Source organism: Trichomycterus rosablanca, chromosome 3 (assembly GCF_030014385.1).
Source record: "Trichomycterus rosablanca isolate fTriRos1 chromosome 3, fTriRos1.hap1, whole genome shotgun sequence".
Classification (NCBI taxonomy): Eukaryota; Metazoa; Chordata; class Actinopteri; order Siluriformes; family Trichomycteridae; genus Trichomycterus; species Trichomycterus rosablanca.
In genome coordinates, this window is record NC_085990.1 from 26,897,516 (window position 1) to 27,474,231 (window position 576,716).

The 576,716-nt window shown below is 40.0% G+C and overlaps 8 protein-coding genes across 18 annotated transcripts; 5 read left to right on the forward strand and 3 right to left on the reverse strand.

The window, feature by feature from the left end:
• The first annotated feature begins 29,497 nt into the window (after window positions 1-29,497).
• Window positions 29,498-89,930, forward strand: apbb1ip (amyloid beta (A4) precursor protein-binding, family B, member 1 interacting protein). The gene is made up of 14 exons (XM_062991123.1): window positions 29,498-29,580; window positions 41,375-41,434; window positions 46,951-47,038; window positions 48,554-48,846; window positions 55,046-55,123; window positions 57,503-57,662; window positions 60,472-60,593; window positions 62,420-62,494; window positions 64,191-64,334; window positions 66,523-66,633; window positions 78,898-78,996; window positions 83,107-83,242; window positions 86,224-86,276; window positions 89,205-89,930. Exons 2-14 carry the CDS (start codon window positions 41,375-41,377, stop codon window positions 89,766-89,768), a joined length of 1,983 nt encoding a protein of 660 aa, XP_062847193.1. The 5' UTR covers window positions 29,498-29,580; the 3' UTR covers window positions 89,769-89,930.
• Window positions 89,931-98,346: 8,416 nt separating this feature from the next.
• Window positions 98,347-111,895, forward strand: pdss1 (prenyl (decaprenyl) diphosphate synthase, subunit 1). 3 transcript variants are annotated; one of them, XR_010011306.1, is made up of 13 exons: window positions 98,347-98,588; window positions 98,701-98,858; window positions 103,160-103,203; window positions 103,292-103,421; window positions 104,836-104,966; window positions 105,967-106,108; window positions 106,226-106,337; window positions 106,430-106,539; window positions 106,623-106,703; window positions 107,311-107,424; window positions 108,378-108,458; window positions 111,136-111,522; window positions 111,671-111,895. XR_010011306.1 is itself a non-coding variant. In XM_062992019.1 (12 exons), exons 2-12 carry the CDS (start codon window positions 98,724-98,726, stop codon window positions 111,274-111,276), a joined length of 1,221 nt encoding a protein of 406 aa, XP_062848089.1. In that variant the 5' UTR covers window positions 98,347-98,588; window positions 98,701-98,723; the 3' UTR covers window positions 111,277-111,895. The 3 variants fall into 3 exon arrangements, 2 of the variants coding, with proteins under 2 accessions (XP_062848089.1, XP_062848090.1); XM_062992019.1 differs by having other exon boundaries at window positions 111,136-111,895; XM_062992020.1 differs by having other exon boundaries at window positions 104,839-104,966; window positions 111,136-111,895.
• Window positions 111,896-113,450: 1,555 nt separating this feature from the next.
• abi1a (abl-interactor 1a) lies at window positions 113,451-224,281 on the reverse strand. 7 transcript variants are annotated; one of them, XM_062991124.1, is made up of 12 exons: window positions 224,154-224,281; window positions 189,479-189,646; window positions 157,698-157,874; window positions 145,556-145,570; window positions 144,076-144,179; window positions 142,416-142,556; window positions 136,383-136,486; window positions 135,400-135,465; window positions 128,550-128,744; window positions 123,081-123,167; window positions 119,737-119,922; window positions 113,451-117,116 (listed from the first exon to the last, which is right to left on the reverse strand). In XM_062991124.1, the coding sequence occupies exons 1-12, from the start codon at window positions 224,268-224,270 to the stop codon at window positions 116,944-116,946; spliced, it is 1,533 nt and encodes a 510-aa protein (XP_062847194.1). In that variant the 5' UTR covers window positions 224,271-224,281; the 3' UTR covers window positions 113,451-116,943. The 7 variants fall into 7 exon arrangements, with proteins under 7 accessions (XP_062847194.1, XP_062847195.1, XP_062847196.1 ...); XM_062991125.1 differs by lacking the exon at window positions 145,556-145,570; XM_062991126.1 differs by lacking the exon at window positions 135,400-135,465.
• A 7,502-nt stretch (window positions 224,282-231,783) lies between these two features.
• acbd5a (acyl-CoA binding domain containing 5a) lies at window positions 231,784-272,029 on the forward strand. Of its 3 annotated transcripts, none has more exons than XM_062991131.1 (13): window positions 231,784-231,845; window positions 242,756-242,870; window positions 243,891-244,011; window positions 248,089-248,161; window positions 249,612-249,729; window positions 257,311-257,535; window positions 258,539-258,709; window positions 260,300-260,394; window positions 261,857-262,073; window positions 265,014-265,219; window positions 266,256-266,315; window positions 267,332-267,441; window positions 269,259-272,029. In XM_062991131.1, the coding sequence occupies exons 2-13, from the start codon at window positions 242,789-242,791 to the stop codon at window positions 269,269-269,271; spliced, it is 1,491 nt and encodes a 496-aa protein (XP_062847201.1). In that variant the 5' UTR covers window positions 231,784-231,845; window positions 242,756-242,788; the 3' UTR covers window positions 269,272-272,029. The 3 variants fall into 3 exon arrangements, with proteins under 3 accessions (XP_062847201.1, XP_062847202.1, XP_062847203.1); XM_062991132.1 differs by having other exon boundaries at window positions 261,860-262,073; XM_062991133.1 differs by lacking the exon at window positions 257,311-257,535.
• Window positions 272,030-275,158: 3,129 nt separating this feature from the next.
• mastl (microtubule associated serine/threonine kinase-like) lies at window positions 275,159-296,213 on the reverse strand. The gene is made up of 12 exons (XM_062992021.1): window positions 296,007-296,213; window positions 294,154-294,291; window positions 293,932-294,071; window positions 291,863-291,951; window positions 291,668-291,774; window positions 291,406-291,574; window positions 291,066-291,229; window positions 283,415-284,413; window positions 282,999-283,140; window positions 278,380-278,493; window positions 275,863-275,964; window positions 275,159-275,714 (listed from the first exon to the last, which is right to left on the reverse strand). Exons 1-12 carry the CDS (start codon window positions 296,163-296,165, stop codon window positions 275,557-275,559), a joined length of 2,481 nt encoding a protein of 826 aa, XP_062848091.1. The 5' UTR covers window positions 296,166-296,213; the 3' UTR covers window positions 275,159-275,556.
• A 2,132-nt stretch (window positions 296,214-298,345) lies between these two features.
• pcolce2b (procollagen C-endopeptidase enhancer 2b) lies at window positions 298,346-330,369 on the forward strand. The gene is made up of 9 exons (XM_062991134.1): window positions 298,346-298,443; window positions 299,704-299,812; window positions 303,933-304,188; window positions 310,937-311,061; window positions 313,660-313,796; window positions 315,773-315,936; window positions 317,724-317,807; window positions 322,535-322,702; window positions 328,189-330,369. Exons 1-9 carry the CDS (start codon window positions 298,367-298,369, stop codon window positions 328,323-328,325), a joined length of 1,257 nt encoding a protein of 418 aa, XP_062847204.1. The 5' UTR covers window positions 298,346-298,366; the 3' UTR covers window positions 328,326-330,369.
• Window positions 330,370-335,094: 4,725 nt separating this feature from the next.
• Window positions 335,095-382,446, reverse strand: trpc1 (transient receptor potential cation channel, subfamily C, member 1). Its single transcript, XM_062992022.1, has 13 exons — window positions 382,272-382,446; window positions 376,931-377,085; window positions 367,084-367,185; window positions 361,912-362,114; window positions 360,842-360,973; window positions 359,154-359,349; window positions 356,149-356,485; window positions 350,141-350,280; window positions 349,538-349,687; window positions 339,928-340,118; window positions 339,641-339,842; window positions 338,167-338,361; window positions 335,095-335,616 (listed from the first exon to the last, which is right to left on the reverse strand). Exons 1-13 carry the CDS (start codon window positions 382,420-382,422, stop codon window positions 335,389-335,391), a joined length of 2,382 nt encoding a protein of 793 aa, XP_062848092.1. The 5' UTR covers window positions 382,423-382,446; the 3' UTR covers window positions 335,095-335,388.
• Window positions 382,447-388,731: 6,285 nt separating this feature from the next.
• On the forward strand, window positions 388,732-390,583 carry chst2b (carbohydrate (N-acetylglucosamine-6-O) sulfotransferase 2b). The gene has a single exon (XM_062992023.1). It carries the CDS (start codon window positions 388,732-388,734, stop codon window positions 390,118-390,120), a length of 1,389 nt encoding a protein of 462 aa, XP_062848093.1. The 3' UTR covers window positions 390,121-390,583.
• Window positions 390,584-576,716: the final 186,133 nt, after the last annotated feature.

Here is a 576,716-nt window from a genome sequence, read left to right on the forward strand (position 1 = left end):
ACCTATAAACACAAGCACATTGAAGGAATACTTTAAAATTAATAATAACAAGCAATGGTTAGCAATTTAGCATTAATAATTCTCTTCTTACCTGGTGTATTGAGGCATTTTACTCTCTCGCCACATACAGTTGGAATTTCCAGGCATTCATCTCTGTCCTGCATTAAAAATACACGTATTGTTTTAAAAATGACTAGCAATATTCTCAGGTCATTGCAAAGCAAAGGTACTTAACAGCTTTTTGACAGCTGGAACACAGTGACTTGTAATATTAGCCTAAAGATTCTATCTCACAAGACACATACATGCATTAATACAGCTGTGGTCAACACTGATTGTGGACAACCCTTGATTGTTTAGTATAAACATGCCAATATCTTCAGAAATAAGTGGACATGTATCAATTTTGTATAGTTACAATATTTTAATTTGAGGGCAGTTGTAGCATAGTGGTTAGGGTACTGAACTAGTAATTAAAAGTCACTGGTTCAAGCCCCACCACTGCCAGGGTGCCACTGTTGGGCCCTTGAGCAAGGCCCTTAACCATTAATTGCTTAGACAGTATACTGTCACAGTACTGTAAGTCACTTTGGATAAAGGCGTCTGCTAAATGCCGAAAAAGTAAATGTAAATAGAATATCCAAATATATTCAACAAGTAAGTTGACCTTTCAAAATACATGTGCAGTCCAGTGTGACATACATTGTTATTTGTATTATTCTGCACTCCAAAAGATGCCCTTATGATAACATTTGCCAACTTACTGCCTGTATTATGAATAAGCCATAGCCCCACCAAGCTAATTCTGATGACTCTTGCATGAAGTTTATATTTGTGCAGGTGCCGCTGCACAGAGCACCACCGCACCACAATCTGCCAAGTGTTTCTGAAGGTCAAACTGGGTTTTTGATTCTACAAGCAGTTCTCTCTAAAAGTTCTGTTGGGATTCAAAGAACTAGCCTTCTTATAGCCTTCTCCTACTTTGTGGACATCACTAATTATAATATTCAAAGAGGTAAGCAGCTTAGAGGAGCCCATGGCTGCTGATTGTTGGGACAAGGTTTAGGAGGTTAATGGATTTATAAAGCTTTGATGTTTGAATCAGCTGACCACTGTTAATTATAACTATAAACAAGCCCTACTGAACTTATTAGGAAACCCTGGTTAAAGTTATCTGAAAGCTCTTGGGGTGTCCAAACTTCTGCATGGTGCTTCTTTCCTTTTTACACTAAAAAGGAAGATCAGTTTATTTTCTACTCACTTAACTATTCACAGTCACATACACCGATCAGCCATAATATTAAAACCACATCCTGGTTTCTACTCTCACTGTCCATTTTATCAGCTCCACTTACCATACAGAATCACTTTATAGTTCTACAATTATTGACTGTAGTTCATCTATTTCTCTACATTCCTTTTTAGCCTGCTTTCACCCTGTTCTTCAATGGTCAGGACCACCACAGAGTAGGTATTATTTAGGTAGTGGATCATTCTCAGCACTGCAGTGACAATGACATGGGGGTGGTGTGTTAGTGTGTGTTGTGCTGGTATGAGTGGATCAGACACAGCAGCGCTGCTGGAGTTTTTAAACACCGTGTCCACTCACTGTCCACTCTATTAGACAATCTTACCTAGTTCGTCCACCTTGTAGATGTAAAGTCAGAGACGATCGCTCATCTGTTGCTGCTGTTTGAGATCTTCTAGACCTTTATCAGTGGTCACAGGACGCTGCCCTCAGTCCAGCAGTGACAGTGGGGTGTTTACAAACTCCATCAGTGCTGCTGTGTCTTATCCACTCATACCAGCACAACACACACTAACACACCACCACCATGTCAGTGTCACTGCAGTGCTGAGAGTGATCCACCACCTAAATAATACCTGCTCTGTGGTGGTCCTGACCATTGAAGAACAGCATGAAAGGGGCTAGCAAAGCATGCAGAGAAACAGATGGACTACAGTCAGTAATTGTAGAACTACAAGTACACCTATATGGAGTGTAGAAACAAGGAGGTGGTTTTAATGTTATGGCTGACCGGTGTACATTTTGACGTTTGCATGTCAATATAGTTAGCTACTTTTCTCTAAAAATATTTGTAAAATGAGCTGCACCTCCTCTACATAGCTTTGCAGCTATAACAGTCTTCACTCCCTTTGAAATGCATTTTACAAAATGCCTTAATGTGTCTGTGGAATCTTGAGCCAAATTTAGTATGGTATGTATGGTTGAACAAGAAGACCTGACTCACAACTGACATTTCAGTTCATCCCAAAGTTGTTTACTGAGTTTAATGTCAGTGCTCTGGGCGGTGAAAGCCACAGAGTTTCTTCAACTCACTAAACTCATCAAATCATGTCATTATTGGCCTTGATTTGTGCGCAGGGGTGAAGTCAATCAGAAACAGCAAAGGGTCTTCTCCAGACTGTTAATACATAGTAAGATGCAAATAATATATATTTTTCAATTGATATAATACACCTGTTAGCAATGAGTGTGACTAAAACACCTAAAATAAATAGGTGTCCACATATTGTACTGTTCAGCTTACACCGACTAGGCATAACATTATGACCACTGACAGGTGAAGTAAATAACACTGATTATCTCTTCATCACGGCACCTGTTAGTGGGTGGGATATATTAGGCAGCAAGTCAACATTTTATCCTCGAAGTTGCTGTGTTAGAAGCAGGAAAAATAAGCGAGCGTAAGGATTTGAGCGAATTTGACAAGGGCCAAATTGTGATGGCTAGACGACTGGGTCAAAGCATCTCCAAAACTGCAGCTCTGCAGTGGTCAGTATCTATCAAAAGATAATGCGCCCTGCCACAAAGCAAAAATGCTTCAGGACTGGTTTCAGGAGCACAACAACGAGTTTGAGGTGTAGACTTGGCCTCCAAATTCCCCAGATCTCAATCCAATCAAGCATTTGTGGGATGTGCTGGACAAACAAGTCCGATCCATGGAGGCCCCACCTCGCAAGAGTTAAAGGATCTGCTGCTAACATCTTGGTGCCAGATACCACAGCACACCTTCAGGGATCTAGTAGAGTCCATGCCTCGACGGGTCAGGGCCGTTTTGGCAGCAAAAGGGAGACCAACACAATATTACGAAGGGTTCATAATGTTATGCCTGATCGGTGTATATTGCATTTCTGCCTCACATCTGGTGTTTCTGGGTGGTGCTGAACGAACTGCTACACTGACCAGTATAAATCTCAGTACTGTAAAATATCTCCTATATCACACACTTATTTTTACAAGCAACAGATGAATATAGTAATAATCCTAAGTAAAAACAAAAACTCAATAATGGTTCACATGAATATTCATTGGTCATACCTGGCAAATCCTATCAGCGTTGGGTGAACACTGAGACACCAGAAAGAACCCGGGTGGGCACATGGTGCACTGCTGGCACTGGGGTGGCTGCATGTGGAAGTTGCAGTATTCATTGGGGCCGCATGCACTGTGGCAGCCAAGCAGAGCCTGTTCTGGTTCCCCAGTCACGTCCATCACTTTTGTGTCCATTTTATGCACGGCGTAGGACTTCTGCAGGTGGCTGCGCACCTGGCTCTGCACGCCTGCCAGCTGGCTCTCTAGAAAACTCTGCAGCTCCCCCTGCAGGCCCTGCAGCGACACTTGCTTGAGCGTCTCAGAAAGCAGGCCGTACTGCGCCTTCACCGCGTCCATCTGGTCATACATTCGCCGCTGCTGCTCCAGGATATCACGCTGCTGAGAGAGTAGTGCCCCCTGCTGCTCTTCCAGACGCTGCTGCAGCTCCCGAATCACTACCTGCTGAGCCCGTAATGCCTCCACCAGCTTCTCTTGGCCCTTTGAGAGCTGCAGGTGCAGGATGAGGGCATCCTCTGAGGGTACTTCATTCTCTCCTGCAGCAGGAAAACACAATTATGAATAAGAGTTGGGCAAAAAATAAGAGTTGGTTAGAGGAAAATGTTAACAGCAACTTTTACAGCAAATCGCATATTACACAGGAAACTGCTCATTTCAGGTGGCGCAGCGGTAAAAAGACACGCTGCAACCAGAGCTGGATTCTGAGTATATCGTATCGAATCCAGCTCTGCCTGTGACGTGTCTGGAGTAATTGCACCAAGAATGACAAGAACTCACTACAGGCTTTATTGAAGACTAGACCAAATAATAACTCTATTGTTATTATTTATTTATTTATTGCCAGCTATAACTTTTAGTTCATTTATTTCTGTGTTTGTATGATTTGATGATATGATTTGTGTAAATCCTACTTATTTAAAGCATCCTCCAGGCAACCCAAGAAGGATGGGCCCTGCTGAGTCTGGTTCCTCTTAAGGTTTCTTCCTGTAATTTTCAGGGAGTTTTTCCTTGCCACAGTCGCCCTCGGCTTGCTCAACAGGAGTTTTTGTATCTGTTGGTCCTGAATTTTGTAAAGTTGCTTTGAGACAATGTCTATTGTAAAAAGCGCTATATAAATAAAGTTGACTTGACTTGACTTGACCTTACCGGTTCGAGGCTGAGTGGCTGTATGAGCAACAATTGGCCGGTTGCTCAGTTGGGGGACGGGACAAAGAACTGGATGCAAGTCTCTCTCTGTCAGAATGCGATTACGAACTCTGCCGACTGATTAGAGGCGCCTGCACAGAGATGAGGAAGAGTGCCCTTAGGGTGTGTCTCTCATGCAACGCTAGGTGGCACCACACTCATCAATGTGTGGGTGGCAAAAATGCATCCAGCTGCTGCCCATGTTTCGGAGGGGATATGGGTTAGCTTCGATCTCCTCGGTCAGGGCAGGGTTCGGCATAGACAGAGAGAAAGCACAATGAAAATTGAACAATTGGATGCAATAAAGGGGGAGAAAAAGGGAAAAAAACTGCTAATTTCACGGGAGACGGCTCATTACACGGTCCGTGACGCGATTTTCATGGTTGTGTATTAGGTAGGGCCTTTCACATAGACAACTGATGTTCCAATTCATCCCAATTCAGTAAATCGAGGAGAGACAATGGTCTTTCCTGAACTGTTGCTACAAAGTTAGAAGCATTTCATTTATTTGACACAGTTGAGTGTGGTGGAAACAGCATGTGAATACATAATTATTGTTCCTCTAAGGCCATGTTGTTAGGAAGTTATACCTCAATTACTTCTAGACAAAGGCCATGAGTGAAGAAACAAGTGCTAGAGAAGTTGTAACAGGCTGGTTTCTTTAAAAAACAGAAGTAAAATATATGTACGTGCCTGCTAATAGAAAAACTCGTACACTGTAAATACACTGCACTGTTTTGTTTGTGAGATGGTATGCTCTGATGAGTGAAGTTTGTAATGATTTTGGACTCAGAAATGTTAACCCTGACTGCATTTTTGGGTCTTCCTGTCAAAGCTAAGATTTGAGGCTAGAAAATTGGCATGGAAACACATCAAAGCTGCTTAAATATTAAAACCAGTCGAGAGCCGGAGATTTTCCCTCAGCTGCACTTACACATTGCCTTTTTAAGCAGCAGAACAGATGGGAGTTGCTATGTGTGAAACTGATTGTTTTGAAGTGTTGCTCCGAAGAAAGTTTTTTGAGTATTGATCTCTATCAACTGCATCTATATCTGTGTGATTACAGTAAGCACTAAATCATGTTGTCACATTTTACTGTACTGCTCTGTATTGAGAAAAGGGTACAATTAAACATAAAAGAAGTCTGAGGTCGGTTGATGAAATAGCTTCTCAATGTTTAAATGAAGGGCCTAGTAGGAAAAATCTAGTATTCAACTACATTTGCATTTGCTAATAATAAACATCCACAGCATAGATTTTCAGTATATTTTAACTTTTTTACATCTAAATATTAACAAAAGGTACATGTTTATGAGTAATTACAAATATATTGTATTTATCCATGTTAAAAATCAAGAGGCACTTTTTGATGTTTTACCACCACTTTATCCCTGTCAATTAAGGGTTAAGGAACTTGCTCAAGCACCCAACAGTGGCAACCTAGCAGTGGTGGGTCTTGAACCAGTCACTCTCTATTTACTAGTCCTTGTGACCTATGTGCTAAAGCTTTATTCTCTATTGCAAATATATTTAATTTCTTTTGATGGACTCCCAATGTCAAAATTCTTTATTCATAATAATTACTCAAGGTGGGCGGCACAGCGGCTCAGTGGGTAGCACTGTCGCCTCACAGGAAGAAGGTCCTGGGTTCGATTCCCAGGTGGAGCGGTCTGGGTCCTTTCTGTGGGGAGTTTGCATGTTCACCCCGTGTCTGTGTAGGTTTCCTTCCACATTCCAAAGACATGCAGGTGAGGTGAATTGAAGATACAAAACTGTCCATGACTGTTTGACATTAAAAAAAATTTGTGTGACCAGTAATTACCTGTCCTGTCATGAAAGTAACCAAGATGTGTAAAATTATGTTAAAATCCTAATAAATAAATAAATAATTACTTAAGGGACCGGCTAGACCATACAAACTACAACGATCAGCCACAACATTAAAACCACCTCCTTGTTTCTACACTCACTGTCCATTTTATCAGCTCCACTTACCATATAGAAGCACTTTGTAGTTCTACAATTACTGACTGTAGTCCATCTGTTTCTCTGCATACTTTGTTAGCCCCCTTTCACCCTGTTCTTCAATGGTCAGGACCGCCACAGGACCACCACAGAGCAGGTATTATTTAGGTGGTGGATCATTCTCAGCACTGCAGTGACACTGACATGGTGGTGGTGTGTTAGTGTGTGTTGTGCTGGTATGAGTGGCTCAGACACAGCAGTGCTGCTGGAGTTTTTAAATACTGTGTCCACTCACTGTCCACTCTATTAGACACTCCTATCTAGTTGGTCCACCTTGTAGATGTAAAGTCAGAGACGATCGCTCATCTACTGCTGCTGTTTGAGTTGGTCATCTCCTAGACCTTCATCAGTGGTCAAAGGACGCTGCTCACGGGGAGCTGTTGGCTGGATAGTTTTGGTTGGTGGACTCTTCTTAGTCCAGCAGTGACAATGAGGTGTTTAAAAACTCCATCAGCGCTGCTGTGTCTGATCCACTCATACCACACAACACACCCTAACACACCACGTGTGTTACACCACCATGTCAGTTTCACTGCAGTGCTGAGAATGATCCACCACCCAAATAATACCTACTCTGTAAGGGTCCTGTGGGGGTCCTGACCATTGAAGAAGGAGGTTAAAAAAGTATGTAGAGAAACAGATGGACTACAATCAGTAATTGTAGAATTACAAAGTGCTTCTATATGGTAAGTGGAGCTGATAAAATGGACAGTGAGTGTAGAAACAAGGAGGTGGCTGATCAGTGTATGTCTTTTTTTGGAGGGTGGGGGTTGTTGTCTTGTTTAAATGTTTATTCTCTACTACTTTAGATTTTGGCTAATAATATTAAACTTATCTGTAGTATGCTCTGGTACATTCATTCCATTTATGTTTTCTGTTTGTACACAAGCAGCTAAATTATGGCGCTCCCACCTCTACACTTTATACGCTGTATGGTGTTCTTGGACTTATCTGTAAAACACTTTCTTCAATATTGACAAACGTTATTTATTGCCACAGAGTTATAGTATTGTTTTATCTGATTATGATTGTTCTGTTGTGTACAACTTTTAGATGCTATTCAATTACTGACAAAGCCTTAGCCATCCATTGTCAAGAGTCCTAGACAGCATAAGTGGCTCTGCTTTCTGGGGATGAGGAATGCAATTGCATGCCTTTATAAGCTGTTACAAACCTATACTTTGGCATACTGTTTCTAAGGGTACTCCCAGCAGTTATTTTCAGCGGTCACCTCTCAGAGACCAAAATGTTTTTGTTTTTTTTAGAATTTTAAGTTGTTCTGTTTAAATCATCATTAAATGCTGCCAAACCCATCCATAGTTACAAATAGCTGTGTGAAAGCAGTCTGTCTGTATTCTTAGTTAGTCTGACATTTTTTACTAAACTAGAAGTGTTATACCATGTTATTTGGTAATACAGATTATTGGTCAAAATTTTCTCTTGCTCTCTTCTCAAAAATGGTGTAGGGGTAATGTGATTTTAAGTGTCTCTGAATTGGTGATTTTAATCTACAACCCCAAATCAGAAAAAGTTGGGACAGTATGGGAAATGCAAATAAAATTAAAACACAGTGTTCCTTACATTAACTTTGACTTTTATTTGATTGCAGACAGGTTGAATCCGAGATATTTCATGTTTTATCTGCTCAACTTCATTTTATTTGTTAATATACCTCCATTCCTGTATTTCAGGTCTGCAACACATTCCAAAAAAAGTGGGACGGGGGCAATTTAGGGCTAGTAATGAGGTGAAAAAACTAAATAATTATGTGATGTCAACAGGTGAATGTAATCATGGTTTGGTACAACAGCAGCATCCAGGAAAGGCTGAGTCTTTGATGAGCAAAGATGATTAGAGGATCTCCAGTTTGTTAACAAATGCATGAGAAAATGATTGAAATGTTTAAAAACAATGTACCTCAAAGAAAGATTGGAAGAGATTTGCATATTTCTCCCTCTACAGTGCATAATATCATTAAACGATTCAAGGAATCAGGAGGAATTTCAGTGCATAAAGACCAAGGGCATAAGCTTAAGCTGAACAGCCTGTGATCTTTGATCCCTCAGATGCCACTGCATCAAGAACCACCACTCAACAATAGCTGATATAACCACATGGGTGAGGGATTACTTTGGCAAACCTTTGTCAAGCACTACAATACGGAGTTATATGCACAAATGCCACTTAAAACTTAACTGTGCAAAAAATAAGCCTTATGTTAACCATGTCCAGAAGCGGCGTTGACTTCTCTGGGCTTGGAGGCATCTAGGATGGACCATCACACAGATGCCTGGGTCTGTCATGGTATGGAGGTGTGTCAGTGCCCTTGTCAAAGGTCATTTACACTTCTGTGATGGCAACATTAATGCAGAAAAGTACATTGAGATCTTAGAGCAACATATGCTGCCTTCAAGACGTCATCTTTTCCAGGGACGTTCATTCATTTTTCAACAAAACAATGCAAAACCACATGCTGCACACATTACAAAGGCATGGATGCGGAAGAAGAGGGTACGGGTACTGGACTGACCTGCCTGCAGTCCTGACCTATCCCCAATAGAGAATTTTAAAAGGAAAAATGTGACGACAACGACCCTGTACTGTTGCACATCTTAAAACGTGTTTGCAGGAAGAATGGGACAAAATAAAAGCTGAAACATTAAATCACTTGGTCAAAAACGTCATTTAAGTGTGGAGAAAAGGAATGGCAACATTACAAAGTGGTAAATGCTTTACCGCCCCAACTTTTTTTGGAATGTGTTGCAGGTCTGAAATGCAGGAATGGATGTTTATTAATAAATGAAATTAAGTTGAGCAGACAAAACATGAAATATCTCAGGTTCATCCTGTCTGCAATCAAATAAAAGTCAAAGTAAATGTAAAAAGGTATTAAAAAGGTAAAATGACTAGTTTAGTTTAAATGTGTTGATGTTTTTGATGACATGGAAAACTGTAATGAGCTTGGACCAACGTAGCTCGGTTATGGAATAATACCCTTCTGCCTTCCAAATATGGCCGGCAAAGAGGTCACGGGGGCCGGATAATCGACTTTTCAGTTCCTCTCAACTGACAGTCATCTGCTGCTCGTTAAGTATTAATTCACTCCAGGTGGAAGTGTTTCTATTTATTATAGATTCTCACAGATTTGTCATCTCATCTGTTGGGAATCTGCTTTCATGGTAAGTCGGGCTCTGTCTGGTCTGGTTTTCTGGTGGATCAGACACTTTCATCTCTTTGTGGGATTTTCAGTGTCACAGTCTTTTCGGGCATTATGAGGGAACCGTCCTAGACAAGCAAGCTGCCCCAGAGGTGCTCTAACAGACATTTTCTGGAGCCCATGTTTGGACCCACACTGGGCACAGGCTGCACCAGTTAGTGGAGTGGGATACCACTCGTGCATTGCCGTCTATGGTTTTTCTGGGTTTCCCCTTCTTTCTCTTTTTTGGTTGTTGCAGGCGCTCTGAGCAGCTTGTCTTATTGTAGTTATCAGTTTTCATTGCTCTGCTGTTGAGGCCAGCTTTTCTGTAACCGACCCTGCACCTTGTCTTTTATTTGTTATTTTGTTTCTGTTTTTGGCTTTTATCATCTAATTACCCTTTTTGTTTGTGGCTTTTGTAGTCACAGTATTGTTATACCTTGGTTAAGCATCTTACAATTAGGTTTATTTTCAATTCATGCAGGTAATAGGCCACACCCACACACAAATTCACACACACACACACCATTGTCTGCATCCCTTTGAAATTGTGAAAGTAAACCAAAGCATCCAGAGAAACCCACACAGACATGGGAAGAGCATGCAAACTCCACACAGAAAGGACCCTTTAGCTGCCTGGCTGTGGAATTAAACTAAAGACTTTCTTGCTGTGAGGTGACAGCACTACCAACTGTGTCACCATGCCACCCCTCCATATTACAGAAAACATTTAAGCAGACCATAGGACTTTACATCTCTTACCCTAAACTCCAGGACATATCAACCATTCTGGCTGAGTCCCAAAACACATATAACTGTACCAAACAGCATGCCAATCATGGCAGTGTTACTGCACAATTATGGCACTGTTAGTCTTCTGATCCTATTTAGTACTGGTGGCAACTAGTTTCAGCCTTTAGTATTACAGTGGTAGCCTAGTGTATAAAGTTTTGGGCTATCAACTGAAAGGTTGAGAATTTGAATCCCAGCTCTGCTATGCAGTGACTGTTGGGCCCTTGAGCAAGGCCCTTAACCCTCTCTGCTCTAGGGTGCCGTACGATGGCTGACCCCAGCTTCCAAACAAGCTGGGATATGCAAAGAAAGGTTTTTGTTGTACTGTACATCTGTATATGTATATATGACAAATAAAAGCATTATATTGTATACTAACAGCTAAAGGTTACACACAATTTTAGTATTGAGGTTTGAGTTACACATTAATTAGTGCATAGCAAACAGGGTGGTGACGACCAGGCAGTTAACCTAGAAGGTATCAGTCCCAGGCAGAAACAAGTGAAATTTTCTATGTTGGATGCCTCAACGATTTTGGTAGTGGCTAAACATTCACATATTCTATAACTTTTTATATGGGACGTTTTTACTTAAAACAACTTACAATTGTGACTAGATACAATATAAGCAGTAGAGGCCTTGCTCAAGAGCCTAACAGTGGCAATCTGCAACATTGTGATCACTAGTCCAGTGTTCTGAGCTACCACTGTCCCTGCAGCTCCTTAAGCTCACTTTGACCATTGGTTAAAAGCTTCTGAACACTTCATATTTTTTTGATAGTGATTTGACCATTGGATGCAAAGGGTCTATATAACTGTGGTCTAAATAAATAAAAATTGCTTTATATCATTAACAATTGGATGCCAGTTACATCTGAATAAACCATCCAATATGTTTACACCACAAACAGAAACTATTTTAATAGAAATCATGGCTGTTCTTTACACTCAACTAAGCTGTTGCATTGAAGATGCTAGGTGCCTGCTGCTGAGGAAAGCATAATAGATCTTTATCCAAACCTTTTTTTATTTTTAGAGGGGCAAAAGGTAAAACACAGAGTAGTAAGACAATACTACAGTTAGAAACATAGCCAGATTAGATTTAAGATAAACCCCAAACAAGTCTAGAGCAGTTAAATCCAGTGTTTCACTAGTTACAGTTCACCTGGTTTGATGTCACATGTGAGCTGCACTCCCAGTGGGGCTCCTCCGAGGTCAGATGCAGGATATCCGATATCCGGAAACTCTCCCAGAAACTGAGCTGCTCTGTCCGACACGTGCACAGGACCTTCCTCCACCCCGCAGTCGTCTGATAGGCATGGCTTTAATCTGTGTTTGGTCCTGATCCTCAAAGGCAGCCTGCACTCCAAACCCCGGCATTCTCGGGTGTCGTTAATGGCCTGCGGTGGTCTTTTGGTTGTAATACAATCCGCTCCAGCACACGCAGGGCCTGAGGCTTCTACAGTTAGGCGTGTCCTGGTGCTTTCTCTTGCATGTGACAAAGTGTGAACGGCTGTGTGTGAGTCTACCACATCTGGTGTAGCATATATTCCATGTTGAGGATTTTGAGGGATTGGTAGAGCTGCAGATCTGCTTTGAGTTATTGGGTAATATTGCCGCACTGGTCTGGACGGTCTGCCTGAGTGAGGACAGTGTGGTCCTGAACATGGTCTGGACTCAGATACACTTTTAACAGTCACAAACAAACAAAGGTGACACCACAGAAAAAGGAATGTCCTCACAGGCAGCATCTTAAAATGTCCCTAAAAACAGAAATAAACATTGTCAAACATTTGTCCTGCAGGTATCATAAAAAAGTTATTAGGGTTCCCACTAAAAACTGGTTGCTTAAGGTTTAACCACTATAGTCTACACAGATAAGCCAAAACAAGGACCACCCTACTAATAATATGTCAAAACATGTCTGACCAGTTGAAATCACGGACTCCTGAATGGCTCATTAATTGTTGCTCTAATTGTAATTCCTCTCATAATGTGTCCAAAATAAGAGTTTATTTAGAATATAGAAAGTAAAGACATAACTGAGCAAATAAAGAAGATTTATTGAAGAACATTAAGCCTACCTTGATCACATTTATCCATCTGCCATAATTAGTATTGATTCTAGGTATGTATTTAAGGATTTAGCAGATTCCCTTACCAAGTCACCAAGACAAGAATATTTGTTTTTCAGTTTGTTGATCATTTTCTCTTGGCTGGGTCCCCTGAGTCGAAGTCTTCTTTTGTTTTGTTTAATTTTATGGTTTTTTTTTAATACTTTTCAATGGAACCTCCATTGAGATGGTAAATAACAGAGAGTGTGTGGCTCCGTATGCAATGCTGCTCACTGTGGCATTTGTTAGGTATAACCATTTAAACTGAGAGCATAAATAAAACAATAAAAATTAATGAATTAATTGCAAACAAGCAAGGAGGATGGGGGTCCCTGCTGAGTCTGGTTTGCTGAACAGTGGTTTTTGGTCTGTTGGTCCTGGTTTCTGTAAAGTTGCTTTGAGACAATGTCCATTGTAAAAAGCGCTATACAAATACAATTTACTTGACTTGGTATGTTTGTGTTGTGTAGGGCAGATTAGCTTGTGTAGTCTTTACTGTTTACTAACTGGTTTGCTGTTCATATGCTATCCATAGCAAGAGTGGTCCTTCATAACTAATATATTTTATGAGAATGTATCTATTTTAAGACATTATAGCAGCAGTAATCAATGTACTTTTGTGTTAATGGTGATGACTTCTTGTGTAAAGAACTAAGAGCCAGTCATCAACTTTTTTAGGTAATAAACATGCTGACTTGGCTTGTGTTAACTTGGCCTCTAAATTCCCCAGATCTCAATCCAATCGAGTATCTGTGGGATGTGCTGAACAAACAAGTCCGATCCATGGAGGTCCCACCTCGCAACTTACAGGAGTTAAAGGATGTGCTGCTAACATCTTGGTGCCAGATACCACAGCACACCTTCAGGAGTCTAGTGGAGTCCATGCCTCAACGAAAGTCAGGATCAGGGCTGTTTTGGCAGCAAAAGGGGGACCAACACAATATTAGGAAGGTGGTCATAATGTTTTGCCTGATCGGTGTATAAGGCCACAACTGCTATGGTTTTAAATTCAATTGATTTTACCCATGGTCACCAGCACAAGTCAATGATTACATGATTTTTTTCTTAGTAGGAGCTCATCTGTTTTTTGAGGGCGGATTTTGATGTGAACATTTTGGCAGTGGTAGTGGAAGTAATTGAAAGGCTGCTCGTTCAAGTCCTACCATATCCAGATTGCCACTGTTGGGTCCTAAATCATGGCCCTTTACCCTCAAATCAGCTACTCCTGTTTTTAGGGGTCGCCAAAGAGAATCTGGTAAGACTTGGCACAATTTTTAGATTCAATAAAACATGACATGTATAGCAAATGTCAAGTCATTTATTTCTCCTCATGATATGAAGAAAGTCCTTCATGCCTTTATATAGTCTTGTTAAGGTTTTTGTAATGCTCTGTACATGGGTGTTAATAAATCTCCAACAGTCCCTTTACAGCTAATACAAAATGTAGCTGCACAAATTCTAACAAGCACCACAAAAAAGGACTACATAAAGAAAAGAAAAGATTTCCAAAGTTTTACTGATCAACTTCATTACATTTTCTTCAGTCGTGGCCAAAAGTTTTGAATTGCAAAGTCATTCCTTGCCATGAAATTTAACTTGATCACAAAAACCCAATTTCCACTGCATTTTAGCCCTGCCACAAAATGACCTGCCAACATCATTTCAGTGATCTTCTCGTTAGCTCAGGAGAAAGCGTTAACGAACACATGGCAGCCGATATCACTCTGTCATGCTGATTAAATGAGAAGAGCAGACTGGTTGCTTTAAAAGAGGGGTGATGCTCAAAATCATTGTCTTCCTCTGTTAATCGTGGTCACCTCCAAGGAAATCTGTGCAGTCATCATTGCTTTGCATCAAAAGGGCTTCACAAGGATGGACATTGCTTGGACATTGCTCATCCATTGCTCAGGAGAGAGGTTCAATTGCTGTAAAGAAAGCTTTAGGGCACCCAAGAATGTCCAGCAAGTGCTTTTAAAGAGGATTCAGCTATGTGATCGGTCACCACCAGTGCAAAGATTGCTTGGGAATGGCAGCAGAGAGGTGTGAGTGCATCTAAATGCACAGTGAGGCGAAGGCTTTTAGAGGATGGCCTGGTGTCAAAAAGGGCAGCAAAGAATCCACTTCTCTCCAAGAAAAACTACAAGGACAGTCTGCCATTCTGCAGGAAGTACAGGGATCGGACTGCTGAGGACTGAGGTAAAGATTTCTTTGATGAAGCCCCCATCAGACTGTTGGGACATCTGGAAAAATGATTGTCTGGAGAAAAAAAGGTAAGCGCTACCATGAGTTGAATGGTATTAAAACATCCTGCAAGAGCAAACTTTTTCCAGCTATCCAGGAGTATTTTGGTGATGAATAATGCTTTTCCAGCATGTTGGAGCACCATTTTAAAAGGCAAAAGTGATTACTAACTTGAACAAAACATTGACATTTTGGGTCCAAGGCCAGGAACTCCCTAGATCTCAATCCCATTTAGAACCTGTGGTCAATCCTCAAAAAGCGTGTGGACAAACAAAAACACAGATATTGTGATAAAATCCAAACACTGATTAGGCAAGAATGGGTTGCCTTTAGTCAAGATTTGGCCCAGAAGCTGATATTCAGCACACCAGGGTGAACTGCAGAAGTCTTGGAAAAGAAGGGTCAACAGTGAAGTGAATAACACTGATTATCTCTTCACCACGGCACGTGTTAGTGGGTGGGATATATTAGACAGCAAGTAAACATTTTATCCCTATAGTTGATGTGTTAGAAGCAGGACAAATTGGCAAGCATAAGGATTTGAGTGAGTTTGACAAGGGCCAAATTGTGATGGCTAGACTACAGGGTCTAGACCACAGAGCATCTCAGAAACTGCAGCTATTGTGGGGTTTTCCTGTTCTGCTGTGGTCAGTATCTATCAAAAGTTGTCCAAGAAAGGAACATTGGTCAACCGGCGACAGGGTCATGGGCTGCCAAGGCTCATTGATGCACTTGAACTGCTGAAAAAGTTAATGCTGGTTCTGATTGAAAGGTGTCAGAATACACAGTGCATCACAGTTGCAGGGCTGTTTTGGCAGCAAAAGGGGGACCAACACAAAATTAGGAAGGTGGTCATAATGTTACCCCTCATCGGTGTGTGTTTACGAAGCTACATTATTGCAGCACATACAAAATCATATAAGTCACACATGTCATGAGCACTGATGCACCCCATATTATGACAGATGATGGCTTTTGTACCTTTCACTGATGGATGGTTGGTCATTTTCAGACTTAGTGTAGATGCTCTTTTTAAACTGATTAGCAATTCACTCCTGAAACAAAGTGGTGAGCCACAACCCATCATTGCTTTTAAAGACGTATCCTTTGGTGAAATCATGATTCCCTCACCTGTTACCAATTCACCTGCTTATTGTGAAATGCTATAACTTAAATATTTCATAATGTTTTCACTCTTACTTTGCATCTGTCACAACAACAGGTCAGTAGCCATACTTTCTTATTCACAGCCATGCCTTTGTAATGTGTGCAGCATGTGGTTTTGCATTGTCTTGTTGAAAAATGCATGGACGTCCCTGGAAAAGATGACGTCTTGAAGGCAGCATATGTTGCTCTAAGATCTCAGTGTACTTTCTGTGTTAATGCTGCCATTACAAATGTGTAAATTACCTTTGTCAAGGGCACTGACAGAGCCCCATACCATGTAAGACCCTGGTTTTTGGACTTGGTTGCAGATTTCAGATTGCAGCCTAGATTGTCCTTTTCATTTATGGTCCAAAAAAAATCTGGAATACTGATTCATCTGACCACAATACATGTTTCCACTGTGTGATGGTTCATCCCAGATGCCTCTGAGCTCTGAGAACATGGTTAATATAAGGGATTTTCTTTGCACAGTAAATTTTTAAGTGGTATTTGTGAATGTAACTCCATTTTTATTGCTTGACAAATTTTTGCCAGAGTAATCCATTGCCCATGTGGTTATATCAGCTTTTGATGAATGACAGTTCTCGGAATCAGAGATCACCGGTGTTCAGGTTAGGCTTGCACACTTGCCCTTTAAGCATTAAAATGTCTCCCGAAATTTCCTTGAAAATCTCCTTAAATCATTTAATGATATTATGCACTGTAGAGGGAGAAATATGTGAATCCCTTCCAATCTTTCTATGTCACTACTACAGATATATATATATATAACTTTACATTTACTTAAATACTTATTCAGTAGTTGTCATTTGGACTTTCGGTGCTCTAACAAAGTTTAAGCTGTACTTTTTCCAGTAAAACATCTTACAACCAGTTTGCAGCATTAAATATTTTTCAAAATGTTTTAGAAAAGAAACATAAACAAGCCTTTAATAAACCCTGGTTACTATACAGTATAATGACTCTAAGTCTCCATGTTTTACCCTACTGCAGCTTGTGCACATACATAGAAAAGGCAGCAAGTTAAGACTAAATGAATCTAAAGTTTTTACCTGGTCTCTCTTCCTCAGTTTTGTCAGTTCCACATCTGTACTGTTAGCTTACAAAGAAGCATCTCCTCTGCGATGGTACAAACCTCTTTCTCTGCCTCTAAAACTCTCTCTTCATCAGCATCAGGTTTCCTCAGGCTGCATTTAATCACTGCATTTCTCCTCCCTCTCTCCCTCCCTCTATCCACCCTTTATCCTCCCACCGTCCACATTCACTATATCCTCCCTCTATCCTTTTTTCACGCTCCCTCCTTTTTCCTCTGCCTAATTTCCTTTCATGTCGCCTTCATGTTTTCGTATCAACACTTCTGCTCTCTATTTCTCTCCTAAATCACTTTAGCTCTCACTGAATCACAGCATCAGAGGGTTGGGGTTACAAACAGGAGGCTCATGGTGCAATCCAAAATCCAGATGGAGAAAATAAAAGACATTTGGTCTGGGATTGGTGCCAGACATCCACCCCTTCCTTCATGTCCTCCATCTATTGAAGCCCTCTTTCTCCATTCAGGTCTCATTTATCCTACATTTTAGACAAGAACAGACCTTCTGTCTCAACTTAAGAGTATAAAAGCACAGGATTTGGAAGTAGGGCAGACTGGATTAACGCAAACTGTAGTTTATGTGTTTCATAACATTTCAAAAGGTCCATTAGACCCTATGGAATGAAATCAAGAAAGAAAAGCCACAACAGAGCCTGGGACTTAATTTTACAGACTGGGTTAAATGCATATAAAAGCATGCAGTAATTACAACAACATGCTTTATGTTAAAACATTTGTAACCAAAAACTGAAGGAAATACTTCCAGACATACCAACAAATACACCAGTGTATGTATATATATATATATATATATATATATATATATATATTGTTTATGCATTTTCTCAATTTTTCTCCTGACTTTAGCACATCCAAATGCCCAGTTGCGTCATGCTTCCTCTCCACTAATGCCGACACCGGCTCTGATTGAGGAGAACGAAGCTAACCCACACCCCCTCTGACACGTGGGCAGCATCCATATACATTTTGTCACCTACACTTGACAAGTACAGAGCACTGTGTATCATCTCAATCAGCCAGCAGAGGTCGTAGTTGATGCGTGAAGATTTTTTATTTCATCTTCAAATTTACTTTGCTAAGTCTTATTCGTCGGGCATTGGTCATTCAGTGGTTAAGTTATTAGACTTACAACCAGAAGGTTTTTGGTTCAAGCCCCACCACCACCTGGTTGGCATTGTTATGTCCCTAAGCAATGCCCCTAACCCTCACCCTAACCCTAACCCTGTAATTGGTTACAATTAATGTGACTTTGGATAAAGGCTTCTGCTATCAATATAAACTGCTCAATCACTAATTTATATAAAGGGCAGTGGTAACTCAGCGGTTAAGGTACTGCAGGCATGTCCAAAGTCCGGCCCTCGGGCCATGATCAGATTTTATATGGCCCGCGTCTTCTGTCTTAAATTGCATTATTTGTAGCCCGCCAGCACAGTCAAATAGAAAAAAATTATATATATTCAACATGCAAGTCCTCTTTTTACCAGATGGTGGCTGCAACACAGTGTAAGTACACATTCATAAGAGAAGCGGCAAAACCGCGAATTAGATGAAATTATTGATATGACTAGATGAAAGCGACACAGGCTGTACAAACAACGATTAAGGGGAACAAAATTTAACGTGATGTATTGTACTAAAACAACGAGCTAACAGTTTCAGTGGTAGAGATAACTTATGATCAGTAATAATTTAAAGAAACTCAGTGTTCATGTGTTGTTCTTTTAGTACATAAAGCTACGTTAACCTTTTTTTCGTAAATGCGCCCTAACTGTCTTTCAGTCTTTGAGTTTCTGAAAGTTTTACATTTTTGTAAGAAATTCAGATAGCTTGTCCTGTATGTTCTGATTTGTTTATCTAAATGCTTACATTTGGTTGCTTTGTTGTTTGCTGTGTGAAAATAAAATTATTAAATAGCAGCGTATTTATATGCATTTTTTATTGTTTAAAAAAATGTGATCAAATATCACCATATCAAATATGGCCCTCCTTGAAAAAAGTTTGGACACCACTGAGGTACTGGATTAATAATCGAAAGGTCCCTGGTTTAAGACCCACCAAGGCCAGGTTGCTGCTGCTAGGCCCTTGAGCAAGGCTTTTAACCCTCAAGTTCTTAGATTGTATAAACATTATAACTTGCTTTAAATACAAACATTTATCTTCTACCCATTAAAATAGCCTGAATGTTGGTGTCTTTTTATATTATTTTAGTTTATTTTATTTGATGCTTATATTATTTCATTTATTTATTTACTCTACATCTCTGTACAGCTTTGAATTGCTTTATGTGTCTCTATGTTGTTCTATGTGTCTCTAAATAGCTCTGAGTGGATATACACCGATCAGGCATAACATTATGACCACCTCCTTGTTTCTACACTCACTGTCCATTTTATCAGCTCCACTTACCATAAAGGAGCACTTTGTAGTTCTACAATTACTGAAAGTCTGCATGCTTATTTAGCCTGCTTTCACCCTGTTTCTCAATGGTCAGGACTCCCACAGGACCACTACAGAGTAGGTATTATTTGGGCGGTGGGTCATTCTTAGCACTGCAGTGACACTGACATGGTGGTGGTGTGTTAGTGTGTGTTGTGCTGATATGAGTGGATCAGACACAGCAGCGCTGCTGGAGTTTTTAAATACCATGTCCGCTCACTGTCCACTCTATTAGACACTCCTACCTAGTTGGTTCACCTTGTAGGTATAAAGTCAGAGACGATCGCTCATCTATTGCTGCTGTTTGAGTTGGTCATCTTTTATGAAGGTGACCTTCATCAGTGGTCAGAGGACGCTGCCCACAGGGAGCTGTTGGCTGGATTTTTTAGGTTGGTGGACTATTCTCAGTCCAGCAGTGACATTGAGGTGTTTAAAAACCCCATTAGTGCTGCTGTGTCTGATCCACTCATACCAGCACAACACACACTAACACACCACCACCATGTCAGTGTCACTGCAGTGCTGAGAATGATCCACCACCCAAATAATACCTACTCTGTGGTGGTCCTGTGGGGGTCCTGACCATTGAAGAACAGGGTGAAAGGGGGCTAACAAAGCATGCAGAGAAACAGATGGACTAAAGTCAGTAATTGTAGAACTACAAAGTGCTCCTATATGGTAAGTGGAGCTGATAAAATAGACAGTGAGTGTAGAAACAAGGAGGTGGTTTTAATGTTGTGGCTGATCGGTGTATGTGTCTCTGTACATCTCTGTACAGCTCTCAGTGATTCTGTGTGTGTTTTTACATTTCTGAATAGTCCTGAGTACGTCTCTGTATAGCTCTGAGTTATCCTGTGTGTGTTTCTGTACAGCTTGGTGTGATTATATATGTCTCTGTACAGCTCTGAGTAATTATGTGTCTCTCTGTACATTTCTGTGTGTCTCTATGTGTCTCTGTACATATCTGTATTTCTCAGAGTGTTTCTATGTGTCTCTGTACAGCTCAGTGTGACTTTATATGTCTCTGTACAGCTCTGAGTGGTTGGTTTTGAGTGTTTGTGCAGCTGGTGTGCTTTATCCTGAGCTGTCTCACTCAGAGATCACACGCCACATTTTATTTGTCGGAGTTCAGGGGGTCATGAACCTTTCCAGTCTGTAACCAGACTGACTGACAGCAAAACAAATCTTACTCACAATTACTGTTTTCATTTGCAGTCATTTACAAGGTCACCATTTCATCACACTTCTGTTCAGTCAAACTAAAGAATGCTAAATTAAACACATCACATTTTTCATGTTTTACTTTTTTTACTTTATATTTTCTACAGCCACATACCACAGCCACATTTGTCTTGTCTATTTAGTTACAAAACAAAGATCATTAGCTTTTTAATCTAATTAAAATAGTGTTTTTGTTCCTTGTGCTTCAAGCTAAACTGCAAGAAATAAAAAATAATAAAAGTAATAAAAGTAATTAAGGATGATGAATTGTATAAGCAATTTTTGTATATGCCAGAAACTGGGGGTGCTTGCTGGCCTATTATGCTAGCCCATCACTTTTACTACAACTTTATTCATTAATTTTACTATTAACACTTCAACAACCACTACTATATACAGTCTTACTTCAATCTCTAATACAATTCTTAATGCTATGTTTTCCCCTGCTATTATTCTACAAAGTAGGACTACTTCTACTACTAAGTTCTACTGCTACTACTACTTTTCCACATTTTTTTCCAACTAGTACTATTATTAGTTATATAACTTTCACTATTAGGCACATGGATGGCGCAGCAGTCTGTTACACTAGCCCACCACCACTGAGGTTTGAATGTCAGTGTTGCTATCGGCCAATCACTCTTCTACACAAACATTTTTGAGTAAGTCTAGTGGTAAAGCCATAGCCCTGCTTTGTATAGGCAACCTGTCCAGGGTATTTCTGCCCTGCGCCTTGTGTTTTATCAGCTCCACTTACCATATAGAAGCACTTTGTAGTTCTGCTGTATAATTACTGACTGTAGTTCATCTGTTTTTCCACACTTTCACCCTGTTCTTCAATGGTCAGGACCACCACAGGAATTATTTAGGTGGTGGATCATTCTCAGCACTGCAGTGACACTTACATGGTGGTGGTGTGTTAGTGTGTGTTGTGCTGGTATGAGTGGATCAGACACAGCAGCGCTGCTGGAGTTTTTAAATACCGTGTCCACTCACTGTCCACTCTATTAGACACTCCTACCTAGTTGGTCTACCTTGTAGATGTAAAGTCAGAGATGATCGCTCATCTATTGCTGCAGTTTGAGTTGGTCATCTTCTGGACCTTCATCAGTGGTCACAGGACGCTGTCCACGTGGCGCTGTTGGCTGGATATTTTTGGTTGGTGGACTATTCTCAGTCCAGCAGTGACAGTGAGGTGTTTAAAAACTCCTTATCCACTTAAAAACATTTCTTATCCACTCATACCAGCACAACACACATTAACACACCACCACCATGTCAGTGTCACTGCAGTGCTGAGAATGATCCACCACCTAAATAATACCTGTTCTGTGGTGGTCCTGTGGGGGTCCTGACCATTAAAGAACAGAGTAAAAGCAGGCTAAAAAGTACGTTTTTTTCAATCCAATCTATTTTTGAAACAGCTAGAACAGGTTGATTTTACTGTACCTGTAAAACCCTCCTGTGTGCATGTCTGGTCTAGGATTTCAGCAGAGGGAGCTTATTTCGTTTCTCCATAATCAACAGTATGTTCAGCCTCACTAACACGTCTATAAATCGTGAAAGCTGAATCACATTCACTCTCACGCCGGTTAAAAGTAGGTGTTTCTGCAATTGCATTGACTAGCGTAATCACCCGAGCTGCTGGGAGGTGCAGAGCTCTGGAGAGCTTATCCATCAGAAAGTAACACTAATGGTTTTTAAAGATAGACGCAGCTTTTATTCAGTGCCCTTTTTGTCTTTCACACCTTTCCATATGGCCGTCTGAGGTCATTCAAAACCAACTTGGTCTTTTCTGTGGGTGATGAAGTGAACAGACGTCTGTACAGAAGCAAATATACCCATTCACACACAGACAGAAATGGAAAGGTCATTTTTTTTTTCTGAAAATTCTCAGAACTGAAGCTAAATGCATTAAATCTTAAGTTTCACAGAAATCAGTGGGTATACGTTTAGCATATTTTTATTCATTTTTATAGTTTTTATATATATATATTTATATTTTTGTTTATGCATTTTCTCCCCTTTTCTCTCCTTTCTTTTTGCGTATCCAATTACCCAATTGCATTATGCTTCCTCTCCACTGATGCCGATCCCCAACCTGATTGAGGAAAGTGAGACACACGTCCCCTCCGACACATGCGCAGTAGCCGACTGCATCTTTTCACCTGCACGAGGCAAGTTCATATGCGGATCAGCTTTGTTTACGGAGAGCCACACTCTGATCAACGCATTATCCTTCGACTCTGTGCAGGCACTATCAACCATCCAGCAGAGGTCGTAATTGCATCAGTTACAAGTTACGGCTCCCACCCTGTATCAACAACAGCCAATCGTTGTTCATATAGGTGCCCAATTTTGCGAATACATAAACACATTTACACAATTATTGTTTCTATTCACTTAAAATGACATTTCATTTTCATGCTTTACTGCTACTGGTCAGGGTCATGGTGGGTCCAGTTTCCCTACAATCACTAAGCGCAGTGCAATAACACACCCTGAACAGGGCACCAATTCATAACACTTACCCCCTCTTTGCCCACCAAGACACAAGACATAGCCAATCATGTCAGTATGTAAACACCTGGCCGGCCAAGGATGGGACCTGGATCCCAGCAGTACTGGGCAAGTGTAATTTATAACTGCACCACCTGAGTGCCTGATACAAACTTGTTCTTAATTAAATTAGTCAGTCCAGATCAACTTAACAAATAATGTAGTTGTTGATTTAGCACAATTTTATCTTTTTTAAATTTTGTTTATGCATTTTCTACCCTTTTCTCCCTTTTAGCATCATGCACCCGGTTGCATCATGCTTCCTCTCCACCAATGCCGATCCCCGCTCTGATTGAGGAGAACGAAGCTAACCCACGCCCCCTCCAACACGTGGGCAGCAGCCGTATGAATCTTGTCACCTACACTTTGATGAGTGCAGTGCAGCTCAGCACTGTGTACGGAGAGACACACCTTGACAGCACTTTTTTCCCCATCTCTGTGCAGGTGCCATCAATCAGCCAGCAGAGGTCGTAATTGCATTAGTTATGAGAAAGACCCTATCCGGCTTAATCCCACCCCTATCTGAACAACAGGCCAATTGTTGTTCATGTGGCTGCTCACCCCAGCCGGCAGGCAGAGCTGAGACTTGATACAATGTATTCGACAATTTTACATACACACATACAGCAGCTTAGATTATTAATTTGTTGTTGTAAATAATGTTAATAAGGATAATAATGTTATTAAACTTTGTGGCACAGCTTCCTAATGCCAGTGATTATGATTGACTACGGCTCTCTGTAGCACCCACTAAACTTTACATGTGGTCTCTTGCCCAGGAAGAAACTATAATTATTTATAATTATTATTATTATTATTATTATTATTATTATTATTATTATTCATATTCTGTAATTTTTTATACTTTTCTTAATAAAAAATAGGGGCGGCACAGTGGCTCGATGAGTAGCACTGTCGCCTCACAGCAAGAAGGTCCTGGGTTCGATCCCCAGGCAGGGTGGTCCGGGTCCTTTCTGTGTGGAGTTTGCATGTTCTCCCAGTGTCTGCGTGGGTTTCCTCTGGGAGTCCAAAAACATGCAGTCAGGTTAATTGGAGACACTGAATTGCCCTATAGGTGAATGGGTGTGTATGTGTGTGTATATATGTGTCTGCCCTGCAATGGACTGGCCCCCCGTCCAGGGTGTTACTGTGTGCCCAATTGCAACTCTTCTGCTGCTTGCACCACCCCAGCATGGTAGGTTCCCACATAGAGCTGTATCATGAATCATGCACTATGGGTTCCCCCACAGCTTGTCTCAGCACCTCGACCAGCCCCAGCCCCAGTGTGTTGGAATGGCTGGCATACATTTTCTCTTGAAGCCGCAATGCTGGACTGTTGATTTGCTCATGATTTAACTGATGCATTCTGTTTGTTTTCCAGGAACTCACCCGAATTTCGGTGATATGGGCCTGACATGTTGCCTGTCTTGGGAGAATAGAATGCCCCAAGCTGCATCGTGATGTCCTGCTTTCCTGAGGTGACAACCTAAAAATGCACCATTCATAGCATGAGGAAAGCTTAGGAAAGCCTGAGAGTTCTCCTGTTCACATTTCAATCCTGTTCGTCAACGGCAGCGGATTGTAAGACGCCAACCAAATCATGGCATCCAGATCTTGTTCCTGCACTATCCCTGTTCTATCTGCTATTCTCCTTAGTGGGTGACATGTATTTATTCAATATTTATTAATTGGCCATTTTATTTTCCAAACTAGTTTCTTTTGTAGTTTGTGGCTACTCACAATATTAATCTACTATGTCTTAAGAAGGCGGCACGGTGGCTCAGTGGGTAGCACTGTCTGAGTGGGTTTCCTCTGGGAGCACTGGTTTTCTCCCACAGTCCAAACGTGCAAGTGGGGTGAATTGGAGATACAAAATTGTCCATGTCCAAAGTGTTGACATTAAAATCCTAATAAATAAACAGTACAATAACTATGGCTTAAGATTCTGCATCATGGGTTCAATTTCTAGTATGATAAAATATGTGAAATAAAGTGTAAAAGCCAGAATAGTTAGCTATATAGCTAAAAACACCTAGCCACCAAGTGTTTTGAGTAAGTAACCTCATATTAGCTTTATAGGCCACATACACTATGTGGACACATTATTTTATATGCAACATATGTAAGTACATGCTTCGAACTTTGCATAAACAGTTTAGGGAAGACCCTTTGCTGTTTCAGCATGCATAAATCAACATCTATAAAGACATCTATAAAGCCTATGAAGATAAGCTTGGTGTAAAGATACTCAGTGAGCCCTGAATGAACAGCCTCAATGAACAGCTTTGGAATGAACTAGAAGATCACTCGTGACTTTCCTGACCAACATCATTGCCCAGGGAATGTTGTGCTTGACCAGAAATGAGTTGATTGCATTATTTTGAATCATAAACGTTCCCCTTTCCAAATAACCTGATACACATTGATTGCACAAGGTGGAATAGTTCCAGAGGAGAAAATTTTGGATATCTAGACACACTGATTGTTCAATTGTTAGCCTCATGTTTTTCAAGGATAAAAGTTTGCACTGTCCAAGCAAAACATATTTCATCCCTACACACTGTTCAAGGTGAAATTCTAAATCATCTTATAACTCAAAACTGTTTCAGAAAGGTTCCCCTGAGCCAGAAATACATCATCTGCTCTGTTTAATACTTTTCTAATGTTGACAGTTGTTTGGTGCTCGATTGTGTCATTCTTCTTGATGTCTGTTGTGAGTCACTCTTAGAAAAAAGTAACAAACTCTATCTATCAGGCCAAAAACATTTACCCTATTCCCATTACACTAAAAATTGAATTTATATTGAATTTTGACCAACTGTACACATAATAAAGCATGCACTGCATGTGAGCTGGCTTGGTGGGTATATAAGGTGTGTGATATGCTTTCTGCACATACACTGATCAGGCATAACAGCTCAGAATAGTTGATGCCACTTTTGTACATTAACATAAGAAGTCGACGCCGTTTCTGGTTAACATAAGGCTTCTTTTTTGCACAGTAAAGTTTTGAGTGGCATTTGTGAATGTGACTCTGTATTGTAGTGCTTGACAAATGTTTGCCAAAGTAATCCCTCGCCCATGTGATTATATCAGCTATTGTTGAGTGGCGGTTCTTGATGCATTGCCGTCTGAGGGATTGAAGATCACGGGCGTTTAGCTTAAGCTTGCGCCCTTGGCCTTTACACACTGAAATTCCTCCTGATTCCTTGAACTGTTTAATGATATTATGCAGATTATGCTGTAGAGGGAGAAATATGCAAATCCCTTCCAATCTTTCTTTGAGGTACATTGTTCTCACACACATTTGTTGATAAGCTGGAGATCCTCTGATCATCTTTGCTCATCAAAGACTCAGCCTTTCCTGGATGCTGCTTTTGTACCAAACCATGATTACAATCACCTGTTTGGAATCACATCATTTAGTTTTTTCACCTCATTGCTAGCCCTAAATTGCCCCCGTCCCAACTTTTTTTGGAATGTGTTGCAGGCCTGAAATGCAGCAATGGATGTTTATTAATACATTAAATGAAGTTGAGCAGATAAAACATGAAATATCTTGGGTTCATCCTGTCTGCAATTAAATAAAACACTGCATTTTATTTTATTTTATTTGCATTTTCCATACTGTCCCAACTTTTGGGGTTTGGGGTTGTACAAAACTCATTAGAGATGTTTCATGTCCCCAGTAGTGTTGTTTTGTTTGTATGCTTCAGGTTATTTTTATGTTGAAAGGTGAACTGTCGCCAGTTTAAGTGCTGTCTATATGGACACAAAAAATGTGCCAGCTTTGGTCAGTTAAAGTTTATAATGACTGTGAATTACTTAGTAGCCCCCGCTACAAAACGATTGTATATACATTTTAGGCAATTAATAATCAAGTTGTTCCATGCACTGTGTATTGTGACCCAACTAATTTTCTTTGTTTTTCAGAAAATCCAACTATTATGTTGCAATTAATTAGTCACAGAAGAAGAGCAGAAATTAAGTAGTTAGGTTTTAGCATTGCACTCTTTATGGTATAATACAGTTGTATATATTTTCTATATTAGTCATACTTGTATTAATTTATGCTGGTTTACCTCCAACCAAAACTCTTCAAAATGAGGCTAGCGAATGAGACAATGCAACTAATCTGTCAACCCTCATTGTTTTATTTAGTTGTCAAAATACTGTAGAACTGACTGGGCTTCCTTTTTGTTGTCCTGTATGACAACAACCTCTGTCACACATGTTCATTTATTAGTAAGAGCAATAATGCTGACCATGAGCTGTTCAACACTTGTTCAACACTTCTGAACTGATTTGAATCACTGAGTTGTTTCCCCTGCCTGCTCATGATCATCCCGACAGCTCATCCTTCCCAGGGAGTTAATCGTGAAAGCTGGAAAAATTGTATGGCACAAACAATGGCCTCCTTTATGTTTTACCTAGGAAGAGTTTAGGATTAAGTGATGATCTGTAGAATTTACTTCTTATACGACCCCAAATCATAAAAAGTTGGTATAGTATGGAAAATGCAAATAAAATAAAAATGTTCCTTACTTTGACTTTTATTTGATTGCAGACAGGATGAACCTTAGATATTTCATGTTTTATCTGCTCAACTTCATTTCATTTGTTAATAAACCCCCATTCCTGCATTTCAGGTCTGCAACACATTATAAAAAAGTCGGGACGGGGGCAATATAGGGCTAGTAATGAGGTGAAAAAACTAAATAATGATGTGATTCCAAACAGGTGATGTCAACAGGTGATTGTAATCATGGTATGGTACAAAAGCAGCATCCAGGAAAAGCTGAGTCTTTGATGAGAACAGTTGAACAGAGGATCTCCAGTTTGTCAACAAATGCGTGAGAAAATGATTGAAATGTTTAAAAACAATGTACCTTAAACGATTTAAGAAATCTGGAGGAATTTCAGTGTGTGAAAGGCCAAGGGCACAAGCTTAAACTGAATGGCCGTGATCTTCGATCTCTCAGATGGCACTTCATCAAGAACCACCACTCAACAATAGGTGATATAACCACATGGGCAAGAGATTACTTTGTCAAGCACTACAATACAGAGTCACATTCACAAATGCCACTTAAAACTTTACTGTGCAAAAAAAGAAGCCTTATGTTAACCATGTCCAGAAGCGGTGTTAACTTCTCTGTGCTTGGAGGCATCTAGAATGGACCATCACACAGTGGAAACGTGTATTGTGGTCAGATGAATCAGCATTCCAGGTCTTTTTTGATATTTTAGATCTTAGAGCAACATATGCTGCCTTTAAGACGTCATCTCTTCCAGGGACATCCGTGCATTTTTCAACAAGACAATGCAAACCACATGCTGTGGAAGAAGAGGGTATGGGTACTGGGCTGGCTTGCCTGCAGTCCTGACTTGTCCCCATTGAAGAATGTGTGAGGAATTTTGAAATGAAAAATGTGACAACGTCGACTCCGTATTGGCTGCATTGCTGTTTAAGTTTGTTTAAGCAGTGACAGCTCAGTGGTTAAGGTACTGAACTAGTAAACAAAAGCCCCGCCACCACCAAGTTGACACTGTTGGGTCCCTGAGCAAGGCCCTTAACCCTCAATTGCTCATCGTGTAAGTCGCTTTGGATAAAAGCGTCTGCTAAATGCTGAAAATGTAAATGTAAATGTAAATGTAAAATGTAAAAACCGTCATATCAGATTACCCTGGTCTTATTTAGTGTACAGTGGCTGCCTGAATCTGCTATTGACCTTTAAAGTACTAAATGTCAGTGGTTTAAACATCAAGCTTAGTAAAGTGCCTTTTCTAGACCCTCCAATCATCAGACCATCATACGACAGCACTGAAGCATAACAGTTTTAATTTTCATCTTAAAGAATGTGCTCCAAGATCCAACTACAAATATTTGTACAGGTGGGTAATGCAGTTCATGCAGCAGTGCATGTAGTTTTATTCCCTGCGATCGTGTTAACGGAGTGTGTTCAGTGGAATGCAGTTAACAGGTCTGGACCTGAACTTCCGCATACAACAGGAAGTTAGTAAACTGACAGTGAGTCAGACCTCCAGCAGCCTTTAACTCAGAGCACCCATTTACATGAGTGGGTGTTGGCCACGGGGAGACAGAAAAGCTGTTTCTTTGGAGGAAACCTCTTTATCTATGATTTCTTATTAACTAAACCTAAAGGACTGCATCAAAGGTAAGTCTGTGTTTTGGATTTTTTCACCTCTTAGATCTATAATAGATGGGTGTGATAGGTGGGACATTTTACTTCTGAAGATTTTACTTTTTCATGAGCTGGTGTTATGCAGAAAGTCACTTACTACCTGCTGTTGCTTTTCTTATCTCACTTAAATCAAAGTCCACTTTTGTTTCTGGGTGCAGTTTATTGACTTAACAGGTAGTGGCTGCTCATGGACTTTCCACACAGATTTCTTATTAGGCAGAGATGTACTTGTGATTGATCACTGTGCTTTGTGTCTTAAAACTGACAAAAGCTCCTCAAGCCTAATGCCACATTCTAAATGCGGTCGGCTGAGGAGAGTTTCAGCAAACACTGAATGGACATGTAATTATGAGGTAACATGTAATTATGAGCTGTACTGTATTTTATTTTCTAAAAGCTAAAAAACATGCTGAACAAAATCAGCTGTCATTATCATTAAGCAAAAATAACAAACATCTCAGCTGGCACCACACCCAATCTGGCTTAACAAAGAACAAAATGTCCTTTAGATTCAAATACCTTCATTCCAGAGGCTGTCTGGCAAAAGAATAAGTATTAATACTTAGTATAAGATAGTGCTATGTTGAGGGTGCTTATGCTGGGAGGTGCACTTGACAGTAAGCTCACAGTGCTGGTCCCAAACCCGGATAAAAATAACATGGAATCTGATATATGGACCAGATCTGCTGTGGCGATTCATAGATGTGGGACCAGCTGAAGGACAAAAAGAGGTAGTATCATGCTGGACCTGTACAGTACATTTGTACTTTGAAAATAACAATGTTGTGTACTGGAATTTCTAATCAAGGGGCCAGTGATGCAAAACACAAAATCATATAGACCCAGGTCAATGTATTTAGTTAATGTTCATAACATGTTCAAACAGGAACAATCTAACTTATTTTGACTATGAAATGGTTGTTGATTTTAGAAAGGCTGGTTAGAGTGTCCACAACAACAAAAGTCTTTAGACTTTAAACTTACAGCCAGTTTAAACACCAGACTAACCCAATAAAAGATCATTTCTTAAAAGGTCTGTACTCACTGTGCTTAGGTTTCTTATTATTACGTGTGAATTTTGCATGTGTGTTGTTGTTGTTGTTGTAAGGCAAGGCAAGGCAAGTTTATTTGTATAGCACCTTTCATACACCGTGGCAATTCAAAGTGCTTTACATAAGGAAACAATTAAAAGCATTAAAACATTCCTGAGATCTAGAACCTCAGAAAGGCTTTTTGCAAACATTTCGTTACAATTAAAAGAACATGAAATTGAAACGAGAGATAAAGTGCTTAAAAAAATTAAGAACATGAAAAACTAAAAGAAAATACAGTAAAATAGCTTATAAAAAGTGCAATAAGAGTTGTAGAGTATGTTTTACTACTGTTAAATCACTAACCATATCAATGCATTGGAGGGCGGCATGGTGACTCAGTCGATAACACTGTCGCCTTACAGCAAGAAGGTCCTGGGTTTGATCCCCAGGTGAAGCGGTCTGGGTCATTTCTGTGCGGAGTTTGCATGTTCTCCTCGTATCTGTGTGGGTTTCTTCCGGAAGCTCCGGTTTCCTCCCACCAGTGATGGCATAGTTACCTTTAAAAAGTAACTTAGTTACTTTATTGATTACTTGATTTTAAAAGTAACTTAGTTACTTTATTGATTACTTGATTTTAAAAGTAACTAAGTTAGATTACAAGTTACTTTATTAGTTACATTCAGCAGCTGCCGTAATGCTGCTGCGTAGGCGATTGAAGCGGAATAAGAAACAAGAAAGACGCGGAAAACTAAGTCCTCTGTTCACAAGTGTAAGTAAGATAAATAAAATAAAATTTTTAAAGGCAAATAAATAACAAAAAGACGATAAATATCCAAAATTTTGGCGAGTGGGGTTTGTAATGAGTCTGTAACTATGGTGATATTATGTCATCACGTCCCCATGTGTAGTACGTAGCGGTGTTGTGTGCATACTGCACACTTCTGTACTGAAAGTATGTACTTCTTTACCGGCCGAGTAGTGCATACTTCCTCCAATCTAGTGCATACTCTGTAAGTATGCGATTCCGGACGCAGCTCGTGACTTAATTGTCGCATAGGCCAGACGTCACTCCCCGAGTGGCAAAAATAGTAACGCACAGTAACTTGGATAAGTAACTTTAATCTGATTACTGGATTGGAAATAGTAACTCGTTAGATTACTTGTTACTGAAAAATGTGGTCAGATTAGTGCGTTACTGACATCAGTGCCTCCCACAGTACAAAGACATGCAAGTGAGGTGAATTGGAAATATACATTTATGCATGATTATGAATCTTGTGTAACCAGTAACTACCTGTCCTGTCATGAATGTAACCAAAGTGTGTAAAACCAAGAATTAGATAAGGTACATGGGAATTCCCAAAACATGATTAACCCCCTTCCTGCTGCCACAGCATCTTTTGTAATGCTTTCAGTAGACATGTTAGTTTGTTTGTTTGTTTATTAAAGTTTTAACGTCATGTTTTACACTTTTGTTACATTTATGACAGAAATGGTAGTTACTCATTACACAAGGTTCATCAGTTCACAAGTTTAATATCAAACACAGTCATGGACAATTTAGTATCTCCAGTTCACCTTACTTGCACGTCTTTGGACTGTGGGGGGAAACCGGAGCACCCGGAGGAAACCCATGTGGACACGGGGAGAACATGCAAACTCCACACAGAAAGGACCCGGATCGTCACACCTGGGGATTAAACCCAGGACCTTCTTGCTGTGAGGCGATTTTTGCACTAAATAGACATTTAAACTGACCCATTCTGTAGTTTTTCATTCTTTTATTTACAAGTCTTGTTTATGCACATATAATTATGTGAAAAATGCTTGTACATGCTTTTTAGTTGCTTGTACAATGACAACTATTCGCGTAGAGGCAAAACCCCAACTCATATGATCATATCATGGTTTTATAATTATATACAGTGCAGTGTTATAAAGATGTCTGTATCAAAGGTCTCTTTTGGAAAAACCTGCTCCAGACAGCAGCAACCATTTAGAAATCTTTCAGTGTTAATTAAGTATTAATTGTTTGCGGTAATTCAACTTGCAATTCCTTGCAGCAATGCAGCAATGTCATCTGGCATTCCACAATGACTTGTTGACAGCAGTTACTGCTTTGAGATTCTGAGTCTGTTAAGGCAAAATTAGCTTTAAATGATCAATTGTGCAAGCTAACTGTTCATACAAGTAAGTTTTGAAATTCTACTTTTCAACCGTGACAATAACTGTCTGCTTGAAGATAATGCAGTTAGGCCTTAGCTTACTTGTATTTACTTGGCAGTTTAGAATCTGGTGCATTCAGTATTCTGATATTATTTCCTGTGTGAATGTGGTAGAGTAGGAAGTCTATGCTGCCCTATTTAAAGGTGTGGAGCTTTTGAACATCAGCTGTTGTTAATTAGCATTTTTTTTCAAAATCACACTGTAGCCCAGCCCATCATTGCAAAAGCGCTTAGCTTAAACCACAGCACTTCACTAAGCCAAATGATTTAGATATATCAGCCTTGACATAGTCATATTCAGTGCCATTAGTCATCTTAGCCCATGGGTCTGATTATACTACACTGAGTGATGTGTGTTATTTAAACCCTGGGCTTTCTACAGGAAAAGCAGTGGCATAGGTTGTGAGCTCAAATTTGCCTCAGGTTCTAAGAGTTGATAGATGACCTTGAGGGATTGTGGCGCCATCCATCCTTAGTGTCACAGAATGGAAGAAAGAACAAATGTCAAAGAAATAAGTGAAGGAGACTGGAAAATGTGACAACACTACATCGAGTACATACAACTAATAGGAAATAAAATATGGAAATATGTTTACATCACCAAATTAATAATCCAATTCTATTTTGGAATATAATACAATACATTTGTTTTATTTATTAAATTAGGTTGTGTCTCACGGGAAACTGGCGCTTACATACTGCTCAGCCATAACATTAAAACCATCTTCTTGTTTCTACACTCACTGTCTATTTTATCAGCTCTACTTACCAAATAGGAGCACTTTGTAGTTCTACAATTACTGACTGTAGTCCATCTGTTTCTCTGCATACTTTTGTAGCACTGCAGTGACAATGACATGGTGGTGGTGTGTTAGTGTGTGTTGTGCTGGTATGAGTGGATCAGACACAGCAGCGCTGCTGGAGTTTTTAAATACCATGTCCACTCATTGTCCACTCTATTAGACAATCCTTGATCCACCTTGTAGATGTAAAGTCAGAGACAATCGCTGATCTATTGCTGCTGTTTGAGTTGGTCATCTTCTAGACCTTCATCAGTGGTCACAGGACGTTGCCCATGGGTGCTGTTGGCTGGATATTTTTGGTTGGTGGACAATTCTCAGTCCAGCAGTGACAGTGAGGTGTTTAAAAACTCTGTAAGCACAACACATAGTAACCACCACCATGTCAGTGTCACTGCAGTGCTGAGAATGACCCACTGCCCAAATAATACCTGCTCTGTGGTGGTCCTGTGGGGGTCCTGACCATTGAAGAACAGGGTGAAAGCGGGCTAAAAAATATGCAGAGAAACAGATGGACTACAGTCAGTAATTGTAGAACTTCTATATGGTAAGTGGAGCTGATAAAATGGACAGTGAGTGTAGAAACAAGGGAGTGGTTTTAATATTATGGCTGAACAGTGTATAAGCGTCAGTTTCTCGTGAGACACAATCTAATGCTGATCATATTAAACATATGATAGCTAAGTAGAAGAGCATGGTGTCCACAGCGTTGTTTATTAAGGGCATTGGACCTAGATAAACGTGAAGCCACAAGACCATGCTTTATTATTAAACATCCAAACAAATACATTTAATTTGTTACTGTTCCTAGTCCAAAGTAAAATATAGCTGCAATATTTTACACCATCTTCTCATATATCTTACTGTTCTTGTAAATGGATAACAATGTCAGATTAGTGTTTGCAGAAACCCTCTATTTGCTGCCTGCTTCCTGTTGGAAACTTTACTGATGCTTTCAATGTCGAGTGAGGGGAAGTTGCCCTAACCACTTCCTTAAGTCAAAAACACACCAATGCTCCACCCATATGCTAAATCTGGAGAACTGTGTTACAATATAACAAATACAGGTGCTGTTACTAACAGTCAAACTCTGTCTGTTATAAGTCTTTCACATGTCAAAACAGTCTCTAAACACATTGGTCTCACTTTTGAATACAGACGGACATGGCTATATTAACAAAATATCCTGCTACCCGAGAGAGAGAGAGAGAGAGAGAGAGAGAGAGAGAGAGAGAGAGAGAGAGATGAGAGAGATGAGAGAGAGAGAGAGAGAGATATGTTGGACATCCCAATTTAAAAACAACTCATATTAAAATAGAGTGGCCTCTATGTGACATCAAAGCTTTGAAGTATGTCTGGAAAGTTTGTGCCCAATCAATCAAAAGAGCATTTGTATGGATGGGCACTGATACTGATCAAGAAAGCCTTAACTGATGTTCCAGTTCATTCCAAAGCTGTTCAGTGGGGCTTTTTTCATGTCTTTATAGACATTGCTTTGTGCACAAAGAATCAGTCATGCATGTGTGTGTATGACCAGAATAAAGCGGTGGTAAAACACATGGAAGCTGAATTCTATACTTACAGTATAAGTGAAGAGTTCTATAATTATATATATATTTATACTTATATATCACTGTCCATTTTATCAGCTCCACTTACCATATAGAAGCACTTTGTAGTTCTACAATTACTGACTGTAGTACATATATTTCTCTAGATACCTTTTTAACCTGCTTTAACCCTGTACTTCAATGGTCAGGACCCGCACAGGACCACCACAGAGCACTCCTACCAAGTTGGTCCACCTTATAGATGTAAAGTCTGAGACGATGCTCATCTATTGCTGCTGTTTGAGTTGGTCATCTTCTAGACCTTCATCAGTGGTCACAAGACACTGCCTACGGGGCGCTGTTGGCTGGATGTTTTTGATTGGTAGACTATTCTCAGTCCAGCAGTGACAGTGAGGTGTTTAAAAACTCCAACAGTGCTGCTGTGTCTGATCCACTCATACCAGCACAACACACACTAACACACCACCACCATGTCAGTGTCACTGCAGTGCTGAGAATGATCCACCACCTAAATAATACCTACTCTGTAGTGGTCCTGGGAGAGTCCTGACCATTAAAGAACAGCATGAAAGGGGGGCCAACAAAGCATGCAGAGAAACAGATGGACTACAGTCAGTAATTGTAGAACTACAAAGTGCTTCTATATGGTAAGTGGAGCTTATAAAATAGACAGTGAGTATAAAAACAAGGAGGTGGTTTTAATGTTATGGCTGAATGGTCTATATAACTAATAATAGTTGTAAATGTAAATCTCTAATGGTACCATCAGTTGGTCATAATGGCCAAGGCCCCAGGATGAATTGATGTCATATAATGATGAAAACCTACTTTGTTATAACTAATATACAGTGTATCACAAAAGTGAGTACACCCCTCACATTTCTGCAAATATTTCATTATATCTTTTCATGGGACAACACTATAGACATGAAACTTGGATATAACTTAGAGTAGTCAGTGTACAGCTTGTATAGCAGTGGAGATTTACTGTCTTCTGAAAATAACTCAACACACAGCCATTAATGTCTAAATAGCTGGCAACATAAGTGAGTACACCCCACAGTGAACATGTCCAAATTGTGCCCAAATGTGTCGTTGTCCCTCCCTGGTGTCATGTGTCAAGGTCCCAGGTGTAAATGGGGAGCAGGGCTGTTAAATTTGGTGTTTTGGGTACAATTCTCTCATACTGGCCACTGGATATTCAACATGGCACCTCATGGCAAAGAACTCTCTGAGGATGTGAGAAATAGAATTGTTGCTCTCCACAAAGATGGCCTGGGCTATAAGAAGATTGCTAACACCCTGAAACTGAGCTACAGCATGGTGGCCAAGGTCATACAGCGGTTTTCCAGGACAGGTTCCACTCGGAACAGGCTTCGCCAGGGTCGACCAAAGAAGTTGAGTCCACGTGTTCGGCGTCATATCCAGAGGTTGGCTTTAAAAAATAGACACATGAGTGCTGCCAGCATTGCTGCAGAGGTTGAAGACGTGGGAGGTCAGCCTGTCAGTGCTCAGACCATACGCCGCACACTGCATCGACTCGGTCTGCATGGTCGTCATCCCAGAAGGAAGCTGACGCACAAGAAAGCCCGCAAACAGTTTGCTGAAGACAAGCAGTCCAAGAACATGGATTACTGGAATGCCCTGTGGTCTGACGAGACCAAGATAAACTTGTTTGGCTCAGATGGTGTCCAGCATGTGTGGCGGCGCCCTGGTGAGAAGTACCAAGACAACTGTATCTTGCCTACAGTCAAGCATGGTGGTGGTAGCATCATGGTCTTGGGCTGCATGAGTGTTGCTGGCACTGGGGAGCTGCAGTTCATTGAGGGAAACATGAATTCCAACATGTACTGTGACATTCTGAAACAGAGCATGATCCCCTCTCTTCGAAAACTGGGCCTCATGGCAGTTTTCCAACAGGATAACGACCCGAAACACAACCTCCAAGATGACAACTGCCTTGCTGAGGCAGCTGAAGGTAAAGGTGATGGACTAAACCCAATTGAGCACCTGTGGCGCATCCTCAAGTGGAAGGTGGAGGAGTTCAAGGTGTCTAACATCCACCAGCTCCGTGATGTCATCATGGAGGAGTGGAAAAGGATTCCAGTAGCAACCTGTGCAGCTCTGGTGAATTCCATGCCCAGGAGGGTTAAGGCAGTGCTGGATAATAATGGTGGTCACACAAAATATTGACACTTTGGGCACAATTTGGACATGTTCACTGTGGGGTGTACTCACTTATGTTGCCAGCCATTTAGACATTAATGGCTGTGTGTTGAGTTATTTTCAGAAGACAGTAAATCTACACTGCTATGCAAGTTGTACACTGACTACTCTAAGTTAGATCCAAGTTTCATGTCTATAGTGTTGTTCCATGAAAAGATATAATAAAATATTTGCAGAAATGTGAGGGGTGTACTCACTTTTGTGATACACTGTAACAATGTCTGTATTTGACTGGTCAGTTAAATGAAAGAAAGTTAAAACGCTAAGCAAATAAAAATAAATGTATTCAAATGAAAAAGTACACTGATGCAAAGTGTGCTAAAACTGAGCTATCAACTTCCACCCATGGTGTTGGTGCTTCACATTAGAAAAAGAAGAACCTTCTTCAAAAAGCATGTTTCCCTAGTATGTCCTTTACATGTCTTTGTTTTTTCTTAGCTATGAAACATTAAAAACACTACTCTTTATAAAAGAAATCTCTATTGGATTTCAGTGTAAGTGTTTTGCAGTTGTGCTGCAAGTTCTGACAAAGAATGAATGCCTGGAAAAGGTATGCATACCACGTCTTTATCTCCAATCTGGGTGTGTTGCACAATATCTGCCCTCAGGCTAGATATTTCATGACATGTGTGCTTGGTTGAAATCTTTTCTGCAACGTCTACAAAACAGAACAACAAGGAAATTAAAGCAAAATGTAAGCATTTACCACAATTGTAGACATTATTGCCAAACCATGTCTGGTGCTTGCTTGCTGATTTAGTTTTGTTTAGGAGCTTCCAGGATAATGCCTAAACCACATGTGGGGTTTTTTAGTAATGACACACATTTACTTATGTACTATGCATTAGTTTGAGGATTAATAAATATGCACAAAACACACTGTAGCTAAATGTCACACTATGTCTTTTGGGTCCTAAGGACATATTTGGAAGCAGTATACAGTGGGGTGGGGGAAGGGGTCATATTAGTGCATATATTTTTACATTTACTTACATGCTGTATTTTGACTTTTGATTCATTCATTCATTCATTTATTCATTTTGTGTTTTAACACCACTTTAGCCTGGCCAGGTTCCAGTAGGTCTGATTCATTGGACAAGTCTTTTGACTTAATACTTATAAATATTGAAGTATTGAGCCTTTAATATTATTATCCCCCAGTTTCCCCCAATGTTATCCCAATCTAGGCTTTTCCAATGCCCCTGTAGGACTATTATACTGCCATTTCAATCCTGAATGATGGAGCTGTCAGGCATTAAAACTCCAGATCTGAAGCTGTTTGGTGTGTGGAGTGTGGGACAGCATGTTAAACTCTGCAATTGTGGATCTGTGTGGAATGATGTGGAGATTTGGCATAATTTTGCAAAGAATTATGATGAGCATCTTATAATAAGTACACTAATGTTGTCAAGAAGAGCTTTATTACACCCACTGCATCTCTTTTCATTATGATTAGCATGTTTAGTTAGCTCTTGAAATGAACTGTTCTGTACTGTTCTGTATAAAATCTACTTACAAAGACTTGAACAGTCTATAATTTTTATGGAAGGTTTATTTCAACAGAGAGAGACAGAATATCAACAAAAAATCCAGAAAAAAGACATTAAATAAAAGTTATAAATAAATTTGTATTTAATTAAGGGAAATAAGTATTTGATCCCCTACCAACCAGCAAGAATTCTGACCCCCACAGACCGGTTATGTGCACAAAAGGCACACAAATTAGTCCCTGTATAAAAGACACCTGTCACAGAATCAGTTTCTTCCGTTCAAATCTCTCAACCACCATGGGCAAGACCAAAGAGCTATCAAAGGACGTCAGGGACAAGATTGTAGACCTGCACAAGGCTGGAATGGGCTACAAGACCATCAGCAAGAAGCTTGGTGAGAAAGAGACCACTGTTGGTGCGATCATTCGAAAATGGAAGAAATACAAGATCACAGTCAATCACCCTCGCTCTGGAGCTCCATGCAAGATCTCACCTGGTGGGGTAAGAATGATTCTGAGAAAGGTGAGGTCAGCCCAGAATTACATGGGAGGAGCTTGTCAATGATCTCAAGGGAGCTGGGAGCAGAGAAATGCTGGATATGGCCCCAAGAACACCATCCCCACTGGGCATTTCTCTGCCTCCAAACACGGCGAGTGGAGTTGATGCCAAGAGCTCAATTTTGGTCTCATCTGACCATATCACATTCTCCCAAGCTTTCTCTGAATCATTCAGGTGTTCATTGGCAAACTTCAGACGGGCCTGTACATGAGCCTTCTTGAGCAAAGGGACTTTGCGGGCACTGCAGGATCTCAATCCATTACGGCGAAGTGTGTTACTAATGGTTTTCTTGGTGACTGTGCTCCCAGCTCCCTTGAGATCATTGACAAGCTCCTCCCGTGTAATTCTGGGCTGACCTCACCTTTCTCAGAATCATTCTTACCCCACCAGGTGAGATCTTGCATGGAGCTCCAGAGCGAGGGCGATTGACTGTGATCTTGTATTTCTTTCATTTTCTAATTATCGCACCAACAGTGGTCTCTTTCTCACCAAGCTTCTTGCTGATGGTCTTGTAGTCCATTCCAGCCTTGTGCAGGTCTACAATCTTGTCCCTGACGTCCTTTGATAGCTCTTTGGTCTTGCCCATGGTGGTCGAGAGATTTGAACGGAAGAAACTGATTCTGTGACAGGTGTCTTTTATACAGGGACAGGACTAATTTGTGTGCCTCATGGGCACATAACCGGTCTGTGGGGGTCATAATTCTTGCTGGTTGGTAGGGGATCAAATACTTATTTCCCTTAAATAAATACAAATTAATTTATAACCTTTATTTAAAGTTTTTTTTCTGTATTTTTTGTTGAAATTCTGTCTCTGTTAAAATAAACCTTCCATAAAAATTATAGACTGTTCAAGTCTTTGTAAGGGGGTAAACTTACAAAATCAGCAGGGGATCAAATACTTATTTTCCCCACTGTATATATAGGGGATCCTAGACTTTTGGCAGTTGTGGTACTGAAGGTGTTTGTTATGGCTCTTTGACTTGCTGCATCCAAGTGCTGCCTAAAGTGTTGTTGTTTTTGTCTCTGAGAACTTCAGAAAGCTTCTGTGTGATTGATACTTGTGCAAAATATTGTTACTAATACCAACATATTTTTTTAGCATTTAAATGTTTTTAAATGCTATCTGTGTTTATACTTTTTGTATGGATTCATAATTTCATCATGATACCTGTTCCACTATGTTGGTGTTTTAACTTTTATATCTTAGTAAACAAAGGTTATTCACATTTTAACAACTGTTTAAGGTAGCAAGCACACCTTCCTCCCTGCATTTGGTGGAAAATTCATGCATACCATGTACATTAATGTTTATATCTGTGTTCTGGAAAAGTAAACAACAACTTCTACCTCATGGACATGAACTGAGCATCTCAGACCTTTATCTTTAACCTTGATGTTGGTACATTGGTGTCAAGTTAACACTTTTAACAATCATACTAATAACTATGATATTTGGCATTTAATTAAAAAAAATTAAAGGCTGTTGGATGTTTGGGTACAGTGGCACAGTGGTAAATCAGCCGGTTGGTTGCTAGCACGGACATGACTTACTAGCCTAACTAGTAAGAAGTGCACTTATCAGTGCACTCATAGTGCTGGTCCCGAGCTCAGATAAAAAAGGTGGGTTGTGTCATGAAGTACAACCAGTGTAACATTGCTCAGGCCTGACCAGACAGAAGACAGAAGATGTAAAGCGGTTTGGAAGAATTAAAGAAACAATAAAGATCTTTTCTAATTACTGTATATTCTTCCTGTGGAATATTGGACTTTGTGGACTCACGAGTCCAAAATGTTTTGCAAGGTTTACTGCAAATGAATTCATGAGACATGACAGCACAAATAATGATGTCTTGTGTATTACAGATGGATGACATTGATGCCATGTTCAGTGACATGCTGCAGGAGATGGATCTCCTCTCAGCGGTAAGATAAATCTCATTTATACATCATGTTTTCAAAACACACTGTTACGTTCAGATCTGAATGGGCCTCCACAGTATTAAATTACAGATCTTAAATAGCTTAAATGGAAGACCACTTTAAAAGGTCTCACTTTTTAGTTGATATCAATTTGACCACATATAAAAATGTACAAATAATTTCTACAACCACCCTTCAGTTTAGTATTGCTTAATGAGAAACTGCACCATATTTCTAACAACACAAATTCCAAACCTTTCGCCTGTACTCAGAAATGTTTAAAGTAATTGTAATGGGTCCACCAGCTGTGGAGATTGGCAGGGGTCATAAGTTGCAGAATCATGCTCACCTGCTCTTATATAACAAAGGACATGGAATGTGCAGATGACTAGTGGTTTTTTTAATCAGACAGTCTTTGCATCTTATCTTAATTCGCTGCAGCTGAGAGAGCTTTTCATTTGCCACTATTTTCACAGCTGGCTCATTCGCCTGCTCTGCAAGGCCAGTACTTTAATTTTCTGCAAGTGCTGGCAATGTTTAATCATCAATCATGTGCTGGCCATTACGGTGCATCTGGGTCCAGATGGGTGCAACCGATCTGCCTTCAGGTGCATGTGATGGCACCCTTTTGAGCAGAGCCCTACAAATGAATTTACACTTGATGCTCCTTTATAATTGCTTTTCCAGTTTGTACTGAGTTCCTGAGTTACCACATGCTGGTGGACTGAATAGTTTGTGTTGCGATACTTTGTTTTTGATACTGAGTTGTGAGTTTTATTCAATTAGGGTTGTGTGTGTGTGTGTGTGTGGGGGGGGGGGGGGCAATGGGCACTGGGCACAAGGCACACAGTAACACCCTGGATGGGGTGCCAGTCCATCGCAGGGCAGACACACATACACACACCCTTTTACCTATAGGGCAATTCAGTGTCTCCAATGAACCTGACTGCATGTCTTTGGAAACCCATGCAGACATGGGGAGAACATGCAAACTCTGCACAGAAAGGACCCGGACCGCCCTGTCTGGGGATCGAACACAGGACCTTCTGCTGTGGGGCGACAGTGCTACCCACCGAGCCATTGTGCCGCCCTTGTTGTGATACTTTTCTCTTTTATTTACATTTTTTCCATCTCGTTTTGCTAGGGGCGTGTCACTGATGTCCCTGTGCGGCAAAGTGCATGGCCATCTACATTTTTTGATGTTTGTAGACAATAGGTTTCATACTGTAAACTTCAAACTGTTAGATTGTAAACTTACAACTAGCTTTAATCTACAGCAAGACATTACATTGCCAACGCATTTGCTGATGGTCAAAATTTCTGAAATAATGGCAATTATTTCATAAAGATAAAAAAGAAATGAGGGTTCCAATCACAGAAAAACCTTGATTTGAAGAGAGATACAGGACCATTTTAAAAAATACTGAAGAGCTTGGTTAGTCTAGTTAGTTCGGGGTGGATTTTTGCAGAGAGCCTTACCATGTACGGAAAGTAATACTATGTGAATCCCCCACAACTCATACCAGCACCTTGAACAGCCCGCTTCCCTCCCTCAGATACAGCCAATTCTGTTAAGCAATAGTTTAGTCGAGTAACATTGCTGATACTCAAACCCTGGACCTCAAACTCTCCACTTTAGTGGCCTTGCATATTGTACTGCTTCACCACCTGGGTATGGAGTATCTAACCATAGTCATTTAAGAAAAAGGAGCGAAAGCTACTCAAAAACTTACTTAAATAAAGAATTAAGTCAACACAGCAGGATGCGCTGTAAATTAACAAGCCACTTTAGCTAGAAAGCACCATCCCCAAAATACACTAGTGGTAGATTTATATAAGGATAATTTTTTTTAGCATCAGGTACTGACATTGTGGTCAAGAATTATGGGAAACCAAATGATTCATATTACAGAGGAAAGTCAAGTCAGGTCAGGCTTATTTATAAAGCGCCTTCAAAAACCTCAAGTGTCATCCAAGGCGCTGTACAAGTTGGATTTAAAATGATCAATTGTAGGGGACCCTTCACCCTCTTGGACTGTTGTCCACTTATACTAGAGTAAGGTAATGATTACTATGGAAGCACTTCTGTAAGTCGCTCTGGATAAGCATCTGCTAAATGCCGAAAATGTAAATGTAGGGGACGCCTTAATAAAAAGTGGCAAACTGTTCCAGTTTTTAAGATATGATACTGTGTAAAGAAAACAAACATTATATTTTTATAAAGGTTTGAGGATAAGGCATATACACCAATCAGCCATAACATTAAAACCACCTCCAAGTTTCTACACACACTGTCCATTTTATCAGCTCCACTTACCATACAGGAGCACTTTGTAGTTCTACAATTACTGACTGTAGTCCATCTGTTTGTCTGCATGCTTTGTTAGCCCCCCTTCATGCTTTTTTCAATGGTCAGGACTCTCCCAGGACCACTACAGAGCAGAGTGTGTTAGTGTGTGTTGTGTGTCCACTCACTGTCCACTCTATTAGACACTCCTGTCTTGTTGGTCCATCATGTAGATGTAAAGTCAAAGACGATCGCTCATCTATTGCTGCTGTTAAGTTGGTCATCTTCTAGACCTTCATCAGTGGTCATAGGGCGCTGCCTACTGCTGCAGTCCAGCAGTGACAGTGAGGTGTTTAAAAACACCATCAGCGCTGCTGTGTCTTATCCACTCATACCAGCACAACATACACTAACACACCACCACCATGTCAGTGTCACTGCAGTGCTGAGAATGATCCACCACCTAAATAATACCTGCTCTGTGGTGGTCCTGTGGGGGTTCTGACCATTGACCAAGAACAGGGTGAAAGCAGGTTAAAAAGGTATGTAGTGAAACAGATAGACTACAGTCAGTAATTGTAGAACTACAGAGTGCTTTTATATGGTAAGTGGAGCTAATAAAATGGACAGTGAGTGTAGAAACAAGGATGTGGATTTAATGTTATATCTGATCAGTGTATAACTGAATGTCTACCAGACTTGTTCTATTGTGGTTTTCCAGACAAAAGAAAAAACTAAAAATTTAACATTTTGGTAAAATTCAGACCAACATTTTAGCAGGACAAGTTACTGATTACAATTAGGAGCATGTATTTTTGTTTAGACATGACCCTGGACATAATTTAATTTAAAAATGATGAAATTAGTTTCCAGAATGCAGTTTATCAGAATGCTTATCATTGTCTTCAAAGCTGAACTTGAACTTTAAAAGACAAAGAAGATTGTCTAATTTACTTATCTTACATCACATATTTAAACTCATCTACTACTCATCCTCTATAGTGATGTTCAATGTCATGAGTGAATCATTTTTTGGAGCTGACTCTTTGTAATAAAAACAGTTCAACCAAAGGTTTTTAATAGGAATTAAGCAATAAAATGCAACGCAATCAGGCTCTGCTAAAAGAAGCACAGAAATGATCATCAACAATCTGAACACAACATTAAAACAAATCGGAACACTAGTCAGTTGAAACAAGAATACTCTTTGGTAATAATTTGGCACATCATGTTTGAAAAAAGGAGAAAGAGGAAACACCATTGTTGCAAAAGAATTCCCCTAAATGGGTGTTTTGACTATGGTGGTGAAAACTGCTGTTGAAAAGTTCAAAATCTATATAGCTTTTTATATGTGGTTAAAATCTGGTAAATGTAAAGGCTGTATATGATTTACAGTAATTCTATATTTATTTTCCCTATATTTATAAGACCCCACAAGAAAAAAACGTTCCATATTAACCAAATGATCAGCTATTATCACAATGCATTGATTTGCAATGGCCTTTCATCTAAGGGAACTCAGTTTACCCAAACTAAACAAATAAAAATTTCCACTTTGCATAAAGAATTAAAGGTCATTAGCAGGACTTTGTAGTTGATTCAGAAGTTAAACTGTTTATAATGTGATTCATAATATGAAGTTTTCTTGGTAAGGATGCAAGAAGCAGCATACTTATTAAAACTTATTAAGATGGTTAGATGCTTGGGTTAACAAAGACATGAACAAAGTCTGTAATACTCAATTTCATCGACTTTGTTTATTGTAAACTCTGTTTCTATTTAGTTTAGAATCATAGAATCAAAAACATAGACTTGTAACAATTATTTTAAAACCCTAATTGCACTATATGGCTTTTAAAAACAAAAGACAAATCCATGATTTCATTTAAATCGTACAAATTGTGTATTAGCTTATCAAAGCTTAGCTCAAAAGTTTACCTATGCTGATTCGAAACATGCATACTATAGTAGTCCTGGGATTTCTGTAAGTGGGGCGGCACGATGGCTAAGTGGGTAGCACTGTTGCCTTACAGCAAGAAGGTCCTGGGTTTGATCCCCAGGTGGAGTGGTCTGGGTCCTTTCTGTTTGGAGTTTGTTCTCCCTGTGTCTGTGTGGGTTTCCTCCAGGAGCTCCGGTTTCCTCCCACAGTACAAAGACATGCAAGTGAGGTGAATTGGAGATTTTTGTATTTAACAAAATTGTATTTAACATTACACTTTGAACTGATGAAACTTGTGTAACGAGTAATTATCTGTCCTGTCATTAATGTAACCAAAGTGTGTAAATCATGATGTTAAAATCCTGATCCTCAAACAAATTTGAGTTTTTTCTTAAGTTAATCATAGGTTTTCTCATGGGCTTTTTGAAAGTCTAGCTTAGGAGTCCCTTTTTAGTCCCTTTTTCATCAGTGCAATAAAGAAGTCCCCATTTTTAAGCACATGGTGATATAAAGCTTGTTAAACTAAGACAGACCTGTTCTTTCAGGGAAGGTTATGGTGGTTCCTGTATTGCACCTGACCATCCAGGCAAATTTCCTCTTAGCATTAAATGGCAGTGTAGGTTTGCTCTCTGTCAAAGAAATCCCTATTGTATGTGCTCATGGACGGTTGATTGTACAAATGATCTTGGCACCCAACATTGTTAACAATGGATTCAAGTCTAGCCTTATTTATATAGGCATAAGAAATTGCTGTAGTAAACAATTATCACTGTCTTTAAAAAACAAACAAACATAACAAAACTTACCAAAAAAATGCATTATTGTTTTAGGAAAAAAGAAGCATGTGTTTCAATAAATCTGCCACAGAACAGTTGAAGAACAGTTGCCTAAACAGTTAAATCCAGTACTAAATTGCTCTTTACAATTGTATGTAAACATTTTACTTTACACATGCAGATTATGGTTTGTGTTTGAGAATATGCTGTTTTATTGTTATCAAAAAAAGAGAAGAAAACAGATATTGACAGACATTTTGAAAGAGTATGCTTGCTACATTAAATCAAACTTTGACAAAGTCAAAGCAAACTGTGGGGTTTTACAGACCGAAAAAAAAAAAAAAATGCTTAATCTAAACCTCAGTCTTGGTTTAAATTGTGAAATTCCTGAAAGTGATTTTTCCAAAAACAGAACTAGGACTGATTCAGCTGAATGTGAAAGTGTGAATAAAAACATCAGAAAAGAAGAAGACTGTTACTACATTTAAGCTAACCTATTCTGTATGTGTTTCATCAGAGCCTGGAGGCTGAAGTTACAGAACCGAAACCATCCTCCATCTCCAGCCAGGAAATCAACTTTTCTATTGGCTTTTCAGATCTCAATGGTAAGAAGTTAATGACCACATACATCTACAATACAAATATTTGATCCTATAGCTATCTGAGAGATCTTACTCATCAGCTGTCTGCATCAGCATTTTCACACAAAACATGGCTGGGCTTTGTCCTCAAATGCTAATTAACAAAGACAGACACTAGATGAGAGCTAAATGCAGGCCTTCATTAAACGTCCTCCCACATTCTCCCTACACGTCATACAGGCAATTATCCAAGGAGAGCAGGCACTCAGTTGGCTTATTTTGCATTTTTTTTGTCTTTTACATAAGCCCTGGAAGCCACATAGTCCAAACCACTTACAATAAGAACATGGATACAATTAAAACTAATGAAGGTAAAGTTTTGCTCTTTGCTCAAGAACTCTTGAACCCTTCGACTTTTACAGGAAGGTTTTTATTTATGGAACAAGCTTAACACTGCATATGTGCAGTACTGTAGACATGTATATATTAATATTCCTCTATTGTGTTTTATTTTAAAGATATACAAATTGGATAAAATTGTAATACTGTAATATTAAAAGGGTACAGATTTAAAGAATAAAGTAACAATTAAACAATCAGGGCTTTTGATATAAACCAAAACTCTATCTATCATGCTAGTGTAGGTTGGCCTGTCCAGTGTGTGTGAATGCCTTACACCCAAGGATGATTCCACATAGAACTGGACCCACTGCAACCCTACCAGGATAAAGCACTCAGGTGGCGCAGCGGTAAAACCCGCTAGCACACCAGAGCTGACATTTCGAACTCATCGGTTTGAAACTCTGCTCTGCCATCCGGTTTGTTGTTCATACAGGGTGGGAAGCCAGATAGGGACCTCATAACTGATGCAGTTGTGACCTCTGCTGGCTGATTGATGGCGCCTGCACAGAGTCGAGGAATAATGTGGACAGGGTGTGGATCTCCGTACACAAAGCTGATCCGCATATGAACTCGCCTCGTGCAGGTGAAAAGATGCAGTTGGTTACTGCACACGTGTAGGGGGTGTGTGACAGTCTCGTTCACCTGAATCAGTAGTAGGGATCAGCATCACTAGAGAGGAAGCATAATGCAATCAGGTAATTGGATACAACTAGATTGGGAGGAAAACTGGAAAAAAAATGCAATTGTCAGTCAAAATCCCAGTTCAGCAGTTTCAAAAAATAGTCAAACCAACCTGTCTTGCACAGTCGCTTAGATAACAGTTTTGCATTCGGATGTTTGATGCGAAACTGAAACTCTCATGTCTGTATAAATTTAATACATAGCACTGCTGCTCCATTACAGGCAGATTGGATTACATTAATGAGCAAATGAACAGTGATTTCTAGTAAAGTGGCCATTAAAAGATATTAAATGTTATACAATTTAAGTAAGTTAATTGTTTACTTGCTTTTCACTTTCCTGCCATAACAATCAAACCCAAGATTTTTAACATATTCATTAGGTCAAATACAGTGATGTTTATGTCTTCTCCACTATCCCTGCTTACTTTCTGTTGCTCTTTTTTTTTGGTTTCAGAGTCTTTAAATGAACTAGAGGACAATGATCTGAACGCTCTGATGGCCGACCTGGTGGCTGACCTGAATGCCACAGAGGAGAAGTTTGCTGCTGAGAGATCTTTGGTGAATGAACCCTTGCCACCACCTCCTCTTTCTGTTCCAACAGCTTATTTTACTCCTGCTGCCCCTGCTGCCGCACCACCCACACATTCTAAGGTCGACATGCCATCTTACCCCAGTAACACCTCCAGTTTTCCTTCCACCAACTCAAACAGTGTATTACCACCTCCATCATCCTCAAAACCATCTATGGTAAGTTTGAGTCTGTAACACACACACACACACACTATTTAAAAACATATTTTTTACTCATACAGAACAGATACAAACATAAAAGAACCTGGTACCACATAAGCGATTGGCAAAGTGTAAATACAATAGTACCACTTCAAAGTACAGTATACCATGAAGCTGACTGGTAACCTGAATGAAGATCTAATTTTGAGAGTCATGTGTTCACATTTCTTTGTCCTGGTTAATATAAATTAGCAATGTTTTAAATAAATTGTAAAAACTTCAAGTGTAGGATGCTCGGGTAGCACAGAGGTAGCATACACTTGCCCATTTCCACTGATATCTAGGGTTTAAATATGTTATAGTATGCTTTTGTTTTTGTACAAACCTACTTTACATACAGTCAGTACCATGTAGTGGTCTAAATCAGATAGGATGAGCCACATGTCAAGTCCAGATTGGAGACTTAAATGTCTGTTATTCCAAGTAAACTGGTTAGACAATAGCTATTAGATTATTTAAATATATAGTAGTCTAATTTAATGAATTAAATTGAATTAAAATGGTTATTAAGAGTCTGTAAAAAATCCAATGTCCATTTAGAACACAGTGTGAAATTAATATTGAGCCTTAACCTCCATCTCTAAGGATTGGCATTCCACTTGAGTGAGCAGAGCTGTAAGATCACTATAAGTCATTTCCCCAGTATGGTTTCCAGAAAGATTTATGTTCCATAGAGGAAAGATATTTTTGCAACAAAAAATTTAGTCTGCCTGTCTTTGCATAACAAAAATATAGCTTTTATTTTTAAATGATCACTTTAACCTCTGGCATTAAAGAAATAACAAATAATTCTAAATTACTCAAACAATTAAGCTAGAAAAGGTTTGTCTCAATTCGTCTCAAGGGGTATTTTATTTTACTCCCATGAATAAACACTAGTGGTGGTAAATTCGGTTCATTTTATGGACTCGGGTTAATCTGAGTCACTCAGTAATGTGATCTGGTTCACTTGAGTCACTTGTACTGACATCTTGATTGCGATTGATTTACTGCATGAAAATGCATCCAAATATCACTTGTCATCCGTGCACTCATCATCTGTAAATGAATCCTTCTCTCTTAATTCTCTGGGCACCTCACACTTTTCTTGTCAGTGACAAGCTGACACTTTTTTCTAAGTGGAATCTTGATCATGGGGGAGAGGGGGGTAGACTCACCTACCAATCAGATGGGTATATTAATGGATCAAGGGTTTAAGGAGGATGGTCAACAACAAATTGCCATGGTAACTTCACCCAGTCAGGCAGCCACAGTGGCACCAAAACAAACAGTCAATAAATTACCATGGTGAGGGGCTATGATACTCCTTAAGTGGTACAGTCCTAAAGTAGCCTGTAAGCATTTGCATTTTAATAATAATATAACTATATTTTGTTGTTGTTTTGCTTACAAGAAAATATGCTGCATTACTAATCTATACTGGTGGCATGGTGGCTAAGTGGGTAGCACTGTCACCTCACAGCAAGAAGGTTCTGGGTTCGATCCCCAGGTGGGGTGGTCCGGGTCATTTCTGTGTGGAGATTGCATGTTCTCCCTGTGTTCGCGTGGGTTTCGTCCGGGTGCTCCGGTTTCCTCCCACAGTATAAAGACATACAAGTGAGGTGAATTGGAGATACTAAATTGTCCAAATTGTTCGATATAACCTTGTGAACTGATACATCTTGTGTAATGAGTAACTACCATTCCTGTCATGAATGTAACCAAAGTGTAAAACATTCAAATGCATTAAAAAAACATTAAAAAAAAACTTTAAAATCCTAATAAACAAACAAACTAATCTAAACCACTACTACTGATAATAATAATAATAGCATGTGCATAAAATCAGCCACATAACAAACACCAGTGTGTTTAACCGCTTGTTTATTGGAATATTTAACTTATTACTTAGATTCATGGACTGTCCGGAGTCCACAGTGTTTCCAGTGAGCCTGCTCACTCGCCTTGTGTACTTAGCAGCAGCCAGTCAGAGGACTCATAGGATCCAGGTTAATTTCGTACTCGTGATTCCTGATTCAGTACAAAGATTCGAATCATTAACCTAGGTGATTCAGGAACCACCCAGCTCTAATAAACACTCACACTTGCAAAAAATAGCTTGTTTTCTTCCTTGTCCCTTGCTTGGCTGTTCAATTTGTAGCCCTAGCAATGACAGATTTTTTTTATCTACTTTCATAAGGTCTTCACCAAAACAAAGTTTGTGATCCTTTAAAAAGACACTTTTAGTCGCACCTGTCCAAACCAGGTCATGTGCCCAGCGAAAAGCAAACACCACCAAAATGGGGTGAATGCTGTTAGTTTCACGTCTCCCTAAATCAATAACATATTTACTCTCAGCCTTAAACAGATGTCTAGTATTCTGGACTTCGTCATTTTCCAGCTCAGGCAAGCCATAAAATCATTATCAAAAATGATGAAAGAGAACCTTCCAGTTTTCTGCATTTCTCTTTTAAGATGTGTTCTCTTTCTTCAGCAGCCAAATTTCATTATGAACAAACCTCCACAAGGCTTTTACATCTTTTATCAATGTGGAGTTATCCGACCTCATACATGTACGTTTCTTAGAGCTCCCACTGATTTCAAACAATATTATTGCAATTATGTTAGCCTGAAGCTGGACAGCGAATAGGAACAGGAGACTAAGCGGTAAAAATGTACAATTTACATTTACTTATTAAGTAGAGATTATTTTCAGAATGAGCATTTTGACGACAAACCTTGCAGAGAGAACACACAAAACAACTGAATCTTAAATGATTTCTGCTTTGCTGCTAATTTGCATACGGTTAAAAACTTTTGTCACTGACTTTGCCTACTTCTTCTTGCCAATGTTTGCTCTGCCTCTTGTCACCTGCTGTAATTACAAATGATTGACACACCAGGATATAGTGATATAGTGGGTTCCATTTTCCCAGAATCACTGGGCACAATGAAATTAAAAAACTGAAAATGAAAAAATACACCCCGGACAAGACGACAATTAATCCCAAGGGGAGGCCTCAGGCATCCTCCCCTCCCTCAGACTTAGCTAATTATGTCTGTATGTAGACACACAAGTGGCTGATAGCATAGTGAGGAATTCCAACCATGGAACTCAGTAGTAGAGGGGTAATGAATATATCACTGAGCCACCTGAGTGCCCTGAATCAATAAATGTATTTCTCAAATCATTAACATGTGTTGTTAAGTGTAACACGTATGTTTTACACAGAACAGCTTTACAGGCAATGTTGAAGAACTTGAAGACTTGAAGAATCACTGCTGGCCATGTCACTGGCTCTGTGTGCCCTTGTTTTGGTGTAACAAGTTCTTCTACCATTTCGTTGTTTTGTTTACATACACACAGACGAGGCATAACATTATGACCACTGACAGGTGAAGTGAATAACACTGATTATCTCTTTATCACAGCACCTGTTAGTGGGTGGGATATATTATGCAACAAGTGAACATTTTATCATCAAAGTTGATGTGTTAGAAGCAGGAAAAATGAGCAAGCGTAAGGATTTGAGCAAGTTTGACATGGGCCAAATTGTGATGGCTAGACGACTGGGTCAGAGCATCTCCAAAACTACAGCTCTTGTGGGGTGTTCCTGGTCTGTTGTGGTCAGTATCTATCAAAAGTGGTCCAAGGAAGGAACAGTGGTAAATCAGCGACAGGGTCATGGGCGGCCAAGGCTTATTGACACACAGGATAATGCACCCTGCTCCAAAGCAAAAATGAAGAAATTATTTGAGGAGCACAACAATGAGTTTGAGGTGTTGACTTGGCCTCCAAATTCCCCAGATCTCAATCCAATCGAGGTGCAAATCCCCATCATCCCAAATCTACTAACAACTTATGACTGGAAACATCAGTGCATTGTTTTTCAACCCTATAAGACCCTATAAAATAATATTTTATTCTATTTATTTCAATTATTTTCTTGTGGGTTTTCTTCAAATACTTTGGTTTATTACTACCTCTAAATACATGTCAGTCAGTATATTGGTTACAATCAAGGGTCTTAGTTGGAATTAAAGCAGGCTTCTTTATGTAATAAACATCTTAAACACAATGAAACAAATATGTCAGCACTGACCTGTTTAGAAAATAATTTGGTAACATTTTTTTTTCAAACTTTTTTTTTAATTACTACTTGAAAGTCTTGATAATAGGAAAGGTGATGTAAAACAGTTGTAAAAATTTTTGTTTCAACTTTTTTTAGTGTTCTAACGTTTTTTGAATTTGGTTATATTTACAAAATGCAATTAAGTTGGTTAGTGACAGTGAACATCTGAAATATTTTCTTTGTACCTTCGTCGGTTAAATAAAGATTTAAGAGAATTAACAAATCCCAGATTCTTCTTTTTATTGCATTATACAAAATGTCCCAACTTTTCCAGAAATGGAATTAGGTGGTCTCTGATTCCAGCCCAGTGTATGTTGTCACTGACCCTTTGGATTGTATTTGGTTGTTCAGAAAAAAGCCTCTGCTGAATGCAACAAATGTAAATGTACAGTGTATCACAAAAGTGAGTACACCCCTCACATTTCTGCAAATATTTCAATATATATTTTCATGGGACAACACTATAGACATGAAACTTGGATATAACTTAGAGTAGTCAGTGTACAGCTTGTATAGCAGTGTAGATTTACTGTCTTCTGAAAATAACTCAACACACAGCCATTAATGTCTAAATAGCTGGCAACATAAGTGAGTACACCCCACAGTGAACATGTCCAAATTGTGCCCAAAGTGTCAATATTTTGTGTGACCACCATTATTATCCAGCACTGCCTTAACCCTCCTGGGCATGGAATTCACCAGAGCTGCACAGGTTGCTACTGGAATCCTCTTCCACTCCTCCATGATGACATCACGGAGCTGGTGGATGTTAGACACCTTGAACTCCTCCACCTTCCACTTGAGGATGCGCCACAGGTGCTCAATTGGGTTTAGTCCATCACCTTTACCTTCAGCTTCCTCAGCAAGGCAGTTGTCATCTTGGAGGTTGTGTTTGGGGTCGTTATCCTGTTGGAAAACTGCCATGAGGCCCAGTTTTCGAAGGGAGGGGATCATGCTCTGTTTCAGAATGTCACAGTACATGTTGGAATTCATGTTTCCCTCAATGAACTGCAGCTCCCCAGTGCCAGCAACACTCATGCAGCCCAAGACCATGATGCTACCACCACCATGCTTGACTGTAGGCAAGATACAGTTGTCTTGGTACTTCTCACCAGGGCGCCGCCACACATGCTGGACACCATCTGAGCCAAACAAGTTTATCTTGGTCTCGTCAGACCACAGGGCATTCCAGTAATCCATGTTCTTGGACTGCTTGTCTTCAGCAAACTGTTTGCGGGCTTTCTTGTGCGTCAGCTTCCTTCTGGGATGATGACCATGCAGACCGAGTTGATGCAGTGTGCGGCGTATGGTCTGAGCACTGACAGGCTGACCCACGTCTTCAACCTCTGCAGCAATGCTGGCAGCACTCATGTGTCTATTTTTTAAAGCCAACCTCTGGATATGACGCCGAACACGTGGACTCAACTTCTTTGGTCGACCCTGGCGAAGCCTGTTCTGAGTGGAACCTGTCCTGGAAAACCGCTGTATGACCTTGGCCACCATGCTGTAGCTCAGTTTCAGGGTGTTAGCAATCTTCTTATAGCCCAGGCCATCTTTGTGGAGAGCAACAATTCTATTTCTCACATCCTCAGAGAGTTCTTTGCCATGAGGTGACATGTTGAATATCCAGTGGCCAGTATGAGAGAATTGTACCCAAAACACCAAATTTAACAGCCCTGCTCCCCATTTACACCTGGGACCTTGACACATGACACCAGGGAGGGACAACGACACATTTGGGCACAATTTGGACATGTTCACTGTGGGGTGTACTCACTTATGTTGCCAGCTATTTAGACATTAATGGCTGTGTGTTGAGTTATTTTCAGAAGACAGTAAATCTACACTGCTATACGAGCTGTACACTGACTACTCTGACTACTGACTAAGTTATATCCAAGTTTCATGTCTATAGTGTTGTCCCATGAAAAGATATAATGAAATATTTGCAGAAATGTGAGGGGTGTACTCACTTTTGTGATACACTGTATGTATGAGGTATGAATGTATTTTAAGCTGAGAGTTATTTTTGATTATTACAGGAGGAAATAGAGGCACAGATGAAAGCAGACAAGATTAAACTCGCCCTTGAAAAGCTAAAAGAAGCCAAAGTGAAGAAGGTAAGTACTGCATGAAATCTTTTTTTACCTTTTTATGACTTCAATGTCAGAATATTGCCAAAACTGTGTGGTACCCACAAATCACCTAAATATGTGCGCAATTTACATCTTGCCCCGTAAACAGCAAGTAAACTGCACGCTTAGACTTGTATGCTGATCATCTTTTATGCATGTACAAAATGTTTGGTACATGTAGCCCAGTTTATGTTTCCCTGTTACACACACTATGACACATCTTTAAACATAGATAACACAAAAGTGTGATGCTTTTACTACACCACGTTTGCAAGAAACATCTGGCCAACAACAGAAGCAGCTTACTGTGGTTTTGTGGTGTTGCTTTCAGTGGCTGGTCTGTTCGAAACACATATCTAAAACAACCTTCTGAAACTAGGCTAGGTTTAAATAGAATTTAGCCAAACAGTTTAAATCTTATTTCAGAAGTTATTAGTCAGATTTTAGCTGTTGAAATGTTACTGAGCTTATAAAATATAAAAATTTGTCACTCCAAGGTTTAAGTCTTGATTGACAGGACATCCAACCCATTAACACTAAGCATTCTTTATATAGGTACACATGTACCAACCCAAGTTTTTCATCTTTTAACCAGCCAGTAGGAAACTTATGAACAGGCAAATGAACAAATGTTTAATGTGCATGTGCAATGGCCCCATCTCCAAGAGCACATGGTTTGGGTGGTTGTTTATGGTAATGGTTATTTTGTAGGTGGTTTTGGGTTTTCATCCTCAGTGATTGGTGTCTTTCTGAGAGAAACATGTATTCTAGCTCATTAATTTACATTTACATTTTTGGCATTTAGCAGACTCTCTTATCCAGAGCGACGTACAGAAGTGCTTCCATAGTGAACATTTCCTTACTCTAGCATGAGTAGACAACAGTCCAAGAATACAAATCTGCTGAAAACACTGTTAGAACCATTTTGTTTTTGCAAGAAATGAATAAGAGCCTTAGTAAGTGAGTATATGTCAGCTTAAGTGTTTAGTAAAGGACGGGTTTTTAATCGTCTTTTGAAGACAGCAAGAGACTCAGATGTTCGGACAGACAAGGGAAGTTTGTTCCACCACTTGGGTTTAAGTACAGAGAATGCTTGTCTTCCTCGAGTCCTGGGTGGAGGATCAAGTTGAGTGGCTCGGAGGTTGTGTGGTACAGATTGGGGTTTTATTAGACCTCGAAGGTAGCTTGGAGCTGGTCTATTTTGGCTTTGTAGGTGAGCATCAGTGTTTTAAACTGATTTCATGCAGCTACAGGAAGCCATTGAAGAGGACGCAGCAATTGGGTGATGTGGAAGTGTTTAGGTTGGTTGAAAACCAGGTGAGCAGCTGCATTTTGAATGAGTTGCAAGGGTTTAATAGTGGACATAGGAGCACCTGCCAGGAGGGAGTTGCTGTAGTCCAACCGTGAGATTGGACAAGAATCTGAGTGGCTTCCATGTAGAGAAATGGCCGAATCTTCCTGATGTTGTAGAGGAGGAACCGACACGATCTTGTCATGTTGGCTACATGAGGAGAGCTCTGGGAGTCATCAAGAGACATGACTAGATCCTGGATTGGAGATTGGTCTCTAGGAATTAGTAACAGCTCTGTCTCATACATCTTGTTTAGAATTTTTTAGAGTCATGTCTTGTTTAATGTTGTCACCTAGTTCTTGTTTCGCGTTAGCATTTGTGTTAGATTTCAGGGTTTAGCTTAGGTTTAAAGCTAGTTTAGAGTCGTGTTTCATGTGTGTTTAGATTAGGATTAGCATAGCATACAGTATAAATCTATTGGGGTTTTTTTTATATCACAGTCAATTAAATCAAATAATATACATAACAAAATTAAAGAATGAAACCTTTGAATGGCATTCCGGTCTTGTTGAAAATCAATAATCTGTTGTCTAACATTTGAACAGAGCTTTCTAGGCTTTCCTACTGTTATGTTTTAAAACTTTCTACAACATCTGATTAATAATCCAATGTAGATGTACAGTATGTAGACTATATGACCACAGTATGTGGAGACATTAATTTCTAGGGTAATCAGCAATGGGTGTGGCACATTCTGTCCAATTATCAATAAAAAACTGTTCCTTTTAAATAAAGATGTTAATGTTGCTTATTCTGCAGAAATCATTAAAACCACAAAGCTGCTGTGATACATGTTACTTACAAGTGAATGTAATCTGACTGCAACTGTATTTGTCTATTATCCATTCCGTTATCCATTCCTTTTGGTGATGTGAAAAAGCCTACCTAGTTTCTCTATGCCTTGATCCAGCTGTGTTTGTCTTTAACTCTGTACAACATCTTGTGTAATGAGCATGGCACTCTGGTGTGATGAATTGTACACTAATGTTTTGATTGTGATTGGTGTGTAACAGCTAATAGTGAAGGTGGAGATTACAGACGGCAGCTGTAAGACTCTGATGGTAGACGAGAGACAGACGGTGAGGGATGTGATAGACAACCTGTTTGAGAAAACACACTGTGATGGCAGCGTGGACTGGTGCCTGTGTGAGACCAACCCAGAACTTCAGACAGGTGAGTTACACACACACACACACACACACACACACACACACACACTAATATTTGGCCACACATTTAAAGGTATTCAGTTGAAGTCAAACATTTTTAGTCACAACAATTGCTAACAAGTGTAATGAATCAATTACATAAAGGAAATTATACAGTTCCATATATTGCAGCAACAGTTTAGAGAAGGCCCTTTCCTTTTCCAGCAGACTATGCTTATTAGCACTAAGCAAGATATACAAGATATAAAGAAAAGCTTGTTTTAAAGAAACTCCAGTGGCCTACAGAGAGCCCTGATCTCAGCCCCATTGAACAGCTTTGGAATGAACTGGATCAACAATTAAGGCTTATGCACAAATTACCACAGACATGGACAAAGCCTTGTAAAGCCTTCACAGAGGGGAGGCTTTTGTTATAGCTGACAAAAACCCAAAAATATCTTTCTATTTTAATACCATTTGTTTGTTTGTTTTAATTGGGTGTCCAACAAGCTCATGGTCAGGTACAAAAATACTTTTGGCCATATAGGGTATATACAGTATTTCTTGGTGTAATTGTGTGGCATGGCCTCCTGAATCATTGTTAGTATGGTTGGGTATAATGACTGATGGGCTCGTTTTATTCCACCTGCTACACTAATAACAGTACAAAAGGAAAGTCTGTAAAGCTTTATACAAACAGTGGTTCATAGATTTTTTTCACAATTCAAGAGTATCATTTAGAGCTCTTTCTAACCTCAGATGCAAAAATCATCTGTTCATACAATGGTCAGTAAAAAATGAAACAGTGGTCTTTTGCCAGGATTAAAAAGAAATTTCCTGAGAAATAATAGAATAGAATGTCTTTATTGTCATTGCACAGTGTACAACAAAATTTTTGAGCATCTCCTTGAACGTACATGTATATATACACACATACACTGATCATCCATAACATTAAAACCACCTCCTTGTTTTTAACTCACTGTCCATTTTGTCAGCTTCACTTAACTTATAGAAGCACTTTGTAGTTCTACAATTACTGACTGTAGTCCATCTGTTTCTCTACATGCTTTGTTAGCTCCTTTCATGCTGTTCTTCAATGGTCAGGACCCCCACAGGACCACTACAGAGTACGTATTATTTAGGTGGTGGATCATTCTCAGCACTGCAGTGACACTAACATGGTGGTGGTGTGTTAGTGTGTGTTGTGCTAGCATGAGTGGATAAGACACAGCAGCGCTGCTGGAGTTTTTAAACACCTCGCTGTCACTGCTGGACTGAGAATAGTCCACCCGTGGGCAGCGTCCTGTGGCCACTGATGAAGGTCTAATAGATGACCAACTCAAACAGCAGCAATAGATGAGCGATCGTCTCTGACTTTACATCTGCAAGGTGGACCAACTAGGTAGGAGTGTCTAATAGAGTGGACAGTGAGTGGACACGGTATTTAAAAGCTTCATCAGCACTGCTGTGTCTGATCCACTCATACCAGCACAACACACACTAACACACCACCACCATGTCATTGTCACTGCAGTTCTGAGAATCATCCACCACCCAAATAATACCTGCTCTGTGGTGGTCCTGACCACTGAAGAACAGCATGAAAGGGGGCTAACAAAGCATGAAGAGAAACAGATGGACTACAGTCAGTACAAGGAGGTGGTTTTAATGTTATGGCTGATCGATGTATATTTACAAATAAACATATACACATACAGATACAAAAAAACAGGAGTGATTTTAAATTCTAAAGAGCAAAATACATTATATAGCTAAAAGTACAGGCACAACTGACCATGATTATGTTGAACATCCTATTTCAGTTGGGACAGTGGTAGCCTAGTGGGTAGAACTTCGGTCTATCAACTGCAAGGTTTAGAGTTCAAATCCCGGCTTTGCCATGCAGCCACTGTTGGGCCCTTGAGCAAGGCCTTAACCCTCTCTGCTCCAGGGGTGCTGTACGATGGCTGACCCTGCTCTCTGACCCCAGCTTCCAAACACGTCTGCATATGTATATATGACAAATAAAGGCATTCTATTTTATACTTTTCTATTTCATTCAAAATCTCAGAAATTCATATGGAGTTGCTCACCCCACCATATCACTTATAACAGCCTTTACTTTTACAGGAAGGTATAAATTATGTATGGACCTAATTTTGAGTCATGCTGGTTTTTTTTTAAATAGAATAAATTCTAATACTGTTAGCAGTGGGAGTCACTAAAACATACCCTTATATAACATATTGTATAACACACTCATTATATAAATATACTTATCCACACATATGCACACACATAAATACACACACCTTGAATTCATTCCTAACATATAGTAATATTACCATAATGGCATGCAGTGTTTTAATACTGTTAGCAATGGGTGTCACTAAAACATACCTTTATATAACTTATTACATAACACATTTATTAAATAAATGTTTTTCATATCCACCTGTATGCACACACACAAATACTCACACCTTCAATTTATTCCTGACATATAGAAATATTACCATAATGGCATGCAGTACAATAAAAGTTTTTGCCCTCTTCACGATTTCTGTCTTGGAATGGTCTAGTCTTTGGCCATTAACAGTACTAAGTAAACTTCTTTCAAATGCTTTGACAAGATTTTAAATGGGCAGTTTATGCTTGAGGTAACATCTACTAAGCCATACATGAACGACTACAAGACAAAGTTCAGTTAAACAGCTTCCGCACCCTGAAATGTAAAATCATTGATTCATGAGGTACAAAATGGTTTTCAGGTCTAAAAAAATGCTGAAAAGAGCAAACACTGCAACTTGACTCAAATGTCTGCTTCACAGAGCGTGGCTTTGAAGATCATGAAGCCCTGGTAGAACCCCTATCGGCATGGACACGGGACAGCGAAAACAAAGTGATTTTTCAAAAAAGAAAAGAGAAGTATGAAGTTTTTAAAAACCCACAGGCAAGTACTTCTCATTCTTTTGAAACAAAGTGACATAAAGTTCCATATTGCACTACAGTGCCAGCAGTTATTTTAGTCATTTGACTGAGAAAAGCTAATTTGTTGGCTTCAATAGTATTACAAGAACTAGAAAGAGTATTTAGCTTTTATTTATATAAACAGAATGTACTGAGTGGTGTGTTGTCTATCAGAAAGTACATGTCCTGGGCATCACCATGTATTCCAGGGACATGAAATAGCTGAATGCATAAAAAGACAAAAGAGTGTTTTGTTGCAGTTCTGACCACAGAACCATGATCCAGTTAACTTAATCCTATCCGGCTTAATGCCCTGCCCCTATATGAACAACAGGCAAATCGTTGTTTATGTGGTCGTTCAGCCCAGCCGACAGGCAGAGCTGAGACTCGATACAATGCATTTGAGATCCCAGCCCTGGTGTCAGCGTGTGTTTTTATCGCTGCGCCACCTGATCAGCGCTCCAGTTAACATTTAACCTTTAGGTGAACTCCAAGGAACTGCATGATCCTACATTTAATACCATACTTGGTGGTGTATATAGGGAAAAAAACGTCATTATTTTTTTGGTTTGGAATTATTGGTTTGCTTTCTAGCACATACCAGTGCTCAATAACACACATAACAAGAAGTAGAACCTGCCAAAAGAAAAAAGAGATTAATTAAATGTATTAATAATAGCTGACAGGTGCAGTCTGCTTATTAAGCATCTTATTTGCCCCCAATGTCTCCCTCATGTGCTACCTGTAATGCTAAGCCACGCTACACTTACCCTATTGAACTACTTTCTTTAGCTTTCCTATTTCATGTTATCTGGTAGATCAATGTGCTTGGAGGAGGTGATTACTGGCCCCCAGATTAGATGCTATTATTATTTCTAAACTAGACAGGAATTCAATTCCTTTCAATCAGAGAGCAGAACAGCTCCAGGCTTCTGACAATGGATGTCTTACCAGGTAGTGAGTAGTGAGTATCATTTGACCTCCCGACTGAAGTGTGAATGCTTTCAGGAGCCACTGTCAAATTTCTACAGTTTTATTGCAAAGCTATGCCCCCAAAATACCATAATTAATTAACATTTTACTTCAAAGCAATCTTCTGGAGAAAAACTCCTCCAGCAGCTTTTGGAAGCCCCACCTCCCTGATCCATGTGACATGTGAGATTAAAGGCAGCAGCCTTACTCTGAGGATCCTTTAAATGGCCAAAATCCTGTTCTAAAATATATAAAGCAAGTATACTGTATACACCTGGCAAAGCAATATCATTTCATGTACTCACAACCCTTTTACTGAAACAAAAATTCATTCATTATTTAATCCTTTTTGGCTGCAATTATCTTCAGCTGATTTTATTCTAACTTTGTCTCATGACAACACAGCACTTGCAAGTTAATGTTCAACCACTGGAACAGGAAACATTCATTATTCTTGGCGTCTCCTCTATTTTTATCTGTTCATTATACTCTCTGATTTTTTTTATCTTATTAATACGCGCTGCAATCCACATGTGTGCCATTTAGATCTAAAAGACAAAGACAAGAAAGAAACCAGACATAGTTATGTTCACTATCAAAACACAGAGCCTCGTCATTTTTGATTATTAATAATTTATGGCTGTCAATTTTGTTGGAACCATGTGTGAGAGTCTAGAGAAGTGAATGCAAAAACAGCCAATATCAAATACTGCTATACTGACTGTGACTAATTGTTAATCACATTGACACTGATTAAAGTGGGCAAACACTCAAGCATTACCACATTTTATACCATTCATCTACAGTACATGTGCTATTAATCTTTTCTATCTGCAGAACTTCTATTTATGGAAGAAGGATAAGAAGTCACTCAAGGACATGAAAGATAAAGAAAAGGAGCTTCTCTTGGAGGTATATAAATCCTATAAATGGTTTTTGCAGTATGATGTTTTTCTTGATTTTAGTATGTTATGGGATTCCATAATATTGTGTCCAGTGCATAAATGCTGCTATTCAGGAAGTGACGTAGTTGATACCTTGTCCGGTTGAGTTTTTGCCATGCAATGAATGTTCAGTAAAGTTATGCATGTTTTGCACCTGTGTCTCCTGCTCTGTCATTTTTCTCCACTACAAACATAACACATAATATGGGATTCCACACTACGGCTGCTATCAGTTGGTGTCTATAAAGACATGATAGGCTGTGACGGGGGGGTTTGGGTGGTGGTGGCTGTTCAGCCTAGCCATTGGTAGGTGCATGTCAGTACACTCTCAGTGTCGGTGCCAAGCCCGGATAAGGAGTGTAGCATCAGCAATGGTACACTGTGTAAAAACTGTGCCAAATCAGATATGTGAACCAAGATGATGCTGTGGCAACACCTAAATACAGAAGAACAATTCGTTGGTGATAATAACAACAAGTAAATAAAATATTAAATTTAGATTCCTAGGGGAAAAAACAGATGTTTGTTCAACCTAAGACTTTGTTTAGCCAAGCCTTGTTTGGTCTCTGATGTTTGCCGTTTAAGAATTTAACTTTAGCTATTAGGCTTACAGTATGTATGGCATTGGTAGCTTAACAGTTAAAGTACTGGACTACTAATCAGAAGGTTTCTGGCTCAAATCCCACCATTTACATTAATCGCAATTTGTAGACGCTTATTCAAATATGACTAAATACAGTTTTAGCAATTGTGGGTTAAGAGCCTACAGCACAACAGTGACAACTTGGCTGCATTTGGCCTTGAATTGTCAAACTTTTGTTTACTGGATTAGTGCCCTAACCACCAAGTAGCTACTGTAAGGACCCTAAACAAGACCCTTAACCCTCAACTTTAAGTTGCTTTGGATAAAAGTGTCTGCTAAATGCTATAAATGTACATATATGATGTTGCTTCCAGGGTCCTTTACTTTACACAGCTATTAGCAGTGCAAATCCAGTTGTGGAAGGTGGCTACTCTATAACATTAAGCGTATTGTTGCATGGCTAGGTACTCAGGCTTTTAGATTACAGTAAATCAGACTGAGCCTTAGGTTAGCTACTCTAACTTTGATTGCAGGGAAAAAGTAAAGGAGCATCAAACACATACTGGCTGATTCATTATATTTGGGGTACAGGTGGAAACATTTGTATATTCAATTTGTAATAGGCCTTTTAACACTATATTTGGGATGGTGGTAGCCTAGTGGGTAGAGTTTGAATGCCAGCTCTGCCATGTAGCCACTGCTGGACCCTTAAGCAAACTCCTTAACCTTCTCTGCTCCAGAGGCACTGTGCAATGCCTGGCCCTGAGCTCTGACCCCAACTTCCAATGAAGTTGGGAAAATGCTTTGAAAGAATTCCGTTGTACTGTTTGTCTGTATATGTATAAATTACAAATAAAGGCATTCTTTCGTTCTGTACAGCTTTTAAATTTTGATCAACTTCAGGCTACAAAGTAAAAACAGAAATAAAAGGGAACAAACCAGCTACAATTATTTCAATAATGAAACCAATTCATTATTATTCATTATCCATAAACAAACTATGGAACAGGTATTTAGACAAACAGACTGGTTTGTGCAGTATGAATGATCTCTATGACTCTTCTCTCTCTGTGATGTGTAGGAGAACTTCTGTGGACCATCTGTGATTGTGCCTGACCTGGAGGGAATGCTGCATCTGAAAGAGGAAGGCAAGAAATCCTGGAAGCCACGCTTCTTTCTGCTACGTGCCTCTGGAATGTATTACTTACCCAAGGGAAAGACCAAGGTGAGCATGCCAAAGTGGACACAGAACGTCTATACATCCATACACACACATTCAACCAGTACAGATCCTCTGCCTCCAATAGGCCTGCAGTCAGAACTTGGGTAGAGTAATTTCAAAAGCTACATTTTAGCCTGATTTCAAAATAGTGGATTTGGGTCTTGAATTGTGTCCATTTTCTGCAATGCACTACGTCACTGCCAGGAAAACAGCCAGAAAGCTTAATGCTACCACTGCCAAGCTTGACAGTAGGAAGTGTCACTGGATTTAAATGTCTTTTCTTCACCAGACATGCATTTGGTTATTGTGGCCATATGACTATACATATTTTTCTTTTTCATGTGAGAAATTACCTTCAGTTAAGCTTCAAACCACCTTTTTTGGAGCAGGGGATTTTTTCTTTCATGGCAGCCTCTAAGCCATGGTAATGTTGATCTCACTTGCATGTGGACAGCATTCCAGCAGATTTCATTTCATAGCAGACCTGTTTTTGGTGGTTCTTGGTTTATATCTGACCATCTGAACACATTTCATCTCAGTATGACAGTTTATTTATGAATTTTATAATTTATTTATATAATGTTGTATCTTTGTATTGTTTTAACAAAGAAGCAAGTGTTTCAAACATCTAGACAGAGAAAAAAACAGCTGCAGAAATCATTGAAATCCCTAGACTTCAGTATTTTCTTACCCTGACATGGCTGTGATTTTTAAACTGAACCAATACAAGACATAAAGAGCTAAATACCAGGGTTCTTCGAAAAATGTCAGCATTATTTTAAACTCTATTTATTAAGAATTTCAAAAACAAATTACATCACTTTTCTACAAAGTCACCTTCTGATGCATTTTTCCCAGCGTCGTACCAACTTTTTAATGCCATCATCAAAAATGTTTTTGGTTGAGAGCATAGCCACTGAGGCACCACTGCTTTCACATCATCAAAATCATGAAAATCTTCTTCCCCTTAAAGCTTCTTTGAGTGGTCCAAAAAGGTAGAAATCAGATGGTGCTAAATCCGGACTATAAGCGCTCTCTCAGTCTCTCAGACACAACCAATTACTACTCCTCCCATCCTCACAGTTTCCAACCAAAATATAAAAGTGCAAACACTTTTTGAAGATCCCTCGTATGATCCCAGTACACAGTGTTAACATAATCTTTTTATTATTACTGGTATTTCTTCCCCTTAGTAAAGCTTCTTTGAGCGTCCAAAAAAGGTGGAAATCAGATAGTGCTAAATCCAGACTATAAGCTCTCTTTCAGTTTCTCAGACATGAACAATTACTACTCTTCACGCCCTCACTGTTTCCAGAGGAAATATAAAAGTGCAGATCTTTCGTATATATAAACAAATGTTATCATTAGTGCTGGTTTAACTTTAGAACAGCAAGTATTTTGCCTTTCAACTCCAAAATCTGAGCAAGAAGTAAAAATGCTGGAAGATGTACAGGGTCTATTGCTCAGATATGAGGTAGGTAAGGCCTAATAAAGAAATGTAAATCCAACTGTCGGGTCAAAGCAACAACAGGTGGTGCCTAGCATCTCCTTCATACATTTGCCCTTCATACAAGCCCAACATTCAACCAGTGGGAACAAGAAAGTGGTTCTAATTAGCTGTCAATCATTTCACATCCCTGTTAGTAAAATTCAGCCATTCTAGCAAAGACAGTGTAAAAATCTGTATTGTTTGTTTGTTTGGTTGGTTGTTGATTTAATTACTGACTATACATTTAATACACCGATCAGCCAAACCTTTAAAACCACCTCCTTGTTTCTGCGTCTACTGTCCCATTTTATCAGCTCCACTTACCATATAGGAACACTTTGCTCTGCTGTGTCTGATCCACTCATACCAGCACAATAAACACTAACACACCACCACCATGTCAGTGTCCCTGCAGTGCTGAAAATCATCCACCACCTAAATAATACCTGCTCTGTGGTGGTCCTGTGGGGGTCCTGACCATTGAAAAATAGGGTGAAAGCAGGCTAAAAAAGTATGTAGAGAAATAGATAGACTACAGTCAGTAATTGTAGAACTACAAAGTGCTTCTATATGGTAAGTGGAGATAATAACATGGACAGTGAGTGTAGAAACAAGGAGGTGGTTTTAATGTTATGGCTGATCGGTGTAGCTTCACAGTTTGTTTAGCTTTCTTGTTTTATTTAATCTAATTTTCTTTTGTAGTCGTCTCGGGATATGGTGTGCCTGGTGCAGTTTGACAATATGAACGTGTACTACTGCAACGAGTACAAAACCAAATACAAAGCGCCCACTGATTACTGCTTCATCCTCAAGGTCAGTTCAATACACTTCACTGAACACATGGCACATGGAGTTGGTTCTGACACACAATGGGATGTGAACCAGCTCATTGATACTGATTTTTGGATTCATTTAAGATGTATTTATTTATATGTATGTATATCAGATTATGACAGTTTTTACCTACAAAATTGTTGATGTTTGCTGTCAGACATTTACCTCTTGGGGCAAAATAGCCTTGCATTACTTTGTATTTGGTGTCTTACTATTTCTGTTTCAGTGCAAAATAAAATAAGCACACATCTAGTCCTGTTGAATTATCTGTAGTCTGTATTGATAATATTGTATTGATATTACATATCACATCTGTTTTGGAGTTTAGAAGATTTGAAGATTTTTACTTAGAACATTTTTTAAATAGAATTTGAAGATAAGTAAGGGTTGGCTTACTTAATGCTACAAGCATAAAATACGAGCTTTGTAACCAAATTTTTACTTGACATTTTATCATTTTTTGACTTTCATTGCATTTTTATTTTTGTTTCATGCATTTTCTCCCTTTTTTCTCCCGACTTTTTTAGTGCGTCCAATTTCCCGATTGCGTCACGCTTCCTCTCCACTAATGCCGATCCCGCTCTAATTTGAGGAGAAACAAGCTAACCCACGCCCCCTCCGACACGTTGGCAGCAGCCGTATGCATTTTGTCACCCACAGTAGGCGAGTGCATATATGCGAAACAGCCTTGTGTACGGAGAGACACACCCTGATCCGCACTCTTTTCCCGCCCATTAATCAGCCAGCAGTGGTGGTAGTGCATCAGTTATGAGGAGTCCTTATCCAACTTAATGCCCCACCCCTATATGAACAACAGGCCAATCGTTGTTCATGTGGTCGCTCAGCCCAGCCCTTTTATTGCATTTTAAAGTGTTTATTTATTTAATTATTATTTATTATATTCTGGTTTCACTGGGAAATGCTAGGTGCAAGTCAGTAACACCTGCAACAGGGCTGCAATCCATTGCAGAGCTTTGGCTATCTTCTCCCCTCAGACATAGCCAATCATATCTGTGTAGATGCCAGGCCAGCAGATAGCACTGCTGAGTGATGGGGACTGCTGCACCTTAAGCAAGGCTTTTAACCCTTTTGGCTTTAGGGGTGCCATATAAAGCCTGACCCTGCTCTCTGACCCCAGCCTCCAAACAAGCTGGTATATGCGAAAAAAAAGAATTTTATTGTACTGTACATGTGTATATGTAATTAAATCCATAAACGAACAAAACAAGACAGTTCTCCTCACTCACGGGAGAAAACTGCAGACTTAATACTAACAGTGAAAGATGGTGGGGATAGTATTGTATAGTGTGGTGTGGGGATACCTTGCTGCTTCAGGACCTGTGGTACAAAACATTATTATTATACAGAAAATCTCTACAGAAAATCTTGAATGTTAGATATTTTGATATTTTGTCCATAATGTACAGCTCAATTACAGTTGGGTTAAGCAAAAAAAGTAGCTCAACATTAATTAAACTCTATTAAAATAGTGTGGCAGGACCTTAAACCAAAATCAAGAATAAAGGAACTGAGAAAAGATAAAAAACAAAAATGAAAGAAAGGTGTCTAAACTATGAAGAGTTATAGTGGCTCTGGGTTCCCCTACCAACTAAAGAAATGAGCTGGCCGGTTATGACACTATAAAAGTGCAGCAGATTTCTCAAACTGAATACCATTCTCAGTAATTGTTTTTTTTAAATGGTCACAAGTGCAATTCTCTTTTAGTATACAAGTGTTGGTTCATCTGGCTGTGGCTGTCTGACATCTGTTCCTTCTGCAGTTGTATTTAGACTCTACTGAGCTGCAATGGAGAAGTTAAGTTGCTGACTGATCTAAACTAAACATTTAAGGATCTGAAAGTTTTACTCGCCATTTGTTATACAATTCTGTGTGTAAGCAGGAACTTCTGATGCAAATTAGATGTGGGTAAACATCAAATGTAAGATAATTGCTGCCTTACACACATTAAATGGAATATGAGAGTCTATAATCTGAAGCTTAAGCACAACTTGGTTTTGCACAAGAGTTAAAACTAAATAAAGTTTTGGGGCACTCGGGTGGCGCAGTGGTAAAACACGCTAGCACACCAGAGCTGACATTTTTAACTTCTCGGTTCGAAACATGAACAATGATTGGCTGTTATTCATACAGGATGAGGAGTCGGATAGGGACATCATAACTGGTGTAATTACGACCTCCGCTGGCTGGTTGATGGTGTCTGCACAGAGTTGAGGAATAATGTGTTGATCATGGTGTGGCTCGCCGTACACAAAGCTGATCCGGATATGAACTCGCCTCGTGCAGGTGAAAAAATGCAGTCGGCTACTGCACACGTGTCGGAGGGGGCGTGTGTCAGTCTTGCTTTCCTCAATCAGAAATGGAGATCAGCATCGGTAGAGAGGAAGCGAAATGCAATCAGATAATTGGATACAACTAGATTGGGAGGAAAATTAAATCCTGTGGCAGACGTTGTGGTAGAACCTTAAATATGGAGATCATGCTCCCAGTGTGGCCAATTCTGCAATAACTCAGCTAAAAGTGATGAAAACATCTGATCTCCATTTATCAGAAATGTTTGGTTGAAGCTGCTGCTGCTCACAATGGCATAACCAATTATAAAGTCTCTAGCATTTACCCTCATTTACATACAGTATGTAGGTGAAATATGTGTTACATATTATAATGGGTCTACCTATCTTTAAAATCGCCAGGTGGCACAAATTGCCTTTATGACCTGTATGGAGGCACAGAGGACTGTCAGTGACGTTACCTTTAATCAGACAGTCTCTGTGTCTCATCAGCATTAATTCGCAACAGCTGGGGGTGCTTTTAATATGCCCCTTCTAATTGGCTTCTTCGCCATAGGCTCATTGGCATTGTGTTGTAAGGTGTCCGTGCCTTTTCAACATCTGCATGCTTACGTTCTTAATGCTTTTTTCTTGCTATAACTTTTGTTAGAAATCATTTTGTTTATACATATCTAGTGCTTTTATTTAAATTCTAATTAGCTTAATTATCCTCTAGATCACCCAAGGAGGGTAAATCCTGTTGAGTCTGGTTCCTCTCCAGCTTTTTCTCTTGTAATATTTAGGGAGATTTTCCTTGCGATTGTTGCTTTTGACTTGCTTATGTGGGGTTTTGGTCTTTGAGGTGCTTTAGGATAATATCCATTGTAAAAAGTGCTATACAAATAAATTTGACTTGATTTCTTTGAGAAGAACTTAAGCAATGTTGTGGCACCTCTCAGAGTGCAACTGCCCCTGGCTTGTAGGCTGCCTTCAGGGCTGGCATAACAGCATCTTATATGTGTTTTTCAAAAAACACTGAGTTATAACATGCTGTTGGACTAAATAGCTCGGTTTTTATTTTGTCATTTTTATTTAATTTTCCACTTTCCTCTGTGGTCATGCTTTTTTGCTGTGGGTTTACAATTGATGCCTCTGTGGGGTAAGTGCATGCCACTGTCACCCTTGGCTTGCTCAGCGGGTGTTTTTAGTCTGTCTGCTTTAAGACACAAATAAACTTGGCTTGACCTTGACTTTACTTAACATAATGTGGGGACACTGTAGGCTTATGTCCTGTGGGGCAAATGTTTATTTTATTTTCTGGACGAGCGTATGGAGTGTGATAAACCCCGCTCCACGGTTGCGCTTGTCTATCTGGGGGTGCGTTTCCCAATAGCGATTGATCTTAGCAATTTACGAACAACTTTAAGAACAATGTAACTTTCAGAATGCCAATTTAGTGGGTGTTTCCCAAAAGCCCTCTTAAGTCTCTGAAATTACGAACGAGGTTTCTCATTATTATATCACAAAAAGCAAATGATTAATTAACAAAACATTTTAAAAAAACTAATAACCAGTAGGTTATTAAACACTGGTATAAAAACATTACATATGCCATTGCTATCTATTGCATGTCGCAGAAGGATGGCAAGTCTACAGCGCAAACAGACGCACGATTCAGGAAAGAGAGGGCTAAAACAGGTGTAGGTCAGTTATCTGCAACAGGCCTTACGAAGAAACGCTGTTAGTACTAGGCCCAGCAGGGAGTAGATGTATGTTTAAAGCTCCCATCTACCCCACCTCAGCCTACATCACCTGTGCAACCTTTACTTTGCAGCAGTCCTAGGTCATCTCCTGGGCCTTCCTCTGCACAGTCCAGTCAAATGGCTCCACCTGATCAACAGGACATCATGGCTAAGCAGCTTTCAATGCTAACCAATGCCTTCTATTTCTGTGCCAGTTATATTGCCCTCTATATATACAGTATATACAGTATATATACTGGTGCTGGTCATAAAATTAGAATATCATGAAAAAGTTGATTTATTTCAGTAATTCCATTCAAAAGGTGAAACTTGTATATTATATTCATTCATTACACACAGACTGATATATTTCAAATGTTTATTTCTTTTAATGTTGATGATTATAACTGACAACTAATGAAAACCCCAAATTCAGTATCTCAGAAAATTTTAATATTGTGACAAGGTACAATATTGAAGACACCTGGTGCCACACTCTAATCAGCTAATTAACTCAAAACACCTGCAAAGGCCTTTAAATGGTCTCTCAGTCTAGTTCTGTAGGCTACACAATCATGGGGAAGACTGCTGACTTGACAGTTGTCCAAAAGACGACCATTGACACCTTGCACAAGGAGGGCAAGACACAAAAGGTCACTGCTAAAGAGGCTGGCTGTTCACAGAGGTCTGTGTCCAAGCACATTAATAGAGAGGCGAAGGGAAGGAAAAGATGTGGTACAAAAAAGTGTACAAGCAATAGGGATAACCGCACCCTGGAGAGGATTGTGAAACAAAACCTATTCAAAAATGTGGGGGAGATTCACAAAGAGTGGACTGCAGCTGGAGTCAGTGCTTCAAGAACCACCACGCACAGACGTATGCAAGACATGGGTTTCAGCTGTCGCATTCCTTGTGTCAAGCCGCTCTTGAACAAGAAACAGCGTCAGAAGTGTCTCGCCTGGGCTAAAGACAAAAAGGACTGCTGAGTGGTCCAAAGTTATGTTCTCTGATGAAAGTAATTTTTGCATTACCTTTGGAAATCAAGGTCCCAGAGTCTGGAGGAAGAGAGGAGAGGCACAGAATCCACGTTGCTTGAGGTCCAGTGTAAAGTTTCCACAGTCAGTGATGGTTTGGAGTGCCATGTCATCTGCTGGGGTTGGTCCACTGTGTTTTCTGAGGTCCAAGGTCAACGCAGCCGTCTACCAGGAAGTTTTAGAGCACTTCATGCTTCCTGCTGCTGACCAACTTTATGGAGATGCAGATTTCATTTTCCAACAGGACTTGGCACCTGCACACAGTGCCAAAGCTACCAGTACCTGGTTTAAGGACCATGGTATCCCCGTTCTTAATTGGCCAGCAAACTCGCCTGACCTTAACCCCATAGAAAATCTATGGGGTATTGTGAAGAGGAAGATGCGATACGCCAGACCCAACAATTCAGAAGAGCTGAAGGCCACTATCAGAGCAACCTGGGCTCTCATAACACCTGAGCAGTGCCACAGACTGATGGACTCCATGCCACGCCGCATTGCTGCAGTAATCCAGGCAAAAGGAGCTCCAACTAAGTATTGAGTGCTGTACATGCTCATACTTTTCATGTTCATACTTTTCAGTTGGCCAACATTTCTAAAAATCCTGTTTTTGTATTGGTCTTAAGTAATATTCTAATTTTCTGAGATACTGAATTTGGGGTTTTCATTAGTTGTCAGTTATAATCATCAACATTAAAAGAAATAAACATTTGAAATATATCAGTCTGTGTGTAATGAATGAATATAATATACAACTTTCACTTTTTGAATGGAATTACTGAAATAAATCAACTTTTTCATGATATTCTAATTTTATGACCAGCACCAGTATATATATATATATTTTTTTTTTCATAATAATTAATACTTTTTTATAAAGGTGATGTTGCCGTGCCTAAAACCAGTGCGTCTGTAATTTTTTTAAAGGCAAATTTGCTGCATTTATCATTTTTGTGCATGCAAACTTTAAGTTAAGAGGTACTTAGTGAGTTACGAATGGGTCAGACTACTCGTAATTTACGAACGAGTTTAGGTACTACATTAGTTACGAAGGGTTCTGGAAAACACTTATAAAGTTAAGAATGTTCTTAAGTATGAGATTACGAAGTACTGAACATTTTAGGAAAGGCACTCCTGGTCTTTATCTCTCTGCTTTGGGCAGCAGTTTTTAGTTGGCGTATTTTGTTTCTTTCATTTATTTTTGTTGTTTCAGTCACATTTTACCTAGTTTGTGGCTTTTTTGGTTTTGTTCTTGGTTAAGCATCTTGCATATTGAGTTCAGTCCTCCCTGTCCCGCAGGTATGGGGCTACACTTGCTGCTTTAGTGGCGAGGTAAACAACTACAAAAAGTTTTAATACTTTATTCATCTCATAATTAATTTTTTTTATTTTTATTTGACATAATTCACATTATAGTTTTATACAATAACCTGCAGAAATAATACGGACAATTTTTTAAATGTGCATTTTTAGACAATGAAATAAAAAAATTATTTTAGATGGCTGAATACTATTTAAATTATGGAATGTGTCCCTGACTGATTAGCAACACCAGCCCTGTTGCTCCGGTACAAAAATTAGAAATCAAATATCAACACGTTTCAGCTGATCAATGTGTCTTGCAAGTGATTTAAAAATAACATCTTCTGTACAAAGCATGCACATAATGATAAATACCCTGCTTGCTATAGACACATGGCAGATGTTTTTAGCTATTTGCATTTTGTTGCATTTTCCCCTGAATTATCCTCTTAAACTATCCAGTATTTTTACCTCATCTGCTGCTGACCTCTACTCTTGGCCAAGGAGAGCCATAACTAACAGCCCCACCCCCAACACATGTGTAGTAGCCATGTGCAGAGATTCGAACTTGTGAGTTTGACATGTTATCACTGGTGAGCGCTGCACTACCCAAGCACACGAACCATGTGCTAAAGCTGTTCTCTGCTTCTGCTCTCTAAGCCTGAGAAACTAATCACCACATTGCTAGGTAATTATTTCAAGGTGCACGTGTCCTTCGTGCCCAGCACCTTTACATGCTGTTATTACCAAAATGACTGCCTCTGGACATGAACACAGTGCTGTAGCATTGAACCTTGCAGAGGCCACTCCTATAATTGTGCTCTCAGAATATCTGACTGAAACCTGCTAGCATGCCATTTGTTACCACATCCTGGTAACATCTGCACCAAAACATGCTAGATAGTGCAGCATTACACACAGCTTTAGGGTCCTAAATTCTATGTCTGTATGAGTTTTCTCCTTCTGCCCTCCAAAAACATGGCACTTGATGGACTAACTGCTTTAAATTTCTTCTTGTGTGAGTGATCCCTGCCCTTCTGAATGAATGAATGATGCATGAATGATTCAGTTTGCCCTCTGCTGTTAGGGCTCTACAATTGCAATAAGGCAGCAAAATTGTTCACAGCTAGATATGTTAGCCTCCATGAATTGAGCAACAGTTATTTTTAGGCTTAACTTTAGTTAATCAGTTGGCTAGCATAAAGAATCAGTGTTTATGGCTTCTGGTTTAGTAAACCACAAGCTCGCATTTATTTATTCTAACCATGGTTGCATTTATTTATGGCCTGCATTCATAACAGGTCTAAATGTAGCATAAGAACTAAGGCTAGGCATCTGAATACATTTTATATTTCTAACTGTAGAATATTGTAAGAATATACACTGACCATCAGTGAAGGTCAGTAACGCGTTACTCTAATCTGACCGCATTTTTCAGTAACGAGTAATCTAACGCGTTACCATTTCCAATCCAGTAATCAGATTAAAGTTACTTATCCAAGTTACTGTGCGTTACTATTTTTGTCATTTTCCTTAGTAAAAAGATATATATTTGCTTTCTTCTTGCGTCTCGGGGAGTGACGTCTGTCCTATGCGACAGTTAAGTCACGGGCTGCGTCCGGAATCGGTTACTTACAGAGTGTGCACTAGATTGGAGGAAGTGTGCACTACTCGGCCAACGCCGAGTGATGACGTGGGGACGTGATGACGTAATATCACCATAGTTACAGACTCATTACAAATCCCACTCGCCAAAATGTAGGATATTTATCGTCTTTTTGTTATTTATTTGTCTTTAAAAATGTTATTTTATTTATCTTACTTACACTTGTGAACAGAGGACTCCGTTTTCCGCGTCTTTCTTGTTTCTTATTCCGCTTCAATCGCAGCTCCAGTTGCATTATGGGATACATTAGCGGACCGCATTATATAACTAATAAAGTAACTTGTAATCTAACTTAGTTACTTTTAAAATCAAGTAATCCATAAAGTAACTAAGTTACTTTTTAAAGGAGTAATCAGTAATCAGATTACTTTTTCAAGGTAACTATGCCATCACTGCTGACTATGCATAACATTATGACCACTGACAGGTGAAGTTAATAAATAACTGATTATCTCTTCATCATGGCACCTGTTAGTGGGTGGGATATATTAGGCAGCAAGTGAACATTTTATTCTCAAAGTTGATGTTTTAGAAGCAGGAAAAATGGCCAAGCGTAAGGATTTAAGCAAGTTTGACAAGGGCCAAATTGTGATGGCTAGACGAGTGTTCCCGGTCAGTATCTATTAAAAGGGGTCCAAGGAACGAACAGTGGTAAACCGGCTACAGGGTCATGGGCAGCCAAGGCTCATTGATGCATGTGGGGAGCGAAGGCTGGCCCGTGTGGTCCGATCCAACAGACGAGCTACTGTAGCTCAAATTGCTGAAGAAGTTAATGCTGGTTCTGATAGAAAGATGTCAATACACAGTGCATCACAGTTGCAGGGCTGTATTGGCAGCAAAAGGAGGACCAACACAATATTAGGAAGGTGGTCATAATGTAATGCCTCATCGGTGTACACTAAAATTAAGTGATTTATGTTCTTTGTTTTTGGAAAAGCTTACAACCTTCATATTGTAATATATTTTATTACACTGCTTGAGTAATAGCTGATCATGAATGCGATCATCTCCAAAGTCATTGTGTATTAGTGTTTTTAAATAGAACTTATATGAACGGCAAAATTATATGCTGGGACAGTAAATAGTATTTTTATAATATTTTCTAAATTTATTTATGAATTAAAGAAGAAATAAAGATAATAAATATAAAAATTTGCTGCAATCATTATGCATAGTCAGACACCAGCTTCTGGCAGTGTTCCTGAGGAATCTTATCCCATTACTTATGGGCACTGACCTCAAAATCACTAATATTCCTGGGTTTATGTGCTGCAACCATATTCTTCAAATCCCACCAAATATTCAAACAACTGTAAAGGTCTCTCCAGAATCTACCAAGCCTTGGTGGATTTTGAGGGATCACTGTCCTGTTGGAAGGTCCAATGACACCCAAGCCTCAGCTTCATCACAAAAGGCATGATGGTACTTCATTCAATTCTTCTTGTTCTTCACACACTGCCGGTTTCCAGTACCAAAGGAAGCAAAGCAGCCACAGAGCATCACTAAACCACGACCATAATATACTGTAGGCAGGGTCTTCTTTTCAGCATCTGCCTTATTTGTTCCTAAAAATTCACAAAAACTTGGGGCTTATTTATATGTTTCTCAGCATATTGGAGCAATGTTTTTTTGTCTGTAGAGGTGTGCGGCTTAGAGTTTGGGCATGAAGACCTTACTGTGCAAACTGAAACCTCAGTGCCTGTTTCCGCCAAATGTTGCTGCAGGTCTTTTGCAGCCCACTTGAGGGTTTTTGACCACCTGCCTTCTCAGGAATCTGGTGGCAGCCGGTGACAGCTTCCTCTTTCTAAGTAGGTAGTGTAGTCTCTAGGTAGTGTAGGCAGTGTTTCTTTAATTTTAAACTTGCAAACTATGCTTTCATTTGTATCTACTGAAACATTTAGTGCATTTGGTATTTATTGTGTTCTTCTCCATGTTTGTGCAAGGCAATAATCTCTTAAAAGTGGCACTTTGTGTTGAATTTGGAGAAACCAGTTGTTACATTTGTTGTGTTGAGCTAGTTAAACTGTTCTTGTTTGATTGGTTTACTGCAGGTTTTGCTAATTAACCTAATTTGTGATGGAGGTTGCTCTAATACCACAATGTACCATAATGACCAAGCAATAAAGAGGGAGATCTACATGTAGTGTGGATTATGTATTGAATTTCCTAGGAAGTAAATGCCAATCAACAGAAGTCTCTGCTTTTATAAACAATTAGAAGAATCTTGGTCTTTAAAATGTTGTTTTTTAATAACATTTAACAATATACTGTCATGTACCACCAGTGGTACATTTTACAAGTGTCTGCATACTCTGTGGTACGCAGTAGCCCTTTTTAAATTCCTTCTTAACAGTAATTGTTTATTTTTTCTTAACCAATGTTTCATACTGTCTTTAAATATGTAATTTGTTCTTTATATATTTAGTAATACCCAAATTTAATTCAGTGAGTGACTGGAGTATTGTTAGAACTAACACTTCTGTTTAGTTTTGATGCATGGAGTCCACTGATTAATATGCAGTATTAAAATTACAGTGTGTTTTATTTGGTATAGGAACATCCCTGTTAGGAATGCATTATTGCAAACAACTTACAAAAAATCCTGCTGCAGTTTTGCTGTGGCGTTAAACCCATTCTAACATTCAATTAGAGTCAAAGGTTGTACTCTTGGTCTAGTAAGCCTTGCCACTAAAGAGAAAAACCTGACCATCCCATATAGACAGCTTTTGAAATTGACTTACAATAACAATACAAAGTGAGTCAAAATTATGTTAACACTTGAATGGCGGAAACCATTTATTTACAAAACATACTTCATGTGTGTAAGATGATTTACAGGACAGTCTCAACCTGTTCGCCATCATGTTCAACACACAAAAACCAGCGAGCAACAGTAGCATTTAAAGCCCGGACACACATTTCGTGGAGAATAGATCCATTAGTGTTAACATAATTTTGGCTCACCCTGTATTATGTTTTAGTATAAAGTAAATGATTTATTTTATTACTACAGACTCGTGGACTATCAGTCCTTATTGGCCCTAATTTGCAATGCCATACATTTAATATGGATTGCACATTGCAAGAGAGTGAAATAAAAATACAAATGCTTATTATTATTTATTAGCACAGTTTATAGTCTCTGCATGCCTGTCTGTAAACAAAACTCAAAAAGCAGCTTGAAATTGGTTTAAATACTGCATTAATTCAAGCTGTGTCTGCAAAGTTGTTTCACTGAGCACCAAATGCTGACTAATCAACCACAGTTCTTTATACAGGCCTCTATGAGCAAAGGCACATCACTCATCAGCATTTCAGCAAATCGGCAAAAAAAATCCAGTACAGCTTCACTGTCACCACTTGCATACGTCAAGGTTTTTTTTTTATATCATGGAGTCTAATTACTGTATCATTTGTGCCAAAGTGGACACGAAATTATTTGCATTTTTGCAATGCCAGCAACATGTGACAGCTGAAGTTCTAGTGGCCTTAAAGTGGGTGGTTAAATTACAGGTCCATCAGTCACCAAAACTGGAAAAAATAATTGATGTTTTTAGAAAACAGTCTTAACAACCATGGCAGCAAATGTATTGTGGTGTCAGCGAGACGTGAGGAAACGTTTCTGCTCTTTAAACTGTATGAGGCAGCACTCCGTATTTTCAATTGCTCTTGAGCGAGTTACAAAAAGAGACCAGATCTGATATACTGCAGATCCCTCCCACTATGCTTCAACAAGCAAACAGAACAGGAAGATCACCACACACAACACATTTAACAGAAATGGTAATTTCAACAACACTTCAACATAACACGAACATACGTCTATAATGAAAAGGTCTTCCAAAATGAATGCACAGTTTTACAGTAGAACCCTACTTCTATTTAAAATGGTAGAATATTTAGTGAGGAAGAGACACTGCAGTGGTCACCAAAGAGTCCTGATTTCAATCACACTAACCGTCTTTGGGATAAACTGAAACTTCAACTGTGAGTCAGACCTTCTCTTTCAACATTAGTGTGACCTCACAATTTTTTTTTAGATGGACACTACAAAATCTTGTGAAAAGCCTTTACAAAAGAATGGAGGTTGTTATTGCTCAAAAGATAGTTTTGGAATAGGATGTTCAACTAGCTTAAGGTTAGGTGACCACATACTTTTGGCCCAATAGTGTTTGTGAAATAGTGATAATGATATTTGTGTGATTTAATTACAGCATCCTCAGATCCAGAAGGAGTCTCAGTACATCAAGTACCTGTGCTGTGACGATGAGTGGACAATGAATCTGTGGGTAACGGGGATCCGTATTGCCAAGGTAAGAAAAAACATATTGGATTGTTCCTAGTTGAGGCTAGAGTACACTTGTTTTAGCATCACTCCAACAGCTTGCATTTTGGGGGCAAATTTAGGCCACAACACAAAACATATTCCTGACAAAACTTTACCTCAGAGACCATAACCATAGCACCCACTCTTAAGATTTACAGCTAAAAAACCTAACCTAAGATTTAGCCTAACACATACAAACCCAAACCATTGTTAACGCTGACAAAGCTTTACCTTAGAAACCATAACCATAGAACCCACTCTTAAGATTGACAGCTAAAAAACCTAACCTAAGATTTAGCTAACAAACCTAACCTAAGGTTTAGCCTAACACACACAAACCTAAACCATTGTTAACACTGACAAAGCTTTACCTTGGAAACCATAACCATAGCACCCACTCTTAAGATTTACAGCTAAAAAACCTAACCTAAGATTTAGCTAACAAACCTAAACCTAAACCATTGTTAACGCTGACAAAGCTTTACCTCAGAAACCATAACCATAGCACCCACTCTTAAGATTTACAGCTAAAAAAACCTAACCTAAGATTTAGCTAACAAACCTAACCTAAGATTTAGCCTAACACACACAAACCTAAACCATTGTTAACACTGACAAAGCTTTACCTTGGAAACCATAACCATAGCACCCACTCTTAAGATTTACAGCTAAAAAACCTAACCTAAGATTTAGCTAACAAACCTAAACCTAAACCATTGTTAACGCTGACAAAGCTTTACCTCAGAAACCATAACCATAGCACCCACTCTTAAGATTTACAGCTAAAAAAACCTAACCTAAGATTTAGCTAACAAACCTAACCTAAGATTTAGCCTAACACACACAAACCTAAACCATTGTTAACGCTGACAAAGCTTTACCTTGGAAACCATAACCATAGCACCCACTCTTAAGATTGACAGCTAAAAAACCTAACCTAAGATTTAGCTAACAAACCTAACCTAAGATTTAGCTAACAAACTTAACCTAAGATTTAGCCTAACACACACAAACCTAACCCCAGCACTCACTATTAATACTAGGACTAAGATTGTGAGGTAAAGCTTTGTCAATGTTAAGAGTGCTTAACCTCACAATCTTAGTCATATCATCTACTTATAACATTGACAATTCTTCACCACACAAACCTGACCCTAGCACCTACATTTAATACTGACAATGCTTTGTCACAAAAACAGAACCTTAGCACCTACTCTTAGTATTGACAAAACTTTATCTCAGAAACCTTACCCGAGCACCCACTCTTAACATTGACAAAGCTTTTCCTCACAATCTTAGTCCTAGCACCCACTCTTAATATTGACAAAGCTTTACCTCTCAATCCTAGTCCTATCACCCACTCTTAATATTGACAAAGCTTTTCCTCACAATCTTAGTCCTAGCACCCACTCTTAATATTGACAAAGCTTTACCTCTCAATCCTAGTCCTATCACCCACTCTTAATATTGACAAAGCTTTACCTCACAATCTTAGTCCTAGCACACACTCTTAACATTGACAAAGCTTTACCTCACAATCTTAGTCCTAGTACCCACTCTTAATATTGACAAAGCTTTACCTCTCAATCCTAGTCCTATCACCCACTCTTAACATTGACAAAGCTTTACCTCACAATCTTAGTCCTAGCACCCACTCCTAATATTGACAAAGCTTTACCTCACAATCTTAGTCCTAGCACCCACTCTTAATATTGACAAAGCTTTACCTCACAATCTTAGTCCTAGCACACACTCTTAATATTGACAAAGGTTTACCTCACAATCCTAGTCCTAGCACCCAATCTTAATATTGACAAAGGTTTACCTCACAATCTTAGTCCTAGCACCCACTCTTAATATTGACAAAGCTTTACCTCACAATATTAGTCCTAGTACCCACTCTTAATATTGACAAAGGTTTACCTCACAATCTTAGTCCTTGCACCCAATCTTAATATTGACAAAGGTTTACCTCACAATCTTAGTCCTAGCACCCACTCTTAATATTGACAAAGGTTTACCTCACAATCTTAGTCCTAGCACCCACTCTTAATATTGACAAAGGTTTACCTCACAATCTTAGTCCTAGCACCCACTCTTAATATTGACAAAGGTTTACCTCACAATCTTAGTCCTAGCACCCACTCTTAACATGGACAAAGCTTCACCACCCAAACCTCAGCTTAGCATTTACTCCTAATATTGACAAAGCTTTACCTCACAAACCCAGCACCCACTCTTAACACTGACTAAACTTCATCACAAAAACCTAGCCCAAGCACCCACTCTTAAGAATGACAAAGTCTTACCTTACAAACCTAGCCCTAGCACCTACTCTTAACACTGACTAAACTTCATCACAAAAACCTAGCCCAAGCACCCACTCTTAAGAATGACAGTCTTACCTTACAAACCTAGCCCAAGCACCTACTCTTAACACTGACTAAACTTCATCACAAAAACCTAGCCCAAGCACCCACTCTTAAGAATGACAAAGTCTTACCTTACAAACCTAGCCCAAGCACCTACTCTTAAGAATGACAAAGCTTTACCCCACACGTCAATGCTTGACCTTAAAAACCAAACCCTAGTACTTACTCTGAGTATTGACAAAAACTTTACCGAAGAAACCTAACTCTAGCACCCACTCTTAATGATGGCAAAACTTTGCCTCAGAAACTATAACCTTAGCACCCACTCTTAGGATTGACAAAGCTTTACCTAAAAATATTGACAAAGCTTCACCACACAAACCTACCTCTGGCACCCATTTTTAACCTTGACAAATCTACACCATACAAATCTAACCCTAGCACCTACTTCTAATATTGAGAAAGCTTTACATCACACACATAAACCTTCTTGTCTTAATATTGACAAAACTTTACCTCAGAAATCAAAACCTTAGGACCCACTCTTATGATTGACAAAGCTTTACCTAAAAAATATTGACAAAGCATCATCACACAAACTTAACTCTTGCACACACTCTTAACATTGACAAAGCTTTACCACACAAACCTACCTCTAGCACCCATTGTAAACACTGACAAAGCTACACCACACAAACCTAACCCTATTACCCACTCTTAACAATGACAATATTGCTTGCTTTTTGTTGGCATTGTTATGTATCTGTCACATGAGATTCATTCTGGATGTAAGCTGTCTCCAGTGTTGGTATGACAATGGTTGGATTATATACTGCTGTTGGTTTTACTAAGTTTTGTTTTTGTTCCTTTTTTAAGAGATTGTATTGTCACTCACTAGTGGATTAAATAGCTGGCACCCGTGGCAATTTAGCTCCTCTGTAATTCTTCTCTTGTCTGTCTCTCTCTGTTCTTCCTTTCTGGGCAATCACGACTTATTCCATTTTATTTTCATGCAACCTGAGCCACCCAAGAGCCCTGATTGCTGATTAGACTCCTGTAAAATGATCATCTCCCCTTTTCTCTAATTTCTTGGCAAACTGGCTATTTTTCTATTTTGCTTTTGCTTATGGTTTAGTTTTTCTAGTTTGTTCCTAGTTTTATTACCTTTATTTTTTATCATTTATTTAGGTGGTTATTATTTACCCCTTTTATTTGCTGGCTTTTAGCCACAGTATTGGTCTGCCTTGGTTAAGTATCCTACAGTTGAGATCTGTTTCTTTGTAACATCACAAACCCATGACACATAACCCTAGTACCAAATCTTAACCAAAGAGCTGATATGGCTGCAGATTTTTATACAACCAGACAGGACCTTCAGCAGTTCAGCACCTCAGCAGTTTAAAGACCAATAACAATTGATTAAACCAGTGAAATCAGGTAAAGCTGTTGCCTGGTTAATGGGGAAACCAGCAGTCACATGGACCTTTTTGTGGATAAAAAAGAATTCACTGAATTTAAACCCCACGTCAACTCTTCTCACAATCCTAACCATGCCTAACCCTAGCATTAATAATCCTCCAGCCCTTACATCCAAGCCTGGAATTCATAAAGCCTTAATAAGGGCAAATATTAAGTTATTACCACTACCAAATGTACTCATAACTGTATCTAAACTCTCTCTGTATTTTAAAGTATGTGTATGTTTCTGTGTTTCTCACCTCCAGTATGGCAAGATGTTATATGAAAACTACAAGAATGCTGAGAGGAAAAATTCATCACTGTCTTCAGTTTGGAGTAACTTAAACCTCCAACCAAGTCCATCCAGCTCAAACACATCCACACCCTCTCCCACCCCAAAAGGTATCAGACACATTCATGTACACTGTCTCCTTTTATAGTGAAGATGTATGAGATAGACTAATTAGCAAATGAAGATTTATAATGTAATGTATGGGCAAATGTATGTGAGCACTTGACAATGGGCTTATAAAACATTTCATTCCAAAACTTAAAAGGTAATACTTTATGGCTATATTAGCCTCACCCACCTAAAAAGGCTTTCCATAAGGTTTTGAAGTGTGTTCGTTAAAATTTCTGCCTATAAATTTATAAGTGTACTTGTGATATCAACCACTGTTGCTGGATAACACTTTCAGACTCATGATCAGTGTTACACTTTCTCCCAAATGTGTGTATTGGGATTAAGGTCAGGGCTCTGTGTAGGTCACTGGAGTTCCTCCACACCAAACTTGTAAAACCACTTTAGTAATGCTGAAACAGTAATGTGCCTTCCTTAAACTTACTGTTACAAATTTGGAAGCATAATGTTAATTTCATGATGATTTATTACACCTTTTAGCAATGGGTGTGGCTAAAACACCTATTTCTCAACAATATTTACAAAAGTTATTTTTTAACATTATACTTAAAGGGATGCTGTTATTCGTTTAAAATGTGTGATGCAATCATGTTCAGTATAATACCCAGAGTGCCTAAGAGCAGGAAGAGGTTCAGTAGATCCTATCTGTGTGTGTGTGTGTGTGTGTTTGTACACAATGGATTCAGAAAGTATTCAGACCCCATGACTTTTTGCACACAGCTAAATTAATTTTGAATTACTATATTTTTACCATCAATTTACACTTAATCAAAAAATGAATACGTTTTTACAATTTTTCTTAAAAAAAATAATCTAAAAAAATGGAAAAGCTTTTATTTTTTTGAAAACTTTTGAAAACTTACAAAAAACTGTTTTCTATTTGACATTATAAGTTATTACATTGAGATTGATGGTGAAAAGGGCAATTAGATTAAATAGATTTAAAATTAAATCTGCAATACAATAAAGTATGCAAAAAACAAGGGGTCTGAATACTTTCTGAATCCACTGTAAATGTGTATGTGAATAATTCACCAGTTTAAAAACATTTCTTAAAGTAAAATTTTAAAAACATGATGTTATTATCAAAAAATTTAAGAAACTTTAAGAAATGAATGTGCATGATTGACAAGGATAACCCCTTCTGAATCCTTTAACACTGTACTTTGCACAGCAAAAACCTTTAGAATCCATGAATGGCACAACTTCTCTAGGCTAAAGCTCCACTACAATAAACCGATAACCAGTAAAAACTGTATTGTGGCCTGACAAGTCAACCTATAAACGGCATGTTCTTGGCATCAGGAAGAAAATGACTATCAAGATGGTTATGAGTTTAAAATTCAGTGGCTGTCTTAAAATTGGGTGTGTTCATGCAGACCATGGACATCACACAGTGGCTTCGCTTGCCTTGTCACTCACATGGAAGCTGGGTAAACTTTGCGGACGATGTCACTTTGCGACAACGTCTGTGATTGGTCGGTAAAACAAAGAGGCGTGCCATGAAAACAAACATGGATTTTGAGGAGCGTCTCAACTGTGATCATCGGCTGCGTCTGAAACCGCTACTTCCTTACTGAACAGTACGCAGGAGTGGGTAGTGTGTCCAAATACGTAGTATTCATTAAACAGTACGCAAAAAGTACCCGGATAATCCACTGCTTGGGCCATTTTTTATGTATGCAAACGCAGCACACTTGAACACTACTGAAAGAGCTTACTTCTGTAACGGCCAAGCTTTGCACACTGCCTCTAATTTAGTATGTACAGTTTAGGTATGCAATTTCAGTACAATACAATCATAAATGTCACAGCTTCACCTGCAGCTGTGGAGCAGACGCAACAGGCAAAACAAAACCGTTAGAAGTATGCCGGCTTGTAAGCTCACGAAGACACGTTCATCTTTGTGCAATGCTCGCAAACTTAGTTTCGCAGGAAGTATGCAGAGGACTTTAGTGCCCGTAGCATAAGTAATCTGAGAAACTAGCATGAGCACATCTGTAAGGCCATAATTATTGGCATATGCTGTCTTTGTCAGGGATGTCAGTGCTTTTGTGCACATATTTTAGCAGTATGGCTGTATGTGTTATCAGAGTGTGCTGATGCATTACAAAGTGCCAGAGCTGTTTCATATTAAAATGTGTGGTACATTATGATGTGCTAAATACAGTAACAGCCCTGTAAGTTTGCATGTCTAAAGACGGAAAAACATTATGGAAAAATATAAAGAATTCTACTTTTAGAATTGTTTGATTGCTATTTCTTTTCCAAACAATTAGCAAGTGTTGCTTAACCCTTTAATGGTCTCACCAACCAAATAACGTTTAAAAAAATTATTTCTTTGCATTTCTCAGTTTCTTGGGACTATACCAACAACAAACAATTAATATATTTTTTACTGTGCACACAGTATTTTGTAATGAGTCTCTACCAAACAGTTGAGATGATCACAAACATCAGAATACTTTACTTTATTGATCCCAGAGGGAAATTGCAGTTTCCCTAAGGCATCTTTTTATAGATGAGTTGACAGGTTAAAAAGGCTGTTTTCTTAAAACCATCTACCAATATTTTTGAGTTTAATACACGTCAACCAAGCAGTAGATACAGCCTAAACAAGATTATTTAAGTACAGCTTATTTTTATCCAAGTATTTAGACTCATAGTAAGGTCAATCAAATGGTTGACAGACCATTAAAGGGTTAATGAAAGATTGAGTAACACAGATTGAGTAAAGCACCTGTCCAAACTGTTTTAAAAACATAGTATGGGCAGATTTAAAATGATCTTTATTTACATACATTAACTGTGTTTTGTACTGCTTTCAATGTAATACAAGACAAAGGTGATCTACAAACTACTGCTTCTTGTTTTAATTAGCATTTTACACACATTCAGCCTTTTAAATATACTCTTTTATTGAAGATAATGCAATAAGTAATAAATGTGTTTTTTTTTTCAGCCAAAGCTGCTAATGGACATGCTTCTCAGCCTAGATCAGAACCAGCGCCCAAGGTAAACATGGTGGAAATATGCTATTACAATTCATGTGCAGCAATTAGATTTAACAAAATACAACAGTTATTATTTTAAAATACTTAGGCCTGCAACAACTGTTTTACACCTCTGGGCAAAATTCTTGTACAAATTAAATACTGATTTTATCTGTTGTAATCAGGACTCATTTGAAAAGAGAGAAAACGTCCTGAAAAATATTTGTATTTATTTTATTTGTATTCAAGTATCTAAACTAGAAAGCATTCACCCTGTCATTAAGGAATCACATGAGCCCTTATAGTGCTACAGCCACATGTGATAAGGAACTTTCATTCATATATTGTCTGTTTTACCACCGCTTTATCCTATTCAGGGTCACTTTGGGTGATTAGGAACTTATGGAACATGAATGGCTTTCTGGGTAGCAAGAGTCATTGAGCTATAAGAAAAACACACTGGCTGTATTCATATGTCTCAGTGGAAGCACATATTGAGTGGTGTTCTAAGGAAAATCGCCCTGACAATATTGTGAAGAAACTTTGGGTACAAAACACTTACAATAAGCTCATCAGCAGTGGTGATTAACAGCTGGGCACTCTTACAAAATCATGTTCTTCTGCCTTATATTTAGGGGCATAGAGGTGCAGATGTGTCACTTCCTCTTAACTGTCAGTAACCTGCACCTCAATGGTTCAGTGGAACAAAAATGCACTAAAAAGTGTTTCTGTCTCTATGTAAAGCCTAAAACAATCATTGAATAGCATTAATGTAAGGTCTTTAGAAGACATTTCATGACTTTGGTATAAATAGACAACAGTCCGTTAAACATTCAGATAAAAACTGGTTTATAGCTATAAGGGTAAGGATAAGGAAAGAGGGTTTCTTTTTTACAGGTAATCATTAGTCTTTTATAGGCAAGTTAATGTTAAGTACTTAAGTACTTGCTAAAAGATGAGTCGTATGCGTCATACAGCAAGTGACTACATTTTACCACATGGATGCTAGTACAGAGAAATGTTTTGATGCATGACTTCATTGAGTCATGTGTGGTGATTCAAGTCTAGTGGAAATAAGGGTAATGTAGTGAAAATAAGAGGTGTAATAAGTGCTTTATGTTAGGTGAGGGCTGGTCTTTATTTTTGGCTTTAAAGGCAAGCAATATTGTTCTGAATCTGATTTAGCATTTAGATAATCCATGTACGCTTTGAATACACAACATGATTAGACATTGTAGGTTTCCAGTGCTTGAATTATCAGTCAATTACTGCATTACACTCCTAAATTCGACTAGGGCATGTTTTCACATATTTTCCTGCTTGACTGACTGTATCAGTATTAATGTATCAATGTAGAATCTGTAAAGATGCAGATCAAAACTAGATCATATTGCTAGTGTCAAATTACAACCAGTCCAGCTAGACTTTTGGTCCTTAATGTATGGTGTGCATTAAATGATTCCTGTTGTAGCCATAAACAGAAAGAAATATTTGAATTAAATATTTCATATTCACAGTATTTATTTACTATTTCAGGTAATAGATTGTGTTTATGATTTGACATTATGTATGTGGGGCATTTCCTTTGCACATATTTTGGGTCAAAAAACAGTCAAAAAAAGCTTTGTATTTAGGTTAAATGTGGCTCAGCCTGTTGCTGTAACAAAACAGCTTAGGCTGCTTCTTTCGCTCCCTCAGTTTACATAATATCAGAAACCTGCTACTAATCATTTTTGTTTGGTGCATTAATATTTGTTTGAAAAGCAATAAACCACTAAAACAGGGTATGAGGCTTTGACCGAAGTGTCTGTAAAACACCAGCAGATACCACAAATCCTCTCAAGAACATTAAAAGCAGAGACACAGAGGGTGCTATAGAATCCATACTTTGTGTTGTGGATTTGATTTTAAACAAATTATGGCTGCTCCCATTAGGGTTCACCACAATGTATCAGTCATTCTCATATTTGATCTGGCACAGTCTTCCGGCATAGCTCAAGCTCCATCACATTTGATGGTGAGCGTATGCAATTTGCTATTTTCAGATATCTCAACAAATATTCAATGGAGTTTAATTCTGGGCTTAGTCTGGCCACCTCCCAGGCAAAGGCCAGTTATGTCCAGATGCCCATTTTGGCAGGATGGCCAACTCTAGAAAGGTTCAAGGTTGTGCCTATGTCTCTTTATTTCAAAATTATTGAGGCTACAGTGATTATAAAAACACTTACATTTAAGGCATCAAGCTGATGCTTTTATCTAAAACAATTGTGACTGTATACAGTGCAAGCAACTAAATGGTAAGGGGCCTTGCTTAGGGGCCCAACAGTGGCAACCTGGCAGTGGTGGGGCTTGAACCAGCATTCTTGTGATCACTAGTCCAGTACCTTAACCACTGAGCTACCACTGACCCACACATAAAGTCTTGGATGTTGTTTATGTTTTAATGCTTGCCCTAATGTATGCCGTGCCACAATTTAAACACAGACATCCACTGTCTGTTTACATTGTTCTGTCAATCCAGTGTAAATTGAGAGCCCTTACAGACCCTGGAGAGTGTCTTACCAAACTATGTCCAGTCAATTCAACTTGCAGCTGGTGGCTGGTGATTGATTTATAGACACTTTTCTAGGATAAAAGAAGCAAACAGGATGCACCTGACCACAATTTGGAGGAGAATTGCAAAGGAGCTGAATACTTTTGTGAATAAGAGATTACAGTTACTGATTTTTATTCATTTTTACAAAGCTGAGGTGGAAAAACCCTTAATGAAATACCTTAGAGACTGGATTATGGATTATTATGGTTTGAATAAACTGTATAATCCATACATTTACTGAACATTTTGTAATGTAGAAAAGTGGCATGAATCTGGCATGATATGTAGGTACAAAAGCTTTTATACTTAGCACAACTCAAATTGATTCATGACAATATTGTGTTTGTTTCTAAGGGCTCATTTCTGACACCGGCACCTCCAGTGGAAATCCTGCCTCCTCCCCCACCTGACCCTTCACTTTTTCTACCACCTCCTCCTCCTTCTCCTCCTCCTCCACTGGCACCTGCTCCAACCCTGCCTGTGAAGAAACAGTCTCCCAACACTGTGTCCATAAAGAAGCGCCCTCAGCAACCTAACCCTCCTCCCCGAGCTTTGCCCAATCTCCCTCCTCCAATGGACCTGCCACTTCCTCCACCTCCGAGCGACGACATGGAGCTACCTCCCGACTTCCTTCCCCCACCGCCTCCGATGATGGGTGCAGATCTTCCTCCACCTCCTCCAGATCACTTCCTTCCTCCTCCTCCTCCACCAGCAGCAAATGGAAATGCACCTCCACCTCCGCCCCCACCCCCACCTCCACCTCCCTCTGTTGCTGCAGCCAATCCAGCTGGGCCCCCTCAACGGAAAGCTGGTCCGCCACCTCCAAAGAGAACTACACCTGCTCTAGAGACACCCTCTGGTGGAGACTTTATGTCAGAACTGCAGAAAAAACTGCAGAGAAAACGAGACGGGCTGTAAATTTCCTTTGGATTTTTTAAATAATAAGTGCTGTAAATAGTGGACTTGTCTGCCTTAATATGTTACTGACTACGCAACATCAGTTATACACGGAGCGATGCTTTGTAAGTGGCAGGGGATTGAAATTAAAGCATTGAAATAAATATTGCTTATTAAAAGCTCTATCGTCTACTTGTAGTAAGTCCAGGCCACTTGAAAGATATTATTCCTATTTAGGGGGCTTCAGTAGTTCTTCTCAAAGTGGCTCCATAATGTATTAATCTGAGTGATAATGTAGATCAGTAGGAGTTTCTAACAGTTAGATCTGAAGCTCGTGGTGGATATCTGCTGGAGTAACCTGGTCTTTTGCTGTTTTTTGTCTGTCAAATTGTCTAGTCAAAGTCTGAGTACACGACACTGCTTTGTGTTTGGGTTTTAAATCTCACACCACTGAAGCAACAGCTCCACCTGCAGGACAAGTACAGAATGACTATGGATTTCATCTACATTAGAACTAAGCACCTTACTTAGTTCTTACGTTTGATACTAAGGTGTACGTTTGGTACAAAGTTATTTTAACTAATCACCTGCATTATACTGATGAAAATAGTCTCCAAGATAACAATGCCTACATTCTACAAGAATGATGGCTCAGCCAATGGTATAGTGTGTATGCAAGTAATGTCAATCATATGCTTTTGTTCTCACAGCATTTCTATACCAGGCTGTATCAAGCACCTTTTCCATTGCTTGGTACCCTACAGTACAATATAGTACGTATCCAAATGTACTAATGTACAACCCCAAATCAGAAAAAGTTGGGACAGTATGGAAAATGCAAATAAAATAAAAATGCAGTGTAAAAATTGGTATCCTTGGTGGCAAAATGTCTTTGAAGTGTGGTGAAAAGGAATGGCAACGATACAAACTGGTAAATGCTTTACTGTCCCAAATTTGTTGCAGGCCTGAAATGCAAGAATGGATGTTTATTAATAAATGAAATGAAGTTTACCAGACAAGAAATATCTCAGGTTCATCCTGTCTGCAATGAAATAAAAGTCAAAGTAAATGTAAAAAAATCTGTTTTTCTGGTTTTCTTTTTTTATTATTTGCATTTTCCATGCTGTCCCAACTTTTTCTGATTTGGGGTTGTACTTAATGTGCTATTGTCCATACCTAATGTGCTTTTGTCTATTTCCACTCACACAAGGGTGCTGGTGAAGGTAGAAAGAGTTCACTGAAGGTAAGACTATGATGACATTTTTTGCCAGACACTGAGAGCAAACACTTCACAGTAACTGTAAACAATTTTAAAGTATTTTTTTCCCTTTTTCTCCCACTTTAGCACATCCAATTTCTGCCCATCAATCATCCTCTCACTAATGCTGGTCCCTGCTCCTGATTGGGGAGGACGAGGCTGCTTCACGCCCCCTCCGACACGTGCACAGCAATTGAACATCTTATCACCTACACTTGATGAGTGCAGTGCAGTACAGCGCTGTGTACGGAGAGCTACACCCTCTACCGCACTTCTCATCTCCGTGCAGGCGCCACCAACCAGCCAGCAGAGGTCGTAATCGCACTAGTCTTAAAGAGAGTCCCCATCCGGCTTAATCCCGCCCCTATCTGAACAACAGGCCAATCGTTGTTAATGTGGCCGCTCAGCCTCAGCCAGCACCAGGATTCGATACGATGTATTCGAGATCCCAGCTCTGGTGAACAGCGTGTGTTTTTACCTCTGCGCCACCTGAGCAGCATAATTAGTAATTTATTAAGTTTAATTATACTTTTAATTAAACATTTTATTAATTGTATTATTATTAATAATTATTTTAGTTTTTAAATTAATTCATTATTATTATTATTATTATTATTACTACTACTACTAGTACTACTACTAATAATAATAATAATGCAAGCCGTAGCCTTGTGGTTAGTGGACTAGTATTCAGAAGGTTACTGGTTCGAACCTTACCACTGCCAGGTTGCTAATGTTGGGCCCTTGAGCAAGGCCCTTAACCCTCAGTTGCTCAGACTGTATACTGTAACTACAATGTAAGTCACTTTGACTAAAGGCGTCTGCTAAATGCTGTAAATGTATTATTATTATTGGGTTTTACTGTGGAACCCACTGTGAACCTGACCAAGATCTAAATGCTTTACATGTAATCAGGTATGTCACAAGGACTAACCCTCTCACAGATTTGAGCAACAGTGACTTACCTCAGAAAAATCATCATTCTCTGCTTTCCTAATAGCAGCCTCGGCCATCCAGTTCCGCAGAATGTAGCAAGCATTAACCTCTAGATTTTACCAACACACATTGCATAACACAAATGAGGAAATGACCAGTAAAAAAACACTGTGGTCATCACGGTATGGTGTTGAAACTGTTTCTGTGAACATGTATAGGAAACATTTTGCTAAATATTTGTCATCCCTCACTCTATATTATTCTAAAACATTATGCTCAAAACTGTCATTTGTCAGTGCTACACAAATGAAATAATAAATATGTACCTCTCATTCCGCTCTGCCAATTTCCTCTGAATCACGACTTGTCTGTAGGGAACAAACACACTTCATATCATAATTGCACATTCACAGTGAGCTGAATATGATGTTAGAAAATGATGTGATTAGCCACTACATTCTAATTCTGCGCAAGTAGAATTTAACCCAGTCTGAGAAATACTTATAAGAAGCAACATCACACATGTCCACATGTTTTGTAGCAAAATACACACACCATGCTTTTCAAACCATGCCCATATGTCCTAACCATGCCCTAACCATAACCACACAAACCATGACCACACACAGTTCAGTGCATATCATTTATTTTATATAATTGACTTTACATTGTAATACACATTAAAATAAGTGTGACTATAATACCTACTGTGAACTAAGAAAGGAATGTTCACATATTTTTGGCCATGAAGTGTAGTTCAGTGATAAAGCATAAGATTATTTAGGGTCTTACACTGGCACCACAACCACCAGTTTACATCCACTTACACCGATCAGCCATAACATTAAAACCACCTCATGTTTCTACACTCACTGTCCATTTAATCAGCTCCACTTACCATATAGGAGCGCTTTGTAGTTCTACAATTACTGACTGTAGTACATCTGTTTCTCTGCATGCTTTGTTAGCCCCCTTTCATGCTGTTCTTCAATGGTCAGGACTACTACAGAGCAGGTATTATTTGGGTGGTGGGTCATTCTTAGCACTGCAGTGACACTGACATGGTGGTGGCGTGTAAGTGTGTGTTGTGCTGGTATGAGTGGATCAGACACAGCAGCGCTGATGGAGTTTTTAAACACCTCACGCTCACTGCTGGACTGAGAATAGTCCACCAACCAAAAATATCCAACATATCATCATAACAATGTCCTAAGCATAACCACACAAACCAAGACCACACAAAGTTTAATGCATATAATTTATTTTATACAATTGATTTTAATACACATTAAAATGAGTGTGACTGTAATACCTACTGTGAACTCAGTAAGAAATGTTTACATACTTTTGGCCATGAAGTGTAGTTCACTGATAAAGCATTAGATTATTTAGGGTCTTACACTGGCATTACAGCCACCAGTTCACATCCACTTACTATATATGACCACAACCCAATCTGAGTTCCTGGGCAGATTTATTTCAAATCTCCATACTTTATGAAACTGTAGTAGTTTAGAGGATTGAGCTTTTGGGTTATCAATCTGAACATGATAGGTTTGAATCCCAATTGCCATGCAGCCTTTGAGCAATGTCTTGAGCAATGTCCATAGCCCTCATTGTACTGTCCATATGTATATGTATATGTGACAAAAAGCCATTCCATCTGGAGTCCACAATGCCAAAATACCAACAGTTCTAAACATTACACATTCTCCACTATTCCTAACAGAACATACATAAATAGTAAATAATAGTGTTTTCTGTATAACTAGATGTTCACACCAAATCTACCCCCCCAACCCCCAATATGACAGCAAGGCACATGCAATAAGGTACATTGTTCCACTGTTCAGTATTGCCTACACAAAATGATCGGACGAGAAGATTCATCAAACTTTACCTGCCACACCTTTACAAAACTTAATGTCTGTAGCAAGCAAACATTATCTATCCCTAGCAATTGTTTCCTGAATGCTTTTACCTAATCTAGATAAAGTGAAACGAGTTGGATGTATTATGCTTCAAGGTTATGTTGCAGCCAGAAGAACAGCAACTACTTCATGGATAAAAGATACATGAACAAATTCTACTAAATAAAAGCAAATTTTGGATGCTAATGTAACACAGCCACTCTTACAAAATCCATCACAGTGGCATTGGTCAGTGTACTGGACTACTGATTGGGAGGTCACTGGTTTTAGCCCCACCACTGTTGTCAAGCCACTGTTGTGCCCCTGAGCAGGACTCTTGACCCTCAATTGCTTACATTATATTTGGTAACAGCTGTATGTTGCTTAGGGGCAGGAGTCACATGGAGCTACGTGTGGCTCTTCATATGCAATATGGCTCTGTGTTCAAACCCAACATTGGCAGATGACAAGAAGTGGCCACAGATTGAACACATGTCAGATGGGGCGTCCAGGGATCCAGATCTCTTTGATCAAATCGAGGGTTGTGCAAGCGGCAGCGGATTTACACCGGGGAACTGGAAATAACCAGACTGTGAGATAAAAGGAGAAAATCCAGGAAAAAAAATTTAAGTTACTAATATAGCTGGCAATAGAACAATAGAGATGATTCTTTTTTAATGATGTAATTTGGCATTATCAACTAAAATAAATTGCTTGGTTGAACATAAGCAGTTCTATTTTGAGAGATGAGTAACGTGATTTAATGATCGAATGAGGTAAGTGTTATGCTGGATTCATGTACAGTCAAACAGAAGGTGATTAATGGAGCTCTTCTGCAGCTCAGCTGGAATCACTTCACTCAGCTGTCTGAACGTCATAGTGTAATCTACACACGTGTCCTTCATGAGCTGAGAGAAACAAAAAACCGAAGATCAAACCCAGGAAAACAGAAACAGCATATTGAGAACTAGGAAAGGACCTGTTAATATTAATATGGCATAAAGTACAACCCCAAATCAGAAAAAATTGGGACAGCATGGAAAATTCAAATAATAAAAAAACACAGAGTTTCTTACATTTACTTTTATTTGATTGCAGACAGGATGAACCTGAGATATTTCATGTTTTATCTGCTCAACTTCATTTCATTTATTAATAAACATCCATTCCTGCATTTCAGGTCTGCAACACATTCCAAAAGAAGTTGAGACAGTAAAGCATTTACCACTCTGTAACGTTGCCGTTCTTTTTCACCACACTTAAAAGATGTTTTAACACCGAGGATACCGGTTTTACTGGATTTAGTGTTTCAGCTTTTATTTTGTCCCATTCTTCCTGCAAACACGTCTTAAGATGTGCAACAGTACAGGGTTGTCATTGTCGCATTTTTCATTTCAAAATTCTCTACACATTCTCTATTGGTGAATTATCAGGTACCCTCTTCTTCCGGAGCCATGCCTTATAATGTGTGCAGCAGGTGGTTTTTCATTGTCTTGTTGAAAAATGCATGGACGTTCCTGGAAAAGATGACGTCTTGAAGGCAGCACACGTTGCTCTAAGATCTCAATGTACTTTTCTGCATTAATGCTGCCATCACAGTAAATGACCTTTGCCAAAGACACTGACACAGCCCCATACCATGACAGACCCTGGCTTTTGGACTTGTTGCTGATAACAGTCTGGATGGTCCTTTTTGTCTTTGGCCCGGAGCACACGGCATCCATTTTAAAAAAAAATGCTGATTCATCTGACCACAATACACATTTCCACTGTGTGATGGTCCATCCAGAGTCGACGCCACTTCTGGACATGGTTAACATAAAACTTATTTTGTGCACAGTAAAGTTTTAAGTGGCATTTGTGCATGTAACTCTGTATTGTAGTGCTTGATAAGGTTTGCCAAAGTAATCCCTCACCCATGTGGTTATATCAGCTGTTGTTGAGTGGTGATTCTTGATGCAGTGCCGTCTGAGGGATCGAAGATCACGGGCGTTCAGCTTAAGCTTGCACCCTTGGCCTTTAAGCACTGAAATTTCTCCCGATTCCTTGAATGGTTTAATGATATTATGCACTGTAGAGGGAGAAATATGCAAATCCCATTTCTCATTAATTCACACAAAATTACTGAACAGACCGAAGAGAAAAAACATTCTGCCTTTGTTTTAACTCTTTATAAAAATGCGTTATCATTGAATAACAGTTTGGAATAAACTATTATTATTAATTATTGATTATGTTTAATGTATGTTTTATAACATTTTCAATTATTTTATGCAGTCTTTTATGGTTTAACAGTAGTATTATTTTTAAATACTACATTGCAGTAAGACAATGGTTTTGCAACAATAAAAGTAAACCATTTGGGCTTTAAAAGCTATTGCTTTTATAGGATGATTTTTTAAATACCCTGAAAAACACCTATTTAGAGTTTTCTGTTTCAGTCATGACCACTTTCTCTCCCTGAACCACCTCATCTATGTATAATCTTACTTGAATATACATACAATACTAGGTGCATTAAATGCTTTAAATGTCCCCTATGTGAAAGTGAGTGACACTGTTATGAATTGGCACCCTGTCCATGAAATGAACTCACTATCCATTCCCAGAAGTAGTTCCCAGTCATGATTAAGGTAGGAGAAAATGGGGGACTAAAATAAATAAATAAATGAACTTATAAATTAATAATTAGTATAAAAAATTTTTAAATGAATGAGTTAGCCCAACTGTCAGCAGGGTACTTTTATGTACAATCCCAAATCAGAAAAATGCAAATAAAATAAAAATACAGTGTTCCTTACATTTATATTTACTTTTATTTGATTGCAGACAGTTTGAACCTGATATATTTCATGTTTTGTCTGCTCAACTTCATTTCATTTGTTAATATACCTCCATTCTTGCATTTCAGGCCTGCAACATGGCAATTTAGGGCTAGTAATGAGGTGAAAAAACTAAATAATGATGTGATTCCAAACAGGTGACTGTAATCATGGTATGGTACAAAAGCAGAATCCAGGAAAGGCTGAGTCTTTGATGAGCAAAGATGGCCAGAGGATCTCCAGTTTGTCAATAAATGCATAAAAAAAAATTTGTAAAAACAATGTACCTCAAAGAAAGATTGAAAAGGAATTTGTATATTTCACCCTCTACAGTGCATAATATCATTAAATGATTCAAGGAATCCGACATCATTCTGATCGTGTCATTTTCTGCTCTCTAATAACGCTCCGGTCGTTTTAAACCACAACGCATGCAATGGGTAAATGTTCCAGCCAGCTTCCGGCATAGTGATGAAGCGTCGCTCCCTACTTAAAATGGTGGAATACCCTATGTAGTGCACTTCACAGTAACAGATAATGTGAATGGAACGCTCCTACAGAATTGGCGCTAATGATTGAAAGAACCGCTTTCTGAACCAATCAGACCTTCTGATTTTAATGTTTAGTAAGAAATGCAGTTATTTGTATTTATTTAGTTTGCAGCGTCACACAGATGATGTGTCAATGAAACGCTTGATTGGCTTTCTAACGAGTTCGTGTTTTACCGGGAAAAGTTTGGAGGTTTTTAATTATAAGCACATTTACAAAATAACGGATTATATTCCTAATGGGACACACGGATATAAATTAAATAGCATCTGGAACAACATAAGCTAAGGTAAGCAGTATTGTGGATTTTTTGCTGTGTTTGGGATTTTGGCTGCTGTGCAGTAATTTGCAATGAAAACAAAACGTATCAGTTGAAGCTTTTAACTGGTACTTAGGAAAGTAAAGGCACTAGTAAAACGGCAAAATACAGTCGCTAATCTGTTGTTGTTTTTATCTAAACTAACATATTATTTGTTTATTTCTACGCTACATTTCCAATATATATTTTGTGTTTACAGACATCCCAAGTCTCCCGGAAGTTCCGGGAGTCTCCCGCATATAGATAGCGGCTCCCTGATGCCCGCAAGTCAGATAAAATCTCCCGGAATCTAGAACGAGCGGCCAAGAGCGACACACACACACGCGCACATGTATTAAATACGTTATCTGATATACAATCTAGCGCACTGTGTAGGGAACATAAATCTATGATCAAATATACTGTACAATCTTGTGCACTATGTAGGGAACATAATTAATTATGTAATACACTATCTAGTGCACTGTGTAAGGAACAAAAATTATCATCTAGTTATACTTTCTAGTACACTATGTAGGGAACATAAATCCGTGATCTGATATACAATCTAGTGCACTACGTAGGGAACATAAATTCATATCTAAAATACTATCTAGTGCACTATGTAGGGAACATAAATCCGTTAACTAGTACGCTACCTAAAGCATTATGTAAGAAACATAAGTCTATTATCTAGTACACTATTTAGTGCACTAAGTAAGGAACATAAATTCTTTTCTAATATACAATCTAGTGCACTATGTAGGGAACATGAATCTATTATCTTTCACACTATCTAGTGCACTATGTGTTTGTGACGCGAACAGCTAACTTAGTAGCTCAGTTAGCAGCTCCTAAAAGTTCTGTTATCACCCATGTCCTTTGGTGTGTGCGAGAGCTTCTTTCGTATGTTTGTGGGGGGGTACCTCCCTGAAATGGGTTTTTGCAACTTGGGATATCTGTGTATATTATATTGACCCGTGACTTGACTCGGACTCTAGCCTAAAGACTCGTGACTGGACTGGGACTCGTATTTTGTGACTTGTGAACATCTCTGCTGGGTTTACGGTTTGGTGGTTTTTATAATTTCCTTTTAGCACGACAGGCGTTAATACTTTTATTTTGAAAGGAGTAGCTGAAGAGGAGCGGAAGTGATGATCGTGATTGTGGCTGGTTTTAGGTTGGTACCGGTACAGGGGGAACATGGCGGTGCAGTGGATGCAGTGTGGGAGGAGATGGTACAGAGGAATCACTGAAGTCTTCTCCTGCAGTGCACTGAGAGTAACACCAGCATGTTCTAACAGAGGAGCTGGTACTGGTTTACACTCACTGTCTCAGGTACTGAGAGCTTATTCTGTATTTATAATGCTACAGTCATTCAGTCAGTCATGCTGTCAGAGAGAAGGTCATTCAGTCTGCACTCACATTACTAATACAGCTGCACACTTCTGCTCCTAGCAGCATTTTACTCAATAAAAATAACACACTATGAATAAAACACTTAAATATGCATCGTTTTGCAAATTGTCATGCACTGGGTTTGTTTATTTGTTTCATTTAGAACTAATATAACTAAATTTGTAGTTCTGTCATGAATGTAACCAGGGTGTGTAAAACATGACCTTAAAATCCTAATGAATAATATTTGCAGTAATTTTTGCACATGTTGCACTTTAATATACGTTTAATTTAGCAAAGGAATATAAATTGTGCATGAAAGTGTGCAGAAGTTTGTTCTCTATCAAACAAACAAACAAGCAGGGGTGTCCAGATTGTAGTTCTTCACATTTTGGCCACAGACACACACAGACAGACAGGAGTGGGCACTTGTTGGTGCTGTACAGTGGTACCTTGTAACTCAATGCTTCCCTTAAACTCAACGTGGGTGCGACTGCTGCTTTGTTCAGCGCTCGGCTTGAGCGGTGCAGTGAAACGTCATCAAAGTGCGAATACGAGACGAATCTGCGTTTGTGTGGAATAACCGTCAAATCCACTCTGAAAGGGGCGCCCAGGTGGCGCAGCGGGATATTCCGCTTGCGCACCAGCACCAGTTGCCACCGGTCGGCTGGGTGCCATCTAGCGGGCATAATTGGCAGTGCCTGCAGCAGATACTAATTGGCCACCGTATCTGCAGGGTGGGGGCCGGACTATGTGTGGGTGGGTGGGTCTTCATACGCTGTGTAAGGACCCTGATTGGCGGAAGAGACGCCTGTGCAGAGTGCAGGGCCGAGAAGAGGCGTGTACAGCGACGTGCTCTCCTCGGATGCAATCTGGTATCTCTCAGCAGCAGAAGACAAAAAATTTAGTGCGCTAAATCGGGAGGAAAATGGGGAGAAAATGCATTTAAGAAAAAATCCACTCTGAAAGTGTCCACATGTATCTGTGTTTATTTGGATTTTCCTCCTGTTTCACTTATAAACTTGTGTTATAGCTTGGGGTGCTGAGAAACTGTGAGAATCAGCTTTTCTTAGAGAGTCTAAAACACTTATCATTTAAAAAAAAGCTTAATGTGACTTAATGTAGCCTTAATGTAAGTCTAAAATATATGCAGTTCCACGTGGAACACATCAACAGGTTTTCCATACATCCGTATGGGAAAAAATACCTTTTAAACTCAACGCCACTCTCAGAACCAATTGACGTTGAGTTTCAAGGTACCACTGTATTAACCTTCTAGTCAGTAGTCCAGTGTCTTACCGGCTGAGCTACACAGTGGGTAGACTAGTTGATAGACATTTAGGCTATCAATCAAAAGACTGTAGGTTTAAATCCCGTCTCTGCCCTGCAGCCACTGTTGGGCCCTTGAACAAGACCCTTAACCCTGTCTGGCTGACCCTGTGCTCTGACCCCACCTTGGAAAAAAAGCATGTCATTGTACTGTCCAAGTGTATACAGTGTATCACAAAAATGAGTACACCCCTCACATTTCTGCAGATATTTAAGTATATCTTTTCATGGGACAACACTGACAAAATGACACTTTGACACAATGAAAAGTAGTCTGTGTGCAGCTTATATAACAGTGTAAATTTATTCTTCCCTCAAAATAACTCAATATACAGCCATTAATGTCTAAACCACCGGCAACAAAAGTGAGTACACCCCTTAGTGAAAGTTTCTGAAGTGTCAATATTTTGTGTGGCCATCATTATTTCCCAGAACTGCCTTAACTCTCCTGGGCATGGAGTTTACCAGAGCTTCACAGGTTGCCACTGGAATGCTTTTCCACTCCTCCATGACGACATCACGGAGCTGGCGGATATTCGAGACTTTGCGCTCCTCCACCTTCCACTTGAGGATGCCCCAAAGATGTTCTATTGGGTTTAGGTCTAGAGACATGCTTGGCCAGTCCATCACCTTTACCCTCAGCCTCTTCAATAAAGCAGTGGTCGTCTTAGAGGTGTGTTTGGGGTCATTATCATGCTGGAACACTGCCCTGCGACCCAGTTTCCGGAGGGAGGGGATCATGCTCTGCTTCAGTATTTCACAGTACATATTGGAGTTCATGTGTCCCTCAATGAAATGTAACTCCCCAACACCTGCTGCACTCATGCAGCCCCAGACCATGGCATTCCCACCACCATGCTTGACTGTAGGCATGACACACTTATCTTTGTACTCCTCACCTGATTGCCACCACACATGCTTGAGACCATCTGAATCAAACAAATTAATCTTGGTCTCATCAGACCATAGGACATGGTTCCAGTAATCCATGTCCTTTGTTGACATGTCTTCAGCAAACTGTTTGCGGGCTTTCTTGTGTAGAGACTTCAGAAGAGGCTTCCTTCTGGGGTGACAGCCATGCAGACCAATTTGATGTAGTGTGCGGCGTATGGTCTGAACACTGACAGGCTGACCCCCCACCTTTTCAATCTCTGCAGCAATGCTGACAGCACTCCTGCGCCTATCTTTCAAAGACAGCAGTTGGATGTGACGCTGAGCACGTGCACTCAGCTTCTTTGGACGACCAACGCGAGGTCTGTTCTGAGTGGACCCTGCTCTTTTAAAACGCTGGATGATCTTGGCCACTGTGCTGCAGCTCAGTTTCAGGGTGTTGGCAATCTTCTTGTAGCCTTGGCCATCTTCATGTAGCGCAACAATTCGTCTTTTAAGATCCTCAGAGAGTTCTTTGCCATGAGGTGCCATGTTGGAACTTTCAGTGACCAGTATGAGAGAGTGTGAGAGCTGTACTACTAAATTGAACACACCTGCTCCCTATGCACACCTGAGACCTAGTAACACTAACAAATCACATGATATTTTGGAGGGAAAATGACAAGCAGTGCTCAATTTGGACATTTAGGGGTGTAGTCTCTTAGGGGTGTACTCACTTTTGTTGCTGGTGGTTTAGACATTAATGGCTGTATATTGAGTTATTTTGAGGGAAGAATAAATTTACACTGTTATATAAGCTGCACACAGACTACTTTTCATTGTGTCAAAGTGTCATTTTGTCAGTGTTGTCCCATGAAAAGATATACTTAAATATCTGCAGAAATGTGAGGGGTGTACTCACTTTTGTGATACACTGTATATCATAGTATGACAAATAAAGGTATTCAATTCCGTTCTATTTGACATGTCTATTGCCCCACAGCTCACGTTTTGAACTTTTTGAATGCAAAAATACACCTGATGAAGCCAAGTAGTAACATTGAATTGAAGCAGTATCACAAATGAGAGGAAGCTAAGTTTCCTGCACAGTGATTTCATTGTCAATATAAATTTAAATGCAATTCTGTTTTACAAGACTGTTTTGTGTTACAGGACAGCTGTAGCTCAGCGGTTAAGGTACTTGACTAGTAATCAGGAGGTTGCCTGTTCAAGCCCCACCACCGCCAAGTTGCTTCTGTTAGGCCTCTGAGCAATGGCCTTAACCCTTAATTGCTCAAATTGTATTCAATGATAATTGTAAGTCGCTTTGGAAAGAAGCGTCTGCTAAATGTCAAAAAATGTAAATGTAATGTTATGTTTTGTTTGATCATTCTGAAAGCAACTGAAAGGGGGCGATTACTTTTTGACACCATGTATGTGGCTATTAGGAACACCACTCTTACTCTGGCTACAGACCCTATGATTCTAGATGTTGACATGACTGCATCACATATTTGCTGCAGGTGTTGTCAGCTGCACATCTTTCTTAAATGTGCTCTATTGGATTCGGATCTGGTAACTGGGGAGGTCATAAAAGCACACTGAACTTTTTTATCATCATGCCAATCTCTGAGATGTTATCAGCAGGATCAATTTGTGCCAACTAACACCAATTGTTGGGTTCAAGTATTTGTGGTGTTTACACCAATTTTTGACTCTACAAGTGTATTTCTTCAAACTGTTCCGTTTTGGCAAGCCTGTGCCCACTGTAGCCTCAGAGATCATCTGCAGTTTCTGACACACTCAAACCAGCCTGGCACCAAACACCAGATCAAAGTTCCTCAGATGTTTGATGTGAACATTCCCTAAAGCTCTTGTCGTGTGTCCATATGATTTTATTTATTGAACTGCTACCACACGACTGTCAAAGTGAATAATAACACAAATAAGCAGGTGTAAAGGGTTCCTAATAATATGGAATGTGTAAAAGGTTCAGTTTCATATGAGGCTAAAGAAAGAACTAATGTTTTAATATCCTCTAGGTTAGACATCTACATGTACCAGTTAGAACCAACACTTTTGCAAGGTTAGTATGTGATAAATGCTGATATGTGTTTGTTACTGAGTTGAATTGTCAGTGTAACTGTGTTTTTTTTTATCTTTGTGTTGTGTAGGTACAGAAGTAGATTTTTTCATCCAGTGACAAGTTGCAGTAGCTGTAGGATACACAGTGACACAAAGCCAAAAGATCCTTTTTCACTTGCACAAGATGACCTCAACAACTTATATGAGGATATTAAAAAGGTGTGTTTAAATTGTGGACATAGGTTACACTTGCAATCAGAAAAATTCAACCCCCAACTTTAGATCATACAGAGTACCAGTATGTTTTGAGTTTGGCAATATTATATAGGGGTTGGTTGATAACTGATACAAACTTAATTGTATTTCTTTAAATATATTTTAAAAAAAAGAATAGAATGCCATGCCTGTAACACACTCCAAAAAATTGAGACGGATGTGAAATAAGTCCAAGGTGATACAATTAACACTGTTTAGGAAGGTTGCACAATTAGAAGTTTAACTGATAACAGGTAAAGTCATTAAGTTTGAGTATAAAAAGAGTATACCACTTTGTGCCAAACTTTGTGAAAGAAATGTCAGTCAGTTCGAAGACAATGCTTCTCAGCACAAGATTGCAAAGTATTTAGGTCTTTCACCATCTACAGTTCATAATATCATAAAAAGATTTAGGAATTCAGGGGAAATCTAGAGGCCAAGGGTCGAAACCACTGCTGAATGTGCGTGGCCATCAAGTCTTCAGGTGGTACTGTTTGAAAATTTGTCACGCTACCATGCTACCAACAAAGCCACTTGGGTTTAAGAGTACTTTGAAAAGTTACTTAACACAGTCTACTGCTGCTTCAAGAGATGCAACCTGAAACTGCATTATGCAAAGAGGAAGCCATATATTATTTTGCACGGAAATGGCGGCAAGTTCTCTGGGCCCCAAGTCATCTGAGATGGACTGCAAGACAGTGGAAACATGTTCTGTGGGCAGTGATGGCTCAGTGGTTAGTGTACTGGACTAGTAATCAGAAGGTTGCTAGTTCAAACCCAATCATTGCTATGTTGCCACTGTTGGGCCCCTGAGCAACGTTTTTGACCCTCACTTGCTCAAATTATAATTGGTCACAATTGTAAAGCGTCTGTTAAAGGTTGTAAATGTTCTGTGGTCAGGTGAGTCCACGTTTCGGGTTGTTTTTGGGAACAACGCATGTCAGATTTTATGTGCTGACGTCAGAAAGTGCAAAAAACTGCATATGTGATGGCATGGAGGTGCAACAGGGCCCATGGTATGGGTGATCTGCATATATGTTAAGGTACCATTGATGTGGAGGCTTATACTAATGTTTTGTTGAGACATGTTGCCGTTAAGATGATGGTGTTTTTCTAAAAACTATATATATATTTTTTTTTTAGCAATCTACACTTAACCACCACAGACGTGCACATGTCTACTGATGTGTGCTCGGTCACCAACCTCAAAAGTCTCTTATTCACAAAGGTATTCAGGCTGTTGAGTGCCCCCACTTAGACTCAAACACAGGTCTCGAACACAGTTCTGCACAATGGGGAGCAAGCTTCTGAAATTCTGAAGCATATTTCATGGCTTAAGCTGCACCTGATTTTAACACTGTGTAACTTTGTGATCCAGCAGCTGCTGATGTCCAAAGCGGAGCTGAAAGCACTGTGTGATTATTACTTTGATGGCAAGGGTAAGGCGTTTCGACCCATGATTGTGGTGCTAATGGCCAGAGCCTGCAACATTCACAGCAACAAAAACGGGTAAGTCTAAAAACCCTTCTCTTTTAATGAGCATGTAGCTGTGTGTGTGTGTCTGTGTGTTTGTGTGAGTGTGAGTGTATGACTGACTGAGTTACTGACTAACTGAGTGAGTGGACTGAATGGCAAGGCAGGCTCCAGGTTGAGCAGAAGGAGCTTTTACATCCTAGGAGTTGCTTTACATACACCCCGCAGTGGTGTTTCTGTCTTGCCCAGTGTTAGCAGGTGGAGGCAGACTGGTTACCATTACCAGGATAAAGCAGTTGATAAAAATGCAATGAAATTAAAAACTTTGGTTGAACAAGGTCTGCATGCCACTAAAAATCAATCTTATAGGGCACAACCTGTTAAAATATATAAGCAAAAGAAAAGAAAATGATCTGCTTTATACAGCATTGTGGTCCAATTTTTATCCTACATATGATAAAGTGACATCATAAATTAGAGTCTGCAAGTGGCAAAGGAATTATGAAAATGCAAAAAAGAATAAGCATATTAATATTCACAGTGCTGTAAAGTTGCTTCCTAATTGCTTCAGTTTTTGCACATGTATTATTTACTTAATAAACACAAAAAGACCCAAGTAAACACAAAATGCTTTTTGTTAATTGATTAATTAGTTTTTTAACAATAACAAAAATGCTGTTTGCACACTTTAGCTACTAAATCAACCAGTTACTGTTGTTACTGTTAAGGGTGGCACAACCATGTTATTAGGTTTAGGGGTAATATAGGTTTTCAATAAATCCTTATCTTAAACAAATGGAAATAATCATTTAAAAGATGTATTTTGTGCTTACTCATGTTGTCGTATAGTAAAATCAGTTGAAAAATATGAAACATTTAAATATGACATTAGCAAAAATAGAAGAACTCGGGGAGCAAATACTTTTTCACCTCACTGTAGATGTGATTGGCATAGAACCACTGTTTCAGAACTGTAATAAAAGGTTAATGATACTTTCACACAACTTTCTTTTAATACTGGCTTTGCTTTTCTCAGAGATCTTCTCCCAGCTCAGCGCTCTATAGCCATGATCTCAGAGATGATCCACACTGCCAGCTTGGTGCACGATGACGTTATCGATGGTGCTGATATGAGGAGAGGAAAGACCACCATTAACGAGGTGTGGGGGGAGAGAAAGGTCAGTGTAATCTGGTTTCTCAGCACTAGAGCTTTACACAGCTTTTATGATTTAATACAGAGCAGTTATATTTACAATGTGTGTGTAAACTGTGTGTGCTTTTACTTGGGTACAAAGGCCATCCTGGCTGGAGATTTCATCCTGTCTACAGCGTCTATGGCACTCGCTCGCATCGGCAACAACGCAGTCGTGTCTGTACTCTCCCAGGTTATAGAGGACCTGGTAAGAGGTAGGACTTGACATGTTTGGCCTTCTGTGTGCTCGCTCTGTCAGAATTACTCAAGCAGGCTGACATTATTACATGTATATGTGTGTTTGCAGGTGAATTTATGCAACTGGGATCCAAAGAGAACGAGAATGAGAGGTTTAAACACTATCTAGAGAAAACGTTCAAGAAGACGGCCAGTCTGATAGCGAACAGCTGTAAAGCAGTATGTACGTTCTGTCCTCACATCAATAGCACCCTGTCGGAAGGGACAGGGAGACACTTACCTTGTTTCCTCTGTACCTACAGGTGTCAATTCTGGTCAGCTCGGATCCTGAGGTTCACGAGATCGCTTACCAGTATGGCCGAAACGTAGGCATTGCCTTCCAGGTGAGTTCCTGCGCTTCATCAGCCACAGTTTTAATAAATACACTATGTGGACACCCCTCATAATCACTGACTTACCCATAGCACACTTTGGGCAAGGCCCTTTCTTGTTTCAGCATGATACATAAATATTACAAACAGCTCTGACCTCAACCCTTACTGAACAGCCTTGGAATGAATTAGAATGTTGATTGTAAGCCAGGCCTTCAAGTCCAGTGTTAGTGCCTGACCTTACATATGCTTATGCAACTCATTTTGAGTAACTACTGGCTTCTCCTTCACTGTACATTTAATATTTTAATTTCTGTTAATTAATATAAGTCAGCAGGCACTCTGGTGGTAAAATACGCTAGCCCACTATTGCTGAGATCTGGGGTTCTAATGAGATGGGACTTCTATACAAACATGATTGTCTATGTGTGGAGTAGAGTAGTTATTGGCCAACCTGTCATAGCCCAGTGTGCTCTCTCAGCATACATGCCTGGATAAAATAAGGAGGGTTGGGTCAGGAAGAAAATATGGTGTAAAAACCTTGCCAAATTAGGTAGGCTAACCAGAATGATCCACTGTGGTGACCCCTTGACTTATTCATTGCTCTTGTTTTATTTAGCTGGTGGATGACGTGCTGGACTTCACATCGTGTGCTAATCACCTGGGCAAGCCTTCAGCTGCAGATCTGAAACTGGGTTTGGCCACCGGACCTGTTCTGTTTGCTTGTAAACAGGTACTATATCTATACCAGGTCTTCTTTTCTCTCTCTATATATATAAACCACCTCCTTGTTTCTACACTCACTGTCCATTTTATCAGCTCCACTTACCATATAGAAGCACTTTGTAGTTCTACAATTACTGACTGTAGTACATCTATTTCTCTACATACTGTGTTAGCCTGCTTTCACCCTGTTCTTCAATGGTCAGGACCCCCACAGGACCACAACAGTGCAGGTATTACTTAGGTTGTGGATGATTCTCAGCACTGCAGTGACACTGACATGGTGGTGGTGTGTTAGTGTATGTTGTGCTGGTATGAGTGGATCAGACACAGCAGCTCTGATGGAGTTTTTAAACACCTAACTGTCACTGCTGGACTGAGAATAGCCCACCAACCAAAAATATATCCAGCCAACAGCGCCCCGTGGGCAGCGTCATGTGACCACTGATGAAGGTCTAGAAGATGACCAACTCAAACAGCAGCAATAGATGAGCGATCGTCTCTGACTTTACATCTACACGGTGAACCAACTAGGTAGGAGTGTCTAATAGAGTGGACAGTGAGTGGACACAATATTTAAAACCTCCAGCAGTGCTGCTGTGTCTGACCCACTCATACCAGCACAACACACACTAACACACCACCACCATGTCAATGATCCACCACTTAAATAATACCTACTCTGTGGTGGTCCTGTGGGAGTCCTGACCATTGAAGAACAGGGTAAAAGCAGGCTAAAAAGGTATGTAGCAAAACAGATGGACTACAGTCAGTAATTGTGGAACTACAAAGTGCTTCTATATGGTAAGTGGAGCTGATAAAATGGACAGTGATTGTAGAAACAAGGAGGTGGTTTTAATGTTATGGCTGATCAGTGTTCTGACCGTTGGTCTGGGTAAGATGGGAACTCCATCTCCAGTTGTTTGCTTTTGTTTTATGAGCTCTCTTTATCTCCTCTAACAGTTTCCTGAACTGCACTCTATGATAATGAGACGCTTCGATTCAGAAGGAGACGTGGATCGGGCCTGGCAATACGTCCTGGAGGTGAGGGCAACCACAGAGAGTTGGCATGGTCTGTAAAAAGCTATTAGAGAGTACATTAAAGGAACAAAACGTCTGCAGATTTTCTGAAATGCACTTTCAAATGATCATGTTGCACTCTGGCTTTCAGCCATCATCTCCTCTTGTAGCTGTAAGAGAGAAGTGAAAAGTTTAGACACACTTATGAGGAAATTGTCATGGCAGTCCACTAATTATTTTTTAGCAGGCTGACAACCATGTGACCTATGTACCAGATAAGTCTTTAAATAAATGATAACCTAATTGGGTAAAAACCTTTAATCATGTCTCCTACGGGATATTAAAATTTCTGGCACACACTGCCTGTTTTAGGGTTAAATATTTTAGGAGTGGACACTAGTGCTGCTTTTCCACTGCACTGTACCCTATGGTATGGGCGCTCTGGATTCCATGAGCTCACATTTAGTGGTTGTTTCCATTGCCAAGTGACCCGTACTGTAAGTACCCGTTCTAAAATTGAGCAGGAAACAAGCGTACCAAATTGGGCAGTGTGGGTGGCTCAAGAAAGACTGTGGATTGGTCAAACAGAAGTTGTGTAAAATATAACAAGCTACATACTGCTATAGGTTATAGTTACAGTGGTGTATTTGCTCAGTGTTTAATAATGTGCACACTGACAGTTATTATATAATAATTTATATGATTATTTTCAATGTGTATAACAGTCCATATTGTCATTTGATAATGTATATGGGCTTGCCTGATGATGGACCACAGTTGGTGGCTTCTCTGTTTAACTAAGACTTGTTTGACTTGATTGAAAATGCATGTGCTGTCCTGCCAAGGAAAAAAATCCCAACATGTTCATTTATGCTGAAAGGAATTTTTCTTTATGTCAGTGGATCCGCCATTAATTCAGCTGCTAAAACATGAGTGTTACTGTGCACAGTCAAGCAAGCTTTACGTCACTATCAGTGATGGCATAGTTACCTTGAAAAAGTAATCTGATTACTGATTACTCCTTTAAAAAGTAACTTGGTTACTTTATGGATTACTTGATTTTAAAAGTAACTAAGTTAGATTACAAGTTACTTTATTAGTTATATAACGTGGTCTGCTAATGTATCCCATAATGCAACTGTTGGCGATTAAAGCGGAATAAGAAACAAGAAGTGTAAGTAAGATAAATAAAATATTTTTTTTTAAAGACAAATAAATAACAAAAAGACGATAAATATCCTAAATTTTGGCGAGTGGGGTTTGTAATGAGTCTGTAACTATGGTGATATTACGTCATCACGTCCCCATGTCGTCACTTGACGTTGGTAAGATGTACTTCTTTAACGGCCAAATAGTGCATACTTCTAAGTGTATACTACTAAGTATGCTATTCCGGACGCAGCCCGTGACTTCATTGTCGCATAGGACAGACGTCACTCCCCGAGACGCAAGAAGAAAGCAAAAATATATCTTTTTACTAAGGAAAATGACAAAAATAGTAACGCACAGTAACTTGGATAAGTAATTTTAATCTGATTACTGGATTGGAAATAGTAACGCGTTAGATTACTCGTTACTGAAAAATGTGGTCAGATTAGAGTAACGCGTTACTTACCATCAGTGGTCACTATGGACTTTAAAAGGCGTCACTCCAAACTGAGCACTTAAAGCTGCATGAGCAGAGATAGCCTACTGGAGGAAAGTTTTAAATCAGATAAAACAAAGATTATTTGGACACAAGTGTGTCTGAGGCATTTAACCCCAACAACACAGTACCTACTGTCAGCCATGCTATTGTAAGTCTCATATTAAAATAGTTTGACAAGTCTTCTTGGAGGAACTCTCAATTGCCTGCACAGAACCATGACCTCCACTAAATAGCTTTGAAATGGGATGTCCAACAAACTCATGGTCAGGTGTCCACATACTTCAGTCTTGGCCATATAGTGTATACATCGATATACTGCTACCCATTTGCTCAGCGTGTCATGTTCTTTATGGTAAAGTAAGGGCGCATTTACATGAGCAGTGTTTTGTGTGATCTTATTGCAAGCCTCGGTGCTAATTGTCGCTTTGTTCAGTGCTTGGCTAAAGCATAAAGTGTAAATATGAGACAAATGTGCATTTGTGTGAAAAAAAAATGTCATTCATTCTGAAAGCATCCACATAGATCTACGTTTAGCTGTATTTTCTTCTTTGTTTCACTTTTAAACTTGTGTTATCGCTCGGGGTGATGAAAAATTGTGAGAATCAGCTCTTCCAAGAGTCTAAAACACTCATTGTTAAAACAAAAGCTTAATGTGGATTAATTTATTGAATGAACGACATAGGAACACTAAACTTCTCTTAATTAGCCTATTCACGGTCATAAGTTTTTTACACTAATTGAGTTCCTCTGTCGTTGTTTTAATACAATGTCACTTTAACCTTAACCACGTTAAGCATTGTTCATACTGCCCGAGTACGCTTTAATCACATCATATCAAACAGTTCGTCTCATTGGAGGCTCTTTAAAAAGGTCAGTGGCAAACTGGGTCAAAGTTCAATCAGGTGAACTTTGACCCTAATATGTGCCCTAATAAATAATCTGAAGATCTTCCAAATATATAGTGATTTTTTTGGAAACCTCGTAAATACACTTTTAAATTTTTCATTTAAAAGATTTTGTCTACAGCTGAATAATTTCTCTTCTTTATTACAGAGCGATGGAGTGGAGCAGACAAGTTACCTCGCCTTGCGGTACTGCCACGAAGCCACGCGTCAGATCAGCCGACTGCAGCCCTCACCCGAGCGCGACGCTCTGATCCGTCTCACAGAGCTCGTCCTCAAACGAGACAAATGAGCCTGGAGTCTCCGGATCGCCCACACAGGCAGCTACACAACTGTACCATGATTTACAAAAGTACACACATACAGCAGGATGCCCAGGTTCAGTCAGGCAGTCACGGCACGCTGCAGCACACACACGGTGTGTTAATGCTGGGACAACACTCGCTACACCATGCTGAATATGTCTGTCTAGAACTGATGTGGACACCTGCACCTTAAGAACTCCCCCAAAACAGCTAATTAAAGAAAGAAGGCCCTGGTAAGCATGGTGCAAATGATCGTGCGTACTGGTACGTGCGTTCAGCATCAGCATTTTTGGGTGACTGAAATATATTCGTTTTGCAAAAAACGAAGACGTGAAATATTTACACTGTATTGTACTGTACTGTACACTCCCTCTCCTGCAGAAGCCTGGCATCATGGTGGAGGAGGATGCGTGGAGTGATTTCAGGCATGATATGGCTGTGAGCCTTTATTACACCTCCAGAATGTCCGTCCAAGCCCCGCTGGCCAAATCGTGTCATGTTCTGAACGTTCAGCTCTGTCCTCAATGTGGTTTTACATCACTTATATGACAACAGCCTTAAATCATAAAAGATGTGATATTAAAAAAAGATATTTTATAAGTTTGACATCCTGACTGTGTTTATTTCTCTTAAATCATCATGCAGGTTGTTTTTATTGCACAATGGTTTATTATAAAAGACTGTACAGTTCATTACTCAATGCACATTATAAATACAGACTGATGTCGTCAGAGGCGGGTGTGGATAATAGCACCCTTTCAAATTTAGCAGGAACAATTTAAATGTGTAATATATGAGGGTTCTTCAAAAAGTTTCCACACTTTTTTAAACTATATTTATTAAGAATTTCAAAAACAAATGACATCATTTTCTACATAGTCGCCTTTCTATGCACTGCATTTTCCCAGCGTCGTACCAACGTTGTTAATGGCATCAGCAAACAGAAAATCTTCTTCCCCTAGAAGCTTCTTTGAGCGGTCCCAAAAGGTGATCAGATGCCGCTAAATCCGGACTATAAGCTCTCCCTGTCTCTCAGACACGACCAATTACTACTCCTCCCACCCTTACTGTTTTCAACGGAAATATAAAAGTGCGGAAACTTTTTGAAGATCCCTTGTAGAAAAGTGAAAGTAGTCCAGGCATTCAATCAGTCAGACTGACACTGACAGGAAAGGTTAAAGGAAAACTCCAGCTCCTGCAACCAAATCTACACAGCTGTAGCTGTTACTACTGATATGTTTCTGAATACGGAATAATAAAAAGCTTTATAGCTTTGTCATCAGAAGTCCTTTGAAGAGTCACCACACTTCCTAAAGTTCTTTAACACTTTTAGTACCATGTGCATTTGTCCTTTTAGATATAAGATTACTTTTTCACACAGTTGTTTGGTTTTGAATGCACATGGATACTACACATCACCAACCCTTACAGACAATGCAGGCAGCTGGAATGACACTATATGACCAGAACTAAGTTATGCGTATAGTGACCAGAGGAAATTCATTGTTTGGGGAACACTGCTGCAGTGTCTTTCTGTTGCAGCATGACTGTGTTCCTGTGCACAAAGCCAGGTCCATAAAGACATGTAGATGAACTCCAGCACGCACCAAGCCTTGACCTCAACCCTATTGAATGCCTTTTCACACACTTTTAAATCTTGTGAAAAGCCTTAAACTTCTAAAACTGGGGCAGCACGGTGGCTTGGTGGGTAGCACTGTTGCCTCACAGCAAGAAGGTCCTGGTTTCGATCCTGGTCCTTTCTGTGCGGAGTTTGCATGTTCTCCCCGTGTCTGTGTGGGTTTCCTCCGGAAGTTCAAAAACATAGTCAGGTTAATTGGAGACAGTGAATTGCCCTATAGGTGAATGGGTATGTGTATGTGTGTCTGCCCTGTGATGGACTGGCGCCCCATCCAGGGTGTTAGTGTGTGCCTTGCACCCATTGAAAAGCTGGGATAGCCCCCCCAACCGACCCCCCGGCCCTTAATGGATAAGCGGTTGAGAGTGAGTTCTAAAACTGAAGGAAATGTAATAATATAAAACCTCAGAGATTTTAGCAAACAGGGTTTTTTTGCAGTTACATACATGAAGTACAGATACAGAACCCATCTACAAACCCCATTTCCCAAAGAAGTTGGGACAAAAAAGAAGAATCTGTGATTCATTATTTTTTTTTGAATCTTTATTTAATGGGCAAAAGTACAAAAATTTCTAATGTTTTTAGTGATCAGCTTCATTTTATTTTGTAAATCTAAAAATCTAAACAAATTTGAAATCTGATTCCAGATGAGGGTATCATGATTGGGTATAAAAAGTAGGATCCACCAAAGGTGGATCTTGGATCTTGCCTCACCACTTGGTGCCAAACTTCATCAGATAATTGTGAATCAATTAAAAGAGAACACATAATTGCAATTAATGAGGTATTTTACCATCTAAGATGAATAAAATTGTAAAAAGATTCAGGGAATCTGAAAAAATCTTAGTCTAAGTAGGGCAAGGCTGGAAACCACTTCTGAATGTACATGACTTTTGAGTCCTTAGACAGAACTGAACAAGAAACCTTCATGCCACAGTGATAAATAAGGCCAAACAGGCTCTGGAGTACTTTAGAAAACTGTTTCTGTTTGTTTTGGGGGGGGGGGGGGAATGGACACCAGGTTCTCAGTGCCAATGACGGAAATGACCATCCAGACTATTCCTGATAAATGGTGCAAAAGCCAACATCCGTCATTGCATGAAGGTGCATCAGTGCCTCACGGCATGGGTGACTTGCATATGTGTAAAGGTACATTGACATATGCAAGGCGTGTATTGGGATGGCAAGACAGTACCAGGCCTCATTCTGTCTATGCTACAACCAACAGAATGTGTGTGCTTGACTGGCCTGCCTGCAGCTAGTGGAAAACAATGGTGCATCATGAAGTGGATAATTGGACAACGACCACCACAGACTGTTGAGCAGCTGAAGTCTCGTATGAAGTCAAACAATAATGGGCAAAAATTCCACTTGTAAAGCTGCAACAATTAGTGTCCTTGATTCCTAAACCATTATCAAGTCTCATTAGTAGGAAGGAAGGTGATGGAGCACATGGGTAAGCAAGCCTTTGATCCACTTCACAGATTCTTGTTTTTATTTGTTTTACATTTGACAAGATGTCCCAACTTTTCTAGAAATTGGGTTTGCAAAATATTTGGTGCTTGCCCTCTAGAAAATGCTGAGATTCGCTGCTGTAGGATCATAGTAACACAGTGGCACAAATGCTGTCTAATGCTGTGGGATTAGAGAATAGTTGGAAATGAGTTTAATTAAAAAATATTTGGACACAGAAGAATTTCAATACCAAAGCAGTTTAGGTCAAAAATACTTGTTCATTATTCTGTACAGAGAGTCCATATAAGGTTGTAAATACACTGTGATCACACTATGAATGAAATATAGCAGTTATTTGGGCTGATCAATGAGGATTGTTTACTGATCAAAGTACTTCTACTAATACTCCATTCTGTTCATTATTGGAAATACATACAGAAAATCATCTTGGCAGGTCTTTAAAAACTAAAACATTCTTAAAACTAATCAAATAAATCTAACTTCACATACATGTCCACATTTAAGTAGAAACAAGAGAATTTAAAATGTCTAAAAATAAAATCCACTGATACAGTATCAGGACCACATGTGATAAAATAAAAAAATAAAACTGGTGCCCACTGTATATGAGAGCTAATGGAAGTGAAATAAGGGTAACATTCGAGTTAAAATCTATACATATATATTTGTGTATATCATTTTCAGGCATGCTAAGTATGCTATGCTAAATCCGTTTCACAGCTACTGCCTCCAGTTAAACCAATCCTTTATAATGTGTTTACGTCATGTTGGAATCACAGAAACTACAGGGTCTAGACTGCTAAGAACTATTCGTTATCTAAAGCTGCATTCATGACCAAGTCTAAACTGGAGGGGCTAATTATGACAATCAGTCTGAACAAGACTGAGGCATGAACATCCTTTAAAAGCAGCACTGCAAGAAATAACAGCAGCTTTAATCTCTTTAATATCCATTTTAAACTGAATAAGCTCAGTGGTTAAGATAATGGACTAGTGAAGACCGCTGGTTCAAGTACCACCGCCACCACCAAGTTGCCACTTTTGGGCCCCTAAACATTTGAATGCTTGAATTGTGTTCAATCACAATTGTAAATTGTTTTGGATAAAAGCGTCTGCTAAATGATATAAATGTAAGCCTTAATGTTTTCTTATAAAAAAAATACTGCAACAGATCAATCATCTGCACTATAAAGTATCAAATAATGTATCTACTTCCCTTAAAATTTTACTGTAAGCTCATTTAAACACGCTTCTTTAACCTATAACTGCCGAGCAGCCTGTTTGTTTACACCCATTGCCCATATTTCATCTTTGGAATTTCTTTTTTTTTCTCTATTTTATTTATGCATTTTCTCCCAATTTAGCATAGTCAGTTTGTCTTCCGCTGCTGGGGGATCCCTGATTGCATTAGAGGAGGGTATATTGCTGCTCATGCCTCCTCCAAATTGCATGAAGCCCCAGCAGACCCCTTCTTTTCGCCCATGCACTCTGCACAGGTCCCTCTATCTGCTAATCAGGGTCCTTACACAGCGTTAGAAGACCCCACTACACAGTCCGGGCATCCCGCGCTAGCAGACATGGTGGCCAGTCAGTGCCAATTATGCCTGCTAGATGGTGCCCAGCCAGTGGGTGGCAACACTGAGTTTTGAAGTGAGGAGTTCAGAATCTCGGCGCTGGTGTGCTAGAGGAATGTCCCGCTGTGCCACCTGGGTGCCCCCATTTTTTTAATTTCTTTAAATCTAATTGTTGTGAACAGAACACTGAGTGAACAAATGTTAGAAAGTTAAGAGCTTCAGCTCATCAGACATTCTGGTTCCATCATGAACCCAGTAGTAAAGCTAATTTAACTTTTATATAATTAGAAATGATAAGTTAATAATAATGAAAGTAAATATATATTTGGTTGATTTTGAAGGGATCATTTTAGATTATGAGTTGGTATGTCTACATGGGCCAAATTACAGCTTAATGAATTTCATCATCATTTTCATGTTTTACCACTGTTTTATCCTGGTCAGGGTCGGATTGGGTCTGGTTTCCCCCAGAATTACAGAGCACAATGCAGTAACACACATCAGACAGGATGCCAATCATTTCTTTTCCAACTAGACCGTACAACGTCTTAAAAGTCACAAATCTAATTGCTGCAATTCTGCAATTCCAACATGAAGTAAACGCACTATCAGCAGGGTGAACTGCTACATTCAGGATTTGTTTGTTTGGTATTGGAATGGATGAGTTGGGAGTTTCTACTTTACGTTTACATCCACTGTAAAAGTTGTAAACAACATTCGCTGTAAAAACACTGGACGTGCTGTGGCTCACATTATGTATACACAGACTGAGCTGATCGGATCTGATCAGTGTATCATCTACCAGGTTTCATTATCTTATCTACTCCATCTTTCTCAGAACAACAAAATAAACTCTATCAGTAATGAATCAGGAGCGCACGTCGGCTCTACTGTAATGCACTTCTTTACACTGTGATCTGATTATGTTTAGCAAATATCATTCATATATCATGTTACAACGAGCCTCGTCAGTCATAGTGCATTATCGGTTCCACGTAGTTGCCGGGAAAGAGGCCGGTGACGCCGTTACACACTCCCTCGTACCAGCCGTCGTCGTTCTTCTTGATGATGTAGATGATGGCGCCTTCCATGAAGGACAGCTCGTCATCTTTATCCTTGATGTAGTCATAGATGGCCACCACTTAAAAGAGAGAGCAAATAGCAGGACGCCATGAGTAACACAAAAACAGTAACAGAACTAGTGTGCATTATCACATGACTTTTTACTGGTCGCGCTTATGTAACTGTCTTTAGTAACCCTCACAGAAACACACTTGCAAAGGACTTGCAGTAAGTTTGTGTTTTTTAAAATATTATTTGCTGGTTTAAACATGGTGGGTAGCACTGTCGCTTCACAGCAAGAAGGTCCTGGGTTCGATCCCCAGGCAGGGTGGTCCTTTCTGTGTGGAGTTTGCATGTTCTCCCAGTGTCTGTGTGGGTTTCCTCTGGGAGCTCCGGTTTCCTCCCACAGTCTAAAAACATGCAGTCAGTTTATTTTGAGACACTGAATTGCCCTATAGATGAATGGGTGTGTGTGTATGTGTGTCTGCCCTGCGATGGACTGGCACCCCGTCCAGGGTGTTACTGTGTGCCTTGTGCCCATTGAAACCCCCCCCAACGACCCTGATTGGATAAGCAGTTAAGACAGTGTGAGTGATTTAAACATATAGCAAATACACCTAGAATTTTTACCAGCTTCAGCCAGCTAGCTTCTTGGGCAGCCAGGATTTATTATTGGTGTTTTGGGTATTTACAGAGTTATATCCTATTTCAACACTTGTGGCTCTGTCTAATTGGTGCATTCAAACTAGATCTATTTATATATAGTACACACAAAAATGTAACCAGCTGTAGCTAATCATAATCACTAATGATAGATGACAGGGAAGTTATGTATAGGGACGTTCTTACCTATTCATTTTTTATCCAAGAAAAAATATGTTCTTAACATTTCGTGAGATTTGCAGAAATCATTAGGATTCCAAGACTGCCATGAAATGTGTTTGTGATCCTTGACAAATCACAGGCTTCAGAAAAGGGTGTTGAGACTGTGTGTTTCCTTACACACCAAATAACCAAAAGTATGTGGACACACTTTTAATTTCAAGTGTTTCAGACCTTCTTCACACAGTGTAAAACTACTTGTTAAAAAAGTGAAGGCTGTAATAGGAGGGGGGAGGCTCCATATTAATGCCAATGCTTTTGGAATAAAATGGCCTAGTCATGTGTCCACATACTTTTGTACATAAATAGTAACTCTGCAAGTGTTACTCTCTTTCTCTTTATATTGTATTCACCAACTGCATTATATAAATGAATAAATCTAAAATAAATGTAACATTTAATGCCAGCGACACTCTAAAAAATTTGGCCAGAATAAAGTTTATAGAATATTCGAGTTACACCAGAATAAAAGTTTAAAACAGTGTAAAGTAGTCGCTCAGGTGGCGCAGCGGTAAAAAGTACGCTAGCACACCAGGTGGGGTTTCTAATACATCGTTTCAAATCTCAGCTCTGCCTTCCGACTGGGCTGGGCGGCTGCATGAACAATGATAGGCTGTTGTTCATAGGAGTAAAAAGTCGGATCGTAGGTCCTCATAACTGGTGCAACTGACTCATGGCACCTGCACAGGGCTGAGGAATAATGCTGATGGGGGTGTGGCCGTCCGTACACAGTGCCCGTCAGTGTATGAACTCGACTCGTGCAGGTGAAAAATGCAGTCTGTACTGACGGTACGTGCCGGAGGGGGCGTATGTCAGTTGAGAGGCGTCCTCAGTCAGCGGTGGGTCGAATCAGCATAGAGGACGCAATCAGGTTAATTGGACACGACTAGATTAGGGGAGAAAATTGGGAAAAAGTAGTGTACAGTAAGCAGGTAAATGGGTAACAGGTGAAAGAATCGTGATTGTGTATAAAAGAAGGATCCACCAAAGGCTCAGTAGTTGCAAAGAAAAAGGGGTTATTGTTCACCACTTTGTGCCAAACTTTGTAAGAGAATTGTCAATTAGTTGAAAAAGAACATTTCTCAATGCAGAGTAAAAATTATTGTATTTTACCATCAACCGTACATAATATTGTGAAAAGATTCAGGGAATCTCATTCAGTGGGATTTGGGATTGTCTAAAAGCCATCATCTGTCAGGGTATGGAGTGTATCAGTGCCAAGAACATGGGTGACTTGCTTATGTATGAAGACACCACTGTCATGAAGGCATGTATTAGAATTTTATAGACACATGCTGCCATCAAGGTGAAGTCCATCATTGTTTTAGCAATACAATACCACGCCTCAATCTGCATGCACTATAAAAAACATAGCTTTGTAGACACAGTATTGTAGTGTGTGTGTGTGTGTGTGTGTGTGTTTTTGACTGGCCTGACCCTTAGATCTGTCTCCTATTAAAAATGTATGTTGTATAATGAAGAGGAGAATCAAACGAAGGTGACCACAGACTGCCGAGCAGCTGAAGTCTTGTATCAAGCACGAATGGACAAAAATTCACATTGCAAAATTAGTTTCCTCAGGTCCAAAACCATAAAGTCTCATTGATAGGAAAGACAATGTAACACAGTGGTAATCTTGCCTCTGTCTCACTTTTGACAGATTTTTCTTTTTACCGGATTTTACAAAATGTCCCAACATTTCTGGAAACAGGGTTTGTTTTTTGTAGTTGTAACTGTGTAGTACAGAATTTTACCATAAATACTACAGTAGAGCAGCTATAACAGCTTTTTTTTTAACCGTGTTTAATGAACTTTACCTTTGTTCATGTAGTTTTTAGGGGCCCAGTTGGGATCTCCATCAGCAAAGGGGTCGCTGTACTGCACTACAGCTGCCTCCTCATCCTCATAGTCCGCAGGTGGTGGAGGTGGAGGGGGCGGAGCCTCGTCAAACATAGGCATGTCATCCAGTGGTGGTGGAGGTGGTGGAGTTGGGGTGTCTGCAACTGGTAGTTAAAAGGATAAAAACATACCTGTTATATTTACTATTAAAAAAAGGGATGGTACTCCAAGCTGGGCATGCAATCCAGAGCACACACACACAATCACCATGCAGGTTTTAAACGATGCAGGTTCGACAAGGGCATGCAAGAAAATGGGATTCATGCTCTGATTTGTCATGATAAGAGTCATCACACGTGATGCATTTCATTGATGCAATTTAAAAAGGCTGAAAACACTTTGTACTTGTTTCTACACTCACTGTCCATTTTATCACCTCCACTTACCATACTGAAGCATTTTGTAGTTCTACAATTACTGACTGTAGTCCATCTGTTTCTTTACATACTTTTTTTTTAGCCTGTTTTCATGCTGTTCTTCAATGGTCAGGACCCACACAGGACCACCACTTAGGTGGTGGATCATTCTCAGCACTGCAGTGACAATGACATGGTGGTGGTGTGTTAGTGTGTGTTGTGCTGGTATTAGTGGATCAGACACAGCAGCGCTGCTGGAGTTTTTAAATCCCGTGTCCACTCACTGTCCACTCTATTAGACACTCCTACCTAGTTGGTCCACCTTGTAGATGTTCAGCTATTGCTGCTGTTTGAGTTGGTCATCTTCTAGACCTTCATCAGTGGTCACAGGAAGCTGTTTTTGGTTGGTGGACTATTCTCAGTCCAGCAGTGACAGTGAGGTGTTTAAAAACTACAGCAGTATTGCTGTGTCTGATCCACTCATACCAGCACAACACACACTAACACACCACCACCATGTCAGTGTCACTGCAGTGCTGAGAATGACCCACCCACTAAATAATACCTGCTCTGTAGTGGTCCTGTGGGGTCCTGACCATTGAAGAACAGAGTAAAAGAAGGTTAAAAAGTATGTAGAGAAACAGATGTACTACAGTTAGTAATTGTAGAACTACAAAGTGCTTCTATGTGGTAAGTGGAGCTGATAAAATGGACAGTGAGTGTAGAAACAAGGTGGTTTTAATGTTATGGCTGATTGGTGTTTATGTTCTTTAAAACCAACTAGGTTACACCTTCTAAACTCTCAACGACTTGGTCATGGTCGTGGCAAGTCTGGATTCCCTAGGATCACTGGGTGCAATGCAGTAACACACCCTCAATCAATCACACGAATCTAATCAATCACAGGGCCTTGACCATCCTCCTCAGACATATCCCATCATTCCTGTTTGTAGACACATTGGGGATTTGAACCCTGGATTGCAGCAGTAGTGGGCTTGGAAAGTAAGCTGTGCCATCTGAGCACCCAACAATGCATATATCAAAGTGAAATATAATATTAGGCACAGGAAATCAACACTTCTGTTCAGTGGTTCCAAGATGAACCATCATGGTTTCTGCCACTTAACTGTTGACGCTGTAACACACAGAGCTCTACCAAACCCGATACCAACACCACTGTGTGCCAATAAAACACCATTAACAAGCTTCCTTCCTGTGCTGTTGTATGACTTACATAAACACAATTTACCACTAGAGGGCAGCAGACACAAACCTAAAAAAGACAGCTCTTCCATTAATCCGGTATCCACTACAAGGTCTTCTTTTTCCCCACAATGCCATGCGTCAACACAAACAGTGAGAATCAGTTTCTCTCAGTCGACTGTACTTTGTTTCTGACTGTCATATAAACAATTTGTCCCACTATGAAAAGGTCAGTGGCAAGCTGGGTCAAAGTTCAATCAGACTGAACTCTGAGCACAGCAGCAAGCAGTAAAAACCGAGCGTCAAAGTGGTGAATGTAGCGCAGCTATAAAATAAGTGGCACTGGCCGCTCAGGTGGCGCAGCGGTAAAACACACGCTGAACACCAGAGCTGGGGTCTCGAATACATCAGATCGAATCTCAGCTCTGCCTGCTGGCTGGGCTGAGCAGCCACGTGAACAACGATTGGCCTGTTGTTCAGATAGGGGTGGGATTAAGCCAGATAGGGACTCTCTTATAACTAATGCAATTACGACCTCTGCTGGCTGATTGATGGCGCCTGAACAGAGACCTGTCAGGGTGTGTCTCTCCGTACACAGGGCTGATCCGCATTGCACTCGTCAAAGTGTGAGTTACAAGATGCATACGGATGCTGCCCACGTGTCGGAGGGGGCGTGTTCTCCTCAATGAAAAGCAAACACTGGTTAATTTTAACTGGAGTGGCTCCCTCACAAAAATACAGACTGTTCCTGATCTAAACATATAGGAGTATTTTGAGGCTGCTCAAATGAGTAGAATAAGGAATCAAGGGGGTTTATGAGGCAAAAATCCCGAGCTTGAATCTCAGCTTAGCTATCAACCTGGCCAGGGGTCCAAACAACATTGGTTGTGTCAGAGGGAGGGAATGGTCGACTGCGTTCTTTGTTGCTAGCTGGTCGAGGCGACTATTTTGAATATCAGCTGTGCTGTCGGTCTGGCCAGGTGTCCATTTACATTTGCGGCATTTAGCAGACGCTTTTATCCAAAGCGACTTACAGTACTGTGACAGTATACAGTCTGAGCAATTAAGGGTTAAGGGCCTTGCTCAAGGGCCCAACAGCAGCTACCTGGCAGTGGTGGGGCTTGAACCAGTGACCTTCTGATTATTAGTCCAGTACCAAAACCACTAGGCTATAACTGTCCAACAGACACTGGGAATGGTCGACTAGGTACCTTTGCCAGCTGGTGGAGGCGACAGCACGAGGAGTACAGAGTGTCTCTCCAAATAACTCTCTGTGAGACTCAGCTTCTGGTGGGTGAAAAAAAGTGTCTGGTGTCTGGAAGGACTGATTTTAGCTACAAGGCAGCTTTACAAAGCAGCTCGCTTGAAATATCCACCAACTAATGACTGTAGTCAGAGCTACTATAATGAATAAATGAGAAGAAATCAGTCCACACCATCTATACAGTGGTATATATCACTTCAAAAGATTTAACAAATTAGTTTTCGGGTAACACGATGAAATAGTAGGTTACTAAGGATGGTAGTATGTCATTTGATACATTTTATACAGAACCAAACTAGACTACAATAAAAAACCATAACCCAGAACATGCAGTCGATGAAAGAATGAAAAGATTTTCAACATAGAAGAAAAGGAGCACATTATGCAACATGTAGACAGAGACATACATGCATGCAGTGGTGGGGAAGGCAGCACTTACTGTTTTCCTGCACCCTGGCCACAAAGCCTGTGAGGGGAATCTGTGGAATCAGCTGGGGCATGGGGGGAGGCGGAGGCGCGACAGACACTGTACATCACAAACACACAACCAAGAAGAGGACGAGAGCAGGAGATAAAAGAAAATAAAAAAAGCATTAGACTCACATGAAGAAATGGGTTGAGGAGGAAACCCCAACATCAACTCAAGCTTGATGATTTACAATCAAACGTTCAGTTACATTTGTAAGAGGATTCAAGAGGATTCATACACTCAGAATTTAGAGATGCCAAAAATACAGTCTTGGTATTTTAGTGGTTTCTGCAACTGTTCTTCTTCACTGACAACCAAAAAGAAAGATGGCACTTGTTACACCTCCATCAGCTGCTTTTGATATCCAGTAATAAGCTTCTAATGTCAAGTTCACACTACACAACTTTCCAAGTGGTCAGGTCGCTGTACAGTTCACACTGCACGACTGGATCTCTTGTAATCGGGAGTCTTTCAAGTCGGTGTGGCTTTCACACTACACGACTGATCGGCGATAGGGGGTTCACACTACACCATCTATCACCAACTGAAATCACAGGCGAGCTTCTCTGGTCTCCCAAACTACGTTTTGTCATGAAAACAAACGCGAGAAGTGTCGAGGGGTTTAATGATACCACGTCCAAAAATGCACGTCAACAAGTACCGAGCGATCAAAGTTTGTGCGCTGATGTGCAGCGTAAAATCAAGGAGAAAAAATAAATGGATCTGAGTGGATTGGGCTAAGCGAACAGCATGGATTGTTCTATAGTGAGTTGGAGGTTAATAAATATTTTTGCAATGCAACGTTGGTGTTATGTTTTGTCCCTTTTAGTTATGCTGTAATAATTAGGGCTGCCGAAGTCTAAAACTCTCTGTAAAACTGTTTTACTCAACTAGCATTGTACATTATTAACTACTTTCTCTGCTGTTTTACCCCGAGGGCATTCTGATGGAAACCTGTTTACCCGCCAAGGTTAAGGATTGAAGTCGAGACTGCCGTGACAACGATGCTGCTCCTACCGGATGTACCGGGTCTGGAGTAATTGCACCAAGAATGACAAGAACTCACTACAGACTTTATTGAAGACTAGACCAAATAAAAACTCTATTATTATTATTATTTATTTATTTATTTATTTATTGCCAGTTATAACTTTTAGTTCATTTAATTCTGTGTTTGTATGATTTGTGTAAATCCTACTTATTTAAAGTATCCTCCAGGCCACCCAAGAAGGATGGGCCCTGCTGAGTCTGGTTCCTCTCAAGGTTTCTTCCTGTAATTTTCATGGAGTTTTTCCTTGCCACAGTCGCCCTCGGCTTGCTCATCAGGGGTTTTTATATCTGTTGGTCCTGGATTTTGTAAAGTTGCTTTAAGACAATGTCTGTTATAAAAAGCGCTATATAAATAAAGTTGACTTGACTTGACTAGAGAACGATAAGGTCAGAAATACTGAACAGCTTAGCTTGTTTGTGTGCCGATGTATTCTGATATAAACTCTATTATTCCCGTCCCACCTTTTTACAACTCCTCCCCTGTGTTTCTCCTCACACCGTATCTTGCGTTCTCACTGGCTGTTCAACATAGCACTCATTGCCAGTTGTGCAACTCAGATCCAGATATTTGACAAGCTAGAAATCTCTCTTCAGTCGCTGAGCGCTCGGTGAGCCGCTCGGATCGAGTTGTTGAGTAGTTCACACATAGCGATTGAGAGCCGAGTTTCGATTGCAGAGCGAACGCCGAGTTGCCCCCTTGAACCAGCAAATCTGCCAGATCAGGCCAAAACTCATGTAGTGTGAACTAGGAGTAAAACAGCTCTGGTTGGATCTTTAACCACTTAACAGAATCGGTTTATCTCCTCCACTGCTGCAGACTCCTATCCTGACAAGGGAAGGCAGTAACTAACACACGAGTCACGTGCTTCCCTCCATTATTCAGCATCTATTAACCGGCCAGTAGAAGCTGAAATTGCAGCAGCTTTATAATAACCAGGATAAAACACTGGTAAAAGAGACAGTGAATGAATTAATAAATGTTTGCACAGATGATCTTAAGTTGCTTAGAAATGGTGTAACATACTGAATGATTAACTTTTAAAGACCTGTTCAGAGCTTCCTAGACTTTCCCATGTTTCCCATGGTAAATTGACACTACAGAACACGATGGATTAAAAAAAACTAAAATTAATATATGAAAAAATTTGGTTGGGTTCTGATTCATTCAGTCTGAAAAGAAAGAGCAGTTGCAGAAACAGTAAAATCCCAAGACTGCCATGATATACAAGTGTACCTTAAAAACCATTTCTATTGTAAACAGTGATCTGTAATCTAGTGCTGATCTGGAACACAATGTCTTGTCTGAAGTGATCATCATGGACTTAAATAAAGGTGTTCTCATCAAGATAAAGAGGAAAATCCATACATGGTCTATATATGGTAAAACTTATGTAGGATAACATTTTGTTTCATTTTCATCAAACAATTTATCATGGACAGGGTGATGGTCAGGGTGGAAGGCCCAGCTCTATCAGTAACACCCCAGACAGGGCACCAATCCAATCCGCATTGGCTTCGGGTTAAAAAGTCCAGCAAAAAGCCTATAAATGCCGCTCAGGTGGCGCAGCGGTAAAAAGAAACGCGCTGCAACCAGGGCTGGATTCTGAGAAGCGTCGTATCGAATCCAGCCTTGCTTTACCGGTTCGAAGCTGAGTGGCTATATGAGCAACGATTGGCCGGTTGCTCATGAGGGGGGTGGGACAAAGAACCGGATGTGGGTCTCTCTCTGTCAGAATGCGATTGCGTTCTCTGCCGGCTGATTGGAGGCGCTTACACAGAGATGGGAGGGGGTGCCCTTAGGGTGTGTCTCTCCGCATGCAACGCTAGGTGGCGCCAAACTCGTCAATGTGTGGGTGGCAAAGATGCATCTGGCTGCTGCTTGTGAGGGGATACGGGTTAGCTTCAATCACCTCCGTCAGGGCAGGGTTCGGCATAGACAGAGAGGAAGCACGATGCTAATTGAACAATTGGATGCGCTAAAAGGGGAGAAAAAGGGGTAAAAATTACAAATAAAAAAAAAATAAAAAATTAAAATAAAAATTAAAAAATTAAAAAAGCCTATAAATAATTAAATACATTTCTGATTCTATTCTGCGACTACAGATACGGAAATACATTCTCTGCCCGTTCAGTTTTACCATTGCTAAAAGACTCAAAGCACAGAGCACAAGAAATGTATTTATTTATTTATGTTTACCTAATGTTATCCTATGCTGGTCATGTTGACAATGTTTACTTATACACATTGACCAGATAAAAACAGTAAAGTAAAAATGTATGGCCTTTTCTAATAAATATTATAAGCAAATTGGCTGATATTACATGTAGACACACTGGGTGTGTTCGAAAACCTAGTGAGCTCTCTACATAGACAGCATTTTACGTCATCCTACGCACGCTCCAGAAAAGGAGGCTGTTCGAAATCCTAGATGCCTTAATATGCTCACTAGTAAGGTATCTAAAAATACTTTACCTTGACTCAAGAACGAGTGAGCATCCGATGCTGCCTTAGCAGTGAAGGCAAGCCCAGCATTCGGTGCGGCACAACTTTTCTCACAGAAAAATAAAAAATATGGCGGACGGTGCGGAGAAACGAACGGAATTATTTTCAAATGTAAATAAATTATTATTGACTTGTATAAACTTGTACAAGTGTATTTATTTGCAAATTCGTGCTTGTCAGCGAATTTAAACGTTTTCGGTACAAGGGGGAAGATGATAGTTAACATGCTAGTGCGTTGTGCCACCCCATCCCATTGGTTTGAATGGCATGGGGCTAACTGGGATCGCTGTCTAAGTAGTGCGTTAGAATCCTCTCTATTTAGGCAGCTGCCTATGTAGGCAGCTGCCTATGTAGGCAGTAAGACAGCAAGGCAGCTCACTAGGTTTTTGAACACACCCACTATAAGCACAAAAATATGTAGACACCCAACCTTAAGCTTGTTGAATAGCCCATTCCAAATCCATGAGGGTCCATAGGGTCCTACACTCCCTACCACAAATCCACAACTTTGGATTCTATCTGTGGTAACTGGTGTCCATTTGGTCAAACAAACATTTGTGAGGTCGGCAGGATGCTGAACGAAAAGGCCTAATTTACATTCAAGTTAATCCCAAATGTGTTCTGTAGGACTGAGGTCAGAGCTCTTTGTCCCACTGTGTGCATGGGGCTACAGTTATACTAGAACAAGATAGGATCTATTCCAAACAGTTGCCACATTGTTAAGTTGGAGGCATTTCTTTATTATTGGTTTTGTACACCTTGTCAAAGGGTGCAGCTGACACACCTGGAATCATCATTCAGAAGAGGTATATTTTTTAAGATTACAGTGCTGTAAAATACAACAACCTGCAATAAACTGTAATCAAAGTTCAAAAAGCTCAGCTGAGATTGTTCTGAGATCCAATACCTGATCGTTTCTGACATCAAAATTAGCTGGTGGCAGATTATCGTTTACAAATGATAGAGGTGACTTTGATGCCTAACTGATCGAAAATAAAATAAAAACAACAAGATCAACAATACACCAGCAACATCATAAGACAGAGGACAGAAAAGAGAACAAGAGACAGGAAGTATAGCCAAAAGTCAGACAGCACAGATAATAGCAATTTTTTAGTCTAATATCACCTAGTAGCTACAGACAACACAAGTAAACCATTCATGAAGATGAAGATGAAGATGAAATGTGGAATGTTATGTGATGAAGAGATAATCAGTGTTATTTACTTCACCTGTCAGTGGTCAATGTTATGCCTGGTTGGTGTACATACAGTACATATATCCATATATATCCATATCTTCAAACCCAAATCTAGTCGTAGTCAATGCCCCACTTGTATTTCCTCCACAGCTACAGACTCCTAACACTCCTAACATGCCAGAAATGGGTCCACACAGGGAGCAGAATTGTGTACAGAGAGTCACACACTGCTCTCCGTTATTCACCATCTTTGTGCAGCCAGAAGAAGCTGCAATAGCAGCAGTAATGAGGAAACACTTTGATCCTCCCTCCCTCAGACACAGCCAATCATGTCTGTGCAGGTGCATAGTTGAGATTCAAACTCGCCACCTCTTTATAGAACTTTTTATGTCACTGAATTGATAATTAAAGTTGCTGTATGTATGTATTTAACCCAGCAGATCACATTGTCAGAGAATTCGCAATGTATTTATGAAATAACTAAATAATGTTTTGCTGACAAAGATGAATGTGTTTAGCCACACAATATGAATAGCTGAATTACCAAGACTGCCATGACAAGTTATTTTACAACATATGTTTTGCTTACTTGTGAACTTGTACATGCACTACTTAAATAATACTATAATAACTATAATACATCCGTTATTGAATTGTAATGTTTGAATCTCACAGTGTGTCTTACTTGAGTTGTTTGTATGGGCGGTAGGTGCAGCACCGTTGATGTGTGTGAGCTGTAGGGGGAGCTGGGAGGAGACAGACGGCGCACGTCTGTAAGTCCCTGTAGCCGAAACAGTGGACATGGACGATGTGGTGGAGTTGTGCCGGGACATCTGACGCGATATGGTGCCAAACTGAGAGACGGGGGCCGGGCCGAGCCCTGCAGACAGATCGTCCCAAAGACAGCCATCACCAGACAGAGAGAGAAGAAAAGAGAGAGAACCCAGAAAAGGAAAGTTAGTTAAAGCCTTAAAGCAAAAAGAGGAATGATTTTCCCCATTACCATTCAAGTTATTAATACGAAGATGATATGATTTTAATTCTGGAACCTAAAAGAGAAAAAGGGAATTTAATCAGAGCAAGAACAGAACAAACACCATTGCAAACCATTGTAAGAAAGCCCATTTAATGTCCTATTAAATAAAGAATGACCTCCCAAAGAAAAGATTTAATGAAAACAGTTTGACAATAAATGAAGACAGTTCATAATAAAAAGGATCTTAAAGTTGGTTAAAGTTGGTCCGAAATGTCCCATATTATTATAAACAATCTCCCAAAAGAATGTGTTAAAAGAACTGGGTGGGTTTGGGGGGGGGGGGGGGGGGGGGGGTCACAAATGATCAACGATTCATTGTATTAAGATTTCAAAATTTCATCTAGTGCTGGTTTGCTTCATGTTTTAATCTCCTCATCATACCCTCACATCTTCTCGACTCAGGTATGGGTAATTTTAAAACGGTATCAACACGGCGGTGGGTTTGATCGGCCGTTAGGTTTGTATTAGGTCCATATGGGTGTTCGAAAACCTAGTGAGCTCTCTACATAGACAGCATTTAACGTAATCCTACTCGTGCTCCCGAGAAGGAGACGAATAGAGGTTCGAATACTTAGAAGCCTTAAAATGCTGCCTACTGAAGCACCTTAAATCTGAACGCTATTTTGACAGAAGAACGAAGGAGCATCCGATGCTGCCTTAGCGGTGAAGGCAATCCCAGCATTCAGTGCGACACAACTTTTCTCACAAAAAAAAATAAATATGGCGGACGGTGCAAAGAGACGAATTATTTTCAAACGTAAATAAATAATAATTTGTATAAACGTGCACAAGTGTCATACATTTGCAAATTCTGGCTTGTCAGTGAATTTAATTGTTTTCGGTACACGAAGGGAGATGTTAGTTGACATGCTAGCGTGTTGTGCCACCTCATCCCATTGGTTTGAACGGCATAAGGCTAACTGTGTTAGTTAGCGAAAACTGATGTCTATAAGTCGATGACTTATTAGAATCCTCTCTACTTAGGCAGCTGCCTATGTAGGCAGTAAGACAGCAAGGTAGCTCACTAGGTCTTCGAACACACCCATAAAGTAGACCTAAAGCTTTAAAACAGAGCTCCAATTAGCATGAACGATTGTAATGAGTCTAAATTACTGTGATATTAGAGCCACATTCAGGATGACCTGTCAAGCTGCTGAGGAAAAATGCTATGAATTTCACTCTTTTTTATTCAAGACACAAAACTTGGGTGGCAATGGCAGTAGCAGATGGATTATCACCAATATAAAAAAAAGAAAGCACCTTAAAAATGAGCCCATCACTAATGAGATTTCAAGCACTCTTTACACTTCAGTGGTGCTACCTCAAGCCTGGTCGGATGCTTAAGGGACTCAATTTTCTAAATGTCCAAAGGGGGTGGGGGGGTGCCAGGGGTTTCAGATAAGATTTCTTTCTTATCGATGTCTGAATGAGGTGGAAGTACAAGTAGTGGAAGATAGTTAGGCATAGTTTGGCCAGTGTTAAAGTCAACAACAGGGCTGGTGGCAGAGGGGTTAATAAGAGTTGATTGCAAGTGTGTAGCTCTAGCCAGCAAATTGCAAAAGGGAAAAAGAAATAAAGACTGGCAAAAAAGAAAAAAACTGGACTTGGCAACAGGTCCTATATGTCACACCTCATCTCAGGGTTGATTAGAGTAAATCTTGTTGGGTCTTTATTAAAATGCATGTTGTTTTTATATATTTAATGTATTAGACTAAGATTGCTACAAGCAACCTGTAGACTGATTAGGGGTCGCCACAGCAGATCATTTGGGTCACTTTTTACGCCAGATGCCCTACCTGTTGCAACCCTTTTATTTATCCAGGCTGGGTGCCTTCTGTATTTGTAAGCCCTGCCCAGGATTCAAACCCCTGGCAGCATGGCTCTTATCAATACAGCACACCAGCTAACAAGTAAACTGTTAAAGCTAATAATAAATTATAGGTTATAACACATGAAGATTTAAATCAAATTAAATGCAGCATAACAGAGCAGCTGATACATTACCAGAGCAGCCAACATGTACAAGCTAGAAAGACCTAAGAATGGTAGCTTAGTGGTTAAAGTACTGGACTAGTGATCAGAAAGTGGCTGATTCAAGCCCACCTCTGCCAGGTAATCACTGTTGGGCCCTTAAGCAAGGCCCATAACCCTTAATTGCTTGGATTGTATTAATATGAACAAAAGTGTCTGTTAAATGCCCCAGATGTAAATAAATATACTCTTTTTATAATACTAAGTTGTAGTTTTAGATCTCATTTTAGTTTCTAATGTTCTTTACAACATTCTTTTTTTAAGTAATGTGATCTCGCTGATCACATTACCCAAAGTAAACAGGAAAGAGGTATGAGGAAGCAGTTACACTTTAGCACATGGCTAAATGCTAGCTCAACCAGAGTCCTCTGGGACTACATAGCTCATGAAAGACACATGGGTGTGTCCCCGCACACAGCTCAGAGTAAAACAGAACACACCCTGCTTCTCAACATACACACTGTTCAGCTGTGCTACAAGCAACCTGATCCACTCACAGAAATAAAGAGTACCACGTTGTACCCTTTTTACAGCTGGGGTGGTCCCATTAAGGCTACAATTTTTTGTAGCTTTGGGTTTGTTGTTCCTTTTATGTACACTTTATGTACCAAAGTATGTGGACACATTTTCAGTCACACCCATTGTTAACAGGTGTAAAAAAATCAATTGTACAAAATAAGTTGTACAAGAAAGCAGTTGCTAGGGTGGCCTGCTTGAGGTCCAGCTGTGTTTCCTATTAAAATGTGAGGGGCATTATGATGCACAATACATAACATCTGAAATCCCAGAATGTTAAACTGCTAATGAGTTATATCAAGCCAGACTTGGGGGTTGGAAGAAAAACATTACATTCTACTTTATTACAGGCAAATACATAGAAAACAAAACCTGACCATTTGCTCTTTCTGCTCTGTAGTGAGAGTATACATTTGCATTCACTTTTGCATTTTATCAAAAATGACTTACGGTAGGCGCTCAGGTGGCACAGCGGTAAAACACACCAGCACACCAGAGCTGACATTTCAAACTCATCGGTTCGAAACTCAGCTCTGCCATGCGGCTGGGCGCCTACACAAACAATGATTGGCTGTTGTTTTGGGGTTGGGGGGCAGATGGGACCTCATAACTGATGGAACTTAAGTGACCTCTGCTGGCTGATTGATGGGGGATAATGTGTGATCATGGTGTGGCTCTCCGTACACAAAGCTGATCTGCATATGAACTCGCCTCATGTAGGTGAAAAGATGCAGTCGGCTACTGCACACGTGTCGGAGGGGGCGTGTGATAGTCTCAGCTCTCCTCAACCAGGGTAGAGCTCAACATCAGTAGAGCGTAATGCAATCGTAATGGATACGACTAGATTGGGAGGAAAAATTGGAAAAAATGCTTACGATGCATACGACTGAGGGTTAAGGGCCTTGCTCAAGTGCCCAACAATAGCAATCTGACAGTTGTGAAGCTTGAACCACTGACGTTTAGAACCTAGTTCTGTACCTTAACTGCTGAGATACCACTGCCACATACGTACATCATTGCATCTTTTAAAAGCTTAACGTGCACAAATTGTAGACTATGTTTATAAAGATTACAATGTAAATACATGTTTCATTACAGACAATACCTGTAACAATAATCGAGCCGTGTAAACAAACCTTTTTTTCCCATGAACATCAGTAAAATCAGTAAAATCCAGCAATACATAAATACAGTAAGGAGACAGTTGGCTGCCTTTTCTCCCTAAAGGGGCTCAGTACTGCTAGAATGCTTATTGCTCACATTTTGACAGATTGACAGATGTGAAACTACACTATTGTTTGCAAAGAACAGACCCACCGTTTGCAGCATGCAAGTAGGTCGAAAGACATCAGTATTGTGGAGGAACTGAGTAGAAATAGGATGAATATACAGTCGCATTCTAATCCGAACAGAAACACTTTTTAATGCATATATATTATTTCAGTCCTGAATGGTGAAATTATTAGGTATTAAATCCCAAACCCAAAGCTGGTGTGAGTATGGAGTGGAACTGTGTGTTAAACTCTGCACATATGGATCTGTGTGTAATGATGTGGAGATTCTGCATCATGCTCCAGTATAAAGCCAGAAATATGATGACCATCTTATAATAAGCACACTAATGTTGTCTGGAAGAGCTTTAACACAGCCACTGCATCTCTAATTATTATGATTAACATGTTTAGTTAGCACTTGGATTTGTGGAACTGCAGCTAGACCTTTACCAGTTTTCAAGATCAAATTCCAGCACATCTTACTGATTTATACTGGCTTTTTTCCCAATTATCTCCCAATCTAGTCATTTCCGATTCCCGATTGTGAATCCAATGCTGTTTGCATCCCAATCTGATCACCACATGCCCAATCTTTTCACCTACCAGAGTTGGTTCTCCACACAGAGCCATATCGCACAGACCAAACTAAGCTCCATGTGGAACTGCCTCTAACCTGGCGTAAGCAACTGGACCAGTGCTGTAGATTGTATAACGCAGCGGCATGGAAAGAGAAAGAGATCCTGGCCTTCCCTTTCTTAAACATGACTGTGACTGTCTTGAGATTCAAATTCACGAGTTCAAATATTCCACATTTTACTGATTTTTGTGTTCTTATTTTGTATTTCATGCATTTTAAACACCCTTGTTTATTCTGTCGTTTGCACTGTTTCAATCCACCTGTAAAGCATTTTGTGTACTAAGCACATGTCCTACTACCTCCTCCATCAAGAATCACATATTAAACCAGAGCTGCTTGGGTATGTTGTCATTGTGCACAGTTTTAAAGGTTTACATGAAAATCAACTGCTATTAACACCACCACCACCACCACCACCACCACCACCACCACCAAATTAATCTTCAGTAAGGTTCAAAGGTCTGAGTTCACTGCCAAGAACAGATTTCTCATCAGTTAATAAAAAAGATATTAAATCTAATATAGCTAGGGACGCCCAGCCTGATATTATATATCAGTATTAGGGCCAGCATTACAAGAAACCGTTGGATTAGTGTCGAATCAGAACTGACATCTGTGATGCTGACTGACTTGACAACCAATCCTGTGCATGACCATAGCCAAACACAGCACTTTGGTATCTGAAACTACGTAAAATGTTAAAAACATGCCAAGTAGTCTTCTTAGTATCCCTAGTCATACACTGGCCCTGTCTCAACTTTTATGAAAGTCTTGTAGGCAACAAATATGGATTTGGTGTCTATTAGTGTATAGTGTAGAGCAGTGGTAGCCTAGTAATTTGGGTACTGGACTAGTGATAAAAAGGTCGCTGATTCAAGTCTAACCAACACCAAGTTATCACTGTTGGGCCCCCGAGCAAGGCCCTTAACCCTTAATTGCTTGCACTGTATTTAGTCACAACTGTTAGTCATTTTAAATAAAAGCATCTGCTAAATGCTGCACATGTAAATTTACATAAATAAATATTTTTTTCTTTGTGCTATTTTATATTAAAAACCTATAAAAATGGGTTTTCAAATTGGGTTTGTCTACAGAACACAGAAATATATAAATAATAACAACATGATAAGATTATCAATTGAAGTTTCCATTTATAATTATTCTCTTGTTCAGATGCGTGGCTGGTTAATTTTTATATTTGCATTTCAGCTGATTTTATTTCCATCAACCTCTTTCTCCTTTTTAGGGCCGTGGTGGGTTGGGTTCCACCAGAAAAAATGGGCGCAAGGCAGGAATACCTTGGACAGGGCGCCAATCCATTGCAGGGCTTCGACCATCCCCCTCTCAGACATAGCATCATCGAGGCTGTATATACATCGGTCGATAGGACCTTTTTTGAACCTAAATCCCAGCTATGGTGGGTGAGCGTAACAGACCACTGCACCACCAGAGCTCTGGCTGGTTCATTTTTAGTAAAATTGTTGCTTTTATCAAATCGACAACCCTTCCTCTGTATTGCTCCAAGTCACTTAAGCTGTCTAGGGTTAAGGACTTTGTTCAAGGACAGTGGCTGAAAGGCAGAACTTGGATTCAAAACCGCAACCTTCCAACTGGTAGCCCAGAACTCTACCCACTAGGCTACCCTGTCAAAAAAAAAAAAATCTACCAAAAACCTGCTGCACTAGGTGTTTATTACAATTATTTTATGGCAGTGAGATCTGAGACACAGCCACAAAGCGAGGCGTGATTTATTTTTATTATGTATATGTATGATACAAAGAAATATTATTACTACTTTGAACTGGTTTGCAATGATGTGTATTTAAGGATTCTAGTTTTCTCATGCACTCAGTAACAAGCGCATACATGACGTGTCAACGATGAACATTTGTTTTTGGTAGTGAACAGATTTTTGAACCTTTTTATGCTTGCATTAAATATGATTACAAAATAAAACTAATTTAACCCTCACACACACACACACACACACACACACACACACTTATGCTCCACTATGCCGGTACTGACGGAGGTGTCTCACCTAAACCCATTGAGCCTCCAAACATGGGTGGAGGAGGAGGAGGGAGAGAAGCAAACATGGATGAAGCTGAATTGAAAATAGCAGAATTACATAAGACAACATGCACATACTATCAACACAGACCGCAAACAAACACTCATCAGTCCTCACAAACCAAAAAGCTACATTCATTCACACACATACAGAGAAATGAGCATAAACACCGAGTCATACAAAAATTCACATAAAAGAATACATATTGTAGAAAGACCCTCGTTTGAACATTACCACAATAAATCCCAGCAGTGCTGATTAAAATTCACATTCTATGGTGGAATTTCATGTTTGTTCCCTAAACTTTGTGGATCACTTGCTATGTACTTGCTTACTTTCTCATCTAAGGCCACCCCACAACACTGGGTCTGTTCGAAAACCTAGAGAGCTCTCGACATAGACGGCATTTTACATCATCCTACGCTCCTGAAAAGAAGGCTGTTCGAATTCTTAGATACCTTAAAATGCTGCCTAGTAAGGTACCTTAAATTTGAACGGTAATTCGACTGAATAATGAGGGAGCATCCGAATAACCTGACTTATAAGTCAATGACTTATTAGAATCCTCTCTACTAAGGCAGCTGCCTATGTATGCAGTACACAGCAAGGTAGCTCACTAGGTTTTCGAACACACCCACTGGCTTAGTTCACTGTAAAACGTGGTGGTCCGAGAGTCTAACACACTAGGGATTCCTTATTGATGCTGCAGCTGTGGCCTGTGCTTTTTTGGAATGAGTTTAATAGTGTAGGACATAAAACGTCTTTTCTAGTTTTTCTAATAATTTGCAGTCAAAAAAAACTGAGCACTAATGCTGCAAAAAGCTAATCGCTCACTGTAGACGTCCAAAGTTAAATTACTCTGAAGGATCTAATAGTATGGAATCCAAAACTGCACAAATATTTTCTCTGTAAAATGTTTGTTTCATATGGAGGGAGGAGAATGATCTAACCTGGGCCTGAGTTAGGAATGGAGGGGGTGGGCACGGCGATGGGAATGCCAATACTGCTGCTGCCGCCGCTGTTCTCCCGGCTGCTGCTGCTCCCACTGCTACCACTGCAGAGAAAAACAGAGACAAAGTTTTAGTTGTCATATATACATATATTGACACAGTGCAAATTTCAGTAGCCCACTAATGCTGGAATCCAGGGTTCGAATCCCCATATTGGCTGGTTGAGCATCTACAAACAGACATGATTGGCTATGGCTGAGGCCATGTGATGGATTAATGTTCTGTCCAGGGTGTGTTTCTGCTTTGTGTCCAGTGATTCTGAAGAAACTAGACCTACCACAACGATGACCAGGAGAAAGTGGTGGTAAAACGTGAAAATGAAATTAATATACACGTGTCAACTAGTATTAAATGCTTTTTATTTTGCTTATACCAGCTTGCTTGAAATCTGGGGTAAGAGCGCAGGTGACCCTGAAGCCAACAGGGTTAGGGGCCTTGTTTAAGGGGTCCAACAGTGGCTGCTTGACAGAACCAGGATTCATTTTCTCACATTCATTAAGCTCATTTAGGTCATTAATAACTAATAAGTCAGGCAACTATGGAGAAAAATGAACTAAGTGGCAAAGATTTAGACCAAAGACGATGCATGGAAATAAATAAATTCTAATACTTGCATGGGCTGGCCAGCTTTCTGATTGTCTCGTTTAAATTGATATACTAAATGCAATGCTCTACACTAAAGCTTCAGAACAGGTCCACTGTCTCATTACTTAAAAACTGTCTATATAAGCCCCTTACTAAGCATGTGAACTTTTAAGCTAACAGGGTGTCTTAAATCACTCACGTCTCTTCTGAAAGCACCTTCATGTTTACAGCAGGAGAGCTCCCACATTCATTTTTTGGCTTTTTTTGATAATGTCTTCAATTTTCGAAAAGCCTGCTGTGAAGGGGATGTGGGAGTAAACGCAGGATCTGTCAGAATACTAAGTGGTTTAGCTTGTGGAATATCGCACTAAGGACAAGCTTAGTGTTATGACAGATGCAGACTCAGGACATGTGGCTGACAGGAACAGGACTGGCGTGTAAGTGTCAGCAGACTGGAATGTCTCTAGGAGGAATACATTTTCAGACAGCAACAGAAGGGAAGAGATTATAGACAAATGAATATTATTTATAGCAGCTTTAAGAAGAAATTGCATATTTTAATAGAGCTGAACAGTTTGGCTGTGTTAGCACAAGCTATCATGATATCCTCATTTGTTGCTCATCTATTACACTGATGAGCGGTTTGTGCTATTGATAGTAACTGCTGCGTTTCAGCGTTTCTTGCTGGTGGAGAGACTAAGGGACAAACTTAAAAATAATTGACAACATTTACTGACAGTACTGACGGTTTATTCACACATGGTTTTGTATGAAATGTACTGTATATTAGTTCTGGCAGCATCGTCATATGAAAACATGAGAAGAAAAAGGGCAACTGCTCCATAAACCTATTTTTCTAAAAAAGCATGAAATCTTATTAAAGAGCTTTGAAGGCACAAGAAGTGATTCTGCTCTCACAGGGTGTGTTCAAAAACCTAGTGAGCTCTCTACATAGACAGCATTTTACGTCATTCTATGCACGCTCCCGAGAAGTAGGCTGTTCGAAATCCTAGATACCTTAAAATGCTGTCTAGTAAGGCATCTTAAATCTGAACGGTATTTTGAGTGAATAACAAGGGAGCATCCGATGCTTCCTTAGCGGTGAAGGCAATCCAAGCATTCAGTGCAGCACAACTTTTCTCACAAAAAAAATAACAAATATAGCGGACGATGCGGGGCAACAAATGTCTAATTGTCTCATTGGTGTCACTTTGAAAAGAACATCGGCAAACCTGCTCGGTGCTGATAATCAGAAGGTCACAGAAGGTCACTGGTTCATGCCCCACCACTAGGCCATGTTGCCGCTGTTGTGCCCTTGAGCAAAGCCCGTAACCCTCAATCACTTGGATTGTATTCTATCCCAATTGTAATTTGCTTTGCATGCAGCCAGACAGCTTGCTAACATTGTTTAGGAGTTGTCTGATGGGGTACCCGTTGTGATGTGTTCAGGGTCCTTGCTATAGCAGATATGATACTGACAACAGTTTGGAGAGTAAGCTTGGACCCAGTACGCCTGAAATGTTTTCTATTCCTGTGTTGATTAGAAATAGAAAGAATAGAACGCATTCAGCATATCAAGTCAACCAGTCTAACCTCTTACCTGTACCACGACAACCTCGGGCTGCCCCAGGGGCTCCTGTGGTTCCTCTAAAGCTAGCTCTGCTTAATATTAGATCTCTATCCAACAAATCATTTTTAGTGAATGACATAATTCTATCCTACAGTTTAGATTTTCTGTTTCTAACTGAAACATGGTTAGCAGAAGGCAGCAGTGCCACTGTTCTTAACGAAACAGCACCAGCAAACTTCAGTTCTATGAATGTGTGTCGAAGTGGTAGGAAAGGTGGAGGAGTAACTGCCTTATTTAAAGATGTATTCCAGTGCAAAGAGACTGTACTTGGCAATTTTATGTCTTTTGAATACCTCTGTTTTATTTTGAAGGGTACTCCCAAAATTTTATTTTGAACCATTTATAAACCTCCAAGATACTCTGCACATTTTATAGATGAATTTACTGAACTACTGTCAGTTATCTCCACTGAGTACAAATATTTCATCATAACTGGGGATTTTAACATCCACTTAGATAATAACACCAAAGAACTTTTTGGACTTTTTGACACGTTTGGTCTATTGCAACATGTGAAAGGGCCTACACATACTCGAGGGCACACTCTGGATCTAGTTATTACTAAAGGTCTTAACATTTCTTCTGTTATGGTCAAGGACTTGGCCCTCTCTGATCATTTTTGTGTCTTCTTTGAAATACTGATCACTCCAGATGCTCAAACTAGCTCTGTTTCTGTTAAGAAGAGGTGCATAAATGAAAGCACTAGTTCTCAGTTTATGGAGGCCATAGCTATATCACCAACTTTAATTGCAGAGTCAGTTGATGAACTCCTGGATAACTTTAACATGAAAATATTGACTGTCATGGATGTGGTTGCCCCGGTAAAAGTCATGAAAACGTTGAGCAAACAGAAAGCACCATGGCGTAACACAATGATGGTAATAGCTCTGAAAAGAGAATGCAGGAGAGCTGAACGTAAGTGGAGGAAAACTAAACTTCAAATCCACTATGATCTCTATAAGCAAAGCCTTTGTAGTTTTAACTCGGAGTTATGGAGGGCTAGACAGCTGCACTTCTCTAAGATCATTAACAGAAACATCAACAACACCCGCACTCTATTCAACGTGGTCGACAAGCTTACAAATCCTCCAAAACAGATCACCCCAGAACTTCTGTCCACAGAGAAATGTAATGAATTTGCTCATTTCTTCTGTGAAAAAATCCAAACTATTAGACTGACCATCAACGCCACTCAGTCAAACGATGAAACCATGCTGCCCCTACAGACACCTAGAAATAACATGACTATTATGTCACAATTTAATACAATAGACCAAAACACTCTGGAGAAAACAGTTCAGCATCTTAAATCATCGACATGTTGTCTCGACATACTGCCATCTGAATTTTTTTTAACTATTTTTAACTCTGTAAAAACTGATTTGCAACAAATAGTTAATGGCTCACTAGCATCAGGCGTTTTCCCAAAGTCACTGAAAACAGCTGCCATTAAGCCACTCCTAAAAAAGAGAACTCTGGATGCGTCTGTGTTAAACAACTACAGGCCGGTCTCTAATCTTCCTTTCATAGCTAAGATCATTGAGAAAGTTGTTTACAATCAAGTCAGCAGTTTTTTGAATTCCAGTGGTTATTTTGACAAATTTCAGTCAGGCTTTCGAGCTCACCACAGCACTGAAACGGCTCTCATAAAAGTGTTAAATGATCTACGGCTGAATACTGACTCAGGTAAAATATCGGTTCTGGTTTTACTGGATCTTAGTGCAGCCTTTGACACTGTAGATCATAGAATATTACTGGATAGGTTGGAAAACTGGGTTGGACTTTCCGGAACAGTCCTTAATTGGTTCAAGTCCTATTTAGAAGACCGGAGTTACTTTGTCACTATTGGCAGCTGTGAATCTGACAGGGTGGCTATGACATGTGGAATCCCACAGGGTTCAGTTCTCGGACCTCTTCTGTTCAATCTTTATATGCTGCCATTAGGCCAAATGCTACAGGCTAACAACATTGATTACCATAGTTATGCAGATGACACACAGATATATCTGGCTCTCTCACCAGATGATTACAGCCCAATAGATTCACTGTGTCAGTGTCTAGAGAACATAAATAACTGGATGAGCCAGAATTTTTTACAGTTAAATAAGGACAAAACAGAGATTGTTGTGTTTGGTAGCAAAGAAAAGAGGACCAGTGTCAGTGAACACCTCAGTTCCCGGGCTCTACAAACCAAAGACCAAGTCCGAAATCTTGGCGTTCTAATAGACTCAGATCTTACATTCACCAGCCATATTAAAACCATCACCAAAACAGCCTTCTACCATCTTAGAAATATAGCCAAAATCAAGGGTCTAATGTGCCAACAAGACCTAGAGAAGCTGATCCATGCTTTTATCTCCAGTAGGGTGGACTATTGTAATGGTCTCTTAACTGGACTTCCCAAAAAGACCATTAAACAGTTACAGCTCATTCAGAACGCTGCTGCTAGAGTTTTAACTAAGACGAAGAGAACTGAGCACATCACTCCAGTTCTAAAATCTCTACACTGGCTTCCAGTTAGTTACAGAATAGAATTTAAAGTGCTGCTACTGGTCTATAAATCAATGAATGGGTTCGGCCCAGAATACATCTCAGAAATGTTTAGAGAATATAAACCTAGTAGATCTCTTAGATCCATGGACTCAGGTCAGCTAGTTGAGCCCAGAGTCCAAACTAAACATGGTGAAGCAGCATTTAGCTGTTGGGCTGCATATAACTGGAACAGACTGCCAGGAGATATTAGATGTTCCTTAAATGTAGAAAAGTTTAAATCCAGGTAAAAAAAAATTTTTTTTCTTGTGCCTATGATTGAGCTCAAATTTTTTTGCTATTACCCTCATTTTACCATATTTCTTTTAGTTTTTCATGCTCTTAATAATTCTTTTTATAAAGTAGTGTACATTCTAAATTGTAGTGTATATTTTACTATATTTTCTTTTAGTTTTCATGTTTTAATTGCTTATCTCTCTTGTTTTAATTTCGTATTTCCCAAATTGTTGGGTATATTTTACAATATTTTCTTTTAATTTTTCATGTTCTTAATTTCTTATCTCTCTTGTTTCAATTTCATGCTCTCTTAATTGTAACTAAATGTTTGCAAGAAGTCTTTCTGAGGTTCTAGATCTCAGGAATGTTTTAATGCTTTTAATTAATTTTTTTTTTCCTTATGTAAAGCACTTTGAATTGCCACTGTGTATGAAAAGTGCTATACAAATAAACTTGCCTTGCCTTACTCAGGTGGCGCAGTGGTCCAACACTTTAACTTGCTACTACCAATCTTAGAAGAGCTGCTGACTTGGCCAGGTGTCCTCACAAACCCAACTGGCTATGTTTAAGGGTCAGACAAGTCTCTTCCCACTGCTGGTGCAATCTGTGATTTCCATGACTGGTTCATGTGCCTGCGCAAGTGAGGGGGATGTCACATGGAGTTTATGTATATGATACAGCTCTGTGTCGGAGCCCATCACTGGCAGGTGAAAAGAAGCAGCCGCACATGTGTTGGCGGGTGAGTGTCCATTCTGCAGAAGCTGTTTACTTGCCAGTGTTGGGTTCCATTATGGAGCCATATCACATACAGAGATCCATGATAAGCTCCATGTGACGAAACAACCCCCATCCCCCCCACTTGCAGGCTCCTTACAGCCCTCCTTGATCAGATCAGGGGTTTTGCAAGCGGCAGCAAATTCACAATCAGGAATTGGAAATGACTAAATTAGGAAATAAAGGAAAAAAGTTGCCTGCTGAAGAGTGTGTGTTACCTGTGAGTTCTGGGTCTCTGGTTAAGTGAGGCAGTGCGTGCTGGGCTGTGTTGGCTCCCCAGGCGGGCAGGGCTGGTCATATAGTCATTGGGCACTGTGGGAGGCTTTACAGGTTCCAGAGTCTTATATGCATTGTTACGCCTGCAAGAAAATATGATAGATACACACAGATATGTAACAAGCCTGAGATTGTACAGCTGAGCTCACAAGTTTACATACATCTGTAAGAGGTATAAATAAGGTAGCCTTGGAATTTTGGCAACTGCTCTTTTTCTGAGACAAATTTAGGTCTTGTATGTTTACAGAGGGGGTGAAACGTCTGAGAGCACTATGAGAAAGTCATAAAACATTCTATTTCCATTTTTTAATGCATTTTCTCCCAATTTTTAGTGTGTCCAATTGCGTTATGCTTCCTCTCTACTGGTGCTGACCCCCGCCTATGATTGAGGAGAGTGAACTTACACACGCCCCCTCCGACACGTGTGCAGTAGCCGACTGCATCTTTTCACCTGCACGAGGTGAGTTCATATGCAATCAGCCCTGTGCACAGAGAGCCACACCCTGATCAGCATTATTCCTCTACTCTGTGCAGACGCCATCAATCAGCCAGCAGAGGTTGTAATTGCATCAGTTATGAGGTCCCTATCCAGCTCCCTCCCTGGGTGAACAACAACCAAACGTTGTTCATATAGCCGCCCAGCCCAGCCGGATGGCAGAGCTGAGATTCAATACGATGTATTCAAAATCCCAACTCTGGTGTGCTAGCGTATTTTACCGCTGCACCACCTGAGCGGCTCCAATTCCATTTTTAAGAAGTGATTACAATGCTTTTATTACAAATCTCAAACCTTGAAGTTTTAAAACAACTACAACTAGAGTTGTCCAACTAGTTATACATTTAAAAAAGTGATGCTAAAGGATTCAGGACGCTCGGGTGTTAGCCCATCATAAAATGTTCAGCTCTGACCCAGGAAGGCCATACATAACACCTAACACACTCCCCCCCAACCACTTCTTTTCACCTGCTCGAAAAGGGGTTCATACATGGATCAGTACTGCGTCACACACTGATCTACATTATTTCCCGTCTCTGTGCCAGAAGAGGCCACAATTGCAGCAGCAATGAAGAATCCCTTCGGCCCGCCAACCTTCAGACACAGCCAATCGTGTCTGTGTAGGCGGCCGGGTGGTTGCTAGCTCATACTCAAGAGCATGAGATCTCTCATCTGTATTGTTCACCTTTTTTTATTCATCCTGACTAGACTGCTCATCCTTGCTGCCAAAAAGCTGGTCTCTAACACTGTGCTACCAACAGCATATTTTACATTAGGAAGTGTGTTACTGGGCTGATGTGCTCTGTTAATTTTACACATAATGTTTAATTTAATTTCATCAGACCACAAAATCTGCTGCCACCGTAGTGTTAAATTATCCAGGTGATCTTTTTCCCAGTCTGTGAAAGCAAGAATATGCTTTTTTAGGGTTCTCACAAGCAACTTTATTCGGCCCTTTTTAGTGTGTTTTGTGGACAGTCTCTTCACTATACTGATAGACTCCACAAAGATAAGATAAGATAGACGTTTTTGTAAAAATGATCCAACTGAAAAAAAAAAACCATGCTTTTAATTCATTTCACAGACAGCTCATTGTCTTTGCTTACCCGAGGGTGCCGCGGCCTGACATGGGCGGGCTGGGTGGCTTCTGTGTTGGTGGATTGGTCCGTGATAGTGTTCCTCCTCTGACTGATGGATTGTGTCCATGTTGCTAAAGAATGAATAGTAGAAAACATGTGATTGATCAAAACTATGGACAGAAACAGGACAGTAGAGCTCACTGCAGCTTGTAGGGCTTCCCAGACCTCAGACGTACTGATCTGTGATTCTTGATTCAATGAATATAAACTTGAGGGGGATGCATTGAGAGAAGAGCCAGTTTTAACTCAGGGCCTTTCATGGAATCAAAGGTCATGGCCATTTAGTAGTGGTTTCAGTCCAACAGAGTTTTAAACCTATAGTTGGTTTGATCGGGTCCAAATCAGTTCATGAGTTTGTTAACTTAATTATTGTTTTCATACCTACCCAAACAAATCACACCAAGGGGGAAACGTACCCGAGTCAGATTTAACTGGACTAGGTTTAAAACACCCTAGATTTCTCCGAATTTCATTAATCTTTTAATTATATTATGTACTGTATAAGAAAAATATCACAAATTTCTATTACTACTAATTATTAATTGAGAAATATTTATTATAAACTGCTAAATTATCTGCCCGCCTCACCTCCACATCATTCATAGACCTACCTCATCCTCTCAGAAGGAGCCTGGATGTCTTTTAAGAGGTTAATAGTGTACAAAAACAGAAAACCAGACTCTGCACAATGTATAATGACATTCATTACGTGTCTTACATCCGAAGGAATGATCTTGGATCAGCTCTGTCTCTATTAAAGTTAATTATTTCAGAAAGGCTGATCCCAGCTCCCCACTCATTCTGGGATGTTTGATAAATAAACCATAGTGTTCACAGGTCAGTCTTGGCTCTATGAAAGCAATCATTTAGTCTGGGAAACCCACACAGTCTACAAAAAGGGCATTTAAATCATGAACGGGGGCTATTTCGGGTTGACACACAAAGCTATGTTTATACTCTGCTACAGGGGTGGGCAATACGGCTACAAATAGTTTGGCCAAATAATAACATTTAGCATTTGTGTGATATGGTCAAAAGTATGTGGACATCTTTGGTAATTATTATTTTGACTAAATAGGTACAAAAAATATAGACACACGCTGAAAGAGTGAAGGCTTTTACATCATTGGTGGTTGGAAAGGGTCCATATTAATGAGGCCATATTGAGGTTTATGGTCAAATGTCCACATCTGTTTGGTAATTAAATGTATAGTTTATTAATCAAGTCATTAATCAACAATTTACAAATATGCAGTTTTTCATTTATGATTTATAATAGCATTCGACAGTAAAATCATGTCTCTTTGATGTATCGCCCAGACCTATAGCATAAGCAATGTGCTAAAAGGAGAATTACATTGGAAATGGCATGGGTGGATGGAGGGGTAAACACTGTTGAACACACTACAGCGGGATTGGACAGGGTCACATGACAAACAGGACTTACCTTGGCTTTTAGCCACTAGTGTTGGCATGAGGGACAGAAAGAAGAAAAAAGCAGCAGGTCAAAAAACACTCATATACACCATATGTCTAAACCTAATCCTTTACAGCAGGGGCTCTCAAATCTTTTTTGGCCACCAAGCATATTTTAAGGGTTCAGAAATTTTCGCAGCCCTCTTCACAGTTTCACTCCGACTATAAAGAAGTGCATATACCACAAATAAAGAGCCACACATTGCCATTCACAATCAACTGGCCCTTGTGCAGACACCTTGACCGGCCAGCAGATGCTGTAAATGAAGCTGCTATACAGAAACCTTACTGGACTTTCCCCCCCCTTCTCATTCCTCCCCTACCGACACAGATGATCTTGAATGTGTGACACCCAGCCGGTCGATAGCACATAAGATTCAAACTCTGATCTCAGCGAAGGTGGGCTAGTACTACAGATGGACCGATCGGGGTTTTTGGCACCGATTCCGATCTCCTTTCAGGGACATCGGCCGATGGCCGATAGCCGATTCCGATCGGGGGGGGGTAAATTAGCAGTAAATAAACTTAAAAAGAGCCTCACTGTAAAGATAAACCGGAGCAGCGCGCGCGCGCGCGCGTGTGTGTGTGTTTTTGCCTTTAGAAGAGACGCAGTTACAGAGTTACAGAGACGCAGAGTTCACAGTATCGCTATAAGTGATTCATTGATTCATGAGTTGATTCGTTTTTATGTGAAGCGTAAGTTTCTCTTCTCAGTTATCTCTCCGTGTTTACTGTTATTAATTAAATGTCGCTACTACAGAACATTTTGTGTGACTCTTACATTAAAAAGCTTAATTAAAAAGCTTAATTAAACTGCTATTACCACAGATCTGTAACCGAGTCAGACTCGTTCCGTCTAAGGAGCTAAAAGTTTTCTAAAAGTTCAGCAGATAATCCTGAACTAACGAATTTGGTAATGAATAAACTTTTGCCTCGGATTGGCTCTGTAACATCTTCTGTTCTCATCTACATCACAAGTAAGAACCGCTTACGATTTACTAAAGTGAACAAGGAGTTTATATAACGTGCTGATAGAATCGACTCAGATGTGACCGGGTTGAATTATCTTTTTAAAGTAAATATTACAATCAGCAAAATTACATCGTAAGAGCTTTCACGATGGTTTCTGTACGATTGTTGATGAATGGTGATGTGATGGTTGGCGCGTCGTAGCTCAAAGTCTGGATCAATCCACTGAGCTGTTAACTTAACGTGGTCTTTATATATCACACGATCGGATCGGCTACTTTTAGGAAATATCGCCGATCGCCGATAGCATATTTTGATTAAAAATCGGCCGATACCGATTCGTAGCCGATCGATCGTCCCATCTCTAGCTAGTACCACGAGTGATTTTTTTATCCATTTCATTTATTTTGATTGGACGTCATATTCCAGTGCGTACAGATCACATGACTGCAGTTAATGTGTTTAATACATACATTTGAGTGTGAAAGACATTCCAAACTAAATAAGCAATCCAAGCTAAAAGGAAAGGAGTTATTTTAAACTCAATTTATTAGTACAAACAAGTGTTTGATTCCACTGTTACCCCATCTGCAGCTCCGATAATCTTAAGTAGAGTCCTGACCTAGACATGGAGTTATTCTAATGTGAACTGGATGATCAAGTAAACTAAATTCTCACATCATCAGGACTCTCATGAGAATTGGATTCTAATATGAAGTTGATACTTATGTGAACTGGTTTGTCTTTTAACTGGATTCTCATGCATGTAAAAGCATTTATTAAATAAAAAATAATCATAAACTATGAACCAAGGACTTTGCTAAGCTAAGTAACATCTGCCAGCTGAATCTAATCTGGAGGTTGCGAGGCTACCTGTGGTTATGGACATAAGCTCTTTCAACATGCCAAATCCTTCCTGAAGATCTTTCCAGCACCACCCAGCTATTCTGGGATGAGTCAAAACGTTGTACAAAAATGATGTGCTTAATTGTGTAACTGCTGTTTGTACAGTGATTAATTACAATGATCAGCACAGAATCAGGTACGGAATCCACAATGCCCGCTTTACACTGGGTACTCATGCAAAAGTAACAGTAAAAAAAATCTGTGTAATTTATGTATTAGACCAGTGGTTCTCAAACTTTTTCTGTCACGCCCCCCTTCGGAAGATGAAAAATTTTCATGCCCCCCAACAAAATGCTGACAAAAATAGGTCAAGTTTAACTTTGTTGAAATAACTTCAAAGATCATGAATGTTCCTTTCACCTTTACTCCAGTCATTTCTGTTGTACTTTATCAAACCACTTTTTTAACATATCACTAAACTGCTCCTTCAATCAGTCTGCTATTTCAAATATAAAAAAATTAAATACATTTTGCAAACACTTTTGCAAAAAAGATGAAGTTGAATCTGTGCCAAAAACGTGATTTGTGAGAGTTCAGGTCTTATCACTGTATTAGTGGCTGTTTTTCTTTTCATCCCTGTCAAATACCTCTGTATCCACATCCACATTTACCTTCTGTAAATCTAGACCAGGGGTGCCCACACTTTCATGGCTTGAGATCTACTGTTTCAGTCTACAGGTCATCACCATCTACTTTTTAAGGTTGGCCTCATCATTTTTCAAAAAAGCTTTGAAGCTTTTTAAATGCGCTTCAGTTCCTGTATTGATATTCAGCTTTACAGGGCAAGTGACTGAAAATTCACACTGACCTTATTCTGGTGATTTGCTCTGAATGGTATCAGTCATGTTTATGTGGTCTGGACAGGAGCTGCTGATACTGATTCTCAAGCAGTTTTTCAGGTGTTCATCAATAAGGGTGGACCAATATTTACACTTCATCATTTTCATGTGGGAAAAGGTCGATTCACACAAGTAGGTTGATCCGAAAAAGCTGTCAAATATTTGGCAGTCAAATGTGTGGAAGTTCCAAAATTGATGGCACAGCACCTTTGATACAGCACCTTTGATACAGCACCTTTGATACAGCACCTTTGATACAGCACCTTTTCATGTAGAGTTGTAGAAATTTACGTCACAGACCGTGAAATGAGCCTTTCCATGTGTAATATCTGTAATTCAAAATTTAGTGTTTGTGTTTAGCGATTTTAACATTTTAATCCGTGCAGCATTCAAGTGTCTCAAGTTTACTGGTTTACGGGCAAGCCGTAGCCTAGTGGTTAAGGTACTGGACTAGTAATCAGAAGTTCGCTGGTTTGAGCCCCACCACTGCCAGGTTGCTGCTGTTGGGCCCTTGAGCAGGGCCCTTAACCCTTAATTGCTCAGACTGTATACTGTCCCAGTACTGCAAGTCGCTTCGGATAAAGGCGTCTGCTAAATGCCAAAACTGTAAATGGAAATGTACTGGTTAATTTGCACTATGAGGCAGTCCTAGCAGTCCTACGGCAATTCCGTTAGCAATCACTCAGTCAAAATGTCCAAGATGTCAAAATCTAAAGCAGCTAAAAACATTACTTGGGTAACTGAATTTAGATTACTCCCAACCAATTTTGTGGACGCAAATTTTCGTCTTTGAGACCGTCCCTGGTTTACATTCAGCTATTAAGGTAGGCTGTGCTGTGTATTGTAGCTTCCATTTATTCATTATTTAATTTGTGAGTGTGATTTAACAACTGACGTAAAATGTGGCACATTTCTGTAAAAAACTGTGATATCTGTGTTTTTTTCCAATAAATTAAGCATATTTTCCTGTGAATTTAGTAGGGCCCTACTGATACCTGATCCTTAGGTATTGCAAATACAGACTATCCATATCTGTACTAACTCTATCTAACTTATCACCCTGATAATCTTTATTAAATCCTGATCTTTATACAATTCCATTTGAAAACTGAATATATTTTAATAGAGGCAATATTCTGCATCAAAAAAGGTAAATACAGTGATGTGTGACTGAGGTAAGGATTAGTGCAGACTGGCTGCTGAGATCTGTGTCGTCATAGCAGGCAGTTGTTTTTCAAAAGGACACCACATCAATACAACATTCAGGGGAAGTCCATGATTAACTGGTTAACCAAAAACCGACAAGTCATTGTTCGGTTAATGCTGCCTGTTAAAAACATCAGTTGAATTCATTTCCAAAAGCTCAAGCTGGGTTCCAATAGAGAAAGTATCTACAGATCTGAAACTAGAAGGAAGCTGATCTAAAACGCAGCCCCAGCGCGCAAGCGCCACCTTTGCTTAGAGATGCATTTAGAGATTCTGATTTCAACAGGAAAACTTTATGCAGTTATATTATTTAAATCCTGAAGTAAGACCGTGTGGCGTAATGATAAGAGCCACCGAGATCCTGAGCAAATACCAGAAATCTCACTGTTGAGCCTCCACAACACTTAACTCTGTGAATGCCTAAACCAGCCCTGTTGCATCAATCAATAAAGTGTAAAGTTTCTAGAATAAAACCAGATCTGTAACTTCCTACCAGTGGCAGTGGTAGCTCAGTGAGAAAGGTACTGGACTAATTCAAGATTGCCACTGTTGGGCTCTTGAGCAAGACCCTTAACCCTCAAGTGCTTGAATTGTATGGTTAATATGGTCACAATACTAAGTAATTTTGAGTGAAAAGCATCTGTCCAAATGACCTGCAACAACACTGTATGAATGCACATTTTGCCCCTTTTAAAAACTGATTTAAAAACCCTTGATGTTTCACAAGGTTCATGTCAACAAGTATTGAGGCTTGACTGAATAAAAACAGCATTATGCAACAGTAACGTTAAACAGTACCATAATACAAATATCAAAACCAGAACTGGTTCAGCTTTCAATGTGTTGCCATTAGAATGCATTTGGAATCTAGCTAGCAGTCCATTACAACACCAGACTCTAGTTAATATAGGGGCACTAATCCATCCATAGAGAGAAGAGTTTGAGTCCCAACAGTGGGCCTGGTTATGCACTCCACAGACATCTAAGGTGGGGGTAAGTGGGGACTCCTGTAATACAGTGAGTGGGTGAGCTTGAGTTGGTGTATTAACACAGATTCAAGTTCACCAGGGGCGAGTGTGATCTATAGCCCTGTGTTGAAATTTGACTTATAGTATAAGTAAGCCTCAGCTTTGTAAGATGTGTCAGCCTTGCACAGCTTACTAGCAATTACAGTGTGAAAGGAAACACAAACATTTTGTAACACTTAACACACTATGATGTGTCATCAACGCATTTATAACAGTTTTTTTTTTTTCAACTTCTTTCTGATATCGTGTTAGATTCTATTTAAGAACACAAGAAACAATGACTTCAGACATGTTCGTCAGACAAAGAAGCTCTTGTCCTAACCACATGTGATAGATTACTACAGTGGGCAGATAAATAGACGCTAAACAATGACTGGCTCTTGGTTGGTAGTCCTGAGGGAATGAGACAGCTCAGCCAGTACATTAAATCTGGTTTGGCCGACTCACGGTTTGGGAGCCAGGTGTCCCGATTAAGTGTGGATCTACTTTTCAATTATTTATGTTTTATTTTTAAAACAGCTTAAGGCTTGCTATGACCAAAAGTATGTGGACGCCGCTCCTAATTAATGAGTTCAGGCATTTTAGTCACACTTACTGCGAAAAAGTGTATAAATTCAATTACATGAAAAATGCATGCTTCCACCTTTGAGGCAACAGTTTAGCAAAGATCCTTTCCTTTTCCAGCATGAACCCATCCATAAAAATATAATTTTGACAAGCTGTGTATTCCAGTTGCCTGAACAGTCCTGAAATCATCTCTTTGGGATGCATTGGAATGTACAGTATATTGCAAGCCAGGCCTTTATGCAGCATGCAGCTCTTTAAATCACATGGAAAACGTTCCCAGAAGAGGGAATTCTGTTGTATACTCAAATTTAAAGACAAGGCAGGACCGAACTCTATATTCATGCCCATTTGGAATGGAATGTCCAACAGGCTCATGGACAGGTGTCAACATAATTTTGGTTATATAAAGTGGATGTAAAAAGTCTACACACCCCTGTTATAATGGCAGGTTTTTATGTTCTAAAAACAGACCAGGATGAATTACGGAACTTTTTTTCCACCTATAATCTGACCTATAATCTGTACAATTTAATTGAAAAACAAGACTGAAATCTGTAAAAGGGTGTAAAAATAAAAGATTTATAATAATGTGGCTGCATTAATACACACTCCCTTCAACTAATACTTTGTTGAAGAATCTTTTAATTTGATGACAGCATTCAGGGATCAGACTTTGTGGTTAGGAGTCTATCAGCATGGTACATCTTGACCTGCAATCTTTGCCTACCGTTCCTTGCAAAGTCGCTCCAGATTGTAAGAGCATCTCCTGTGCACAGCCCTTTTCAGGTCTTTGATCTTCTGGTGAAGCCATTCTTTTGTTGATGTGCTGGTATGTTTTGGGTTGATGATGTGATGAAAGATTTTAGCAAAGGCCTGAAGGTTTTGTGCCCAACTTGACCGATATTTGGAACTGTTCATTATTCCCTCCACCTTGACAAAAGCCCTAGTTTCAGTTGAAGAAAAACAGACCCAGAGCACAATGCTGCCACCACCATGCTTCACTGTAAGTATGATGGTCTTTTGGTGATGTGCATAGTTGTTTTTATGGCAAAAGGTTTGGAATTATGGCCAAAAAGTTCAACCTTGGTCTCATCAGACCATAACACATTTTTATGACAAAGGTTTTTGCAAAATATAGCCAGACACCCTAATCCACAGTCCAGACATATGAAGAATATGGTACTTTTCAAACATTTCTATTTTTTTATTATCAATTATCAATTTTGGAGGGATGTCCATTTCTTATAATTGTCTATTTGAGGACCATGACTGTTTTGCTGTAGGATGCAACTAAGTAAATGTCACAAAATCCTTATAGAGGAGCTGAACCTTATATGGGGTTGATCAGTCACTGACTACTATTTAACATGAGTTTAAATGAGATTGGTTCACTCTGAACCACTGATGTCAGTAACGCGTTACTCTAATCTGACCACATTTTTCAGTAACAAGTAATCTAACGAGTTACTATTTCCAATCCAGTAATCAGATTAAAGTTACTTATCCAAGTTACTGTGCGTTACTATTTTTGCGTCTTGGAGAGTGACGTGTGGCCTATGCGACAATGAAGTCACGAGCTGCATCCGGAATCGCATACTTACAGAGTATGCACTAGATTGGAGGAAGTATGCACTACTCGGCCGGTAAAGAAGTACATACTTTCAGTACAGAAGTGTGCAGTATGCACACAACACCGCTACATACTACACGTGGGGACGTGATGACGTAATATCACCATAGTTACAGACTCATTACAAACCCCACTCGCCAAAATTTTGGATATTTATCGTCTTTTTGTTATTTATTTGTCTCTAAAAATTTTATTTTATTTATCTTACTTACACTTGTGAACAGAGGACTTAGTTTTCCGCGTCTTTCTTGTTTCTTATTCCGCTTCAATCGCCTACGCAGCTCCAGTTGCATTACGGCAGCTGCTGAATGTAACTAATAAAGTAACTTGTAATCTAACTTAGTTACTTTTAAAATCAAGTAATCAATAAAGTTACTAAGTTACTTTTTAAAGGTAACTATGCCATAACTGCTCTGAACACAGCCACATCCCCAATCATAACACACTAATGCAACCACATTACTTTCAATTGAATTGTACAGATCGTGTACCTTTAAAGGTGGAAATAAAGCTGAAATAATTAATCTTTTCTTATCTTATATTTTTGGTAAGGGTTATAAATATCTTAGTGGATAGTTAGCTTAATCTGAGACTGAACATTTTAGAGCTATTCCTTGCATTGTGGTCCATTATATATACATATAGCAATATACTAGCCCACCAACACAAACCATAGTCCAAACCATTGGTCCGGTTTGGCATTTAACAAATGTGCTTGGTCATGTCTGTGTAAGTGTAGGATATATAGTAGAGTCACCAATATGCAGCTGCAACAGCCATATTTATACCCATATTTAAAAGGCTGCCCACGATTCTGAAGCTGACTTTGTACTGATATAAATCAGTAATATTGTAAGGCTAGCTAGTGGAATAGATGTTTTCTATACAAACCATTAGGTATTAATGCTTCACTTCAAATGTGCTGATTATACAATATTCAGAATCATCCACTTTTCCCTGCAGGTCTTGTGAACAGTGTGAGGTTGCCAGATCTGTATGAATGATGACCCCATGGTTTTTATTCAACATCCGCATATAATAATAATAACCATTTCAGAGTCTTACTCACTGTAAATGTAATAATCACAGGATGTGATGTGCTCTGTTTAAGCCCTTGGACTGGATCAAACGTGCCTGCCCGGATTAATCAAGTTGAGATGATGGATGGTAGGAAAGAAACAGCAGGTTTAAAAAGTCATCTAAAACCGCCAGAGCCGTGGGCGTCTGGTCTGATTAAGGGAGGCTTCCTTTTCTCTGCAAGCTCAGCCGCTTTCAGCTAATATGCCTGTTTGGAAGACAAGCTGAGAATTCCCCACTGTTAATCCAGTTCTCTCTGTCTTTCTTGCCACAAGATGCTTTTATTTGAAGTGACTGACATTTGTGTATGCAATCCAAGCAACTCACACAGAGCCAACAACTTGGCAGTGGTCAGGCTTGAACCAGCGACCTATCCAATTAAAAGTCCAGTACCTTAACTGCTGATTTGGCACTGACCATTTTCCTTACTGAGGCAGCAGAGCTGTATTATAAAATGAATATACTGTATAGTCATTTAAGAGCCTCCTAAAAGGCTTATAAAGAAAATAATTGGCTCACTGCTTCAGGCCCTGGCATAGCCTCCAAGATGTTTGAAGCAAAACATTAGAGCAACCTGTGTCTGTGTCTGGGCATCACAATTATATACAGTCCTGCTCACCATTATTGGCACCCATGAAGTTTAAGTACATAATGTGGAATATCTCCTGGAAAAAAATGAATCAAGTGTAACAGCTTTTTTCTATAGAGAACTTGTGTTTGATACAAAAGAGCAAATGATAAACAACATTTAAAACTAAAAACAATGGGAGAGAAAAAATAGAAAAACCTAAAGCTTGCTGTGGCACTGGTATTGGCACCCTTTACAGTAAATCAGTATGGAAACACATTTTGACTCACCTGTGCTAAATCACAAATGAGAATCACCTGTGATAAATTGTCAGTGCCCATGTGACATTAATTACCCAATGAATGATGACTTCAGTGTTTTAAAAAGCCACAAGTTATTCCCTGTTCCTTTGTCACAATGGTGAAGACAAAGGAGCTGTCTGAGGACATCAGAAGTGCTATTATTAGCAAACACAAGACCTCCAAAGGGTATAAGGCCATCTCCAAAGACCTTGGTATCCCTGTTTCAACAGTGCGCAATGTTATTAAGAAGTTTGCCAAGCATGGAACAGTCAAGAACCTCCCTGGACGTGGAGGGAAGAGGAAAATTGATGAGAGATGTCTTCGAAGGTTGGTGCGAATGGTGGAAAAAACACCATGTCAAACATCCAAAGACCTGAAGGCCAACCTGGAACAGTCTGGGGTCTTGGTTTCAACAAGTACCATACGGCGCACACTAAACCAAGCAGAGCTTTATGGGCGAAGGCCAAGAAAGAAACCATTGCTGAAGAAAAGACATAAAAAGGAACGACTCAACTTTGCCAAAGAGTACCTGGACAAACCACAATCCTTCTGGGAAAATGTTCTGTGGACCGATGAAACAAAAATAGAGCTTTTTGGCAATGCACACCAACAGTTTGTTTACAGACGGCGCAATGAAGCGTATAAGGAAAAGAACACCCTACCTACAGTTAAGCATGGTGGAGGATCCATAATGCTGTGGGGCTGTTTTGCTGCGTCTGGTACTGGGGGCCTCGACCGTATCACAGGAATCATGAAATCGGAGAATTACCAAGAGATTTTAGAGCAAAATGTCCTACCCAGTGTAAGAAAACTTGGTTTGAGTCGAAGATCATGGGTCCTCCAGCAAGACAAAGACCCAAAGCACACATCCAAAAGCACGCAGGAATGGTTGAAAAGGAAGAAATGGACTGTTTTAAAATGGCCAGCAATGAGTCCTGATCTCAATCCCATTGAAAATCTGTGGGGTGAGCTGAAATCTGCCATTGGGAAAAAGAACCCTACAAACATTCAAGAGCTCGAACAAACTGCAAAGGAAGAGTGGGAGAAAATACCAGCTGAGAAGTGCAAGAAGCTTATAGATGGCTACAAGAAACGTTTGGAGGCTGTCATCACTGCCAAAGGGTGTGCAACCAAATATTAAGGAGGGGTGCCTTTATTACTGCACATGCTGTTTTTTTCTGTTTCTTCTTTAAAATGACAACATGTAAGCTGAAAAACAATGTTCTTCGTTATATTACTTTGGACCTCCAATTAAAAAATCCTGATAATATAAATTTGGTACATTTCCATTTATTTCTGAAGATATTGTACAGGTTATGCAAAAAATGAAGGGGTGCCAATAATGGTGAGCAGGACTGTAAATCACCTCACTCCACTATGACTGGTAACAGACTAGACAACAGACTTACAGGTGCCAAATGGAAATAGAAAATGAGTCCACCACTAATGATGTAGTTAATCTTATATACACTGATCAGCCATAACATTAAAACCACCTCCTTGTTTCTACTCTCACTGTCCATTTTATCAGCTCCACTTACCATATAGAAGCACTTTGTAGTTCTACAATTACTGACTGTACTCCATCTGTTTTTCTACATACTGTTTTACCTTGTTCTTCAATGGTCAGGACTCTCCCAGGACCACCACAGAGTAGGTATTATTTAGGTGGTGGATCATTCTCAGCACTGCAGTGACACTGACATGGTGGTGGTGCGTTAGTGTGTGTTGTGCTGGTATGAGTGGATCAGACACAGCAGCGCTGCTGGAGTTTTTAAATAACATGTCCACTCACTGCCCACTCTATTAGACACTCCTACCTGGTCCACCTGGTAGATGTAAAGTCAGAGACAATCGCTCTGGTCATCTTCTAGACCTTCATCAGTGGTCACAGGACGCTGCCCATGGGGCACTGTTGGCTGGATATTTTCGGTTGGTGGACTATTCTCAGTCTAGCAGTGACAATGAGGTATTTAAAAACTTCATCAGCATTGCTGTGTCTTATCCACTTATACCAGCACAACACACACTAACACACCACCACCATGTCAGTGTCACTGCAGTGCTGAGAATGATCCACCACCCAAATAATAGCTACTCTGTAGTGGTCCTGGGAGAGTCCTGACCATTGAAGAACAGCATGAAAGGGGGTTAACAAAGCATGCAGAAAAACAGATGGACTACAGTCAGTAATTGTAGAACTACAAAGTGCTCCTATATGGTAAGTGGAGCTGATAAAATGGACAGTGAGTGTAGAAGCAAGGAGGTGGTTTTAATGTTATGGCTGATCAGTGTATTATTTAAAATAAGAATATGCAGTTTGTGATGCTTTTAAAAGTATCAAAGTAATATGTAATATGTAATACTTTGAGTTAAAGTATCTCCAAAACAGCAAGGGGTGTCACAGGCAGCCACAGTGAGTACCTATGGACAGTGGTCTGAGGAGGGACAAGCCAAAAACCGCTAACAAGTTTTTGGGTGACCAAGACTCACTGATACCAGAGGACATGAAGTCTATGCAGTCAGTTTTGGACCAATAGAAGAGCTACTGCAGCTCAAACTGCAGATCATTTATATCCTCATGATTACGTTAATGTGTCACAACACACAGTGCCTCAAAGTCTCCTTTGTATGGGGCAGCCTAACCATAGACCAGTCAAAGCATCCCTGCTAACTCAAAGCACCTCCGATGATCACACAGGCTTCAGAACTGAACAATGGAGCATGTGAAAGGCCGGCACATGTACATCAATTACCCGCAGAAGAGATGGCATCAGGATGCACTGTAGAATGATCAATGTTGCCAGGACGCTGAAGAACCTGCTAGTAATATCCTGGTACCAGATACCACAGGACTGCTTAGTATGTCTTGAGGAGTCCATATTTTTGACACAATTTAACATTACAGTCCTCATTATTTATAAACAAATTCATTATTATTAAAACAGGTGATGACATGGCTGGGGTCGGTCTTCATTATTACAGTCTAATAAACACACAGAAGAGAAGATGAGTGTGTACCTTTACTCCATGCCCCACATCGTCCAGCACAGTGAAGTCAATGGGTTTTCGGATGTACCTCACCGGCCGCTCCGTGTTGGCTGGTGCGATGATTTTATGGGTTCTTGACGTGTTCTTATTAGTGGTCAGAATGCCGATCTCTCTCCTGGCCACCTTCTCCTTATGAATGTCCACCGTCTGTTAAAAAAAGTAAAGAGTAAAGAGTAAAAACCATAATGCACTAGTGATGTGTTAGAACCAATTATGTACCTGTGCTAAAGAAGCTACAGTTATTAAACCCATTTTTGACCCTATTTTGAGATGTCAAAATGTTTGTGACCCCACCACAACCGCACTGCTCACCCACTGGCCTAGTTCTACAGAATGCGAGCTAAATAACCATGAATAGTCTGTTCTAATTAAATAATGGTATGCTATTTTTAATATCGCACAAAAGGTGCCAGTTATTAGTTTTCAACAAAATAATGTCCTGGAACCCCATCTGCATTTAAGGTGACACAAAAGAGAAGTAAGTATGAGCCAAAAGTTTAAATCGTTTGGAAATTGTTTGGAAAGACAAACACACCTGGGTCGTATGTAATTAACACAAGGTTGTACACCGATCAGCCACCTTCTTGTTTCTACACACATTGTCCATTTTATCAGCTCCACTTACCACATAGAAGCATTTTGTAGTTCTACAATTACTGACTGTAGTACATCTGTTTCTCTGCATGCTTTGTTAGCCCCTTTCATGCTGTTCTTCAATGGTCAGGACTCTCCCAGGACCACTACAGAGATGGTATCATTTGGGTGGTGGATCATTCTCAGCACTGCAGTGACACTGACATGGTGGTGGTGTGTTAGTGTGTGTTGTGCTGGTATGAGTGGATAAGACACAGCAGCGCTGCTGGAGTTTTTAAACACCTTACTGTCACTGCTGGACTGAGAATAGTCCACCAACCAAAAACATCCAGCCAACAGCGCCCCATGGGCAGCATCCTGTGACCACTGATGAAGGTCTAGAAGATGACCAACTCAAACAGCAGCAATAGATGAGCGATCGTCTCTGACTTAACATCTACAAGGTGGACCAACTAGGTAGGTGTGTCTAATAGTGTGGACAGTGAGTGGACACAGTATTTAAAAACTCCAGCAGCGCTGCTGTGTCTGATCCACTCGTACCAGCACAACACACACTAACACACACTAACACACCACCACCATGTCAGTGTCACTGCAGTGCTGAGAATGATCCACCACCTAAATAATACCTGCTCTGTGGTGGTCCTGTGGGGGTCCTGACCATTGAAGAACAGGGTGAAAGCAGGCTTAAAAAGCATTATTGTAGAACTACAAAGTGCTTCTATATGGTAAGTGGAGCTGATAAAATGGACAGTGTTTGTAGAAACAAAGAGGTGGTTTTAATGTTATGGCTGATCGGTGTACACCCTCCTTTGATGCAGTTGGCCTCCAAAATTGGAGGAAAAAAAGGGTTAAAATGCATTAAAAAAAAATAAAAAGAATTTTCCTGTTTATATAAATCAACCACTCATCCCTGCACTTCATTACACTTCATGCAGGGTTTCATTACATTTTAAAGCAGTAGTGAAACCCTATCAACCCTCCCTTTCTCAGGCACAGCCAACTGTGCTTGTCGGGCACAGGTAAGGCTGATATTGCTAGAGCCAGGAGGGTTAAATGCTTTGCTCATGTGCCCCATCGTGGCTGCTTAGCAAAGCCAGGGTTTGAACCCTCAAACTTTGGATTGATCAGATCCCTAATCTGAAGATTACATGTGCAATGTTCAAAATCTCAAATACAACACTAAAAATGCACTAAAATCTGTTCAAATATCTGATATCAAATATCATTTGTTTGTACTCTAGCCCACTACCGCTGAGATCCAGGGTTTGAATCCCAGCTGGGCTACTGGCCAGCTGGGCGTCTATACAAACATTATTGGCTCCGTCTAGGAAGAGGGGGAGGGTGGTGTCCGAACATCCCAGCCATTGGGAGGAGCACATGTCCGTGCTCGCATATTTCTCATGTCTATTCGTAGTTCATGTGGGACAGAAAGAAACAAATCTTTGGTCAGGTTCACTTCCTTATCCAAAGGAGTGGAGTTGTGACCACTGTGCAACACCTCCACTTCTCTGCGATCACACACCCAGGGTGCTGATCTGATGCCTGAACAGTAGAGCAGCTGCAGAAGTCTAATTTCAGACACATGAAAGAACAGCAGTGTCCATACACACCACAGTAACACTGAATTTCTTTCATTCTACCCCCCTCTCTCTCTCGCTCACTCTGAGCACTTCCTCATATTCAATATCAACCTAATCTGAGACGTACTAAAGCCCTGCTGAGAACTGAAGCAGGGCCACGCCCAAGAAATTCTCAGAATACCATCAACATCCTGGTTTCGAAAGTCAGCACTCAGTGAGACGGATTTTCCTGAGGCTGCTGCAAGACCACAAGTGTTATGCAAGGTGGTGCTACATTTTGTCATCAGAGCAACGGCATGCTCTTTAAGACTGAACTATTTTAAATACATTTCAAATAAAGAAAGTCTACAGGAAAACGTTCAATCCAAATAAAAAGTCGCACCTACCAATTTTTTATTGTTCTTTACGAATAAAGTGGAGATCTTGACAAAATAACATGCATTTTACCCCTTTTAACCCTGACCGAGGGGGCTGTACCTAACACAAGCCCTTTCTGACATGTGTGCGATTGACAACCACTTCTTTTAACTCGCCCGGGACGTGTTCAAAGAGTCACGCACTGCTCTCCGTTATTGATCATCATCTCTTCGTCCAGCCAGCAGAGGCAACAAATGCCCACACACTCTCCTAGCAACTCTACCAGACTGCTGGCAAAGCAGAGACTCAAAACTCAGGACTTTGCAAAAATGGGCTAGAGCAGGGGTGTCAAACACGTTTTCACCGAGGGCCACATCTGCATTATGGTGGCCCTCAAAGGGTCGACCGTAACATATCCTGCTGTGACTGCAGTCTGCCTTTTAAGTCTTGGACAATTTGTTGTTTTCTTAGGGGCAAAAATGTTTGGTGTCAAAATGCCAAGTGTATACTATATATTTATAATGTATATCTACATTTATATTGTACTCCTTTACCACAGACATGGCCTCTTTACACAAGAGACGTACCGGTTTTTCTTCTTGAAGCACAAACTTGTATTCACTTTCCCATCTGTCATTAAATTACCTTCCAATTTTCTCTTCTTGAACATGTTGGGATTATTTGTAAATATTTCTCAACATCACTTGTTGGAAAACCGCCTCAGTGGGAGACAGTTTATGTGCGATTATGTACGATTATGTACGATTCTACAGTGTATTTTAGGACGGCGGGCCGGATTCGGTCCATTGGCCTTGAGTAGGGCTGCAACTATCGATTACACAGGAAAACAAAGATTTTGCTACTTGGAATAAAACATTCTATTTACATGAAATCGAGTGCGCTGATTCCGAATCTGAAGTCCAAATTTGCGCAGGACGTCGAGATTTTAAGTTACAGGCCAAATGCAGTTTGGTGACAGCTTGGTAGATTTGTCCATGTTCTGCAGCTTGGCAACATTGTAATTGCTGCACCATAGCTAGTTGACAATATTGTTTTCCTATATTGCTAGTATGTCTGCTTAAGCCTAAAGATGAGTAGGAGGAGCTGTGTTAACCATCCAGACAATTTTTGCTACATTTGTGGTAAATACACCCTATGCGATCAGCGCAAAAACCTGACGAAGAGAGTGATGATCGCTTACAAGTATTATTTCGGGTGTAAAGTTGGAGATCAAGACAAAAGCTGGGCACCTCACATCTGCTGCACTGTGTGCTACGCTGGCTCAATGGCAAGAGAAAGGCAATGCCGTTTGCTGTGCCTATGATTTGGCGGGAACCGAAAGATCATCACTCGGACTGCTATTTCTGCATGACTAATGTTGCTGGATTTTCAAAGAAGAACAAGTCAAAAATTGTTTATCCTGATTGTGAGTCTGCTCTGAAGCCAGTGCCACATGACGCTGAGAATACAGTGCCAATTCCACCTGCATCTTGTGCTTCTGAAAATGACAGTTCTGATGGAGATCATGAGGATGATGTTGCTCCTGACGCATGTTATGATCCAGAATCTGAACATGGTAAGCCTCACTTGCTGAGCCAATCTGATTTAGATGATCTAGTGAGAGACCTGTCTTTATCAAAAGAGAAATCTGAATTGTTAGCTTCCAGACTACAGGAATGGAATTTACTACAAAAAGGTACCACAACTTCACACTTTCGTGATCGTCATGCAAAATTAGCATCATATTACAAGCTGGAAAATGACATTTGTTTCTGTATTGACGTGAATGGCCTAATGCTGGAGCTAGATTGCGACTATGTACCTGAGCAGTGGAGATTATTTATAGATTCTGGCAAAGCTAGCCTGAAAGCTGTATTGCTGCACAATGGCAACGAAAAGCCTTCTGTTCCTATTGCTTATGCTGCAGGAATGAAAGAGACATACGACTCAATGGAACACATTTTGAAGCTGATCAACTATTCAAATCATAGCTGGAACATTTGCGGTGATCTGAAGGTCGTGGCACTCCTGTTGGGTCTACAGTTGGGGTACACAAAACACATGTGCTTTCTGTGCCTATGGAACAGTCGTGATGACAGCAATCATTACAAAGTGAAACAGTGGCCATCCAAAGTTGATCACACTGTTGGCCGATACAATGTGCAACATGCATCACTGGTTGATCCACTGAAAGTGTACCTTCCACCACTTCACATTAAGCTCGGCCTAATGAAAAACTTTGTCGTGGCTATGGATCGTAATGGAAATGGTTTTCAGTATCCTTCTTGCAGGATAGTGGCCAGGTCACTACGTGATGCTGGTGGAGGAAAACGTTTCCTGACTCGCTTCTCCAAAACACCCCAAAGTGGCTCAATAATATTTAGATCTGGTGACTGTGCAGGCCATGGGAGATGTTCAACTTCACTTTCATGTTCATCAAACCAATCTTTCACCAGTCTTGCTGTGTGTATTGGTGCATTGTCATCCTGATACACGGCACCGCCATTGGATGCACATGGTCCTCCAGAATGGTTCGGTAGTCCTTGGCAGTGACGCGCCCATCTAGCACAAGTATTGGGCCAAGGGAATGCCATGATATGGCAGCCCAAACCATCACTGATCCACCCCCATGCTTCACTCTGGGCATGCAACAGTCTGGGTGGTACGCTTCTTTGGGGCTTCTCCACACCGTAACTCTCCCGGATGTGGGGAAAACAGTAAAGGTGGACTCATCAGAGAACAATACATGTTTCACATTGTCCACAGCCCAAGATTTGCGCTCCTTGCACCATTGAAACCGACGTTTGGCATTGGCACGAGTGACCAAAGGTTTGGCTATAGCAGCCCGGCCATGTATATTGACCCTGTGGAGCTCCCGACGGACAGTTCTGGTGGAAACAGGAGAGTTGAGGTGCACATTTAATTCTACACTGTATATATATATATATGTGTATATATATATATATATATATACATATATATATACAGTGAAGCCCGAAATTATTCATACCCCTGGCAAATTTTGACTTAAAGTTACTTTTATTCAACCAGCAATTTTTTTTTTGGACCGGAAATGACACAGGCGTCTCCCAGAAGATAATAAGACGATGTACAAGAGGCATCATTATGGAAAAAAAATTTTCTCAGCTTTTATTTACATTTGAACAAAAAGTGGCATGTCCAAAATTATTCATACCCTTCTCAATAATTAATAGAAAAGCCTTTATTGGCTATTGCAGCAATCAAACGCTTCCTATAATTGCTGACCAGCTTTTTGCATGTCTCCACTGGTATTTTTGCCCATTCATCTTTAGCGATGAGCTCCAACTCTTTCAGGTTGGAGGGTCTCCTTGCCATCACCCTGATCTTTAGCTCCCTCCACAGATTCTCAATTGGATTCAAGTCAGGACTCTGGCTGGGCCACTGCAAAATGTTAATGTTTTTGTCCGCTAACCATTTCTTCACCACTTTTGCTGTGTGTTTTGGGTCGTTGTCGTGCTGAAATGTCCACTGGTGCCCAAGGCCAAGTTTCTCTGCAGACTGCCTGATGTTGTTGTTGAGAATCTTGATGTATTGATCTTTTTTCATGATGCCGTTTACTGTGATTAGGTTCCCTGGTCCATTGGCTGAAAAACACCCCCAAATCATTAGGTTCCCACCACCATGTTTGACAGTGGGGATGGTGTTCTTAGGGTTGAAGGCTTCTCCTTTTTTACGCCAAATGAAGGATACATCATTGTGGCCAAACAATTCAATTTTTGTTTCATCTGACCATAAAACAGAAGACCAGAAGTCTTCTTCTTTGTCCAGATGAGCATTTGCAAAGGCCAAGCGAGCTTTTGTGTGCCTTTTCTGGAGAAGTGGCGTCCTCCTTGGTCTGCGTCCGTGGAACCCAGCAGTGTGCAGTGTCCGTTGGACTGTCTGCCTTGAGACGTTGCCACCAGCAGAGCCCAGATTCACCAGGATGGCCTTGGTGGTGATCCTTGGATTCTTTTTCACCTCTCTCACTATCCTCCTGGCCAGCACAGGTGTCACTTTTGGCTTCCGACCAAGTCCTCTGAGATTTTCCACAGTGCGGAATGTCTTGTATTTTTTAATAATACTTTGCACTGTAGCCACTGGAACTTGAAAACATTTAGATATGGCCTTATAGCCCTTTCCTGACTTGTGAGCTGCCACAATGCACAGCCGCAGGTCCTTAGTGAGCTCCTTTGTCTTAGCCATGACTGTCCACAAACCAACTGCAGAGAGTTGCTGTTTTTCACCTGTTGAGTTGATTAAAACAGCTGTTCCCAATGAATCAGGGTAATTAGGATGCTTTAGAACAGCTTGGACTATTTGGAATGGTATATGACTTTGGATTTTCCCATAGACTGTGACAGTTTGCAAAGGGTATGAATAATTTTGGACATGCCACTTTTTGTTCAAATGTAAATAAAAGCTGGGAAATATTTTTTTCCATAATGATGCCTCTTGTACATCGTCTTATTATCTTATGGAAGACACCTGTGTCATTTCTGGTCAAAAAAAAAATTGCTGGTTGAATAAAAGTAACTTTAAGTCAAAATTTGCCAGGGGTATGAATAATTTCGGGCTTCACTGTATATATATATATATATATATACAGTGTATCACAAAAGTGAGTACACCCCTCACATTTCTGCAAATATTTTATTATATCTTTTCATGGGACAACACTATAGACATGAAACTTGGATATAACTTGGAGTAGTCAGTGTACAACTTGTATAGCAGTGTAGATCTACTGTCTTCTGAAAATAACTCAACACACAGCCATTAATGTCTAAATGGCTGGCAACATAAGTGAGTACACCCCACAGTGAACATGTCCAAATTGGGCCCAAAGTGTCAATATTTTGTGTGACCACCATTATTATCCAGCACTGCCTTAACCCTCCTGGGCATGGAATTCACCAGAGCTGCACAGGTTGCTACTGGAATCCTCTTCCACTCCTCCATGATGACATCACGGAGCTGGTGGATGTTAGACACCTTGAACTCCTCCACCTTCCACTTGAGGATGCGCCACAGGTGCTCAATTGGGTTTAGTCCATCACCTTTACCTTCAGCTTCCTCAGCAAGGCAGTTGTCATCTTGGAGGTTGTGTTTGGGGTCGTTATCCTGTTGGAAAACTGCCATGAGGCCCAGTTTTCGAAGGGAGGGGATCATGCTCTGTTTCAGAATGTCACAGTACATGTTGGAATTCATGTTTCCCTCAATGAACTGCAGCTCCCCAGTGCCAGCAACACTCATGCAGCCCAAGACCATGATGCTACCACCATCATGCTTGACTGTAGGCAAGATACAGTTGTCTTGGTACTTCTCACCAGGGCGCCGCCACACATGCTGGACACCATCTGAGCCAAACAAGTTTATCTTGGTCTCGTCAGACCACAGGGCATTCCAGTAATCCATGTTCTTGGACTGCTTGTTTTCAGCAAACTGTTTGCTGGCTTTCTTGTGCGTCAGCTTCCTTCTGGGATGACGACCATGCAGACCGAGTTGATGCAGTGTGCGGCGTATGGTCTGAGCACTGACAGGCTGACCTCCCACGTCTTCAACCTCTGCAGCAATGCTGGCAGCACTCATGTGTCTATTTTTTAAAGCCAACCTCTGAATATGACGCCGAACACGTGGACTCAACTTCTTTGGTCGACCCTGGCGAAGCCTGTTCCGAGTGGAACCTGTCCTGGAAAACCGCTGTATGACCTTGGCCACCATGCTGTAGCTCAGTTTCAGGGTGTTAGCAATCTTCTTATAGCCCAGGCCATCTTTGTGGAGAGCAACAATTCTATTTCTCACATCCTCAGAGAGTTCTTTGCCATGAGGTGCCATGTTGAATATCCAGTGGCCAGTATGAGAGAATTGTACCCAAAACACCAAATTTAACAGCCCTGCTCCCCATTTACACCTGGGACCTTGACACATGACACCAGGGAGGGACAACGACACATTTGGGCACAATTTGGACATGTTCACTGTGGGGTGTACTCACTTATGTTGCCAGCTATTTAGACATTAATGGCTGTGTGTTGAGTTATTTTCAGAAGACAGTAAATCTACACTGCTATACAAGCTGTACACTGACTACTCTAAGTTATATCCAAGTTTCATGTCTATAGTGTTGTCCCATGAAAAGATATAATGAAATATTTGCAGAAATGTGAGGGGTGTACTCACTTTTGTGATACACTGTATATATATATATATATATATACTGTATATATATATATATATATATATATATATATATATATATATATATATATTAGGGCTGTCGAAGTTAACGCGATAATAACGCATTAACGCGACCTCAATTTAACGCGATTAAAAAAATTAGTGCCATTAACGCAAATTCTAGTTCATGTTGACACTTGACTGGTAGAACAAACGTTTTAATGTCGGACTTGCCACCGTTTTTCATTTGCGGTTTGTTAACATAATGTAACCGATCGTGGTAGTGATGCACTTGCATAATAAAGAAATAAATACACGCTATATTCACAAGTTGTCGGGAGCAGAACACTTTATTACACTTAATTAACTTCTTCTTCTGTACCGAATACCGGAAAGCTGAGTCGAGCACGTTAGTTCATGAACTATGGAAGCCCCAAAGGGTCAAAACACACTCACTTCGTGTAGAAACGTCCATCAAACCATCGTCACGATACAACCACAGAAAAGTCTGTTACAATAACTACGCCTTATCCCACCTAAAGCACCGCTGATCTACAATGTTTGCTGATGGAGAAATTCTAACCTACAATCTGACATTTACTGCCTAGTATGTGAGTGAATAAACTCCCTTACAGTTTTCTCTTGTCCCAGCAGTTTTTAACATAAGTACATTTAGCATAAAATGTGTTCACCATTTTAATTGTAACATTTCACTTAAAAATCCTTGTTTTCTATAACATTTACACAGATTTTTTTTAATGCGATTAATCGCGATTAACTATATGAAATTCTGAGATTAATCGCGATTAAAATTTTTAATCGTTTGACAGCCCTAATATATATATAATAAACAATAATACATAAACATTGCCTCTACATTGTGCAACTGATCTCAAACTTTCAGTCGTTTTCTCTGTTCCTCTCTGCTCATCCCGCTGTACTCTCTCTCTCTCTCTCCATTTTACAGTCCGCGCTTTCAAATCTCGGGTCCGTTTCAAATCGCTACTACATACTGAACAGTACGAGTGTGTACAAAAAGTGTGTACCCGGATTAAGTCCTGTTAGGTACTGTTTAATTGAGAGATTTGGGACGCAGCCCTGGGGCTTCCTCGCGTCACCTGAACACAGCGTAAACGCGTGTCCCGTGCGGAACACCGTGAGCTAGGTATCGGTGTATGGAATAAACGATTCCTCGATGCGAAAAATTACAAGCATTACAGTTCATCTGCTGTCTGCAGACAACAACACACACAACACCATGACAATGAACGCACAAGAGGCCATGGTGTGTGTGTGTGTGTGTGTGTTAAAGGTGGTGGCAGTTCTCTTTATGAAGGCAAACAAACATGCAGCTGGTACAGGGGGAAGCGAGAGGCCGCAGAGGCTGATTTCATCTCCTTCCTGTGTGTTAAAATAAGGTTTGAGTTCAACCGCTAAACACACATTCATATACACACACACACAACAAACTAAAATCCACACACACAACAAAAGCATTCACACACAACAAACAAAAACATTCAAACACACAAACAAAACATTCACACAACAAACAAAAATAACCACACACAAACAAAAACATTCACACACACAAACAAAACATTCACACAACAAACAAAAATAACCACACACAACAAACAAAAACATTCACACACAAACAAAACATTCACACAACAAACAAAAATAACCACACACAACAAACAAAAACATTCACACACACAAACAAAACATTCACACAACAAACAAAAATAACCACACACAACAAACAAAAACACACACACAAACAAAACATTCACACAACAAACTAAAATAACCACACACAACAAACAAAAACATTCACACACACAAACAAAACATTCACACAACAAACAAAAACAACCACACACAAACAAAAACATTCACACAGACACACACACAAACAAAAACACACATTCACACAAACAAAACATTCACACAACAAACAAAAACAACCACACAACAAACAAAAACATTCACACAGACACACACAACAAACAAAAACACACACACAGACACACACACAAACAAAAACACATTCACACAAAACATTCACACAACAAACAAAAACAACCACACAACAAACAAAAACATTCACACAGACACACACAACAAACAAAAACATTCACACACAGACACACACAAACACACATTCACACAAACAAAACATTCACACAACAAACAAAAACATTCACACACACAGACACACAAACACACATTCACACACACAACAAACAAAAAGTCACACAAACACACAACAAACAAAAACAGTCACACACAACAAACTAAACCACACACAGAGACACACACACACAACAAACAACACAATTCACATAGACAACAAAAACACACACAAAACATTCACACAACAAAAAACACCATTCACACACAACAAACAAAAACAATCACACACAACAAAATATCACAACAAACACACATCACATACAAACAAAAACATTTACACACAACAAAAATATCACACACAGCAAATAAAAAACACACACAAAACAAAACCATTTACACACACAACAAACAAAAACATCCACACACAAACAGAAAAAACATTTATACACACACAAGCACACAACAAACACATTCACACACAAACAAAAACATCCCCAACAAAAAAATCACAACAAACACATTCACACACAACAAATATCACACACAACAATCACACCTACAAACCAAACATTTACATACAAATAACAAAAACATCCACACACAATAAACAAAAAGACACAACAAACACACAACAAACTAAAACAATTACACACACAACAAAAAACACTCTCATACAAAACAAACATACAACAAACAAAAACACACACCACACAAAAACACACACACAAAACATACAACAAACAAAAACACACACCACACAAAAACAAACAACATACAAAAGATTCACAAACATGCACAACAAACACATTCAAATACAGAAAAAAATAGCAAAGCAAACACAAAACAAATAAAAAACATACACACAACAAAAACACTCACAAATACACACAACAAAAACACATACACATCACAAACATTAACACAACAAAATCACACACCCCACAAACATTCAAAACACACATATGCAGAAACAACAAAAGCATTCCTACACAGACACACACCCACAGGCAAACATAACACACACAGATGTTGAAATCCTGCAGTGGTGGAGTATCTGTGTCTCTGTGATCTGTGTCACTTTTACGCTGCATCTCACTTTACATTTTCCATCACACCTTTATTAGAGCTGCACTTTAACTACATTACGCTTTAGAGCACAGGGCACCAGCTCCTCAGCCTTTATATAAAAATTAATACATAATAATAATAAACTACACTGGGTTAAATGAAAGCAGAAATGATAAGGGAAACACCTTTCATCTGTTTTATAATAAGGGAACTATCGAAGTAATACACTTCAGACACTCCATTCTCAATTCCTCAATCAGTAAAGGATTCCACGTTCAATACCTTTTTGTGTGTGTGTGTGTTTTGGTTTGTTTTTTTATGTTGGCCAGCTCTTGGTTTTATTACATGAATAATGTGAAGTAGCACTTAGTGGTTAATGTTTTAACTTTGGCTAAATTACAATTTGTGAGATCATTCTAGTTTTTTCTGCTTTAAAAATCCAGAATCCAAATAAAATCCTACACAGTTTGTACAACTGCTGAAGCAAACACAATTCAGCAGCACAAACAGTGAAACACTTTAACGTACAACAGTTACTTTATTCACTATACACTGTCCAGCTTCCCCACTGATCTTGGTCTAATTTTTTACATAACAAAAACCTGGCTTTTTAACAGGGGTGTGCATACTTTTTATATCCACTGTATATATTGGGACGCACCTCTTAATCGTTACATTCAGGTGTTTCATTTAGTCTCGTTGCCACAAGTAAATAAAATCAAGCACCTAACCATGAGGTCTACTTTTACAAATATGTCTAAGAATAGGTTGTTCTAAGGAGCTCACTGAAAGAGTGACTGTCTAATAGGATGCCACCATTGCAACAAGTCAGTTTAAGTTCAATTTCTTTCCTCCTAGATATTACACGAACAACTGTTAGTGGTATTATTGAAAAGTGGAAGCATTAGGAAACCACAGTATCTCAGCCACAAAGTGACAAACCACTTAAAGTTCCAGAGCTGGGTTGTGGAGTGCTGATGCGCAAAGTGCATAAAAGTCGCCAGCGCTCTGCTAACTCAATAGCTCCTCAATAACCCAAATTTCTTATGGCATTAGCCTCACGTCACCAAGCACAATGCTAAGCGTCAGACAGAGTGGTCTAAAGCAAGCTGCCACTGAACTTCAGAGCAGTTGAAACGTGTTCTGTGGAGTAACAAATCAAGCTTCTCTATCTGACAGTCTGATAGACGGGTCTGGGTTTTGTGAATGCTGGGAGAAAATTACCTGTCTGACTGCATTGTGCCAGCTGTAAAGTTTGATGGATGAGGGAGGTTGATATGGGGTGGTCAGGTCAGGACCCCCAAAGGACCACTACAGAGTAGGTATTATTTGGGTGGTGGATCATTCTCAGCACTGCAGTGACCATGACATGGTGGTGTGTTAGTGTGTGTTGTGCTGGTATGAGTGGATTAGTTTTTAAACACCTCACTGTCCCTGCTGGACTGAGAATAGTCCACTAACCAGAATTATATCCAACCAACAGTGCCCCATGGGCAGCATCTTGTGACCACTGATGAAGGTCTAGAAGATGACCAACTCAAACAGCAGCAATAGATGAGCGATCGTCTCTGACTTTACATCTACAAGGTGGACCAACTAGGTAGGAGTGTCTAATAGAGTGGACAGTGAGTGGACACGGTATTCAAAAACTCCAGCAGCGCTGCTGTGTCTGATCCACTCATACCAGCACAACACACACTATCACACCACCACCATGCCAGTGTCACTGCAGTGCTGAGAATGATCCACCACCTAAATAATACCTGCTCTGTAGTGGTCCTGTGTGGGTCCTGACCATTAAAGAACAGGGTGAAAGCATTCGCTGGGTCCATTCATCCATGTTGAAAGCACATACATGCTGATTGTCTTTCTTGGGGTGGATTGGATCTTCCAGCGAGACAATGCGACATGTCACATGGCTGGGAATGTCCGACATTGGTTGGAAGAGCATGACCAAGTCTTCCAAGTAACACCCTGTCCCCCTAATTCTCCAGACTTTAACTCAATTGAGCATCTTTTGGACCACCTCGATCATTCCATCAGGACGGGGAGGAGGGACAGGCTTACTGATAAAGAATGGCTTAAAATACGCTACCCTGTTGACCAGTACTACCTACAATTCCTTTGAATACCATGCCATACTGGTTAATACTCCTGTCAAACTAGGTATCATTGTCATTTACCGCCCACCTGGGCAAATGGGCGAATTCACACATGAACTAGACATGCTGCTGTCTTCTGTCCCTGAACATGAGTGTCCCATACTCATTCTTGGTGATATGAACATCCACCTTGACAGTCCCTGTTCTGCAGACTTTAAAACTCTCATGCAGTCATTCGACCTGGAGTGGGTGCCCAGCCCTCCAACCCATAAAGCCGGTAAAAACCTGGACTTAATCTTTGCTAGGAATTGTGACACCGACTCTTTAACTGTCACTCCTTTGCACCTCTCAGATCACTACTTTGTACAACTCAATGTCCGCATCCCAGAAATAACAACCGCTACTCCAACTACGGTCTCTTTCCGCCGCAATCTAAAAGACCTCTCAGCAGACCAGTACTCCTCACTGGTAACTGATACTATACCTCCATTAAGCGCCTTCTCTACTCTTAATGTGAATGAGGCTACAGACACACTTTGCTCTACCTTGAGCTCATGCCTGGACAGTCTCTGCCCTCTGTCCTCACGAACCATCCGCTCAAATAAACCACAGCCATGGCTAAATAACGATACACTCCGGAAACAACGCTCGAAACTCAGGGCTGCCGAAAGAAAATGGCAAAAAAGCAAGAACCTGGCTGACCTAGCCAGTTACCAACTACTCTTGTCTAACTTCTCGGCCAGCATCACTACTGCTAAAGCTGACTATTATCAAAACAAAATCAGCTCCCTCACTGATTCACGAAAACTGTTTGCGGCATTCAAATCGCTACTTAACCCTCCGCCTCCTCCTCCTACCAGCTGCCTCACAGCCGATGTGCTGGCATCGTTCTTCACTGGAAAAGTGTCGGCCATCAGCAGCCAGTTCACTGATCCACCCAAAGATATTCATTCAACCTCGGTCAAGGGCGCAACCTTTTCCTCGTTTACCCCTCTTACTGAGGACGAGGCACTGACTCTCCTTACATGTAGCCGTCCTACTACATGTCCGCTTGATCCAATTCCCACAAAACTGTTACAAGCAGTTGCTCCTGTGATAATTCCAGCTATCACACATGTGATCAACACCTCCTTAGCCGATGGAGAGTTCCCAACTGCCTTCAAACAGGCTCAAGTAACTCCACTACTCAAAAAACCTACTCTCAACCCTGACCAAGTTGATAACTATCGACCGGTCTCACTACTACCTTTTCTTTCCAAAGCGATAGAAAAAGTAGTCTACAAACAGGTCTCTGGTTTCCTCTCCCAGAATGACCTCCTGGACCAGAACCAGTCCGGCTTCAAAAAAGGGCACTCCACTGAAACGGCTCTGCTGTCTGTGACAGAAGCCTTAAAATCTGCCAAAGCTGCAGGGCAGTCCTCAGTCCTCATTCTACTGGACCTCTCAGCTGCTTTCGATACGGTCAATCATGACCTTCTGCTCACTATACTCTCAAACATGGGCATCTCAAACAAACCACTCTCATGGCTTAATTCATATCTCACCGGGCGTTCCTTCAAGGTGTCATGGTTAGGACAACTGTCCTCAGCCCACTCACTATCCACTGGAGTCCCCCAGGGCTCAGTACTGGGACCCCTTCTCTTCTCCATTTACACCACCTCTCTGGGTCAGATTATCCGCTCACATGGTTTCTCTTACCATTGCTATGCTGATGACACACAGCTCTATCTATCATTCCCGCCTGACGACTCCTCAATCTCGGCGCGGATATCACACTGCCTCTCAGACATATCCTCCTGGATGAAGGAACACCACCTTCAACTGAATCGATCTAAGACTGAACTGCTGATTCTTCCGGCAAAACAAACCGTACAGCACAGCCTCAGCATAACCATCGACTCGCTTTCACTCTCTCCAATAAAGGTTGCTAGGAACCTAGGAGTCATGATTGACGATCAGCTGTCCTTTAGAAACCATGTTGCCTCAGTGACTCGGTCCTGCCGCTTTGCACTATACAATATCAGAAAGATCCGTCCGTTCCTAACGCAGTATGCCACCCAGCTCTTGGTCCAAGCTGTGGTCATCTCCCGCCTTGACTACTGCAATGCGCTGCTAACGGGCCTCCCGGCCTGTACCATAAAGCCACTACAGATGGTACAAAATGCAGCAGCTCGCTTGGTATTCAACCAACCAAAACGAGCACATGTTACTCCACTACTCATTGAGCTCCACTGGCTTCCGGTTGCTGCTCGCATCCAGTTCAAAGCTCTTACAATCGCCTACAAGGTGATAACGGGACAGGCACCCACTTACATGAACTCACTGCTAAAGGCTTACGTTACCCTCCGTCCGCTGCGCTCCTCCACAGAACGCCGTCTAGCTTTGCCGAAAGTACACACAAAGCAATCCAGGCTGTTCTCATACATAGTCCCCCGATGGTGGAACAAGCTTCCAGCCACTACCAGAGCAGGGGCGTCCCTCGCTACGGTAAAGAAACTCCTGAAGACCGAGCTCTTCAAGGAACACCTTCTCTCCTAACACCTCTAACACACTAACACCTCTAACCTCGTTCTCATTCCCTCTCCTCCACTCTTCCTCCTCTAGTTCTTCTTCCTCTTTGTCTATGCCACCTTTCTGGCCTGGTAATCTAGCAAATCATTTCGTTTATTTATTTTTTCTTTTCTTATTTTTATATTATTTATGCTGTTTTTAGAGATGTACTCCATTTATTGTAAGTCGCTTTGGACAAAAGCGTCGGCTAAATGTAAATGTAATGTAATGTAATGTAATTGTGTTCACACTGTGGATCCTATCCCACATGAACTCCAGCAGCTGTGGGATGCACTGCAGTTAGCATGGATCCTACCAGGACCTTATGGAGTCACTCCCAGTCCGTCTAGCTGCTGTCTGTGCTGCACACGGCACTTACTCTGGACATTAGCTGGTGGCCATAATATTGTGAATCGACACACATACACACACAAGCATGAACAGTAGTGTTGTTTCTGATGCAAATGCATATACATTTATACATGTCTAATCTACTGTTTAGCTGTACCTACTTTTTAAGGTTCTGTTATTCTATGTCAGCAAATACTGTAGAGAGCTGAGAAAACACAGATATGAGAAATAAAGCAAAAGCAGAAAGAAACATTTCATGTTTCATTTATATTGCTGATAGTGTTCTACAGAAATGTCCTTAGACAGGATATTAACAGATATCTCTAGTGCCAAATTTCACACTCGTAATTATAAGCAGGTCAACTAATTATTGTGCGTGTGTGTGTGTGTGATTTCTTAAATAGTGTGATTTTTTTTTTCACTTTATTTATTTTTTATTTATTTTTTTTATATATTTTCTTTATGCATTTTCTCCCCTTTTTCTCCCTTTTAGCATGTCCAATTGCCCGATTGCATCATGCTTCCTCTCCACCAGGAGAACGAAGCTAACCCACGCCCCCTCCATCACATGAGCAGCAGCCGTAAGCATCTTATCACCTACACTTCGACTAGTGCAGTTCAGCGTTGTGTACTGAGAGACACACCCTGAGAGCACTCTTTCCTCATCTCTGTGCAGGTGCCATCAATCAGCCTGCAGAGGTCGTAATTGCACCAGTCATGGGAGAGAGACCCCAACCGGCTTAGGCCCGCCCATATCTGAACAACAGGCCAATCGTTGTTCATGTGGCCGCTCAGCCTTAGCCGGCAGGCAGAGCTGAGATTCGATACGATGTATTCGAGATCCCAGCTCTGGTTCCAGCGTGTGTTTTTACCGCTGCGCCACCTTTCATTATTATTCCCTGGTGTAGCTGCAACCTTGGCCACATACACGGGTCAATGAGGGCTGCGGGTGTCAGCAGCTCAGAAAGTCAGTAAGTATTGCTGTTGCAAGGCTAAATTATTCCTTATCCAGCCTTCCCTTTCCTAACCATGCCACATCAAGTCAAAATTATTTGTATAGCGCTTGTACAATCATCATTGTCTCAAAGCAGGTTTACAGCTTGCAGATCCAGACATGAAAAAAAAAAACATGAGCAAATTGTTTGTGCAGTCCCTGACCAGTGCCACCACTCAGATTTAACTCTTTATTGCCTTTATTGAAGTGGGGTAGTGCATTTGACTGCTGCGCCACCTTTGTCCCATAAGTTTTGGGGTTTTTTAACTGTATTATTACTGACACCAGCATTTATACACTGCACCCACCCACAGTGTCTGTTTAAACACCCCAACCATTCACTCTAAAAAAAGCTACCAACACTCTGCCAGTTTGAAGATAATTACTAATCAATGGTGCAGAGCAATTTAGAAGCTACTTCTATGTAGGAAGTTTTACCATCCATACTGTTCTGTCTCAAATGGGCTGAAACTGCATTAAACACCAGTTACTCCTCAAAGTTCTTCCTCAATCCAGCAGTTGCATAGATGGAGATGCATCGTCACTATTGACCTCCTGCCAAACTGGTCCACCCATTCCCAAGGCTTTTGGAATCATCAGCTATTTTTAGAGGCTGTGAAACAAATCCTGACTCATTCACATTTTCCATAGAGAGCCATCTCTTGGGTTTCTGATGCGTCTGCAGTAAAACCCATGGAACGAGTGATTTCTGCTTTGCAGGCTCACTAATTTTAATACATTAAAATAAAATATGGGTTATCTTTTATCATCAGTATTTTTAAAAAGCCAAGGTTGGCAGTTAAAGGCCAAATCATGTTGGCTAGAGTATTAGAGCTTTGTGCCACCTGAGTGCCCAAATGAAATGTTTTAGTCAACAGCATTAACCAAACCATGACAGGTTAATGATTTGTTAGTTATCAGTTTTTAATCAGCATCCATATTCCAACACATGGACACACACTCATACAGACACCCAAACAAACCCACACACACATATAATATTTAGTAATGTCTGATTCGCTGTTGCAATGCCTTTGCTGCATGCACCACACCCACACTGGTCAAAAAGGGCCGTCAATAGCACCTGGATTTTTGACTTCTTTTTCACCAGCTAGCAACTGATTCTTACAGAGAACTGTAACACACAATGAGAATCACAGTATGCACTTTATACACCGATTAGGCATAGCATTATGACCACCTTCCTAATATTTTGTTGGTCCCCCTTTCGCTGCCCCATACACACCAAACTGCGATGCATTGTATATTCTGATACCTTTCTATCAGAACCAGCATTAACTTCTTCAGCAATTTGAGCTACAGTAGCTCGCCTGTTAGATCGGACCACATGGGCTAGCCTTCGCTCCCCACATGCATCAGCGAGTCTTGGCCGCCCATGACCCTGTCGCCGGTTTATCGCTGTTCCTTCCTTGGAGCACTTTTAATAGATACTGACCACTGCAGACTGGGAACACCCCACAAGTGCTGCAGTTTTGGAGATGCTCTGACCCAGTCGTCTAGCCATCACAAATTGGCCCTTGTCAAACTCGCTCAAATCCTTACGCTCACATGTTTTTCCTGCTTCTAACAGATCAACTTCGAGGATAAAATGTTCACTTGCTGCCTAATATATCCCACCCACTAACAGGTGCCGTGATGAAGAGATAATCAGTGTTATTCACTTCACCTGTCAGTGGTCATAATGTTATGCCTCGTTGATGTATTGCTCCACCACTACATACCAGTAGCTCAACCAGACCGTAGTAGCTATTATAGCAAAAAAGAAGGTGAAGCTCCTTTCCATACTGCCTCCCACCGCCCATACCAGGCCACTGGCTCAGCTGTGACTCAAACTCTGACTCAGGTCTTCGCACTGGTGCTCTAGGGCAACAGATTGATGGTTTCGACAGATAGACATTGTTTATACAGCACACACAAGTGATTTCCCGGCAGTGCCCCGAACTTGGCGTGTCTTATCAGAGCACAACCATGAGTGTAGTTGCATATTTAGTCTAGTGGAGAGCAGCCTGTTTCAGCTGCTGTTTCTTTAAGAATTTAGTCCCTTCCCAATAAGACTTTGATCCCACTTATGTTTAATCCAAAATCCCTTACAAAATACTCCAGACTTTTATTCTCATTAAAGTCTCACATTATAATATTACTTCACACTGTCTTACGGCCATGCAGTATTTTATATCACCATCCAATACATGTTTGAAAGTAGAATTCGTGTAATTTGTCAATTTTTTTCACATAATATTCGAACCTTTAAAACAAAATGTGTACCTTTATTAAAGCAATTAGCCACGAGAGGCCGTACGTTACTGTGATTTTAGCACGGGGATGACGTTTTTGGCACGACGCGAAGCGGAGTGCCTAAAACTTCTTTCCCCGTGCTAAAATCGTAACAGTAACGTACGGTCTCGAGTGGCTTATTGCTTTTATAAAACGGCGGTCAACATAAAATATAATAAATACAACAATGTTTAATCATAAATGTATTTATTGTGTATAAACTTACAATAAAGCATTCTTCCGCGACGCAAGGTAATCCGATTAACAGTGTTGCTAGGCAACGTGAGGGCGAAAATAACATTAACTTTCTCTATTCAGTGGCGTATTAATATGGAATGATGTGAGGTGGTCCTAGGTGTGCGTTTATCGGGGATTTTACAACGGCTTCGAACGCGGCTCAGCCAATCAGATTTTAGGACCGGAACTATCCGTTTTATAATACAGTATACTCTTTTGCAATTTTCCCTGTTTTTCTTAATGTAGTCTTACCCAATTCCCAGTTGTGTCTTTTTTCCACCGCTGCAGACCCATATCCTGTCCGAGAAGGGACGTACCTAATACATGTGCAGTTGCCAAATGCTTCTTTTCACCTGCCTGAGGTGGGTTTATACAGGGATCAGTATTGCGTTCACGCACTGCTATCCATTATTCACCATCCCAGTGCCGGCTTCTTGGACTAGCCAGCAGAGGCCACAGCTGCAATGAGGAATCCCTTCAATCATCTCAATCCCTCCCTCAGACATAGCCAATCATCATTGTGTAGGCACCTTGCCAGTCGTTGCTGCTAATGTCTGGGTGCCAGATACAACCCTAACCCTACATATATTTAAATTAGTCTTTTTTAATTACATGACTTTTTGGGTGGTGCATCTTACAGTAAAACAAGTTTTTGGACCTGCTCCCTTTTTATTAAGTGAGAAATATGGTGAATCAACTATAGAGATCTGGAGATGCCAGCTGTGGATTTATGGTCAATAAGGGCAGTGATTTTCCAGCAGTGAGTCGGTCAGTATGAAACTAATTCAGAGTTACAGCCCCATCATTTTCAGCTCCATGATGCAGTGATTTAGAGTCTGCCTGAGCTCAGTCAATGATCTGGCTCTGAAATGAATTACACTGCTTCATTATTCACACATCATTCATCGTGTTACTGACCCAACACTTCACAGGCTTATTAAAACATAGAAATAAATAAAGGTTTTAAAAAAGTGGTAAACAGAGGCCAATGTTACTCATGTCAGAGAATGTGACAGGTGGAAGTCTATAGGTCAGTGGTGTTGCAGTGCTTAGGGCTATCAATCAAAAGATTTAGGATTTAAAACCTGGCTTCCAAGCAGCTACTGTTGGTTCCTTGAGCAAGGTCTTAACCATGTGCTCTGACCCCAGCTTTCAATTAAGCCGAGATATGCAAAAAGAAAACCTTTTATTGGACTGTACACTAGTGCTGGGTGGTATGATGGTTTATTCGATATACCTGTTTTGATTCCTCATACTGTATGGATTTTTCATAGCTTCAGTAGGCAGCAAATCATATAATATTGCTCACCACTAAAAGCGCTAAGGAGCGCTGTGCAGATTAGATACAGCTCACCTGTTAACCAGGTAGTGTTAGCATAACAGTTTTAAAAGATGAGAGAGGTTTCCTAGATATGGTGGAAAAAATACACAAAAGCAGAAAACAGATGGAGGATGAAGAGAGGGAGACAAAAGATGCACTGGAAGAACCTGCCAAAGAAATAAGCTGTGTCTGCAGTTTAAAAATGTTTTGGTTTCCTACACAGAGTAAAACACTATACTTCACGTCAGTTACTATACTATTACTAAACGTTATACCAACAACACTGAAGCAAGGTAGAAGCAGAGATGTATAAAGTCGTCCACTTTTCTACAACTAGCCAGTAGTTGTACAGTGGAGTCGTACCTCAGTATAACAAAATCTCTGCGCACTTCATTAGTGGTGACTGGCCTATGTTGTTTCATTAGTTAAAGGGAGAGCTACGGGTAATTATATAATACTTAAATATTAAATAAACAATCAAAATTGTATATATTGCACCTGTTTCACATGTACTGATTCCATTGTGGCATTTTATGTGGCCAAGAAAACCTTATAGTACTTAAAATCTTCATTATATACATAAACATAATACAACAATGAAGTGTTTCAGTCTGTACCTCATACAGACACCAAGGGTCTTGATGGTTCAGTCACACATACGTTCAGTAAATCGTTCACAACAAAGGACAATTTAGAGCAGCCAGTTCACCTAATGTGTTTAAATGATGGTGGTGAAGGGGCGAGAAGAATGGACTACAGTTAGCGGTGTGATTTAGAAAATTAGAAATGAATGATGTCTATAGAGGCATTAGAGTGTCGTGTACAGTATGTGGTTATGGCTCTATTATAATGAGTAACTATGTGACTCGGCATGAACCAGTCCAACATCCCACCCTCCCTAGTACCCGTTTCCAACTTGGCAGCCTCCATTCATACACTCTATGCCAGAAACGTGGCATAAATCTCCCACTGCTGTGTAAATTAAATGACCGTAACGATGTTTGTACTCCCGACCTAGCAAGCCGGTTCAACACGGGTGCTAAGAGTCAGTGAACGGTGACATAACACATAGGCAAAGTGAAAGGAAGGCAGAACTAAACGTAGAATCAGTAAAATTATTCAGACTGGATTTGACAGCCACTCTGACTTCAGTGCAAACAGGAAATAAGCTGTTTCAGCATTTCGGCAGCACAGCATCTAAGGAAATGCAAACTATGCGCAAACAGGAACATGTATAACTTCATACAGAGTAACAGCAGCAATGCTACAGTGATAAGCGTACAGGCGCATGTGCTACGTCTGCTTATTCACACGTGTGGGTGGATGGGTTAGGCTTTCAGCCAGTGCAGCAGAGTTTCATACCAGAGAATAACCGCACCTCGTTACATGGTTATTTTGGATTCGAGAAATTATGGCCAGATGTTTTAAGGGTTACTGGTGCACTTAAAGCCTCTTTTAGAAATGCTGTCCACATTTAGACAACCTGACATAAGTAATTCAACATCACTGGCACTAGAGATGCTTTACCTTAGCACAAGGTAAAATATTCATTAATAAATATTGGTGCAAATTATACTGTCCTTTCTGAAGCTCATTAAAATAGGACACTGGGCCGCTCAGGTGGCACAGCGGTAAAACACGCTAGCACACCAGAGATGGGATTTTGAACGTCGTTTCGAATCTCAGCTCTGCCATCCGGCTGGGCTGAGCGGCTACATGAACAACAATTGGATGTCGTTCATCCAGGGAAAGCCACACCAAGGCTCCTCATAACTGATGCAATTACGAGCTCTGCTGGCTGATTGATGGCGCCTGCACAAAAGTCAAGGAATAATGCGTTGATCAGGGTGTGGCTCTCCTTGCACAAGGCTGATCCGCATATGAACTCGCCTTGTGCAGGCAGGTGAAAAGATGCAGTCAGTATTGCACACGTGTCGGAGGGGGCGTGTGTCAGTTGCGGTGCTCCTCAGTCAGCAGTGGAGGGTAGTTTCGGTATAGGGGAAGCATAATGCAATCAGGGTAATTGAATATGACTAGATTAGGGAGAAAATTGGGGAAGGGGGGTTGCGAAAAAAAAGACACGTGTTTCAAACAGCAGCACTGATCAAACAATGAAATATTCTTTTGTTACTGGTTCATTTATGTCCATTAACTGCTTTTTCCTGGTCATGGTCATGTCAGGTCCAATTTAACTGGAAAAATACTCATGACAGGGCAGGAACACCCTGGACAGGGCACCAATCTATCACAGGGGTTCTGCCACCACTGTCCCATCCTTCCTCAAACATAGCCAATTATGTCTTTGCAGACATGCGGCCGACTAATAGCACTGCTGAAATTCGAACCCCGATCTCGTAAGTGGAGTGCTGTGTAGTAGACCACTTGAGTTTGAACCTCAGCTGTGCTATCAACCATCCCAGGGCTTCACAGACATGATTGGCTGTGTCTGATAGAGGAATGGTGGAACAGATTCCTCTTTGCTGCTGCAATCGTGGCCTCTGGTGGCTGGCTGAGGCACCTGCAAGAGAAATGGTTAATTTATGGATGGTAGTGCGTGACTCTCCGCACGCCATGCTACTCTCTATGACTATGTCTGGAAAACGAGAATAAACATTTTGCAAATGGGTGCCTAAGTGTTGGTCTACAGCATGTTTAACAGCAGAGAAAATCTCCTAAATTATCTTTTCAGCAAATTCTTCATCAATAACACTTGTCGGACAGCAATAGCTCAGACACTAATCACTGAATGATCAGCTTCAAGCATCAGCACAATCGATTTACTGTGCAACACCAACGCTGGCTCACTAAACAAGTCCTTCATGTCCGACTGACCTCGTTAATGCAGAGCTGTCGATTGGCCAAGGCATTACATGTAATCTTAGTCTTTCTCACTAATAAACATCTGTCTCTGCTGGAAGAAGTGCACCAGAAAGAGATTATCAGCTGAAACTGAACTGCTCTCCTGTTAGAAAAGCTAGAGTAGCAATAGCATGCCAGTATGTGGCTTTGCAACACCACAGCAAGCTGCTTACCCTGGTTAAGAACTCATAACTCAACATTGAAATGGACATACACTTGTAAATGCTATGTACACCATATGGTAAAAAGTATGCTTGTTGGAAAGCCTATTCCAAAACCATAAGTATTAATGTAGAGTAGCCCCTCCTGCCCCTTTGCTATAAGCAGCCTTGCAACTTCTAGAAAAGCTTAGGTTTGGGAATTTGTGCCTGTTCAGTAAATATAGCTTTTGTGAGATCACTGACTAATCTTGGATTGAAAGACCTGGCCGGCAATGTTTAAGTTAATTCCAAAAGTGTTCAATGGGGTTGAAATAAAGAATCATCAGCCCATCTCTTATGGACTCAGCTTTGTGGAAAGGGGCACAGTCATGCTGAAACAGTAAGAGGCAAAGTTCCACAAACTGTTAGCAGTTGTAAGCATATAATTAATTTTACATTATCGACTTTATAGACCTGTTAGTAGCAGATGTGGCCGAAACACCTAAACTCATCAATCATTAAAAGGGGTGCCTACATACTTTCAGACATGCAGTGTATTGGTGGTTACTGTGGCTAAATATTTATTTATTTATTTATTAGGATTTTAACGTAATGTTTTACACACTTTGGATATATTCATGACAGGAACGATAGTTAATGGTTACACAAGATTCATCAGTTCACAATTTTTATGTCAAACACAGTCATAGGCAATTTAGTATCTCAAATTCACCTCACTTGCATGTCTTTGGACTGTGGGAAGAAACCAGAGGTCCCAAGGGAAACCCACACAGACACGGAGAGAACATGCACACTCCACACAGAAAGAACCCAGACCGCCCCACCTGGGAATTGAACCCAGGGCCATTTTGCTGTGAGGCAACAACGCTACCCACCGAGCCATCGTGCCACCCGTGTGGCCCAATAACTTTGATTTTTGTTTGATCGGATTTTAACACACTACCCCAGAAGGCTTTTTATTTTCTTTTAAAACAACACTTCTATCTGTTACATCAAAATACATCTGAGCTATGTTGGAGGAACTGTGGACAAGTGGGTGACCTGACCCATACATTTTGGAATTTTGGAAAAGGGTTCAAAAAGAGATTAATCAAATTTTAGGAATCAGATTTACATTAGACCCTGCACTGTATATACTAGGTATACCACCTGATAATGTGACTGATGGGGACATGATATATTTATTGAGAATTTTGCTTCTGGTAGCAAAGAAAGCGATTACAGTGTGCTGGTTAAAACCTCAACCACCCAACATTGTACAGTACAATGGAGAGATATGGTTAAAAAGGTTTTTATTATGGAGAAAATTACAGCAAGATTACAGCTAAGATCAGATTCGTTTAACAAAAAATGGTTACCAATAATGCTTGAAATCCAAGAACTGTAACTACCTCTTCTCTTAATTATTATAATTTTTTTTTTTGTACCACTTTTGTTTTTTCTCTTTTGTGATTATGAATGCATCTCATACATGTTGGAAGTTTGTATGTATTGTTTTTAGGGCTGTCGAAGTTAACGCGATAATAACGCATTAACGCGACCTCAATTTAACGCGATTAAAAAAATTAGTGCCATTAACGCAAATTCTAGTTCATGTTGACACTTGACTGGTAGAACAAACGTTTTAATGTCGGACTTGCCACCGTTTTTCATTTGCGGTTTGTTAACATAATGTAACCGATCGTGGTAGTGATGCACTTGCATAATAAAGAAATAAATACACGCTATATTCACAAGTTGTCGGGAGCAGAACACTTTATTACACTTAATTAACTTCTTCTTCTGTACCGAATACCGGAAAGCTGAGTCGAGCACGTTAGTTCATGAACTATGGAAGCCCCAAAGGGTCAAAACACACTCACTTCGTGTAGAAACGTCCATCAAACCATCGTCACGATACAACCACAGACAAGTCTGATACAATAACTACGCCTTATCCCACCTAAAGCACCGCTGATCTACAGTGTTTGCTGATGGAGAAATTCTAACCTACAATCTGACATTTACTGCCTAGTATGTGAGTGAATAAACTCCCTTACAGTTTTCTCTTGTCCCAGCAGTTTTTAACATAAGTACATTTAGCATAAAATGTGTTCACCATTTTAATTGTAACATTTCACTTAAAAATCCTTGTTTTCTATAACATTTACACAGATTTTTTTTTAATGCGATTAATCGCGATTAACTATATGAAATTCTGAGATTAATCGCGATTAAAAAATTTTATCGTTTGACAGCCCTAATTGTTTTGTGTGATGAATAATAAAAAAAAAAATCAGTTCACAAAAAAAAAAAAAAAAACACCTACTGTGGGCCTCATATTACTGGACTGTAGATGACAGGAAAACCATGATGGCTTCTTAAAACTTACTGTATTAACATTACTGTGTATTATGAGCCAAAATGTTAAGGCCACCCGTCTAATATGCTTCCAATAAAGCTCTGACCAGCCAAAGCATGGACCACACAAGATGTGTCCTGTTGTATCCAGTACCTGGATGTTACCAGCAAGTCCTCTGAATTATGTTCATTGTATGGTGAATTATCTTACAGTTTATCCTGGTGCAATCTCTTCTACCACTAAACATGCACTGGTAGTCTTCATTATTATAAAGGAATAAGCGAATTAAGCATAGTTTCTTCTATGCACCAATGTCCAGGTTTGACACTTGATTCCCCAGAGTAGGTGCTTTTGTTAGTTAGCATTTGACTGACATGTGACTGTGGAGCCTTATTACAGAAGGGTTTCTGTGTTGAGACACATCTCCTCAATCACCAGTATTAAAAATATGTCACCTACTATGGCTATTATCAAGGCTGGATAATAGATGTAGTTTTTAAATGTCAAAGTAGTCAATTTGATAGTGGTTAGAGTGTTTGTGTAACTATGATGGTGTAGAGTTTAATTGATTCTTTTTTTCCTAACCTATATGGCATTTTAAGTGCTAGTCCTTCTTTTGGTGGTACCAGACACTAAAGCTGTTGTCCTCTGACATTATTAAGCGAATTTCCTTCGGGATTAATAAAGTATCCATCCATCCAGCCATCCAGCCATCCATCCATCTATCCATCTATCCATCTATCTATCTATCTATCTATCTAAGTACTGTGAAACATTGAGATTGATTTTAGACAGCAATCCCATCTTTTCTAATCCTGGAATCTCTCGCTTCCAGCTAGCTGTTGCAGATTTAATGCACTCCTTGATTGAAGCAATAAAGTTTCATGAGGCTGTTTCCCTTTTTATCTTCTCACATTACCAAGTCATGAGCACTGCCATATATAGAATACATTTCATACAAAACTGCATGTGAATAAACCGTCAGTACTGCCAGTCAATATTGTAGTCTGTTTCCAAGCTTGACACTCATCCGCATAGGCAGTGGAAAGGCGCTTTACTGCGTATCATGTCAAAGAGGTGATATGTGTTGGAAGCAAAGATCGGACTAAAGACTAGCCCGCAATCTTTTTCCTTTCTGTAAACCCCACCCAGCTTCCTGTAGTCGGTGCACTTAACCTCAGACTTTAGCAAATTAGCTTTTTAAATGGATGTTTCAGGAATAGGCTGTTCAACAGTTCAAACTGAATCTCGTCAGAGTAAAAGTCTGGCCCTGCGAGACTAAGCTGGCAGTAACCCGCTGTTCACTTCTTAAGCTGTCCAAATACTTTTTTAAAGCTACAGTGTACACAAAAACGATACAGCTCTGACCTTAACTGGATTCTTTTCTGCCAAAAATGTCGCTATGCATCTCCACAGTAATAACAATTTTTACAAACATGTGTGAAGGCCAGTGGTAATGCTGTGTATTAAACTGCAGCACCATCTCAGTTAGTTTTTATTCCTTATTAGGGCTGGCTCGATACCACTTTTTTATGTTCAATACCAATACCAATACTGCAAATTGAGTATCTGCCAATACTGATACCAATCCGATACTGTCATTTCTTCTCTCAAACAGCTAAGCAGTAATAATACAAGTAGCTATCTAAATAACAATGCTCAGACTGTGAAACAAATATTCTAAAAGAATAAATACAGAACCTACAACATTTAGCAGCATTTTTGGCTTGTTTAACAATCAAACGCGATGGACCAATTCGAATTAACGCAGAGTTGAAATTTTCTGTTCTGTCACGTTTTTAGTTTAATAAAAACCAAAGTGCGCTAAAAACAGTGTTTTTAGATGTGGCAGTAGTAGATGATTTTTTAAAATTCTAAAAGTTGAAGTAGATCAGATTGTTTTAATTTTTGAATGGCTGTTGCAGATGAGTTGTAGATCAGTGGCACATGTTAATGATGTCATCAAGAGTGAGCTGGCAATAAACGACACTCTGTTGGAACATATCTCCGTGTGTTATTTGCTTTACACACAAACAATGACCTTATTTACATTAAGTGTTATTTACATTAAGCAACAGTATCAGATCGGATTACAAATTTTTTTCTTTCCGATATCCGATCCAGTGATTTGAGCCAATATCAGACCGATACCGATACAGAGTATCGGATAGGTGCAAGCCCTATTCCTTTCACATGCAGCATAAAGACTTTCTGATTTTGCTTCTGAAGTGTAAAGTGCTGAGGATGGGACTTCCCCAACCCAGACACGGAATCCTACTAATCTAATAATCAGACAGAAGCCAAAACGCAGACAGACAGAATGACCAGAAAGACGGTTGGAAGCAGAAAAGGGAATCTCTCTCTCTCTCTGTCTCTGCTGAAACTCCAGCTGGCCAGACAAGGCTGTTTTTGTTCAGTCTATTAACAGCCTCTTCATACTGAGTTCAATCAGCCTCTCATTCAGACTCTTTCTGCTCAGCAGGTTCAGTAGCAACGCTGCAGTCTTCTCTTAAAAACAGTCCAGCAGAGTGGTGAGCAGCTGCACACCAACCATGCCTTTTTGTCGTATCAGCAGCAACTCCTGTTGTCCGGTTAAAGCACCTAGAGGAGCGGTGATGGGATGCAAATAGAGCAACGCTCTGCCATACATGTTAGGACTTTATGTATTACTCTAAAAACAACAAATCACATATTGAGAGCCATGCTACGCTCTATGTGACACCACCCCCAGCACCGCCTTGCCCATCCCTCAACACAGGCATCCAGACCAGTCCCAGAGATCGCATATCGCAGCAGCAATGGGAAGTAATTTGATCTGATTGTCTCATCCTCAAACACGACCGATTGTGTGGACGCCCAGCCAGAATCATTAGAACTCGCAGGTTCGAACTTAAACATTTTGCGTGCCAGTGAGCAACCGAAGCACCATACTGACAATCAACTTCCTATCCAATTTGCTATCCAATTACAAACATTGTATAAATTGTATAAGTCAGGCCACCACCAATCACTAATGTTCCACTATGTGTGTTTACGACAGACAGCAGGGCCACTTGGACCATCTGTCTGTATGAGACAAAGCAAGCAGTGAAAGCCTTAAATAGGCTCATTTATAAACTATACTAATTTATAAACTCTGTGTGTTTCATTGTGAGAGATTTGGTATAAAGTCCTGATAACACTCCATTAGTACACATTTAATGACTATGAAGAGAAACTAGCCTAAAAGATTTGTTTGTCCATTGACTGGGGGATAATGTAGATCTGTTTTCCTTTTTTGCACCCAATTCAGGCATGACCAATAGGAACTTATCTCTCTGTCAATGCAGCCGTCACAACCCTGAAGTCCTCCTATTTTCAACAGCACCCTTGTGCTGGATTTGGATGCATATCGTATTGTACTGTAGGCTATCGTGCAATGGAAAAGGGGCCAAAGAGACACAGTTTCATGTACTTTAAACTTACAGTGCACTACTTGTACAGATGTTCTTGAGATTTGATTATGACCTCTAATCCGCTCTTAGAGATCTATGCACAGCTTGCTTGATGTTCTTGATGCTTCATGTTAATTCTTATGTTTGTGTGTCAATCAGAAAGAAAAGAAAATCCATTAGAAACTTATGAAAGAACTTATTCAGATTTTATTCAGTCATAGAAACAGAATTGTTGGGGAAATCTTTTAATACCCAGGACTGCCATGATACACATGTCCCTTGAAGCGAACCTAAAGCTTTGTCTTCCACTATAATTTTAACCATATCCTATCTTTAAAAAGTCCCACTACATGCACAAGCACCCAATAACTATTTAGGCTGATGTTTTATTTTAATCACTAGGTTGTTTATTAAGGGAGGCACGGTGGCTCTGTGGGTAGCACTGTTGGCTCACAGCAAGAAGGTCCTGGGTTCGATTCCCAGGTGGGGCGGTCCGGGTCCTTTCTGTGCGGAGTTTGCATGTTGTAGCTGTGTCTGTGTGGGTTTCCACCGGGAGCTTCGGTCAGACATGCAGTCAGGTTAACTGGAGACACTGAATTGCCCTATAGGTGCATGGGTGTGTTTATGTGTGTGTGTCTGTGTGTGTCTGCCCTGCAATGGACTGGCACCTCATCTAGGGTGTTACTGTGTGCCTTGTGCCCATTGAAACGCTGGGATAGGCTCCAGCAACCGTAATTGAATAAGCGGTTAAAAAAATGAGTGAGTGAGTGAGTGAGGTTGTTTATTAGAACATCTGTATACAACCACTAAAGCCCAGACCCCTTACTCTTCAAATCTGTTGTGTCCAAACAAACAGTTGGCCTGATCTGTGAATCCTGTGCTAATGCAGCTCTTTGTTGTCATTTCACATCATATTACTATAAAGTAATTTACAGTAAGCCTTTGTAACCTAGCAGTTGTAGCCTAGAGGTTACGGTACTGAACTAGTAATCAAAAGGTTACTGGTTCAAGCCCCACCCCTGCCATGTTGCCACTGTTGGGTCCTTGAGCAAAGTCATCGACCCTCAATTGCTTAGACAATATACTGTCACAGTAATGTAAGTCGCTTTGGATAAAAGTGTCTGCTAAATGCCAAAAAAGTCAGTAGAAGTGTGTTTTGCTTTTGACCTGTGAGATGTGGTTGATTGAAGACTCCATGCGGCGGAGTTGTGAAGCCTGGATATCGAGCAGCTGCAGCACATTGTTGGCTAAGGCGTTGATCTGGTAGGCTACGCTGGCCAAAGACTGGGTGGTATACGCTTTGGTCTCCTCCAGTGCTTTCCTCTTATCATGTGCCTGCGAAGTAAATACAAAAGAAAAACTTTTATTTACATGAATTCAATATTTATATGAATATAGAATGAAAACAGCTTTGTAAAGTAAAGTATTATGCTCCGGATAGTTTGTCCATGTCAGTTTATTTCTTGCTTTATAAACTTAGCAAACTTTAAAGACGCTCTGTAACATTGGATGCAAAGAGGGAGAGTGTAAAATTTTTTGTCTCTCAACTGTTAAGGTAGGTTGTGCGGTGTATTGTAGCTTTCATTTATTCCATTATTAAATTTATGTATGTTATTTAATGACTGCTGTAAAATGTGGCATGTTCTTTAAAAATCCATGAATTTAGTAGAGCCCTAGCAATACGGCTCTGTGTGGGAACCCAAAACTGGCAGGTTAAAAGAGTCTGCCGCAGATTAGCCGTGTTGGAGGGGGTGTTTAGTGATCCGACTGTCCTTGATCAGATCAGGGTGCAAGCAGCAGCAGATTCACAATCAGCAATTAGAAATGACTAACTTAAGAGATAAATGCAATGTTATAACAATGGAAGAAAACTGTAACTTCCCTTGATACTGCATTTCAAAGTAAAATATTTTCATGCTGTTCAGATCAAACTGATAAACTCCAAAAATATCATTTACATCTACCAGTAAGATCAAATTAAGGACAAAAGCAGCACCAATACCAACAAATTTAACCTTCAGCAGTTTCTGTTCAGCTGTAAGAAGTTTCAGTTCCTGTTTAGGTCAGCTTGTGAGTTGCTGTGGTGAGCCTCTTTCAACCTGTGGTCAACCACTGTTGTTCGGAGGAGCTCTGCTGCCGTTCCAGCTCCTCCACAAGAGAGAGTGAGATCCGCAACTCTGATCTCAGCTGAAATATTGACATAAATCTCAATCATGTTTTTAATATTTGAAAAGGTTGCTCAAAGCTTCTCGGGTATTACCAAAATATTGAAAGGGGAATTGTGGAATATCTGAACAGTGGAAATGTGTCTTTGGGTAAAGGTTTGGTCTGATCATCTATACTGTTACAAAGGATGATAACTGGAGCTGAACTATAAAACGTCATGCTGGTTCATTTCAAATGAGCTAAAAAGAACTTATTTATACAGTGGATCCCACAGTACAAACATATTTTATTCATAAAAGACTCCAAAAGAATTGTGGCTTTTACAAACAAATGTGACAAAAACGGGCATCAGGTGTAGCCCCGCCCACACAAGAACTGAAAATGAACCCAATACGAAGGATGCTTAACCAAGGTAGAACAATACTGTGGCTAACAAACAAATACAGTGGACCCTTGAGTTATGAACGGTTTACCATACGAACATTTCGGGTTACAAGCGATCTTTTTCAACTTAATGTATGAACACATTTCGAATTACGAACCGAAATTCGCAAAACACGTGAAGTCACGAACAAGTTGACTCCGACCGTCTCTCTCTCTATATATATAGGGGTTGGACAAAATAACTGAAACACCTGTCATTTTAGTGTGGGAGGTTTCATGGCTAAATTGGACCAGTCTGGTGGCCAATCTTCATTAATTGCACATTGCACCAGTAAGAGCAGAGTGTGAAGGTTCAATTAGCAGGGTAAGAGCACAGTTTTGCTCAAAATATTGCAATGCACACAACATTATGGGTGACATACCAGAGTTCAAAAGAGGACAAATTGTTGGTGCACGTCTTGCTGGCGCATCTGTGACCAAGACAGCAAGTCTTTGTGATGTATCAAGAGCCACGGTATCCAGGGTCATGTCAGCATACCACCAAGAAGGACAAACCACATCCAACAGGATTAACTGTGGACGCAAGAGGAAGCTGTCTGAAAGGGATGTTCGGGTGCTAACCCGGATTGTATCCAAAAAAACATAAAACCACGGCTGCCCAAATCACGGCAGAATTAAATGTGCACCTCAACTCTCCTGTTTCCACCAGAACTGTCCGTCGGGAGCTCCACAGGGTCAATATACACGGCCGGGCTGCTATAGCCAAACCTTTGGTCACTCGTGCCAATGCCAAACGTCGGTTTCAATGGTGCAAGGAGCGCAAATCTTGGGCTGTGGACAATGTGAAACATGTATTGTTCTCTGATGAGTCCACCTTTACTGTTTTCTCCACATCCGGGAGAGTTACGGTGTGGAGAAGCCCCAAAGAAGCGTACCACCCAGACTGTTGCATGCCCAGAGTGAAGCATGGGGGTGGATCAGTGATGGTTTGGGCTGCCATATCATGGCATTCCCTTGGCCCAATACTTGTGCTAGATGGGCGCGTCACTGCCAAGGACTACCGAACCATTCTGGAGGACCATGTGCATCCAATGGCGGTGCCGTGTATCAGGATGACAATGCACCAATACACACAGCAAGACTGGTGAAAGATTGGTTTGATGAACATGAAAGTGAAGTTGAACATCTCCCATGGCCTGCACAGTCACCAGATCTAAATATTATTGAGCCACTTTGGGGTGTTTTGGAGAAGCGAGTCAGGAAACGTTTTCCTCCTCCAGCATCACGTAGTGACCTGGCCACTATCCTGCAAGAAGAATGGCTTAAAATCCCTCTGACCACTGTGCAGGACTTGTATATGTCATTTCCAAGACGAATTGACGCTGTATTGGCCGCAAAAGGAGGCCCTACACCATACTAATAAATTATTGTGGTCTAAAACCAGGTGTTTCAGTTATTTTGTCCAACCCCTGTATATACATATACTGTATATAGTGAGCGGAGAGCGGACAGTTTTTTTCCAATGTTTTCTTTATATTTTGTAAAATTCAATATTAAAATGTCCCCAAGGAAGGTGCAGAGAGAGCGCAGTGTTGAGAAAATTAACAAATCTATTACATTTGTTGTTGTATAATTACTCCTCCAAGTAGCTGTCACTGTGTGTCAGAGGAGGTTGTGAGCAGCAACATACCCTCCTCAAATGCAATCAGGGATCCCCCAGCAGCGAAAGACAGATTGACTATGCTAAATCGGTAGAAGAAAGGGAAGAAAATGCATAAATAAATAATAAAAAAAAGAAAAGAAACCCAGAACCAATCCAGGGCAGCAACGCACAAGCAGTTTGCCAGTCCAACAACTGGTGCAGTCTGCTCCCAACATGGGTCCAAACAAGGGGTCCGCTTTAGAAAGTGCTGTAACACACTGGCTGAGTTCCCAGAAAAGGATAAATCTGAGCTCCCATGCCCCCTCTCCCAGAATTACTTGGCAAAGCAGAATGGTATAACTTCGGAACCATGCCCTAACCAGTGATCTCAAGAGCAGGTAGGCTCGTTACATACACCAAAAGCAGAAGAACATTACATGAGCCATATTCAAACCACTTGTGATACAGTATATAGCATTATCATCATACTAAATGCTATTCTGTGACAGGATTTCAGCTATACAGCCCATCTGAATTCCTATATAAGGCTATAGAAATAAACAAGAAATGAAATGTTCCTGACACTCCCTAGTCTGTAGATTCACCAGCTGGGCGGTGAAACAGATGTTTCATATGATAGCCGGTTCCAGGAATGAAAGGAATGAGAAGAGATAACTCAAGGGAGAAAGACCAGGCCAAAGATCATCCACCCATTTGAGAATGGTCAGTCTGAAGAACATTAGGTGTGGAGCCCTTACTGAGTAGCACATGTGTGTCCATATTCAGCCCTTGAACCACACCAAAGGGGGGGGGGTTATTCTGTAAACATGATATTGAGTGGAACTGGTTAAAAAAGCAGAATGTGGCAATGCTAAGGCCTGGAACGGGAGGCTAAGGCATTTGTCTTTGTTTATTTCAATAGTCTTTGGTCAGTGAAGAACAGGAACTATGGCTGATAGTCATTGGGTCTGTCTGAAAACCTAGTGAGCTCTCTACATAGACGGCAATTTACATAATTCTGTGCGGGCTTCCAAGAAAAAGGCTGTGTAAATTCTTAGATACCTTAAAATGCTGCCTACTAGCCGCTCAGGTGGCGCAGCGGTAAAAAGACATGCTGCAACCAGAGCTGGATTCCAGATACACCGTATCGAATCCAGCTCTGCTTCACCGGTTCGAAGCTGGGTGGCTGTATGAGCAACGATTGGCCGGTTGCTCAGTTGGGGGGTGGGACAAAGAACCGGATGTGGGTCTCTCTCTGTCAGAATGCGATTACGACCTCTGCCGGCTGATTAGAGGCGCCTGCACAGGGATGAGGAAGAGTGCCCTTAGGGTGTGTCTCATCAATGTGTGGGTGGCAAAGATGCATCTGGCTGCTGCTCATGTTTCGGAGGGGATATGGGTTAGCTTCGATCTTCTCGGTCAGGGCAGAGTTCGGCATAGACAGAGAGGAAGCACGATGCAAACTGAACAATTGGCTGAGCTAAAGGGGGAGAAAAAGGGGAAAAATTCAGCATATAGCGTTTACATATATATATAATTTTTTGAGGGGGCTCATGAGCTCCTACTTACACCACTGCTGACTAAGTAGTGTGTCCAAATAATCTGCCTCATGAGTTTGATGTCCTATTAAAATCCACTCTACTTAGGCAGTAGGCAGCTCACTAGGTTTTCAAACAGATCTATTGTCATACTGTGTCACTACCACACTCTAATTATCACAACAACAAAAAAACACATTCTACGACCATTTTACCATATCACAGGTTCTGTTAAAAAAGTATAGTGCCTCAGACACAATGTCCTTGCACCACTACCATTAAATAAGAAAAAGCAGTGATTTGTAATGATGAATGAAGTCACTCACAGTCCTTCTCATCCTTCTCATCACAAGAACCACTCACTAAGAACGCTCAGCCACAGGTAACAGGGCTACCACCTGGTTCAAAGGACAAGGCTTAGACAATACTAACCAACTTTTAATTCATATGGAGATGTTATGGGAAGACCCTCAACTCATTAACTGTCCTCGCATTTTAAGGTTTTTAACTTGTCTTGCAAAGCCAGCCATGATCTCAAACGAGATTACATTTGAGCAAAACAAAAGGCAATTTTGCCAATGTCTGTAATTTTTCCAAATCTTGCCCCCATTATACAGTGGATCAGCTTGTAAAACAAGCAAAATAACATATACAACTTCAGTAAACAAACCTTTCATACAAATGTATGAAATGCTGTGCTATCAACTACCCGGGCACTACACAGACACGATCGACTGTGTCTGTAGGTATGCTCAACAACCAGCACAGGGGGTGATTGATCATGGATGGAAGTGACTGGCACTTCATGGGCGATACTGAGCTTAGTGAGACCCCATCTCTGGCAGGTGAAAGGAAGATGAAGGGGGCACGGTTCAGTCTTCAACGCTTTTCAACTGGTGGTGGGGGGCTGGAGTAGTGGGAGAAAGGTTGTAATCAGCTGTGCTACCCTAGCCTGATTTCAGGCAAGCCAGATCCACCGTGACCATGACCAGAATAAAGCAGTGAAAACGAAACTGTGATTTTAAGTAAAACACAATTTCTAGCAAAGCCCTACTGATTAGAATGGAATATGACATACTAAACATACAGTTCTGCTATGCAGCCACTGTTGAGTCCTTGAGCAAGACCCTTAACCCTGTCTGCTCCAGGGGCGCCATACGATGGCTGACACTGCGCTCTGACCCCAGCTTCCAAACAAACTGGGATATGCGAAGAAAGAATTTAATTGTACTGTACAACTGTATATGTAAATATGACAAATAAAGGATATCTTATCTTATCTATCTTATCTTATCTATCTTATAACAGAAGAATGAAGAAGAATGCCTTTGTCATTTATACATATACAAACGTACTTTTTTCGCATATCCCAGCTTGTTTGGAAGCTGGAGTCAGAGCGCAGGGTCAGCCATTGTGAGCAAAAAGGATTATAGGCCTTGCTCAAGGGCCCAACAGTGGCTGCATGGCAGAGCTGGGATTAAAACTTTCAACCTTTTAATCGAAAGCCCAAAGCTCTACCCACTAGGCCACCACTGTCCCCTTATACTGTATATACACACGAGTCAAAGGTTTACATACACCCATAAAATACTGACATTTTAATGATTTCTGCAACTATTCTTGCTCTCTGACTGAATCATTAGAACATATGTTCAGTTAGACGGACAAAGTGATTGTGATTGACTACAGCTGGTGACCATATAAACAGGGCTAGTTTGACTCAACTCATTAAAAAGCAAACAAAACAAGAACCTGCTTTATGTACCAGGGTACAAACACAAGAATTAGAAACTGCTGAAACATGGGTGAGAATATTCGTAGTCACTTAAGCTTTGCCCTTAATAACCAACACCTAAAGGACCAAACACCACATGGTGTCATGGCGTCACCATGTTTGATCTGGACACCACAAAAATAACAAATAAACAAATTTGTAGTGTCATCTGTATTCCAGCAGCTTTTAATTCACCACAGTAAGACGTAGGTGAAATCTGAATATCTGGAAGACTGTAGGTGTGGAACAAGCCCAGTTCCTCAAAACACATCATGCAGTGCGGATGCCTAGAAAGTATTGTATTGTAGACAGTTGGAAAAAGTTTTTTTTTTTTTTTTCAGTGTCACAGGCATTTCCTGTAGAAGAACAGGAAGCTGAAGGAGGGGATCACACTGACGTGTCAGCCAAAAGTTAGCACACCCCTACTACTGAGTGTGTGTGTGTGTGTGATGGGTGGAAGAACAGGCACTTGAAAAATTCTTGATAAGAAACCAGACATACAGCAAACTGTTTCACTTTTAAAGTTTGTTTTTATGTTTTATCACCACTTTATCCTGGTCAGGGTCACGATGGGTATGGTTTTCCCAGAATCACTGGGCGAAATGCAGGAACACACCCCTGACGGGTCGCCAATTTATCACAAGGTCTCAGCTAGTAAAGAGCATAGCATGACTCTCTGTATCTAACTGAAATAAGTACAACACACAATCTACTCATTATTTATTTGTTCAAATTATTCATATGCTAACTTTTCCTCCTCAAACAAGTATTAAATCTCTGCAGTTGAACAAATGAAGCTGTTGGGTTTCACTCTGCCAGAACAAGTCTGAACAGTGTGAAGCTCTGTGACAGAGATTTGTTTGGCTTTTAAACAGTGCCAACAATCAAAACCAGGTATGCATTACTACACTTTCCCAAGGGAAACGACCTAAAAGACACAGAGAGCAAAAATGCCTGGAATGTCTCTATCACTGACTCTCATGAAAAAAATGGACACTTCACTTTGCCCCGCTGCTTTATTTCAACAGAAAGTAGAAGAGGGAAACTGACACATGGCAGAGTCATACGGTCATGAGTTTGTAGTCATTTCTTACTGCTGTTGGCGTACGAGCGATGAATCAACACTGGTCTTGATCTCGATCCAGAACACAGAGCCTCTATGTGAGATGAAAGTCTAGGCTGAGGAAGTGGATGTAATTATTGGGTTTCGGTGGTTGTCTGATCTTAAATGGCCACTCGGAGGGAGAGATGGCTCCAGCTAATCACAGGAAGGAAAAAGAGAGGACCCACCCTGTCGAGTCAAAGACAGTATAAAACTAAATGAACAAAAGGACTCGCTAAATTTGTAAAAGAACTGAAACAGCAGCCCCTAATTACATTGTACGACCATAATGATTCCTAATTATATAATTATATAATAATTTCTTAAACTCATGACATTTTGTTGACTGTTGTGGCTATTGGAGATGGACTGATCAGCCTTTTTACATTGATAATTTTGGTTTAATATATTAGGTATACATCAGGGCGGCACAGTGGCTCGGTGGGTAGCACCTCACAGCAAGAAGGTCCTGGGTTTGATCCCCAGGCGGGGCGGTCCGGGTCCTTTCTGTGCGGAATTTACACGTTCTCCCCGTGTCTGTGTGGGTTTCCTCCGGAAGCTCTGGTTTCCTCCCACAGTCAGGCTAATTGGAGACAATGAATTGCCCTATTGGTGAATGGGTGTGTGTATGTGTATGTGTGTGTCTGCCCTGCGATGGACTGTCGCCCAGTCCAGGGTGTTACTGTGTGCCTTGCACCCATTGAAAAGTTGGGATAGGCTCCAGTACCCCCCCGACCCTAATTGGATAAGCGGTTAAGAAAGTGATTGAGGGGCGCCTAGGTGGTGCAGTGGGATATTCCGCTAGCACACTAGCACCGTGTTTCTGAACTCCTCGGTTCGGAACTCGGTGTTGACTCCGGTCGGCTGGGCGCCATCTGGCGGGCATAATGGGCAGTGCCTGCAGCAGTAACTAATTGGCCACCGTATCTGCAGGGTGGGGGCCAGACTATGTGTGGGTGGGTGAGTCTTCATATGCTGTGTAAGATTGGTGACTCTGATTGGTGGAAGAGACGCCTGTGCAGAATGCAGGGGCGAGAAGAGGAGGGCTGTGCACGTGTCAGAAGAGGCGTGTACAGCTCTCCTCGAATGCAATCTGGTATCTCTGGTAGCTGCAGAAGACAAAATTGAGTGCGCTAAATTGAGAGGAAAATGGGGAGAAAATGCATTTTTCAAAGAAAGTGAGTGAGTGAGTGAGTGAGTGAGGTATACAGCATATGAGAAAAAGCCTTCAGGCCTGCTCAGCCAGGTATATTATAAAAAATTCATTGGACAAAACCACAGTTTTGTAGTTAAATGTTGCATGACTTGAACCGGAAGCACAACTACCTGCAAGGAGTGACGCAAGATAACATATTTGGGATAAAAAAAAAAACATTAATGGTTGAGGAAAGACAGTAAAAAAGAAAACAAGCTCAATTAATCCTTCGAGCGGCACGAGTGGCTCGGTGTGTAGCACTGTCACCTCACAGCAAGAAGGTCCCCAGGTAGAGCGGTTCGGGTCCTTTCTGTGTGGAGTTTGCATGTTCTCCCCATGTCTGCGTGGGTTTACTCCGGGTGCTCTGGTTTTCGTGCAAGTGAGGTGAATTGGAGATACTAAATTGTGAACTGATGAATCTTGTGTAATGAGTAAATACAGTTTCTGTCATGAATGTAACCAAAGTGTCCTAATCCTAATAAATAAATAATTAATAAACAATAACACCTTCAAATAGTCACTAGTAACTAGAGATGTATGAGTACCGATACTGGTATCGGGTATTTGCCCGATACCGTGCTCATTAACTTGTACTCGTACTCGCAAACGAGGCTCCGATACTAAACATCCGATACCGTGTGCCTAGTGCACGTTGCTGCGTTATGCCTGGTTCACACTACACGATTTTTGCCCTGATTTTCGCTCGGCGGCTGGTCGGCGCTAGATTTGCCGGCTCGGGAGCAACTCGGCGTTCGCTCGGCGATCAAAACTCGGCTCTCGATCGCTAAGTGTGAACTATCCAACAACTCGATCCGACCGGCTCGCCGAGCGCTCGGCGACCGGATCGAGTTTTCTAGCATGTCAGATATCTGATCCAATAGGTACTGGTATCGGTATCGGCAAGTACAAAAATACATGTACTTGTACTCGGTTGGGAAAAAATGGTATTGATGCATCCCTACTAGTAACAAATTACTTGTCGTTACGTTTGTTTATTCCAAAGGTGTTAAGTGGGTGGTGAGGTCAGGGCTCTGTTCAGGCCACTGGCATTCTTCCACAGCAAACTCATTAAAGCATGTTTTTACTGAGCTGGCTTTGTGTGCGGGGGCACAGTTATGCTGGAACAGGAAATCCTTCCTCAATCTGTTGCTACAAATTAGGAAGCATATAATTTTCATTGAAAGCATTTAGTCAACACCGTTATTTAAAGCGACTTGCAACTCCAGCCAATTACAATGCAAGCAATTGCAGATTAAGGGCCTAACACTGGCAACTTAGTGTGGTGGGGCTTGAACTAGCAACATTCAGAACTGTTTTATACACCTGTTAGCAATGTATTTATTAATTTATTAGGATTTTAACATCATGTTTCACACACTTTAGTTACATTCATGACAGAACAGGTAGCTACTGGTTACACAAGATTTATCACTTCAAGTCTTTAATGTCAAACAGAGTTATGGACTATTTTGTATCTCCAATTCACCTCACTTGCATGTCTTTGGACTGTGTGAGGAAACCAGAGCTCCCGGAGGAAACCCACACAGACACGGGGAGAACATGCAAACTCCACACAGAAAGGACCTGCACCGCTCCACCTGGAAGTTGAACCCAGGACCTTCTTGCTGTGAGGCCACCTGTTAGCAATAGAAATGACTGAAACATCTGAACTCAATAATCCAGAGTTGGTTTTTTTTTACACCTCAGTGTTTCCAATTGGTGCAGCACCCACTGTGATCATGGCCAGGATGAAGTGTTTAGTGTGAAAGAATGACTGACAGTTTATTGGCATTTTGTCACCAAAACTAAATACCATACATATGGCGAGAATATGTTACATCAATACCAGTGGAATACCCCTCACCCCTCTCATAACATCAGTGATCAGCGCAAGTTCCAGACCAAAAGGCTAGACCCCGCAAGTAAAACAATAACGGGTCCTCGGGTGTAATCTAAGCATAGACGAGCTATGCAAACATGATAGTGTGGGGTCAGCCAGAGGTCAGGCAGCCCTGCTGAACTCCTCGCTCTCGCACAGATCCAGAAGCATGCCTCGGAAACGTACCCATCTGGGAGAGACGTTATCTGCTTCACCACGGAAGTTCTTCTCTTTGCTAAACCTCCAGTTTTTAAAAACAGTCCCACAAAGCGAGTACAGGAGTGACATGTTCGAACACGCACCCAACACATCACACTCCGGCCTAGACGGAGAAGTGAACGCAAAGAATGCAGCATGATGCAAGCCTCTCAAAGACTGATTAGATGTCTAATAATAAAAAGTAAAGAAAAGTGCTTTAAATAAAAGTCAGAACTCCAACAGGGGTTAAGGTACTGCACTAATAATCAGAAGGTCACTGGTTTAAGCCCCACCACAGCCAGGTTGCCCTTAATTGCTTGGACTGTGTACTGTCACAGTCGCTTTGGATAAAAGGCATGTGCTAAATGCTGAAAATGTAAATGTGTCATGCACTGCTCTCCGTTATTCATCATCTCTATGCAGGCGCCATCGACCAGTCAGCAGAGATCGCAACTGCAGCAGCAATGAGGAATCTCTTCAACCCTCTTTCTCAGACACAGCCAATCATGTCTGTGTAGGGACCAGGCTGACTAATAGCGGAGCTGAAATTCGAACTCAAGAGCTTGAGATCTCAGCCATGGTGGGCTGGCGTGTAAGACCGTGGCACCACCCAAGTGGCCATATTTAGTGTTAAATTATAATTAACTATTACAATTTAATAATTAGAAGGGTGCTCAGGTGGAGCAGTGGTAAAACACGCTAGCACACCAGAGCTGAGATTTCGAACTCGTCAGTTCGAAACTCAGCTCTGCCAGCCGGCAAGGGATAATGAGTTGATCAGGGTGTGTCTCTCCATACACAAAGCTGATCCGCTTATGAACTCGCCTCGTGCACGTAAAAAGATGCAGTTGGTACTAAACAAGTGTGGGAGGGGGCGTGTGTTAGTCTCGGCTCTCCTCAACCAGGGTGGAGATCAACATCAGTAGAGAGGAAGCGAAATGCAACTTGGTAATTGGATACGGCAAGATTGGGAGGAAAATTGGGAGGAAAAAATCAAGGGGCAACAATATTTGACAAATGTGCATTAAACTTGCAGAAAGTCGCATTTTTGTGTGCTACATATGTTACATTTAATTAATAAAAGACAGAAAGTGTCCTTCTCAACATGTACAGAGAATCAAGCTTTGCTCTTTATTCTCTTCTACCACTCATGAAGGCTCCTCATCAGACAGTAGAGTCACTGTTGCAGTGTCAAAGATGTAAATCCCAATCAGACCTTCCCCTCCTTCAGATACTATCACCTGTGTCTGTTAACCACCCAACCCGGCCAGTGGCACTACTGAAACTAAAACTCGTGTGGGTATTATCAATCAGACACCTTTTCCTAACATTACCAGCTCTGTTTTACATGTGTGCAGACCTAAAGTCCAGCAGTATTTAATGACTGTGTGGGGTCCTCCTAATTCCTGATTCTATGTTCGTCCACTGGGACACAGTGAAGGACATGGAGGTGAGACATGCTTCACCTACAGATTAATTAAAATTCCAAGAGCCATGAAGTGGAATACAAAAGAGCCTCCACACCCAGTTTGGAATCCGATTATGGGCCACTAAAACTACAGAATTAATGTATTGCCTGAGAGATCATTTTTGCCCCAATTTGCAGTGTAAACTGGGACAGTGTGCAAAAAAAAAGAAATAAAGAAGGTATTTTTATAATCATTTGTAAAAGAATGGCTTCTGTTTTAAGTACACACATTTCAGTTTGAACAGCTATACACATGTATATACAGGGGTTGGACAATGAAACTGAAACACCTGGTTTTAGACCACAATAATTTATTAGTATGGTGTAGGGCCTCCTTTTGCGGCCAATACAGCGTCAATTCGTCTTGGAAATGACATATACAAGTCCTGCACAGTGGTCAGAGGGATTTTAAGCCATTCTTCTTGCAGGATAGTGGCCAGGTCACTACGTGATGCTGGTGGAGGAAAACGTTTCCTGACTCGCTTCTCCAAAACACCCCAAAGTGGCTCAATAATATTTAGATCTGGTGACTGTGCAGGCCATGGGAGATGTTCAACTTCACTTTCATGTTCATCAAACCAATCTTTCACCAGTCTTGCTGTGTGTATTGGTGCATTGTCATCCTGATACACGGCACCGCCTTCAGGATACAATGTTTGAACCATTGGATGCACATGGTCCTCCAGAATGGTTCGGTAGTCCTTGGCAGTGACGCGCCCATCTAGCACAAGTATTGGGCCAAGGGAATGCCATGATATGGCAGCCCAAACCATCACTGATCCACCCCCATGCTTCACTCTGGGCATGCAACAGTCTGGGTGGTACGCTTCTTTGGGGCTTCTCCACACCGTAACTCTCCCGGATGTGGGGAAAACAGTAAAGGTGGACTCATCAGAGAACAATACATGTTTCACATTGTCCACAGCCCAAGATTTGCGCTCCTTGCACCATTGAAACCGACGTTTGGCATTGGCACAAGTGACCAAAGGTTTGGCTATAGCAGCCCGGCCGTGTATATTGACCCTGTGGAGCTCCCGACGGACAGTTCTGGTAGAAACAGGAGAGTTGAGGTGCACATTTAATTCTGCCGTGATTTGGGCAGCCGTGGTTTTATGTTTTTTGGATACAATCCGGGTTAGCACCCGAACATCCCTTTCAGACAGCTTCCTCTTGCGTCCACAGTTAATCCTGTTGGATGTGGTTTGTCCTTCTTGGTGGTATGCTGACATTACCCTGGATACCGTGGCTCTTGATACATCACAAAGACTTGCTGTCTTGGTCACAGATGCGCCAGCAAGACGTGCACCAACAATTTGTCCTCTTTTGAACTCTGGTATGTCACCCATAATGTTGTGTGCATTGCAATATTTTGAGCAAAACTGTGCTCTTACCCTGCTAATTGAACCTTCACACTCTGCTCTTACTGGTGCAATGTGCAATTAATGAAGATTGGCCACCAGACTGGTCCAATTTAGCCATGAAACCTCCCACACTAAAATGACAGGTGTTTCAGTTTCATTGTCCAACCCCTGTATATGTATATACTGTATATATATATATATATATATATATATATATATATATATATATATATATATATATATACAGTATATGTATATATACAGATCAGCCATAACATTAAAACCACCTCCTTGTTTCTACACTCGCTGCCCATTTTATCAGCTCCACTTACCATATAGAAGCACTTGTAGTTCTACAATTACTGACTGTAGTCCATCTGTTTCTCTGCATGCTTTGTTAGCCTCCTTTCATGCTGTTCTTCAATGGTCAGGACTCTCCCAGGACCACCACAGAGCAGGTATTATTTGGGTGGTGGATCATTCTCAGCACTGCAGTGACACCGACATGGTGGTGGTGTGTTAGTGTGTGTTGTGCTGGTATGAGTGGATAAGACACAGCAGCGCTGATGGAGTTTTTAAACACCTCACTGTCCCTGCTGGACTGAGAATAGTCCACCAACCAAAAAAATATCCAGCCAACAGTGCCCCGTGGGCAGCATCCTGTGACCACTGATGAAAGTCTAGAAGATGACCAACTCAAACAGCAGCAATAGATGAGTGATCGTCTCCGACTTTACATCTACAAGGTGGACCAACTAGGAAGGAGTGTTTAATAGAGTGGACAGTGAGTGGACACGGTATTTAAAAACTCCAGCAGCGCTGCTGTCTGATCCGCTCATACCAACACAACACACACTAACACACCACCACCATGTCAGTGTCAGTGCAGTGCTGAGAATCATCCACAACCTAAGTAATACCTGCTCTGTAGTGGTCCTGTGTGGGTCCTGACCATTGCAGAACAGGGTATCATGGATATCAGTTTATAGTTTCATCTGATCATAATTACTTGTATAAATGCTTAGATAAGCAAATCCGTGCTTTGTTTTGAGTGGGGTGTACGAAAAAAGATGACGAGAGTGCTGTTAAGTGCTTATTGTTACTGTTTACTTGTTGTTTCTGCTGTTTTTATGTCGTCCTATGATAAATACCTGCTGGCTTCTCTCTTCATCAGTGGACCATTTGTGGTTTCATGAACTTTCCACTTGTGGTTTAATAAACCAACTGTACTGACAGTCGAGTTTGCATTTTTCCCCAATTTCTAGTCGTATCCAATAACCCAATGATATTTCACTTCCTTTCACATAAGCATTACGCTCCTTCACATTTATGTTGTGTTTCTATTATATTACTATTCAGTAAATGTGTAATCTATAGACCTTCTCTGACATTGCTAGGTTGTATTTAAAAAGTAGTTAAAGTGTAAGAATATAAATGTTTATAAATGGTTTATTAAACTAACAGTCAAGTTTGCATTTTCCCCCAGTTTCCAGTCGTATCCAATAACCCGCAATAATATTTCACTTCCTTATATCTGCTGCTGACCTCCACTCCTGACTGAGGAGAGCCGTGACTAACACATGCAGTAGCCGACTGCATCTTTTCACCTTCACGAGGCGAGTTCATATGTGGATCAGCTTTGCGCATGGAGAGTCACACACTGATCCTATCATCCATAGTCTCATTGTGCAGGTGTCATCGATGAGCCAGCAGAGGTTGTAATTGTTATGAGGAATCCCCTCCGGTATTCACCCTACGAACGAGCCAATCATTGTCCATGTAGGCGCCCACAAGTTCGAGATGTCAGCTCTGGTGTGCTAGCGTATTTAAAAAAATGCCTTCTGCCTTCAAGCATCCAAACAAATCTGACCCTTTAATTAAAGTCCAGGTTATAAATCTACTACATTAAGCCTTACGCTCTGTCATATTTATGTTGCATTTTTTTATTATATTACTATTCAGTAAGTGTGTAATCTACAGACCATCTCTGATATTGCTAGGTTGGATTTAAAAAGTAACTTAAGTGTAAGAAAACTATTGTCTCTTTTTTATCAAAAGGTACAACCACAATGTTGAGTATTACACTCCATCTATCCCATTGACAGTTCAACCAGATATTATTTACTAGCTAGAAAGTCTCTTCAGCCCTTTTTCAGTTTGGTTCACACTTAAGTAACACAGTATGTGTCCTTCTTAGAAAAAAAAAATGCTAATTTTTAGTTCATTTAAGTTTCATGATTCAAATAAAGCTTATATTTTAGTATTCCGATCAGGTGGATGAGAGAAGACAGAGAGGTGGATGAATGTTAACCCACAGGGCATGAAGGCATGCTGACACTGTCAGAAAAACTATAGCGAGAAATGCCAGTGCCATCAGGGTCTCCATGCTGGATAAGAATCTAGGCCAGCCACAAAAGAACCATTAAAAGGCAAAAAGAAAATTAAGGAGGCAAATGTCCTGGTGAAGAATGAGCCTAGAAGTTACTGTGTTTACCAAGCTGTCATCATCATTGTGACCAACAAATAAAATCACTACTTTACATTCTTTACACACCAACAACCAAGAATTTAATTCAGCTTATTCTATTTTTGCCTTTTCCCCCTTTTTCTCCAAGCTATGCAGGCTGCATAGCCGCAGACTCATGCTGACCCCTGTCCACCGCCGAAAGCAAGACAAAACAAACTGTGATGCACTGTATATTCTGAGACCTTTCTATCAGAATCAGCATTAACTTCTTCAGCAATCTGAGCTCGTCTGTTGGATCGGACCACACGGGCCAGCCTCAATGAGCCTTGGCCGCCCATGACCCTCTTGCCGGTTTACTATTGTTCCTTCCTTGGACCACTTTTGATAGATACTGAAAACTGCAGACCGGGAACACCCCACAAGAGCTGCAGTTTTGGAGATGCTCTAACCAAGTCGTCTAGCCATCACAATTTGGCCCTTGTCAAACTGGCTCAAATCCTTACACTTCTCAATTTTTTCTGCTTCTAACACATCAACTTTGAGGATAAAACGTTCACTTGCTGCCTAATATATTCCACCCACTCACCGTGATGAAGAGATAATCAGTGTTATTCACTTCACCTGTCAGTGGTCATAATGGTATGGATGGATGGATGGATGGATGGATGGATGGATGGATGTGAGTCTGTATGTATTGCCATTTGACCTATTGCAATTATCTTGCAACCAACCCTACTCTGGCAGAGGAGAGCCGAGGCTGTCATGTGCCCTGTCGTACAAACACACAGTCATCGACCACATCCCTTCAGCAGTCAGTCATGGAATCTCTCAGACGGCCGTACCATGCACATACAGACAGGCTCTGCCTTCCTGCGAATCATCCATCACATGTTTGGTGCATCGACCAGACAGCAGAAATTGCAATTGTACAGTGGCAGTTGACCTTTCTTCCTTAGACACAGCCAATGTTGCCTGTCTGGACTCACAGACAGATCGATAGTACTGTTTGGGCTTGAGATCTCAGAGGTGGTGGTTGAGCACATTAGACCGCTACACCACCAGAAAGCTGTTTCTTTTACTTTTAATTCCTTATCCATATCACAACCTTGAAGATTATACTTTCGTATTATATGGAATGCAAGTGTGTGGGACTCCATGAGTGGATGTGGGATGGAACTTTCCGGTATGGCCAAGATGCGGGATGTGGGATGATGTGGAAGCCTGTGGCTGCTGGAAATTTGAAAACTGATCTCTACATTTGGTGAACATCAGAGAGAAAATGAACAACAAACAACAGGCCATCCTGTATCCTTTATACCTAAAAAGCCATGTTGCTCTGAATTTATTAAGGAGCTCTCGTCATGATACAGCTCAACCTACATTTTATTGTGCCGAAATGCAAATCATTTTAACGAGAAACTGTGTTTGCCTGTTATTGGTCTATCTATCTATCTAATAATTCACGTCCGCGAAAACTGCATCACGGACCGTGAAATAAGGCGTTTCCCAATTAATATGCAATTTGCTGTAAAATTCACAATTTATGTTTTGTGTTTAGCGATTTAACGTTTTTCATTCGCACAGCATTCAAGTGCTTCACGTTTACTGGTTAATTCACACTATGAGGCGGTCCTAGCAATCCTACGGCAATTCAGTTAGCAATCGGTTAGTCAAAACGTCCAAGATGTCAAAGTGTAAAGCAGCTAAAAACACTACTCAGGTAACTGAGTTTGGGCCCTACATATGAGTCATACTATACAGAATTGATACAGACATAACTTGGCAACCTGTTACTGGAATGAATGAGTATAAGCAATTACTTGGAATCGAGTCCTGTGACCATGTGTGGTAAAACTGCTGATCTTTAGCAATATAATAAGCTATATGAATGCACTGGATAGCATGGGTGGCTTGTTCCTTAGGGCGATCGGGCGACGCACCACCAAAGTAAAATGTAATTTTCTATTACATTCAACCAGTGTTAAACTAGCTGTGACCGTTCTGGACAGTCTGTCTTGCCTCTGAATATCGTAGTCCAATCTGTGTCGAGTTGTGTTCTGTACAGTACCGCCCCTTTTGAGCGACTTCCATCTGATTGAAAATCGCCCGAATTGCTCTGATAGACTCTCATATTAAGGCACTTTTTTTTCTAACTGTAGGCACTGCAATACAATCTGTATGGGTTCCGGGAGGGCTCGCATTTACGTGCCTGCGTCACACGTAACCTGGTGTAGCGATAATTGGAGCAGCTAGCGATCTTGTCAACATGACTACCATTACCCTCAGCACTGGCCATGCTTTCCATGGAGAGGGAACTAGTCAGGAACATGCCTGACTTCAATGAGAGGGTAACTGATCACTTTGCTGCTTTGAAAGAGAGACGAGCAAAATTTAAATACAAGTAAGTAATGTAATTTTTAAATAGTGAATTGTGATTGCACTTCTTGTATCTCCCCAATTGTTTAATTGTACTTCTTTATTCATTGCACATCAGCCCCGATGCCAATCTTTATTCTGGATCTGCTGCACCTAAAATAAAATGCTATCTGATGAAGACTGAATTAAATTGTTAGTGTGAAGGCTTTACTTAATTTTATGATTAATTATAAAGCTGGTCTCTCTCCATGTTCAAAGTTATTTGTGAGGGCAAACTGACAGATGACTTAAGATGTTATTATTTAAGCTTTAATTTACCCATTGAACGGGTCACCTTGGCCATCATCGCAACAATTGCCCCCCCTGAGAGATTTGGCAGGAGCCGCCACTGCTGGATAGTACTAAGAAAGCCTGAAAGGTAACGTAACACCTTTAATGTTCAGCGTCTTTTCATGTTAATCTCCTTGACAAGGTGAGAATTGCCTCCAGGTGTCAGAGCAAGGGAGGATAACTGACAATGACTGGAAAGAGAAGAAAGTGTATCACGTTCACATGGTAACTAGCCAGACTTGTTTTCTTTAAAGCAGGTAACAGTGGAAGGGATGCTGGTCAATATTGCATTATTTTTACTATTTCAAGGAACCTGGAGATTTCAGGAGCAATGATGTGATCACTGCAAGAGTAAAACAAACCTGAGAACTTCACACCTAAAATTCAGACTGACTTGCTGACGTCCTTCTTGCCAGTTCTGTTACAGACACGTTCCTACGACTACCACATTCCACCCTCATCTTTACTGTGCAAAACTGGAAATGCGGTATATTTCTTTTCTTAATACTGTACTGTATATTGCATCTTAGTGGATTCACATTTGCTGCTGTAGTCCTGGCCTTCTGTTGTAAGTAGCTGCTAGAGATGACCAGCACTCAAGGTTTATTGAGAAATGAGAGACATCAGAATGTGTTGCCAAATGCTGAATAATGACCAAGGCAACTATTATGTTAAATTATAACATGTGCATCTAATTAACTTCAATGCACTGTGTGCTACAACCCATACCCTGATGTTCCAACAGTACATCTGCTCTAAATGATTCATTTTAACCACAAACGTCATTGACTGACTGTTGCTCTTCTATTATTATTTGACATTTTGTTTTACTACTACAGTCATCACGCTGTTTACTGCATCAAATTTACAAATCCCTACTAGGGAAAAGTTGACACAAAAATGCATTAAAAAGTTGGGACATTAAAATGCAATAAGAAATAAGAATCTGTGCTTTGTTAAAGTAGAAAAAAATATATATCTAAAAAATATTTATAATTTATTAGAACTGACAAACCACAGATTCTTCTTTCTATTGCATTTTACTAAAAGTCCCAACTTCTCTGGAAATTGGGTTTGTGCAATAATAGCATTTTGCAGATGCCTTTATCCAAACAACACACTCTAAGCTGTAATTAAATGTATATATTAAGGGCCTTGATCAAGGGCACAACAAAAACCTTTAGATTACTAGTTCAGTACCTCAACCAATGAGCTACCACTGCCTTGGAGACAACTAATATAGTCAAGTAGGATTTGGGGTTAAACTGTGATGAAGCAATTAAAGCATCAGGGTCCTTAGGACCTGGGTTCAAACCTTACCTCTACTTACTAACACTGTTTGGACATGCACAGAATAATCAGATTGTTTAAAAAAATCAGAATACAGCAAAAATCTAATGGCTGGCTGTAAATGCACACCAGTAATCCCATTACTGAAAATCTGTAAATTGACATGAGTCTGTCAGTAATCTGACTAATCTGTGTGGTGATGCAGCAAATGTTTATCCACTTGTTTTTAAATCTACATACTAATTCTTACAGCGTCCCTACATCACAGAGCTTCATATAATTACATCTTTCTACTATATTTAATGTAAACAATGTAAGACAGTGAAGGTGGCAGCAATGTAGAACAGTAAGATGATCATAAACACAGTAAACTGAAACAGTTCAGCATTCAGAATGTAGATTTCATAGAGACGGTAGAAAACAGTTCATTACAAGCACTAACTAAACATTCTAATCATAATAATTAGAGATGCAGTGGCTATATTTAAGCTCTTCCTGATGATATTAATGTGCTTATTATAAAATGATTATCATAATTTTACTTTTATACAGGAGCATGGTGCAAAACCTCCACATCATTACACACAGATCCACATGTGTAGGGTCTAACACGCAGTCCCACTCCATACTCACACCAAACAGAATGTAATCGTTTCGTTGTTCAGGATTTTAAATTTTTTTATATTATTTTTCCTATTCAGGTTAGAACTGAGTCACAATTTGATAAGAAAGAGATCTGTAGCATCTAACTTTGTTTAAAACAAGTGTCGGCTGTTGGAAATGAATTTAAATTAGATTTGTAACCAGCAGCATTTTCCCTTGTTATTATTTATTTTTATTTATTAGGATTTTAACATCATGTTTTACACTTTGGTTACATTCATGACAGAAACGGTAGTTACTCATTACTCAAGATTCATCAGTTCAAGTTTACTGTCAAACACAGTCATGGACTATTCACCTGACTGCATGTCTTTAGACTGTGGGAGGAAACCGGAGCTCCTGGAGAAAACACAGACATGGGGAAAACATGCAAACTCCACACAGGAAGGACCCCAGACTTCTTGCTGTGAGGAAACAATACTACCCACCGAGCCACCCTGCCGCCCCACTTGTAGTTATTATATGAGTATAAAAAGTTTTACTTTCACAGTAGATCATAATGCAAAATATTCACACTGGTTTTGTTATAATAATAATAATAATACTACAATTACATTAAATCCATATTTGCAGTTTAACATGCAGTCTGATACCTTCCATTAATGATTTAAATGATTTAAGTGATAAATTGTCTCCCTGTTTTTCAGTATGAATCAGGAATAGACCGAACTTTATAACCAACAGCGATAATCAAACAAAGACTTTCCGTTTGTTTTTAAGTTAATCATTAACATCCCTACTGCCTTAATATATTAAAGTCAAATTCAAGTACTGTTTTCAGTGAATGTTATCATAAAGTACATTTACAGAAATCCTAGTCTGAGAAAAAAAATAAAAATAAGCAAGCATAGGGCGACAATGGGAAAAACTACAAATTGTGAGCACATTCTTACAGGTATCTGATTATTGAAATGGTTATGTAATCAGTATAGTCTGATAACTGAAGTCATTACAGTATGGCTGTTGTCTGTTTGTAAGAAAACAGATTAAGGCAATCTGGATTTAGCCCAGTAACCTGGTTATTCAGTGAATATAACACCATTCTCTCCCTGGCTTGTGTCAATTTAGTTGAAGCAAACTAGAACGTGTAAAATAAGTGTATAAAAGCAACTGTAGAAGTCCAGTAAGAGTCAGAGAACTGTGTGATGATTATCTGCATGCTGTGGTCATTATAATAGTTACGTACAAGATTATAACAGCAGCTTCAACTACATAGAGATACAAATAACATTTTAACTGCTCAACAGTCCAGAGTCTCTGTTCTCATTTAATGCACTTCATAATGCACCAAACGTTATTAATAAGACAGTTGTGGACTGCAGGCAGGCTAGTCTATCACCTTCTCTCTCTCTCTCTGTCTCTATACCAGGCCTCGCTGTTGTAACACATGCAGAATGGGGATTGGCATTGTCTTGCTGAAACAACCAGGGACGCTCATAAAAAGACATTGACTAGTTGGCAGCACGTTACTCCAAAATTATAGCAGGTTTGCCTGGAACCTCTGGGGCCCCCACATCAGACATTAGCCAATTATGTCTCCATGTAGACGTCAGACTGGCCGGTAGCACTGCTGGGGATTCAAACCCTGGATCCCAGCAGTAATGGGCTTCATTGTGCTCATCTTATAATAAGGGTTAGGTTATTGTGATCATTATGATTGGCATGTTTAGTTAGTGCCTGGAATGAACTGTTCTCTATCGTCCCTGTATAAAATCTACATTCTAAAATGGTTCTTCTTACTGTGTTTATGATCATCTTACTGTTCTACATTACTGCCACCTTCACTACGTTACATTGTTTACATTAAATACAATAACTCTTCTGTAATTTAATGCTGTATAAATGGTCTTTAAAGATTTATATCTATATCTAACTCACTTACTGTCTTAACCGCTTATCCAGTTAGGGTTGCTGGAGCCTATCCCAGCTTTTCAATGGGTGCAAGGCACACAGTAACACCCTGGACAGGGCGCCAGCCCATCGCAGGGCAGACACACACACACACACACACACACCCATTCACCTACAGGGCAATTCAGTGTCTCCAATTAACCTGACTACATGTTTTTGGACTGTGGGAGGAAACCGGAGCTTCCGGAGGAAACCCACGCAGACACAGGGAGAACATGCAAACTCCACACAGAAAGGACCCGGACGGCCCCGTCTGGGGATCAAACCCAGGACCTTTTTGCTGTGAGGCGACAGTGCTACCCACTGAGCCACCGTGCCTCCCTATTTTGATAACATTTCTACTATATTTATATAATTGTGTAATATTCAATATATATAAGTTTTTATTTTATAATTCTATTCAAATATGAACATGTATAAATATTCCCATCCACAATTGTACATATTCACTCATCTTTCACTCGTCTCTTATTTATTCTTTATTCTATATTTTTATTGTGTTTATAGTTTTTAATGTATTTTTACTTTAGTCAAATACTAGTTAACAGTCCGAGTGCTGTCTGTTCTGTTCAGTATGTTACATGTCATACATGTGTACTCTCACCAAGACAAATTCCTTCGATGTGTAACATAATGATACAAAAAAAACATAACGATATGAAGCTGTGTGATGTGTGTTATATTATCGGTTATCGGTTCAGTGTGTGAGTGGATGTTTGTGATGCCCTGTGAATCGGTCCACTATGCTCAGGTGTATTCCTACTGTACAACCATGTTTTTCAGTAGGTTCCGGACTCTGTGATCCTGTGAACCACTGTGATCCTGTCAGTGGGTACTAAAGACGAATGAATTGCCAGAATGTTGTTGGTAAAAGCTTCTTTTCTTTTTGCATTATTTCTTAGTCAGAACAAAAGAGGAAGAAGGTTTCAGCGGGTCAGCAGGAATGCAGGATACAGGAATGTAGGCTAAAGATAATGTTTAGAGGTCTGCATCCTCAGTTTTGTTTCTCTCGCTCCCTCACACACACACACGGACGGACGGACGGACGGACGGACGGACGGACAGACAGACAGACAGACAGACAGACAGACAGACAGACAGACAGACAGACAGAATCTGGGGCAGGGTCTGTCTGTTCCACCATCTGCTGCAATAGTTGCTCTAGATACGATATGAGGGACCACACTGAGCACGCTCAGTCTTGTGTGGCCCTATAAACACTTAGGTGGGGGATTTTTACACAAGTTACTAAACCAGTCATCACTTAGCCACAATTCTCTAACTGTTCTGTGGTTTTCAGGGCTTTCTGGGATTTTCAACCTGTGCTGCTCTACCAAGGTGGGGATATAAAAAAAACGTATGAGACAATATTTTATGCTGCTGTTTTCTTTTATCTCAACATGAGGGTGCTAGCTTAGTTATTTGAAGGTGGTTCAAGCCCCACCTCTGCCAAGTTTTCACTGTTGGGTGCTTGAGCATTGAACAAGGCTCTTAAGCCTCAATTGCTTGCATTGTATACAACCACAACTTTAAGTTAATCTGGATAAAAGTGTCTATTAAATGCCATAAATGTAAATATGGTAAATTCTAATTTTTTTTTTTTAGTTTTTACACCATGTTTACCACATATGTGTCATTTAATGGCAAAAATAGGTATTATATTTCTGTTTGTTTGTTTATTAAAGCAATTAGCCACGAGAGGCCGTGCATTACTGTGTTTTAGCACGGGGATGACGTTTTTGGCACGACGCGTTTTTGGGGAACTTCTTTCCCCGTGCTAAAATCATAACAGTAATGCACGGTCTCGAGTGGCTTATTGCTTTTATAAAACGGCGGTCAACAAAAAATATAATAAATACAACAATGTTTAATTCATAAATGTATTTATTGTGTATGAACTTACAATAAAGCGTTCTTCCGCGACGCAAAATAGTTCGATTAACAGTGTTGCTAGGCAACATGAGGGCGAAAATAACATTAACTTTTTCTTTTCAGTGGCGTATTAATATGGAATGATGTGAGGTGGTCGTAGGTGTGCGTTTATCGGGTATTTTACAACAGCTTCGAACGCGGCTCAGCCAATCAGATTTTAGGACCGGAACTATCCGTTTTATAATAGGATTTTAACGTCATGTTTTACACTTTGGTTACATTCATGACAGAAACGGTAGTTACTCATTACACAAGGTTTATCAGTTCACAAGGTTATATCAAACACAGTCATGGACAATTCAGTGTCTACAATTCACCTCACTTGCACGTCTTTGGACTGTGGGAGGAAACCGGAGCTCCTGTAGGAAACCCACACGGACACAGGGAGAACATGCAAACTCCACACAGAAAGGACCCGGACCACCGCACCTGGGGATCGAACCAAAAACCTTCTTGCTGTGAGGCAACAGTGCTACCCACTTAGCCAGTGATTAAGTTGTATCGAAAGGTCATATTTGAGACATCCTGTTCCTCGCCAGAGTAAGAAAAAACAAACTTAAGGTGACAACAAGCCAATCATATTGTTGGATGCCCGGTCATGGTGTAGTACAGTCCACTTCAAGCAAACCACAGAATACAGAAGACTTTCAGGAGGATCAAACATCAATACAGCTTTACACATGCCCAGACGAACAGACCCCTAGAACTGAACAGACAAGTGTCACTTTACTATTAGTGTTATTTGGGTGCTCATAAATTATGCTAGTCCACTACCACTGGGATCCAGGGTTCAAATCCCTTAGCTGGTCGGGTATCTACATACAGACAGGATTGGCTGTGTCTGGGGGGAGGGATGGTCAAAGTCTCGCAATGGTTTGGCATTCTGTCCGAGGTGTTACTGCATTGTGCTCAGTGAATCCATGGAAATTGGATCCTCAGTGACCAGAAACAGAGTAAAACATGACAATAAAATAACAATTAGGCAACTGGAATAAAAAGTGTTATACTGTACAAATAAAACCAATGATAAATGTAAAATTGAGGTGTAAGGATTATTCCCTGCCCTAGATTCAAAGCGTTACTTCTTAAATCTAACACAACAACGTTAATATAGCTGGTTCAAAAACTTTTGACAAGCAGTGTATGTGTCAAGTCAAGTCAAGGCAAGACAAGACAAGAACCCAAATACACCAGGGCGTGTTCCCCAACCCCCCACCTCTCCCCCGCCTCTCTCCATGTGATTTTAAACGGCCGTGAGAGAAATCAGCATGACAGAACACAGGGATTCGTCAGACTTGCCAATCAGGTTGCCAGGTTAAAACCAGACTTAATCTGGTGCTCGTTTTAAAGCACAGCACAGTCTGGTTCTACCAGTCCGACGAGTCTTAACCGAGGAATGTGCGTCTTACAAAAGTATAAGTGGGTTCATGGATTAAACCCACTTCAAACACTTCAGGAGGATAAAAAAGCTGACATTCACATTCGTGCTCAGATTTCCACTATGTGATAACCATAAAATCAGACGTCAAGAGAAAAAAGCTTTCGCTCAGACTGAAACCAGGTGAACTTAAAATAGTCCCTGTAGAGACTTTCCTTATTTAAGGTGCACCAGTCAGCATTTGGTTGTCTTTTCTGTTACACACAATTCAGTCAAGACGAGTGCATGCTCAGTGTGAAAACACTACACCTTAAAAACATCTCTTCTGTCAGTCATTTTATTAGAAAAAACACCATAAGGACCTTGTGTCTCGCTATTAGGGATGTAACGATGCACCACAAGACAGTAAATAACTGATTCAAAAATTCCATGATTCAAACCGATTTGACATGTAAAATGAATCAATATTCACTTTAAACAGCAGAGGGCACTGGCGCTATACACCTCACCTGGTTGACGTCACTGCGCTGTACGCCTGGTTGCCAGATTCCAGCAAAATTGGGCTTAATTCAAAATTGTTTTGCATAGTTTGGACCTACCTCAGAAATAAAAGGGCATTCATTATTTAGATAATTAAAAGATAATCACAAATACAGTATTTTACTTAGTCATAATTCTGACTAAGTCATTAGACTTAGGGTGTGTTTGAAAACCTAGTGAGCTGCCTTGCTGTCTTACTGCCTACATAGGCAGCTGCCTCAGTAGAGAGGATTCTAATAAGTCAATGACTTATGCGCTACTTAGACAGCGATTCCATCGGGTTTCGCATTTAGCATCTTGCCATTCAAACCAATGGGATGGGGTGGCACAGCACGCTAACATGTCAACTCTGTGTACCAAAAACGGTTACATTCGCTGACAAGCCCAAACTTCCAAATAAAAACATTTGTGCAAGTTTATACAAGTTAAAAATCAATAATAATTTATTTACGTTTGAAAGTAACTCCATTAGTTTCTCGGCCCCGTCAGCCATGTTTTGTTAATTTTTCTGTGAGAGAAGAGCTGCCGCACTGAATGCTGGGATTGCCTTGATCACTAAGGACGCTTCCAATGATCACTCGTTCTTGAGTCAAAATAACATTGAAATGTTAAGATGCCTTACTAGTGAAGATATTAAGGCATCTAGGATTTTGAACAGCCTCACACTCGGAAGCGCGCACAGGATGACGTTAAATCGGGAAAAAAATCGTATCGTGGACCCAGTATCGTGAATCGCATCACATCGTGGGTAGAGTGTTCCATCCCTACGCGCTACTGAAGCACCAGGAGAAGCCCTCAATCTGCCAGAATAAAAATTAAATGCAAGCACAGGATGCTTAACCAAAGTAAAGTAAAACTGTGGCTAGTGCTGGACAATAATTCAATATCGATGTATGTCGCGATAGAAAATGTTTCAATAACGGTGATATGATTATTAAACAAATTCGATCGATATACAGTCAGCGCGTGATGACGTTACGCCACAGGCACGAAGCCAGTGCTCAGCGTTACCGCTCTGATTACACTCCGCTACCTACAACACGGTGGATATTAGCGGCAAAATGAGTTCAACAGCTGTGAGTGAACGAGCATCCACAGTCCGGGGCGAAGCCAGTGGGTTCGCAGGTGTTCCCACAGGGACGCAATTCAACAGCGCACCTCAAGCAAGTAGTTCTCCACCAAAACAGTGCAGTTACACACTCAACATAAATGTCAACCACCAACACAATTACAGAAGAAGTACTAACACTACTGAGTACTAATACTACTTAGTAGTTGTGGCGCGCTACGAGTAATGTCACCAACGGGCTCTGCGTGTTCCAGTGTTGCCAGATTGGGCGGTTTTCCTCTAAATTGTGCTGGGTTTTTTTGAAAAATAATTTAATAGCATTTAAATAACACTTCTATTTAAAAGAAAATATTCCGTTTTAAGAAGCCCCAGAATTGTAGAAGGCTATTAAAAGTAAAGTCAATTTTCAATGCTGATTTGGCTTAATAGTGTTGGTCAGTCTGTATCATATTCTTGAAAGAAAATTAAAATTTGTTTTCCATGTATTCACACTAGCATGTTCTGGGGTTCAAATGAGTCTCATTAGTACACACAAGTTTGCAGTCAAATGATAAAGTATTGCAAAGGAATATCTTTGAAATTCTTCCTCGTAATGTTAAGGTTATAGGCTATATTTTAGTTTTTCACAGGGAAAATGAGAAAAAATAAAAAGCTTATTATGCTAGGCTTGATGTAATTCTACATGGTACTCACTGCCTGTATAGGTAAACGAGTGAGTGACCAAAACACTACTAGATCCACAGCAACTTGCCACATAAAAAATAAGGTATCAGATAGTTTCTGTGCCACCCCTGTGTGAGCAATGGTCTCAGTCTGGCCACCCCTATGAAAATTGTCTGGCTCTGCCACTGTCCACAGTAGAAAAAGAAGCAGATGAAATAGCTGATAAGAGAGGAAGGACTAATTCAGTGGTGTATTCAGCTTGTATTTCTTGCCAGAAACCAGAAAAGAGGTTTGCAGGTACAGCCATCCAATTTTGGTGTTCTTGACCGTTTTTCTGACATTTGTATTATTCATATCGATATCGGAATTATATCGTATCGACCGAAGTTATATCGTGATATAAATTTTAGCTTCCAGCCCTAACTGTGGCTTAAAAGCCTCAAGCAGGGCCGCTCAGGTGGCGCAGCGGTAAAAACACACGCTGGAACCAGAGCTGGGATCTCGAATACATCGTATCGAATCTCAGCTCTGCCTGCCGTCTAAGGCTGAGCTGCCACATGAACAACGATTGGCCTGTTGTTTAGATATGGGCGGGACTAAGCCGGATGGGGTCTCTCTCTCTCATGACTGGTGCAATTACGACCTCTGCTGGCTGATTGATGGCGCCTGCACAGAGATGAGAAAAGAGTGCTCTCAGGGTGTGTCTCTCCGTACACAACGATGAGCTACACTGCACTCGTCAAAGTGTAGGTGATAAGATGCATACGGCATGCTGCCCACGTGTCGGGGGGGTGTGGGTTAGCTTCGTTCTCCTCAATCAGAGCAGGGATCGGCATTGGTGGAGAGGAAGCATGATGCAAAATAAATAAATAAAAAAAGCCTCAAGCAAAAAGGATAATGGGAAAATAAAGCAGTGGTCAAAATAACAGAAACAGCGTTACAAACAGCCCACAACTGAAAACGTAAATAAAACAGAGATCATGCTAAAAGAAAACTGGTTGTCACAATATGGCAAGCGTCTGCGACAACCCAGTTCTCAGAAACTGGTGCGCTACCCATACAGTTCGCACACAGTGTGGGTCCAAACATGGTGTCCGCTTTGGAAAAGAGCCATTACACTGCTTATGGGGCAGCTTGCTCGTCTAGTGTGGCCCAAAAAGTGCCACACCAGTTGAGTTCCCAGAAAAAGATAAAGTGTGCTGGTCTCATGCAGTGGCAGAAAACAGGGCCAGATTGAACCCAGCATCATAATTCCAGAGAAAGCAGGTTGCCAACAGAGGAGCTGGCAAATCTGTGAGGATAAAACTGTGATGAATAAAACCACTTCCACCTGGAGTTAATTAACACAAAATGAGACACAGCTGTCAGTTAAGAGGAATCGACACATCCATCATGTGCACCTCCATGCCCCGTCTGTCCACCATATCTGGCAAGGCAGAGGGATGTGATTCCATAACCGAGCCGTAATGCCAAACTCCATGGCAGGTAGTTTTGTAGTTCGCCTTGACACTACTGTGTTCTACATGATGCACCTTTAAGCAGACTGAAGACGTTTTTACAGTGCATAACCAACCCCAAAAAGAATGTTTATTATTATTGTTGAGCTTGTTTGACCTTGTTTGACACAAAACCCTGATAAGTAGTGAAGTCAAGGCTGTTGGTATTTGTGTAACAAGTCTGAAATTAATTACACCTTGTGTTTGGCTGGGTTTTTAATAAGAATTATACTATTTTTATCAAAGGATTTGAAGAAAAACCATCAACTGTATCAATGTGGTCACTGTGTCTGTAAAATACAAGAAAAGAACGGTCTCTGATTTAACTCCCATGATTCAATAGTGACATAATTTTATCAAAGACCTTGGTAATGAACATCCTGCTGTAACAATTTCAGCTACACTGTAGCTTGACTTATTTTCATATGGATACTTTATAAGAGAACTCGTCACATATCAGAGAGGGCATGTGCTGGCCAATTTGACCAGCGAGGGTGTCATGCAACAGGCAAAGGTCGCCAGACTGCACAGAAAATGTGAGCTTAATGAAGTCAATGATTAACAGGTCAACCAATAAATGACAAAGCAGTACAGTAGTTTGTTTGATTAATGCTGTTAATGGTTAAAAGTGTAACTTGAATTCATTCACAGCAATTAGGCAATAAAATCCCTTTAAAAAGCTGTTTGGTGTGAGTATGGAATATGGAGTGAGCCTCCACATGAGGATCTGTGTGAAATGATGTGAAGATTTTGCATCATGTTTGGGTATAAAGGTAGAATTATGATGATCATCTTATAATAGACACACTGCATACAGCCACTGCATCTCTGTTCATTATGATTAGCAGGTTTATTTAGGGATGTAACGATGCACCACAAGACAGTTAAAAATCGGTGCACATGTGCCACGATTCGAATAGGTTATTTCTTTAAGATGAATCGATATTCACTTTAAACAGCAGAGGGCACTGGCGCTATTCACCTCGCCTGGTTGATGGCACTTCACTAAGTTGCCAGGTAGGGTGATTTTCAGTCAAATGTATTTATGTGAGGATACTTTCTTTTTTTGTATTATTCGTTTATTTATATAATGTTGGATTTTTTTACACAATAAGCATTATTTGGCGTAGTTTGTACCTACCTCAGAAATAAAAGGGCATTCATTATTTAGATAAATAAAAGATAAGCACAAATACAGTATTTTATTTTTAGAGAAATAATAAAAGAAAACGTTGTCATAATTTGTCTTCAATTTCATTTTGTTTAAAAAAAAAATCGGGAAAAAATCGTATCGTGAACCCAGTATCGTGAATCGTATCGCATCATAAGTTTGTTTGTTTGGGTTTATTGCCATATCAGCAACATATTGGCTATTTTATGGCATAGACAGATCCCATCGTGGGTGGAGTGTATCGTTACATCCCTAGGTTTAATTAAAGCTTGGAATGAACTGTTCTCGACCGTCTGTGTGTAAAATCTACATTCTGAATGCCGAACTGGTTCTGCTCACTGTGTTTATGATCATTTTCTGTTCTACATTACTGCCACCTTCACTACATGACACTGTTTACATTAAATAGTTACAGTATAATGACTAGTTGATATGAAACTCTGTGATGAGTTTATATTCTGATGGGATGCAGTAGCTCGTTGGTTAACAGCTTACCAGTTAACCGACAATTAGTAACGATTAGTAAGTGTCTGAGCAGCAAAGATTTAATACTACTCATTTTCAAAGTTTACTACAGCAAAGAAGAGTCATTAAAATAAAGGATTACACAGGGCTAAATTGCTGAGGATGCAAATAATGGCATTTGGAAAAATCCTTCATATGCATCCACTGGCTGTAAAACAAATGTTGGAAAGCTGATTCTGAACTAAGTGCCTATTTAATTAAGAGAATCAGCACACTTTTATTAACTTAGGGATTATGCAGAATGCACTGTAATAGAGCATATAACGTCATTTCCATGTCATTTATTTTCCATGTCGTTTATTATTTTAATATTATCTATCTTGTAAAACCTGTGGTGCCGTTTGTAATAAAGACTGATGCATAAATATCATATCTACTATTAGCTACATCTACTGCTGTAATGGAAACAAAACTTGCTTGAATTATATTTGAATACAGGATCTCCAATTATTTTCAATCATTAAATGATAAAAATAAAGTCCTGATGAATATTTATTTATTTATTAGGATTTTAACGTCATGTTTTACACACCGTGGTTACATTCATGACAGGAACGGTATTACTCATTACACAAGATTCATCAGTTCACAAGTTTAATGTCAAACACAGTCATGGACAATTTTGTATCTCCAATTAACCTCACTTGCATGTCTTTGGACTGTGGGAGGAAACCAGAGCTCCCGTAGGAAACCCACGCAGACACGGGGAGAACATGCAAACTCCACACAGAAAGGACCCGGACCGCCCCACCTGGGGATGGAACCCAGGACCTTTTAGCTGTGCCACCCACCAAGCCAACATCTCGCTCCAGTGTCTGTTTTTTATTTATTTGATTATGCTTGGGGTATTTGGACCAGCAATATTTGTAACATTTGTTAAACTGTTTAAATGGCTCTTAGATTGTTATTAGAGACGGTGATACTGGACATATGGCGGCCAGCCAGTCGTCTGGTCACATGTTTCAAGGGAAACAATAAATCTCTAGGAAATCTGACCTTTTGTACACAAGAACTAACTTTTGTACACAAGAACTAAAATGATAGCTAATGTGCGCTCACTTTCATATAAAGAAATGCAAAGTACAATAATCTTTACTATAGGTCTCACTGCTGTATATCTACATGAGTTGTGTTGAATTTATCCTGGTAACTGGGAAGCTGAAACTGGGAATTAAATCAGAGCGCAGGGTCAGCCATTGTACGGCGCCCCTGGAGCAGACAGGGTTAAGGGCCTTGCTCAAGGTCCCAACAGTGGCTGCATAGCAGAGCTGGGATTCAAACTCTCAACCTTTCAGTTGATAGCCCAAAACTCTACTTACTAGGCTACCACTGTCCCTAAATAATATAATAAGTACAAAGAAACTCCAAAATCATGTACAGTTCATGTACTTTCGAAAGATTAAACTTTCAACAACCTCACTTAAATTGTTATGCTGATTATATTGTTTATCATTTAAAAAGCATCACAGTGAATGGGGAAAATATTTTTTTTAAATCAAAGCATTGTTATACACTGATCAGCCATAACATTAAAGGACAGGACAGTGGTAGCCTAGTGGGTAGAGCTTTGGGCTATCAACCAGAAGATTGGTGGTTCAAATCCAGGCTCTGCTATGCAGCCACTTTTGGGCCCTTGAGCAAGGCCCTTAACCCTGTCTGCTCCAGGGGCGCCGTACAATGGCTGCCCCTGCGCTCTGAACCCAGCCTCCAAACAAACTGGAATATGCGAAGAAAGAATTTCATTGTACTGTACAACTGTACATGTATATGACAAATAAAGGATATCTTATCTATATCTTATCTAAAACCACCTCCTTGTTTCTACACACACTGTCCATTTTATCAGCTCCACTTACCATATAGAAGCGCTTTGTAGTTCTACAATTACTGACTGAAGTCCATCTGTTTCTCTGCATGCTTTGTTAGCCCCCTTTCATGCTGTTCTTCAATGGTCAGGACTCTCCCAGGACCACTACAGAGTAGGTATTACTTAGGTGGTGGATCATTCTCAGCACTGCAGTGACACTGACATGGTGGTGGTGTGTTAGTGTGTGTTGTGCTGGTATGACTGGATGAGACACAGCAGCGCTTTGATTGCTGATGAGTTTTTAAACACCTCACTGCCACTGCTGGACTGAGAATAGTCCACCAACCAAATATATCCAGCCAACAGCGCCCCGTGGGCAGCGTCCTTTGACAACTGATGAAGGTCTAGAAGATGACCAACTCAAACAGCAGCAATAGATGAGCGATCAGCTCTGACTTTACATCTACAAGGTGGACCAACTAGGTAGGAGTGGACAGTGACTGGACATGGTATTTAAAAACTCCAGCAGCGCTGCTGTGTCTGATCCACTCATACCAGCACAACACACACTAACACACCACCACCATGTCATTGTCACTGCAGTGCTGAGAATCATCCACCACCTAAATAATACCTGCTCCGTGGTGGTCCTGTGGGGGTCCTGATCATTGAAGAACAGGGTGAAAGCAGTCTTTAAAAAGTATGTAGAGAAACAGATGGACTACAGTCAGTAATTGTAGAACTACAAAGTGCTTCTATATGGTAAGTGGGGCTGATAATGATAAAATGGACAGTGAGTGTAGAAACATACGTTACTTTATTATTGTAGACAGTGTAAGCAAACATATTGATGTAACAACACTATGAGTAACTTAAAAGTTAAAACAATTTTCCTGGAGGGAATTCCTGGTTAGAGGGATTATTCTTGGTTTTTAATATATAGTTTATTAAATTGTTGCAGTTTATTAGTATTTGGTATGACCATGGTATGACCATAATATGGCCAAGCGTAGCTGTTTCACTTTTAACAGTTGACTAAATTGGAGGAAACACGCGAATTGTAAATGTTGTCAATCTTTAACAAATCGTAAACTTTACAAAACTTTATAAATCAACTGTTTGCTTGAACTTTGAAGATCCTGAAAGCAAAAATGTGGAAGAAGGGCTGTTTGTGTGTTTATGTAAATCTTCCCAAAACATTGGGGCGGTTTACAGGATTTGTCCCGACACACCCTCACTGTAGAAACCCCCAAAAGAGAAATAAAACCACTTAACCGAGTTATATTGATACCGAGAAAACAGTGTGTTGGTAAACAATGTAAATAAAGATAAATAAAAGCAGATAAAACATGAACTTATTGAGTTTACAGCTTCATTTCCTGTCCCTGTTTTCCCACCCGACAAAGAGCAGCGCACACACGCGCGCGCACACACACATACACACACACACACGGGCACGCGCATATACACCGGGATCGCTGTGTGTTCGCCATGAGAATAAAAGAAATAGAACTGACCTGAACATAGTTGGTCTCGCAGTAATCCGCGACCCGGGTCAGGTTTTCATGACTTTCTAATAAAGCTATTTTACCGGCAGGAATTTCTTCCTCTAGCAACATCTGCAGCTCTGCCATCTTACATGTCTAACGCTGCTGCTTCCTCCGGCTCTTCCCTTTCATTCAACCTACTACTGTGTTGTTTGCCAAAGAGTCGGTTCTCCATGTCGACTCTTTGAGTTGTCCGCAACCCGAGTCGATTCTTTGAATCATTTTTTCGGTAAACGTTAATTAGACATGGTTTTACATTTTACATTTTCAGCATTTAGCAGACGCTTTTATCCAAAGCGACTTACACAATGAGCTGAACACAATGAGCAATTGAGGATTAAGGGCCTTGCTCAGGGACCCAACAGTGGCAACTTGGTGGTGGTGGGACTTGAACCGGCAACCTTCTGTTTACTAGTCCAGTACCTTAACCACTGAGCTATCACTGGCCCTATCACTGGTTTTAAAGTAAAATGCAACTTCATACGCACTTGTACATGATTTTCTTTGTCCTTGCTTATTTGCTAATTGATCTTATACTGTTCATATTGTACACGTGATGCTATTTGTAATAATGACATGTTTCATGTTTGTTTATTAGGATTTTAAGTTTATGTTTTACACTTTGGTTACATTCATGACAGGAATGGTAGTTACTCATTACACAAGATTCATCAGTTCACACAAGGTTATATCAAACACAGTCATGGACAAGTTTGCAAAATTCACACAGAAAGGACCGGATCGAACCCAGGACCTTCTTGCTGTGAGGCGACAGTGCTACCCACTTAGCCACTGTGCTGCCCAATAAAGACATGTATAAATATTGACTATACTATGCATACATTCTGACTGCTATAACAGAAGATGTCTTTTATCAGTCTAGATTTTACATGATGCATTTTGCATGCTGAATTTTGGAACATGGTTTTAAAAACCCAACAAAACACCCCAACCAATGCCCACCAGAATTAAGCAGATTCCTTCTTTAACAATACATCCAAAAATTGGGTACAATTAAAGACAATTCCCACCAAAAACAGTGCTTTTAAAGCCACTGCATGGTACCCTACAGTACAACAGTCTGTTTCCAATTACACAAGGGTGTTAGTTCACTTAAGGGGAGGCTGTAACTGAATTAAACTAAACACTTAATTCAGAACATTTTGATGTTTTGATAATACTGCTTTAGTAAATTGCGCTAACCCAGTATCAGGCAATTATGCGTCCACATACAGATATGATTGGCTGTGTCTATGTGGGATGGAAGATGTCTCTCAATGAATCAGTGTCCTTCTGCACAGGGTGTGCTACTGCACAGTTTTCCAGGAAAACCGGACCAGGATAAATTGGTGGTAAGATGTGAAAATAAAATGAAATTAAAACTTAATACGTAATAAAACTGTTTTACAATAGTGGTGATTCTTTTTTTCCACTTTATTTTCGTCATAAAAACTTTTTTTCTGGTCAGGGTTGTGGTTGGTCCGGTTAAACCAGGAAACACCGGGCACAAGGGACACCGGGCACTTGCTCCACCCATACGTTCAACTTAAAAATTTTTTGAGGGCAATGTTTTTCATGTAACACTGAATGTGAATACAATCCTTATTCAGTTTGTTCATATAAACATATCGATAAGTAAGTTACGGTTAGACAGTTCACTCACTAGCTAGACTAGGCATCTGCCATAACAGCCATACACAACAGTCCATAATCTGATTTGGCTTCAGTTTTTATGGAGTAGAGTCACTTGGCCTCTCCAGCATCCAGGGTTTTTATCGTACTAAATAAAGCTCTTTTAATCGGCCACAAATTACATATTACCCCTACTGGTCAAAAATCATGTTTTATGTTTAACACAGTATACAAGTTATTTTAGACATGTCCAAGTACCCGACTCCCCCCCCCCCCCTTTCCTTGTCAAGCTCTACCTTATGTTGGCCAGGAAGAAGCCTAATGTAACCTGTGTGAAGCCATCAGGCCTCTTTTTTCAACAACCACTTCTACATATAGCTGTAATACACACAGAGAAACATGCTATACTCAAAGTATTCCTTTGCCACTTGTGTTGGCTCCTTGACCAGACAGTTGGAGTGTATGATGGTAATTATGTTGCAAAACTTGAGAACTTGTAGAATCTGATTGAAAACTTGTAAAACTGAATATGAACTCGAGGAAAGAAACAAAACAAAAGCTGAGCTTGTATTATTAGTGTGACTATTCTTAATATCAGTGCAAAATTACCAAACAAACCTAACATTTAGCTCTGCTGTCTGTATTTTGACTGCAACATTTATATGTATGTCTGTGGCATTTGAGGCCACAACAGCCATTTCCAAACCTACATTTTCTAATGGAGTGACAAAATGCTTTCAGCCTTTTTCTATGCTTGTTAAATATTTAGCAGAGATTGTAGTGATGGGCCTGGGCAGGCAGCCAGGGTGTGACATTACATTTCCAAGCTCTGTTATTAATCCTGCGTGTTTGGAAATGGTTGGCACAGTGGCACAGCAAGAAGCCCATGGGATCTGTGTTTTATATGTGCATCTGGTCACAGTCTGTTAAGAATCTAATATGTCTTCTTGTGTCATTGTGTGTTTCATCCAGGTACTTAAGTGGCCCTTGTTTTTTGGCTGATGTCTTGTGTTGAAATGACACTCTGCCATGGGTGTATTTATGTGTAAAACCTCTGAACTTTCTGTTCGACTAAAATGTGATGCTCTTGTACTCTAAATGTACTGAATTTGTCACAATGCACCATAGCCATGACATTAATTCCCAGGCCCTATAAATTGATGTGAATGCTTAAGTTGTGGCAGGTATTGTAGATGCTGCACTGCACAGTCCTGGAAACCTTTCCTCCAGTCACTGTCTGATAATTCTGGCATGTTCTCCTTGTGCTTCAGTTTTATCTGGACAAATCTGCACTCATCAAAACTAAAACTTTGGGTTTTCTTTCAGAATTTGTATAAGATCACTGTCAATACACATTTTAATTGGTGCATTCAAACTAGCCCTTTTTATATGAGCACAAAGAAGCACAGAGAATGACATAGCAATACTTTCTACATCACACAATTATTGAACAAACTTGCTGTATGTTTATTTGTGACCCAGACTTTGTAGTTTTGGAAGCTCTGCAATGAATTTATCAAATAAATTAAATACAATAGTGTTACAATCTTTTAGTCACATATAAATGTGTAACCTAATATGTAACCTATTGACAATAAGTGCAATAACTTAATATATTTTGCATATTTTTAATGTATATATTATTTTTTAGATATTTTATAGAGTAAATAACTACACACTATGTGTGCAATATTTTTTACTTAGTTGTATTTCTTGTATTCTTGTCTTCATTCTGCTGTAACAAGTTAATTTCCCTAAGGGGATCAATAAAGTATTATCTTATCTTATCTTATCTTATCTTATCTTAAAACAGTTGCAGAGGATATTACAATAACAATCATACCAAAGCGTACACTAATAAGCATAAACATTAGGTCCACTTAACATTTGAAGGAGTCAGTGGTTCATGGCTTGTCCCTCCTCAGACCACTGTCAGTTGGTACTCACCAGGCTGCCTGAGAGCACACCTTGCAGTTTTGGCGATACTTCAACCTAGTCATCTAGCCATAACATTATTGATCCTTATCAGTGTCACTCATGTCTTTACGCTTAACATATCTGCTTTGTTATTGATTCCTATCATTCTCACTCAGGTCTTTATGCTGAACATATCTGCTACTTTTAACATGTGAACTACGAAGAACTACAAATAGCACGACATTTAATACATCCCAGACCATCAAATGCAAATGGTTATGAAACAGACACTGCCATGCACATTTTTCAGAGGTGGTGGTAATGTTTTGGCTCATTAGTGTACATGCCCACTACAAGTTTACATCAACTTTAGACTATATGTATATTGATCTTCTATTTTTCACATGTTCATGTATTTTTATTACCGCCTTGGTGATGATGGCAATCGATACATACTACTATGAAATACTATGATAGTCAAAACCATCATTTTTATAATCAACAGCTTCAGTTGAGTATCAAGTAACTGGAAAGTCTACTAACAAAGAGTCGTTTGGGAGCCGAAAGAGTCGACTTTCATGGTGAGCTGAGACAATTGATATGACTCAATAAAAAGATCCGGAATGCCTACCTCCAACTGAAACCACACACGAGACATAGAAAAGGAGGAGTAAAGCTCCCTCTGCTGACGCTACACTAAATCTACATTCTACACTAGCCTACTATGTAGTATATATTAATATAGGTAGAGTACTAGAGTATGTGTCATACTTTACCCTGTAGTAGTATACAAGATGTTTCGTTACCCGTACGCAACCGCTACTCACTATGTAGTGCACTATTTAATCAGTTCTGCCGTTTAAAACGTCGAATCTAATCCAAATAAGTAATCCATATTGTCCAGAACACATCTGATATTTGGATTTTTGCTTTACAGTGATTGTGTGTCCAAATGCTGCAGCCTAAATGATGTAAAAACGGTTATGGCACTTTAAAACATGTAGGGAATAGGGAGCAGAGTAGCATTTCGGACACAACCATGAAAACCTGTAGCCCTATTCAACCCCCCAAAAGAGGATTTACAACTGTAAACTTTTCTGTAGAACTAGATTTCACTTTAAATTGAGTCTTCATTAGTGAAACGACACAGCAAATTAAAAAAAAGAAAATGAATGTAGCAGGATATTTTGTCAACACTGCCATTTTCAACACAGTTTTGTCAACACTGCCTCTAATCTATCTATCTATCTATCTATCTATCTATCTATCTATCTATCTATCTATCTATCTATCTATCTATCTATCGATCTATCGATCTATCGATCTATCGATCTCTCTCTCTCTCTCTCTCTCTCGCTCTCTCTATCTATCTAATCTATCTAATGTAGTCTGTTTGACCTAAAGCTGGGTTCCAACATGATTAAACCATTGGAAACTCAACAATGGCCCATAATTTGATATACTCCGTTGTCGTGTTATATACACACCACCCAGAGATTCATGTGTTCGATGTGTGCTGAAACCACTGTGAAAACTAAGGAGTTGTTACAAATGCTGAGAGAGTAGATACTAAAAGGGCAATGGGTATGATAAGATTTCCAAGATCTTTCTACAGACACTTTTATTTGGATTATTGTCTGGAGGTTTCAAACTTAAGGCCCAGCAGTAAACCTGCCTGACTGTGGGAGAAAACCCAACATTTATCCAGAGGCCTTAGCAATCTTTTCAGGACAATGAAACAAACCCCAGCTGTTACTGCAAAAGACTTACAGGATGAGCTGAAAAACTGGGACAAATGTTTTAGTGGCAACCATAAGATCACTTAACAACCTAGGACTGCATGACACATGCTGCTCTTGGCCAAGAAGCACAGAAAGGGTTGACTGGAATACAACAGAGTTATGAGACTTATTTCTAGGAGAGGAAATCAAAACCAGAACTGTTTGGTCATATGGATCAGTCAGGTAATAGAAAGATGAGGCATATGACCAGAGGAATACTATCTCCACGGCTAAGCATGGTAAACAGTCAGTAATGATGTGGGAAGTTTTTTTGCTGCAGGAACTGACAATTTTGATTGTGTGTTTGGCATCATGGATTCACAAAAACACCAAGGCAATTAGATAAGCAAGGCAAAGCAATGTTCTGCCTTCTGTGGTGAAATTAAACCTAGGTGATAATTGGATTTTTCAGCAAGACAATGATTTCAAACCAACCAAAGCTTGGTTCAGGAGACAGACCTGAAATACTATGGAGTGGCCGTCTCAGTCTCCAAATTTAATTTGCATAGAAAATCTTTGGAGGTGTTTAAAGAAATCAGTTGCAGCACTGAAGCCATTAAACCTCAATAAGCTGGAAGATTTCGCATGAGAACAATGGGTAAAGATTCCACAAGAGAGGTGTCAAGCTTGGTAGCACTTACCATATTTGCTTATTAGAGGTGGGTAGCACTGTCGCCTCACAGCAAGAAGGTCCTGGGTTCGATCCCCAGGTGGGGCGATATGGGTCCTTTCTGTGTGGAGTTTGCATGTGCTCCCCGTGTCTGCGTGGGTTTCCTGCAGGTGCTCCGGTTTCCTACCACAGTCCAAAGACATGCAAGTGAGGTGAATTGGAGATACAAAATTGTCCATGACTGTGTTCGATATAACCTTGTGAACTGATGAACCTTGTGTAATGAGTAACTACCGTTCCTGTCATGAATGTAACCAAAGTGTAAAACATGACATTAAAATAACATTTGACATAATAAACAAACAAACAAACAAACTTGTTAAAGGCTTATCATCAAGGCAAAATGTGTTTCACCAAGTACTAAGACACTACACTGTTTCTCTGTGTACTGAGATTCTGTTATAGATTTTTATTTACTATTACATAAATAGCCACAATATATTTTAAGACATTGGGGGTTGATCTATCTATCTATCTATCTAGCTAAAAAAACATCAGACATATAATGTATGTTAAGTCTTGTGCAAAAGTTTGAACACCAATATGTAAATGTTATTTAATTATTTATTTTTTCTCCCACTTTAGCGCATCCAATTTCTGCCCGTCAATCATCCTCTCACTAATGCTGGTCCCTGCTCCTGATTGGGGAGGACGAGGCTGCTCCACGGCCCCTCCGACACATGCACAGCAATGGGACGTCTTATCATCTTATGACGAGTGCAGTGCAGTACAGCGCTGTTTACGGAGGGCCACACCCTCTATCACACTCCTTTCCCATCTTTTTTTTCCCATCTTTTTTTTTTTTTTTTTTTAAACACACCCACAGGAAACAAAATCCAAAATCGACACATTATGACACTTTAAATATATTATACCTAATGTATTTCACAAATGGCAACTTTTGCAATAAACAGAAAGTGTGACTGTACAATTATTAGATAACACTGTTTAACATAATATAATTGGAAAATAAGCGAGTATAGTAAAAAAGTAAATTTATTAAAATATAGGCATTCATAACATCAAAATCTTTTAAGATAATTTTGTTATTTTATTTAATCTTTTAAAGGGACTGATATTTCAGTATTTAACACTAATTAAATAGTTAAGAGTTAAAAAGCAGTTAGGGCCAGCAAACAAAAATATGAAATACATTTTAAAGCTATGCTGTTAAGTGCTTTGTAAAAGGACTATAGTCTGGCTAGCATCTTTAAGCAGATAGAAATGAACACTAGGACATGTAGTTTTAAGATTTAACATTAATCTGTCACATGACAGCGTTCCTTCCTTCCTGACATAATTTAGTTGCAGTTTAGCGTGTTTTAAACATGAATAATGAATCTATTTAATATAATTAAGTATACATAGAGCTTAATAAAGGCTTGTGTGCTATTTAGACGGACTTAAATACACTTTGTAGTCGATGACCTGAAAACGTAAGCCTATGTGAAGACTACATTTCCTGTTGAGACGGGCCACGCGAAGTGCATTGTGGTATACGGAGTACTGTTTATCTTTGCCGCTGAGTCAGATCGTCGGTGAGATTTGTTTATTAGAACTACAATTCCCAAGCACGTGTAGAAATGTCATTCGGGGTTTGGTTGCTGGAACAGGTACTGTATTTGCGAGGTCGCAGCTTTCACTGCAAGTACAAAACAAATGGTAAGAAAGTGATTTATTATTAAATATTTATAATAACATGACGTGCTGCATACTTTGTGTTTTATACAGGATTGAATCAAATAGCATAGTGTAAGCCATGAAACGAATGACTTGTTTAAATGTTTTGTTTATGCACTGTATTTAATGATAATAAACTGTATTGGTTATTAGTTGTTGCAATAAGCAGGTATGTATATATTTATATTTATTCATTTTAAGCTCAGTTGTAATAATAAAGATTAGATCGTGTTCCCATGTCATGCTGTGCTTATGCAGGCTGATTTGCTTGACGACAGAACACAGCAACAAAATCATCAGCAAAGGAAATACATTGTCATTTACTGTGAATAGCTATAAAACTGTATTTTATTACATATTTACAAAGTATTCAACAATGTTTGTTTTACTTTCAGTGCAAATAGTTACTTTAAGATGACACACAATGTCTTAATAATATTTTTATAATTATAATTATGCCAACATTTATTTATAATATGTGTTTACAGGCATATGCATATGCAATATGTTTAAAACAAATTAAATGGGAAAGACGTATTCAAGCTATTAAAATGTGTATGAAATTTATATAAATCAAGATTTTATATCCCCCAGACAGATAAACAGATGTTTATACTCCCCCCACACACAACAGAATCAATCATGTTTGTATAGACGCCTGACAGGCCATTAGCACAGCTGAGACTTGAATCTCAGATCTCAAGAGTAATGGACTAGTGTAAGCGCCTAACTTATTTTAGTTACTGCTGTTGCTGATTAGTGCTGTTTGGACCCCCCCCCTTCCCTATTAATGATTTTTTTTAAACAGATATATTTATTTATACATATACATACTTTTTAAAGATATAGATTTATAAAATAATTCGTATGTCAGTTATTGCTCCCTTTCCTGTTTTCCTGATTTTGATCTTTGGACCTTGCTAGACCTTGAACACTAGCACTGGTAGCCTTCCACCCCAAGCCCTCGAATTCCTTACCCACACTTTCGGCGGCACGGTGGCTTAGTGGGTAGCACTGTCGCCTCACAGCAAGAAGGTCATGGGTTCGAACCCCAGGTGGGGCGGTCCGGGTCCTTTCTGAATGTAACCAAAGTGTAAAAACATGACGTTAAAATCCTAATAAACAAACAAACAAACCCACACTTTCCAGCTGCACCCACAATGAGTTTCAATGCCTTGCTATATTGTTGTCAGCATGTTGGTGTGTTGGTTTGCCTATTCAGCTTCTCTGCACTTAACTCTTTGTGTGTGATTTACGATCAGCCATAACATTAAAACCACCTCCTTGTTTCTACACTCACTGTCCATTTTATCAACTCCACTGACCATATAGAAGCACTTTGCAGTTCTACAATTACTGACTGTAGTCCATCTGTTTCTCTGCATGCTTTGTTAGCCCCTTTTTACCCTGTTCTTCAATGGTCAGAACCACCAAAGAGCTGGTATTATTTAGGTGGTGGATCATTCTCAGCACTGCAGTGACAATGACATGGTGGTGGTGTGTTAGTGTGTGTTGTGCTGGTATGAGTGGATCAGACACAGCAGCGCTGCTGGAGTTTTTACATACTGTGTCCACTCACTGTCCACTCTATTAGACACTCCTACCTAGTTGGTCCACGTTGTAGATGTAAAGTCAGAGATGATCACTCATCTATTGCTGCTGTTTGAGTTGGTTATCTTCTTGACCTTCATCAGTGGTCACAGGACGCTGCCCACGGGGAGCTGTTGGCTGGATATTTTTGGTTATTGGACTATTCTCTGTCCAGCAGTGACAGTGAGGTGTTTAAAAACTCCATCAGCGCTGCTGTGTCTTATCTACTCATACCAGCACAACACACACTAACACACCACCACCATGTCAGTGTCACTGCAGTGCTAAGAATAATCCATCACCCAAATAATACCTGCTCTGTAGAGGTCCTGGGAGAGTCCTGACCATTGAAGAACAGAATGAAAGGGGGCTAACAAAGCATGCAGAGAAACAGATGGACTACAGTCAGTAATTGTAGAACTACAAAGTGCTTCTATATGGTAAGTGGAGCTGATAATATGGACAATGAGTGTAGAAACAAGAAGGTGGTTTTAATGTTATGGCTGATCGGTGTATAGCGTGTTGGCTAACGTGGTCGGACAAATTGTGCCAAGACTATTCTTTGGACTAAACATGCTCTTCTTTTTTTCTATTTTGATCACTGTTTTAGACGGTTTGGTCTTGTATTCCTGCAGTGTTGTTCACATACTCTGCAATTGGATTAAAAATCTTAAATATGCATGCCCGTCTGGAATTTCAGACATTTAGCTGTTTAGTCAGAATTACACGTCAGCCGAGGTGTATCCACCTGTCCTCTTGTTCTCTCTTCGCTCGCTATGCCTTGGAAGACTGCATCTCAGTTATGTCGACTCTCATATGAGCTTTTAGGACCAGGACAACTTCACATATGATTAATCATGGTGTTTTTTGTACTCTCTGCAAGTTGGATACCCACACTTCCACTTCCTCCCCAACTACAACCATGATCCCTGCTAAATTAGACTAATAAGACGTCTTTGATTGATGAACTGATCATCCAATAATCTATACATTCTTTTGTTGATTGAAACCTGGCAACGGCCCCGAGATTACCTTTACTTTAACTTGTCTATGCCCAAGGGTTGTACTAATTCATGTAAGCAATGCCTCACAGGGAAAGGTGATGGTTTAGTGGGTCATTTTCCATTGTAACTTGCAGGCAGAATAAGTTGTTGTTTATGATGTTACTTAAAGGGTTTTCTTCTATACTCATTAGCTACTGTTGCTAATCTATAGTCATCCAAAATCTGGTTCTCACTTCTTGTCTGATCTAAATGAACTGCTCACAATGGCATATTCCATCCACTCTGCTTTTATTTTTATTAAAAATCGCTTTATAAATAATAAATCGCTCACCTGAGATAAAGAAAACCTATCTTGAACCTATCTTATCTGTTGGAGATCTCTCACATCCTCAACTATTAATCCATTAGTGTTAGGAAATAAAACTAACTACACCGTTTCCCGTTTAGCCACAGATGTCCTCTTTAAAATCCAGCAGGTTTTAATCATATAAAACGTGACAGAACTTGTACGGAAAATCTCAACTCTTCGTCAATTCTAATTGGTCCATCACGTTTAATTGACATCCACATCTTCCAATTGTAGACACTTTTGTTAAACAAGCCAAAAAAAGCTGCTAAATGTTCTGTGTGTGTAAAAGTGAAAATAAAAACAGCAGTTTTGCATAAGTGTGATGTTGTAGGTTAGGGTTAGTATGTATTTATTCCTTTAGAATATTTGTTTCACAGTCTGAGCATTGTTATTTAGATAGCTAGTTTATCCATGGTGCATTAAGACATGTATTATTACTGCTTAGTTGTTTGAGAGGAGAAATGACGTTATCGGATTGGTATCGGTATCGGCAGGTACTCAATTTGCAGTATCGGTATCAGTATCGGACATGAAAAAGTGGTCAGCCCTAGTCCAAATAATGATTCTGTTACTGGTTTTGTTGTTGGTTTCACGGACCATAAGCTCCCTTCAAACTGTTATGAACTCTTCTCTCTTGATGATAGGGTTTTATTTTGCAATGACATCATATCAAACATACTTAATAGCATGCCCTTCTTAAAACTAAACTGGTATCTCCCCATATTTTACCCCTGAGCCTAGGGTCATGAAGGCAAATGGAAGGCGTCTTGAGCGCCTCTACAAGAAAACAGGAATCACGACTCATTATTTACTCTTTAGTGAGAATGTCTGCTTAGACAGGAATGCTCTAAATACTGCCCAATCTTCCTACCATTATTATGGCTCTATTATTGTCTCTATTAAGGCCCAAAACTTGTAAAAATTCTTTAACCTCCCAAGGCATCTGCTCCCAGCTCCCTTGCTCGATGTCAGGCTTTACAGGCTTTTCTACCACTGCAGTTGCTCAGGGAGTGTCCCAAGATTTTGTATTTGGACCCATCCTATTTGTACTGTGCATTTCTCCATTATGCCAGATTCTTTGTAATCATGGCCTTAAGTTTTATTGTTACACTGATGGTATATTGCTTTAAATCAGCACCACATCCCCCATAGTTTTATCTATGTCACTTACCGTATACATTACTTATTTACAACACTGATTATCTAATTGCTTACTACTTTATATAGACAAGATGAAGTATTGGTAGAGTGCCCAAAAGTACTGGTTTCTCAGTTCTCACTGTCTCACTGTATATGTGGATGGGGTTCTTTTTAAACCTGTACAAGAAAAAGAAAACTCCACCCACTTTCTGTCACCAACATTCAGACTGCCTCCTGTCACCGGAAATCACCATCTCTAATTGAAAATGAATGACAGCCGCATTTTATCACTTGTGCAACATTTCATGCCTCCGTCCTCTGCTCAGCTATAATGACGCCAAAATGCTGGTATATGTCTTCATTTTTTCACAGCTGGATTAGTGCAACACTATTTCTAAAAGGCCTCCCTGTTAAACTTCTGAACTAGCAACAATTCATTTAAAATTCAGCATCCAGAGTCATCACTTTTGCTAAGTGTTCTGTTCACATCCCCCCATCCTCCTTCAGTCGTTACCAATATCCTCCCATATAAAGTACAAACTTTTCTTGCTTACCTTTAAAGCCCTTCATGTTCTTGTCCATATATATCTTAGTGAGCTCCTTCATCCTTACTGTCCCTCCCACTTTCTGGCACTGGACTTCTGGTTGTACCATGTACAAGACTTAAATTAGCGGATGGCAGTTCTACTGCTCTCAAACTCTGGAACTCTCTCCCACAATCTCTTCATGGCTGCTCTGCAATCTCTGCCTATAAAGCTTAGCTCAAAACTTTTTCCTTTTTCTGCTCATTACTTTTCTTCCTCCAAGTCTTAGTTTTTCTTCCTACTGTTGATTTACCTCTAAAGTATAGCACAGTTGAGATGTAGGGCGTCTCTGGGTTGTAAATGGAACTTATAAACTAATAACTAATAAACTCCATTATTCACCATCTTTGTGCTGGAGCCTTTGGCCAGCCAGAGGAGGCCGCAGTTGCAGCAGCAATGAGAAACCCCTTAGGCCTGCCCACCTCAGACATAGAAAGTCATGTCTGTGTAGGTGCCCAGCAGGCCGATAGCAGAGCTGATATTCAAACTTAAGATCTCAGCGGTGGTGGGCTAGTGTGTTTTATAGCTGCACTATTTGAGCACCCAGAATTGCAGTTCTAACCTAAACAATAAAAACTTATGCATTTATATTATTTAAATCATAAACAACTGAACAATTTGACATTTAAGTCCAAAACCTGAAGCTGTTTGGAGTGATGTATGGAGCGGAACTCTGCACATGTGGATCTGTAAGGAATGATGTGGAGATTTTGCATCATGCTCCAGTATAAAGGTGGAATAATGATGATCATCTTATAATAAGCACATTAATGTTGTCTGGAAGGGCTTTAAAATATTCACTGCACCTCTATTCATTATTATTCATTAGCAGGTTTAATTAAAGCTTGGAATAAACTGTTTTCGACCGTCTCTGTATAAAATCTACATTCATGACGTTGAACTGGTTCTGTTCACAGTGTTTATGATCATCTTACTGATCTACATTACTGCCACCTTTACTACGTTACCTTTTTTTAGCAATAAAGCATGAAGCCTTGAAGATATGAAACTCATTGCGTTTTCTGTTGCCTGTCAGTTATCTTATCCTTCTGCTAATGACGGTCAGTTATTGGTTAAAAGAAACTGGAAAAATCTGCTTTCCTAATACAAAGTTCAACAGCTAAAGTGACATTTATTAAACTGGTTAAATACATTTGGAGACGCGAACCCAAAGTGTGGCAGCATATTAGAAATATATCATGTCTATATATATATATATATATATATATATAGTGTATCACAAAAATGAGTACACCCCTCACATTTCTGCAGATATTTAAGTATATCTTTTCATGGGACAACACTGACAAAATGACACTTTGACACAATGAAAAGTAGTCTGTGTGCAGCTTATATAACAGTGTAAATTTATTCTTCCCTCAAAATAACTCAATATACAGCCATTAATGTCTAAACCACCGGCAACAAAAGTGAGTACACCCCTAAGAGACTACACCCCTAAATGTCCAAATTGAGCACTGCTTGTCATTTTCCCTCCAAAATGTCATGTGATTTGTTAGTGTTACTAGGTCTCAGGTGTGCATAGGGAGCAGGTGTGTTCAATTTAGTAGTACAGCTCTCACACTCTCTCATACTGGTCACTGAAAGTTCCAACATGGCACCTCATGGCAAAGAACTCTCTGAGGATCTTAAAAGACGAATTGTTGCGCTACATGAAGATGGCCAAGGCTACAAGAAGATTGCCAACACCCTGAAACTGAGCTGCAGCACAGTGGCCAAGATCATCCAGCGTTTTAAAAGAGCAGGGTCCACTCAGAACAGACCTCGCGTTGGTCGTCCAAAGAAGCTGAGTGCAGCCTGTCAGTGCTCAGACCATACACCGCACACTACATCAAATTGGTCTGCATGGCCGTCACCCCAGAAGGAAGCCTCTTCTGAAGTCTCTACACAAGAAAGCCCGCAAACAGTTTGCTGAAGACATGTCAACAAAGGACATAGATTACTGGAACCATGTCCTATGGTCTGATGAGACCAAGATTAATTTGTTTGGTTCAGATGGTCTCAAGCATGTGTGGTGGCAATCAGGTGAGGAGTACAAAGATAAGTGTGTCATGCCTACAGTCAAGCATGGTGGTGGGAATGCCATGGTCTGGGGCTGCATGAGTGCAGCAGGTGTTGGGGAGTTACATTTCATTGAGGGACACATGAACTCCAATATGTGCTGTGAAATACTGAAGCAGAGCATGATCCCCTCCCTCCGGAAACTGGGTCGCAGGGCAGTGTTCCAGCATGATAATGACCCCAAACACACCTCTAAGACGACCACTGCTTTATTGAAGAGGCTGAGGGTAAAGGTGATGGACTGGCCAAGCATGTCTCCAGACCTAAACCCAATAGAACATCTTTGGGGCATCCTCAAGCGGAAGGTGGAGGAGCGCAAAGAATATCCGCCAGCTCCGTGATGTCGTCATGGAGGAGTGGAAAAGCATTCCAGTGGCAACCTGTGAAGCTCTGGTAAACTCCATGCCCAGGAGAGTTAAGGCAGTTCTGGGAAATAATGGTGGCCACACAAAATATTGACACTTCAGGAACTTTCACTAAGGGGTGTACTCACTTTTGTTGCCGGTGGTTTAGACATTAATGGCTGTATATTGAGTTATTTTGAGGGAAGAATAAATTTACACTGTTATATAAGCTGCACACAGACTACTTTTCATTGTGTCAAAGTGTCATTTTGTCAGTGTTGTCCCATGAAAAGATATACTTAAATATCTGCAGAAATGTGAGTGGTGTACTCACTTTTGTGATACACTGTATATATATATATATATATATATATATATATATATATATATATATATATATATACACACATATATACAGGGGTTGGACAAAATAACTGAAACACCTGTCATTTTAGTGTGGGAGGTTTCATGGCTAAATTGGACCAGTCTGGTGGCCAATCTTCATTAATTGCACATTGCACCAGTAAGAGCAGAGTGTGAAGGTTCAATTAGCAGGGTAAGAGCACAGTTTTGCTCAAAATATTGCAATGCACACAACATTATGGGTGACATACCAGAGTTCAAAAGAGGACAAATTGTTGGTGCACGTCTTGCTGGCGCATCTGTGACCAAGACAGCAAGTCTTTGTGATGTATCAAGAGCCACGGTATCCAGGGTAATGTCAGCATACCACCAAGAAGGACAAACCACATCCAACAGGATTAACTGTGGACGCAAGAGGAAGCTGTCTGAAAGGGATGTTCGGGTGCTAACCCGGATTGTATCCAAAAAACATAAAACCACGGCTGCCCAAATCACGGCAGAATTAAATGTGCACCTCAACTCTCCTGTTTCCACCAGAACTGTCCGTCGGGAGCTCCACAGGGTCAATATACACGGCCGGGCTGCTATAGCCAAACCTTTGGTCACTCGTGCCAATGCCAAACGTCGGTTTCAATGGTGCAAGGAGCGCAAATCTTGGGCTGTGGACAATGTTTAACATGTATTGTTCTCTGATGAGTCCACCTTTACTGTTTTCCCCACATCCGGGAGAGTTACGGTGTGGAGAAGCCCCAAAGAAGCGTACCACCCAGACTGTTGCATGCCCAGAGTGAAGCATGGGGGTGGATCAGTGATGGTTTGGGCTGCCATATCATGGCATTCCCTTGGCCCAATACTTGTGCTAGATGGGCGCGTCACTGCCAAGGACTACCGAACCATTCTGGAGGACCATGTGCATCCAATGGCGGTGCCGTGTATCAGGATGACAATGCACCAATACACACAGCAAGACTGGTGAAAGATTGGTTTGATGAACATGAAAGTGAAGTTGAACATCTCCCATGGCCTGCACAGTCACCAGATCTAAATATTATTGAGCCACTTTGGGGTGTTTTGGAGAAGCGAGTCAGGAAACGTTTTCCTCCACCAGCATCACGTAGTGACCTGGCCACTATCCTGCAAGAAGAATGGCTTAAAATCCCTCTGACCACTGTGCAGGACTTGTATATGTCATTTCCAAGACGAATTGACGCTGTATTGGCCGCAAAAGGAGGCCCTACACCATACTAATAAATTATTGTGGTCTAAAACCAGGTGTTTCAGTTATTTTGTCCAACCCCTGTATATACATATATATATATATATATATATATATATATATATATATATATATATATATATATATATATATATATATATATATATATATATATATATATATATATACGTATAGTTAGTTATTTTTCACCATCCTTATATAGTTATAGTTACAGCTGTATAGTTACTATTTACTCATCTTTTATTCTAGTACTGTTATTACTAATATATACCTAACTAATCTTTATTATTATTACTGTTATTATTATAATACATATTCATAAAAAAATGATAATTACACCCTAATTAAATGCATTCTTATCCCAGTCTGGAACTAAAACTACCTGATTTATTATCATGAAGTTGCTGATATTTGCTGCATTAACAGCCTCCACTCTTTTGGAAAGATTTTCCACTAGCTTTTGAAAGCATTTACTTGCAGACACAAGCACATTCATGAGTACATAAAATGGAAGCACACCCTTTCAATGATTTAGTTTAGGTGTTTTACTCAGACTCATAACAAGCAGGTGGCTAAAATAAAATAAATAAAATAAAAGTAATGCTTTAAACTTTGTGGCAACAGTTTGGGGAAGGCTTTTTCCTGTTCTAGCAGGACTGTTTTGCTTAGGTTTTCTCCATATTGTTTGAGAAACTCCAGTGGCCTGCACAAAGCCCTGACCTTAACCCCTTTGATCACCTTTGGGATGAATTGGAATGTTTCTTGTCTCACATACATTTGCCCATTTTGTGCACTTCAGTGGGAATGGTCTTTATACCCCTCAGCTGATATTTGGCCTTGTGCAAAGTGATTGTACACAAGGCCAAAATCTTTTTTTTTTAATTTTTTTTGTTCTTAGGCTGTTTTTGGGAAGTTTATTCACACTATATGGCCAAAGGTATGTGGACACCATTTTAATTAATGAATTCATACTGAATTTTAAGATGTAGGTCACACCCATTGCTGAAAGGTATTAAAAAAATCAACCATGTACAATGGATATGAAAAGTATACACACCTCTGTTAAAATGACAGGTAACCTATTATGTGTGCAGTTCAAAATAAAAACAACCTGAAATTGTATAGAGATGAAAAACTTAAAATAATGTGGTTGCTTAAGTGTGCGCACCCCCTTATAATTGGAAATGTGTTTAAAATGAACCAATCACATACAAATTCATGCTGAATAGTAACAAAGACTCAGATTCAATTGACTCTGATTAACCCTATATAAAGTTAATCTGTTCTAGTAGGATTTTCCTAACATTTAAGTAATTGCATCTTACAGCAAAAGTCATGGTCAGCAAAAAGCCTTTAAACTATCTAAGAGATCTCATTGTTTAAAGTTATCAATTAGGAGAAGGGTACAAAAAGTTTAAAAGCATTTAACATACCATGGAACACAGTAAAGACGATCATCACAAAGTGGATAAATTATGGCACAACAGCGACATTAGCCAAAACTGGACATCCCTCTACAATTGATGAAAAGAAAAAAGGGAACATTGGTCCATGAGGCTGCCAAGAGACCAACAGCAACGTTTAAGGAGCTGTAGGGATTTCTGACAAGTACTGGTTGTGTACAATATGCGACAACAATCTCCCACATGTCTGGACTGTAGGGTAGGGTGGCAAGACATCCAAGCCTGGCTACAAGTCTGCCAGATGTATGTGAAAAAATGTGTTATGTCCAAAAGGTATGATTGTCACAAATACAACATACACACAATGAAACATGATGATGGGAGCATTATGCTTTGGGTCTGTTTTTCTTCAAGGCAGAGTGGGCAAACACTGCCAAACAAAGATGTGGGTTGTGACAACAAGGGCATCTGGCATAGAAACAGTGCCAAGTCTAACGTGTGGATAAATGATCCACTGTGGTGACACAAAATGGGATCAGCCAAAAGGAATCATTCATTCATGTAAAGCTATAAAAACAGGCACATTTTGGCTTAAGACATAATATTTTAATTTGTGAACGCTTAACAAAAACAATCGACTCTGGAAGCTTTACTAAGGCAGAAGTTAGGTAATAATACAACTGTTTATTACTGGTAAAATAATGTATTGCCTCCTTTTTCATGTGACCCTATATATTTCTGAAACTTTTGAGTCAGATTACACTGTAGGCTACTACTATTGTTTCTGTTTCCTCAGGTGTAATTGTCTTGATCTGGACACACTATAGTCATGATGGAAAGTGATGATAAACCCGTGTATGAGCAACGGTTTAATGCTGCTGTTAAAGTGATCAAAAATTTGCCTTCAAATGGTGAGTTCTGTTACTGAGTGAAGTATAAGCTTGCATTAATGTCTCATAGTTCACAGTTTGGTGATTTTGGCTGTACACATCTCAGTACAAACCGTATGTGATTTCAGCAAGCTCAGAGTCATTCGTAAACTAGGTCATACAGTTCTGTTAATCTGATCTAAGTGTCTAAATACTCTCATGCCAACACAGGGATTGTAGTCAAAACCACCTTTGTTAAGCCCAAAGGTGAGTCAAGATCCCTGAATCTTAGTTAGAATTTGACTGTTTTTTGGTCAGAATGATTATTAATTATGAATGGAAGATGAGCCAAAACATTAGGACATTAGGATTCCTTTCAAAAATGTATAACAATGGCACGTGTGAGGATCAGGGAGTTTTGAATTGTTGGTTTGATGGTAGTTCCTCATAGTTCATGTGTTAAATGGAGCAGAACTGATCAGCATATAGACCTCCGTCGCTTTGACTGAGGTCAAGTTGTTATGGCCAGATGGCTGGGTTGAAGTATTTACAAGTTTAACTCTGAGTTACTACCATCAGCTAAACATTTAACATAACCCTAAGCCTCACATGCCACAGTGATGCTGAATAGCAGTTGTGATGCAAACTGCATAAAACATGACTGTGCTGTTGAACTCATATTAGCGGTTCTGATATCTATGCTTCAAATGTCTGTGGTCAATACCTTTGTTGTTCAGAACCTATGAATGTAAATTGCATTAAAAAATGTAAAAACAGTGTAATGTTTTACAGTGGTTTAGGCCAGTAGGTTAATGTTCAATATGATTGACCTACGTACTGTATTAAGTCACCAAAACAACTCTCGCTGGGTGAGAATGGAATTTGTCCTGTTTGAAGTACTCACTGGTGGTTGATTAAAGCAATACAGGTTTAAAGATTAGTTGTCGGAATAATTGGTACATAATAAAAGTTACAATGTTATAAAGAGCTGGTAATTTACACAAAGGCCACAAGATCTTGTATTGTTGACAACTGAGATGATTTTTCTGTTTTATATTGCAGGTTCCTTTCAGCCGTCCAACGAAATGATGCTGAAATTTTACAGCTACTACAAGCAAGCCACTCAAGGCCCATGCGACACTCCTCGCCCGGGGTTCTGGGATCCTGTCGGCAAAGTCAAATGGTACTGGACAAAAAGTCTCTTTATTTAAGGCGTGTTCTGCTCACAGCCGAACACCCAACAATAACCCAAATACAGAGCACCATAAAAGAACTTACTGATTAAAAAAAAAATGATATCAGACTGTGCTGGATACCTGGACATTGTGGAATATCAGGAAATGAAAGAACTGACCAGTTGGCAAGAGAAAGAACTCAACAAATAATCATAAACTTCCACCAATGGACATAAATGAATACATAAAAAATAAATGACAACTTTAATGGAACACACAAACAAACAATAAACTACATGAGATTCACCCCAACATCCAAAATAAAACAAAAATGCACCATGGAAACGCACAGATCAAGTAATATACAGTAGATGTAGAATAGGCCATACCAGACTAACACACAAACACTTAATATTCAACTTTGTTTAGACTGCCACACACCAATCACCATAATTAAACACGTCCTGATTGAATGCCCAAAGTACAAAAGTGAAAGACAGAAACTACATATGCCCAATACATTAAAAGTTTTCACCCAGGATAATTTGGAAATAATTCAAAATTTCCTTAGTAATATAAAACTGAAAACATGTATATAATACAAAACAAATAAAACTAGAGTAAAACACTGATTCCCGCCATGAATGTCATAGATATGACAACGTTGTGTTACAAAAACAAACAAACATTTAAGGCATGTATGTTTTGGAGTTGAAGAAGATGCCATATGCATCATGATACATGGTTATCGAGCACTAATGTTGAACAAATGAACTCACATTCTGTGTTTTTATTCATCCCAAAGGTGTATAATAGGGTTGAGATTAAGGCTCTATGCAGGCCCCTTGAGTTCCTTCTCATCAAACGTTGTCAGGCCGTGACTTTACAGACCTGGTTTTATGCACAAAGGCACAGTCATGCTGAAAGATGAAAAGGCATTTGCTTAATTTTATTTCATTTTTATCCACTGCTTTATCTTGGTTAGGGTTGTTCTGGTTTTGGATCCAGTTTCATCGCTAAATACTGGGCGAAAAGCAGGAATACCTTGGACAGGGCGCCAATCCATTGCAGGGCTTTGGCCATCCCCCACCCGCAGTCATAGCCAATCATGTCTGTGTAGCGCAGCTGAGATTCAAACTCAGATCTCATCAGTGGTGACCTAGTGGACCACTGTGCCCCTTTCTCATTTTTAACATTTTTGAAAATATATTTTTTACTTTTAATAATAGAGGTGTCTCAGACACCTAAAATCAATAATTATGTGGTGTGTCCACATACATTTTGCCATATATTATATAATTATTGGCTTTCACAGCTATGGTTGATTGGTGGACAGTTGCTTTATTGTAGTTCATCTAGTTATGCTGACTGCACAGTAAAACACACATACACACATTTGTGGACTTCAGCCCTGACCTTCTGGGGTGGGAGGAAAGCCAAACGAGCATTTTTTTGAAAAGCAAGCTGCAAAATAACAAACTTCTAATATGATAAGCACGATTTGATCTGAAAAAAATGGAGTGTTCTAAAACTTTTGATTGACTTTTTGTCCCAATTTCAATATGCTTGATTCCCTGGTGTACTCTAGCAGCCTCTGTTAGTTGCACAATACCCTAGCTGGCAGCATTCTTACCCTGACATGTACAGAGGATCAGGCTATTTACTCATTATCTATTATCAGAGAGTACAAGTCTCTGTTGCAGAGGCAGAAAGATGATTCCCCATCTAGCCTTTCCTTTCCCAGACATGGCCAACTGTGTCTGTTGATCACCCAGCCAGGCCGATAGCCCCGCTGAGACACAAACTTGAGACTTGGGTATTCTTAGTGGTGGTCAGGCTAGCAATATACACCATATGGCCAAAGTTGCCTATTGGGGAGACTTTCCATACAATTAAGCATTTGTGAGTTCAGACACTGATGTTGGATGAAAAGGCCTGGCTCGCAATCAGCATTTCAACTGGTTTCAAAGGTGTTCTGATCTCTGTACAGACCACTGGAGTTTCTCCACACCAAACTTACCAGATCATGTCTTTATAGATTGTTTGCTTTAAGCACTGTAATAAAAACATTTAACCAAAGAATGCCTTCAGCTGCCAAACTGCTAGAGCGGCTTTGTCATTGAGGAATTGTACTAGTGATGAAAAGCCACAGCACAACCAAGTTTCCACTTTTGGGCCACTGAGCAAGGCCCCTAACCCTAAATTGCTTGAATTGTATTCAGGCAAAATTTTAAGTTGTACAGTGATGGATCCATAATGATATGGACGGTGATCTGGTCCAGTGAATCCTTTGCATGGTCGTGTTCTCCCGTAACAGCCAACAAATATAAAGACGGTTTTACAGAACCGAGCACACTCTTTACATCATCTTACTATGTTTCTGTTATTCTGTCCACTTTTTGGATGCTGACTGATGTTTCTGAAAGTGGAAGGACACAGTGGCCTTTATCTGCATGTCAGGTCACTCAGAGGTTGGTCACACTGTAAACAGTGTGTTTATCTTCATTCAGTTTAAAAAAAAAGCAACCAAATGTCCTTGAAAATGTGCTGACAGTTAATCTGAGGTCTCCAGGAGGGGCGCTGAGGGCAGTTGCTCACCATAAATACACCGAAAAGAAAAATAATATTAGTCCTAGCCTACAGTTCTTTTAGTGTTTTGAAAACAAAATGAATTTTTTTAGGCTGTAGAATCATAAACCTTATTTTCATAGTCAATCAACTTTCACACTGGTGAATCTGCCCAGTAATCTCCATCCTTTTAAAAGTTGGAAAAGATAACGAAAAAATAGCCTCAGCTAAGGTCAGTGTTTATGACTTCACAACATGAAGGGACTAGGCAAAAAATAGAACTTCTAGGGGACTTGATAATATGGAAAACGCAGACAAAAATCCAATTTTTTGGATGCAAATCCTGGACCCCAGCAGTATGGGGCAAGAGTAATTTACTGCTGCGCCACCCGAGCACCTATTGGACATTATACTGTATGTATATACACTGATCAACCATAACATTAAAACCACCTCCTTGTTTCTACACTCACTGTCCATTTTATCAGCTCCACTTACCATATAGAAGCACTTTGTAGTTCTACAATTACTGACTGTAGTCCATCTGTTTCTCTACATACCTTTTAAGCCTGCTTTTACCCTGTTCTTCAATGGTCAGGACCACCACAGAGCAGGTATTATTTAGGTGGTGGATCATTCTTTACACTGCAGTGACACTGACATGGTGGTGGTGTGTTAGTGTGTGTTGTGCTGGTATGAGTGGATCAGACACAGCAGTGCTGCTGGAGTTTTTAAGTACCGTGTCCACTCACTGTGCACTCTATTAGACACTCCTACCTAGTTGGTCCACCTTGTAGATGTAAAGTCAGAGACGATCGCTCATCTATTGCTGCTGTTTGAGTTGGTCATCTTCTAGACCTTCATCAGTGGTCACATGACGCTGCCCACAGGGCGCTGTTGGCTGGATGTTTTTGGTTGGTGGACTATTCTCAGTCCAGCAGTGACAGTGAGGTGTTTAAAAACTCCAGCAGTGCTGCTGTGTCTGATCCACTCATACCAGCACAACACACACTAACACACCACCACCATGTCAGTGTCACTGCAGTGCTAAGAATAATCCACTACCCAAATAATACCTGCTCTGTGGTGGTCCTGAGAGAGTCCTGACCATTGAAGAACAGCATGAAAGGGGGCTAACAAAGCATGCAGAGAAACAGATGGACTACAGTCAGTAATTGTAGAACTACAAAGCGCTTCTAAATGGTAAGTGGAGCTGATAAAATGGACAGTGAGTGTAGAAACAAGGAGGTGGTTTTAATGTTATGGCTGATCGGTGTATGTAGTGTGTTAGTGTGGTGCTGTTTTAGTGCACATAGATCTGGATTGAATTCCACAATTCCACACAGTATCAGAACTTTCTTGAGGAGAACGTGAGGTGATCAGTCTGTAAGCTGAAGCTGAGATGTAGTTTGCTTGCTGAAAAAAATCGTTTTGGAATGGCCCAGTCAAATAACTTAAAGCAGTAGCGGTAAAGTTGGTAAAGAGGCAGTCAGAAAGTGATTCATCTTTTGTTTCAGGGATGCTTGGCATGGACTTGGAGATATGCCAAAGGAAGAAGCGATGACCGCGTATGTGGAAGATCTCAAGCTGGTAGGTCTTGTGTGTAATTTTGATGTTCGGCATGACTTTTTGATTAATAGATACAAAATTGCTAATTAATTTAATTTAGTAAATAACTTTAACAACAAGCTTTTTCTGCACTTCTGTGTGTATTTATTATCAGTGATTATCCAGGGCTGCAGCAACTAATTAAGATTATAGTAGACCCTTGACTTACGAATTTAACTGTTTCCAAAGGGCTGTTCTTAAGTCAAAATGTTCGTTAGTTAAACCTGTTTTTCCCATAAGAAATAATGTAAATGGAATTAATCTGTGCCAGACCTCCCAAACCTTCCCTTACCTAACCTTTCTAATGTCTTAAATGGTCTTTTTTGTTATAAATACAAGTATATTTTCCCTTAAATTTTAAATTATAGAATAGACATTACTGTAATAAACAATAATAAACAACAATACACAGTAGTACTGTACATAAACACACATCACATTTCAGTACAGTACGTGTGCTGTACCATACACCATAATACATTTCTTTCTTTTTTATAAAATGTATCTACCAGAAACAACAATAACTCTCATATTTCTCTATTATCTCCTTCTTTATTTCAATAGTGTTGTATTTTGTAGGTGTAATTGCACGAAAGGAAGAATACTTTACTCAGTGATTTCCTTCTTCTCTCTCACTCACTGTCCCCTCTGTCTGATACACAGTGACAGCTACTGGCAGGAGTAATTATACAACCACTGCACTTCCTCTGCACCTTCTTTGGGGACATTTTAATATTGAATTTTACAAAATATAAAGAAAACACAGTCTGCTGTCCGAATGTCCGCTCACTGTATAAATACAGAGAGAGAGAAAGTCGAAGTCAACTTGTTCATGACGTCACGTGTTTCACGAATTTCTGTTCGTAATCCGAAATGTATTGTTCGTTAAGTTGAAAAAGATCGTTCGTAACCCAAAATGTTCATATGGTAAACGGTTCAGAACTCAAGGGGCCACTATATTCCCTATTAACAGGGCTAAAAAAAGGCTTTGCTATTATCACATTTATTATTTTCACTGTTAATTACGCTAATAAAAATTTTTTGGACATTTAAATATTTATTTAGTTTGGATTTTTATTCCCCCTACTTATTTTATTATATTATTATTTTTTTGTGTGTCCCTCAATTAACCATTGACATTTCCCAACTGCTAATCTTCCCTACTGTGTGACTACTGTGATACCTGACTGGGAGGGTAAGGATGGCATGTGCTTTCTCTAGACATGTGAAACCACTGCCTCACTGCAACATAGTTTAGTGTCACCATCCACTAACTGACTTTCTTCCACATTACAGCTTACAGATGCCCAAGATTGGCCACTGAATGTTCTTGAACACATAACAATTAAAATACACATTTAGAGTATTGTGATATTTTTGTTTCTATAGTTCACCCCCTAAAAACTTTCTATACATTTTATTTTGTTTACAGATATTAGAAAGCATGCCTATGACGGAGGAGGTGGAGCAGCTGCTTCAGATTATCGGGCCCTTCTATGAGCTTGTAGATGAAAGGAAGAAGATCAGTCAAGTGTCAGATCTGACCACTGGTAAGACTCCTTATAAGAACCTTAATATTTGAAGCATTGTACTGATACATTAATATGTGTTTTGTGTTTCGGCTGCTCCTGCATTTTAGGGGTTGCCACACTGGATCATTCTGGTCAGCATAATTGATTTAGCACAATTCTCATTGTCTTTACTAAAAGCAAAGTCATAATGGCTCCTGGCACACAAAAACAACTGGTCATGTCTGAGGGATGGAAGGTCTCTTCTTTTTTGATTACTGGGACTGGTCCAGGTGCTTGTGTAAAGAAGCTTAGCATGACTCTTTGTATGTGATACGGCTTTGTGTGAAAAACCAACCAATATACTGTATGTCCTGTAGTGATCCAGCTCTCCTTGTTCAGGTCAGGGTACAAGCAACAACAGATTCACAGTTGGAAATTGGGAACAACTACATTGAAAGCTAAAGAGGAAAAAATCCAGAAGAAAAGAATTTTATGTGTATGTGGATGTGACGTAAAAGTCAACATGTATTTGCTATTTTACACATTACTTATTTTAGTATTTTAACTTAAATGTCTTTTTTGGGTTTGCTGCTCAGCCCGTCTGGAAAAGTTTGCTAGGCAACTTGAAGGCAAGTTTTGTAGTAGCTTAGTCCTCTTCTGATCCTCCTTCCTAGTTCTGCACATAAATCCCATAGTAGTTTATAGTAGTGGTTTGTATATGTGCTCTACTTAGAGTAGCTCATGCTTGTGGATAAATAATGGGAGTGTATGTGATATACCAAAGTTTAATACAATTTGTGATTTATATGCAGTCAAAGTGTTCAACCACTATGTTTTTTATTGTTTTATATACTTTTAGTATATACACTATATGGCCAAAAGTATTTGGACACCCGACCATGAGCCTGTTGAACAAATGGTATTATAATAGAGTAACCTCTATGTGATATTTTCAGCTATAACAATATATAAATATATACAGTGTATCACAAAAGTGAGTACACCCCTCACATTTCTGCAGATATTTAAGTATATCTTTTCATGGGACAACACTGACAAAATGACACTTTGACACAATGAAAAGTAGTCTGTGTGCAGCTTATATAACAGTGTAAATTTATTCTTCCCTCAAAATAACTCAATATACAGCCATTAATGTCTAAACCACCGGCAACAAAAGTGAGTACACCCCTTAATAAAAGTTCCTGAAGTGTCAATATTTTGTGTGGCCACCATTATTTCCCAGAACTGCCTTAACTCTCCTGGGCATGGAGTTTACCAGAGCTTCACAGGTTGCCACTGGAATGCTTTTCCACTCCTCCATGACGACATCACGGAGCTGGCGGATATTCGAGACTTCGCGCTCCTCCACCTTCCGCTTGAGGATGCCCCAAAGATGTTCTATTGGGTTTAGGTCTGGAGACATGCTTGGCCAGTCCATCACCTTTACCCTCAGCCTCTTCAATAAAGCAGTGGTCGTCTTAGAGGTGTGTTTGGGGTCATTATCATGCTGGAACACTGCCCTGCGACCCAGTTTCCGGAGGGAGGGGATCATGCTCTGCTTCAGTATTTCACAGTACATATTGGAGTTCATGTGTCCCTCAATGAAATGTAACTCCCCAACACCTGCTGCACTCATGCAGCCCCAGACCATTGCATTCCCACCACCATGCTTGACTGTAGGCATGACACACTTATCTTTGTACTCCTCACCTGATTGCCACCACACATGCTTGAGACCATCTGAACCAAACAAATTAATCTTGGTCTCATCAGACCATAGGACATGGTTCCAGTAATCCATGTCCTTTGTTGACATGTCTTCAGCAAACTGTTTGCGGGCTTTCTTGTGTAGAGACTTCAGAAGAGGCTTCCTTCTTGGGTGACAGCCATGCAGACCAATTTGATGTAGTGTGCGGCGTATGGTCTGAGCACTGACAGGCTGACCCCCCACCTTTTCAATCTCTGCAGCAATGCTGACAGCACTCCTGCGCCTGTCTTTCAAAGACAGCAGTTGGATGTGACGCTGAGCACGTGCACTCAGCTTCTTTGGACGACCAACGCGAGGTCTTTTCTGAGTGGACCCTGCTCTTTTAAAACGCTGGATGATCTTGGCCACTGTGCTGCAGCTCAGTTTCAGGGTGTTGGCAATCTTCTTGTAGCCTTGGCCATCTTCATGTAGCGCAACAATTCGTCTTTTAAGATCCTCAGAGAGTTCTTTGCCATGAGGTGCCATGTTGGAACTTTCAGTGACCAGTATGAGAGAGTGTGAGAGCTGTACTACTAAATTGAACACACCTGCTCCCTATGCACACCTGAGACCTAGTAACACTAACAAATCACATGACATTTTGGAGGGAAAATGATAAGCAGTGCTCAATTTGGACATTTAGGGGTGTAGTCTCTTAGGGGTGTACTCACTTTTGTTGCCGGTGGTTTAGACATTAATGGCTGTATATTGAGTTATTTTGAGGGAAGAATAAATTTACACTGTTATATAAGCTGCACACAGACTACTTTTCATTGTGTCAAAAAGTCATTTTGTCAGTGTTGTCCCATGAAAAGATATACTTAAATATTTGCAGAAATGTGAGGGGTGTACTCACTTTTGTGATACACTGTATATAATATATATATATAATATATATATATATTATATATATATACATATATATATATACAGGGGTTGGACAATGAAACTGAAACACCTGGTTTTAGACCACAATAATTTATTAGTATGGTGTAGGGCCTCCTTTTGCGGCCAATACAGCGTCAATTCGTCTTGGAAATGACATATACAAGTCCTGCACAGTGGTCAGAGGGATTTTAAGCCATTCTTCTTGCAGGATAGTGGCCAGGTCACTACGTGATGCTGGTGGAGGAAAACGTTTCTCCAAAACACCCCAAAGTGGCTCAATAATATTTAGATCTGGTGACTGTGCAGGCCATGGGAGATGTTCAACTTCACTTTCATGTTCATCAAACCAATCTTTCACCAGTCTTGCTGTGTGTATTGGTGCATTGTCATCCTGATACACGGCACCACCTTCAGGATACAATGTTTGAACCATTGGATGCACATGGTCCTCCAGAATGGTTCGGTAGTCCTTGGCAGTGACGTGCCCATCTAGCACAAGTATTGGGCCAAGGGAATGCCATGATATGGCAGCCCAAACCATCACTGATCCACCCCCATGCTTCACTCTGGGCATGCAACAGTCTGGGTGGTACGCTTCTTTGGGGCTTCTCCACACCGTAACTCTCCCGGATGTGGGGAAAACAGTAAAGGTGGACTCATCAGAGAACAATACATGTTTCACATTGTCCACAGCCCAAGATTTGCGCTCCTTGCACCATTGAAACCGACGTTTGGCATTGGCACGAGTGACCAAAGGTTTGGCTATAGCAGCCCGGCCGTGTATATTGACCCTGTGGAGCTCCCGACGGACAGTTCTGGTGGAAACAGGAGAGTTGAGGTGCACATTTAATTCTGCCGTGATTTGGGCAGCCGTGGTTTTATGTTTTTTGGATACAATCCGGGTTAGCACCCGAACATCCCTTTCAGACAGCTTCCTCTTGCGTCCACAGTTAATCCTGTTGGATGTGGTTTGTCCTTCTTGGTGGTATGCTGACATTACCCTGGATACCGTGGCTCTTGATACATCACAAAGACTTGCTGTCTTGGTCACAGATGCGCCAGCAAGACGTGCACCAACAATTTGTCCTCTTTTGAACTCTGGTATGTCACCCATAATGTTGTGTGCATTGCAATATTTTGAGCAAAACTGTGCTCTTACCCTGCTAATTGAACCTTCACACTCTGCTCTTACTGGTGCAATGTGCAATTAATGAAGATTGGCCACCAGACTGGTCCAATTTAGCCATGAAACCTCCCACACTAAAATGACAGGTGTTTCAGTTTCATTGTCCAACCCCTGTATATATATATATATATATATATATATATATATATATATATATATATACAGTGTATCACAAAAGTGAGTACACCCCTCACATTTCTGCAAATATTTCATTATATCTTTTCATGGGACAACACTATAGACATGAAACTTGGATATAACTTAGAGTAGTCAGTGTACAGCTTGTATAGCAGTGTAGATTTACTGTCTTCTGAAAATAACTCAACACACAGCCATTAATGTCTAAATAGCTGGCAACATAAGTGAGTACACCCCACAGTGAACATGTCCAAATTGTGCCCATATGTGTCGTTGTCCCTCCCTGGTGTCATGTGTCAAGGTCCCAGGTGTAAATGGGGAGCAGGGCTGTTAAATTTGGTGTTTTGGGTACAATTCTCTCATGCTGGCCACTGGATATTCAACATGGCACCTCATGGCAAAGAACTCTCTGAGGATGTGAGAAATAGAATTGTTGCTCTCCACAAAGATGGTCTGGGCTATAAGAAGATTGCTAACACCCTGAAACTGAGCTACAGCATGGTGGCCAAGGTCATACAGCGGTTTTCCAGGACAGGTTCCACTCGGAACAGGCTTCGCCAGGGTCGACCAAAGAAGTTGAGTCCACGTGTTCGGCGTCGTATCCAGAGGTTGGCTTTAAAAAATAGACACATGAGTGCTGCCAGCATTGCTGCAGAGGTTGAAGACGTGGGAGGTCAGCCTGTCAGTGCTCAGACCATACGCCGCACACTGCATCAACTCGGTTTGCATGGTCGTCATCCCAGAAGGAAGCTGACGCACAAGAAAGCCAGCAAACAGTTTGCTGAAGACAAGCAGTCCAAGAACATGGATTACTGGAATGCCCTGTGGTCTGACGAGACCAAGATAAACTTGTTTGGCTCAGATGGTGTCCAGCATGTGTGGCGGCGCCCTGGTGAGAAGTACCAAGACAACTGTATCTTGCCTACAGTCAAGCATGGTGGTGGTAGCATCATGGTCTTGGGCTGCATGAGTGTTGCTGGCACTGGGGAGCTGCAGTTCATTGAGGGAAACATGAATTCCAACATGGACTGTGACATTCTGAAACAGAGCATGATCCCCTCCCTTCGAAAACTGGGCCTCATGGCAGTTTTCCAACAGGATAACGACCCCAAACACAACCTCCAAGATGACAACTGCCTTGCTGAGGAAGCTGAAGGTAAAGGTGATGGACTAAACCCAATTGAGCACCTGTGGCGCATCCTCAAGTGGAAGGTGGAGGAGTTCAAGGTGTCTAACATCCACCAGCTCCGTGATGTCATCATGGAGGAGTGGAAGAGGATTCCAGTAGCAACCTGTGCAGCTCTGGTGAATTCCATGCCCAGGAGGGTTAAGGCAGTGCTGGATAATAATGGTGGTCACACAAAATATTGACACTTTGGGCACAATTTGGACATGTTCACTGTGGGGTGTACTCACTTATGTTGCCAGCCATTTAGACATTAATGGCTGTGTGTTGAGTTATTTTCAGAAGACAGTAAATCTACACTGCTATACAAGTTGTACACGGACTACTCTAAGTTATATCCAAGTTTCATGTCTATAGTGTTGTCCCATGAAAAGATATAATGAAATATTTGCAGAAATGTGAGGGGTGTACTCACTTTTGTGATACACTGTATATATATATATATATATATATACATATAAATATAACTCTTCTATAAAGGCTTCTTACAAGACTTTGAAGTATGTCTGTGGAAATTTGTGCCCATTCAGTCAAAAGAATATTTGTGTGTTATATCAGTTCATTCCAAAGCTGTTCAATGGGGCCGAGGTTAGAGCTCTGTGCAGACTGCTGGACTTTTTTTAAACCAAGCTTTTATTATAGACCATGCTTTGTGCACATGGGCACAGTCATGCTGAAACAGGAAAGGGCCTTCCCTAAACTGTTGCTCAAAGTTGGAAGCCTATAATTCCTTTATGTAATTGAGTTATAATAGTTGTGGCTAAAAAACATGAATTTAATAATTAAAATAAGTCCCAATACTTTTGTCCATATAGTCTGTACATACACTGATCAGCCATAACATTAAAACCACCTCCTTGTTTCTACACTCACTGTTCATTTTATCAGCTCCACTTACCATATAGAAGCACTTTGTAGTTCTACAATTACTGACTGTAGTCCATCCCTTTGTTAGCCCCCTTTCGTGCTGTTCTTCAATCGTCAGGACCCCCACAGACCACCACAGAGCAGATATTATTTGGGTGGTGGATCATTCTCATCACTGCAGTGACACTGACATGGTGGTGGTGTGTTAGTGTGTGTTGTGCTGGTATGAGTGGATCAGACACAGCAGCGCTGCTGGAGTTTTTAAATACTGTGTCCACTCACTGTCCACTCCTACCTAGTTGGTCCACCTTGTAGATGTAAAGTCAGAGACGATCGCTCATCTGACAGTGAGATGTTTAAAAATTTCATCAGCGTTGCTGTGTCTTATCCACTCATACCAGCACAACACACACTAACACACCACCACCATGTCAGTGTCACTGCAGTGCTGAGAATGATCCACCACCTAAATAATACCTACTCTGTAGTGGTCCTGTGGTGGTCCTGACCATTGAAGAACAGGGTGAAAACTGGCTTAAAAAAGTATGTAGAGAAACAGATGGACTACATTCAGTAATTGTAGAACTACAAAGCGCTTCTATATGGTAAGTGAAGCTGATAAAATGGACAGTGTGTGTAGAAACAAGGAGGTGGTTTTAATGTTATGGCTGAACGGTGTATATTCAAGGCACTCGGGTGGCACAGTGGTAAATATTGGTAGCCCACTGCCTCTGGGATGCAGGGTTCAAATCACCAGTGATGCTAATGGACGACTGGGCATCTACATACAGGCATGATAAGCTATGTCTGAGTGGGGTGAATTAGCATATTGTCTGGGATGTGTGGCTTCATTGACCCTGACCAGGATAAAGTGGTGGTACAACATTAAAATGAATGAATGCATATATTCACTTCACATTTACTTCTAAACTGTCTGTAGGTGTGTAGAATTGAGCTGATGCATAAGTCTGTGATGCTCTGTCAGGGATTGGCAGGTAACCTTCCAGTGTTTTTTTGCTAAAAAAGGAGTTTCTTTACATATTATCTTTTATTCGGGTTGGTCATGGAGGGTCCAGTTTCACTGGAAACACTGGGTGCAAAGCAGGATTACACTCCGGACAGTGTGCGAATCCATCACGAGACTTTGGCCAACCCCACCCCAAATTATCAGACATTATGTCTGTGTAGGCGCCTGACTGGCCCAAAGCACCTGCTGGGATTCAAACCTGGATGTCAGCGATGGTGAGCTGGCGTAATTCTTCACTGCGCCTCCCGAGCACCCCTGAAAGGAGAAAGTGATTACTAAAAATAAATAAATAAGTCTATATAAATGGACCAGGTGCTGGTTCGGTTTAGAAGAACTGCAGCAGCTGGACTGGTTCCTCTCTAGTACTGTTGTAAGGAAAACACCTGCTGTCTTTGTAGGTTTGCACAATCATGGGTGACACATTATGCAACAAATAAAAATGAATAAATGCACTAAATGTCTTTAATTGTAATTGATTATGGCCTGAGCTTAAAATATATTGACATCAAAGATTAGTGACTGCATTTACCTCAGAAGCTCAGATTAAAGGTGATGATGTGGTGCTGTGTGATGTCCAGGCCTAGGCAGCATGATGTCCGCACCTTCAAAGGGCGTCACAAAGAGCATCATCAAAACTATGCAAATGAACGGCACGCTGGACAGCCATGCTCCTGAACAACCAGATGTTCTGAAAACTGACACATACGAGCTTAAGGAACAGCAGGATAACGGTGATGAAGATGATGACTGTGAAAGTGATGAAGAGAATGAAAAAGAGGAAGAGACTGAGCAGGTGAAGAAAGGTGAGTCGTATAATAGAAGTGGAAACATGGCGTTTGGGTGCGAAGTCTGCACACCAATGCAGAGTGCTTGAACTCTCAAGGTCAAATCTCGGCAGAGCTGGGCATCCACACAAAAACGCTGGCCGTGTTTGAGGGAGGGAAGGTTGGATGTACAATGGGAGACAGTCACATGGAGCTTAGCATGGCTCTCCATACACGATGCATCTCTGTGTGTGAACCCAACACTGGTAGGTAATAAATAGCAGTTGGCGACTGGGCGCATGATGGAGGGGGACTATACAGAATTGGAAATGAGTAGACTGGAAGAAAACGAAAGTATAAGTACAGTATGATACACTAAATGGCCAAAAGTATGTAGACACCTGAACCTTAACTTGTTGAACATCTAATTTCAAGTCCGCGGGTATGAATATGGACTTGAAGCTGTAACAGCATCCAATTTTCTGTCTGTGGGGATATGTGCCCATTCAGACAAAAGAGCACTGACGTTAGACGAGAATCAAAGGCTTGCAATTATGTTTTATTTTATTTGGACCAGGATTTTTTAAACCCTGGGTCGTGACCCTTATGTGGGTCACCTGCCAAAAAAATGGGTTGCAAGGAAAAATAATAATAATTAAGTAAATTTGTACATGAAAGCCCTATTGTGGATGCTTAATGTTATATCTTGTAAACCACAGTGAGACCAGATTGTACAGAAATGCAATGTTTGTGTTGCCTGGGTAGTGTAAAAACCATAGACAAAATGTGGGTCGCTTGAAAAAAAGTTTGAAAAACCCTAATGTAGGCCACTATGGTTCCTCCATACCAAACTCTTGAAACCATGATTTTCTGTACCTGGCTTTGTGCACAGAGGTCATGCTGGAACATGAAATTATTTTCATCTTGCCAAAAACAAGTCTTCAGTAATAAAGAGGGGTGTAAACATACGTCTGGCCATAAAATGTAGCAGTAAAATCAGGAAAGGTGATTCTGTTTAAAAGAACCCGTGTTTTGTTTTCAGGCCCAGCTCAGAAGAAGAAGGTTTCAAAAAGGAAAGCTAAAGGACTTTTGAATGGAAGTATAGGGCACACTCCCATGACAAATGGGAGGCACGACACCAAATCTACTCTAAATGGAAACCACGAGGACATGCACGATGAAGCAACCCACCACATCAATGATCACACTACAGGTAGAGCATCAAAGTGCAAAAAACATGGTTTGGCAGGGGTTTTTGTTAGGAGAGGACATTTATTATGTTTATTATGACTGAAAGCTTGTCATGACCCCAAGGACTAGTCATGCAGAACACAAGTATTTAATGTTTTTATATTTTTCATCGTAAATCAACATTTATCCACACAAACATATCTGGTCATGTTTAAGTGAGGGGAAGTTTGGGGGTCTCTTCTTGCTGCCACTGCCATATGTGATTGGTGCCTGTGTGAGTGGGTGGGGTGAAGTCGCATAGACTATCCGTACGCGTTATGGCTCTGTGTAAAAACTCTGGCAGGTGATAAGAAGAGGCCACAGATTGACATTTGTTGGGCGGGGGTGTAGAATGGAAAAGAAAAGAATAGAATGCCTTTATTTGTCAAATATACATAAATAGTTGTACAGTACAATAAAATTCTTTTTTGCACATATCCCAGCTCGTTTGGAAGCTGGGGTCAAAGTGCAGTAATTGTACTTCGCCCCTGGAGCAGAGAGGGTTAAGGGCCTAACAGTGGCAGAGCTGGAATTTGAACTCTCAACATTTCGGTTAAAAGCTCAAAGCTTTACCCACTAGACTACCACTGTCCCATAGTGGTGAGGTGATCTGGCTCTCTAAGATCAGACTGGGGGGTTGTGCACACAGCAGCAAATTTACAATTAAAAGTTGGAAATGATCAAATTGGGAGATGAAGGGTGACAAATCCAGAAAAAAAAAAGACATGAAGGGTTGCCTTCAGAGTAAAAACTTTGCCTTATGAGGTATCTAGAAAAATTTATTCACTGTGGCAACCCTTAAATACAGGAGCAGATAAGAGGAAAAAATATGAGAAAAAAATGCTTAAAACGAGCTCTTTCCTATTCATGTATTTAGCAACAAACCAACAGGTGCTGATTTTGAAGCGAATGAAGCTAATCACTTCATGCCAGACCTGTTTTTTTTTTAAATTTATTTTTAGTTTAAGGGGTTGAATAATATCAGCCCATCTAAACTATTAATTATTCAGGACAAGGTAACAGGATGAGTTTTTTATTTTATTTTATTTTATTTTGGCTTTATTTGGCAACACTGCCTTTACAAGGGAACAGAATTTAAAGCAGGACTTCTCAACCTAAAATTAATGGACCCTTAGTGACCTGAGATGCATGGAGGTGCAGGTTTAGTATCAAGGCTTCTCTCTGTACTTACAGTATAATTAAATTATATGCTTATCCCAGCTTGTTTGGAAGCTGTGGTCAGAGCACAGTGTTAGCCATTGTATGGCGTCCCTGAAGCAGACTGGGTTAAGGGCCTTGCTCAAGGGCCCAACAGTGGCTGCATAGCAGAGCCTGTATTTGAACCCCCAATCTTCCGACTTATAGCCCAAAATTTTACACACATGGCTACCACTGTCCCACTGCTCCTTGTACTACATTTTCTTAGGGTCTTCTAACAGGGTTTCACTAGATTTGTGTACTTCTACCAAAGTAAAAAAATTTTTACTGGAGAAGTGTGTTAAATGCTGTAATAATGTAAAGATTTAGCATTTCTACCATGCTGAGTTTGTTTGTTTGTTTGTGATATTCCTAGATGACAATGTGGATGTGTGCAGTGCTCTTCATGTAGCCAGTGATTCAGACAGTGAGGTGTACTGCGACTCTGTGGATCAGTTTGGTGCAGAGGAGGTACGAGCAATAAAACGAGCAACTGATGGGTTTTGTCAGCCGTCTTTCATTAATTAATTAACTGGTGTTTAGTCAGTTGACACAAATACAAGTCATCCATCATATTATGTAAATATTGATTTAAGGGGCAAGTGATATTAGGTGCAGGCCGCTCAGGTGGTGCAGCGGTAAAAAAAACACACGCTGGAACCAGAGCCGGGATCTCGAATACATCGTATCGAATCTCAGCTCTGCCTGCCTTCTAAGGCTGAGCGGCCACATGAACAACGATTGGCCTGTTGTTCAGATATGGGCGGGACTAAGCCGGATGGGGTCTCTCTCCCATGACTGGTGCAATTACGACCTCTGCTGGCTTATTGATGGCGCTTGCACAGAGATGAGAAAAGAGTGCTCTCAGGGTGTGTCTCTCCGTACACAACACTGAGCTGCACTGCACTCGTCAAAGTGCAGGTGATAAGATGCATACGGCATGCTGCCCACGTGTGGGTTAGCTTCGTTCTCCTTAATCAGAGCAGGGATCGGCATTGGTGGAGAGGAAGCATGATGCAATCGGGCAATTGGACGCGCTAAAAGGGAGAAAAGGGGAGAAAATGCATAAAAAAAGTGATATTAGGTGCACTCTGGTGACCTTTGCTGGTTGCACGACACTCATGCTGGAGAAAGGATGCAGTCCATCAAACACCTACTACTCACATAAGGTGGACCACAACACTCCTTCTATATTCCTCTGCTGGTGCCTTGACCAGGTAAGTAAAGTCACTGGTGCAGGAGGAGATTCCTCCCTTAGACATGATCAAACTAATGAGCTCATTAGACTGCTGCGATACCTAAACTAATTCCGAACCCATTGCAGAGGGATCAAGCTTTTGAGATTAAGGCTTCGTAGTACTTCCAGCCTTGACGTCCACTCAGCTGTCACGTTTGGCCTTGTCTGAGGAAGAAAAGCTGAATTAAGAATTTTCCTCACTCCTGCTCCAACAGGGACCCCTGTTTTCTAGTTGAGGCTTTGGTTTGAGTAGTGGAAGAACACATAAAGCATAGCGTGCCCTCCATTTACAACATGGGTTGGAGAAGACAGATACCAGTATGCAGCCCTCTCCCATTTTTTCTCCCAATCTAGTCGTGTCCAATTACCCAGTTGCATTTCGCTTCCCCTCTACTGATGCTGACCTCCACTCCTGACCGAGGAGAGCCGTGACTAACACACGCCCCCTCCTACACATGTGCAGTACCGACTGCATCTTTTCATTCATTGCAGGTGCCTAATTGCATTAGTCATAAGGACTCTCCTCCTACTGCGAACGAGTCGATCATTGTTTGCTCAGGCATCCAGCCTGCCAGCAGAGCTGAAATTTGAATCAACAAGTTTGAGATTTCATCTCTGGTGTGCTAGTGTTTTATCGCTGTACCACCTGAGCGCTATGCTACATGATTTTTTTTTGTGTTGTGTGTATGGGTTCAGCAGAACAGTGAGGCTCAGGTGAAGATGTCTTTGGAGGAAAACCACAGTTCTGTATGCTCTTTGGAGGAACCTTCATTACTAGAGGAAGAGATCATGCTGAGCGGACAAGAAGGGGTTCAGTATGGAGGAGAGGATGGAAAGAAGGGTGAGGGAGAAGTACAGAGGCCTGGACTGAACACTGACCGAGCCGGCAGCTCTCTTATCAGGAGGAGACGAGGTAGGGCCACCTTAATAATCATAATTATTGATGTAATTATTTTTCTTATTGCTGTATGTCACCAACAGACAAACAGTACATACTACAGTGGGGCCAAAAAGTATTTAGTCAGCCACTGATTGTGCAGGTTCTCCTACTTAGAAAGATGAGAGAGGTCTGTAATTTTCATCATAGGTACACTTCAACTATGAGAGACAAAATGAGAAAAAAAAATCCAGGAAATCCCATTGTAGGATTTTTAAAGAATTTATTTGTAAATTATGGTGGAAAATAAGTATTTGGTCAATAACAAAAGTTCAACTCAATACTTTGTAACATAACCTTTGTTGGCAATGACAGAGGTCAAACGTTTCCTGTAAGTCTTCACCAGGTTTGCACACACTGTAGCTGGTATTTTGGCCCATTCCTCCATGCAGATCTCCTCTAGAGCAGTGATGTTTTGGGGCTGTCGCTGGGCAACACGGACTCCACAAATTTTCTATGGGGTTGAGGTCTGGAGACTGGCTAGGCCACTCCAGGACCTTGAAATGCTTTTTACGGAGCCACTCCTTCGTTGACCGAGCGGTGTGTTTGGGATCATTGTCATGCTGGAAGACCCAGCCACGTTCCATCTTCAATGCTCTCACTGATGGAAGGAGGTTTTGGCTTAAAATCTCACGATACATGGCCCCGTTCATTCTTCCCTTAACACGGATCAGTCGTCCTGTCCCCTTTGCAGAAAAACAGCCCCAAAGCATGATGTTTCCACCCCCATGCTTCACAGTAGGTATGGTGTTCATTCTTCTTCCTCCAAACACGACGAGTTGAGTTTTTACCAAAGAGTTCCATTTTGGTTTCATCTGACCACATGATATTCTCCCAATCCTCTTCTGTATCATCCATATGCTCTCTGGCAAACATCAGACGAGCCTGGACATGTACTGGCTTAAGCAGGGGGACACGCCTGGCACTGCAGGATTTGAGTCCCTCTCGGCGTAGTGTGTTACTGATGGTAGCCTTTGTTAATTTGGTCCCAGCTCTCTGCAGGTCATTCATCAGGTCCCTCCGTGTAGTTCTGGGATTTTTGCTCACTGTTCTCATGATCATTTTGACCCCATGGGATGAGATCTTGACCCCAAGGGAGATTATCAATGGTCTTGTATGTCTTCCATTTTCTTACAATTGTTCCCACAGTTGATTTATTCACACCAACCTGCTTGCCTATTGTAGATTTACTCTTCCCAGCCTGGTGCAGGTCTACAATTTTCTTCCTGGTGTCCTTCAACAGCTCTTTGGTCTTGGCCATGGTTGAGTTTGGAGTCTGACTGTTTGAGGCTGTGGACAGGTGTCTTTTATACAGATAACGAGGTCAAACAGGTGCCATTAATACAGGTAACGAGTGGAGGACAGAAGAGCTTCTTAAAGAAGAATTTACTGGTCTGTGAGAGCCAGAAATCTTGCTTGTTTGTTATTGACCAAATACTTTTTTTCCACCATAATTTACAAATAAATTCTTTAAAAATCCTACAATGTGATTTCCTGGATTTTTTTTTTCTCATTTTGTCTCTCATAGTTGAAGTGTACCTGTGATGAAAATTACAGACCTCTCTCATCTTTCTAAGTAGGAGAACCTGCACAATCAGTGGCTGACTAAATACTTTTTGACCCCACTGTATATAGCCATAGATTGGACATTTTATTCTAAAAGTATCCCCCAGCTATGACAGCATCCACTATTCAAAATTTTGGATTGTGTATGTGGAAAGTGTTTAATGCAGGTCAATGGATGCCAACAAACTTGTCAAAGCATGTCTTACTAGACCTCTGTGCACATGGGAAGCAGTTGATTCTTCAGTTGATTCTATATAGCTAGTCAAGGTGCCCATATAATTCCAGCCTTAGGGTGTAGTTTAAATGGCTTGACCAAGAATAATGATTAAATAATGATGGCACACTGATTTGATTTCGTTACATATAAAGTCGGCATTTGGGTGGCGCAGCAATTTGTTACGCTATCCCCCCACTGCTGTGATACGGGGTTTAAATTTCAGAATGCTATTGGCCGGCTGGATGCCCACATGTACACAATTGCTTGCCCCTGAGTTGGGGAGGGGGGTAATTGCAGAGGTACCTCAGTGCTGCTGCAGGTGCAGCCTCTGCTGGCTGTAAGAGAGGTGGTTGATTCATGGATAGTAGAGTGTGTGACTTAAAGTATGCAATACTGCTCTCTGTGGGACTCTGAGGTGTTCTAGACCAGCTGGGCGTCTAGACGTTATTAGATATGTCTGAAAAGGGGCATGACCGAAGCCCTGCGAAGGATTGGTGCTCTGTCAAGGGTATTCCTGTCTTGCACCCAGTGTTTTCTGGTGGAAGCAGACTTGCCTGACCTGTCCAGTGAACTGTGTATATGTAAAGGCCATAATATATTAACTAAAGTTGTTATTGTTATGTAATATACTAATCTCTACCAATTTTTATGTATAAAATATGTATTAGACATGGTCAGTCTGTTGAGTGTCTGGTGGCACCAGAAGACTCACAGCTCTGGTCTCAGCATATTGGGCTGCTGTGATATCTGACCACTTTCCTGGTTGCTTTAATGGTCTTATACAGTCTTGTACACTCAGCCACCACTATATTTACTGAGAGTTTAAGCTTTTGAGTATTTTTTGAGTCCCAAAGGTGCTACCAGCTTGGCTTGGCACACAACAGACTCAATTGGCATTGTCTGATGAAGGAAAGGTCAGGGAGGGATTCTCCTCCTGCTTACTTGTTAAGGCTCTGGTATAGTAGTGGAGGAACACATAGGGTATAGTGTGACCCTCCATACTTGGCATGACTTTCTGTGAGAATCCAACACTGACTAGTGTAAAGAAGCGGCTGACAACACTAATGTCAGAGGGGACGGACGCTGGTAGGAATGCACAACCTGCTTTAATATACCATTCTCTGCTCCCTCAGGCTCCAGGTCTCCTGGCTCAGACTCGGGTTCCGGGCTTCCAGGATCATTACATGGTGCAGGAGGCGATGGGGAGCGCTGGGGATCAGATAGAGCTGCTGGTGTTGATCTGAATGAACAGATTGTAACGGCTCTGACGAGGCTACAGGAGGACATGCAGAGTGTGCTGGAGAGACTGCACACACTCGAGGCTCTTACAGCATCACAGGTGAAACATTTATACACAGATTCACACAACGCATCATCAAGTTTTACACACAGGGATGCAGATGTGTTTTAATGAGTTCAGTGAAAGCATTTTTACCAACAACACAGGAGTCAAATATTTAGCTATAATAAAGGTTGGGTTCTCGTCCAGGCAAGTTTGTCACAGTTCCAGTTGACTGAGGGTTTTTAATTAGTGCCCTAATTGTAGATGTGCACCTAGATATCTAGGTGAGTAGCTAGTTTTAGCCATTCCCATGCTTAAGAGGGTCAACACACTTTTTTAGTACAGTGGTACCTTGTAACTTGACGTCCCCTAAACTTGAAATATCAGGGAGAAATTTGTACCCTTAAACTTGACGTTCCCTTAAATTTGACGTGTTCAGCCTTAAAAAATTTATTATTTAATTTTAAATTAACAATAAACAGCCACTTTGTTCAGCACTTGGCTTGAGCCGTGTGGTGAAACGTCATCAAAATGCAAATATGAGACAAATAACAATCAAATCCACTCTGTGTTTAGCTGTACAGTACTGTAATACAGTACAGTACATTTGTGTTATTTTAAGTGTATGAAGTGTATTTTAAGTGTCAAAAACAACCCCATTATTTTACGTTAGCCTAAAATATATGCAGTTCCACGGACCATGGAACGCCATAACAGGTTTCCCCAAACATCCTTATGGTAAAAATACCTCGAAACTCAATGTGGCTCGATGGGTAGCACTGTGTTCGATCCCTAGGTGGAGTGGTTAGGCTCCTTTCTGTGTGGACTTTGCATGTTCTTCTTATGTCTGTATTACACCTGACAGTGGTGGGGCTTGAACCAGCGACCTTCTGATTACTGGTCTGGTACTTTAACCACTAGGCTACAGCTGCCTAAAACATGACGTGAAAATCCTAATAAAAATAAATAAATATTTACCTTTTTATTTTCTGTCTGTGTAAGATAAAACTAAGTTACCAAACTGTAAAATTTCTTATATTTAACAGATTATTAGATGTTCTTTTCATTATTGAGTAATTGTTGATTTTCTCAGGCTAGATCAGCGGCCTTGTCATCAGAGCACCTGCTACCAGCAGCCAGTAGAACTCCTAAGGTATGTTGTGTAACATTTCAGTTTAACCTCTGCGCCAAGTGGCTTCTGACCCAGTTCAAAGTTTCACCCACTGAAATGATTTGTAAAACTGAGCCAGATTTTCCAGACCAGCACTCGTTCCAAGAATTTGAAACAATTGAGTGTAGTATGATGTTTGATAAATTAATAAATATGATATTATCACTAGATCATTAATCTAGTAACCCAACAGTTCAGCAACCGCTGCTCACATTGTACATTGTACTATTTAAAAATAAAAAAAGAGGAGTGGTGCTTTTTCTCATTGACTGGTCATATTTAAGCATGTGCTTAAATATATGGAACAAAATACAAACATAAGGACACAGAATGTTGTTTGGATAAAATAAGGTGGCAAATGTAAACACAGCAGAGTATTTTTTTCTTAACCCTTTAATGGTCTCACTAAGAAAATAATTTTTTTGCATTTCGTAGTTTCTTGGGACTATACCAACATCAAACAATTAATATTGTACTAGTGCACACAGTATTTTTAATGAGCATCTAACAAACAGTTGATCACAAACATGATGCAACTTTCATGGATGATTTTTCAGCTGCTAGCTTTGACATGTAGGTTAGAAAGGCTGTTTTCTTAAAACCATCCACCAGTATTTTTAAGTTTAACATGTGTCAATCAAGGAGTAGATACGGCCCAAACAAAATTATTTAAATACAGCTTATTAAGTATTTAGACTCAAAGTAAGCTCAACCAAAGCTTAACCATATTAAAGGGTTAACTAATGGGCATCTACTGTACATATACATGTTTTATAGTTAGACAGTTGGTTAGGGTTAGACCATTGGGAGATGCGCTTTCAGTTCCGGTACCAAGACCACATAAAAATTTTGAGGGTTGCGTTAAGAATAGCAACCAAATCAGGTATGCGGACCAGAATGATCCACTGTTGTGACCCCTGAAAATACTAGAGCAGCTGAAAGAAAAAATAGATTGAATCACTTTAATATATTTATGAATAATATTTGTTTATGTACAGAAACCGTCCTGGTGGGTGTTTGATATTTCCCCTGGCACAGTGGCCTTCGCTCTCATCTGGCCCTTCATAGCACAGTGGCTCATTCATCTATATTTTCAGCGGCGGAGAAGGTAACTGCACATTAATTCACCATTTTACATTCTCTAGTTTATTATGTCTACAAATACTGTGATGTCATTTAGGAAAAAAAGAATTGTCATATTTCTTGTGCATGATTTAATTGTTATTCTTAATGGTTTGCTGTTGAGGATAGACATTTCTCAGGCTGAAAAAAGCAGTTCATAAAAGTTTCAAGTTTTTTATTTACACTTTTACTAACCTGCCAAAACAGTTGCAATAGGTGCTAATTTGTACACACTACACCGATCAGGACATTAAGACCACCTATCTAAATAGCTGTCAAAACAGCTCTGACCCACCAAGACAAACTACAATAAGTGAAGGAGTGAAAGAGTCCTGTGCTATCTGGTACCAGGATTTAACCAGCAGGTTTTGATTGTCTGTAAGTTGCAAGGTGCATCCTGGAGCATCTCTTCACCAGGTAAACGATGCACACACTCCTATCCGTCTATATGATCTTGGGGAATACAGGATTTGTCTGACCGTTCGAGCTTTAGCCAATGCTCCAATGTCCTGTTCCGATGTCTGCATGCCCACTGTAGGTACTTTTGACAGTGGACAGGAGTTAGCATGGGTGCTTTGACTGGCCTGCAACTACACAGCTCCATACACAGGATTTGATGCCTTGTGTGTTGTGACACATTCACTTTATCACCGGTATTAAAATGATCTGCAATTTGATCCACATCTTCTGAACCAGATCTTCTGTTGGTCCAAATCAGACCCCATAGATGTCATGTCCTCTTGCATCAATTAGTCTTGGTTGTTTAACAACCTGTCGGCAGTTTGTGGCTTGTCCCTCCTCGAACCATTGTTTTTGGGAACTCCTGCTGTTTTGAAAAACTACCATCAGCCCAACATTTATTAGATCCCTGACCCTCACATGCAGCATTGTTTTTTATGGATTTGTCTCCCCTTATCTTCCAATTCAGTCATTTCCAGTTCTTGAATCCGCTGCTGCTTACACAAGCCTCGATCTAATCAAAAAGAGTCAGAACACCACATGCCCTATCCGACACGTGTATAATCTTTGTCTGCTTCTTACTGCCTACCAGTGTTGGGTTACAACACAGAGCCTTATCGCATACAGAGAGCCAGGTGCAACGCTCACCTGACCTTTCTTCTCTCAAACACAGCCAATTGTGTTGTTCTGGACACCCGGCCAGGTCAGCGGCTCTTCTGAGATTCAAACTTGCAAATTCACACAAACAGCTGTTACATTAATTGAGATGTCACCTGACATGTCAGAATCCTGGACCTTCTGTGTTTTCGATTGCTGCAGTGTGAATGCCGTGTTCTTCCATGCAAGCTGCATTATGGAATCAAAGCCATATTCACCAACATGCACATTAGCAATAACATATTATTATTATTATTATTGTTGTTGTTATTATTATTGCATTTTCCTCCCAATCTAGTCATATCCAATTACCAGATTGCATTACGCTTCCTCTCTACTTACTGATGTTGACATCTGCTCAGACTGAGGAGAGCTGTGACTAACGCACCCCCTCCGACACGCGTACAGTAGCCAATTGCATCTTTTCACCTGCACGAGGCGAGTTCATGTGTGGATCAGCTTTGTGTACGGAAAGACACACACTGATCCTCATTATACCTTGTCTCTGTGCAGGTGCCATCAGTCAAACAGCTGTTACAGAATAATTGGTGCACACATTTTTAGGGAGGTGGTCCTAATGTTTTGGTTCATCGGTGTATGTAGCTATGCAAACTGTCACCCAAAAGTAATGTTCCATGTTCTATGAGATTAATGACCAACTCTAATTGTTTGTATTTTTTCTTCTAGAAAATTCAATTGAGATGTTCTTCTCTCTGCGGGTGTAAAGTAAAGCCAGGCGTCCTCGGTTGCGTCTCCTAGTTTCTTATTCTCGCTTTTGCACTATGAAGACAACGCTAACAGTAGTGAGCATCAGAGCAGACTGATAGACGAATGTGAGCAGCTTCTAAAAGCTTTTTGTACTTTTTCACTGTAATAGAAAGTGCTAATACGATAACCTAATCAGTCTGAAATAGTAGTAGGTGTATGATGTAGTAAACACAAGCCTACATTATGTATGTATATTTTTTTCATATTGAAATGTAATGGGGCATTATGATGATGTGGCGCCCGACATGTAGGAATGTGCGTGTTGGTCCTTCTGCTTCAGTGTAAAGCTGCTAGAAAACCAGTTGTGTTTGCCATACAGGTTTGGCTTTGATTTTAATCAGCTGGAATTCAGAATGTTACTCTGCATTCACACCACTAACAAAAGCAACCACTATTGTTGACACTTGCTAATATTTAATATCCAGATTTTAGGTTTCTAAAAGAATCAGTAGAATTGTATACTGTCTACTGAGGTTACAACTCTTGAGGGCAAGTTTACACACTTGACACATGTATGTCTCCTACATGAAGGATCAGAATGTGTACTTTGTTTGAAAAAGAATAGAGAGAGTTCAATCACATTCAAACCAAATATGTTGGTGGGCATAAAGTACGCTAGCCCACTACCACTGAGATTCGGGGTTTGAGTAAAGACCACACAATACATATTCTTATAAATTCCTTTGCTTTTTTTTATTCCTTGTTGTGTTAACAGTGCTGATTATTTTGTTTTAAGAGATATCTGATGATTCAAATGAAAAGGCAACAAGTGTTCACAGTGAAAAACAATCCACTGTTTATAGAATCATATTTTATTAAAATGCATCTAGAATATGTTTCTACCTAAATTGGAATTGCATCAAATTGTGAGGTATGGGTGTTCTTCAAAAAGTTTCTGCACTTTTTAAACTCTATTTGTTAAGAATTTAAAAAACAAATTACATCACTTTTCTACACAGTCACCTTCTGATGCATTTTTCCCAGCGTGGTATCAACTTTTTAATGGCATCAGCAAAAAATGTTTTTGGTTAAGCGCATAGCCACTGATACACCGCTGCTTTCACATCATCATCATCATCATCATGAAAATCTTCTTCCCCTTAAAGCTTCTTTGTGCGTTTCAAAAAGGTGGAAATCGGATGACGCTAAATCCGGACTATAAGCTCTCTCTCAGTCTCTCAGACACGACCAAGTACTACTCCTCCCATCTTTACCGTTTTCAATGAAAATATAAAAGTGCGGAAACTTTTTGAAGATACTTTGTACATGAAGATTCTCACTCATAATATTTAGCATTAAGAAAATCTCACCTGACATGTCAGAATCCTGGACCTTCTGCGTTTTTGATTGATACAGTGCAAATGCTGAGTTCTTCCATGCAAGCTGCATTATGGACTCAAAGTCATATTCACCAACATGCACATTAGCAATAACATATTATTATTATATCTAGTCATATTTAATTACCTGATTGCATTACGCTTCCTCTCTACTGATGTTGATCTCCACTCCTGGGTGAGGAGAGCTGTGACTACCACACCCCGCCGACACGTGTGCAGTAGCCGACTCACTTCCAGGTTCTAACTATTCCACCTCCCGTCATTAAATATTACAGGCTGCTGGTCACAACTGATGAAAAAAGAGAAGTTTAGAGTGTTCATAAAGGCGTGTAGATTAAAAATGAATTTGAAGATCTAGCATGAAGACCACATATTAAAGGAGAACTGCGCTCAGTGGTGGCCACAATTCAGAGACCACTAGTATAAATGCTTCTGTTTGGATTTTGTTCTGGAATTGAATACAATTTTTGAATTTCCTAGTAATTGGTGTGCTCATTAATAATAGGTGTGTAAATGTATGAATTTAACGTTTCTGATGAGATCAAATCCACCTGCTTGAAGTCGACTGGTCATGTGCTTCAATGGAAAGGATCAGACTCAGAAATCTGACCTCTTATGTAAAGAAATTCACATAGTCACATTCACAAATGACTGCTTGAGTAAATTACAAATACTACAGAATAATGCTGTGATGACTCCTAAAAATACAGCAGTACACATGGGGGGGGGGGGGGGGGGGTAATAATGGGAATGTAATAATGGGAGGACCGATAACACACATCTGAAGAGGTGTTGCATACACATTACAGCATGGTAATTACATTCTAATTGTGTTAAATAAATGCAATAATTTCCTTGATCTAATATTTTTTTTTAAATAACAGCATTTTAAAGAACATTTTGCTTTATGTTTATTAATATACTGTGTATTTTTGGCATCTAGAAATTGCTTATGAAGTATTTTGAATTACTGTATTTGTCAGAATGAGATGGTTGATTTTGATCTTGTTAAACTGTATTATTATTATTATTATGATTGTTAATTAATTGAATTCATTTGGAAATATGTTTTGTTTTAGTGTAAATAGCTACAATAAGTGTATATTAGAAATGAAACGATGCTGTATAGATTAACTACAGAGTGATGGTTTAATTGTAACATACTTTAGTGTAGCACTGAACTCTATATTAATGATTTCTTTTGAACAGTGATGTAGATAAAATCGGTTGTTTGATTTTAAACAATACAATAAAACAACCACTTTTGTTTAAAGCAGCACCTGTAAATGTTCCAGTAGCTGTAGATTTACTGTAAACCCTAAAGCACGAATAAAATTTTGCAATATTTTAGACTGGTCTATTTTGTTAGTGCTTCTTAAACAATATTTACAAACATTGAAAATAATTTAGGTCTGTCACCATCTACCATACATAACTGTGAAAAGATTAAGGGAATCCTGGAAAAATGTCAGACTGGAAACCACTGTCAAATACACTGATCAGCCATAACATTAAAACCACCTCCTTGTTTCTACACTCACTGTCCATTTTATCAGCTCCACTTACCATATAGAAGCATTTTTAGTTTCTACAATTACTGACTGTAGTCCATCTGTTTCTCTACATACTTTGTTAGCCCACCTTTCATGCTGTACTTCAATGGTCAGGACCACTACAGAGTAGGTATTATTTAGGTGGTGGATCATTCTCAGCACTGCAGTGACAATGACATGGTGATGGTGTGTTAGTGTGTGTTGTGCTGGTATGAGTGGATAGAACACAGCAATGCTGATGGAGGTGGACCAACAAGGTAGGAGTGTCTAATAGAGTGGACACGGTATTTAAAAACTCCAGCAGGGCTGCTGTGTCTGATCCACTCATACCAGCACAACACACACTAACACACCACCACCATGTCAGTATCACTGCAGTGCTGAGAATTATCCACCACCTAAATAATACCTACTCTGTAGTGGTCCTGTGTAGGGGTCCTTTTGGAATTGCAGTTTATACATATGAACCTAGTGATGACGCTTACAGAGCTTTAAACATTTTTATATCTTGTTAATGCGTGTAAGGGGTGTTTTAAAATGTCTATGTTGTACAGTATAATCAAGCTGCTGTAAAGTCCTTTAGCAAGGCCACTAGATGATAAACTTATACACTAACTTGTCAAAAGTATGTGACCACTTGACAGTAAACATGGGTTGCCGATCTCTCTCTGTCATTTTAACAGCCTTTACCGCTTTTATACTTTCCAAAGGATTTTGTAATGCATTTTTTCATCCATGTAAACACTGTTTTTTAAGGAAGGCCAGACCTTTTCAGACTTCCTTAGTAAGGTTTTTGTGTATGAGCTTTATAATTCCCTTACTCTTCTACAATCTCATTGGTGGTCTCCTGTCTCCTTATTCTGACTTCAATAAAGATTTATAACAAAAGGCAATTATTTTTAGATGCTGATTCACAACTGACATTCCAATTCATCCCAAACCTGTGTGGTGGGTTTGAAATATAGGCTCTAATTAGGCCACTGGAGTCAATTCCGACTTGTTCCTCTAATTGTATCCACCCATCTTGTTGTTGGTCGTCCTCTTCCTCATTTACTCTTCTATGCACAATTGTCCTTTCCAATGAATTGGTTCTTCCCACAATGTGTCCAATATAACAGCTTCATATAATATACTGTATATAATAGGATTAATACAGAATGGAGATGAGTCTGCCTACAGGAAAGAAGTCCTCAAACTGTCTGAATGGTGCTCCATTAACAACCTGGCACTCAACACCTCTAAAACAAAAAGGTCATCTGCTTCAGGAGACAGAGAGAGGAACCTACTCCCTTATACATCGGAGGAAACACAGTAGAGAGAGTGTCTAACTTCAAATTCCTAGGCACACACATCTCCCAGGACCTCACATGGACCACCAACACCACCTCTCTAATGAAAAAAGCACAGAAGCGACTCTACTTTTTAAGGACACTAAGAAAAGCCAACATGTCCAAGCAGCTATTGGTGTCCTTCTATCGCAGCACTGTGGAAAGCATACTCACCCATGGCATTCTGGTGTGGTATGCCAGCTGCTCTGAGGCTGACAAGAAGGTTCTTCAGAGGGTCATCAAATCAGCTCAGAGAACCATCAACACTGAGCTAGCTGCCTTTACTAGAGAACATTTACAGAACCCGATGCCTGCGTCGGGCCACAAACATCATTAAGGACTCATTTCACCCTTTTTGCAACCTGTTCTCCTTGTTGCCCTCTGGTAGGCGCTATAGGAGTATCAAGGCCCGTACTTCCAGACCCTTGAAAAGCTTTTACCCCTCTGCCATAAAAACACTAAACTATCAAACTTTACATCCTAGGAAATAATGTGCAATTTATAGGGACTGTGCAATAACCTTCTTTTTTTTCTTCTGTAAAGTTCTTAAAACCACACGTTTATTTTTGTATCTAGATGTGTATGTTTATTTTGTAAATACAGTGAAGGAGATGCTCAAAAAAATTTCGTTGTGCAATGACAATAAAGGCATTCTATTCTATTCTATTCAATTCTATTCAGTTTAGTAAGTTGGGCTTCAAGTGAGAGGTTAGGTTTGACTTCAACATCAGATATTCTTGCTCATATTATGTAATTATGACAGAATTAAAAATAACTATTTGATCAACTCTTTTGTCTCATGCTTTCTGGTGATAATTCAAAACTAAAAAAACTTTGTTTACTGTGGGAATCAAACACATTTTTATGTAACATTTGACCTACTTAAACAAATTTTTTTTTAAATGTAAGCATCTGAATTTTAAAAACATTGTTTTATTCATACTATGAGGTAAAACTCTACACTCATGACTTACCAACTAATTGATGCCCTGACTCACTGAATCACCCACTGACTGACAAGTTGACTCATTGACTTTCCCAAATCCTGTGAAATCAATGTATGCAAACATTTTGTTTTGAATTGTGCACATACGTTTAGCATGCATGTAAACCATTGCTTTATAATGTTCAGTCTAAATGTGTTTAGACTGTTGGAAATCTTTACTGGTAAACATACACTGACTAGGCATAACATTATGACAACTGACAGGTGAAGTGAATAACACTGATAATCTCTTCATCGCGACAAAAATGGTTCAGGAATGGTTTGAGGAGCACAACGAGTTTGAGGTGTTGACTTGGCCTCCAAATTCCCCAGATCTCAATCCAATCGAGCATCTGTGGGATGTGCTGGAGAAACAAGTCTGATCCATGGAGGCCCCACCTCACAACTTACAGGAGTTAAAAGATCTGCTGCTAACATCTTGGTGCCAGATACCACAGCACACTTTCAGGGGTCTAGTGGAGTCCATGCCTTGACGGGTCAGGGCTGTTTTGGCAGCAAAAGGGGGACCAACACAATATTAGAAAGGTGGTCATAATGTTTTATTATCTTTGAAGAAGAAAAAACACCACAAAATGACAATAAAAGAGGAATTTTATTGGAATGTCATGACACATTTACACTGAAATCTAGTGATTTCTTTTGCATATGCAGTGCATGTTATTTAATTATTTAGACTGAAAATAGCATTATGAAACCACTATGTATCAGCGAAGAATAATGTTAAAACAGCATTCATGATTCATGTCATTAGCATGTTCTAGTCTTCAACAATATATTATAGTCTTCCACACATCAAACCCACGATCACATAAAAACCAGATTTACATTCACACTAGGTCACCAAAAATCTATAACTAGACAACTTCCTGCATTATAATAATATTTTAGAGTTGAAATCTCTCCATTACGGAGCACATGTGCCATTGTAAGCAAACAGCTAAAGGTTTGAGAGTGCTTATGTGCAAGATTTGATTTGGGAAGTGTTATGTGTTATAGGCTAAACCCAGACAAAGCCAACTGTTGAGCGGTGTTTCTGGCCTCGAAATATGAGGTGTCCGTCTCGTCGTGAGGGTCAGGGATGAAGGGCATGGTCTGATTCTGGAGATTGTCCCAGTCCAACCCAGTGAAGAATGCATGCTTTTTGAGCTCTGCCGAAAGCATAGACAAACACAAAAGTGTAATTAAAGCACTGGACAGGACAGGACATGCAGATGCTGAAAGTCAAAAGCTCACTAAGAGTGGTACGTGTGCAGCAGTGGTGTTCATTGTACAGTGTTTGATCTATGCAGCGCTCACCTTTCAGGCCAGCACGTTTGGTCACGTCTGTGGTGAGGAGAATCTCTATGGCACTCCTCGCATTGGGGGATAATTCCTCCTCTTCATCGGGCCATGGAATATCTGTTTACATGTATGGGATCGAAGTATCAGAATCCATCATCTCGATAAGAAAACAATTCACGATTATTCATCACCTCAGCACAGATTTGCCATTTTCACACTTGGAGTTTGTTGATGACCTTTTCAAAGCGCCACCAATGAGACAAATTGTTTATATACAGTGGGGCCAAAAAGTATTTAGTCAGCCACTGATTGTGCAGGTTCTCCTACTTAGAAAGATGAGAGAGGTCTGTAATTTTCATCATAGGTACACTTCAACTATGAGAGACAAAATGAGAAAAAAAAATCCAGGAAATCACGTTGTAGGATTTTTAAAGAATTTATTTGTAAATTATGGTGGAAAATAAGTATTTGGTCAATAACAAAAGTTCAACTCAATACTTTGTAACATAACCTTTGTTGGCAATGACAGAGGTCAAACGTTTCCTGTAAGTCTTCACCAGGTTTGCACACACTGTAGCTGGTATTTTGGCCCATTCCTCCATGCAGATCTCCTCTAGAGCAGTGATGTTTTGGGGTTGTCGCTGGGCAACACGGACTCCACAAATTTTCTATGGGGTTGAGGTCTGGAGACTGGCTAGACCACTCCAGGACCTTGAAATGCTTTTTACGGAGCCACTCCTTCGTTGCCCGAGCGGTGTGTTTGGGATCATTGTCATGCTGGAAGACCCAGCCACGTTCCATCTTCAATGCTCTCACTGATGGAAGGAGGTTTTGGCTTAAAATCTCACGATACATGGCCCCGTTCATTCTTCCCTTAACACGGATCAGTCGTCCTGTCCCCTTTGCAGAAAAACAGCCCCAAAGCATGATGTTTCCACCCCCATGCTTCACAGTAGGTATGGTGTTTACTCAGCATTCTTCTTCCTCCAAACACGACGAGTTAAGTTTTTACCAAAAAGTTCCATTTTGGTTTTATCTGACCACATGATATTCTCCCAATCCTCTTCTGGATCATCCACATGCTCTCTGGCAAACTTCAGACGGGCCTGGACATGTACTGGCTTAAGCAGGGGGACACGCCTGGCACTGCAGGATTTGAGTCCCTCTCGGCGTAGTGTGTTACTGATGGTAGCCTTTGTTACTTTGGTCCCAGCTCTCTGCAGGTCATTCATCAGGTCCCTCCGTGCAGTTCTGGGATTTTTGCTCACCGTTCATATGATCATTTTGACCCCACAGGATGAGATCTTGCGTGGGGCCCCAGATCGAGGGAGATTATCAATGGTCCTGTATGTCTTCCATTTTCTTACAATTGCTTCCACAGTTGATTTATTCACACCAACCTGCTTGCCTATTGTCGATTCACTCTTCCCAGCCTGGTGCAGGTCTACAGTTTTCTTCCTGGTGTCCTTCGACAGCTCTTTGGTCTTGGCCATGGTTGAGTTTGGAGTCTGACTGTTTGAGGCTGTGGACAGGTGTCTTTTATACAGATAACGAGGTCAAACAGGTGCCATTAATACAGGTAACGAGTGGAGGACAGAAGAGCTTCTTAAAGAAGAAGCTACAGGTCTGTGAGAGCCAGAAATCTTGCTTGTTTGTTATTGACCAAATACTTATTTTCCACCATAATTTACAAATAAAATCTTTAAAAATCCTACAATGTGATTTCCTGGATTTTTTTTTTCTCATTTTGTCTCTCATAGTTGAAGTGCACCTATGATGAAAATTACAGACCTCTCTCATCTTTCTAAGTAGGAGAACTTGCACAATCAGTGGCTGACAATACTTTTTGGCCCCACTGTAGTGGGTCAAAAACCTGTTTTTCTGTATATTGTATGAAAGGCATCAGCAGTTAGCATTGATATGCACCCAGTCTTGCATTAAACGAAGTGCAAAACATTATGTGAAAGCCACCTCATGACGATAACTGCAATCATTTTTACTCAGAATTGTAATAATTATTATTTCTTTTGATTTCAACTAATTAGAATAGAAATATATGTAGAGCTATCCTGTTTTTTTAAGAAATTAGTGCTGAGAGTGCTTTATAAAGTAGTCAAGAACTCCTCCCAGGTGCTTAAGTGAGGTACATTGCACCATGCACCAGTGAAATAGGTGTTGCCATGCACATGGTAGGTGATCCTAATGTTTTGGCTCATCAGCGTACATTAAATAATATATATTATTACACTTCATACAGAACAGCAATAACAAACAAACTAAATGTTTAAAATCTACTACTGAAACAGATTGTTTCAGTAATAAAACAGCACAATAATTTTATATATAAATATTTTAATATATAAATCTTGGAACTCTTTAAGAGTCATTCTAAAGCACTTATTTATTCTTGCTCTATAAGTATAGCATGACAATGTCTACACAAGCTTAACAAATTTTGCTCAGGAGCAAAAATGTGTGTGTGTGTGTTGTAAATGTATTGTTTTGGTATTTGTTAATAAGAAAATAAGAAACCTCTGTTGAGAATGTTCTGGAAGACAAGCTGAGGAGTCTCATCGTTGAATGGAGGAACTCCAGTGAGGAACTCGAAGAGGCACACACCCAGCGCCCACCAGTCCACCATAAAGTCTAGAAAGCAAAAATAAAATAAAATTGTTATTTAACATCGTGTTTTTTTTCTTCTGAAATACTCATTGTGTTAGAATGTGACTGCAGATCTAATCTACAGCTGTGAGAGCAGGGGAATTAAACAGGTTGTTGGGGTGGGGGTTATAGGCGCACACATTATTAGATTAGTATAAATCACTTTATACAGCGGCCCCCGGGTGGTGCAGCAGTAAAATATGGTAGCCCATTACCACAGAGATATGGGGTAAATTATTAATTATTGAAATTAATTTATAGAAGTTATAGAACAGCAACCTTTTTTATGTGGACTTTACCCTAAACGGTACAATGTGAATAAGAAATGTCAGGGTTGTTTAGTAGAAAATAAACAAGATTAGTGCTAAATAAAGCCAATGTCCACACTGCATGTTAAAACAGCTCAGATTTAATGGTTCCCTATCTTTTTCATGGTACTGTTAACAGCAAAACAAACGAACTCCCAGGTTCGAGTCTCGGCTCTGCTAACGGTCAACTGGGAGCCCTCTAGCAGGCATAATTGGCTACTGCCCGCAGCAGACAAAATTGGCCTCCAGTCTGCTAGGGTGGGAAATAACCGGATTTAACAGAGGAGTGGGCTGTGTAAGGATCCTGGTTGCCCAGGGTGCCTGCAAAGCGGTGGAAGAGCGCAGAGGTCAGGGCGTGGCTCACCGCAAATACACCAATATATAAGAAGGGCTCAGTAGACTGTGCACACACAGGAGAGAGTGTGTCAGTCAAGTCACCTCCTCCTTGGGCACCACTAGGGGTCCGCAGCAGCAGATTGACTACGCTAAATTGGAAGAATTGGGGATAAAATGACAAAAACAAACAAAAAACAAACATGTGGAACCTGACATTTTTACTTTGGGTCTGGGTTACTTTTAAACACAATAAAGCCAGAAGTATGTATCGTATTTAAAAACCATGGACTTTACCATGGAGATATTCACCACTTTGAAGATAAAATAGCCCTCACTCTTCTTTAAAGTGTTATGGGAATTTGTGCCCATTCAGTAAAAAATTTTTTGTGAAATTCAACAAATGGCCTGGTTTGCAATCAACACTCCAATTTATGCTAGCAGTGATGCAAGCTACTGGCATTTCTCCTCACCAAACATGTCAAATGACGTCTTTGTGGACGAGGACAGTCATTTTGGAACAAGAAAAAATGAAAGAGAGACTTTGTCTCTCTGTTGAGCAAAGTTGGAAGCATATTTACATGAACATAATAGTTAAGCATGTCCATATTGTTTTGGCCATGTGGTGACTGTGTCTAATCTAATAATTATCTAAACTGAGCCAATGCAGTTTTAGTCTGAACCACCCAGTTCAGAAGTCACATATGCACAAAAATTAATTACATCCCACAACTGTCCTTATTTTACACCCAGTGGCAATACCATAGAATAGAATGACCTAAGGCGCCCAGGTGGCGCAGCGGAATATTCCTCTAGCACACCAGAGCTGAGATTCCGAACACCCCAGTTTGAATCTCGGCTCTGCTTGGGTACGTGCCATCTATTCAGGGATTAGACGAAGCACTACATCTTGTTGTGTGAAAGTAATTTGTAGTCAACTGCACATGCTGAATGTCCAACAAGGCATACATAGGACCTATATGTATATAACTAAGTACATATAAAGACCCATAAATGTTTATATTGACGCTCATGTACTGTTACATCTACATACTATATATATTAATATTTATGTGTATGTATGTGTGTGTGTGTGTGTGTAAGTATGTATAGACGCTAACTGCATCTTGTTGCCTTGTACTAACCAACAAGTTGAATTCCATCTATCTGTACACACACACACACACACACACACACACACACACACACACACACACACACACACACAGATCATGGATAACTGTAACAGACATACCAACTAAACTGAAATTATAAACCCATAGAGCAGAAACCACTCCAGCCCCATGGCTAGTTCATTTATTACGGTAGCATCTGTTCCAAATCCAGCAAACCAATGTGCTCTAGCAGTTCATTTAAAAGAATCCCCAAGTTCCAGGAGCATCAGTAAAGCAGTCAGAATGGCAGATCAAGCAGAGTCAGTTAAGAAAGCAGCTGCCCATCCACACTGTAATTAGTTGAGCCATTTCCCCTTAACAAATACCATAAAAGATACTTCAACCAAACAGCAAGTGTGTGCCTAATAAAGTACAAGTCAATAGAGGCAAGCTGGAAACTAGCCTTCACACTAGCCTTTATTAGTCAGCCGTTACTGGTATTACTGATGGTGCTTTTGGATGAAGTATTCCATAGCTCATGCATTAGCATGGTAAGTGCAATATCTGCACAAATATTTAACATACTCACCAGATGAACCTGATCCTATAACTACAGAACAAAAAAAAACACAAAAAAAAACATTTAGAGTTCAAAGTTATGTAATATGTAGCTAGGCGTTTTATTTTCTATTTTATTCATGCATTTTCTCCCAATTTAGCTTACTCAATTTGTCTTTGCTGCTGTGGGTATATTGCTGCTCACGCCTCCTCCAACCCGCGCACAGCCGTTAGCGGAACCCTTTTATACCTATGCATTCTGCACAGGAGCCTCTCTATCTGACAATCAGGGTCCTTACACAGCGTTTTGAAGACCCCACCCACATAGTCCGGTCATCCTGCCCTAGCAGAGACGTGTCTGCTGCAGGCACCGCCAATTATGCCCACTATATGGCGCCCAGCCGACCGGTGGCAACGCCGAGTTTTTAACCAAGGAGTTCAGAATCTCGGCACTGGTGTGCTAGCAAAATATCCCGCTGTGCCCCTGGGTGCCTATTTTGATACATTTATAATGTAGTATTTTTAAATAAAATTATTTGATTTGAACAAAATCACTGTTAAAGAGAATTGATTCCATGCCAAATGATTTCATAAAATGTGATCAACTGTTCAGACAGATTACATAAAGATTTAGAATAAAAACCCAACACAATACTTTTTGTTGTATTAAAGGCACTCCAATTCTTTACTAACTACATTTGTTTACCCTTTAGAAGATAAAGCACCCACGAACACTATACAGTGCAGTAAAAATGTATTATACAAAGTTTCATTTTAATAATTTACCAATGCATTTTCCTTCAATTAAAATGGTCTAATTTTATTTTTCATAAGACACCAGCTCAACATCACGACAGTGAGGGGTTGCGGCTGACGACTATGCATGTCATCCTCAGCTAGCGTGGGGACTGGTGCAAGCAGTATGATTCTGAGGGGAGGGAGTTGCAGACTAGATTGGAAGCAAATAGGGAAAAAAAACATCATAGCTGCTATATCTGTTATATCGTTAGGGCTACTGGGTCGTTTGTGCTACCAATGAGCTTCCACAAAAGAAGTCCATAGTAGCTTATTTAAATATAGCTTCTATAGAATATCTATAACTTATTTAAATGTAGAATCTATAGAATATCTACAACATATTTAAATATAGCATATATAGCATCTTACTTAAAAAAGGGGTTTAGTCCACAAAGTTGAATCAGTTCATCTGGACACAAGTTTGTTGTAGAGATACGTTTCGCCACTCAAGTGACTTCTTCAGTCTGAGCTGGTGGTGGATACCCCAACCTTATATGCAGTCCATTTGCATAACGACCGATCACTGTCCATTGCATAACAATGAAACCGGTGATCAGGTCCATATGCAAATCACAATGACCATTAATTACAATGGTAATGTGTGCCTTTCACACATGATTGGGGTATAGCTCCTATTACGGCGTTGTAAGATGGTGAGAGTTGTACTCTCAGGCCCCCTCCCCGGTTCAGGGACGGTCGTTCCCTCTTCACACAGATGGCCTCTTTGACTCCACGTTCAAACCAGCGCTCCTCCTTGTCAAGGATCTGCACATCTTCATCATTAAATGAGTGGCCGCTGGCTTGCAGATGGGTGTAAATCGCGGAGTCCTGGCCAGAAGAGGTCAATCTTCTATGTTGGGCCATCCGTTTCGCCAGTGGCTGTTTAGTTGGATTGAGTGGCGAAACGTATCTCTACAACAAACTCGTGTCCAGATGAACTGATTCAACTTTGTGGATTTGTGTACCTGGATTATTGAGCATGCATCAACAGATAGACTAGAGTAGGGAAATGTCTACTGTGAAAGCACTTTTGTAAGTCACTCTGGATAAGAGCATCTGCTAAATGCCGAGTCTGGAATAAGCGTAAGAATTATGACATCAGATTCTTTATTCCCACAAAAATGGCTTTTGTGCTAGAAATAACTATCCAACTTTTCTTAAACTTCACCCTCACTAAAACTAACACTTCACAACACGGTGAGGATATTAGAAAACATCTATTTATAAAGGTGTTTTTGAGACCCCCTTTATTAAAATGCTAAATTTGAACAAATAACACTAATAAAACCGATCGGCATCTACACAGACATTAAAAAAAATTGAGAGCAGAGTCAGGGTTTGCTATGAAATATGGTTGGTATTTTGTTGTTCATCTTACCGTGATTTTTTCCCAGTAAAAGTTCTGGAGCCAGGTAGTCAGGGGTGCCGAGGATGGGGGCTCCTTCCAAGGGTTCTGGACCTCTACGTACACTCTTAGGTGTGCGATAAGGCGTGTGAGACGTGGCCATAGGCTGAGGAGACTAATGTGGTAGAACACAAAAATACATTTAAAATGATTGTCTTTACAACTCTTTACTGCACTTTTCATGGGTGATAAAATAAATCTAATGCCTGTGGGTACCACCTGAAAAAAGTACTGGTAATTGTTAATCAAACATAAAGGATATGTTCACAGTCTGAAGCCCTTTGCGTTACAGGACTCAGATCCTTCATATCTACCTCCACAAGTATCAAACTGATTAGCATCAGAATTTAATTAAAAATAAACATATGGGATAAATGTTGGTGCTCTACCTGATATAGTGAACTACTGAAGCTTGGTCTCTTCATTTGCACAGGAGTGACAGCAGCGGGCAGGTTGTGGTAGGAGGAAGCCCCCGACATGTCCATGGCGTCCATGGAAGCCAGGCTGAGCCGCGAGCCGTTGGACATGTTGGATCTGTTGATGGAGCTACAGTAGCTTCTGAAGGCTACCACGTTCTTGGGTTTAAGAAACGAAGGTGATTTAAGGAGACTGCTGGAATCGATCAGTGAACAGTCAGATTTTCTGCTCCGGTGATCTTCAAGGTGTTTCGGCAAGGCTGCAAGGGCAGGAGCTTCTCCTACTATATTGTCGTCTTCAAACGATGATGCCAGCACTTCTTTCTGACAATCCTTGGCTTCAGGTGCAGGAGGTGTTTTTATAACAGCAGAAATATCATGTCCTGAGGTGTCTGAATCCAGACTTAAGTTCCTCCTCGGGTCACCTTCATCTTTAGGAGACAGAGTGAAGCTGGAGCTGGCACCAGTGACTCCATTCTCACCTGGTTCTTCCAGCTCACACAGAAGATTTTTGGCCACTTTTGCAGGGCTGGACCGGTTTGGGATCACACTGTCACTTTCTAAACTGACAGTGGAGAAAATCCCAGTTAAACCAGTATGAGCTCTGGTGTGGTTTTCTGGAATGGGAAAACAGCGCCTGTATTCAGAAGTGTTCTTCTTGGCCTGGATCTCATCTTGCTCTGGGCTTCTGTCCACCTCCGTGAAGACTCGTTTTACAGAGGAGTTCAGAGCGAATCCTTTATCCGGGGACTGGGTCTTTTCTTGTGTTGTAGGACTGTTCTCAAATGCCTGTTTGCGAGGAGTCTGACTGTTTTGCAGGGCACAAAGCTCGGCACTGCTGAAAGGGAGTCTTTTTCCACCTGAAATATTTGGCTTTATGTTTCTACAGTCTGCTTGGTCAGAAGGCTTTTTCACAACTTTCTCTTTTCTGTTTTGTGGTGGGATGTTCTCATTTCCTTCCGATTCCTGCAACTGCAAAAAAAAAAAAAAAAAAAGTGTTTGTGCATCAAAACATTATTAGAAGGAATATTTGTCTAAGCAAGTAACTTGAAGCTACAATACAAAAACTGTGGATGTCAGGGTTTGGTTCAAACCTTTTAAAGTCATAGGCAAAATGATGAAAAAGAATGGGACAAAGCACTAACATTTTCAGCATTTAGCAGATGCTTTTTCTCCAAAGCGACTTACAGTACTGTAACAGTATACAGTCTAAGCAATTGGGCTCAAGGGCCCAACAGTGACAACCTGGCAGTGGTGGGGCTTGAACCAGCAACCTTTTCATTACTAGTTCAGTACCTTAACCACTTGGCTACAACTGCCACCTAAGTTATATACAAGCATATAAGTTATTTTATACCTTAGCAGTGTGTTTTTATTAAAGCAATAAGCCACGAGAGGCCGTGCATTACTGTGTTTTAGCACGGGGATGACGTTTTTGGCACGACGCGAAGCGGAGTGCCTAAAACTTCTTTCCCCGTGCTAAAATCGTAACAGTAACGTACGGTCTCGAGTGGCTTATTGCTTTTATAAAACGGCGGTCAACATAAAATATAATAAATACAACAATGTTTAATCATAAATGTATTTGTTGTGTATAAACTTACAATAAAGCATTCTTCCGCGACGCAAGGTAATCCGATTAACAGTGTTGCTAGGCAACGTGAGGGCGAAAATAACATTAACTTTCTCTCTTCAGTGGCGTATTAATATGGAATGATGTGAGGTGGTCCTAGGTGTGCGTTTATCGGGGATTTTACAACGGCTTCGAACGCTGCTCAGCCAATCAGATTTTAGGACCGGAACTATCCATTTTATAATAGGATTTTAATGGTATGTTTTACACTTTGGTTACATTCACGACAGAAACGGTATTTACTCGTCACACAAGTTTAATGTCAAACAGTCATGGACAATTTTGTATCTCCAATTCACCTCACTTGTACGTCTGTGCATAGGCCAGTGATAGCTCAGTGGTTAAGGTCCTGGACTAGTAAACAGAAGGTTGCCGGTTCAAGCCCCGCCACCACCAAGTTGCCACTGTTGGGTCCCTGAGCAAGGCCCTTAACCCTCAATTGCTCATTGTGTAAGTCGCTTTGGATAAAAGCGTCTGCCAAATGCTGAAAATGTAAATGTCTGTGGACTGTGAGAGGGAACCTGAGCTCCTGGAGGAAACCCACACAGACACTGGGAAAACATGCAAACTCCACACAGAAAAGAACCCAGACCACTCCACCTGGGAATTAAACCCAGGACCTTCTTGCTGTGAGGCGACAGTGCTACTGTCCCCAAAACATTATTAGAAGGAATATTTGTCGGAGCAAGATTTCTAACTTGAAAGTAACTTGAAGCTACAGTACAAAAACTGTGGATGTCGGGATTTGGTTCGAGCAACATACATTATATGGACAAAAGTTGGTGGTCCCCCTTCAAAGTCATAAGCAAAATAATAAAAAAAAGAATGGGCCTTCACTAAATCATTGGAACGAAACATATAACTTATTTTACACATTAGCAATTAGGAGGAATATCCACATATTTTTGGCCATATACTGTAGCTGTGTAGCTCTGATTTGAATGAATATGAATTTCCAGGACAAGTTGAGGATCTCAAGAAAACCTTAACTAGAAAACTACTTAATAAACTAAATAAAAACAGGATATATATAGTCTTTCTAGAATAATGCTGTAGTGTGAACACATGTTCAATGCAGCTGAAAAAATAGCATTTTAGACATTTTGGCTTTTTCATATTCAAGAATTTCAGGTGGTCAATCATGAACATACACTGGCTAGCTAAAAAAGTACACTGTAATACTTTAGTTGGACTGCATTTAGCTTTGATTAAAGCACATATTTGCCATGGCATTGTTTCAACAACCTTATGCCATATCATCTAGACTTCAAAATTATTTAAAAATTAATTATGTGTACAAATTATACAGATTTAGGAAAAAGGAAAAAAAAAACTCAGTAGTTTTAAATAAGTGAAAATATTATAAAAATATAATGCATATATAACGCTGCACCAACTGACATCTTCTAGCTAAATTAAAGGTTATCCTGTTAAATAATTACCTTAATATATATATATATATTTTTAATAAAAAATCCTCTTATAAAACTTAAAAACCCCTAGTTGTCTTAAACCACATACAGAATGTAAATAAAAATTTTTGTTTAAAAATTGCTAGCATTTTTTTTAAGCATTTTGCATAATGGTAACTTGAATTAATTTGGATGAGACGAAAGAGTTGAACGTAAAAGAGGAAGATGACAGCCAGCAAGAAGATGGATGGATACAATTAGAGGAATAATAAAAGAGCCATTTAGAAGACTGAAGACAATACACAATATTCTGGCAAAACGCCATTCAAATGGTAGCCAGGAGTCAGGAGGAATCGTCTTGATGGCACTTAATAACCTGATAAATTATCTTGTACATTTTCCAAATGAGCTGTTTAATGATTGCTTTGAAGCCCAGGAAACCTGAATATTTGATGAATTTCTAATAAGTAGGATGCTCATGTTGGCACAGCATGCTGAGTATAGTTTAAATAACTGTAAACCTTAAATGTCTGCATGTACATTTGCCTCTTTGGCTGCAACAACGGTTGTACACAATCGCAAGGCTGATGTCCCACATTTTGGTTTTTAAAAAAACTTGGCATTCATGATTTTCAACCTAGTGAAAAAGTAACTGGTACCACAACCAGCCAGTTCCCTGATCAGTAAGCACAACTAGTGTTATACTTTTATGAAATCATGGCTGTATGAAAAAAAAATGTGGAGTGGAATTTCAGTTCTAGTGGTAACAAGATGAACAACAGCCGCAGATCGCATCTCCCCACACAACCATAGTATCATACAATGCTAGCCATTTAACAGGGACTCAATAATGATGTCAATAACGATGGTGGTAAATTAAAATAGTCCTGGGGCCAATAAGAACTGTCAACAAGCCAGCACAGCCCTGTGGTTTTCAGTGGTTTCTTCAGTTCTATTGGCAAAGAAATTACATATACAACCCCTGGCAAAAATTATGGAATCACCAGTCTCTGAGGATGTTCCTTCAGTTGTTTAATTTTGTAGAAAAAAAGCAGATCACATATGACAAAAAACTAAAGGCATTTCAAATGGCAACTTTCTGGCTTTAAGAAACACTAAAAGAAATCAAGAAAAATAATTGTGGTAGCCAGTAACAGTTAGATTTTTAGAACAAGCACAGGGAATAAATTATGGAATCACTCAATTCTGAGGAAAAAATTATGGAATCACCCTGCAAATTTTCATTACAAACACTAACACCTGCATCAGATTAAAGCTGCTCGTTAGTATGCAGGTAAAAAGGAGTGATCACACCTTGGAGAGCTGTTGCAACAAGTGGACTGACATGAATCATGGCTCCAACACCAGAGATGTCAATTGAAACAAAGGAGAGGATTATCAAACTCCTTAAAGAGGGTAAATCATCACGCAGTGTTGCACAAGATGTTGGTTGTTCACAGTCAGCTGTGTCTAAAACCTGGACCAAGTACAAACAACATGGGAAGGTGGTTAAAGGCAAGCATACTGGTAGACCAAGGAAGACATCAAAGCGTCAAGACAGAAAACTTAAAGCAATATGCCTTGAAAACAGAAAATGTACAACAAAACAAATGAGGAACAAATGGCAGGAAACTGGAGTCAACGTCTGTGACCGAACTGTAAGAAACCGCCTAAAGGACATGGGATTTACATACAGAAAAGCTAAAAGAAAGCCATCACTAACACCTAAACAGAAAAAAACAAGGTTACAATGGGCTAAGGAAAGGCAATCGTGGACTGTGGATGACTGGATGAAAGTCATATTCAGTGATGAATCTCGAATCTGCATTGGGCAAGGTGATGATGCTGGAACTTTTGTTTGGTGCCGTTCCAATGAGATTTATGCAGACGACTGTCTGAAGAAAACATGCAAATTTCCACAGTCATTGATGATATGGGGCTGCATGTCAGGTAAAGGCACTGGGGAGATGGCTGTCATTACATCTTCAATAAATGCACAGGTTTACATTGACATTTTGGACACTTTTCTTATCCCATCTATCGAAAGGATGTTTGGGGATGATGAAATCATTTTTCAAGATGATAATGCATCTTGCCATAGAGCAAAATCTGTGAAAACATTCCTTGAAGAAAGACACATATGGTCAATGTCATGGCCTGCAAACAGTCCGGATCTCAATCCAATTGAAAATCTGTGGTGGAAGTTAAAGAAAATGGTCCATGACAAGGCTCCAACCTGCAAAGCTGATCTGGCAACAGCAATCAGAGAAAGCTGGAGCCAGATTGATGAAGAGTACTGTTTGTCACTCATTAAGTCAATGCCTCAGAGACTGCAAGCAGTTATAAAAGCCAGAGGTGGTGCAACAAAGTACTAGTGATGTGTTGGAGTGTTATTTTGTTTGTCATGATTCCATAATTTTTTCCTCAGAATTGAGTGATTCCATAATTTATTCCCTGTGCTTGTTCTAAAAATCTAACTGTTACCGGCTACCACAATTATTTTTCTTGATTTCTTTTAGTGTTTCTTAAAGCCAGAAAGTTGCCATTTGAAATGCCTTTAGTTTTTTGTCATGTCTGTGATCTGCTTTTTTTCTACAAAATTAAACAACTGAAGGAACATCCTCAGAGACTGGTGATTCCATAATTTTTGCCAGGGGTTGTATATACAGTGTATCACAAAAGTGAGTACACCCCTCACATTTCTGGAAATATTTCATTATATCTTTTCATGGGACAACACTATAGACATGAAACTTGGATATAACTTAGAGTAGTCAGTGTACAGCTTGTATAGCAGTGTAGATTTACTGTCTTCTGAAAATAACTCAACACACAGCCATTAATGTCTAAATAGCTGGCAACATAAGTGAGTACACCCCACAGTGAACATGTCCAAATTGTGCCCAAATGTGTCGTTGTCCCTCCCTGGTGTCATGTGTCAAGGTCCCAGGTGTAAATGGGGAGCAGGGCTGTTAAATTTGGTGTTTTGGGTACAATTCTCTCATACTGGCCACTGGATATTCAACATGGCACCTCATGGCAAAGAACTCTCTGAGGATGTGAGAAATAGAATTGTTGCTCTCCACAAAGATGGCCTGGGCTATAAGAAGATTGCTAACACCCTGAAACTGAGCTACAGCATGGTGGCCAAGGTCATACAGCGGTTTTCCAGGACAGGTTCCACTCGGAACAGGCTTCGCCAGGGTCGACCAAAGAAGTTGAGTCCACGTGTTCGGCGTCATATCCAGAGGTTGGCTTTAAAAAATAGACACATGAGTGCTGCCAGCATTGCTGCAGAGGTTGAAGACGTGGGAGGTCAGCCTGTCAGTGCTCAGACCATACGCCGCACACTGCATCGACTCGGTCTGCATGGTCGTCATCCCAGAAGGAAGCTGACGCACAAGAAAGCCCACAAACAGTTTGCTGAAGACAAGCAGTCCAAGAACATGGATTACTGGAATGCCCTGTGGTCTGACGAGACCAAGATAAACTTGTTTGGCTCAGATGGTGTCCAGCATGTGTGGCGGCGCCCTGGTGAGAAGTACCAAGACAACTGTATCTTGCCTACAGTCAAGCATGGTGGTGGTAGCATCATGGTCTTGGGCTGCATGAGTGTTGCTGGCACTGGGGAGCTGCAGTTCATTGAGGGAAACATGAATTCCAACATGTACTGTGACATTCTGAAACAGAGCATGATCCCCTCCCTTCGAAAACTGGGCCTCATGGCAGTTTTTTAACAGGATAACGACCCCAAACACAACCTCCATGACAACTGCCTTGCTGAGGAAGCTGAAGGTAAAGGTGATGGACTAAACCCAATTGAGCACCTGTGGCGCATCCTCAAGTGGAAGGTGGAGGAGTTCAAGGTGTCTAACATCCACCAGCTCCGTGATGTCATCATGGAGGAGTGGAAGAGGATTCCAGTAGCAACCTGTGCAGCTCTGGTGAATTCCATGCCCAGGAGGGTTAAGGCAGTGCTGGATAATAATGGTGGTCACACAAAATATTGACACTTTGGGCACAATTTGGACATGTTCACTGTGGGGTGTACTCACTTATGTTGCCAGCTATTTAGACATTAATGGCTGTGTGTTGAGTTATTTTCAGAAGACAGTAAATCTACACTGCTATACAAGTTGTACACTGACTACTCTAAGTTATATCCAAGTTTTATTTCTATAGTGTTGTCCCATGAAAAGATATAATAAAATATTTGCAGAAATGTGAGGGGTGTACTCACTTTTGTGATACACTGTACATATACATATACAGGTATATATATATATATATATATATATATATATATATATATATATATATATATATATATATATATATTTAACAGTTCTGCTGTATTATGCTCATAATTTTCTCCCACCTTATTTGCAATAGTAAAACAGTAAGGTACCACAGAAACATCCATTCATTCATTTATTTATAATGTTTTACCACCGGTGCCCTGGTGACGGTAGGTCCCTGGACAAGACACCCCGGCCACCTCAATTCTAGCCAGTCATGTCTGAAACCTAACATTTCACACTACAGTCCTTGAGACAAAAATAAGAGCAAGTCTGCTTACCGGTTCATCCTCCCACATGGGGCTGATGCAGCTCTCGGAGTCAGTTGATGGCAGCAAAGATTGAGCACTGCCAACACTTAAAGTTTCAAACCTCTTCCTGGATTTCATCAGCCTGGGTGTCAGGCTTCTAGCCAGCACACTGGGACTGAACACACTGTTGGCAGCTGAAAGGACATACAGGCATATTTTACAATCAGCAAATTCTTACATTTAATCATATATTACTGCTAATTTATTAGCTAGCATTATTATTAGTAAAGCAAAAACAAACAAACAAACAAACGTATATTTAGGTTAATACAGTAAAGTGTATAGTGGGATATACTGTATATATATATACCGAGGGCTCTGGAGGGGCAGATAGGAGAATGCATGAGCTCCCTTCTTCTCACCAGCCATGGTGAACAACAGGAATTATTTCTCTGTTCTTTTTCGAGTTTTCCACAAGCCACAGGACTGGACGCGGCTGATGCGCTGCTGTGACGCTTGCCATCTACTACCGGAGTATTCTTCAGAAGTGAGTAAAAAAAGACTGATTATTTGATGTGTCCAGCAACGTTACGATCAAACAGTCATCGGTATGAATGCTAAAAACTACTCACAAGGCCGAGGGAACTTATCAAGGACAGGACTTGACCGGGTGTTCGGAAATAATCTTTGTTCGGTTTGGCCAAAGATGGAGTGGTCAGAATATCCATAAGATTCAATTCTAAAGACGACAGAAATGCACAGTTCTGTTAGCCAAACATTCAAGATTTACAGTGGTCATAGGCAAAATATTAGAAACGTTATCATACCTCTGTCGAGTTTCACTTTGGAGAGGCCAAAATCAGTCAGCTTAATATGGCCTTCATTGCTGACAAGCATGTTGTCTGGTTTTAGATCCCTGTAAAAACAAACCATGTTTCTGATTACTGTGGATCAGTGCAAACACAGATTGAATCAGTGCAAACACAGATGGTTAATGCACTAGTTTTAAAGCTAAGGGCAGTTTCAGTGTAGTGGGGACATCTGCGATCGAGGAGAGCCGCAGACCATCATGTGCCAGTCGCCGACCGCCCACAGGGTCTTACAGAGGGCAGCGTTATCATATGGTGTATGGTGAGTCACGCACTACTATATGATTGTCGTGACCCACCAAATGGGTCACAGAGAAAATAATAATAATGAAATAAATGAATTTTAAAAGGCAGATAAACACAGAATGAACTCGTACAAACACCTTGTGTGGATGCTTTATGTTACATCTTGTAAACCACAGTGGGACCAGATTGCAACCATTTTTTTTATTAATTATGTTTTGTTTTTATGCATTGTTTGTGTTGCCTTTGTTATGGCAAAAATCATGGACAAAAAAGTTTGAAAAACCCTGTGATGCGCTACATGATCAATTATTTAGACACTTCTTCTAACTATTGATATTAATAGTTTCAGCCACACATGCTATACAGACAAAAGAATTTAGATGCCTGACCATGGGCGTGACCACTATGTGATCTATTCAGCTATAACAACAGGCACTCTTTTAATTATATTTTTTATGCGTTTTTCTCCCGCTTTTCTTCCATTTTTCTCCCAATTTAGTGTAGTCAATTTGTCTTCCGCTGCTGTGAGATCCCCGATTTTTTGCATTTGAGAAGGGTATATTGCTGCTCATGCCACCTCCGACCCGCACGCAGCCCTTAACGGAACCCTTTTTCACCCATGCACTCTGCAGAGGCGCCTCTATCCGCCAATCAGGGTCCTTACACAGCGTTTGAAGACCCCGCCCACATATTCCCTCACAGACCCCGCCACACATCCCTCCCTGCAGGCACTGCCAATTATGCCTGTTAGATGGCGCCCAGCCGACCGGTGGCAACGCTGAGTTTCAAACCGATGAGTTCAGAATCTCGGCGCTGGTGTGCTAGCGGAATATCCATCACATGACTTTAAACTATGTCTGTGGAAATTTGTGCCCATTTAGTCAAAAAAGCATTTGTGTGGTTGGGCACTAATGTTGGTCAAGAAAGCCTCAATTGATGTTCCAGTTCATTTCAAAGCTGTTCAATGAGGCAGAGCTTACTTTGTGCACAGGGGCACAGTCATGTTGGCACAGGAAAAGCCCTTTCCTAAAAGCTGTTGCTGCAAAGTTGAAAGCATAAAATTTCCTTTATATCACTAATTTATTACACCTGTTAGCAATTAATGTGGCTCAATAAAACAAGTGCGATAATTAGAAGGGGTGTCCCAATACTTTTTGTTTATGATGTATAGCTAACAGGTGTATGAAAGATATTGTGGCAACTATTTAAAGAAAAAAAAAAAACCTTTGTTCCAGCATGATGGTGCCCCAGCGCACAAATCGATGTGCAGATCAACCCACTCAAAACCATGGGAAAAATTAAACGTCAATTGCAGGACAGATTTTGTCACCCAACATCACTGCCCAGCCTTATAAATGCTATTTGAACAGAATGGCAATGTTGGAATAGCTCATTAGTCAACTGTGTCACTTAAGCACTAGTAGAGACTAGTAATCGAAACAATGTCAATGTTGCATATTGTATACACTCAAGCATCAACTCATTTCACAAACCACACAGTCTTACATTGCCCCCTCCCAACTTTTTACTTAGTAAGTGGCATGTGTTTAGAAAATCAATAATGATTACTTTGTTTGCTGTTTGCAATTAAATAAAGACTCTTCACATGTTACTGCTTTTATTTTAAAATTACTTACATTTTAACTACTGGCCCAACCGTTTTAAAAGTGAGAGTGTATTAGGTGGTGGACTGTTATTAACTTTTAAAATGACGCTCATGTTTACTTTATTTTTATTGACATGGTATTGCTAGATAGGTTTGGATTACTTGGAGTACATACCTGTGGATAATTCCATGGCGGTGGAGGTAATCCAGAGCTATAGCCACTTCTGAAATGTATTTTAGTGACATGTCCTCATCAAAGTAACCATAGACGTGGAGCAGTGACTTTACATCACCACCAATTAAATACTCCATCACCTAAAGAAACACAGACAATACTGAGCTAAACACACACACACACAGACCTCTGATTACAGTTATTCTGTGTGTTTCTACATACCAGATAAACCTTTGTGGCCGTTTGCAGAGAGTAATAAAGGTGAACAATGAAGGGGCTTTTGCTGAGGGCCAGTGCATCCCTCTCTGCACGCATCTGATCGCTCATGTTCTTGTCCACCATGTCAGCTTTCTTCACCACCTGGTAGACAAAATGAAGGCTTGTGAAAATCCTTTTCTATGGGCAAGCTTTTTGGGATAATGTACTGTGAACTAATGAGTCAAAAGTAGAACTTGGATAAGAAAACATGGGTCCTGTTACCTTTGACATAACACTCACCCCATTTTAAAATAAAAAATAATTATTTCAACAGTCAAACACGGTGTTGGTGGTGGTTGTGATGGTGTGTGGATGCTTTGCTTCATCAAGGCAGTTGTGACTTGGCATCAGGGATTCAAACAGAAAATTTTTTGAGAGTCAGTCCATGAATGATAAGCTGTGCTGCACCAAAATTGTTCTCAGAGCAGCATCCCCATATCATGATGCCACCACCTCCATACTTCAGTGTTTTTGTGGTGTTCCTACGACATGCAACCCTTCTTTCTCCAAAGGTTTTCACCTTTTTATCTGGCAATTGTTCCAATTTGCCTGATGCAATATTTCATATTTATAACTACAAAATAAAAAAAGTTTATTGTGTGGGTAAATCTACATTGCAAATGGATCAAATACCAAAAACAAAGATACAAAAATATTTGTTTAGTTCCTCCCTGTAGAAGCAGGATTGCTAGATGTTTACATTTAAATACCTCACATTGTCACAGCCGTTGCTTATTTTCTCAGCTGCACCTCGAAGAAATATGTAAACCAACTGGTGTGTCATGATGAAAAAAATACATTACATAAAACTGCGTGGAAAGGCAAAAATGAGTTAGATTTAAAAGTGTTGACTGATTGACAAAAAACAAATCTCAAAAATCTCTCCTTTGCTTGCTAAGACTGAACCTTTGGTGGATTCTCCTTTTACACCCAATCACGAAACCCCCCCACCTGTTACCAATATGTCTGCATGTTGTGGAATGTTTAAAAACAATGTAATTTGAATATTTTATAAACGTTTCACTCTCAACTTCTAATGTCTTGCAAGTTATTTTTGTGCAGTTAAATAAAGTTTGAAGAGAATTAACAAATCACAAATTCTTGTTTCTATTGCAATTTACAAAATGGTAGACCCTTGAGTTACGAACGGTTTTCCATACGAACAATTTGGGTTACGAACGATCTTTTTCAACTTACCGTACGAACAAATGTATTACGGATTAATTCTATTTACATTATTTCTTATGGGAAAAATAGGTTTAACTAAGAAACATTTTGACTTAAGAACAGCCCTTCAGAACAAATTAAATTCAAATTAAAAGTCAAGGGTCTACTGTACAGTGGGAAAACAACTACCAATTTTTTTTTGCATTTTTCTCACATTTGATCCAATGTTTTCTTCACAAGAAATAAAAAATCTGCAGAACAATGCATAAAAAAGGAGATTCTTAGAAAAATACAAAGATTTGGTATTAGGCACCACTGAAGAGCTAGAAAGCACACCAGTAAAAGTGACCACGTCTATTCCTTGGTACAAAAGGTCAGATTGATTTGAGTCTGATTCTTTCCATATAAGCACATGACCAGACAACTTAAAGCTGCAGAAGCTTGCCTATGGTTATGCAAAATGTAAAAAATTCTGAAATTCAAGTTTTCAAATTTAAATTCACTCAACAATTCAATGTATTTTTAAATGACTCTACTGATATGATTTGCAATGAAAAAATACAATTGTGAAAAATATAAAATATGAGCAGTTTTAGTAGTGGCCTCATACTTTTGCCACAACGTTATATTTAAAAATAATTAAAGTTTACCTTTATGGCATAGAGCTTATTGTTGTTTTTCTTTCTGAACAGAAACACTTTTCCAAACGCTCCTCTGCTGATGGGTTTTAACACGATGAAGTCTTCTATAGAGGGAGGTTTGGGTACATCAACCATGATGGATGTAAATGATTTCTCTTCTGCTTCCATTACTGCAGTCTCTTTATTAGATATTGTTGTTTATTACGCATTTACTTAATAAATCTCTGTAATTTAATCTAAATACAGCCGGACCAGCAGCATGAACAGCCTGATCACCTAATAACCTACAGCACTGCTAAAACTCGACAATAACCTTTACTATATAAACTCCCCAGTGATTTACACACACTTACACTCAACACGGATAGCTGGAACTACCTAATTATGTATAACAGCTATTAAGTCAAAGTTTGTGCAAATATCACCTAAAATATCGCAACAACAGTTTAAATCAAACACAAACTGGAGCTACACTGACACTCGGTCAGCATTGTTTTGAAAATTTGAAACGCGCTCTCTATTTAGGGTCCTGTTCACACAGGAGACCGTGTGCACGAACAATAAACCACAAGCAGTGATTATATTCAATTTATACAAGAAAAAAACGTTTACACTAGAATAGTTGGTATTAATATAATGATCGTGTGTTTTTCACTAACTGATTATAATTTTATTAAATCTTATATATTTAAATCAGGCAGTGATTCGACTACCATAGTCAACGCACGTCAAGCACTAGTCCCTCTGGTGGCTGGAACACCAACATACACGCTCAAATCAGCATCATACTCACTACCAAGTGCACTAGTTATTTCTTTAACGTTTCATGAATCCAACCTACCTAAAAGCGAGCGATATTCACACGCTAGCATTCGTAAATCCAGGTAGAAAAATATGCCAGAAATATGTTAAAGATGTTAAAGACCAGAAATGTGTTATATGTGTTTATAATAAATGCTGAGCACTCATTTTGCACTTTAAAGTGTGTAGGAGTTAGGAAGCCAGAAGCGATTTGAAACACAGCTCCAATATCGCTCAGGCTTTCAAGTCACTCCGGACTCGATTTCACATAGTACTTTTAAAAACGTTTGTTTTGTCAACCAGGTTCTGCTGTACGATCTCCGAGTCTGAAGGATAAACGTAATAATTCCACCTCAACATTTTTAAAATAAATTGTGGAGTCAGCAATAGGATCACTTTCTGTACATTTGTGTACGAATCAATTCATGACATCGAGTCGACTCCAAATTCCCATAGACTAGAAGAGGAGAATTGCAGAATCGACTCATGGACATTGGCTTAGTCCCTATTTCCCATGTAAAATAATAATAATAAAAGTTGTTCAAACTTTTGCTTTAGTTAAAAATTCTGAGTAAATTATTATTTTTACCAGACAAAATCCCATGTATGTGTGTATTCCTTTTATAATTTGAATTGTTTAACGCAATAAATTGGCCTAATAATGGTTAGATATGACATGAAACTAGAACTATATAAGTATAAATAAAATATGAAAGGTATGTATTTTAATACACAGACATTTATTATTTTTTGTTATACCTATACACATTGTATACACATTGTACAAAAACACATTGTGTTAATAGTAACTAAAATAAACAATTAACATTTTTTTGAAAGGTAATGTATATATCAGAGCTTATACACATTATTTAGCAATCTATCTATCTATCTATCTATCTATCTATCTATCTATCTATCTATCTATCTATCTATCTATCTATCTATCTATCTATCTCATTATTAAAAACATATATAATAATAATAATTATAACTATATATTATAGCCTGTAATCATTTATATATATGATTATTATTGAATTATAATGAATTATTATTATTATATATGTTATTAATAACGATATATATATATCCTTAAATATCTATTTTAATATAATATACAGTATTAGGCTATATTTCATTATTCATTTTTATTTATTATAAAATATAACAACAGGATTAATTCTACACAGCAACATGGACCCAAAAGACCTGCGCTCGATTCCCATTTGAGCTTCATGTTTTCTTTGACCTCCCAAAATCATGGAGTAGGTGGATTGGCTGATTTAAACTGGTCTCAAGCGTGAGTGACTGACTGGATGTATGTGGATTAGTGCAATGTGTGGTGCGTTCTGTCGTCTCTACATTGACAGTCTCTACCTATACTGTTTGATGATGGGAGGTTTTAGGAACACACACACACACACACACAGTGGGAGAGTTACATTCACCCTCCTGATCTGAGTGCAGCGGTGCAGTTGAAGTGAGCAGTGTTGGATTTAAACCTCTCTCTCATACACACTCATTCTGTGCTGGACATGGACATGAACACACACTGTGATTGGACGATGTGGAGGATCCGGAGCTTGTGCTGTGTTTCTCTTCTGCTCTTTATAACTAATATCTGCGCTCAGCAACTACACAGGTTAGTCACGCTCTTTTGTAAATGCGGGGTTTAACCCAAAAACCAGAGGGACACGAACTGGTCCTGACACTTCACAGAGGTGCAGAAGGTAGAACCTTGTAAAAAGAACATGTAAAATTATCTTATAAAACTGATTTTATAGCAATGGTTATATACAAACACCTGAACTCAATATTTAGGATGAGCTTTTATATACTATTGACCACATACTATTTTATTTGTTTTATATTTATTTTTTCTTTTGGCTGCTCCAGTATTTAGGGGTCGCCACAGCAGAACTGGTCTACATACCAGACTTGTTGCAGTTTTTATGCTGGATTTCCTTCCTAATATAACCCTCCTTATTTCTTATCTGAGCTTCGGACTGGCACCAGGAGCACACTGACAAGTGCACCTCCCAATGGCAAGGCTGTTTAGCCAACCCCCCCTTCAGTTTTATCCTAGTCGAGGTTGCAGTGGGTCCGGCGCCAGCTGTAAACTTTGAGTGCATGGTAGAAATACAGTCTGAACAGTACGCCAATTGATCCCCACACATTTACTCAGTCATATTACTTACTGTTAGAGTCAATTTAGAGCAATCCACCCACCACATTGAAGGTGAAGGTTTAACTGAGGTCCTCAGGACCCATGTTACTGTGCATCACCCACAGTGAAGCCATAGCCCCTGTCCATCAAAGTAATTATCTAAAAAAATATATGAAAGTAATTTATTTATTGACTCCTTCACTTATTCCTTTCTGGAAACCTAGGTTTGAGCTTTTTACAATGGACATTGTCTCAGTGCATTTTACAGAATCTAGGACCAACAGACCAAAAACCCCTGTTGAGCAAGCCGAGGGTGCCAGTGGCAAGGAAAATTGCAGGAAGAAATGTACTTGAGAGTAACCAGACTCAGCAGGGACCCACCCTCCTTGTGTAAATACCCTTATATAGGGCGGTAATCAAGATTTTAGTGAAAATCAAAGCCAAGGAACACCTCAGACTTTGGCCCCAGTGTGACTGCAGCTCTTTTACCCCCCTCTGCGCTCTGCAGTGAAAATAAAGCATAAGGGCATCACAACATCACAAACTTATCTACACCTACTCTAAAGTCCTTCTAAATGTCCAATATTTTGTCCTTAACAGATCCTTAAGAGAGTGAGGGAGTGTTCAGAAAACCATATAGTACATAAAGTACATAACGTGTCCCTTACATGTGTATGCAAATTGACTCTGTATCATATACATTATTTATTATTATTGTTTTTTTTTTGTTTGCAGACAGCCCTTTCTTTGTGGAGGCAATATAACAGAAGACTCTGGAGTTATTGGTAGCCAGGGATATCCAGGAGTTTATCCCCCAAACACCAAATGTGTGTGGAGAATCACAGTATGTACTATTCACTGCACATGCGCTCTGAATGCCTTTAGTTTTGGATGTAGTAATGACCCTATACTACAGCATTGTGTCCCCGAATGACCTCAGTGTGTGTTTTCTCTTATGCCTCTCTTAGGCCTAATTGGCCTGCTGTGTTTGGCTTTTGGCCCAAGTGAAAACCCCTGAGGAGTGTTTCAGATTCTGCTGTGCATTTTTGAACATGTTGGCACCTTAACAGTGTTCAGCAGAAGAGCCGTGCTGTGCATGTTCAGATTGTTTTCCAGTAAATCAGTGTTTAGGATTTAGAGATTTGTCCTTCATTTAATTATATCTCAGAACATATCTCATGGAAGTTTTATTTTGCTGCTATGTGCACTGGTTGAAACTAAAGCTTCAATTTCACCGCAGGATATTTTTTAAGGAACCCAGAAACTTTTTGCGCACTGCCACCGAATCAACTCAACGTATTTTAGTCTCTGGGCTATAGTTTTAAGTTTCTTTTGAATTCTTGCATTAGAATGGAATGTTTTGGGCCGCTTAGGTGGCGCCACGGTAAAAACACACGCTGGAATACATCGAATACATCGTATCGAATCTCAGCTCTGCCTGCCGTCTGAGGCTGAGCGGCCACATGAACAACGATTGGCCTGTTGTTCAGCTTTGGGCGGGACTAAACCGGATGGGGTCTCTCTCATGACTGGTGCAATTACGACCTCTGCTGGCTGATTGATGGCGCCTGCACAGAGATGAGAAAAGAGTGCTCTCAGGGTGTGTCTCTCCGTACACAACGCTGAGCTGCACTGCACTCGTCAAAGTGTAGGTGATAAGATGCATACGGCATGCTGCCCACTTGTCGGAGGGGGCATGGGTTAGCTTCGTTCTCCTCAATCAGAGCAATTGGACGCGCTAAAAAGGGGAGAAAAAGGAGAGAAAATTCATAAAGAAAAAAAAAGGAATGGAATGTTTTGGACTGAAATTCCTTAACAAAACTGGTACCCTATCTAATCTTTCCCCTTGACCTATCTCTCCTCCCTGCCTATGCCAGTGCTGCCAAACGAGAATTTCTCAGAGTAACTCTTATTTATTATAGCAAATCCTGCTTTTTAGTTCAAATACTAATAGTTAGTAGTTAGTAATTAAACACATGTTAAATACCAAAGTGCTTTCTCTTCAATACACATAAATACATAAATACATAACACACTAGAGCTGAGATTTCAAACACATCGTTTTGAATCTAAACTCTGCCATCCGGCTGGGCTGGGCGGCTACATGAACAACGATTGGCTTGTTGTTCATACAGGGTGGGAAAGCCGGACCATGGTTCCTCATAACTGATGCAGCTAAGACCTCTGCTGGCTGATTGATGGCGCCTTCACAGAGACACAAAGCTGATCCGCATATGAACTTGCCTCGTGCAGGTGAAAAGATGCAGTCAGTACTGCACATGTGTGTCAGTTGCGGCACTCCTCAGTAGGGATGTAACGATACACTATACCCACGATGCGATACGATTCACGATACTGGGTTCACGATACGATTTTTTCCCCGATTTTTTTTAAACAAAATGAAATTGAAGACAAATTATGACCAAGTTTCCTTTTATTATTTCTCTTGAAAAATAAATAAATAAAATACTGTATTTGTGCTTATCTTTTATTAATTTAAATAATGAATGCCCTTTCATTTTTAAGGTAGGTACAAATAGCCAAATAATGCTTATTGTGTAAAAAAAAAACCTGAAATGAAATTTTAAAACAAATCCAACATTATGTAAATAAATGAATAATACTAATAAAGAAAGTATCCTCACATACATAAATTCGCCTAGTAAAACCTGTTACCTGGCAACTTTGTGAAGTGCCGTCAACCAGGCGAGGTGAATAGCGCCAGTGCTCTCTGCTGTTTAATTAAAGTGAATATCGATTCATCTTAAATGAATAACCGATTCGAATCGTGGCATGTGCACCGATTTTTAACTGTCTTGTGGTACATCGTTACATCCTTACTCCTCAGTCAGCAGTAAAGCGTAGTATCGGTACAGACTAAGCGACTAGATTATGGAGAAAATTGGGGCAAAAATGGCAAAAAAAACCAAACAACCAAAAAATAACAAAAAACACATTACAATGTGACCCCTTCACACACCACCGTTTGTGTATGAAGAGCACCTGACCAGGCCAGTTGGTGGGATAGCACATTAGACACAATTTGCCACCTGTTCTCAGATTTTATGTTTCATAAACCTTTCATCATACTGTGGTTGTACCAGCTGACCTGATAAACTATAAACCCTGTTAGTTCAATGTAAAAGTCGCCCTTTTTGATGCAATATCGATTATCTCTCTTTTTTAAAAGAGCACCAAAATAAAAGCTTTTTTGTTAGTTATACCACATGACTTCACAATTTAGGGAAAACATAAATTTTGGTTTGAATAAATTTAAAGCTGTTTGATTTTGCAAACATTTTACTACTCCTACAGTGGGGTCAAAAAGTATTTAGTCAGCCACTGATTGTGCAGGTTCTCCTACTTAGAAAGATGAGAGAGGTCTGTAATTTTCATCATAGGTACACTTCAACTATGAGAGACAAAATGAGAAAAAAAATCCAGGAAATCACATTGTAGGATTTTTAAAGAATTTATTTGTAAATTATGGTGGAAAATAAGTATTTGGTCAATAACAAACAAGCAAGATTTCTGCTCTCACAGACGTGGAACTTCTTCATTAAGAAGCTCTTCTGTCCTCCACTCGTTACCTGTATTAATGGCACCTGTTTGACCTCGTTATCTGTATAAAAGACACCTGTCCACAGCCTCAAACAGTCAACCATGGCCAAGACCAAAGAGCTGTCGAAGGACACCAGGAAGAAAACTGTAGACCTGCACCAGGCTGGGAAGAGTGAATCTACAATAGGCAAGCAGGTTGGTGTGAATAAATCAACTGTGGGAGCAATTGTAAGAAAATGGAAGACATACAAGACCATTGATAATCTCCCTTGGGGTCAAGATCTCATCCCGTGGGGTTAAAATGATCATGAGAACAGTGAGCAAAAATCCCAGAACTACACGGAGGGACCTGATGAATGACCTGCAGAGAGCTGGGACCAAAGTAACAAAGGCTACCATCAGTAACACACTACGCCGAGAGGGACTCAAATCCTGCAGTGCCAGGCGTGTCCCCCTGCTTAAGTCAGTACATGTCCAGGCCTGTCTGAAGTTTGCCAGAGAGCTTATGGATGATCCAGAAGAGGATTGGGAGAATATCATGTGGTCAGATGAAACCAAAATGGAACTTTTTGGTAAAAACTTAACTCGTCGTGTTTGGAGGAAGAAGAATGCTGAGTAAACACCATACCTACTGTGAAGCATGGGGGTGGAAACATCATGCTTTGGGGCTGTTTTTCTGCAAAGGGGACAGGACGACTGATCCGTGTTAAGGGAAGAATGAACGGGGCCATGTATCGTGAGATTTTAAGCCAAAACCTCCTTCCATCAGTGAGAGCATTGAAGATGGAACGTGGCTGGGTCTTCCAGCATGACAATGATCCCAAACACACCGCTCGGGCAACGAAGGAGTGTGAAAAAAAGCATTTCAAGGTCCTGGAGTGGCCTAACCAGTCTCCATAGAAAATTTGTGGAGTCCGTGTTGCCCAGCGACAGCCCCAAAACATCACTGCTCTAGAGGAGATCTGCATGGAGGAATAGGCCAAAATACCAGCTACAGTGTGTGCAAACCTGGTGAAGACTTACAGGAAACGTTTGACCTCTGTCATTGCCAACAAAGGTTATGTTACAAAGTATTGAGTTGAACTTTTGTTATTGACCAAATACTTATTTTCCACCATAATTTACAAATAAATTCTTTAAAAATCCTACAATGTGATTTCCTGGATTTTTTTTTCTCATTTTGTCTCTCATAGTTGAAGTGTACCTATGATGAAAATTACAGACCTCTCTCATCTTTCTAAGTAGGAGAACCTGCACAATCAGTGGCTGACTAAATACTTTTTGGCCCCACTGTACATTGCATTACTGCCAGTGTATTTGCATGACATTGGATCCTAGTGACCCAGATCTAAATCTAGTGGTTAGTGAAAGTGAATGAATTGGACCTGATTTGATGTTTGCAGGTATCACAGGGCAAAGTGGTGGTCCTCAACTTTCGCTTTCTCGACCTGGAGAGTGACAACCTGTGCCGGTACGACCATGTGGACGTTTATAGTGGGCATGTAAATGGTCAGCGTCTGGGTCGCTTCTGTGGGACCTTTAGACCAGGTGCCCTTGTCTCCACAGGAAACAAGATGCTTATTCAGATGGTGACTGATGCCAATACTGCTGGCAGTGGATTCCTTTCGGTGTTCTCAGCTGCCAAACCAAATGAAAGAGGTAAGCCAAAACAAACAAAAAAACAGTTGAGAACTGTTAAACAGTAATCTACATTATAAGTATTAGAATATCCTTTTTTTTTGTAAAAAAAACTGTAATAATTGGTAATTTTCCATTTTACCATCAATATACATTTAATCGCCCAATGACGTCTTTTCAATAATTTTTTATAATGTCAGGTGCATCCAGTTTGCTTTAATTATCCTTTAGTTGTATTTAAAATTCAGTTGTTGCTTGTTGCTATTTGAATTGACTGGACATAGGTTGGAAAGGCACACAGGTCTGTAGGGGCCCACATCTTACACTACAGTTGTTTTTCGATATAAAACAGGCTTTGAAGTCAAAGAAACTGTATGCGGATCTCTGTGATCAAATTGTGGCAAGATATACAGTAGATGAGCGCAAGATTATAAAACCATGTCTAAGGCTTAAAGTGTTTCTAGAACAACAGTGGCCTCAATCATTTTAAAATGGATATGTTTGGCACAACCATGAACTTTGGACATCGAAGCAGGAAGGGTCTTGGTCAGGAAGGCTAGAAAGAAGCCAAAGATCCCACTAAAAGAGTAAGAAAAGTTCTGTGCAAAACTGGGAGAACCATCTCTGCATCACTTTATGAATCAAGTCTGAATGTCAAAATGGTAAGATTGAAGCCATTGTTGAGTAAAAGGCATATGACAGCTTGGAGTTTGCTTAAGAACATGTAAAAGACTCTTTGTCTTTGTCTTGGCTGATATAATCTCTAAGGCAAACAGTGGCAGTGGCAGTGTCATGCTTTGAGTGTGTTAGCTCTCAACAGGAGAAAAGAATCAAGGGTCGGATGGATGAAGCCAAATACAGGAACATCCTTCAAAACAACTGCTCCAGGAGTTTTCACAGACTGAGATGACCTTTTAAGATGACATTTACTTGAAGCATGCAGTCAAAATAAGACTCAAACCCTATCAAACATCTGTGGAGAGACCTGAAGATAGCTTTTTATTGATATTTACAATCACATCAAAAAGAGTTTGAGAGGATATACCATGAAGAATTAAATAAACTGCCAAAATCCAGATGTTCAATGATTGTAGAGCTGTATCCAAAAAGACTTGCAGCTGGAATTGTTGCCAAAGGGTCTTTAATGAATCACTTTTGTCATTGTTAGTAAACAAGTATTGGGACACCACAATTGCTGACAGGTGAAATAAATCAATAAGAGGTCACTCTATTTTAATACCACCTAGTTTTTGTAACTGGATGTTCAACAAGCTCATGGTCAGGTGTCCAATACATTGGCCATATAGGGTATCTTGAAGGTGTTTGGTGGGGTTAGGATCAAGGCTTTGTGCCAGTCGCTGGAGTTCCTTTTTACCAAACTGACCTTTTAATTTTTTCAAAATTTTTGTCTGTTTTGTTTATGCATTTCCCCCCATTTTTCCCCAATTTAGCGTAGTCAATTTGTCTTCCGCTGCTGGGGGATCCCTGATTGCGGTCGAGGTGGGTATATTGCTGCTCACGCTTCCTCCGACCCGCGTGCAGCCCTTAGCGGAACCCTTTTTCACATTTGCACTCTGCACAGGAGCCTCTCTATCTGCCAATCAGGGTTCTTACACAGCGTTTAAAGACCCCACCCACATAGTCCGGCCATCCTGCCCTAGCAAAAACGTGTCTGCTGCAGGCACTGCCAATTATGCCTGCTAGATGGCAACACCAGTGCTAAAACTGTTGACACAAACTTAGAAGCATATCATCTATTTTATGAAATGCCGACCAGTGGCAACACCGAGATTCGAACCAAGGAGTTCAGAATCTCGGCACTGGTGTGCTAGCCGAATATCCCCCTGTGCCACCTGGGTGTCTCAAACTGACCATTTTATGTCTGTATAAACTTAGTAATCATGCTAAAACTGTTGACACAAACTTAGAAGCATATCATCTATTTTATAAAATTTAATGTTAGCAATGGGTGTGGTTAAAAGTCAATAATTTGGGAGTGGTGTCCAGATTTATGACTATATAGTGTACATATGCATACAAAATGTTAAAATCAATGTTATTTTTCATCAGAGGTTTGGAAAAAAGTGTACAGTTGTCCATCTTTTAATCTCTTGTCCATCCATCAGAGGTGTAAGAATCCATATTAATAGACATCTAAAAAGATTACAAATAAACCATATTTTCTTGTTCATTTTTACTCTGAATGTGATTTAAGATTTCCAGAGTGGCTCGTTCTCTGTACTGGACTTCACAGCATGTTATGGAATTTCTCACATTTTTCTCAGTGTTTCGAAACAGGGTCAGACCCCCGGAGTCCCTCTTGCTTTTTTAGAGTGACAGGACGTCTACTAGCTACAAGGCCTCTGGAATTTTAATGATAGGCTTCTGTCTCTGTGTCTGGTTTCCCAGCTGACTGCTTTAGAATTGTCAGATGTTATGGGGGAAGTTACACCAGAACAGACCACAAGCTACTAAGAATAGTTTTGGTTTAACCAGTCTGGAGGCTAAATATATGTCTTCACTGTTCAGGCTTCAGTTCATTTCTCAGTTAAATTAGCCTTTTAAACCACGTAGCCTTGGTTATAAAGTATTCAAAACATTGAACTGCAGCCACTTATGCATGCTTTATAAACAGTTTTAAATATTAAGTACTATTAAGATATGATTTTTGACTTGTAGTATAAGAAAATGTGAGGAGAAAATGAGGGGACTTTAATTGCTTAGATTTACACACAATGACCTTTGATTTTCTTACCTATAAACATGAACAAAACAGTATACAACAATAAGCATAATAAAATATGTTTAAAACAAATTGATTTTAGAGCAAAGGATTTAGACCACAAATGTATTTATATTAGTACAACCCCAAACCAGAAAAAGTTGGGACAGCATGGAGAATGCAAATAATAAAAAAACACAAGTTTCTTACATTTACTTTGACTTTTATTTCATTTTACACAGGATGAACCTGAGATATTTCATGTTTTGTCTGGTTAACTTTATTTAATCTATTAATAAACATCCATTCCTGCATTTCAGGCCTGCAACACATTCCAAAAAAAGTTGGGACAGTAAAGCATTTACCACTTTGTAATGTCGCCCTTCCTTTTCACCACACTTAAAAGACGTTTTGGCCCCAAGGATACCAAGTGATTTAGTGTTTCAGCTTTTATTTTGTCCCATTCTTCCTGCAAACACATCTTAAGATGTGCAACAGTACGGGGTCATCGTTGTCGCATTTTTCATTTCAAAATTCTCCACACATTCTCTATTGGGGACAGGTCAGGACTGCAGGCAGGCCAGTCCAGTACGCATACCCTCTTCTTCCACAGCCATGCCTTTGTAATGTGTGCAGCTAGGGCTGGATGATATGGCTAAAATTTATATCACGATATAACTCCTAATTTCGGTCGATACGATATAATTCCGATATCGATATGAATAACACAAATGTCAGAAAAACTGCCAAAAACACCAAAATTGGATGGCAGTACCTGCAAACCTCTTTTCTGGTTTCTGGCAAGAAATACAAGCTGAATACACCACTGAATTAGTCCTTCATCTCTTATCAGCTATTTCATCTGCTTCTTTTTCAACTGTGGACAGTGGCAGAGCCAGACAATTTTCATAGGGGTGGCCAGACTGAGACCATTGCTCACACAGGGGTGGCACAGAAACTGTCTGATACCTTATTTTTGTATGTGGCAAGTTGCTGTGGATCTAGTAGTGTTTTGGTCACTCACTCGTTTACCTATACAGGCAGTGAGTACCATGTAGAATTACATCAAGCCTAGCATAATAAGCTTTTTATTTTTTCTCATTTTCCCTGTGAAAAACTAAAATATAGCCTATAACCATAACAGAATTTCAAAGATATTCCTTTGCAATACTTGATCATTTGATTGCAAACTTGTGTGTACTGATGAGACTCATCTGAACCCCAGAACATGCTAGTGTGTGTGAATATGATACATTCTGAGCAACACTATTAAGCCAAATCAGCATTGAAAATTGACTTTACTTTTAATAGGCTTCTACAATGCTGGGGCTTCTTAAAACTAAATATTCTCTTTTCAATAGAAGTGTTATTTAAATGCTATTAAATTGTTTTTGAAAAAAAAAAAACGCCCAAGTAGGATGAAAACATCCCAATCTGGCAACAGTGGAACGCGAATATCCCGTTGGTGCCTTTATTCGTAGCGCGCCACAACTAATAAGAAGTAATATTAATAACTGGTATTAGTACTCAGTACTAGTACTTTTTCTGTAATTGTGTTGGTGGTTGACATTTATGTTGAGTGTGTAACTGCACTGTTTTGATGGAGAACTACTCGCTTGAGGTGCGCTGTTGAATTGCGTCCCTGTTGGAACACCTGCGAGCAGAAATGCTTCCGCAAAAAAGTAACACGGGCAAAGCGCACTGACGTATGCATATCGATCGAATTTGTTTAAAAATCATATCACCGTTATTGAAACATTTTCTATCGCGATATATATCGATATCGAATTATTGTCCAGCACTATGTGCAGCATGTGGTTTTGCATTGTCTTGTTGAAAAATGCATGAACGTCCCTGGAAAAGATGATGTCTTGAAGGCAGCATACGTTACTCTAAGATCTAAATGTACTTTTCTGCATTAATGCTGCCATCACAGAAGTGTAAATGATCTGACACGACCCCATACCATGACAGATCCTGGCTTTTGGACCTTTTGTCTATGTGTCCATTTCTTCCAAAAAAGATCTAAAAACTGATTCATCTGACCACAATACATGTTTCCACTGTGTGATGGTTCATCCCAGATGCCTCTGAGCTCAGAGAACTCCATACAGCTTTTGGACATGATTAACATAAGGCTTCTTTGTACAGTAATGTTTTAGGTGAAATTTGTGCATGTAACTCTGTATTGTAGTGCTTGGTAATATCAGCTATTAATAAATGACAATGATTTTTTTTTTTTTTTTTTAACCCCTTTTTCTCCCCTTTTAGCACATCCAATTGTTCAATTAGCATCGTGCTTCCTCTCTGTCTATGCCGAATCCTGCCCTGACGGAGGTGATTGAAGCTAACCCGTATCCCCTCCGAAAAACGAGCAGCAGCCAGATGCATCTTTGCCACCCACACATTGACGAGTTTTGGCGCCACCTAGCGTTGCATGCGGAGAGACACACCCTAAGGGCACCCTCTCCCATCTCTGTGTAAGCGCCTCCAATCAGCCGGCAGAGAACGCAATCGCATTCTGACAGAGAGAGACCCACATCCGGTTCTTTGTCCCACCCCCCACATGAGCAACCGGCCAATTGTTGCTCATATAGCCACTCAGCTTCGAACCGGTAAAGCAAGGCTGGATTCGATACCACGCTTCTCAGAATCCAGCCCTGGTTGCAGCGCGTTTCTTTTTACCGCTGCGCCACCTGAGCGGCTAATAAATGACAATTCTTGATGCATTGCCGTCTGAGGGTTTGGAGATAGCGGGTGTTCAACTTAGGCCTGCACTCTTGCCCTTTACACACTGAAATCCCTCCAGATTCCTTGAATGGTTTAATGATATTACGCACTGTAGAGGGAGAAATATTAAACTCCCAATCTTTTTTTTTTTAAAGATTGTGGTTTTCAAACAGTTCAATCATTTTCAGACACATTTGTTGACAAACTAGAGATTCTCTGCCCATCTTTGCTCTTTAAAGACTCTTTAATGGATGCTGCTTTTGAACCAAATTATGCAAATTATTATTATACAAATCACCTGTTTAAAATCACTTGTTTGAAATCACATCATTATTTATTTTACCTCATTATTAGCCCTAATTTTTTTGGAATGAATTTTGGAAGAATTGATGTATTTTAACAAATGAAATAAAGTTGACAAGTCAAAGCATAAAATATATTGGGTTCACACTAGGGTTGGGTTGGGTTGAAAACTGCTGGAGGCAACATGATGGCTTAGTGGGTAGCACTATTGCCCCACAGCAAGAAGGTCTTGGGTTTGATTTCCAGGTGGAGCGGTTCTTTCTGTGTGGAGTTTGCATGTTCTCCCCATGTCTGTGTGGGTTTCCGTTGGGTGCTCTGGTTTCCTCCCACATTCTAAAGACATGCAGTCAGGCTAACTGAAGCTACTAAAATTACACTGAGTGTGTGTGTGTGTGTGTGTGAATGTGTGTGTCTGTGTTTGCCCTGTGATGGACTGGAGAGCTGTCAGGGATGTTTAGGACCTTTTGCCCAATGAATCAAACCCACTGCGACCCTGGATAGGATAAAGCGGTTGTAAAACAGACAGTGAATGAATAAATGAATAAAAAACTGCTGTATTAAAACAGTAGTTAACAATGCAGTTTGACTTCTGGACCCTTCTACAGTTAAATACTGGGCTGTGTGCTCTGTGGGAGGACCTGTGTTTCTGTAAACATGTTATTACCCATTCCTGGAGAAAAAGATTAGTAAATGGAGGCATTCTGAAGTCTTTTTAGGAGTGTGGTTTCAGGCTTTATGATCATCTGATGTCTAATCTCAAGCTCAAATCCCGCAGGTGGTTGCCTTTCAACAGCGCATAGCAGGGGATAACCATGCATATACATTTATGATCTACACTCATTCATTTTCTCTGGATGTGCAGGAAGTGCTTATTAGAGCCTAAAATTGACAGACTTGTGATTATAAACATTACCCCTACTAATTAAGAGACAGTGACTTATGCGCCCATGTTTATTTTATCGTGCTGGGTATGACTACAGAGTTTGATGTGATGTTATTAAATGCACTTTGCAGGAGATCAGTATTGTGGAGGGAGACTGGTGAAGCCGTCTGGAACTTTTAAGACACCCAACTGGCCAGAGAAAGACTATCCAGCAGGAGTCTCTTGTTCTTGGCACATTGTAGCACCAAAGAACCAGGTAATGCTGTTGCTTACTTATTAAACTTGTTGTTTCAGCTAAATGGGTATGAAAAGTTAAAGTAATACATTGCTGTCTACATGTGGTACCATTTTTTTGACCAAAGGAGTATAGATGAAAGTTTAGAAAATGGTGCCACACACCCCTTTTAACTAAGTCAACAAACTAGTGGAAAAAAATGGTTAATATGGTAAATACACCGATCAGCCATAACATTAAAACCACCTCCTTGTTTCTACACTCATTGTCCATTTTATCAGCTCCACTTATATAGGAGCACTTTGTAGTTCTACAATTACTGACTGTAGTCCATCTGTTTCTCTGCATGCTTTGTTAGCCCCCTTTCATGCTGTTCTTCAATGGTCAGGACTCTCCCAGGACCACTACAGAGTAGGTATTACTTAGGTGGTGGGTCACTGCAGTGACACTGACATGGTGGTGGTGTGTTAGTGTGTGTTGCGTGTTGTGTTAGGTATGAGTGGATCAGACACAGCAGCACTGTTGGAGTTTTTAAACACCTCACTGTCACTGCTGGATTGAGAATAGTCCACCAACCAAAAATATCCAGCCAACAGCGTCCTGTGACCAATGATGAATGTCTAGAAGATGACCAACTCAAACAGCAGCAATAGATGAGCGATCATCTCTGACTTTACATCTACGAGGAAACCAACTAGGTAGGAGTGTCTAATAGAGTGGACAGTGAGTGGACACAGTATTTAAAAACTCCAGCAGCGCTGCTGTGTCTGATCCACTCATACCAGCACAACACACACTAACACACCACCACCATGTCAGTGTCACTGCAGTGCTGAGAATCATCCACCACCTAAATAATACCTGCTCTGTAGTGGTCCTGTGGGGGTCCTGACCATTGAAGAACAGGGTGAAAGCAGGCTAAAACGGTACGTAGAGAAACAGATGGACTATTTCAGTTACAATTACAGTCAGTAATTGTAGAACTTCAAAGTGCTTCTATATGGTAAGTGGAGCTGATAAAATGGACAGTGAGTGTAGAAACAAGGAGCTGGTTTTAATGTTATGGCTGATGTTTAAATGTTATAATGTTATAATGTTTTAATGTTATGGCTGTTATGGTTGTCACCCTGATATTTTTGCCAAAGTCAGTTTGTAGAGGTGACTGCAAGTAATGGTTATAAATCACCCATATTCACATAAAAAAGCTGGTTCAGAGTTTAAGTCAAGTCATGGCACATTTATGTGTATAGCTCTTTTTACAATGAACATTGTCTCAAAGCTTTACAGAATCCAGGACCAACAGACCAAAAACTGGTGTTGAGCAAGCAGAGGGCGACAGTGGCAAAGAAAAACTCCCTTAAAATTACAGGAAGAAACCCTGAGAGGAACCAGCAGGACCCAGCATGAACCCCCATCTTCCTTGGGTGGCCTGGAGGATAATTTGTATGAATAGGATTTACACAAATCAAACATACACACAATTAAATTGAATTAAAAGTTAGAACTAACAAAAAAATGTAAACAATTGGAGTTAATTTAAGGCTCTAAACCACCAGGAGCTGCAGCCTAGTAGATAAGGCTTTAAACTAGCAATCAGAAGAGTGGTAGTTCAAATCCTGACTTGATAACTGTAAACGTTGCATTGAGGGCTGTACTGTTTTTGTGTATACCTTACATATGCACATCCACTGTTTGGAAATATGGTGAATAATCACTCAATTACTCTTTTTATGGTCTATGGTATTACCCTTTTTTATGATCTAAGTATCTACAACCCCAAATCAGAAAAAGTTGGGACAGTATGGAAAATGCAAATAAAATAAAAATGCAGTGTGTCTTACATTTACTTTGACTTTTATTTGATTGCAGACAGTTTGAACCCAAGATATTTCAACTTCATTTCATTTGTTAATATACCTCCATTCCTGTATTTCAGGCCTGCAACGCATTCCCAAAAAAAGTTGGGACAGGGGCAATTTAGGGCTAGTAATGAAGTAAAAAAACTAAATAATGATGCGATTTTTAGCAGGTGATGTCAACAGGTGATTGTAATCATGGTTTGGTACAAAAGCAAATTCTCTGGGCTCTGAGGCATCTAGGATGGACCATTACACAGTGGAAATGTGTATTGTGATCAGACAAATCAGTATTTCCAATATTTTTTGGAAGACATGGACCATAGACAAAAAGGATCATTCAGACCATCCAACAACAAGTCCAAAAGCCAGGGTCTGTCATGGTATGGGGTCGTGTCAGTGCCCTTGGCAAAGGTAATTTACATTTCTGTGATGGCAGCATTAATGCAGAAAAGTACATTGAGATTTTAAAGCAACATAAGCTGCCTTTCCAGGGACGTCCATGCATTTTTCAACAAAACAATGCAAAACCACATGCTGCAGACATTACAGAGACATGGCTGTGTAGGAAGAGGGTTTGCCAGTTAATCATTAACACCCCTAGTTTTGTCTTTAGTTCTTCACTTGTCTGTATATGTTGATTTAATGTTTAATTTGTTTAATTTACAGAACCTTTTGGATGTTAAAAAAGATTTTTTCTTTTACTGTTTTGAGTTCTTTCATTGAATAATTTAATAGTAATGACACTGTTTGTTTCTTTTAGATTATAGAAGTAAAATTTGAGAAGTTTGATGTTGAAAGAGACAACTACTGCCGCTACGACTATGTAGCCATCTTTAATGGTGGAGAAATCAATGATGCTAAGAGAATTGGGAAATTCTGTGGAGACACCCCACCGGCGTAAGTGCTCATAATGAGAAAACTGCAGAGATTTTTATAAAAAGCTGGAGTTACAGGCTACTGTTTACACAAGATACAAGATCATTAGTAATTTTGAGGACCAGATCTTGCACTCTGAAACTAAAGCATATTAAAAACATTTAAATGATCATGGATTTGGGTTTAGGGCCAGTTTATGCAATTAGGTAATGTTAGAAATTTTACCAAGTTCTACAAAGCCCATAAAATTATAAAAGACTCGTTTGGCCAGTGCTGTATGTAGTCTTACTGATTTAGCTTGAAAGCCTGATCCTCTGAAGTTCCAGTATGCAAAGTACAGTGTAATCAGCCAGCAAACTTGGTTTATTTCTGTGATGAACTGAATCTGAACTGCGGATATATACAGTGGATTTAGAAAGCATTCAGATCTCTTCACTTTGACTTTTTGCACACATTACTGTTTTGTGGTTTTGATTTTAAATGAATATAATTGCTATTTTCACTCATCAGTCTACACATAGTGATTATATGACAATTATTGGTATACCAATAATATGCTGTTTATGACAAACAGTCATAAACAATAGCATATCAACAAATAAAATAAAAAAATCTAAACAAAACTATTCAGACCCCATGTTAAATACTTTGTAGAAGTAGGCAGGAATTATTCTTGCTGCAAGTATTCTTGGACATGTCTCTCCTAGCTGTCCAAACCTGATATGAACCATTCTTCATATCAGATTCTTTCAAGCTCCATAAGATTGGATGGCAGGCATTTCTGAACTGTAAACATCTTCAGGTTTCTCCACAACTGTTTGATGAGATTTAAGTCTGGGCTTTAGCTGAGTGACATTCAGAGACTTACCCCGAACTGTATGAACTGTTGCCCTGAGTCTGAGTTTTCGTGAAATCTAGGGGAGGTTTTCTTTAAAAATGTTGCAGTATTTGGTTATCAGACAAGAGAATCCTTTCCTTATGTTGAGTCCTTTACTAGCAGTGAAACCTGGCTATGCGAGAAAACCCAGATTTTTATCTAGAGGCTTAAGTGATCTCAAGACCTGAACATCATTGAAGATATTAGATGGCCATAAGTTATCAAACAAAAGTATGTAAAAGTCTGGTGGAGAGCATGCCAAGACTAATAAAAGCTCTGATGGAAAATAAGGGCTATTCCACCAAATATTTATTTTTTAACTCTTCCTAAGTTAAAATGTCAGTACTGTTTTAATTAAAAATGAAGATGAGCAGGCGGCGCAGCAGGATATTCCACTAGCACACAAACGCCAAGATTCTAACTCCTCGGTTCGAAACTCGGTGTTGCCACCGGTCGACTGGGCGCCATCTGGCGGGCACAATTGTCAGTGCCTGCAGCAGACACTAATTGGCCACCTTATCTGCAGGGTGGGGGCCTGACTATGTGTGGGGTGGGATCTTTATACGCTGTGTAAGGACCCTAACTGGTGAAAGAAACGCCTGTGCAGAATGCAGGGGCGAGAAGAGGAGGGCTGTACACATGTTGGAAGAGGCGTGTACAGCGCTGTGCTCTCCTTGGATGCTATCGGGTATCCCTCAGCAGCGGAAGACAAATTGAGTGTGCTAAATCAGGAGGAAAATGAGGGGGAAATGCATAAAAAAATGAAGATGAGCTTGTTGTATTTGCATTATTTAAAGTTTGAACACATTGTATCTTTTTATTTTCACCAGTTTTGTGTTTGCTAAATGAGAATGTTTTATTTGGAATTTAAGAGAAATGTTTCTAGTAGTTTATAGAATAAAACAAACCTTTGGTTTACCTTAAAATATAAAGAGCAAAACCAAACCATTGTTAATTTATTATTTTATTTATTATTATATTATTATACTAGATACAAAGATTTTAATATTTTACTCAAATTGTTATGCTGAGTGAATTATTTGTAAAAAAAAAAAAAAAAAAAAAAAAAAAAAAAAAGTTTGTGTCTAAGGAACTTAATATGTGTGTATGTGCATTACAGGCCAGTGTTTTCCGAGGGGAATCAACTTCTCATTCAGTTCCTCTCAGATCTGAGTCTAACGGCAGATGGTTTTATTGCTCACTACAAATTTAGGAGCAAGAAGATTCCTACAACGACCATCCCCCCAACCACAACCACTCTGCCCCCAACCACCAGAGCTATAAGTAAGTGCCAACCCCTAATACTACAGGAATGCACTTGTGAAGTCGTTCCTTTACATCACACATGTGCACATAATGGGTCATAACTCAAAACGTCATACACTTATGCTTAAACACAAATCACAGCATGACAGCATACAGAATGACCAGATGTCATGTTTATCAAGCTCATGGTAGAGTGTGAGCATTTGAAAATCTTTGAAAAAAATTTGAAAAGCTGCATATTTGGTATGATGCAATGTGCAAACATGCCACTGAGAGAGAGAGAGAGAGAGAGAGAGAGAGAGATATGGCAAGAAAATGAGAGGAGGAAGGCTAACTTCTCACCTTGTCCCATGAAACGGCCTCTGTTAGAATATGTCATCCTCTGCTATCTTTTCTCTCTGTTAATAATGTGACATTTGAACCTCACACCACTGATTAGCTTTATGTTTAATATTGTTTCTGTATTAAAAGTAGTAAATATTGTTCAGCAAAACCAACCACTGTTTTTAAAAAATGAAACTCCAGACTTTATATAACTGCAATATTACTTTTATGACTTTTATTTTCCTTTTTTGCTCACTTTCTATGACTTGTGGTTAGAACCAGCCACTTCTTCACACACAGATTCTTACAGATAGCCTTGTTACTTACAGAGGATCATGCTATGTCTGCCAGTATTACACTGCCACTAATGGTGTCTCGCCAAACAACACAGTAGAGGTAATTTCCCATCTTTTCCCAGCTTTTTCTACCTCAGACACAGCCAGTTTTGTCTGTTTAGACTCAAACTTGGATCTTTGCGGCTTGGATTGCTGTGCCACCTATATGGCCTAATTGCTTCTTGCTGAGTCATAGTATTTTCACCTACTGTTGTAACTTCACGTTTAAAATGTTGCTATCAGCCAGTCATCTACAGATATAAATGGCTATAAATGGCTATGTCTGAAGGGGGATGACCAAGCGTGTGTTACTGCATTATACTCAGTGGTTCTGGGCAAAACCAGACCCACCATAGCCCTGACCAAGATAAGCGATGGTAAAACATGAAAATAAGTTAATGAATAACAAGATTAGATGTTTTTGTTTAAAAATCTTTTTAAAAAATTGACATGGGGATGAGTCACATGGAGTCTTTTATATGTGATATGGCTCTGCATGGAACCCAGCAATGGCAGGTGATAAAAAGTGGCTATGGGGTTGTGCACGTGGCAGCGTATTCACAGTTGGGAATTAAAAGGGGGTAAAAGGGGTAAAATCTGGAATAAAAATAAATATGAATCCAACAGCATCATCAGAAAGTGTCCACTAATAAAATACTTTACAGAAATAAAGTTTGAACAGTATTTAAAAATCCCAACAACATTATTGCACCTGCTATACCAGAATAACACACAATACTACATCATTACCATGTTAGTCATTGCATTTCTATGAGGGTTTTTTTTAGTTAATGAATGGGATACAGTGGGGTGACAAAGTGTACAGAGCAACAATAAGCTACAGTCAGTAGTTGTATACCCACAAAGTTTATCTTTTTGGTAGATAGGTTTAGCTTATAAAATCAATGCATTTATGTGCCATAAAGGTGTACCTAATAAAGTGCTTGGTCAGTGTATTTGTCCCTTATATTAGTTTTACTTAAATATCCATCTGTATATCGTATAAAGTTTGTAAATAATTACTAAAAATGTGAGATCTGGTCATACATTTATTATGTGGTGAATGTTTGTTCAGAATAGAATTCTGCTGGAGGCTCAGTTTATAAAGCGAGTGAACTCGATGCTCTCTGTCCTGTTTGTCTCCAGCTTTGAAGTATTCTGCAGCACTCTGTCAACAAAACTGCAAGCGGAAAGGAAGCACAGAGAGTCATCTCTGCTCCAGCAACTTTGGTAAGAGACCAGTCTTTTATTTTACATTTTATTTTATATGTATAGCATTTAGCAGCAACTTTTAACAAAAGCAACTTACACTTGTGACTGAATACATTGCAAGCAACTGAGGATAAGGGGCCCTGCTCAGGGGGTGAACAGTGGCGACTTGGTGGTGGTTGTGAGGCTTCCTACCTTCACCACTGCCCTTATGTTAAATTTGCACACCACTAGTTGAATTCTACATTTTGTTGAATTTCTGATCCATTTAAGAAAACAAATGTATTTAGCTCTTTAGCTGAATTTTTCTTAATGAATAAATACGAAACATAAAAGGTGGCATGTGCAAACATAATAGGAATATTTGATGCCATGTGTTAATTCAACTAGAAGATTAGGCCATTTCTCTCCATGGAAGCGCTTCAGATTCTTGTGCAGTCACTTGTAATCTCACTGTTGGACTACTGCAACTCCCTCCTGGCAGGTGCTCCTATGTCCACTATTAAACCCTTGCAGCTCATTCAAAATGCAGCTGCCCGTCTGGTTTTTAACCATCCTAAACACTGCCACATCACCCCACTGCTGTGTTTTCTTCACTGGCTTCCTGTAGCTGCACGCATTCAGTTTAAAACACTGATGCTCGCCTACAAAGCCAAAAATGCACCAGCCACAAGCTACCTTCGTGGTCTAATAAAACCCCAATCTGTACCACGCAACCTCCGAGCCACTAGTCTCGCTCGACTTGATCCTCCACCCAGAATTTGAGGAAGACAAGCATCAAAGCTCTTCTCTGTACTTGTACCCAAGTGGTGGAACGAACGTCCTCTGTCTGTATGAACATCTGAGTCTCTTGCTGTCTTTAAAAAACAATTAAAAACCCACTTCTTTACTAAACACTTAAGCTGGCATGTAATTACTTACTAACACTCACTAATACTTATTCATTTCTTGCAACAACAACAAAAAATTTGGTTCTAACAGAGTTTGAGCAGATTTGTGTTCTTGGACTGTTGTCTACTTAAACTAAAGTAAGGTAATGTTACTGTGGAAGCACTTCTGTACATCGCTCTGGATAAGAGCGTCTGCTAAATGCCGAAATCGTAAATGTAAACTAGTAAATAGTAATCGTACATCATAATGTGCAAAAGAAAGCCATTGACTACCATGTGAGTATTCTGTTTTAGTGCAGTGGTTCACAAACTTTTTGCAACCAGGGATTTTTTTGTGTGCAAACAAATGTATAAACTCCTAAAGATGTCTGTTCTGTAGACAATTATTCAAATGTTAAGGACTTTGAAGCCGCTCATGTGATGCAGTGGTCTAACACGTTAGCACACCACTGTGAAAAGTTCGCAAAAGTCGCGAGTTTGAATCTCAGTCTCCAACCTGGCCGGGTGTCCACACAAACACAGTTGGGTATGTTTGAGAGAGGAAAGCTTAGACGGAATCCTTACCAATGGCCACTGTGATATGCCATCTGTGACTGGTCCGGGCATCTGTGTGAGCTGAGGGTGGGGGAATAACATGGTGCCTAGCATGGCTTTACATATGTATATGGCTTTGTGGGAACCCAACACTGGCAGGTTGAACATGTGTTGGGGGGGCATGTGGTGATCCGGCTCTCCTTGATCAGATTGGTGATCGTGCAAGCTGCAGTGGATTCGCAATCAGGAATTGCAGATGACTAGGTTGGGATATACAGGGAAAAAGTCAGTTATGTTAGGGGCAGTGGCAGCTTAGTGGTTAAGGTACTGGACTAGTGATCTTAAGGTCACTGCTTCAAGTCTCATATCTGCCAGGTTGCCATTGTTGGGCTCTTGAGCAAGGCTCTTATCCCTCAATTGTTGGATTGTATATGTTTACAATTGTAAGTCACTTTGGATAAAAGCATCTGCTAGATGGTAATGTTGTAATAAATGTAATTGTTTAGCAGGTGGAAGAGTTGTTGGCACTGTTTTAGTTTAGATCTGTGACCGTGTACTTCATTAAGCTTTTGAAATGTACTGTTCACTAAAGATACATTTATTTAATTCAAGTGATCAGTCTCACAGAATTTGTATTTTTGTCTTTAAGTGCACATAATGACAAATACATCTCACATTCTGCCTATTTTTTAGTCTTTGCTATTTTACTCTTTGCTAATGTGGCACTCAGGTATTAAATTGTTTCTGTTAGTGGATCTCCTAACACAACTTTGTGGACCCCAGGGATCCCCAAACCCACTTTGAGAGGCAGTGATTGTTAACTGATGTGTTTACTTCTTTTTGTATGAGTCTAACCTTTTGCACGAGACTGTATATACACTCTCCAGGGCTTGATGGCACACTTTGGGAAACAGAAAATCATTTACCAGAATCGTAGTTCCTTATGTACCCAATGTTGGACCTGACGGTTTGTTTCAGTGCTGAATGGCAGCGTTCAGTTTTTTTTTTGTTTTTTTACCATGCTGCACAGTGGGATTTGTGTGTGAGGAACACAGTTCTCTCAGTGCACTGCACTGGGCGCAAACTGGTTGTAAATAGATGTGTTGATTCAGTGTGGCCTCCTTCTGACTGAAAGGTTTCTATCTGGGCCATGTTTACAAAACCAGGCTGATATTTCATTATGATGTCCCACCAAGGTTGCTTGGATTTGCATATGGAAAAGTGGCTTGGTGGCTGAAGGCTTGGACTTAATGTGGTGGAAAACTTTACTCGTAATGCGCCAAGTCTGTTACGTCACAGTTTGACCCGTTTAAAAAGCGGTGCACAGGGACAAAAAGTTCAGCTGCTTCTACATGAATGTTTTAAAATATATAAAGTTAAAAAATCACTAACCACTTTAGCTCACCACCACTGAAATCCGGGGTTTGAATCTTAGAAGAGCTGTTGGCTGGCCAGGTGTCTACACAGACATGATTGGCTATGTCTGCAATGCATTGGTGCCCTGTCCAGGGAATTTGACGACCATGGCCAGGATAGGGTGGTGGATGAAAATGAAAAATAATATAAATACACTCCCTCAGAATTGGTTTAGAGTTTACCTGGTGGTCTGGGTCCCTTCTGTGTGGAATTTGCATCCGGGAGTTCTGGGAGCTCCAAAGACATACAAGTGAGGTGAATTGGAGATACAGAATTGTCCATGACTGTGTTTGACATTAAAGACTTGAACTGGTCTTGTGAAACTACCGTTTCTGTCATGAATGTAACCAAAGTGTGTAAAACATGACATTAAAATCATAGTTGGGACGGTATGGAAAGTGCAAATAAAATAAAAACGCAGTGTTCTTACATTTACTTTGACTTTTATTTGATTGCAGACAGTTTAAATCCAAGATATTTCATGTTTTGTCTGCTCAACTTTATTTTATTTGTTAATATACCTCCATTCCTGCATTTCAGGCCTGCAACACATTCCAAAAAAAGTTGGGATGGGGACAATTTAGGGCTTGTAATGAAGTGAAATAAATAAAATAATGATGTGATTCCAAACAGGTGATTGTAATCATGGTTTTGTACAAAAGCAGCATCCAGGAAAGGCTGAGTCTTTGATGAGTTAAGATGATCAGAGAATCTCCAGTTTGTCAACAAATGTGTGAGAAAATGATTGAAATGTTACCTCAAAGAAATATTAGAAGGGATTTGCATATTTCTCCCTCTACAGTGCATAATATCATTAAACAATACAAGGAATCAGGAGGAATTTCAGGAATTAAAGGCCAAGGGCACAAGCTTAAGCTGAACGCCCGTGATCTTCAATCCCTCAGACGGCACTGCATCAAGAACCACCACTCAACAATAGCTGATATAACCACATGGGTGAGGGATTACTTTGGCAAACCTTTGTCAAGCACTACAATACAGAGTTATATGCACAAATGCTACTTAAAACTTTACTGTGCAAATAAGAAGCCTTATGTTAACCATGTCCAGAAGCGGCGTCGGCTTCTCTGGGCTCGGAGGCATCTAGGATGAACCATCACACAGTGGAAACGTGTATTGTGGTCAGATAAATCAGCATTCCAGGTCTTTTTTGGGAAAAAATGGATGCCGTGTGCTCCGAACCAAAGACAAAAAGGACCATCCAGACAGATCTTAGAGCAACATGTGCTGCCTTCAAGAAGTCATCTTTTCCAGGGACGTCCATGCATTTTTCAACAAGACAGTGCAAAACCACATGCTGCACACATTACAGAGGCATGGCTGTGGAAGAAGAGGGTACGGGTACTGGACTGGCCTGCTTGCAGTCCTGACCTGTCCCCTATAGAGAATGTGTGGAGAATTTTGAACGGAAAAATGCGACGACCCCGTACTGTTGCACATCTTAAGACGTGTTTGCAGGAAGAATGAGACAAAATAAAATCTGAAACACTAAATCACTTGGTATCTTCGGTGCCAAAACGTCTTTTAAGTGTGGTGAAAAGGAATGGCAACATTACAAAGTGGTAAATGCTTTACTGTCCCAACTTTTTTTTTGGAATGTGTTGTAGGCCTGAAATGCAGGAATGGATGTTTATTAATAAATGAAATGAAAATGACCAGACACAACATGAAATATCTCAGGTTCATCCTGTCTGCAATCAAATAAAAGTAAATGTAAGAAACTCTGTATTTTTTTTTATTATTTGAATTTTCCATGCTGTCCCAACTTATTCTGATTTAAGGTTGTAATTACATTTGCCATTGCCATTTGAACACGATGACTTGACTGTTCATTAAAATTAAATTGTGACGTACATATAATAGCTGCGTAACTTCTTTATTTGTCAGTCATCACAGGAACGATTATCACCGCTGTGCCGCGTGGAGGAAGCATGCACACTACAGTCTCTATCATCAACATCTATAAAGAGGGCAGCCTCGCCATCCAGCAAGCGGGCAAATCCATGAGCACCAAGATTGTCATCCTATGCAAGAAATGCCCTTCTGTCAGGAGAGGTGAGTCTCAGCCAACAGTACCAATGGGCTGTGGGTACACATTTAACTGATTACACTTTTTAAATGGCTGGCATCTGTTTTTCTCAGACAGCCACAATGACACATTTAGAAAACTGTGCTTTTTATAGGAACTGTGTGGTTTGAGGTTTGTACTGGAGCTCGTTGGTCAGCTTTCCAGTTGAATATTTAGAGAGTCACTAGGTAATGCTGAGTGAATTGTCAGTTTTAGCTTTAAAAAGGTGGTTAATGTAGATTCTGGTACAATAAGAATTTTTTTAATCATAAAGCATTTGGATAGCTTTTTAACTATGAAATTTAACTTCAAATTACTACAGCACTGAGCAGTTGAGATAAAGATCAGCACTGCTGGGGATTTGATACCTGAGATCCCAACGTTAGTGGGCTAGAGTAATTTACCGCTGCGCCATGCAAGCGGCCTTATATTATTTTTATACACCGATCAGCCATAACATTAAAACCACCTCCTTGTTTCTATTCTCACTGTCCATTTTATCAGCTCCACTTACCATATAGAAGCACTTTGTAGTTACTGACTGTAGTCCAACTATTTCTCTACATACCTTTTTAGCCTGCTTTCACCCTGTTCTTCAATGATCAGGACCCCCACAGGACCACCACAGAGCAGGTATTATTTAGGTGGTGGATGATTCTCAGCACTGCAGTGACACTGACATGGTGGTGGTGTGTTAGTGTGTGTTGTGCTGGTATGAGTGGATCAGACACAGCAGCGCTGCTGGAGTTTTTAAATAACGTGTCCACTCACTGTCCACACTATTAGACACTCTTACCTAGTTGGTCCACCTTGTAGATGTAAAGTCATAGACGATCTCTCATCTATTGCTGCTGTTTGAGTCGGTCATCTTCTAGACCTTTATCAGTGGTTACAGGATGCTGCCCACAGGGCGCTGTTGGCTGGATGTTTTTGGTTGGTGGACTATTCTCAGTCCAGCAGTGACAGTGATGTGTTTAAAAACTCCATCAGCACTGCTGTGTCTTATTCACTCATACCAGCACAACACACACTAACACACCACCGTGTCAGTGTCACTGCAAAGTGTTTCACTACAAAGTGCTTCTTTGTGGTAAGTGGAGCTGATAACACGGACAGTGAGTGTAGAAACAAGGAGGTGGTTTTAATGTTATGGCTGATCGGTGTATATAATTAATTATTTTGAGTTATCATAACTTAAAGCTTTTTTACATTAATAAAAATCTTAGTTTACCAACCTTTTCAGAAAACTTGTCTCTGATTTCTCTGTAACCTTTATTTAACTAAGGAACCATTTCCAATGTTTTAAAGGACCAATATGGGCATGTTTACCACTGTGTTACATCACCTTTCCTATTAATAAGACTTTTTAATGGTTTGGGAACTAAATATACTAATTACTGCAGTTTTGCAAGTGCATTTCTGTTTATTCTTGCTTAATACAAGACCTAAACCGCTTAACAGTTTATAGTAATCGTCTGATTCTCCTGTTCATGATGCACAATGCATACTTTTTCAACAAGGGGCAGATGAGGCAAGCACATGCTTTTGATGTCTATGAAGCCAGGCTGTTGTAGTGCATGCAGAATAAGGACTGGTATTGTCTTGCTAAAATAACCATAAACGTCAAGTGAAAAAATTAAGACACCTGTAAGGGGTCTTGTCCACGCCGCCGGTCACCAGCAGGGGGCCTGGGTGGCGCAGTAAGAGAGCAGCTGGAAGCAGCTCTCAGAACTCCAGTTCCCAGAAGCCCCAGCACTGATGACTGCTGATCAGACACACCTGCAGGGCTCTGCATAAAAAGCTCACCCAAACCATGGCTCAGTGCTGCACCTTTGTAGCGGGGCAGACGGTATGGTAACTAGCAAAAAGGTGAAAAGAAAGAAAGAGAAAAGAAAGCTACAATAAACAAGTAAAAGAAAAGAGAGAAAAGGAACAGAAAGCTGAAACAAAGAAAAATAAATAGACAGATTAACTGAGGTATAAACTCTGTGTTAAAAGTGTGAGCTGAACCCTTTTTATTTCTGAAAAAACAAATTGTATTTGTTTTCAGCCCTAAGGCTGAGAATAATTTTGTGTTGGACTATTTAATATTGTCTCCCTTTGTTTGAGCACACCATTTTCAGTGTCTCCTTTGTTTGTCGTTGACGTTTTTTTAGTTCTTTTTCCATGGGCTTTTCCACTCCTCCTGTAGAGTAGTGGTAAAGCACTGCTTCTTGGTTCTGTGGGTTGCCAGTTCGAATCTGGCCTCAAGCACTCACAACTGAACACACATGTCTCCACACCTCACACATTGTTTCCTTTGTTATATTAATTCACATTCACTGTTTAACCTAAGGTAAATAAACCAGGAGCTCTCCTCTTGGGTCCACCCCCCCATCCCATAACAACACCCCATGAGAATCTTTGTCTTTTTGAACATATTTAAACATATGGACATTTGAGCTTCATTTAAACAGTATTGAGAGATGGAGATTATATAACTAAAATAAAACTGAAAAAAATACTTGTAAACACAAGTTGTAAAATGTAATGAACAAAAACGGATATTTATTGTGAGGAAAAAGTTAGGACACCCTGTCCTAATAGCTGGTATTTCCCCCTTAACCCTGTCTGCTCCAGGGGCGCCGTAAGTTGGCTGACCCTGCGCTCTGACCCCAGCTTCCAACACCAGCTGGGATATGCGAAGAAAGAATTTAATTGTACTGTACATCTGTATATGTATATATGACAAATAAAGGATATCTTTCTTTCTTTTCTTTCTTTGGCTGAAATAACCTCAATTAGACGTTTCCTATAACCATCTACCAGTCTCTGACATCGACTGGTGGAAAGTTTTTCCCACTCCTCCATGCAGAATTTCTTCAGCTGTGTGAGGTTTGAGTTTTTTTTTTGCATGCACAGCCCGTTTCAAATCACCCCACAGCATCTCAATAGGATTAAGATCCGGACTTTGACTCGGCCATTCCAGAACTCTCCATTTCTTTCTTTTGAGCCATTCCTTGGTGGATTTACTGGAATGTTTTGGGTTGTTGTCATGCTGCATGGTCCACCTCTGCTTCAGTTTTTGGACAGTTTTTTACATTTTGCTCAAGCACCCTCTGATACAGTGAAGAATTCATCGTGGATTCTATAATAAAGAGCTTGCCAGGCCCTGCTGCTGCAAAGCAGCCCCAAACCATGACATTTCCACCTCCATGCTTCACAGTTAATATGAGGTTCTTGTGCTCAAATGCTGTGTTGGGTTTGCACCAAACATGTCTTCTGTTACTGTGCCCTAATAATTCAACTTTGGATTCATCTGTCCAAAGCACATTGTTCCAGAAGTCCTGGTCTTTGTCTAGGTGTTCTCTGATAAACTTTAGTCCTGCCCTGATGAAAGCAAGGGCTTCCTCCTTGCTCACCTTTCATGAAAATCAAACTTGTGCAGTCTCTTTCTGATTGTAGACGCATGTACCTTGACATCAACTGTGGCAAGAGCTAGCTGTAAGTCCTGTAATGACAGTGTAGGATTATTGGAGACTTCTTTACGCATCTTGCAGTCTGCTCTTGGGCTGAACTTGCTAGGACGGCCTGACCTGACCATGTTGGCAGTTGTGTTAAATGTTCTCCACTTGTAAATAATTTTCCGGAATTTTTTAGATCTTTTTAAATCCCTTCCCAGACTCATATGCATCTACAACCTTCTTTCTAAAGGCCTCAGAGAGCTCTTTAGATCTCACCATGGTGATAACACTCCCTTCAACAATCCAGAGCAAACCAAACTACTGTCTGAGGTTTAAATAAAACTCCAATGTCCTCTAACGATGGTCTAATCATTGAAGCTGATGTGGTGCATCTGATTTTAATTTTAGACATTTTAAGTAGTAATAAATGTGGGGGTGTCCTAACTTTTTCCTCACAATACATTTCCATTTTTGTTCATTACATCTCTCAGTACTGTTCAAATGAAACTCAAATGTCCATTTGTTTATATATGTTCAAAAAGACAAAGGTTTTCATGGGGTGTCCTAACTTTTTCACACATCTGTATGTCTCTCCAAAATACCAATATATGCCTCTGCATCAGTGGTGCTCTCACACATATGCAAGTCACCCATGCTGTGGGCACTGATTCCCCCCATACCATGATAGATGTTGGCTTTTGCACCATATTACTGATAGCAGTTCAGAACTCAATGTCCATTTTTTTCTGGACACATCTGACCACAGCACACACGCTTGGCCAGAGAGAACTCAACCTTTCTGCATTGAACTGATATATGGGTTTCATTTAGCATAATAGAGTTTACTCTTGATAGAGTTTCTGCTGCATCAAGAAATGCAACCCAAAGCCGCTCAGGTGGCACAGTGGTAAAATACGCTAGCACACCAGAGCTGGGATTTCGAATACATTGTATCTAATCTCAGTTCTGCCATCTGGCTGGGCTGGGAGGCTACATGAACAACGATTGGCTGGTGTTGTCGGTTCCTCATAACTGGTGCAATTACGACCTCTGCTGGCTGATTGATGGCACCTGCACAGAGTTGAGGAATAATGCTGATCAGGGTGTGGCTCTCCATGCACTAGGCTGATCTGCATATGAACTCACCTCGTGCAGGTGAAAAGATGCAGACGAAAAAGACCATTTAGAGTAGTGAAAGGTGTGAAGGGTGCAAAAGCCATCATCTATTATGGTATGGAGTGCATCAGTACTTACAGCATGTGTCTGCCTATGTGAAAGTTTACCATCAATGCTGAGGTGTATAACTGGATACATACAGTATGCTAGGTGTCTTACTCTGGAAGTCCATGGTTATGTAAGCAAGACAATGGCCTGTTTGGCATTGCATGTGCTTGACTGGCCTGCCTGCGATCCTGCTCTCTACTATTAAAAATATATTGCACATGAAGAAAAACAAGATCAGACAATCAATAGTGTCATCAATTTCCAAACCTCATTAGTTAGAAAAGTGATGTAAAACAGTGGTAAACATGCCTCTGTCCCAACTTTCTCTGAGTGTGTTGCAATTCTGAATTTGTTTATATTTCCAAAATACAATTGGAAATTGAAATTCTTTTCTATGTATGTTTGAGAGATGACAGTTCAATAAAGGTTCAAGAGAATGTCAAGATCAAGTAGAAAAACCAAACTTTATGCTGAAAAGAAATTGAAGAACCACCTTAAAATCTTGAAGCTTGAGTAATATTTGTTGCTGATAACATGGATTAAGAAAAAGCAGCAGCACATGCTTCTCATCTGGGTCTGACCATTCAGACTGACCTTAAAGAGAGAACACTGTTCCATGTACTGGGTATGGGTAAAGGTGCAGGGGTGCACAAGGTTACTGTGAAATCGTATTGAAGCACATATGCTCATATCACCGTATATAAGCATATGGAATGGCAGTAACTTAAGGTACTGATGAACACGCTTACTGAATGTCTCTGCCGTTCCGCCACTGCATTCAGGCTCTATCTGTGTGCCGTTACTAGGCTTGAACTACATCCTCATGGGACAGACAGATGAGGAGGGCCACGGCCTGATCGGCCCACAACACTTCGTCATGGCCTTTAAAGCCAAGAACAAGAACCAGAAAGTGTTTAACATACTGAAGAACACGAGGTGCTGAGAACGTATCTCCACGTCCTGAAACTTGTGAACTTTTATTCATGTTTGCAGCCTGAATACTCCTCTCCTCTCCATAGTGAGTGATTTCTTTCATTCTAATATCTATCTGGACCAGTCAGCAGTTGGATGAACTGAACTGTAATAGCTGAAAACAGAATGGCAATGGTCCATTTGCAACCCCTGTATTTCCAAGTTGGAAGCAGTTGGCGTTCAGACTAAATTCAAGTTTATAAATTGAGCTCTTGTGTGTTTTTTTTTTGCACTTGCTGAGATGATGGTCAAACCCAAATATGTGGAGGTATATGAGTAATATGTTTTAGTCTAGCAAAATCAGCCATGAAATTTCCATTTGGGAAAACATTTTTTGCAAAAGTGTGATGTAAACAGCACAAAAAACCTGAATATTTAAACTATAACTTAAGCAAAACACAAATACATGTACAGGAAAGTGATAATGCCTGGCCTAAAACACTGTGCATGTGATTACAACTGTTTAATGAATGCAAATGACAAATTGGAAATCACCATACAGTTGTGTAAAACATTTATTGCCCCTGTTTTGATTTGACCCAATTATTAAATATTTGTCACACTAAATGATGTTAAAATATATAACATGAAATAAAACACAAGAAAGTTGGTTATTCAAGCGACCAGGTAACGAAATTTTTTTGGTGAGCAAATGAATTGTAATTAAACAATATATAATAGTCAAATGAAGAATATGTATTTTACTTATCTTGAACCTTATCATCAGCGTCGAACAGTCTACACAAATGCAAATGTATGCCACAATCTATGCCAAAATTCCAAATCTTGGTATTTTCTGATTTTGATTGATGTTACTTCTGGTCAGCTGGTGGTTGGAGATTCCTCACCTTGGTCAACTACAGCAGGTTCTGAAACAACAACTGAATTAGAATTATTCAATTATTCAACGGGACCCCCTCTAGGCCCCTTGGTTGAGAATCACTGCTTTAAGTAATATTGTACTTTGTTTAATGATCTAAAATCACATAGTCTAACAAATATCTACCAAAAGAGACAGAAATTGGGAAATTATTACCAGCACTTTATTCATTTTGGATTTCCTTTTCACCAAACTTTAACTTACAGAGGTTTAGTAAATAAGTTGGTATCAGGACAGGAGCAGTACCTTTGCCAATTAGACATTGTTTTGATTTATAGGCTTTTTTAAAAACATGATTGTACTGTTTACTATTACTAACAAAGCTTGATATACAGTGTTATATTTGGTTAAAATAGCTTCATGTACTGCAGTGATATGTTTGCTGTATCATCCACCCTAAAACTCCACCTTTGAGCCAAGAAACATAAAACAAAGCAAGAACAATACTGGCTCTGCTTACAGTTCTGGTTCCTTTAATCCACAGATCTCAGATCATAGATGTCTTAAGAAAAATAACCAGAAGCAAAAACTCTAACTGCTATCTTAATTTAGACAATCCAGTCTCAGCATGTGTATCCGGGAGATTTGCAGGGGCTGAAATTGGAATCATAGAAACATTTTTTGGTCTTCAGCGGAATATACTGTAGAATTTGGATCCAGTGCCTATATAATACCCTGCAGTACTGTTTGGGTGCAGGCAGAAGACAAAGAGTTCTTAATTATAATATTGATAAAATATAAGTTACAGTAGTACAATTAAATAATGGTTAGATATCACAAAGTGTAAAAAGTTTTACTATTTTAATGTTGCACACTTATAATGACGTTCTTTTTCCAATCTGATTTTCTTTCTTCAACATGAATGAATGTACAGAACTGAGGAACATGTAATGTGCTGGCTAAAGTGCAATAAGTTGGTAGCATTGACCTTGATTATATGCTTGACTTTTCATTCATTTTCATTCTAAATACTGTAAATGAAAAGCATCCCATAATCCTATAGTGTTGTTTTAAAGATGTGCATTGAGTTAAAGTGTTTAATATGATGTGCATTTTAAAATACGCATTATATAATATTTTCATACAAAATAGATCCCTGATGGTTCATATTAATTTATGTTTTGTGACCAAAAATAAAAATGTCATTATTTAATTAACTGTGGTATTTTTCTTTATATAATTTAGATCATATTTCATTTATTTATTTATTATACCCCGTCCCATGGTTTTGAGTAATGGTGGGTTTGGCACCACCTGGAGACCGGTTGAGCAGGGCAGAAACATGATCTGGTAAGTAGCACCAATCTAGACATTTACAAGACTTTCACCTACTCGCAAGTAGGGGCAATTACACTGCCTGGCCAAAAAAAGGTCACCACCTGGATTTAACTAAGCAAATAGGTAAGAGCCTCCCATTGGATAATTACTGCATGGGTGATTATGTTTCAGCTGGCAACAAGTTATTTAACCCTAACTGATGCAGTGAGTAGCTTGTCACTTGTTAAACAACCATGTCAAAAGACACATCCTGTGGTCGTGAAAAAGATGTTCATCTGTTTCAGAAGGGTCAAATTATTGGCATGCATCAAGCAGAGAAAACATCTAAGGAGAAGCTGAAACTACTAAAATTAAGAACTGTCCGACGCATTATTAAAAAGTGGAAGGACAGTGGGGAAACATCATCTTCAAGGAAGGAATGTGGTCGGAAAAAAATCTTGAATGATCGTGATCGGCGATCACTTAAATGTTTGGTGAAATCAGATGGTAGAAAAACTCCAGTAGAACTCAGGGATATGTTTAATAGTGAAAGTGAGAGCATTTCCACACGCACAATGCGAAGGGAACTCAAGGGATTGGGACTAAACAGCTGTGTAGCCTTAAGAAAACCACTTGTCAGTAAGGCTAACTGGCAAAAACGGCTTCAATTTGCTAGGGAGCATAAAGATTGGACTCTGGAGCAATGGAAGAAGGTCATGTGGTCTGATGAGTCCAGATTTACCCTGTTCCAGAGTGATGGCGCATCAGGGTAAGAAGAGAGGCGGCTGAAGTGATGCGCCCATTATGCCTAGTCCCTACCGTACAAGCCTGTGGGGGCAGTGCTATGATCTGGGGTTGCTGCAGTTGGTCAGGTCTCGGTTCAGCAACGTTATGTGCCCAAAGAATGAGGTCAGCTGACTACCTGAATATACTGAACGACCAGGTTATTCCATCAATTGATTTTTTCTTCCCTAATGGCACGGGCATATTCCAAGATGACAATGCCAGGATTCATCGGGCTCAAATTGTGAACGAGTGGTTCAGGGAGCATGAGACATCATTTTCACACATGGATTGGCCACCACAGAGTCTAGACCTGAACCCCATTGAGAATCTTTGAGATGTGCTGGAGAGGACTTTGCGCAGTGGTCCAAATCTCCAATACAAGATCTTGGGGAAAAATTAATGCAACTCTGGACAGAAATAAATGTTGTGACATTGCAGAAACTTGTAAAACGATGCCACAGCGAATGCGTGCCGTAATCAAAGCTAAAGGCGGTCCAATCAAATATTAGACCTTTTTTTGGCCAGGCAGTGTATCTCTTCTTCCCAGGTGAGATGAAACTGGAGAACCTAAAGGAAACCAATGCAAAACTCCTCACAGAGAAGCCCAAATTCTTACTGTGTTGCTGTGCGGCACCCACTCTTCCAGTCGCACACAGTGCCATCTTGTATTATAATGTTCAAAATCCTTATTCACTCTAAAGCCCCATTTTATCTTTTGATTTTAATGTTTTACCACCGCTTTATCCCGATTAGGCTCACGGTAGGTCCGGCTTCCTCAGGATCCCTGGGCGCAATGCAGTAACACACCCTGGACAGGTCACAAATCTATCGCTGGGCCTTTTGACCACCCCTTAGACATAACAAAAAAATAGCAGTGATTTTAAAACAGTGAATAAAGCGCAAATTCATTATAATAACTTTTATTTCCATAAATGCAAATGCACTGAACATTTCACATTTTCAATTCTAAATCAGAACATTAACAAAATGTAGCCAGTTTGTGTTAATCCTTTACAGAAAGTTAAGAAAAATGAATATCTTTAAAAACTCAAAAAATGTATCACTTTAGTTTAAATTACTGAACGAATATTTAGTGGCATTACAATTGTTTCCGAGATCTGTGTTGCATGGAGTTGACCAACTTCTGGCACTTCTGAACAGGTATTCCTGTCCAGGATGATTAGACGACATTCCACAGTTCTTCTGCAATTTTGGGTTTTGCCTCAAAAGAACGCGTTTCAGATATCAGCCCACAAGTTCTCTATGGGATTGAAGTCAGGGGATTGTGCTGGCCACTCTACAGACAAACAAGATTGAGGTAATAACCAAGATGTTTTGGGTCATTGTCATGTTGAAACACCCATTTTAAGGACATTTCTTCTACGACATGGGGCAACATGATCTCCTCAAGTATTCTGATATATTTAAATTGATCCATGATCCCTCGTACGCGATAAATAGACGTAACACCATGGTATGAGACACCCCATATCATCATTTTGTACCACCGTGCTTTACTGTCATCACAGTGTACTGTGGCTTGAATTCACTGCTCAGGGGACGTCTGACATACTGTCTACGGCCACTAGACCTAAAAAGAACAATTTTGCTTTCATCAGTCCACAAAATGTTGAGCCATTTCTCTTTGGACCAGTCAATGTGTTCCTTGGCAAATTTGAACCCATTCAGGACACGTCTTTTTCCTAACAACGGGACTTTGCAGGAGTTCTTGCTGGTAAATTGGCTTCACTTAATCATCTTCTGTACTCACTGGTAACTTCAGATGTTCCTTGATCTTTCTGGAGGTGATCATTGGCTGAGTATTTGCCATTTTGGCTATTCTTTGATCCATTCGAACAGTAGTTCCACGCTTCCTTCTGCGTCTTTCAGGTTTTTTACTAAAAAAAGTGATTTATCAGGTTAATGGTGTTGGACTGCTATTTTTTTGAACACCACTGTATATGTATATGCCCAACCAGTCAATAGCACTGCTGGAATTTCAACCCTGTATCTCAGTGTTAGTGGGCTAGAATAATTTACTACTGTGCCACCCGACTCTATTCCTACTCACAACCATTTAATCTCCAGCCTGGTTTTATTTTTCCAAGATTTTCCAAGCTCTTGGATAGATCAGTCACAGAGGTCTTGACCCTGGAAAATGGCAAAGGTAATGTACGTTTGTAGAGAAATATGGGAAAAATTGTATTAAAACATATTTTAAAAGTCTTTGATTAGTGGACACTGTCTGATTAGGAAGATGTTGATTTGTATTTTTTCTTTAAAGCAGTGACACTGAGGTGTTTAAAAATCCCAACAACACTGCTGTACCTAATGCACCTATACTACTAAAAAAAACAAACGTATGTATTACTGGAGTGCTATGCATGGCCCATCACCCTAATAACACTGGTCAGTGGAGGTCCCTTTTCACACTGCAGGTGCTTTCAACAGTTGACAGGAGTTAGCATGGGCACTTTGATTGGCCTGTGACTGTGCAGCCTCATAAAAAAGAAAATAATGATGCACTGTGTGTTGTGACACATTCACCTCATTACCAGGATTAACATGATCTGCAATGTGAGCCACAGTAGATATTCTGTTTGTACCTGACGCATAGCTTTCATGTCCTCTGGCATCAATGAGTGTGACGGCGGTTTGTGGATTGTCCCTCCTCTTTTTCTTATATTCTTCTTATATTCTTTTTCTTATATTTTTAAACTTTCTGAAAAAATTAAGTGATAATTTTTTATAAAGATTGATATCCCTAGGATACATATGCTTAGACAGAATTTCATTGTACTGAACATCTGTATATGTATATATGACAAATAAAGGAATTCTGTTCTATATTAAATATATGAAATGATGAGTTTCCATTATGCAGCAGCTTTCCCAGATCCCAGGCAACTCCTTCCCGGTCATACCACCTAAAGAAGGTTTATGTACCAAAAGTGGTACCCTTATTATAATTTAGGAACTACTGCCCTAGTGATTCCAAAAACAGTTGGGGAAAAAAGGTGCCCTTGTACAATCTCCTTTAAAAAACAATGTTTTTTATTTCATACTTGATGTCTGAAACATGGTTAAAAACTTGGAGGAAGGAGCATTTAGTAACTAAATTTAAGAACTGAATCCAACAACTCCTTAGCTATGCATAACCTTTGTTGTAATTGCTCTTTATTATGCACAACCCATTTTCAGTGGGTAACTGATCTGAACTGCAGGCAGGCCAGACTGGCACCCATACTTTCAGTTTACAACACTGCTTTTGTAACGTGCAGAGTTGTATGCACAAACGTGATCATCTTTAATCAGACACTGAATTCAGGACTATTAACAAGTCCTGCAGTCTGTTAAAGTAAAATAAAACTATGTGGCCACAAATACCCTGCTACCTGGTAATCTTGGGGTAAATAATAATAATCTAGGGCAGATGGAATGCCTTTACTTGTCATACATACACAACATACCAAGTACAATACAACATCTTTACTACATTTTACTACATATCCCATCATGTCAGAGCTCAGGGTCAGCAATTTTGGGCACTTCTGGAGCTGAAAGATTTAAAGGCCTTGCTCAAGGGTCCAACAGTGGCTGCATGGCAGAGCCAGGATTCAAATCCACAACCTTCTAATTGATAGCTCAAAGGATTCGGCACGATGCTGTAAAATATCAAGGACAAACACTCAACAGCGTGAGCTACTTGGCAACCCAACAAATCTGTTATGCCTTTGAGGTTGTGGCAGCCAGTGGCACAGGAAACATTGCAAAAAATCTATTATTATTCATACATTTATGTTTATTAACTGCTTAATCCTGATAAAGGTTGATGTGGAACTGGAAGCCAGGTAAGAACAAACTCCTGGATAAGGCTACCAGACCTCGGAATTGAAAATCATCTTTAAAAAATAAAAGTCAAGCATAAAAAGTAAAATGTGCAATTTTTCAAAAAGAAAATTTTATTATATTTTGTCCTAAAAACAAAGATTTTTAGAAAATGAGTAATATGATAGAAGAAGTTCTGAATTTGGAAACTTGACAGGCTTTGTAGAATAAACATTATAGAGTCTCAGGACTTCACAATGTCCAAGCATGCTGGATCATAATTTTAGCTTCTGGGGTAGAACATGGCGTATTTGGATGTGCGGAAGCCGAGCAGGTCTCTCATCTCGTTGCGGAACTTGGACAGGTCTTGGCGCAGGTCGTTAAGGTTCTCTACTGTGGCCTGATCAGTGCTCTGCATCTTCTGGCGTGTGGAGGTCAGATAGCGGTGTACCAAGCAGCACATGATCTTCTGATAGTTCTCATCCCTCTTTTGCTTTAAGTTTTTCCACTCCTAATCAGATTAGAACACACAATTAAGAACACTCAACCACCTGGTTAATACATTACTGATTGTAGATGTCAGAAGATAAAATTGTAGATGAAATTGACTTCCACACTCTTACCAAAATGTGGGCTAAATTTGCCACATCTGGGTTACAACTGTTATCAGTGCTGACTTTTTGAGTTCACCTGTCTCATTTCCTGGGCCAGTGTTTGGGTTGTAAGCAGTCGGTGGACTGTGTAGCTGGGCAGTGCAGTGATACTGCTCCTGTAATGCAGTTGCCTATCTATCTGTCTACTTTTAAATCCAGCATCATGCTGTGGGTTAAGGATTAATTTCTGTTTTGTTACATCAGTTTATTATTATTTTCCATGCCTTTGTTTCTTATTTAAGCCTCCTGCCCTTGGGTTTATTTTAATACAGTGGTACCTTGAAACTCAGTGTCAATTGGTTCTGGGAGTGGCGTCGAGTTTAAAAGACGTTCAGTTTTAAGGTATTTTTTTCTCACAAGGATGTATGGGAAACCTGTTAATGCGTTTCATGGTCCCATGTAAAACAATGGGGTTGTTTTTGACACTTATGCACTAAAAATAACAGAAATACAATTGAAAAACTGTTTAAAATTAATACAAATACAATAAAACCTGCTTAGCTTGCCACTGAGCTTCACTTTTGCCGCATTGGGCTCATTGCATTTTTGTGTTTGCTGCGGTGCTCAAAGTTAACCTGATTGAACTTTTGCTGCTTAGTTTGCCGCTGACCTTTTCAAAGCTCCTTCACTGAGACGAACTGTTTGATATGATGCAGTAAAAGTGACTCATGCCTTACAAACAATGCTTAACCTAAACAAACCTAAAACAAGAGTTTCATTAGTGGAGAGAACTTATGAGCAGTAATAATTGAGAGAGGTTCAGTGTTCCTGTGTCGTTCTTTTAATACATTAATTCACATTAAGCTTTTTTTTTTTTTTTAACAATTAGCATTTCAGACTCTCTCAGAAAAGCTGATTCTCACAATTTCTCAGCACCCCGAGCTATAACACAAGTTTAAAAGTGAAACAGTCTCATATTCACACTTCAATGACGTTTTACTGCACCGCTCAAGCCGAGCGCTGAACAAAGTGACAGTCGCACACACGTCAAGTTTAAGGGAAACGTCGAGTTTAAGGGTACATATTTCTCACAAATGCCACTTTTAAAGGAATGGGCACAAATTCCTTCAAACACTTTCTCGGGGAAGTGGCAACTTCACATGAATAATGCCCATATATATTTTTTTTTTCATATAAATGCCAATGAATGGGACATCCAACAAGCTAGTGGCCACATGTCTGCATACTTTTGGTGATACAGTGTATCTGTAGCTCTGTGCTGATCTAAAACTAGTTATCACTAAGCCTCTTTGGTTCTTGTAGTTACTTTACAGCCCCCTATACGGCCCCCCGCTCAATCAAATGTGGCCCGCCATATATTTCCTTGATTTTATCGTCTGGGCTTTATGCAATTAATCATCATAATCATCTGTTCCGCCATTTCAGGGTCGCGGTAGCAACACGGCAAGCAAAGCAGCCCAGGCGTCTCTGTCCGCACAATTAATGATTACATTTTTACATTTTCAGCATTTAGCAGACGCTTTTATCCAAAGCGACTTACACAATGAGCAATTGAGGGTTAAGGGCCTTGCTCAGGGACCCAACAGTGGCAACTAGGTGGTGGCGGGGCTTGAACCAGCAACCTTCTGTTTACTAGTCCAGTACTTTAACCACTGAGCTATCACTGGCCCTGATGGCGCGTATATCAAATGAACCAATTAGCTGCGACAACCATGACTCGTCAAATTAGCTGCGTTTTTCTGGCGTTGAGGTCTGTTCAAGTTTGTAAAAATGTTGAAGTGCAGGAAAGTTGATGATGAATGTCGTGTCTTTCAAGAAAAATGGACAACGGAATGTTGCATCATTGTAGTCTGTGGCCCGTGACCAGATATGTAATTATTAATCTGGCCCTCAGTGGGTAAAAGGTTCCCCACCCCTGGTTTACAGACTACAGCCTCTTCATGTTGCTAAAGATCACTCTGTCTTCTCTGCTAAAATTCACAAGATGCTTGTATGTCTTGCTGCCGGGTTCAAATCCAGGAAAAGCATGTGGAGGAAATTGAAATATTCCAGTTCATAGCTGGTCTAATCCATCTGGTATCTTAGCTGAGGGTAAAATGTAAAATGTTCCTATTAAACCTTTCACAAGCCGAAATGGCCCTAAGCAAAGAAGCAATTACTATTTATTTCTATAAGAAACCCAATTAACCACCAAACCACACAAAATAAGTCATGCATCCTAAAATAACTTGAGCAGTAGTAAAGGCAGGAATGATCACAATTGCTGCCTCTATAATGGATCGCTGCAGAACAAATGCTCAACACTTTTAGAATTTCTTTCAATTAGCAAAAAGCAGGTGTTGTACTAATGCTGACCTTTTATAAAAGCAAAATGGCATAAAGCAAACTTTTGAACAGTGAGGGATACTGGTATTATTATTAAAGACTATAGACTTAGATTAACTGACCTTGAGGCTGTTCTGTCTCTTCACCTTGCCCGTGGACGTGTGGGAGCAGATCCACTTGCTCAGACTTGTCACTATGTAGCACAGAGTTTTTGGGGATGGGAGGATGTTGAACGGTGGAGGCAGTGTGCATTTATCATCAAAGTAGCTGAGCCAGAGCTTAGCACGAGCAAATTTCCACTCCTTATCCTCATGGTTCTGCAGACATCAATTAAGTAAGGAAATTAAACAACTTGCATTAGGTTACATTAATTAACAATGATACTGTAATTAGCTCAGAACAAACATTGCCTGGACTGATGTGACTGGGGTCAGAATTTGGCATAACATGGACTTAACTTGCCTTATCTCAACAGGTCATGCAGCTGCTGGTTTCATAATGGTGTGAGAAATGCATTTTTTCCTCTCAATTCTCTTCCCCTAATCTAGTCGTATCCAATTACCCTAATTGCGTTATACTTTACCGGTACTACCCAACACTGCTGACTGAGCTTTGCGACTGACACACGCCCTCTCCGACACGTGCAGTAGCTGACTGCATCTTTTCACCTGCACGAGGCGAGTTCATTTGTGGATCAGCCTTGTGCATGGAGAGCCACACCCTGATCAACACATTATTCCTCAACTCTGCACAAAGCGCCATCAATCAGCCAGCAGAGGTCTTAATTGCACCAGATTGGCTAATCCCAACCTGTAAACAGCCAATCGTTGTTTGAGATTCGATGTGAAATGCATTCTTGACACACAATGGACTAAAAACCCAGTGTTTGGATGCAATGTCCCATCTGAGTGTTGATGACCATGTGCATCCCGTTATGGCCACAATTTAACAACTTATAATGGCTACTTTCTGCACAATTATGTACCATATCACAAACAAGAAGTCATCTCAAATTGGTTTCATGAACATGACAATAAGGTCAGTGTACTTTAATGGTCTTTCCAGTCACCAGATCTGGATCCAATAATGTAGAATGGCAGATTCACGGCATGATGAGGAGCTGACTTATTTTTAATATGCACCTGAGAATTTTATGATACAATCATGTTACATGGACCAAAATCTTTCTGAAAGCAAATTGAGTCATATCCAGTATCAGTAGGGTATTTCTAATAATATAACCAGTGGGTGTAGCTGTAAGCTGTAATATTCAATGTTCAAGCACCTTTCTTTACATTAATAGTATCCCCAATGGTGACTCTTGACAATGGTAAAGGGTCCGGAGACTGTCTTACACACTAAAATGCTTGATAAAACTCTTGGTTTTGGAATAAAATGAAGTATAAACTCATGGTCAGACGTCCACATTCTTTTGGCCAAACCTTTGGGACTAGTTTGCAAAAGTTGGTAGAGCAAATAAGATTAGAAACCTCCTCTTTTAATTCCTTAATTATTGAGCTAAACTTTTTTGACATTGAACGTCAATGTAAACTTTTGAAATGTATACATAAAAATCTTTCGGGTGTGTTCACTCACAGCAATCTGTCTGAAGCTCTTATGCAGCATGGCTACCAGAAGCTTGGTAAGAACAATCACAACCACAATGTTGTAAGTGCCGACTATAAGAGCTCCCACAAACGAGCGTAATTCCTCTGTGTAGCTAATCCTGGTTACGAAGAGTGCTACATGAGCCAGTGAGAAGATGTACCAGAACAAAGCATAACACGTCCCCATAAACCTGGAAAACAAACAGAGTAAAACATTAAATCAAATGATAAAGGTTTGTTAAAAGGCTGCTAGAAGTTTGGAGAATTGAAAGGTACGTGTGGAAGGTGTCGTTGCTTTGCTGTTTACAGAAGATTCCTTCACAGTCCTTGCTGTCGTTTTTTGGCATGGATGGATCTTTCTGGTCTTTTCCGTAGAGCTGCGTCAGGCCGATGGTGAAGGAAAATAGGACCAGCAGGAACAAGCCGAGGAACTTTCCAAACTCCTGAAGCATCTGACCCATTGATATCTACAACAACATACATTTACGTAAATTAGCAAATGCTGTTCTACAGAGCCACTAACAGAAGTATTATCCCTATTAAACATTTTCTTACTCTGGTACAAGTACAAAACTGTTTGAGAACCTGAATCTGGTGAAACCCTGTTAGAAGATTTAGGTAAAGAACAAAAGATTTTTCCCCTTTTAAATAAAGACATAATAGTTTCCCTGTAGGTTCTTAGTAAAAAGGCGATGAAGGTCTTTGGTTCCAGATTTGTTACAGAGTTATTGAGTTTTGTGTTGTTTACTTTTACTAACACAAGTTAAAGGAGCAAAGTGTGTGTGACATTTGAGCATCAAGACAAAATTCCACTCAGCATAAGGTGACAGTTTGGGTTTCTTTGTCTTTGCATTAATTCTAACTCAACACTCAATTCCAGGTTACCACCTATAATAACAAAAATAAAAATGATTCATACAAATATATCCAATTATTACGAATAAATCACAGTCTTACACTTTTGTTGGCTGCTTTCTTATTAATTTGGATCACAGGCATACAGTATATCGACATATTGGTTCTCTAAAGTGAAGGAAATACAGTGATGAGATCAGGCTCAAATAGCTGTTCTATTCCTAAGAGAATACACATTCATTCATTTGATTCATTCTCCTGGCATGTTAAAGTCCCAAGTGAGCACTTTATGGCCAGGATGTTCAACAGCATCATGATTTAACAAAAGCACCAGCTGGACATGACATATCACTCAGGCTGCTGGAGAGCAGGGGGTCAAAACCGCACTGACAAAACACCATGGGGTACGGATGATTCAAGTGACTAAAAAATTCAGTCTGGAGTGAATCAGATTTTCCTGAGTGTAACCAGACAGACTTTACCGAAGATTTGAGGCAAACAGAATCACTGCCCAAATATTCTGGAAAGTCTGAAAGGCTGTTGAGTCAACTCATGTTTTTCAAACAACAGGTAATGTATAAATATAGCATTTGAAAATGGTAACCATGGACTATATTTATTTTCTTATGTTCTTGAATAAACTGTTGTAAGAGTTTATTGCTTAAACCTAAAATGATCAGACATTTGTTAACAATAATAAAGTTTTCACTTTTTATACTCAAGTTTTTACTTTATATATACAGTGTATCACAAAAGTGAGTAAAAAGCCCGCAAACAGTTTGCTGAAGACAAGCAGTCCAAGAACATGGATTACTGGAATGCCCTGTGGTCTGACGAGACCAAGATAAACTTGTTTGGCTCAGATGGTGTCCAGCATGTGTGGCGGCGCCCTGGTGAGAAGTACCAAGACAACTGTATCTTGCCTACAGTCAAGCATGGTGGTGGTAGCATCATGGTCTTGGGCTGCATGAGTGTTGCTGGCACTGGGGAGCTGCAGTTCATTGAGGGAAACATGAATTCCAACATGTACTGTGACATTCTGAAACAGAGCATGATCCCCTCCCTTCGAAAACTGGGCCTCATGGCAGTTTTCCAACAGGATAACGACCCCAAACACAACCTCCAAGATGACAACTGCCTTGCTGAGGAAGCTGAAGGTAAAGGTGATGGACTAAACCCAATTGAGCACCTGTGGCGCATCCTCAAGTGGAAGGTGGAGAAGTTCAAGGTGTCTAACATCCACCAGCTCCGTGATGTCATCATGGAGGAGTGGAAGAGGATTCCAGTAGCAACCTGTGCAGCTCTGGTGAATTCCATGCCCAGGAGGGTTAAGGCAGTGCTGGATAATAATGGTGGTCACACAAAATAATGACCTTTGGGCACAATTTGGACATGTTCACTGTGGGGTGTACTCACTTATGTTGCCAGCTATTTAGACATTAATGGCTGTGTGTTGAGTTATTTTCAGAAGACAGTAAATCTACACTGCTATACAAGTTGTACACTGACTACTCTAACTTATATCCAAGTTTTATTTCTATAGTATTGTCCCATGAAAAGATATAATAAAATATTTGCAGAAATGTGAGGGGTGTACTCACTTTTGTGATACACTGTATATATATACTGTATATATATATATTTTTTTCTTTATGCATTTTCTCCCGACTCTTTAGTGCGTCCAATTGCCCAATTGCGTCACGCTTCCTCTCCACTAATGCCGACCACCGCTCTGATTTGAGGAGAACGAAGCTAACCCACGCCCCCCTCCGACACGTGGGCAGCAGCCGTATGCATTTTGTCACCCACACTGGGCGAGTGTATATATGCGAATCAGCCTTGTGTACGGAGAGACACACCCTAAACAACGCACTCTTTCCCCGCCTCTGTGCAGGCACCATCAATCAGCCAGCAGAGGTCGTAGTTAGGGCTGAAACGATTCCTCGAGCAACTCGAGTAAATCGATTACAAAAAATCATCGATTCAAATTTTTTGCATCGAGGAATCGTTTAATCCGCACAACCATATACAGCTCACAGTGTTTTACACGGACGACTTTCACTTTTGCGCAGCGTGTTTAACGCTGTGTGCAGGTGACGTGAAGAATCTGAGGGCTGCGTCCCAAATATCTTAAACATAAACTTAACAGAACTTAACAGGACTTAATCCGGGTTCTTTTTGCGGACAGTTTAATGAACACTACGTATTTGGACATGTTCACCGCTCCTGCGAACTGAACGTATCAGTTTAGGACGCAGCCGAGATTTGATAGCGCGGACTGCAAAATATAGAGAGAAAATAGCGAACAGGAGGAGACTGGACAGAGAAAACCACAGAAAGTTTGAGATCATTTTAAGCTGATAAAACTAAAACTCAGTATAATATCCACACCATCAGAGCGTCGTGTTTACTTTACTCATGTTTACTGACTTTACTTCGTTTCAACCACCACAGGCTTTTATGAAGATTTAGGCAAACACACACATACATACACACACATACACACACACACACCAGATCTACCTCATCTAGAGACACAATCCTGACAGATTATTATCCCCCTACAAACACCACAAAACCTCCCAACAAAATATTAAAGCTTTATGTTCTGCGTGAGCTGTAGCTGAAACTTTTGAGTTTTGAAAGTTGCACAAATTACAGGCTTATGTTCATGTATTTTTGTTTATTATTATTTATGACTTGATGACCTGATGTTTCAGGTTGCCTGTTTACATTTTAAAAGTAAATTGATTTATTTTTGATTTATTTATTTTTGCATTTAAAAAATGTTAAACTGTCCTGTATGCAAGGAATACAAATGTACAGTTTGGTTTAAGAAACATGTCTTATTTAATCTAATATGTATTTGTTTTTGCTCTTTGTTAAAGCAAAAGTATTTCTTATCCGATTACTCGATTAATCGCTGGAATAATCGATAGAATACTCGATTACAAAAATAATCGATAGTTGCAGCCCTAGTCGTAGTGCATCAGTTACGAGGAGTCCCTATCCGGCTTAATACCCCACCCCTATATGAACAACAGGCCAATCGCTGTTCATGTGGCCGCTCAACCCAGCTGGATGGCAGAGCTGAGATTCGATACGATGTATTCGAGATCCCAGCTCTGGTGCGCTAGCGTGTGTTTTTTGCGCTGCGCATCCTGAGCGGCCAAGTTTTTACTTTTTATACTTAAAATCTTTCAAATTACCTTACATTTACAGCATTTAGAAGTCACATAGTCCAACATTTTCCTCGGGCCTAGTACAAGTAGACCACAGTCTAAGAACACATATCTGCTGAAACCCTCTTAGAAGATTTAGGTAAAGAGCAGATTTAATTTTTCTTTTTAAATAAAACGACATTGGTAAATGTTAGTTTCCATTTAAATAATTACTAAAAATGTGGGTCTTTTTTTGAAGACATGGGAAGTCCACCACCTTTGTGCTAGTAAAGAGGATTAATGCCTGTCTTCCTTAGATTCCACCCCTAAGAGGGGTGCATCAAGACTAGCCAGACTTGTGGTTCAAAAGGCACAAGGTACAAACGTTTTGACTAGTTCGGTGTTGAGAAACTCCAGTGGCCTGCACAGAGACCTGATCTAAACCCCACTAAACTTTGGATTAAATTGAAAAATTAACTGCATGCCAGACCTTATCTTTCAACATCAGCCAGACTAAATGGGCACAAATTTCCACAGACACACAGTCTTGTAAAAAGTCTAGAAAAGCTGAGGCTAAGGCTCTTAGGTGGTGCAGCGGTACAACACGCTAGCACAACAGAGCTGACACCTCAAACTCATGAGTTCGAATCTCTGCTACTGGCAAGTCCGGTGCTATACAGATACAGTATAGACCAGATAAGTGGAGGCTTTTATAGCTGCAATAAAGGGGGCAACTTCATGACATTTCCCATAGTTGTGGTATAGGATGTCCAACAAGCTCTGGCCAGGTATCTACATTATCGTTCTTGCTATGAAGCTAAAATATTGGGGGGATTGTCCTCCTGGTAACACCCCTGACAATGTTTATTGTACATTGGACTAATAAAAGAAAACTTAGTAAATTGTGATGAACAAAATACACTATATGGCCAAAAGTATTTGGTCACCTGACCATGAGTTTGCTGGACATTTAATTTCACAACTAAATGGTATTAAAATAGAGTGACCTCTATGTGATATTTTCAGCTGTGACAACAGCCACTCCTCTGAGAAGGCATTTCACAAGACTTTTAATTATATATGTGGGAATTTGTGCCCATTCATGTGTATGCTGATGCTTGTCAAGAAAGCCTCAGTTGATTTTCCAGTTCATTCCAAAGCTATTCAGTAGGGCTGAGGTCAAGGCTCTGTGCAGGCCACTCATATTTACCTGTATGTCTTTATTAACCTTGCTTTGTGCACAGAGGCACAGTCATGCTGGAACAGGAAAGACCTAAAGCTCCCTAAACTGTAACTGGACTGGAGTTTTGGCCCCCACTGTATCAACCCATGAAGTCCAGGTGAATCTGTTGGTGAATCTCCACAATCAAACTGTGGCAAGGCAGATAACAGGGCAGGTATACAAATCAATTTATAAGGCTTTAAGTGTTCACAGGAATTCTAAAAATTCAAATTGGGCTGGCCAGACGTTGGGACAAGTGGTAAGAAAGGTAAGAAAGAACACTTAAATGTTTTTAATCTCACAACAAAGTCAGACCTTCCCTGATCAAAGGTTGCCTGTCATATGTCATATTAACATTTACAACAGCTTAGACAGATGACTTATGGAAGAATCTATAAATTATGACAATCAGTTAAGGTCAGGTTTTCCTGGAAGCAAATTAAAAAGTATTTTTCTCTCAAAAAAACTGCACAGCATGGGCCCACGCAGTGACGTGGATACTTCAGCTTATAAGAATGTGACTGCAGTAGGTGGGCTGTAGTTTGGAGTTGGATGTTGTTTGGGTGGATGAATGAGTAAAACATATGGTGTCCATTACCTGTTTTGTACTCAGTCTCTCAGTCAAAAAAAACACACAGTTGAGTCACATTATCACCACCAGCCAGCTGCTGACATCCAGAGTAACCATCGTGTGCAGCATGGACAACAGTTAGACAGGCTGGGAGTGACTCAGTAGGGTCCTGGTAGGTTGTCACAGGTATTTGGAGCCATGCTGACTGCAGTAGGGAGGATCCATAAAGCAAACATGATGATCGAGTCCGTCATGTCGCATTGTCTTGCCGCCCCAGGGAATACTTTCACCCATGACAGCAACAAGGGATATACACAGACCAGGAATAACATTATGACCACTTACAGGTGAAGTGAATAACACTGATTATCTCATCATAGCACCTGTTAGTGGGTGGGATATATTAGGCAGCAAGTGAACATTTTATCCTCAATGTTGCTGTGTTAGAAGCAGGAAAAATGGGCAAATTTGAGCAAGTTTGACAAGGGCCAAATTGTGACGGCTAGATGACTGGGTCAGAGCATCTCCAAAACTGCAGCTCTTGTGGGGTGTTCCCATTCTGCAGTGATCAGTATCTATCTAAAAGTAATCCAAGGAAGGAACAGTGGTAAACCAGCGACAGGGTCATGGGCGGCCAAGGCTCATTGATGCACGTGGGGAGCTACTGTAGCTCAAATTGCTGAAGAAGTTAATGCTGGTTCTGATAGAAAGGTGTCAGAATATACAATGCGTCGCAGTTGCAGGGCTGTTTTGGCAGCAAAATGGGGACCAACACAATATTAGGTAGGTGGTCATAATGTTATGCCTCATCGGTGTATGTGCAGACAGCCTGACTACAAGCCTTGTGAGAATACGTGAACTGTCCTTAAAATTCAAGTCCACGCTCTAAATCAACAAATTCAGCCTAACCAATTTTGATGAATAAATCAGTGAATGGAAAAACTGGAATTGTGCCAGACGATTGTTGATGTGCTATCAAAAGCAGCTTAATAAGAAAAAGGAAGTATATTTTTGACTGAAGTGATTTCCAACTAATCAGTCACAGACAAATAAAAATTGCAGAAAGTATTAAAATTGCAAGACAATATGAGTATACAAGTAAGTGAAAAGTATGTGTGTGTGTGGGGGTACTTTTCCATCCCTCAGTGACGTACTGTCTAGCAGGAACAATGAAGTCAGAAATGGTACTCATTAATCATGGCTGTATTATTTGAATTTGGTGAAACAGCTATAACCCATTTGTATAAACAGTTAGCCTGCTGATTCAGAGTCATGTTGCATCAAGAACCAGGATCAGTCTGACAACAGTCTGACAGGAGATACATTTGACCGCACAAACACTACACAAATAACTAGCTGTTATTCCAGTGGGATTCAGACCAAGAAAAAACACCCGAGGCTCTAAGATTGTGCATTACCTGGCAAACCTAAGTGCACATTTTAAGCAACAAATCCAGATAACACTTAATTCTGATTGGATGGTACAGCAATCTCTTACACTAGCCCATCACTGCTGATCTGTGTTCTAATCTTAGAGGTGGGAGGGATGGCCAAAGCCCTGCGGTGAACTGGCACCCTGTCCAGCTAACAACAAACACAGTGAAAGGTAAATGAAACATTCAACCCAGTGAAAGCTCAGAAACACTGAACTACCAAGGTAAAAAATACTAATGTTGAATCTATACAGGACAAGAATTAGTAACAATAGCAAGGTGAACAAGGAGCACGTAATAGCAGAGCTAAAGAACACAGGAAAGTACAATGCTGTGCAAGGAATTCATGCAATGACAGACCACAAGTAGGCGAGAAATCAGGTGTGGTATTAGCCTTAAATGTTGGAACTCTGAGTGACTCCCATCACAGCGCTCATCATCACCTCTCACTAACTCACTTTCTTAACTTCTTATCCAATTAGGGTAGCGGGTTGCTGGAGCCTATCCCAGCCTCTAAATGGTCGCAAGGCACACAGCAACACCCTGGACGGGGCGCCAGTCCATCACAGACATACATACAAACACACACACACACCCATTCACCTATAGGGCAATTCAGTATCTCCAATTAACCTGACTGACCTAAGTAAACCAGAGCTCCGGGAGGAAACCCATGCAAATACGGTGAGAACATGCAAATTCCTCTCAGAAAGGACCCGGACCGCCCCGCCTGGGGATCAAACCCAAAACCTTCTTGCTGTGAGGCGACAGTGCTACCCACTGAGCCACAGTGCCGCCCTGTGATGGGAGTCTATTACACTAAATCACAGTTCACACTGATCAGTAGAGGCTGAAATATTCTGAGTTAATTTTCTCTCCTCTTGATGTTTTCCTGCAGCTCAAAATTATAGACTGCAAACACCCATGAGACCAGAGAAGAATTAAAATATGCAGCTGCACAAATAAATGATATAATAACTTTGCTGCTTTTTCAAAGGGGTGCATAAGGAATGGTGTAGACAGACACCTGGCAGGTTTAAACTGAGAATGTTTCAATACTAGCAGCATCTGTCCTCAAATAAAGTAGAAATATTGTGGGTCAGAATATCAGCAACCATGTGCACCTTCTTTTATAGAGTTGAAGGTGAACCTTGCTTTATTTAATTTGTTGTACCATCATTTTGTTCTGGTCAGTTTTTGTATCACCACTTTCTTCTGGTCAGCTTTTTTTTAACAGTCAGTTTTTTTAACAGGGTCTGGTTTCCCTGGAAACACTGGTTGTAAGGCAGGAATACAGAGAAGTGGTTATCCTTTTCATTAGTTTTATTTATCATTCTTAGTTTTTCTTCACTCTCTGCTTGCTATGGAAAACAATGCTATGCTATTCCGTGAATCATCCACCTATCATGCAGGCGTCTGTCATGAATCCAGCCTCTCTGTGCTCCCGAAGCTCATGTGTATGTGCCACACCCCTGTCTCCGGGAGCACATGGTTTGGGTGGTTTTGTTTATTATGTCAAGCCGACGCCTCCTTATGATTCCTGGACTGTGAACTAATGATCCACAGCTGAACCTTGTTACACTTTGAATTCTCAAGGTATTTAAGTATATTTGGTCATTGTTTGGAATGTTGAGAATCATGTGTTGTAATTAGGATAGTTTAGTCTTGTGTCTTATCTTGTGAAACTCAGTGTTGTCCAGTGTTATGATTAGGGCCCTACTTAATTCACAGGAAAATGCGCTTAATTTAGGGGTCCTCGTTTTTCAAAAATCACAGATTTCACAGATTGTCATCGTGAAATGTGGCATTTTTCTTTTACAGTCATTAAATAACACTAAATTAAACAATAGAATAAATAGACGCTACAATACACAACACAGCCTACCATAATGGTTGAATGTAAATACTGCCCCCCACCTCTGTGTCCACATAATCGGTTGGGAGTTTTCCAAACTCAGCTACCTCAGTTGTGTTTTAGCTGCTTTAGACTTTGACATCTTGGACATTTTGTCCAACCGATTGCTAACGTAACCAAGCGTCTTTAAAGTTTAAACTCTCTGGAGCGTAATACTTTACTTGCTTGTTCTTGTAAGGCGCAGCACAGACTACACAGAGATGATCACGTGTGTAGAGAACAGTACTTTTCCTTTGACTATGGAATTCCCAAAGGGACAAAATGCACTCAATATGTAAACACACATCAAGCTTTGTCAGCACACTACACCACAAAAAGTCTAGTACACTATCTTAATTGCCGCGTGATTCCTAGGACCGCCTCGTTGCATTCTGCGCTCCATATTTCATACGCTACGTAATAAAAAATGTTAAGTCCCTAAACACACAACTTGCATATTGAATTTCACAGCAAATTGCATATATCACATGGTCCGTGTGGTGCTTTTCCCAGCCATGAATGAGGTAGGGCCTTAGTTATAATGAATAAATGTTATGTAACATCTCTACGTGTGTCCGCCCTTGTTTCCTGTCTTGAGCCCTTCGTTACAGTGTATCTGCCAGACAGCAGAGGCCACACTTGCACAAGGGCAATGAAACCTGGTTTGTCTCCTTCCCTTAGACACAGCCAACTGTGTATTTCAGATGCCAGGCTAGGCTGATAGCACAGAACAGAACGGCTGGTGTTTACCTGTAAAGGGCCGAGGATGGAGCTGGTGGTGTACATGAAAAACAGGCGCAGATAGCTCAGGACATTAGCGAAGGCAAAAAGCCCCTCAGCTACCAGGATGGGGTGAGATGCTTGCCAGTCTTTTCGCTCAGATTTATGGACGTGGTTAAACTGAAACACATTAAAATGTGGGAGGTTATTTGTATGCCAAATTTAGATAAATAGATAGATAGATAGATACTTTATTTATCCCGAAGGAAATTATTGAATTTCCTTAAAATATAATATAATATAATATAATATACATTTACAACTACTCCCATGTTCTTTAAGCTTTAAATAATCTTGTTTTTGAAACATAGAGCTGGGACTTGACTTTAAAATGCATTTACTATCTCATTTAATATACACTATATGGCCAAAGGTAAACACCTGACCATGTGGTTGTTAGACATCCAGTTTAAAAGTCCTCTTTGCAGCTATAACAGCCCCCACTCTTATGGGAAATCTTTCCACATGTTTTAGGGGATTTTTGCTTTCTGATAAAATGAGTGTCTAATAGTTAAAACCATTAGCCACGTTTGGTTTTAATAGCATTTAAGGTCCATTTTTGGGGTATCTAACCTTGAGGTAAGCCACCACCTTCAGAGTGAAGCAGGCCAGATAGAGTGAATTCATGACAAAACTCAGCTGATTCCTCGACTCCTCCATGAAATCCTCCAGTCCCTCATACCAAAGGCGCTTCACATCCGACCACACCATTCCTGCAGATAGGAAAAAAATAGACAGAGAAAAAGAGAGAGAGAATTCTTAGAAATCTGATAAGGATCTGCACATGTACACACTACAAGACAGAACTGAGAGGAGTGCCATTCTCCAAAACAGGAAGTCTCACAGGGGTGGATGTTGTACTGATACAGTGTGCATGTCCAAATACTCATTTATAACTCATTTTTACCCGGCCCGGCTGACCAATAGCACCACTGAGATTTGAACTCGGATCTCGGCGCTTGTGGGCTACCTTAACAGTAAGCTGTGCCATCTGAGTGCCCTGATTTATTATACAGTATAATACAAATAACGATGAACTAATAAGTACAAACTGGATTTTTATAATCAACCTGCGTACTAGTAACTTAATTAATTAAGTTAATTAATAAATTATTATTAACTAATCATTTACATGGTTATGGGAACAGCAATTTCCAATAACTAAAATTGCAACGCGGCCAAACAGCCTAGCAATTGGCTGTCAGCCTGGATTAAAAGAAGGAGGGCATACAGCATAAATACTGTGTCAAATCAGGTATGCTGACCAATGTTCTTCCAATTTTAGATCTTTGTAAATATGAAAAGGTTAGTAATCACCTTATTCTGGTCAAGGTCATGGCGGGTCCTGTCCAAAAAATGTTAAGAGTCTCACTAAACTTGGAACTACATAGCATTACAGGCAATCAGGTTTTCCAGTTCCATTTTATTTTTTTATGTATTGCATTTAAAATAAACATTCAGAATTAATAAAACATATAGAATTACAAAAACATTACATTTTTAGTTAAACTAAAAACTCACCGTTCTACTGTGTATGTTCAGAAGAGAATTCAACTTTGAGCTCTCAGACAGCATTGCATGAGAAACCGACATGCTGCTTTGATAAATATAGCTGCATGGGCTCAAAAGTACTTCAGAAAACTACTGTCACTTAACAGAGTCTGACACTGCATCAAGAAATTTAATGAAAAACTCTTTCACAAAGAGAAAGCCATTAATCAATTTTATACAGAAGTGCCTTAGAGTTACTGAATTCATCTCAGATGATCGAAAGACAGTGGTAACATGTGCTATGGTCAGATGAGTACACGGTTCAGCTTGTTTTCGGGAAAAACAGACGTCGAGTTCTCTTTGCCAAAGATGCAAAGGACCATCCAGACTGTTATTAGTGAAAGGTGCAAAACCCATGTCATGGTATGGGACCAGTAAACACACAAGAAATTCACACTGGAGATTTAAAAGAATGAAAAAATTACAGATTTTTTTCTTTTTATTGTGTGTTACAAACATCCCAACTTTTTTGTAAATGGGGTTTGAACAAAAACAACACAATTAACAATTAATATTTTTAAAAATTCTGTCATAAACTTCAACAAATGTGATTTATCTGTGTTATATATGTCAGATTCCACAGGACTTTAATTCTGTTATTGATCAGTATCAAACAGATGCCAGTCTTGTATTGCTAAAATACAGTGTGTTCCAGAATTATTAGCACTTCTGGTAAAAATAGAATACAGAGTGAGAGATATTTCTAGACTGCAGTTTGAACCAGTGCAAAGTGAACACATGGTGGTCTGTTAGCAGACATTACAGAGCTGAATGCTGTACTGTTCAATCTTGGTTAGCATGATTACTTGCAGATCTGTGTGTGTGCCTGTATGTGTGTGCAGCATGGTACAGTGCCCTAGCAAAAGTAAAAAAAGCATCAGCAAATATAAAAATACAGTAGCAGGTCCAAAACACACCCATATCAATTAAAAATAGAACAAGTAGGCCCTTATTGAACTTCCCATGCTCATCCCTGATTGGATGGTGTATCACCATCACTATAATAAGCCCCTAGTCTTTCTACAATCTTTTATGTAGATTTGCTGGGGTGTGTTAAAAATTTGCTGGTGTTTTCTGGTGTGTTTTTGGGATTTCTGGGGTGATTTTTCAGATTTATTGGTATGTTATTTTGATTTGTGAGTGTGTTTGGATTTGCTGTTATGTGTATAGATTTGCTGGTGTGTTTTTGGATTTGCTGATTTTCGCTTAGATTTAATTTTTAAGGATGTGTATTCACTTTTGCTGGATAGCTTTTGCTCTTGCTGGTGTCATTTTTGTTTTGCTGGTGTGTTTACCCTTTTACTGGCGTGTTGCTTTTAGATTTGCAGTCCACCATAAAAGAGCTTTCAGTTTTTCTAAAACCTAAAATCTTCATCCATCATTGTGACTATTTTTACCACACAATGTTTGTTCCAGTAGAAGAAAATATAGAGAAGCTACCTGGATTTATAAATAAGAGTTAAATTACTTGCACTTGCAACAATACACATTTGATTTGAGCCAGTTATAGTTGCATCTCAATAAACTGCTACACTGCCAGGACCATTTCTGAAAACACACTAAACAATGCAGCAATAAAAGCTAAATACACACTGCAGAAACACTGTGTGTACCTCCCCATAGCCTGCAGCAAGTATAATCTCGAATTTATACACAGAAGCTTTCATTGTGTGGTGTAAAAACTGTGTGTGTGTGTGAGTGTGTTATTTTGCTAAACAGTACAGCATGCAGAAGCCAGATATATTATGACCACTGACAGGTGAAGTGAACAACACTGATTATCTCTTCATCACGGCACCTGATAGTGGGTGGGATATATTAGGCAGCAAGTGAACATTTTATCCTCAAAGTTGATGTGTTAGAAGCAGGAAAAATGGACAAGCATAAGAATTTGAGCGAGTTTGACAAGGGCCAAATTGTGATGGCTGCAGCTCTTGTGGGGTGTTCCCAGTCTGCAGTGGTCAGTATCTATCAAAAGTAGTCCAATAAAAAAACAGTGGTAAACCGGTGACAGGGTCATGGGCGGCCAAGGTTCACTGATCCACGTGGGGAGCGAAGGCTGGCCCATGTGGTCCGATCCAACAGACGAGCTACTGTAGCTCAAATTGCTGAAGAAGTTAATGCTGGTTCTGATAGAAGGGTGTCAGACTCCATGCCTTGATGGGTCAGGGCTGTTTTGGCAGCAAAAGGGGGACCAACACAATACAGTATTAGGAAGGTGGTCATAATGTTATGCCTCATCGGTGTATTTCCCATGCTAATCCAACCATCACCAAGGTTACTAATCCATTATTGTTGAGGCTTTGGTGCCTTCCTATGTGAATTTCCCCACTGTGGGACTAATAAAGGGTTATCTTATCTTATTTTAGAAAGGTCCGATGAGTGTCTTTTACAAAAACGCTTCTCTGACTAGTAATGTTCCTAGATTTTTAGTATTGGCCCAGTCTAGATAAAAATAGTCTAGTGAATCTCAAACTGTAGGTTGTGCACCACTGGTGGCATGTGAAGAACCCCCAGGTATTAGATAAACTTGGAAAATTTGCTACATTGACTGAAATTAAAAGCTAATGATGAATTTTATATGCAATTTACATTTTTTCACAGAATTCAATCTAAATAATTGTTCTGCACTCCGATAAACAGGCACCCTGTTCGGGGTGTATTTCTGTCTCATGTACAGGTACTGTGTTTCCTGGTGGTGCCAGACTCACTGCAACACTAAGCAAGAAATAGCAATTTATAAATGAATATATTAATAAATAAATAACATTTGTGTATTCCTGCCTTGTTCCTATTGTCTCCATGGAAATCAGACTCCTAGACCCACTGCAACCCTAACCTGGATAAAGCGGTGGTAAAAATAAATGTAAAAAAATAATTCAGAGCTGAAGTTTTTGTTTAATGGGGTTTTTAAAGTGCAGCTTGTGGGCCATTTGTGGCTCGAGGCATACAAGGGTGCGGCCCGCACTTAAAGCCTTTCTTTAGTGTGCATGCGTGTGGCATAGGCAACTGGTTTTTGGCTACTATTGTGGCTCAGCTGATGAAAAGTTTAAGAGCAACTGTACCAAAGTAATGATCTTTCTCCCTCTAGTGGTTTTTCAATCGTTTCTCTCTGCCCTTAGTTTTTAAAAGTAAGGTACAGTTCTTCATGAATAGAAAGTTGTTATATGCATCTAATTTTTCACAATTCATTTATTTCATTTTGATAATCCACTACATCCTAGTCAAGGTTACAGCGAGTCCAGTTTCACTAGGAAACAAGGCAATTCCCTGGACAAGCCGCCAATCTATCACATAGCTTTGGCCGTCATTCATGACAGAAACGGTAGTTACTTATTACACAAGATTCATCAGTTGACAAGTTTAATGTCAAACACAGTCATGGACAATTTAGCATCTTCAATTCACCTCTGAAACAGTCTTTGGACTGTTGGAGGAAACCGGAGCTCCCGAAGGAAACCAACGCAGACACGGAGAGAACATGCAAACTCCACACAGAAAGGACCCATACCACTCCACTTCAGAATCAAACCCAGGACCTTCTTGCTGTGAGGTGACAGTGCCACCCACCATGCCACCCCAATGGCAAATCATAGAGTAGTGTGAAAAAGTATTTGCCCCTTTTTAATCGCCTGTTATTTCATAATGTCAGACTAAATTGTTTCAATGAAACGTTTAACAAAGAAACTTTAGTAAAACCACAATACTTTTATTTAAGTAAGCAAGTTAGCCAGTGCACATATGTAAAAAAGAAAAACAAGTAATTGCCTTGTTGTTCAATCAATCAGTACACCAAATTAAATTGGTAAGCCAATTTAGGTGTTTTAACACAGCTAAGCTCGATTTCAGCAAGTCCTGTTGAATGTGAATGTCACTTCTCTTTAATGTTGCTAAGTCAAGCAGTCACCATAAGGTTTCTACAGGGACATTATGTCCCAATCTAGGGTAGTGGTGCTCAATACGCCGATCGCGATTGGCCAGTCGATCACACAGTGCACGCTGGTAGGTTGCGCCTCATTCAAACAGGTCAGCGTGATTGACATGAAATGTGGCCACTGTTTCTTTAATTTGCACTGCGAATCAAGAAAGTTTTCATTCATCAGTAACCAGTTTGTGCCATTTTCAAATTTTTTTTGTAACCTACACTGTGAAGATGAGTGTGCAACCAAGCTAGCTGTTTCTTTCATACGTGGAAGAAGCTGGTGGAGACAATTCAGATCTCGTGTTACATATAAAAATTTTAACCCTACAATCTGACATTTATATGAAGTCAAGGGCCTCTGCTGGGCAATTTTGGAACTTGATGGCTAAGGAAAAATATCCAAACATAAGAATATGTGTCACAAATTTTACAGCATTTTTGGATCAACCCACTTGTGTGAATCAGCATTTTTCAACATGAAAATAATCAAGTCTAAATATCGGTCCACGCTTACTGATGAACACTTGGAAGCCTGCTTGAGAATTGGCATCAGCAGCTACTGTCCAGACTTCATAAACCTGGCTGACACCATTCAGCGCATTTAAAAAAGCTTCAAAGCTTAAACCTTAAAAAGTAGATTGTGATGACCTGTCGACTAAAATAGTAGATCTCAAGCCATGAAAGTGTGGGCACCCCTGATCTAAGGAAACATAAAAATGTCTGGAAAGTCATACAAAGCGAGTTCTGAAGCTCTGGGATTCCACCGAAAAAAAAGTGAGAACCATTATCTTCAAATAAAGAGAAACAATGGTTATGATTATGAATCCAGAATATAAATGGAGCTAGGCAAAACCTGTAACAGTTATTTATTTATTTACTTTCAAGAAAGCACATATGGACCTGCCTTGTGCAGGTGAAAAGATGCAGTCGGCTACTGCACACATGTCGGAGGGACGTGTGTTAGTCTCGGCTCTCCTCAGTCAGGGTGGGGATTAACATCAGTAGAGAGGAAGCGTAATGCAATCCGATAATTGGATAGAACTAGATCGGGAGGAAAATTGGGGGAAAAAAACATCCAGTTTGTTTTGACATAAAAATACGAGCTCACCTATGATCCAGAGGATAAGCAGGTAGTCTATCATCTCCAGGTCCGGGCCCATGGTGTTCTTCTGGTTCTTGTTGTAGACCCATGAGTAGAGGTTAAGCAAAAGAAGGAAGGTAAGGTAGGAGGCACTGTGGATGATGAACTTAACGAAGGGAGTGTGGATCATGTGACCCACTCGTGAACGTGGTATGAGCAGGTAACATACGGAGAGCAGAGGCCATAGCAGAGCTACACCCAGCACCGTCAGCAGCTTCAACCCAGTGTGTTTACGCCGGTAACTAGCCATCTCACCGAACCACACCGTGTTCAGGAACTGCTGACAGTTAGACTGAGCGACGAACTGAATAAACACAAAGAGAATAAAATGAATAAAATTGTTGGTGTTATATTACACAACACATACAAATGAAGCCAAAGGGTACTCTGGGTACTCCAAATACCTCCCACCTCCCAGGGTCTGTCATGGTATGGGGCTGTGTCAGTGCCCTTGGCAAAGGTCATTTACACTTCTGTAAGGGCAGCATTAATGCAGAAAAGTACATTGGGATCTTAGAGCAACATACAGTCCCTGACAGAAGTTCTGTCGCTTATCCATGTTGTGGAAACAAAAGCTTATAACCTGACTTTAAATTCATCCATTGGTTTTAGAAATGACTCATATGAAAGCTGAAACCCTCCCGAATGAGGTTTAATTTAAACCTTTGCTTCACTGCAGAAATATTGATCATTTAATGAACACAGAAAGGTCAGATTTTGGCAAGACAAAAGTTTTGTCGCCTTGTCATATAATGCACCCAATCCTAGTTTACAGCCTCACCTGTGCTCACTAATTGATCGGTTAATTAGTGGGTGTGTATAAAAAAGAACCCCAGCACCCCAGACCTTCACTTGAACTGCAACTTCACCTCTGACAACATGCCAAAAATCCACCCTGCGACCAAAGCCTTGATTATCAAGAGGCTGAAGACCAGATTCACTGCAGAGGTGGCTGGCACCTTTAATGTGTCTCAGCGTCAAGTACAAAGAATTAAAAAAAGATTTGAAGAGACTGGAGATGTTTTTGACAAGCCCAGGTCCGGCAGACCCCGCAAGACAACTGCTTAGGAGGAACGTTTGTTGGTTAGAAAATCCAAAGCCAGCCCCTCTTCCACTGCAGCAGAGCTCCACCAGGCCTGGTCACCTCAAGTCCCTGTGTCAACTAGAACAGTTTGTAGGATTCTATCTCGAAATGGCCTCCATGGTCGAATCAGTGCCCAGAAGCCAGCACTAAACAAAAGGCAATTAAAAAACCGTGTGGCATTTGCCAAGGCCCACAGCCTGCTAAACGGATGGACGCTGGAAAAGTGGCAGAAGGTGGATTTCTCAGATGAATCTTCAGTTGAATTACACCACAGCCGCCGCAAATACTGCAGGAGACCTACTGGAGCCCGTATGGATCCAAGATTCACCCAGAAAACTGTTAAGTTTGGTGGTGGAAAGATCATGGTCTGGGGTTACATTCAGTATGGGGGTGTGCGAAACATTTGCAAGGTGGAAGGCAATATCAATAGCCTAAAATATCAAGAAGTATTAGCTACCTCTTACATTCCCAATCATAAAAGGGGTCAAATTTTGCAGCAGGATGGTGCTCCATCTCATACATCCATCTCTACATCAAAGTTCCTCAAGGCGAAGAAGATCAAGGTGCTCCAGGACTGGCCAGCCCAGTCACCAGACATGAATATCATTGAGCATGTTTGGGGTAGGATGAAAGAGGAAGCTTGGAAGACAAAACCAAAGAATCTTGATGAACTCTGGGAGGCATGTAAGACTGCATTCTTTGCTATTCCTGATGACTTCATCAATAAATTGTATGAATCATTGTCGAACCGCATGGATGCAGTCCTTAAAGCTCATGGAAGTCACACAAAATATTAAATATGGCTCTAATAGCACCACAACTTCATTCACCAATGTTATGAAACATATCTTTGTATTTGAAGTAAATTATTTGTTTGATTTTCACATTACTTTCTGTGGGCGACAAAACTTTTGTCTTGCCAAAATCTGACCTTTCTGTGTTCATTAAATGATCAATATTTCTGCAGTAAAGCAAATTTATTTTCGTAAATTAAACCTCATTTGGGAGGGTTTCAGCTTTCATATGAGTCATTTCTAAAACCAATGGATGAATTTAAAGTCAGGTAATAAGCTTTTGTTTCCACAACATGGATAAGCGACAGAACTTCTGTCAGGGACTGTATACTGCCTTCAAGACGTCATCTTTAACAGGGACGTCCATGCATTTTTCAACAAGACAATGCAAAACCACATGCTGCACACATTACAAAGGCAAGGCTGTGGAAGAAGAGGGTACGGGTACTGGACTGGCCTGCCTGCAGTCCTGACTTGTCCCCAATAGAGAACGTGTGGAGAATATTGAAACGAAGAATGTGACAACGTTGCACATCTTAAGACATGTTTGCAGGAAGAATGGGACAAAATAAAAGCTGAAACACTAAATCACTTGGTATCCTTGGTGCCAAAACATCTTTTAAGTGTGGTGAAAATGAATGGCAACATTACAAAGTGGTAAATGCTTTACTGTCCCAACTTTTTTGTTGGGATGTATGTGTTGCAGGCCTGAAATGCAGGAATCTTTCACACCTAAAAACATGTAAATGGCTTACTGGTTGTTTAAATGCTCCTTGGTGTGAGTGAGAAATTGTGTGGGCTACTGCTGTTATGTGATTGGCTGGTTCTCTGTACAGCAAGTATTACTGCCTTGCATCTTCTGCTGCTTCCAAGTGACCCAAAAGCCATCTCTACCCTTGCTGAATGATCTATCTATCTATCTATCTATCTATCTATCTATCTATCTATCTATCTATCTATCTATCTATCTATCTACACATACATACATATCATGTCATTCTATTTTCTATTATTATTACTACTATTTATCTATTATTATTAGTGCTATTTATCTATTATTATTAGTGCTATTGCTCTTTTCTGGTCTGTTGTACCTCCTTCTGGTTATACTTGATGGCCAGTTTGAGGCGGCTGAGGTTCATGCGTTCCTCCAGCAGTCCTCTCTTATCCACATGATCCTCACTGCATGTGTGATTCAGGATTACTTCAAGCTCCCGAGAGTTCCGTGCCTGGGCCAGCAGGTCCTTAGCAAACATCTTACACTGCTTAGCCAGCTCTTCATAATCAGTCCTGGTGGCCAATAAATGTAAAACGAATCTTAATAAACAAAATTACAATTATAATTTTAAACAACAATTTAAAAAACAGATAACAGTTTTGTCTGTTTCCACATGTTGATGTATGCTGTTCTGTGGTGGGGCGTTGTGTTTTAAAGCTTGCTAATAATGGTGGCTGGTTAGGCTGCTTCATCACCAAAAGATACATACGAAAGAAAACAAACCTATGTACAGTATATGTAGTTTTCTTCTCACCCTATTTTTCAGACTCTTTGAAAGGAAAGATGCACTACCAGGGGGAACCGTCTATAAAAGGGATTCATCCGGACGGAAGCAAGTGGCTCCTTCTTCACCGACGTGTTTCCACCGAAAAAAAGGGGTTTCAGACAGTAAACTAGCGTTCTAATCTGGCACCACAGAATATTTGATTTTTCAGCGCGAACCGTGACGTCATCTGTGGGCGTGTCACAGTGTAGAGGTTTGAGAAGCTGCAAAACCATGTTTGCGCTGCAATTTCATCTTTTAAACTTCACCTAATTAAATTTTGAGCCAGTTGATATTTGTTGATATTTTTATAGCGATGAACTGTGTGATATGATTGTGTGGTAAAAGCTTAACGTGAAAAATAAAGCTTAACGTTGCTTGTTGTACTAAAACAATGAGCTATGAATTTGGGCAGTACAGAGCTCTTATAACCAGTAATAATGGGGAGAAATTGAGTGTTTCTATGCAGTACTTTTAAAACATTCAGCCATGTTATGCTTTTTACGTTAAACTTTTTTCGACTCTCCCGAGAAGCGGACTCAGAACCCCGAGCTGCAAAACCACCACACGTGAAGTTAATACAGCTAAACACAGATACATGTGGAGCTTTTAGAGTGGATTTGATGGTTATTTCACACAAATGGATGTTCGTGAGCAAAGCGGCTATTTGCAATGAGGGTCGCGGTGACAGCAAAGCGTGAAACGCTTCTCACGTCAATAAACTAAAGAAAACAACAACTGCGACAAACACGTCTACGTCTTCTTATCCCCAATAGCTGATTGATGCTTTTTGCATAAAAACAAACATCTGTAACCACAGCACAAATGCTCGCAGGTAATCTACATGCTCCGCCATCACATCACTACTCTTTATTTTCATTGTGTAACGCCCACCGTTGATGACGCATGCTTGGTTCCCAAAAACTGGTGGAAACGCAGGTTGGTTCTCTACAAAACACCAAGGTTCAAGGAAACCTGAACAGAACTGGTTCAAGAACCATGGTTCTTTTGGTGGAATAGCACTATTTGTGTTTCCGATTTCCTAACCAGTCATTAGGTGGAACTTCTGCTGTAGAGTTGAGTTTAAGAACAGGAAAGAAAATTAAGGACACTAAACTATGTGTTAATTGCATTTCTAGAGAGAACAAACTACAAATCCAAAGATGCACTGCAAATTGCTATAAATGCCATTTGTCTACACCAAAAAACGCTGAGTTTGACATAAAGTGCACAATGTTTACCTGAACTCCACCTCAACCAGACTGAGCTCCTTGAGATCAGCGCTGAGCTCAAAGGCTCGCAGAATGGGGTCCTCCTCTGTCAGCATGATAAGTGATGGGCTTGCCAGGCAGCGGTAGATATCCAGACGAAATCTTTCAGTGGGAAAGAGGGAAAAGGGATAATGGGTTAGATGAATGGGAGGAAAATTTACTTTATCTATATAAAGCATTCTACAATTAAAATCACAATCCGCCCACTACTGCCAAGACTGGCAGAGAGAGTCTGGCGTTCGATTTTCTGTGGTGCCAATGGCTTGGCTCACGGGACACATTTAGGATGAAATGAAACAATTGCGAGCCAGGTCATTTCCTGCACCATCTTCACAAATTTCCATTATTGGACACACTCCAACATTTTTAAGAAGCCTTTCAAGTAGAGTGGTGGCTGTTTAACTGAAACATATCCCCTAAACGCTTTCATAAATTATTGACCCCAACTGTCACTATGCCTAGGAATAATAACTGCATCTTTCACCTGCATGAGGCGAGTTCATATGCGGATCAGCTTTGTGTACGGAGAGCCACACCCTGATCAACGCATTATAACTCGACTCTGTGCAGGTGGCATCAATCAGCCAGCAGAGGTCGTAATTGCATCAGTTATGAGAAATTCCCGTCCGGCTCCCACCCTGTATGAACAACAGCTAATCGTTGTTCATGTAGGTGACCAGCCCAGCCGGATGGCAGAGCTGAGTTTCGAACCGACAAGTTCGAAATGTCAGCTCTGGTGTGTTAGCGTGTTTTACCACTGCGCCACCTGAGCGCCAATTTGAGTTCTTTTCTAATTGTAGTATTGTAGTATGTTTATTGGAAATATGACAATCTATCAGGCTTTGTTTGGGGCTATGTCAGGGTGTGTCACTGCACTGTGCCTAGTGATTCCAGGGAAGCTGGACCAACCCAGAATAATAAAGATAATGCATCATGCCATTTAAAGTCTTTTTTTCAGAAATAGAAATTGGTGCTTTGTTTTTCAAATGAAGTACCGATCAGAAGTACCGGCTGTTCAAATAAAATGAGGCCATGCATACCTGGAGTGACGGAGACTGTCCTTCTTGTTCTTGGCAAGGCAGAGAGTGCACTCACATCCCACAGCATGTGGTCTCGGCAGTGAGATATCCTGCTTCAGAAGCATGGTCAGGATCTCATAGTTATTCCTGTGAGCAGCCAGGATTACAGGAGCCACATCCATGGTGGTGGAATATTCTGGGTTCTGGATACGCTGCATCAGTGACTGTATACCAATAAATCATACATTTAAATATCCAATAATGGTGATGTTATAAAAATAAAGGACAACAACATTTTACAGAAATTAAAAAAATATATAATATAAAAATATGAAAATTTCCAGAAATTTATTACAAACCCAACTTCCAGATAAGTTGGGACATTTTGTAAAAAGTAATGAAAATAAGAATAGGTGATTTGTTGTTCCTCAAGAATCTTTGACTAAAAAAAAAAAAAAAAGTTGGGACAGGCAAAATAAAAGTAAAAGGTGTATAAAACTTTTAGGTTACACAGTGTTAAATCATTTCACAAAAAAACAGGTGAATTGGTGACAGGTAACAGTGACAGTATCATGATTGGGTATAAAAGGAGGCACTAAAGTAAATAAGGGTCGTGACTTACAACCCATCTCTCCCAAAGTTTGTGCTAGAATTAAAAATAACTGCATAATGGCAAATTTAGGCCTTTCACCATCTACCACACATAATATTGTGAAAAGATTTAGGGAACCCTGTGAAATCTCAGTCGGTGTAGGGCAAAGCCCGAAATTATTGTTGAATACACGTGACTCTCATGCATTCAGACAGCACTGCATGAGAGGCCGTCTTGCTACTCTGATTAATATAGCCACATGGGCTTGGAAGTACTTCAAAAAAACGTTGTCACTAAACAAAAATCCAGTGCTGCATCAATACAAGTTCTACATCAATTCTATGCAGAAACCCCAGAGTTCTCTGGGGCCAAGCTCATCTCAGATGGACTGAAAAACAGTTGAAACATATCCTGTTTTTAGATAAATCCACAAATCAGCTTGTTTTCATGAAAAAATAAAACAATGTTAAGTTTAATGTCCCAGGACAAAAGGACCATCCAGATTGTTATTATTAGGGATGTAACGATACACTCTACCCACAATGCGATACGATTCACGATACTGGGTTCATGATACGATTTTCCCCCGATTTTTTAAAACAAAATGAAATTGAAGACAAATTATGACAAAGTTTCCTTTTATTATTTCTCTTTAAAAAACTAAAAAATAAAATACTGTATTTGTGCTTATCTTTTATTTATCTAAATAATGAATGCCCTTTTATTTCTGAGGTAGGTACAAACTATGCCAAACAATGCTTATTGTGTAAAAAAACTGCAATGAAATTGTAAATCAAATCCAATATTATATAAAGAAATGAATAATACAAATAAAGAAAGTATCCTCACATAAATAAATCTGGCTGGAAAATCCCCTACCTGGCAACTCTGTGAAGTGCCGTCAACCGGGTGAGGTGAATAGCGCCAGTGCTCTCTGCTGTTTAAAGTGAATATCGATTCATCTTAAATGAATAACCGATTCGAATCGTGGTACATGTGCACCGATTTTTAACTGTCTTGTGGTGCATTGTTACATCCCTAGTTATCATTGAATGATGCAAAAACCAAGATGTGTATGGAGGTGCATCAGTGTTCACAGAATGAGTGACTTGCATATGTGTGAAGGCACAACTGATGCTGAGGCTTATATTGGAAATTTAAAGAGATTTAAGCTGCCATCAAAGTGACATATTTTCCTTGGAGGTCTGTGGTTATTTCAGTAAGACAATACCTGACCTCACAACAATGCACTATAACGATGTGTCTTCATAGATAAGAATGTGTGTACTTTACTGACTTGTCTGCAGTCCAAATCTGTCCTCTACTGAAAATGTATGGTGCATCATAAGAAGGAGAATCAGACACTGGTGACCACAGACTGTTGAGCAGCTGAAGGTTTGTATCAAGCAAAATTGGATTCACTTACAAAAAGATTCACTTGCAAAACAGCAATAATTAGTGTCCCCAAATCCCAAACCATAAAAAAGTATCATTAATAGGAAAGCTGATGTAACAGAGTGGTAAACATGCATCTGTCCCAACTTTTTTGAGTGTGTTGTAGGAATCAAATTTAAAATTTGTTTATGTTTACAAAATACAATTAAGTTGATCAGTGAAAACATTCAATGTTTTTCTATACTTATATTAGAAATATCAGGTCTATCATATATATCAGCTCATATCATGTCTTTATTTTAATACAAATATACAGTATATTTTATATATTTTTGGAAATGGGTTTTGTAAAAAAAACTGCATGACAGCACTACCATTACAGGCGTTGTTCAATTATGGTAGTTCTAACTTAATAACTATGTGTCGTGCTTAGAATAGTGTTTAGAATGCTCTTTTATTACAGTCAGTTGTGAACTCAGATGTCAGATGGTCAAGATGGTAAAGAGAATAACATCTGGGAAAATGCATGAAAAATGTGCATGTTTCCAAATTTGGTAAACAACCTAGATTATTATTTTAATGTCATAATTTAATTTAACATTTTATTAATAGGCTTACTACATGTATGGCATCCAGCAGACAACCTTATACAAAGCAACTTACAATTGTGACTGACCACAATGCAAACAACTGATGTTTAAGAGCCTTTAGATCCAAGGATCTAAAAGTGGCCACTTGGAAGTGGTGGGGTTTAAACCACCAGCCAGCTGATAATCAATCTGTTTTAATTCAGTGTTTTCAAGTGTTTCTAATGCTTTTTAGTATAACAAGGTGTTCACTAGCATCTTTCCCTAGGGTAAGAATGTACCACAGCTCAGATGCAAATGTTAGTGTTTATATTTATTTGCAAATTCCTTTATTATGAAATAAGGACTATGTGGTCTCAACTATAGCAAAAAACTGTCTTCAATTTTACCTCTTGTACAGAAATTTCTCAACCTTTACAACAAAGGCTCACATCCATGAATATAGCAGGCAACATTGTTTACAATTCACAATAAGAGATTGTGTGGCTGCATCCCAAATGTACTACACAGTGTGTATCTAATAATGAACCCATTATGAAAGGATAAGAGGGATCAATTCATTGGAAAACACAATCATGCTTGAGTAGTTGAAGGTATAAGAGGAACAGCCAGAGATGGATGGATGCAATTAGAGGAAAAATGAACAAGCCATTAAGACGCCTGAAGACTCAAACAGTAGACAGGATATTCTAGAGGAACACATGATGGATTCAGATGGTCACCAGGAGTATGAATTGACATGACGGCACCTTATAATAACAACAGCATTGTACTGTTTTTTTTTTATTCATCAGCCGCTTATCTGGTTCTAAATCTGGGTCTGGTTCCAACCGGAAACACTGGATGCAAGGCAGAAACACCCTGGACAGGACGCCAAGCCATCACAGGGTTGTGACCACCCCCCACAGACCGAGCCAATCATGTCTGTGCAGCATAGCTGGCTGACAGCATCAGGGAGGTTTAAATCCAAACCTTAGAGGTAGCGTAATAGACTGCTGTGCCATCAAAGCGCCAGTAGTACTAGCAATAATAATAATTATTCAAATCTTAATAATCACAGTAGTAGTGGTAGTAATGCCCACCCACAACATGCCGGCACCCTGTGCTTCACGGTTGGGAAGGTGTTCTATGACTTGCAAGCCTCCCTCTTTTTCCTCCATGCATAACAATGGTTATTGTGGCCAATCAGTTTTATTTTTGATTAATCAGACCAGAAGGCCAACATTGTTTGCTGCAGACACTGCTAATTGTGCCCGCTAGAGGGCGCCCAGCTGACCAGTAGCAGAGCCGAGTTTCGAACCAGAGAGTTTAAAATCCCACAGAAAGCTCCCGCTGCGCTACCTGGGTGCCCTGATCTCTTTAAACTCTGGTAATTGATACTCGTTTTATCTAGGAGTGGCTCTTTCTAAACAGCCTCATTACTCAGTTCATATCTGAGTCCTCTCTTTTCCTGACTGGTCCGTTCTTTTGTCTCCTTGTTTTTGTTGATATACTGGGCTGTTTACCAGTGATTCCTTGTTCTAGGCAGTGGGCATGGCAGTTTTCTTGAGTATTTTGCTGGCATTCCTGTGTGTAGCTGTCACTAAAGACCTATTCTGGATGTGAGTGGTGTCCAGTGATGAAATGGAAGCCTACTTGTGTTTTTAACAGCTGTTGTGAGATTACTAAGTGTCCCTCTTATGGTGTTTTGTGGACAACTTGAGTTGTAAACTCAATGGTGGATCGAGTAGCTGCTGCAGTTGTAACCTAGCACTCCAGTTAAGTTCTTCTTCTGTCTATTTTGTCATTTTATGGGATTCCTGGCATTCGTCTGGAGTTTAGCTATTTCTGCTTCAATAATGTGCTCGTCTGTCTTTTCCATTCTCAGATACTGCTTCAGGTAGGGGTTTGTGGTTTCGTTCTGTGTTTATCTCGTTTGAGTATGGTGTTAATTCATTAAGCCATTATTTCTCTTGTTCTGTGACTTTTCAGTCACAGTATTGTCCTGCCTTGCTTAGATATCCTGCAGTTATCAGTCAATATTTAGAATTGCTTGCTAGTCCTAATTAGGAGGAACTTTCTGGATAACACAAAACTGAACTGTTAAAACAATTGGATCAAAGCAAGCATATAGTATGGGGTGGGGGGCACGACTTAAAAACACAGGTCTGGACTTCTTGTTGTGTACATCCCTTCTGATAGTCAAATTTCATACTTGCTCCTAGGACTTCTAAATTCTTTGATAAATTACCTAATGGGCCGAAGAAAAAATAGGGTACAATTTCACCCTATGCACTTTTAAATGTGAATAAATATTAAGCATTTATGTTATATGAAACAATACTTATAATCTATGGGACACTGAACACCTATATTTATCATATATACATATACACGTGTACGGTACAATGAATAAATTCCAACAAGCCAGGGTCAGAGCACAGAGTCAGCCATTGTACAGTTCCCAGGAGCCAAGTGGGTTAAGAGACTTGCTCAAAGGCCCAACAGTGGCTTTGAACCCACAATCATTCATTCAATGGCATAAAGCTTTTCCCACTAGGCTACCACTGTCCCTTTCAACTACTATTCACATAATTTTTAAAAATGTAATGTTGGTGACAGGAAAATTTAACAACTTACCGCCATAGAGGGTTTGGAGGATCGTCTGGGCCGATGGTTAAGAAGGATGTCCACAGCTCCCACAACCTCAGAGTCAATTGCCACCAAAAGAGCATCTGTTGTCTGGGTATAAACACACATACAACATTTATAAAACAACATCCAGATACAATCCGCATATAATGCAGCTATATATTAGAAAATAGTAAATTAGGAGGAATAGTGATTTGTGTAGATCTTTACAGTAATGTAAATAAACAGGGTTTGGGACTACAGCAGTTTTCTTGTAATGCACCATGTAAGTTAATCCTCCTCTTTTTTGTTTTTTAATCATTGGCCACTTTCTAATCGGTAACACTGTTGGCTTTATATTTTTGGTTGGATCGTCATTACTATTTGTCAATGCTGTTCTAGGAATGTTTAACCACCCGGAGTTTTCTAGTCAGTGAGAGTTCCAGAGTGTACAGAGCAACATATGGCCTACAGTCAGTAACTGTATTTCCACAAAGCACATCTATATGGTAGCAGCTCATAAAAGGGCTAATAATTGTGCATACAAGGTAGGTGTTTTTAATAAAGTGATCATAATTATTTAGTAGTTATAAGGATTGACTACAGCTGGTGACCATATTGTGTCCATATAGATAGGGCTAGTCTAATTGCAATCTTTACAAAATACATGGAATAGTGTTTTTTGGAAAAGTGAGGAAGAAAACACAAACTGTCACATTATGCTGAGAGGAAATTTGCCTGGATGTGCATGTGCAGCAACAGGTCTTAAATTAGAAGCTGCTGTAACATGGATTACACTGTCTACTGGTCTATTATACTTGTCCAGTACTGGGATCTGGGTTTAAATTTCATGTATACACAGACATGATTAACTAAGTCAGAAGGGGGTGGCAAAAGCCCTGTGATTGGTGACCCTGTCCAGGTTATTTCATTCATACGCACAGTGTTTCCCAGTAAAACCAGAATCACAGAACCTGACCAGGATAACTATTGGCTACATTACATAATTTTTTACACTACTATATGTGTATGTAAACTACTTTTAGTGTAAACTGCAAGGGTAAATAAGTTTGAGAAGAAAATTTGCCAACCTGTTTGTTAACTCCTTTCAGCCTTTCATAGTTAAAAATACACACCCATATTCTAAATCACACCTAGGCATTGTACAGCCCGTGGGCCACATCTGGCCCTTTGGCTGTCCCCAATAGGCCGCATGAGGTCAGTGGCAAATAAAAATCAGGCGTAATAAAATGTACATGACACATGCAATACAACAGGAATGTTTTTATTTTGAAGGGACTATCAATATAAATCTAGAGTTTAAATCGTCATTACAGTACTAAACACACAAGAACTTGAACAATGCAGAGAGGTCACATCTAAAGTTTTGCTAGCTAAACTACAAAAACAACAAGGACTTTTTATTACGTTTTACATGTCCAAGACTGGAGCAGTCAAGATCAGCTTTGTGATTTTCAAAAAGAATATCCAACAATAACAAAGAACTGAAAAACAGTAAATGAGGAGATTAGACTCCAAACAAAATGGCAACAGCACTTTGTGTATAGTTAATTTAATTTAGCTTATCAGAACTGTACATTTACTCAGTTCCATGTACTGGCCAACACTACACTTGTCTCTAGTCTTGTCTCCCTTAATTACTTTTTAGATTAGAAATGTCTTTTTGTATTTATTGTACTGTTGTTTATCTGCACTGTGTATTGTATTGTCTTGCACTTCTATGTTGCACCCTGGTCCTGGAGGAACATTGTTTCGTTTCAATATGTACTTGTATATAGCTGAAATGACAATAAATAAATAAATAAATAATAATAATAATAAATAAACCTATTGGTCCGGCCCTCCTCAACAGTCCAAGTTTCTTACGTGGCCCCTTGAAAAATGTAAGTACCCACCTCTGTTCTAAATGATAATACAGTACAGGGGGTGGAGCCTATCCCAGTTTTTTAATGGGCGCAAGGCAAGTCCATCGCAGTCAATGGATAACTGTTTTAAACAATTCAAACTTTTATTCATTTTTTGCAGTGGTTTATTTTGTACAAAGATAAGTCTCTACATAAACAAGCTAAAAACAAGCTATTAAATCTGCAATGTTAATGGTAAACCCAACCCCAGGAGGCTTAACCAAGATAGAACAATAATGTGGCTGAAAACCCACAAATGGAAAAAAAGGAAATAATAACTACATAAATAAGCAAAGTACTAACATTTGAGAAGAACAAAACCTGTCAGCTCGGCTATGCATGAGCCGAACCCCCACCATACCAACTAGTGGCTTCCGCGCATGAAGTGGTTTTACGGGTTGGTCCGCTCCGGAAAAGGGTTGTTGGACCAAGTGCAGCTCTGTTGCAAGGCCCAAAACACTGTAAGGCTGGGGGCAGTTCCCAGAAACCAAAAGAATGCTACCATCCCCGGACCAAGCTGGACCAAACTGAGCGTTCCGTCATCACAGCTTCAGAGAAAAGCAAACAAAAAAGCTGGCAAGAATGAAAGGGGGAAGCCGTAATATATATAGGGGAATGCTTATGAGGCAAAGCTGATTGTCAATCAGGAGGGACTGACAGGGACGAGGACTGACTCCTGAGGTGGATATCTGTTGAACAGCAGCCACCATGTTCCACACCTTTATGGCTCTGTATCAAAATACTTTAATACTAAAGCTAAACTGATCTTTTTTAGATGAGATTATAGGCACAAGGAAAGATTATTAATGTTTTTTTGTTTATTAGGATTGTAACGTCATGTTTTACACTTTGGTTACATTCATGACAGGAACAGTAGTTACTCATCACACAAGGTTCATCAGTTCACAAGGTTTTATCGAACAGAGTCATGGACAATTTTGTATCTCCAATTCACCTCACTTGCATGTCTTTGGACTGTGGGAGGAAACCGGAGCCGCCGGAGGAAACCCACGCAGACACGGGGAGAACAAGAAAACTCCACACAGAAAGGACCCGGACCGCCCCACCTGGGGATCGAACCCAGGACCTTCTTGCTGTGAGGCGACTTAGCCACCGTGCCGCCCCAGATTATTAATGTGGGCTGCCAACCAACATTACAAGTTTAAGAGAACGCAATTCATTAATAATTAATCCAAACTAGCAATAACTGCTTTGCAGCGATGTTACTAAAGAAAACTATGAACATTCTCTGGGTTGCTTATACAAGTGCTCAATAATCAAACCCTTAATGCGGGCCACAGAGTTATCCATAACCTCATGTTTTAACTGCATTTTTGAATCATCATGCCTTTAAACTGCCGTCTGAGCCTCTGTAAGCAGTGTTTTAGAGATGTAGAGAGTAGATGATACATGAGCAGGGCTTCAGTGTGAAGGTCCCAGTGAACAAACTGTCAGAAAATCGAAATCAAATCCTTGAAAAATGAGGGTTTTACAGAGCACATCCAACCACTCAACATGAAATGTTTTGGTATAAAATACGAAACTCACTGTATCAGGCTGCTCACAGCAAGCTGGAGGTCTGTGTCTCAATTCTCTGTGTCTCAAAGGCCTGTGTCTCTTCAGTCCTGCCCTGATGTATTTTTTTACAGCAAGGGTTTCTTTTTCGAACACCTCTCATGAGAATCAACCTCGTGCAGTCTCTTTCTGATGGTAGATGCATGTACTGAACTGTGGCCTAAGCTAGCTGGAGCTCCCATTATGAGATTTTAGGATTGTTAGAAACGTCTTCATGCATCTTTTAAACAGCTATGCATCTTTTTAATATATTTTTTATTTAATGCATTTTCGCCCCTTTTTCTACCGACTCCCCACCCTGATTGAGGAGAGCGAGACTGGCACACGCCTCCTCCGACACGTGTGCAGTAGCTGACTGCATCTTTTCACCTGCACGAGGCGAGTTCATATGCGGATCAGCTTTGTGTATGGAGAGCCACACCCTGATCAACTCATTATTCCTCTACTCTGTGCAGGCTCTATCAATCAGCCAGCAGAGGTCGTAATTGCATCAGTTATGATGTCCCTATCTGGCTCCCACCCTGTACGAACAACAGCCGATCGTTGTTCATGTAGACGCCCGGCCCAGCCGGATGGCAGAGCTAAGATTCGAACCGACAAGTTTGAAATGCCAGCTCTGTTATGCTAGCGTGTTTTAACGCTGTGCCACCCGAGCGCCCCTTATGAACACTTATTATTTACCAGGCTGGTTTACAACTGTTTTTAGATCTATTTAATAGCACAGTCACCTCACAGCAAGGAGTTCATGGGTTCGCTTCCCAGGTAGAGCAGCCTGGGTCCTTTCTGTGTGGAGTTTGCATGTTCTCCTGGTTTCTCCAGGTGCTCCAGTTTCCTTCCACAGTCTAAAGACTTGCAGAACATACAAAATTGCCCTAAGTATGTGTGTTAATGTGTATGTGTTTGCCCTGTGATGAACTGGAGACCTACTTTATCCACCAAGAAAACACTGGGCGCAAGGCAGTTTCACCATTGGTCGAAGTCTAATTTAACACACTAGTATATAGGAGGGTGTTTGGAACATATTAATTCTTTTCTGCTCCATGTGCAGCCTGATACAGCATGTTTCATATTGATATATAATGTCATGTGCTGATTGTATTTTCATTCTCAGTTTTTTCAGTCTCAACTTTAGGAGGGGCAGCTCTGCCTCTGCTTATGGAAGACTAACAACTTTTTGATCTTAACTGCAGAGGAAAGTGTATTGAAAGGCATCAGTAGCCACAATGTTATGAAAAGTGAAGCATTAAGTAGAAAGCGAATTACACAACCCCATGATTTCTGCTTTTATCAGCTTTTAGCATGGGAGCACTCAGCATTAGTGGTGTATCAGTGTTTCTAAAGCCAAGTTTGCTGTTTCACTCTGTGACTCATGCAAAATGATTTAAGGTCATGAATACATTGTGTTTTACTTTGGATGCATGCGGTTCCCAAGAACCATGTAGAAATCAAAAGGTTTATACAGTACATGCTTGTTGGGTAAATGTTTGCCATGGCCCTTGACTTACGAATTTAATTGGTTCAGAAGGGATGTTCTTAAGTCAAAATGTTCGTTAGTTAAACCTATTTTTCCCATAAGAAATCATGTAAATAGAATTAATCCGTGCCAGACCTACCACACCACCCCCTTACCTAACCTTTCTAATGTCTTAAATGGTCTTTTTTGTTATATATACAAGTGTATTTTCACTTAAATCTTAAATTATAGAATAGACATTACTGTAACAAACAATAATAAACAACAATACACAGTAGTACTGTACATAAAAAACACGCATCACATTTCAGTACAGTACGTGTGCTGTACCATACACCATAATACATTTCCTTCTTTTTTTATAAAATGTATCTACCAGAAACAACAATAACGCTCATATTTCTCTATTATTTCCTTCTTTATTTCAGTAGTGTTGTATTTTGTAATTGCACGAAAGAAAGAATACTTTACTCAACGACTTCCTTCTTCTCTCTCACTCACTGTCCCCGCTGTCTGATACACAGTGACAGCTACTGGCAGAAGTAATTATACAACAACAAATAGTGATTTTTTTTTTTCATTTTCTTAACACTATGATTTTTTTTGCCCATTCTTTGAGGCCATTTTAATATTGAATTTTACAAAATATAAAGAAAACACAGAAAAAACACTGTCCTCTCTCTCTCTCTCTCTCTCTCTCTATATATATATATATATATATATATATATACAGTGTATCACAAAAGTGAGTACACCCCTCACATTTCTGCAGTTATTTAAGTATATCTTTTCATGGGACAACACTGACAAAATGACACTTTGACACAATGAAAAGTAGTCTGTGTGCAGCTTATATAACAGTGTAAATGTATTCTTCCCTCAAAATAACTCAATATACAGCCATTAATGTCTAAACCACCGGCAACAAAAGTGAGTACACCCCTTAGTGAAAGTTCCTGAAGTGTCAATATTTTGTGTGGCCACCATTATTTCCCAGAACTGCCTTAACTCTCCTGGGCATGGAGTTTACCAGAGCTTCACAGGTTGCCACTGGAATGCTTTTCCACTCCTCCTTGACGACATCACGGAGCTGGCGGATATTCGAGACTTTGCGCTCCTCCACCTTCCGCTTGAGGATGCCCCAAAGATGTTCTATTGGGTTTAGGTCTGGAGACATGCTTGGCCAGTCCATCACCTTTACCCTCAGCCTCTTCAATAAAGCAGTGGTCGTCTTAGAGGTGTGTTTGGGGTCATTATCATGCTGGAACACTGCCCTGCGACCCAGTTTCCGGAGGGAGGGGATCATGCTCTGCTTCAGTATTTCACAGTACATATTTGAGTTCATGTGTCCCTCAATGAAATGTAACTGCCCAACACCTGCTGCACTCATGCAGCCCCAGACCATGGCATTCCCACCACCATGCTTGACTGTAGGTATGACACACTTATCTTTGTACTCCTCACCTGATTGCCGCCACACATGCTTGAGACCGTCTAAACCAAACAAATTAATCTTGGTCTCATCAGACCATAGGACATGGTTCCAGTAATCCATGTCCTTTGTTGACATGTCTTCAGCAAACTGTTTGCGGGCTTTCTTGTGTAGAGACTTCAGAAGAGGCTTCCTTCTGGGGTGACAGCCATGCAGACCAATTTGATGTAGTGTGCGGCGTATGGTCTGAGCACTGAAAGGCTGACCCCCCACCTTTTCAATCTCTGCAGCAATGCTGACAGCACTCCTGCGCCTATCTTTCAAAGACAGCAGTTGGATATGACGCTGAGCACGTGCACTCAGCTTCTTTGGACGAGCAACGCGAGGTCTGTTCTGAGTGGAACCTGCTCTTTTAAAACGCTGGATGATCTTGGCCACTGTGCTGCAGCTCAGTTTCAGGGTGTTGGCCATCTTCATGTAGCGCAACAATTTGTCTTTTAAGATCCTCTGAGAGTTCTTTGCCATGAGGTGCCATGTTGGAACTTTCAGTGACCAGTATGAGAGAGTGTGAGAGCTGTACTACTAAATTGAACACACCTGCTCCCTATGCACACCTGAGACCTAGTAACACTAACAAATCACATGACATTTTGGAGGGAAAATGACAAGCAGTGCTCAATTTGGACATTTAGGGTTGTAGTCTCTTAGGGGTGTACTCACTTTTGTTGCCGGTGGTTTAGACATTAATGGCTGTATATTGAGTTATTTTGAGGGAAGAATAAATTTACACTGTTATATAAGCTGCACACAGACTACTTTTCATTGTGTCAAAGTGTCATTTTGTCAGTGTTGTCCCATGAAAAGATATACTTAAATATCTGCAGAAATGTGAGGGGTGTACTCACTTTTGTGATACACTGTATATATGTAGAGAGAGAGAGAGAGAGAGATATAGAGAGAGAGACTCGGAATGAACTTGTTTGTGACGTCATGTGTTTTGCGAATTTCGGTTCATAATCCGAAATTTGTTCGTACGTTAAGTTGAAAAAGATCGTTCGTAACCCAAAATGTTCGTATGGTAAACCATTCGTAACACAAGGGTCTACTGTATGGCTAAAAGTAAGGAAGAACCTGACCATGAAAGATTTTAACACCATCTCTTTGGTTTCTATGTATTAAGGCAACAAACCTGACTTAAAAAGGGGTTTGGACCATATGCCACATTTAAACAAAGTCAAAGTTAAACATAACTGCAACTGACATAAATTATCCACAAACTGCATTTTATGTTTGATTAATATTTGAAGTCTAGGGTTAGTATATCATGAACACTTGTAAGGGGCATACACTATATGGCCAAAAGTAAGAAAGTAGGAACCAGACCACGACAAGAGCTTGATAGATATATAATGTTAACACCATGGGCTTTATTATGAAATTTGTCCCTCTTTAAACCTAAAACTCTCCACTCTCTGGAAAAGCTGCCCAAAATATAACATGCTAAATGTTCTATTACTTTCACATGTCTTCATTTTTCAGTTTCACAAGGAAACAGAGGGCACATGTCAGGAATATCCTGTACAGGGCACCAATCCAACGCAGGGCTTTGGCCACCCCCCATTAGACCAAGCCCATAAAGTCTTTGTAGACTCCCGGCTGACCAATAGCACTGCTGAGAACAGAACCCAGAACTCAGTGGTAATGGGCTAACATAATAGACTGCTGTGCCACCTGCATGCTATATTACATTTACAAATGCCAAATTTCTATCCAATATGTTAAATCTAGCAAAGAAACCAACATTGTGCTCTTACATGTATAACATGGAATTTGACCAATATGTCTACACCTTTGCGTTATACTGCAAATTGCAAATATGGATAGATAAAAAATTTATTTTAATAAAAAATAGTAATTGAATTAAAAAAAATATATATTATCTAAATAACAACTTGGACACGATTGGGGATTGCCAACACGTGCCTATATAAGGTCCCACAGTTGACCGTGCATATCAGAGCAAACTCCTAGCCATGGGGTCAAAGGAATTATCTGCAGACCTCAGAAACAAGATTGTGTCAAGGCATAGATCTGGAGAAGGGTACAGAAAAAATGCTGCAGCTTCACAGGTCCCAAAGAGCACAATGGCCACCATCATTCATAAATGGAAGAAGTTTGGAACCACCAAAAATCTTCCTAGACCTGGCCGCCCGGCCAAATTGAGCGATCTGGGAAGACAGGCCTTGGCCAGGCAGATGAGCAGGAACTCGAGGGTCACTCTGACAGAGCTCCAGTGTATACTTGTGGAGATGGGAGAACCTATAAGAAGACCAACCATCCAGGCAGAACTCCACAAATTATGCCTTTATGGTAGAGTGGCCAGGCGGAAGCCACTCCTTAGTAAAAGGCACATGACAGCCTGTTTGGAGTTACACCTAGAGGACTCTCAAACCATGAAAAACAAGATTCTCTGATCTGATAAAACCAAAATTAAACTTTCTGGCCTGAATACCAAGCGTCACGTCTGGAGGAAACCAGGCACCGCTAATCACCTGGCTAATGCCATCCCTACAGTGAAGCATGGCAGTGGCAGCATCATTATTTAAATAACAACTTGAGTAAAAAAAAAACCTCTTTGAACTTCTTTGAGGAGTTATTTTTAGGTATAGTTTCACATTTAGGCATATTGTCTCTCATAAGTAGTTAAGCAGCCTCTAGGTATGAGTAAAAGATTGAGAGTGTGGTGACTTACAATGGACATGCACCCTATATTGAATAATCCAACCAGCCTAATATTGTTGTTACTAAATATAAATTAATCACTCAGTTAATTAATACACATCTTGCTTGCTACTTGTAATACAGTTTCTATGGTGCTTCTAGGCAATTGATAATGATGTTTGAGGTCACTGTTGCAGCATCGCAGGTGGTTGTGCCACAAATCCAGTTTTTTGGGTAAAATCAATGCCCCCTCTATCCTGATTCGTCAATGAAGCTAATGATCCACAGCTGCTCCTTGTTTCAGAGGTTACGCTCAGAGCATTTAAGGGAGCAGCTGTGGATCCTTCAGCGAAGACTATTTTGATTTTGATTAAACGTACAGTTAAACATCTCTGTGTGTGTCCGCCCCTTTCTTGTCACGTCTAGCCCTATTCGTTACAGGTTGCTAGTTGCTTAGAGTTAGAGTTGCTAATGTACTTGGGTGTTGCTAATGTACTTGCATTATTGTGACATCAAAAAGGTGCACTAACTTTTGCACAATAATGATTACTAGAACAAAATTATTTACTTTAAATGATATGTATGCAAAACTGTACCATTTATTCAAAATGTTGTATATAAGCCCAAACATGGATTTGGTTCAGTATCTATATTTCAACAACTGTAAATGTTCCACAGTTTTTAACACCCACAATGCATGCGTATGTGTGTACACGTATCCAAATATACCTTGCATCCATGGTCCAGGAGCAACTGCAGGATGTCCAGGTTCTCATTCTCAATAGTGATGGTGACTGCATCTCTCCCCAGCACGTCCACACAGTTAATGTTAAGCTCACCATGCTTTTTCTCCTCAAGCAGTTTCTTCACCATGTAGTAATCACCTGAATCACACACAGCACCATTTTAGACCAGTTTCTGAAGAATTACATAACCAAAAGAACAGCACCTTAAAAAACTATTTATTCTTCTGGCAGTGTTCATGTACTGCAGGTTATGGTGTGGTGTATAGCAATTTTAAGGTACATCTTGACATTAATGTTCGATGAGGTTTAGATCAAGACTTACTACTAGAGGACATTCATTTCCTATATTTTGAACCACTCCTGTGTTGCTTCAGCATGGGGGTGGTGTGTTAGTGTGTGTTGTGCTGGTATAAGTGGATAAGACACAGCAGCGCTGATGGAGTTTTTAAACACCTCATTGTCACTGCTGGACTGAGAATAGTCCACCAACCAAAAATATCCAGCCAACAGCGCCCCGTGGGCAGCGTCCTGTGACCACTGATAAAGGTCTAGAAGATGACCAACTCAAACAGCAGCAATAGATGAGCGATCGTCTCTGACTTTACATCTACAAGGTGGACCAACTAGATAGGAGTGTCTAATAGAGTGGGCAGTGAGTGGACACGGTATTTATAAACTCCAGCAGCGCTGCTGTGTCTGATCCACTCATACCAGCACAACACACACTAACACACCACCACCATGTCAGTGTCACTGCAGTGCTGAGAATGATCCACCACCTAAATAATACCTGCTCTGTGGGGGTCCTGTGGGGGTCCTGACCATTGAAGAACAGGGTAAAAGCAGACTAAAAAGGCATGCAGAGAAACAGATTGACTGCAGTCAGTAATTGTAGAACTACAAAGTGCTCCTATATGGTAAGTGGAGCTGATAAAATGGACAGTGAGTGTAGCAATTATGTGACACATTCCAAAAAACTTTAGGACAATGGCAATGTAGGGCTAATAATGAGGTAAAAAAATGACACCTAAAACACTTCATTGCTTGGTATACTGTGTGATAAATGCTTTACCATTCCAGTTTTTCTGAAATGTGTTAAAGGACTGAAATGCAGTAAAAGATGGACACTAACAAATAAAATAAAGTTAACCAAACAAAATATGACATATTTTGGGTGTAATAGTCTGATATGACATAAAAGAAAATGTAAGAAACACTACATTATTACACTGCATTTTCTATACTGTCCCAACATTTTCTTATTTGGGGTTGTACTGCACTGACAGTACAACCAATTTTAGTCAGTTGTAACCAGTGTACTGGTTTTAGGGAGCTGAACACTTTATCCAGACGCTGTGTTATGTCTATACTGGAGTAAGACCTAGCAATGACAGGGCCTATCCCTAACCCTAGGTTAAAATAAACACAGACATCAGTGAAGAAATATTCATCACTTTGTTCTATTCAACTTTTCTTTATATGGTAAGGAAGATATTTGACTCATGTCTGCACAATGTTACACTGGATTAATAGTCCAATCAGTTAATAAATCAACTTGACATGAATGGTTTCTATGTAGAGAGGCAACAAACCTGACATTTAGCAACATATGCTACATTCAAGTCAACCGTAACTGCAACTGACACCAATTAATCACGTTAACAAACTTTTGTTTGTTACACCATGCACACTTGTAAGGTAAATGTTTGTTTCTTTGTTTATTTATTAGGATTTTAACGTCATGTTTTACACACTTTAGTTACATTCATGACAGAAACTGTATTTACTCATTACACAAGATTCATCAGTTCACAAGGTTATATCAAACACAGTCATGGACAATTTAGTATCTCCAATTCACCTCGCTTGCATGTCTTTGGACTGTGGGAGGAAACCTGCACAACTACACAACTTGATCTCCTGCAATCTGGAGTCTTTTAAGTTGTTGTGGTTTTCACACTACATGATTGGCGCTAATGGGTAAAAAACTACATAATCTATCACCAGGAGAAATCTCAGACGAGTCTGACTGGTCTCCCAAACTACGCTTTGTCACGAAAACACACGCGAGAAGTGACAAGGGGTTTAATGATACCATGCTCAAAATTGCACACCAACAAGAAGAAGCTAGCGATCAAAGTTGTTTGTGCGCTGATGTGCAGTGTAAAAGCAAGGAGGAAAAATAAATAAATCAGAGTGGATATGGTGGAATGTGTGTTCTGCAGGGAAAGTTGGAAGTCAAAATAAATATATTTTGCAATGCAACGTTGGTATTATAATTTGGCGTTGAAGATAAGGACACATATACTGTAAAGTCTGTGTATACTGATGTATTCTGATTAACTTTATTACTGGGTTTCCCTTCTGTATCTTGCAGTCACAACAATCACAACCTGATCGCAACACTTTACACACTACAGGATTGTGAGTCGCCGACTAATCCAGATTTTTAACATGCTAGATATTTTTCTTAAGTCTGTCGAGTTGTACAGTTCACACATAGTGATCGAGAGACGATTTTTATGCCCGAGTGAATGCTGAGTTGCCTTCGAGCCGGCACATCTAGCGACGACCTGTCAGCGAGCGAAAATCAGGGCAAAAATCGTGTAGTGTGAACTAGGCATAGGGGTGTAACAGATCACAAATGTCACAGATCGAATCGTTTTCAGGATCAGCATTAAGACAAATTTAACTTTGCTTTCCATTTATTAATAGTTAAAAAAACTTAAAGCACTGAATTTTAAAACCCCTCCCATGGTCTTAAATGAAAACAACATTCAAGATGTTCAATTTTTAAATAAAATCATTAAAACGAAATGATGGGAAGGCAGAAATGTCTTATTGATAAACAGGTTAAAAGAAGTCTAGTCAGACAGGTTTGGACTAACAGGAAAGCTATGGCAATTTAAATAAGTACACTTCACAGCCGTAAGGAGCAGCAAATCATCTCATAACGCACAATGAGTTAAACTGTCAGGCTACAGTGCTCTCCTGTCAGACAAACAAAGGATTTCAGGCTTTAGTAGGCATGAGCTAATCTACAGTGCTAAGCTGACGATTAGAGAAACACCGCCACTTAAACCTTAACTTCTGCTGTGACATGCACATGATATTATCAAAATCTTTAGTAGAAAGCATGAGTCTACACTGATACGCCAAAACTAGGATACCAGGTTAATATGCTGACAAAACAGCTCTGACCTGCCAGGACATGGACTCTACAAAAGTCCTATGGGATCTGACACCAGGACATTAGCAGCAGTTCCTTCAGCTTCTGTATGTTGCACTGTATGTAAACAATGTACACGTGACCGGCCATCCAAATGATCCTGGAGAACAGACTTCTTCAATCAGACACAGAAGCGCTGATGGATTTTTTAAATACCGTGTCCACTCACTGTCCACTCTATTAGACACCTACCTAGTTGGTTCACCGTGTAGATGTAAAGTCAGAGACAATCGTGAATCTATTGATGCTGTTTGAGTTGATCATCTTCTAGACCTTCGTCAGTGGTCACAGGACGCTGCCCACGGGGCGCTGTTCGAAATTTTTGGTTGGTGAACTATTCTCAGTCCAGCAGTGACAGTGAGGTGTTTAAAAACTACAGCAGCGCTGCTGTGTCTTATCCACTCATACCAGCACAACACACACTAACACACCACCACCATGTCAGTGTCACTGCAGTGCTGAGAATGATCCACCACCCAAATAATACCTGCTCTGTAGTGGTCCTGTGGGGGTCCTGACCATTGAAGAACAGAACGAAAGGGGGTTAACAAAGCATGCAGAGAAACAGATGGACTACAGTCAGTAATTGTAGAACTACAAAGTGCTTCTATATGGTTAGTGAAGTCGATAAAATGGACAATGTGTGTAGAAACAAGTGGTTTTAATGTTATGGCTGATCGATGTATCTTTGAGCCTCACATGCACCATTGTTATGAAATAGGCTTTGCCATGCACATTTTTTGGGTCGATCATAATATTTTGGCTAGTGGCACATGTGCATTACTTTATGGCCATAATTTACCATCTTAAAATGGTTGCTTTAATGGCTAATATTGCTAAGGATTTCTGCAGCTGTTCTTTTGTGACTGAACAATGGAAACAAATTTCTTTATTTAAAACGAGTTTTACAAATAAACGAAATTTCATTAATTTAATATGTTTTGTAAGAATTTTTTAGGTTAACAATACAGTATACATACAGCACTATTAGACTATTACATTGATAGCATTGCGTAACTATAATGTCATTCATTTTGTGGCATGGCCCTGCCTGTAATTTCTTGTTAGTTTGGCTGCACCCATTACAGCATACATAGAACAGTGGTCTGTTTGTCAAGGATAAAAAGAATTGTCTCATTATGTTTTAAGTTTATATAAATGAATTAGAATTAGAGGATGGACAGTGACACTTACGTTCCAGCAATTTCTCTAATAGCTGACCTGTTTCAGATTCTTATATTATATTTACCTTGTTGACAAAGTGTCCCCAGAATAAGATGACAGTATAAGCAGCAAGAGACAATTGTTCCATGTACTTTTTAATCTTTTAATATTTGGTCATAGTGTCAAAAACGACAAAAGGGTGGCACGGTGGCTAGAACTGGGTTTGATCCCCAGGCGGGGCGGTCCGGGTCCTTTCTGTACAGAGTTTGCATGTTCTCCCTGTGTCTGCATGGGTTTCCTCCAGGAGCTCCGGTTTCCTCCCACAGTCCAAAAACATGCAGTCAGGTTAATTGGAGACACTGAATTGCCCTGTAGGTGATTGGGTATGTGTATGTGTGTGTGTGTTTGTATGTGTCTGCCCTGCGATGGACTGGCGCCCGGTCAGATTGGCAACCTTTCGATTACTAGTCCAGTACCTTAACCACAGGTACAGCTGACATAAAAGTAATTTTTGAAGATCAAACACCTTCTTGCAGTTTCATATATCATTTTATGTATGTTACTAAAGCTAATACATAAACAATGTTCACTTATAAACATTAAAACATGTTTTAATAGTAAAATTAAAAGGCAAAGTGACGCTGCTGGTAGTGCAGGTGCTGCATTGCAAACCCTGCTGTCACTATCTTTGAGGAGTAGGGTTGTTTAAAACCATCTTTGTTTGCTTCTGGGTACTCCAGTTTTCTCCCACCTCTCAAATGGTTTGGCTTGAATTGTCCATAGGTGTGAGTGAGTGCGTCAGTGAGTGAGCCCTGTAACTCTGACGTTGCGTGGAAGCCACCGCGACCTTGATTAATTAATTCGCCTAATGAACACGAATCAAAACACGAAAACGTGAGAGAGTGCGCGTGTGTGCGTAAGTAATATTTACCTTTTTCGCAGGCCAGCAGAAAGAGCTTCTCATCCAGGCTGGTCTCCTCCTGAACCTCCCGCACGTCTTTTAGGGCCAGGTGGGCGCGGGGGGAGGCCGTGGATGGGCCCCGGTACAGCGCAGACATCAGCACGGGGAGGCCGAGGCGCATCCCACCGGCGGCCGAGCAACTGAACCCCCCCAGATCCCCGCGTCCTGAAAATACAAGATCCAGCCCAACCAGCGAACCGACCAACCAACTAACCAGCTCCTTTTCCCTTCGATAACCGAGCTCCGAAAATCTGCGCAAAATCTGATACTGGTCTGATCTCAGTGCGCACAGAGCGATGATCTGCTATCCTGTATGAAGTGATCGTTACAACACACGCAGGCTGGAAACAACTACCAGTACAGAAGAAAACATGTTATCATTTTCTACCAGTAACACGCAGCGCTTTTCTTACTGCGCTGATGTTCAAATCTGCTGGTGCTGATGGTACTGAGCGTTTCGATGCGCATGCGCACACAAGGGCGACCTGAAGCGCATCGTATACACAGAGGATTGACAGATGAAAATAGTGGCTGTGATGGTAGAGTTTTAAAACCATAATCTGGCCACCCAGTTTAAAATAATACAAATGTTACACATTATCTCAAGTTTTGATTTTCTAATAAGCATTAAAGCATTATAAAGCATTTCACAAGTTAAATATTCATACAACTTCGCCCTTTGATAGCAAAATTAGATGAAAATAGTTTAACAATAGCAATCCTGTGAGAACATAAGAATAGTGTACTACACTTATTACCAATAAAAAGATTTATTTTTAATGTACCCCCCCCCCAAATTTTCTTAAAATCTAGTTGTATCCAATTACGTGATAGAATTTCTTCTTTACTGCTGCTGACCTCCACTCCTGAGAAGAGCCGTGACTAACACTCGCCTCCTCTGAAACGTGTGCAACGGCTGACCGCTTCTGTTCACCTGCACAGAGGGGGGGGGGGGGGGGGGGGGGTGCACACAGTTACGGTGGCTAAGTGGGTAGCACTGTCGCCTGACTGCAAGAAGGTCCTGGGTTCGATCCACAGGTGGGGCGGTCTGAGCCCTTTCTGTGTGGAGTTTGCATGTTCTCCCCGTGCCCGCGTGGGTTTACTCCAGGTGCTCCGGTTTCCTCCTACAGTCCAAAGACATGCAAGTGAGGTAAATTGGAGACACTAAATTGTCCATGACTGTGTTCGATATAACCATGTGAACTGATTAACCTTGTGTAGTGAGTAACTACCGTTTCTGTCATGAATGTAACCAAAAGTGTAAAACATGACGTTAAAATCCTAATAAACAAACAAACAAACACCTTCACGAGGCAGGCAGATTCATATGGAGATCCGTATCACGCATGGAGAGTAATTAACTTCAACCATCAACCAGTCAGCAGAAATCGTAATTGAAGTGGCCATGAGGAATCCCCTCAGTCATTCCCATCCTCAGACGAGCCAATCATTCTCTGTATATGCACCCAGCCTGCCAGTAACAGAGCTGAGATTCAAACTCGAGAGTTTCAGATATCAGTTGTGCCACCCGAGCACCCTAAAAAAAGATTCACCATAGCGCTTGAATGGTGCAGCAGTCTATTAAGGTTGCCCCCCAACACTGAGACCAAGGTTCAAATCTCAGTGGTGCTGTTGACCAACCAGGCACCTACACAGACATGATTGAATATGTCTGAGGATTGGGGGATGAAATGGCACCCTGTTCAGGATATTCCTGCCTTGTGCCTTTTGTTTCCAGGTAAACCAGCCCCAGGATAAAGCGGCGGAAAAAAAGTCACCATTACTGTCCAACCTATACACTGAGCATATGTGAGAAAAGCAGGACCTGATGGAGATGATAAAGGAATCAAGACTGGTGGAAAAACATCAATCACTTTTGAAAGGGAGATGACACAACAGCAAATCAAGAAGACCTAAATGCCATTAAAAAGGTTAAAGAGTAAAAGATGGAACTTCAGTTTTATAGGAAGAAGACATAATGACAACAGGAAAAACCATTAACTTTACCACCTTTTGCCTACTTGGATCTATTATAACAGGAAAGGATACATCAGTCAGGAAATACCACACAGACTGACTGTAATGGCCTGAAGGTTGGTCTCTCCAAACAAAGATCAGAAAGATCTACAGATTGTGGTTCTTCTGTGGTTCTTTATGGATGAAGAAGCTGAACTGCTAGGTTTATATAGAAAAACTTTATTGTTAAGGAAAAGTGACATATACAGCATTAAGCCTGATGTGTTTCATTAGCTTAATATTCCATTATTACTCACTCACTGACTCACTCACTTTCTTAACCGCTTATCCAATTAGGGTCACATTGCTGGAGCCTATCCCAGCTTTTCAATGGGTGCAGGGAACACAGTGACAGGAGGGCAGACACATACACACACCCATTCACCTATAGGGCAATTCAGTGTCTCCAATTAACCTGACTGCATGTTTTTGGACTTTGGGAGGAAACCGAAGCTCCCGGAGGAAACCCACGCAGACACAGGGAGAACATGCAAACTCCGCACAGAAAGGACCTGGACCTCCTCGTCTGGGGATCGAACCTAGGACCTTCTTGCTGTGAGGCGACAGTGCTACCCACCGAGCCAGCTATTCCATTATTAGACTAATTAAAATGATTGAGTTGGTTGAGTAACCAAGTAGACAAATAATTTTTAATAAAATTAGTATTAATGTGGCTGCTCAGGTGGCACAGCGGTAAAAGCACACGCTTGAACCAGAGCTGGGATCTCGAATACATCGTATCGAATCTCGGCTTTGCCTGCCGGCTGGGCTGAGCAGCCACATGAACAACGATTGGCCTGTTGTTCAGATATAGGCGGGACTAAGCAGGATGGGGTCTCTCTCATAACTAATGCAATTACGACCTCTGCTGGCTGATTGATGGCGCCTGCACAGAGATGAGAAAAGAGTGCTCTCAGGGTGTGTCTCTCCGTACACAACACTGAGCTGCACGGCACTCGTCAAAGTGTAGGTGATAAGATGCATACGGCATGCTGCCCACGTGTCAGAGGGGGCGTGGCTTAGCTTCGTTCTCCTCAATCAGAGCAGGGATCGGCATTGGTGGAGAGGAAGCATGACAAAATTGGACGCGCTAAAAAATGGAGAAAAAAAAGGGGAGAAAATGCATAAATGAAATAAAAATTAATATTAATGTTGGATGTGTTTGTTCCATAAAAACCTCCTACCTTCCAAAAACAAGTTCACAGGGGATTCATACCTTGCTTTCACTGTTTTCCTGACCACAACCCTGACCAACCCTGACCAGAATGAAGCAGTTGGTAAAATTAATGAATATAAAATGTTCCACACAGAGGTGTGGGCTGCACTGTCACCTCACAGCAAAAAGGTCCTGGATTGTATTCCCAGGTTCAGGGGTCTGTGTCTGTGAGTCTGTGATAAATCATGTGTAACCTATAAAGTACCTGTTCTGTCATGAATGTAACCAAATTGTAAAACATGACGTTAAAAAGGACAGAATTCACACAGGGGCGATATCCTCTCTCACCAATAGATGGCAGTGCACAACAGGATCTGACTGTCCATCGCCATCAGGACTCAAATGCAGCATTCAAGTGGTTTTCAAGTTTACGAGATGCCTTATATTGCAATATTTTGTAAGAGCTTTTTAGTCAGTAGAAATAGACTCAGTAGACTAAGTAGACAAATCTACTGAAATCAATAAAGCACCTTGATGGTGTGTGAAAGTCAAGGCTTTCAGCCTTTTATTAACTGACTCACATTACTGGACAAAATCCAAACTTGTGGGCCACGAACATGCATTAATATGTTGTAAAAACAGACCTTTAGTAGAGAAGTGTGGCCTACATGTCCAGCTTCCAAAAAACAAGTTGGGATATGTGAAGAAAGTATTTCGTTGTACTGTAAACATGTATATATGAGCGGTAGCTCAGTGGTTAAGGTACTGGACTAGTAATCAAAAGGTTGCCAGTTCAAGCCCCCACCACCACCAAGTTGCCACTGTTGGGCCCCTGAGCAAGGCCCTTAACTTGTAATGTATATGTAAATGTATATGTATATATGACAAATAAAGGCATTCTATTCTATTCTATTCTATTCTATGTGTAGCGGGCTGTAAATGATTATAAACCTCGGTTTGTGAAGGTTATAGAGGCTAACACAACAGTAGAAAAATGCCTTTACTCTAATATAAACATAAACAGAAGTACAGTGCAAGTAGTTAGGAAGTTGGGGTCAGAGCACAGGGCCAGCCATTATACAGCACCCCTGCAGTCTCCAGGGTTAAGGGCCCCAACAGTGGCTGTTTGACAGGGCCATGATTCCTACCCTCAAACTTTCCATTGATAGCCTAAAGTCCTTACCACCAATCTAACACTGTCCTAAAAATGAAGACAATAATGTAACGAATATTATTATGTTTTTTGTAAACAATAAATTTGTATTAGTTACTATTTTTTATTATTTCATGAATAAAAGAAAGGAAAATGTATGAGTAGAATACATTATTCTTCTTTCATATTATAGACATATTTGCTAGTTAAACTTCTTGTGTTTAACATCCTGTGTGTGCAGCTGATGCATTCCAAATCACAGTTAATTAACACTGGCAATCTTTCAAAAAAAGTATTTTAATGATAGAGAGATGTGGTGTATATAATTAAAAGTAGGACACCCAGTCAACACCTTATAAGACCACACAGAGTAAAAAAATCTACTTCATTCAAACCCAGCCTACATGAATGAACAAACGTATAGAAGCATCAATATCCGTTAGTTAATTTATTAATTCATTTTACTGCTTTATCTTAATGATGATTGTGTTGGGTATGGAGAATACCTGGAAACACTGAGTGCAAGGATACACCATAGACAAGGTGCTAATCAATCACAGGTAATTTGTAGCAACCAAGCCACCTAATATCATAATTTCAGGATGTGGGAGTAAACCAGGGTGACCCAGAGGAATAACACACAAAGGAAGAACATGCAAATCCGTATAGACAGTGACTGGAAGTGTACATTTAACTCCAGGTCCCTGCAGAATCTAGAAACCATATAGAAGCACTTTATAGTTCTACAATTACTGATTGTAGTCCATCTGTTTCTCTGCATGCTTTGTTAGCCCCCTTTCATGCTGTTCTTCAATGGTCAGGACTCTCCCAGGACCACTACAGAGTAGGTATTATTTAGGTGGTGGATTATTCCCAGCATTGCAGTGACACTGACATGGTGGTGGTGTGTTAAGATGTAAAGTCAGAGACGATCGCTCATCTATTGCTGCTGTTTGAGTTGGTCATCTTCTAGACCTTCATCAGTGGTCACAGGACGCTGCCCATGGGGCGCTGTTGGCTGGATATATATATCTGTGGTGGTCCTGTGTGGGTCCTGATCATTGAAGAACAGGGTGAAAGCAGGCTAAAAAAGTATGTCGAGAAACAGATGGACTACAGTCAGTTAATGTAGATTTTTAAAGTTTTTCTATATGGTAAGTGGAGCTGATAAAATGGACAGTGAGTGTAGAAACAAGGAGGCGGAGTTTGGTAAATACTCCCTGTAGTATTTCAGTTTCCTCTCAGGGGAGTGTGTAGAAAATGAAAGAATGAAAGAAATGGTCTTTTAAGCTATAAAAAGAAATAATAATATGCATGTTTAACGTTATATTTTTTTATACCAGTGAGTCACTGTTAGTGCGTCTTCTCACTGATTATAATAATGGCCGTGAAGCGTAAGAGATTGATGGACATATATACTAACCAATAGGGCATCAGAAATCGCGTGCAAACCCTAAACTTCAAGGCGGACCAATCGGATGCGAGGGAAGGCGGTGCTTATGTAAGTGGAATTGGACTGAATCATTTAGACACGACAGTTTGAAAACACATTGGTGAGGAGGAGTCGGGTGGAAAGGCTATCCTGTATCGACTCAAATGGACCTGTAAAGGGATAAAATGCCGGTGGATATTTGACTTGCATTAAATTTGGAGTAAAAGAAGCTTTTCATGTCGGACTGCGCTGTTATCGTAGCGGTATTTGATACATTGTTCCGTTATCCTTTGTCATAGCTGCTGGTGTTCTGCAGTACAGAGAAGATGCATGCTCGTCCACCGTCGGATCCGCTACTTTTAAAGATCTGATGATCTGATTTATTACTAATGGATTTTTATCCCTCACCAAGATGAAAGATGCATTTTATGAGTGCATTTCCACAGGATGATGGAGATTCTTATTGCGCAGTGCAGTAAGGGCACAACTGCACTGTTTTGGATGGTCGTAATGATGAGTGATGCATGACTGGAACCTAAAAGCTTTGTTGTGAGGAACATTTTGGCATCATTTTTAACCATCTCTAAGTCGTTGCTCTTTTCCATCATCACTGTTTAATCGATCTAAAGTGGACGGAGTGGTCCAAGCCCACTCTTCATTACCTACACTCCAGATGAGAGGCAAACAGTACCAGCAACTCAAGCCGGTTGGACCCCAAACAGACCACGACTATGGAAGAAAGCTCCGGACCTACCAGAACCAAAAAATAACCGACCAACCTGGTATTATGATGAAAATGCTTCGTAGGAAGCGGATTATTTTATTTGTGGCCTATTTCCTCCTTCTCGTCTTGACAATGCTCAATCTGGCCAACTATAGATGGAGTAAGGAGCCGCAGCAGTGCAGCCATCAACTGAGAAACACGGTTTACCAGGGTAGGTCTGACATACGCTTTCTTTACAGACCTGCACTGGTTAAAAAAAGACAGCTCGTGTATGTCTTGACCACGTGGCGATCGGGGTCGAGCTTCTTCGGTGAGTTGTTCAACCAAAACCCAGAGGTCTTCTTCCTTTATGAGCCCATGTGGCACATTTGGCAGAAGCTCTACCCTGGTGACGCTGTGTCTCTGCAAGGAGCAGCGAGGGACATGCTGAGCTCACTGTACCACTGCGACTTCTCTGTGTTTCAGCTTTACAACAGCCCCGGGGGCAAAAACATTACCTCGCTCGGCCTGTTCGGCGCCACGCTGAACAAAGTGATATGTTCCTACCCGCTCTGTTCTGCTTACAGGAGGGACGTAGTAGGCATGGTGGATGACAAGGTTTGTAAGAAATGTCCACCGCAGAGCCTCCGTCTTCTGGAAGAAGAGTGTCTAAAATACAACACCATTGTTATCAAAGGAGTACGCATTCTGGATGCCAACATTTTAGCTCCTCTGATGGAAGACCCTTCATTGGAGCTTAAAATTGTTCACTTGGTAAGAGACCCCAGGGCTGTTGCGAACTCCAGAATTAAATCCAGACATGGACTGATACGGGAAAACCTGCAGGTCGTCAGGAGCCGGGATCCCAAACTTCGGAGGCTTCCGCTTGTTGATGGGGCTCATAAATCTAGCAAAAAGGATGGAGCCGATTACCACTCGATTGGTGCCATGGAGGTCATATGTGATAGAACTCACCGGACTTTAAAAACAGCATTAAATCCACCCAACTGGTTGAAAGGAAAGTATATGGCGGTGCGCTATGAGGATCTGGTAGAGAATCCAGTCAAAGTCTTGCGCAACATCTACCGGTTTGCTAACCTCAGTGTTAATCATGACGTGGAGTCTTTTGCCCTGAATATGACTAATGGCGCGAACTCCTCTGCTAAACCGTTCATTGTGTCGGCCAGGAATGCTACGCTGGCGGCAAGCGCTTGGAGGACGGTTCTTAGCATCCAGCAGATCAAACAAGTAGAGGATTACTGCCATCAGGCCATGGCCATGCTGGGTTATGAGCGCATAAGAACAGCCACTGAAGCGAAAGACTTAAGAAAATCTTTACTAACTGCCTCCAAACTGTAATGCCAACCTCTTGCCAAAGACTTTCTTGAATGATTTTTTTGTAGCTTGGTAGCTGTGAAGTACAAGCTTTATTTTGTTGCAGTGTTTCATTGAGGGAATCGACCAGCCTCATAAGAATGTATCAAATTTTAATTTTATTTTTAGTTGTGGTAACTTTAGGTAAACACAGCTATTCAAAGTGAACTCTATAGGCTATGTTTTTGACCTCTGCACCATGACTTGAATATAAAGAGTTTTGATGTTATGTAAATCACGTCTTGCGTCAACAATGCTTTAATAAGGTTGTTTTGAATGTTTCATCTTTAATTTAAAATTGTTTGCTTACTTTCAAAAATAAGATAATGTGAATGACAAATATTAACGATGAAAACACAACCAAGCTGTCATGAATTGAATCAGGTGATGCTGTTTAGTTAGTGCAGGATGCCCTCAGAGACAATCATTAAAGAGCTCTGTAATACTTTTTTTGTTTCTGCTGCTTTGGCCCGTGTTTGGTGTTTTGGTGCTTTTCTGGGTGATCTTTTCTGCTTCAACTGTCTTTTTGCCTAATGAATGTCTTCTTGGTCACGTTTAGCCTATATTGCAGGGGGTGTGAACCAAATCTGGTCTTTTTCCCTATGTGACTAGAAATTGCTAGTACAGTGGTACCTTGAAAGTCAGCGTCAATTGGTTCTGGGTCAGGCGTTGAGTTTAAACGATGTTGAGTTTCGAGGTATTTTTTCCCATAAGGATGTATAGGAAACCTGTTAATGCATTCCATGGTCCCGTGGAACTGCATATATTTTAGGCTTTTGTAAAACAGTAGGGTTGTTTTTAACACTTATACACTAAAAATAACACAAATATAATATCAAAAACACTGAAATAAAAAGCTGATTCTTACAATTTCTCAGAACCCAGAGCCTGTAACAGAAGTTTAAAAAGTGAAACAGTGAGAAAAGTCCAGCTAAACACAGATACATGTGGACGCTTTCAGGGTGAATCTTACACGTATTCCACACAAATGCAGTTTCGTTTCATATTCACACTTTGATGACGTATTACCGCATCGCTTGAGCCGAGCGCTGAACGAAGCGACTGTTCATTGTTAATTTGAAATTAAATAAATACATTTTTAAAAAACAAACATTGAGTTTAAGGGTACAAATTTCTCTATGAAGAGTGTTGAGTTTCAAAGATTTTGAGTTTAGGGGACATTAAGTTACAAGGTACCACTGTATTTGCTCCACTGTGGGGGAGAAAAAATTAATAATATTTGGCCGAACAGACTAGCTATTAGGAGGCGCGCTTGTCAGTGCACTTTCAGTGCCGGTCCCAAACCTTAATAACATAAGGAGGGTTGCACATGGTAGGGCATCGGCATAAAAATGTGCCAAATTAGGTATGAAGACCAGAATAATCTGCTGTGGTGATTCTTATTACTTATTTATATATACTTATTACTTATTTACTAATTACTTATTTATATATACTTTACTTAAGTAAAAATACTTCTACAAAATTTCATATTTAAATTGCTACTTTTATTAAGTATTGGTAATTTTATTGAATTTTCCAGACACTTGTGTTACTTACAGATTATTAAACTATTTTTTAGCTTATTTTTGATCATAAAAAGTTAAATAAGCTGCTCACTCTATTTGATAAGTGCAAAGTACACAGACAGAAGGATGTCTTTCAAATCACACATAACCTTATTATACACTGATCAGCCATAACATTAAAACCACCTCCTTGTTTCTACACTTACTGTCTATTTTATCAGCTCCACTTACCATATAGAATCACTTTGTAGTTCTACAATTACTGACTGTAGTCCATCTGTTTCTCTGCATACCTTTTTAGCCTGCTTTAACCCTGTTCTTCAATGGTCAGGACCCCACAGGATCACCACAGAGCAGGTATTATTTAGGTGATGGATCATTCTCAGTGACAATGACATGGTGGTGGTGTGTTAGTGTGTGTTGTGCTGGTATGAGTGGATCAGACACAACAGCGCTGCTGGAGTTTTTAAATACTGTGTCCACTCACTGTCCACTCTATTAGACACGCCTACCTAGTTGGTCCACCTTGTAGATGTAAAGTCAGAGACGATCGCTCATCTATTGCTGCTGTTTGAGTTGGTCATCTTCTAACCTTCATCAGTGGTCACAGGACGCTGCCCACAGGACGCTGTTGGCTGGATATTTTTGGTTGGTGGACTATTCTCAGTCCAGCAGTGACAGTGAGGTGTTTCATCAGCACTGCTGTGTCTTATCCACTTATACCAGCACAACACACACTAACACATCACCACCATGTCAGTGTCACTGCAGTGCTAGGAATGATCCACCGCCCAAATAATACCTGCTCTGTCGTGGTCCTGACCATTGAAGAACAGCATGAAAGGGGGCTAACAAAACATTCGGAGAAACAGATGGACTACAGTCAGTAATTGTAGAACTACAAAGTGCTTCTATATGGTAAGTGGAGCTGATAAAATGGACAATGAGTGTAGAAAGAAGGTGGTTTTAATAGTATGGCTGATCTGTGTATAGTATGTACTAATTAGTGCACTGCTTATTGAGTTAGTACACACTATATAGCACATTGCTTAATTCATTCATTGTCTGTTTTACCATCGCTTCATCCTACTCAGTCACAGTGGGTCCAATTCTTTTGGGGAAAGGTCGCCAGTCCACCACAGGACAAACAAACATACATGGGTCAATTTAGTATCTTTAATAACTTTGTAGGAAACCGGAGCACCCAAAAGAAAACCCACACAGACGTGGGTAGAACATACAAACTCCACACTATTATTATTATTTTGCTAGTTATAACTTCAATTAAATTCCATTTAATTGTGTGTACATATGCTTTGTGTAAATCCTATTTATTCAAACTATCCTCCAGGCCACCCAAGCAGGATAGGGGTCTTTGCTGAGTCTGGTTCCTCTCAAGGTTTCTTCCTGTAATTTTAAGAGATTACTCAACAGCTTGCTCAACAGTGGCTTTTGGTCTGTTGGTCCTGGATTCTGTAAAGTTGCTTCGAGAGAATGTTCACTGTTTGTTTGTTTGCTTGCTCAACAGCTTGCTCAACAGTGGCTTTTGGTCTGTTGGTCCTGGATTCTGTAAAGTTGCTTCGAGAGAATGTTCACTGTTTGTTTGTTTATTAGGATTTTAATGTCATGTTTTACACTTTGGTTACATTCATGACAGAAACAGTAGTTACTCATTACACAAGATTCATCAGTTTAAGTTTAATATCAAACACAGTCATGGACAATTTAGTATCTCCAATTCATTTCACTTGCATGTCTTTGGACTGTGGGAGGAAACCGGAGCTCCCGGAGGAAACCCACACAGACACGGGGAGAACATGCAAACTTCACACAGAAAGGACTCGGACCGCCACACCTAGGAATCGAACCCAGGACCTTTATGCTGTGAGGCGACAGTGGTACCCACTGAGCCACCGTGCCGCCCCCCAATATCTATTGTAAAAAGCGGTATACAAATAAATTTGACTTGACTTGACACACAGAAAGGATCTGGACCGCTCAAGTGCTACCCACTGAGCCACTGTGCTGCCCATAGTTTATAAAATGCTGTTTTACAAATCAAGTTTTGGATATGTTGGATGCAGGGAAAGAACTGAGATGAGTCAAATTTATTTGTATAGTCAGGCTGATGCCAAGTTTACTGCTGGAGTATAACTAGCTGAAATGCCTATGCTATTAGATATTTGTTTAGCTTGGCCTTTCTTTTAACCTGGTCCTAATAAAACTAATAAATAGTTTTTATAAATAAAATAGCTTTAATTAGGCATCTAATCATACAGTGTAAATGAATAGTTTATCTTGCAAACTTAATTTTGGTGTTTAATTGGACTTGTGGACCACTTTACCAGCCTGAGCAGGACAGTTGAAAGCTTTGATTAGTGCCATGAATGTTCTGCCTATGTTTCCTTCAAGTATAAGAGGAAACACCCTGGATAGGGCATTAATGTACACATGTACACATTTCTTTGTGAAAACATGGACTAACTACTTTTAAACTATGTAGCTACTTTAAAGTGTGAGCGAGTGTGTAATGGATTGGCACTCTTCCCATGGTGTGTTACTGCCTTGCGTCCAGTGTTTTTGAGGAGGCACTAGACCCAGAATGAATAATGATGAAGTGTTATTATGAAAAACTAATGAATAATAAATAGACTACCTCCCTCCATCTTTTAGTTTCTTTTTCATCTCCTCCTTTTAAAAACTTATCTCCAAAACAAGCCTGTCACAGCAACTGCATAACTGCCTAAACACAATTATTCAAGCTAATTGTAATCTGTGAAATAACTGCAATTAATTAACAGATTACACAGTCCAACTGTTTATTCACTACATTTATTATCTTTGCTGTGCATCATATTTGCATCATTTTTCTCCTTTAAGGAATTTAACCTATGCACTATGTGTAATTATAATTAGCTCATAATAAGGTCTTAAAGATCTTGAAGATCCTTTAACTCCTGTCACTCCTTCTTCCCATAGTGCATCCTGGTGCCATCCCCAGGTAAGCAACGCACACGCACCCGGCCATCCATGTAATGAAAAAGAAAATGTGATTCATCAGACCAGGCCACCTTCTTCCATTGCTCTGTGGTCCAGTTCCGATGCTCACGTTCCCATTGTTGGCACTTTCCACGGTGGACAGGGGTCAGCATGGGCACCCTGACTGGTCTGTGGCTATGTAGCCCCATACGTAACAAACTGTGATGCACTGTGTATTCTGACGCCTTTCTATCAGAACCAGCATTAACTTCTAAAGCAATCTGAGCTACAGTAGCTCGTCTGTTGGATCGGACCACATGGACCAGCCTTTGCTCTCCACGTGGATCAATGAGCCTTGGCCACCCATGACCCTGTCGCCGGTTTACCACTGTATCTTCCTTGGACCACTTTTGATAGATACTGACCACTGCAAACCAGGAACGCCCCACAAGAGCTGCAGTTTTGGAGATGCTCTGACCCAGTCGTCTAGCGATCACAATTTGGCCCTTGTCAAACTCGCTTAAATCCTTACACTTGCCTATTTATTTTGCTTCTAACACATCAACTTTGAGGATAAAATGGTCACTTGCTGCCTAATATATCCCACCCACTAACAGATGCCGTGATGAAGAGATAATCAGTGTTATTCACTTCACCTGTCAGTGGGTGGACACTGACAGGTCACTCACTTCACAAGGTTGCTGGGTGGACATCAAAGTATGTGTTTTAATCCTTCAGGCACAGAAAATTGTAAAAACACTGAAATACCAAGACTGACAGGAGATACAGGTCCCTTACAAGTGTATAAACTTTTGACCTCAAGTATTACATATAACATAACAGAACATAGTATAGCATACATAATATAATATGGTATAATATAACAAAACTTAAATATCCACATACTAGCATAATATGGTATAACAGCAGAAAAATGTAATGTAACAATATAATATAGTATTTACATTTAAAGGATTTAACGTGTATTCCTTTTGCCCCCTACTCAAAATTAAACTGCGTCCTTGTTCACACCCTATTTTGGAAAAGCAACATTTTTTTGTTGCCCACTCAAATATGACATTCAAGTAACACCTCTGGCATTCAGCTAAACTGAAATACAACTAAAATAAATCACATTACAAAATGATTTTGATGATGAAGTGTTTAACAAATCGATCTTCAGGCCATGAGTGTAAGTCAGGCAAGTTCATGGTATTAAATTAAGTCCTGGTCGGCATTTGCAGCTCAGTTTGTACATATGCATTAATGTATTTGGTGCTTACTGCAAAACCAGTACTGTCAAGGTCAAACATTTACATGCACTTGTAAAGTGTAATGGTCTAAAGTATCTCCTTAAGTCCGGATTTGTCCATCAGAGGGACCCATGTACGCTTGGGGAATTGAATATAAATTCACTGTTTGTTTATCAGGGTGGCTCGGTGGGTAGCACTGTCGCCTCATAGCAAGATGGTCCTGGGTTCAATCCCCAGACAGGGCGGTCTACCTTTCTGTGCGGAGTTTGCATGTTCTACCCGTGTCTGTGTGGGTTTCCTCTGGGAGCTCCGGTTTCCTCCCACAGTCCAAAAACATGCAGTCAAGTTAATTGGAGACACTGATTTGCCCTATAGGTGAATGTGTGTGTGTGTGTATGTAAGTGTGTCTGCCCTGCGATAGACTGGCGCCCCGTCCAGGGTGTTACTATGTGCCTTGCGCCCATTGAAAAGCTTGTATAATATAATAAAACATTATATATCCACATAATAGCATAATATGGTATAACAGCAGAAAAAAACATAATGTATCACAACAATATAATATAATATTACATTTAAAGCATTTAACATTTGTATTCCTTTGCCTCCTTCTCAAAAGTAAACTCTAAAAAGTAAGTAATGGTATTAAATTGAGTCCTGGTCTGCACTTGCAGCTTGGTTTGTACAGATGTATGAATGTATTTGGTGCTTACTGCAAAATCAGTACTGTCAAGGTCAAATTTTTACATGCACTTGTAAAATGCAACTGCTCTCTTTTAAAGTGACTGAATTACTGGAACACATACTTAATACTTAACAAGGTGCTCGGGTGGTGCAGCAGTGTAATACTCTAGCCCACTGCTTCTGAAATCCTTGTACGAAGCTCAGCTGTGTGATTGGCTGAGTGGGAAGGGGGTGTAATGGATTGGTGCCCTGTCCAGGTTATTTCTGCTTTGTGCCCAGCATTTCTTATTAAAACTGGACCCATGTGACCCCGACCAGACAATGTTTCTCATAGATTCATATTATCATTACTATTATTATGAGGGTGGTTGGGTGGCGCAGGGGTAAATTATGCCAGCTCATTACTTCTGAGATCCAGGCTTCGAATCTCCAGTGGTGCTATAGGCCGGTCGAGAAGCTACATACCCTGATCAGGATAAAGCAGTGGTAGGACATGAAAATGAACATTAAAAAAATTATCATTATTATTTGACGTTCCCCATGCTTTGGCAATACTCTACATTAAATAAAGCTTGTTTACTGATCAAAACTAACTATTACTAATTAACTAATTAAACATGAAATAAACTACATATGGAGGGTTGGAAGTATGGAAGTATGATATGAGTCTAGTTGCCTGCAAACAGTAATAAGGCATTACACGTTTTTGAAGAATGGAGCAAATGTACCAGGACATATTAAAGGATAATTTAAGCAGCCAAGGAACTACATCTTGACAAGTCTAGCAAGTCTAAACATAAAGCCACAATATCTCATGACTGGTTTCTAAAAAAAGAAGGTGAAAGTTCATGGCCTAGGGCATCTCCTTACGTCAGGATTTGTTTATCAGAGGGACCCATGTAAGCTTGGTGAATTGAATATAAATGCACTGTTTGTTTATCAGCACAAAGACAAGAAATAGAGCAGATATGCACAGAAGGTAAAACTCCAAATCAGATAAAAGTTGGAGGAGTATGGAAAATGCAAATACATTTACTTTATTTAATTGCAGACAGTATGAACCCATGATATTTTGTTTGTCTGATCAACTTTATTTTGTATTTGTTGTTATACAGCCATTCCTGCATTTCAGGCCTGCAACACGTTGGGATTGTAAAGCATTTACCACTCTGTAATGTTGCCATTCTTTCATGCAACACCTAAAAGACGTTTTGGTACCGAGGATACCAAGTGATTTAGTGTTTCAGGTTTTTTTGTCCCATTCTTCCTGCAAACACGTCTTAAAATGTGCAACAGTACAGGGTTGTTGTGTTTTTCGTTTATACATTTTCCACACATTCTCTCGGCAGGCCAGTCCAGTACCCGTACCCTCTTCTTCTGCAGCCATGCCTTTGTAATGTGTGCATCATGTGGTTTTGTATTGTCTTGTTGAAAATGCATGGACATTACAGTGGTAGTGATGCCTTCAGACCCAGAGAGTTTGATGCTGCTTCTGGACATTGGCTTCTTTTTTCACAGTGCAGTTTTAAGTGTCAATTGTGAATGTAACTCTGTATTGTAGTGCTTGACAAAGATCCCTTGTAGTTACAGGGGTTGGACAAAATAACTGAAACACCTGGTTTTAGACCACAATAATTTATTAGTATGGTGTAGGGCCTCCTTTTGCGGCCAATACAGCGTCAATTCGTCTTGGAAATGACATATACAAGTCCTGCACAGTGGTCAGAGGGATTTTAAGCCATTCTTCTTGCAGGATAGTGGCCAGGTCACTACGTGATGCTGGTGGAGGAAAACGTTTCCTGACTCGCTTCTCCAAAACACCCCAAAGTGGCTCAATAATATTTAGATCTGGTGACTGTGCAGGCCATGGGAGATGTTCAACTTCACTTTCATGTTCATCAAACCAATCTTTCACCAGTCTTGCTGTGTGTATTGGTGCATTGTCATCCTGATACACGGCACCGCCATTGGATGCACATGGTCCTCCAGAATGGTTCGGTAGTCCTTGGCAGTGACGCGCCCATCTAGCACAAGTGTTGGGCCAAGGGAATGCCATGATATGGCAGCCCAAACCATCACTGATCCACCCCCATGCTTCACTCTGGGCATGCAACAGTCTGGGTGGTACGCTTCTTTGGGGCTTCTCCACACCGTAACTCTCCCGGATGTGGGGAAAACAGTAAAGGTGGACTCATCAGAGAACAATACATGTTTCACATTGTCCACAGCCCAAGATTTGCGCTCCTTGCACCATTGAAACCGACGTTTGGCATTGGCACGAGTGACCAAAGGTTTGGCTATAGCAGCCCGGCCGTGTATATTGACCCTGTGGAGCTCCCGACGGACAGTTCTGGTGGAAACAGGAGAGTTGAGGTGCACATTTAATTCTGTCGAGATTTGGGCAGCCGTGGTTTTATGTTTTTTGGATACAATCCAGGTTAGCACCCGAACATCCCTTTCAGACAGCTTCCTCTTGCGTCCACAGTTAATCCTGTTGGATGTGGTTTGTCCTTCTTGGTAATATGCTGACATTACCCTGGATACCGTGGCTCTTGATACATCACAAAGACTTGCTGTTTTGGTCACAGATGCGCCAGCAAGACGTGCACCAACAATTTGTCCTCTTTTGAACTCTGGTATGTCACCCATAATGTTGTGTGCATTGCAATATTTTGAGCAAAACTGTGCTCTTACCCTGCTAATTGAACCTTCACACTCTGCTCTTACTGGTGCAATGTGCAATTAATGAAGATTGGCCACCAGACTGGTCCAATTTAGCCATGAAACCTACCACACTAAAATGACAGGTGTTTCAGTTATTTTGTCCAACCCCTGTATATCAGCTATTGATGAATGGCGGTTCTTGTTGCAGTGCTGTCTGGGCGATCGCACTAAAATTCCTTCAGATTCCTTAAATAGTTTAATGATAATATAATGGAAATCCTTTTCAATGTTTCTTTGATGAACATTGTTTTTAAACTAGGACACTTGTAGCCTACTGGTTAGGGTACTGGACTGGTAATCAGAAGGCCGCTGGTTCAAGAACCACCACTGCCAGGTTGCCACTGTTGGGCCCTTGAGCAAAGCCCTTAATTCTCAATTGCTTAGATTGTATAGACACAGTGCTGTAAGTCGCTTTGGATAAAAGCGTCCGCTGAATGCCGAAAATGTAAACATTTCAGTAATTTTCTCATGCATTTGATGACTGGAGATCCTCTGTCGGATAATGGGCATTCGCAAAGACTTAGCCTTTTGTGGATACTGCTTTTGTACCAAATCATAATAACAGTTACCTGTTGACATCACCTCTTTAAAACCATATCAGTATTTAGTATATTTTACCCCATTACTAGCCCTAAATATTTGTATGTTAACAAATATGGTCTGCAATAAAATAAACTCAAAGTGAATTTATAAAACATACTGTCCCAACTTTTTCTGATATGGGGTTGTAAAAAATCCAAATAATAAAAGGGTAGATCCTTACAGCTTGCAAATAAGCCAGTAGGTAAATATGTTGGTCAAAACTATACTACGTGGTAATGAGTAAGGAAATACATGAATGGCTACATGTGTGGTGTCCTGTAATAAACTAGCACCATGTCCAGGAAGTGTTCCTTACTAGCAGCTAGTGTTTCTGGGCAGGCTCTGTAACCCACTGCTGCACTGATCAGCATGATACAGTTACTAAAGATAACTGTGTGTGCGTGTGCGCAGGCATCTAGTTGCCACTTTTGGGCCCTTGAGCAAGGTCCTTAACTGTCCATTGCTTGCATTGTATTCAGTCACAATTTTATGTTGTATTGGAAAAATGCGTCTGCTATTTAAATTACATGTACATTTACATCAGTAAATGTAAATGTGTGTGTGTGTGTGTGTGTTTGTGTGTGTATTTGGGTCCAGCAAGAAATAGTTAAACCATGACTTTGATGATCATCACACTGATACTTTTTCACACAGTTCCTATACTGCTTATCAGGCTAAATGAGAACACTAAAGAAGTGAGACAAACCAAAATGAAGCTCTTTTACTTTTGTAGACAAATTTTCATTCTTGATGATGATGATGATGATGATGAATATACCAAGACGATAATGGAAAGAATTAAGATGAACAAGAAAGAGCAAAAGCAGAGAAATGGTGAAAAGTCAGAGAGTAGGGGGCTGCAGGCAGTGGGTAAGGAAATGAAATGAAGTTTAAAATCAGAGAAAGATGTGGTGATAGTAGCGCACAGAAACACACATATGAAATATAGCGTGTTTAATTCTATAAATAATTCCCCCCACTCTCAATCTCACACTTAGCTCCAGTTAACATGACTGCATGTCTTTGGACTTTTGGGAGCAAACCGGAGCACCTGAAGGAAACCCACACAGACACAGGGAGAACATGCAAAGTCCACACAGAAAGGACCCTGGCCGCCCAACCAGGAAATCAGACCCAGATCTTTTTTGCTGTAAGGTGATAACGTCACAAGATATGGTTGGTGGTTGGTGGACTATTCTCAGTCCAGCAGTGACAGTGAGGTGTTTAAAAACTCCATCAACGCTGCTGTGTCTTATCTACTCAAGATAAGAAGGTTTAGTGTTGTGCCATTTTGAACCTTGTCCATCTGTTCCTCTACATACCTTTTTCACAGGACCACCACAGAGCAGGTATTATTTAGGTGGTGGATCATTCTCAGCACTGCAGTGACACTGACATGGTGGTGGTGTGTTAGTGTGTGTTGTGCTGGTATGAGTGGATTAGACACAGCAGCGCTGCTGGAGTTTTTAAATACTGTGTCCACTCACTGTCCACACTATTAGACACTCCTACCTAGTTGGTCCACCTTGTAGATGTTAAGTCAGAGACGATCGCTCATCTATTGCTGCTGTTTGAGTTGGTCATCTTCTAGACCTTCATCAGTGGTCACAGAACGTGGCTCACGGGGCGCTGTTGGCTTTATGTTTTTGGTTGGTGGACTATTCTCAGTCCAGCAGTGACAGTGAGGTGTTTAAAAACTCCATCAACGCTGCTGTGTCTTATCTACTCATACACACTAACACACCACCACCATGTCAGTATATAATGAGTCAGTGTCATGTCAGTGTCAAATAATACCTACTCTGTAGTGGTCCTGTGGGGGTCCTGACCATTGAAGAACAGCATGAAAGGGGCTAACAAAGCATGCAGAGAAACAAATGGACTACAGTCAGTAATTGTAGAACTACAAAGTGCTTCTATATAGTAAGCGGAGCTGATAAAATGGACAATGAGTGTAAAAACAAGAAGGTGGTTTTAATGTTATGGCTAATCTGTGTATATTATAAGTATAAAACTGTATTTATGATCACTTTCTTATGCACTAATAAACAGAAACCTTTCAAAATCCATGATCATTTTTAAAAATAATAGATTATAGTTGGAATGTACAGTAGTTTGAGCTGCAAATTTTATAGTACTAAAACAACAAATTTATATGAATAATGCCTTTATTTATTACCTGCCTCACAGCAAGAAGGTCCTGGGTTCGATCTCCAGGTGGGGCGGTCCGGGTCCTTTCTGTGTGGAGTTTGCATGTTCTCCCCGTGTCTGCGTGGGTTTCCTCCAGGAGACCAAAGACATGCAAGTGAGGTGAATTGGAGATACAAAATTGTCCATGACTGTGTTTGACATTAAACTAGTGAAATGATGAATCTTGTGTAACCAGTAGCTACCTGTTCTGTCATGAATGTAATCAAAGTGTGTAAAACATGACGTTAAAATCCTAATAAATAAATAAAAAATAATATTTATTATCAAACACTTTCTGAAATTAGACCACAGTTGTGAAGCTTATCTTTATTATCATAGTATTATATTTAGAATAGAATGCCTTTATTTGTCATATATACATATACATGTGTACACGACAATGAAATTAATTTTCCGCATATCCCAGTGTGTTTGGAAGCTGGGGTCAGAGCGCAGCTTGTACGGCGCCCCTGGAGCAGACAGGGTTAAGGGCCTTGCTCAAGTGCCTAACAGTGTCTGCATTGGGATCCATAAATGGTATTTGAACTCTATAAACACATGGGACATCCTGCTACCATATCCACATAATGACTTATATAATATTGCACATCACTGGCTTCTATTGTACTCTCTCTGTACTCTTTTTCCTAAACACTCTCCACTCTCCCTGTTTTGCTACGTGCTACATGATTTTTAATACACACTATCCACAATATTTATTTATATTTATTTAACAACATTGGCACAGCATTTAGCATGACATCACTCAGTTGCTGTATAGCCTTGATCATGTCTTCGTAATTTTACTTTCAGTACCCTCAATTTAAGCTGCCTTCCCAAATCCCTTTAATATTACATTTCTCTCTGTCATTAGCACTGTCTATTACACTGAGCATCAGTTTTTGAGGGGAAAGGAACACTGGTTTTGTACTTCTTAAATCAATTCTGTAAACAATTTGCAGGATAAATAGAGTAATTACTGTAAAATTATTGACTCATCACCACATGTTTTTAACTACGTATGAATTTTGCTTTGCTTGCCTTTTGCAATGGTCCACAGCTGTCAGGATTGAAAGTTATTTTAAGGAATTAAAAATGTAACTTTTGGCTATTCATATTATTACTATGTTTAATCCTTGCTTTCAGTCCCTGAGGAGGTTCACATTCTCTCTCTGTGTCAGAATACTCTCCCAAAAACATGTCTGCCACTAGGTCAGGCAGTGAGTAAATGCACAAGTGTGTAGCCTTGTGCAGTGGATTGGTTCCAGGGTGTGTTACTGTCTTATGCCTAGTGTTTCCAATCCAGTGTTAAGCTGAACCCACTGCAGCCCTCGTGGTGGTTCATAAGAACAAGGTCAAGCAGCAGACATTGGGGACAACAAAGCTAGAGAGTGGCAGAGGGTGAAAACAACTCTCCATCGACAGGAATGACCACCAGCTATAGTATGACTAAAAAAAAGTGGCAGCACGGTGGCTAAGTGGGTAGCACTGTCGCCTCACAGCAAGAAGGTCCTGGGTTCGATCCCCAGGAGGAGCAGTCCGGGTCCTTTCTGTGTGGAGTTTGCATGTTCTCCCCGTGTCCGCGTGGGTTTCCTCCAGGTGCTCTGGTTTCTTCCCACAGTCCAAAGACATGCACGTGAGGTGAATTGGAGATACTAAATTGTCCATGATATAACCTTGTGAACTGATGAATCTTGTGTAATGAGTAACTACTGTTCCAGTCATGAATGTAACCAAGGTGTAAAACATGACATTAAAATCCTAATAAACAAACAAACTAAAAAAAAGTAACCAACAAAAAGGCAACTGGGGTAAAGGTCATTGTGAAGATGGTCAAAGAAGCTCTTCATCAATGAGAAACAAATAAGAGCTATGCTGAATGGTTGAGGTTAAGGTACTAAACTAGTAATTGCAAGGTTGCTGGTTTAGGCCCACCACTGCCAAGTTGCCACTGTTGGTCCCTGGCTTGGAATGTATTTGGTCACAATTGTAAATTGCTTTGGATAAAAGTGTCTGCTAAATGCTGTAAATGTAAATATGTCCACATACTTGGGCCCTTGGTAGCATAGTGGTTAAGGTACATGACTAGTCAAGCCACACCAATGCCAAGTTGCCACTGTAGGGCTCTGAACAAGGCCCTAAACCAGGGGTGGGGAACCTTTTATCCACCGAGGGCCAGATTAATAATTACATATCTGGTCACGGGCCACATACTACAATGATGCAACATACAGCCAAATAATACAGGCTTTATAAATTATGCTGATAGCATGTAGTGCTTATATTTGATCTCAGACTTACCTTATCATCATTTCAATGTGACGGTTGTGAATGTTTGGTCTTGACCAGCTGTGGAATATCTGGGGGTAACTGACAGTTATTTTGAAGTTCAATGACCTCTACATTTACATTTACATTTTCAGCATTTAGCAGACGCTTTTATCCAAAGCGACTTACACAGTGAGCGGAACACAATGAGCAATTGAGGGTTAAGGGCCTTGCTCAGGGACCCAACAGTGGCAACTTGGTGGTGGTGGGGCTTGAACCGGCAACCTTCTGTTTACTAGTCCAGTACCTTAACCACTGAGCTATCACTATGTAGTAGGGCAGTGCTGTATTCCACACAGTCAGGTCAATCAAGGTGTGGATGGAGATCCACCATATCAAGACCATGTCATGGCCAGCCCAATCTCCCAAACTTAACCCTTATGAAAACCTTTGGAACAGGATCAAAAGGAAGTTCAATAGTCACAAGCCATTAGACAAAGTCAAGCAATGCTAAAGAATGGTGGAAAGCATGTAAAGACTGAGTTATTACACCATTCCAGGGCTTCAACCACCCCCCTCAGACATAGGAAATTATATCTGTAAAGATGCCCAGGTGGATGATTGCAACGTTGAGATTCTAACCCAGATCACAGTTGTGGTAGGCTAGCATAATAGACCACTGCAATTCCCAAGCACTTACGTTTTACTTTAACACACCCAACAGTATTAAAACCAGAGAACCTGATCATTTTTTAACACTCTTATTATTTTTTTCAAAGCTAAAGTATGTGGACACCTGGCCATCACACCTATATAAGAACATACACAATTATATATGTTTTTTTAATGAATTTTACTTTGTGCTCTGGGTCACAGTCTTGCTGAAATAGAGCAAAAAGCCTTCCCCAAACTGTTGTGTAAAATGCATTTATACATATTATTAACATGTTTCAAAAACATCATCAAAGATCTCACCAGTTCTGCTGAGATCGATTGATGACTTTGTTGTTTGGTTTTGCTGCAGGAAGGACATGAAGCATACACCTGGAGAGCTCAGTCAGCAGATTCAGGAACCAGCGGGAATAACACTGAGAAAAACAAGAGCTTCCCTAAATTCGGGCCAAACAGCCTGCTTTTAAAAAACTGCAGGTAGAGAACGAAGAGGTGCAGGTGAAGAATGGTGCAGGAATCTGAAGGAGGCTGTGCTGTAATTACAGGCGCCTAAGGGACTTCCTGCTGCTTTGAAGTCTCTTGAAACCTCTCACTGTTGTAATGCACCTCAAGTCAATGAGCTTTAAGGGTTATGAGAAGAAGACCAGTCATAAAAAAAGGATTTAAACCACCAGAGTGTGTTCCGTACTTCAGGCTGAGAGAGGATCTGGATCGCATTTGCACACTAATTACACTGCATGGTCAGAGGATGTGGACACCCAAACATTAGATATTAATGTGCTTGTGAAACTTTTCATTTCAAAACCACAACAGCCTCCATGCTTAAAGGAGCCTAAAGGAATTTCATTTTCATTCTGCCACAAGTACATTACTTAGATTAAACGATGATGGCTAACAGTCAGCATTCCAGTTCATACTAAAGGTGTTGGATGGGGTAGGGCTTTGTGTAGGCCTGTTGAGTTCTTCCGCACCGTACTTGGCCTACCATGTGTTCATGGAACTTCATGTATGGGGGCATTTATTAAGTTTTCACTAAAACTAAGGGTTTCAGCACAGTTCAGACATTATTCCTTTCTTACCAAACTTTGTGGTTGGTACCATGGTTTACAACTAGTCCCCTGACATCTGTCTAATTAACCATAATGTAATAGCAGTGTGCTAGATAGATAGATAGACAGATAGATAGATAGATGGATGGATGGATGGACGGACGGACAGACAGACAGATAGATAGATAGATATGTAGGTAGATAGGTAGGTAGATAGATAGATAAATAGATAGATAGATAGATAGATAGATAGATAGATAGATAGATAGATAGGGAGGTAGGTAGATAGATAAATAGGTAGGTAGGTAGATAGATATATAGATAGATAGGTATGTAGGTAGGTGGGTAGGTAAATAGATATATAGATAGATAGGTATGTAGGTAGGTAGGTAGATAGTTAGACAGGTATGTAGGTAGGTAGGTAGATAGATATATAGATAGATAGGTATGTAGGTAGGTAGGTAGGTAGATAGAAAGATAGAAAGATACTTTATTGATCATGAAGGAAAATGAAAGATTTACGCCACACCAGCTTACATTTGGCATTGTGCATGGTAATCTTAGGCTTGTGTTGCTAAGCCAAATACATTTATTGTCTGTTTTACCACCGCCTTATCCAAGTCAGGGTCAAGGTGGGTCTGATTTGTTTGCTAGTCCATTTAGGGCAATTCTTAGTAGTTCCGACTGGCCTGACTGCATGTCTTCGGACTTGTGTGAGAAAACTAGAGCACCCGAAGGAAACCCATGCAGACATAAGAAAAACATGCAAAGTCCACACAGAAAGGACCTGGCCACTGAATCGAGCCCAGAACCCCTCCTGCTGTGAGGCAACAGTGCTACCCACCGTGCCACTATACTAGTCAAGTACATCTAATCTAGTGTTCATGCCAACACTCTGTGCATTCTAGAGGCAGATTGGAAGTCTTTTGCATTTAGGTTCTTGCTTCTAACTTTTACAGGGTAGAATTTAACGCAATATTCAAAGTCACTGAGCCTTTGAGTATGACCAATTTTACTGCTAATACATGTTTATTCCTGTAGGGATTGTATATTCACAGGATTTATTTATTATACCTGCTGGCTTGATTGAATGAGCCCACTCGGCTGTTTTATGGGTCTGCTTAAAATACAGACAGTTGCTCTTTATTAAGTATACCTTCCTTCTACATACACTGTATTGAGCTTAGGTGTTTTAGCCACACTACCTGCTAAAAAAGTAGAAAATATATTTCATGCTTTGTGGCAACAGTTTGAGAAAGGCCATTTCTTGTTCTATTTTGACTGTGTCCCTGTGCACAAAGCAAGGTTAATGAAGACATGGTTTAATAAATTTGGTGTGAAGGAACTTTGATGGCTTGCATGAAACCCTGACCTCAACGCTAATGAACACTCTAGAAAGTAACAGGAACATCAATTGGAGGCCAGAATGTTTTGACCAGCATTGATGTCTGACATCACAGATGCTCTTGCCTCATAAGCACAATTAATCAGGATGATAAGGGCGCATTTATGTGGGAAGCGTTATGTGCTTCAGTCACCGTGAGGTTGGCCACAAATTGCCATTTTGCTTTCTGCTTGGCTTGAGTGGTGTGGTAAAACGTAATTAAAAGTGCACAACACAACACAAATATTAATTTCTGTAAAATAACTATAAAATCCAGCAGCACAGCGGCTCAGTGGGTTGCACTGTTGCCTCACAGCAAGAAGGTCCTGGATTTGATTCCCGGATGGAGCTGTCTGGGTCCTTTCTGTGTGCAGTTTGCATGGTCTTAGCAAGTCCAAAGACATGCAGTCAGGTTAATTGGAGATATAATAATGCCCTAGGTGTGACTGTGTTTGCCTAGTAATGGACTGGTGACCTGTCCAGGGTGTTTTCTACCTTTCACCCAGTAAAATAAACCCATCGCGACTCTGAAAAGGATGAAGTGGTGGTAAACAGCCAATGAATGAACCATCAAATGCACTTAGAAAGCATCCACATGTATTTTATTTTAGCTGCATTTTTCCTCACTGTGTGGTACACTTTAAACTTGTGCTGAGAAATGGTGAGAATCAACTTCTCTGGGAGAGTCTAAAATTCTTACCATTAAAAAAGCTTAGGCCGCTCAGGTGGTGCAGCGGTAAAACATGCTAGCTCACCAGAGCTGGGATTTCTAATACATTGTATCGAATCTCAGCTCTGCCATCCGGCTGGGATGGGCGGCTATATGAACAACATTTGGCTGTTGTTCATCCAGGAGGGAACCGGATAGGGACCTCATAACTGATGCAATTACAACCTCTGCTGGCTGGTTGATGGCATCTGCATATAGCAGAGCAATATTGCGATCAGGGTGTGGCTCTCTATGCACAGGGCTTGTATGCATATGAACTCGCCTCGCGCAGGTAAAAAGATGAGGTTGGCTACTGCTCATGTGTCGGAGGGGTCGTGTGTCATTTTGCTCTCCTCTATCAGGGGCGAGGGTTAGCACCAGTAGAGAGGAAGCATAATGCAATTGGGTTAATGTGGCTTATTGTACTAAAACAACTAAGTAGAAACACCAAACCTCTCCTAATTATTACTGGTCATAAGTACTCTCTACTGCTGAAATGACAAACCTGTAGTGATGGGTCGGTCGCGAACGATCCGGCTCTAAGAGCCGGCTCTTTAAAGTGAACGGCGGGATCCGGCTCCTGATTGGGAGCCGATTCGGGGTTTTTTTCCGTTTTTTTTTCTGTTAAAACCGCATGTGATTGGTGAAGATGCATAGTGGCGTTGGTGTGGTGAGCAGGAGGGGAGGGGTTACAGACACACACACACACACACACACACACACACACACACACAGTGAGCACACGAACAGGAGGGAGAGAGAGAGAGAGAGAGCTCTGCACTTTACATAGCCAGACATTACACGCTGGAAAGGTGAGGAAAATAAGTGAGAGGAAACATAGTAAAGTTTGGACACGAGAAGTCCCTTTTACAGAGAAGTACAGACCCACTGAGCTGGTGGGAGACCAAGTGTTCAGTCTACCCACATCTTATACATGTGATGGCATATAGACTGTGTATTGTAGCAACATCTGCCCCCTCAGAGAGAATCTTTTCTAAAACAGGGCAGATCATAACAGAAAGGAGAAACAGGATCAACCCATCAAAGATGAGCTCCTTGGTTTTTCTGAATGTCAATCTTCGCTAAAGACTTACAAATACTGTCACCTGGATGCTGCTTTTTCTTTTTGTTTTGCACATTTTTATTTATATTTTGTTGAGTGATGCTTTGTTGATGCTGTGTTGTTTCACTCTAGATGCAAATTTAGAAATAATATACACAATCAGACCTTTTTGTCTAATTGAGATGGGTCTTTGTTTTTGTATTTTATAATTTATTGTTTTAGCACTCTGTTCCATGTTGAGTATATAAATAAAGCCATTTAAATAATAAACATTTGATACAATGTTTTTACATTAGTAATTCACTTTACATGTAATTTGGTAATAAATTAATTTAAGCAACAAAAAAATTTAAGGAGCCACTCGGGAGCCGAAAGTACCGGCTCTCTAAAAGGAGCCGAAATTCCCATCACTACAAACCTGTGGTCCAAAAGAAAAGTAATATTTTTTGTTAACCTTTTTCCTTATAGTAGTTTTAAATTGGAAGAAAAAGCAAACATAAACATAAAAATAATTACGTTAATTTTGCTCCCTACTATGGACTATCATCTGCTAATGCTAGTATTTGCTGTTTGTAGCAAAATGGAAATACTACCTAAAACAGTGTACATTTCAATATTCCTTGAAGGGGCGGCATGATGGCTCAGTGGGTAGCACTGTCGCCTCACGGGAAGAAGCAGTTTCCTCCCACAGTCCAAAGACATGCAAGTAAGGCAAATTGGAGATTGACGGGAAGGGAATTGTCCATGACTGTGTTTAACATTAAACTTGTGAACTGATGAATCTTGTGTAATGAGTAACTACCATTTCTGTCATGAATGTAACCAAAGTGTGTAAAACATGACTTAGGTTAAAATCCTATCAAATAAATAAATAAGATTCCCATTTGAAACCCATTTACGCATTAAACAGTCTTTATCAACAGAATATCACAGACTACCTAATGCCTATCTAATACCTTCTCAGAATTATTAAACATGTCAAAATATTTATTTTAACTTAGATCTCTTTTCTGACTCACCGCCCACTCAAGTTTCAGATTCACCGCAGCATTACTCATGTCCTTCCCTTTGATCTAGTTTGGACAAACATTCACCAAAAAGAGATCCTCAGATACCCCAACATGATCACATGCCAAAAATCAACAAAGTTCTCTTACTTCTGAGACTGAGCATGAGTAAGAAAACAAGCAGGAATTAAATCAATAGGTACTTTAAAGATACCAGATACTAAATCAGTGGCTAAGTTCACATGCAATAGTGCTTTTATATATCCCACCTCCAAACCTTGGTATACTGCCAACTCACAAAGACTGAACAGAGAAAGAATTAACATTAGTTGGAATAAAAGACTGAGCAGCTCCTGCGTCTCTTAGTACATGCTGTTGTCTTTCACCAAACATACTGTACCATTTGGCCCAAAAGACTTGGAACACGGATCAACATCCGTGTGTACTAAAGTGCTAATGCACACGTTGAACTGAACCCAGGAGCACTAAACCTTTTGACCAGAGGTGGAAAGTAACGAATTACATTTACTCGCGTTACTGTAATTGAGTAGTTTTTTTGTGTACTTGTACTTTTTAAAGTAGATTTTACAACCAGTAATTTTACTTTTACTTAAGTATGTTTTGTATTAAGAATTGTAATACGCTACATTTTAAATAACATCCGTTACTGAGTAAAAAAAAACGCTAAAAAATCGTGTACGGCAGTGAATTCTGTGATGGAAAATAAACTGGTGCTAAAATAAAGGAGCCGTAATCTTGGTATAGAGTAGGGAGGGTGATTTTAAAAGTTTAACATGTTTGGAGTTTGATGTTTTGTTATTTGATAACATAGTCTGATGTTAAAGAATGCCAAAGTTTTGTCTACATCTTGAAGGTTTTCTTTGGGTAATTTAGTGAAAGTCACAACACTTGTAACCTTGACTTGTTTTGAGTTATGAGATTTGCAGTATGAATGTTGTTTGATATTTGTTAGTGATGAAAAGAAGGCTGGTCTATAGAATCCACAATTAATGCCAACTTCAGTGGTTATACAGTTTGAAAAAGTTTTATGGGATGGTCTGTACTAAAATGACACATGACACATCCCTAAATGTTTTAAATGTTGTATCAACATGTTTTTTTTCTATTATATTTTAATTAAAAACAACTATTGTGAGATATATCCACTTGTCCTGTTTGCATTACACAGAAGAGACCCCCCCCTGCTGTTAAAAAAGTAACTAAGTAACGTTTACTCTGAGTACATTTTAAATTAGTTACTTTTTACTTGAGTAGATTTTTAGACTAGTAATTTTACTCGTACTTAAGTACTATTAAAGTAATAGTACTTTTACTTGAGTACAGTATTTTAGTACTCTTTCCACCTCTGCTTTTGACTGACTTGTAGATTGGGAAGCTCTTGCTGACCAGGTATAAAACAACTGCAGGTAGGTACCTCAGGGGATCGCAAATGTAACCTGTTACCATGTTTTAACCTTACACAGCCCTCAAACATTAGCTCAGATCTAAGCTTAAATGTTTATTAATGAGTAAGAGCAAACTCAGATGCTTGCAAGGTAATAGTTACTGCAAATTTATTTAAGTACATAATAACCCTCAGAGGCAGACAATTGTTAATTACCTCCAGCAGGATAAGCTCTCTCAGTGATTCTACACCGATCAGGCATAACATTAAAACCACCTCCTTGTTTCTACACTCACTGTCCATTTTATCAGCTCCACTTACCATATAGAAGCACTTTGTAGTTCTAAAATTACTGACTGTAGTCCATCTATTTCTCTACATACTTTTTTTTAGCCTGCTTTCATCCTGTTCTTCAGTGGTTAGGACCCCCACAGGACCACTACAGAGAAGGTTTTATGTGGGTGGTGGATCATTCAAATAGATAAACTACAGTCAGTAATTATAGAACTATAAAGTGCTTCTATATGGAGCTGATAAAATGGACAGTAAATGTAGAAACAAGGAGGTGGTTTTAATGTTATGTCTGATCGGTGTATATCAGTAACTTTGCTTGTGTTACATTATTTCAAACTTTAAACTTAATATACGTTTGAGAATAACTCTTTTAAAGTTCTCAGTTAAACACTGCCAATAAGCCCAAGGTACAAGTTCAAATGCCATGAAACTAGAAGCTGTAACTACCTCATACTGGGAACTACCACTTAAAGGCAGAGCTGAACATACAGCACCTCTTAAGCTTTCTCCCCAAGCTCACACTTTAATAAGACTGCCCAAACATCTTTCGGCCAAACCAATGTAGAAGCCAGCCTTTCAAAAATACTGAAGTAAGTGTACACTGAAGCCTCACGAATGAAATAGACTTACTTAAATTAAACACAACTGTAGACTGTGTTGACTGTGCTTGAAACAAAGCAGGACAAACTGTAGAGGTGGATTGTGCGAGGGAAACTGGCCATTGTGACCGGTCAGAGGCAAACTCCCACCCTTACATTTAACTCCACTTCACGACAAGCATCCGTTTGTTCCTTGGCCTGGATATAAGCCAAGCTAAATTTTACATCTGCTGAGAACAAAATAAAGGAGCAGGGGAAAATGGAAATGCCTCATTAGCATCAAACTCTTCTCACACTGGATTCTCCCTCTGGCGGCACACTACCCATTGTGGTGGCCACCATTCCCGACAGTTCCTCTTTTATTATATTCTGTACTAATAAAGATTAAATCTCTGACTTTAACAAGGACCTTGTTATCGCTATGGCTGAAGTAAGTCGCAATACAAATACATAACTAGGACTGGCAGCAACCCTATAAACAACACATCAGTACATCAGAAGTATTTCACAAAAAATACTTTATTGAAAAATACATTGATCAGGCATAACATTTTGACCACCTTCCTAATATTGTGTTGGTCTCCCTTTTGTTGCCAAAACAGCACTGACCCTCAAGGCATGGACTCCACTAGACCATTGAAGGTGTGCTATGGTATCTGGCACCAAGATGTTAGCAGCAGATCCTTTAACTCCTGTTAGTTGTGAGGTGGGGCCTCCATGGATCAGACTACGTAGTTTCTCCAGCACATCCCACAGATGCTCGATTGGATTGAGATCTGGGGAATTTGGAGGCCAAGTCAACACCTCAAACTTCTTGTTGTGCTCCTCAAACCATTGCTGAACTATTTTTGCTTTGTGGCAGGGATCATTATCCTGCTGAAAGAGGCCACAGCCATCAGTGAATACCGTTTCCATGAAAGGGTGTACATGGGTGTAAGCACAAGGGTATAAGCATGGTCTGCAACAATGCTTAGTTAGGTGGTACGTGTCAAAGTAACATCAACATAGATGCTTTACCTCTGCTCTCCACCTAATAACTGAGAAAACAAGAACAAGAGCAGAAACAAAAAAAGAAAAACAACATGGCAGGTAACAATCATAATCACTAACAAGAGATAAGAAATCCATGCCTTTCAACACCATTACATTTGTTATCAAGACTGCTTCAAGTATGTTTTTTAGATCTTCACAATAGATATCCAATCATGTGACAATGATGTGTTTCAATCATTGCCACAGAAAAAGAACAGCTGCATATATTTATTTATTTTTTAATTTTGGTGATATGCTGGCTGTGTTTCAGGTGGACTATGGATTTTCTGTTGTGTTGTTTGTTTCTTTCTGTTTACACTGCATTGTGCTGTATTGTGATGGCGAAGACATTTTTGGTTGTAATTTTTGTATGTGTGTGCATTTTTGCTTCCATTTGGATCACTTAAAAAGCTCAAACAGTTTTATTTCCATAATCCTGAATCCCAAGGCACTAGAAGTGCTGCTTAAACAAATACAATCTGGCATGATTCAGCAATATTGTAAGACACCCACATGCAATATATGCCAATTATATAAGAAGTATGACTGCCATTATCTCCTATTTTTAGTCAAGTAAAGACTGGAGGCATTTGATTCAGTTTTATGTCTGGTTTTAGTTTCGTATAGTTAAATTAACTTGCTTTATTGCACTGGATTGAATTTCTAAAAAACTATTTCAAACCATGACAGATTAGTCATTTTGGCAAATTTAACACAGCAATTGGAAATAACACAGCAGTTCAAGAAAAAGTCTGTATTTAAAACAGTATAGTTTCTGTCCCTCCTTATTTCTTTATTTGTACATATTTGTCACAATAAGTGGTCCAGATTTTTAAAATCATTTTTAATCATTATTTCATATCATCATTATTTGATTAGCCTTTTCAAACCAGGAAAGTTTTTAGTTATGCTGTAATCATTGGGAATTCTGGAGTCTCGTGCTATGTTCTGCACAATTAACATCCTACTTTTATTGTAACTACATCTGTTGTTTTTTCCCTGAGATGGACCTGATGTGAACCTTTTCACCAACCTGAGGCTGAAGTTCATAGATTTGAGGCTGCCATGCCAACAATACAGTTCCTGCTGAGCTACTTGATGAGTGCCTTTCAAGTTATACATTTTCTTAGAATTATTTTATTTTTACATACAGTGGTACCTTGTAACTCAACGTCCCCTAAACTCAAAATCTTTGAAACTCAACTCCCTTCGTCGAAAAATGTGTACCCTTAAACTCAACGTTTCCCTTAAACTCAATGTGTTCAGTTTCTTTTAAAAAAATTATTTATTTAAATTAAAATTAACAATAACCAGTCGCTTTGTTCAGCACTTGGCTTGAGCGGTGCAGTAAAACGTCAAAGTGCGCATATGAGACGAATCTGCATTTGTGTGGAATAACAGTCAAATTCACTCTGAAAGCTCCACATGTATCTTTGTTTAGCTGGATTTTTCTCCTGTTACACTTTTAAGCTTGTGTTATAGCTCGGGGTGCTGAGAAATTGTAAGAATCAGCTTTTTTCGAGAGAGAGAGTCTAAAATGCTTATCGTTAAAAAGCAGTGCAAAAGCTAATGTGCCGCTTCTCATGTGAATGCGCCCTACGGAAATGGAATACAGTATTCCAAAATCAAGCATCTCCACGATTAAGAAGTATAAGGAAACAATTAAGAAAAAGGTGAAGTGCAGGTTTTATTGTATTTTTTATTGATTTTTAACTATTTGTAATTGTATTTCAGTGTTTTTTATATTATATTTGTGTTATTTTCAGTGTATGTGTCAAAAATAACCCCATTATTTTACATTAGTCTAAAATATATGCAAGTCCAGGGGACCATGGAACACATTAACAGATTTCCCATACATCCTTATGGGAAAAAATACCTTTTTACCAATGCCTTTTAAACTCAACGCCACTCCCAGAACCAATTGACGTTGAGTTTCAAGGTAGCACTGTATTAATTTAGTCTAATTCTAAGTTATCCAAATGTACTAAGCCATCCAAGGAAGATGAAGGTCCCTGTTGAGTCTGGCTTCTCTCAATGTTTCTTCTTTGTAATTGTTTTTCCTTGCCTCTGTTGCCCTTGGCTTGCTCTTTAGGGGTGTGTGTGGTCTTTAAATTTGCCTTAAGATGATGTCCATTTTAAAAAGCACTTGACTTGACTTTTAAAATAACCAAACAACATATAAATCTTGGCAAACATGAGAGCACAGTTTTTAAATGAATATTTTATTGAAGGGACAAAAATTGTTTATGCATGTTCTCCCCCTTTTCTCCCTTTTAGCGCGTCCCATTGCCCGATTGCGTCATGCTTCCTCTCCACCAATGCCGATCCCTGTTCTGATTGAGGAGAATGAAGCTAACCCATGTCCCCTCCGACACGTGAGCAGCATGCCGTATGCATCTTATTACCTACACTTTGTCGAATGCAGTGCAGCTCAGCGTTGTGTAGCCAGCAGAAGTCGTAATTGCATTAGTTATGAGAGAGAGAGACCCCATGGCTTAGTCCCGCCCATATCTGAACAATAGGCCAATCATTGTTCATGTGGTATCATTGTATCATTTGATACGATGTTTTCGAGATCCCAGCTCTGGTTCCAGTGTGTGTTTTTACCGCTGCGCCACCTGAGCGGCCCCAGCTAATGTCTTTTAAATGTTTTCCTTTGTATCTCTTTTATGGTCTTTTGCCCAGGCGTTTTCATACAGTGGATTCACTAGTGTTGACCTTATCTAACCCTATCTGTCAATGCACTCTAGAAGGAGTTTTGTTAGGTTGGCCACTTCTGTGTAGATCTACCACTCAATGTTACTTCCCAGACTTTGTATGCAATGCATTGCCACTAATGTCCTTTTCAAGGATCCCAACTAATGGAAGTTTCATTCCTGGCATATAGAATCAAACCTAGACCCTTCTTGCTGAGGCGCCAGCGCTACCCTCTGCACAACTGTGCCACCCCTAAAACAAATGAACCTCATCCAGATAGACATTTCAGAACAAGAGCTATGTGAATGTAGTAAGATTGCAGCATTTTGTTTTGTTAAAGTCAAACAAGTACAACACACAATACCATTTTCATACCATATTAGAATCAAACCAAATTATATATGACTATTGGGGGGCTTACGGTGGCCCCTTTTTATTAATAAATGAAGAAGATTGGGATGAAAGAAGTACACAGAGCAAGAGATCGCTTATATGGTCAATGAATGTACATGTAAATTTCATTTAATCTCACGTTCTTCGTCTGCTTTATCCTGGTGAGGGTTGTGGTTGGTCTGGTTCCATTCAGAATCACTGGATGCAAGAAATGAGCACACCTCAGACAGGGCGCCAATCCGTCACAAGGCTTCGGCCATCCCCCTCTCAAGAACACCCCCCCCCCCCCACACACACAGAGTTCTCATTTTTATAGTCTTTATTTGCTCATTCTGCACTGATGCTGAGTGTGGTTGCCATGACACCAGCGCCAGCAGCCATTGCCATTATTTGAAGAATTACTGAATAAAGGACATGTGCAGAGAGAAATTTCCCTTCTCATATGAAGCAGTGGTAGCTCAGTGGTTAAGGCAGTGGTAGTGGCAGAGTAATCTGAAGGGTGCTGGTTCATGTCCCACTGCCACCAAGATGATAAAAGCATCTACCAAATGCTGTAAATGTAAATATGCTGTAAACAGATTCCTTACCCCTAGATGTGTTAGCATTTGTTTATTAATTTTAGTAACTGCTTAATCATGATCAAAATCATGATGGGTCCAGATCCTACCTGAAATCACTGGGTCATCTCACTCATTCTAAGGAACAATTTAGACTAGCTTTAAAAAGGTGACAGTAACTTTCCTACTGTGTACCTGTATAAACCCCACAAACACAAGGAAAACATGTTAAACTCTAATTTTTTACACCTCTTTACTAACCATAAATTGCCCCGTACCAATTTTTTGGAATGTGTTGCAAGCCTGAACTGTGATACAGGGATATTTTATGGTAAATAATGAGGTACAAAAGAAACAACTTAATATTGATGTGATTTCAAAGAGGTGATGTCAACAGTTGACTATAATCATTACTTTGAACAAAAGCAGTATTCACAAAGGCTTTGATGAGCAAAGATGGTCTGAGGATCTACAGTTTGTCAACACATGCATGAGAAAATTATTAAAATGTTTAAAAACTCAAGTCTAAGCTGAACACATGTAATTTTTGATCCCTCAGACAGCACTGCATCAAGAACCATCACTTATTACTGTCCCAACTTTTTCTAATTTGGGGTTGTACATACATACCATTATTTGCTGTTGTGTTTTTTGACTCATCACTGCAGTCAAAACATCAATTTAAGTGACTCTGACATTTGTTTGTGTTCTGTGCCAGTATAGGTCCTTTCACAGGATTACCTGCAGCCAGTGTAATTAAAGCTGCTTATTGTATTTAATGTATATTTGGTCATTTGGGCATGTAGTGCTGTCACCTCACAGCAAGTAGGACCTGGGTTGATTTCCTGGCTGGGCAGCCAAAGTCATTTCTGTGTGGAGTTTGCACGTTCCCCCTGTGTCTGAGTAGGTTTCCTCCAGGTGCTCCGGTTTCCTCCAACAAGCCCAAAGACATGCAGTAAGGCAATATGACCAACTAAAATTGCCCTTAGTGTGTGTTTATGCCCTGTGATGGACTGGCAATCTGTCCAGGGTAAAATCCCCAAATTACAGGCCTTAGGTAAATGCAGTCAACAGCTAAGATGAGAAAATGACAGTGACTAAGAGTTTGTAAATATTACAGAACCAAATAGTTTTGATAAACTTTACAAAAGAGTAATTTGAAGTACAACGCCAAATCAGAAAAAGTTGGGACGATATGGAAGATGCAAATAATAAAAAAAAATGCAGTGTACTTTTACTTTTATTTGAATGCAGACAGTTTGAACCCAGGATATCTCATGTTTTGCCTGGTTAACTTCAATGTTATTTGTTAATATACCTCCATTCCTGCATTCCAGGCCTGCAACACCTTAAAGAAAGATTGGAAGGGATTTGCATATTTCTCCCTCTACAGTGCATAATATCATTACACGATTCAAGGAATCGGGAGGAATTTCAGTGCATGAAGGCCAAGGGCGTAAGCTTAAGCTGGACGCCCGTGATCTTCGATCCCTCAGACGGCACTGCATCAAGAACCACCACTCAACAATAGCTGATATAACCACATGGGTGAGGGATTACTTTGGCAAACCTTTGTCAAGCACTACAATACGGAGTTACATGCACAAATGCCACTTAAAACTTTACTGTGCAAAAAGAAGCCTTATGTTAACCATGTCCAGAAGTGGCGTTGACTTCTCTGGGCTCGGAGGCATCTATGATGGACCATCACACAGTGGAAATGTGTATTGTGGTCATATGAATCAGTATTCCAGGTCTTTTTGGAAAAAAATGGACGCCGTGTGCTCCGGACCAAAGACGATAAAGACCATCCAGCCCTTGGCAAAGATCATTTACACTTCTGTGATGGCAGCATTGATGCAAAAAAGTACATTGAGATCTTATAGCAACATATGCTGCCTTCAAGACGTCATCTTTTCCAGGGACGTCCATGCATTTTTCAACAAGACAATGCAAAACCACATGCTGTACACATTACAAAGGTATGGCTGCGGAAGAAGAGGGTACGGGTACTGGACTAGCCTGCCTGCAGTCCTGACCTGTCCCCAATAGAGAATGTGTGGAGAATTTTGAAAATTAATTCTACATTTAATTGAATTGTAAAATGTACTAATACATGGAAAAAACTGTTTAGAATTGGGTTACAGTTTTAAATAAGGTAAATTTGTTTTTCGGTAAAGTTTACCCAGCAGCTGGTGCACAGTGATGCCTTTGTTTTTCTTTGTAGTAAATTCTATACCTCATTTTTTACAGTATTGACTGGCATGCAGACCATCGGTGGACTGAAATACAACAGCTCTGATGGTTGCTGCACGTTGGTTTTATGTATCAAAGGGCAAACAATTTTTACCTGGCTAATTTTAGGGGTGATAATCCTGTCTGGCTCTCACAATCTTTACTCTTTATATCTCTCTCTCTCTCTTTCTTTAAATAATCTAAATAAAAAACCTCTGACTTAGCTGGTCTGCTTTGACTTTTTTTTTTTAATCATCCCTCCGAAGTTACAGCTAAAGAGTCTCTGTGTTCAGGGCATGACTTTGTTTTCAGGGAGCTTTGTTCTCAACCCCTGAAGAACAAGAGTCCAATTACACAAATCCATACTTGCTGTGCTTTCTTTCTCATTCTTTTGCTTTTCTGCAATACATACACAGGGGCACAGCAGCCATTTAAATACTGTGTGAGGGGGTGTAGGTGTGTGCTGGGGCACTAAGACACAATGCCACAAAGACAACAGCACTAAAATTGAAAACTTAATGATGATGGTGATTAGATTGTAGAGTTGCCAATAGCATGTATAGAAGAAATAAATTTTTATAATGAAGTTAACTCATTAGGATAGAATAGTTGCACAGATGGTAGCGTGTGTGCCTCACAGCAAGACGGTCCAATTTCTGTCTGTGAAGAATTTTGAACCTTTCCTATGTCTACATTTTTTTAGTTACTTGGGTTTCCACCCTCATACAGTCACTACGATTGCCTGGTGTGGTTCCATCAGTGATGGCAAGTTGACCAGCCATTCCCAAAAAGTGGTTTGGAAGGTTCACAGCAGATGTACAAATAATTATATTCTCTAAAACGCTCCACTTTCATTCCACAAAACTTCCCAAAAATTTTATTACAGTGTTTTCTAGCAAATGTAAGACAAAACTTCATTCTCTTGGTTTTAACCTTGCAGCTCTTTAATGAACATGCTGACCCTATCTGCATTGAGCAAGGCCTGCTGCAGGTTTCTTGATTTGTTCCAAGGTTTTTTTTTAATCTGTCTACTTGAATAAGTCATTAATGCACTCATGAAAAAAGTGGTAGGCTGAATTCTTCTGGTATGATTTACCACTGTTCAAAGTTTAATACATTTTGAGATAAAGGGTATTACTGTGGTTTGCTGGAGCCAGAGTTTCTTACATTTACTTTGACTATTTTTTTCATTGCAGACAGGATGAACCTGAGATATTTTATGTTTTGTCTGCTCAACTTCATTTCATTTATTAATAAACATCCATTCCTGCATTTCAGGCCTGCAACACAATTCAAAAAAAGTTGGGACAGTAAAGCATTTACCACTTAAAAGACGTTTTGGCACCAAGGATACCAAGTGATTTAGTGTTTCAGGTTTTATTTAGTCCCATTTATTTTGTCCCCATTTCAAATTCTCCACACATTCTCTATTTGGGACAGGTCAGGACGGCAGGCAGGCCAGTCCAGTACCCTTACCCTCTTCTTCTGCAGCCATGCCTTTGTAATGTGTGCAGCATGTGGTTTTGCATTGTCTTTTTGAAAAATGCATGGACGTCCCTGAAAAAGATAACATCTTGAAGGCAGCACATGTTGCAATAAGATCTCAATGTACTTTTCTGCATTAATGCTGCCCTTACAGAAGTGTAAATGACCTTTGCCAAGAGTACTGACACAGCCCCATACCATGACAGACCCTGGCTTTTGGACTTGTTGCTGATAACAGTCTGAATGGTCCTTTTTGTCTTTGGTCCGGAGCACACGGTGTCCATTTTTTCCAAAAAAGTTTGGAATGCTGAAAACCTGGAATGCTGATTCATCTGACCACAATACACGTTTCCACTGTGTGATGGTCAATCCTAGATGCCTCTGAACCCAGGGAAGTCAATGCCGCTTCTGGACATGGTTAACATTTTTTTTTGCACAGTGAAGTTTTAAGTGGCATTTGTGCATGTAACTCTGTATTGTAGTGCTTGATAAGGTTTGCCAAAGTAATCCCTCACCCATGTGGTTATATCAGCTATTGTTGAGTGGCGGTTCTTGATGCAGTGTCGTCTGAGGGATTGAAGATCTCGGATGTTCAGCTTAAGCTTGCGCCCTTGGCCTTTACACACTAAAATTCCTCCTGATTCCTTGAATCGTTTAATGATATTATGCACTGTAGATAGATAAATATCCAATCCAGTCTTGCTTTAAGGTACATTGTTTTTAAACTTCATAAATTTAAACTTCAATAATTTCAATAATTTTCTCACGCATTTGTTAACAAACTGGAGATCCTGTGGTCATCTTTGCTCATCAGAGACTCAGCCTTTCCTGGATGCTGCTTTTATACCAAACCATGATTACAATCACCTGTTCACATCACCTGTTTGGAATCACATCATTATTTAATTTTTCTCCTCATTACTAGCCCTAAATTGCCCCTGTCCCAACTTTTTTTGGAATGTGTTGCAGGCCTAAAATGCAGGAATAGATGTACGTATATTAACAAATGAAATGAAGTTGAGCAGACAAAACATGAAATATCTTGGGTTCAAACTGTCTGCAATCAAATAAAAGTCAAAGTAAATGCCAGCAGACACACTCCAGAAAATAGAAGCCTGATTTAGCCACACCGTAACTGATATCAATGCAATAACAATAACTAACATCAATGGTTTTTAAATGGGATGTCCATCAAGGTTTTGGTCTGGTGAACACATCATATATTATTATACAAATTCAGTACTGAGAAAACAAAAGCTATGTCATGTGATGCAGACAGAGCAGTTCATCACACACATGCAGAATGACATTGTGACTCCCCTGCACATGAAAACCCACGTACACACTGAAGGCTCTCTGTGGAATTACCTATACCTGTCCTTCGATTTCCATCTCAGGTTTTGCTTCAACTCAATGAAAAAAGCATACATATGGTGCTAATAGAGCTTCATGTGTGTCTTCATGTTTCACCATACACTGAGCCTAGGAGAGAAACAGAGGGCTTTACAAACACAAAGCCCCTCTTCCATCCCAAAACCTCAGCTAATGCTTACAAGTACAAACTCAGTCTCAGGAGACACCCAATCCAGATTGAATGACCTCCTATCTGTCTCAATAATGGTATTGACCCTCACAATGACAGTCGAATGTAGGCAAGGTTTTTTGCTTTTCTTAGGGCCTGTCTAAAAGGAAAGTCTCCACCTGGAGCTGTTGATGCCAAAATCATGAATGTTTTCTCTTACTTTTATGAAAAACCATGTACAACTGTTCATCCTTAATCTGGATCTAGATGAAAGAAAAGTAAAGATCTGGGACTAAAGTCGTAAAGGGACGGCCTTACTACTGAAGTACTAAAGCACCATCTGAAGCCCAGCACCTGTAAGAACAAAAATTCTTAACCAAGGTGGGAACAATACTGTGGTAAAAAAGCACAAACAAAACAGAAGACAATTAAGACATAACTAAGGTGGCCAAAATAACAGAAACAAAGTAACTGTCACGAATCACGCCTCTTTGTACTCCCGTGCCACGCCCCTCTCTCTGGGAGCACATGTTGGAGGTGGTTTGTTGGTGATTGCTCAATGAAGCTAATAATCCACAGCTGATCCTCATTGTGGGATAAATGCTCAAGGCATTTAAGGAGAGGCTGCGGATCAGTCTGTGGAGGCTATTTTAGATAGAGGCTTTGTTATGATCGTCATGATTTTGACTTGGCTATGTACTGTATGTGATTGATAGTCTGACTGTCATGGTGTATGATCATGCTCTTGCTCATACTCAGGAATCTTGTTTAGAAGTCTTGTTTAGTGTTAGTCAGTTCATGTTAAGCTTTACCATTAATAGCTTTCAGTGATTACCTTGTAAAGCATGATGTTAAAATCCTAAACAAACAAACAAACAAACAGTGATTACCTTAGCTTAGGGTTTAGGGTCATGTTTCATTAGATTAGATTAGCATTTATATTAGCATTTAGTGTAGGTTGTGTTACTGTGTCTTGTCTTGTCTTGTCTTGTCTTGTGAACCTTGTCTCTTGTTACTGTTAAACGTGTGTGTGTGTCTGTCCTCTCTTGTCACATCTTAGCCCATTCGTTGTACTAACAAATTAGGGCAATTGTAGCTCAGTGTAGACTAGTATTCAGAAGGTCAGTGGTTCAAGCCCCACCATTGCTAAGGAGGCACTGTTGACAACAGGAGGGAGAAACCATGATAAACAAAAACACCTCCACCTGGAGTAAATTAATGCTAAACAAAGTGCAGTTAAGAGAAATTGACATGTTTTTTGCACCTCCAAAAGGTGCATGCATACATTACTGTGTACCTAAAGCTACTGAAATGTACTCAAAATTTGAATGTGCCCCCAAATAATTACACTATTATTTAATGTATTATAACTCAAATAATGATAGATAACCATTATAACCATTACTACAGGTGGAAGGCTTAAGGTGTCTTGTGATAAAAGACTGAAACACCTGATGAGGCAGGGGTACACAACTATTATGTGTCATAGCAGTGGGTAGATTTCTGAGAGCTCATTTGAATCCCTTCCAAGAGGACATCTACAACCCCGCTCACTTAAGAGTTGGTGATTGTAACACCTAGTCCTTTTAAGTACTAATATAATTTGTGTGAGTGTTATTATTGCTGAAGAAGGAAAAACAACAAAAATGTGTACATTTGACTGATTTAGAAGAAAAATAAAATAAAAAAAACTGTGAAAAATGTGAAAAAACACATCTATCCAAGTGTCTGTCAACTGTTAACACATCTCAAATAGTTGCTAGGCAAGGAAGAAGCCACTACTCCAAAACCGCCATAAAAAAGCCAGGTTGAAGTGAAAAATTGTTATCTGGTCTAATGAAACAAAAATGAAACTGACCATTATTATGTTCGGGGGCTTCATAGACAAAGGACACCATCTCAAACATAAAGCACGGCGGTGGCAGCATCATGTTGTGGGGGTGCTTTGCTGCAGGAGGGATTGCAATTCACAAAATAGAAAGCATTATGAGGAAGAAAAATTATGTGTAGATATTAAAGTAACATCTCAACATATCAGCCAGGAAGTTAAAGCTTGGGCGCAAATGGGTCTTCTAAATGAACAATGACCCAAAACATACTTCCAAAGTTGTGGCAAAATGGCTTAAGGACAACAAAGTGACGGTAATAGAGTGGACATCAAAAAGCCCTGACCTTAGTCTTAGCTACTGAAACATTTGACCCAAGTTAAACAATTTAAAGGCAATGCTAACAAATACTAGCAAAGTGCATTTAAACTTCTGAACCACTGGAAATAAGATGAAAGATAATAAAAACTGCAATAAATGGTGTGTGTGCATGTGTGTGTGAGTGAGACGACAGATCAAGAGGAGAGCAGAACAGAGCAGATGTCCCTGCTGCCCACCCAAGTGTACTTGTACATAAATGAAAACAACAATTGTTGGCTTCATATAACTGGGCCAGTGATAGCTCAGTGGTTAAGGTACTGGACTAGTAAACAGAAGGTTCCCGGTTCAAGCCCCGCTACCACCAATTTGCCACTGTTGGGTCCCTGAGCAAGGCCCTTAACCCTCAATTGCTGATTGTGTAAGTCACTTTGGATAAAAGCGTCTGCTAAATGCTGAAAATGTAAAAAATGTAAATATAACAATGCATATATTTCTGTTGATATGATTATGTTATGATTAATCCCTTACCTTTAATTACTTTATTATTCCCTTACCTCTGCCATTACAATACTCTAGCCATAATTGTAAAATGTAAAAATAAAACGCACAAACAAATAAATTGGAATTTAATTCTATTTTGAGTAAATATTTTAGAATGGTAAAAGTTGGTCCCCCATAATGTTCAATTCATGGCTACTGCCTTGATATTTGGACAGGGACATCATTGATATTAATGCAATACAATTCTAGACACAAGTAAAATTATCAAATTATAAGTATTAACATAAAATGTGTGTTAAGATTTTTGTTATAAATCTGATGAGGAGCAATCATAAAACATTGCAGTTTGGCCTCCAAGTACATACAAGTAGCATTTATTAAATTGTGATAATGCAAACATAATTTTTTATATACTTGCAGCCCAGTGGCGGCCGCTGGTCTTTCAAAGAGGGGAAGCTCATTGTCGGCTTACATCATAAAATTTGTCAATTTATTTATATATAAATTGTGCCCTCTGTTCCTTTTCAAGAAAATGTCCTGAAATGGGTTGCAGTTTGTCTTTCGACTTCACTCGCAAAATCCGCGATGGGACTGAAGCTCCCAGTTATAGCTGTCAATCAAAATGGGATTCAGACTGATCCTCCAATCATCTTGCAGAAGCTCAGCGTCCAGACCCGCCCACAGCTCCATTCACCCGGGGGCGGGACAAAATTGTGGCATTTATCCAATGACCGGCGAGTTTCGAAGCAATGAAAAAAACCTTTTCATGCAGCCCCATAGAAGTGAAGAGACGCTCAGCTTCTACGGGCAAATGCATTGACGCTCCGGGAATGTATGAGAAGTTCGAGTCAGTCGATTTGTGATAAGTAGCTGAGTCTGAACGAACTCGTCTTCGAGATGAACGTGTTCTAACGCATTTGTAGTCAATTAAATGTTAACACAACTATACATATTTGGCCATTTAATTTTTGACATTTTAAGGGAAGCTGAGCTTCCCTTGCAGTCTTAGAGGAATCGCCACTGTTGCAGCCATGTTGTAATGCAGAACTGACGTAATATTGCTAAGCACTGTAGGAAACACCATGTAACGTAAGTCCGATACTCAAATTACATATATACAAAGCAGGGCAATGCAAATACAGGCACATATAAAAGAAACAATGGGTGCACTTTGTAGTAAGTAGAGTGGAGTGCAGTGCATAATGATCTTACCATTTTTGTACTAATGTATTTATGGTAATATAATCTGACCATCTTTATCATAAAGTAGTTGGACAATACCAGCATTTAGGAAAAACAATTACATCCCACATTCTTTATGAACAAGTATTAGATTTGTCTATTGGGTATCATGGGCCAACTATAAAATCAATTAGAGCTCAAACTACTGTCATACAGAGTCAACAGTGCTTGCAAACAGACTGACTGGATTGTCAAACAAGGTAAAGTGCATTTCTAAATAGCCATATAATCAAATGGTTAAGATTAATAACCAACAAAGTGAATTAACATACAGAGATTAGCACATTTTTAAATGCAGCCTGCATCATCATACAATAGCATAAACCTAACTGAACATGACTAAGGGTATCATGCCAAATTAAGTCATGTAAATGTTCTGTAACTGGAACTTTATTAAAGCAGCTTTACAGAAATTCAGGTCTAAAAAAAACCTAATAAGCAAGAATAAGGCAGCACTTTAAGAAGGAATCCTTAAGAGGACCAAGATTTAAACACATTTAAATAGAACTTATTGAAACATAATGAATGTAACGCAGTAGTTCAGCATTAAATCAGAGTAATTAAACACTGCCAACAGTGTCATCAAACTGGACAAAAAAAAAACTGTTACATTATTTTACAGCATAGTGAAACAAGCAATGATATTACCTAACAGTAAAGAATCCATTCACATCCTTAGCCAGAATCAAGTGCCTTAATTGGAATATGTGGACACTTTCAAACCAGGCCAACCACACCAGCAATCTGGCCAACCATACCAAATGGTTAATGGCATTACAGAGGTTGGTTAAGCACAAGGCACACTGCCAAAAGCATAAAAACAGTCTAGCATGTCCTCAAAGCAAGCCAAGTGCATTACTAAACAATGCCAAGAGCATCTTACACTGGGCAGCGTGCATCAGCAAGATGAGTCAACCATCAAACCAATCAACCACAAGAAGTCATTACATTTTTTAAATAGACACAAGCATCAGGAAAAAAACATAATTGGCCAAAATAAACCAGGATCAAATTTGACCAAAAATGACCAAGTGCTTAAGCAAACAGGCTCAATGCCAACTGGATCAAATAAAATGGAGCCAATCCCAGCTTTTCAATGGGCGCAAGACACACAGTAACATCCTGGGGCGCCAGTCCATCAAACTCCACACAGAAAGGACCCGGACCGCCCCACCTGGGTATCAAACCCAGTACCTTCTTGCTGTGAGGCGACAGTGCTACCCACCGAGCCACCATGCCACCCTAACTGTAAACAATGTTATTAAAAACCATCCCATTAATAAATAATGCTAAAAACATCTACATGTCTTTGGACTATGGGAGGAAACTGGATCCAACTCCATTATCAAACACAGCTGAGCCTATCATATAAGTGTCCATAATGGTAAAAAGTATTTATAATATTATTAAACATGTTATACATGACCAATGGCATCTCTAAATGACATAAAAGTGCTCTAAATTACATAAGAAGTGCCCAAAAGAATGACCAAAAAAACCTAACACAATTTAAAAAATCTAAAATTATAACCAAACAAGGCCAAAATGCCTTGATATTGATATCAAACAGTACCAAATACAACCCCAAATTAGAAAAAGTTGGAACAGTATGGAAAAAATGCAGTGTTCCATTAACTTTGACTTTTATTTGAATGCAGACAGTTTGAACCCAAGATATTTCATCTTTTGTCTGCTCAACTTCATTTCATTTGTTAATAGACCTCCATTTCGCATTTTAGGCTTATAACACATGCTAAAAAATTGGGACAGGGGCAATATAGGGCAGTAATGAGGAGAAAAAAACTAAATAATGATGTGATTCCATACAGATGATGTCAACAGGCGATTGTAATCATGGTTTGGTACAAAAGCATCCAGGAAAGACTGAGTCTTTGATGAGCAAAAATGGCCAGAGGATCTCCAGTTTGTCAACAAATGTGTGAAACAATAATTGAAATGTTTAAAACAATGTACCTCAAAGAAAGATTGGAAGAGATTTGCACATTTCTCCCTCTACAGTGCATAATATCATTAAAACGATTCAAGGAATCGGGAGGAATTTCAGTGCATAAAGGCCAAGGGTGCAAGCTTAAGCTGAACGCCCGTGATCTTCGATCCCTCAGACGGCACTGCATCAAGAACCACCACTCAACAACAGCTGATATAACCACATGGGTGAGGGATTACTTTGGCAAACCTTTGTCAAGCACTACAATACAGAGTTACATGCACAAATGCCACTTAAAACTTTACTGTGCAAAAAAGAAGCCTGATGTTCAGAGGAGGCATTGATTTCTCTGGGCTCGAAGGCATCTAGGATGGACCATCACACAGTGGAAACTTGTATTGTGGTCAGATGAATCAGCATTCCAGGTCTCTTTTGGAAAAAATGGCAAAGGTCATTTACACTTCTGTGATGGCAGCATTAATGCAGAAAAGTACATTGAGATCTTAGAACAACATATGCTGCCTTCAAGACGTCATCTTTTCCAGGGACGTCCATGCCTTTTTTTAACAAGACAATGCTTTACTGTCCCAACTTTTTTTGGAATGTGTTGCAGGCCTGAAATGCAGAAATAAATGCTAATTAATAAATTAAATGAAGTTGACCAGACAAAACATGAAATATCTCAGGTTCATACTGTCTGCAATCAAATAAAAGTTGAAACCATGCCATCATTAAACAAGATCAATAACATCATCGAACCTGTTCCTGTACTTCAGTAACAAAACAAAGCAAAGGAAATGCACCAAACAAGCCAACTACATTATCAACCAGGCCAAAAAAGTTTTATATCATCAAACTGTCCAGTTACATAATTGGTGTCCAGGTACAACATTAAAAAGGACTTATGTAATTGTAAAACACAGCCAACTACATCCGCAACAGAAAAAACACATTAAACATGGGCAAGTGTCAGTGAGCAGAGATAAGTGCCAGTAAAATGGGCAACATCACCATTCAACTGTGCCAAATGCTTAAAATGGTCAATTACAGAATCAAATGGTTTTAGGATAACTGAAGTGCATTAAAATGACTAAAGCCAACACTATTACTAAAGTGGCTGACAGCATAGCATAAAATACCAAAAATATCCAGCATTCCAGAACAACTTGCTATTGTTAAAAATGGCAAAAGACAACAAGACAAAAATAGTAAAATAGTGACTGATGGTATTATCAAAAGTAGTCCTGTGTGGTCAAGTCAAGTGAGGTCAACTTTATTTAAATATCGCTTTTTACAATATACATTGTCTCAAAGCAACTTTACAAAATCCAGGACCAACAGATACAAAAACCCCTGTTGAGCAAGCCGAGGGCGACTGTGGCAAGGAAAAACTCCCTGAAAATTACAGGAAGAAACCTTGAGAGGAACCAGACTCAGCAGGGCCCATCCTTCTTGGGTGGTCTGGAGGATACTTTAAATAAATACACGATTTACACAAATCATACAAACACAGAATTAAATGATCTAAAAGTCATAACTGGTAATAAATAGATAAATAAACAATTAAATAATAATAGAGTTGTTATCCTCTGTAGTCTTCAATAAAGTCTGTAGTGATTTCTTGTCGTTGCAATTACTCCAGACCAGTCACATCTGACAGGAGCAGTCTGCTCATAGCCAACATTTACAAATTTTCCTCAAACAAGACCCAACTGCATTAAAACGGGACTGAGGCTATTACAAATTACCAACATTTGTCAAACAATTCGCATTACATTGTTAACAAGGCCAACAACATCAACTAACAAGGCAAAACACATTAAAAATAATCAATGGTATAACTGAATGTTCTACTACAAATCTAAGAAAGAAATGCATCAAGCATTAGGGCTGAGTACATCTTTAAACAAGGTGATTTTCAAAAGAAAATAATCCTGATCCTGTGGAGAAAATAATCAACCAGGATCAAGCACATAAAAATTGTTGAGCAGCTGCAGTACATAATCCGTAAAGGCCATTACCATTCGTAAGGAGTGTCATATTAATAGTATTGTTGGAGTTCTAGACTAACCTAGGTTTTGGAAAAAGAATATGGCTAAAACTCCACCCAATTTTTAATTGATTGCCTTTGTATTTCTATATATTTACCTTCTCTTGTCATTCCCTTCTCTTATTCTTAATGAATCCTCACATCCACCTCATTTTCATTTCATCCACAGCTCTTCACATCATTGTTTTTCTAAATAATTAATAGTGCTGTGAGTCTTTACTAAGCACAACTAAGGTTACATAGTGAAAGTAAATATGATGCTAATGGAACTGCTTTGGAGTTAAGTGGTGGGGAAAAGGATGCAAAAATGAAACCCAAGACACATTAACAAAATCAAATGGTAAGCCTATATATGTATATTATAGTTTTTATGCATTTTCTCCCCCTTTTTTTTGTGCCACATGAGCGGCCATGGTAAGCCTATTTTAACAATATTTAACAATGTCTGTTGGTGTAGCACATTGTTTAGCACTGTTTATAGTCAGCTTTTGCAAAGCCATTCCCCATACATAATTATCTTAAAGATCATGGCTGGCCCTGCAAAACTACATTAAACCAGGCCTTGACCCTGACCAAGACAAAGTAGTGGTAAAACATTAAAAATTAAATGATATGCAACCTAAAATAACTTTCCTGTTTCTAATTGCTGAACACATAATACTTGTCTTGACTTCAAACCAGACCAACTGCATTCTCAAACTGACAAAATAACTGATTATCAAAAAAGTCAAATTTTTAATTGTCTGGCAACTGCATTATTAATCTGTACCAGGAATATTGTTGAACTTGACCAGGTAGATCATCAGCTGAAGCTAAGCACATCATCAGACTAAGCTAAATGCATCATTAATCTCGGGCAGCACACATTGCAGCACTACAGCCAGAAAGTCCTGCACACTGCTTGTGGATCATATTTATTAATGTTGTTTTTATTATTATTTACAATGAAGTAGGGTAGTTTGTCACTGTGGGGAAAAGTTGAAACTTTAAAAAATATACATACATTTTAAAATTTTGTAGTATTTGGTATCTCTAGGACTCCACAAGTTTGTCCTAAATCTGATGATTCATGTTCGCCCAGCATGATTTAACAATATTCCAAAGAGCATCTTTTGATGTTACTGAATGCTAAGCTCTCTTGGTCTTCAGGTGTCCCATAAATGCTTTATTGGTTTAGGTCAGGTTACTGTGGTGGAAAGTCCATAACAGCACTTTACCAATTGATTTACTTTACCAATTGAGGTTTGACATTTGTAATAAAACATTGTATTTAATTCAGGAAAATACAACCCCAAATCAGAAAAAGCTGGGACAGCATGAAAAATGCAAAAAATAAAAAAACACAGAGTTTCTTACATTTACTTTTACATTTACACTTTTATTTGATTGCAGACAGGATGAACCTGATTTTTTCATGTTTTATCTGCTCAACTTCATTTCATTTATTAATAAACATCCATTCCTGCATTTCAGGCCTGCAACACATTCCCAAAAAAGTTGGGACAGTAAAGCATTTACCACTTTGTAATGTTGTCATTCCTTTTCACCACACTTAAAAGATGTCTTGGCACCGATTATACCAAGTGATTTAGTGTTTCAGCTTTTATTTTGTCCCATTCTTCCTGCAAACACGTCTTAAGATGTGCAACAGTACGGGGTCGTCGTTGTCGCATTTTTCGTTTAAAAATTCTCCATACATTCTCTATTGGGGACAGGTCAGGACTGCAGGCAGGCCAGTCCAGTACCCGTACCCTCTTCTTCCACAGCCATGCCTTTTTTATGTCTACAGCATGTGGTTTTGCATTGTCTTGTTGAAAAAATGCTGGACGTTCCTTTGGTCCAGAGCACACGGCGTCCATTTTTTCCAAAAAAGACCTGCAATGCTGATTCATCTGACCACAATACACGTTTTCACTGTGTGATGGTCCATCCAAGATGCCTCCGAGCCCAGAAATGTCAACGCCGCTTCTGGACATGGTTAACATAAGGCTTCTTTTTGCACAGTAAAGATTTAAGTGGCATTTGTGCATGTAACTCAGTATTGTAGTGCTTGACAAAGGTTTGCCAAAGTAATCCCTCACCCATGTGGTTATATCAGCTATTGTTGAGTGACAGTTCTTCATGCAGTGCTGTCTGAGGGATCAAAGATCACAGGTGTTCAGCTTAAGCTTGTACACTTGGGCTTTACGCACTGATTCCTTAAATGGTTTAATGATATTATGCACTGTAGAGGGAGAAATATGCAAATCCTTTTTATTCTTTCTTTGAGGTACATTGTGTTTAAACATTTAATAATTTTCTCACACATTTCTTGACAAACTGGAGATCCTCTGATCATCTTTGCTCATCAAAGACTCAGCCTTTCCTGGATGCTGCTTTGTATCAAACCATGATTACAATCACCTGTTGACATCCCCTGTTTGTAATCACATAATTATTTAGCTTTTTCATCTTATTACTAGCCCTAAATTGCCCCTGTCCCAACTTTTTTTTTCGAATGTGTTGCAGTCCCAAAATGCTGGAATGGAGGTTTATTAACAAATAAAGTTGAGCAGACAAAACATGAACTATCTCAGGGTCATCCTGTCTGCAATCAAATAAAAGTTAAAATAAATGTAAGGAACACTGCATTTTTTATTTTATTTGCATTTTCCATACTGTCCCAACTTTTTCTGATTTGGGGTTGTATATTATCTTTTACTTAGCTTAAACTTTTGGCTCCTGCTGTATTTGTAGTTTAAACAATCCTGCTAAATACCTGAGGTACGTAAATTGTAAAGGGCAAGGTCATTTTCAAGAAGTTTTACAGTGATATGTGGTTAAGCTGATGTGTACAGCCAATGCACATTATGTAATTACACACACACACACACACACACACATTTTCCACGCACTGAGAAAATGCCAGCAGTTTAACCTTTGGCAAATGAGCATTTCTGAGTCAATTTAGAGTGGTATTTATGTGCAGAATATGATTTATCTGCTGCAGCTTCCTTTAAAACAACTTTTAAACAGGTTTTGAAGTGTACTTCATGCCACATTATTATTATGAATAAATTTCTTACTATTGCCTCAATCTGCCCTGTTTTAAAAATGTGAAAAGAAATTGATGGAATTCCATCCACCCAGAACACCCAAGGACACTCCTTGATAAATCAGCATCCTGTGCTTTCAATGGGACTTAATATGACATAAATTAAAATAAAAGTCAATCAGATAAATCTTTAGTAGTTTTTACTATCACCAAATGACCAAGAAAATTTTCTGAAACATTGGTTGAGCCCGTATTGGGCTTCCATCAGCCTGAATCTCCAGCAGCTTACGTCTTATCTCTCACTGATCTCATCCTGCAGCAACACAAGTAGAGGATGCCAAGGCAAAACGTTCTGTGCAATCTCCACTAAAAACCAGTACACAATGTGGGTTTATATGACTTTAGCTGCATTCCACAGGAAAGCAAACTCCACAGAAGTTTAAGCCAACAACTAGACTCATTTTGCACTAGAATCAGTGCACCAAAGAGTCAAAAGACTTTATTCACGATCACTGGACTCATTCAATGCCAAGGTTAGTCCCAAGCAATGCAAGCAATCAACTATCAGTGGGATATCCAGAAACCAAAACAACTGTGAACATATCATGGATCATTTTCAAAGCTTAACCCATTAAATGTTGGCATGGTGTTTTAGATAAATATAGTAAATCCAGTAGGTTATTACATCTGAAGGTCTGCCACTACAATAAGTCAACAAGCTGGGTCATCCTAGCCCAACACTGAGTGGGCTGCAGGGCTGACAAGAGGCTGAGATGCTGAGTAGTCTAAGAAACAATGCCATACTGGCTTGGACGTCTCCCAGGATAAAAAAGGTCAATGGTACCCACTGTGAGAGACAGAGTGGGCGTCAAAAAGTGTACTACTGACTCATCAAAGTTTGCAACAGACTCAGGAAAGCACAAACTAAACATCAGATTTTGTGTCAACATGGGAGAGACAGGGTCTCAAGTGACTCTGCAAGTTGCCAGTACTAGATAGTGAATTGGAGAGACAGAATATCAGCATTTGTGGGATATCTGCCAACTGCCATTAGACTGCATAACAATAGCAGAATTCACAGGCTGTCCTCACATCCTCACATTGACATGCCAGACACCCCCCCCCCCCCACACACACACACAATAACTCAAAGATCTTTCTCCCCAACCCTTTAGCCTGCACTTGACTCTACATTTCATACTACACACATATGTATATTTTTATATATATCAGTGGTCTCCAACCACCGGGCCGCGGACCGGTACTGGTCCGTAAGTAATTTATTACTGGGCCGCACAGAAAGAATAAATAATTAGAGATCGCTACAAGAGCAATGACATTTCCATTACTCTTCGGGTATTATTGTCTCCAATCACCACTAGGTGGGAGCAGCATCTTGTTGCATCAAAAAAAGCTCAGAATTCACACTGATTTTCCATTCTATAGTTATTCTATTTTAAATCATCCTGCCCCCGTCGTCTGTGAAATTATATCTTATATGAAACCGGTCCCTGCTGCAAAAAGGTTGGGGATCGCTGATATATAGTATATATAATGTTCTCTTGTATAGGTGTAAATGTCATACTGCTGTATAATAGTAATTGCATTACAAAGTCAATAGTTATTATAATTTAAAATTTTTTATTATTATTTATTCTACTCTATTTTATTTACTCAATTTACTGTACTTACACTATACTGGAGCTACTGTAACACTTGAATTTCCCTCATGGGGATCAATAAAGGAATTTTATCTTATATCTAAGTGAGACGAAATGGTCATGCACTTAGCACTTCAAGCACTCAAGATAGACACACAGTGCTGTTTCTCAGGCAAAGAGGACTGCAGGTTGTCTGGGTTCACAGAAGCGTTGCTACATACCTAAGAGTGAGAGTCATATCAGCCATATTTTCCACAAAGCCAAGAGACTGCAGACAAACAAGATGCAGAGGCTGAAAAAAATCTACAAGAAGATTGACCATGTATCTGCAATGACCTCCAAGAAAAACTTCTTGTGATTACCTGTAATTTTAATCTTGTGATGTTGACAATAAAGTTTAGATTTAAAAGGCAGCAAATCAGGAAGCCACTGCTGTTGAACCTTAAAAAACTCAGAAATTACCAGTTAAGGCAGCAGTACCAAGTGGACAGTGCCAAGAAATTTGAAAAGTAGAGACTTGAGGAACCACACACACCAGATGGACCGTGGCAGCAGATGAAGGATGTCATAATGACAGCTGCCAAGGAAACAGTACAGAAAAACTGCAACAAATGCATGTACTAGATTTACAGTGACACATTCAAGTGGATGAATAAAAAGCGTGAATCAAAAACAAAGTCCCCAGATACATACAGAAAACTTTGACGTGGAGTTCACAAGATGTTCAAGCTGAGTTGGACAGGATAAACAAGCTGAAGGTAAACAGCAGACTTGTGTTCCAGATAGTAAAGTAGCTCACCAAACTATTCCAGCTTCCAAAAACAGCCAAGACAGACACTAATGGGAAGAAAGTTGTCAAATCAAAGATGATGTGTCAAAGATGGAAACACTACCGCGTTCAAGAAAAGGAACCGACATTGATAAAAGAAGAGATCAATGCCCAGGTGGTGCAGCGGGATATTCCGCCAGCGCACCAGCACTGAAATTCTTAACACCCCGGTTCGAATCTCAGCACTGCAATTGGCAGTTCCTGCAGCAGACAAAGTTGGACTAATTGTGTGGGGGTTAGGGTCTTCAAACGCTGTGGTTAGCAGGCCGAGGCACCTTTGCAGGAGTGGATGAGCCTCATGCCTGAATCCACCAAAGCATATGCTAAAAAGAAGGGGTTGAGGGACTGCGCATGTGTCGTAATGGGCGTGGAGCCAGCAAATATACCCTCCTCGAACACAACTGGGATCCCCAGCAACGGAAGACTAACTGGCTACTCTAAAACCTTGTCCAGATGACATATCAGCTGAACTGCTCAGGTTTGGTGGAGGGATGACTTTGGCCCGCCACATCATTTTATGTGGCCCGTGAGAGCTAAAAAGACATATGATTGTCTTAAAATACACTGTAATATCGTACATAAACTGCATCTCCCACAATGCATGCCGATTTTGTGACCGCATCCCACCACTAGATGGCAGTGTTTCCACAGCAGAGTTTAACTGAGGCGGTTTTCCAACAAGTAGAAAGCAGAAAGAAGGAAATGTAATGAAAGATGGGAAAGTGAATACAAGTTTGTGCTTCAAGAAAAAAAAAACAGTATGTCTCGTGTTATGAGGCCGTGTCTGTGGTAAAGGAGTACAATATAAATGTAGATATACATTATAAATATATAAATATACAAATATATAAATTTGGCATTTTGACACCAAACACAAAATTTTGCCTCCAAGAAAAACAACAAATTGTCCAAGACTTAAAAGACAGACTGCAGTCACAGCAGGATACGTTACAATCGGCCCTTTGAGGGCCACCACAATGCAGATGTGGCCCTCGGTAAAAACGAGTTTGACACGTGTGGTCTACAGGAAAGTGTGGAAGACTGGGATCTGGTCTTAATTTTACTGCCTGAGAAAAGTGACTTGTTCCAATGCATCAGCAACAGGACCACTGTACTGGTCTCACATGCTGTTAAGATCCTGTTGCCAGTAATCCTAAAATAAATCCAAACCAAGCTTAAATAACATATTGGCTAAGAACAAGCTGGATTTATGCCAAGAAGAGGCTTAGTATCAGATCACAAACTACCAGATCATGATGAAGAATGCAAAAGACAGGAATCAGAAAGTGTATTTATTTTTTATTGATTTTACAAAAGCATTTGGCACCTTGTACCTGGTCCAACTACTGATGAATCTGTATAGCCAACAACATGCTGCTGCCAGGACAATCATGCATCAGCTTGGTTCAGAGTAAGAAAGTCATGTCTGTTTAATATCCTTGGAGAACAAGTTATGAGTTGGGCACCCGGGCAGGGCGGTCCGGGTCCTTTCTCTGTGGAGTTTGCATGTTCTCCAGTTGTCTGCGTGGGTTTCCTCCGGGAGCTCCGGTTTCCTCCCAGAGTCCAAAAACATGCAGTCAGGTTAATTGGAGACACTGAATTGCCCTATATGTGAATGGGTGTGTGTGTGTGTGTGAGTGCACCCCGTCCAGGGTGTTACTGTGTGCCTTACGCCCATTGAAAAGCTGGGATAGGCTCCAGCACCCCATGACCCTGATTGGATAAGCGGTTAAGTAAGTGAGAGAGAACAAGTTATGATGAAACGCTTTAAATCCTTGTAGCTTCTTTAAGTATGCTAATGGCATTGTATTATAACATCACCAGAAGAACTACAAGAGCTGGTATTTCATATCAAGAAGGCTGTAAGTAAATTAACATGCTAATAAATGCAGCAAATAAAAATAATGAACACTGAAGATGTACTGGGGATTATTGTTAAAGGTAAAAGACTGGAGCAAGTGGACTCCTTATATTTGGGGAGTAGAATATCCAATACTGCAGAATGTGCTGGTAAAGTCCAGTCAAGAATGCCAAAAGGCATGGTTAAGATGGTCAAATTGACAAGGATATAGAAAAACAAGTCAATTAGCACAATCACCAAGCTACCATTGCCAGTAGCCACAACAAGTACATCAGAAAACTGCTTAAAGTTCATGGAGGAAGATGATGACTACTGAGCAAGTTTCCAAAATGTCTAGAACAGAAAATGAGCTCCTGAACCACATTAAGTCTCACAAGTTATGTTACTTTGGGCCTGTGATGAGCCACTTACATGACAACATTGAGGGAAATGTTTAATGAAATTGTGGAAGGAAGGACAAAAATGACCTGGACTGATAACATCACGATGTGAATTGCATTATCCGGCGCTAGTCTGCTATAAGCAATACAATACAAAGGGCATTGTAAAAAGCTGACGCATCTGTGCAGCCAACAATTGCAAAGCAATGATGACATTGCACTGACATTACATTAGTGTATGTTTACCATTTAAGTTCCATTTCAGTGTATGTTTACCATTAATGTATCAGCTAGCCAAACAGTTTTTCCATTACCTGTCTTTTTTGTTTCAGATTAGCTTTCACCCTACGTAATCTGTATGTTTTTATATGGCTACATGAACATTAAACTTAGTGTATGTTTTACTGGTGTGTAATTCTCTTTGGACACAAAGGAGATCTACAAAAAAAATCTAATTCCCTTCAGATATTAGGCAATTTATTACTATTTCATATCAACGTGATGTTTCTGTAGTAAAGTTTATTTTATTTTAAGATATTTTGTCCAGATGACTGGTGCCTTATAAAAAAATAATAACATCAACTATTATTACTATATAAATGTATCATAAAATAATATGATAATAAATAATAAAATAATAATAATAATACTAATGTTATGGTTGTTTTGCCTGATGCGAATAAATCCTCTGTTATTCAAAATATTCCAATTATGATTATTCTGTTCATAAAATTACACCCAAATCATTTTTACAGAATAATTCAGCATTTTTATTTTATTTTATCTATTTATTTATTCATTTTCTCCCATTTTTCTCCCGAAGGTATATTTCCTGCTCATGCCTCTTCTGACCCATGTGCAGTCCTTAGCAGACCCTTTGTTTTTTACCCATGCACTCTGCACAGGCACCTCTATCTGCTAATCAGGGTCCTTGCACCCACACAGTCCGGTCATCCCGCCCTAGCATACATGGTAGCCAATTAGTGTCTGCTGCAGGCACTGCCAATTATGCCCGCTGGATGGCACCCAGCAGACCGGTGGTAGCGCCGAGTTTCGAACCGAGAAGTTCAGAATCTCGGCGCTGGTGTGCTAGCAGAATATCTCGCTACTACAAACTTCAGACAAGCGCTTTTTTTTTCCTTCTTGTTGTTCTTCTTTTTATTATCAATATAATAATGACTTTATTAACATTAACATTATATTGGGCACTTGAGTGGTGCAGCGATAAATTACGCTAGCCCACTACTTCTGGGATCCAGGGTTTGATTCTGCAGCAGTGCTCATGGTAATACATAACCTTTACTTATTTATTATTTGTTTGTTGGTTTATATACCAATCCCTTAACACCACACTGAATATCACATATCACACATTTTCTGATCGGGGAGTGTTGAGTAACCTTTAGTTGATCTTTTTAGAGGAATCAACCAATTAACTAGTACTGATATTGTTCAGATGCTACATATAATTTTACACTTCTAGCTTGGAATGAACTAAAGTGACTCTAATCTGGTGGTGTTTTTGTCTAACTGTCCTTGATCACAAATAGAGAGAAGGTTTTACACATCTATGGAAAGTACAACCAGGAACGAGCAGGAAACAGGAGGAAGGATGGGATGTTGAGTCATTGATAAGCCTGACACATGCACACGATATGGACAAAAGTATTTGGACACCAATAAGTTCATGTGTTTAAGCCAAATCCATTGCTAACAGGTATATCAGTAAAATAAAGTGCTTCTATCTTAGTAGCAACAGTATAGGAAAGAGCTTTCCTGTTCCCACATAACTGTGCCTCAGTGCAAAAGCAAAGGGGCGACACGATGGCTAAGTGGGTAGCACTGTCATCTCACAGCAAGAAGGTTCTGGGTTCGATCCCCAGGTGGGGCAGTCCAGTCCTTTTTGTGTGGAGTTTGCATGTTCTCCCCGTGTCTGCGTGGGTTTTCTCCGGGTGCTCTGGTTTCCTCCCACAGTCCAAAGACATGCAAGTGAAGTGAATTGGAGACACTAAATTGTCCAAAATTGTGTTCGATATAACCTTGTGAACTGATGAATCTTGTGTAATGAGTAACTACCGTCCTGTCATGAATGTAACCAAAGTGTAAAACCAGACATTCAAATCCTAAAACAAACAAACAAACACAAAGCAAAGTCTATAAAGACATGAAGAAAAGCTTGGTTTAAATAAATTTTAGACGCATGCACAAAGCCCTGACCCCATCCTCTAATGGACAGCTTCGGAATAAACTGGAACATCTATCAAGGCTTTCTTGACCAACATCAGTGCCCATCTATACAAATGGTCTTTTGATTGAATGGGCACAAATTCCAAAAGACATACTTCGTCTTGTTAGAAGCCTTCTCTTAAGAGAGGGTGTTTTTATAGCTGAAGAAATCACATAGATGTCACTATTTTCTCTATCATAACATTCTGCACTGGCATTTTGGCTGACAAAGAGAGCTCAGAGGTACAGATGGTTGACATGTCAAATTCTCTTAATTGACAGTCTAATGCTCCCTTACATTATCCTAATCACCCGTGCCTCGTAAGCCTTAATTTGCTGTAGGTAGGAGATTTTTCTTGAAATATCATGTTTTTTCCCTCTCAGAATTGCCAGCTTCCCTGTTGGCAAACCTGTTATTTCTCTAAAACTGTGATACTGGGCTTGCTCAGGTTCGGTTTTAATTAATTTACTTTAAATTAAATTAATTAATTACATTTACTTTGACTTTTATTTAATTGCAGACAGGATGAACCTGAGATATTTCATGTTTTTTCTGCTCAACTTCATTTTATTTATTAATAAACATCCATTCCTGCATCTCAGGCCTGCAACACATTCCAAAAAAAGTTGGGACAGTAAAGCATTTACCACTTTGTAATGTTGCCATTCCTTTTCACCACACTTAAAAGACGTTTTGACACAGAGGAGACCAAGTGATTTAGTGTTTCAGGTTTTATTTTGTCTCATTCTTCCTGCAAACAACTCTTAAGATGTGCAACAGTACAGGGTCATCATTGTCACATTTTTCGTTTAAAAATTCTCCACACATTCTCTATTGGGGACAGGTCAGGACTGCAAGCAGGCCAGTCCAGTACCCGTACCCTCTTCTTCCACAGCTATGCCTTTGTAATGTGTGCAGCATGTGGTTTTACATTGTCTTGTTGAAAAATGCATGGATGTCCCTGGAAAAGATGACGTCTTGAAGGCAGCATATGTTGCTCTAAGATCTCAATATACTTTTCTGCATTAACGCTGCCATCACAGAAGTGTAAATGACCTTTGGCAAAGGCACTGACACAGCCCCATACCATGACAGGCCCTGGCTTTTGGACTTGTTGCTGATAACAGTCTGGATGGTCCTTTTCGTCTTTGGTCCATGAGTCCATTTTTTCAAAAAAAGACCTGGAATGCTGATTCATCTTTGAGAGTCATCTTTGCTCACCAAAGACTCAGCCTTTTCTGGATACTGCTTTTGTACCAAACCATGATTACAATCACATCATTATTTAGTTTTTCTAGCCCTAAATTGCCCCCGTCCCAACTTTTTTTGAAATGTGTTGCAGGCCTGAAATGCAGGAATGGAGGTATATTAACAAATGAAATAAAGTTGAGCAGACAAAACATGAACTATCTCAGGTTCAAACAGTCTGTAATCAAATAAAAGTCAAAGTTAATGTAAGGAACACTGCATTTTAATTTTATTTGCATTTTCCATACTGTAACAACTTTTTCTGATTTGGGGTTGTAGGTTGTAGTTTGACCACATTAAACTATTTGGGCTGTTTCTTGTTACTAAATCAATGTGTGTCTGCCCAAAAGAGCGACAGCTGAGCTAATCAGGAGTCAGTGAACCAGCTAGACATGGAGCTTGTAACCTTGACCAGGAGTATGGGTAGACTGCACAGCAATGGACTCAGCTCCGGCTATCTGAAGCGTTTGGTTGTTTCTAAAGATGGCAACGACAGTTGTTTTGTAAGTCTGGGGGGGTTGGGAATACTTTTTCAGTCAGGGTTATTAGGTGGCATTTAAACAGACAGTAACTGGAGTCAAGCCTTATATTAAGATTACCAGAGCTTTGGGGCACACACACTTCTGAATCAGAATCAGAATCAGAATCAGATTTATTGGCCAGGTATGTGGATACACACAAGGAATTTGTTTCCGGCTGATGGTATCTCTCTAGTAATGGTACGATACTGTGTACAAGCAACGTATACATTAAACATTAAACACAAAATCACAAAAATTATCCAAACTATAAGATTATATACACACAATATACAGATATGTAATTTAGCAGCATCTGAAATATTTACAAAACAGTAACTCCCTTTACTTATAGTAGAGGTGTGAATGTAATTCAGAATGAGAATTTTATCAACTGTGCCATGGTGCATTGGGTGCAACATACTAACATTGGTATTGAGACCCTGGGTTTGGTCCATACCATGGTAGTGTAACCAGGGTTCACAATCATCATCGCGCTGGTAATCAATATTACTTAACTTGTTTGATGTTTTGGTAGTGAGTCCTGGTTTGACCTTGACTGGTGCTGGATTTCATTCTATAATCCACCTTTATTATTCACAATGTTTGCCTTGTTCAGTTAGCTATCATTTTTTATGTCTAAAAAATTGGATCTGCTTCATCTGGTGTAAAGCTTATTCAGCATACTACTGTAAAACATGGCATGGTGGCTACGTGGGTAGCACTGTTGCCTCACAGCAAGAAGGTCCTGGGTTCGATCCCCAGGTGGGCTGGTCCGGGTCCTTTCCATGTGGAGTTTGCATGTTCTCCGCTGGCCTTCCGCTGCTCCGGTTTCCTCCCACAGTCCAAAGACATGCAGGTGAGGTGAATTGGAGACACTAAATTGTCCAAGACTGTGTTTGATATAACCTTGTGAACTGATGAACCTTGTGTGTAATGAGTAACTACCGTTCCTGTCATGAATGTAACTAAAGTTTAAAACATGATGTTAAAATCCTAATAAACAAACAAACAAACTTTAAAACATCATAACCATGTTCAAAATGATTGTGGTAATGTGGTATTGTGCGCAAACGCTACTTGCTAGCATTGACAAAATGATGTATTCTGCTCTGTTCTGATGTAACAAGACAACAGACCGAAGCAAAAGTCTCCACCTCAGAGTGGCTCAAAAATAACAAATTTATAGTTTTGGGTAGCTTATATAAACTTGAACTCCATTAAAATGATGTGGCAGGACCTTAACCAGGCAGGTCATCTCATTGCTTGTCATCTCCTGTCTGGGAAGAAATGCGCCATCATTTTTTCATGTCTCTGGGTTATTATATTTTAATATTTTATTCTGTCCTGAGAGAGAGAGAGAGAGAGAGAGAGAGAGAGAGAGAGAGAGAGAGAGAGAGAGAGAGAGAGAGAGAGAGAGAGAGAGAGAGAGAGAGAGAGAGAGAGAGAGAGAGAGAGAGAGAGAGAGAGAGAGAGAGAGAGAGAGAGAGAGAGAGAGAGAGAGAGAGAGAGAGAGAGAGAGAGAGAGAGAGAGAGAGAGAGAGAAAGTTTTTACAACTGTGCAAACACTGCCAGTCATGATAGCACTGTGTAATTATTTATTGAAGTAAATAAATTACACAGCCTGTGTGATTTACTGTGAACAGCTTGTGGTGAACAGTGGCTCAATGTGCAGAACAGACTATCCTCAGGCTCTGATTTACTGTTTTTGTCTGTAAATGTACAAACAATGTCTAAGCTAATTTACTAACAGGTTCTACATAAGATTGAGCCTGTTAAATTAAATAGAATAATGTTTAATTTAACACATTTGCCTTAATGTAGCCAGTAACCTCAGTTTAAGGCTAAGAAAAAACACTGTCTACTGAATAAAGCATTAAGACCCATCTTGCACTTACCCAAAACCCATTTGATGCTCTTTAAGCCTTTACATACAGTGTTCTATTGACTGATATGTGGAACTTTTTTAGATTTAAAGTAACCATATCATCACAAGAACTTCATACCAACATTAAACAGTGTGGCATCGTGAGAACCATGTACGAGGGATCTTCAAAAAGTTTCCGCACTTTTATATTTTCTTTATACAGTGAGGGCAGGAGGAGTGGTAATTGGTCATGTCTGAGAGACTGAGAGAGAGCTTATAGTCCGGATTTAGCGCCATCTGATTTCCACCTTTTTGGACTGCTTTAAGGGGAAGAAGATTTTTATGTGATGATGTTTGTTTATTGGGATTTTAAAGTCATGACTTACACTTTGGTTACATTCATGACAAGAACGGTTACTCATTACACAAGGTTCATTAGTTCACAAGTTCAGTGTCAAATACACTCATGGACAATTTTGTATCTCTAGTTCACCTCGCTTGCATGTCTTTGAACATGCAAACTCCACACAGAAAGGACCTGGACCGCCCACTTGGGAATCGAATCCAGGACCTTCTTGCTGTGAGGCAACAGTGCTACCCACAAAGCCACCGTGCCGCCCGTGATGATGTAAAAGCAGTGGTGCATCAGTGTATACGCGCTCAACCAAAAACATTTTTTGCTGATGGCATTAAAAAGTTGGAAGACGCTGGGAAAAATGCATCAGAAGGTGTCTGTGTAGAAAAGTGATGTCATTTGTTTTTAAAATTCTTAATAAATAGAGTTCAAAAAAGTGCGGAGACATTTCGAAGAACCCTTAGATTTTTCTCTTTTTTTTTTAGCGAATCCTAAAGCTCATGCACAGTTTATTTATCATGGGATGAAATAAAATGGGGGCGGCACGGTGGCTCGGTGGACAGCACTGTTGCCTCACGGCAAGAAGGTCCTGGGTTCGATCCCCAGGCGGGGCGGTCCGGGTCCTTTCTGTGCGGAGTTTGCATGTTCTCCCCATGTCTGCGTGGGTTTCCTCTGGGAGCTCACAGTCCCACAGTCCAAAAACATGCAGTCAGGTTAACTGGAGACATTGAATTGCCCTATAAGTGAATGGGTGTGTTTATGTGTGTGTGTGTGTGCCTGCCCTGCAATGGACTGGTGCCCCGTCCAGGGTCTTACTGTGTGCCTTGGATTTAGTGTGTTTTGTAAGCCATGCTTACATTCCTCACGATTAAACACAGCAGATGAGAGTATCAACTCCAGATGTGAGCGTTGGATATAAGACAGCTTTTTGCAGAAAACCTGCATATGATGTAGTATCACATTATTGCCAGCAACACATTGTAAAAAAAAAGAAAAGGAAAAATGAAAAAGAAAAGAGAAACAAAATGACTATGGGGTAATAATCACAAATCAGTCATGTCAATAAAATTCTATTATTTGTTAGGTTTGTCTCCCTTTAGCTATCTGTATCTGTTTTTTTATTAATCTATCTTCATGGATGGATTTACCATGACAATGCAAACACTGGACTTTAAAGAATCTAAAAACAAAGCTAAAATATATTTACAGATTTAAATATGGTGGCATAATGGTGCAACAGGTAGTGTGGTGCTGCACAACATCAGGGTGCTAGTGACCTGTAATTGCCATTCCTCACCACACTTTTTGGCACCGAGGATACCAAGTGATTTAGTGTTTCAGCTTTTATTTTGTCCCATTCTTCCTGCAAACACGTTTTAAGATGTGCAACAGTACGGGGTCGTCATTGTCACATTTTCTGTTTCAAAATTCTCCACACATTCTCTATTGGGGACAGGTCAGTACTGCAGGCAGGCCAGTCCAGTACCCGTACCCTCTTCTTCCACAGCCATGCCTTTGTAATGTGTGCAGCATGTGGTTTTGCATTGTCTTGTTGAATGCATGGATGTCCTTGGAAAAGATGACGTCTTGAAAGCAGTATATGTTGCTCTAAGATCTCAATGTACTTTTCTGCATTAAAGCTGCCATCACAGAAGTGTTAATGACCTTTGCCAAGGGCACTGACACAGACCCATACCATGACAGACCCTGGCTTTTGGACTTGTTGCTGATAACAGTCTGGATGGTCCTTTTTGTCTTTGGTCCGGAGCACACAGCATTTATTGTTTTTCCAAAAAAGACCTGCAATGCTGATTTATCTGACCACAATACATGTTTCCACTGTGTGATGGTCCATCCTAGATGCCTCCAAGCCCAGAGAAGTCAACGCCGCTTCTGGACATGGTTAACATAAGGCTTCTTTTTTGCACAGTAAAGTTTTAAGTGGCATTTATGCATATAACTCTATTATACAACTACTGTATTGTAGTGCTTGACAAAGGTTTGCCAAAGTAACCCCTTACCCATGTGGTTATATCAGCTATTGTTGAGTGGTGGTTCTTGATGCAGTGCCATATGAGGGATCGAAGATCACAGGCTGTTCAACTTAAGCTTGCTCCCTTGGCCTTTACGCACTGAAATTCCTCCCGATCCCTTGAATTGTTTAATGATATTATGCACTGTAGAGGGAGAAATATGCAAATCCCTTCCAATCTTTCTTTGAGGTACATTGTTTTAAAACATTATAATAATTTTCTCATGCATTTGTTGACAAACTGAAGAGATCCTCTGATCATCTTTGCTCATCAAAGACTCAGCCTTTCCTGGATGCTGCTTTTGTACCAAACCATGATTACAATCACCTGTTGACATCGCCTCTTTGGAATCACATAATTATTTAGATTTTTCACCTCATTACTGCCCTAAATTGCCTATTTAAAATTTTTTGGAATGTGTTGCAGGCCTGAAATGCAGAAATGGAGGTATATTAACAAATGAAATGAAGTTGAGCAGACAAAACATGAAATATCTTGGGTTCAAACTGTCTGCAATCAAATTAAAGTCAAAGTAAATGTCAGGAACACTGCATTTTTTATTTTATTTGCATTTTCCATGCTGTCCCAACTTTTTCTGATTTGGGGTTGTAGATTTGAATGAGTAAAAAGGCAAGTGCGTGGTGCCCTGTCATTAAATGCCGCCCTATCCAGGCTGCATTTCTGTCTTGTGCCTGATGTTTTTCAGGTGGCGAATAACAACAAAACAACAACAGCAGCAGCAATTATAATAATCTAAAGGGATGGACTCGGAGAGCCATTCTCTTCACTCCTTGGATAACAGGCTATTTAAAAAAAAAAATAAAAATAAAAAAAAAGTCAATAAAAGTAAAATGGTTCTCTGCATGTGTGTGTGGTTTTTTATTGAGTACTATGGTTTTCTTCCACCTCTCTTGGCTGCTCGCATGAGCTTCCCTGCAATAGATTGATGACCTGTTTCCCTTTTTGGACCCAGTGCCTGACCCAGAGTGATTCTAAAAAGAATGAAAGTGTTAGTAAAAATAAATAATGAAAAATAAATACAAGAGACCGCTTTAACAAACATTTGGGATGCTTACTAAGGCGGCACTTGGTGTTATTAAAAAACATTTAAAATGCATTCAGAGATGTATGAAGGTGTTTAGTCATTAAAAACAACCAAACAGCAATAAAATCCACACAAGCATATGTTCTAACATCCTATGGGTCATTGTAAACTTCAGGCTTTATGTGTTACTTATTGCAATGGATAAAGAGCAAAATGTTAATGAGAATGAGAAAATATTAACCAATCGTTAAACACTCCTGGTTTACGAAAATCCCTTTATAGTTATTATACATTATATAGTCATTTTTATTCTATAATAAACAGATATATAAACCTCCCACATCATAATAATAATAGTAAGATCACACATTTACACAATATAACTTCATTATTCACTAATTATGAATAACTGCCTCATTCTATGGCGGCAAGGTGGCTCGGTGGGTAGCACTGTCGCCTCACAGCAAGAAGGTCCTGGGTTCGATATCCAGGCGGGGTGGTCTGGGTCCTTTCTTCACAGAGTTTGCATGTTCTCCCCGTGTCTGTGTGGGTTTCCTGTGGGAGCTCCGGTTTTCTCCCACAGTCCAAAAATATGCAGTCAGGTTAATTGGAGACACTGAATTGCCCTATAGGTAAATGTGTGTGTGAATGTGTGTGTGTGTATGTGTGTGTGTGTGTGTGTATGTGTGTCTGCCCTATGATGGACTGGTGCCCTGTCCAGGGTTTACTGTGTGCCTTGCACCCATTGAAAAGCTGGGATAGGCTCCAGCACCCCCGCACGACCCTAATTGGATAAACGGTTAAGAAAGTGAGTGAGTGCTTTATTCTAGTCACTGTTCTGGTGGGTCTGGCACAATCATAAACACCATCCAAAAACACTGGGTGCAAGGCACATATAGAATTTCAACAGAGTGCCAAACTATCATAGGGCACAAAAACCCTTCACTTATTTTTGTTTTAAATACACTTTAAGTGGGGCTTGGGTGTCACTGGTCTATAAGTGGTAGAGTTTGAATTTCAGCAAGTGCTATTAGCTGGCCAGGCGCCTATACAAACATGATTGGGCAGGGTAAGCTGAAGGCCCGTGATGGATTGTTGCCTTGTCTGGTGTGGCCAGTGTTTTCAGGTAAATCAATCTCAACTAACTGTAAACAAATTAAAATAAAATACAAATCCACTTCTAATTTACATCCACCACATTGCTCCACCAAACGTGATATGAGGCAGCTTCGCAAACATTACTAAAGAATTACATGTAATTAAAGACAACATGAACAAAACAACAGCCAGCACGGTGGCACAGTGGGTAGGGATGTCGCCTCACAGAAAGAAGAGCCTGGGTTCAGACAAGTTTTCATGTCCTATCTGTGTCCAGGATTTGCTCTGGGTGCTCGGGTTTCCTCTTACAAGTCCAAACACATGCAGTGAGGCCAACTGGAGCTACTAAAAATTGCCCTTAGTGTGAATGTGTGTGTGTGTGTCTGCCCTGTGATGGACGTGACCAGTCTGGGGTGTTTCCTGCCTTTCACCGAATGAATCAGATTTACCATGACCGTGACCAGGATAAAACAGTGGTAACATAGAGAATGAATGAATAAATGAATAAACTAAGCAAATGTACCCTGAAAAAAATTTACTCTCATGCAATGTATGAGTATGTCATGAAATGAAAGATGTTTAATAAGACAACAAATAGTAAATGCTGTTGAATAATTAGATTTTATATTAATTTTATTTTAATTCTATTAAATGTAAAATTAAATGTGTTGATGTATCAAAGCTGTACTTGCCAACATCTGTCATAAAGCAATACTTGGAAATGGCACTAGGGTCTGTTATCAGTCTGTTATACTAGCCCAACACCAATGAGATCAGAGATTGAATCTCAGCGGTGTTATCGGCTGGCTGGGCGTCTCTCAGACATGACTGTCTATGTCTCAGGTCAAAGCCCTAAGATGGATTGGCACCCTGTTCAGGGTATTGCTGTCTTGCAACAAGTGTTTTTTTGCTGAAACCGGACGCGACCATGACCCTGACCAGGATAAAACAGTGTCATCTCATGCAATGACAGTATTTCATAAAATAAAAGTAAACATAAATAGTAAGTAGTCTCGCTATTTATTTGAATTAAATTCTATTAAATATGAAATGAAATGTTTTGATGTCTGAAATCTGTATTTGCCTACATCTGTCAGTAAACCAGACTTGGAAATGGCGCTAGGGTCTATTACGCTAGCCAAACACCAATGAGAGCCAACGAGAGTTTGAATCTAAGTGGTGCTATCAATGTTATCAGCTGGCTGGGCGTCTACTCAGACACGATTGTCTATACGTTTGGCCAAAGCCCTGTTGCTGTTTTTTGGTGAAACTGGGCGCATGATCCTGGAAAGTACAAAGATTTGCATACGTTGCTGTGTCTGCATAAAAAATGAACTATACTCATTGATTATTTGGCAGTTGAGGTCTTCTCTAGCACAATACATATTGAAAACAGCTGAAATCTGTTCTTTTTTAAAAAGTGATATGTTGAACTGCTACAAGTACTGTACATAAAACCAACAGGACGTTGTGCTTGCTAATCATCTGTTCTGTGTTAACTGTTTTCCCCGTATGAAAAAATAAATGGCATGTTGTTTTCCATATTGCTCATATTTCTATATTTATAAACAGACAAGAATAAACACATGTTCGCAGATAAACGCAGTGCTTCCAGAGTTTCTAACTTCTGTTAGTAAAACTGTAAAGAGGAAACAAAGACAAACCTGCACCAAACAGGCAGAATGTCTGTTCTTCAGATGCTTCCACCTTTGGAAGTGGAAAGCAGTGTGTTACATTTGTTTTGGACCCCCTGTGGAGAGGGGAGCAGAGAGAGAAAGAGACAGGTGGAGTCCTGCTGGGGAAAAAAGGAAGAATATCTTTAAATCAGGGATGTTTCATCTCGCGGTTGCCATGTTACCTGCGACAGGCTTGAAAGCCGCAGCGTGAGCACCTGCTCCTTTTCACCATTAGTCAACATGCAGTGCATTTTACTCCAACAAAAGCACAAAGGCTATCATATCACTCAAGGTTTCTGCTGCACTGCACCACAGTGGGAATCTTTAAACAAGAATCGGTTAGTAATCTGATTTCTCAGGTTGTATCTTGTCTTATAAACTGAATAACTTGAATTATTTTATTAAATTAGACATTGTGGCATAGTGGGAAATCATGCTACTCTACTGCCTCTGGGATCCTGGGTTCAAATAGCCACTGGTGCAAAGGGGGTTGGTCAGGCATCTACATACGTTGTCATTCTTTACATGACCCAACAGCAGCAACTTGGCGATGGTGGGGAGACATGATTGACTATGTCTGAAAAGAGAATGGCTGAGGCCCTGCAATAGATTGACGCCCAGTGAAATCTGACCCACCATGACCCTGACCAAGATTAAGCGGTGGTAAAACATACATGTTTTTGTCGTGTGCATTTTTTAGCCTGCTCAAGGGCCCAACAGTGGCTGCATGACAAGGGCCAGGGCAGTGTTCAAACCCACAACCTTTCATTTTACATTTACATTTCCAGCATTTAGCAGACGCCTTTATCCAAAGCAACATACTGTACATTACAGTTACAGTATACAGTCTGAGCAATTGAGGGTTAAGGGCCTTGCTCAAGGGCCCAACAGCAGCAACCTGGTAGTGGTGGGGCTTAAACCAGCATTTTGAATTGACCTTTCAGTAGACTTCACATATTCTCAGTTGAGTTGACATCATGACTTCAATAAGAATTGATTTACTCATTCAAAAACTAGTTTTAATGTATGTTTAATGTACACGTCCTGGCAGAACGCCTATTTGCAACCAGGGTATAAGGATTTTAAGGTAATCTTCTTTATTTCATTCACTCTCTGCAATGCACCAGTTTCACTTGCAGTGAACAGTCCCAGAGCACAGTTTTATCACTGTAAGCACCGCTTGACAGAGGGTGCAGTGTTTTTAAAGCCCCACAATTTCTCCTCCAAATAAGCACTTTATCAACTTTATCCTGGTCAAAGTTGCAATGGGTCCAGTTTATTGGGTGAAAGCCAGAAAACCAGTCCATCACAGGGCTGGCACACACACAATTACACACATACAAACACTCACACTTAGGGCAGTTTTTAGCAGCTCTAGTTGGCCTAATTACATGTCTTTGGATTTGTGGGAGGAAACCCACATGGACTGCGAGACACAGGCGCTACCCACTGTGCCACAATGCCACCCAATTATTATAATAGGTAAAATACCTGGCTTGAATAAGTAACAAGCAACTTTGAGTAACTATTTTCAACTTGCTCATGTACAAGGGCAGGGTGTAGCCTAGTGGTTAAGGTACTGGGCTAGTATTCAGGTCGCTGGTTCAAGCCCCATCATTGTCAGGTTGCTGCTGGGCCCTTGCTGTTTGGCTCCCTGGGCAAGGCCCTTAACCCTGAATTGCTTAGACTGTATACTGTAACTGTAATGTAAGTTGCTTTGGATAGAGGTGTCTGTACAAATACGTTTACATTTTTGGCATTTAGCAATCAATCACCTTTCAGATCACACACCTGGCCAACACCAGACATCAACTGTAGTTGTGTTGATTCCTTCAGAATAAAACTAGCTGTTCTTTGAGGATTCCACTACTAGTAATGCACAGTAGCACAAAAATTCACCATGGTTGTAAGTGTGCTTTCAACAGATCCCTGTGATAAAGGTGTGGGAAGGTACATGATACAAAGAATTTCAGCAGCTTTGACCATCCCTCTGAGCACCATTCAGAGCATTATCAAGAAGTAGAAAGTTTATGACACTACGAACACATTGCCAAGATTGCACCATATCTACAAACTGAATGACAGAGTCAGGATTATATTGGTCAGCAAGGCTACCAAACGTAAATGGGAACTCTAAAGGACTCACAAATCTGTAGTGCTGAAATTGGTCAGTCCGTGCTGACAACATTATTACAATCTCACAAAGTTGGCCTGTATGGCAGGGTGGAAAGAAAGAAAGTCGCTGCTGAGAAAGTGCCATGTTGAAAGACAAGAATGATTGTAATACCATGTGGCAAAATGTTATATGGTCAGATGAGACAAAATTGAAGCTTTTGAACAGAACTCCAAGAAGTACGTTTGAAGAAATTCAAACCACAGAAAAACACCAAAAACCATGAACCACAATGATGACAACATTTTATGTGGGTGGTTCTCTTCAGCAGTATTTGGTAATTGTTCAGGATTGAAGGGAAAATAAATGCTGCCAAGTACATTCACATTCTTGAGAAAAACCGGAAAACATGTAGCTGAAGATGGACAGGAGGTTCATCTCCCAGCACAATAACAACCCTAAATGAAGGATAAAAACTCGAATGTCCTTCTGTGACCGAGTCAAAGCTCTAACCTAAATCTGATGGCTGGACTTGATGAGAGCAGTGCATTGTCAGTCACCATAATATGTGTTTTCTCTCTTTTTCTTCTATTCTTCCACCCAATTTTCTTCCCTAATCTAGTCATATCTAATTACCCTGAGTGCATTACACTTCACCTCCACCACTGACTGAGGAGCTTCACAACTGACACACGCCCCCTCCGTGTATGTGTGCAGTACTGACTGCATCTTTTTACCTGCATGAGGCGAGTTCGTATCAGATCAGCCTTGTGCACGGAGAGTCACACCCTGATCAGCATTATTCCTTAACTCTGCACAGGCGCCATCAATCAGCCAGCAGAGGTCGTAATTGCACCAGTTTTGAGGATCCGGCTTGTCCCACCCTGTGAACAACAGACAATCGTTGTTCATGTGGCCACCCAGCCCAGCTGGATGGCAGAGCTGAGATTCTGGTGTGCTAGCGTGTGCCATCTGAGCGGCAGTCACCATAATATTTGACTAAACAATTCTGGAAGGAAAAAATTGGCAAATATTTCCAAAGTGACATATCCAAAGATATCCAAAATTGGCTTACAGAACAAAGTATGAAAGTCTTTAAAAAGTTTCCTTTCACTTTTTTTTTTAACTCTATTTATTAAGAATTTCAAAAACAAATGAGATCACTTTTCTACACAGTCACCTTTCTTTGCAATGCATTGTTCCCATCGTCATACCAACTTTTTAATGCCATCAGCAAAAAATGTTTTTGGTTGAGTGTGTAGCCACTGATGTACTGCTGCTTTCACATCATCATCACATAAAAATCTTCTTCCCCTTAAAGCTTCTTTGAGGTGGAAATCAGATGGCGCTAAATCCAGACTCTCTAATAAGCTCTCTTAAGCTCTCTCTCAGTCTCTCAGACACGACCAATTACTACTCCTCCCACCCTCACCATTTCCAACCAAAATGTAAAAGTGTGGAAACTTTTTGAAAATCCCTCACAAATAATAGGACTGATCACTTTTTTTTTCTATTTAATTATGTATTTTCTATCTTTTTCTCCCGATTTAGAGTAGTCCATTTTTCTTCTGCTGCTGTGGATCACAGATTGCATTCAAGGAGGGTATATTTGCTGCTCACATGCCCTCCGACGTGTGCGCAGTCCTAGCTGATGCCTTTTTTATGCCTGTGCTTGGTCTACTAACCAGGGTCCTGTGTTTGAAGAACCCAACCCACTTAGTCTGGTCATTTCCCCAACCCAGCAGACACGGTGGCCAATTTGTGTCTGCTGCAGGCACTGCCAATGAATGAGCAGGATTGCCTCTTCACCGATTGATGCCATTTGTGCCCAGCATGGATTCAATCATGGAACCGGCTTTAGGAAGGGCCATCAGGCTACCTTTGGGGCAGCTAGCTCATTCAGGTCGATTCTCTTTGGTCAAATTGTGTCTGCTGCACGCACTGCCAATTGTGCCCGCTAGATGGCGCTCAGCCGACCGGTAGCAGAGCCGAGACTCAAACCGGGGTGTTCAATTCAATTATAAATTATAAACAAGAATAAGAAAGTTGGATATTTTTGTGGGTTTTCATTACAGACAGACAAAAAAGTGGACAAAATGCTTACAGACTCTGTACAGAAAGTGCTAATTGAACCCAAGACCATGTTGCTATGCAATACCCACCCCACCGGGTGCCTTAGTGTGCTACCCTATAAACATACTATATGAAATATAGGGTGTTTAATTCTAGTGTCTTATGAATCATATTATCTGCAATAGGCAGCATTTGTATAATTCCTCCATTGAGGCATTAGGATGAGAAATGGCATTGAGGTTATTATGTATGAAGCTGATGCCGTCAGGGTTCAGATAAAAGGTGATTGCAGAGAGCAGGCCTGCTTTTTTTATACTGACAAAGTCAAGATCAAAGGTACAGCTCTCAGGGAAAATGTGCTTTACCTGAACGTTCAATAACATCCACAACAAATCCTCAACCTCATTCACTTACCTCAGCATCACACAGAAAAAAAAGAGGGCTTTATAATGGGGGGCCGGGGGAAAGATAGATTCAGGGCAACTTTTTCCCTCTCAGCTCACATTTAGAGAAGAAACAGAGGGAGATATGATGAGAAATCTTATTCTGCTGCAGACTGAAGCTACTTGCACTGCCCTCAGCATTTAATACCCAGTGTAATCTGTGGCCTGTCAAATGGCCAGCTCATATATTTCATACCAAAAGCTTACAGCAGTGGCTCAGGAGAAGTGTGTGTGTGAAGAAGTATGAGTTTGAATTTGAATTTAAAAGTTAATTCAGAAGTCTCATCTCTCTCCCTTGCTCTAGGAAATACTAGACTTCTTCACTTTGGCGATAAAGCTTTTAAGACCTGTGATGAATAATTGAGAAGGATAATTTTATAAGAAGCTGGAGGATATTAATCCAGACCTGCCGCACCTCTCCACGTCCACTCATATTCTTCTGTTCACTCCCTTTATCAACGTTCCTATTGCCACTACATCTGAAGCTAGAGGCTCAGAAAAGCAGAACACAGTTTTTTAGGTGCAGGAAAATGGTGATGGATGGTGAAGAGGCAACAGCCATGGAAAAAGGAGTGAATGAGTGGGATCGCCTGTCCACAGATTGGTGCCATTTGTGCCCAGCATGGATCCAATCATGGAACCGGCTTTAGAAAGGGCCATCGGGCTACCTCTGGGGCAGCTTGCTCATTTAGGTCAATTCTCTCGTAAAAGCTGAAAGATGATGCAATACTGGTTGAGTTCCCCAGAAAAGGTAAAAAATACAGTCATCTGCACCAGTGGAATACTTGACCTAAACGAGTCCAGCCTCACAATCTCAGAGAAAAGCAAGTTAGGTCTGTTACATGTCTTTAAGGCTACAGTTGACATAGACTCAGAGAAACTGGAATGTTGAAGATTAAAAAAACACTATCTGGATTAATAAAGTTTGATACGAAGCTGGTGTCAGAGTTTACCATAAACAAAATGAAACCATAGACCAAACATGTCTAGTGTCAACAGTTCAGGCTGCTGGTGGTGTGAAAAATGCTTTCTTGGCCTTAAAACTTAAATCGTGCTTTAAATGCCATTGCTTATTATACCTGATTATTAATTCTGAGCATAAATGGATCATTCTACAGAAATGGTGGAAATGCATGTCCCTTACTTTTTCAGCCGGGTAAAACATATGATTAGACTGAGTAATCACATTAATTGTGTATATTCAATAAATATAGACTGTCCCTGTAGTAATAAAACAAAGTTTATTTATAAAGTCTTCATTGTTTTAATTTTAACCGTTTAATTAAAATGCCTAGATCAAGAAAGTACATTGTCCCGTAGATCGTACATGGGTGATGAGCTTTGTACGTTTCATTTAAATATGGTTTTTACTAAATAAAATCTTATTTATATTTACCGTTAACATTACATAAAATACATAGAATATTGAATTGGTAAAAAAAAAATTATAATATATATAATTTCAAATAAATATTTTTTCCCACAAACTGTCACCCCATACAAAAGACTTTTATTTTGGAAACATGCACATACTCTTTGAGGTTGTTCCTGGGTCAAGAGGTCAGTGAAAGAAGTGCAGTGGATAAGAGCATAAGGTTTGTGAGACTTCTTACTTCATTTGTTTAAAATAACATGATATGCTGTTAAATTTTTTGTGAAGATTTAAAGGATGTCATTGGAGTTACTCATCTGATAGCTAAGGGTGTGAGAATTTTTTTACATAAAAATGCGTTATATTGAATAAATTTAGTAATTTTAATATTTATGATGACATGTGGTCTGAAAAATGGTGGCCATTTTGTTAAAATTTAAGTTTTTTGTCATTGGTGTTACTGTCCCAGGTGTTACTTTTCCTAGGAGCAACATTCCAGTAAATGAGCCACATAAAAGCTTAAAAAAATAAGGAGAATTATGAATTAATTACATTAATTACAAATAATAATAATAACAATAATAATAATAATAATAATAATAATAATAGGTTGAACTGTATTCTAAAAATGTTTGAATAAAATTTTTGCTGCCGTTCCGTCATTGGTGTTACATTGTGTCCTTGGTGTTATGCCAAGTCTGTCCAGGATTTTGGCATTATGAAATTTTTTTAAAAACTTTCTAGCGATAGTTTGTTTGTTGATATGTGTTGTATAAATTAGTCCATTAGTCCAGAGTTTGTATCAAAGCCTCTTTGTTTGGCTACTCTTGTTTTTGTGGTTTTTAAAGAAAAAAGTACAATTGCGATAATAATTTCATGCAATGATGTGCAAACATGTACAATTACATTACAAATATAAACAATCAAATATTTTTTTCTTGGTGTCATCATTTCACCACTCTACCTTTAACTAAATCTTGAGGTTGTAATGAGAATGTCTTTAAAAAAATTTACATGTTGGTTGAATCTTTGTTAACACCAATGACAAACAAACAGCTCATGGATTCTTTATAAAAAATACATAAAAATATTTAAACTGGATTAAGGTTGACTTTTGGTGGATTCATCAAGTTGGCCACAATATACATCTTATAACAGTTAATTCCAGTGTATTAATGCACCATGTCAGAAAGCACAATTGTGTAATTCCACAAACATGTGTTTAGCATACATGAATGATCTTATTATTACAACAAATTTGAGACAAAGCACAGGTGTGTTGAAGGGTGGGGGTCATTAGATGTATTTCAAATGGATTAAACAGACACAGGCAGTGTTAGCTCTCTTAGTCTTGCAAGGACAGGTGTCAATCTCCTAACAAGGCTTGTCACAACCAGATTTTGATTTAAACAGTGCTTAAATTGGGCTTGGTCACAACCACATTTGTTTCTTAATTATACCACAACACAGGATTTTAATCCACAACACAACCAAAACATAGTCCTAAACTTCAATGAACAAGCAAATATCTGTATTTAGTTCTTTTTAAAGCGTTTTGATGCATGATTATACTTTTTTTGCATCTTTTCTTTTGCCCTTTCTTGGGTAACAGCACACCATTTAACTTTGATGTAGCAATATTTACTTTTACGTAATATACAGAGATTTCTTCTAATAGAAATAATACAGCACAATATGCATTTTATATATTTAAGAAAAGAATAAACCATTCAGAGTGCACTGATTGTACTTATGATGCAATACAATGCAATTTTGCATAGATTGGCAGAGGAGAAATAGACTGGCTTTAACAGTTCAAACTAAGATTGTTCCATTTCTAAGTCTTTATTTCCACCCACCTTGAAGCCATAATAACCCAAAAGATTTTCTAGACCTCAGTTTAATAAGGGGAAAAATATTGCCCTATTGCCCTATGCCCTATTTTTGAGTGGCAATCACACCATAAATTTATTGTTCTCTTCATCCGCAGCCATGCCTCTGTAATGTGTACAGCATGTAGTTTTGCATTGTCTTGTTGATAAATGCATGGACGTTCCTGGAAAAGATGACGTCTTGAAGGCAGCATATGTTGCTCTAAGATCTCAATGTACTTTTCTGCATTAATGCTGCCATCACAGAAGTGTAAATTACCTTTGCCAAGGGCCCTGACTCAACCTCACAACATGACAGACCCTGGCTTTTGGAACAGTCTGGATGGTCCTTTACGTCTTTGTTCTGGAGCACACAGCGTTTATTTTTTTCCAAAAAAGACCTGGAATGCTGATTCATCTGACCACAATACATGTTTCCACTGTGTGATGGTCCATCCTAGATGCCTCAGAACCCAGAGAAATTAACACCGCTTCTGGACATGGTTAACATAAGGCTTCTTTTTTGCACAGTAAAGTTATAAGTGACATTTGTGCATGTAACTCTGTATTGTAGTGCTTGACAAAGGTTTGCCAAAGTAATCCCTTGTCCATGTGGTTATATCAGCTATTGTTGAGTGACGGTTCTTGATGCAGTGCCGTCTGAGGGATCGAAGATCATGGACGTTCAGCTTAAGCTTGCACCCTTGGCTTTTATGCACTACTATTTCTCCCAATTCCTTGACTGGTTTAATAATATTATGCACTGTAGAGGGAGAAATATGCATATATTCAATACTACGCTTGATAAGGGCTCCAGTGTGAAGGTCAGATGGTTTTATATGGCTTAATATACAAAACCTGTTGTATCAGGCTGCCCACAAAACAAAATATCACTGCACTGCTGGGAGGCTGAAGGACTGTGTCTCAATACATACACAAAACCAATTTTAAGAAGCAATTTATTTTAGCACACTATTTAGTATGTGTAATGGTATTTGGGACATAGCTGTTTTTCTCCGCTCCTTGTGAAGCCTGCAACAACTTGGTTTATACTAATATATTATGTGCATTTGATGCCTATTATCCATTTCATTACTTTTATATTGCCATTCACAGTTTTAGCCCCCTGTTTGACACTATGCTAGTACATGCTTTTAACCTTTAGATTTGACTATTGAATCATATTGCTGCAGGTCTTTTAAATAAGCTTTAAACACTAGCAGTTTGGAACAACATGTCTTGGAATGTATTTGGTTTAAATAAGTGTTAGTTCTCTTCTTTCTTGCTTTCTTATCACACACCCACCACCTACACAAACCACCAACCAACCACCCATAAGCCCATCTGCACAGTCCAGCTAAGTGCTGAGTGCGGCCTTCTCTTTGATAGACACCGAGACACATGGCTGAATGATGAGCCAGATTGAAGAGCCTCCAAGGACTGATGAAGCAGAGCTAATTTAGACAGCCTCGACTCACAACAGATGTCCGGTTCTGAGCTTTCCAAGGCTGACCAATCACAACTACCCCCCCCCAACACCCCTCTCTTTCCTTTGGTTTCCTAGTTACCCGGACTTTGAAGAGTACATCAAGCAATGTCAGCAGTTTCAGACAGCACACAAAGATCTCTCTCTCACACACACACACTTTCAAAATACACTATCTATACACAGTAAAACACTAATGTAGCTCCATAACATTCAGCATCTGTACAGGAACAAAGTCTCTAAGCTTGTCAGAAAGAACTTGAAAGAAAAACTGGAAACACACCAGAGAGGTTATTAGAGTCAGCTTTGCAAGAGTGGTAAGCAGCCAAATGTTTTCATACACTTGTAAGGGCTGTTAAAGTCAAGGCAGTCAAAACATTTTATTATTGTTTTCCCAATTTCCCCCTTGTTCCTGATTGTCATGATTGACATGTAATATCTGGGTATTTACCTTTTACACCCTGATTAGCTGATATAATTTCTAATAACAAGCTTCTGGCACATTTCAAGATGGATCTCTGACTGCTCCTCAGTACAGCTCACAGACTTTCTATAGAATTGAGGTTTAAAAAGATTATTTACAGTTGTTAAATGATAAAATATGCTAAAATACGCTGACCCACCAGTGCTAAGATCTCGAGCTCTGGAGACTAAATCTCAGTTCTGCTGTCAGCCCCCAGGTGCTTACACCGACACGGTGCTCACTCTGGTCTGACAGGCTTAATCTTAGTTTCCGGGCAAAGTGCAGCAGGCCCTGGTGCTGGATGCATTTCTTGATGCACCGAGCTCAGACACTGGCAGAGGTAGAGCAAGTGGAGATTAACTACTTTGCTGTTTGCACCCTGACCATAAGGTGCACCAATGCTGAGCCCATATTGAGCCAGAGTATCCCCTGCTATTAAAGCTGTTGTGCTGGTGTAAGTAGAAAAGGCACAAAGCACAGACATACCCAGCTCCATAACTGTTGGGAAACAACAGTGGAGACAATCATTGAGAGCAAATTGGACCCCTGCCATGAATGCCCTCAACCATAAGTACACTGTAGGACAACTGAGACATAAGAGAAGTTTTCCATCTATTCTGTTTAATGTTAAATGCACTTTCGTGTTATTTCCCTTTTTCATGTGTATGTGCATGTTTGGTTACCCTAACCCCCTCAAAAAAACTAAGTGTAACTGTTCTAATATCTGCAGAGCTTAGTATAGAGAAAGGTCAGCAGATGAGGTTCTCAGCAGAGAAGAGAGAGAAAAGGTCAACTGCATCAGAAAAGAAGCATATACAGTGGTACCCTGTAACTCAACGTCCCCTGAACTCAAAATCTTTTAAACTTACGCCCTTTGTCGAGAAATTTGTACCCTTAAACGCAATGCTTACCTTAAACTCAACATGTTCAGCTTTTTTATTTTAAATGTATTTATTTAATTTTAAATTAACAATGAAAAGTCACTTTGTTCAGTGCTTCGCTTGAGCGGTGCAGTGAAACGTCATCAAAGTGTGAATATGAGACGAATCTGCATCTGATTAGCTGGAGCTGGATTTTTCTCCTGTGTCACATTTAAATTTGTGTTATAGTTCAGGGTTCTGAGAAATTGTGAGAATCAGCTTTTCCGAGTCTAAAAAGCTTAACGTGACTTAATGTAACAAAAGAACAACACAGGAACACTAAACCTTCTTAATTATTACTGCTCATAAGTTCTCTCCAGTAATGTAATTCCTTGCTCGTTGTTTTAGTACAATAAGTCACGTTACGCATTGTTCATGCCACATTCCATAGGAAATAACGACACAGCCAGAGCAAAAGCTATTTTGCCGCCTCTCATGTGAATGTGCCTTTGCTAAACGGAATACGGTATTCCAAGATCAAGCATCTCCACGATTAAGAAGCATAAGGAAACAATAAAGAAGTAAACGTAAAGTGCAGGTTTTATTGTGTTTTCACTGATTTTTAACTGTTTGTAATTGTATTTCAGTGTGTTTTTTATATTTGTGTAATTTTCAGTGTATAACCCCATTGTTTTACATTAGCCTAAATTGTATGCAGTTCCACAGGACCATGGAACACATTAACAGATTTCCAATACATCCTTACAGGAAAAAATGCCTTGAAACACAACACCAGTCTTTTAAACAAAACGCCACTCCCAGACCCAACTGACATTGAGTTTCAAGGTACTACTGTAATGTAACATATTGTCACCTTCCTAAAATAATGAACACAAAAAACTGAACAAAATATAGAAAATATGATTTTTACTGAAAAAGGGTATAACAATAGATGACTTTTAACATACTTACAGAATGTCTGTCAATTATGCAACATAAGAGAAATAAATGACTTAGGCAAATTCCTGAACATTTCTTTGTAACTTAAGCAATTTTAAACTTTCAACTTTTTAAACAATGAAGAGTAACTAACGAACTAACTAAGCATAATCCTGAGGAAACATGCTTCTTATCACTTCTTTAAGCTTTTCAATGCTGGGTTTTTGACTAATGCCTTTTAATGTGGCAAACTGTCAAAGAAGGGATGACACTCAACAGGCATTATGTGTTTCACTGACTGGAGGTCCTGGAACTTTCTCTCCTTGATTGGCAGAGCACATGGAAATATTCTAATCCATGCTGTTGGCTTATTTGGTACCTGTATTCTCTGTGGCAGTTCTTCCCACACTTCTTCTGAGAAGGACAGCTTGAAATGGACCTTGCCTTCACTGCTAAACTGAAGAGCCCGCAAATCATGCACAGTTGGATCTCCAGTTTTTTTGCCTGGTCTGATGCTAATAAAGTAAGATGCATTCAGTTTCAGGAACTCGTCATGTCTGAGCTTTTTCACATGATACGGTGATGCCCTGATTCTTGCAGTCTGGAGTATGATGAGGTAGTCTCTTGGAGTGAAGATATCACTAACTAGTTTGCGTTCAATAGTGCTATGCATGCTGTCACACTCCATTTGTGTGTGCCCTGCAACAAGGTATTTCTGTGTTATTACTATCCCATATTTCCTTGCAAGCTCACAGAATGCATTGGCTACACATACGTTGCGGTTCTGATAACCGCAACCATCGCTCCACACTATGATCTCTTTCAGTTCTGGATGGTCTTTAATCACACGTTCAAAATGGCGATATTGAAGATGTGCAAACACTTCACTACTGAGTTCGCCTTCAGTTTCATCCCAAATGTAGCAGTACCCTTCCTTTGACCTTAAGTTGAAGAGTGTAAAGTTATGCACCTGCAGTTTTGTTTTGTAATACAGGCTGCTGGCTTGGGTCTTTGGACACAGTAGCACAGCTTGCAGGTCCATTGTCCAAACTGACTTCTCATTATTTGCAGAATCTTTGTCACGGGATATCTCTTGCCTTGCTTCATCTTTTTGGGTGACATGGGCATCATAGTCAGCCTTACTGATATTCCCATGCTTGAATGAAACACAAATATTACACTGATCTTTTCGTGGAATGAACACAGAATAATTCTCTTCATGGAACACATCTGTTAAATATCGTATTCCAACAGCTCTCACTCCAGCAGTTGCAGCTGTCTGTTGATATTCCCGATGCAGTTGGGAGATGGTTGTGCCTGGGTGAAGGAACTTCTTGTGTTTGTAGGTCTCTGTGCTTCTGCAGTAGTGTGAATCAACAGTTGGCAGGTCCCTCAACCAGTCCTTAAGAAAATCCTTGACATCAGTTTCAAGCTTTGCATGCTTGCCTCTTTTAGGTCCAGATTTAGATGGTGGTGCTGCTGCTTGTTCGTCATGTATGATGGAGTCTTTGCTTAGCCAGTGTGTAATGGTTCTTTCAGGGAGACCAAGTGTCTAAATGCTAGCTTCATGGATTTAGCTAGTTTACTTACTAAAATACTGGCTAAAGAGACTGAATAAAAAGATATATAACTATGCAATATTTATAGTATTATTAGTCTTATAGGAAATGTCATTACTTACCAATAGAGAATGAGTCCTGAATCATGGAAATAACTTCATGGGCTGGGTAGAGTTTTGTTCTGTTTAGAGCAGCTGCCATTTTGAAAAGCGTCTAAAATTGCCTAAGTCATATTGTCTTTTGACTTAGGCAAAATAAAATTGCCCAAGTCACACTCTTGACATAGGCCATTTTATTACAGGGGTAGAATCACATGATCTGTTAAACTAAGGACATAGGCGATTTTACCAGAGGTGGACAGCATGGTGAGGAAGTGATTTAGGCAAAAAATATCATTTTGGTCCAAAAATGACTTAGGCCATTATTTTAGGAAGGTGACGAATTCACTGGTCTACTTTTAATGGCTCCCTCACAGCAGTGCAAAGATGGAAAGATCATCAAAACCTTTAACTCAAGAAAATTGCTTCTTAAAAAATTTACTTTTTTTTTTTTTTTTTTTACAATCTGGGGACATTTTGTAAAATGCAATTAAAAAAGAATCTGTGATTTGTTAATTTTAATGAATATTTAACTGACAAAAGTAAAAAAAAGATTGATGGTGTTTTTACTGTTTAGCAAAAATGAACACATTTAGAATTTGCTGCCTGGATCACACTAAAAAGTTGAATGTGAAAAGTTACAGTGTTTGAAAATAACATAACATAAGCAGGTGAATTAGTAACAGGTAACATAATTGATTTCTGGCTTTCTTTTTGTGTAATAAAGTTTTAGGTTGCATTTTTCATGCAGTGGTGGGCTGTGTTAAGTAAAAATGGTTTTCCAAACTACTCCTGAGCCCAAAGGTCACATACTTTCAACAGTGGTTTCTAACCTTGCCCTACACCGGCTTTTTTTCTGGATTCCTTGATGTTTTCACAATGTTATGTACGGTAGATGGTGATTTGCAAATGTACATTTAAAAATGTTCTTTTTAAAATAATTGACTATTCTCTTATGACGTTTGTTACAAAGTGGTGAGTTACAACCCATCATTACTTGTAAAAGCTGAGTCTTTGATGGATCCTCCTTTTATACACAGTTATGATGTCCTCACCTGTTACCAACTCATCTGCTTATTGTGGAATGTTTCACACTGCCACTTCAACTTTTTGCCTCTATCTCAGTTTTTGTGTTGCAGGCATTACATTTTAAATGTGTTTACAAAATACAGTAATCAGTGAAAATCTTTTCCTTCCACTTATAATGTGTTATGAGAATTCATGAGAATGAACAAATCAATAAAAAATTCTTCTTTTTATTGTATTAAAAAAAAAACGTCACAATGTCCCTTTTTTGATATATTTTAAAAAAGCAATTGCTTTAATGCTCTTTCCGTCTCTGCACTGCTGTGAGGGAGCTATCAGAAAGTAGACCAGTGACTGATATATAATACATACTTCATTTTTTTCTGCTGCAGTTAAACTGCTTTCTGCCTCCTCTCTGCTGAGAACCTCATCAGCTGAACTGCCTCTTCACTGAGCTCTGCAGATATCAGAACAGTTACATTTACTTTCTACTTTATTTCTCAGCAGTCACAGCAGATATGCCCTGATATGTAAGGTACATTATGTTCAGTACAGATAGATATTTGAGCATTAACGAATCTCACCTTAAAATTATCAGAAAAAAAGTTGTTTTTATTATAAACGGATGCAGCTTGACTTTTACAATTACTTTATCAACACTCTTGACATGTATTTTATAATACTATTATACAGCAATCAGCCATAACATTAAAACCACCTCCTTGTTTCTACACACATTGTCTATTTTATCAGCTCCACTTACCATATAGAAGCACTTTGTAGTTCTACAATTACTGACTGTAGTCCATCTGTTTTTCTGCATGCTTTGTTAACCCCCTTTCATGCTGTTCTTCAATGGTCATGGACCCCCACAGGACCACTACAGAGCAGGTATTATTTGGGTGGTGGATCATTCTCAGCACTGCAGTGACACTGACATGGCGGTGGTGTGTTAGTGTGTGTTGTGCTGGTATGAGTGGATAAGACAAAGCAGCGCTGCTGGAGTTTCTGCTGAACTGAGAATAGTCCACCAACCAAAAATATATCCAGCCAACAGTGCCCAGTGGGCAGCGTTCTGTGACCACTGATGAAGGTCTAGAAGATGACCAACTCAAACAGCAGCAAAAGATGAGCGATCATCTCTGACTTTACATCTACAAGGTGGACCAACTAGGTAGGAGTGTCTAACAGAGTGAACAGTGAGTGGACGCGGTATTTAACTCCAGCAGCGCTGCTGTGTCTGATCCACTCATACCAGCACAACACACACTAACACACCACCACCTTGTCATTGTCACTGCAGTGCTGAGAATGATCCACCAACTAAATAATACCTGCTCTGTAGTGGCCCTGTGGGGGTCCTGACCATTGAAGAACAGGGTGAAAGCAGGCTAAAAAGGTATGTAGAGAAACAGATGGACTACAGTCAGTAATTGTAGAACTACAAAGTGCTTCTATATGGTAAGTGGAGCTGATAAAATGAACAGTGAGTGTAGAAGCAAGGAGGTGGGTTTAATGTTATGGCTGATCAGTGTATACTGATCAACAACAAACTTTAGCTGAGAGGTAAATTTGACTGAGTCTGAAAAAAAGAAGGAAGGCTGGACAGGGTATTCAGGCTATTCCGTGCTACTGCAACAGTGACTCCAACTGTCTGGCTGAGGCACCAGCACAAGCAGATGAAGAAAACAAAAAAGGGAGCATCATAGTCCAGACTTGCTGAGGTTTTCTATAATAATCCACTAAAAGCCAGGGAAAAGATACACCCGGCACATGTCACACATGTCAATGTAGATATGTGCTAGCCTGCTGCTCTACTTGACTACTGTGGGCGTCATGCAACAGTCTAGCTAATTAAAACTTTCATGAGAAAAAAAAAATAGGAAGCTGAACATTATAATTAGGGTTGGGAAAACTTGTTCGGCTACATAGGAACCGTATTACTAAGTTTTGGATGTATGCTTTTTGAGACCAGCCTGAGCGTGTAGATACTTGAAGGAATTTGTAGCATTATCATTACATCTGTGGTCCATGTTGGGCTGATGGTTGTCCTCCAGACCATTGAACATTGTTCCAGTCACTAGTGCAGAACATTATCTACTGTCATGATCAAAAGCTGTATACTTCCAATTTGCAAAACTCCATTTGCATTCTGCTAATTTTTATCAAATAAAGTCAAATTCATTGGTGAATTTTAAAGAAACTTTACCAGAATCCAGAACAAAAAAACCCTGTTGAGCAAGCGGAGGGCAACAGTTGCAAGGACAAGTTACAAGGAAGAGACCTCGAGAAGAATCAGACTCAACAGGATTCAAACTCTTTGGGTGGCCTTGGGATGTTTATATGAACAAATTATATTTAGATTAAATAAACCAGATATATAAAATAAAATTACTTCTAACAAAAGTTATAACAAAAAAATACCAGAAGATATATTTACAGTGATAAAAACAAAATTAGTAATAGTATGATGTCAGTTGTGCATAGAATAGCTTGAGACTTTAACATCCCTAATTATTAGCCGCTCAGGTGGCGCAGCGGTGTATGAAGTGTATGAACTCGACTCGTGCAGGTGAAAAATGCAGTCTGTACTGACTGTACGTGCCGGAGGGGGCGTATGTTAGTTGAGAGGCGTCCTCAGTCAGTGGTGAAGGGTCGAATCAGTGTAGAGGATGCAATCAGGGTAATTGGACACGACTAGATGGGGGAGATTGGGGGGGGGGGGGGGGGGGACCATTCCTAATTATTACAGCATAACTAAAATAAAAGGGAAAACTAGTAGGCACCACAGCCATGAGATCTCTCACAGAACATCAGTGCCCACCTGCCACACTGTTAACAAACATGAGTGATCGCATGAGAGAGGCAGAAATACAGAAACCCTACATCCCTGATCACCAAAAATCTCTATGACCTTGAACCTTCTGTATATAGTTAAGGTGGACAGTCCCAGTCCTAGGGAGGCAAACTAGGTGTAGCCAGATGACCATACATATCATAAGTGAGTGTGACAGAAAAGGAGAGCACCAAAATGCCCAGACCCCCAGGGCACCCCCAGGGCACCAGGGGCCACACATCCCTGCTTCGGAAAACAATTATCAAAAGCCTGAGTAATAGGTATGTTTTCAATCTGGGCTTTGTTTTCAATAAGTGGCTGAATCATGAGTTATGGGGCTATGTATGAGAATGTTTAATCCTACTGTGATTTTTTATTCTAGGAATTCTAGGAACTATAAGTAATTCTGCACCCTGTGCACGAAGTACTGTATGTGCTGGGTTGTAGTGCTCAATAAGTTAACTTAAATACTGTAGAGCCAGCTCATGTAGCACCTTTATATAATTATACTTTAAATGATTTATAATATTTTGTAATTAATGCAGAATTGAATTGGCAGCAGAGATGATAGAATCCGACTAATATGATTAAACTTTCTAGTTTAGTTAGCACTCGAGATGCTACATCTTGAACCAGTTGAAGCTTGTTTTAAATGTTGTCTGCTTTAAAGTGGGGGGTAAGTGGCTCTGTTCAGTTCTGTATGTTAGTGTAGCCTCACACAATTTTTTCTTTGCATAATTCCTTTGATACATCATTTACTGTTTTCCAAGACGGGTCTGAAAGTAAAAGCATCTGTGTTTACAGTTGTGGTAAACATTACTGGCACGCCTGAATATTAAGTACACATTATAAATCTCAAGATTTATATATTATTTATCTCTAGACATAAAGTGTTTAGCAAAAATGCTTGGATTTTTATAAATTTATGTCTGAGAGAAAAACGCAAGGCACAAAAATAGCTACATTAAAACTTAGTGAGAAAAATGAATACAAAATTAAAAACAATGCCAGGGCATGATACGCTTTATTTAGTTTGAAACAATAGACAAACCTGTAAATAATAAAAAATCAGACTCACTTGTCCTCATCTTGTCAGTGTTGACATGAATTTAGTTGGCCTATGAGTGGATTAATTCCCTGTTCCTTTACAGTAGCAAAGAAAAGAGAGCTGTTTGAGCAGATAAAAAATGTCATAATCACCAAGCACAAGCAGACTTTAGGGTATAAAACTATATCCAAGGTACTTTCAACAATTTGAAACGATATCAAAAAACGTACACTGACAAATCCCAATTCTGTTTGGTAAATGTTCTATGGACAGACGAAACCAAATTGGAGCTCTTTGGCAATGCATACCAGTGTTATTTGAAGAAAATGAAGAAAAATGAAGAAAATTGCATCCTAATTATAGTGAAACATGGTGGAGAATCCATAATGTTGTGGGGCTGCTTTGCTGCCTCTGAGACTGAAAGTCTTGAACGTGTTGCAGAAGGTTTATCAGAGCATTATAGAGCAAACTGTATATAAGCATTATAGAGCAAAAAAAAAAAAAGGAACAGCATTGAAAATTACATTTACTTTGACTTTTATTTGATTGCAGACAGGATGAACCTGATATATTTCATGTTTTATCTGCTCAACTTCATTTATTAATCAACATCTATTCCTGCATTTCAGGCCTGCAACACATTCCAAAAAAAGTTGGGACAGTAAAGCATTTACCACTTTGTAATGTAGCCATTCCTTTTCACCACACTTAAAAAGATGTTTTGGCACCGAAGATACCAAGTGATTTAATGTTTCAGCTTTTATTTTGTTCCATTCTTCCTGCAAACACGTCTTAAGATGTGCAACAGTACGGGGTCGTCGTTGTCGCATTTTTCATTTCAAAATTCTCCACACATTCTCTATTGGGGACAGGTCAGGACTGCAGGACCCGTACCCTCTTCCTTCACAGCCATGCATTTGTAATGTGTGCAGCATGTGGTTTTGCATTGTCTTGTTGAAAAATACATGGACGTCCCTGGAAAAGATGACATCTTGAAGGCAGGATATGTTGCTCTAAGATCTCAATGTATTTTTCTGCATTAATGAAGAAGATATAAATTCACAGAAGTATAAATTACCTTTGCCAAGGGCACTGACACTTTTAAACTGGCCAGCAATGATTTCTAATATCAGTCTTTTTGTGACTGTTTGTAGAAAGCAAAAATCTGATATTGGGAACAAGAACCCTGCAAACTTTCGAGAGCTTGAGAGAACTGCAGTGGAAGAGTGGAAGAAACTAGCACCAGACAGGTGCAAGAAGCTCACAGATGGCTACAAAAGTGTTTGGAGGCTATATGTATGTTGACAGGTAAACAGGTGGAATGTATTTGGACATGCTATGGTACATGTCCACTTATTATTCTTTCTGAAGATATTGGCTTTTTTTATACCAAATAATACAGTTAACCACAACTGTGTGTTTCCCTGTATGTTTCCAAACTTTTCTGAATCAGATTTTACTCTCATAATGATTAATACTTCCTGCACAGTTGGTCGTAGTGTTTATCTGTGGTACATTCAGTATATCTATAAATGAAGGTGAGAGTCAGTTGGGACCACAGGGAGGAGATGAAACTGCACTGAAGTGTTTCTGTAGCAGATGTCAGGGCGGGATAGAGAGGCGTTGGAGGACAGGAAATGGGCAAGTGTAGTTGTGATAAATAAGCTTCAAGAGAGTAGAGGATATTGGTTTCGGTGGTGTGGGTGTAGTAGTGTGGGTAAGCTACCGAGGGTGGTGTGCCTCTTGCTTTTTTTTTTACAGCAAAATAACTATTTTTATATCAACAACAGGCTGCTTTCAGTCAGTAGAGGATTTGAGGAACAGGAAAGAGTCCTTTTCATATAGTTGACAGAAAATTAGAAGTGCTTAATTAATTTTATATTATTGATTTAATACACCACTTTAGCAATGGGTGTTGCTAAAACACCAGGAATCAATAGTTATGAGGGGTGTCCATATACTTTTGGCTTTGTAGTGTACATGTCTATTACAAGTGTATGTCAGTTTCATTTTGTCAATTTATACACCCCCTGTCCCATCTATCTGGGTGATATTGTGAGCAGCTTACATTGATGCTTCTGGGTCAGTGTGGCCAACAGAGAGCCTAAAGAAAAATGAAGCCTCTTTATATTGCTCTCCTGGACACAGAGGAGATACAGAATTTGTAGTGCATCTTGTCACCATGGACACACTCACATATTTCACCTTGGCCAGGCTAAAACACACACACCGGCTCTTATTAATACACAATATTTTGGCTCTATTTTATGTTCTGATTCTATTTTTTTTTTTATAAATGTAAAAGATTTAAGACATATAAAACTGTTAAGCTATTGAAATTCTAAAAAAAACTGTGGAAAGTTTATACATGGTATACGTGAGCATGAGCATTAATCAAATAAATGGGTCATAGTTCATCAGACAGCATTACATTAAAAAAAGAACATGCTTCTTTAATAAAAATAATAACCACACAGGCTCAAAAATACTACGAGAAACACAGTTTATAACTGAATCTACAATTTCAAAATAAGCCTATACAACGCAAAGCAATAAACCATAATTCAACAACAAGAAATGCTGCACTCTGCTGGTCTCACAACTGTTTTCAGAATGTTTTTGAAAACAATATAGGCCGTCTTTTCCAGACCAAAATGTAAACATACAATTTCAATCAAATGCCAGTGTCTGGCATGGATTTGAGAGGGTACCAATAAAACTAAGAATTATAAACACATTTTGGAGCAGCTTATGCCTCAATATACTGTAGACAGCAGCTTTTTCAGGAACACCCTGCTCGTTTCAGCAAAACAATACTTGGCCACATTCGCCACATTAGCACAAATTAGAAAAGTGTGGCATTATGGTAAGAGAGTGCAGGTGCTAGACTGGTCTGCCTGCAGTCTAGTTCTTCTATGTAAAATGTGTAGTGGATTATGAAAAGCAAAATACATCATCGGAGAACTTGTAGAGCTGTAGTGTTGATTGTCACTGCTGTACCAACTGTTTTGGAATAGGGTTCGATTCCCAGGTGGAGCACTCTGGGTCCTTTCTGTGTGGAGTTTGCATGTTCTCCCTGTGTCTGTGTGGGTTTTCTCCAGGAGTTCCAGTTTCCTCCCAAAGTCCAAAGACATGCATTCAGGATGTCTTAGGAATATGTGTGTGTGTGTTTGCCCTGTGATGGACTGGCGACCTGTCCAAGTTGTTTCATACCTTTCGCCCAGTGAATTGAATTCACCACAACCCTGAATAGGATAAACCGGTGGTAAAACAAACAAGAAATGAATAATTGTGTGTTCCAGGCCACAGTCTTAAAGCTCCAGGGTCCTGGGAACCTGGGTTTAACCCTCATTTTCATATACTATTGGTAGGGCCTTTGCTATGTTTCTCCCAATGCCTGCATTGTTTTTCTCCAGATACTCTAGATTCCTCCCTTCTCCCAAAAACAAGCTGCTAGATTTAAGTGAGTAAGTAAATGGGTGGGTGAATAATGTCCTTTCCCCTTCCAAAGTGTGTTTCTACCTTGCACCTAGTGTTCCCAGGTAGGCCCAGGACCCACGAAAAACATCATTTGGATAACACAGTTAGTGAAGATAACTTAATGAATAAATGAAGCTCAAGCTAACAAGTGGTTAGTTTGTTTGCTTGTCCTGTGTGGACAGATAGCATAGTAAGAAACTCTATGTTCTTTCCAGTGTCTTCTGCTCTCCCTTCACTACTCTTTTCTCAGCTAATTTTTTATTTCTTTTTTATTTCCTTTCTTTTCTTGTCAAATGTTTATTTGTAAAAAAAGAAAGAAGTCTGACAGAAAAAACATTTTCTTACATTTACTTTGACTTTTATTTGATTGCAGACAGGATGAACCTGAGATATTTAATGTTTTATTTGCTCAACTTCATTTCATTTATTAATAAACATCCATTCCTGCATTTCAGGCCTGCAACACATTCCAAAAAAAGTTGGGACAGTAAAGCATTTACCACTTGTTGCCATTCCTTTTCACCACACTTAAAAGACGTTTTGGCACAAAGAATACCAAGCGATTTAGTGTTTAAGCTTTTATTTTGTCCCATTCTTCCTTCAAACACATCTTAAGATGTGCAACAAGTCCAAATATCTTAGGTTTGGACTTGTTGCTGATAACAGTCTGGATGGTCCTTTTCGTCTTTGGTCCAGAGCACACGCCGTCCATTTTTTTCCAAAAAAGACCTGGAACATTCACAAAAGACACCACTTCTCTTCTTATATGGTATCATGCAATGCCAGAGATTATGATAAAACAATCAGTAATTAGAGATTTACGGCACATCAAGAGCACTTCTGTGACCCACTTTATTATGTAGATGATGGACTGGCCCAGTTCCGTGTCTGTGTCTCTGTGCTATTAAAGGAGTAAAGAAGCTAAACATAGAGCAGACCTGACACAATTTACCATGCTATCAAACTTTAGACCACAACACTTCAGAGCTTCCTGAGCTTGCATTCATTTACATAACCTGCTTTGAATTAGATTTTTACTTCCACTCTTTTAAAGACTTAGAGAATTAAAATCTGTGATTGCTTTTTAATTAGATTAGTATCTAGAGGGCACACAATATGCAGTATGAATGTATGAGGAATTGGTGACATTCTAATCTCTTCTCTGCATGTACTTTACTAGTTCTTTGACTGTATATGTAAGGGATGGGTAAATCATTCAAATATGTGTAAGATAAACCTCATCAAAGACTCTTTTAGTTTGTACTTTACATAGTTTTTATTAGAACTGTTTATGTACACTTGAATAACCGCCTCAGATCGATGTAACCTTGTAAGCTCAGACTGTGGCATACTGTGAAATATCTACATTGGCTAGAAATGGACTCAGTATTAAAATGTACAGTGTGTACACTCACTGTTTGGCACATACATTTGTTGACACCCACCAGATGAACTTTGTAACTTTATAACTTTAGATTCTATACTTCTATACTGTGGGAATAGAATTACGAACTGTAGCTCATCTGTTGCTCTGTACACAGTTCCACTCCCCTACCCCATTTATCTATCCAAAAGGATAGGTGTGTTCGAAAACCTAGTGAGCTCTCTACATAGACAGCATTTTACGTCATCCTATGCACACTCCCGAGAAGTAGACTGTTCGAAATGCCTTAAAATGTAAAATTACTCCCTAGTAAGATACCTTAAATTGAAACGGTATTTTCAGTGAATAACAAGGGAGCATCCGATGCTCCCTTAGCAGTGAAGGCAATCCCAGCATTCAGTGTGGCACAACTTTTCTCACAAAAAAAAAAAATAAATATATAGCGGACGGTGCAGAGAATTGAACGAACTATTTTCAAACGTAAATAAATTATCATTGATTTTTAATTTGTATAAACTAGGGCTGTCGAAGTTAACGCGATAATAACGCATTAACGCATTCTCAATTTAACGCGATTAAAAAAATTAGTCATTAACGCAAATTCTAGTTCATGTTGACACTTGACTGGTAGAACAAACGTTTTAATGTCGGACTTGCCACCGTTTTTCATTTGCGGTTTGTTAACATAATGTAACCGATCGTGGTAGTGATGCACTTGCATAATAAAGAAATAAATACACGCTATATTCACAAGTTGTCGGGAGCAGAACACTTTATTACACTTAATTAACTTCTTCTTCTGTACCGAATACCGGAAAGCTGAGTCGAGCACGTTAGTTCATGAACTATGGAAGCCCCAAAGGGTCAAAACACACTCACTTCGTGTAGAAACGTCCATCAAACCATCGTCACGATACAACCACAGACAAGTCTGATACAATAACTACGCCTTATCCCACCTAAAGCACCGCTGATCTACAATGTTTGCTGATGGAGAAATTCTAACCTACAATCTGACATTTACTGCCTAGTATGTGAGTGAATAAAACTCCCTTACAGTTTTCTCTTGTCCCAGCAGTTTTTAACATCAGTACATTTAGCATAAAATGTGTTCACCATTGTAATTGTAACATTTCACTTAAAAATCCTTGTTTTCTATAACATTTACACAGATTTTTTTTAATGCGATTAATCGCGATTAACTATATGAAATTCTGAGATTAATCGCGATTAAAAATTTTAATCGTTTGACAGCCCTAGTATAAACGTGTACAAGTGTAATTTATTTGCAAGTTAGGGCTTGTCAGTGACAATTTAACCATTTTTGGTACACGGAGGGAGATAGGGAGTTAGTTAGTTAGTTGACATCCTAGCCCATTGTGCCACCTCATCCCATTGGTTTAAATGGCATGATGCTAACTCTGTTAGCTTAGTAAGTGAAAACTGATGTAATCGCTGTCTAGGTAGTGCATTCGAATAAGCTGACTTATAAGTCAATGACTTATTAGAATCCTCTCTACTTAGGCAGCTGCCTATGCAGACAATAAGAGAGCAAGGTAGCTCACTAGGTTTTTAAACACACCCAATATATGACCCTCACTGACAAGTGACTGTGTGAAGTGTGTCCCAATAATAATAATAATAATAATAATATTATTAATAATAATAATAATAAATGTCCCCATGCAAATTGCATTTAGTTTTATATTAAGGGATTTTAATATTGGTTAGAAAGATTTTATTCAAGACAGTGTTGGCATTATATTTTGGTTGGGGTGTTATTCTCCGCCGAGCGTCGACAGTAAACTGACAGTAAAATCAATTGACTATCCCATTAATAATAATGATAACAATTAATGTTTCCATAAATTGCATTTAGTTTTATAATAAAAGATTTTACATCTGGCTGGGCTGGGCTGGGTGGCTACATGAACAACAATTGGCTTGTTGTTCATACAGGGCAGGAAGCTGGAGAGGGACCTCATAACCGATGCAATTACAACCTCTACTGGCTGGTTGATGGTGCCTACACAGAGTTGGGAAATAATGTGGACAGGGTGTGGCTCTTTGTACACAAAAAGCTGATCCGCATATGAACTCTCCTTGTGCAGGTGAAAAAAAGATGCAGTCGGCTACTGCACACGTGTCGGAGGGGGCGTGTGTCAGTCTCGCTCACCTCAATCAGAAGTGGGGATCAGCATCAGTAGAGAGGAAGTGTAATCCAGTCGGGTAATTGGATACGACTAGATTGGGAGAAAATTTTGAAAAATAAATAAATAAAGGATTTTAAACCTTTATCCTTAATTGCAAATATTTTATTTTAGTAGAAATGGTAAAATAATGGTAAAAATAAAGGAGCTTCCTGACGTTCTCATGAATAAAATGATTAAACTTGAATTTAAAAAGCTACAGAGCTGTAGGAACTCTTATTATTAGAATTCCTATTATTACAAATGGTTTGATCATTTAAGAAACTACAACTTGTCCCTTGACAGGTGAGCCCACCATATTTCACAATGTGCTCTCACACTAATAATACAGAAGGTTGAGAGGTCAGGGGGGTATTCCAGAAAGCGGGTTAAGTGATTAAACCAGGTAAGTTAACTCAGAATTAAGGAAAACTCGGGGTTTTCCGTTCCAGAAACCGGGATTAAAGAGAGCCTGTGTCAGTTACTATAGCAACTTATGCTCTGAAGCTAACCTGCTCGCTGGCAGGTTAACTTAAACCTAACCCGGGGTTACACACACTTTTCTCATGTAAACCCGGCGGGTTCTTTACTCCAGGATCCAGTGGATACAGACGCGCTAATTATTCGAAGAGATCTTAGTCGGAAACGAGTCATTAAACTCAGATTAGTCATTTCCCGAATTTCTCTGCGAACCTTTCCGTTTTTATCACAGTCAGTCAATTCGGGGAGAGTGTGGACGGTTGTAACAAGGGGCAGTTGCAACATTATTAATCACAATATTAATAAAAAGGCTTGTTATAGCATTAATTATAACATTATGAATGGAATGTTAGGGATTAATATAGAATAACTTTAACACACACACAGTTTAGTAAGCTAAAATAATTTGTGGTTCAAATTAATTGTAGTAATTAACCCCAAACATGATTGTTACTTAAAACAGGGCATATATATACAGTGTATCACAAAAGTGAGTACACCCCTCACATTTCTGCAGATATTTAAGTATATCTTTTCATGGGACAACACTGACAAAATGACACCTAGACACAATGAAAAGTAGTCTGTGTGCAGCTTATATAACAGTGTAAATTTATTCTTCCCTCAAAATAACTCAATATACAGCCATTAATGTCTAAACCACCGGCAACAAAAGTGAGTACACCCCTAAGAGACTACACCCCTAAATGTCCAAATTGAGCACTGCTTGTCATTTTCCCTCCAAAATGTCATGTGATTTGTTAGTGTTACTAGGTCTCAGGTGTGCATAGGGAGCAGGTGTGTTCAATTTAGTAGTACAGCTCTCACACTCTCTCATACTGGTCACTGAAAGTTCCAACATGGTACCTCATGGCAAAGAACTCTCTGAGGATCTTAAAAGACGAATTGTTGCACTACATGAAGATGGCCAAGGCTACAAGAAGATTGCCAACACCCTGAAACTGAGCTGCAGCACAGTGGCCAAGATCATCCAGCGTTTTAAAAGAGCAGGGTCCACTCAGAAAAGACCTCGTGTTGGTCGTCCAAAGAAGCTGAGTGCACGTGCTCAGCGTCACATCCAACTGCTGTCTTTGAAAGATAGGCGCAGGAGTGCTGTCAGCATTGCTGCAGAGATTGAAAAGGTGGGGGGTCAGCCTGTCAGTGCTCAGACCATACGCCGCACACTACATCAAATTGGTCTGCATGGCTGTTACCCCAGAAGGAAGCCTCTTCTGAAGTCTCTACACAAGAAAGCCCGCAAACAGTTTGCTGAAGACATGTCAACAAAGGACATGGATTACTGAAACCATGTCCTATGGTCTGATGAGACCAAGATTAATTTGTTTGGTTCAGATGGTCTCAAGCATGTGTGGCGGCAATCAGGTGAGGAGTACAAAGATAAGTGTGTCATGCCTACAGTCAAGCATGGTGGTGGGAATGCCATGGTCTGGGGCTGCATGAGTGCAGCAGGTGTTGGGGAGTTACATTTCATTGAGGGACACATGAACTCCAATATGTACTGTGAAATACTGAAGCAGAGCATGATCCCCTCCCTCTGGAAACTGGGTCGCAGGGCAGTGTTCCAGCATGATAATGACCCCAAACACACCTCTAAGACGACCACTGCTTTATTGAAGAGGCTGAGGGTAAAGGTGATGAACTGGCCAAGCATGTCTCCAGACCTAAACCCAATAGAACATCTTTGGGGCATCCTCAAGCGGAAGGTGGAGGAGCGCAAAGTCTCGAATATCCGCCAGCTCCGTGATGTCGTCATGGAGGAGTGGAAAAGCATTCCAGTGGCAACCTGTGAAGCTCTGGTAAACTCCATGCCCAGGAGAGTTAAGGCAGTTCTGGGAAATAATGGTGGCCACACAAAATATTGACACTTTAGGAACTTTCACTAAGGGGTGTACTCACTTTTGTTGCCGGTGGTTTAGACATTAATGGCTGTATATTGAGTTATTTTGAGGGAAGAATAAATTTACACTGTTATATACAGTGTATCACAAAAGTGAGTACACCCCTCACATTTCTGCAGATATTTAAGTATATCTTTTCATGGGACAACACTGACAAAATGACACTTTGACACAATGAAAAGTAGTCTGTGTGCAGCTTATATAACAGTGTAAATTTATTCTTCCCTCAAAATAACTCAATATACAGCCATTAATGTCTAAACCACCGGCAACAAAAGTGAGTACACCCCTTAGTGAAAGTTCCTGAAGTGTCAATATTTTGTGTGGCCACCATTATTTCCCAGAACTGCCTTAACTCTCCTGGGCATGGAGTTTACCAGAGCTTCACAGGTTGCCACTGGAATGCTTTTCCACTACTCCATGACGACATCACGGAGCTGGCGGATATTCGAGACTTTGCGCTCCTCCACCTTCCGCTTGAGGATGCCCCAAAGGTGTTCTATTGGGTTTAGGTCTGGAGACATGCTTGGCCAGTCCATCACCTTTACCCTCAGCCTCTTCAATAAAGCAGTGGTCGTCTTAGAGGTGTGTTTGGGGTCATTATCATGCTGGAACACTGCCCTGCGACCCAGTTTCCGGAGGGAGTGGATCATGCTCTGCTTCAGTATTTCACAGTACATATTGGAGTTTATGTGTCCCTCAATGAAATGTAACTCCCCAACACCTGCTGCACTCATGCAGCCCCAGACCATGGCATTCCCACCACCATGCTTGACTGTAGGCATGACACACTTATATTTGTACTCTTCACCTGATTGCCGCCACACATGCTTGAGACCATCTGAACCAAACAAATTAATCTTGGTCTCATCAGACCATAGGACATGGTTCCAGTAATCCATGTCCTTTGTTGACATGTCTTCAGCAAACTGTTTGCGGGCTTTCTTGTGTAGAGACTTCAGAAGAGGCTTCCTTCTGAGGTGACAGCCATGCAGACCAATTTGATGTAGTGTGCAGCTCAATTTCAGGGTGTTGGCAATCTTCTTGTAGCCTTGGCCATCTTCATGTAGCGCAACAATTCGTCTTTTAAGATCCTCAGAGAGTTCTTTGCCATGAGGTGCCATGTTGGAACTTTCAGTGACCAGTATGAGAGAGTGTGAGAGCTGTACTACTAAATTGAACACACCTGCTCCCTATGCACACCTGAGACCTAGTAACACTAACAAATCACATGACATTTTGGAGGGAAAATGACAAGCAGTGCTCAATTTGGACATTTAGGGGTGTAGTCTCTTAGGGGTGTACTCACTTTTGTTGCCGGTGGTTTAGACATTAATGGCTGTATATTGAGTTATTTTGAGGGAAGAATAAATTTACACTGTTATATAAGCTGCACACAGACTACTTTTCATTGTGTCTAGGTGTCATTTTGTCAGTGTTGTCCCATGAAAAGATATACTTAAATATCTGCAGAAATGTGAGGGGTGTACTCACTTTTGTGATACACTGTATATATACAGTGTATCACAAAAGTGAGTACACCCCTCACATTTCTGCAAATATTTTATTATATCTTTTCATGGGACAACACTATAGACATGAAACTTGGATATAACTTAGAGTAGTCAGTGTACAACTTGTATAGCAGTGTAGATTTACTGTCTTCTGAAAATAACTCAACACACAGCCATTAATGTCTAAATGGCTGGCAACATAAGTGAGTACACCCCACAGTGAACATGTCCAAATTGTGCCCAAAGTGTCAATATTTTGTGTGACCACCATTATTATCCAGCACTGCCTTAACCCTCCTGGGCATGGAATTCACCAGAGCTGCACAGGTTGCTACTGGAATCCTCTTCCACTCCTCCATGATGACATCACGGAGCTGGTGGATGTTAGACACCTTGAACTCCTCCACCTTCCACTTGAGGATGCGCCACAGGTGCTCAATTGGGTTTAGTCCATCACCTTTACCTTCAGCTTCCTCAGCAAGGCAGTTGTCATCTTGGAGGTTGTTTTTGGGGTCGTTATCCTGTTGGAAAACTGCCATGAGGCCCAGTTTTCGAAGGGAGGGGATCATGCTCTGTTTCAGAATGTCACAGTACATGTTGGAATTCATGTTTCCCTCAATGAACTGCAGCTCCCCAGTGCCAGCAACACTCATGCAGCCCAAGACCATGATGCTACCACCACCATGCTTGACTGTAGGCAAGATACAGTTGTCTTTGTACTTCTCACCAGGGCGCCGCCACACATGCTGGACACCATCTGAGCCAAAAAAGTTTATCTTGGTCTCGTCAGACCACAGGGCGTTCCAGTAATCCATGTTCTTGGACTGCTTGTCTTCAGCAAACTGTTTGCGGGCTTTCTTGTGCGTCAGCTTCCTTCTGGGATGACGACCATGCAGACCGAGTTGATGCAGTGTGCGGCGTATGGTCTGAGCACTGACAGGCTGACCTCCCACGTCTTCAACCTCTGCAGCAATGCTGGCAGCACTCATGTGTCTATTTTTTAAAGCCAACCTCTGGATATGACGCCGAACACGTGGACTCAACTTCTTTGGTCGACCCTGGCGAAGCCTGTTCCGAGTGGAACCTGTCCTGGAAAACCGCTGTATGACCTTGGCCACCATGCTGTAGCTCAGTTTCAGGGTGTTAGCAATCTTCTTATAGCCCAGGCCATCTTTGTGGAGAGCAACAATTCTATTTCTCACATCCTCAGAGAGTTCTTTGCCATGAGGTGCCATGTTGAATATCCAGTGGCCAGTATGAGAGAATTGTACCCAAAACACCAAATTTAACAGCCCTGCTCCCCATTTACACCTGGGACCTTGACACATGACACCAGGGAGGGACAACGACACATTTGGGCACAATTTGGGCATGTTCACTGTGGGGTGTACTCACTTATGTTACCAGCCATTTAGACATTAATGGCTGTGTGTTGAGTTATTTTCAGAAGACAGTAAATCTACACTGCTATACAAGCTGTACACTGACTACTCTAAGATATATCCAAGTTTCATGTCTATAGTGTTGTCCCATGAAAATATATAATGAAATATTTGCAGAAATGTGAGGGGTGTACTCACTTTTGTGATACACTGTATATACACCCTTCGCACTGACACCCATCTTAAATTCAAGCAACTAAATTTCTAGCCTTGTCTGTTTTATATGCTCCACCTGAGGATCACACTTTGCAGTTTGTTTCTCCAGATGGACCTTGTATAGATCATTTACACCCAACTTGAAAGAAAGAGGCAAAAATAGCATGTTATGATCAAACATAGCTTTTTGTGTTCTCAATATTTCAGATATTTGGTAAGACATTTTTACTGTTCTAAGCTGAGCTTTGGATGTGGATGGTCCCTCATCTGATTCGGGACTGCCCATCACATTCTGTTAGAGGACAGTCACACACATTATCATGGTAGATCAAATGATAATAGAGCCATGCTCTATGTTCAACATATCCTGTACCTCTATAGGCCTCCCAGTATCATCCCACCTTGAGGCAGCGGAGATGGTTTCTCTATCGTCCTTCAACAGTGTTTTTTTTTTTTTTGTATTAAAGAACGTTATTTATACTCATCAGGATCTAGGGACATTTAGATCACTAACAATTGCAGGAGGCTCAAAATCACACCACCAATCACTGGAGAGATGGCAATAAAAAGTGTTCAGAATGTACCAATGCAGTTCTTAATATTCCACAGTTTATGCACTACAAACTAATGATTTACATGTAATAAACATGCCTTGAACATAGACAGTTTTTGTATTTTATTTTTATCTGCTGCTATGTGCATCTGATTCCACTTGGATTACACCTAGATTGAGTAAATGAAAGGGAAAAAACGTGTAAAATCGTGACAAACTGACATTAAAAATTTTGCCCTATCCTTCTGCTAAATGTTGAATTATGTTTCAACAAGTTTTTTTTATTGAATTTAAACTCACGCATTAACTCACATTTAACTAACTTTTTTTTGCCATTCACGACATCTTTTTTTACGGACGCTGCTGTATTACTTTTACATTTAAACCATTTTCATGATCTGCACATGCAAACATTAAAATGAACAGTTCTATTGGTGTAAAGTATTACGGATTACTTTTTCTTTCATTCACATCCATGATGAATCCATTTATCGCCACTCCATTGAGAATGCCTGTTTAGAGTTAACCGTGAACGCGCTTCTGCTGGTTTCAATCTACTCAGAGTTGAGTAATCTAACCCTGAACCGCTTTTCTGGAACAGAAAACTCCGGCTATGACACGGTGAGATAAGTCAACTCGAAGTTCAGGGTTAAGTTTGAAGTTTGTTAAACCCGCTTTCTGGAATACCCCCCAGGAGTCATAGGAGCTGGAAAATGACCTGAAAGCAGTAACAATAATAGTTACACAGCAAACACTGCAACTGCAATCATCACTGTTCTTACAGCCCACACACACAAATATGTACAGAGACACAGTCAACAGATCAGAACAGTTGTCTGATAAAAGTGGAACAAACCTCTTTGTTAGTAATTTAGATTAAAATGGTTTAAGTAAGAAAAAGTTTGCATATCATTCCAACTATTCCCACAATCTAGTGGGTTTGATAGACAATAGATCAGCTAGGGTGACCCCTAACGTTCAGCTAAATTAAAAAAAATGCAGAATGCAATGAAACAGATCACTCTGCATCTTGACTCTTATACTGGTCAGGCCAGAGGATTTCATCCACATCAGCTGTGATGTTCTTATTGGCCAAGTACCAGGGGAGAAAAATTCCTGGCATGGCAGATCTGTCCCTGGCATTCATTTGCGTGGGTGTCATCACATGCCTCCTTTATTGTCTAAAGTTTTGCCTCATGCTTACGGGGTCTGTATTCGTACACTTCCCATTGTCATGCTATAACAATTCATCTATTTTATTTAGAAATGAGGAATATGATAAATAAATAGAATAATAGAAACTATGGGTTGTCAGTGTACCAGAATGGCCCGGTGTCTTAAATGACAATGTAGTTGGGCTGCTCTGGTTCCTCTTTTTGTGAGAGGATGAATATTTTTTTGAGTTTGTCAAGAAATGTTAGCAAATGGGAAGTTTTCTAGCGACCAAGCTGTGCATGGTGATGTGTAAACCCACGCTGACCAGTAGCAGCACACATTAACATTTGCTCGTTGGCTGCACAGGGACAATGCCAATTGACAGTGATGATCCTTCTCCGCCGCCTGGTCTTCTGCAGGTTGAACCCTGCCTTGTCAATTTATATTAACATTTTCGGCATTTATCAGACACTTTTATCCAAAGCGACTTACAGTACTGTGACAGTATAAAGTCTAAGCAATTGAGGGTTAAGAGCCTTGCTCAATGGCCCAACAGTGGCAACCTGGCAGTGGTGGGGCTTGAACCAGCGACCTTTGTATTACTTTGTATTACTAGTCCAGTACCTTAACCGCTAGGCCACAACTGCGTCATGAAGATACTTTAACGGGGAACAGCACTGGCATGAAGGTAAAGTGGAAAGTGACCATTTTAAACCAAAGTCATTTTACATGCTGTACTCACCTGAACATATTGGTATAATTGCTTCTTCACTCTGTCATCGGTGCGCTAAACATAACACAATATACTTGTTTCTTCAGCTGATGTTGATTCAAGACATGGTCAATTGTACGCAGGCTGCCCGTGTCAGTGTTTTTATAATAGAAATTGTCTTCCAAGTCTCTGTCTCTGATTTCCCCTTAGGTTGGCATTATTTTCCAAACCATGTTGACTGTGGTGGCCTCTTGCTTGTCTGTGAATTTCCGGCATCTGCCACATCTTGCTGGCTGTTTTTCTGTTTTGTGAGAAATATATACACATTATTGGATACAGATTTTACTGTATAGCTACATAAAATGTATGTAAAAGACTATACGGTACCTTTCTGTAAGCTCTGTAGATGTCCATAGAAACCATAACTTTCAATTTATTGTAATTACTGTAGAGAGTACTGTAAAACTACTCACATTGTGTCACATCTGAGGCTGCTGGTTCCCCTCCTCGCCACAGAGGGCACCCTCACCTGAGTACTAGCTGGCTGGTGGCTCACCTGATCCTAATCAGTGGCCATCTTGGAATCTTTAAAAACCCTGGTCTTTGTTTAACTCATTGCGAAGTCTTGTATTTGCTATGCGGTGCATTTCTGAGTGTTTTCTTGTTTCTCTTGCCTTTTTGGTTATGACCCTTGCTTTCTGTCTCACGGTTTATTGATTGGTTTTCTGTTTTGGTTGCTGTGGATTTTAGCCTGACTACCCGGTACCGACCTTGTTTGTTTGTGACTACTTTGTTTGTGAACTAATAAACTTGCACTTGACTTCAGTACCTGGTCTGAGTCTCTCTGGTGACACATGGTTACCCACCAATCATTTTCTCTAAAAGCCTGAAAAACTGAGGCTACTGTAAAGTGGCTCAAATTCAGCTGGACTTACTACCCAGCTTTAGTCATGGTTAGGTCACGATTAATTACATGGTCTATAAAGCTGCACATATTTAATTAGAAATATTGGCTTGCGTTTGCCTTGCTGTTCCTCCACCTCATCCTTGGTAGCCTCCTTGGCCTGCTAGGCCTCCTCTTACTCTCACTCTTGTTTTTTCTCTGTATTCTTGCTTCACCTAACACTTGTATAGTAAAATACTTGGCACCTTATATACTCTGACAAATGACTGAAGTGTTCTTAAAATTGATTTTGCACAGGAGACTAATTAGTATTTGGATGAAAACAAGAGTGTTGCATTGTAAAGGACAGTGTGCTATATGGTGAAAGTTGTGTTCAGAGATTTGTGTGTATAACATGGGTCCTGTGTTTAAATTGCTTTATGTATGAACATGCTTTCATTATATTGTATAAACTGTTAGTCATGTGCTTACAACCTAAGTTGTAGCATATTCAACTCAGCCTAGCTTTCCTAATGTTTCATAATGTCCCACTGCTTCCAGTCCACAAGAAACATACCCTTATCATTTCCTAAATCAGTGTTACACCTGTCTCTCATGATTCTAGTTTTAATCTGTTGTAAGACTCTCTATATAACTCCAGTCTTTACTAAAATTATTTTGTATGTACTTTGTATGGCCAAAGTACCTGTATGTGGACACCTGGTCGTAAAATTGTTAGACATCCCATTCCAAATCTATGGACATTATTATGGCACTGCTTTAATACCTTTCCCTGACCTAGTGGCTATTAACAGCCTCCTTATTTCTGGAAAGGCTGTCAACAAATGTGTAAAAACCATACAAACGACATAGGTTCTGAGGAGCTGGGTTTAATTTTTTCATGTCTATGTGGCATTCACCTTGGTACTCTGGTTTCTAGCCACCAAACCCAGCTACAGCTCTACTTTTTCAATCCTACCCTCATTCAGTTCCCACAAGTTTGAGGTATGAGAAACTTGTGAATATGAATAAAGCAATTTGCAATACGATTGCCTTTTATCTGCTGTGAAGCTCAATAAAAGCCCAGGCCAGGAGGATATAAAACTTCACTAAATGAGATTTCCAAACCTAAAATTAGGCATCTTTTATATTCCACACTGTTCCATCTTTTGTAAGTCCTGACAAAACTAGTTTCTAAGATATACGTATACAAAATGGACTTTAGTATTAGCAGGTCCAAATGCCCCATGCTAACATGGTAAACCCAATTCCAAAAAAGTTAAGACAGTAGTAAAAAATGTTATAAATCAGCAAAAAAAATTTTGTAAAGTGACAAATTTATAGACATTATTGCTCATAAATAACTGATGCTTTTATATACTTCTTGCTGTGACGTTCACCATGATAAATCACCTGTGGACTATTCACCTGTTTGCCAGTGAAAGGTTTCAACAGACTTGTAGGCATTACATTTACAAATACTACAAAAGTTTAAGTTTATAAAACATTAAATATCTAAACTTTGTGCTGTTTTTACATAAGTTCACAAATAACTGCTTTCTGTTTATATTTGCATTTTATCTTCTTACTTCATTTAGTTTCCAATAATGATGGCTTAAACAAATCTGCTTAAACCCTGTTAGAACCAAAGTTTTTTTTTTTTTTTTTTTTTTCTCCAAGAAATGAATAAGAGTGTTAGTAAGTAAGGACGTCAGCTTAAGTGCTTTTAGTAAAGAGGTGGGTTTTTAATCATCTTTTGATGACAGCGAGACTCAGATGTTCAGACAGACAACCTGCCAGGAGGGAACTGCAGTAGTCCAACTGTGAGATTACAAGTGACTGCACAAGAATCTGAGTGGCTTCCATGGAGAGAAATGGCTGAATAAGTACAGGTAGACAGCAATCAAGTAACAGTTTTTATCATTCAAACAGTAGAAGCAGGCAGGCATCTGCTTTCTGGCTTAGGAGGCCAGTGCCTTATCCATAAGGAACATGACGCTTATAGTACAGTAGATCATGATGATCAGGTCTGAGGGCAAAGGTCAGACAAGGTATGATCTAAAAAACTTGATTGGGCTCAGCCTGAAATGGCGATGTAGAAAGGTATTGTGGGCTCACCACCCGCATGGTAGAGTGCATTGCCGACTGGGTGGCAGGTATAATATGGACATTTATTGTATTGTTTTAAATGATTTGGAATTAGGGTTGTACTGTGCACACACACTTGTGAACAGATCTATCTTTAACTGATATTAAACCTGTTTGTCTTCCAACCTATTCCAAACTATGCACATGTAACTGTCAAACAAACAGGAAATTTCATCACTGTTACCACTAATTATCTCTGACTGATCAGAAATTTTGTCTCCTAGTAGACATTAATACAACTGGCAGTTCATATAGGGGTTTCTCATAAACATGGTAAACATGGCGAAAAAGGATGTGTGCAACATTATATATCCCCATTAGGAGTTTCATATTTTCTGTGGATTAAAATAAAACTCCCTGGCATAAACAGGTCATTCTAGGACGTACAGTAGCAAAAATGTATTTACTGATATAAATAAAAGCAGTGTATTTATCGATTGATAGCAGAGGGATAAAAGTGTTTATAACCCAGCATAATGCTTTACTAAAGTCAACAGCTAATGTTAGTCCATGATGTCTAACTAAAATGTGTGCATGATACCAAAAATAAAATAAGATACAAATTTATTAAAACATAAAATATTTGCCATTAATCAGACTAATCTGATAACTATAAGGGTAAAGGCAAAGTAGTAATGTGTAGGAGAATAAATGTCTTTTGGTAGAGAACATCACTCCAAGGTACAAGCCAAACCTGGTACCTAAGCTTAATTAATATGTATGCTAGAAGTTAAAACTGTAATCTTTATGCTACAAGACTTGTACACAGCAGTACGTATAATAGTTTATTGTAATATAATGGACAAGAAATAAAGTGACAAATTAGAGCAAAGAAGCATTATACACTTATTCCTAATATTGTTGGCCCCCCTTTTGCTGCCAAAACAGCCCTGACCCATCAAGGCACGGTCTCCACTAGACCCCTGAAGGTGTGCTGTGGTATCTGGCACGAAGATGTTAGCAGAAGATCCTTTAACTTCTGTAAGTTTCAAGTTAGGGTGCATTTGGTGTTGGACAAGGTCGAGCATGGGCACCCTGAGTGGTCTGTGGCTATCCATACGTAACAAACTGTGATGCATTGTGTATTCTGACACCTTTCTATCAGAACCAGCATTATCTTCTTTAACAATTTGAGCTACAGTAGCTCGTCTGTAGGATCGGACCACACGGGCCAACCTTCGCTCCCCACGTGCATCAATGAGCCTTGGCCACCCATGACCCTGTCGCTGGTTTTCCTTCCTTGGACCACATTTGATAGATACTGACCACTGCAGACTGGATACACCCCACAAGAGCTGCAGTTTTGGAGATGCTCTGACCCAGTCGTCTAGCCATCACAATTTGGCCCTTGTCAAACTCGCTCAAATCCTTATCCCATTTTTCCTGCTTCTAACTCATCAACTTTGAGGATAAAATGTTCACTTGCTGCCTAATATATCCCACCCACTAACAGATGCCGTGATGAAGAGATCATCAGTATTATTCACTTCACCTCTCAGTGGTCATAATGTTATGCCTGGTCGGTGTATGTATAAAAACCATCTACAGGAGAGCTGGGACATTTTGTAAAATGCATTTAAAATAAGAATCAGTGATTTGGTAAATCTCTTAAACCTTTCTGTAACTGACAAAAGTACATATATACATGTAACAAGCCCACCTGCCACAGAGGTCAGCAAACAGTCCATCACCACCACTGCCTCCTGATTGGGCACAGCATTGACCTCAGGTCGCTTTGTTAAATAGTCCATGGTGACTGGAATGTAGTTACCCTAATCAGTCTCAAGAAAGAGGCCCAGCACATCCACAGCAGGTCTTTTCAGTAAGGGCATGCAGTGGTCTAGTTACACCTGTAAAGTTCAGAATGACGTGATGGTAGTACAGTGCTAAACCCTGAACACCACATATCTGGAAAACGTTGGTGGATGTAAGCCATTCCTAGGCCGTTTTCTTTCCTTGTGGACCATCTCAGTGCCCCAGGAACACCACATCTTGCTGCATCAGGACTTTTTTTTTATTTAGGGATAAGTTGGCTTTGTCAATGTGCAGAAATACAGCTTCTAAGCACTGAAGGGCCGCTACAAGTCTGTGGTGTAAACTACAGATTGTCCAGTTAGACAATGCAGGATGTTGGCAGGGTGTTGGCCAGGACTTTCTCCATAAGCTGCTCAGATAGAGCTGGGCTGTTACATAACCTAAGGAGGAGAACCATAAATTCTCACAGTCCTTTCCTGAAGATCCTTAGATCGAGGGAGCTGAATCAGCTATGTGGGGTTTGGGAAAGGATTCCTTGCAGGTCACTTCCTCCATTTTATAGGCTTGCTGGGGAAGCATCAGCGAAAGACAAAGTAATCATTGCCTGATAAGGGTGAATTACTGGTATGAATTTAATGCTGGGCCATATGTGTGAGCAGATGCGTGATTTTAGTTGCTGTCTCTGCTGGTTGTTTAAGCAATGGCTACTGTAAATCCTAAAGAGCAGTCTCTTCATCTAGTTATTTCTGTTTGTTGGTTCTATTCTTTGCTGACCCTTTTTGTTTGCCATTTTAGAAGGGTTACTGCATGCACCTCTTAATCACTGATAATTATTCGTGAAGCCACTGGAATTATAATAGTACCTAGTATGACCAGGACATACTAGGATCCAAGTACCTCCAACTTTTGCTACAAAGAGGGGTGACAATCTTACTGTCCATAGTTAAGAACTGCTTGCCTCATATGCACACATCTTGGTCGGTCACAATCTTTACCTGGATGTTTGTCAGTTGCCATCAGTTGCCATTCCAGGTAAAGGTGGTAGTGTCCATTTAAGACCTACAGTGGTGACATGGTACTGTTAGCTCCTGTATGGGACTCAAAAGGCAAATCATTTTAAGTCAGAAGCAATCTCCTGCCTTACACCTGCTGGTTGGTACTTCCCACCATCAGTGTGGCAGTTAAATATTGTGGGCATACAAGGGCATTCTCTTGGAAGTGATGGCCTCATCATCTCTTTCAGCATTATCCTCTTCAAGCACAGCATGCACCTCAATACTGCCTCCCGGAGGGTCTTTGGGTTGAACAGCCTTGTCTCCATAGGCCACCCCCACAAGGCTTATTAATTTCGACAGTGAGCAGTCCTAGTTTCTCACCGTCAATCCCACTGATGGTGAGATGTGATGCTTGTGTCCTTTCTCCAAAATGTTAGCTCAGATTCTCAGTGAGTTTATTCCTGTGAGTTGTCATGATGCTACTCTCTGGTGGGAGATTCGGCTGCACCATCTTCACCTGGTAATCCCAGCCAGCCAAGGTAGCCACAAGCTCGAACTGCCTTAAGTATGCCATCCAGCTGCTGTTGCCTTCTAACAGTGTATGCTCGGTAGGTTTGATGGCTCCAAGCAATTGAAGGAAGCAGCTGACGGGGGTGGCCTTGAGTACAGAGCATTGCCAACATTGGGCAAAGTCACTGTGGAGAACAGTTCTACTTTCAAAAGGCCTAGCAACTTCTGCAAGTTGTACATCGCTGACGCTAACCTATGTGGGGGGTGGGACAAACTCCGTTTTAGAAGCACTTAAGTGTTCCAAAATGATTGTAAAATGTTCTTAGATGTTCTTAGAGGTTATATACTGAACCCGAGCCATTGGGGGTGCACATAGTGCACTTACCAGACAGGAGAAGACAAGAAGGCCAAAGAGGAGATTCATGTATGTGGCAAGGGAGGACATGCAGGTGACAGGGAAGGGTGCTTAGGAATGGAAAATGGAGACGAATGATCTGCTGTGGCCACCAAGAGAAGCAGCTGAAAGAAAAAGAAGAGTAAACAGCAGAAGAAAAAGAAAGGGGTTGAGTGGCAGTGATACAGGACTAGTAATTAGAAGATTCAGGCCCCACCACCACCAAGATGCCACTGTTGGGCCCTCGATTGCTTGAATTGAATAAGGTCACAATTGCTTTAAATAAAAACATCTACTTAATGCAATAAATGTCTCTATTGATCCATTACTAGGTTGGCAGAGTGGTGCTGCAGAAAGAGTGGATGTCTCACAGCACTATCGGTCCTAAGGACATGCTGGGTTGCAGCCTTGCCGCCAACCACTGTCTGTGAGGAGTTTCACTTGTTCTCCCTATGTGGCTATCTTGCAAGTATTCTGGTTTCCTCCTTTGTGACAAAACATGGACTGGCAAACATAAATCAAATGTGAGGACTAAGCGAATGCACTATTATGTCATGTTTTCCAATGGATTGACACTTGCCTCAGTGTGGCACTGCCTTGTGCTGCAATCTGGTCCAAAATAAAATAAACAAACAAATGATGCATTTTTAAATAGAAGGCAATGATTGAGCAAAATGTTGTATTAGCTTGGATTACTAATGACATGGCAGTTGTTGGAAGTGAAAGGCTTTTGGACAATAAATTAGAAATACTGCAGCTCTGTGGAACTGATATAGAGCACCCCATATTGATTTCATCCAATTAGGAAAAGAACCACTGCAGTACTTGCTCTCTTTCTCTCAGCTGGTCTCATGTAAAAGAAGACACTTTTTTCTGCACCCTCTCTCTTCCTCTTTGATGTTCTTTTAGTACTATTAAAGAAGTAATATCTGAGAATGTAAGTAATGCAGATATCTGGGTCAGGCTTCGTCTCAATCCTCTCTTCTAGGACAGCCTTTTTGAAATGTTAGTCAAAGACCTTACAGATGACACAGTGTATTAAATTCTGCAGCTTAGGACATGTCCACACACCCCCACACACACTTGCATTCATTTATGTAAAGCCCAAGTTTTTTTTAACTAGTACATTGGAACCAATACTTGAACAGTCAGTGAACTGGTAAGTGTTTAATGCTTTATGAAGGGCTCTGGTGCCACAATCCTGATCAGTATAAATGAGGGTGAAAAAAATGTAAATATAATCTACTGCAGCTTTGCTGCCTGCAACCCATTCCTTTTGTGCTCTTCCATTTTTTTTTATTTAATGTAGTGAGAGCATATGCCATGTTTATGTTTTTATAGCTACATTTACATAATTGAAGGCAGACAGAATACCTTTATTTGTCTCATATACTGTATATACAGTGGTGTTCAAAAAAATAGCAGTGATTTTTAAAAAGTGAATAAAGCGCAAAATCACCATGATAACTTTTATTTCCATAAATGCAAATGCACTGAAAATACTATACTTTCAATTCTAAATTAAAACATTAACAAAATTTAGCTAGTTTGTGTTAATCCTTTACAGAAAGTTCAGAAAAATGAATATTAGGCTGTTCAAAAAAATAGCAGTGCCAGCATTAAAAAAAAAAAAAAAACTTAAAATATGTATCTATAAACTGAAAAAAATGTTTAAGGTTTCACTTTACTTTAAGATGCTGAACTAATATTTAGTGGCATAACAATTGTTTCCGAGATCTGTGTTGCATGGAGTTGACCAACTTCTGGCACCTCTGAACAGGTATTCCTGTCCAGAATTATTAGACTACCTTCCACAGTTCTTCTCCATTTTTGGGTTTTGCCTCAAAAGATATCAGCCCACAAGTTCTCTATGGGACTGAAGTCAGGGGATTGTGCTGGCCACTCTATTACCTCAATCTTGTTTGTCTGTAACCAAGATGTTTTGGGTCATTGTCATGTTGAAACACCCATTTTAAGGACATTTCTTCTTCGACATAGGGCAACATGATCTCCTCAAGTATTCTAATATATTTAAACTGATCCATGATCCCTTGTATGTGATAACTAGGCATAACACCATGGTATGAGAAACCCCATATCATCATTTTGTACCACCATGCTTTACTGTCTTCACAGTGCACTCTGGCTTGAATTCAGTGCTCGGGGGTCATCTGACATACTGTCTACGGCCACTAGACCCAAAAAGAACAATTTTGCTTTCATCAGTCCACAAAATGTTGAGCCATTTCTCTTTGGACCAGTCAATGTGTTCCTTGGCAAATATTAACCCATTCAGGACATGTCTTTTTCCTAACAACGGGACTTTGCAAGGAGTTCTTGCTGGTAAATTGGCTTCACTTAATCATCTTCTGTACTCACTGGTAACTTCAGATGTTCCTTGATCTTTCTGGAGGTGATCACTGGCTGAACCTTTGCCATTCTGGCTATTCTTTGATCCATTCGAACAGTAGTTCCACGCTTCCTTCCGCGTCTTTCAGGTTTTGGTTGTCACTTCAAAGCATTTGAGATCATTTTAGCTGAGCAGCCCATAATTTGCTGCACTTCTCTCTATGTTTTTCCCTCTACAATCAACTTTTTAATCAAAGTACGCTGTTCATCAGTACAATGTCTGGAACAACCCAAAAGAGAATGTGCTATGACCAACCTGTGCAACATTTGCCACCCTCCTACCTTAAAAAAAGGCCAAAATTGACACCCGTTCTTCTGCAGAATGAATAACTTTACAAATTGAACTCCTCACTGCTATTATTTTGAACAAGCCCCTTTCAATCAATGCTTCGATTACTCAGAATGAGTGGCATGCATGTCCTAATTATTGGGTTTGTTTTGTTTTCATTACTCTACTACACTTTCAAGTAAATTCTTTGTGATTTATCAGGTTAATGATGTTGGACTGCTATTTTTTTGAACACCACTATGTACTGTATATATATATGTGTGTGTGTGTGTGTGTGTGTGTGTGTGTACTCTTGGGGTTTAGAAAAGATCCATCACCTTGGGGTACTGACGGGGTTTTTGTCAACCGTGGCAATTCAATTTTTTAACAAGAGTGTGTGTTCATTAAAGTCGTTATGACACTAAAGTTGTTATGATAAATTATAAAGTTGTTATGATAAACCATTCTCAGCTGAGAGGCACTTGATGTGCTAGGTCAGATTGTACAGTATAGGATAAGGGTAAGATATATAGGATAACATTGTGTAAGATAATGAATTGACAATATACCAGAGGAAGTCCATATATGGTGTAAACAAGGGCACAACAATTCTGCAACTGGCAGCGGGCCCATGGAAGAGGTGACTAGAAGAAATGGACTGAAACAAAGAAATGGACAAATGGACTGTGGATGTGGTTAAGAATACTTAAACCCCTGTCAGGAAGGTTCGAGGCTGCTCTCCTCAACTTTCCTGATGCTTGTATGCTAATGGTGGTTGGAGATAGAAAGCCCCCAGCTGGGAACACACTTTTGATCTTCTCATCATATTGAATAAATAAGTAACTGTTAATTGGTGATCTGAGTCTTTTATTTCATAAAATAACACTAGTGGTGGCTGGTGGATGTAAAAGTAGGGGAGGAAGGAAGGAAAGAAGGTAATTGGGGGAGGGCGTCTGAGTAAGTGTTAGTAAGGGCATATGCAGGCATGTACAACCCACATACATTTAAAGGCAGCAGTAAGGACAATCTAAAATGTAAAGAACAATCTAAAATGTATACAAAATACAACAGCTGCGCAGTAAGCAATCAAAATAACAGCATGCTAGCATTATAATTGGTGACCTTTGGGAATGTACTGTAGTTGGCACTGTTGTGCTGTAAAAAGCTGTTCTTACATTTTCACAGGGAAGTCTTACCACAGAACTACAACCCCAAATCAGACAGTATGGTGAAAGCAAATAAAATAAAAATGCAGTGTTACATTTACTTTGACTTTTATTTGATTGCAGACAGGATGAACCTGAGATATTTCATGTTTTATCTGCTCAACTTCATTTATTAATAAACATCCATTCCTGCATTTCAGGCCTGCAACACATTCCAAAAAAAGTTGGGTCTGTCATGGTATGGGGCTGTGTCAGTGCCCTTGGCAAATGTCATTTACACTTCTTTGATGGCAGCATTAATGCAGAAAAGTACACTGAGATCTTAGAGCAACATATGCTGCCTTCAAGACGTCATCTTTACCAGGGACATCCATGCATTTTTCAACAAGACAATGCAAAACCACATGCTGCACACATTACAAAGGCATGGCTGTGGAAGAAGAGGGTGTGGGTACTGGACTGACCTGCCTGCAGTCCTGACCTGTCTCCAATAGAGAATGTGTGGAGAACTACGACCCCGTACTGTTGCACATCTGAAGACGTGTTTGCAGGATGGGACAAAATAAAAGCTGAAACACTAAATCACTTGGTATCCTCGGTGCCAAAAGTGTGGTGTGGTGAAAAGGAATGGCAACATTACAAAGTGGTAAATGCTTTACTGTCCGAGATCTGTGTTGCATGAAGTTGACCAACTTCTGGCACCTCTGAACAGGTATTCCTGTCCAGAAAGATTAGACTACATTCCACAGTTCTTCTGCATTTTTGGGTTTTGCCTCAAAAGAACGCATTTCAGATATCAGCCCACAAGTTCTCTCTGGGACTGAAGTCAGGGGATTGGGCTGGTCACTCTATTACCTCAATCTTGTTTGTCTGTAACCAAGATGTTTTGGGTCACTGTCATGTTGAAACACCCATTTTTAGGACATTTCTTCTTCGACATAGGGCAACATGATCTCCTCAAGTATTCTGATATATTTAAACTGATCCATGATCCCTCATATGTGATAACTAGGTGTAACACCATGGTATGAGAAACATCCCCATATCATCATTTTGTACCACCATGCTTTACTGTCTTCACAGTGCACTCTGGCTCGAATTCAGTGCTCGAGGGTCATCTGACATACTGTCTACGGCCACTAGACCAAAAAAGAACTATTTTGCTTTCATCAGTCCACAAAATGTTGAGCCATTTCTCTTTGGACCAGTCAATGTGTTCCTTGGCAAATTTGAACCCATTCAGGACGTCTTTTTCTTAACAACGGGACTTTGCAAGGAGTTCTTGCTGGTAAATTGGCTTCACTTAATCATCTTCTGTACTCACTGGTAACTTCAGATGTTCCTTGATCTTTCTGGAGGTGATCACTGGCTGAACCTTTGCTATTTTGGCTATTCTTTGATCCATTCGAACAGTAGTTCCACGCTTCCTTCCGCGTCTTTCAGGTTTTGGTTGTCACTTCAAAGCATTTGAGATCATTTTAGCTGAGCAGCCCATAATTTGCTGCACTTCTCTCTATGTTTTTCCCTCTACAATCAACTTTTTAATCAAAGTACGCTGTTCATCAGAACAATGTCTGGAACAACCCATTTTACCTAGTATTTCAAAAGAAAATGTGCTATGACCAACCTGTGCAACATTTGCCACCCTCCTACCTTAAAAAAAGGCCAAAATTGACACCCGTTCTTCTGCAGAATGAATGACTTTACAAATTGAACTCCTCACTGCTATTATTTTGAACAACCCCCTTTCAATCAATGCTTCGATTACTCAGAATGAGTGGCATGCATGTCCTAATTATTGGGTTTGTTTTGTTTTCATTACTCTACTACACTTTCAAGTAAATTCTTTGTGATTTATCAGGTTAATGATGTTGGACTGCTATTTTTTTGAACACCACTATATACTGTATATATATATACAGTATGTGTGTGTGTGTGTGTGTGTGTACTCTTGGGGTTTAGAAAAGATCCATCACCTTGGGGTACTGACGGGGTTTTTAAAGGCTAACTGTCAACCGTGGCAATTCAATTTTTTAACAAGAGTGTGTGTTCATTAAAGTCGTTATGACACTAAAGTTGTTATGATAAATTATAAAGTTGTTATGATAAACCATTCTCAGCTGAGAGGCACTTGATGTGCTAGGTCAGATTGTACAGTATAGGATAAGGGTAAGATATATAGGATAACATTGTGTAAGATAATGAATTGACAATATACCAGAGGAAGTCCATATACAGTGTATCACAAAAGTGAGTACACCCCTCACATTTCTGCAGATATTTAAGTATATCTTTTCATGGGACAACACTGACAAAATGACACTTTGACACAATGAAAAGTAGTCTGTGTGCAGCTTATATAACAGTGTAAATTTATTCTTCCCTCAAAATAACTCAATATACAGCCATTAATGTCTAAACCACCGGCAACAAAAGTGAGTACACCCCTTAGTGAAAGTTCCTGAAGTGTCAATATTTTGTGTGGCCACCATTATTTCCCAAAACTGCCTTAACTCTCCTGGGCATGGAGTTTACCAGAGCTTCACAGGTTGCCACTGGAATGCTTTTCCACTCCTCCATGACGACATCACGGAGCTGGCGGATATTCGAGACTTTGCGCTCCTCCACCTTCCGCTTGAGGATGCCCCAAAGATGTTCTATTGGGTTTAGGTCTGGAGACATGCTTGGCCAGTCCATCACCTTTACCCTCAGCCTCTTCAATAAAGCAGTGGTCGTCTTAGAGGTGTGTTTGGGGTCATTATCATGCTGGAACACTGCCCTGCGACCCAGTTTCCGGAGGGAGGGGATCATGCTCTGCTTCAGTATTTCACAGTACATATTGGAGTTCATGTGTCCCTCAATGAAATGTAACTCCCCAACACCTGCTGCACTCATGCAGCCCCAGACCATGGCATTCCCACCACCATGCTTGACTGTAGGCATGACACACTTATCTTTGTACTCCTCACCTGATTGCCGCCACACATGCTTGAGACCATCTGAACCAAACAAATTAATCTTGGTCTCATCAGACCATAGGACATGGTTCCAGTAATCCATGTCCTTTGTTGACATGTCTTCAGCAAACTGTTTGCGGGCTTTCTCGTGTAGAGACTTCAGAAGAGGCTTCCTTCTGGGGTGACGGCCATGCAGACCAATTTGATGTAGTGTGCGGCGTATGGTCTGAGCACTGACAGGCTGACCCCCCACCTTTTCAATCTCTGCAGCAATGCTGACAGCACTCCTGCGCCTATCTTTCAAAGACAGCAGTTGGATGTGACGCTGAGCACGTGCACTCAGCTTCTTTGGACGACCAACGCGAGGTCTGTTCTGAGTGGACCCTGCTCTTTTAAAACGCTGGATGATCTTGGCCACTGTGCTGCAGCTCAGTTTCAGGGTGTTGGCAATCTTCTTGTAGCCTTGGCCATCTTCATGTAGCGCAACAATTCGTCTTTTAAGATCCTCAGAGAGTTCTTTGCCATGAGGTGCCATGTTGGAACTTTCAGTGACCAGTATGAGAGAGTGTGAGAGCTGTACTACTAAATTGAACACACCTGCTCCCTATGCACACCTGAGACCTAGTAACACTAACAAATCACATGATATTTTGGAGGGAAAATGACAAGCAGTGCTCAATTTGGACATTTAGGGGTGTAGTCTCTTAGGGGTGTACTCACTTTTGTTGCCGGTGGTTTAGACATTAATGGCTGTATATTGAGTTATTTTGAGGGAAGAATAAATTTACACTGTTATATAAGCTGCACACAGGCTACTTTTCATTGTGTCAAAGTGTCATTTTGTCAGTGTTGTCCCATGAAAAGATATACTTAAATATCTGCAGAAATGTGAGGGGTGTACTCACTTTTGTGATACACTGTATGGTGTAAACAAGGGCACAACAATTCTGCAACTGGCAGCGGGCCCATGGAAGAGGTGACTAGAAGAAATGGACTGAAACAAAGAAATGGACAAATGGACTGTTGGTGTGGTTAAGAATACTTAAACTCCTGTCAGGAAGGTTCGAGGCTGCTCTTCTCAACTTTCCTGATGCTTGTATGCTAATGGTGGTTGGAGATAGAAAGCCCCCAGCTGGGAACACACTTTTGATCTTCTCATCATAGTGAATAAATAAGTAACTGTTAATTGGTGATCTGAGTCTTTTATTTCATAAAATAACACTAGTGGTGGCTGGTGGATGTAAAAGTAGGGGAGGAAGGAAGGAAAGAAGGTAATTGGGGGAGGGCGTCTGAGTAAGTGTTAGTAAGGGCATATGCAGGCATGTACAACCCACATACATTTAAAGGCAGCAGTAAGGACAATCTAAAATGTAAAGAACAATCTAAAATGTATACAAAATACAACAGCTGCGCAGTAAGCAATCAAAATAACAGCATGCTAGCATTATAATTGGTGACCTTTGGGAATGTAGTTGGCACTGTTGTGCTGTAAAAAGCTGTTCTTACATTTTCACAGGGAAGTCTTACCACAGAACTACAACCCCAAATCAGACAGTATGGTGAAAGCAAATAAAATAAAAATGCAGTGTTACATTTACTTTGACTATTATTTGATTGCAGACAGGATGAACCTGAGATATTTCATGTTTTATCTGCTCAACTTCATTTAATAATAAACATCCATTCCTGCATTTCAGGCCTGCAACACATTCCAAAAAAAGTTGGGTCTGTCATGGTATGGGGCTGTGTCAGTGCCCTTGGCAAATGTCATTTACACTTCTTTGATGGCAGCATTAATGCAGAAAAGTACACTGAGATCTTAGAGCAACATATGCTGCCTTCAAGACGTCATCTTTACCAGGGACATCCATGCATTTTTCAACAAGACAATGCAAAACCACATGCTGCACACATTACAAAGGCATGGCTGCGGAAGAAGAGGGTACGGGTACTGGACTGGCCTGCCTGCAGTCCTGACCTGTCTCCAATAGAGAATGTGTGGAGAACTACGACCCCGTACTGTTGCACATCTGAAGACGTGTTTGCAGGAAGAATGGGACAAAATAAAAGCTGAAACACTAAATCACTTGGTATCCTCGGTGCCAAAAGTGTGGTGTGGTGAAAAGGAATGGCAACATTACAAAGTGGTAAATGCTTTACTGTCCCAACTTTTTTTGGAATATATTGAAGGCCTGAAATACAGGAATGGATGTTTATTAATAAATGTACTGAAGTTAAGCAGACAAAACATGAAATATATCAGGTTCATCCGGTCAGCAATGAAATAAAAGTCAAAGTAAATGTAAGAAACTCTGTGTTTTATTATTAGCATTTTTCATGCTGTCCCAACTTTTTTTGGAATGTGTTGCAGGCCTGAAATGCAGGAATGGATGTTTATTAATAAAACAGTCTTTTTTCTTTGTCATTTACAAGACAATTTGTTTAATTTTTTTTTATAGTTTTTAATGAAAGCTTTTTGGTGGCTGAGATAAGCTCCCCTTCAAAACTCTGATCAGGTATTCACCAGTGTAGCCACCTTTGCTTTTTGGTTTACTGATATTAGGTGCCCACCCTAAAAAATCTGGTTGGGTATATTGACCAGTGCAGTCAGCTCCGCTGATTAGTCACTGATGTTAGATGCTGAGGTAAGAAAAAAAACGCTGGGGTGGTTCAAAAAGACAGGGCTTAGTAAAAAAAAAAAAAGGTGATGCAGTCACAATACAGTTGTACCTTGTAACTCAACATCCCATCCCCTAAACCCTTCGTCAAAAAAACATTTCCCTCTATACTCGACGTTTACCTTAAACCTGACTTGTGTGTGACTGCTGCTTTTTTTTAGTGCTCGGCTTGAGTGGTGAGGTAAAACCTCATCAAAGTATTATTATTGACAATATTTACATCAAACAAACCAACAGAATCTTACAATCACATTTAGGCTGTCCGTTTTACTTCAAATAAATGAAAATTCCCAAAAAAGTTCAAAATTTTATAATGCTTTGCTATCATTGCAAAACGCAAGCGCACAGTAAATGGTTGCAGCATTACAACCCAGATCAACCACACAGCAGCATAAAATCACAACCGCTGCTTACCTGATCTTCTCTTCTTTAAATTGAAAACAAATCTAAAAATCTATATCCATGTGTTGTTCCATTAGGGATATAATCCACTTGTTTTTCATCTTGGTGGCCCTCTTGTATGTTTCCAGCATATTTCCAGAATATTTCCAGAATATTTCCAGAATATATAAATCCATATCCAACTGTGTTTGTCCACCTAAGTAATGAAAACCGTCTTAGTTGGATAATTTATTCTCTCAGCTTTCGCAATAAAAAGCTGAAACTGGTAATTTGTTAACTAAGCTGTCACTTATACTACAACCAATAATGAGAGAGTTTTTCATTACCAGCTCACCTAAATGACACACATTAGAGAAATCCAATTAAATTAGAATATCAAAAAATCAAATTAGAATATATTGCTTTGGATTAGAGGAACAACTAAAATTCCACCCAGAATCTGAATTCGAAAGCTCTGATTGATTTATACAGATGTTTTTCAAGGCTTGAACCAAAACTGAATTTTTGAAACAAATGCACTGATCCATGGAGTTGTTTACACACACCATAATGAAACAGAATGAGCAAAACAAATGAATCTTTACCATAGATAAGAGCACAGCTTCCTGATTCAATTCCAAGAAATGGGAAATGGGAAAAATGACTAACAAATAATTCATCTTACATTTTTTTTGCAACATAATCTGTTTTTTGTGTTGGAAGGCTTTGGAGACCTTTGGAAACCAACATGGACTCTTTTTACTCCAACTTCAGTAACTCCTGATCAGAATTAGTTAAACATTTGGTATGGTGATTATAAACAACATTTGCCACAGGAATACATTATTAATAATGGAATATAATACTATAATTCTGTTAACCTTTTAAACTCAGCACCACTCCCAGAACTAACTGACATTGAGTTTCAAGGTACCACTGTACCTATTATGTCTAAAAAAACTGGCAATGGTAGTTGGATTGATTAAGATGTATAAATTATATTGTATTCGAAAGCTTTCAAAACAGTTTGAGTTGTTGTAATCAGTGTGCTGGTAATGCTGTGTAATATTTATAGAAATGGTTTTAGCTAGCTGTAGAATTAGGGCATCATTTAGAGATATGAAAGTGTGTGTGGATGTATGATAGCATGTGTGAGTGCATGGGGGAGTGTGTGTGGGTGGGTAGTTTAGAAGATCTTTTTTAATGTGTGGGTAGATGCAAGCAGTTGTCCAGGGGGTGCAATATAATAGTTTACTTAGTAACAACTGTGCATATTTATGGTTTATTTACTTGAGTAGGTCAGCATAAAACTGCAGGGAAATTGTCTCTGCATTCAATTAATTATTTATTTACTAGTATAATTGTACTTATGTCTCTGTTTTCTATTTTTTGTTTTTTGTCAATGTCTTGTAACAGATTCTGTCTTCTGTTTTTGAAATGAGATTAATGGTTTGAACAATCCTACATTTTATTCATTTGTATCATTAGACGTACTGACAATAGGCAGTAAATAAACTCGAAATCTAAATACAAATAAATGATTTCTTTCAGTTGCTCCCACATCTTTGATTTGGTACAGTTTCACTGTGCCGAATACCCTGAATAATGCAACTGTCCTATTTATCCAGGGTTAGGACTGGCACTAAGGGTGCACTGATATGTGTCCCCTCAATGGCTAGGTTCACATATTGGCATGCACTTCCATTTGTGAGCCCAGCCCAGTATTTAAAACCCCCAGGACTCTGCTGTTACACTGCTGTTACTAGCCTTTACCATTAAGCCACACAAGCTCATAAACTTAAAACCTGAATATACAAAACTCTAATTAGAGAGATTCCTATGTTTTTTTTTATAAAATGATAAAAGCATTTAAAGTGGGAGAATGATATAGACAACGATGACAAGCAAGTTAATTTTTTTAACCACTGCTTTTTCCTTGTCAGGGTTGATTAATTGGGTAAAAAGCAATTACAAAGGAGTATAAGAAGACACTTAGGGCAGTTACTAGCTCCAACTGGCCTGACTGCATGTCTTTGGACTTGTGGGAGGAAACCGGAGCACCCGGAGGAAACCCACATGGACACAGAAAGGACATGCACACTCTATACAGAAAGGACCCTGGCCGCTCAGCTGGGGAATCAAACCCAGGTCTTTCTTGTTGTGAGGTGACGACGCTACCCACTTCTTGACCATGCTACCCGTATTGTATTAGTCAACATATGGATTTTTTAACAGCCATTGTTTTTAAATGTACTGTAGATTAAGTGTGTAAGCTGTGCTAGCATACAGAACAGTAGAACAGCAATGTATGCTGATAAGGCAAAACATTATGACCACTTGTTTTGATGTCAAAGAGCTCTGACCCACTGAGTTACGTACTCCACAAGACCCCTGAAGCAGTCATGTGGTTTCTGGACCAGTACAGCACTAACACGTCTTTCAACAGAAGGATTAACAGAAGGCACTGTGTGTTGTGACACATTAACTTAATTTTAATCTGCAATTTGAGCCACAGTAGATCTTCTGTTGGTCTGTACTAGACACAATAGCCTTCATGTCCTCTTTCATCAATGAGTCTTGTCAGCTGTTTGTAGTTTGCCCCTTCTTGGACCACTGTTGATGAGTACTCACAGCTGCCCATGAGCTCCTTGTGTTGTTTCTGCTATACTTCAACTGAGTCATCTGGCTATAACAATTTGGTCCTTATCAAAGATACTCAGGTCTTGATGATGGTGTTCAGATCTGCTGCATTCAACACATGAATTATAAGTTACCACCATCAACATTTACTATATCCCTGACCCTCACATGAACCTAGGGGTTGTCACAACAGACCATCTCAGACCACATTCATCTCCATCTTGCTCTGTCACCCCAATCACTCTGTCATCTCCACTCACCACATCCATAAACCTCCTCTTTGGCATTTCTCTTCTCCTCCTACCTAATGGCTCAATTCTCATCAAACTTCTCTTGATATAACTCTCATCTCTCCTTCCCACATGCCCGAACCTAACTTTGTTTCCAAAACATCCTACCTGTGTACCTTCTTGTCCATCCTCCAGCTCCCTCTCCTATTTTTTAGTTAGTGCTACTGCCTCAAAGTTATATATAGCAGGCCTCACTACTGCCTTTTAAACTTTCCCTTTTATTCTGGTAGATACCCTTCTATCACACATGCCACTCCACGTCACCCTGCTTGCACCCTCTTCTTCACCTCTCTACCGCATTCTCTAACAGCTACACTCGACCCCAGGTATTTAAACTAATCCACTTTCATTATCTCAATTCCTTGCAACTTAACATTTTGGCCACCCTTCCTCTCATTCACGCACATGTACTTGGTTTTACTCTTGCTAACTTTATTACCCCTTCTTTCCAATGCATCACGAACAGCCTGCACAAAGTCCTAACCTCAACCTAATTGAACAAATTTGGGTCAAAAAGGTTTTCTCTTGTAACATCAGTGCCTGACCTTACAAATGTTCTTGCCAATAAATGGTAACAAATTCCCACACTGACACTTCAAAATCTTGTGAAAGCTTTACAGAGGCTGTAATTGCCCCAAAAAGCTAAAGGTGTGAGCAGGGGCATTCTCCATATTAATGCTTCTGGTTTTGGAAAAGGATGGCCAATTCCCTCACATTGTTCGAGTGATGACCTGCTTATTGCCTGAGCCTCCCAGTCCTTCACAAACATGTACTGTGTTTGCATTGTAGTGAAGTCTGGGAACTGAGAGTGTGTGTAGGGGTGTAGAAGTGCACATTCCTCTTTGTGTGAGTGTTACTAGACAATGTGTGTGTGTGTGTGTGTGTGTGTTGCTAGAGTGTGTTTATGTGTGTGTACAGCAGAAGATGAATAAATGTTTGCTCACCCACTTGCCCCCTCATGTCCATCATCTGCATGTGTGCTGAGTTATTTATAGATTTATAGCACCACTATTCTTATGAGTCTGCTTAACGGCTTGTGGATGCCTACAGTAGAAACGCACAAGCAGATGGAACCAGCTATTTTACTTCAGGGTAAAATACAGTGGTGTTCAAAAAAATAGCAGTGATTTAAAAAAGTGAATAAAGCACAAAATCATTATAATAACTTTTATTTCCATAAATGCAAATGCACTGAAAATACTACACTTTCAATTCTAAATCAAAACATTAGCAAAATGTAGCCAGTTAGTGTTAATCCTTTACAGAAAGTTAAGAAAAATGAATATTAGGCTGTTCAAAAAAATAGCACTTTACTTTAAATTACTGAACTAATATTTAGTGGCATAACAATTGTTTCCGAGATCTGTGTTGCATCGAGTCGACCAACTTCTGGCACCTCTGAACAGGTATTCCAGTCCAGGATGATTAGACTACCTTCCACAGTTCTTCTGCATTTTTGGGTTTTGCCTCAAAAAAATGTGTTTCAGATGTCAGAAGACAAGTTCTCTATTGGATTGAGGTCAGGGGATTGTGCTGGCCACTCTATTACCTCAATCTTGTTTGTCTATAACCAAGATGTTTTGGGTCACTGTCATGTTAAAATACCCATTTTAAGGGCATTTCTTCTTCGACATAGGGCAACATGATCTCCTCAAGTATTCTGATATATTTAAACTAGGGCTGTCGAAGTTAACGCGATAATAACGCATTAACGGGATCTCAATTTAACGCGATTAAAAAAAATAGTGCCATTAACGCAATTTCTAGTTCATGTTGAGACTTGACTGGTAGAACAAACGTTTTAATGTCGGACTTGCCACCGTTTTTCATTTGCGGTTTGTTAACAAAATGTAAAAGAGCGTCGTAGCATTTGCACTTGCATAATAAAGAAATAAATACATGCTATATTCACAAGTTGTCGGGAGCAGAACACTTTATTAACTTATTCTGTTACGGTAAAGAATACCGGACAGCTGAGTCAAGCACGTTAGTCCATGAACTATGGAAGCCCCAAAGGGTCAAAACACACTCACTTCGTGTAGAAACGTCCATTAAACCACTGGATAGTATTACTGCCTAGTATGTGAGTGAATAAAACTCCCTTACAGTTTTCTCTTGTCCCAGCAGTTTTTAACATAAGTACATTTAGCATAAAATGTGTTCACCATTTTAATTGTAACATTTCACTTAAAAATCCTTGTTTTCTATAACATTTACACAGATTTTTTTAAATGCGATTAATCACGATTAACTATATGAAATTCTGAGATTAATCGCGATTAAAAATTTTAATCGTTTGACAGCCCTAATTTAAACTGATCCATTATCCCTCGTATGTGATAAATAGGTGTAACACCATGGTACGAAAAACATCCCCATATCATCATTTTGCACCACCATGCTTTACTGACTTCACAGTGCACTCTGGCTTGAATTCAGTGCTCGGGGGTCATCTGACATACTGTCTACGACCACTAGACCCAAAAAGAACAATTTTGCTTTCATCAGTTCACAAAATGTTGAGCCATTTCTCTTTGGACCAGTCAATGTGTTCCTTGGCAAATATTAACCCATTCAGGAAACGTCTTTTTCTTAACAACGGGACTTTGCAGGAGTTCTTGCTGGTAAATTGGCTTCACTTAATCATCTTCTGTACTCACTGGTAACTTCAGATGTTCCTTGATCTTTCTGGAGGTGATCATTGGCTGAGCCTGTGCTATTTTGGCTATTCTTTAATCCATTTGAACAGTAGTTCCACGCTTCCTTCCGCGTCTTTCAGGTTTTGGTTGTCACTTCAAGGCATTTGAGATCATTTTAGATGAGCAGCCAATAATTTGCTGCACTTCTCTCTATGTTTTTCCCTCTAAAATCAACTTTTTAATCAAAGTACGCTGTTCATCAGTACAATGTCTGGAACAACCCATTTTACCCAGTATTTCAGAAGGAAACGCGCTATGACCAACCTGTGCAACATTTGCCACCTTCCTACTTTAAATAAGGGCCAAAATTGACACCCATTCTTGTGCAGAATGAATGACTTTACAAATTGAACTCCTCACTGCTATTATTTTCAACAACCCCCTTTCAATCAATGCTTCGATTACTCAGAATGAGCGGCATGCATGTCCTAATTGTTGGGTTTGTTATGTTTTCATTACTCTACTACACTTTCAAGTGAATTATTTGCAATGTAGAAATATATTTTCTATTAAAAACAGTGATTTATCAGGTTAATAGTGTTGGACTGCTATTTTTTTGAACACCACTGTAGATAAACGTATGACGACCTGAGAAAACCTAAAAAGTTAACCTGGTAAGGGTTCTCACTAAAAAAAACCCATAATAAATCTATATATTTTAGCGTAACAGTAACAATAATGAATGCTTATTTTTTAACCACCACCCATGAAATGTGACTTTAAAACTACAAATTAAAAATAATGCCAGGACACGATAAATGGTACCCTTTGTTCAGTTTGAAACAAAGGACAGAATCAGACTAACTTGTGATTAATTAGACTTTGAATAATGGCTTTGCTGTCTAAAAAGGCCACATTTAATCCCTGTTCACAATAGCAAAGACAAGAAAGCTGTCTGTGGAGAAATGCTATTATCACCAAGCACAAGCGTTTGAAATGTGGCAAAAAAACCACATACAGCATCAAAAGAACTTCAAACTGAGCTGGAGACAAACTGGGTGTTTTCAACACGTACCATATGCCACACACTGAACAAAACAGGCCTCTATAGGTGAAGGTCAAGGAGGACCCATCTGCATAAATAAATGCATAAAAGAGCTACTAAACTTACATAGACAAACCACAAAGAAACATTTTCTATGGACTCAGGGCAGCGTATTGGCAATGCACACCAGCATTATGTTTATAGATGATGAAATAAAACCTGTAAAGAAAATTGCACCCTACTTACAGTGGAAGATCCATAATGTTGTGGGGCTGCTTTGCTGCCTCTGGGACTGGAGGGCTTAAATGTGTTACAGGAACAAGGATGTCAGAGGATTATCAAAGTGTTTTAGTGCAAAATGTGCTCCCATGTATAAGAAAACTAGGTCTGAGTCTTACAAAATTGGTCCTACAGCAGGATAATGACCCAAAATACCCAATAATGGTTTAGAAGGAAATAAACATGTTTTAAACTGTTTTAAACTGACCTGAAATAGGTCCTGATTTTATTTTAATTAAAAATCTTTGTAGAGAGCTGAATCTGCTATTGGGTCAAGGAACCCTGCAAAGATTTGCAAGCTTAAATAAATTACAATAGAATAAAACTAGCACTAGACAGGAGCAAGAAGCTCACCTATGGCTATAAAACATTTAAAGGACTCAATGAGCTGGCAGCTATTGTTGAAGAAAAATTGACAAATTGACACATGAAAAGTATATGTAGCCCAACCATGAAGTCCTTTATATTATTATATTAATTATTACTTATATTATTATTATTATATTATTATTATATTATATTATAATTTTTATGTTTTACCACTGCTTTATCCTGCTCAGGGTCACGATGGGTCCCGTTTCTCCAGAATCAGTGGGCACATTGCAGTGACGCACCCCAGATAGGACGTCAATCCAAGTCAAGTCAAATTCATTGGTATAGCACTTTTTACAGTTAAAAAGGTCTTAAAGCAACTTTACAGATTCCAGGACCAAAAACCCTTAATGAGCAAGCTAAGGGCTACAGCAGCAAGGACAAACTCCTAAAATTAAAAGGAAGAAACACTGAAAAGATCCAAACTCAACAGAATCCATCCTCTTTGAGTGGCCTTCATGATAACTGTCTTTATTAAAATTTTCTGAATTAAACTAGATGTGTAAAAAAATAACTATAAAATAAATAGCAAAATATAAATAAATAACAAAAACCCTTGATGAGGAAGTTGAGGGCAACAGAGGCAGGGACAAATGCCTAAAATAACAAGGAAGAAACCTTGAAAAGAACCAGACTCGGCAGGATTCATTTTCTTTGAGTGGCCTTGATGATAACTCTTTATTAGAGTTTGCTGAATTTTGCTAGATGTGTATAAATAAAATTATTTTAACAAAAGTTTTAGCAAGTGAAAAGCTTAACCAATACAGAATTATATATCTTACTATAAAGACATTAATTAGAATTCATTATCTTTCAGTTCAATTTGTAGTAAAATAAAGTCTGTTATAGAGTTCTAGACATTGTAAGATAAGATAAGTAAGCTTTATTGTCTATTACATTTACATAAAATGCAATCGAGCACATAAACTCATAAATACTAAGACCTAGAACACTTACAGAAGTGTTTGTTTATTATGTCCTTGTTCAGAATGGTTACAGCAGAGGGCACAAATGATTTTTGTACCCATTCTTTCTGGCTAGTGAGACCTTAAGTCTCCTACCTGATGGCAGCAGCTGGAATGATTAATGAAGGGGGTGGGTAGGGTCCTTGTTGCCATTTTGGTTATAGATTGGATATATAAATTCTGGAGTGGCAGTAGTTTGTCACTAATGATCTTACTGTCCTGGTTAACCACCTGGGCCTCCTTGTTTCTGTGCTTAACTGAGAGGTTAGCGCAACAGGACACATTGTTAGAACAGAGAACACTCTAAATAGGGGTCATGTAAACTATAATCAAAGTATGTTTGCTGGTGTTAAAACTCCTCAGCTTCCTAAGGAGAGAGCCTCTGCCTTGCCTTTTTGTAGATATAATCCACATTGATATGAGAAGTGAGTCTGTTCTCAATGATTGTTTCCATATAAAGTGGTACCTTGTAACTCAATGTCCTCTAAACTCAAAATCTTTGAAACTCAACGGCCTTCGTTGAGAAACTTAGCATTTGCCTTAAACTCAACAGGTTCAGTTTGTTCAGTTTCATTTTAAATTTCATAAACAATAAAGAGTCGCTTTGTTCAGTGCTCAGCTTGAGTGGTGCGGTAATATGTCATCAAAGTGTGATGATTATTTCACACACATGCAGTTTTGTCTCATATGTAGATTTACTCTGAAAGCATCCACATGTATCTGTGCAAGTCGGTTGCACAGCTAGTATTGATGACCATGCATAATCAACATTCAATAGTCTGTTCAAAAACCTAGTGAGCTGCCTTGCTGTCTTACTGCCTACATAGGCAGCTGCCTAAGTAGAGAGGATTCTAATAAGTCATTGACTTATAAGGCAGGTTATTCAAACGCACTACTTAGACAGCGATTTCATCAGTTTTTGCCTACTAAGCTAACACAGTTACCCTTAGGCCTTTTAAACCAATGGGATGAGGTGGCACAATGTGCTAGCATGTCAACTAACATCTCCCTCTGTGTACCAAAAACAGTTAAATTCGCTGACAAGCCAGAATTTACAAATAAATGACACTTGTGAAAGATTATACAAATTAAAAATCAATAATAATTTATTTATGTTTGAAAATAATTCCGTTTGTTGCTCCGAACCGTCCGCCATATTTTTAATTTTTTTGTGAGAAAAGTTGTGCTGCACTGAATTTAAGGTGCCTTAGTAGACAGCATTTAAAGGTATCTAAGAATTTGAACAGTGTCACGCATACTTCCTGTACAACGGGTTCTGTGCCGGAAAGTAAAGACTACGATTCCCAGAATCCTTCAGTAACGCACATGACTCAATCACATGACCACTCCGGGAATCATGAACCACTTCAGAGAATCGGTTCACCAGAATACTAACTGTTTTCAGCTGCTGCTCATTATGGACTTTATAAATACGGTGTGTGTTTTGGGCACGTTGCGAAGTATTGCCACAGTGACTTTTCCTGAGCGTACCGAGCAATTTTCAAATATAGTGTTTTCCGTGTACCGATTTCTGCCTGTTTACCGTTTACGATTTTCTGCCGCTTCCTTGTTTATTTCGTTCGCTTCTGTGTCTAGTGTTATTCTGTTGTTAGTTATCGCTTGTGCATTCTTTTGTTTTCCCTGCCTTTTTGTTGTCACGTCGTGGTGTTTTTGTTCTTTATCGAAGCCTTATTAAAGCCTATTTTTTGTTATCCGCGAGCGTCCATTTTTTGTCAGCGACGTTACAGAATACTTCGCCTACGTTTTGGATGGCGGACCCCGAGGCTATCCAGAAGGCTATTTCTAGCCAAGGTCTACTACTTGGTCAGCATCAACAGTTCATGGAGGAGCTTTCGCACTCTCTCAATCGTCTGGCTCAACAACAGGGTGAGCAACAAACTCAACTTTCTTTGGTAGTCGAGAGTATTGGTAAACTGACTACACAATTACAAAGTAATCCGGTGGAAGAACCCAGCCTTCACCCAGTGAACTCTTGCCTAGACCTGCTGTAATGAAGATCCTTTTTCCTGTGAGTAAACCAGACAAGTTTGAGGGCTCACCTAATAACTGTCGGGGCTTTTTGTTACAATGTTCAGTGTATTTCAATAACTCTCCTGTAAGTGCTGACCAGTCTAAAATATCGTTTGTGATATCACGTCTTACGGGCAAGGCCTTGGAATGGGCCACAGCCATTTGGTCACAGATCAACGCCATGACCTATGAACAATTTTTGGAACAATTTAAAGCGGTTTTCGATCACCCTCATGAGGGGAGATCCAGTGGTGACCTACTTGTTAAACTTCGTCAAGGCAAACAATCAGTTTCGGACTATGCCATGGAATTCCGCACACTTGCGGCTGGTAGTGGATGGAACGGTCCAGCTCTCATTGTTATGTTTCGCCAGGGACTCAATCATGACGTATTATCCGAACTAGCTTGTAGAGATGAGAATTTGTCTCTTAACCAGCTCATCACCTTAGCCATTCGCTTGGATCACCACCTTCAGCACAAGAGAACTAGCCCAGCTGTCCTGCGTTTGCCCCGTCTCCATGATGTCATGGACTCTACTGATGCAGTACCCATGCAGCTCGACACCACTCGCATCACCCCTGAGGAAAGGCAGCGCAGATTATCAAGTGGCCTGTGTTTCTATTGCGGCAGGACTGGGCACGTTTTACGTGAATGTGGGGCTCGTCCACGTGGGTCAAGGCGGACGACCACTAGAAAATCCGTGGAGACCATTCCATATGCTGAGGGGGTGAGTATTTCCACAAAGGGGCTGATTTCTAAATCCTTTCTTTTGCCAGTAAAGGTTTACTACCAACATAGAGTCTTTGTTGTTTCAGCCCTGATTGACTCCGGTGCTGAGGGGAAGTTCATTCATGCTGAGCTATCTTCTGAACTACAGATCCCAGTGAAGTCCTTGAAAACTCCCCTCCATGTCACCGCTCTGGATGGAGAGCCGGTTGGAGAGGCTCCAATCTCTTTTTCCACCCATCCATTGTCAATTCAAACTAGTGCCTTACATACTGAACTGCTTTCTTTTTTTGTTATTTCGATGTCCGCTTATCAGATAATTCTTGGTCTTCCCTGGTTAGAACTCCATAATCCCAACATCTCTTGGTCTAAACGGGAGTTAGTCGCATGGTCTCCATATTGCCATAGAAATTGTATTCAGTTTCCCTCCGTATCCATTAGCTCTACCTCTATAGAAAGTCCGCAGTCTGAAATGTCTTATGTTATTCCTCTCGAGTACTCTGATCTGCGGGAGGTTTTCAGTAAATGCAATGCCACTAAATTGCCTCCACACCGTTTGTATGACTGTGCCATAGACCTGGAGGAGAATGCTGAATTGCCCAAATCTAGGGTTTACCCCCTCACTCAACAGGAGGAGAGGTCTATGGAGGAGTATATAGAGGAGGCGTTAGCTCAGGGCTTTATTCAACCATCCACGTCACCTGCGGCGTCCGGCTTCTTCTTTGTTAAAGTTATAGTATAGACTATCGGAAATTAAATTCTGTTACTAAGAAATACCCTTATCCTCTTCCCCTTATTCCCACAGCCTTAGAACAACTCAGGGAGGCTAAGTATTTTACGAAATTAGACCTCTGTAGTGCCTATAATTTGGTTAGAATGAGAGAGGGGGATGAATGGAAGACGGCTTTTGTCACCACTAGGGGGCATTATGAGTACTGCGTCATGCCCTTTGGGCTCTGCAACGCCCCCTCTGTGTTCCAAGCGTTCATCAATGATGTCCTGAGGGACATGATTGGGAGATACGTGATCGCGTATATAGATGACATCCTAGTGTATTCCCCTGATTTAGAGACCCATGTTGCCCAGGTCCGTTCCGTGTTGTGTAGACTTTTGAAGAACCACTTGTACATTAAAGGAGAGAAATGTGAATTTCATGCGCAAACTATTTCCTTCCTCGGTTATGTTATCGGTCATAACGGCATAGTCATGGATGACCAGAAGGTACAAGCCGTGGTTCAGTGGCCGCGTCCTAGCTCCGTTAAAGAACTGCAAAGGTTCCTGGGTTTTGCCAATTTTTACCGGCGTTTTATACGTCATTTCAGTTCGATTGCTGCTCCCCATACAGCCCTCCTGAAGGGAGCTATCAAACTGCTTTTTTGGAATGCACAGGCTGAGTCAGCATTCCAGTTGTTGAAACAGGCGTTTACCTCCGCTCCCATCCTAAAACACCCTAATCCTGCTGAACCTTTTGTGGTGGAGGTTGATGCTTCCGAGTCGGGTGTAGGAGCTGTTCTCTCTCAGCACTCTGGGAGTCCTCGCAAGCTGTATCCAGTAGCTTTTTACTCTCATAAGCTTAGTCCCGCTGAGAGTAATTATGGCATAGGGGATAGAGAGCTGTTGGCTGTGAAACTAGCTCTAGAGGAGTGGAGACATTGGTTGGAGGGGGCCAACCATCCTTTTGTGGTTCTCACTGATCATAAAAACTTAGAATATTTAAAGAATGCTAAGCGTATGAATGCACGTCAGGCCAGGTGGTCCTTGTTCTTTTCCAGATTTTGTTTCAGTCTGTCCTTCCGCCCTGGTACCCGCAACACCAAGGCGGACGCACTGTCCAGAGTATTCCAGGGTGAGGAGGACCCTGAGAAAGATCCAGAACCCAAACCTATTCTTCCTCCGGAGGTCAGTATTGCATCCATTAGATGGGAGATAGACGAGGGCATTCAAGAGGCTTTAACTAGAGTTACCACACCCAGTCAGTGCCCTGTAGACAAGGTTTATGTCCCGGAGGAGTTTAGGGATCGTTTGCTTACTTGGGGCCCATTCTTCGCTCTCTTCAGGTCACCCAGGGGAAGGTAGGACGTGTCAGTTGATAGCTAGTAAGTATTGGTGGGGTACTCTTTCTGCCGACGTACATCGTTTTGTGTCTTCTTGTTCAGTCTGTGCACAATGCAAGACACCTAAAACTTTGCCCGCTGGAAAGTTGACGCCGTTGCCCATACCCGCTCGTCCCTGGTCTCATATTGCTATCGACTTTATTACCGATCTTCCCGAATCCCTTACTTATACTACTATACTTACCGTCCTGGATAGATTTTCCAGAGGTGTTCGTTTTATACCATTTTCAGTTCTTCCCTCGGCATTCATGACAGCGGAAGCTTTGTTCACTCACGTCTTCCGTATATTTGGTATCCCTGAGGACATAGTGTCGGATAGGGGCCCTCAATTTACGTCCCAAGTCTGGTCAGCCTTCTTTGAACAGATCGGAGTCTCTGTGAGTCTGACTTCGGGGTATCACCCACAATCAAACGTACAATGTGAACGGGTGAACCAGGAATTAGGAAAGTTCCTTAGGCTGTACTGCCATAACAATCCCAATGACTGGGCCCGATATCTGGTGTGGGCGGAGATAGCACAAAACTCACTGGTTAGTGCATCTACTGGACTGACTCCGTTTCAGTGTATTTTAGGATTTCAACCTCCACTGGCACCCTGGAATGCCCTCACAACCAATGTGCCTGCAGTTGATGAGTGGATGCGTAGGAGCGAGGAGGTGTGGGAGAGCACGCACCAACGCATAGAATCTGCTCTTCAACGTTATAAGGAATGCTCCGACCGGCATCGGAAAGAGACGCCTTTTTTCCAACCAGGTGATAGAGTATGGTTATCGACCAAAGATTTCAGGTTTGCTGAGGGGTGCAAAAAGCTTACCCCAAAGTACATTGGTCCGTATAGAATCCTGAAAAGAATTAATGACGTTACCTATCGGTTAGACTTACCTGCTCGTTTCTGAGTATCACGCTCATTTCATGTATCTCTTCTTAAACCTGTTATTCCAGGCCCATTGGACGAGGTCTCGCCTGAGGTTATGCCACCACCACCGACTGAGGTCGACGGGGCTCCTGCGTATGCGGTCCGTCAGCTGTTGGATTCAAGAAGACAAGGAGGCAGGCTTCAGTATCTGGTTGATTGGGAAGGTTATGGCCCCGAGGAGCAGTGCTGGGTACCTGCTGGGGAGGTCCTCGATCCTATTCTCAAGGCAGAATTTCATCAACGCTTCCCAGACAAACCAGGTCCCCGTCCCAGAGGTCGGCCTAGAAGACGTCCCTCGGAGCCGCAGTCTGGACCAGAAAGGTGGTCGCATCCAGGGGTCTCCGCAGTCGGCCCCTGCAGTCGTGTGGTTGGTGGTCGTCGCCGGCGTCCTCGTTCCGTGGCCATCCTGGACTCATCGGGGGAGGGTAATGTCACACATACTTCCTGTACAACGGGTTCTGTGCCAGAAAGTAAAGACTACGATTCCCAGAATCCTTCAGTAACGCACATGACTCAATCACATGACCACTCCGGGAATCATGAACCACTTCAGAGAATCGGTTCACCAGAATACTAACTGTTTTCAGCTGCTGCTCATTATGGACTTTATAAATACGGTGTGTGTTTTGGGCACGTTGCGAAGTATTGCCACAGTGACTTTTCCTGAGCGTACCGAGCAATTTTCAAATATAGTGTTTTCCGTGTACCGATTTCTGCCTGTTTACCGTTTACGATTTTCTGCCGCTTCCTTGTTTATTTCGTTCGCTTCTGTGTCTAGTGTTATTCTGTTGTTAGTTATCACTTGTGCATTCTTTTGTTTTCCCTGCCTTTTTGTTTTCACGTCGTGGTGTTTTTGTTCTTTATCGAAGCCTTATTAAAGCCTATTTTTTGTTATCCGCGAGCGTCCATTTTTTGTCAGCGACGTTACAAACAGCCTCCTTCTCAGGAGCGTGCGTAGGATGACGTAAAATGCTGTCTATGTAGAGAGCTCACTAGGTTTTTGAACACACCCAATATTTTTCACCATTCATCTGACATCTCTAAAATATCAGAAAAGTGAGTATTCCTCCAAATCAATATTGGTTACATATTCTGAAAGTCAAGTAAAACAGATCAAACTGACTTTATTAAAACCCCTGTCATATTTCCTAAGTTCAGCAAGTTCAACAAGGTTGAATCAAAGTTGAATGAGTGGCCTTTGACATGTAGGTGAGTGTGAAACTGTGAAGGGGTAGATCTTCTATATTGTGCCATCAGTATCACCAGTGGTTCCCGGCATCTAACAGCATCAACTATATATTTTTAAACTGTTTGTGTTGGAAGAGCCAAACCTTAGGGTGGCCAGCGGCCACTCATTCAATGTGCAGATACTTGATAAGGAAGAACGCTGGATTAAATGGTAAGTAAAAAAAGGCCATCTATGTGAAGAGGGAATGCCCATCCCTGAACTGAGGAGGGAGTCTGAGAGTACATCTTTCACCCTCTTACAATGCTGTGATTGCAGCTATTCCCTAATCATATGTGAATAGCACACATGGCCATTGTAATTTATGGTCATTGTGTTTTGCATATGGACCTGATAACCTGCTCCATTGTTATGCAGTGGTGCCAGTTTCAGTCTTTATGCAAATTGCCTGCATATAAGATTGGGGAATTTACCACTAGCTCAGACTAAAGAAGTCACTTGGGTGAGTGACAAAACGTATCCATACTTTGACTATATCAGTAGACATCAGTAGAGGGGAAGCGTAATGCAATCAGTTAATTAGACACGACTACATTGGGGTAAAATGCAAAAAAAGATTAATTGAGTTATGTCTGTCTGTCTGTAAATTTCTTGCTGTTTGCTTTAGAGCATTGTGGTCATTATACCGTGAAGAAAGCTTTTCCTCTCAAATTATTTAAATTGTATTTACATTTTTTATCTAAGGTTGTGTAGAATATGAATTATTGTTGGGTTGTGTCACGAATCAAGCCTCTTTGTGCTTCTGGAGCCATGTTTATGTGCCATGTTGGAGGTGGTTTGTTTAGGTTATCGTGCCTACGCCTCCTGTACTCTGATTAGACTGTAGCCAATGATCCATAGCTGTTCCTCGTTTAAGGTGAAATGCTTACACACATTTTTAGCTTACTAAGCTAAGAGAGTTCGCCTCAGGCCACTGAAACCAACAGGCTGAGACAACACATCCCGCTAGCATGCCAGCGGTCTGGGTCCTTTCTGTGCAGTTTGCATGTTCTCCCTAAGTCTGTGTGGGTTTTCTCCCGCAGTCCAAAAACATGCAGTCAGTTTAATTGGAGACACTGAATTGCCCAATAGGTGAATGGATGTGTGTGTGTGTGTCTGCCCTATGATGGACTGGCACTCATTGAAAAGCTGGGATAGGCTTCAGCAACCACCCACCCATCCCCTTCGCACACCCCCCCCCCCCTTCCCCCACGACCCTAATTGGATAAGCGGTTAAGAAGGTGAGTTGTGCTGCACTGAATGCTGGGATTGTATTCTCCGCTGGGGAAACACATAGACCACCCTCGGTATGTGGTCTGAATATTGGACAAATTAGGGCATCTCAGTAGGCAGCATTTTGAGGCATCTAAGAATTGATACATCCTTCTTTTCAGGAGTGCACATAAGATGAAGCTCTCTCTGTAGAGAGATCACTAGGTTTTGAGACAGACCACACGTCATTGTAGGTCATACAGAAAGCTTGTCTATGCCAATTCCATAAGTTAATTTTAAGGTATGATTACAAAGGTGAGTTGGTTCCATCACATTTGGGGTAATACCCATAGATAGTATAATAAAAATTGAAGTCTCCAACAGTTAAAGCCTTATCGGTTGATGGAACTAAATTGGAAAGAAAGCCAGCAAATTTTCTAAGAAAGGTCTATTACTACTCGTCCAAGATGTGGCTTATGTACATAACTGTATCCAGGAGGAGCTGCTTCATTTAAACCTTTATACTTATTTGCACTACTCCAGGTTTCAGTTAGAGAAAATGCACTAAGAGAGTAATCTGTGCTAATTTTATTTAGAATTACATCTGTAGATGTAAGTGGTCTAATGTTTAGTAACCCTAATTCTACTGTTAACCTGATTACTGTTTTATCAGAATCATTTAGGTTAATGCTAATCAGGTTATTAAAAAATACAGGCAGCTGTGCAGGCTCAAAGTGCAGCCAAAGTGACCAATTATATTTCCCAGAGTTGGAACATGTCCAGAAAGTAATCCTCATTTTCCAGAGGGCTCAAGAAAACAAAACAGCTTATTAAAATCCTGTTTTAGAATATTGGACATTTAGTCACGGATATTATATTATAAAAAAGCAATATTCACGAAAGGCTGAATCTATAAGGAGCAATGGGCAGATGATCTCCAGTTTGTTAACAAATGCATGATTAAATTATTGAAATGTTTAAAAACAATGTTCCTTATAGAAAGATTGGAAGGAATTTGCATATTTGCATGAATGCATTATACAGTATAATGAATATATACAGTATATGTATATGTCCTAACATATGCATATCAGAACATTTTAAATAAAAATCTATCTGCATCTGGCAAAAATAATAAAAAATTGTCTGGAGCATATGTCCAAAAACAAAAATCAAGCTTATGCCATGGCCATCTCAGTCACCCTGATTTACACCAGATTGGAAACCTGTATGTGGGTAAGCTAAAGAAAAAAAAGACTTCACAAGAGATGACCTAGGACTCTATACGATTTGGAGTTGTTCTGTGAAAATGAATGGTTTAAAAGTCCTTGCTCTGCATTCTTCAACCTTATAAGATGTTGTAGGAGAAGACAAAGTGCTGTTTTATTGGCAAAAGGAGGTTTTGCAAAGTATAAAACACAGAAGTGCCAATTCACCAAAGGGTCAACTTCTTATTACCCTTTTATCATTACTGGAGGGCCAATAATTTTGAAGGTGACTGTACATACATTGGTTATGACCACTTAAGCTATGGCAGAATTGGGATTTCAATATTTCCAGCAACTTTATTTTTGTGTGACTGAATGACTGGAACACATACACTGATCAGCCATAACATTAAAACCACCTTCTTGTTTCTACACTCACTGTCCATTTTATCTGCTCCACTTACTATATAGAAGCACTTTGTAGTTCTACAATTACTGACTGTAGTCCATCTGTTTCTCTGCATGATTTGTTAGCCCCCTTTCATGCTGTTCTTCAATGGTCAGGACCCCCAGCGGACCACTACATGTTGTTGACAGTAAAACATGCAAACTGGAAGTACATTGAAATTCCAATATTCTATTTCTTTGCTTAATTAACATGAATACCTTCATTTTCAGATCTCATTATATTTATTTTATATATTATAGCTAAATAATTTATTATGCTTGAAATTGTAATTAGCTGACAAAATAGTGACAAAAAAGAGTAAGCATTTAATGCCTAGTATAGTGGTACCTTGAAACTCAATGTCAATTGGTTCTGGGAGTGGCGTTGAGTTTAAAAGGCGTTTTAAGGTATTTTTATCTATTAGAATGTATGGGAAACCTGTTAATGTATTCCATGGTCTCGTGGAACTGCATATATTATAGGCTTATGTAAAATAATGGGGTTGTTTTTGACACTTATACACTGAAAATAACAGTTAAAAATCAATCAAAAATACAATAAAACCTGCTCTTTACCTTTACTTCTTTATTGTTTTCTTATGCTTCTTAATTAGTGGAGAGAACAAATAAGCAGTGATAAATAAGAGAGGTTTAGTGTTTCTATGTCTTTCTTTTAATACATTAAGTTACAATTTTTCTTTTTTTAACGATAAGCGTTTTAGACTCTCTCAGAAAAGCTGATTCTCACAATTTCTTAGAACCCCGAGCTGTAACACAAGTTTAACAGTGAAACAGTGAGGACAAATCCAGCTGAACACAGATACATGTGGAGCTTTCAGAGTAAATTAGACAGTTATTTCACACAAATGCAGATTCGTCTCATGTTCGCATGACGTTTTACCACACTTCTCAAGCTGAGCGTTGAGTAAAGCAGTCGTTGCACACACGTTGAGTTTAAGGGAAACGTTGTGTTTAAGGGTACACATTTTTCTCAACGAAGGGCATTGAGTTTCAAAGATTTGAGTTTAGGGGATGTTGAGTTACAAGGTACCACTGCACTTAATTTTTTGCCTATCCATTTAAACTTTCCTTTCTTCTATTTGTATGCTCTCATATTGTCTTGAAGTTGTTCTGTCTTGATAATTGTTTCTGCTAATAATAATATATTTACACCTGCTTTTTCCTCTAGCATAAAGCAACTTATTTGCCATGCTGTGTTTACACTCTCACCACTGGAACTTTTCAGTTTGGATAACCACAGCCTTTCAGTCTGAGTACTTTTTATGTATACTAAAAAAGTAATGTCCTCCTTTGTTGAATTTGAGATTAAACAATGAAGGGAGGGAAGAGATGCTTTTCTGATTGCTGCTTGAAACTCATGAGGAGAGAGGAATGTTTGAGATTAGTTACACAAAAGGCCATAAGAGCTAAAAATGGGAAAAGCCGCTGGATGAAAAGCCAAATATCCAAATAGTTGTAGATGACATCAGAGTCATTGTTTTTATTCTGTTTTCAATGATGCAACTTCAGTCTTTACTCTCTTCTGTCATAATCCAATAACTATTTTTCTTTATATCCTGTTCTCAATGCTCAGCTCATTCTGCCTGTTGTTTATGTAATAATGCCTATTATAAAGTACATCATGTAAAGACTGCAGTTCAAGTTTATATGCACTTGTACAGGACATGCTTGGAATTTTAACTATGTATTAGTCGCTCAGGTGGCACAGCGGTTAAACACACCAGCATACCAGAGCTGACATTTCAAACTCGTCGGTTCGAAACTCAGCTCTGCCATCCGGCTGGGCTGGGCGGCTATATAAACAACATTTGGCTGTTGTTTATACAGGGTTAGGGAAGGGAGCCGGATAGGGACCTCATAACTGATGCAATTACGATCTCTGCTGGCTGATTGATGGTATCTGCACAGAGTAGAGGAGTAATGATGATCAGGGTGTGGCTCTCTGTGCGCAGGGCTGATTCGCATATGAACTCGGCTGGTGCAGGTGAAAAAATGCAGTTGGCTACTGCTCATGTGTCGGAGGGGGCGTGTGTCAGTTTGCTCTCCTCAATCAGGGTCGGGGGTCAGCACCAGTATAGAGGAAGCATAATGCAATTAGGTAAAAAACTGGAAGCTACTTAAGCCTTTTTGAAAAATACATTTTTAATTATTTTCGGGCGCTGTGGGGCCTCAAAGAGAAAAAAATGGGTGGACGTGTCTGAGGTTAAATCAACACATTTCTAATCTAAGCTCCACTAGCATTAAAATTATATGAAACTCGGATGTAAATGATTTGAAAATGATCCATTCGGGAATCATTTTATGTGCAAGAAGAAAATCAGTGCCTTTTTAATGTCACAAAAGGACTGCAATATTGTGAACAGTCTTTCATAATTACAGTGGTTACACAAGAAGATCCTTTTCCTGTAAAGTGACCATTAAAAATAACGGGCGGCAGTTTGTTTTAATTGAATGGCCATCATTGTCACAATGGCAAAATACTGTATGTAGTCCAGGCACTTTGGAGAAAGCTAATGGAAGCTGAAACAGAAAAGTAAAGAAAAAGGCTTTTATAGCCATTTTGGGGTCGTCAAATTCATTACACCTACTAGCTCGCATACACTCAAGGGACACTGCCGAATTCTCAGTGCATTATTGCCGTTGGCTAAAAACTTCAGAGAAGAGTAACATTAAAAAGGAACACTTTGTGTTTTTGCAAGCACTGCTAAATGTGTTCATCTATAGGATAGTGGTTTTGCTGATCGCTGCATTGTCATCTCTAATTGCACCACAAGTGTGTTCCTCAAGAAAGTTAAGATAATACACTCACTTAAATGACTAAATTATGTGAGTACAAAGGCATGATGCAACTTTGCATATTTGCTTTTATGGTTGCTTTTTAATAATATAGTTATTTGGTTGGTTTTAAGTGCCTGGTTTTAACCAGTAATTCCCTAGTACCTCAAAGTGTAACAATAAAAGATGCTAAAGTACACTCAGTATACTTTCACTGTAATAACAATAATATGAGGGATCTTCGAAAAGTTTCCGCACATTTATATTTCTGTTGGAAACAGTGAGGGTGGGAGAGTAGTAGTAATTGGTCGTGTCTGAGAGACTGAGAGAGAGCTTATAGTCCAGATTTAGCGCCATCTGATTTCCACCTTTTTGGACCACTCAAAGAGGCTTTAAGGGGAAGAAAATGTTCATGTGACGATGATGTGAAAGCAGCGTGTCACAAGCCTAGTCCCTCTGTGCTCCCAGAGCATGTGGAGTTTGTTGGTGTAGGTGCCGCACCCCTTTCTCCAGGAACACATGCTGGAGCCAACGCCCCTTTTGTGATTGGTCTCTGGGTCCTTTCTGTGTGGTTTGCATGTTCTCCCCGTGTCTGTGTGGGTTTCCCCCGGGAGCTCCGGTTTCCTCCCACAGTCCAAAAACATGCAGTCAAGTTAATTGGAGACACTGAATTGCCCTATAGGTGAATGTGTGTGTGTGTGTGTGTGTGAAGTTGGTTTGATTTGGTTTGCCTTGCCTTGCCTTTTTCTTGTCAGTTAGTTCCTTGTTCATGTTTGTTTGGTTTGGTTTGATCTTGTTAGCGCCTGTTAGTTCCTGTTAGCTCCTGTCTGTCTGTTAGCTCCCGTCTGTTTGCTACTGTCTGTTTGTTACTGTTTATGCCTTGCTTTGTCTTGTTACTGTTTGTCTTAGTCTAGTTCTTGTTTAGCTTAGGGTTTATGTTCATGTTTAGCATTAGCTTAGGGCTCAGGTTTAGCTTTGTTCATGTGTGTTTACATTAGTGTGTAAACATCTCTGTGTGTGTGTCCGCCCCCTCTTGTCTTGTCTAACCCTAATATGTTACATAGCAGTGCATCGGTGGCTACACGCTCAACCAAAAACATTTTTTGCTGATTGCATTAAAAATTTGGTACGACGCTGGGAAAAATGCATCTGAAAGTGACTGTGTAGAAAAGTGATGTCATTTCAGGTCTTAAAAGTGCGGAAACTCATGTTATTAATACTGTGTTATACTACCTACTATTACTATACTACCTAATACTATTAACTAACTATTCTATTTCTTTTAGAATTGTCTCTATTACATATTAGTTTTGATAAATATTTTAAATATCATATCACCCCTGTGAAAAACTTGGCTTAGTTAATACCTGGTTGTGCCACCTTTAGCAGCAATGCCTGCTGTAAACACTTTCTGGAAATTGAATATTTGTCTTTCACATCCCATTTAGCTTATTATTTTTTACTGTACCGCTTTTAATCAGACATGAACTGGTCAGATCTAGCTACATCATCTTTAATGTGTTCAAGGGGCAGCACAGTGGCTCAATGGGTAGCACTGTCGCCTTACAGCAAGAAGGTCCTGGGTTCGATCCCCAGGTGGATCAGTCCCTGTCCTTTCTGTGTAAAGTTTGCATGTTCTCCCTGTGTCTGCATTGGTTTCCTTCCACAGTCCAAAGACATGCAAGTGAGGTGAATTGGAGATATAAAATTGTCCATGAATGTGTTGAACATTAAACTTGTGAACTGACGAACCTTAAGTAACAAATAACTACCGTTTCTGCCATGAATGTAACCAAAGTGTGTAAAACATGACATTAAAATCCTAATAAATAAATAAATAAATAAACTGTGTTCAAGTCATGACTATTTATTCATCTTTATTTTCAGCCTATTAGATATCACATTTTTTTGTATAATTGTCTTGCTGTGTACTCAATTACACCCTTTCTATATTTTGAATAGAAATTCTTTTTTACTTAATACTGACAAGTCATCCAGGACTGATGCAGTGAAGCACCCCAAACCCCACACCATTGCACCACCGCCACTACTTTTGACTTTATAGTGTTCTTTTAATTAAATTACACTTGGTTTGCCAGACATAATGAGAACCTTATAAGTTCCAGTTTTTATTTGCTTGTTTATAGAACATTGGGTTGGGACTATTGCAGTTGCTTTATTGCATAACAGGCACCCCTGATTCTTGTTTTTCTTTCTGCTAACCTCTCACAGATCCTAATTTAGTTTAGATCTTATGCATTGTGGAGTTATGAACATTGAAGCTGAGGTGCATCTGAGTCTTTGTATAAGTTTTAGCAGACATGTTCACTCCATTTGAAGTTAATGGCTCTTATTGCAATTCAGCGAGGTCCTAAAAAGCTCAAGACAGCTTTATATTTTTTTCCAGTATCATATAGCTTTTTTTTTTTTTAATCTCATACAGCATGTAATAGGGATCACACATTGACATAGCGAGAATATACAAAATCCATAACAGACAATGACAAGAGACTAGGCTTCTTCTAAATTGAAATCCAGTTACCTGGACCTAAATAACAAACAAACAAAAAGTAACTTAGCAAATTTAAATGTCCAGCGTAAACCAGGGATCCATCCAACTGAAACGTTATTCTTGGATCTTCAGTAAGATATCAGCAGCACATGCTCGTCTCTGTCTCCGAATCTCTAGGGTGAAACTGGATAGGACAAATAATCAGTCCCATCTGGCCTGCGGTGTGTAGACGAAAGCCTTTTTGGACAAAGGCCATATCATCCCAGGCTGTACAGAAGCACCAGGGAGATCCATGATGTGTTGCTATCAGTTCTCCATTAGCAAGGTTAATGTGGTTGAAGTAAGAGATGATCAGCTGCTTCACCTCTTGGGATAACATGATGACAAGAGACATTCATTGTTAAAACTGGTCATGTAAGATCAGCATCAGCATGTTTTGTCCCGTGTTTGTCCCAATATTGTCCTTTGTACAAGTACCTCCACAAAACAGCATAAATTATATATAAGTATACATAGGTACACTGGCACAGTTTTTGAAGGAACTGTTTTTTAAACACCTTGGAGAACTAAACACAGATCATCTGTGGATGTAGGCTTGCGGCTTGCTCAGATCCTTGTCTCTTCATGTAATCTTAGACAGACTTGATAATGTTGAGATCAGGGCTCTGTGGGGACCATATCATCACTTTCAGGACTCTTTGTTCTTCTTTACGCTTTATACATTCTTAATGACATTGGCTGTATGTTTGGGATCGTTGTCCTGCTGCTGAATAAATTTGAAGCCAATCAGACGCCTCCCTGATGGTGTTGCAAGATGTGTTTGTGCATAGTTGAGTCACTTGGCCTTGTTTCTGCGTCAAAGCTTTGGCCTTTTGGCGACAGTTCTTTCATGAAGACCACTTTTGGCCAGACGTCTCTGAACAGTAGATGGGTGTGTCTGGGTCCCACTTGTTTCTGCCAGTTCTGAGCTGATGGCACTACTGAACATTTCCAAGGAAAATAAGCATGATGTCTTTGATCTGTTGCACAAAGTTTCCTTGGCCGACCAGTGTGAACAGTACATCTTGAAACCACAGTCTGCTTTGAAATCTCTGCCTGGGAGAGACCTTGCTGATGCAGTATATTGTGTGTTGTTGCTGTGATCAATCTTGCCATGGTGGATAACCTTCAAATACCTCACCTTTGTAGCTGAGTTTGGCTGTTCCTCACCCAGTTTAAGCCTCCTACACAGCTGCTTCTGTTTCAGTTAATCATTATCACCTATGTGGTACAATTGGTTAATCATACACCTGACTGTAATCCTACAAAATCCCTGACTTTGTGCAAGTGTACCTAGAAGAATTGATGCTGTTTTGGAGACTTAGGGTGGTCACACCAAATATTGCCTTAGATTTCTCTTTTGTTTATTGTCTTTGCATTTTGTAAATTGACAAAAATAAACTATTAACACTTCAGTTGTTAAAAGCATTCTTACTTTGCAGTATTTATCCACACCTACCTAAAACCTTTGAACAGTACTAAATATATACACCACTCAGGCATAACATTATGACCACCTTCCTAATATTGTATTGGTCCCCCTTTTGCTGCCAAAATAGCCCTGCAACTGCGAAGCACTGTGTATTCTGACACATTTCTATCAGAACCAGCATACATTTTTCTGTTAGATCGGACCACATGGGCCAGCCTTTTCTCCCCACGTGCATCAATGAGCCTTGGCCGCCCATGACACTGTCGCAGGTTTACCACTGTTCCTTCCTTGGACCACTTTTGATAGATACTGACCACTGCAGACCGGAAACACCCCACAAGAGCTGCAGTTTTGGAGATGCTCTGACTCAGTCGTCTAGCCATCACAATTTGGCCCTTGTCAAACTCGCTCAAATCCTTACGCTTGCCCATTTTTCCTGCTTCTAACACATCAACTTTGAGGATAAAATGTTTACTTGCAGTCTAATATATCCCAGTGTTATTCACTTCATCTGTTAGTGGTCATAATGTTATGCCTGGTCGGTATATACTATGCTTTCTGCATGTCTTTGGGATGGAGGATTTAACAAACTACAAGCCCCATCATGCTCAGCACACATCATCACCTGATTCTACACACCTGAAGCCCTTCCTTCTGTTGACTTGGTGCACAGCAATGCACTTTTCCCATGGTACCCCTATTTGCCATTCTCAGTTCTTTCCTAGTGTGTTCTTGTAGTCATTCCTAGATGTAAAATAATACATTGTAGTCTGTGTATACAGACATTTACATCCACTTGTTGGGTACATGTACAGTGGGGCCAAAAAGTATTTAGTCAGCCACTGATTGTGCAAGTTCTCCTACTTAGAAAGATGAGAGAGGTCTGTAATTTTCATCATAGGTACACTTCAACTATGAGAGACAAAATGAGAAAAAAAAATCCACTCACATTGTAGGATTTTTAAAGAATTTATTTGTAAATTATGGTGGAAAATAAGTATTTGGTCACCCACAAGCAAGCAAGATTTCTGGCTCTCACAGACCTTTAACTTCTTTTTTAAGAAGCTCTTCTGTCCTCCACTCGTTACCTGTATTAATGGCACCTGTTTGACCTCGTTATCTGTATAAAAGACACCTGTCCACAGCCTCAAACAGTCAACCATGGCCAAGACCAAAGAGCTGTCAAAGAACACCAGGAAGAAAAGTGTAGACCTGCACCAGGCTGGGAAGAGTGAATCTACAATAGGCAAGCAGGTTGGTGTGAATAAATCAACTGTGGGAGCAATTGTAAGAAAATGGAAGACATACAAGACCATTGATAATCTCCCTCGATCCCGTGGGGTCAAAATGATCATGAGAACGGTGAGCAAAAATCCCAGAACTACACGGAGGGACCTGATGAATGACCTGCAGAGAGCTGGGACCAAAGTAACAAGGCTACCATCAGTAACACACTACGCCGAGAGGAACTCAAATCCTGCAGTGCCAGGCGTGTCCCCCTGCTTAAGCCAGTACATGTCCAGGCCCGTCTGAAGTTTGCCAGAGAGCTTATGGATGATCCAGAAGAGGATTGGGAGAATATCATGTGGTCAGATGAAACCAAAATTGAACGTTTTGGTAAAAACTCAACTCGTCGTGTTTGGAGGAAAAAGAATGCTGAGTAAACACCATACCTACTTTGAAGCATGGGGGTGGAAACATCATGCTTTGGGGCTGTTTTTCTGCAAAGGGGACAGGACGACTGATCCGTGTTAAGGGAAGAATGAACGGGGCCATGTATCGTGAGATTTTAAGCCAAAACCTCCTTCCATCAGTGAGAGCATTGAAGATGGAACGTGGCTGGGTCTTCCAGCATGACAATGATCCCAAACACACCGCTCGGGCAACGAAGGAGTGGCTCCGTAAAAAGCATTTCAAGGTCCTGGAGTGGCCTAGCCAGTCTCCAGACCTCAACCCCATAGAAAATGTGTGGAGTCCGTGTTGCCCAGCGACAGCCCCAAAACATCACTGCTTTAGAGGAGATCTGCATGGAGGAATGGGCCAAAATACCAGCTACAGTGTGTGCAAACCTGGTGAAGACTTACAGGAAACGTTTGACCTCTGTCATTGCCAACAAAGGTTATGTTACAAAGTATTGAGTTGAAATTTTGTTATTGACCAAATACTTATTTTCCACCATAATTTAGAAATAAATTCTTTAAAAATCCTACAATGTGATTTCCTGGATTTTTTTTTCTCATTTTGTCTCTCATAGTTGAAGTGTACCTATGATGACAATTACAGACCTCTCTCATCTTTCTAAGTAGGAGAACCTGCACAATCAGTGGCTGACTAAATACTTTTTGGCCCCACTGTACACTGATGAGACCAAACATTAGTACTTACCCCCAAAAATGCAATATTGCATGGCAATATATATTTAATAACAATGGTTAATGTGAAAATTAAAAACATATTGAATGTTTGTCTGATGGTATGTAGTCATAGTACACATGTTAAATGCAGCATATACTGTATGGGCAGCATCATGACCTGAGTGATTTTGATATGGGCCAAATTGTTATGCTTAGATGACTAGGTTAAAGTATGTCTAAAATAGAAAGAAGTGCTCCAGGGCAGCCATGTACACACAACAGTGGTCTAAGGAGGGACAAGCCACAAACCACCAACAGATTGTTGGGTGGCCAAGACTCATTAATGTCAGAGCACATAAAGGCTAATGGTGTCTGGCTCAAACCAGCAGATAATGTGGCTGAAATTGCAGATCATTTTAATCCTGGTGATGTGTCACAACACACAGTGCATCAAATACTTCTGCTGATTACTTCAATCTATGAGCAAGCAGGCATCAAAACTGAAGGTTGACTGGTCCGACATGTGCAATGTTTACCTGTGAAAGAGGTGCACCAGGATGCATAGCAATGTAAAAGTTGATGGACCTGTTTGCAGTGATCTGATACCAGATACCAGAGGACTCCTTAAGACGTATTTGGAGTCTATGTCGTCTCAGCAGGCAGTTTTAATGTTTTTGCTCATCTATGTATGTCTAGGCAACTTATTTATTTATTATAATTTTTTTTGGTGAGACTTTTTGTGGATTTTCTACAGTGGCACAGCTGTAAATTGGTGCTAGCCCACTACTGCTGGAATCCAGGGTCTGAATTCTCAGCTGCGCTGTTGGGCATCTGTATACAAACATGATTAATTATGTGTGTGGGGTGGCTAAGGCCCCACAATCTAGATAGGGATAAAATGCTGGTAAAACATGAACATAAAATTAAATAATATAAGTCAGTTCTGGTTAGATCTTTGACCACTCATGATAAGTTCACACTACACGACTTTTAAAGTGTTCAGATCGCTGTTCAGTTCACACTACACTACTTGATCCCTTGTAATTGTGTCCTTGTGGTTTTCACACTTCATGATTGATCAGCGATAAATGGTCACACACTACATGATCTATCACCAGGAGGAATCTCAGACGAGTCTGTCCAATCTTCCAAACTACGTTTTGTCACGAAAACACCCACAAGAAGTGGCAGGGGGTTAAATGATACCATGTGTGAGATGTTTTTTTTCTTCCAAAATGGTCCTCAGCAAGAAGCGAGTGATCCAAGCTGTTTGTGTGTTGATATGTAGCGAAAAAGCAAGAAGGAAAAAGAAAAGAATCTGGGTGAACCACGGCCAGCAGGGACTGTCTGTTCTTGGTATCGTTGGTATTATGGTTTGGCATGGATGTTGAGGTCACAAGAACTGTAAAGCTTGTGACGATGTATTTTGATAAAAACTATAGCTGCGTCCGAAATTGCATACTTTGAGGCAGTGCGCACAGCTCGGCCAGTAAAGCAGTACGCTCCTTCAGTACGCAAGTGTGCGGTATGCACACAACCTCGTACGTACTACAACTGCCATCTTACCAATGTCACGTGATGCATGACGTCTCATCGCCACAGTTATAACAATTTTAAAATCAGACAAAATTAATTCTGACATTCTCTCCACAAAACTTCTCATAACATTATTTAGGATTATACACAATCATAATTTTTTTTTATTTTAATTCAACAATGATTTTCCACTTCATCCGCTTCGAACGCCTTTGCAGCTCCAGTTAAATTATGGGATAGATTAGCAGACTGCAAGTGTGCTGTGTTTATACTTGTTTATAAAATGGCCGCCCATGCAGTAGGTCATCCGGGTACTTTTCGCATACTGTTTAATGAATACTACATATTTAGACACACTACTCACTCTTGCGTACTGCTTTCACGTACTGTTCAGTATGGAAGTATATGATTTCGGATGCCTATGTTATTTTCCTGTAGCTATGATTGTTGACATTTACAACTTCTTTCCCGGGTTTCCCCTCAATCTGTATCTTGTGTTCTCATTGGAGGTAGTGCGACATCACACTAACTGCCAGTCACAACCTGATCACAACACTTTTCACACTTCAGGATTTTGAGTCGCCAACAGGTCCAGATATTAAGAAAGAAAGAAAGATGATAGATAGATAGATAGATAGATAGATAGATAGATAGATAGATAGATAGATAGATAGATAGATAGATAGATAGATAGATAGATAGATAGATAGATAGATAAAATCAGATTGATCCTCAGATTGATTGCCGATTTGCCTGCAAGCTGGCACATGTATCACCAACCTGTCAGCGAACAAAAATCAAGGCAAAAATTGTGTAGTGTGAACTAGGCATTAGCAAAATTGAAAATCTGGATTGAGGATTGTTTGGCACAGAGCTGATCTACAAATACAATATTCTAGGTAAGGTTAGGATGTCCATCTGTTTTAGCCATTTCATTGCCAGTTTTGGTGTGTTTTCCATTTTTGGTGGTTATTTTCCATCAAATTCTATTCAAGATTTACATTTTAAAAAATACATCCAACCTCTCACTGTAGCAAAATAATGTAATCTTAGTTTCTTCTGTCAACAAAATTGTCCACTAAAAGAGTACTTTTTTTGTCTGCAATCAGCAATAAACTTCATTTAACATAGCAGTCTTTAAGCCCATTATAACCTAAAGCTCACATGATTTTGGGCAGTGTTTTAGCAGCTTCTAAATCATGGCAGACCTGTTTTTATGTTGTTATGTTTTTTTTGGATTACATCAGACTTTCTAGAGATGGTTTGGGTTGTCTTTTTTAAATTTGGCAAAATATCACAGTTCCTTTATACTGTACATGTATAGACAATAGTTTGAACAGAATCCTGAGAGTGAAAGTTACTTAGAAATGACACCAGGTGGGTTCAGTTAAACTCGCATTATGTATATGAACACTTACCAGAACTTCAATAATAATCATTACCATTTAGGACACCATGCTACAAAGATAAACTCTGAGAAATGAACAGTGACTGTGTGTGTAAACTTTTCTTTTTAACTGTTGGTGTGGATGAAGAAGTGAATGTGTACAGTGGGGCCAAAAAGTATTTAGTCAGCTACTGATTGTGCAAGTTCTCCTACTTAGAAAGATGAGAGAGGTCTGTAATTTTCATCATAGGTACACTTCAACTATGAGAGACAAAATGAGAAAAAAAAATACAGGAAATCACCAGGTTTGCACACACTGTAGCTGGTATTTTGGCCCATTCCTCCATGCAGATCTCCTCTAGAGCAGTGATGTTTTGGGGCTGTCGCTGGGCAACAAGGACTTTCAACTCCCTCCACAAATTTTCTATGGGGTTGAGGTCTGGAGACTGGCTAGGCCACTCCAGGACCTTGAAATGCTTTTTACGGAGCCACTCCTTCGTTGCCCGAGCGGTGTGTTTGGGATCATTGTCATGCTGGAAGACCCAGCCACGTTCCATCTTCAATGCTCTCACTGATGGAAGGAGGTTTTGGCTTAAAATCTCACGATACATGGCCCCGTTCATTCTTCCCTTAACACGGATCAGTCGTCCTGTCTTCTTCCTCCAAACACGACGAGTTGAGTTTTTACCAAAAAGTTCCATTTTGGTTTCATCTGACCACATGATATTCTCCCAATTCTCTTCTGGATCATCCATATGCTCTCTGGCAAACTTCAGACGGGCCTGGACATGTACTGGCTTAAGCAGGGGGACACGCCTGGCACTGCAGGATTTGAGTCCCTCTCGGCGTAGTGTGTTACTGATGGTAGCCTTTGTTACTTTGGTCCCAGCTCTCTGCAGGTCATTCATCAGGTCCCTCCGTGTAGTTCTGGGACTTTTGCTCAGCGTTCTCATGATCATTTTGACCCCACGGGATGAGATCTTGCGTGGGGCCCCAGATCGAGGGAGATTATCAATGGTCTTGTATGTCTTCCATTTTCTTACAATTGCTCCCACAGTTGATTTATTCACACCAACCTGCTTGCCTATTGTAGATTCACTCTTCCCAGCCTGGTGCAGGTCTACAATTTTCTTCCTGGTGTCCTTCGACAGCTCTTTGGTCTTGGCCATGGTTGAGTTTGGAGTCTGACTGTTTGAGGCTGTGGACAGGTGTCTTTTATACAGATAACGAGGTCAAACAGGTGCCATTAATACAGGTAACGAGTGGAGGACAGAAGAGCTTCTTAAAGAAGAAGTTACAGGTCTGTGAGAGCCAGAAATCTTGCTTGTTTGTGGGTGACCAAATACTTACAGGGGTTGGACAATGAAACTGAAACACCTGGTTTTAGACCACAATAATTTATTAGTATGGTGTAGGGCCTCCTTTTGCGGCCAATACAGCATCAATTCGTCTTGGAAATGACATATACAAGTCCTGCACAGTGGTCAGAGGGATTTTAAGCCATTCTTCTTGCAGGATAGTGGCCAGGTCACTACGTGATGCTGGTGGAGGAAAACGTTTCCTGACTCGCTTCTCCAAAACACCCCAAAGTGGCTCAATAATATTTAGATCTGGTGACTGTGCAGGCCATGGGAGATGTTCAACTTCACTTTCATGTTCATCAAACCAATCTTTCACCAGTCTTGCTGTGTGTATTGGTGCATTGTCATCCTGATACACGGCACCGCCTTCAGGATACAATGTTTGAACCATTGGATGCACATGGTCCTCCAGAATGGTTCGGTAGTCCTTGGCAGTGACGTGCCCATCTAGCACAAGTATTGGGCCAAGGGAATGCCATGATATGGCAGCCCAAACCATCACTGATCCACCCCCATGCTTCACTCTGGGCATGCAACAGTCTGGGTGGTACGCTTCTTTGGGGCTTCTCCACACCGTAACTCTGCCGGATGTGGGGAAAACAGTAAAGGTGGACTCATCAGAGAACAATACATGTTTCACATTGTCCACAGCCCAAGATTTGCACTCCTTGCACCATTGAAACCGACGTTTGGCATTGGCAAGAGTGACCAAAGGTTTGGCTATAGCAGCCCGGCCGTGTATATTGACCCTGTGGAGCTCCCGACGGACAGTTCTGGTGGAAACAGGAGAGTTGAGGTGCACATTTAATTCTGCCGTGATTTGGGCAGCCGTGGTTTTATGTTTTTTGGATACAATCCGGGTTAGCACCCGAACATCCCTTTCAGACAGCTTCCTCTTGCGTCCACAGTTAATCCTGTTGGATGTGGTTTGTCCTTCTTGGTGGTATGCTGACATTACCCTGGATACCGTGGCTCTTGATACATCACAAAGACTTGCTGTCTTGGTCACAGATGCGCCAGCAAGACGTGCACCAACAATTTGTCCTCTTTTGAACTCTGGTATGTCACCCATAATGTTGTGTGCATTGCAATATTTTGAGCAAAACTGTGCTCTTACCCTGCTAATTGAACCTTCACACTCTGCTCTTACTGGTGCAATGTGCAATTAATGAAGATTGGCCACCAGACTGGTCCAATTTAGCCATGAAACCTCCCACACTAAAATGACAGGTGTTTCAGTTTCATTGTCCAACCCCTGTATTTTTCACCATAATTTACAAATAAATTATTTAGGAATTTATTTGGAGAACTTGCACAATCAGTGGCTGACTAAATACTTTTTGGCCCCACTGTAAGTGTGTGTCACCCTGTGATGAAATGACACCTTGTCCAGGGTGTTTCTGCCTCGTCATCATCATGTTTATGTTTTACCACCTCTATATCTGGATCAAAGTAAAAAAAAAAAAAAAAGACATGTACACCATATTACCAAAATTATGTGGACACCTGACCTGGCTGCTCTTTGGAAGAGCCAGCCTATTCAGTTGGAAGAGCATATGTAAGGTTGGGCACTGATGTCAGGTGTGAAGGCTTTGCCATTCCCAAGGTGTTTAATGGGATTGAGGTCGAAGCACAGTCATCTTAAAATTGCCTTTCAAACTGTTATTATAAAGTTAAAAGCATATCATTTGTTTAAAATGCATTCATATAAATGCTTGTATACACCTCTTAGCTGTAGGTATGGCTGGAAGATTTGAACTCAGTAATTAAGAGGGGTCAGTAATTAAAAGCGGCTCTCGCTGTCTTCAGAAGATGATAAAAAACCCACCTCTTTACTAAGCACTTAAACTGACATGTACTTACTAATGCTCTTATTTATTTCTTGCATTATATACAACCTTTGGTTCTAACAGGGTTCTCAGCAGATTTGTATTCCTGGACTGTTGTTTACTTAAACTAGAGTAAAGTAATATTCACTATGGAAGCACTTCTGTAAGTTGCTCTGGATAAGAGCGTCTGCTAAATGTTGAGAATGTAAATGTTTGGCCATACAGTGTATTTCATGCTATGCAGTTTAAGTAAGAAATAAATGTGCATGTTTCTATTTTTAATGCATTTTCTCCCATTTTCAGCGTGTCCAATTTGTACCCAATTGTGTTATGCTTCCTCTCTACTGGTGCTGACCTCCACCCCGGTTGAGAAGAGCGAACTGACACATACCCCCTTTGACACGTGTGCAGTAGCCGACTGCATCTTTTCCCCTGCACAAGGCGAGTTCATATGCAGATCAGTCTTGTGCACGGAGAGCCACACCCTGATCAGCATTATTCCTCTACCCTGTGCAGATGCCATCAATCAGCCAGCAGAGGTCGTAATTGCATCATTTATGGGGTCCCTATCCGGCTCCCTCCCTGGATGAACAACAGCCAAACGTTGTTCATATACCCACCTAAGCCAGCCAGATGGCAGAGCTGAGATTTGATACAATGTATTCAAAATCCCAACTCTGGTGTGCTAGCAGATTTTTCTCGCTTTGCGACCTGAGCTGCGTATGTTTCTATTTTTTAACAGAAGTGTTCAGTTAGAGCTCTCTAAAAGCATGAAATGTGTTATAAGCTTAACCTTTATTCACACTCTCATCTAAAGTACAGTGGATATGAAGTTTTTTTTGTGATGTAAAAATCAAACCAAAATAAGTAATTTCACATTTATTTCCACATTTAATGTGATCTATAATCTGTGCAATTCTATTGAAAAAAAAAACACAAACTAAAATTGATAAGTGGGGAAGAATAACATAAAAAAATGAAAATAATGTGGTCTTATATGTGGGCACACCCTCATAAATGGGGATGTAACTATGTTCAAAATATGCCTGCCATCGATTAAAGCGGCTATGATTAATTTTAAAGTTCAGCTCTTTTAGTACTAAACAAATTCTAAGGTATTACATATACCATGAAACTTAGTGGTAATGTCACGTACTCAGCCTGTCTGTTCTCCTGGAGTGCTCCTATGTGCCACGCCCCTCTCCCAGGGAGCGCATGTTAGAGGAGTGTTTGCTCCCAGACTCAAGCCAACGCCCCTTTTGTGATTGGTCTCCTGTTGATGAGACACAGCTGCAGCTTGCTTTAGGTTGAATACTAAGAGGATTTAAGGAAGCAGCTGTGGGCGATTCATTGGAGACTATTTTGCCTTCGTCATGTCAGTTTGCTTCCTAGCTCATGTTCTTTTGGTTTGGAATGCCCTTGTCTAGTTCATGCCCTTGTCTAGTTCATACCCTTTAGTTCATGCTCTTGTTAGTCTGCTCATGCTTCTTGTTTAGTTCATTTTTTGTGTTAGTCAGTTCATGTTTACTGTTAGCTTAGTGTTCATGTTTAGAGTAGCGTTAGCATTTAGCATAGGTTGTGTGTTTGTGTCTGGTCTTGTCTTGTGTACGCCTGTTTTGTGTCTTTTGTTATTATTAAAATATGTTTTGTTAGAACATCTCTGAGTGTGTGTCCACCTCTCTTGTCAAGTCTTAGCCAAGTTCGTTAACAAGTATATCAACTATGATGCAACAGTGACATTACCAAGAACTGGACGTTCCTCCAAAAAGTCTGTTTTTCAATTTCCACATTAAAGGTGAAAAAAGATCTGAAATGATTCATCTTGGTCTTGTTTTTAACATTACAAAACCTGTACACTGTAACGGGTGTGTAAACTTTTTATTTTTACCAGCTACCCACTCTGAAAATACACATACTAAAACACTTACTTTTAAGCTCAGCAGCTTTCTCAGGAGAATAAAAAGGCTAAACAAACCTATCAGTGGCTGGAATATAAAAAAAAACATATCTGCAACTAGTCATGAATTCAATGCAATGATATAGAAGGTTCTGGGTTCGATCCCCAGGTGGGACGGTCTGGGTCCTTTCTGTGTGGAGTTTGCATGTTCTCCCTGTGCCTGCGTGGGTTAACTCTGGGTGCTCCGGTTTCCTCCCACAGTCCAAAGACATGCAAGTGAGGTAAACTGGCGATACTAAATTGTCCATGACTGTGTTCAATATAACCTTGTGAACTGATGAGCCTTTTTTATTTCAAAATTCTCCACACATTCTCTATTGGGGACAGGTCAGGACTGCAGGTAGGCCAGTCCAGTACACGTACCCTCTTCTTCCACAGCCATGCCTTTGTAATGTGTGCAGCATGTGGTTTTGCGTTGTCTTGTGGAAAAATGCATGGAGGTCCCTGGAAAAGATGACTTCTTGAAGGCAGCATATGTTGCTCAAAGATCTTAATGTACTTTTCTGCATTAATGCTGCCATCACAGAAGTGTAAATGACCTTTGCCAAGAGCACTGACACAGCCCCATACCATGACAGACCCTGGCTTTTGGACTTGTTGCTGATAACAGTCTGGATGGTCCTTTTCGTCTTTGGTCCGAACCACACAGCATCCATTTTTTCCAAAAAAGGACCTGGAATAGTGATTCATCTGACCACAATACACGTTTCCACTGTGTGATGGTCCATCCTAGATGCCTCCGAGCCCAGAAAAGTTGACGTCGCTTTTGGACATGATTAACATAAGGCTTCTTTTTTGCACAGTAAAGTTTTAAGTGGCATTTGTGCATGTAACTCTGTATTCTAGTGCTTGACAAAAGTTTGCCAAAGTAATCCCTCACCCATGTGGTTATATCAGCTATTGTTGAGTGGTGGTTCTTGATGCAGTGCCGTCTGAGGGATTGAAGATCATGGGCGTTCAGCTTAAGCTTGCACCCTTGGCCTTTATGCACTGAAATTCCGCTTGATTCCTTGAATCGTTTAATTATATTATGCACTGTAGAGGGAGAAATGTGCAAATTCCTTCCAATTTTTCTTTAAGGTACATTGTTTTTAAACATTTCAATAATTTTCTCACACATTTGTTGACAAACTCGAGATCCTCTGATCATCTTTGCTTATCAACTCAGCCTTTCCTGGATGCTGCTTTTGTACCAAACAATGATTACAATCATCTGTTGACATCACCTGTTTGGAATCACATCATTATTTAGTTACTAGCCCTAAATTGCCCATGTCCCAACTTTTCTTGGAATGTGTTGCAGGCCTGAAATGATGAAATGGAGGTATATTAACAAATGAAATAAAGCTGAGCAGACAAAACATGAAATATCTTGGGTTCAAACTGTCTGCAATCAAATTAAAGTCAAAGTAAATGTAAGGAACACTGCATTTTTATTTTATTTGCATTTTTCATACTGTCCCAACTTTTTCTGATTTGAGGTTGTAGTAAATCAATTAAACATTTTACAGTTCTATTCTTCATTGCGACTGACTAAATGTCTTATACATCAAAGAAGTCAGACAAGTGTATTCTGTGTTGCTAAAAACTGACTAGACTGAGCCACAAGTAAGATGTTAAAATGCTTTGAAAAGCAGATCATTGATTTTCGGACATTGAGACCTACATGTTCTTCCTCACCCAAATGAAAGGCCTTTCCCAAACCGTTGCCAAAAATGAGAAGGGCGTGACACAAAGCCTAAAACATCAGTGGGAAAAAAAACTAGTCAGAGACAGTATCATTCTGCTTTGCATTATTGGTCTTTATTCCATTCTCATGATACTGTATAATGAAGTTACACAGCAATGAGGCAAATTATTCAGCCCTGAATCCAGACCAAAAACTTTCATCAGACTTGAAAGAGATATTTTATAGATACCCTTTTATTGTCCAGAGTCTTCTAATGAATGATAATTTATTAGATTTTCCTTTTAAATCTCAGCCTCAAACCCTGCAGATCAGCAGATGTGCATTTATTAGTTTGAAGCCACAGGAGCTCTCATGTTACAGATCAATGTGCACAGCCAACATTCATGTGATTTCTTTCAGCTCTCCAACTGGAGTGGGGTGAGGATTTGAGAATCCCTGTGCAAATTAGTCTTGGGTGTGGAGCAGATGCGGATTACTCTCTCTGCTCAGAGAAAATGAGGAGAAGCTGTTCTGGTAATCACAGAGCTGCAATGTAAAAATCCAAAACATAGCTAACTTAGTATTTAGTAAACAATATTTTAATATTCTAATGAGTTCATTTTTATTTTATTCATTTAAATTACTGTATCATTCTGGGTTGAAAAAGCTGTGTACACTTTTTATGATAAAATCAGATAGTCAGATGCAATTAAATTAATTGTCTCCTTAAATCAACAACACATATGTCCAAACTGTGATTTGTTTAATGAATTGGGAATTTAATTAAGATATTAAGGATTTTAGCTATGGTTGCTGTGATTCTCCTCTTCATGATGCACCATACATATACAATAGAAGACAAATCTGGACTGCAGGCAGGCCAGTCAAGCACATGCACACTATAAAGCCATGCTGCTGCTGCATTCCACTGCTGTATAAAGTCACCCATACACCCAGCCTTGGTCACTGATGCATCCCAATTACAGATGTTGGCTTTTGCTCCATATTGTTGATAACTGTCTGAATGGTTCACTATTGCTTTGCGTAATCAAATTTCAGACAGCATTTTGTAATGCAGCAGAAGACTATGTTAGGTGACAACAGTTTTCTGGAATACTTTCCATCCCATGTGGTTATATTTTTGATAGTAGTATGATGGTCTGAGGGTCTAAAGGTCATGGACATTCAACAGTGGTTTCTGGCCTGACATTGCACAGACTGGGATGTCTCTGGATTTAGATAGATGGATGGATGGATCCCAAAGGAAATGATAGATAGATAGATAGATAGATAGATAGATAGATAGATAGATAGATAGATAGATAGATAGATAGATAGATAGATAGATAGATAGATAGATAGATAGATAGATAGATAGATAGATAGATAGATAGATAGATAGATAGATAGATAGATAGATACTTTATATATCCCAAATGAAAAGATAGATAGACAGACAGACAGACAGACAGACAGACAGACAGATACTTTATATATCCCAAAGGAAATGATAGATAGACAGACAGACAGACAGACAGACAGACAGACAGACAGACAGACAGACAGATAGATACTTAATATATCCCAAAGGAAATGATGGATGGATGGATGGATGGATGGATGGATGGATGGATGGATAGATAGATACTTTATTAATCCCAAAGGAAATAATATATATATATATATATATATATATATATATATATATATATATATATATATATATATATATATATATATAGATAGATAGATAGATAGATAGATAGATAGATAGATAGATAGATAGATAGATAGATAGATAGATAGATAGATAGATAGATTCACATTATACAAGCAAGTATCTATACAGTATAATAACAACAACACTCAGACAACACACTACAACAACAGGACCTGAGGGTACATATGGAGGTGTTATTTTGGTTTACATTGTAAGGTTGGTACTGATTGACAATGCTCTCACAAAGGTTTGGCACAAAGTGATGAGCCACGATCCATCTTTGCTTGCAATCATGATACCTTCACGCGTTACCAATTCACCCACTTACTGTGGAGTTTTTAAAAACAAATCAAACTTTTTACTTACTATTTTGCCCCGCCCCAACATTTTTTGAGCATTGCAGACATCAAATTTAAAATGAGTCATATCTTTTGGCACTTTAATAAAGGTACGGGAGAATCAACAAATAACGTATTATAGTTTTTATTGCATTTTACAAAATGCCCCAACTTTTTGGAAATGGGGTTTGAACATTTTATTGCAAAAAAAAAAAAATGTAAAAAAAAAAAATTAACAGTTCTGTTGAGAGACTTACAGGTGATTAACATGTTTTACTTAGGAATTGATTGGAATTTTTTTAATGCATTTCCCCCCATTTTTCTTTCGCTGCTGAGGGATACCCGATTGCATCCGAGGAGAGCACGTCGCAGTACACGCCTCTTTCAACATGTGCACAGCCCTCCTCTTCTCGCCCCTGCATTCTGCACAGGCGTCTCTTCTGGGTCCTTACACAGAGTATGAAGATCCCACCCCACACATAGTCCGGCCCCCACCCTGCAGATACGGTGGCAGATTAATATCTGCGGCAGGCACTGCCAATTGTGCCCTCCAGATGGCACCCAGCCAACTGGTGGCAACGCCGAGTTTCGAACCGAGGAGTTCAGAATTTCGGTGTTGGTGTGCTAGCGGAATATCCCGCTGCGCCACCTGGGCGCCCCATTTATTAGGATTTTAACGTTTTACACACTTTTGGTTACAGGACAGGTAGTTACTGATTACACAAGATTCATTTGTTCAAGTTTAATATCAAACACAGTCATGGACAATTTTGTATCTCTAATTGACACTTGCATGTCTTTGGACTGTTGGAAGAAACCGGAGCTCCCGGAGGAAACCCAAGCAGACACTGGGAGAACATACAAACTCCACACAGAAAGGACCCAGACTACCCTACCTGATGTAACGAGCCACCGTGCCACCCTACTTAGATATTAAGTTTGCTTTTGCTATTACCACTACAAAAAATAGAATGAGACATAATGCCAAGGTCCAAGGATAGATTATCCAAGGGCATGGATCAAACCTGGTACTTAAGATTCTGATACTGTTATGCAACAAACTCTTCCTGCTTTTCTGTGCTGCATTAGATCTGTTTTTCATGCACTTGGCAAAAGCAGCTGCAGATACAACAAAGTAGGATACATTGTGGGATCCACCAGACATTACTGTAGATGCAGGGAATATAGTGAACAAGCTTTGATCAGATCAGATTGCACTTTTTCCTATTGATTGGTGGTTCTGGTCTTGTGCTTTCTATTCCAAGTTGTGAACATTCATGCAGTGGCCTTTAATACTTAAGGCTGCTGAACGGCATCCCTGCTATTAAAATAAGGTCTATAAAAGCCTTTGGCTGACAATGCATTTTGTTAAGACTGGAGTCTGTTTCGTGGCTGTTTTCTGATGTTTGAGCGGTTTTGCTTTTTGCTGATGATGTTTATCCAGGTCTCACATACACTGTCTTGGGTTTTTTGATTTGACATTCTTTTTATGACTGATGCACCTCCAGTTCAGCCACCTACCTCTGTTAACTGCATCAGGGTGCACTGCTTCATGTGAAGGCAAAAGTGGAGGGTGGGTACATTAGAGAAAAGCCCACTTAAAAAGCATGTAATTGTTATTGTGCAAACTTGTCTGGAAACTTTTAAATGAGCTTGAAAATGCACCCCTGTGTAATTATCTTCTAATTTTGGAAGTTGTCTCAAAGTTTTAGTTGTGATAAATTACAGAAATAAAAGTTTCCTCTGTGTTTCTTGTACAAAGCAGTCATTTTTAGTTACAGTCCCCAGGCAGCTATGCGCCAGGCTGGTTTATGTTTTCCTGCAGTAATACACTTTTAATATGCTTAATTCATAATGCCTGTTTCATTAGCACAGCTGCCAGCAATGAAGAAAGAAAAATGTAAAACATTGCAATGTACCCATGTGAGATTATGATCAGTAGCGCTACTGGAAACTAGTCTCATAATGTAACGTTTCCGGCCTTTGTGATGAAAGATCTTGTGTGCTACATAGCTACATATAAAAGACCTACAAAACACTGCACACTTTGTCATGCTGTGGATTTAATTTTGAATGAGACAACTGATTTTTCTTATCTGTTTACACTAAAAACCTATAATGGTGAAGTGAATACATGATTTTAGAGTCTTTTCAAAGTGACCCTGGTAAAAAGAAGTATACTTAAGTATACACCGATGAGGCATAACATTATGACCACCTTCATAATACTGTGTTGGTCCCCCTTTTGCTGCCCCATACACACAACAAACGGCGATGCACTGTGTATCTTTCTATCAGAACCAGCATTAACTTCTTCAGCGATTTGAGCTCGTCTGTTGGATCCAGCCTTCGCTCCCCACGTGCATCAATGAGCCTTGGCCGCCGGTTTACCACTGTTCCTTCCTTGGACCACTTTTGATAGATACTGACCACTGCAGACCGAGAGCGCTGCAGTTTTGGAGATGCTCTTACCCAGTCGTCTAGCCATCACAATTTGGCCCTTGTCAAACTCGCTCTAATCCTTACGCTTGCCCATTTTTCCTGCTTCTAACACATCAACTTTGAAGATAAAATGTTCACTTGCTGCCTAATATATCCCACCCACTAACAGGCACCGTGATAAAGAGATAATCAGTGTTATTTACTTCACCTGTCAGTGCTCATAATGTTATGCCTCGTTGGTGTACTAATCTTCAATATACTACATTGCACTACAGTGTATTATTGTCATACTAATGATCAAAACACTAAAAGAGAGCTAAAACTATTTTTGTACTTAATATACTTTAGTTGTACAAAATAATACAGAAGCTCAACTTTAATTGTATTAAGTGTACTAAACTGTTCTAAATTGAGACTACATTAAGTATATTTAATTCAACTTAAGTATCTTACAGCATGTGTATTTAACTCCATGTTTCACGTACACTTAAAGTGAAATTAAAGCACATTTAATCAGTATTCCAAATGCACTTAGAGTACATTAAAATATATTAAAAATAGACTTCAAATATATTTACTTTAGAGTAAAAAAATACCTCCCCTTCCTGTCTTTCTAGACCCAATTTTTTGTAGTGCATAGCAAAATTAATCAGCCACGCACTGATCTGTTTTTTGATTTTTTTTTTTTTTTTTGAGTAGGAGCCATCAACCAGTAGGGGTCATATTTGCTTTTGTTTTGAGACTTTTAGCAGAAACAAGTTTCGAGTGCACGAGTTTGACATGTCAGATCTTACGTATTAGCATGTTTTACTGTGCTAGAGGAGTGTGTGGTTGCTCTCGGTCTCAAGCCAACGCCAAGTTATGTGTTTAGATTAGTGTAGCATTTAGCTTTAGCGTTGTTCATGTGCGTTTAGATTAGTGTTAGCATTTTGGCTAGCATTAGCTTAGGTCAGGGTTTAGTGTGTCTTGTCTTGTATACTCTTGTGTATATGTCTTGTGTCTTTTTATTGTTAAAACATCTCTGCGTGTGTGTCCACCCCCTCTTGTCAGTAACCCACTTGTTAATACCGCTGCACCACCGGAGCGCCGTAATCCAGGTGTGGTAATAAGAGCTTCATATGACTAGACATGTAAAGTTTTATACCAGCTTGTTGTTAAAGTGAATGTTTTTACATGTTTTTAAAATCTGCTCAATTTAAATAAGTTTGATCTGTAATACTGACGGTATGTTAAACTGTTTAGCATTATTGTAAGCTCTAGTCATTTGAAAATACACTTGAAATGTATTTCAAATGTATTTTAACTCATTCATTAATCAGTTTCTTATCCTATTTAGGGTCATGGGGTGCTAAAGTTTAATTTGGAGCTCATTAGGTAAAACACAGGGAGACACCTAATAAGTTGTGTTTTTTTATTTTTTCTCCGAATTTTCCCTCAATTTTCTCCCTAATCTAGTCATATCCAACTATCCTGATTGCGCTACGCTTCACCTCCACCGATACAACCCTCCACTGCTGACCGAGGAGTTTCGCAACCGACACACCTTTTCCGTCATGTGCTCATTACCAACTGTCTCTTTTCACATGTATTCGAAATCTAGTGTGTTTTACTGCTGCGCCACCTAAGCGGCATTATAAGTTGTATTTTTAAAAGCATTTATCTAATGCAGTTTATACAGGTTACTATTTGAACTCTGTAGGTACACTGAATGAATATTTATGTAGTGTGTTCTTTGCAAGTATAATTACAGCATCATGTGAAATCCATTAACTACATGCAAAGTAAAACTACATAACATAGAATTAAGTATAAAGTACCTGAATATGTTTTTTAATATGATTGATTTATTTTCCATATTTGAATGCCAAAGTATATTTAGAATTATTATATTTTAATATAACAAATTGTAAAAAAGTAACTTACTGGTACAACAGTAAAACGTTATGTTAAAATACCAATTGTTTAACATTTTTTGCAAAAAAAATGAATGAGACTGTCAAAAATAATATAGAATACATTATAGCATTTTGTTTTATTTACACAAAGAATATTACAAAAATGAAATTATAAAACAGGAATAGTAACAAGGGAAAATAAAAAACACAGTGAGAAGCTCATGCTAATGTGACTCACAATCATAATGAGAAATCTCATCACATAAACAAAAGTATGACTATAATTATTCACAGGCAGTACTATCAAATTACGTCAAGAGATGGTGGAGCAGTGTTACACAGGAACAGTGTAATGCTGTGCAACAAGACTTAAAAGGTGTGGTGCTTATAAATATCATGCCTTAATCCAGGAATGAGCTGATACTCAGGTGCTGTGGGGCACTGTGAAGTGGTGAGAGTGGTATTACAGGAACTGGAGTTCATTAGAGAATCCCCCTCCCAAAAACTGCTCCTGATGCAATGGAACCCTAGAAAGTGGGTCTCCATCATCTCTGTGGTGCTGGTCGGTCAGGGTGGTCCTATGTCATGTGGTAAGAGTATGAGAGAGGGAAGTCTGATAATGGGATTGGGTGTTCTGTTGTCTGATGGCCCTTTTCAGCTGTTGATATGTGGACTCTTGTCACTTCTCTACTGCACCTTTATCATTCATCTGCTGCTGGCACATCTTTGTGGCTATGGATCCAGGGTAACAAGGGTGGCTGGTATTCCAGATAGCACTGGAGGGAGGCAAGGCCAGATGACAAGGCATATTCTGCCTGCAGGAAAATCTTGCATCAGTTGCTTTAATGGTGTTCACACTAAACAAAAAGGTGGTGCCCCAGTTTTTGGCTTGCCCATAAAATTCCATGTGGAGACTCGATGTAATGCTGTTAATGTCTAGCCATTTAGTGAATGCTCCCCAAACCTGGGAGGTGAATTGGGGGATGTGTCAAGATGACAGGCCAAAAAATGTAAGACATGCTGGAATAGGGCAGTCTCATACACAAAGGGTAGTCTTGGAAGCAGGATCAGGTAGCAACCATCTGATGACTGGAGGTCTGTGATCAAATCCACTGAGAGGTCCATGGCCTTTGGGGAACAGGGTAACAATCCTAGAATCACAGCAGGACATTGTCTGTATGGTACAGAATGAAATACATTTTTGGACATATGAATTCATGCTGGGTAACCAGTAGCATGCTGCCAACAATTGGCATGTCCTAGTAATCCAGCGTGACAATAGAATTGTGTGCCCAGGTGATGAGCTTACCCCTGACATTCTGGTATACCATACATCTTTTTTTTAGTGGGAGTCACCTGCTGTGGCATCAGAGATTTCACGCTCCATGTCTCAGAGGAATGGAGCACTCAATAATAAGCTTTGTTTATAAAGCATCTTCCATAGACGCAGCAGGTTAAATTGCTTTACAGATAAAAATACCTGATTAAGAGAAAAATAAAAACTATAAATCAATATATTTATCAGCATGTCACTGGTGTCTCAAAATTCCATTTCATTCATGTCATTCCAGGATTGAAACCTAAAAAAAGAATCCTGATTCAAGATAATTTGTAATAAAAATGCAAATTAAAATAAAATAAAGAGGCGCCCAGGTGACACAGAGGGATATTCCACTAGCACACCAGTACGGATATTATGAACTCCTCGGTTCAAAACTCGGCGTTGCCACCGGTCGGCTGGGTGCCATCTAGCGGGCATAATTGGCAGTGCCTGCAGCAGACACGGTTCTGCTAGGGCAGGATGGATAAATTGGGAGAAAATGGGAGAAAATGCATAAATAAAAATAGAAAAATAAATAAATAAAATAAATAAAGTACAATGTGGCATTAAAAGATAAAATGTAAAATATGGCATTAAAATATGAATAAAAAATGCGAATTAGGAATCATAAGAATGCTAATTTAAGCTTTTTAAAATTGCCTTTGTGAGTGACTTGCCCTCAGCTCTTCAGAGAGAGAGGATTCCAGAGTTTTGGGACATTGTTGCTAAATAGATTCCCCACTCTTTAGTCGTGGTTTAGGTACCACCAGCAAATGTTAGATGACTTTAGTTGGAGCTTATCTAAATCAGTTCCCTAAGGTATGGTAGAGCAAGCCCAATTGCAAAAGACACAGGTAACCATTGGAGTGATTGTAGTTCTGGTGTAAAATGCACCACTATTTCTCGCACAGATCAGTACTCTAGCAGCAGTGTTCTAAACTGTGCAGGTATGTGATATAGCTTTTAGGTAGTCCAGATAACAAAGCATTGCAATAGTCGAGATGTTACAAAGGCATGCGCAAGTCTCTCACTATCAGCAGGAGATAGAATGTCCTATACCTTTGAGATATTCCCAAGATGAAAACACACAGTTGTGCAGGCAGTACTAATGTGAAACTAAACTTATTATCAAAAACAACTCCCGGGCTCTTGACACATTGTTTGGCCTCCAAATTTATAGATTCTAAATATCTATTTCCTTTGTTCTTTACGTCCAATAATAAGAACCTCTGTCTTTTCTCTGTTTACCTCCACAAGCTGATAATACCTATGCAGTTCAACAGTGAGCTGACAGAATTGCAAGCATTTAGTGCTAGGGATATATAAAGATGTGTGTCATCTGCTGCTGAAATGCGGGAATGGATGTTTATTTATTAATGAAATGAAATATCTCAGGTTCATACTATCTGCAATCAGATAAAAGTCAAAGTAAATGTAAGGAACACTGCATTTTTATTTTATTTGCATTTTCCATATTGTCCCAACTTTTTCTGATTTGGGGTTGTACAATCTTATTTTTGCTTTATGAGAGTTTGGGTATTTCTCCAGGTTGCTTTGGTTTTACCAGTAACCAAGCAACATTTTTAATGTGGTGCAACATTTTCAGTGCAATTGATAAGCCTGGATTTAAAGTGTCCACTGATGTATCAGCAAAGGAGGACATAAGTGGGGGTAGGTAATCTATTAGATCCATGAAGGCCATAGCAGTGTCTGAAGTGAGGCAGTGCTTCAAAATCTTTTATATCAATGAGATGCAAAATAGTCAAGTCTAGCACATGCCCGTATTGATGAGTGGGACCTGACACATGCTGTATAGATCAAAGGTGATCTGAGGTGATCCATATAAATATTAAAATCTCAAGGAAATAAAACTGGGTCTGGTATATGCCAAGAACAAATGATGTCATGGAGCATTCAAGTTCCAGAGAAGTTCATCAGCTTTAAAAAGCTCGTCACAATTTCAGGAAATGTTGAAATTGTCTATAAAGTTGACCTTGTGGTGTGCATCTGTTAAGAGTTAAGCCAGATGTTTGAAGAAAATAGTCTGTGAAATGTAAACTATTTCTGTAAACATAACTCGATATGACATGGACAATCATTGTATCCACAGACAGATGTTCACACAGAATCTGTGGGATCTTGGGCATAACATTAAAGACAGTAACACAAGGAAAGCAGAAACTGTTTAAAGAGTTGCTGCTTACATGGTCAAGTCTCCAATAAGATTTGGGCAGTTGGGTTTAATGATGTGGTAATCTGCTTTTGGAAATGATGTAGGCTCATGGATATTAGATAAGGCATTGGTCTTGTCATTCTTGGATCAAGGTTTGTAAAGATGACAAATTTTAAATGAGTGAAAAAAGAGGGCCCACATTGTTTGGCAAGGAGGGGAGTCAGACGCTGGACTTCATTAAAATATATTCCATTATTTCTGTATAGACAAGCCAAATGTGCTAGTACTCACATGACGTTGTATATCTCTGATCGCACAGCCAAGGGAGGAGCAGTGAGAGTGGGATTGCGAGTTTGTTAGAATCAGCACTTGAAGAAACCACATGGCCCATTAGCAAAGCTTACAATATACCAGTGTTCCTACACTCACAAATAGTAAGTGACTATCTGTAATAGATACTATTTTATCAGTGCATACAGGGTGGTCTTCCAAAGACCATCAGACTTATCATAATACTGAATGTGGGACAGAGATGTAATTTATACTGTTAAATTTAAAAGGTTACATAAGATAAGACACTGGTATGTGCCACATCCAGCACAAAGAGACTATATATATCATCTCAGAGATCTGAGAAGCTGAAGTTCCAGGGGGCCAAACCCGTACACTGTTTGTTCTTGAAATCAAGTAGTGTTATACTTCAAATAAATTCACTTCAAATCTCCAGAGAATTGATATGAGTGGAGTAGGTCTCAAAACAAAGCAGGTACAAAACAAACTGTCGGTGCAGTAGCACCAGTGGTCCACTTTTAGAAGGATTGTACCAAAAACCAATAAAACACAGTATGATCAATTACCTTGAACACAGATCTCGGTGGTGGGATAGTGTTATAAATTGCTGCACCACCCAAGCACCATTATTATTATTATTATTATTATTATTATTATTATATGGGTGCACCAGGAAGTGTGGGTGCTGTACAGCAACATGATTTGGTTCTTTCCTGCCTGTGGTGAGTTTTAAATGTTCTCGCCTAGTTAGCATAAGTCCTTTTTATGCAATTCAGTCCTGCTTCACCTCCTAGAAACCCACAGAAATGAGACTGGCTGCTCTAAATTGCTCCTACACGGCCAAAAATGATTTTGTAAATGTAGAACTGTGTGTTGCCCCGCAGTGCCCAGTTTAGTGTGTTTTCCTGCTTTATGCCTAGTGGTTTTGGGTGGTACAAGAACCACTTCTGCCCTGACTAGGATAAAGCAAGAACTGAAAATGAATATGAATGCTTCTTTTTGGCTGCTGTAACCATAGTGGATCATTCTTCCACATATTTGTTTGGGTACAGCTTTTATGCCCAATGTCTTTACTGACGCAACCCTCCTTCTTATCTGGGCTTGGAACTGGCACTAAGGGTGCACTGACACGGGATCTGAGCCCCTTAATGGCCCATGCACCTTCTGTATTTAAACACCCAGATCTCAGGCACTGCTGTTATCAGCAGTGTGGCTTTTACCACTGTGCCACACAAGCTCACAAAATAAATGAATAAATACATAAATGTTATTATTGTTGTTGGTAAATCCTTGATGTACTGACATTATTGTCTCCTAATTTACGATGCACTCATCTATTTGTTTTTATTGTTTGCAGAATTTTAATAGTATAACTGCATTAATATTAATAGGCTTTATTTTTGTGAATGAACGTCTTACTTAATTCTGTTGTTGTGGTCAGAAATAATCAGCAATGCAAAACATGCAAGTGTGTTGTGACATTTGAACATCTGCTGGTGGAACAGTCAATTACAACCTAGACTGGTCCAGAATGGCACTTTTAGAGACACACCATTATAGACCCACATGAGACAGCACAAACAAAAGCACATATATTGAAGTGGGTGACATAAATGGTAAGCATCCATAAAACTGAGCTGTAGTAAAGGTAATGGGAAAATACTATTATATCTATGCATTTGTGATTAAGTGGGTTTTTAAGTGGGCGGTAACATAAAAGCTGTTTTAGACTCAACTTGGTTTTAAAATTCCACTGTGATTTTTGCTTACCTTTGAAAAGGATCAAAAGTAGCACAATGTTTTATACTACTATCTTATAGCAATATATCTTATATCAATATATCTTTTAGCTATATATCCTAAACATGTTAAACTGTGTAATAGTAAAAGGCCAAAGATTTAGAAGTAGAAGGAGTTGGTCTCCACTGGTTTATAATTAACTATTAATTAATTAACTTATAATTAACTATTAACTAATAGTTTATAATTAACTATTAATTAATTATTAATTAACTATCAACTATTAATCATCTGTATATACACTGATCAGCCATAACATTAAAACCACCTCCTTGTTTCTACACTCACTGTCCATTTTATCAGCTCCACTTACCATTTGTAGTTCTACAATTACTGACTGTAGTTCATCTGTTTCTCTACATACTTTTTTAGCCTTCTTTCACCCTGTTCTTCAATGGCAGGACCCCCACAGAGCAGGTATTATTTGGGTGGTGGATCATTCTCAGCACTGCAGTGACACTGACATGGTGGAGGTGTGTTAGTGTGTGTTGTGCTGGTATGAGTAAATCAAAGAGTTTTTAAACCCTCATTGTCACTGCTGGACTGAGAATAGTCCACCAAACGAAAATATATCCAGCCAACAGCACCCTGTGGGCAGCGTCCTGTGACCACTGATGAAGATCTCAAAGATGACCAACTCAAACAGCAGCAATAGATTAGCGATTGTCTCTGACTTTACATTTACAAGGTGGACCAACTAGGTAGGACTGTTTTATGGACAGTGAGTGGACACGGTATTTAAAAACTCCAGCAGCGCTGCTGTGTCTGATCCACTCATACCAGCACAACACACACTATCACACCACCACCATGTCAGTGTCACTGCAGTGCTGAGAATGATCCACCACCTAAATAATAGCTGTTCTGTGGTGTTCCTGGGAGAGTCCTGACCATAGAAGAACAGCATGAAAGGGGGCTAACAAAGCATGCAGAGAAACAGATGGACTACAGTCAGTAATTGTAGAACTACAAAGTGCTTCTATATGGGAAGTGGAGCTGATAAAATGGACAGTGAGTGTAGGAACAAGGAGGTGGTTTTAATGTTATGGCCGATTGGTATATATATATATATATATATATATATATATATATATATATATATATATAAACATGTGAACTATATGAGTAACTATCACTCTTACACTTACAGCACATTTTAGTAGCTCTAACTGCTCTGACTGCATGTCTTTGGATTTGTGGGAATAGACCTGAAACCTATGTCGACACAGAGAGAAAATTCAAAAACACAAAGAAGACCCCTGCCGCACCGCAGAGAAATTTAGCCCAGGTCCTTCTTACTGTGAGGCGACAGTGCTACCCACTGTGCCACTGTGCTGCTAAAGTTGATTCAATGAATATTAAATAGCTGGTTCTGCAATCTATTTTCTTTTAAATTACCCTTATCGCCTGTGACTACTCTCTGATTTTATTCAAATTGTACATTTATTTTGAGCTGTTTATATATATATTTTTCTCAAATTAAAAGAACACAAAGGCAAAATGGAAACAGCCAAATCCTCATTAAGTAAAGATCATTTGTTGGTCAGGCTTGAGGAAGAACAATTTTAGCAGCAGCAACATGTCATATTCCAAAACAACAACAACAGAGCCTTCAACAGCTAGCCACCTCCTACAATAACTGGCCATGTTCAATGCTTGCTTTCTATCGTCCACTTGGGAGGAAGATTTGGATCTTAGCATCCTTACCACACCCAGATAGCTGAAATTCAAACCCTATAATTAATGGTTCCCCTGGTGACTATAAAGAATTTTATTACAATGATCATTGTTCATCAAACACAACACAGCTCTGTTCCATTCTTGTCTTAAAAAATCATTTGTCCTTTAATTTGTCAGAGATGCAAGAAATTGCAAAAAAGCATTGTGGGGCAGTGGGAACTGGAGATAAGCTATAAAGACATATTTAACCATTTCTTTAGGCAGGATATGTAGGGAACAACTGTTGATGTACAGTAAAAGCCCAGCAGCTGAATGTGATCAAACCTTTTGTACCCTGACATCCAGTAAAAACTAGAATGATTGCCCTAATCACAACCATATATTGCAACTTATATGCGACTCCTTGGATCTGTTGGACCATCTCCCTATCTGTCCATTTTAATATTCTCTTTGGTAGTAAAGTCATTCACTCATGAAAACCCCTGCTACTCATGCTTAAGCTGAATTTCCAGAGTCTCTGGAGGTAGGTGGGGCAATGTTCTGACAGAAGAACATCAGGGTCAACTACAATAGGCTTTGTGTCTTTACTGCAGGGTCACAAGCCATCTTTCTGCTGGTAATTATGCCAAACCATGGAAAAAGCTGTCCTCTATGATAATGTTTCATTGTTTTGCTGTGGCAAAAAAGTCACCCTTGAACAAAGAACATTAGAACATTTGTTGTTTATTCTTTTTAACAAATCTTAAGATTATTGTTTTTTATAGTAACCATGTTTCCGATTCCATACATTCTGAAAGAAGTCTGGAGAAAGAAAACCATTTAAACAAAATTATTTTAAACTTTCTAATATAATTCATTTATTAGCCTATAAAGAATGTCACATGTGTTGTAAGTTGGACTGCAGTAGGTTTGTAAATATGTCACCCAACTTAATCCTCATTCCATTGTGACAGTGATCACATTGCTGTCTTATTCTATTTTGTAAGAGCATGGTCCACTGTCCAAGAGATGCAGAAGGGTAATGCTGATAATCACAGCAGTGTCATCACTGTAATCGCATAATGTATATATAGTAAATAAATTAATAAATTATTATATAAATTAAATCAAATATTATTCATTTGTCTATTGAGTGCCTTGCTATCCCTTTGCTGATGTAACACTGTGCATTTCCCCACTGTGGGACTAATAAAGGATAATCTTATCTTAGTAATACTGTATATGTATGTGTGTTTCTATGTATATGATAACTTTACAGCATTATGTTGCACAATATTACGGATCTTCAAAAAGTTTCCACACTTTTATATTTTCATTGGAAATGGTGAGGGCAGGAGGAGTAGTAATTGGCCGTGTCTGAGAGACTGAGGGAGAGCTTATAGTCCGGATTTAACGCCATCTGATTTCCACCTTTTTGGACCGCTCAAAGAAGCTTTAAGGGGAAAAAATTTTTCATGTGATGATGATGTAAAAGCAGCAGTGCATCAGTGGCTACACGCTCAAGCAAAAACATTTTTTACTGATGGCATAAAAAGTTGGTATGATGCTGGGAAAATTGAATTGGAAGGTGACTACGTAGAAAAGTAATGTCATTTGTTTTTGAAATTCTTAATAAATAGAGTAAAAAAAAAGTGTGGAAACTTTTTGAATAACCCTGGTATGTTCAGTATTATGTTTAGTTCCTGTACAACTCTTTCTTGTCATTTTGCACATTTGTTTCACTTTTAATTGCTTCCATTTTTATTTTAAATTTTCTTATACGTTTTACATTTTAAAAACATTTCTATTTTTCATATAAATAATACTTGTCCAATTTTGTATAATTACTAATATTGCCGAGCAGTCACAAAAGCATTTCACTGCCAGTTGTACTGTGTATCACTATGTATGTGACAAATTTGTTCCCAGTAAGAACTTTTTTGCATCCCAAAGACTTCATGTCAGGCTTATCACTTTGGCACACACTGCTTGGACCATTAAGCTTCCTGGTTTAAAATGGTCATAACAACTAGTCAAATGAACTGGTGGCAATCACATAATGTAATTATATAGCATGGTTTTTCATTCTGTAAGGTTTTGCCCAGATTACAACTTTTGTTAACTACAGACAGATACTTTGACACCTCAACCAATCACATGAACACCTTGGTCACTTCTATCTTTAGACTTTTACACGGACATCCAGTTTAGAAGGGTACACACATATCCTGACCGTAATGCACAAGTTTGTTAAAATCCACTGTCTTGTTTCTTCACCAGGCAATCCCACTATTCCTCAGACAGCAAAAAACTTGTTCCAGCATGTTTTTATCATTTCAGGCTGCAAGAGGACACTATGTTACCAAGGACCATGATTCACCTTAGATGTGACAAGCATTAATGCCAATAAATGGGTATAACTGCAGCAGTGATAGCTCAGTGATTACAGTACTGCACTAGTAATCAGATGTTCGAATCCTACCACCAGGTCACCACTGTTGGGCCACTCAGCAAAGCCTGAAATGCTCCATTGCTTGCATTATATTTATACACAATTACAAGTTCCTTTGTATAAAAGTGTCTGCTGAATGTCATAAATGTAAACATAGGGTCAAATGGTCACAGGAAAGAACTGAACTATAGGAATCTCAGACTTTGGTGATGCAGTTACTTGGAGATTGGCAGGAAAAACAGCGTAGAATTCTTGGTCAGAATATGCCCTAAATCCTTATCACCTGTGTCTATATCTGTCTGTAATCACATTGTGTATTTAATTCTTTCTTAAGTCTTCAGCGTTTGTTGATTCATTCATTTTTCAAACCATATTATCTTTCCTGCTTGTTTAAAATGTGCCAGGGTTTGGGTGTTCAGAACTCAAGAAAGTCAGACCCCAAGGCATTAAAAGATGAGTAAAGCCGCTCAGGTGGCGCAGCGGTAAAAGACACGCGCTGCAACCAGAGCTGGATTTCGAAGGAGCGTCGTTTCGAATCCAGCTCTGCCTTCACGGTCGAGGCTGGGCGGCTATGGACAACGATTGGCCTGTTGACCGGGTGGGGGGCGGGACTTGAGACCGTAGGGGATGCTCTCTCAGGAACGGGGCGGTTGCGCCCTCTGCTGGCTGGTTGGTGGCGCCTGTATGGAGACGGGAGGGGGTGTGGCGGAGTGTGTGATCCTCCGTGCACAGTATTCTGCCACGCTACACTCGTCAAGTGTGGGTGATAAGACGGTCGATTGGCTGTGCACGTTTCGGAGGAGGCGTGGAACGGCCTCGTCAGCCCCAATCGGGAGCAGGAATCCGCACTAATGAGAGGATGATAGATGGGACGAAATTGGACGTGCTAAATTTATAAAAAAAAAATAAAAAAAAAGATGAGTAAAGACCAAACTCTTCACTTAAATAGAAACTAACCTTGCATTTACTAGCATCTCTATCTAAAAACCTTCTGCTTTCTGTTCTTCTACTATATTTCCTTCTAAAAGGGTTCCAAAAATAATAAAAGTGTTGACAGATGAAGCACTTCTGTAAGTCCCTTTATATAAACATCTGCTAAATTCTGTTTAGAGTTAGAGTGTTTTTCTCTAAGGGTGCTTAGGTTACATTAGTTGTAAACATGTCCTCTAAATGTATGTTGAGCCTTTTATGTAACCACAGCTTTTTTCATGTAACCACAGATTTTATTCTTTTTTATTTTATTCTAGTTATGGTTGAAGGGGTAGCTTGGTAGAACAACACACTGGGTCAGCTGGTAGACTGGCTTCTGCATAGCAACATGAGTCATGGGAACTTTGGTTTGATCCTTGCATCCTGTCACTTTCTGTAAGTAGGTTTAAATGTTTTCCTTGTTTACTACAGTTTTCCTCCACTCCCTCAAAAACAATTGATTGGTGACACTGTGAGTGTTTTCACAACCCCAAATCAGAAAAAGTTGGGACATCATGGAAAATGCAAATAATAATTAAAAAAAACCACACAGCATTTCTTACATTTACTTTGACTTTTATTTCATTGCAGACAGAATGATCCTGAGATATTTCATGTTTGTCTGCTCAACTTCATTTCATTTATTAATAAACATCCATTCCTGCATTTCCGGCCTGCAACACATTCCAACCACATGGGTGAGGGATTACTTTGGCAAACCTTTGTGAAGCACTACAATACAGAGTACCATGCACAAATGCCACTTAAAACTTTACTGTGTAAAAAAAAGAACCTTATGTTAACCATATCCAGAAGCAGCGTTGATTTCTATTGACTCTGAGGCATCTAGGATGGACCATCACACAGTGGAAACATGTATTTTTTTATTTGCATTTTCCATACAGTCCCAGCTTTTTCTGATTTGGGGTTGTAGTTAGGAATAGTACAAACTGTTACCAAGCATTTATTTAAAGGCATGTTTATATGGTTAGCCTTGTTCCCCAGCATATATATACAGTGTATCACAAAAGTGAGTACACCCCTCACATTTCTGCAAATATTTCATTATATCTTTTCATGGGACAACACTATAGACATGAAACTTGGATATAACTTAGAGTAGTCAGTGTACAACTTGTATAGCAGTGTAGATTTACTGTCTTCTGAAAATAACTCAACACACAGCCATTAATGTCTAAATAGCTGGCAACATAAGTGAGTACACCCCACAGTGAACATGTCCAAATTGTGCCCAAATGTGTCGTTGTCCCTCCCTGGTGTCATGTGTCAAGGTCCCAGGTGTAAATGGGGAGCAGGGCTGTTAAATTTGGTGTTTTGGGTACAATTCTCTCATACTGGCCACTGGATATTCAACATGGCACCTCATGGCAAAGAACTCTCTGAGGATGTGAGAAATATAATTGTTGCTCTCCACAAAGATGGCCTGGGCTATAAGAAGATTGCTAACACCCTGAAACTGAGCTACAGCATGGTGGCCAAGGTCATACAGCGGTTTTCCAGGACAGGTTCCACTCGGAACAGGCTTCGCCAGGGTCGACCAAAGAAGTTGAGTCCACGTGTTCGACGTCATATCCAGAGGTTGGCTTTAAAAAATAGACACATGAGTGCTGCCAGCATTGCTGCAGAGGTTGAAGACGTGGGAGGTCAGCCTGTCAGTGCTCAGACCATACGCCGCACACTGCATCAACTCGGTCTGCATGGTCGTCATCCCAGAAGGAAGCTGACGCACAAGAAAGCCCGCAAACAGTTTGCTGAAGACAAGCAGTCCAAGAACATGTATTACTGGAATGCCCTGTGGTCTGACGAGACCAAGATAAACTTGTTTGGCTCAGATGGTGTCCAGCATGTGTGGCGGCGCCCTGGTGAGAAGTACCAAGACAACTGTATCTTGCCTACAGTCAAGCATGGTGGTGGTAGCATCATGGTCTTGGGCTGCATGAGTGTTGCTGGCACTGGGGAGCTGCAGTTCATTGAGAGAAACATGAATTCCAACATGTACTGTGACATTCTGAAACAGAGCATGATCCCCTCTCTTCGAAAACTGTTTTCCAACAGGATAATGACCCCAAACACAACCTCCAAGATGACAACTGCCTTGCTGAGGAAGCTGAAGGTAAAGGTGATGGACTAAACCCAATTGAGCACCTGTGGCGCATCCTCAAGTGGAAGGTGGAGGAGTTCAAGGTGTCTAACATCCACCAGCTCCATGATGTCATCATGGAGGAGTGGAAGAGGATTCCAGTAGCAACCTGTGCAGCTCTGGTGAATTCCATGCCCAGGAGGGTTAAGGCAGTGCTGGATAATAATGGTGGTCACACAAAATATTGACACATTTGGGCACAATTTGGACATGTTCACTGTGGGGTGTACTCACTTATGTTGCCAGCTATTTAGACATTAATGGCTGTGTGTTGAGTTATTTTCAGAAGACAGTAAATCTACACTGCTATACAAGTTGTACACTGACTACTCTAAGTTATATCCAAGTTTTATTTCTATAGTGTTGTCCCATGAAAAGATATAATAAAATATTTGCAGAAATGTGAGGGGTGTACTCACTTTTGTGATACACTGTATATTATATATTAAAGTGATCTACATGCTTTTAAGCTGAGCACTGAAATATCTTTTTTCAATATTTAAAATGAAGAGCAAAGTGTTGTCAGGTGCCTTTTTAATACCCGATTAAAAAAAAAGCAGAGCTTCAATCTGTGTATCTACAAAATAGTAATAATGGTTTAGCTTGAGGCAACTGTTGTATAAAGGCCCAAAAAGTGATTCTGGAAACATTTTTCCCCATTTCAAAAGCATGTAGCAGGATATTCTGCTAGTGCACCAGTGCACCAGAATTCTTAACTCTCTGAGTTTGAATCTCAGCTCTGCTACCAGTTGGCTGGATGCGGCCTAGCAAGCTTAATTTGCAGTGCCTGCAGCAGACAAAATTGGCCACTAGTCTGCTGTGTGGGAAAAGACTGGACTGGGGTCTTTGATGCTGTGTAACGACCACGGTAAGTAGCCTGAGTCAGTGCGAGACTGGCCTCACACACAAACCTATCAAAGTATGGGTGAATAAGAACTGGTCAGTGGATTGTGCACGTGTCAGAGGAAGCATGTGTCTGGCAAATGTACCATACTCAGATGCGTCTCCAGCAGCGGAAAACTAAATTACTATGCTAAATTGGGAGAAATAAAGACAAAAATTCAATAAAAAGCACCTAGTGTGAACATGCCATAATACGAGTAAAGTATCTTCTAATTTGCTTTTCTATTCAGTGCAATGCATCACAGTTTGTGCCCAGCGTTTCTGGAAAAAAACAGAATAACTCAGACAGATGAAGCTATAACTAAAAATGAACAAATAAAAAAAATACTCTTGTTATTTTGTTCTTTTTTACTTTAAGATCTAGGGTAAACCACAGCTCAGCATGTGTTTAGGAAAGCTTGTAGAATTATACAAGAAGATTTAAACTGCCACATTTGCTAAAAGCCTTTAATGCCCTGGGCACCTAGACAAAATGATGCTAAAGCGTATATTTGGCAGGGGCAGACTGTGAGGAAACTTCTAGTTCAGGCAGTACAAGACGGTTTAAATCAAGCATGGAGAATTGATCCTTGCATAAAGTAGGATAGAATGAAAAGAATGAGAGTACGAGTGAATGCTTATTTGAGGTTACAGGAAGTACAATCTGCTGACATGCAATATAAGGCTAGCACAGGAAAGACAAACTGCAGGGTAATTAAATAAATCAGAATTAAAAGAAACAAAGCTGTTAAACACAACATCGCAACACAACAGGAAGTGCTGAGACACTGTGGTTATCTGTAAACTGAACATGTAACTTAACCACTGGGTGCAGCTGCTTGGGTGGCACAATGCTCTATTACAACTAATAATAGTGGTGCTATCAACCAATCGGGTGTCCACACAGATACACAAGCTTGTCTGTCTTGTCTTGTCTTCCTGGGGCAGTATTGGATTAGTGGTAGCTCAATAGTTAAGGCACTGGTGCTGGTCTAAGCCCCACTAAAGCCAAGATGCCACTGTTGGACCCCTGAGCTACATCCTCAACCTATTAAAAACAGTGTCTGGTAAATGCCTTAGATGTAAATGTCTGAGGGGGAATGGCTGACAATGGATTGGAGCTCTGTCCAGGGTATTCCTGCCTTGCAGTCAGTGTGTCTCAGTGGAATCAAACCCGCCACAGCCCTGAATGTAAATGAAATGAAAATGTGGTCAGCTCTACACTATGGACATTATTCAAGCATAGCCTAAATGAAAGAAGAAGAAATGTATGTATATGCTTAAAGTGTCCTGTAGGAACCGTTCCGGGTATTTCTGCCTTGCAGTCAGTGTGTCTCAGTGGAATCAAACCTGCGACCCTGAACGTAAATGAAATGAATATGTGGTCAGCTCTACACTATGGACATTATTCAAGCATAGCCTAAATAAAAGAAGAAGAAATGTATGTATATGCTTAGAGTGTCCTGTAGGAACTGTAGGAACCATTCTGGGTATTCCTGCCTTGCATCCAGTGTTTTCCTGTAAAACCGAAGCTTCTGTGACCCTGACTATTTTAAAGCAATTGATTAAAATGAAATTGCACTTAAGTGTTTTGCAGAATGAAAAAGTTAATATGTTAAATGTCAAATGCAATCATTTCTGCTTATATTTCCACGAAAATTAGCGCTACAGTGTGAAGCCTGTAGAGCTCACCTTGAAAGGGCAGGGGGGGTAATGCTGTATAATCAGCTCACAGTCAGAGAAGAAATTAGTCCAATTAGGGCAAATTATTTAGCATTTGAATTATTGAAAGAAGTAAAAATAGGTGTCATTTTCATTTGACCAAGAACAGGCATGGATGTGAAGAGTAGATTGCTGAGTGAACAATGATGAGACACCTTTTTTTAACATTAACCTTAATGGTAAAGTTATTAAAAATACTGATATTTTGTGGTTTCTGTTAGCAAGAGAGAATAATGGTGTTAAAGCAAAAAGTAAAAAATAAAAGAAATACTAATAAATATGATTTGATCAATCAAACAAGAGGTGTTGCATTCTTTATGAAACAGAAACATTGTACAGTATGTGTGGGCATTCTGAAGATGCTTTCATTATCTTTTTTGTTTGATTTGTTAAATAGAAGTTTCCACTACTACTTATATGTATACAATAATTATATAGAGATTATTTTAAAAGCCCAGATTCTTTCTAGGCACCTAGTGAAAGTATCAGCTGGGTTACTAAAAAGTCTCAAGGAACCTCCAACTACTAATACTATCCTTGTGTTACTGTTAGCCTTTGAACTAGATTTTACAAGTTATAAAAACAATAAACGAATGTTAGACATGTTTTGAAATGCTTTAGTACAGTAACAATTTGGTTTAATGTAGTAAGAACAAGTGCTAGCAAATTGTTATGATGGTTTAATTTCGAAACAGTTTAGTATTCTGTACTTTCAGGACTCTTTTTTTTTACAATAGCACATGACTTAGGCTTATTGGCTTGAAGTAACAGCCATTTAAAACACACTTCTAACACTGTATTTAAAACAAGAATGAATGATTCCTTTTGGCTGCTCCAGTTTGGAGTCACCACAGAAGATCATTTGACTGAATATTTACTTTGGCACGGTTTCTACACTGGATGGCCATCCTGATGCAACCCTCCTATTTATCCAGGCTTGGGAGTGTCACTGAGAGCACATGATATGTGTCCTCCCCAATGGTTAAGTTTGTGCTTGGTTTATAGATAAATAAAATATGTCTGCTACTTATTTTATTATTTAAATACACAGCAGGGGTTTGATACCTGAAATCAGTAGACCATCTATAATGTCCTCTTTATAGCTATTGTCTTATAGCAGCTTTTCCAAGATTCGGGTTCATGACCCTTGACCATGGTAAGAGTAAATGGAAGAACTTTCATTAGGAGAAACATTAGGAGGAAGAAACCCTGAGTGCACCAATACCCAAAAGAAACACATCCTTAAAGTATGGTATTTGTATGATAGGAATAATAAATGATTTGAACTTTGAAACTAAACAGATAAAAAGAAATAAAATGAAACAAACCATGCAAATTAGAGGCACAACACAGTTAAAGTGAAAGACTTACATACCCTTCAAATGTACAGTGTATTATGGCAGCTTTGGACTTTTAGTGTTTTTTGCAACTGTCATTTCTAGGAAAATATAATACAAAGCTTATTTGTTTCCTAAAGATATTGAAGAAATAAATTGATGAAGAGTGGGAGCCATCTTACTCCTTTAAATTATTACCTAGACCATTAACATTATTTAGACCAGCGCTTCCCAACCTTTTTTGCACCACGGACCGGTTTCATATAAGATATAATTTGACGGACCAGCGGGGCCGGGAGGATTTAAAATAGAAGAACTATTGAACGGAAATTCGGTGGGAAACTGGAAACTTTGAGCTTTTTCCGCTGCAATGAGATGCTGCTCACACCTAGTGGTGATTAGAGACACAAACACCCCAAGAGTATTGGAAATTTAAAGTCTCTTGTAGCATTTTCTAATTATTTATTCTTTCTGTGTGGCCCGGTATAAAATGACCCACCGACTGGTACCGGTCCGCGGCCTGGTGGTTGGGGACCTCTGACTTAGACCACAAATGCCTATCTCCTATGTCCTAGAAATCTCTAACCTACAGGCCATGTTCCTCTCAACTCTCAAGCTTCAGTGAAGACATTCAGTCTCTTTTTACCCCAGAGTACTTTAGCAAAACTTATCCCTATTCCTGTGAGCCAGACTTTCTGGTCCAACATTAGTCCCTGACCTAACAAAAGCTTTTGAGCACCAATTCTCAAAGATTTGGTATGGATGTCAATGGGGGAGAGGAGGGAGGAGGTCTGTATGCAACTCTACAGTATATTATGGCTCACAGTTTAAAACTAGGATGTCTAACGACTTATGATCACTACATACCATATATTCGTCATATAGAGTAGGTCTCCAAAATAATGATGCTGTAACGGGACAAGCGGCTTCTGCCGCTACTGTGGGAAATAGAAAACGCCCAGCGGCACGCCGTAGTTTGAATTAACTACATTTCCCACAGACCACCGCACTCATCAGCGAAGATTTGCAGCACCTGGGTTCGCTGCTATATTAATGCGCGTTCCCAACAGTGCGGTGCTAAGTCTTTGAATTGTCACGGACAGAGCCGGTACAGTATCGGGTTTACCCGAGAGGTATTTTGTGTGTATATCTATAATAGTTAGAAAGAAACAGTGTACTCAGTAAAGGGAAAAGTAGTGAAAGAAAAGAAAGAAAGAAAGAAGTAAAAAGAAAGAAAAGAAAGAGAGAAAGAGTCTAGGGCGAGTTCCAAACGTGAGCAGCGTTGCCGAGGTGATTCGGGGCTGCCACGCCTTTCTCTCGCTTTATAGTTCCGTGCATCAAGCACACATCCGCTATCAGCGTTATCAGGAAAACTCACACGCTGAACCTTTATTTTATTTTATTTTATTTTGAGAGTTTAATCATTATTTTTAGGTAGTGTGTACTTTAGTTTAGGGGTTTAGTTCATAGGTGCGACATAGGAATCACAGGCTGATAATCTGAACTATCTGCCATTCACTCACGCTGTGCGTATAGCGCAGTGGGCAGACGGCAGCGCGTCTAATCTGCCGTCCCCGGTTCGAATCCCGCGTAGGGCGGAAACTAAAGTATCAAAAGCACTACCACACAAGTTCATACATTTTTCATCCTGCACAGTGGGTCCAACCCGTGTGTTTGTGAATGATAAGTGAAATAATAATATATAATAAAATATTAAAATCACCTCCACTTTATTATTCACCACACACACCCCCCCCCCCCGTTACAGAAAGACTTAGCCAAACATGGACCCAGCAGAGATGGACAAGGTCAAGGAGGTGGTGGAGCGCCAGGGCAACATTCTTCACCAACATGCCCAGGTTTTGAAGCAGATCATGGATAGATTGGAAGCCATAAATCTTAACCCCCCTTCGACCACCCCTCCACAAGCCAGCAGCCAACCTCCTCCTATCCTGGAGGATGCCCCACGTGCACACCGCTCCGAACCCCATCTGCCGGCCCCAGACCGCTATAATGGGGACCCAGGCCGGTGTAGGGGTTTTTTGTTGCAGTGCTCGCTGGCATTTGAGCTCCAGCCCTCAAGCTTCCCCACCGAGCGAGCCAAAGTCGCCCATATCATTGCCCTGCTGTCAGGCCGAGCTCTTACATGGGCCACTGCGATATGGGAGAACAGGCCCGACCTATGTGCGTCCCTTGAGTTATTTATTAATGAATTTAAGCAAACCTTTGACAGTGCGGTTAGGGGAAGAGAGTCGGCTTCTCGCCTCCTACGTATTCGGCAGGGAGATCGCTCAGTGGCAGAATACGCTATTGAGTTCCGCACACTGGCTGCGGAGAGTGGGTGGAATGCTGAAGCTCTTATTGCGGCCTTCCAGGAGGGCTTGTCGGAAGAACTAAAGGACGAAATGGCCACCAGAGACCCACCATCGTCACTTGAGCTCATGTATGAGCAGGCCATTCGTCTGGACAACCGCCTCCGAGAACGACGCCGCAGCCGATCGTTCAAGCCCCAGTGGCGTCCTAGAACTGAAGGGGCTTTCTCCAGATTTCCTGTGTTAGCTCTGCCCCCCACTGCTAGCCCTGTCGAAGCAGCAGAAGAACCCATGCAGTTGGGTAATACCCATCTGCAGGGCCCTGGCCCAGTTCCATCTAGGGACCGGGGTTATTGCCCAAGACCAGGAGACCGACCAAAAACAGAATCAAATTTAAAAGCCAACGTCCGTCCCAGGAAGGGGGACCTGTGACGGACCATATGGCAACCCCTCGAACCTCTGGGGTATTTTTGAAGGCAAGGCTTACATGGGGCGCTAGACAGCAGAAATGTTTGAATGCTTTTGTCGACTCAGGAGCCGCAGGAAACTTTATTGATGTAGCTTTAGCTAGAGCCCTGGGAATGCCTACCATTCCTTTAGAGGTTCCACAACAAATTTCCACCATTGATGGGAGGGTTTTGGGATCTGGGGCAGTGACTCGCCAGACTCATCCCATTACCCTGCGTCTAGGGAGCCATGTAGAAGAAATCGCCCTACTACTGACCCAGGCCCCAGATCTACCCCTCATCCTGGGGTTTCCATGGTTGCAGCAACACAACCCCAGGATTGATTGGTGCACTAGGTCGATCTCCTTATGGGGGCCACTTTGTCAAAGGACATGCCTAGTAGGAGGAGTAACCTCCCCCACACCCTCCAAGGCACCAAATGAAGTCACTAACTTGTCAATGGTCCCTCCGGAGTACCATGACCTCAGAGAGGTGTTCAGCAAATGCAGGGCCCAAATCCTACCCCCCCATCGCTCATTTGATTGTGCAATCAACCTCCTTCCGGGATCAACACCACCTAGAGGGAGGTTGTTCGCACTCTCGGCACCTGAACAAAAGGCGATGGATGAGTATATACAGGAGGCTTTGGCTCTTGGATTCATTCGACCTTCCACCTCGCCAGCAGGGGCTGGCTTCTTTTTTGTGGATAAAAAGGATGGTACCTTGCGCCCCTGCATAGACTATCGAGGTATGAACCGCATAACCATTAAGGATCGTTATCCCCTACCCCTGATGAACACTGCCTTTGAGTCTCTGCAGCAGGCATCAGTTTTTACAAAACTGGACCTACGCAGTGCCTACAACCTCATCAGAGTAAGACAAGGGGATGAGTGGAAGACGGCCTTTATCACCCCATCGGGCCATTATGAATATAAAGTGATGCTCTTTGGCCTCATGAATGCACCCGCCGTCTTTCAGCAGTTCATAAATGAGGTACTCCGGGAAGCACTGGGGCAATACGTCTTTGTATATCTAGACGACATCTTGATATATAGTAAAGACTTAGATGAACACGTAGCACATGTTCGGCGCGTCTTACACCTTCTTCTGGACAACCACCTGTTTGTAAAACTGGAAAAATCCCAGTTCCATATGAACAGTATATCCTTCCTGGGATTTGTGGTCTCCAGAGGAGGTTTGCAAATGGACCCTGCCAAAACCAAGGCCATTTCTGACTGGCCACGCCTGACCTCGGTACGGCTGGTCCAGCGCTTCATAGGCTTTGCAAACTTCTTCCGCCGCTTTATACGCAATTTCAGCTCCGTTGCGGCTCCCCTGACCGACTTAACTAAAAAGAACGCAGGTCGGTTTCAATGGACATCCAAGGCCCAGGAAGCTTTTGAGACTATTAAGACGCACCTTGTATCAGCCCCAGTGCTTAGACTGCCCGACCCTGAGGTCCCTTTTATCGTTGAGGTGGATGCCTCTGATGCAGGGGTCGGAGCAGTTCTTTCCCAATGTGCAGGCCCTGACAACCTCCAACATCCCTGCGCTTATTTCTCTCACCGACTGACCCCGGCTGAGAGAAATTATGATGTTGGCAATAAAGAACTGCTGGCAGTCAAGCTCGCCCTTGAGGAATGGAGACATTGGCTGGAGGGGGCGAAACATCAGTTCCTAGTCTGGACGGATCACAAGAACTTGGCGTACATCCAAGACGCCAAGCGTCTCAACCCGCGCCAGGCTAGGTGGGCATTGTTCTTTGGCCGATTTGACTTCGTCTTATCCTACCGGCCAGGGTCAAAGAACACTAAGCCTGACTCCCTCTCCAGACAGTGGGAAACCGCAATTTCCTCTTCTCCCAGCGAGCCTATAATACCAGAATCTCGAATAGTGGCCCCACTACGATGGGGTCTAGAGGAAGCTATTCAAGAGGCTCAGCAACAAGAGCCCGATCCTGGTGGTGGTCCTCCAGGGACATTGTATGTACCCACATCCGTCAGAGCACGGATGCTTCACTGGGGACACACTTCCCCATTTGCGGGACACCCTGGAGCCACTCGAACTCTTGAGTTCATTCGACGACGTTTTTGGTGGCCAGCCATGGACAGAGACGTACGAACCTATGTAGGGGCCTGTGAAACTTGCGCTCGCAACAAAAAACCTCGATCTTGTCCCACAGGTCTCTTACACCCTCTACCCATCCCGTCCCGTCCCTGGTCACATCTGTCACTAGATTTTATCACAGGTTTGCCACCCTCAGAAGGCAATACTGTCATACTGGTAATTGTGGACAGATTTTCAAAGTCCAGCAAATTCGTCGCCCTACCCAAGCTCCCCACGGCCAAAGGGACCGCCGAAATACTCCTGGACAAGGTGGTTAGAGTCCATGGACTGCCTAGTGATCTGGTTTCAGATCGGGGACCCCAGTTTGCTAGTCAGTTCTGGAAGGCTTTCTGTCGGCTTTTGGGAGCCTCAGTTAGTCTTTCCTCTGGATTCCACCCCCAGTCAAATGGCCAGACTGAAAGGGTAAACCAGGACTTGGAGAGGACCTTGCGATGTCTGGTTTCAACTAATCAGGCAACATGGGCAAAACACCTGCTCTGGGCAGAGTATGCCCATAACACACTCTGGCATTCATCAATTGGCATGTCCCCCTTTGAGTGTCAATTCGGGTACCCACCACCCATGTTTCCAGAGCAGGAAGCCGATGTCGGAGTCCCTTCTGCCCAGCAGCTGGTCAGGCGTTGTAGACAAGCCTGGCGAAGAGCAAGAAATACCCTTAGATCCACCTGTGTGTCCAGAACAATTATAGCAAACCGGAAAAGACGTTTGGGCCCGTCGTTCCGACCTGGACAACAAGTATGGCTGTCAGCCAAAGACTTGCCTTTGTCCATGGAGTCGCGTAAGCTAGGCCAAAGATACGTGGGACCGTTCAAGATTTTAAGAAGGGTCAATCCGGTAGCATATACCCTAGCCCTTCCCCGAACTATGAAAATAAATCCTACGTTCCATGTATCACGCCTCAAGCCGGTGCTTTGCAGCCCCTATAACCCCCCTTCCCAAACCAAACCTCCCCCGCCTCGGTTGATAGCTGGTTCCCCAGCCTACACAGTTAAACGTCTGTTGGATGTTCGTCAGGTCAGGAACTCCAAACAATACCTGGTAGACTGGGAAGGTTACGGCCCGGAAGAGCGCTCATGGGTCCCAGCTAAACATATCCTGGACCCAGAACTTATTCGGGAATTCCACCGTAACCGAGCAGCAGGCATGGGAACGTCGGGAGCCATTCCTAGCAGGGGGGATTCTGTAACGGGACAAGCGGCTTCTGCCGCTACTGTGGGAAATAGAAAACGCCCAGCGGCACGCCGTAGTTTGAATTAACTACATTTCCCACAGACCACCGCACTCATCAGCGAAGATTTGCAGCACCTGGGTTCGCTGCTATATTAATGCGCGTTCCCAACAGTGCGGTGCTAAGTCTTTGAATTGTCACGGACAGAGCCGGTACGGTATCGGGTTTACCCGAGAGGTATTTTGTGTGTATATCTATAATAGTTAGAAAGAAACAGTGTACTCAGTAAAGGGAAAAGTAGTGAAAGAAAAGAAAGAAAGAAAGAAGTAAAAAGAAAGAAAAGAAAGAGAGAAAGAGTCTAGGGCGAGTTCCAAACGTGAGCAGCGTTGCCGAGGTGATTCGGGGCTGCCACGCCTTTCTCTCGCTTTATAGTTCCGTGCATCAAGCACACATCCGCTATCAGCGTTATCAGGAAAACTCACACGCTGAACCTTTATTTTATTTTATTTTATTTTGAGAGTTTAATCATTATTTTTAGGTAGTGTGTACTTTAGTTTAGGGGTTTAGTTCATAGGTGCGACATAGGAATCACAGGCTGATAAGCTGAACTATCTGCCATTCACTCACGCTGTGCGTATAGCGCAGTGGGCAGACGGCAGCGCATCTAATCTGCCGTCCCCGGTTCGAATCCCGCGTAGGGTGGAAACTAAAGTATAAAAAGCACTACCACACAAGTTCATACATTTTTCATCCTGCACAGTGGGTCCAACCCGTGTGTTTGTGAATGATAAGTGAAATAATAATATATAATAAAATATTAAAATCACCTCCACTTTATTATTCACCACACCCCCCCCCCCCCCCCACCCCCCCCCCCCCGTTACAGATTCTTAGGGCTCCAAAAGCAGGAGCAGAATAAATACTAAGCTGCAGATCTGGATTTGTTTGTAGACATATATGCATTAAAAGGTTTTAAGGCAATCTTTGTGGATAAAAAAATTTGCAATTTAACTGTAAGTTATCACAGCAGTTAAGGCTAAAATTCTTAAGCATTGGAGTCTAGGCTGAAATAAACTTCTTTTTCACAGTACCAAACATTTAATGAATAACGATGCATTAATTGGGCATTCACAGTTGAGAAGTTGCTCCACAGAATGCAATTTCTTTCTAATGCATTAATTCCGCCCGTCCTCAGTTAATTTTTATGCTCCTTTGGGAGTACTTGTTTATTAAAAACTGAGTTTCAGCAAGAGTTACACAGCTATAGATATTTTCTATGGTTGGTAAAGAGTTCCAAGAGCAACAGTATGGTGGTGTGTTGCAGTGGTGCTGTGGGCAGTTTATATTAAATTGCTGTCTTTATAACACAGCTGTGGTTCCTTTTTTGAGAAACAATTAAAGCAGTAGAAGCTATTTTATAATGGTAAAAAACCAATATAAAAATAACAAATCATTACAATTGTAAAAAAAACAAGAGAACATGGCTCTGTAAAAGACAGTTACAGAGCTGCTCAGGTGGTGCAGCGGTAAAATACGCTAGCACACCAGAGCTGGGCTTTCGAATACATCGTATCAAATCTCAGCTCTGCCATCCGGCTGGGTGGCTATATAAACAACGTTTGGCTGTTGTTCATCCAGGAGGGAGCCGGATAGGGACCTCATAACTGACCTCTGCTGGCTGATTGATGGCATCTGCACAGAGAGAGGAATAATGTGTTGCTCAGGGTGTGGCTCTCTGTGCACAGGGCTGGTCTGCATATGAACTCGCCTCGTGCAGGTGAAAAGATGCAGTCGGCTACTGCTCACGTGTGGGAGGGGGCGTGTGTCAGTTCGCTCTCCACAATCAGGGCGGAGGTCAGCACCAGTAGAGAGGAAGCATAACACAACTGGGTAAAAATTGGACGTGCTAAAAATCTGGAGAAAAGGGGAGAAAATGCATTTAAAAAGATGTTACGTAATCTGCAAAATTAAACAAACAAAAATGTTGCCTCTTCTATAAATGTAATTAAAGAATTAATTTCAGTAAGTTGTTTTACGTTAGAAACTGAGGGTCTAGTGTTTATTTCAGACTCATCAAATAACACCCACCAGTGCTGATCCACCAACCCTACCCTCCCCACTTCCCCTCCCCCAAAAAAAAAAGATTACAAAGAAATTCTCTGCTGGATACAATATTTTACTGGTTTATTGCCAATTACTTTTTAATATGGGGATACAGGTTTTGAGGTATTTAAATGTATCAAATTAGCAAAAAAGCAAATAAAAAGGGCAAATAATTTTCACAGCACTGTAGCTGCAAGGGCAGGGATAACCAAAGTCATCTAGTTGATTTCATATATGATATGTCTACATTGAAGAAAAATGGCTTAATAAAAACAATAAACATTCATTAATTAATATTTTATTTATTAATTTAATATTGAATAAATTTAGCACTTTGGTGGCACATATTTTATGCTAGCCCAGTGTGGGGTTTGAATCTCAATGGCGCTATCGACCAGCCGGGCACCTACATAGACACAGAAGAGATGGAGGTAATCCTGCCTTGTGTCCAGTGTTTTCTGGTGAGACTAGAGCCTGACCAGGATAAAGCTGTTGATGAAAATGAGATTAAATAATACATTTATGCCATGATATTTTAATGCAAACATATTTGTAATTTAAACAGCACAAATGAAATAAAATGAGGTGGCGCAGTGGTAAAACACACACTGTTCACCAGAGCTGAGATTTCGAATACATCTTATCGAATCTCGGGTTCTGCCTTGCCGGCTGAGGCTGAGCGACCACATTAACAACGATTGGCCCCTTGTTCAGATAAGGGGTGGGATTAAGCTGGATGGGGACTCTCTCTGAGACTAGTGCGATTACGACCTCTGCTGGCTGGTGTGGCTCTCCGTACACAGCGCTGTACTGCACTGCACTCGTCAAGTGTAGGTAATGAGATGTTCGATTGCTGTGCACGTGTCGGAGGGGGCGTGGAGCAGCCTCATCCTCCCCAATCAGGAGCAGGGACCAGCATTAGTCAGAGGATGATTGACGGGCAGAAATTGGATGTGCTAAAGTGGGAGAAAAAGGGGGGGGGGGGTAAATAAATAAAATGAAAATAAGATCCACAATGAATGAAATGGGGTGGTGGCACTGAAATCAGCAGGAGGACAGGGCCAGCGGTGCTGGAGTGTACAGGAAGACATTAGCACAGTGCTGACCCACTCTCCTGCTTATTAAGGGTGTGATTGTGTTTGCGGCAGAATAATAATAAGATCTGAAATGGGCAGGGCACGACCAAGGCAGTGGTTCTATGTGCCACAACTGACAAGACCAAATAAGGAAATAAAGAAGCCCTAACACTGAATGTGTTGCTTCCAGAACCTTATATTTTTTCAGCAAATACAAAGAGGACCAAAAGTCTGAGACCACCAGTAAATACTGTGTGATTCTGTATTGCATTGTTCTTAAATTCAATATAATGTTCATTTTTATCAACTGCTTTATCCTGGTCAGGTCTCAGCAGGTCCATTTCCACCAAGACAAACTGGTTGCATAGCAGGTATACCCTGGACAGAGCACCAATTCATTGTAAGGCTTCAGCCAATCCCCCCTCAGACATAGCCAATCATGCCTGTATGGGTGCCCAGTTGGCTGATAGCACCACTGGGATTCAAAACCAGATCTCAGTGGTGGTTGTCTAGCGTAATAGACCACTGCCTTGCCAGAGTGCCCTTAATACATTTTAAGTGAAAAGCGAAATGGTCTTTATTTTTGGTGTGGCCATATTTATAATAGGTGAACAATATTTGTAAATGTATTAACCTAATGGAGTTTCTGATGAGTAGATCAAATCATGTCTGTCTGGGCATGTGCATTAATGGAAATGATAAAAGTCCTGACCTTCTGCATACATAATATACCTTAATAAGCAAAAAATTTGCTTATTTGCGTTTCAGTACTGATTGAAATGTTCACTAGCAATTCAGATTTATGGCCCTCACTGAGCCATATTATATGTTTGTCATTAAGTCTGACTTACTGCTGGCTTTTTAACTTCTTGTTTACTTACAGTATAAATCTGAGTAAAGAACTGCTTCACTTCCTTGACCTTAATAGAGGATGTGCTTCAGGTTACAAAGCACTGGACTGAAAGCACCTCAGGATCTTTCTTTGTATCCATAGCAGATTTAAGTGAGCGGTGCTATTGGCCAGCCGGGCATCTACACAGACATCTTTGGCTATGTGTGAGGGAATGGCCAAAGCCCTGTAAAGGGTCGGTACCTTGTCCAGGGTATATCTGCTTTGCATGGTTGCATGGTTCATGGTCTGTCAGAAGGCTGGTTCACATGGTATGGATTATGTCAATGTTTATACACATTGAAGCATCAGACTATTTGCTGGTAGCTTAACTTGCTAATTCATACAGGTGTACAAACCCACAATCTATAACATTCTGGTCAGTGGTGGGTCAATGATGGTCTGGGGAAGCATATTCTCTGAGGGTTGCACAAACCTCCACGTAATGCTGTTAGGTACCGAGCTAAAATCCACTGGTACAGTGGGCCCTGGGTTCTTCCGGGTGCAGGACAATGCCCGGCCTCACGTGGCCAGAGTGTGTAGGCAGTTCCTTGACGATGAATGCATTGATGCCATTGACTGGCCCTCACATTCCCCAGACCTAAATCCAATTGAGAACCTTTGGGACTTTATGTATCAGTGCATCCGACGCTGCCAAGTCGCACCACAGACTGTCCAGGAGCTCACTGATGCCCTAATCTAGGTCTGGAAGGACAGATTTTTGGTATGAATTTGAGGCCAGCCCTCCATGGGTTGATGATTTTGGTTTCCATTGACTGTTGTTATGTCATTGTGTTCTTAACTAATTACACAGTTTATATCAGTAAAGATTTTCAACTTGAATCTTTTGTGCATTGAGATCTGATGTGTGATTTAAGTGTTCCCCCTATTTTTTTTAAGCAGTGTATATTCGGAATGTTGCCACAGCAGGCATTTTTGAAGAAAACAAAATAAATACTAGATTTGCTAATTAAATTAGGCTAACACTAACTAAGCCATTTTATGAGAACACAGATTGGCCATGAATAAAACAGTCTAGTGAGTGCTACTTTGTCAGCCACTAATCATTTTAATGAATTGAATTGAAGATTAGTCACCAGTGGAGAAGATACAGCAATTGACATGGAAAGAATTGAATTACAGCTGCTTAAAAGCCATTTTTGGATTGTCTAATTAGGTTTACCTAGTCCCTGTTCTGATCCTTGCATTCAATCACTGGCTATGTGTAGATTGGCATGTTGTTTCTGTGTCCACATGGGTTTTTTCCATGGAAGTAATCCACAAGGTGGATGCAGAGGCTACATTTACAGAAGCTAAACTGGCTGCTGTAAATTGGCTCAAATTGTAGGTGAGTGGTGAGTAAGTGTGCAACGCTCTGCATGGATTGGCACCAAGCCCAGGGTTTAAACCTGCCTTGTGCCCACAACTCTGATCAGGATAAAGTGATTACTGGAAATGAATGCTGGTCAACTATATGGCCAAAGGCCTTATCTGCTGCTATATCAGCCTCTCTCTCTCTCTGTTTTGGAATGGCTTTCTACAAGATTTAAGTGTGCTTGTGGAGATTTATGTGCTTTCTGTCAAAAGAGCATCAATAGTTGTAGCAATTAATGTTAATTTCAAAGATCTGGCTCAAACTCTGTGCTCCATTTCATCCCAAAGGTATTTAAATGGGCTGAGTTAAGGGCTCTGTGCAAGTCACTGGTGGTTCTTTACACCAGACTCATCAAACCATGTCTTTAAAGATAAACTGTTAGAAAATATAATTAATGTTTGAATCATTTAGTATTATTAAATAATTTACGAATGTGATAAAATACCTGGTGTCAATGGGCACTGTTGAAACACCTGAACTCAATCATTAGGAGGAATGTCTTTATACTTTTGGTCACAGCTAAAGTGTAGCAGTTTGAGGAGACACACCTTACCAACACATATTTACCATTTAAGTCTCTTAAATAGTTAATACAGTGGGGCCAAAAAGTATTTAGTCAGCCACTGATTGTGCAAGTTCTCCTACTTAGAAAGATGAGAGAGGTCTGTAATTTTCATCATAGGTCCACTTCAACTATGAGAGACAAAATGAGAAAAAAAAAAATCCAGGAAATCACATTGTAGGATTTTAAAAGAATTTATTTCTAAATTATGGTGGAAAATAAGTATTTGGTCAATAACAAAAGTTCAACTCAATACTTTGTAACATGACCTTTGTTGGCAATTACAGAGGTCAAACGTTTCCTGTAAGTCTTCACCAGGTTTGCACACACTGTAGCTGGTATTTTGGCCCATTCCTCCATGCAGATCCCTCATTTTATCTCTCATAGTTGAAGTGTACCTATGATGAAAATTACAGACCTCTCTCATCTTTCTAAGTAGGAGAACTTGCACAATCAGTGGCTGACTAAATACTTTTTGGCCCCACTGTATGTGTTAGTAAGGTGTGTTTTGGTGTAAAGTATTTAGTTATGTAGTGCTTAGAATGTGTGTACGTGTGTGTGTGTGTGTGTGTGTGTGTGTGGTTATGGCGAGTTTGTGTTGTTTCCCGCTGTGCTGAGAATGCAGGGAGGTTACAGTGGGAGAGCAGAGACTGATTACAACATCCAAAAAGGAAGCAATTACAGTGTGTGGAGGAAACTGCAGGAACTCTGCACTGCACCTTGAATAATTCAGCAGTCTAGCCAACACATGGGAGAGATCTTCATTACACACAATCTGGCATATACACTTAGTTTTCAGTTTATTAGGTATTACACTGGTACATTGACAATATACACCGATCAGGCATAACATTAAAACCACTTCCTTGTTTCTACACTCACTGTCCATTTTATCATCTCCATTTACCATATAGAAGCACTTTGTAGTTCTACAATTACTCACTGTAGTCCATCTGTTTCTCTACATACTTTTTTTTTTTTTTTTTTTACCTTGTTTTTTAATGGTCAGGACCCCACAGAGCAGGTATTATTTAGGTGGTGGATGATTCTCAGCACTGCAGTGACACTGACATGGTGGTGGTGTGTTAGTGTGTTATGGTGGTATGAGTGGATCAGACACATCAGCGCTGCTGGAGTTTTTAAATACCGTGTCCACTCACTGTCCACTCTATTAGACACTCCTACCTAGTTGGTCCACCTTGTAGATGTAAAGTCAGAGACGATCGCTCATCTGCTGTTTGAGTTGGTCATCTTCTAGACCTTTATCAGTGGTCACAGGACATCAGTGCCTACCTCCCCCACCGACATCAAACCTGAGTGATCAGACAAGAGAGGCAGAACGACAGCAACCCAGCATCCCTGATCACCACATGTAGAACCCCCAAGCTCTGCACCTATAATCGGGGTGGGCAGCTTTGCTAAATGGCATAAAAATAAATAATACTTTTATTTTTTAATCTGGGTTTGGCCTATGCTTAAAAACTTTATCTGGCCAAATGCATAGAGACAATTTTGACAAATTTGATGGAGGACTAATTTGTTCTGCCACCCTCAGTTCCAGTAACATAATTTTTTAATGCTTAATTAAACAATGATATTCTACAAAACAGTGTGCCTTCAACCATGTAGCAAACGTTTAGAAAATGCCCTTTTTTATTATGACAGAAGCACCAAAAAAGGTTCCAAAAGGAAGGGTTTAGAGTGAAGGAACTTGAGATCTTACCCCATGTAGCACATTTGAAATGAAGAATGAAAACTGGAGGCACTAATGTTGGATTTGAAGGCTTGGCTCATAATCACCATTCTGATTCATTTGAAGGGTGTTCACTGGTGTTAAATTCAGAGCTCTTTGCAGGCCACTGGAGGTTCCTTACACCCAACTTCATGTTGGAAGCATATAACATTATACATTATTGATTTAAACACCTGCTAGCAATAGGTGTGTTCTAAAAAGCAAGCTTTTTTCTTTTTCTCCAATTTTCCTCCCAATCTACTTGTATCCAATTACCCGATTTCATTTAGCTTCCTCTCTACTGATGCTGACTTCCACTACCGACCGAGGAGAGCCGTGACTAACACACACCCCCTCTGACACGTGTGCAGTAGCCGGCTGCATCTTTTAAGAGGCGAGTTCATTTGTGGATCAGATTCACGCACAGAGAGACACACCCTGATTTACATTATCCCTCGTCTCTGTACAGGCACCATCAACCAGCCAGCAGAGGTCGTAAATGCATTAGTTAGGAGGAATTCCCTTCCTACAAACGAGCCAATCATTGTTCATGTAGGCGCCCAGCCTGCTGGTAGCAGAGCTTAAATTCAAACTCACGTTTAAAAAACAAGCTTAACAATGAGGGGGTGTCCATGTAGTTTTGCTCAAATCGGAATTTAAGGAGACACTCAAGAGGTGTGTACTAATGAGGAAAATTCAGGACAGGTATGTGTATCTTAGGTATCTTAGGTATGTGACAAAGTGTTGATTTGTGTAGCAGTGGTTATATTATGTGTGTGTGGTTCTGGTCAGTGTGTCTGGGATGGAACAGTGTGTCTGTAGAGTGGATCCCATAAAAGTGAGCCAGGCCTCATCATCAAATATAATTACTTGACCTGTTTAATAGTTTTTTTAACCAAATAGATGCAGTTTCAATAGTTCAATGTTTCAATATCTAGCAGAGCATCTTTAAAAAAAATCATTGTCCTCCATATGAACAAAGATGTATAATGTTTGGGTGTCCACACACTTTTGGCTGAAGACAGACAGACAGGCAGTCAGAAGGACAGGCAAGAAAAACAGAGACAATGAAGGGTAGGAAAGAGCAAGACTCATCTTCTGCTCTGTCTGACAACAGGGTGCGATGGTGCTGTTGCTGTGGCAACTCTATCCTGCATCCTGTAATTCTTGGTTTCCACGGTAACAGCTGTGAGAGCTAATCATTATTCCAGCATTTCAAGAATATTACAGCAAAAAGGAGGCATAATTAATGGTGGTGTGTTATGACAGCCAAGGCTTTTTTTTTTTTCTTTTTTTTTCTTTTTTTCTGAGCTCAGTGCCACAAGGCACTTAATGTCAAGCCTATGAAATACTTCCAGTCTGCTTTTCCTCCAGGTGTCACATTCAGGCAGCATGATGAAAGATGGCAGCAATAAGAACAGGACGAGTGGGCCAGACTCAACTTTGATGATAAGATGATTAGCAAAACATCAGAGAATAGCATCTGCACTTTTGACGTTCCTCTGAACAAAAACATAAAAAAGTGTATCCAAAATTAAAAGTTTACCAGTATTTCCTTTGTACCACAATGTAGTCAGTTAACCAAGACTTTCTGTGTCTGAAATTGTTGCAATTAGCAAACAAGAGAAGCTAAGAGCTACTAGGTTAGAATCATGCAGACCTCTCGATTTGTGTCGAATTACTTAGTAATTGGGTGGATGTAGCTAATAATATGGGTGCCACACTGGGTCCAGAGGATCTGGATTTTATTTTTGCCCTTAATCACTGTCTCTGTAGCGTTTAGGTGGCGCAGCAGTAAAACACGCTAGAACTCGTCGGCTAGAACTGTTGTTCAAGGGGGGTGTCGGACTGGACCTCATAACTGATGCAATTATGACCTCTGCTGGCTGATTGATGCCGCCTGCACAGAGTCGAGGGAGAGCCAGGGTGTGGCTCTCCGTACACAAAGCTGATCCACATATGAACTCACCTCGTGCATGTGAAAAGATGCAGTCGGCTACTGCACACATGTCGGAGGGGGCGTGTGTAAGTCTTGGCTCTCCTCAGTCAGGGTGGAGATCAACATCAGTAGAGAGGAAGTGTAATGCAATCGGGTAACTGGATATGACTAGATTGGGAGGAAGATCACTGTCTCTGTTTTGCATGTTCACTCTTCTTTTATTCCACCTTGCAAAACATGAAGAAGGTTGTTGGCTGCTTTAAATCCTCCCTAGAAGAGATAGGCTAGTAGGTAAGTGTGTGATGATCTGCAATATATTGGCATCCTGGTCAGGGTGTATTTATTTTTCCATTTTCATTTTTACTTTTATGTACTTACTTACTTACAATTAACTACTTTGAAAAGTTCATAATGCAACCAGTGTTAAAGTGGGAACCCAGTGTCTTTGGCCTATCCTTTGACTATCATCTGGATCTTAACCATCACAAGCCATCTTTAAATGTTTATTTAGTTTATATTAATAGGGGATACTGAAACACACTAGGGCGGCTAGGTAGCTTTTCAAAAAAAGTTGGGATGGGGGCAATTTACGACTAGTAATGAGGTACAAAAAACTAAATAATGATATTAAACAGGCGATGTCAACAAGTGATTGTAACCATGATTTGGTACAAAAGCAGTATTCATGAAAAGAGTCTTTGAGGAGTAAAATTGGACAGAAGATCTCCAGTTTGTCAACAAATGCATGAAAAAAATAGTGAAATGTTTAAAAACATCCATGTTCATCCAAGAAAGACTGGATGGGATTTGCATATTTCTCATCCTACAGTGCATAATATCATTAAATGGTTCAAGGAATATGGAGGTTTTTTAGTGCATAAAGGGCAAGAGTGCAAGCCTCAGACAGTCATTTATCAGTAGCTGATATAACCACATGGGCAAGGGATTACTTTGCCAAA

Excerpts from the sequence above, each read along its gene's own strand:
- acbd5a (XM_062991131.1), top strand. The coding sequence starts at position 242,789 with ATGATGGAAAGTGATGATAAACCCGTGTATGAGCAACGGTTTAATGCT. Across the intron at positions 244,012-248,088 it reads CCTGTCGGCAAAGTCAAATG|GGATGCTTGGCATGGACTTG; the intron begins GTACTGGACAAA and ends CTTTTGTTTCAG. Across the intron at positions 258,710-260,299 it reads CATCAATGATCACACTACAG|ATGACAATGTGGATGTGTGC; the intron begins GTAGAGCATCAA and ends TGATATTCCTAG.
- chst2b (XM_062992023.1), top strand. The coding sequence starts at position 388,732 with ATGAGAGGCAAACAGTACCAGCAACTCAAGCCGGTTGGACCCCAAACA.
- trpc1 (XM_062992022.1), bottom strand. The coding sequence starts at position 382,422 with ATGCGCCTCGGCCTCCCCGTGCTGATGTCTGCGCTGTACCGGGGCCCA. Across the intron at positions 349,688-350,140 it reads AGGTGGTGGCTTACCTCAAG|TTTAACCACGTCCATAAATC; the intron begins GTTAGATACCCC and ends AATGTGTTTCAG. Across the intron at positions 340,119-349,537 it reads CCATCCTCGGCCCTTTACAG|ATATCAATGGGTCAGATGCT; the intron begins GTAAACACCAGC and ends ATGTTGTTGTAG.
- abi1a (XM_062991124.1), bottom strand. The coding sequence starts at position 224,270 with ATGGCAGAGCTGCAGATGTTGCTAGAGGAAGAAATTCCTGCCGGTAAA. Across the intron at positions 128,745-135,399 it reads TGGAGGCTCAATGGGTTTAG|GGCTCGGCCCGGCCCCCGTC; the intron begins GTGAGACACCTC and ends ATCTGTCTGCAG. Across the intron at positions 117,117-119,736 it reads TAAAAACTACATGAACAAAG|TGGTGGCCATCTATGACTAC; the intron begins GTAAAGTTCATT and ends CTCTCTTTTAAG.
- apbb1ip (XM_062991123.1), top strand. The coding sequence starts at position 41,375 with ATGGATGACATTGATGCCATGTTCAGTGACATGCTGCAGGAGATGGAT. Across the intron at positions 64,335-66,522 it reads TACCCAAGGGAAAGACCAAG|TCGTCTCGGGATATGGTGTG; the intron begins GTGAGCATGCCA and ends TTTCTTTTGTAG. Across the intron at positions 86,277-89,204 it reads GATCAGAACCAGCGCCCAAG|GGCTCATTTCTGACACCGGC; the intron begins GTAAACATGGTG and ends TTTGTTTCTAAG.
- pdss1 (XM_062992019.1), top strand. The coding sequence starts at position 98,724 with ATGGCGGTGCAGTGGATGCAGTGTGGGAGGAGATGGTACAGAGGAATC. Across the intron at positions 103,422-104,835 it reads TATATGAGGATATTAAAAAG|CAGCTGCTGATGTCCAAAGC; the intron begins GTGTGTTTAAAT and ends TTTGTGATCCAG. Across the intron at positions 106,338-106,429 it reads TATAGAGGACCTGGTAAGAG|GTGAATTTATGCAACTGGGA; the intron begins GTAGGACTTGAC and ends GTGTGTTTGCAG.
- pcolce2b (XM_062991134.1), top strand. The coding sequence starts at position 298,367 with ATGTGGAGGATCCGGAGCTTGTGCTGTGTTTCTCTTCTGCTCTTTATA. Across the intron at positions 299,813-303,932 it reads AATGTGTGTGGAGAATCACA|GTATCACAGGGCAAAGTGGT; the intron begins GTATGTACTATT and ends TGATGTTTGCAG. Across the intron at positions 317,808-322,534 it reads TCTCTGCTCCAGCAACTTTG|TCATCACAGGAACGATTATC; the intron begins GTAAGAGACCAG and ends TTTATTTGTCAG.
- mastl (XM_062992021.1), bottom strand. The coding sequence starts at position 296,165 with ATGGAAGCAGAAGAGAAATCATTTACATCCATCATGGTTGATGTACCC. Across the intron at positions 294,292-296,006 it reads ATAAGCTCTATGCCATAAAG|GTGGTGAAGAAAGCTGACAT; the intron begins GTAAACTTTAAT and ends TTTGTCTACCAG. Across the intron at positions 291,575-291,667 it reads TGATAAGTTCCCTCGGCCTT|AATACTCCGGTAGTAGATGG; the intron begins GTGAGTAGTTTT and ends TCACTTCTGAAG.